The sequence below is a fragment of the Hyperolius riggenbachi genome, chromosome 1, assembly GCF_040937935.1.
Source record: "Hyperolius riggenbachi isolate aHypRig1 chromosome 1, aHypRig1.pri, whole genome shotgun sequence".
Classification (NCBI taxonomy): Eukaryota; Metazoa; Chordata; class Amphibia; order Anura; family Hyperoliidae; genus Hyperolius; species Hyperolius riggenbachi.
In genome coordinates, this window is record NC_090646.1 from 646,088,641 (window position 1) to 646,665,356 (window position 576,716).

Below are 576,716 nucleotides of genomic sequence, written 5' to 3' on the forward strand. Positions count from 1 at the left end.
ACACACAGTAGGTGTCCTAATCACTGTCTCATATCATCCTTACTTAGTGGCGAGACAAGGATTAGGGTGTAAGTGCCTGAGGTCAGTGATATGAAGCAGGGATTACCAGGGGTCTCAAACTTAATTTACCTGGGGGCCGCAGGAGGCAAAGTCAGGATGAGGCTGGGCCGCATAAGGAATTTCACAATCGTGGTGCATCGCCGCCTCTGCCCGCCCCTCTCACTCTTCCTTCACAGAGAGGGGTGGGGAGAGGTGGCGATCCGTGAGGCGATTGACGTCAGGAGGGGCAGAGCTGAAGCTGAAAGCTCTGCCCCTTTCAGGAAATGCCGCCGGATTTCCCCCCGGGCGATTTGGGGGCTCTGCAGCCCTCGTTTAGAGGCGGGGATGTGGCGGATTACTTGGAAGCACTGAAGCAAACTATAAGGAAGCTTTTGGTGGCGAGGGCCACAAAATATTGTATCGAGGGCCGCGAGTTTGAGACCCCTGGATTAGACTGTAATGCTGGGTACACACTATGAGATTTTATGGTCAATTTACTGTCAGTTCGATTATTTCCAAAATGTCCGATCTCCGAGCATTTTCCAATCGATTCCCTATTGATGTGAACGGAAATCGATTGGAAAGCAAATCGGACATGTTGGAAATAATCGATCTGACGGTAAATCGACCATAAAATCTCGTAGTGTGTACCCAGCATAAGCTCCTTACAGTGATCTGAGGAGGGGGGCTGCCTCTCCCACATAAGGTGCCTGTAGGCACGTGCCTACAGTGCCTTATGGAAAATCCGGCCCTGGTTGCAACTGTATGACACCTCCCACAGACTCAGATCAACAGGATCTAATATACCTTGACCACAGCCAGAGTCCAACTTAAAAACCTTTGAAGTCAGAGACTTCAATCATGCTGCCACTACCCTTTGGAACGCCTTGCCACATCCAATCAAGACCGCTCCAACCCTGGAGGCGTTTAAATCAAAACTGAAAAGCCACCTTTTTAGTCTAACATTTATGATCACATAACTTTTCCTCCTGTACACATCACTATGTACTGATCTGAGACGCTTTGGGTCCTACAGGAGAAAAGCACCTCTCTCTCCTCCTATATGGGGGCGACCAGATGTCATGTCCCCTTTCTTAACATGGTTTCCTCCGTCCTCCGGGCATTCCAAAAATATGTTACAATGTCCTCCTTTCACAGAATCACAAACACAGTTGACTAATTACACCTGATGTATGTCATATTCCACATCCACTCACAAAACCTTAGCAGTCACACCCACAAGCGGAGATGACAACATTTTGAATTGTATTTGTACAATTTCATATGTTGCTAATCAAATGAGATTAAAAAGATAAAGTTTTTAATTGCATTTTTTTAGCACTGAAGCCAATGGATAAACATGAAAAACTCTTTTAAAACTGTATTGTTTTTTTTCAGGGGTGTAACTACAGTATGCCTCCCCAAGATCTGTCAGCTACTTCTCCCAATATTTATTGGGAGCAATGGGGCGTTACCTGCACCTGGCGGCAGGACAGGTCCTCTTCAGAGCAGCTGATCCCAACCCCCTCCCCCGCCCCTAAAGCCAATCACCATGCGGCTCTCGATGCATGTCACATGACATGCAGAGACTGGAACCTCAAGGTGATTGGCTGCATGACGCGGAGGGAAGAGGACCTGTGATGTGTCGGTCCAGTCCTTTACTTTGTTGGATTGTACTACCCGATCTATACTTTATCAGGTTGTACTACTTACTAGATAGATGAAGAGAATACCTAGGTGGCCCTAGCTATCCTCTACTCCCCTTCTCCACTCCTGAACTATCCTAGCACTCCTAACACTAACCTGCCTTTAAACCTGCCCCTATGGGATAAATACCGACAAGCTGGTGGAGGGATATGAGAAGGACTGAGCATGTGCAGATGGGGTTTTAGCATGCCTCAGTAAGAAACATACTTGGGTATTATACTTGCATTACATACAGGAGTGACTCTGGGCCCTTTTTTCACTAATTATGAATTTGTACTGCAATTTACTGCAATGGCTCTGCATTTTAAAGGTGGTTGTGCCATACTGCTATTACGGTGCGATGTGGCACGCTGCGGGGAAAATATGAATTGCATGCTGCAGATTTCTGCAGCACGCATACAATTCCACCCGCCAGTGAGTGACAGCCGCACCGGACTTCCGCAACCTGTGGCTGTCCGCGGTACGGAAGACTGGATGCAGAAAGCATAGTGGAAACCAGCCCTAACTGCCGTGGCACACTGAAGAGTCAATGGCCTCTTTGTAGGACATTGATGCTGAAAGCTGAGATCGTCACTGGCGGTTCCCAGAGATAAAGGAGCTTCTGTTTCCTCAAAGTCACACACCTCAGGCAATCATCTCAGATTCATAGCAAGTCTGCATGCAATTCATTCACCTTGCTGCAGACTGCGGGCAGCCTCTCCTTCAGCTCAGCGCTAAACAAGCAAAAAAACCAACATCAAGACACACAATTTCAGACAAAGATATGTTACATTTTGAATTACTGATTTCATCTGTATAATTAAATTGAGAGAGCAGAGGGTAGTACTTTCAGCAATGTATTAAGCCTGGAGAGACCACTGTTTTTTACAGGACTGTTGTGTGCATTGAGTCAGGTCTCAGACACGCCCCTACAGGCTGATAGTGCTGTGCAAACTGTGATGATGTCACTACATTACCCATCCCTCCGACCTGCTGGAAAGTTGGTCATCAGTTGCTCTACACCGTTACTTTTACTCTGCTTATTATTTGGTGAGCTTTATTACAGTTTAAAGAGGAACTCCAGTGAAAATAAAGTTAAAAAAAGTGATTCATTTTTACAATAATTATGTATAAATGATTTAGTCAGTGTCTGCCCATTGTCAAATATTTTAAATCCCTGATTTACATTCTGACATTTATTACATGGTGACATTTTTACTGTTGGCAGCTGATGTAGCTGCTGCATGCTTTTTTGGCAGTTGGAAATAGCTTTAAACAGCTATTTCCCACAATGCAGCAGGGTTCACAGACAGGAAACTGCCAGGAGTACGTACTTTTCTTGTTTCTTGTGGGAGGGATTTCACCACAATATCAGCCATACAGCGCCCACTGATGGTCTGTTTGTGAAAAGGAATAGATTTGTCATGTAAAAGGGATATCAGCTACTGATTGGGGTAAAGTTCAATTCTTGGTCGGAGTTTCTCTTTAAAGATAGAGTAACTGAGGCATCTCTAGAGATCCCAAGTCAGAATAACATTAGCAATCTTGAACACTGGACTGAAGGTTTCTTTGCTCTACAGTGGAAAAATGCTAGGCCTTTCCTCTGTCACATGGAAATTCGTGGCTGACTGTTGCTGTAAGGTTACTAAATTATCATTTGTGTGATTATGGTCTCATGCCAGGGCCCAAAGTGAGAAACTCGCTTTTTTTTTTAATACTAAACTTAAAGAGACTCTGTAACAAAATGTTCACCCTTATTTCTTCTATCCTATAAGTTCCTATACCTGTTCTAATGTGATCTGTCTTACTGCAGCCTTTCCTAGTTGCACAGTGGCTGTATTATCTCTGTTATATAATCTAATCTTCTTTCCTCTGACGGCTTTGTCGGGCTCAGGCACTCCTTGTGATAGGATGGAAGCTATACACACCCTCTACATGCCCCCTGCAGGCTCTGTATGACTCACACACTGAGCTCCTCTCAGCCTATCACATGCCATGTCTTTTGTTTGTAAACACTGCCTAAAACTGGCAATTACAATCCAGGATCGCAGCAGGGAGTGGCAGAAACAGCACAGAGGGGCCCAGGAGAACATAATGAATAGAATGGTATGCTTTTTATTGTAAGAATTTTACAGTATGGATTCTTAAAGGAAACCTGAGACGGGGTTAATAGTGTATTTATTGAATTGTAAAAATAAATTTAAAAAAGTGTTTTTATACCTACCTGGTACTTCCTTCAGCCCTATGAGGTGTCTGGGCTCCCTCCCCCTCCGCTCTGTGTTCCCTTGTTATCCTCCCCTGGTAACCTGGCCAGTCGTGGCCAGTTGTGCGCTTCTACGCATGCGCACCCTGGCGTTCTGTGGTAGCGCAACAGGGGTGCATGTGGGGCCGAGCTGCACATGCGCAGAATAGCACAGATTACGGGGGGATAACAAGACAATGGAGGACGGGAAGGGACCCCACGCACCTCATAGGGCTGGAGGAAGCCCCAGGCAAGTATAAGTATACCAATAATTCATGTCCCAGGTTTCCTTTAACTTCTTTCTGACCGATCCACGCCAATTGGCGTAAACGCGGTGGCAGCCCCAAGACCACTCTACGCCAACTGGGGGTGGAGATTGCAGGGGATTGCGCATCCCCGCTTGAATGACGGAGCTCAATTCCGTCATCAGCCTCCCAGTGGCGATCGCCGCTAGGAGACTGTTAGACAGCGAAATCCCAGTCTATTAACACTGTAAAGCGCTGCGATCTACGGCAGCACTGTACTGGGGACAGCCGTGTGACACAGCTGTCCCCCTGAGACCCACAGGAGCGATCCGCTGTCATAGGCTTCCTCATAGGCTGAAGCCTCTGACAGCCGATCGCTGTCATTGGCTGGCGGGAGGAGGGAGGGTGGAAAAAATAAATGAATAAGACATTTATTTAAAAATATATATATAAATAAATAAAAAAAACACTGCACCAGCGATCACAGACCACCAACAGAAAGCTCTGTTGGTGGGCAGAAAAAGGGTCGGGGTGGGGGTGGTGAATAACTTGTGTGCTGAGTTGTACAGCCCTGCAGCGAGCCCTTAAAGCTGCAGTGGTCTAATTAGTAAATAAATAGCCTGATTTTGGCGCTCAGACTTTCAGCCAGGCACCGCACAAATTTGTAAAAAAAGAAAAAAAAAAGCAATAGCTGGTGTCCAAATTACGCATACCGCCCCAAGTTGCTCCAACTCGGAGGAGGAATAGTAATCAGCTCAGGCCCGGAGTTTGTGCAGGAGCAGGGGGATTCATTTTTCGGCTTCACCCTGTGCCGAGATGGCCCGCGCTGCCGCTGAGAAAAATACACCCGTTTGTGGGCTCTGCTGTGCTCCATGGCTCCCCCATGGTTAATATACAGTACTTTCAATTACTGTATTTTAACACTTAAAAATGCACATGAGACAAAAGTGATAGGGAGGCTGTCATATTTACAGTATTTGCCACAGTGTAAGATGCTCCAGAATAAAATGCACCCAGGTTTGTAGGGCAAAAACCATGGGTGTATATATATATATATATATATATATATATATATATATATATATATATATATATATATATATATATATATATATACACACACTAAGCCTGCTGTGTCCATGTTCCAGGAGCGGCTTGTACATGTTCTCCCCCAAATGGTGTCCTCCTGTGTCACCCATGTGTCCTTTGTGTTTCCTCCTGTGTCCCCATGTGTCCTCCTGTGTCCCTTATGTGTCCTCCATGTGCCCCCTGTGTATCCCCTTCTGTCCTAAGTGAGTGTCCCCTTTCATAGTTACATAGTTATTTGGGTTGAAAAAAGACATACGTCCATCGAGTTCAACCAGAGAACAAAGTACAACACCAGCCTGCTCCCTCACATATCCCTGTTGATCCAGAGGAAGGCGAAAAACCCTTACAAGGCATGGTCCAATTAGCCCCAAAAGGGAGAAAAAAATCCTTCCCAACTCCAGATGGCAATCAGATAACATCCCTGGATCAACATCATTGGGCATTATTTAGTAATTTCGCATGATCAGTACAAGCCATCACTAGAGCGAGCTGCTCTACAGGTTGATCGAGACTCTACTGTACTCTTTTTGGGCGCTTTCTAAAACTCTGTGCCCGGCAAGCGGTATACTTACTGTGTTGTGTCCCTTGTCAAATAAGAATTAACAGCCCTATGGGGCCATCACACTTATGGTGGTGTGTTGTGGTGTGACAGGCAGAGCAGGGTAACACACTGTACCCTCCAACCTCCACTGTAATCCCGGAAGTCCACTGAAAGTATGCCCCGCCTTTTAGTTTGGGCTACGGCGTGATCGTTCCAAATCACATCACACCAAGTGTACAAGGGGCCTAAACTGGTCCTCAAGCGTGCAGTTCAGCCGTCCGTCTGAAAGAGGTCTTAGTTTTGAAAGCCCCACACGCACTCCTAGGAGTTCTGTTTTACCATGTGCTTGCAGGGTAGTCTGGACCTCTGCATGTGTCAAGTCCTACCTCATAGAGCCACATTAATCCAAATGCAAAAACCTAATGCATGTTGTATTATTGTGGCTCTGTACAATTAACAAGCTGACACGTCATTGCATTCCAGCCGTTCTGGAGGTGTGGCTAGCTTAAAGGGACAACAAAGGGATGATTTGCACATTCACCAGTGATGCATTGTGGTAGACTTCATACGCTCACTCCAGCCTAAATAATTGCTAAAACCTGCTGTTTTAAGAAGGCAAACTTTTGTTTTCCATAACATTACATTAAGAGGGCTTTTTGGTCCATTGTAGCCCCCTTACACACTACTGCTTCTGGTTCACCATGAGCCTGCTGGCTGGGTACTCGGTAACTTTGGAAAGACAGAAATGCTTATGGAATGTAATACACTACTGACAGCACTAGATGGCACTGCAAGCTACAGAAAGCTCCATCAGAAGACCCATACAAGACCATGTCATTGCAAGGTGTGCAGGTGGCCATGTTTTGCATACTGTATGTGCTAGTGCTACACTACTCTCTCCAGCCATACTTTTCATTGCGTAGCCGTCTCCTTGCATTTGTGTTATAATGTAAGAATTAAAGGGACACTATGGCGCAAAACTGTACAATTTAAAATATGTGCAAACATATACAAATAAGAAGTACAGTTTTTCCAGAGTAAAATGAGCCATAAATTACTTTTCTCCTATGCTGCTGTCACTTACAGTAGGTAGTAGAAATCTGACAGAAGTGACAGGTTTTGTACTAGTCCATCTCTTCATGGGGGGATTCTCAGGGATTTCTTGATTTTCAAAAGCACTTAGTGAATGGCAGTTGCTCTGTCCCACTGACAAAAAAAAACTGTAGCAAGCAGGGAAGCTGGCCAGCATCATTGTTTAATTCCTTTTTAGGGGATATCTTTATAAGGAATAAAAACCTTGCTGAGAATCCCCTATGAAGAGATGGACTAGTCCAAAACCTGTCACTTCTGTCAGATTTCTACTGCCTACTGTAAGTGACAGCAACATAGGAGAAAAGTAATTTATGGCTCATTTTACTCTGGAAAAAAATGTACTTATTTGTATATGTTTTCACAAATTTTAAATTGTAGTGTTTTTCGCTGTAGTGCCCCTTTAAATCCTTTTTAGGGAATATATACAAAATAAAAGCTTTGCTGAGAATCCCCTACGAAGAGATGGACTAGTCCAAAACCTGTCACTTCTGTCAGATTTCTACTACCTACGTTAAGTGACAGCAACATAGGAGAAAAGTAATTTATGGTTCATTTTACTCTGGAAAAAAACATTCTTCTTATTTGTTTATGTTTGCACATATTTTACATTTTTTTGCCATAGTGCCCCTTTAACCTTGAAAAAAGCTCACAAGTACCTACCTTTTCCTGACAGTAGCGTCAGTCATGTAACCAGTGCTGCGACTTTACGTGTGCAATGGACTGGAGGTCTTCCCTGTGCAAACCCCACCCCTTTCGCATCAAACCACACCTCCTTAATTTGCTACAAGTGAAGGGGAGCAGCGTGTCAGTTTGGTCACTCCCTCTCCTGCATCCTGATTGGAAAGGGTCCGGGAGAGGTTCCATCAAGTAGCAGTGTATTTGTTGAGACCTTTAAAAAAAATAAAAAAAAGAATTCTTATATTAAAAACACTAAAGCCCGGTTCACAACATTCTGTTCGCAGATCAGAACGGATCCTAACGGATGCGAAAAGATCCAATGTTAACCTATGGATCTGTTCACATCTGTCCGGTCAAACGGATCCATTCCACACGATCCGCTGAATGGAACACAAGTTTCCTGCAGCACCAATTTTTCTGGACCACTGAGCCCAGCGGAACGGAAAACGGATCCTGAAGCCCTGCAATGCAGGGAATGACAAAACGTAATGCTTCTTCACACTAGTAAAGAAACGTACCGACAACCGTTCTATCCAGCAGAATCCACTTTTTTTGGGGGGGGGGGGGGGGGGTCTAGAGTAACGGAACAGATGCAGCAAAACAGAAATGATCGACCGGTGAATATCAGATCCATTTCCACGGACTCGTTTGTCACTCCAACGCAAGTGTGAACCAGGGCTAAGGGAGACACTAAATCCAGCTGCTGAATTCTGTTGTTTGTGAGTCATGCTGCTCAGTTTTGTTTTTGAGAAGATGCTAACTTAATCAGGAGCTCATGGCTGTCTCATTATGTTATTTTGGGGGCATGCTTGCTAGATTATGCTATTCTGGGCATGTGCTGCCTAATTATGATCTAAATTTCTACAAGTGGTTGTGGAAAACTGTTCATACATGGCCAAAGATGCAGCGAGTGTATATCAGTGTGTGCAATCGTGAACAGCAGCGTAGTGCAGAGAGTGTGTGTAGTAATGTGTACAATATAGTGCAGCAGTATAGTGTAATAATGTAGTGCAGGGATTGTTTGTGTGTAGTGTGCAGCAGTGTACAGTATAGTGCAGAGCAGGGAGGGTGTATAGTGGTGTGTATAGTATAATATAGCACAATGTACTGCAGGGAGTGTGTATAGTACAGCAGTGTGTGTATAGTGTGTAGTGCAGGGAGTGTGTACAGTACAGCATAGTGTAGTGCAGGGAGTATGTACAGTAGTGTACAGCAGTGTGTGTAATAGAACAGCATTGTGTATATATTAGTACAGCAGTGTGTAGCGTAGAGAGTACAGCAGTGTAGTGTAGTGCAGGGAGAGTGTATTGTACAGCAGTGTGTGTGTGTACACAGGAGAACAGTGTAGTGCAGAGCAGGGAGTGTGTACAGTAGTGTACAGCAGTAGTGTGTGTATATAGTACAGCAGTGTGTGAGGCAGGGGGTACAGCAGTGTAGTGCAGAGCAGGGAGTGTGTATAGTAGTGTGTGTATTGTGTACATCAGTGTGTGTGTATAGTGTGTAGGACAGCAGTGTGTGTATAGTAGATTACAGCAGAGTAGGGAGTGTGTATAGTAGTGTATGGCAGTGTGTATATAGAAGTGCAGTGCAGAGCAGAGTAGGGATTGTGTATAGTAGTGTACAGCAGTGTGTATATAGAAGTGCAGTGCAGAGCAGAGTAGGGAGTGTGTATAGTAGTGTATGGCAGTGTGTATATAGAAGTGCAGTGCAGACCAGGGAGTGTGTATAGTAGTGTACTGCAGTGTGTATATAGAAGTGCAGTGCAGAGCAGAGTAGGGAGTGTGTATAGTAGTGTATGGCAGTGTGTATATAGAAGTGCAGTGCAGAGCAGAGTAGGGAGTGTGTATAGTAGTGTATGGCAGTGTGTATATAGAAGTGCAGTGCAGAGCAGAGCAGGGAGTGTGAATAGTAGTGTATAGCAGTGTGTATATAGAAGTGCAGTGCAGAGCAGAGCGTGTGTATAGTAGTGTATGGCAGTGTGTATATAGAAGTGCAGTGCAGAGCAGAGCAGGGAGTGTGAATAGTAGTGTATAGCAGTGTTTATATAGAAGTGCAGAGCAGAGTAGGGAGTGTGTATAGTAGTGTATGGCAGTGTGTATATAGAAGTGCAGTGCAGAGCAGAGCAGAGCAGGGAGTGTGAATAGTAGTGTATAGCAGTGTGTATATAGAAGTGCAGTGCAGAGCAGAGCAGGGAGTGTGAATAGCAGTGTACAGCAGTGTGTATATAGAAGTGCAGTGCAGATCAGAGCAGCCAGGGAGTGTGTATAGTAGTGTACAGCAGTGTTTATATAGAATATATAGAAGTGCAGTGCAGATCAGAGCAGCCAGGGAATGTGTATAGTAGTGTACAGCAGTGTGTATATAGAAGTGCAGTGCAGTGCAGAGCAGAGTAGGGAGTGTGTATAGTAGTGTACAGCAGTGTTTATATAGAAGTGCAGTGCAGATCAGAGCAGCCAGGGAGTGTGTATAGTAGTGTACAGCAGTGTATATATATATATATATATATATATATATATATATATATATATATATATATATATATATATATATATATATATATATATATATATATATATATGTGCAGAGCAGGGAGTGTGAACAGCAGTGTGTATATAGTAGAGCAGTGCAGTGCAGAGCAGGGAGTGTGTATAGTAGTGTACAGGCAGCAGTGTGTATAGAAGTGCAGTGCAGATCAGAGCAGGGGATGTGTATAATGTGTAGTGTACAGCAGTGTGTGTGTGTATATATAAGTGCAGTGCAGAGCAGGGAGTGTGTATAGTAGTGTACAGCAGTGTGTATACAGTACAGCATAGTGCAGATCAGAGCAGTGTGTGTATAGAAATGCAGATCAGAGCAGGGGGTGTGTATAGTGTGTACGTACAGCAGTGTGTGTGTATATATATATAAGTAAAGTGCAGTGCAGATCAGAGCAGTGTGTCTATAGTAGAGCAGTGCAGACCAGAGCAGAGATTGTGTATAGTGTGTAGTGTACAGGCAGCAGTGTGTATATAAGTGCAGTGCAGAGCAGAGCAGGGGGTGTGCGCTAGTGTCGGCGCCCCGCCTCCCCGGCTACCTGTGCTGGGCAGAGCAGGCAGAGCTGTGCGGGGAGCGGCGAGGTGCAGCGAGCGGAGGGGGAGAAGCAGCAGCCGGGATCCCGGGGACTCTCTGCCGCTGGCGGGATATACAGAACAGATCCCCGGGGAGCCGCTGTGGCCGCACCATGTCGGTGTATGATCTCTACGTCCGGGTGAGTCTCACTCCCGCCGCTGTACTGCCAACTGCAACTTTGTGACTGCGTGTTGTTATTGTACAGGTGATCCGTGCTGACATTACTGGCTGTGCGGGGACACTGTGATCTCTATGCTGGGGTTACTATGTGTGTGATGTGATCTCTATACTGGTCACTGCTGGGAAAACTATACAGTGTGATCTCTATACTGGTCACTGCTGGGGACTCTGTACATGTGTGATCTCTATGCTGGGGACTCTGTACATGTGTGATCTCTATACTGGGGACCCTTTACATGTGTGATCTCTATACTGGGGACTCTGTATATGTGTAATCTCTATGCTGGGGACACTACATGTGTGATCCCTATACTGTCACTGCTGGGACACTATGTATGGTCTCTATACTGGTCACTGCTGCTGATATTGTGTATGTGTGTGTGATCTCTAGACTGGTCACTGCTGGGGACACTACATGTGTGACTTCTATACTGGTCACTGCAGGGGACACTGTGCCCAGTCATACTGGTCAATGCGGGGGACACTGTGCCCAGTCATACTGGTCTCTGCAGGGGACACTGTGTCCAGTCATACTGGTCTCTGCAGGGGACACTGTGCCCAGTCATACTGGTCTCTGCAGGGGACACTGTGCCCGGTAATACTGGTCTCTGCAGGGGACACTGTGCACGGTAATACTGGTCTCTGCAGGGGACACTGTGCCCAATCATACTGGTCTCTGCAGGGAACACTGTGCCCAGTCATACTGGTCTCTGCTGGGGACACTGTGCCCAGTCATACTGGTCTCTGCTGGAGACACTGTGCCCAGTCATACTGGTCACTGCAGGGGACACTGTGCCCAGTCATACTGGTCTCTGCAGGGGACACTGTGCCCAGTCATACTGGTCTCTGCAGGGGACACTGTGCCCAGTCATACTGGTCTCTGCGGGGGACACTGTGCCCAGTCATACTGGTCTCTGCTGGGGACACTGTGCCCAGTCATACTGGTCACTGCAGGGGACACTGTGCCCAGTCATACTGGTCACTGCAGGGGACACTGTGCTCAGTCATACTGGTCTCTGCTGGGGACACTGTGCCCTGTCATACTGGTCACGGCAGGGGACACTGTGCCCAATCATACTGGTCACTGCAGGGGACACTGTGCCCAGTCATACTGGTCTCTGCAGGGGACACTGTGCCCAGTCATACTGGTCTCTGCAGGGGACACTGTGCCCAGTCATACTGGTCTCTGCAGGGGACACTGTGCCCAGTCATACTGGTCACTGCAGGGGACACTGTGCCCAGTCATACTGGTCTCTGCTGGGGACACTGTGCCCAATCATACTGGTCTCTGCTGGGGACACTGTGCCCAGTCATCCTGGTCACTGCAGGGGACACTGTGCCCAGTCATACTGGTCTCTGCTGGGGACACTGTGCCCAGTCATACTGGTCACTGCGGGGGACACTGTGCCCAGTCATACTGGTCTCTGCTGGGGACACTGTGCCCAGTCATACTGGTCTCTGCAGGGGACACTGTGCCCAGTCATACTGGTCTCTGCAGGGGACACTGTGCCCAGTCATACTGGTCTCTGCTGGGGACACTGTGCCCAGTCATACTGGTCTCTGCAGGGGACACTGTGCCCAGTCATACTGGTCACTGCGGGGGACACTGTGCCCAGTCATACTGGTCTCTGCTGGGGACACTGTGCTCAGTCATACTGGTCACTGCAGGGAACACTGTGCCCAGTCATACTGGTCACTGCAGGGGACACTGTGCCCGGTCATACTGGTCTCTGCAGGGGACACTGTGCCCAGTCATACTGGTCTCTGCAGGGGACACTGTGCCCAGTCATACTGGTCACTGTTGGGGACACTGTGCCCAGTCATACTGGTCTCTGCTGTGGACACTGTTCCCAGTCATACTGGTCTCTGCAGGGAACACTGTGCCCAGTCATACTGGTCCCTGCGGGGGACACTGTGCCCAGTCATACTGGTCTATGCAGGGGACACTGTGCCCAGTCATACTGGTCTCTGCAGGGGACACTGTGCCCAGTCATACTGGTCACTGTAGGGGACACTGTGCCCAGTCATACTGGTCTCTGCTGTGGACACTGTGCCCAGTCATACTGGTCTCTGCAGAGAACACTGTGCCCAGTCATACTGGTCCCTGCGGGGGACACTGTGCCCAGTCATACTGGTCCCTGCGGGGGACACTGTGCCCAGTCATACTGGTCTCTGCGGGGGACACTGTGCCCAGTCATACTGGTCCCTGCAGGGGACACTGTGCCCAGTCATACTGGTCTCTGCTGGGGACACTGTGCCCAGTCATACTGGTCTCTGCTGGGGACACTGTGCCCAGTCATACTGGTCACTGCGGGGCACACTGCGCCCAGTCATACTGGTCTCTGCAGGGGACACTGTGCCCAGTCATACTGGTCTCTGCTGGGGACACTGTGCCCAGTCATACTGGTCTCTGCAGGGGACACTGTGCCCAGTCATACTGGTCACTGCTGGGGACACTGTGCAGGTGACATAGACACATGACTGTCACCCATGGGTCACATCCAGGCTGTAGCGTTGTATGTGTGACATTTGTCTGCACTGCCCTAGGACTGGAGTTACCTGTACTACCAGTGTCATGTTTAATAGCTCCTAGGAAGTGGCTTGCCTTGATTTGAATATGAATGTCCCTGTGTCACCAGACTGCTGCCAGGCCTGCACTGCTGGCACTTCTGCAGATTGATGGGACACACAAGTCTTGACTGGGCACCTCTGCTTGTATTATTGGCTTGCACAGTAACGCGGTGACAATCTGCGGTCACACACAAGACTGCCACCGACATTCCAGGATGACAACTATCAACAAGCCTTATATACATAAAAAACTTGTATAAATCTTTCTGTTGATTATTGCAGAGTGTGCCAGAGGGCAGCAGGCTGTAGTGCGAGGATATATGCTGGTTATATTGTATAGAGTTTAACCAAACTGACTGACTTTTTTTCCTTTCAATTTAATTTTCTTTAAAGAGAATCTGTAAGGAGAAAACGTGCCCCTGGGGGTTACTTACCTCGGGAGGGAAAAGCCTCAGGATCCTAATGTTGTTTCCTCCGTCCTGTGCAGCCCCAATCCAGCGCTGCCCCCCACCCCAAATCCCTAGACAAGCTCAGTGCAGTAGCGCCTGCAGCTTGCAACAATACTTACCTTTGGGATCCAGCGCAGGATAAAGACGAGCCCGATCGGGTCCGCTGTACTGCGCAGGCTCGAGACGCCTGCATCTGCGCAGTAGAGCAGACTTGATCAGGCTCAGCTATTTGCGGCGGAGCCCAATGGGAAGCTGGTACTGTGCCTGCACTGGATCCCAAAGGTCTGGTCTGTCTGGGGGTGCCAGCGCTGGATCCGTGCTGCACAGGAGGACAAGGGAAGGAGGACAAGGTTTTTTTTTAATTGATTTTGGAACCTCAGAAAACCTTAGATGGGGGGTATAAAAAAAATTATATATACCTGGGGCTTCTTCCAGCCCCCTCCAGTGGATCCCTGCCTGGATCCTCCACAATTCGACCTCGAAAGCCCTTCAATCTGGGGCATACAGCGTATGTGTGGGCCGGCTGTACGCGCACCCACGCCACTCTCCCGTCACCGGGAGCTGATTGTGGAGGATCTAGGCCAATGATGGCTAACCTTGGCACTCCAGCTGTGACAAAACTACAAATCCCATCATGCCTCTGCCTCCCCGAGTTATGCTTAGAGCTGTCAGTGTATTGCAAAGTCTCATGGGACTTGTAGTTCCACCACAGCTGGAGTGCCAAGGTTAGCCATCACTGACTGGGGGCGCAGGAGGACGGCCGGGGAGTGATCAGCCTGGAGGGGGCTGGAGGAAGCCCCAGGGATGTATAATTTTTTTGTATTCCACCATTCCCATTTTGCTGCAAAATTACCTGACTTCCTAGGGTGGATTTATTATTATTATTATTGTTGTTGTTATTGTTATTATTATTAATTGCAGAATGTGTATGATAAGTTGAATGTTCCATAGGCAGTGTTCTCCCCAGGCTCTTTTAGCCGGGTGCTCCACCCAGCTAGATTTGGTGACCACCCGGCTGTCATCGGCTCACTTTCTCACCTCCTCCTCCTATGCTGTAAGCAGAGTTGCCCTGCATTTTCAACTCGCCCCACCCGGCTACTTTTTTATGCCACCCGGCTACTATTTCATGCCACCCGGCTGGAAAAAAATTCTGGGGAGAACACTGCATAGGATTTGTTTGAGCACATTAGATATTTGGAGCATTTCCATAAACGAATGCTGTGTTCACATATTGGATGAAACTTGGCCAAGGCAGCCGTTTCTGCTGATAATCTTTCTAGCAGGTGTACAGCAATCCCCATTGCCTCATCCGGTGATCACCGTGGCGGATTGACTTGACCAAGCGCTATCGTGTCGCTTCGTCATTCCTCCCTTCTCGCCTAGCAACAGGACCCGCGGCTAGGGATGTGTCTGTACAGCCTCCGTCCTGCAGTGTTGCCCGAGGGATTGGATCCCGATCCCCGCTGGGTAACATGCCTCGTACATCTATACAAGGCTTTAGACTGATTGGTTGTCCCCCCTCCTCCGTTAAACAATAGGTGCTCCTTAACGGTACCATTTTTTCATCAGATGCGATCTTTCAACGCACTTTTTACAATTATAAGTAATCGGAAGGTAATTATCGATTCTTCTCAGATACGTTCGTAAAATCCAACTTTCGGATCGATGATAAAAAATTGTACCGTTAATGGGCACATTATGTTGGATGTTGTTTCCAATCGAATACCGTAATCGTACAAAAAGGCAGAAAATAACTTTCAAACAAGATTTTTACTGTATTCGGTCAATTTACTATTAGTTTCACTAAAACGTGTGTGACGTACATTAATCATAAGTTCCTGTGGAATAATCGATCTGTAAGATTGATTGCTTTGATAGAAATCAATGAATGATGATGGATTAACCTGTGTTGTTGACAGTAGCGGTATATAATAATGACACCCTCTCCCTTCTGTATGAACTGCTAGGAATGTTCAAAGACATGTTCAGGAGGAACTGGAGTGTAAATAACCTAATTCATAAAATTGTTTATTTTTTTTATAATATGCATTTATTAATGAATTATTTAGTCAGTGTTTGCCCATTCATCCCGATTTACTGTACATTCTGAAATGTATCACAGGCAGGGAAATATTTTGTCCTGTCAGGTGATCTTTGTGGAATGTTTGCTTTCTGAGAATTCTAAAGCCAGTAGAAAATATACCTCGTCTCCCAAAATGCTCTGGAGGATGGGATCGGATTTTTACTTTCGATCGAGAAAATGATCGTACGTGGGTAAAAAAATATACAGCGTACTGATTGTCAGCGTCCGTTCCCAAACTCAAAATCTCAGTTTCTCAGTCGGAAGCAGATCGGACATGCCGGAAAATATTGATCGAAATACTGTCCATTGTTCCATGTGTATGTCCTTTCTGTTTATTTTTAATCGATACGCAATCGGAAAAGTCACCAGAAATGTGATTGGGATTTGGAAAAACATGCATATGTTTGTATGCTAGCTTTTTTCTATATCAGATCGATGTCAGATCTGAATGTCGATGTGATCATTCGCTCTGATAGGATCTGAAGTGAAAATTGCACGGTGTGTACCAAGGTTTAGACACAAAGCTTGCTCACTACCTTACCTTGTTTTCCTCCCCTATTCTAGTGCCCCGAATATAAACAGGGCAGTAGAGTCAGAGTAGAGGCGTCGGAGGCAGAGCCATTTTGGGTATCTGGAGTCGGAGATGGTGGTTTCATAAACTGAGGAGTCGGAATTGGGTGATTTTTCTACCTACTCTATAGCCTTGCAATGGCTGTGGAGTCAGTCGAGGAGTCGGAGCAATTTTGGGTATCTGTAGTCTGAGTTGGAGTCGGTGGTTTCATAAACTGAGGAGTCGGAGTTAGAGCCCGATGATTTTGACTCCATAACATTGATGGCAGGGTTTTTCTCAAGTGATGTGCGATGAGAAGGAAGCACCATTGATGTTTCCAAGGTTAGGTGCTTACAGTAGTGTCAGGGGAAGATTGTATAGAGCAATGGTGGACTTCGTAGGGTGCACATATCCAATTTTGATTGGCCAATCTTTGATCAATATTATCACCTCCATGTTGCTTACCTACACAGTCTGATCAAAGTATCAAAATCTGTTGGCCCTCATAATACATGGAGGTAGTAAAATTGGTCAGTGATTGGCCAATGAAAATTGAATGTGGCTTAGGTTCCAAGGCTATCCAGCTTGATGGTGGTGTCATGCGACATGGAAGTTGAAGACCTTTGCAGTTAATTGGTGTGTGTGTGGGTGGGGGGGGGGGGATTTAACAGTGGTAGGCTACCCAGGTAGTTGGGGGAATGTAGGGAATAGTGGTATGAAAATTTGATTTCCTGGGTATGAACTTACAGTGGTCTAAAAGTCAGCATTTCTACTCTAAAATATTCCTTACAGCTCTAAAGCTACTATCCCAGAAAAAAAAAACGTTAGTAGAACGTCATTGGAACAGTTAAAAACAGCACCTTGTTCAGCCATGGAAAGGCCATTCAGCTTGAGATCCGCATCCAGACTGGAAATAACAGTATCTTTGTTTATATTCCAATATTGTTACATGTGTGTATCAACAACTAAAAACAATCTGAGAAGCTGTCTGTGCTGCAGGCATACACACAGTTCCCAGCAGCTCACTAGAAGATTTTAATATATAATAAAAAGCAGCTGGAATAAAGTAAATTTATTTCACTTACTCCTGAAAGTCTTTGTGCTGCTCGCTGTCGGGGGTCCTTTCTGTTCCCCTGTTTTACTCTTTTTTTTAGGACTTGGTTCGCATGAGAATGGCAAACATTTTTTTTTGTTCATTTTGCTGGTCCAGAATCAACATAGATGTCAACAAATCCTATGTTAATAGGATCCGTTCACACATGTCAGTTTGCAATGGACCTACTGGATCCTTCTGGGTTACAGAAATGCAAACTCCCAAACTGCAAGTCAAGCGAATGCCTTTGTCATAGACGCTCATGGTGAAAGCGCATCTGCCTCCACACTCAATGGTGGATTTCTGGAAGGCCACAGAGGCCCAGGCCTTGGGCGACAGCTGGCTAAGGAGTGGCTGGACATGGAAGAGGGATTGCTGTATGTGGAAGAAGAGTCTGCAAATAAGGAGCAACACGTGGAAATAGGGAGCTGTTGCCTAAGGGATCTGTACAGAACTGAAGGAGGCTGCTGTAGATGAAGGTCAGCCATGGAAGAGGGGGCTGCACAAGGAAGGGAACCCATAAGAAAGTTGGCCTAGGAGTGGAAACAGTATAAATCCAGCCTTGTCCACACTCCAATCAACCAATATAGCAGAAACTGCACTGTCCTCTCCGGTTGGCCGCTGGAGATCCAGATCAAGTGTGAACCGAGCCTAGCGTTTGACTGGCTATTCACTTTAATACACTGTGCATGAAGCAAACACTTTTCAACTGGGGGTGTCTGAGTTTTTGACCCACACATGCCCAGTAAAAGGAAATTCATGAAAGAAAGAACATATGGGCAAGCGTCATCATTCACTTAGCATGTGTGTGTTCAGAACTTGCGCATGCCCAGTTCAGATCCGCTTGTTCCCAGCCTGGTGAACGTCTGGGGCGCTGTGAGCAAAAAGCTTCATGGAACAGGGGACAGGAGAACAGGAGAAAACACCTACCCTGCTCTCTATTTCATCCTTCACTGCTTAGCCTGCTTGTTATCAGCCCTGATTAAGTCCCCAACTAAGCATCCAGTCTGGCTTTGCTCAGGAATCATTATAGCCAAGTCATTATAGCAGAGCCAGAAGAGGGTAGGCTTGGACTTGAAAAGACATCAGAGAAGACAGACTTGGCTATAAAGATTCCTGAGCAAAGCCAGACTGAATGCTCTGTCGGGGATTTTATCAGGGCTGATGAGAAGCAGGCTGAGCAGTGAAGGATGAAGCAGAGAGCAGGGTAGGTGTTTTCTCTAATGTTCCCACTGATATACAGTATATGGTAAAATACATGAGGGTGCTTCGTCTCTTGTTCACTTTTTAAGCTTGCAAAATGTGTGTCACTTCTGTGTATAGATGTGAGGAGAATACAGGTGTGATATGTGTGAATGAGACTTCCTGGTCTCTTAGAGAGTAATGTCCAATCTCTGCTCACTGCTGTACGGAAATCATCAGGACTTTAGACTGCTGTTAATGTTGCTGGGAGTCTTCAGGTCTGCCAGGTGCCTCAGCTTAGCACAATCCACAAAGTGTCCTCCAAAAAGAACTTCAATACATTCCAGAAAGAAAACTTTATTATTTGTTAAATAGGGCAAATAGGTTAATGATTACATTTTAATAACTATAGATGGGCGCTGCACTCTCTATGTATAATTTAGGGGCCTTTCACACTGGCGCGGTGTGGCATTTTGCCGCAGCCTAACGCTAGGGCAATGAAAGTCTATAGGGTAGTTCACATGGCGTGCAGTGCACTGCGGCGGAAGTACCGTAACGCGAGCGATTGCTTGCGTTGCCATGCGGCGATCTGCGGCGGAAGTCATTTAAGTCTGTGGCGAAGCGTGTTTTTTTAACCCTTTGGGGACTGGCCGCCTAACCCCCCCATAAGGACGAGATGTTTTTGCATGGGGGGTGCGCGCGTTTTGGGGGGTCAGGCAGCCATATCCCTGTTAGGTCTTGCTGGGCCCCTGTGTGGCCAGGTGCCCCCCCTGTAGCTGGCACCCTTTACTCACCTCCCAGGCTCCAGTGATGAGCCGCTGTGAACCCCTCCACGCTGGTCGGCATCCCCGCTCGTACTGACTCTCAGTTCCGGGTCGCAGCTTGATGACGTCATCAAGCCGGGAACCAGCACTGACGTCAGAGCGAGCGGGAATGCCGGCCACAGCGGAAGGGAGTGCCGATCTTAGTGGGAATATCAGGGAGGTGAGTGGATCCTCTTCTCCCCTCCCTACTGCCGCAGCTGTCACAGTGATCACTATGATCCTCCAGCGATCATAGTGATCACGTGACCAGGAGCCATACGCAATGGCTTCTGATTACTGAGGGGAGATGTTAGCTGTCATACTGGCCGCTCCAGTTATGTACAACTAAACATCCCCAATAGTATTTACATTGTTTAGTCACTGCTACTGAAAAACAGAATGCCCAATATTGAAAATAAATCCCCCCTGCAAAATAACGCCCCCCCCTCCGAACTCACTCCAAGTGCTTGCTTCCAGCGCAACTCCACTTAGCATGTGACGCTTGATTTAGTGGAGCGCACACGCAGCACAGAGGTGACGGAGGTGTCACTTTGCTTCTGAGCCTGTACAGTGTTCTCCCCAGAATTTCTTTCCAGCCGGGTGGCATGACATAGTAGCCGGGTGGCATGAAAAAGTAGCCGGGTGGGGCGAGATGAGAACATGCAGGGCCGGTGCTTCTGTTTGCAACTCTGCTTACATCATAGGAGGAGGTGAGCTGATGACAGCCGGGTGCTCATAAAAACTAGCCGGGTGGAGCACCCGGCTAAAAGAGCCTGGGGAGAACACTGCTGTAACTATGCGCCGGCCAGAAGCGACGAGGGAAAGACATACTGCGCACACAGTGCCGCAGTATGTCCGGGGCAAAGGTCAGCAAAGTCACCGGGACACCGGCATGTATACTGCAAGAACGGCGGCAGACGGAGGGGACCAGGAGGAGCGGCCAGTATGTACTTTTCAGCCCCTACCCACTGCATCTACCATTTTTACCAGAGCCTTTCGGTTCTGGTATCCTTTGCAATAACCGCCACGTGTTTTACGCGGCATGATTTATTTTATTTTAGCAGTATGTTTCCACGCATCCTACTTGGCCTGCTGCCAGACCGGGATTACCACCTTAGGCCTCACTGCCATAGGGTTAATATTGCGCTAGCACTTTAAGAAGCGCTAGCACTTGGGCGATTAGTGGGAATCACCCGCTAATCGCCCTGGTGTGAATTGGCCCTGAACAAGCATGCAGCAGATCAGGTGTTTCTGACATTATTGTCAGATCTGACAAGTTTATCTGCATGCTTATTTCTGGTGTGATTCTGACACTACTGCAGCCACATAGACCAGCAGGACTGCCAGGCAACTGATATTGTTTAACTACCTTGCGACCGCCTAACGCCGATCGGCGGTCGCAAGATGGCAGCTCTAGGACTGCTCAACGCCAATTGGCGGGAACTGCTGGGGGCATGTTTTTCTTGGGCTCATGGGTGTGCGCTCCATGCTGTCATCAGTCTACCAGCGGCGATCGTCGCTAGGAGACTGCTAGACAGTATAGCAATGCGATCTATGGCACCCATGTACTGGGGACAGCCGTGTCACTCGGCTGTCCCCTGGGGAGGCTGAGAGAGTGATCAGCTGATGGAGGGAGGGAGGGAGGGGTGTAATAAAAAATAAACAGAAAATAGTCATTTGAATTTATTCAAAAATATAATATAAATAAATTTAAAAATTAATACCCATGGCAGCAGGTATCAGAGCCCACCAACAGAAATCTCTCTCACGCTTATCTCCGTGCTGAGAGCCGCAACAGCGCCCCCGCTGGAGCCGCGAAGGTAAATAAATTTAGCTTGTCAGGCTTGTCGAGGGAGGATTGCCGGGGGAGCCAGTGCTGGAATGCCTGCAGACACAGGGGAGGGGGAAGCCTCATTGGGACCCTGAGGCTTCCCCCTCCCGAGGTGAGTACCCCCAAGGGGAACTTTTTTTTTTTGTTACAGGTTCTCTTTAAGGCTAGGAACCCACTAGGCAGAAACGCTAGAGATGCGGAAAACCAGGGTTGTGGAGTCCATGCAAAAATCATCTGACTCCAACTCCCGACTCCTCAGTTTATAAAACTACCGACTCCTGGTACCCAAAATGGCTCCAACTCCTCGACTCCGACTCCACAGCCCTGCAGAAAACGATAGCGTTTTTTCCCCCGCTAATAAAAGTCTATGGTCCCCATGTAAAAACACACGGTTTTCTGCACTGCCTATTGTGCTCCCAGCCTGAAAGGGCTTACATCAGGCATAGGCAAGCTTGGCCCTCCAGCTGTTAAGGAGCTACAATTCCCACAATGCATTGCAGGAGTCTTGCAGCCACAGTCATGACTCATAAAGGCAAATGCATTGTGGGACTTGTAGTTCCGTAACAGCTGGAGGGCCAAGTTTGCCCATGCCTGGCTTAGATGATCTTGTGCACAGATATTACTGATGTCTAGTAATATGTTTACTGATAGAACCCTCTTCTGTCCTCCAGTGCTGCACACAAAGGAATATCATTGTACAATGTTGCAACATGCTGTGTATTGTTCTTGGACATATGACTATCATTGCAACACAGATTCTTGTAATTGTCTTTAGGGTGTGTCGTCATTGTTGATAAATTGGCCACACTTAGGTGGTGATGTAGTACAGGGAGAGTACACCACCAGTATAAGGTGTAGAGGGACCACCAGATCTTATCTGTAGCCCATGGCCTCAGCCTCTAGCTTGTAGCTTCGCCTATACACGGAGCAGTGCTTTTCAGCGCTGCTAGATTTGGGCGCAGCCGGCGCCTCCATAGACTACAATAGGAATCATTCCTATTGCTACGCTCAGTGAGTAACGTCGGCTCTGTCAGGAGACGGAGCCGAGGTTGCTTAAAAACATAATAATTCGGCCTCCAGCAATTGCTGGAAGCCGAATTATTTCATTCCCCTACTATCCATGTCGGCCTGGAGGGGGAATAGTAATTAAATCGGCCCGGACTTGTGCAGAAGCAGGATCAGCCTTATACCGCTGTATCCTGCGCCCAAGTCTACCGGCGCCGATTTCAAATGTCCAGTGTCTTCAGAATCTTCAGAAAGGCCTGGTGCACACCAAAAGCCGCTAGCAGATCCGCAAACCGCAGCAGAATCGCTCTGGTGTGCAGTAGGCCATACAGCACATTACGTGACCACAGCACCTGTTGGCTCTATATAAGTGAGTTCCTCTCACTTTACTTCCTTTAAAACAAGTAGAATTGTATGTTATAAACTCTTTACATTATTATGATAAGCGTACCAGGAAGCATAGATTTTATGTTTGTAGAGCAGACGGGCAAAAGCAAGAGTAACGGCAGCATGGCGAGTATGAATGAAGCAAGTGTTCAGACTTGTGCATATAGCAGTCATGTGACTGAGGTCTCTCATCTACTCTGGCTGCAGAAAGACAGATCAGACCTGGCAACCTAGTAGTCTGGGCAACACCCACTTGCATAAAGAACTGCAGTGCATCTGTTAGAACTGAGGCCTAGTCCACACTAGGGGCTTGATTCACAAAAGAGTGCAAACTGTTAGCACGGCTGTTTTCACGCGAATTTTCGCATTGCGCGCGATCGCAAATTTTCACGTGAAACGATAAAATTTTCGCGCACAAACGCGAATTTTCCCGCAAAAAAACTATATCGATTTCGCGGGAATATGTGCATTCGTTTCGCACAAAAATTCGCGATCACGCGCAATGCGAAAATTCACGCGAAAACAGCCGTGCTAACAGTTTGCACTCTTCTGTGAATCAAGCCCTAGGTCCGAAAACGTATCCGTGGCTCAGTTTTTCAGCCCTGATTAAAAACAGAGCCACGGATGCTAATGTTAAAAATAGCCGTCTTCACCCAAGAAAAAAAACGTATCCGTCAGCGTTTGCGGGGACCCGTTTTCAAAACCTGAACGGAAGGTCTGTATCTGCTGCATTTTCACGCAACGGATCTGGACCCGGATACACGCAGGGGTAGTGGCAGGCAATGGGAAAACGGATTTCCCGCTACACAGGCAAATTTTGACACCGAAACGGATCCACCATGCTGAAGGGTGATAGCAGCCAGGACAGGAGTAACAGCGGTTCCATTACCTGGGTCCCCCGTCCCCGCTACCTCTCCAGCTAGTTTCACATTTAAAAATCGTTTAAAATCAAGATAATGTAGCAGGCGGCGTGCAGGGAACTTATTTCCTTGCGTCCCACCGCTGCCACATCACTTCCTGTAATGCCGTCCTCTGATGTTCATTGGACGGCATTACAGGAAGTGATGTGGCAAGTTTTGGAGCGCAAGGAAGTATGTTCCCCACTTGCCGCCTGCTACATTATATTGACTTTAAACGATTTTTAAATTATCGAAACTAGCTGGAGGGGGAGCGGGGAAGGGGGGGCCCAGATGAGGGAGGGGGGGACTGACCCCCCCCTCCCCACCGCTGCTCCTGCTGTCCCTTTCCTGCCTGCTCTCCCCTTCAGCATGGCGGCCCCCCACCCCCACGGCAAGGGCTGGGGACGTTTCCACGGACTGGAAACGTTCCTGCAAAAATAGCCATTTCTCTCAAAACGGAGAGAAAAAAAAATTGTTTACAAAAACGGATCCGTTCTGCAGGGGACAAGTGTGGACCTAGCCTGAAGCCTGATACACAAATTCAATTTTGATCTGCCAATTTTACTTCTTCCATGTAATATGAGATCTTACCTGCACAATCTGTTCACAATATTGAAAATCTGTTGGGGAACGCGAAGGTAATTTCGCCCAATGTGAAATGCAAATAATGTATTCCTAGCAGTTGCCTGCGTTTAAAGTGTACCCAAGTTGAACCTTGGGTAATCAAAAAAATACTTACCTAGGAGAGAAGCCACAGAGGCTTTTTGTGTACTCCTCGCCCCTGCCGCCACTCGCCAGGATTCTCTGGAAGATCCGGGCCATGCTTCTTTTCATGCATGAGTACAGTCATGCCTGCACAGTAGCACGGAGCTACTCATGCACGGGCCGTGCTTGTACAGGAGCAGTATGGCCACGCTCGTGCATGGCCTACAATCTGACAAGCTCTTGTTGGGTTTCTTTGGGGCCCTGCGAGAGGCAATGGAGGTCCAGAGAAGGTCCAGAAATTCTGCTCGGTGTGGTTGTAAGTAATCTCCATTGATAGACACAATCAATTACAAACGATTATAAAAACAGTCGTCCGATTGGATTTTTGTCGAACCAAAATTGGGATTTTTTTTGTTGGTTGTGATAGATGGGAAGCAAATATTGGTTCTTTGATGGTGTAGTGAACGAGTTCACTTCCGATCAGAATTTCTGATCGCTCGAACGATTTTTCGCTAGAAATGGGTTCGTTAGTGGCCACCTTTAGTCTAATTCTTACCAGGGTTGTGGATTTGGTACAAAAATCATCCGACTCCGACTCCTCAGTTTATGAAACCACTGACTCCAGGTACCCAAATTTGCTCTGACTCCTTGACTCCGACTCCACAGCCCTGGCGAGTAGAGCGGATCCATTTGGAGTTGGCTATTTCTGCCTGAGCCTGATTGGAAAGCTGATACTGCGGCTGCGCAGGAACGCAGATTGTAAATATTGCTGGTGTTTAGTTTAGGGGCAAAACCTGTACCTCAATACATCCCCAGTGCCAAAGAAAGGTGTGTGTGCGTTCGTGTGTGCATAATTGAAAACCCTGGGGAAACCCCGGCAAAATTATTATTGATTGATTATTTTTTTTAAAGAGGAGCTGTCAACAATACTATCTCAGAAAAAAAACACATATATAAGTAGATAAATACTTGCTCTACTTACATCACAGATGTATTGCACTGTCCACATTTTGATTTTGGTGTTTTTTCTATAGTAAAAAAAGAGAAAATAGTTCTTAGGATTCTCCATCTTAACTGTGTCTATTTTAAAGCCAATCCTGATGTAATTTCCTCCCTTAGGGCCCGTTTAGACTGCAAAACGCGGACGGCCACGCATGCAGAACGCAACGCGTACGAACGCACGCCATCCGCGTTCGTATGCGTTGCGTGGCTGATGCCATCACTGAAAAGTGAATGGGACAGCCGCGCGTTTTTGTAAAATCTGCGTGCAGCATGCGTTCCCGGGCCGCACAGGTCCGGAACGCATGCAGTGTGAACATCAGACAGTGCACTCTATGCACTGTCTGATGTCCCGCGTGTCGGCCCCCCGTACGCGTTTCCAAAACGCGGCTGGAAACGCGTGCAGTCTGAACGGGCCCTAACTCTCCTCTGCCTGATTGTGTATGCATTGCCCGCCCTCCTCCCAGTCTTCAGGCACTCCCACCCAGCTCTGCAATAGAAAGTGCATTATCTCAGCATGAGAAATATTGGCCAATCAGAGAGGAACAGATGTGTGGGAGGAGAAAGCAGGAGGGAAAGAGGCTTCAGCCAATCCGGTTGCATTAGTTATGTCTGAGGGGAAAGTAATGAAGGAAAAAAGAGAACCCAGCATGCCCTGCTACTTCCTTTGTGTGGCAGATTGTTATGATCATGTCTGCAGCGTTTACTGCTGGCTGCAGTGGTATTGTAACCCAAGCAGTTCTGATGTCATTACATGCATTTTCTTGCATAGTTTGGTTTGCACTTAAACTAGTTGCTGATTCCATCTGCAGTCGCTCTGAAGTTAATGACAGTTTAATATGCTTTTGTGTAAACAAACATTGTCTGCTGCAATGGAGGGGCAATCCCTTTCCTGCAGGCTGCATATCATTGTCTGCCTTTTCCTGCTGTCAGCCTGTGATTAATTACCATTCACTTGTGTGGGAATCTGCAGGTCTGCTCCCATTGGATGACCTCAGTATAAAGAACTGCTTCCTGCAATGCTTGATGGGCTACCATAGTCTCAGATCCTGTCTGTTACTCTGCCCGTGCCCCACCTCGTTCCTAGTCCGTGTGGACTGCGCTGACTCCTGCGAAGGGGTCAGCGAGTCCTCCTAGTTCTGCTCTTGTTTCTAGAAGTTGTTACTTTGCTTGTCTTGTGTCATATATTGGTTCATCGCCAATATATACACATACTAGCACGTTTATTATTTTCCTTGTATTCGTGTTACGTTGATACATCAGTGTCGCTGATATATACGTACACGAACTGTTTATATCCTGTGTTCCGTTAGTCAGCGTTCCAGCACGCTGAGCTAGTTATCCTGTTCCTGGTCCTGTTTGTGGATTGCGTTCATCTCTGCGAAGAGATAGCGAATCCTTCTGAGTCCTGTTCCCTGTATTACTCCAGTCTTAGTCAGAGTTCCTGCTTATGTCATATATCGGTTCATTGCCGATATATACATATGTTAATCAGACGTTACAAATAGTTTCATTGATAGCTGTAATTGTAATACGCTAGGAAATCATACTTATTGTATATTTATCTGTGTTACGTTCATCTATCTTGATCCTGCTATTTCCTGACTATCCTGTCCTGTCTTTGTGAGGCACGCCATCGCTGCAAACGCATTGGCTGCCTCATTCCAGTCTGTGTTATTGTGGACGCTTGCTGTCACTAAGTAGTGGCTAGTTAAGCAAGCGTTCATTCTGTCTACCTGTCCTGATCTCCTCAGTCCTGGTTTATGCGCTCAGCGCTACTTTGCGCTGAGACGTTATTACGAAAGTGTTGTTTGTGGCTTTTCGGATCTGCACCGGCTCTGTGCACCACAATCTCCTATTGGAGTCAGTCCTCCCCTCCACTATACTAGGGATAGCCTGTTTCCTTGTGCTAGTGTGTGTACCTCCTCCACGTCAGCTTATGTGTTGCATGCTGACTGTGGAGAATACACCTCCAAGCTTAACACAGATGTACCAAATAAGAGTCAAGGAAACTGGGGAATGATCTTTTATGGAGAAGAATAGTAATAGTGATTTTTAACTTTTTGGATTGCCTGGTTAGCATCCTTATTACTTGTTTACCAGATAAAAATAAATAATTGAATTTTTGATTTTATGCCCGACAGTTATTCTTTAAAAAAAAGAACACTTAATGAATGTTGACAAAACAGATGAACATCTTATATTTGAAGTATTGTTTGACCTGGATTAGGCTGTGATCCCGGCCTTGTGTAAACCCGTGCATCAGTCTGTGTGGAATGTGCGCTGACTGCAGAGCGCTTGTCACAACAATGACTGCAGGGATGGATCAGGTGGGATGGTGCGAGGCAGGTGCGCTCACTGAAAGAGGAAGTATCAGACAAGAGTTTCGACTCTCCTGCCAGGGATTGCTGCTGTTTACTTGGCTCATGTTGGACAATGGCTGAGTTCTTGGCGTGCAAAGGATTCTGGGGAAAAGACACAGCTGGGACCGACGATGACGTTATGGCTGCAGAACAGGTTTATGGCAGGAGGCGTGCCTCCGCCGGTGGCTGGTAACTGATTAGACGTTTTTCACAAAGCAGTGCAGCTTGTGCGATGCTCCCTGGATCTCAGGGCTCGGCGTTGCTAAGTTTAATCATTCATAACCTGGAAGTGGGACTCTGACCGGACTGGACTCCTTCATGTGTTCCATCCTATGGAGTTGTATTTCCTGTTTTACTAGTAGTGATATATAGCAGGTTACCTCCGACTCACTGAGAGACAATCAAAAGTAGAGGCTTTGGGCTCTATTCACAATACACGTGCAGTAAAACACATTTTTAAGGAGAAATTACTGACAGCTGTAGTTTTCGGGTTTTTTTCTACATTAACCAAAAATTTTGAGTGTGAGTAAATGTCGGTAAAAACGTGCGGTAATATGGCAGTAATAGTGAAAAAAAGTCATTAAAGCGGATCCGAGATGAAAAACGAACTATAACAATTAACTTGTCTATATATCTTATCTAAAGATAATTAGATAGTTTACACAGCAAATCTAGCTGCAAACAGCTTCAACAGAATATGATTATTTCTTCCTGTGAAACCATGACAGCGGCCATGTTGTTTGTAAACATTACACACAGACAAGCTGATCTGCATCTCCAGCCCTCAGCCTGTGAAAACCTAATTCCTCCTCCCTCCTCCCCCCTGCCTCTGAAATCTCTGGCTAGTAACACCTCCCCCTCCTCCTGCCCAGACTGAGCTCCCATAAGAGCTTGCTACTGTCTGAAAATGTCAAGGCACTCTGAAAAGCTGTGGGCGAGGCTTGTTTAGTTTATAGGGAATTATCATAAAACGAAAACAAAAAAGTATTTGGCTTGAGGAATGCCCTATAAACAATATGAAAGGAACACAATTATGCAATGAGTAAAAGTTTATCTCATATCCACTTTAAAGGGAACCTAAACCGAACTGTAAATAATGAGTTTCACTTACCTGGGGCTTCTACCAGCCCCCTGCAGCCGCCCTGTGCCCGCGCCATCACTGAACGATCCTCCACTGTGTCTCAGTTTTGATTCTGGGGACAGTTGATGGCCTCTGCGCCTATCAAACTTTCCTTAGTAAATTAATGTGTTATTAGGAATATGTCTAAAAACTGCACACTATTTTTTTTATTTGGTGATGGTTGCCATATTATTCAAGCTTTACCTCATCTGTTCCCAGAACTTGTCACCGACCTGCCTCTAGCTTGTCTGGGTGCTGATTTGCATACTTCCGATGTTCTGTGATGAGGTCACAGGTAATGACTCCTCCGTGCAGATCATGTTTCTACAGGCAGCTGTGCGAGGTGTGAGTGATGCACAACCAACCCTGAGTCAGCCAAACCTTGCGGCAGCTGCTTGCCAGTCACGTCAGGATCAGAATTGTCTTTATTCATCAAGTGCGACCAGGTTGCCCCCGGAATTTGTTTATGGTACACCCGGCATAAGATAAAGGGACAATATACATATGGTCGAACGAGCATTTAGACATGCAGATCAGCAGAGTGAGGTTAACATTACAGAGACTGCGCACAGGGGCTGCTAGGCGGTGGGAGTGGGAGATGTGCCTGTGGGACGGCACGTGTTAAGGAGAAGGACGACGACCTGAGGGAAGAAAGAGTTCCTGTGCCTGTTGGTTCTGGTGGAGATGTTTCTGAAGTGGCGACCCAAGGGAAGGCGGATGAAAAAGTGCCTGCCGGAGTGGGAGGGGTCATTCAGAATCATGTTTGCCCTGGACCTCAGGTGGGTGGTGTGAAGGAGGTCCAGAGGCGGCAGGGGTGGTCCGATGATTTTCTCCGCCATGTTGATGTCTCTCTGAAGTTGGAGCCAGTCCCTTGCGGATGCACCTGCGTGGAGCAGCAGAGGATAGACTCAATTGTGGCAGTATAGAAACAAATCAACAGCTCCCGCTGCGTGCTGAACTTACTCAATTGTCTCAGGAAGAACAGTCTTTGCTGAGCCTTCCTCCTTCCTCCCAACGCAGATCATTCGTGATAGTGGTGCCTAGGAACCGAACGTTTGACACTCTGGGGGCCTCAAGACCCTCGATGATGATGGGGGAGGGTACATGATGGCACAACCACCCCTGAGTCAGCCAAGTCAAGCCTTGCTGCAGCTACTTGCCAGTCACTTGACGGCACAACCACCCCTGAGTCAGGCAAACTTTGCGGCAGCTCCTTGCCAGGCACATTACGGCTTACCTTTGCCCTTCTGACCGGCAGTTCTCTCTGAAAGCCTTATTGGTTTTCCAGGTCTTGGCTTGACTTTCACTTCCCATTAAATGCCAACTCAGCACTCTGCAAGGGAAAAAGTACCAAAAAGTAGGTAAAAAAAGTACTGACAAAATGATTTGTAGTATTTTCTTGCTCTCCCGTAGCTTAAAGGGCATTTTATTGGTAAAGTGTAGAAGTTTCACCTAGGAGAAAACAAAGGGCTTATTTACACAAACGGCTAACGATATTGCAGTTTAATGCTTGACAGCCTCTCATGTTTTTGTACAGGAGGGCGATTGCAGCCGGCTGCAAGCTTCCAGCACTGGCGGCAACCACTGCATGTGCATCTGAACCGGTGGTAGCCGGCCCTGGACGCTACATGCAGCGGGGCGGGGCTATGAGTGGAAGCAGGACATGGAAGCCACCGCTGCCATAGCTAAAAGTATTAGAGGCAGAATATCAGCAGGATAGCCAAGCAACTGGTATTGCTTAAAGGGAACCTTAACTAAGAGGGATAGTGATGTTTCCTTTTAAACAATACAAGTTGCTTGGCAGTCCTGCTGATCTCTTTGGCTGTAGTGGCTGAATCACACACCTGAAACAAGCATGCAGCTAATCCAGTCTGACTTCAGTCAGAGCACCTGATCTGCATGCTTGTTGAGGGGCTGTGGCTAAAAGTATTTAGAGACACAGGATCAGCAGGAGAGTCAGGCAACTGGTATTATTTTAAAAGGAAAAATCCATATCCTTCTCAGTTTAGGTTCCCTTTAAAAGGAAATAAATATGGCAGCCTCCCTATACCTCTTGCTTCAGGTACCCTTTAAAGAAAACTTGCAACAAAAAAAACAAACCTCTGGGGGATACTTACCTTGGGAGGGGAAAGCCTCTGGAGGCTTCCTCGTCCTCCTCCATCCTGGCAATCCAGCGCCGCACCCCCCGAAACAGCGACGAAGTTAAAATTTACCTACCGGGAACCAGCGCAGGCGCAGTAGCGGCTGTTCGTTACATAGTTACATAGTTATTTTGGTTGAAAAAAGACATACGTCCATCGAGTTCAACCAGTACAAAGTACAATTCCAGCCCGTCCCCCACATACCCCTGTTGATCCAGAGGAAGGCAAAAAAAAACCCACAAGGCATGGTCCCAAAAGGGAAAAATTCCTTCCTGACTCCAGATGGCAATCAGATAAAATCCCTGAATCAACATCATTAGGCATTACCTAGTAATTGTAGCCATGGATGTCTTTCAACGCAAGGAAAGCATCTAAGCCCCCTTTAAATGCAGGTATAGAGTTTGCCATAACGACTTCCTGTGGCAATGCATTCCACATCTTAATCACTCTTACTGTAAAGAACCCTTTCCTAAATAAATGGCTAAAACGTTTTTCCTCCATGCGCAGATCATGACCTCTAGTCCTTTGAGAAGGCCTAGGGACAAAAAGCTCATCCACCAAGCTATTATATTGCCCTCTGATGTATTTATACATGTTAATTAGATCTCCTTTAAGGCGTCTTTTCTCTAGACTAAATAAACCCAGTTTATCTAACCTTTCTTGGTAAGTGAGACCTTCCATCCCACGTATCAATTTTGTAGCTCGTCTCTGCACCTGCTCTAAAACTGCAATATCTTTTTTATAATGTGGTGCCCAGAACTGAATTCCATATTCCAGATGTGGCCTTACTAGAGAGTTAAACAGGGGCAATATTATGCTAGCATCTCGAGTTTTTATTTCCCTTTTAATGCATCCCAAAATTTTGTTCGCTTTAGCTGCAGCGGCTTGGCATTGAGTACGATTATTTAACTTGTTGTCGATGAGTACTCCTAAGTCCTTCTCCAAGTTTGATGTCCCCAACTGTATCCCATTTATTTTGTCTGGTGCTAGACCATTGGTACGACCAAAATGCATGACTTTACATTTGTCAACATTGAACTTCATCTGCCATGTATGTGCCCATATAGCCATCCTATCCAGATCCTGTTGCAATATGACACTATCTTCCTGAGAGTTGATGATTCTGCACAATTTTGTATCATCTGAAAAAATAGCAACATTGCTCACTACTGCATCTACTAGGTCATTAATAAATAAATTGAAGAGCACTGGACCCAGAACAGACCCCTGTGGGACCCCACTGCTAACAGTTTCCCATTTTGAGTATGATCCATTGACCACAACTCTTTGTTTTCTGTCCATCGTATCCACTCTACTGCGCAGGCGCGAGTCCTTTGTGCCTGTGCAGTAGAGCGGATTGATGGAGCTTGGCTATTCCGAATGAAGAGTCGCTACTGCGCCTGCGCATGATCGTGGTAGGTAAATATTGCTGCACATGCACAGTAATTTTCAGGTTTGGTTGAGGAGGTTTTGGGGGAGCCAGCGCTGGATCTCCTAGGCTACAGAGGACGGGGAAGCCTCATTGGGACCCTGAGGCTTACCCCTCCCACGGTAAGTATGTCCCAGGGGAGATTTTTTTGTTACAAGTTAGACGTACGTGTGTAAGGGCCTTTAGACTAGGGAACACTGGGTACCTGACAGTCTTATACCTATTTGAATCCCTTATTTTTCTCCCTTTTCCTTTTGTACACACAGCTGAAGGTGACACAGCCGTTCGCACAACGCAGAGTAGGGCTGCCGGTGACTGGTGGGGGGGGGGGGAGAGGGAGGGGGGGCACACAATGCAGCATGCCTAGTTTGTTTTCATCTGTGCTCAGTTTAATTTATGTCCCATCCTATCTATTGAGCCCAGCAGCCTCTGCAGAAAGTGCTGATAGCAGCACAGAGTGTGGGGGCCAGGCTCCTCCGCCACTGATTGGATATGCAATAAAGCAGCAATATTGTTAACAGGCTTGTATTATAGGAGTAGTTATGCTCCAAGTGCTATATTAGCTGCAGAGACGGCCGCCCCCTGCCAGGTTCCTCAAAAGAATACACCAGCCAAGCGTGAGAAATTTACATCTAAGCATCCAAGGAAACCCGCAGCTGAGCAAGGCACGCTCTCAAAGCAATCACGGCGAGTAGCGTAAACGGCTGTGCCGATTTGGGGGTGAGCTAGAAGGCAGACAGCGGCAGGTATAGCTGATCCTGGCGGACGAGGGGGTGTTTACTGGGCACTAGCGATGAGCACAGATTTCGCACAGTTGTAGTTTTGCATCAAATTTTGCAATTACGTTGCAAAATCGTAATGCAAAATTTCATGAATTCATTTCGTCTGTAATTGTAATCAGAAACCATGATTTCACATTTTTGCGTAATTTTTGCGTCGTTTCATGTCCAATACCAGTTCATAGCAAACCCTCCATACATGCTTTTGTCATCCGTATTGCTATATATGTTAAAGTGAATGGGAACCGCATTTAAAAAAAATGAAGCAAATACTTACCTAAGGAGAGGGAAGGCTCTGGGTCGTATAGAGCCTTCCCTCTCCTCTCCCGGTGCTCTCTATCCTGTGCTGGTTCCCCCCCCTCCCCCCCGTTTCAATCCCCCACCGAAAGGGTATTTGGAAGTCTTCGGGAGCCGTGTCCTCCCGAAGACGTGCGGCTCCATACTGCACAGGCGTGAGCGTGTAAGAGAGCGTGCTTGCGCAGGCGCAGTACAGGGCCGCCATTCTTTAGGAGCACTTGGGCTCCCTGAAGACTTCTGAAGCCTCCTTCGGCCGGGTAAAGCAGTATTTGACTAATTTAGTCAAATGCTGCTATCGGGCGAGCCAGCACCAGAACGAGACGACCAGGAAAGGAGCGGGAAGGCTCTATAGGACCCAGAGCCCTCCCTCTCCTTGGGTAAGTATCTGTCTCATTTTTTTAAATGCGGTTCCCATTCACTTTAAGGAGAATAGCGGGTCAAAAAACTGATTTTTCTAAGATCTTGAGAAAATCAATTTTAAAAATGTAAAGCAAATTTTTTTTTACTTTTAAAATTACAGTTTAAAAACCATTTTTCCTTTAAAAAAATAAAAATTCTCAAAAACTACAAGGTCTTTTTGAAAAATAAAAAATTGTACCCACTATTCTCCTTAACATATGGAGCCGTTTTGGTGACAATAGCATGTAATGGGGCTTTCCTATTAACCGCCAAAGTTGGCAAAAATGTACTCAAAAATTACACGAAATTACAAATGGATTACACAAAATCAATTGAATTTACAAATCCTTATCAGATATGGGTGTAATTTCCGGAAACTACTGGGCGCATGCTACAAAAAAATGGCCAGAAAATGGTTGCACAAAGTGTTAGTTGCCAGGGACGCACTACAACTCTCAGCAGGCTGACCCAGGAATTTGAAGCTTTTTAGGCTTTAGGAGGATCTTCAATTCCAAAGACCCCCTGATACTCTCAGACACACCTGACTCTTTTTAACACTCTTAAATCACCGCAGGGTAACGCAACGGTAAGGCAACAGGGTCTTTTACACTTACCGGGTCGCGGTGCGGCGTAATCATTTGCCTCAGCCGAGTTAAATCTTGGTCATGTGGAAGGGAAGAAAATCTGAAGAAAAAAATGCTGGGGGATATTTACCTTGTGAGGGGGAAGCCTTATGAGGCTTCCCTTGTCCTCCTCCATCCTGGCAATCCAGCACAGGCGCAGTAGCGGCTTTCCTATCGGGTTCAGGCGGAAATAGCTGAGCTCAATCGGGACCACTCTACAGCACCTGCGCAGTAGAGTGGACCTGATCGGACTCGGCTACTTCTGCTGGAGGGGAGAGCCGCTACTGTGCTTGCGCTGGAACCGGGGCAAGGTAAATATTGCAGGGGCTGCTGCGCCACAGCCGATAGCCTTGTCGGCTGCAGTTTCGGGGGCAGAGGAGGATGGGGAAAGCCTCATTAGGATCCAGGGGCCTCCCCCTCCCGAGGTGAGTATCCCTTAAGTTTTTTTTTATTCTTACAGATTATCTTTAAAGAGGAGCTGTTAGGTATAGGGTCTCAGAGAAAAAAAACACGTATCAGCAGCTAAATATTGGCTGTACTTACATTACATATGCATTTCTCTGTCCACGTTTGGATTTCACAGAATTTTTATATAGTGTTTGCAGAGAATGATGCTCCTGACAGCTCATGGCAGGTTCCATGTTTGTCTGTCTCCTATGAAGCTAATTGTGATGTCATATCCTCCCTGCTTCCTGATGATTCCACTCACAAAAAAGATCGTAATGGACAACACTACTGTGCAGTGAATATTAATTAGCCATGTGGCTAGGAACAATAGCGGACTCATGCAGTATACTCTAACAGAACATATGCCCTGTGATTTTTCAGTGCTGGCTGCTGTTACAAGCTGCTGTAACATGAGCCTGTAACGTCTCACTGAGAAAGCAGCCTAGGCGTGATAGGGAAATGAAGGGGGATGACCCAAGGTACTGCAGTAGGAAGAAGAGGCAGCCCCAGAATGCTTTGCAGTATCTGTTATTCGGCCTGCGTCCTCCTTAGGAGCTTGGGAATAAAGAGCCTTGCTGTTCAGCACACATCATAGTAAGAGAGATTTTTAACTTCAGTATTGCCTTTTTGGCTTCCTTCTAAACTGTTTAACACAGAAGAATAGAGGTTTAAATTAGCTTTTGCAGCCTGACAGTTACTCTTTAAAGAAGAGCTGTAACCAAGGATTTCACTTCATCCCAATCAGTAACTGATACCCCCTTTCCCATGAGAAATCTTTACCTCTTCTCAAATAGATCATCCGATCAGAAGGGAGGGTCTGTGTGGTGATATTGGGGTGAAACCCCTCCCAGATTGTGATGTCAGGGCCAGGGATAAAGTGTCTCTTTGAGGCCCCATTCACACTAGAGCGTTTTGCCGCGATTTCGGCAAAACGCTCAAACTCTAGCGCTATTTAAAAGCGCTAGCGTAATGAAACCCTATGGGCCCGTTCTTACTTGGGCGAATTGCGCAAATCGCCCAAAAACGGGCAAAAAATCCAAACACAAATGCGTCACCTGCACCATTTTCAGGCGATTTCCCGGCGATTCCGTTTCAGTGCTATAGAAACGCTAAACGCGATCGCGGTAAAATCGCAGCAGTGTTCAGTAATTTTTCCGTGTGAAATCGATTTTTGCCGGCGTTTTGTAAGTGTGAATGGGGCCTAAATATAGCTGAACTCTGGTGATGTGTTTCTGTGGTGATTTTGAAATACAGAAAATATTGACATATTATTGTTAGAAATGATCAATGAGATGATAAATATTTCCAAGTTCATGCAGATTTATGTAAATGTTTATGCAAATATGTGCAGCTTGAAAATGGACCAACCAATTTTATTTAAACCTGGATGGGACCTGATTGGTTTATTTTCAAGCTGCATATATTTGCTAAAGAAATTACATGAATCTGCATGACCTCGGAAATATTTGCAACTCATTGGTCATCTGTAACTATTATTTCAGATGCTGTCAGGGGGATCAGGAAACAGGAAATGTGTGAATATATGGGAAACAGTCTATTGGGTAAGATTTTATTGTAGTACTGCAGAGCTTTTTTTCTGTGCTGCAGAGGTGTAGAGCAGTCCAGTTCCGGTTGTATATTTCCAGTTGGAGCGTCGCGGAACATTTAGGATGTGTGTAAAGTGGGTCAGCCTCCAGTATGATTCATTGAGCAGATTGTTTGCTAATAAGAGACTTCTCCAAGTACTTAGCAGAGCCCCGAGCCAAACTGGTCCCTGACTGTGACATGAGCCATTATTCCCAGCCGGCTGTGGCATTCCCGGGCTGAAAGCTGATTTACATAACGTCCCCTCCCCAGGCATCCTTCCAAAAACACAGTGTTATTGGGGGTTCTTATACGATCCTGTATTTCCAGCAATGCTGACAGTTGCGTACCGCCTGAAGGAACTTTACTGTGCTTTAAACGACCACTATCGCAAAACATTTAAAATACATGAAAACATTCAATTAAAAAGTACATTTCTCCCAGAGTAAAATGTGCTATAAATGACTTTTCATCTATGTTGTCACTTACAGTAGGTAGTAGAAATCTGAAGGAGCTGACAGGTTTAGGACTAGTCCAGTGATCTGCAAACTTGGCTCTACAGCTGTTAAGGAACTACAAGTCCCACAAAGCATTGCGGGAGTTTGACAGCCACAGTCATGATTTATAAAGGCAAATGCATTGTGGGACTTGTAGTTCCTTAAAGGAGTTATCAGACTAACAAACGAAAATGAGGTTTACTCACCTGGGGCTTTCTCCAGCCCCTTGCAGCCGACTGTCCCCGCCGCTGTCCCGGTCTCGCTGCACGGTGCAGAGGCCGACCTGCGCAGTTCGCCGCGGACCATGTAGCGATGGTTGACAGCGGCGGGGGGCTGGAGAAAGCCCAAGGTGAGTAAACCTCGTTTTCGTTAGTTAGCCTAATGACTCTGGAGAGCCAAGTTTGCAGATCACTGGACTACCCCATCTCGTCATGAGGGATTCTCAGGGTTTTTTATTTTCAAAAGCACTTAGGGCTTGTTCACACTATAAGTGCTTTCATTTTTTTTTTAGCGTTGGCGATTTTTAAAATTGCTTCAAAAGCACTTGAGCAACGTTGCTCTAGGCGAGTGTTCTCACATAACCGATGAGCTTTCTTTCTGAACGCAAACGCGGGTCCTGCACCATTTCCTGAACGTTTGCGCTTCAATACGAGGTATAGGGACATTGCAAAGAGCTTGAAAAAGCGATTTGGTGAGCACTTTAAAAAAAATTACATTGCATTTATTCAGTTCCAGGTCGAAGAGTTCACTTCCTGATTGTTGTCAGGAAGTAAGAAAAAGATCGGCAAACAAAAGCGCTTATAAAAGTGCTTAACAAAGCACAAATCGCTCTGAAAGCGCAGTGAAAAGCGCTTACAAAAGTGCTAAGCGCTTGGATTGCGCTGGCAATTTATCATGGGAGTTGCTCAGTCCAACTGCCAGAATAGTGCGCAAACGGGGAGGGTCGGGTGGGGAAGACAGCATCTTTGTATAGATCCTGTCCAGGGAGTGCTTTTGATAAAATATAAATTAAATAGTGAGGATCCCCCTTAAGGTGGCCACACACTATACAATAAAATGATCCGATTTTACAGCAATTCGATAAAAACGATCGTATCTCCCGAAAAAATCGAAAGCTTTTTTTTCATTCGACTGAAAAATCCGATCGTATTTCCCGTTTTTTTTCGATTTATATCGATACGGAATGCCAGATATTTCTCTTCAATTTTTTTTTAAAGATTGTATGGTGTGTGTTAGATTGTCAATTTATTACTATACACACACCCTAGCAATTTTCTCAGAGTTTCCAATCAGTTTTATCATAATTGGGGAAAAATTGAACATAGGTGTGTGGCACATTGGTCATATTTTTGAAATGTTACAATCAGTCAGAAAAATGTATTGCAATTCTTAAATTGAACAGATATTTAAAAAATTGTATGGTGTGTGGCCACCTTTAAAGAGATGGGCTAGTACAAAACCTGAATGGCACTTTCTATCAGATTTCTACTACTGGAAGTGACAGCAACATACGAGAAAAGTAATGTATAGTGTATTTTGCTCAGGAAGAAACGCACTTCTTATTTGTATGTGTTTACATGTATTTTAAATGTTACATTTTCTGTGATAGTGGTCCTTCAAGAGTAGTGCTGCGCTTTTTGCCTTGTTTCCCTCACTCCTGTGTGATGATGGAAATAAGAGAGTAAAATAATAAAAGTACATCCTTTTTTCTTGGTGGAGGGACAGCATCCATTAGAATTTGGCTCTTCAGATGTGGCCTCTGCAAGTTGTTCTTGTTCAGAACGTTCATATTCTATCAGCGTACCACAAGGTTCATTTTTGGGACCATTAGTCATAGTTGTTTATAAAACATAAAAAAGAGATGTCATAGTAATTCAAGTCTCAAAACCTTTTATTTTTTTTTTCCAGTGCCGGCTACTCACATCATGGGCTCTAGTGACAGGGTCTGGACATAAAAACAGTGCTTTTCAGAATTGTCAGCGCTGCCCGTAAATAACAACGAGACATTTGTAGACCACGTAGGACCCAAAGTGCATAAGCTTGTCTCAGATCAGTACATAGTGATTTGTTACAGGGGAAAAAGATAACTGATCATAAATGCCAGTCTAAACAGGTGGCTTTTTAATTTTGATTTCAAAGCCGCCAGTGTTGGAGCTGTCTTGATTGGGTGGGGCAAGGTGTTCCAAAGGGTAGGGGCAGCATGACATAATGTTCTGGCTCCAAAGTTGTGGTCAAGTTATTAGAATTAGTTATAAATGAGATCCTTTTGATTTGAGGTTGTGAGAGGTGCAGATGCAGAGTGTCAGTGTGTCACTAGAGATGTGAAGTATGCCTCGGGTACACTTTAACTTCTTACACACGTTCGAGGACTGGCGCTTGGCAGGGATCAGGACTCAGTATGCGGACTGGTGCTTGGCAGGGATCAGGACTCAGTACGCGGACTGGTGCCTGGCAGGGATGTTTGAACCTGAGGCTGCTCTCTGAGGTCATTTGGACTTTGCTAAACATCCAACATGCCGCAATGTTCTCCCCAGAATTTTTTTCCAGCCCGGGTGGCATGAAATAGTAGCCGGGTGGCATGAAAAAGTATCCGGGTGGGGCAAGATGAGAGAATTCAGGGCCAGTGCTTCAGTGAGCAACTATACTTACAGCATAAGAGGAGGTGTGCTGATGACAGCCGGGTGCTCATCAAAACTAGCCGGGTGGAGCACCCGGCTAAGAGAGCCCAGGGAGAACACTGATGCCAGATCTATAAGCGACGCTTAATCTGATGCTTATACCTGATACCCTTGATCCTGTTCTGTTTTCCCCCTGAATGTGTGCAGGGATAAGGCGCGAGGGAAGAGTATTTCTCCACGCCGCAATGCTGGAATTCAGGATTGAAATGTCAGTGAGCAGTCACAGCAGGCAGCGGAATCACACAGCCTCGGGTCCTGCAATCTGTGTCTGAGGAATGAGATCTGATGTTCAGCTGCAATTACATCATTAACCCTGAATATCCTCACAGGTCGGGGGCGGCCGGTCTTGTCTTCAGAAATTGGATAGCTTGCTTCACCGCTGTATCAATTATGTCCCAGGCTGAAATATATATTTTGACATTTTTTATTGGGTACAAGAATGAAATATTACCTCATGACACAAATGCAGCAGGCGGAGCCTCAGGTAAAATGAAATATCTCATGACACAAATGCAGCAGGCGGAGCCTCAGGCAAAATTAATTATTACCTCATGACACAAATGCAGCAGGCGGAGCCTCAGGGAAAATGAAATATTATCTCATGACACAAATGCAGCAGGCGGAGCCTCAGGTAAAATGAAATATCTCATGACACAAATGCAGCAGGCGGAGCCTCAGGCAAAATTAATTATTACCTCATGACACAAATGCAGCAGGCGGAGCCTCAGGGAAAATGAAGTATTACCTCATGACGCAAATGCAGCAGGCGGAGCCTCAGGTAAAATGAAATATTATTTCATGACACAAATGCAGCAGGCGGAGCCTCAGGTAAAATGAAATATCTCATGACACAAATGCAGCAGGCGGAGCCTCAGGCAAAATTAATTATTACCTCATGACACAAATGCAGCAGGCGGAGCCTCAGGTAAAATGAAGTATTACCTCATGACACAAATGCAGCAGGTCGGAGCCTCAGGTAAAATGAAATATCTCATGACACAAATGCAGCAGGCGGAGCCTCAGGCAAAATTAAATATTACCTCATGACTCACACAAATGCAGCAGGTGGAGCCTCAGACAGTCTAGACTGGAAACAGGTTGATGATGTTAATGTTTTAAGGCCCTTTTCCACTGGGAAACCCGATTACATGCTTCTGTTTTTACTACCGTGGTTTCGCAAGGTGTACAGCGCGATTGTAGTTTGCGCTTGCGATTTCTTCTGGGAGAAAAAAACCTCTCTGGGAAAATAGTTTGAATTGCCGTATCATGGGGCAAATTGCATAGTGACACGATCGCTATATGATTTTCCTGCGCTCCTATACAAAGCACCAAAAATGCGACAGGCCAGTGACTGCAATTCGTAAAGAATCCACAGGGCAGTTTCTAGGCTAAATTGCACACAGGGCGAGGGTGCCTCCGGTATAGGTAACCAGTACAGTTGTCCCCAGCATAGGTTAGATAGGTAGGTGCCTCTAGTATAGGTAGCCAAACATCGGTGCAGCGGTGGGGGAGAGAGCAGGCACAACAGAGTTACATCAAAATTAAGTAGTTTAGGGCTAGGAGTGGAGAGCACAACAATACCCTTCAGATATTTTGTATATTAGCGGAGTTCCAACTCACCTTTTGCGATCCCCGCTCTCAGCCTCTATCTTCTTCCTGTCCCAGGCATCCATCGCGTTGGTAAGCGCCCCCTGCTGTGATGACATGCGGTTACGTCATCACAGGGGCTGCTGTTATTAACACGACGGACACCTGGTACAGGAAGAAAGAGGCTGTGTGCGGGGATCGTAGAAGGTGAGTTGTTAAGCTTTGTCCGCTCTCCCCGTCGCTGCGCTTCCCTCCCTCCTTCTGCTGCTCCGGACGATCACACGTTTCGCACGCCCATAGACAATCGAATCGCACTAGTGAAAGAACAGCACCGCAAATTTACATGTTAATTGCATGGCTGTAGCGATCAGCCAAACAGGCGCAATACAAATATCAGATCAAACTGCGCCTAGTGGAAAGTATCCCTTTCCTGAAATTCTGGTAGTTTTGCTGTTCTTCCTATGTATTTGATGCAGTGGTGCCATAGTGGTTGCTTTGTTATGCTGTCATGCCTCTTTAACCTGCTAGCTGGCAAAGGGGGGTGTCCTGGACCTAACATCTTCTGGGTTATAAAGAAATCCAAGAACCTGTGCACCATAGCCCCCTCCCCTCCACAGTGCAACATTCCCCCCCCCCTCTCTTCCAATAACAAGTGTAGCTCCTCCTACCACCATAATAAAAGGGGGCTATATGCCCTCCCCCCCCCCCCCCCCCCCCCTTAACAAGAGTTGCTCGGTTGAACCAAACGGGTTGCTTCTTTCTGCACAACAGCAAAGTTTACGTTTTCCGCTAATTTTTTTGCTATGCAGTGCAATGCTTCTGCTGCATCGTAGTGCAAAAACTGTCACTCATATGACCCTGCGTCAAAAAGGGTCATATGAATAGGCACGCCCCCCCGATCAGCGATGTACTTCCTGCTGAACAGGAAGTTTGTCACTTGGATTCCCATCAAGCCGCGCATGCTTCGTCATTTACACTACCTGCGTCGCCCATAGACTTGCATTACAGCATGCTCTGTGCGTCAAGCGCCCTGTATGCAGTAACTCGCTGCAGCCCTTGCGTCGCATCGGCAGCTTAAGGGTAGGCTCCATCGACTTGCATTGCTTTTGCGGCCCCTTGCGGTAAAAATGGGCAACGCAACGCAGGTTTCCAGTGCAAGTAAAAGGGGCCTGCAAGATAAAACCATATAGATGATGCCATTCCTCGCAGATAAACCTGTTTATTGGCGCAGCCGGATTCCAGGCTGAACCCTTGATGTCTGGCGATACCGTGTATATAAAACACATATATATTATTGATCAATGTGAGTTAGATGAAAGCGCTCTGTCGCTGCTGTGCGTATCGGACCGCAGGCCGCAGCTCTATCTGCTGAAACATCAAAGTTCAGTGCGAGGAAATCAGATAGAGAAGGAAATAAACATTTTACAAGGGTGATCAGTAGTTTGGGTTCTGACTTTGAAATTTTGGTTTTATAAGGTAACGCTGAGAGAGGAACAGTGTGTTCTAATCTAACGCAGAGGATGCAGTGTACCCCCCCCATGTCCTGATGTACTGACTGACTGCAAAATATACCCTGGCCCTTATCTCTGGCTGCTTGCTGTATTTTTTTTCCCTGGCTGCAATTTTGTAGTACTGAAAGCAATGCAATTTCAATTAAATAATTTCTGTTAAAGAGAAACCGTAACCAAGAACTGAACTTCATCCCAATCAGTAGCTGATACCCCCTTTCCCAAGAGAAATCTATTTCTTGTCACAAACGGATCATCAGGGGGCTCTGTATGGCTGATATTGTGGTGAAACCATGGTTCTGACATCACTCTGTGGGAGCCTTGTTGCATTGTGGGAAATAACAGCTGTTTCCAACTGCCAAAAAAGCAAGCAGCATCTCCTTCCACTGACATCACCTGCCAGCAGTAAAAATGTCACCATGTGATAAATGTGAGGAGAGAGAGGAAAGATTTTACAATGGGCAAACACTGACTAAATCATTTATACATAATTATTGTAAAAATTAAGCACTTTTTTATTACATTATTTTCACTGGAGATCCCCTTTTAAAGAAAATGAAAATCGATACTTACCTAAGGAAAGGGAAGGCTCTGGGTCCTATAGAGCCTTTCTGCTCCTCTCACGGTCCTCTCGTTCCAGCGCCGTCACCTCCTTTCCAATCTTTCGCCGCGGGAGGCTTCAGGAGCCCAAGTGCCCCTGAAGATGGGCGGCTCTGTACTGCGCATGTGTGAGCACGTGAGAGAGTGCGATAGTTCTGAGCTGCCTGTCTTCCTAAGGGCTGAGGTACATTTGGGCTGAATTACCCTGTCCAAATTTGCATGTGGGGATACGCTGTGAATTCAAGTGGAAATGGAATTGCGACCCTATTCCTAGGGCAACAGTTCTGGACGCACCCTTTTGACTATAGCTGAGGAACATGTACTGTTGCTATGGTGATAGAAGAAATGGCAAATTGAATCAAATCGAATCCCAATCGGACATGTCTGATTAAATCGAATTGAATCAAATCGGACAAAAAATTGTATGGCGTAGATGGGGCTTAAAGGGCAACTGAAGAGAGAGGTATATGGAGGCTGTCATGTTTATTTTCTTTTAACCAATACCAGTTGCCTGGTAGCCCTGCTGATCCTCTGCCTCTAATACTATTAGCCATAGCCCCTGAACAAGCATGCAGCAGATCAGGTGTTTCAGTGGTTCAGACTTTAAAGTCAGATCTGACAAGACTAACTGCATGCTTGTTTCTGGTTTTATTCAGATACTACTGCAGAGAAATAGACCAGCAGGGCTGCCAGGCAACTAGTATTGCTTAACCTCCTTGCTGGTTATCCCGAACTCAGTTCGGGGTAACCTGCGCAGGAGGATTTCTCAGGCCCCGCTGGGCCGATTTGCATAAATTTTTTTTTCCTACACGCAGCTAGCACTTTGCTAGCTGCGTGTAGTATGCGATCGCTGCCGCTCGCCGCCGATTCGCCGCTACCCGCCGCGCCGAGCCCCCCGCCCCAGACCCCTGCGCAGCCTGGCCAATCAGTGCCAGGCAGCGCTAAGGGGCGGATCGGGATTCCCTCTGACGTCACAACGTCCATGACGTCGGTGACGTCATCCCGCCCGGTCGCTATGGCGACCGGGGAAGCCCTGCAGGAAATCCCGTTCTCAACGGAATTTCCTGCATACTCTGATCGCCGAAGGCGATCGGAGTGGGTGGGGGGATGCCGCCGCTCAGCGGCTATCATGTAGTGAGCCCTGGGCTCGCTACATGATTTAAAAAAAAAAAAAAATTTAAAAAAAGTGCGGCGCTGCCTCCTTGCCGGATTTTTTAGAACGGCAAGGAGGTTAAAAGGAAATAAACATGACAGCCTTCATATACCTCTCTCTTCAGTTCCCCTTTAAAGGGAACCTGAAGTGAGTAACATTTTTTAAAATAAACACGTGAGGTAACTTCAAATGAACATTACATAGTTACCTTGCCATCAGTTCCTCTCAGAAGCTGACTATTTTCTTCTGACAATGATCCCTTCCAGTTCTGACAACATTTTGTCAGAACTGAAATACAGTGGTTTGCAAAAGTATTCGGCCCCCTTGAAGTTTTCCACATTTTGTCATATTACTGCCACAAACATGAATCAATTTTATTGGAATTCCATGTGAAAGACCAATACAAAGTGGTGTACACGTGAGAAGTGGAATGAAAATCATACATGATTCCAAACATTTATTACAAATAAATAACTGCAAAGTGGGGTGTGCGTAATTATTCAGCCCCCTGAGACAATACTTTGTAGAACCACCTTTTGCTGCAATTACAGCGGCCAGTCTTTTAGGGCTCGTTTCCACTATCGCGAATCTGCATGCGTCCAACGCATGCAGATCCGCACATGTAATACAAGTGGATGGGCCTGTTTCCACTGTAGCGTTGTTGAGGTGCGTTTTTTTCAGCGTGAAAAAAACGCACAAAAGAGCCAACGATTTCGCCTGCGTCGGGAATCCGTGCGAATCGCCGCTAATGTATTTAATAGTAAAAACGCATGCGTTTGTTACATGCGTTTTTACCCGCGATTTCGCGTGCGATTTCGCACCTTTTTCAATTTTATTTAGCCCTGGCAGTGTCATGGTTAATTTCGCATGGCACCCTGCCATGCGAAATCGCAGGCGAAATCGCGGGTAAAAACGCATGTGGAAACGCATCCGCATGCGTTTTTACAAGCGTCGGAATGCGGCCGAAATCGCGTCGCAACAGTGGAAACAAGCCCTAAGGGTATGTCTCTACCAGCTTTGCACATCTAGAGACTGAAAACCTTGCCCATTCTTCTTTGCAAAACCGCTCCAGCCCAGTCAGATTAGATGGACAGCGTTTGTGAACAGCAGTTTTCAGATCTTGCCACAGATTCTCGATTGGATTTAGATCTGGACTTGACTGGGCCATTCTAACACATGGAAATGTTTTGTTTTAAACCATTCCATTGTTGCCCTGGCTTTGTTTAGGGTCGTTGTCCTGCAGGAAGGTGAACCTCCGCCCCAGTCTCAAGTCTTTTGCAGACTCCAAGAGGATTTCTTCCAAGATTGCCCTGTATTTGGCTCCATCCATCCATCTTCCCATCAACTCTGACCAGCTTCCCTTTCCCTGCTGAAGAGAAGCACCCCCAGAGCATGATGCTGCCACCACCATATTTGACAGTGGGGATGGTGTGTTCTGAGTGATGTGCAGTGTTAGTTTTCCACCACACATAGCGTTTTGCATTTTGGCCAAAAAGTTTCATTTTGATCTCATCTATCCAGAGCACCTTCTTCCACATGTTTGCTGTGTCCCCCACATGGCATGTGGCAAACTGCAAACAGGACTTCTTATGCTTTTCTGTTAACAATGGCTTTCTTCTTGCCACTCTTCCATAAAGGCCAACTTTGTGCAGTGCACAGCTAATAGTAGTCCTATGGACAGAGTCTCCCACCTGAGCTGTAGATCTCTGCAGCTCGTCCAGAGTCACCATGGGCCTCTTGACTGCATTTCTGATCAGCGCTCTCCTTGTTCGGCCTGTGAGTTTAGGTGGTGGACGGCCTTGTCTTGATAGGTTTACAGTTGTGCCATACTCCTTCCATTTCTGAATGATCACTTGAACAGTGCTCCGTGGGATGTTCAAGGCTTTGGAAATCTTTTTGTAGCCTAAGCCTGCTTTAAATTTCTCAATAACTTTTTCCCTGACCTGTCTGGTGTGTTCTTTGGACTTCATGGTGTTGTTGCTCCCAATATTCTCTTAGAAAACATCTGAGGCTGTTACAGAGCAGCTGTATTTGTACTGACATTAGATTACAGATTACACACAAGTGCACTCTATTTAGTCATTAGCACCCATCAGGCAATATCTATGGGCAACTGACTGTACTCAGACCAAAGGGGGCTGAATAATTACGCACACCCCACTTTGCAGTTATTGATTTCTAAAAAATGTTTGGAATGATGTATGATTTTCGTTCCATTTCTCACGTGTACACCACTTTGTATTCACACCACAGTCTATCATGTGGAATTCCAATAAAATTGATACATGTTTGTGGCAGTAATGTGACAAAATGTGGAAAACTTTAAGGGGGCCTAATACTTTTGTAAACCACTGTATATCAGTTATATATCAGTTTATGTCAGTTATAGCTGAGAGGACAACTGATGTGCCAGGTAATGTCTATGTTTCCCTATGGCTCAAGTGGGCAATGTTACAGTTTAAAAGTGTGCTGACCAGAAAGCTGTTATGGGGTAATGTCCATTTTCAAAATGGAGGATGGAAAATTCCATCGATCACAGTGGACAAACAGGATGCAGGAGAGGAGATAGATTGAGGAGTAGACTACACAGAAGGTAAGTATGGCTTTTGTATGTTTATTTTGACTTTTAATTTTCAGTTTTCTTTAAGAGAAAGCTCTGCCTGTCTCTGACTGAGCTCTCTGCACACACGGGGTTAACAGATACACTGTGAGGGTTTTCCCCTCTCCCCTCATGGCTCATTCTGCCCTCCGAATTACAGCAGACTTCCTTCAGAAAAGTGTTAAAGGAATTAGATAACAGTAGATAACAGAGAGATAAGGATTCAAATGTATGCACCAGTGCTTAGCAGCACTTCCCAAACATTTCCTATCTCAATTGAAAAAAAACATGGTAATTGATAGTGTCCATTTAAGTGTTTGCAATCCTGTAGTGAGTAAATAAATGGAGAAAAATCACACAACAAATTGCTCCTCGCAGCGTCTTTTGGGCACGTCACAGGTGGCCCAAGGTGATTTCTCTGTGAAGGATTGCCACACACAACGGCCATCACTCTGTCGCTGCGCCGACACCGAGAGCCAGTGTACGGCTGCAGCGATATGGCGCCAGCTCCTGATGTTTAACTCCAGTGTAAATCTCACCTAAAACCCTAAACGAGACACTCCCAAGAGACACTAAAACTTTTGCCACTTGTACAACCGGCTACTTCCTTCCTGTCATTATGTTTATTACTATAATACAAGTGCTTTTTAAAATCCTGTAGGTAGTAAAATCCCAGTGGTGTTTCTCCTCACAACCCTCATTAGCAGCCCAGAGAAAGTTGGCTGCTAATTGCTATTTTGGTACTCGATAAACGGCACACTAATTATCACGGCCGGGCGGTCTGATCGGGTTCCCAGGCATGTGTGGGCATGATGGTTCTTTTTTCGCCTTACTGCATCTATCTATTACCTCGACATCTGTGAAGAGGAACTACAGTGAAAATAATGTCATGACGAAAACTGCTTATATTTTACAACATTTACTTCTGTTTGCCCATTGTAGAATCTTTCCTCACCTTGGTTTGCTTTCTGGTGGTGACATCTTTAGAAAGCCAGGTGATCTGTGCGGAATGTTTGTTTAGGCCCGGTGCACACCAAAACCCGCTAGCAGATCCGCAAAATGCTAGCAGATTTTGAAACGCTTTCTCTTCTTTTTCTGCAGCGTTTCAGCTAGCATTTTGCGGTTTTGTGAAGCGTTTTTGGTGTAGTAGATTTCATGTATTGTTACAGTAAAGCTGTTACTGAACAGCTACTGTAACAAAAAGGCCGGCAAAACCGCTCTGAACTGCCGTTTTTCAGAGCGGTTTGCGTTTTTCTTATACTTAACATTGAGGCAGAAACGCATCCGCAATCCAAAAAATGCCTCACCCCGGGAGTATGCGTTTCTGCAAAACGCCTCCCGCTCTGATGTGAACCACCCCATTGAGATACATTGACCAAGCGTATCCGCAGCCGCAAGCAGCTGCAAAAACGCTGAAAAAGCCACTCGGTGTGCCCCAGCCTTTACTGAGAGTTTTATGCACAGAGGGAGAAGCTGCTACTTCCCGGGTAGCGGCGAATCGCAGAGAGGAAGCTGCCATGGCCCCGATATCACACTTTGGGAGGGGTTTCACCACACTATCAGCCATACACACCCCCCTGATGATCTATTCGAAAAAAAAGTAAAGATTCCTCTTTAGGCTAGGTTCACACTGGATAGTTGTAGTACATTGCGTCAGACAATAAAATCACAATGCTGGAATTGGAATTATATTGTAATAGCTGTTCACTCCATGTCCATTGGCATAGCAGGAGGCATGCCGAGTAGTACAGGACAATGTGTGCGTTTACGGCTGCAGTGAAACGTTTACAGTTGCGTTGCAATTTGTTTTTACAATGTATGCAGCGCAGTGCCCCTGTGTGAACCTAGCCATCAAGCCCCGTTTTAGGTAGAAGTGAGGTGCACAGACAAGGACAGTTCCTGTCACCCATCACAATTACTGCTGCAGTAATAGACACTCCATCCCTCAGCTCAGGGCCAAGTGCTGTGCAGATGTGTTGCTAGTCTACAGCTCTGACTTGAGCTGTTTTGCTGGCAGTATGGCAGTACATTTTTTTTAGGCCCCGTTCACACTGCACGCGTTCCTATCCCCGTTTCGGGAACGCGTGTGGGAGGCCGACACGCACGGCATCAGACAGTGCATAGACTGCACTGTCTGATGTTCACACTGCATGCGTTCCGGACCTGTGCAGTCCGGGAACGCATGCTGCACGCATTTTTTCCCAAAACGCGCAGCTGTCCCATTCACTTTCAGTTGAATGGGATCAGCCACGCAATGCATACAAACGCGAATGGCGTGCGTTTGTACGCGTTGCGTTTCGAACGCACGTCCGTCCGCTTTTGCCGATGTGAACAAAGCCTTAATCTTTTATGGTGGAGGGCTTTTTGTATATATGATTTAACACACTGTTGCACTGTATATATTATGTACCCCTGACAAATACCTATTGGGCAAAACATGTTGTGTGGTGTGTGTGTGTGTGTGTGTGTGTGGGGGGGGGGGGGGGCAGGGCGGGGGAGGTATACCATTCCTAGCACCTGGTACTGTCCATTTGTGAGACCATGATATACAATATCTTCTGTATGTGAGTGTATTTATGTACGGTATGTGTTTGTGTGTACACAGCATGTGTGTGTGTATAGTGTGTGTGTGTGTGTATACAGTGTGTGTATGTGTTAGGCCTGAACGATAAATCGAATTTAAACTGAAATTGCATTCACCAAGATCACAATTTCGGAATCGTTAAAGCAGCGATTTTCTCGATTAAGTTATTTTTGTATGGGCAAGTTTGAAAAAGCGGCTTCAAATTTCCCCCAAGTCCCAGCGTGTGCGGCCCGGAGCATCGGCAGTGTTGGACATACTTTCCACAGGAGTCCAATGCTGTCCGTCCTCTATCGCTGTGTGCCGGCTCTTGTGCACGGCATACTTCCTGGTTCCTGCACTGAGGCCCCTTAAAAATCAAAGGAGGTCTCACATGGGACCATTAAGGGCCTTTCTCTATTTTAAATTTTGGAGGGAAGTTTTCCCTCCATAAAAAAGGGCGCATTTTTCATAATTTAAACATTTTGTTTGGAACAGGATGCTGCTGCTGTGTGTTTTGTTTGCAGGTCAGCCAAAGTTCGGAGGCCTGGATTGGATGACAGAATTGTTTGTTTGGAAATAAACAACCTATTAGGGGACGGCCTATATGTATATAAGTTGGCCTGGTCCATGGTGAAAATTCGCCTTCTTCTGCAAGAGTTCGAAGCTTCCCCCCCCCCCTCCCCCACAAGTCGCTGGCAATTTTATAGGGGGGTATTACCTCTCCTATGTGGAGGTGGTAGTTACCCTGTGGGGGGTTTCCCAAAGGGATTCATTGGGTTTTGTTAATAGCTGATACTGTTTGCCACTCTTGGGCCTTACCGCCGAGATGGCTGTGTTACATAGCTCCCAACTGTCCCTCTTTCGGAGGGACAGTCCCTCTTTGGGAGCCCTCTCCCTCTGTCCCTCTTTCCTACTCATTTGTCCCTCTTTCAGGACTTTGTCCCTCTTTCTATGCAAATATATGTATTTCTCTACAAAAAAATGAGTTTTATTGACTTTAAACTTTATTCCCATTCTTTAAATTGATATATTACTAACTTTAAAACGGTAATATAAGGGAAAATGGACCAGGATAGAGAGGACCAGTGTGGTTTGAATTATAAAACAACATATTTTTCTTATGAAATCTTTATGACGTATGTGACTAGGGGTGTGATGGCGGCGTGATCAGGGGTGTGGCAGGGGCGTGGCTTAAGTGTCCCACTTTCTCATCTCAAAAAGTTGGGAGGTATGGTGTTAATAAATTGTGTTTCTCAGCTGATTGTTTTCTTACTTGAATAAAGGAACAGAACCCAATACTGTAAACCCCAATAAAAGGCAGCGGCCCATTTTACGCACTTTATTCATGAGTCTGTCATGTGTATTTAGTTGTTAAGATAAGAGTGCCCTAATACGGCTCCCATGCATGTCACATGACATACAGGAAGTATTCCGTGCATTAGAGCCTGCAGGAGGCAAAGTGGATAGATGGGCATCACTGGACTTGTGCTGGTAGCGATGTCCAGCACTGCCGCAGCTTGGAGGACAGAGGGGGCACAGAGAGAGACCCAGAGGGGGCTCAGAGAGACACAAAGGGGACACAGACAAGGGGGGACAGAGAGAGACACAGAGGGTGCGCAAAGGGACAGAGAGGCACAGAGGGGGAACAAAGCTTGATTTGAAGGAAATTGTGAATCAAACTGAAATCGCGATTTTGGACAGAAATCGCTCAATTCAATCTCTTCCTAAAATCAGTCAGGCCTAGAGAGTGTGTGTATATAGTGTGGGTATGTGACACAGCTTTCCTCGCATGGAGAATGGATGACATTGGTTAGAGACGGATGCTGTAATAGCTGCAGGTGAGGACACAATCTCATAGCAGTTACATTCTTTCCTCAGTACTTTTTGCTGGCATTGTTTTTAATTCCTGTTTGGTAGGGGCTTTGTGTATATATGATTTAATACTCTGTTGCACTGTATATAGTGTGTACCCCTGACGAATACCTAGTTGGGCGTAAAATGTTGGAATGCGGTGTGTATGGTATGTTGATGAAAAGATAAAAGAGGAGCGCTCTGTGGTGCATTAACATTTTAGTTTTCATTAAAAAAGGATAAAAGTTGCACTTACAAGATGCAAATGCTTTTCAAGCATATCTCCCATACAGGGTAATTGGAAGTCCCTTCTCCTCTCTCCAATTCCCATTGCTGTGGCCAATAGCAGGGGTGTCCTGGTGTAACTCAGACTGTCGGGGCAGGGTGGAGTGGAAAGGGCCTCTTTCACAGTGCCTGCAGCATCATGACGCGTTTCGGCGTGCTTACGTCTTCATCAGATCTTCCAATTACCCTGTATGGGAGATACGCTTGAAGAACATTTGCATCTTGTAAGTGCAACTTTTATCATTTTTTAATGAAAATTAAATGTTAATGCACCATAGAGCGCTCCTCTTTTATCTTGTTTTTCAGCAAACTTGTCCCACGAGTTGTGGAGCTTGCTAATTGGTGCCATTTATTGGAGTATTGTCTCCTGGATCCTTCACTGTGTTGGAGCGCTGTTATATAGTTTTTTGGATATTGTGTGTGTGTGTGTGTGCATGGGTGTGTGTGTGTGTGTAGTGTGTGTGTGTGTAGTGTGTGTGTGTGTGTGTGTGTGTGTGTGTGTGTGTGTGTGTGTGTGTGTGTGTGTGTGTGGGGGTGTGTGTGTGTGCATGGGTGTGTGTGTGTGTGTGTGGGGGTGTGTGTGGGGGTGTGTGTGTGCATGGGTGTGTGTGTGTGTGTGTGTGTGTGTGTGTGTGTGTGTATGTGTGTGTGTGTGTGTATGTGTGTGTGTGTGTGTGTGTGTGTGTGTGTGTGTGCATGTGTGTGTGTGGGTGTGGGGGTGTGTGTGTGCATGGGTGTGTGTGTGTGTAGTGTGTGTGTGTGTGTGTGTGTGTGTGTGTGTGTGTGTGGGTGTGTGTGTGGGTGTGTGTGTGCATGGGTGTGTGTGTGTGTGCATGGGTGTGTGCATGGGTGTCTGTGTGTGTGTATGGGTGTGTGTGTGTGTGTGTATGGGTGCATGTGTGTGTATGGGTGTGTGTGTGTATGGGTGTGTGTGTGTATGGGTGCATGTGTGTGTATGTGTGTGTGTGTGTGTGTGTGTATGGGTGTGTGTGTGTGTATGGGTGTGTGTGTGTGTGTGTATATGGGTGTACGTGTGTGTGTGTGTGTATGGGTGTGTGTGTGTGTATGGGTGTATGTGTGTGTGTGTGTGTGTGTGTGTGTATATGGATGTGTATGGGTGTGTGTGTGTATGGGTGTGTGTGTGTGTGTGTGTGTGTGTGGGTGTACGTGTGTGTGTGTGTATATGGATGTGTGTGTGTGTGTGTGTGTGTATGTGTGTATGGATGTGAGTGTGTGTGTGTGTGGGGGTGGGGGTGGGTGGGTTATGGTGGGTGGGTGGTGGGAAGTATACCATTTCTAGCACCTGGTACTGTCCATTTCTGATACCATTATAGGGGTATATATTTATTTGTGTGTATTTGTGTACCATGTGTGTGCATGGGTGTACGTGTGTGTGTGTGTGTATATGGATGTGTGTGTGTGTGTATATGTGTGTACGTGTAAGCTTTCCTTGCGGGAAGAATCAATGAGATTGATGAGAGACGGATACTGTAATAGCTGCAGGTGAGGACACAATCTCATAGCGGTTACATTCTTTCCTCAGTCGATGGCAGCTATTATCTCTCGCCCCAGCCGCCATTCAGGGCTTTACGGTTTGAGGTTTGGCGCTGTGGGAGACGGCTGCGGCCTCTTTGTAATTAAGCAGCATGAACATTCCACACTCGGCCTGGTAGATGTTATTAGAGTCTGGGAGCCGGGCAGCGGAAAGGCTCGGGCTATTATTTAAGCAACACTTCCCGTGGCTTGGGAATAATGACGCTGGCGTTCCAAGAAATTGTTTCTGATATTGATAAAGGCCTCCTGGGGCTCAGATGGACGCTCAGTAATTGTCACCGGAAACGATTGGGTGACGGCGTTGGGCGCAATCATAGAGCTGCTGCTGTTGTCTCGTGTGAGCTGCTCTGTTCTGTTGTATGGAGGGGGGAATGCCCAGGGGCACCCAGCCAGCAGGGCAACTATAGCAGAACTATAACAGAACAATAGATGGCGTCCGTGTTACATTAGCAAGTGCTTTTCAAATCATTGCCGCTTAGAAAAGTAGTGTGAACCAGCGCTTAAAGGGTATCTAAAGTGAGATTCATCTGGCTAGTTTTACTTACCAGATGCCTGTCGTGCCAGAGGCAGAGCCCTTAAAGCAGGGGTCTCAAACTCAATTTACCTGGGGGCCGCAGTAGGCAAAGTCAGGATGAGGCTGGGCCGCATAAGGAATTTCACAATCGCGGCGCATCGCTGCCTCTGCCCGCCCTTCTCACTCTTCCTTCACAGAGAGGGGCAGGGAGAGGCGGCGATCCGTGAGGCATTTGACGTCAGGAGGGGCAGAGCTGAAAGCTCTGCCCCTTCCAGGAAATGCCGGCGGATTGCCCCCCGGGCGATTTGGGGACTCTGCAGCCCTCGTTTAGCGGCGGGGATGCAGCGGATTACTTGGGAACACTGAAGCGAACTATAAGGAAGCTTTTGCCAGCGTGGGCCACAAAATATTGTATCGAGGGCCGCAAATGGCCCGCGGGCCGCGAGTTTGAGTCCCCTGCCTTAAAGGATACCTTAGCCCAAATGAAAATTAAAAAACGGGGGGAGCAGGCATGTGTAGTAGGCTTTCCTCAGGCCCACCGCTCCTCCGGCGCCCTTCGTTAGTGTGCACCGACCCTCCTAAGCTACTTCTTGGTCGGGAAAGACTGCGAAGGCGCTGTCCAGTGACTTGCGTCCTTTCATTGTACGTCCATGGCCGGGAACTCTCTGCGCATTCGCACTACGTAGTTGTGACCATCCCGACCAGGAAGTAGCTTCAGAGGGTCGGTACACAATAACGGAGGGTGCCGGAGGAAAATGGGGGGAGCGGTGGGCATGAGAAGAGCCCACTACACTTGCTCCCCTCGTTTTTAAATTTTCGTTTTGGCTAAGGTATCCTTTAACCATTATGCTTTGTACACATGATGAGATTTTCAGGCAAATTTCCTGCCAGATCGATTATTTTCAACATGTCCGATCTAATTTTAGATCGATTTTCCAATCGATTTTCTATAGAAGTGAACAGAAATCAGATCGGTCATGTGTATACTAGGCATAACATCAGTGTTCTCCCCCCAAAAAAATTCCAGCCGGGTGGCATGAAATAGTAGCCGGATGGCATGTAAAAGCAGCCGGGTGGGGCGTGATGAGAGAATGGAGGGCCAGTGCTTCTGTGCACAACTCTGCTTACAGCATAGGAAGTGGTGACCCGATGACAGCCGGGTGCTCACCAAAACTAACCGGGTGGAGCACCCGGCTAAAAGAACCTGGGGAGAACACTGAACACTGTCCAGCCACTGACACAAAATATACACATATACAGGTAAGGGAGACAAGAGGATTTGATGGGAGGTAGTCTTGAGTTCAGGAGGACAGCTTGGGGAAAGAAGGTTTCAGTAAGGATGGATCTGTGTTGGCGGCCTAATGAAAGAAGGTTGAGGTAGCAATTGCTGAGGTGGGAGGGGTCATTTGTTAGCCCTGTTTCCAGGTGTGAGTGAGGTCCAGTGATGGCAGTGGTGTTCCGATGAGCCTCTCCGCTGCTCTGATGACCCTTTGTACTTCAGTGGTGGCGGAATAGAAGCGGGTCAGCAGATCCTACGGGATTCCACATTTTTTTAGTTGTCGCAGAAAAAACAGCCTTTGCTGAGCTTTTTTTCTGAGTTTTGATGGTGCTCTCACCCCATCTCAAATCGATGGTAATGGTAGTGCCTAGGAAATCATTATTTTGTACCCTAGTGAGTTCAGTACCTCCTATGGAGACTGGTTTGAGTGTGTGTGTGTACTGGTGGTGGTGGTGGTGGGGAAGGGTGTCCTCTTCTGAAGTCCACAGTTAATTCTACTGTTGCTACTACGTTGAGAATGAGCTTGTTGGCCTTCGACCAATTTCAGATTCTCTCGATCTCCTGGCAGTACGCTTGTTTTGTCCACAAGGCCAAGAATGGTGGTACTAATCTACTAATTCCTGTATGTAATTCCTTATCTCTTTCCCCTCGCCTTGCTTGTAGAGTCATCAGACACAGGCTAGGGGCCGGAATGATTTGTCTGTGATCTGTCCACACAGGAGCAGCTTGCTAGCAAGTAAGGATTAAAGCATGCCAGCAAACTAGCCAATTACATCTGTAGGTAACTTTTCTTCAATAATTCCACCATCATTTGGACAATCTGCTTTGCTAAAAATGTTATCACCTGAGTTAAAAAATATCTGAAGCTCGCCATACAAACATTGATTTTGATCACCCAAATGGGCCCCACCAGCCATCCATCATGCCCCCTTTGTGCCCCCCTAAAATGTGAAGCTGGTGCTGCTACTGTTTGGTGGAAGAATACACTCCCTTGGGGAGCACCTGTATTGGTGGTTGTTACTTGAGAAGAGAATCTGCCAAGCTTGACAAGTTTTGTCCTGTTGGTGTGGAAGTCATTGTTCTATGCTCATAGGTTAGGGTGGACTCCAAGTTGAGTTAGGTTGTCATGCAGGACGCCTCTATAGTATTTGAGGGGTTATAGATGTCTGTTCTTGTATTTGCTTTGATGTCACAGCACAGAGGTTCTCAGAGACGTCCCGCATATAACTTTTAATGCCTGTTTTTATGATTCGGGTAGAGTTCCTCCCCATATGTTCCCATATGGGGGTTATGTGTGCTGGGAGAATTAGTTATAATAACCGCCAGTTACAGTCGTGTTTAGCAAAGTGCTTAAGTATATAAAAGGCAGTGTGAGTGTTGCAGGCTTAGCTGATCGGGCATGCTTGCTGTGGCTCTGCTTTTCATCCAGTTCGATAAAATTATCAAATCGAATGGCCGATCGCGGCTGCAAATCACCAGATATATGGCCACCTTTTGACCAGCACCACCACAAGGAGATTCTCCCAGCATCCTGAGCAGGAATTCAGAGAGTTCACCATCCGTGATAAAGCCATAGATAGAAGCGGCACAGATGTGACCATTGTTTGCTGTATAAATAGTGACTGCGCTATGATAACAGCATTACCGTCACCATGCTAATGACCCAGTTACCCTGACACGTTACGCCCACAGCCCAATACCGCGATCGCGCAGGCAGTTCAGTAAATCCCAGCTAACTTCTAATAACATTGGCTTTAACTGTCTCACAAGAGAAAACACGCATATTGTGATTTCCTCTTTCTTGTTTTCATTTAAAGGACCACGACAGCAAAAACAGTAAGCAGTTAAAATCTGACAGAACCAACAGGTTTTGGACTAGTCCATCTCCTCATGAGGGATTCTCAGGGTTTTCGTTGTGAAGTGAATAGGGACGCTGGCTAGCATCTTACTATTTTGACGGTTAAACTCCCGTTCTGGAAATGCTTTTGAAAACAAAGAAAGCCCTGAGAATCCCCCATGAGGAGATGGACTAGTTGAAAACCTGTCAGTTCTGTCAGATTTGAACTGCTTACTTTTTTTGGCTGGAGTGGTCCTTTAAAGCGTGTCACCGGCCAATGACAGCATTGCTTTCAGGTGACCTGGCTTAAATCCAATGACGTTTTCGTGTATGCAGAAATTATGATATACAGGTTGCGGTGTGTATGTCTCCTCTCCGCCTGCCTGACCCACTTTCTCTTTGTTGTAGTTCTGCGATGTTTGGTGAGTGCATGAAATTGTGTGTGATCTTGAGGGAATTGTGATTCTTCTTTTCAGTACAGGAAGAGTTACGTAATAAACTAGAGTTGTTATCAATGTAAAGAGCTTGTCTAACAGCTTGTGAATTCAGTCCAGTTTCCTGAAAAGTCAATAGAAGCCAAAACAGCTCAAAAACAGATAAGGGTTTTGATAAGGTTCTAGTACTGGAAAGTTCAAAGTGTTATTTCTTAAATTTTTGTTTGTTTTTTAATCAGAAAGGCAGATTTGTTTGGCTGCTGCTCATAAAGAAGCTTTTAAACTGAGCATAAATTCTGTGTCTTATTTACCAGTTGTAAAACACATTCAGTTAATCATATTTCAGGTTCTCTTTAAGGCTAGGTCCACACTAAGCCAGTTATACAACGTGGACAGTCACAGGAGATGTACGATGTCAGTCCATGTACGGGATAGCAAAGGATACCATTGCTATTAAATGTTAAAGATGTAATTTACGCGGCGGGTGCGCTTGTGCTGTGGGCACGCATGTGCGGCGGGGCAGCGGGTGCACGAGTGGCGAAAATGTGCGTGGCAGGCGCATGCGCAGTGAAAGACCTAGCCAGTTTTAAAACGGGCTTAGGACCACTAGTTAAGAAATAATTCGCATATTCAGCAGAGGTGAATTGGGGGTGACCACATTTGCTCACTTAAAGTTGAATTATTGCAAATACCTTCTGTTTTAAGAAGGCAAACTACACTGAGCATTGGCTTTTTAGTAGGAGGGCTTTTTGGTTGATACTTTCTTAGTGATTCTAGGTCACCCTGAGCTGCTTGGGTATTCTGATTTACCAAGCGGTGTCGAAAAAGTCATGCAGAATCTGACTTTGCGTTGGCAACATATACAACGTACAGGCTGAAGACAGATTTGTCTGAACAGGTCTATCTGTTGATGTGTCCGTTGGATACTATTTTGGAAAACGGTCCCTCGTCTTGGCCCCAGTGTGAACCTAGCCTTCACAGAGTGTATATCTAGTCCTGTAAGCTGTGTGTATGTGTGTGTGTGTGTGTGTGTGTGTGTGTGTGTGTGTGTGTGTGTGTGTGTGTGTGTGTGTGGGGGGGGGGGGGGTATTCCAATGATTGGATTTGTTTCCCGGGTCATCCTGCAGATGCTTAATTGTATTGAGAACTGGAGAATATGGAAGCCATACCAGGCCCCCTTTTTCCATTGCGCCATTCTGACGATTGGTCTGTGTCTGTGGCTGTTTCACAGTTTATCTCAATGTACTGTATGTCTGTGTGAAGGGTTAATGACTAGTTTGGAATTTGGCCACACCTCTCCAGCATCTCTCCTCACTCTAATCTATTTAATGCCTCCATAAGAGGGTTGAGGGTTGAGCTTAGATTTTTGTATCTAGTTAAGACGTTTGACGCACACTAAGTATAAGTACGCTAGCACTTTAATATGTATAATCTTCCTAAAGCTCAGGTTCATGTTCATATTGTGTATAAATCACCGACATAGCACAGTCAGGGAGGAGCTTGAAGGCGAGGAGTCAGTGAACTCAGAGCTGATCCCACCTTCTCCTCTGTGTGGCTGCTGAGATTAACACTTTGTTGCCAGCACTACAGCTCTGCTGAGTTTCATTGACAGTTCCTGTCTGCTCAGTGTATATCAACTTCTTTTATCACACTCTCCCCTGTGTGTGCGCGCGTTTCTTAAGTTAACAAAAAAAAGCAGTAAATTTACTATCCTATACATTTTTAAAAATGCTTTGCTGTACTCAGCTGAGCTGCTGAGCGAGTGATGCAGAATGGGGCAGAGATAAGGTAACGCAGTCAGCACTGACACTTCCCACAGGGACATGGCGGATGCGCACTTGCTAAGCACATTCCTCTCCAGCGCTGACTCGTAAAATCAAAGACAATAAAAAAACCTGACACCATGAGGCATAAGGAAGTATCGGAGGCTGGTGCAGACTGTCAGCTCTTTTGGCTGGGAGTGACCCTCTGTCACCTGCAGCAGCTCAGTCTGACGCTCCGCTGATTCAGTCGCACCGCTAGATACAAGCGGACAGCAGGGAATTGTCGGGATGTAAAATACGATTATTCCAGCAGTTTTACATGGTGCTGTCCTGCCTCCAGCACTGCTGCGTCTGGATGCCGTACAGCTTCTGTTCAGCACCTTCTTCCAGGAATGGAGAGTGCCAGCAGGACTCTGGATCTGTTTTCTGAGTAATACGCTGAGCAATGCTTTCAAAGGCTAAACAAATTCTTAAAGAGAACCCGAGGTGTGTTTAAAGAATGTTATCTGCATACAGAGGCTGGGTCTGCCTATACAGCCCAGCCTCTGTTGCTATCCCAAACCCCACTAAGGTCCCCCTGCACTCTGCAATCCCTCATAAATCACAGCCGTGCTGTGAGGCTGTGTTTACATCTGTAGTGTCAGTCTCAGCTGCTCCCCCACCTCCTGCATAGCTCCGGTCCCTGCCCCGTCCCTTCCCTCCAATCAGCAGGGAGGGAAGGGATGCAGGCGGGGACTGGAGTTCTGCAGGAGGTGGGGCGAGCAGCAGACTGACACTATAGAGATAAACACAGCCAGCTCTGACAAGCTGTTTGTCAGCAGCGTGGCTGTGATTTATGAGGGATTGCAGAGTGCAGGGGGACCTTAGGGGGGTTTGGGATAGCAACAGAGGCTGGGCTGTATAGGCAGATCCAGCCTCTGTATGCAGATAATATTCTTCAAACCCACCTCGGGTTCTCTTTAAAGTGAATGGGAATCATAAAAAAAAAATCAGCCAGATACTCACCTAAGGAGAAGGAAGGCTCTGGGTCCTATAGAGCCTTCTCGTCCCTCTTTCAGTCCTCGTTCCATCGATGGCTCCACCGGTAGCAGTCTCCGACCGATTTGGTCAAAAATTGCTCTCTCTCTGCTGCCAAGGAAGCTTCAGAAATCTTCAGGAGCCTGAGTGCTCCTGAAGACGTGCTGCTCCATACGGCGCACTTGCAAGCGCTCTCGCGTGCGCAGTATGGAGCCGCCTTTCTTCGGGAGGACTCAGCTCACGAAGACTTCCAAAGTCCCCCGCAACGGGGGAGCTGCTGCGCAACAAGGGGACCAGGAGAGGAGAATGGGCAGGTTCTATAGGAACCAGAGCCTTCCCTCTCCTTAGGTAAGTATCTGGTTTATTTTTTTTTCTATACGATTCCCATTAGCTTTAAACTAGGTAACCCACTGACTAACTTGGAGATAGACAGTAGACTGAGATAAACAGGACCAAAGGATTTCTACTTGCCTTAAAAAGAACCAGAGACGGGAATAATGGCAGTACTTACACTTACCTGGGGCTTCCTCCAGCCCCATGAGGTCCTTGGGCTCCCTCACTGTCCTTTCTGGTGGCTCCATTTAATTATAATAGTGTTCTGGCCGGCTGTGCTCTTCTGCATCTGTGTGGCCCGGCCGTGCGCACACCTCCCGTTGCACTCCCATATTCGGGAGCGTTCTGCGTCTGTGCAGTAGTATTGTGCCAGAATACCGGGAGCTTTTATAATTGAATGAAGCTGCTAGAAAGGACAGCGAGGGAGCCCACTGGCCTCGGGGCTGGAGGAAGCCCCAGGTAAGTATAAATACTGCCATTATCCCTGTCTCAGGTTCTCTTTACGTCAAGTAAAAATCCGTTGGTCCCGTTTTATCTCGGCTTTATCCCATCTCAGGTTCTCTTTAAGCTAATTACCCACGGCCAATTGTGGCCAGATGGATCAAGGATCTCCGCCGACGAACTTTCTTGCTGAATCTGCAAGCATCATTTACGAGCAGCTCTACCCCCTCTGTTCTGTCCGGTATCCCTGCTAAGTTCCAGGTCCCAGCTTGATGACATCATCAAGTGGGACCTGACACTAGAGGCAGTGCGAGGTTGGATGTCGGGCAGAGCGGAGGGGAGCGACGATCGCCGGGATAACGTCCCGGTCCTCTTCTTCCCCTCCTACGGGCGCAGCTTATGGTGATTACTACTATCGGCCAACGATCATAGTGATCACGTGATCAGGAGCCAATCGCCATGGCTCCTGATCAATAAGGGGAGATGTCAGCTGCCATGTGACAGCTTAATCTCCCCTCTCGGGTGCGCACAATCGCATCGGGAACGCTACAAACAGGTGGCGTAAATCCTACGCCGCTTCAGAGTTAAGCAGCCACAAGTGCGGCATAAGATTTATGCTTGGCTGTCCCAAGAAGGTTAATCTATGAAAGTACAAAAAAAAAAAACAGGTGAGCACACTTGTACAAAGGCAGAGAAAATCCATAGAGAACTATAGCTATATGTAAACATAAAATATACTGTATAGTACAGCTTATTGACATTTTCTAGTTTGTTAGGCAGATCAAATATATTGACTTAATAGAAATACTGTACTTTACTGACCCATGTTTATCAAATGATCATATAGAAGATTGGAGTAATGCAGCAATAGCGTTGCACCCGGCGCATTAAATGCAGTCTGAAACTGGAGTTGGTAAGGCACGTTATCGATAAGCTAAGCTTCAGCACTCAATGCCAAGCAGTAGCTGCAAAAGCACATTACATTTTGGGGGTTTTAAAAAGGGAGGTTAAAAAACACGAGATCCAGATTTAGTATTACTACTCTCTAAAAAGCACTTGTCAGGTCACAGCTTTAGAATGGATTGGATTTTTCGGGACCAAATTCTAAGAGCCATAATTAAATTTTCTCCTCCAATAAAGAGGCACCATGGCTGATGTTGCTTTGGTCACTCATGTTATTGGTGGAGGGAGTCATGGATGGGAGTCACACTTATGTCCCCCTGAGAGTTGGGCGTGTAGGATACCTAGGGGGAAGGAGGTTGTAAACATTTTTTGAGAGGGAACCCTGAAAATTTCATGTGGCCAGGCCAATGAGTGTAATTGTGGGATGGAGCATCAACCAGGAGAAGGGCAGCATCCACCTCTCAACATAGGACATGCTAGGGGTCAGATATCTCCTTTTCCCAAGGAGAAGTGTCAAAGGACACAAGTGGAGGAGACCCAGCACCATCTTGAAGAACAGTCAGTTTTTTTTTCTGAAGACAGGATTTTGAGATGAGAGTCCGCCCCAAATTTTGCCTTGGGAAAAGGAGATATCTGACCCCTAGCATGTCCTATGTTGAGAGGTGGATGCTGCCCTTCTCCTGGTTGATGCTCCTATCACCCTCCCATTCCCCCCCCCCCTTAAGGGGCGGGGAAGAGGAGGCAATAGGAGGGTGATAGGAGGAAACATTGCACCAAGTCTGCCTCTTCCTGTCTTAAAATCTGACATCAGTCAAAAGTCAAACGCTTCAAGGAGTGATTATGGAGACCGCAGGGATGAACAGAGGGACAGACAACGCACAGAAGTATGCAGATCCATCATGAACATTCCTTTTCAATTAGGTAGCTTTGCAGTAAGTCAGGTGTCCTTTAACTCTTTAGCAGCTAATTTATTTAGAGGCTTGCAAGTGCTCCAGGCTAATTTATTTGAGCACATTTTTTTTAATTTGTTATTTGTTACATTTCCCTTCTTCTAATTATTACTGCTGTAATGTATATTTATGGCCACTTGTCACTAGGGGACAGTGTGAGACAATAACACAGGACTTCTGCTTCCGGTTTCTATATTTTCTGCTAGTAGAGAGAGATCAAAGAATTAGAAGAATTTACAGCACAACTAGTTCTGCCGACTGAGGTCACATGCAGTGCGCTTATCTCAGATGATATAACTTTATTGAAGCTGCTAATAGGCTAACGGCTGTAAAGAAAGAGAATGACACTCTTGAAATGTCACCATTTCTATGTACAATCCATTTGTTTAATAAGCTGTTAATGAGAGATGGATATCATGGCTTAAATAATAACCAATTGATCTTCAAGCCTGCGCTGGCTTTCCTCCACTTGTGTCCGTAAATCAGCCACGGCATATAATATCAATTGGAAATCTTTAAAGTGGACCTGAACTCAGAACGTCCTCCCTGCTCTAAAAGATAAGCAACAGCATAGTAAACTTTAAACAAAAACATTTTTGTTAGCGCTGATACAAATCCTGCAATAAATCTGCAGTGTGTCTAATTCCTGCTTTCATGGAAGCAGACATATTGCTAACATCCTGTGTTAACAAAATTAGCTGCTCTGCTGTGGCAGCCAGCTGACACAGCTGGGAGATCAAATTACAGCTGTTATTAGCCACCGATGAGGGGGAATTAGACAGGCTAATCTCTCTAATTACATACAGGGTTCATTTCTCTGTTTTCCTTCTATCCTGTGCAAGAGTTCAGGTCCACTTTAATGCTGGAATTCCGCTGTAACGTAATAAAACTATATGGCTCCATCAGATCAGAACAGAAAACAGGGTAATGCTTAAAATAACATTTTATCATCCGCCGTACGTAAGCGATAAGAACGCCTTTGTTATTTTTACGAGACTGTCTCTAATTAGCGGAGAGTCAGATCCACTGCAGAGCATTGTGGGCAGAATCTATTGCAAGCATAAACCGTAAAGTTGCGTATATTATGAGGGCCGCGGGGAGGTTGTCCTGGGACACGGAGATTTCAGCGGGATTCATTTGTCTTTGTGAATATTGCTTATCCGGGTTTCTCATCAATTATTAATATCCTGACTGTGTAAAATGCTTAAAGACTCCCGGAGGAAAGATAATTCGGAAGTATGAATATCTCTGACAGCTTTCTATGGCGCGCTCGACTGTTTTCATTACTTACCGAGTGGTTAAAAAGGGTAACAACGGTTTGTGTGGGTTGGTCAGTCATGCTAAGTATGAAGAGAGGGAGCCCGGTAGAAGGTTACAGTGTCCTCTCCAGGCTCTTTTAGCCGGGTGCTCCACCCGGATGATTTTGGTAAGCGCCGGGCTGTCATCGGGCTAGCTTTCTCATCCTTCTCCTATGCTATAATTAGAGTTGCACCGGCCCTGCATTCCCCCATCACACCCCACCCAACTACTTTTTCATGCCGCCTGGCTGGAAAATTATTTGGGGAGAACACCGGGTTATCCTGATAAGATACAGAAAGTCACGATAGGAAAGAAGAGCAGTTATATCAGCCCTGCAGACATGCAGCACATTAGGCAGTCTGCGTCGCCGCATCAGTTGGGCGCTGGGGGGCGTGGCTAATAGGAAAATATCAATAATTTTCTATTATAAGTGCTCAACCCCACCCTAAGGGGCGTAACCCCCCAGAAGTGCCTAAATAGAAAACCACTACCTAATACCTAACCCCTCTGTAAGTGCCTAAGCTTAGCCCCACTCATTTAATGCCTGACCTTAACCCTCCGATAACTACCTAAAACTAATCTGGGAACCCGGCGTCGAAACAACTGCTATTTGTAGCTGATCGTATGTGATCAACCATTAAAGAGTACTTAGGCCCCGTTCACACTGCACGCGTTTCCAGCCGCGTTTTGGAAACGCGTGCAGGTGGCCGACACGCACAACATCAGACATTGCATGCAGTGCAATGTCTGATGTTCACACTGCATGCGTTCCGGACCTGTGCGGTCCGGGAACGCATGCTGCACGCATTTTTTGTAAAAACGCGTGGCTGTCCCATTCACTTTTCAGTGATGGGATCAGCCACGCAACGCATACGAACGCGGATGGTGTGCGTTCGTACGCGTTGCGGTCCGCATGCGTTGCGGTCCTACTTAACTTGGGAGGTGAAGCCGCTGGATGCTAACCACATCTTCTTTAGCACCCTCGATCCGGCACTGACCTCTCGGAAAGGGCTTGTCAGCAGATTGGGGAGGTGCACTACACAGATTCCACCGCTGGGTCCCCCGAACAGTGTGTGCCTCACACAAGCACAGTAGCGGCTTTCCGTTGGGCTCCGATGGAAATAGTCGAGCTGGATCGGGTCAGCTCTATCGCGCAGGCACAGGCAACTCACGCCTGGTGAAGGTGCAGCCGGCATAAATGGTGACTTGTTTTGCAATGCGGTTTTATGGTTCGGGGCAATCGACAGCAGCAGCTTTTTTGTTCATGTTGCTTACAGTAGGTAGTACAAATCTGACAGAAGTGACATGTTTTGACTGGTCCATCTCTTCATGAGGGATTCTCAGCATGGCCCTTATTCTTTATAAAGACACTCCCTGAAAAGCATTTATACAAAGATGCTGGCAGGCCTTCCTGTTCACTGCACACATTTTTGGCAGTTGGATGGTACAACTGCCATTGACTACGTGCTTTTGAAAATAAATAAAACCAGAGAACCTCCCATAAGGGGATGGGCTAGTCCAAACCCTGTCGGTTCTGTCAGACTTTTACTACCTACTGTAAGTGACAGCTTCATAGTAGAGAAATAATTTATGGCTCATTTTACTCTGGAAGAAACATACTTCTCATTTGTATGTTTTTATGTATTTAAAATGTTTTGATTTCCGTGATGGTGGTCCTTTTAACGATCCTATTAGTTAACGATTGCGTGGCATTTTGTTTGCAGACTTCTGCTGTTGTTCACATCTCTTTAATGTCTTCTATATTGATTGTTGAATTGGATTCTACACAATTTTGTCTGGCCGTGTGTATGCAGAAGTATGCCTAGATAATGGACAGTGCATAAACCACAGGCATGTAATTCTGACGCCGGTAAATTTGGGCGCAGGGTAAAGCCGAAGAAGTCTCACCCTGCTCTTGCAAAAGTCCTGGCAGTGTTCATTACTTTCCCCCTCCAGGCCACCACTGGGGTAAGACGTAATTTGGCTTCCAGTTACTGCTGGCGGCCAAATTACGCTGTTTTTATTGTAATGTGGACTCCGTCTTTTTCACGGCGCCCCAAATTACTGACTGAGTCTCCCGCTATAGCTGTAATTCACATAATGGCCTATGGCGGCGACCAAATCTCCAGCGCTGAATTGAAGCAGGTTCATTTGAAAACCATTTTCAGAGTGTACTTAACGATTTTGCAAACACAAGTTTGACAGATTTATAAATGGCAATCCCTCTATAGAGACATTCTTTCTTTTTTGTCTGTGTGTGCGTTGTTCCATTCATTACGCAATCGTTATCTCTGGGACCTGCCAGCATAATAATACAACAGATTGCCGGAATGTTGTGACTAATACTTTTTCTCAGTTATCATTTTCTGCCGGTTATATTTAGAAGCTGTCCACCCTTAGTACACGCCCTGGCCTATGACATCAGAAGGCAGATATGTGCCTAATGGTTATATGGTGTATATGGATGGCTGTAGAGGGGCTCTGGGCTGGGACACAGGTTCTGTTGCAGGCGGGGCTCTGGGCTGGGACACAGGTTCTGTTGCAGGCGGGGCTCTGGGCTGGGACACAGGTTCTGTTGCAGGCGGGGCTCTGGGCTGGGACACAGGTTCTGTTGCAGGCAGGGCTCAGGCGACAGACAATGATGACAGGAACACAACTGTGGCATGGTGAATAAGATTCCTAAAGAGGCCCTGTAGTGACGTATAGTAGAATGCAGTCAACTATTTAGGATGCCCACTTTTAGGCCTGGGGCTCACTGACGATCGCTCTTGCAGTCGCGCACGCGCTTTGTGCAGCATTTTGTGGATGCCTTTTTGGCAGAAACTAGACCAACTAGAAGCACTGTAAAATCTACTGCCAGGGATCGTACAACGCTCCTAATTAGCTTGTCTTTTTTAAATTTATTATTTTGTGCAAAATTAAAGAGACTCCGTAACAAAAATTGCATCCTATTTTTTATCATCCTACAAGTTCCAAAAGCTATTCTAATGTGTTCTGGCTTACTGCAGCACGTTCTACTATTACCATCTCTGTAATAAATCAACTTATCTCTCTCTTGTCAGACTTGTCAGCCTGTGTCTGGAAGGCTGCCAAGTTCTTCAGTGTTGTGGTTCTGTGATGCATCTCCCCCTTCCAGGCCCCTCTCTGCACACTGCCTGTGTATTATTTAGGATTAGAGCAGCTTCTCTCTTCTTTCTTACAAGCTGGATAAATCCTCCTCTGAGCTGGCTGGGCTTTCACATACTGAGGAATTACATACAGGCACAGCTGTCTGCACTCTGCAGGAAGAAACAGCCTGACACTTCAGTGGAAGATAGCTGCAGGGGGAAAGAAACACACAAATGATCTCTTGAGATTCAAAAGGAAGGGTGTATACAGCCTGCTTGTGTATGGGTGTATTTTCTATGTGTGGACATACTGTACATCAACCTACTTCCTGTTTTGGTGGCCATTTTGTTTGTTTATAAACAAACTTTTTAAAACTGTTTTTAACCACTTTTAATGCGGCGAGGAGCAGCGAAGTTGTGACAGAGGGTAATAGGAGATGTCCCCTAACGCACTGGTATGTTTACTTTTGTGCGATTTTAACAATACAGATTCTCTTTAAGGTTTAAATTGGATCCAAGATAATCTTTTACTCATTGCATAATTGTGTTCCTTTCATAAAGTTTATAGGGCATTCCTCAAGCCAAATACTTTTTTTGTGGTTTTAATACCCTAATTCCCTATAAACTATACAAGCCTCACCCACAGCTTCTCTCAGACCCATGTAGCAAGGGCTTATGGGAGCTCAGTCTGGGCAGGAGAAGGAGGAGGTTATTACTAAACAGAGATTTCAGAGGGAGGAGGAGAGGGGGAGGGGAGTGACGAATTCACAGGCTGAGGGCAAACATTGCAGGCAAAAACACTGCGTTTTTCTCAACGTCTATTAAGGGCCCATTCACACTAGAAATCGCTAACGCAAAACGCTCAGCGTTTTTCTGGCGTTTTTTTCCTAGCGATTTTTCACTGTATAGAGAGCGTTTTTCCAGCGATTAGCGTTTTGTGATTTCTAGTTCAATTCAAATACTTTTATTGAAACGCTAATCGCTCCAGAATCGCTCAGAAAATGCTGCATGCAACGAGTTTGCGTTTCAGCAAATCGCTAAACGCTTAGATGAGAACACTTCCATATACTTTCATTGTGCACACGTTTTTCAAATCGCTAGCGATTTTCAGCAAAGCTGAAATCGCTCTGAAAACGCACAAGTGTGAATGGGCCCTAAGTGCGCTCCCAGCCTCTAACAGGAGTCCAAAAATACTTTCACATGTTCAGTTTTAATGACCAAAGTTTTTACCCAACTTGTTCTAAGCTCCTCATTGCCGGTGATAAAATAAATAAAAATTAAACATTCCACATGCACATATTTTCCCTGCTGTAAATAAGCAAGCAGCACTTTACACTGTGAGAAGGATGGATGTGAGCGCTCTGTGCTGTGCCCTGAATGAACGCGCCATTATTCTGCTCCATTTAGCTGGATGCCGCTGTCACAGCCCTGGACTCCAGCCAGCCCTGCTCTTCCCAACTCGAGTCCCCTCTGCGGAGGGCGATACCTGCAGCTGGTTCACCCAAATAGCTGTGTAATGAGTTGTTCCGTACGCTCCTTCTCCCAGCATTCCGCACAGTGCGATCTAACCAGCCTAACTACGTCTCATTCATATTTATGTCTGTACATCGGTGGGTGAGCAATGCCAGTGGATTCTCAGTATTGATTCTGCCCCGTTATAATACAAAATGCAGGAACTGCTGACTTCTCTCGCTATTTTTAGTTATACTACCGTATATTAGAAGGCTATTTATTAAAAGTAGCAATCTGCGTGTCAATCACTATCAATCACAGTTTTATTCTTAAAGGACACCCGAGGTGAAAATAAACTAATGAAATAAACAATTGTATTTATCCTCCTTCTCCTAAAAATGACCTTTTAAGATACTCCACATTATTATTTTATATTTAAATCTACTTTTTAAGTTTTTACTGATTTATTGTTTGCTCAATGACACATTCATTGAAGTATGCCAGAGCTAAAATCTATGAACTAGTGATCTTTTTTTATCTCTCTCCTGCTCTCAGAAGCCATTTTCTGCTAGGAATGTGTGTTTTATAGTTGTATAGTTATAGTTCTCATCAATGTAGTCTGACCCAGTCCTGACTCAGACAGGAACTGCCACTCACATACCTGATGTTTAACTCTTTCAGGCAGAGTAAGAAAAAAAGGAACACCGCATAGTTATTAGTGTGCTAGGCACTGTCCATACACATGACTATCTCATCATGTCACATGTCACCTTGGGTATCCTTTAACCCTATGGGGACCGCTGTAGGTAATTTCTACGCCGCTTTTGTAGCTGTCTAAGCATGATGCGGCGTAGGATTTACGCCGGCCTGCCGTTTCTGCTCCCGATGTGATCGTGCGCACCCGAGAGGGGAGATTAAGCTGTCATATGACAGCTGACATCTGCGCTCAGTGATTAGGAGCCATCGTGATTGGCTTCTGATCACGTGATCACTACGATTGCCGGCGGATCGTAGTGATCACCATTAGAGATGTGGTGGTAGGGGGGGGAGAAGAGGATCCACTCACCTTCCTGACGTTCCCCTGGCGATCGGTGCCCCCCTCCGCTCTGGCTGTCATCCCAGCTCGCTCTGCCGTGTCGGGACCCGGCTTGATGACATCATCAAGTCGCGACCCAGAACTTAGCATCAGTACGAGTGGGGATGCCGTCCAGAGCGGAGGGGTCCACAGCGGCTCATCACTGGAGCCTGGGAGGTGAGTAAAGGCTGCCGGCTACAGGGGGGGCACCATACCCAGCTAGCCTTACAGGGATCCGGCTGTCTGACCCCCCCCCCCCAAACGGGCCCCCCCATGCAAATTCACCTGGTCCTTAAGGGGGGTTAGGCATCCATTCCCGAAAGGGTTAAAGAGACCCTGTAGTGACCATATAGTAGAATGCAGTAAATTATTCAGGTTACCCACTTTTACATTAAATATTCTGGTTTCAGCATCAGAAACACTTTTTTATATTTATATATAACTCTACATTAACATGTATCCCCGCCCTCCCAGTGATGCTTAGCCTAGGCTGTTTAGCTATGTGGAATTCCCCTCTCAGGGCATTCTGGAAGGCCAAACAGTATTTGCCAGCATTTGCAAAAACTCCGCATTTTGATCCCCATTTTTTATTTTCAAACTCTAATGGCTGAAAACTGAGAAATAATTACTTTTTTTCATTTTTCTCCTCACTCCCTTTAAAATGCATTCAAAATAAAATAATTCTTAGCAAAAAAGTACCACCCAAAGAAAGCCTAATTGGGGGCGAAAAAAAAAAACAAGGTACAGATCATTTAGGTGTAATAAGTAGTGATAAAGTTATTAGCGAATGAATGGGAGGAGTGTAAAATGTCAAAAATTGCTCTGTTTTTTAAAGGGGAAATAACCTAGGGTAGAGAAGTGGTTAAAGTGACACTAAAGCGAAAAAAACCTCATGATATAATGAATTGGTTGTATAATCGGAATGATTAATAGAACATTAATAGCAAACAAAATAGTGTCATGTTTTTATTTTAATTTATATAGCTTTTTTTTATATAACATTGTATCATTCTCTAATAATTGCTGTTTCCACAATACACTCAGCATTTTAAATGATTTCACAGAGCAGGCTACTGACTCATGGAACTTTTCTCTGCAGAAAAACCATAAACAAAGAAGAAACAATAAGAGACAGTTGAGATAAGTGCTTCAAAAGACAGTGCTGTCCAGGACTTTATAAAGTTGCAGAGCTCAAAGAAGCTAATTTGCATAGATAACAACTGAAGTTTCTTAACTCTTCCAGTACTGGAAACAATATGGGACTCATATCTGTGCTGCTAATGTTCTATTTTTTAGCAGTACTACACATACAAATCATTATATCATAAGTTTATTTTCACTTCAGATTCCCTTTAAAGAGGAACTGTAACGCCAAAACGGCCCCTGGGGGGTACTCACCTCGGGTGGGGGAAGCCTCAGGATCCTAATGAGGCTTCCCACGCCGTCCTGCGTCCCTCGGGGGTCTCGCTGTAGCCCTCCGTGCAGTCCGGGCAGCGGTGACGTCATTATTTACCTTCCTGGCTCCTGCGCAGGCGCTCTGATGCCTCTCGGCGCCGAAGTAGGCGGAAATACCCGATCGCCGTCGGGTCTGCTCTACTGCGCAGGCGCAAGTTTCCGGCGCCTGCGCAGTAGAGCGGACCCGACGGAGATCGGGTATTTCCGTCTATTTCCGTGCCGAAAGTCGCCACAGCGCCCCCGCTGGAGCCAGCAAAGGTAAATATTGAACTGACAGTCGGCACAGTCGCCGGCTGTTCGGAGGGCTGCGGCGAGACCCCCGTGGGACAGAGGACGGCGTGGGAAGCCTCATTAGGATCCGGAGGCTTCCCCCACCCGAGGTGAGTACCCCCCAGGGGAGGTTTTTGTTGTTACAGAGTCTCTTTAAAGAACTTCAGCAGGGTATGGCACTGGTACAACGGGACAGAGCGAGGACTGAGAAGGCTCTTTGCCAATCCGGAACATTCTTTAAGGGCCTGGGCCCACTAACGCAGTTGTTCGCAGCTGTGTCCGATTCTGTCCGCTTTTCAGCATCTGTAACATTGATGTGTTGCTGAAAAGCGGACACAACTGCGCACAACTGCGTTAGTGGGCTCAGGCCCTTAGGCTACGTTTCCACTGTAGTGTGACATTTTCGCCTGCAAAAAATCGTATAAGATTTTTCTGATTAGTGAAAAGTCGCATGTAAATTTGTATGCGTTTTATGCGAATTTTTATACGCGGAAATTCGCATTAGTTAAATATACATAATCTGCCTAGTAACCGCTTAGTCATGACTGCTGACAACTTCCTGTAACCATGGATCTAATGCGAATTTTCACGCAAATAATGCGAAAATTCGCATTGCCTATACAAAGCATTATATGCGATTTGTACGCGATGTCTGAAAATATGATGCAGGACGCGTACGATAATTTGCATGGAGTGGAAACTGCTGCATTGACTTACATTAGTTTTAAAATCTATGTGAACTTTCTGACAGAAAACCCACAAGTAGAAACCAAGCCTAACATAGGGAACTTTTTTTTGGCACACTAGTGAACCAGTTTGGTAGTTAACATGTTTGTGTTGTCTTGCAGTGATTGGCTCTCGGAGAGATGATGAGTCAGATCATTTGCACTGCACATGATCATCATAAACGCCTGTAATCAGATGTGACCTCATAACTTTACACAGAGCTGGGCCAGGCAGCCCAGGCACACTGCAGACTGGCTTGGGTGTCACCATGGTCACCACACCCCCTCTTTTATGTCACAGAGCTCGGAACCTGCTGTCATTCCGGAGGGTGTGATGTCAGACTCCACCCCTGTCATTTGTTTTATACTCCCCATAGCACTTTGCGTCCTTCTATAACTCACACTGCAGGTTGTCCTGTCATAGATTGCTTATTACAGCAAGGCGTGAGCTGGTTGTACAGCGGTATGGCCAGTGAGCTGAGCCCAGCGCCTGCACTGATGAGCAGTAATGACACCCTGCAGCAGGGCTGTGCACTGAGTATTATGCCAGTGCATACAACAAGTGGTAATTTCCGTAGCAGCAACCTTTGTGCTCATGTCCCATTGGCTTCCTGTCGTCATGGAATTATTTTATGATAAGCGGCAGGTAGTTTGCATGAGATGCGTATTATCAGACATTTGAATAATAGTTTGATGAGATCGTTTTTCATCTTTAAAGGACAACTGAAGCAAGTGGGATATGGAGGCTGCCATATTTTTTTCCAGTTGCCTGACTGTCCTGCTGATCCTCTGCCTCTAATCCTGAACAAGCATGCAGCAGATCAGGTGTTTCTGACATTTTTGTCAGAGGTGACAAGATTAGCTACATGCTTGTTTCTGGTATGATTCAGACACTACTGCAGCCAAATAAACCAGCAGGGCTTCTGGTATTGTTTAACAGGAAATACATTTTTTCTCACTTCAGTTGTCCTTTGACCTCCCTGGCGGTATGATTACTTCCAGATTTATTTTTTAAAGGTGGTGCAATTTTTCCACAAGCTTTTAAGCCCCGTCTACACGGGGATATGTTGTGGTGATCAGCGGCCTCTTGCGCGTGCCCGCCGCGTCCCCGCTCGCCGCGTGTGCGCCGCATTCGATTCCCCGCTCGTCCCCGCCGGCGCCGCTTATCTCCCGCACGATTCCCTGCCATTGTCCCCTCGCGGGGATCGAGCAGGGAATCGGCGGTGCGGAGATCCGTCCTGTCGGATCGCATCAGCGGCTCGATTGATAAGGAGCATCGCGGCCGCATCTACTCGTGTAGATGCGGCTTTAGACCCTAACAATCATACTGCTAGATAGATCTGTGGCAGCCCTGCACATTACACACCTTCCATGGTTCCAACTTGGAATCACCACTCCGAGCTACAGAGACGTCCCGAGCCTGACTCGGGGTTAGGCCACATACACACATCAGACCATAGTCTTTGGAAAATGAAAGATCACAGACCAATTTTACCCCCTTCCAAGTAGTATGAGAGCCATACCTACATAGTCTTATTCTATGGAGCTGCACTCCCCATCAGACAGAAATCTTTGCAAGATGCTGCACACATTCAAAAGATCTGTTCCTGCAAAAGATCCGTTCCTGCAAAATTCATTCATAGTCTATGATATCTGCAAATCCTCATACACATCTGCAGATCAGATCCACCAGGATGGATCTTTGGATGTGCAGATGATTGTCTGATCTGCAGATGAATGTCAGTTAAACAAGGTGTGTATGATTATCTGCAGATCTCATAGACTATCATTGCAATTTGCAGGAACAGATCTTTTGCAGATACTGATCTGTTGCATGTGTACAGCATCTGTGTGTGCAGCATCTTGCAAAGATTTTTACCTGATGGGGAGTTCAGCTCCATAGAATAGACTGTGTAGAGTATGGCTCTTATACTACATGAAGGGTGGTAAGATTGGTCTGTGATCTTTCATTTTCCAAAGACTATGGTCTGATGTGTGTATGAGCCTTTACCGTCAAGGATTAAAGCAAATGTGAATCGTCCTAAAAAAAATAGTAAGATAGATTGTAAGCCTCTGGCAGGGTCCTCCCTTCCCTAATGTATTCTACAATTGACTGTGTGCTCCTTTCATATAACCACCTTGTACTTACAGTATATTACTGGGCCCAGGGCCGTTTCTATCCCCGTGCGGGGCGTGCCGCCGCCCGGGGCGCTGTTAGGAGGGGGGCGCTATAATGGAGAGGGGAGCCGGAGCCGCGGGGAGGGCAGCACGACCTCTCTCTCCCTCTCCCGGGCGCCCTCCATGCTCCCCCCTCAGATGCAGAGCGAGCAGCTGGGAAGCGCTGTTTGCAACTCACCTGCCTGGCTCCAAGCGCTGCTCTCTCGCCGCTGGTCTGTCTCTTCTCTCTGCATACATGCTGATACACGCGGCTTCCGGCTAAACAGGAAGCCGCGTGTATCCGCAGTATGCAGAGAGAAGAGACAGACCAGCGGCGAGAGAGCAGCGCTTGGAGCCAGGCAGGTGAGTTGCAAACAGCGCTTCCCGGCTGCTCGCTCTGCATCTGAGGGGGGGGGAGCACGGAGGGCGCCCGGGAGAGGGAGGGAGAGGTCGGGCTGCCCTCCCCGCGGCTCCGGCTCCCCCCTCCACTATAGGGGACAGCTAGCTATCTAACCTATCCTGGGGGCACCTACCTAATCTAACCTACGCTGGGGGCAGCTACCTAATCTAACCTACGCTGGGGGGCACCTACCTAATCTAACCTATACTGGGGGGCAGCTACCTATCTAACCTATACTGGGGGGCACCTACCTAATCTAACCTACACTGGGGGGCACCTACCTAATCTAACATACACTGGGGGGCACCTACCTAATCTAACCTATACTGGGGGGCACCTACCTAATCTAACCTACACTGGGGGGCACCTACCTAATCTAACCTACACTGAGGGGCACCTACCTAATCTAACCTACACTGGGGGGCAGCTACTTATCTAACCTTCACTGGGGGGAAGCTACCTATCTAACCTTCACTGGGGGGCAGCTACCTATCTAACCTACACTGGGGGGCAGCTACCTATCTAACCTACACTGGGGGGCAGCTACCTATCTAACCTACACTGGGGGGCAACTACCTATCTAATCTATACTGGGGGGGCACCTACCTAATCTAACCTACGCTGGGGGGGGCACCTACCTAATCTAACCTACACTGGGAGGCAGCTACCTAATCTAACCTACACTGGGAGGCAGCTACCTAATCTAACCTACACTGGGGGGCAGCTACCTATCTAACCTATACTGGGGGCACTTATTTAACCTGTATTGGGGGCACCTACCTAGCTAGCCTATACAGGTGGCCACTATACTGGCTACCTATATTGCAGGCACCTACCTAACTAACCTGTACTGGGGCACCTACCTATCTAACTTATACCGGGGGCGCCTGCCTATCTAACCTATACTGGGGGCAACTATACTGGCTACCTATACTGGAGGCACCTACCTGGCTAACCTATAGCGGGGGCAACTATACTGGCTCACCTATGCCTGGCTACCTATACTGGGGTACCTATTCTTGGCTACCTATACTGCGGGCACCCATACCTTGCTTGGGGGGGGGCGCAATTTTTACACACTCGCCCTGGGTGCATTTTAGCCTAGAAACTGCACTGACTGGGCCTACCTAATCAGCCCAATCATTATGTGTCTTGTAGCTTGTTTTGCCTTGTATAGCTTTGTCCTATGTTGTATAACCTTGTCACGGCTGTCATCCTTTGTATCATTGTTAATTCATGAATATTAATGAGATACTCATCCATGCTATGCAATTTTCCATCAGATAGATGTCTCGAATAGATTATTTCCGACAGGTCTGATCTGATTTCTGATCGTTTTTCTGATCTATTTTTTACTCCTATATAAAATTGATCAGAAAAAAACGATCGGAAATCAAATCGAACCTGTAAGAAATCGATTTGAGCCGCCTATCTGATGAGAAATTGCATGGTGTGTACCAGTCATTAGGCTCTGGATTCTAAAATAGCCGTTTTGTGTTGTATACCTCTTAAGCTTGGTACACACATCCAATTCTGATTGGCCAATTTTACCAATCCCATCAATCCCATGCAGTAGTGGCTGGATAGTGTGCTGGTTAAGGGCTCTGCCTCTGACTGACACAGGAGACCCGGGTTCAAATATTGGCTGTTTCTGTTCAATACGCCAGCACCTATTTAGTAAGGAGGCCGTGGGCAAGACTCCCTAACACTGCTACTGTTTTTAGAGCGCACCGTAGTGGCAGCAGCACTTGCGCTTTGCGTCCGTCAGGAAAAAAGCGCAATATAAATGTAATTTGTCTTGTTTTTTTCAGGGCTGTGGAGTCGGTACAAAAATCTTCCGACTCCGACTCCTCGGTTTATGAAACTCCGACTCCGGGTACCCAAAATGACTCCGACTCCTCGACTCCGACTCCTTAGTCTAATACTTACCAGGGCTGTGGATTATGTACAAAAATCATCCGACTCCAAATCCCGACCCCGACTCCTCAGTTTATGAAATCAACAACTCCGGGTGCCCAAAATTGCCTCGACTTCGACTCCACAGCCCTGTTTTTTTTTATCTAGCATGACAGCTTGCCTCCACAATCTGTTCATAGTATTCCAAATCTGTGGTCCCTCATACTACATGGAGGGGTAAAATTGTCCATTGGCCAATCAAAATTGGATGTGTGTTTGCACATTTAGTATATGTCAGCATTCAATAGGGCTGCTGCTAAGAATCCCCCTTTTCACCTCGATCATCCATTGCAACCGTGTGCAGAAGAGTTATGGCTGTTAGAAGCCTCGTCAGGCTGAAGAGCAAGCGAAACATGGCGCATGCATTCACGGGAAGCCCAGCTGGGATTATTCCCAGGGAAACGGCCAGCGCTGAGGTGTCGGCTACACTCAGCCGTGTCAGAATTATTTACATCACACCCAGCTGTGGCTCTCCTCACACCGAGACAGACGGGGTGGCTGAGAGAGGGTGACAGCGCGGAATTGATTCGGGGTGTTATACTGCTCTGCCGGTTATTTGCAGTTAATAAGTTATGCTGCGTGCCTCATGCTGCATGTCTGTAGTCACCAGCACGATGCCACTCCGAGGAAGAGAAGATAAAGGGCGTGTTCAGCGACATGAAAGAGATGGTATACTTAGATTTAAAGGGAGCCTGGATTGAGAGGAATACGGAGGATGCCATCTTCATGGAACTGTAGGCAGCACTGCTACCCTAAAGCCGTAGCAGTGCATACAAATGAAAATCTGCACTTACCTATCAGCTTCCTCCAGCCCCCCGTAGCCCCCCGAGGTTCCTTGGCATCCTCTAGGTCTTCGCCGGGGTCCTGCTGGTGAGTCCATTAAGCTGGTGACTTCGGCTGAAGTCGTGAGCAACTGCGCCTGCGCGGCACGTCCACGCACCCGGCTGGATCACGTACCAGTCGCCGTAAGCCTCCTGTGCATGCGTTTTGCTAAAAAAACTGAACCACACATGCGCAGGAGGCTTATGGCGAAGGGCACGTGATCGAATCTGGTGCCCAGATGGGCTCCGCAGGCGCAGTTCCTCATGACTTCAGTCGCAGTCGCCAGCTTCACGGAGCGGCCAGCGGGACCACGGAGGGAACTCAGAGGATGCCAGCGTATGCAACAGGTTTTGCTTACCTAGCTGACTCAGCAGAATTACATTGACAACCTGTATAGAGAGCTGTAGCCAATCAGCTAAGCTCTCACCTCAGAGAGGGAGAATATTCATTTTACCTCATGAGGGAAAATATGAATTTTACCTCACGCAGACATGCCACAGACCCATTTAGGGCCTACTTTAACCACTTCCGCACCGCGATAATTGAAATCTATGCTCTGTTTATGGCTGCTTATTTCTGCCAGGGCGTAAATTTATAAGCTGGTGGTGGGGACAGCATGGCGGCCTAGTGGATAGCACTTTCACCTTGCAGCGCTGGATCGCTGGTGCATATCCCACCCAGGACACTATTTGCACGGAGTTTGTATGTTCTCCCCGTATCTGCATGGGTTTCCTCCAGGCACTCCGGTTTTCTTATCCCAAAAACATACAGAGGCGTTAATTGGCGTCCCTAGATTATGATATGTACACCACACGATACATACATAGACATATGACTATGGAAGGGATTAGATTGTGAGCCCCTCTGAGGGTCAGTTAGTGACAAGATTACATACTCTGTACAACGCTGCGGAAGATGTCGGCGCTATGTAAATACTAAATAATAATAATACAGCTGGTTGGAAGTTGGGTAGGAGATATATACAGTATTATGACTTTATTAGCGATATTTCTGCCACAGCCTGGCTGCGCCTGTACTGTAGTCCGAGGCGGCCGGCGTCAGGACTCTGTAAGTTGCTCAGCGGGATTTGACATTTCGTCAGCTCTGTTCCAGCATTGGCCTCTATTGACCCGGCCGACAGCACAAACTTGACATTTTGGCTGGTTGTGCTAATGATTTCTAGTTACAGGAAACACGCGTGGAATGTTTGTGCTGCTCGCTCACGTGTGTGCTAATCATACAATGGCAGGTATGAAGTATTCCACCTCTCATAGTGCTGAGGACTGGGCCACCTCCCGTGGCTTTAAGAGGGTGTTTCTGCATGCCTCCGTCTCCTCCTCAGTGACCTCACTCTCTGGAGCCCACTGCCCTTTGCTTCTGAGAAGGTTTGTCTATGACATCATTGACAACAAGTTGGGCTGCAACGCTGGATGATGAAGGGTAACCTAATTATACTTCTCTGCAGCTAAAATGTCTTAAAGTGGGGTCTTTATTATTTCAGGAAACCTGAAGGGAGAAGCATAGTTATTTGGGTTGAAAAAAGACATACGTCCATCAAGTTCAACCATAAAATAAGATCCAACACCAGCCTGCACCCTCACCTATCCCGGAAGGCGGAAAACCCTTACAAGGCATGGTCCAATAAGCCCCAAAAGGGGAAAAAATCCTTCCCGACTCCAGATGGCGATCAGATAAAATCCCTGGATCAACATCACTGGGCATTACCTAGTAATTGTAGCCATGGATGTCTTTAATCGCAAGGAAAGCATCTAAGCTGCCCCCCTTGAATGCAGATGTAGAATTTGCTATAACTACTTCCTGTGGTAATACATTCCACATTTTATCACTCTTACTGTAAGGAACTCTATCCTAAATAAATGGCTAAAACTTTTCCTCCATGCCCAGATCATGTCAGACCCTTCACTGACGACAAGTAAAGGCCCATCAGTCTATTAAACACTGACATTGAAATGTCCCCTAGTCCTTTGTGAAGGCCTAGGGACAAAACGTTAATCTGCCAAGCTTTTATATTGCTCTCTGACGTAGTTATACATGTTAATTAGATCTACTCTAAGGTGCCTTTTCTCTAGACTAAATAAACCCAATAATAAGTGAGACCTTCCATCCCAATTTTGTTCCTCGTCTCTGCACCTGCTCTAAAACTGCAATATATTTCCTGTAATGCGATGCCCAGAACATAATTCCATATTCCAGATGAGGCCTTACTAGATGACGGTCATATTTATTCCCTTTTAACCTCCCTGGCGGTACGCAGTTTCAGAGGCTGCGTCCACGGGAGCATTTTTTTAAAATAAAATGTGTTTTTTATGTTTTAGCTAGCACTTCGCTAGCTAACTATGTCCCCCAAGCCCCGCTGCACCTAACTAAACCCCCCGATCGCCGCTGGCAATGTTTACCCCTCCGCATCCCGCGAGAGCCGCATCGTCACCATTCAGCTTCACTTGTCGCTATGGCGACGATCGGACATGATGTCTGACGTCATGACATCATGCACAGTCCCGATCCTCTCCATAGCGAAGCCTGGAGCTGATTGGGAGGCTGCGCCATTGCGGGATCCCTGCGGGGTACGTATTACGGCGGCGATCGGGGGGATCAGTGGAGAGCGGCGGGGGACATAGTTAGCTAGCCAAGTGCTAGCAAAGAGTAACTGTCAGGCTGCAGAAGCTAATTTAAACCTCTATTCTCCTGTGTTAAACAGTTTAGACAGAAGCCAAAAAGGCATTACTAAAGATAAAAATCTCTCTTACATTTGATGTGTGCTTATCAGCAAAGCTAAGCTCCTAAGGAGGACGCAAGCCGCATTCCATACTGCAAAGCATTCTGGGGCCCTCCCCTCGGCTGCTAAGGAGAAGACGGGATCAAGTTTCAGCAGCTTCTAACTCAGTCCAGCCACAGCACAGATAAATCTCCTGGCAGAGTACACTGCAGGAGTCCGCTATTGTTCCTAGCCACATGGCTCATTAATATTCACTGCACACTGTGTTATTCTGTACGAGCTCCTCTGTGATCAGGAAGCAGGCAGGACATGACGACACATTTGGCTTCACAAACATGGAACCTGCCATGGGCTGTCAGGAGCATCATTCTCTGCATATACTATATAAAAATTCTGTGAAATCCAAACGTGGACAGTGAAATGCATATGTAATGTAAGTACAGCCAATCTTTAGCTACTGATATATGTGTTTATTTTCTCTGAGACCTTATACCTAACAGCTCCTCTTTAACCTCTTGACGACCAGCTAACGCCGATTGGCGTAAACTGGTCGTCTGCGGGTTACCATGGAAACGGCCGCTTGATCGAGCGGCCGGCCTTTCCATGTCAGTTCACGGAGGGTGTCTCCGTGAACAGCCGGAGAGCCGCCGATCGCGGCTCGCCAGCAAAATGTAAACAGGCGGGGAAGAAATCCCCGCTGTTTACATCATACGGCGCTGCTGCGCAGCAGCGCCGTAAGGCAGATCGGCGATCCCCGGCCTCTGATTGGCCGGGGATCACCGGCATATGATAGGCTGAAGCCTATCCTTCAATGCGCAGGACGGAAATCCGTCCTGCGCAGCTCACAGGGGAAGGGAGAGGGAGGGAGTGGGCGAGAGGGCGGAAAGCGCTGAGGAGGGGGGCTTTGAAGAGCCCCCGCTAAGCAACTGCAGCCGCGGCGATCAGACCCCCCCAGCAGGACATCCCCCTAGTGGGGAAAAAAGGGGGGTAGTCTGATCGCCCTGCTGCACTCCTGATCGGTGCTGCGGGCTGCAGAGCCCACGCAGCACCGATCAGTGTAAAATCCCCTGGTCGGCAAGTGGTTAAGCATATACAGCACATTTTATTTAAAAAAATCCTCCGGGGGCCATGTGATCCTGTGCGGCGGCTAGCCCGAGAGGATCACATGGGGGGGGGGGGGGGGGGGGGGGACACTGGCCAGGGGTCTGTCGCTCATTGTGATTTCGAACGCCGTTACCGACGTGCACCTGATCGAACCCTTGCGACCTGATCAAACCCTTTCCAGCATGCTCAATTCTTTCAACCAAATTTTGGATGGAAATTGATTGAAACATCGAACGGGCGACCATGTTGCAGCAATGATAGTCTACAGATTCAATAAAATTATTAAAATGGAAGGTTGTTTGGGCTACGATATCGAGTGGTGTATGGGCGCCATAAAAGTATAAAGGCAGTCCTACATCTAGCGATCAGGGCCGTGGAGTCGGAGTTGAGGAGTAGAGATGTTCGGGAACCGTTCTCCGGCGAACCCCTCACCCTGTACTACTTCAGGGTTACTATAACCCGGAGTAGTACGGCTGCACTGGGCCGGCGGTGCGTGTCCTTGATCGCGCGCCTGTTGCCGGGCACTTTCTGTGCATGTGCGTGACGTCATAGCGACCCGGAAGTAGCAGCGGCCCATAGAGATTCGCTGGCGAACGGTTCGCCAACATCTCTATTGAGGAGTCAAAGCAATTTTGGGTACCTGGAGTCGGAGTCAGTGATTTCAATAAACTGAGGAGTCGGATGATTTTTGAACCAAATCCACAGCCTTTGTAAAAATTAGACTAAGGGGTCGGAGTTGAGGAATCGGAGCAGTTTTGGGTACCTGGAGTCGGGGTAGTTTCATAAACTGATTTTTGTACCGACTCCACAGCTCTGCTAGCGATGATTCTAGAGGTCTGTTGACTGCCGCAGGCCAATTCCTGATCGATTTCAGCATGACATTTCTCAGGAATCAGCCTCCTGACGCCACCTCCGTCGCTGCCCCCCTAGTGTAAATGTGCCCCAGTGTGTGCATTTATACTTTACCACTCTGCTGTTGCCCACCGCGGTGCCCATCTGTCTTCAGCTTCCTCCATTTCCACTTACCACGCTGTCGGTGTATAGCACATGTGACGTCACAAACACGCCACATGCTATACACTGGCAGGCGGTAGGCACAAATGGAGGGAGCAGAAGACGGATGGGCACCATAGCGGGCGACGCGGGACAGGCATAGTATAAATGAACGCACGTCGAATCGATACATGCAACTAATTTTCGCCCGAAATTGGTTGCATCGTCGATCAGGGATGTTCTTGGCAGCACCGATTTTCATCGTCGATTGGGCGCCAAGTCGATTGATGTGTGGGCACCTTTAGAGGCAGAGGATCAGCAGGGCAGCCAGGCAATCTGTACTGAGCAGCAATCCTGCAGAAGAGGAGGATCTGAAAGCATCAATCAATCAATCAGGAAAGTGTGAATTCCGCAGTTTTTGCTGTTAGAAACATATTTAGTGAAGCAGGGAAGCCTGGCCACAAGGAAAGTGTGAGCAGGAGGAGAATGGAGCTTGTTTGTCTGTATATTAAGCAGGGTAGAATTTCCTCTGGGATTAGCAGTCATGGTATTGTCATGGTGAGCGAGCAGAAGGCAGTGGATTAGCAGTATCTCCATATGGCCTGCAGTGAGCATGTATGTGTATATATATATATATATATATATATATATATATAATATATATGTATATATATATATATATATTATCCCTAACCTAGTCATAGTCTAACGTCAAAACATATTATTATTATTATGTATTTAAATAGCGCTAACATCTGATGCAGCACATCACAGAGTACATAGTCATGTCACTGACTGTCCTCAGAGGAGCTCACAATTGAATCCCTTCCATAGTCCTGGTATAATGTCCTATCATATCACAATTATGTATTTATATAACACTGACATCTTCTGCAGCATATTACAGAGTACATAGTCATCATGTCACTGACTGTCCTCAGAGGAGCTCTCAGTCTAATCCTACTATAGTCACAGTCTAATGTCCTACCACATTATTATTATGTATTTACTGTATATAGCAGTGACATTTTCTTCAGTAATTTACAGACTACATAGTCATGTCATTGTCTATCCTCAGAGGACCTTACAATCTAATCCTACCATAGTCCTAGTATAATGTCCTACCATATTATTATTATTATCATGTATTTATGTTGCACTGACTTCTTCTGCAGCACTTTACAGAGCACATAGTCATGTCACTGACTGTCCTCATAGTAGCTCACAATCTAATCCTACCATAGTCCTAGTCTTTTCTTTTATATATAGCTAGTTCCCTCAGTGTAGTTTATGTACAGTCCATCCTTTACAATGCTGCACAGGTACAATGTACACGGTTCATTATTGGATTGCTGTGCAGTGCTTTATGGCCTGGGCTGTATATGAGCCTTTGTGGTGTCGCTTTGCTTTATCTGAATCCGATAAGAGCTGATCAAACAGCTACCTGTGACGTGAGCTGTTTAATTCCCAGTGTTTATGACATGAATGCCAGTGTCACAGTCTGGGAAAGTGACCTGGTTACTGAAGCCTTGTACACATGTTAGGCCATGCATGTCAAACTCTAGCCCGCAAGTAATTCCCCCACTTTGCACTATGTTTGGCCCATTCTAGACCACAAGGGAAACTTATACTGGAGGTAAAGTCCTATATCACTAGGGAAGTCCTATGGAGGAGAGAGGAGGGAAGCACTAGACACCAGGGAACTGTATAGGAGAGTAAGGAGGGCCACTAGACACCAGGGAATTGTATAGGGGATGAGGGGGCCAATAGACACCAGGGCACTGTATAGCGGCGGGAGGGGGACCACTAGATACCTGGGAACTGTATGGGGAGGAAAGGGGGCAACTAGACACCAGGGACCTGTATAGGGAGTGAAGGGGGCCAATAGACACCAGGGAACTGTATAGGGGGAGGGAGGGGGCCACTAGACACTAGGAAATTGTATAGAAGATTGAGGGAGCCACTAGACACCAGGGAACTGTATAGGGGAGGGAGGGGGGTATTAGACACCAGGAAACTGTATAGGGGAGGGAGAGTGACCACTAGACACCAGGAAACTGTATAGGGGGAGGGAAGGGGGGCACTAGATACCAGGAAACTGTATAGGGGAAAGAAGGGGGCCACTAGACACTAGGAAACTGTATAGAGGATTGAGGGGGCCACTAGACACCAGGGAACTGTATAGGGGAGGGAGGGAGGTATTAGACACCAGGAAACTGTATAGGGGAGGGAGAGTGACCACTAGACACTAGGAAACTGTATAGAGGATTGAGGGGGCCACTAGACACCAGGGAACTGTATAGGGGAGGGAGGGAGGTATTAGACACCAGGAAACTGTATAGGGGAGGGAGAGTGACCACTAGACACCAGGGAACTGTATAGTGGGAGGGAGGTGGCCACTAGACATTGAGCTTGGTCTCCATATTCAATTTCGGCCTCATTTGTATTTGAGTTTGACACCCCCAGTGGGCTGGTCAGGGCCACCTCTGCGGAGAATCTGGCATGTGTACGGGAGTCCCAACCTCCCCGGGTGGTTCGGCTAGCCTGGCAGATTGTCTCCGCAAACCTGCATACAGTTTACATGCAAGCTGAATGTATTTGCATTCATTAACCATCTCTCCTCCGGATGTCACGGCGGTTGTTCTTTGTGGTTTTCTGCTGTGGAACTTGTGCATAGATTTCTCTGCTTGCAGTGTATAGTTGATTCAGATGGAAGATTGACTGTCAGGCAATGGGTTGATTTAAACCTCTGCAGTCACTGCGGTTCGATTGGCCACGATCTGAGGGCGAATCCATAATGCAGCGGCTGTGCATTGTTGACTTTACCTCTTCCGCTAGACTTCCCGATGGGGGCTGCTGCCCGTGCGTCCGAGACGCGGTGTCAGAGCTCGTCCATCTGCTGAGCACGCCGCGGCCATGGGAAGGATAGGCGGGATTATTGCTTTCTCCAGCCCGCTGCTGGTAGAGGGAGGATCTTCATCTGGATTGATGAACGCTATGGGGGTCATTACCCGCGGAGAAGTGATACAGCGAGCCTGGGCTGGAGTTCTTGTTGGTGGCAAAACTTTTATTAGGGCCAGAGCCCACTTACCGCCCGCTTCTGTCCGCTTTTCAGCATCTCTAACATTGATGTGTAAGGGCTTGTTTCCATTTCAGCAGAACTGCGATTCTCCATTGACTTTCATTATCACGTTTTCACAGATTTGCAATTTGCATGGGAATTTTAAAGAGGAACCCTAACTAAGGATTGACCTTCATCCCAATCATATAAAAATATACAAAAATGTTGCTCTTTTTTATAAATTAAAAAAAACAAAACTAAGAATTGCAGCAACCATCAGAGACCACCCAAAGAAAGGTCTGTTTGTGAGAAGAAAAGGGGGTAAAATTCATTTGGGTGCCAAGTTGTATGACCGAGAAATAAATCGTTAAAGTTGTGCAGTGCCGAATTGTAAAATATGGCCTGGTCACTAAGGTCCTCCAGTGGTTAAATAGAAACTGTAACCAAGAAAGGAACTTCATCCCCATCAGTAGCTGATACCCCCTTTCCAATGAGAAATCATTACCTTTTCTCAAATGGATCATCACGGGGCTCTGTATGGCTGATATTGTGGTGAAACCCCTCCCACAGTGTGATGTCAAGACCATGGTGCTGACATCACACTGTGGGAGCCTTGTTGCATTGTGGGAAATAACCGCTGTTTCCAGCTGTTTCCAACTGCCAAAAAAGCATGCAGCATCTCCTTCCACTGACATCACCTGCCAGCAGTAAAAATGTCACCATGTGATAAATGTCAGAATGTAAATCAGGGAGAGGAAAGATATTTTACAATGGGTAAACACTGACTAAATTATTTATACATAACTATTGTACAGATGAAGCACTATTATTACATTAATTTCACTGGAGTTCCTCTTTAAGTATTAGTACGCTAGTCTTGTGTGCACGTTTGCGGCTTATTATGGGTAATACGACATGTTTGACTGTGACATGGTGCCTGTTGTACAGTTTCTTCTTATCAGCTTCTTCATTTCCTGTTACCGGGACGGGTAATGCTAGGAACACACGATGCGCTTTTTCTGTTCGATCGATTTCAATTCCCAGCCCGATTCTCTTTTTTTTTCCTTATCGATTTCCAATCACTTCTCTGAGAAATCGAGCGGTAAAACGATCGAAAGTAATATCGGACATGATGGAAATTATGGAATGCATCTATCGAATGCAAAAACGTATCGTGTGTACCTAGCATTAGGGCATGGGATGGGGACAGTGACTGGTTGCTATTGTACAGTCAGACACATCATACAAGCCCTGTGTGGCTGTTGTCATATTTATTTATTGTATTTATAAAGCACCACCATATTACGCAGCGCTGGACATTAGTTTAGGTTACAGACAATATTTAGGGGTGACATACAGCAATATGACAATACAGGAATACATGGAAACCAGATCATGCAGCACAGTATGAGTACAAGGTAATGCTTAGTCAGTCACTGGAGGGGAGCATGGAGATTGGGCAAGTTAGGTTCACTCAGATGCATAGCATGGGTTCACAGTAATAGAGGTGCATGATCAGGTAGGATACACAAGAAGGAGGACCCTGCCCAAAGGCTTAAAATCTAGAGGGAGAGGTAAGGACACGAAAGGTAGGGGACCAGAGTTCAGCTGTGGGTTTAGAGCACTTGTGAGGGGTAGTAGGCCAGAGTGAAAAGGTGAGTTTTGAGGGCCTTCTTGAAGATGTTGAAGGAAGGGACTTCCCTAATGGGTGGAGGTAGGGAGTTCCATAGTGTTGGAGCGGCTCTTGAGAAGTCCTGGAGGCGTGCATGGGACTGGGTGATGCGGGGGGCGGTCAGGCGAAGTTCATTGGAGGAGCGGAGTGAGCGGCTAGGTGTGTACCTCTGAGTAAGATCGGAAATGTGGGTTGGACAGGTTTTGTGGACACATTTGTAGGTCAGACACAGTATCTTGAATCTGATTCTGGACTGGATAGAAAGCCAGTGGAGGGATTCACGGAGGGGAGCCGCCCTGGTGGAGCGATGGGAGGAGTGGATAATTCTGGCTGCCGCATTCATGGTGGACTGCAGTGGGGCTGTTCGGGTCATAGGGAGACCAGACAGAAGGGCATTGCACTATTGCAGTAGTCAAGGTGGGAAATTATGAGGGCATGGATGAGGAGTTTGGTGGTGGCAGAGGTCAGGAAAGGGCAAATCTTACAGATGTTCCGAAGGTGGAAGTTGCAGGACTTTGAGATTTTGGATGTGGGGAGTGAAGGAGAGTGCGGAGTCCAGGGTGACACCCAGAGAGCGGGCTTGAGAGGTAGGGCGATTGGTAGTGTGGTTAACAGTGACCTGCACATCTGGGAGGTTCATGGATGGCCGGGGTGGGAAGATCATAAATTCCATTTTGTCTAGATTTAGTTTCAGGAACCAAGCGGACATCCAGGAGGAGATGGCTGATAGGCAGGAGGAGACCTTGTCCATGGTAGTGGTCGATATGTCAGGGGTGTGGAGGTAGATCTGGGTGTCATCTGCATACAGATGATAGTTAAAACCCATGGAGGAGATAACCTTGCCAGTGGAGGAAGTGTATAGGGAGAACTGTAGGGGGCCAAGGACCGAGCCTTGGGGTACTCCCACCGAGAGGTGGTTGGGGGTAGACGAGGACTCATTGAAGGAGGTCGTGAAGGAGCGGTTTGAGAGGTAGGATAAAAGCCAGGTCAGGGCGAGATCGTGAATGCCCATGGACTTGAGGAGTAGGGGATGATCTACTGTGTCAAAAGCTGCTGAAAGGTCAAGGAGGAGGAGAATGGAGTATTTACCTTCAGCTTTAGCAGCAGTCTGTGGATGTTAGGTGTTACACTCTCACCTGTCATTCTCTTGAGCATGGCTGTACACAACATCAGACTCTGCCACAACCTCAGCTCTCCTTACAAAGTGTTACACCGTCTCCCCCCTCCCATCAGCAGTACATCGTCTTCTCCAGAAAGGACAGGTGCTCATAAATCTCCTCTCTTCCTCTTGGCCATGGATGCTATGCTGACATATATATTGTGTGCCAGGGACAGGACAGATAACAGAAGACATGGTGATGTATGGCCTGGTGCTGCAGTGAAGGGTTTATGGCATTTCTTGTAGAATATTACACTCAGCCATCAATCACCCTGCTGAGGTATAGGCAGCCTGCTGGCATCCACTGAACGCTATGCTTATAGCAATGATGTCCTGGGGAGGGGGGGGGGGGGGGGGGGGGGTGTTAGGGTCCCCCACCATGATTCATCATATAACAGCTTAAAGAAACACTTTACCAAAATATAGTAGTAGGGGGGAAATTAGATAAATAAATGACTGATACTCACTGTGTAATTCATGAATATTGTTTGTTTTTGTGAGTCTGCAGGTCAGCATCTATACTACTGGCAAACCTGAAAAAAAAAAAAACAGACAGCACCAACTGCCATTATCTACTGTATAAGAAGTACATTTCTCCCAGAGTAAAATGCACTATGAATTACTTTTCTCCTATGTTGCTGCAACTTACAGTAGGCAGTACAAATCTGACAGATCTTGAACTAGTCCGTCTCCTCATAGGGGATTCTCCAGTATTTCCTTTATTCTTTAGAAAAGCAGTTTATGGAAAGGCTCTTTAAGGGCTGGTGCACACCAGAGCGGTTTTGGAGCGTTTTTTTTAAACGCTTGCAGGGGGTAAACCGCTTGGCTAATGAAAGTGAATGGGCTGGTGCACACCAGAGCAGTTCGCTTTTTCCACAAACGCAAACTCGGGGGCTGCAGAATTTGTTAGATTTCTGAGGCGTTTCTGCCTCAATGTTAAAGTATAGGCAAGTGGAAAACCGCTCTGAAGAATGCCAGATAAGAGCGGTTTTCCAGGCGTTTTTGTTACAGAAGCTGTTCAGTAACAGCTGTACTGTAACAATATATGTAATCTGCTACACAAAAACGCTCCAAAAAACGCTAGGCATGTTTACAAAATAGCTTAGGGCCCATTCACACCTAAAATCGCTAACCACTAGCGATTTGCGGTAGCGTTTTCTGTGGGTGATTTTTCCGTGATTTAATTTGGAAAAATCACTGTACGAATTCACATTTTTGGAGCGATCGCAATTAGCGTTTCTATATATGCTAATATCGATTGCTCCTAAATCGCCGGAAAAATGCTGCATGCAACACGTTTGCGATTAGCAATAATCGCGAAACACCCGTGATTATCGCGAAACGCACAAGTGTGAGCACTGCCATAGACTAATATAGCACTAGCGTTTTTTTAACAACCGCTAGCGGTTTAGAGATTAGCGAGAATCGCGCGATTCCCGTTTAGCTGTGAAAGGGCCCTGAACATGTCTAGAATCGCTCTGAAATCTGCTTCAAATACCTCTAGCGTTTTGCAGATCTGCTGGAGGTTTTTGGTGTGCACTGGGCCTATAAGGATGCAGGCCGGCCTCCCTACTGGCCTTAAAGGGGAACTGAAGTAAGAGGTATACGGAGGCTGCCATATTTATTTCCTTTTAAGCAATACCAGTTGCCTGGCAGCCCTGCTGGTCTATTTCTCTGCAGTAGTATCTGAATAACACCAGAAACAAGCATGCAGCTAGTCTTGTCAGATCTGACTTTAAAGTCTGAAACACCTGATCTGCTGCATGCTTGTTCAGGGGCTAGGGCTAATAGTATTAGAGGCAGAGGATCAGCAGGGCTGCCAGGTAACTGGTATTGCTTAAAAGGAAATAAACATGGCAGCCTCCATATACCTTTCTCTTCAGTTCCCCTTTAATGCTATTTCGCACCGTGCAACTAGTTTTCACTAAGGGCTTGTTCACACTATGAGCGTTTGTGTATTTTATTAAGCGCTAGCGATTTTAGAAATCGCCCTAAAATTGCTTGTGCAATGATTCCCAATGTTCACATATGAGCGGTTCGAATACGATCCGCTCACCAAAGCGCTGCCTGTACCATTTTCAGAGTGCTTTGGCTCAATGGAAGTTGTAGGACAATCGCTAAGCGCTTGAAAAAGCGCTTTGTATAGCGATTTCCAGAGCGCTTTTAAGAATAAATACATTGTATTTATTCTTTTCCGGGTCAAAGAGTTCACTTCCTGACCTACGTCAGGAAGTGAAAATCTCAGTCACTCATCAAAAGCGCTTACACAAAATCGCCCAACGCTCAGAAAACGTTGGGAATCGCTTGAAAACAATAGCGCACAAAAACTCATCGCTTGCGATCGCACTTGTGAATTATAATGTGAGCATAGCCTAAGGGCTCTTTCACATTAGGGCAGATTTTCTGCGTTTCAACGCAAAGGATAAAGTTTGCGTTACCCAAGGTGAAATGAAAGTCCATAGACTTTCATTTTAGCTTTCACATATAACGCAGCCTTTTTGTGCGTTGCGTTCCACTGCACCCAGGCGCAGTTTTTTGGCCAACGCTAGCTTTATGCGTTACAATGTTAGTCAATGTAAAACGCACACTATGCGCGTTTTTAATCCGTTAACGCAGGCAATCAGTCCCAGAATGCAACAGAGGAACAATGTAGAAAGTTGACAACTAAAAGAAAAAAAAAATTACCTGCGTTTTTCTATGTGCTGTAACGCATTGAAAACGGATTAAAAACGCACACTCACTGCAGTGCAACGCATATCAAAACGCAGTAAAAGGCATACAACAAAACGTATGCTTTGAGCGTTCTCCAACGCAAGCTCTGATGTGAAAGAGCCCTAAGTGCTTTTAAAAATAAGAACCCTTTTTACTCTGGGACAGGTTTACATTTTATACAAATGCATAATACATTTTATATTTTTTGCTATAGTATCAAAATCAAGCTAAATTTTTTCACCTTGTAGTCAAGTACAGATGATACATTTGGAAATAAGCTCAGAATCTGTTTATACACTTTATCTCCCCTTCTGGTAAAAAATAAAACCCTTACGCATCCTTCCATGAATTCTATTAGCGATCTTTTGCATTTTCCAGCGTGTTGTGTTTGTTTATTGGGAGATGTACGGCCCTGGCGGCCTCTCTGAGCGGTGATATAGCGCTCCAATTTTCCAGTGTCTGAGCACAATCACGGGTTACGCCGCCTGTTTTACGAGCGGCGGTCCCAGGAGGCCGCCTGGCATTGTCAGAGATCAGGTGTAAAGTGCTGCGGAGGAGCTGCGATTCCTGGAGGATACCTCTGTGTTTGTACGCCCACGCCAAGCGCTAATCGCGGCTGCTTCTGTGCCCGGCGCACTACGGCTCCTGCTAGCCTAAAATACGTCCCGCTTTCATAACCGGAGCACCTTAACGCCTGTGCCCACATGCTCAGCGTGATTTAGACAGCGCCATGTTCATGTTGCCTGGCGTTTGGAATACAAATGAGGACTAGAAGACTCCGCTCATAAAACTACATCTATAGGTTGTCCATGCATACACTTATATTTACAGGCAGTTAAAAGAAATATAAAGTTTTGTTTTGAAAAAAAATCGTTTCAGGCTAGGAACACACTTAGCTGAAACGCTAGCGCTGCAAAAAACTACAAAATTATTCACTGAGCGCCACTATAGTCGTAATTCCTATTATGGCCTATGGTGGCGCCGGCTGTGCCCAAATCTCCTGCACTCTTTTTACAGCACTCCTAGCTAAATGGCCATTTGGAAACATAGTAGAGACGTTGACTATGATAGCCTTCCTCTTTGCACTCTGCTGGCTGTATGGCATGATCTGGTGATGTCACAGCCATAACATTCATGTATAAATAGCAGGATTATGGCCCATACTCACGGGCTGCAAAAGTAGCCTGTCGCCAGCACACGTGAGCGTGTGCGCGACAGGCCAGCGACAGCTCGTCGCCAGGTCCCTCCGCGTACACACATGGAACAGGGACCAGCGGTGCGACGGAAGCTGTCGCCGACGTTCCTCCTCACCCCGCCGGAAGCTCCGTATACTTCATGGAGGTTGCTGTCGCTAGTCCGCGTACGGAGTTGCGGCGGCGACTGTCGCCATGCGATTGAAACTTTCAATCGCCTGGCGACATCAGCGACGGGCGACAGTTCGGGGTGCGCGCATGTGCAACGCCGCATACTCACGGGCGACCTGTCGCCGCAACACGCGCGCGCCGCGTGTTGCGGCGACAATTGTAGCCCGTGATTATGGGCCATTAGACATATTCTCATTATTCCCCTACTTTATTGACAGTTTTCGGTTGAGTTCAGTATTATATTTAGGGTTGCTCAAATCCGAAACCGGGAGATATCCGGATAGTTGCTATCCGGATATCTCCCAGTAAACCGGGGCGCGGGGGGTCAAGCTTACCTATCTGACGTCTTCTTCGTCAGTCCCTCGGCGCCTCCCACGATGCGCTCCATGCGCGTCACAGGATTACAAACACTTCCTCCTTCAACCCGGAAGAAGGAAGTGTTTGTAATCACGTGACCGCCGCTTGGACTGCATCGTGGGAGGCGTCGAGGGACGGACCGAAGAAGACGTCAGACAGGTAAGCTTGACCCCACCCCCCGCACAGGTTTACTTGGAGATATCCGGATAGCAACTATCCGGATGTCTCCCGGTTTCGGATTTGAGCATCCCTAATTATATTATTCTAGTGACAGGGCTGAACACAATGAGAGACTTGGCTGCAATGGATGCACAGGCTACAGAACTTTGCTGCACTTCAGTTCCCTGCCTCTGCTGACTCAGCACAGCTGCTCCATTCAGCTCAATAGAGCGTATCACACTGACTAAGCAGGAATAGGGCACTGAAGTGTTGCCAAGCTCCTCAGCCACGACTCAATTCCAGTGGGAGCGTCGCTGATCACAGCTAATCCTCTAACTGTATTCAAGTGCCCTTAAAGGACACCTGAGGTGAGAGACATGGAGGCTGCCATATTTTTTTCCTTTTAAACAATATCCGTTGCCTGGCAAGCCAGCTAGTCTATTTGGCTGCAGTAGTGTCTGAACTACACCAGAAACAGGCATGCAACTAATCTTGTCAGATCTGACAATAATGTGAGAAACACCTGATATACTGCATGCTTGTTCAGGGTCTATGGCTCAAAGCATTAGAGGCAGAGGATCAAAAGGTTAGCCAGGCAAAGTGCATTGTTTAAATCATGGGTCCCCAAACTTTTTCGGTCAAGGGCCAGGTCAACATACTTCAGACTGCTGGGGGGCCGGAACATACATAAAAAGACGTTGAAAAACTTTACATTGAGTCTAAGTATTGATTCCCCCCAATCATGCCCGGAGGAGACCTCCCAGTAGCAGCCATTCAGTTATGTGGCACCCGGAGAACGTCTTTGTGCAGCAGGCAGTGAAACATACACAGGTGACAACCTGTCGTCTAGTTGGACAGCAGTGTCACCTGATGCAGAATTGGATTGGAAGACAGCGTTTTGCTGCTCGCTGGCTTCTACATGTGGATGGGTGGTGCCAGCACTGCTATTCTACATGCCGGCCGCAGATATTTAAAGGTGCTGTGGACCACATCTATAAGTAATACATTTGGTGTCTGGGGGCCAATGAAAAAGCTTTGGGGGGCCGCATTCAGCCCGCGGGCCGTAGTTTGAGGACCACTGGTTTAAATGGAAACATCAGATGGTGCAGTCTGATATCACACCACTGTGCATTTCCGAAAACCTTTCTTCAAACGTTGCAGTGAGGAGGAGGCCTTTCTGTATATGGCACTGTTGCAAAATGGTGTGTTTACATTTCTGTTTTCTCCCCAGCTTTTCTTTGCCGGTTTTGTTACCCTGAGGATTTTCCTCTCCACCCGGCTGTCACAGCGCAGCCCCTAATCAGTCAGCTGTCATAGGTGGTCTCCTGTCCATTAAATTGGGGGCACACTATAGAGCCAGCGGAAAGTTGGGATAAACTCGGAACAGCAAACTCGTAGCAAAGTAGGGGGATCACAGGAATGATTCGCCACATGATTTGGGGACTAGAACGTCGGCATGCAAAATGTGTTCTATTTGGCACCTTCCCTTGTTGGCCACGCCTACTTCTTTATCATTCAGCTACAACTTCACCCCACCTGAATGAAATGAAATTGTGGGGAAAATGCTGCATTTGAAATTTCAGGCAATGCTTGGGAATGCTTTCAAATGTTATCTTATGTAGCTAAGAGTAATTACTGTATTTTTTGGACTATAACACTCACTTTTTCTCCCCCAAAAGTGTGGGGAAAAAGTCACTGCCTCTTATAGTCCAAATGCAGGGAGTTCCTGACTTGTGAACGCCTACCAATAGGAACCTCCAACCCACCGCAGTGTCAGGGACTCCCTGTACTGTGCCCATGCAGAGGAGGACAAACGGGGACACGGAGACACGAGAGGTACAAAGGGGCATAATCCACAAGATGCCCCTTCACCATGGATGCACCAGGTTTAGTATATATTTTTTGCCCTGTTTTTGTCCTCTGAACCTACTTGCATCTTATGGTCAGGAGTGTCTTATAGTCTGAAAAATAAGGTACTTAAATTTTTGTTTAGGGAGTATTTACCCACTTTAATATAGAGTACCAGTAGTGAAAACACCATAATGAATACAATTTATTTTATTTATACATTTATTTATTTTTGCAGTATTAATTTATAAATCACTTAGTCAGTGTTTGCCCATTGTAAAACCTTTCCTCTCCCTGATTTACATTCTGACATTTATCACAGGCGGTGACATCTTAAGTCCTGTCAGGTGATCTCTGCAGAATGTTTGTTTCTAAGAATTCCAAAGCCAGTGAAAATAATGCCTTGTCTCCCAGAATGCTCTGGGATGAAAATTCTGCACAGCTAAAGAGCCTAGGACAAGCATCACTGGGAGGGCGGGGCTAAATACCAATATACAGCAATATACAAATATAGGAAGTGCTTTTGATGCTAAAGCCAGTATAATTAGTGCAAAAATGGATATCCTGAATAATTTACTGCATATACTGCATACTATACGTCACTACAGGGCCTCTTTGTGTGATGCACATTCTTTGAATGGAGGGAGTTATACTGTTGCATTTCTCTTTATTATGCGGTTGGACTGGTTTTCATGCCTCTTACGTAAATCCTGATGTTATACCGGATATTTTTGGCCACCTCTGTAATGCTTCCGATAGATAATATGTCATCACATAGAAAGCTTTGTATACAGCGATGCATTGTGCCTCTCCTCCTCCTCCTATCACCCCGCCTCCTCCTATCACCCCGCCTCCTCACACAGAGGTCATATGAAGGCGCCGTCACCTGGGAATGATGCTAAACTTTTTTCTTAATGAGCCGACCTGTTACACAACTTGGGCAACAGAGACAGAGTGTGGAATGAACGGCGCAGAATCTGAGGCCAACTCCTGTATAAACTACTCATCAAAGCCATCAGTAGTTTCAGGCTAATAATTCCAAAGGCAAAATGAATCTAAAATAAATTGAGCTCATGCATTATCCTGTTGGTCACTGAAGTCACCTAGTTATTACTCTTGTCATACAGCCACATTTGCTTGCTGAATTTTTTGGGTGTTAGTCTAGTTGAGGGGACCCACCTTATAGCCCAATGGCCTGTCCACTAATTTGTATGAAATAGGGGTCCCAGGGCGAAACTCTAACACTGAAATTGCACTCCAGGACCCCCACCAGCTCGGCTTTGGGTATGGCTAGTATACTAAACCTGATTCAGGGGGTGGCATGGGTCGTGTTTTCTGCTTTGTCACCTTTTTCTTACAAATTAGTGGAAGCGACCATATTGGCTAGAGGAGGAAGTGTCCGCGGGTTCCCTCAAATAAACTAGTTTCAATTATTGTCCTACTTTTATTAGTGTTCTGTTAAAAAAAAAAAAAAAAAAAAAAAGATTTGAGTAGTGGAGAATAAAAAAAATGGTGACCCAATGCTCAGATTGTGGATCTTCTATAATATGACCTTGACTTCAGTAATATGATCTGAGGCTGTGATTATGAAGTACACAATCAGAGGATACCTCTAGGAAGAACTGCACGATTTTTTGGCTTTAGACCCAAACTCTAGAAAAGTATTTCTGCTTATAAGAGTGTCAGGAGAAATTCTCCAGTGTCAGGAGAAAATCCTTCCTCTTTGACTTGTTAGGTCTCTTTATTTACCGTAATTGTGATTTTAGGGGCCTGGCACACCGGAGGATGTTTTGAGGGTTGTTTTCTAAAAAATGCTTCCTTTGAATTGCATTAAAATCGTGGTAAAATTGTGCCGGCGATTTTTTCGAAAAAGAGTAAATGGGGGAAGAGTGAGCGAGAGCAGAAGCAGGTGATCACTGCGGGCTTCCTCAGGTCAGCTGAGAGATACACGCGGCTGCTGCTGCTAATTACATACCACAGGGGGAGGAGGACACAAAGGGTGACAGGAGGAGGACACAAAGGGGGACATGAGGAGGACACAAAGGGTGACAGGAGGAAACAAAGGGTGACAGGAGGACACAAAGGGGGACAGGAGGAGGACACAAAGGGGGACAGGAGGAGGACACAAAGGGGGACAGGAGGAGGACACAAAGGGGGACAGGAGGAGGACACAAAGGGGGACAGGAGGAGGACACAAAGGGGGACAGGAGGACACAAAGGGTTACAGGAGGAAACAAAGGGTGACAGGAGGACACAAATGGGAACAGGAGGAGGACACAAAGGGTGACAGGAGGAGGACGCAAAGGGTGACAGGAGGAGGACGCAAAGGGTGACAGGAGGAGGACACAAAGTGTGACAGGAGAACACAAAGGATGACAGGAGGATACAAAGGGGAACAGGAGGAGGACACAAAGGGTTACAGGAGGAAACAAAGGGTGACAGGAAGACACAAATGGGAACAGGCGGATACAAAGGGGGACAGGAGGAGGATGCAAGGGGGACAGGCAGACTCATAGAGGGACACAAGGACACAAAGGGGGACAGGAGGAGGACACAAAGGGGGACAGGAGGACACAAGGACACAAAGGGGGACACAAAGGGGGACACAAAGGGGGTCAGGAGGACAGAAGGACACAAAGGGGGACAGGAGGGGGACAGGAGAACACAAGGACACAAAGGGGGACAGGACGAGGACATAAAGAAGGTCAGGAGGACACAGGGACACAAAGGGGGGCAGAAGGATACAAGGACACAAAGGGGGACAGGAGGATACAATAGTTGGGGGAAGAACATCTACAAGATGCCCCTGGGCCATGGACACACCAGGTTTAGAATATATTAGTATATTTTTTCCTTGCTTTTTGTCCTTAATCTCATAGTCTGGAGTGTCTTATAGTCCGAAAAAGGTAATCGTTTTACCACAATAATCTATAAGTGTATGGCCAGCGTTAGAAATGCAGTAACTTCTGATTACAATACATAGTTTTTTTATGACGTGCTACTGTAAGTTTATAGTTGCCAAGTTTATTTAAAAGTCGCTTTAAAGTGGACCTGTCACGAATCTTGTGAGTTTCCTGTCTCTTCCCTGCCGGCGTCTGAGGAATTGTGCTTTTGTCGAAGGACAGGTTCACCGCAGTGTCTCCCGGTCCCCCGTGTATGGAATATGAATTTAGACGTACTGTAAGAATGAAATGCCAGGATTGGTTACATCATGTTACTCAGCGATGGGCTCCTAAGAGAGAAACCTAATCTCTGTTTCATTTGCACTTGAAATAAAAGAGTTATTTTTACGCCGGTGCTTCATGTGTAATTTGTAGAACAAGTCACAGTCTGCCTGCTTAATGATAGGAAAGAAAGCAGGCTTGGCTTCTGTGATGCTTTAATTCCACCCTGCGGAAAAAATGGATTAGTGATATAAAGTGGAGGTGGGAATGGCGCTCGCCGTCCAGCTGCGAGGCTGTTTTTGTTTTGTCAATGGCGGCAGCGGAAGTCTAAATGGCGCTAAAGGCCGATTCCAAGCTAAGGTGTAACAGTGCAGCACAAGTGTAAAAAAGAAAAAGCCAGCCAGGTGCAGTAGAATGCTTTATAGCAAACATGTCAAACTCCAGCAAGGGGAAGGCACTAGACACCAGGGAACTGTATAGGGGAAGGGGAAGGCACTAGACACCAGGGAACTGTATAGGGGAGGGGGAAGGCACTAGACACCAGGGAACTGTATAGGGGAGTGGGGGAAGGTACTAGACACCAGGGAACTGTATAGGGGAGGGGGGAGGCATTAGACACCAGGTTAATGTGTAGGGGAAGGAGGATGGCCACTAGACACCAGTGAACTATATATAAGGGAGGGAGGAGGCCACTAGACCACAGGGAACTTTATAGGGGAGGGGAGAGGCATTAGACACCAGGGAACTTTATAGGGGAGGGGAGAGGCATTAGACACCAGGGAACTGTATAGGGGAGGGAGGGGGGCACTAGACACCAGGGAACTTATAGAGGAGAGATGGTTGGGCCATTAGACACCAGGGAACTTTATAAGGGAGGGAGGGGGCCACTAGACATTGAGGTCAGCACGCAACTTGGTCTCAGTGTTCAATTTTGGCCTACTTTGAGTTTGACGTCCCTGCTGTATAGTAATCTCCAAGGGACCGTGCCAAGTGGTTTACTACACTGATCAGAGCTGCACTGAGATTGATGCGCTGTAAAGCATGGCTACTGGTTGCCATAGCAACTGTACACAATAGACCGCTGCAGCCACCTGAGAGGTCAGAGCAGTCACAGCGCCTGATCACAGAGAGATAATGAAGGGAGTTCAGGAATCCCAGGGAAGCTGTTCCGCTGTGTGGCTCAGGCAGGGAGGAATATCAGTCAACAGGTTCATTCAGATGAACTGTAACCAAGGTTTAAGTGTAGCTCAAACTCAGTCAGTAGCTGATACCCCCTTTCTCATGGGAAATCTTTACCTTTTCTCAAATAGATCATCAGGGGGGTCTGTATGGCTGATATTGTGGTGAAACCCCTCCCACAGTGTGATGGCATGACCATGGTCCTGAGAGTTTGCTGTCTGTGATCCTCATTGCATTGTGGGAAATAACAGCTTTTTCCAACTGCCAAGCAATATTTCCCGCTGTGCATAGAACTCTCAGTAGCGAACATTCCGTACAGATTACCTGGCAGAACTAACGATGTCACCACCAGTGCTACATTTCAGAATGTAAATTAGGGAGAGGAAAGATTTTACAATGGGCAAACACTGTCTAAAGGGGCCCATACGCTGGTCGATTTCAGCCATGGATTGATTCTATAGAATCGATTAATCGATCGAAAAATCGATTCTTTCAAATCAGAAAATCAATCGATTTGCGGACGATTTCGATCGATTTGATCTATCTGACAGGATGGAAAATCTAGGTCGATCTGCTGCTGGTAGCAGATCGGTGGCCCATAGAGTTGCATTGGATCTAATGGTCCAATAATGCATTTAGATAATTTTTTCAATACATTTCCGATAGATTTCATTCTGAAATCTAATGGAAATCTGTTCCTGGTGTGTGGCACACATCAGATAGATCCCTGTCAGATTCGACTTGACAGGCATCTGACAGAAATCTATCTGATGGTCCAATCTGCTGCAAATCTATTAGTGTATGGCCACCTTAAAGCTGGCCATACACTGGCCCGATTTGCCGCCGTTTCGACAGCAGATTCGATCACTGGGATCGAATCTGCTGCCAATCGTTGGCGCTACACGCCGAATTTCGATCTATTTCGTCCGATCCCGTCGATCGCTCCGTGCGGAAAATTACCGTCGATCGTCCGCGGGTAGGGTGCGCGTCGCTAGCGGCGTTCGAGGGCCCCGACGACCGACGCAATAGAGCGGCAATACATTACCTGCTCCGCCGGCACGACTACCCCCGGTCACCACTGCTCCGTGTCCGCGCTGGTCTCCGGCATGCTTAAGTTCCTCCTGCCCGGCAGGAAGTTTAAACAGTAGAGGGCGCTCTACTGTTTAAACTTCCTGCCGGGCAGGAAGAAGTAAAGCATGCCGGGGCCGGAGACCAGAGCGGAGACGTAGCAGCCTCTGACCTGGGGACTGGAGTCGCGCCGGCGGAGCAGGTAATGTATGCGGGCATGCGGGCGGGGGGAGCGGCGGCAGCACCACCACCACAACAGATTGTGAACGGTTTCAGGCTGAAATCGGTTCACAATCTTTTTGCAGTAAAGGCAGCCATACGATCCCTCTCTGATCAGATTCGATCAGAGAGGGATCTATCTGTTGGTCGAATCTGATGGCAAATCGACCAGTGTATGGCCACCTTAAGTCTATAAATAAATATTGTAAAAAATATGCAATTTTATTCATTATGTTATTTCCACTACAGGACCTCTTTAGTTTTCCCTTTTTTAAAGCAGACCTGAACTCAGAACTTCCTTTCTGCTGCAAAAGATAAGCAACAGCATAATAACCTTTAAAGTAAAACATTTCTTTGTTACGGCTGATATAAATCCTACGATGATTAAATCTGCACTCTTCTCTCTCCAATCTCCTCTTCTCCTGGGCCTGCTCCTGCTCTGCTTCATCTGCTCCTGGTTCTTCTCTTGCCCCATCTCCTCTGCTTCTTTGTCATCTCCTGCTTTATTACCTTGTTTGTTTCCTGTCTTATGTCCTTTGCCCTTAGGCCTTCTTCTGCCCCCTCTCCTCTGATTATGGTCATCTGTCATACCTCCACTGCTTCAAAATCTCCTCTGCGTCTAAATGTCCTCTTGCTCCATCTCCTCTGTTCCCAAGTCTCCTCTTGCTCCATTTCCTCTGTTGCCAAGTCTCCTCTTGCTCCATTTCCTCTGTTGCCAAGACTCCTCTTGCTCCATATTCTCTGCTTCTGGGTCCTTTCCTGCCTTATCTCCACTCCTCCTATTCCTCCTTTTGACCCATCTCCTCTGCTCCTGGGTCTCCTCTGGCTCCATCTCCTCTGCTCCTGGGTCTCCTCTGGCCCCATCTCCTCTGCTCCTGGGTTTCCTCTGGCCCCGTCTTCTCTGCTCCTGGGTCTCCTCTGGCCACATCTCCTCTGCTCCTGGGTCTCCTCTGGCCCCATTTTCTCTGCTCCTGGGTCTCCTCTGGCCCCATCTTCTCTGCTCCTGGGTCTCCTCTGGCCCCATCTTCTCTGCTCCTGGGTCTCCTCTGGCCCCATCTTCTCTGCTCCTCGGTCTCCTCTGGCCCCATCTTCTCTGCTCCTGGGTCTCCTCTGGCCCCATCTTCTCTGCTCCTGGGTCTCCTCTGGCCCCATCTTCTCTGCTCCTGGGTCTCCTCTGGCCCCATCTTCTCTGCTCCTGGGTCTCCTCTGGCCCCATCTTCTCTGCTCCTGGGTCTCCTCTGGCCCCATCTTCTCTGCTCCTGGGTCTCCTCTGGCCCCATCTTCTCTGCTCCTGGGTCTCCTCTGGCCCCATCTTCTCTGCTCCTGGGTCTTTTCTGGCCCCATCTTCTCTGCTCCTGGGTCTTTTCTGGCCCCATCTTCTCTGCTCCTGGGTCTCCTCTGGCCACATCTTATCTGCTCCTGGGTCTCCTCTGGCCCCATCTTCTCTGCTCCTGGGTCTCCTCTGGCCACATCTCCTCTGGCCCCATCTTCTCTGCTCCTGGGTCTCCTATGGCCACATCTCCTCTGCTTCTGGGTCTCCTCTTGCCTCACCTTCTGTTGGTAGTCATTTATCCACTTAAAAAACTTTAAATACCTCTGATCAGGGCCGCTCTCCACTTCAAGCACGAGGGCGCCTGCACAGTATGCTGAGCCGCTCGTACAGTAGTGGCGCATGCCAGAAGAGGAGCAAGGCCCTAATCAATTGGATGGTCCACAAGTGGCAACAGGTCACCAGAGGACAGCGAGGGAAGCCTCATTAGGATTCAGAGACTTCCCTCTCCTTCCATTGATAGTGGCTGGACATAGGTTGAGGTCTCTGCCTCTGAAACAGGAGACCAGGGTTTGAATCTTGGCTCTTCCTGTTCAGTAAGCCATCATTTATTCTGTAAGGAAACCTTGGGCTAGACCCCCTAACACTGCTACTGCCTACTGAGTGCGCCCTAGTGGCTGTAGCTCTGGCACTTTGAGTCCGCCGGCAGGAAATCACGATATGAATGTTCTGTGTCTTGTCTAGGTTTTTTTTTTGTTTTGTTTTGTTTTAATAATTCTCTTTAAATATGCAGATGATATTTATCTTTTTATTCTGCTCAGAGGTTGATTACGGTGAGCTTGGGCATTGGGCATTGTGACTTGACATGAATATCCTCGGACACGGTTACACCTGGGAAGCGACGGGCAGCCATGATTTTGTAGCCCTCCCTTCACTTGAGGAATTCCGCTGTGTCCTCCTTGTAATTAGACACATAGAGGAGCTGACAGCAGATTTCATTTGCGCCTCTGAGTAGATGCTGACAATCTGTCAGTTTGTGTTTTACACACTTGGGTGATATTTGGCAGGTCACCGACAACGCCTGCCAGCGCAGGCTTATGCCAGGGCACAGGTACCCGGTTAATGCTGCCATATGTTCCTGATGGCACAGTGACAGCTGGCCCTATGAAAATGTTTGTGTTTTTTCTACATTGAAAGCAATAGGCATGCTTAAAAATGCATAGTCTTTTTATAACAATGCCATTTTAATAAGTAACACTGGGGGAGATTTATCAACGCATTACTGACAGTTTTTTCTTCTTAATCTGTTCTAACCAGCAGGGAGAACAGTTCTGCATGATAATAAGAACCTTCTTAAATCCTAGGTAATAGTAGAGCAATTTAGCATGAATTTCTAGAGCTGCACTACATTTAAGAAGTGCTTGATAGCAGTTCTACAAGTGTAGAATTGCAGGCTAGACATGATTTGTGATGTGCTCCTCCCCCTGCTGAATTCCTCCTCAGAGCCTGCTGCTATTAATACAGCAGGTGTGTTGGTTACCTCAGCAACAGCAATTCCCCTCACACACTGCACTGTCTGAGAGACCTTCCTAGCTCCTCCTATTATACAACAGTTTTAGAAGGAATTCTGCACTATCTAATGATTTCTTAAGATGCCTGAGACAATTCTGCATGGATTTCTAAAAACCTACTAATATGTTGTCTCAGACACTCTTGATCAATCTGGCCCATTGCCCCCTGCTATTGGATACAGATGGCCAGTGAGATGCAAATAATTCTGGTTTACCTACAAATTATATGCAACTTTTAATTTAGACAATCAGAAACACCAGGGAGTACATTTGATTGTCCAAAACTTCTTGTTATGTATTTATATAGCACTGACATCTCCTGCAGCACTTTACAGAGTACATAGTCATGTCACTGACTGTCCCCAGAGGAGCTCACAATCTAATCCTACCATAGGCATATTCTAATGTCTTACCATACTATTATTATGTATTCATATAATAGTGACATCTTCTGCAGCATATTACAGAGTACATATTCATGTAACTGACTGTCCTCAGAGGAGCTCACAATCTAATCCTTACCATAGTCATAGTCTGTTGTCCTACCTAGAGGGGATCTAATTAACATGTATAAATACATCAGAGGGCAATATAATAGCTTGGCGGATCAGCTTTTTGTCCCTAGGCCTTCTCAAAGGACTAGAGGACATGATCTGCGCATGGAGGAAAAACGGTTTAGCCATTTATTTTGGAAAGGGTTCTTTACAGTAAGAGTGATTAAGATGTGGAATGCATTGCCACAGGAAGTAGTTATGGCAAACTCTATACCTGCATTTAAAGGGGGCTTAGATGCTTTCCTTGCGTTGAAAGACATCCATGGCTACAATTACTAGGAATGCCCAGTGATGTTGCCCTAGGGATTTTATCTGATTGCCATCTGGAGCCGGGAAGGAATTTTTCCCTTTTGGGGCTAATTGGACCATGCCTTGTAAGGGTTTTTTCTCCTTCCTCTGGATCAACAGGGATATGTGAGGGAGCAGGCTGGTGTTGTACTTTATACTGGTTGAACTCGATGGACGTATGTCTTTTTTCAACCAAAATAACTGTGTAACTACAGTATGTAACCATATTATTATTATTATGTATTTATATAGCACTGACATCTCCTGCAGCACTTTACAGAGCACATAGTCATGTCACTGACTGTCAGAGGAGCTCACAATCTAATCCTTACTATACCAGTATGTTATGGTATGTGGGAATTAAAAATAAACCCTACAACTGAGTAGCTACAATGATGTGGGAGACATTTGCAGCTGGAGTCGGGCTTTAAAAATCGATGTTCAGAGACATCCATCTATAAAACTGCCGCTCTCAGCCATCTATTGGCTGCTGTATAATATGGACCTCTGTACACGGCGTTCCCTAAAACACTAGCCATCCGCATTGCTAAAGGTCTCATCAATTTTTATAATAGCACAAAGTAAAGGAAGGATTTCAAATGTCAAAATGACATTTTGTCTGGAGAATGTGAAAAAAACTCCAGTATTCTGTTACAGCAGGCTGGATTTACGTCTGTAGTGAGATGTAGACAGAAACATCATTAGACATATTTAGGACCACAATTTGTAAAATGTTAAATACATGTAATTACATATATATAACAAGTACATTTCTACCACAGTAAGAGAGCCATAAATGACTTTTCTCCTATGTTGGTACAGACTAACCAGCAAGCTCATGGTGACCCAGAACTCATTGGAGTGTGTAAGGGGCTACAATGGTCCTAAAAGCCCCCTTACTAAAATGCTAAGGAAAACAAGAGTTTGCTTTCTTAAAGGGAACCTGAAGCAAGGAAATTTATTTAAAATAAACACATGACGTAGCTGCAAATTAATATTACATACTTACCTCGCCATCAGTTCCTCTCAGAAGCTCACCATTTTCTACTTCCACTGATCCCTTCCAGTTCTGACAATATTTTGTCAGAATTGAAATATACCAGTCGCTGTCAGTTATATTTCAACAGCTGTCAGTTACAACTGAATGTGCAAGGTAATGTCTATGTCTCCCAATGGCTCAAGTGAGCGATATTACAGTTTAACAGTGTACTGACCAGGAAGCTGTTATGGGGTAATGGCTATTTTCAAAATGGAGGACGGAGAAATCCATTGATCACAGTGGACAAATTGGACGCAGGAGAGGAGAAAGAGATTGAGTAGTAGACTACACAGGAGGTAAGCATGACCTGATATGGTAATTTTTAATTTTTATTTTCAGTTCAGGTACTCTTTAAAACAGAAAGAATTTGCAATAATTCAGGTTGGAGTGAGCTTGAGATGTCTCCCAGAGCCCTACTGCTGAATATATGCAAATTAACCATTGTACCCTTAGAAGCTAAACACACCTCCAGAACCACTGGAATGCAATGATGTGTCAGCTTGTTTATTTGTACAGAGCCATAATAATCCAACATGAATACAGTCTGTTTCGGATTGTTTGATCCTCATCAGTGCATGGCATGGATTAATTTGGCTCTATGCAGTAGGGCTTGTAACACCGAGAGGTACAGACTAACCAGCAAGATCATGGTGACCCAGAATCCTATGTTGCTGACACTTTACAGTAGGGAGTATAAATCTGACATAACCGACAGGTTTGGACTTGTCCATCTCTTCATGGGGGGTTCTCAGCATTGCCTTTATTCTCTATAAACACTCTCCCTGAAAAGGTTTTATACAAAGATGCTGGGCAGCCTCCCTGCTCGATGCACATTTCGTTGACAGTTGGACGGAGCAACTGCCATTCACTAAGTGCTTTTAAAAAATAAAGATAACCCCCCCCTCCTCCATGAAGAGATGGGCTAGCCCAAAACCTGTTGGTTCTGTCAGATTTCTACTACCTACTGTAAGTGACAGCAACATAGGAGAAAAGTTATTTATGGCTCATTTTACTCTGGAATAAATGTACACTTTATTTGTGTGTGTTTACATGTATTTTAAATGTTATGATTTTTGCGATTGTGGTCCTTTAATAGATTCAATTTGATAAGAACATCAAATCTTCAGGGGCCCATACACTGGTCGATTTCAGCCATCGATCGATTGATCGATTCTATAGACTCGATCGGTCAGAAATCGATTCTTTCAAATCTATCGATTGATCGATTTGTTGCCGATTTTCTATCGATTTCGATGGATTTAATCTATCTGACAGGATGGAAGATCTAGATTGATCTGCTGCTTGGCCTATAGAGTTGCATTGGATGTAATGGTCCAATAATGCATTTAGATAGATTTCCAATAGATGGAAATCTGTTCCTAGTGTGTGGCACACATCAGATAGATTCCTGCCAGATTCGACTTGACAGGCATCTGACAGAAATCTATCTGATGGTCAAATCTGCTGCAAATCTATAAGTGTATGGCCACCTTTATTAGTGAATATCTGTTAAACGCTAGTCTGCAAATGACAAAGAAGGGCTCCTGCTCTGTGCAAAATCATGCAGGTAGATGGAAATTTCTGACCAGTCTTTACTGCAGAATAGTGTTATGTTTTCAGAAAATGGGTAATTTAAAGGGCACCTAAAGTGAGAGGCATATGGAGGCTGCCATATTTATTTCCTTTTTAAAACAATGTAAATTGTTTGGCAGCCCTGCTGATCCTCTGCCTCTGATACTTTAAGCCATAGACCCTGAGCAAGCATACAGATCTGTAGTGTGACTGCATGTTTGTTTCAGGTGTGTGCAGGGCCGGTTCAATTAACAATTGGGCCCTAGGGCGAAATTAGCCTGGGGGGCCCCCAACAGACACCCCCGACCAAAAAGCGTCATTAGAGGCTATTTGTTGCAGCCAAATTTCCCTCCTGGGCCCCTGAGCTGGCTACTGACCCTCCCCCAATCACCTCCCAACCTAACAGACTCTGCAGAGTCCCTGGGGAGCAACAGTTAAGATGGGGGAGGGACACCTTGGGGGCCCCTACAGGCTCTGGGGCCCTGGGGCAATTGCCCATTTTTTCCTATGGTTGCCCTGGGTGTGTGAGTCAGATGCTATTGGTGCATGAGAGATCATCAGGATGGCCAGGCAACTAATATTGTTTTAAAATGAAATACATATGGCCGCTTCCATATCCTTCTCGCTTCAGGCGTCTCCTAAAATTGCTTCCGGACCACCATAATTGAAATCTATGACCTGCTTATGGTTGCTTATTTCTGCCAGGGTGTAGATTTCAATCATCCCCGCCGCACGGTACACTCACACTCACTGCTCCCGCCGCTGTCCGCGACGCTGCACCCGCTCGCTCTGCTGTCACGCATCTGTCCGTATCTCGGTCAGGGACCAGTTTTATTGGCACCCGACCTCGTGCTTGCTGTCAGCCAATCACATGACATAAAAGGGAAAGGACGGCTCTGATCTTAAAGGGGCCGGAGCTGTCCGGTGCGGAAGAGGTTAAAGAGCACCTAGGTTGTGATCAAGAATAATTTTATTGTAAAGGTCTATTAAAATTCTACCCACTTGCCTGTGTTCTTCTAAAGCTCCACCCACCCCCCACTGGCAAATCCACCATGGCCATTCTTGTCCAAAGTGTTTTGGGAAATTCTGTGGCTACCCGCCCCTACATTGCCACGCCCCTCCTCCAACTCAGTAGCCACCTATCAGACTGGGACTGCCAAGCGGGGGGCGGACCAAGGGGACACAAATGGGTGTTACCTCAGAATTTTGGCAACACTTGCCGATGAGGAAGCGGAGTTTAAAAAAAGTACTGACTGTAGGGGAAATAACATAGTGAATAAAATTGCTTATTTTTTTTTATAATATTCATTTATAGATTATTTAGTCAGTGTTTGCCATTGGTAAAATCTTTCCTCTCCCTGATATACATTCTGAAGTGTATCACTGGTGGTGACATGTTGACAAGTTCTGCCGGGTGATCTGTGCAGAGTGTTCGTTACTGAGAGCTCTATGTATACAGCTGTTATTTCCCACAATGTATCAGGGTTCACAGAGAGCAAACTGTCAGGACCATGGTCATGACATCATACCGTGGGAGGGGTTTCACCACATTATCAGCCGTACAGCGCCCCCTGATGATCTGTTTGAGAAAAGGTAAGGATTTCTCATGGGAAAAGGAGTATCGGCTACTGATTGGAATAAAGTTCAATCCTTGGTTAAAGCTTTTACATTAAAGTTATTCAAGTCTACAAATTAGGTTGTCTTAAGGTGGCCACACACGATACAATAAAATGATCCAATTTTACGACAATTCGATAAAACCGATCGGATCTCCCGAAGAAATCGAAAGCTTTTTTTTCATTCGATTGAAAAATCTGATCGGATTTCCCATTTTTTTTCGATTTTTATCTATCCGGATTGCCAGATATTTTTCTTCAATTTCTCTAAAGATTGTATGGTGTGTGTTAGATTGTCAATTTATTAATATACACACCCTAGCAATTTTGTCAGAGTTTCCAATCATTTTTATCATAATTGGGGAAAAATTGAGCATAGGTGTGTGGTACATTGGTCATATTTTTGAAATGTTACAATCAGTCAGAAAAATTGATTGCAATTCTTAAATTGAACAGATATTTTAAAAAATGTATGGTGTGTGGCCACCTTTACGCTTACATTCAGTTTGTATAATTTCATGGCTGGCTGCAGGCGGAAGTGGAAAGATATCAGTTATTTTAATATTACTTTATTACAGAAAGACTTGTGGCGCCCTGATCCATTTTTGTAGTCGTTTTTATCACCAGCGCATTTGCCTTTAAGCTGACTTGCCATAATCGGTAGAATAAGGGGTAATTGGGAGACGCGTGTGGCAGCCCTATTTCCTGTCCCGGTGGGACTTCCTGCTGCTCATAATGCCTTCATTTTTGTCAGGCATCGCACATTACATCCACTTGACGGAAGTGTTTAGTCTCGAATCCATTACAGAAGAGCTCTTGAATTGCTGCAATCTGTATTTTAGTACCTGCATTGGGAACTGCATAACTTTCAGAACTTTTCATAAAGAAAAATGTTCCCGCTGTTGAAATGTGAACAGCAGAGACTCCAGCAGCGCAAGTGCCTCTACCGGCATCTCAATATCAGTTGGTTTAGGCTTCTTTCCCACCAGGACGTTGCGCCTGGTGGTGCTGGACGAGGACGCTACCTAGAGCTGCGTTATGCAGCTCTTGGTGCGCCTTTATTGTGCAATGTGATGCGGAGACCACGGGATCCGCATCACGTGGTCCCGCCGGCCAATCGCCGCACAGAGCGGCCGCTCCAGGAAGTATACACTGCATGTCACTGAGTGCAGTGAATATTAATTAGCCATGTGGCTGGCCGCGGAGGAGGGGAGACCTCCTCCTCCAACATCACTGAGCATGTGCAAACAGTCTAACGCGGCTTAGCCGCGTATAACGCACAGCATGCAGCACTTTTTTAAAACGTGCTGCGTTACAATGTAACGCAACGCGTGCGCTGTGAACAGCCCATTGAATTTTCATTGCTGTGCGGTGGGCTGCGTTACAGGCTGCTCTAACGTGCGCCTGTAACGTCCTGCTCTGAAAGCAGCCTTAAAGAAAACCTGAACTGAAAATTAAGTCAAAATAAACATGCACAGGTCATACTTATCTCTCTTGTAGTCTACATCTCAATCTCTTTCTCCTGTCCCGCGACCTGTTTGTCCACTGTGATCAATGGAATTCTCTGTCCTCCATTTTGAAAATGGTCATTACCCCATAACAGCTTCCTGGTCAGCAAACTGTTAAACTGTAACATCGCCCACTTGAGCCATAGGGAAACATGGACATTGACTAGCGCATCAGTTGTCCTCTCAACTATAACTGACAGCAACTGATATATAACTGACAGCAACTGATATATTTCAGTTCTGACAAAATGTTGTCAGAACTGGAAGGGATCATTGTCAGAAGAAAATGGTGAGCTTCTGAGAGGAACTGACGGCAGGGTAACTATGTAATGTTCATTTGAAGTTACCTCATGTGTTTATTTGAAATAATTTTACTCAGTACAGGTTCCCTTTAAAGCAGGGGTATGAATTCGGTACATAAATACTTCACCAACCACTCCGCAGTTTATGCACATTGGTTGGTTGATAGAGACCAGAGGTCAGGAAGTGGTTAAGAAAGTCTCTACTCCAGCAGAGCTCTCAACTGTCCCTTTTTTTTAGAGGGACAGTCCCTCTTTGAAAACCCTTTCCCTCTGTCTTCCTCATTTGTCCCTCTTTCAGGACTAATGTACAGATCTATGTAAATATGTCTTTTTCTGCTGAAATATGTTTGTCTCTAAACTTTATTCCCATCTTCACAATTGATATATGTACAGTATTTCTAATTTTCAAATGTTAATGTGAAGGAAATGAACCAGGATAGAAAGGACCAGTGTGGTTTGAATTATAAAACATTTTTTTTCTGGTCTGTGTGACTAGGGGTGTGGCTTAACCACTTCAGTGCCAGGGGGGGGGGGGGGGGTTGCCTGATCGGTGCTGCGTGGGCTCTCCAGCCCGCAGCACCGATCAGATGGCAGCCAGGGCGATCAGGCTTCCACCCTTTTTTCCCCACTAGGGGGATGTCCTGCTGGGGGGGTCTGATCGCCGCCGGCTGCCTGCGCTTGCGGGGGGGGGGGGGGCTCTCTTCAAAGCCCCCCTCCGCAGCGCTTCCTGGCCTCCTTCCCTCTCCCTCCCTCTGTGAGCGTCGCAGGACGGAATTCCGTCCTGCGCCGGAAAGGACAGGCTTCAGCCTATCAGGTGCCGGCGGTCCCCGGCCAATCAGAGGCCGGGGATCGCCGATCTCCTCTACGGCGCTGCTGCGCAGCAGCGCCGTATACATGTAAACACCGGGGAAGATCTTCCCCGTGTGTTTACATTTACCCTGCGAGCCACGATCGGAGGCTCGCAGGGTGTTCACGGAGACACGCTCTGTGAACTGACATGGAACGGCCGCTCGTGGAAGCCACTTCAGGATTCAGGGGCGTAGTTAAGCGTACGCCGAATCCTGAAGTGGTTAAAGAAGAACTCCAGTGAAAATAATGTAATAAAAAAGTGCTTCATTTTTACAATTATTATGTTTAAATGATTTAGTCAGTGTTTGCCCATTGTAAAATCTTTTAAATCCCTGATTTACATTCTGACATTTATCACATGGTGACATTTTTACTGCTGGCAGGTGATGTAGCTGCTGCTTGCTTTTTGGCAGTTGGTAACAGCTGTAAACAGCTATTTCCCACAATGCAACAAAGTTCACAGACAGGAAACTGCCAGGACGATGGTCCTCAGAGTTTATTGTGGGAGGGGTTTCACCACAATATCAGCCATAGAGAGCCCCCTGATGATCCGTTTGTGAAAGGGAATAGATTTCTCATGGGAAAGGGGGTATCAGCTACTGATTGGGATGAAGTTCAATTCTCGTCCCTCTTTTCTTATCTCAAAAAGTTGGCAGGTATGGGGCTTGATTCACAAAAGAGTGCTAACTATTAGCACGGGCGTTTTCGCGCGAATGGTTGCGTGTGATCACGAATTTTCGCTCGCAATTAATCATTTTCGCGCGCAAACGCGAATTTTCACGCTAAATCGTTATCGTTTTCTCACGCAATCGCAATTTTTGTGCGCGAAACCTAACACGATTTTGCGTGAAAATTCACGTTTACTCGCAAAAACGTTTAATTGCACGCGAACATTTGCGATCGTGTGCAAACGCGAAAACGCCTGTGCTAACAGTTAGCACTTTTTTGTGCATCAAGCCCTTGCTCTGTTAACACAGCCTCATGGTGTGTGGAACAACAACAACTTTATTGAGACACAACATTAACATACAGCTAGAATGCAGTACCTGGATTGCAGTCCTTTTATATTACTGGATAGAGATGGGAAGTTCGGATCTTTTCAATGATCCGGATGATTTGAATCGGATCATTGAAGAGATCCGGATCTTTGATCCGAATCTCGGATCATTTTACTACCGGAAGCATTCGGGGGTGAAATGAGAAATGAACAGCAGGACAGGTCTGTGGACAGGAGAAGGAGAGGGGGGTGGACACACAGAGAAGGGGAGAAGATGGACAGAGGGCAGGGAGTGGACAGAGATGGGAGGAGGGACGAGCAGAGAGCAGAAATGTTTGCACACAATACCCACATGCTGAAGTCATATGCTTTACATATATTTCACCTATATGTTCATCTGTACACTTTGAAAGAAAAGGTCGCACAGTGAAAGAAAGCATTCCCAGAAGTGAAGTGCAGCTGTTTAGTGGCGAGTGCAGGAGGATTATATTGCCTTTCAATCACACTGTCTGCAAAGTTACTGAGCTGTGCTGAGCCAAAAGCTTCCCATGTGTTCACTGTGCACAACTATGGAACAGACAGCCTATAATGAGCAGCAGATTATAGCCAGTATGTGTGCTCTACACATATCTTGCAGTGGCACCCATGTCCCCTCTCTCTCATCTACCTGTCTCCCTGCAAGGCTGGCTCCCCATCCAACAGAGCGATCCATCTCTGCTCTGCTTCCAGGACCCCGCTGCCCGCTGAGAGGGGGCGTGTCGCTCCTGGCCCCGCCCCTTTTGCGATCCGAATCACTCATTTTGATGATTCGGATGATCGACTCATAAAATAGATTCGGATCAAAGATCCGAATCGTTCATGATCCGGACAACACTATTACTGGAGGTGGAGGAGATATATGAATCTCAATCTCCTAACATACTCTAGTGTTAATGCTTGCCAGCACTCAGGAGGACGTTCTATCAAGTGGGGCCTCCCTCACAGTCCACAGTCTGACAATGGTTTTGGCCAATTGTTTTTCCTTCAGAGGGGCCCACTGATGCTGATTTTCTTTCCAAGGGTCACAGGCCAGAAATGATCCGATACAATACACAATCATTAAAAGCTGAGAATGTAATGAGGAAGTGGTTTGCTTCCAAAGAAGTATGAAACTAGGTTAAAAATTATACATTTATTACTCATACAGCAGTTCACCATTATTGCGCATGCTTCCTCGGGTGAATAAAGTTTGTTTCACTGGGGATAAAAAAGGCTACAAGGTCCTCAGAGACCGGTGACTCTTCAAAAATGAAGTTGTGTTTGATCTATTGTGTGTGCTCTGATTGTTCACAACTGATACCCCCGGAAAACCTGCTGTTTATATTGTGTACTCACCTGTTACTGTCACCCGCATAGCCCCTGGCAAGGAGGTTTTCAGACTCTAAGCTTGGGTTGAAAGTACATTTTTACAGTCTGCTGTAGCAGGGGAACCACTGCCTGAGGGGTATCTGGATTTGGAAAGTTAAGTCCTCTTAATATTCAAAAAAATTGTTTTGCGTTTGGCGCAACTATCGGAAACTGCAGTAAATTGTTTAGGTGACTGATCATTTCAATCCGATGTCTGTAAAGTTAGATAATTAAACAGTTTTCCCACCTGTCGTCCTCTCACTCATCTACTTCCTAGAGCAGAGGTATACAGGTATTCCTGACTCTGACACTAACTAGATCATATACTGATGGTCATTGTGGTTCCTGTGTGGCACCTTAGTGCTGCTGTGTGGTTCATTTGTGGCACTTTAAAGCTGCCATGTGATTCCTGTGTGGCACATTAATGCTACTGTGCTGTTCCTTCGAGCTACTGTGTGATTCCTGTGTGGCACCTTAGAGCCGCTGTGTGGTTCCTGTGTGGCACCTTAGAGCCGCTGTGTGGTTCCTGTGTGGCACATTAGAGCTGCTGTGTGATCCTGTGTGGCACCTTTGAGCTGCAGTGTGATTCCTGTGTGGCACATTAGAGCTGCTGTGTGATCCTGTGTGGCACCTTAGAGCTGCTGTGTGATTCCTGTGTGGCACCTTAGAGCCGCTGTGTGGTTCCTGTGTGGCACATTAGAGCTGCTGTGTGATCCCTGTGTGGCACATTAGAGCTGCTGCGTGGTTCCTGTGTGGCACCTTAGAGCTGCTGTGTGATTCCTGTGTGGCACCTTAGAGCTGCTGTGTGATTCCTGTGTGGCACATTAGAGCTGCTGTGTAGTTCCTGTGTGGCACATTAGAGCTGCTGTGTGATCCCTGTGTGGCACCTTAGAGCTTCTGTGTGATTCCTGTGTGGCACCTTAGAGCCGCTGTGTGGTTACTGTGTTGCACCTTAGAGCTGCTGTGTGATTCCTGTGTGGCACCTTAGAGCTGCTGTGTGATTCCTGTGTGGCACCTTAGAGCTGCTGTGTGATTCCTGTGTGGCACCTTAGAGCCGCTGTGTGGTTCCTGTGTGTGACACCTTAGAGCCGCTGTGTGATTCCTGTGTGGCACCTTAGAGCTGCTGTGTGATTCCTGTGTGGCACCTTAGAGCTGCTGTGTGATTCCTGTGTGGCACCTTAGAGCTGCTGCGTGATTCCTGTGTGGCACCTTAGAGCTGCTGCGTGGTTCCTGTGTGGCACCTTAGAGCTGCTGTGTGATTCCTGTGTGGCACATTAGAGCTGCTGTGTGGTTCCTGTGTGGCACATTAGAGCTGCTGTGTGATCCCTGTGTGGCACATTAGAGCTGCTGCGTGGCTCCTATGTGGCACCTTAGAGCTGCTGTGTGATTCCTGTGTGGCACATTAGAGCTGCTGTGTAGTTCCTGTGTGGCACATTAGAGCTGCTGTGTGATCCCTGTATGGCACCTTAGAGCTTCTGTGTGATTCCTGTGTGGCACCTTAGAGCCGCTGTGTGGTTACTGTGTTGCACCTTAGAGCTGCTGTGTGATTCCTGTGTGGCACCTTAGAGCTGCTGTGTGATTCCTGTGTGGCACCTTAGAGCTGCTGTGTGATTCTTGTGTGGCACCTTAGAGCCGCTGTGTGGTTCCTGTGTGTGGCACCTTAGAGCCGCTGTGTGATTCCTGTGTGGCACCTTAGAGCTGCTGTGTGATTCCTGTGTGGCACCTTAGAGCTGCTGTGTGATTCCTGTGTGGCACCTTAGAGCTGCTGTGTGATTCCTGTGTGGCACCTTAGAGCTGCTGTGTGGTTCCTGTGTGGCACCTTAGAGCTGCTGTGTGGTTCCTGTGTGGTACATTAGAGCTGCTGTGTGGTTCCTGTGTGGCACATTAGAGCTGCTTTGTGATCCCTGTGTGGCACATTAGAGCTGCTGTGTGATTCCTGTGTGGCACCTTAGAGCTGCTGTGTGATTCCTGTGTGGTACCTTAGAGCTGCTGTGTGATTCCTGTGTGGTACCTTAGAGCTGCTGTGTGATCCTGTGTGGCACCTTAGAGCTGCAGTGTGATTCCTGTGTGGCACATTAGAGCTGCTGTGTGATCCCTGTGTGGCACCTTAGAGCTGCTGTGTGATCCCTGTGTGACACATTAGAGCTGCTGTGAGATTCCTGTGTGGCACCTTAGAGCTGCTGTGTGATTCCTGTGTGGCACCTTAGAGCTGCTGTGTGATTCCTGTGTGGCACCTTAGAGCTGCTGTGAGATTCCTGTGTGGCACCTTAGAGCTTCTGTGTGATTCCTGTGTGGCACCTTAGAGCTGCTGTGTGATCTTTGTGTGGTACCTTAGAGCTGCAGTGTGATCCCTGTGTGGCACCTTAGAGCTGCTGTGTGATTCCTGTGTAGCTTTTTAGATCTGCTGTGGGATTCCTGTGTGGCACCTTAGATCTGCTGTGTGATTCCTGTGTGGCACCTTAGATCTGCTGTGTGATTCCTGTGTGGCACCTTAGATCTGCTGTGTGATTCCTGTGTGGCACCTTAGATCTGCTGTGTGATTCCTGTGTGGCACCTTAGATCTGCTGTGTGATTCCTGTGTGGCACCTTAGAGCTGCTGTGTGATTCCTGTGTGGCACCTTAGATCTGCTGTGTTATTCCTGTGTGGCACCTTAGAGCTGCTGTGTGGTTCCTGTGTCACACCTTAAGGTAGCCATACACTGGTCGATTTGCCATCAAATTCGACCAAAAGATAGATCCCTCTCTGATCGAATCTGATCAGAAAGGGTTTTGTATGGCCACCTTACTGCAAACAGATTGTGAATCGATTTCAGCCTGAAACCGATCACAATCTGTGGAGCTGCCGCTACTGCCGGCCCCCCAGCATACATTAGCTGTTCCAGCCGGCGCGAGTCCCCTGGTCCACCGCTGTCTTCTTTTCCGCCTGGTCCCGGCATCTTCTCCGCAGCGGCTCCCAGCTGACATCCGCGTATAAGTTTCTGTCACTCCAGTGACAGCGGAAGTTCAAATAGAGCGCCCTCTATTTGTACTTCCGCTGTCACTGCAGTGACACAAGAAGTTATGCCGGATGCCGTGAAGCGGAGAAGATGCCAGCCGGGAGGTGACAGTGGTGACAGCGTGGACTCGTGCCGGCGGAGCAGGTAATGTATACCCGCTGTATTGCGTCGGTCGTCGGGCATTCGAACGCCGCTATCGATACACTCCCGACCCGCTGGCGACCGAAAAAAAATCTTCCGCACGGATGGATCGACGGGAACGATGGATTTCGGACGGAAATCCATCGTTCTGTCAGCGGTGTGCGCGCCGATTTCACGGCCGTTTTGATCACTGTGATTCGGCGGGAAAATCGTTAGGTGTATGGGTCCCTTTAGAGCTGCTGTGTGATCCTGTGTGGCACATTAGAGCTGCTGTGTGATTCCTGTGTGGCACCTTAGAGCTGCTGTGAGAATCCAGTGTGGCACATTTCAGCTGCTGTGGGATCCCTTTGTGGCACCTTAGAGCTGCTGTGTGAATCCTGTGTGGCACCTTAGAGCTGCTGTGTGATCCTGTGTGGCACCTTAGAGCTGCTGTGTGATTCCTGTGTGGCACCTTAGAGCTGCTGCGTGAATCTTGTGTCGCACCTTAGAGCTGCTGTGAGAATCCTGTGTGGCACATTAGAGCTGCTGTGTGAATTCTGTGTGACACCTTAGAGCTGCTGTGTGATTCCTGTGTGACACCTTAGAGCTGCTGTGTGATTCCTGTGTCGCACCTTAGAGCTGCTGTGAGAATCCTGTGTGGCACATTAGAGCTGCTGTGTGATCCTGTGTGGCACCTTAGAGCTGCAGTGTGATTCCTGTGTGGCACATTAGAGCTGCTGTGTGATCCTGTGTGGCACCTTAGAGCTGCAGTGTGATTCCTGTGTGGCACATTAGAGCTGCAGTGTGATTCCTGTGTGGCACCTTAGAGCTGCTGTGTGATTCCTGTGTGGCACCTTAGAGCTGCTGTGTGATTCCTGTGTGGCACCTTAGAGCTGCTGTGTGATTCCTGTGTGGCACCTTAGAGCTGCAGTGTGATTCCTATTCATACTCAGTACACTGACATATTACAGACCTCTGCTATGAGTGTCTTCTGTCTGGATAATGTGGGCTCTGTGTGCTGGAGACTGGCCACACTGTGTTCTGGAGACAGGCTGACTTGCGTGTTTTGTGCTGTTATGGCACACGGGGCACTGTTATCACACATATCTGGTCATCCTGATTTGCAGCAGAATACCCAGGTGTAATTAATTTCCTCCACACCTCAGCAGTCACTGACAGCCTCCGTCCTCCATCGCTGTGACTTCCTTTGTGGGCAGAGGTGTGGATGACACATAAACCATCACATCATTCACCTGAGGCCTGTCACTTCCTGTCATACACACGGCTGGTGACAGAAGGGGACAGGTGTGGCTGCAGGCTTATGTGAAAAGGACAAAGTCATCTCGGAATACACTGATGTGGCTGCTGAATGAAGCCGTATATTTCTGCTGAGGGAGCTTGCTTCCCAGGAACCCATGGAGTGCCGGACATATCTTCTTCTTTGCTAGCTCCTTACATTCTTAAAGAAGAACTGTAGTTAAAATAACAATGAATAAAATTGCTTATTGTTTACAGTATTCAACAACCGACAGGACACCCCTCATAGCCTACCAATGAAATAGCCACAGGACCCCTTTATGGGGTCCAAACTGGCCTTCCCTGGTGTGGTTGGTAACACACACACATTTTCTACCCTGACACCCTCTCCTCATGTTGCAGAGTAGAACAGTGTTAAGGGACTGTGCACACTGAAAATTGCACACGCAGTGGGATGCAGTTGCATTTATTAATCAGATTTTTACTTGCGATTTTTGTGCGCTTGCGATTTTGCTGAGGCTATCTTTTCCTGGTTTCCTGATTGTTTACCTAAAAAACACAATGACAATTGCATGCATTGTGAGCACTCCAGTAAAGAGGAACTCCATTGAAAATAATGTAATAAAAAGTGCTTCATTTTTACAATAATTATGTATAAATGATTTAGTCAGTGTTTGCCCATTGTAAAATCTTTCCTCTCCCTGATTTACATTCTAACATTTATCACATGGTGACATTTTTACTGCTGGCAGGTGATGTAGCTGCTGCTTGGTTTTTTGGGCTGTTGGAAACAGCTGTAAACAGCTATTTCCCACAATGCAACAAGGTTCACAGACCGGAAACTGCCAGGACCAGGGTCCTCACAGTTTCCTGTGGGAGGGATTTCACCACAATATCAGTCATACAGAGCACACTGATGATCTGTTTGTGAAAAGTAAAGATTTCTCATGGGAAAGCGGGTATCAGCTACTGATTGGGATGAAGTTCAATTCTTGGTCACGGTTTCTCTTTAACTTAACTAACGCTCCATTAACGTAAAGTGCGCTCCACTGAACAAGTGACAGTCAGCCTATTGGGCCAATCAAAGTGCAGGAATCTCGTCCTTTGAAGCCACTGGACCCGCGGGGCTCAGGGCGGGTTCAGTGGAGAGCTTGTTATGTTAGCAGCTCACGCTATGCTGCACTACCGCAGCAGAGTGTGCAGGAGACTTTTACCTTGCGCTACTGTCATTAACTACTTTCGGACCGACGCAGTACAAATCTACGTCGGGCAGGTGGCACTGCGGTTCTGACCGGACGTAAACTCTATGTCCCATTCACTGCCCGCTCCCGCCGCTCTGCCCCCGCCGCAATGTGCTAACCTGCCACCTCTATAATGGCAGAGCACTGTGAGCCGGGCAGGAGCCGTTTTCTTTGGCTCCTGGCCCTGTCATTCCTGTAAGCCGTTCCTATTGGCTTACATTGAGTGACAGGGTCAGAAGCCAATGAAAGCGGCTCCTGACCGGCGCACAGCGCTCTGCCGTCATAGAGACGGCAGAAAGAGCAGCCTGCGGCGGGGACAGAGCGACGTGACCGGCGGGAGCGACGGATTATTGCGGCGATTCGTCGGTATGCGCGTTTTAGTGTACCAGCAGCCTCTGGTCCTTAAGGGGGCAGAGGCTGCTGGTCCCGAAATGGTTAAAGCAGCGCAGCTTAATGATGTATTTTAAGCTATAAAACAGCAGAAATAATGACCTTTTGAACTTTCCTGCAGTAAAACGTTATCCCAAACTGTCTCTCACTACCAGAATGTGCGTTTATAATTACACAGATTGTTCACAAACGCGTTTTATAAACACCAGCCCACATTGATAGGATTATTCACAACAAGCCGCTTACTGGGCACCTACAGAGGCAGAACAGTCTGCAGGAGTGTGTGGTGTCCCTTTAAGCGTCAGGCCATGTAATCCCGCACTAATTGCTTGCTGTTTGTTTGCCCAGCCATGACACAGCCGCTAAATAAAGCAGTTAGAGCAGATTACTGGCTGGTAGTGTGTGAGCGGTAATTACAGTGCCAGCTTTCCCTGCAGTTCATGTTACATGCGCCACACCAGGAGGCTGGAGGATGGAACATCAGTGATCACTCTGTGTTTACTCTCTCGGTTCTGCAGAGCTTGACTTATCTATAATCCAGGTGCCTGGTAACATCCTCTGCATTGTGTGTGTTTAATGCTGGGAATACACGGCTCGTTTCTGCCGCAGATAGATGGCTCGATAGATCATTTCCGACATGTCCGATCTCCCGTTCGATCGTTTAGCTGCTCAATTTCTGATAGAAGTGAATGAAAAAAAATAAGAAAACCGAGCGGAAGATAAAAGAATCGAATGCAGAATCGAGCGGCAGAAACAATCGAGCGGTGAATTGAGCGGCAGAAAAGAATAAAGTGTATTCCCAGCATCAGAGTGATATGCCTAAAGGTAGCAAGCCATACATCTAGCGACGATGGGTAGATTCCACCAAGAGACCGATTTCTCTCTGATCGAATCTGATTAGAGGGTGGTTTTTCGACTGGCCATACACCGGAGGCCGATTCTCGATCGATTTCTGCATGAGATGTCTCGGGAATCAGCCTAGTCCACCACATCCACCGGCTTGCCGCTGCCCCCCTAGTGTGTAAATGTACCCCTATGCGTGTATTTTTACATGACCTCCTGTGTCATCCCCCACGTGGTGCCCGTTCATCTTCAGAACCCCCCGCTCTTCCATTAGCAGTATACACACCGCCAGCACATTGGACGTATTGTGACATCACAAGCTCGCCACGTGCTATGCGCCGGCAGTGTGTAATGGTGGGTTCCGAAGATGGATGGGAACTGCAGGGTGGGCAACACAGGACAGGTAATGTATAAATGCACACACAGGGGGGGAGGGTACATTTATACACTGTGGGAAAGTGCCGGTTGTTTCGTCCCATTCGTCGCTTGTCCCAGTATCGCTCTCCATTACCGCCGTGCAGCCAATCGACCACAACAGCCCGACATCTTGCAGCATGTCGGACCGAATTTTGGCCAGAAATTGGTTGCATCGCCGATTGGGCATGCTCCTGGCGGCACCTGTTTTCTTATCAATGAATTGGATGGTCGATCGGCTGCCAGCTTTAGAGATCTATGGCCACCTTTATGCCTGGTACAAACCATGCAATTTCCCGGCAGATAGACGGGTCGAACACAACAAATGAGCCAAATATTACAATTGATGCTACTCAGATACAATAATATATGAATCTTTATTAAACAGGGACATGCCCTATAAAAACAATTAAACACAACCAACAGCTGAGTGCAGCAGCATAATCAAACCATGCTCAATACATAGCATGAATAAATGAACACCCGGGGTATGGGGCAGGCAGTAACAATACAGTTTTGCAAGTTCGCTATATATAACACACGTAATGACAACGGAAATATATAAATAACCTTGCCCTAGTAGGAAGAAAATGCCCTACTCAAATAGTGATAGCGACTAGAGTGCTTGTGATTGCTGAATCGCAAAATCGCAAATCGGTAGTGATCTTTAAATCGCTACGGTTGTTACTTTATCATAGAAATCACGAGAAGTATTTTCCACGACAGTGATTCGATTTGGAAATCGCAATCGCTTTCTGGAGCGATTTTTACAATGATAATGCAATGCAAATGAAAATCGCAATCACATAACAGAATTAATGAAAAATCGCAATCGCTGGCGTTTGTGATTGCGCTTGCTAGTGGAAAAGGGCCCTTAAGGTGGCCACACACCATACAATAAAATGATTCGATTTTACGGCTATTCGATAAAAACGACCAGATCTCCCGAAAAAATCTAAACCTTTTTTTTCATTTGACTGAAAAATCCGATCTGATTTCCCGTTTTCTTCGATTTTTATCGATCCAGAATGCCAGATATTTTTCTTCAATCTTTCTAAAGATTGTATGGTGTGTGTTAGATTGTCACTTTATTAATATACACACCCAAGCAATTTTCTCAGAGTTTCCAATCATTTTTATCATAATTGGGGAAAAATTGAACACAGGTGTGTGGTACATTGGTCAGATTTTTGAAATATTACAATCAGTCAGAAAAATTGATTGCAATTCTTAAATTGAACAGATTTTTTAAAATTGTATGGTGTGTGGCCACCTTTAGAAACAAAAGATAAAGGCTCACCACCAATGCCCCGGAGTCACCGCTGCCTCAGCCGTCCCTCACATGTATCGCAACCAAGACGTTGCATCTTCAGAGGGTAACGATATGATGAGAACGGTCCCCGTATATATATTTATATATACCCTGGCGGGATTGTTGCCTTCTGTGTTGACCGGGATGAGTGCGACCGATATCATCTGCTGAAATAATTGTAAGGGGTCATTGTGTCAACAAACAAACGTTGAGAAATTATCGGGCAACGCAAGATCATGCAGGAAATCGCTCATCCCGCTGGATCTATATATGTTAGCTTTGGTCATTGTCGATCTGCTGCTTGGAAGAGATAGATAACAAGGCAGCCAAATGGGACTAAATTATTATTATTGTTGATTTATATATATTGTTTTGCCAAGAGTACCGAAGCCGGTGAAAATAATAATAATTTCGATAAAAAAAGAGGGTATCCTGAATAATTTACTGCATTCTACTAAATGTCACTACGGCGTCTCTTTAGCCCCTTAGCAGCTTCAATAGTTATCTCGTTTGAGATAAGAGCGCTGCTTTTGATCTCAGTCGGCAGAACTCGTCATGCTGTGCTGTCAATTCTTGGAATGCTTTGATCTCTCTCTGCTAGTAGAAAATATAGACACTGAAAGCAGAAGTCCTCTGTTATTGTCTCACACTGCCCCCTAGTGACAAGTGGCCATAAATACACATTACAGCAGTACTACCATCATTAGAAGCAGGAAAATGTAACAAAGAAGGAATAAAAAAAAATGTGTTAAAATAAATAGACCTGGAGTACTTGCAAGTCTCTAAATAAATTGGCTGCTAGAGGGTTAAGGTAATTCTGCCCTGCAGCATGACAGACAGCTAGAAAAGCTCCTACTGGTTCCCTGCATTATAGAAAACTAAGTTACAATGTGCTGGATTTCGCTAAGCTTTAATGCACTTCAATGGCGTTCCTCGTCATGTAAAACGTCTCGAGTCTCAGATGCTTTATTAGATCTTGTTTCTTGCCTCTTCTTTTATGTTCCCCTTTGGGATGAGTCATTGTGCTGTTGTCTTTTATGCAGTGAGTGGAATAATCCAGGTATTTTGTGTGTGTGTTGTGTTGGCAGCAGTGTGGGCAGGCTGACATCTCTGTGCGTCAGGTATGGAATTAAGGGGGAAGCCTTTCATCTGCTAACTTTTGGAAGCTACAAAACTAGTTACAGTAGAGCTCCGGTGTGTGTACATTTTCTTTATACAGGTGGTTCCCTCGTTCTTAACCTGAATCTGTTCTTAAGTCGGAACATTGTGCCATCTCTGTACCCTGTACCTACTCTGTGCCCCCTGTGCCTCCAGTGTCCCCCTCTGTGTCACCTCTGGCCTTTCTACCTGTTTATACAAGTTTAAAAGACATTTTTTCTTCGAATTATTTCAAATCGATTTTCTCAAAAACTACAAGTCCAAAAAAAAAAAATGTTTTTGACTTGTTCCCATGGAAACACAGAATCCACGCCGTTCGTATCGGCGGGTCGTTCGTAAGTCGGGGACTACCTGTGCAGTAAAACCCCAGTTATCCAGAACTCAGATAACCAGAATTCTCAAGCAGCCAGAAAAAAAATCCTGGCCTTGCTGGATGCATACATCTACTATTTTTAATTACTGTATTTTAAAGTTAATACAGAGGAAAACTGTAGTGAGAGGAATATGGAGGCTGCCATATTTGTTTCCATTTAAACAATTGCCTGGCAGCCCTGCTGATGTATTTGGCTGCAGTAGTGTCTGAATCACACAAGAAACAAGCATGCAGCTAATCTTGTCAGATCTGACAATAATGTCATAAACACCTGATCTGCTGCATGCTTGTTCAGGGGCTATCACTGAAAGTATTACAGGCAGAGGATCAGCAGAATAGTCAGGCAACTGGTATTGTTTAAAAGCAAATAAACATGGCAGCCACCATAGCCCTTTCATTACAATTGTCCTTTAATGGTAAGTATACAGTGTGGGGCATAGTACTATATTTTATCACCCCTTAACAATTCCTCGTCCCTTACAACTAGCACTAACCTCCCCCCTAATAATACCGCCTAGGAGTAAAAGTGCAGAGGTTGCTCAGAACAACCTATCAGAATCCTTCTTTTATTGCACAGGTGATTGGTTGCTGTGGCCAACTGCTCTGCTTCCACTTCAGTTTTCTGTGAAAAATAAATCATCTTTAAAGTACCGTATATACTCGAGTATAAGCCGACCCGAGTATAGGCCGACCCCCTAACTTTTACCTAAATATACTGGGAAAAATGACCGGCTCAAGTATAAGCCGAGGGTAGGAAATGCAGTGGTCCAACGGTGCAGAGGAAAGCATTGTTTAGAGAATATAGATGGATTGGAGGAGGAAGAAAGTACATATACAGTGGAAAATGCCAGACTGGAATGGTGTGTGTAGCTGACATCTGTACCCCTGCCGTTACAAAGTGCATTCAGGTGTCTCCTGACATTGCTGGACTCACCTGCAGCAACCCTCCTGGTCAGTTAATTGATCCGCAGTTACTTATGTTTCCTGCAAGATCTTCAAATGAAATTCCTGCAGAGTATAGCTTCATGCATTCCCTCCCCTCTTTCTGTACAGCAGCACATGGTGTTCCACCATAGCAGAGCAGTTTGAGGCACATTTGTTGGTTCCCAAAGAGGGACAGTTGGGAGCTTTGTATGTGGTGCCTTTCTCCTCCCTCCCGTGCCCCCCTTGCATGTGCTGCATATGCCCCCCCCCCCCAAGTGCCAATGTGAGGATCTGGAGATGGGCGGTAACGGCTTTCCGTGTAGTCCTCAGCGTGTGCAGCATGCCCGAGCAGAACTTGGGAGAGACTTCTGTACAGCCCACCCCCGTACCCGAGTTCCTGTGTGTTCCTCCAGCATATGCGGTGCTGGTGCATCTGTTACTCACCCTCTGGTGCCCGATTGTCTCTCCGGTAACGGCTGTCCGCATAGTCCTCAGCGTGTGCAGAGTGCCCGTGCAGAATTAGGGAGAGACTTCTGTGCCCCACCCCCGTACCGAGTTCCCCCGGCATATGCGGTGCTGGTGCGTCCCGTTGAAGCAGAGAGCAGGGTAGGTGTTTTCTGTAATGTTCCCACTGATATATATGGTAAAGTACATGAGGGTGCTTCGACTCTGGTTCACTTTAATCTTTTGTTTTTTTACAAGGAACCACAGAACTAGGAAAATAACTGTACTCTGTGAAACTCTGTGAATGTGAAAATATTGTCTCAATTATATGTCCCCTTCCATTGATTATTATGTTGTTATAATCCTCTGATGCTATTGCATATCCAGTATATACATGTTTGTTCCTGAATCCTCTTTTATCTCATGTGTCTTGCACTTTATTGTCAGCACATAAATTTACTTTTGAATTTGCTCTCTTTTAGTATACCCGGGTCTGGATCCCTGACCCGGAAGACGTATGGAGATCGGCAGAGATCATCAAGGATTACAAAGAAGGGGATAAAACTTTGCACCTGAAACTTGAAGATGAAAGCGTAAGACATTATTCTTCATTGTTATTTTAGGCTCCTAGCAGTTTGGAACTGAATCTTCCAAACCACTCCCAGTTTTGCTAAGACCTGCCCACGAGGAGCACTGTTAAGCAGCACTCCTTGCCAGTCATAGATGAGAGGTGTGGTTCTCTATAGCAGAGCAGAGATTCTGAGACATCGGAACATACCTTTTCTTTTCTGTTTTGCAAATGAAAATCATGTCTGATTGTCAGCACATAGCTGCTGCCCACCCCCACACTGCCACACGCACTTCTCTGCCTGCAGCTGCTATTGAAATGTTTTGCATCAACCTCTGTATATGCTAAAGGTTCTACTTTTAAAGAGGACCTGAACTAGCTGCTCTGCCTTGGCAAAGGAGATTCCTGAACTGAGAGATCAAATTACAGTGGTAATTAGTCACAGATGAGGGGGAATTAGACAGGCTAAACTATCTTAATACATACAGGGTACATTCTCTATGTTTTTGTTCTATCCTGTGTAATAGTTCGCACCTGTGTGATCTATCCAACAGCTGAGGGTGCGTTTCCACTAGTGCGGTGGGAAATCGCCGCGGATTCTCCGCGGACGAATTCGCATGCAGGAGCGAAATCGCATGCGGTTGTATGCAAATTTTACCGCAAATTTGCATACGATTTCGCATGGATGACGCTGTGTGCGATTTTAACCATGTCAGTGCCTGTGTGCTTTTTCATTGATTCCATGCGAAATCGTATGCAAATTCGCATGAAAAAACACCATGCGAATTCCCTATTAAATACATTGTATGCGAATCGCATGCGTGTGTGCGGTGTCCGAATTCGGATGGCTCTGCTGAGCAGATTTTTCCTGCACAAGAAAACGCTCCGTTTTCCTGACAAGTGGACACAGGCTCATTCACTTTTATTGGTTATGCGAATTTGCATGCGGGGAACGCATGCGAATTCGCGTTAGTGGAAACGCACCCTAAATCCAGGAGTGTGCAGAATGCAAGCTGCAATGCAGTGGCAAGTTCTTTTGACCCATGAAATAGGCATCCCCCCTCCTCCTTTGCTAGAAATTGCCTTGCATAGTTTTGAGCTTGATTAGGGTTAAAGTATGATAGACTTTGCAGAGAAGGTGAAATGACGGAGCTGTCTGTTGCCTGCAGGGGCTGCAGCCAGTATCACAGACTAGTCAGAACCTGAGACATGTGAGAAGTATTTGGCCCAGGGACTTCACATCTCACACATCACAAATTGCATTATAAGAATGTTTATCATTTTTCAGGGCTGTATCGCAGTTTTAACTATGTTATATCATAATTTCTATTGTAATTACTTAATTTGACTTGATCTGTCCATACACTGGTCAATGTGGCCAACAGATAGATTCCTCTCAGACCATTATCTGACCGAATCCATCCACACACTGTACACAGATTTTCAATAGATTTCAGCATGAAATCTGTTGAAAAACTGCATGTACTGCCTGCCAGTTCCTCAGGTCTCTGAATGTCGTTCCTCAGGCCGTGAAGAATGTAGGCAGAGAAGCTTACACTCCTTCCTGTGTCTCTTCTCCCCCGAGGCGCCTGTGTCCCATGACAAATCTTAGAGGCCAAACACTATGGATACCTTACGTGACCACTAGGGGCCTCTAGTGTTTGGCCTCTTGCATTTGTAACATGACACAGACCTTATATCAGGCTTTCTTAAAGCGGATCTGAGATGAAAAACTAACTATAACAAGTAACTTGTCTGTATATCTTATCTAAAGTTTAGATAGTTTACACAGCAAATCTAGCTGCAAACAGCTTCAATAGAAAATGATTATTTCTTCCTGTGATACAATGACAGCAGCCATGTTGTTTGTAAACATTACACAGAGGCAGGCTTATCTGCATCTTGAGCAAAAAAACCTAATCCCCCCTCCTCCTCCCCTCTGCCTCTGAAATCTCTGGCTAGTAATACCTCCCCCTCCTCCTGCCCAGACTGAGCTCCCATGAGCCCTTGCTACTGCCAAGGCTCTCTGAAAACCTGTGGGAGTGGCTTGTTTAGTTTATCGGGAATTACAGTATTAAAACAAAATAAAAAAAGTATGTGGCTTGAGCAATGCCCTATAAACAATAGGAAAGGGACCCAATTATGCAATGAGTAAAAGTTCACCTCGGATCCACTTTAACCAGGGTTCTCTGGAATCCCAGGGTTCCTTGAGTGCTCTGCAGGGCGTCCTTGGCATTTTCCCCCATTGTGGGGGTTGTGGTAAGTATCATAGAGAGCACACTATAATAGGGGGTACTGTAAAAATAAGCACTAAATTGGTGGTCAGAATAATAATGGAGCGCATTAATAAAAAGCACTAGAATAAGGAGACATTATAATGAAGGGCACTGTAACAGGGGGTAGTGGCATAATATGCAGGATAAATGCAGGGGTTCCTTGAGATCCAAAAATGACTCGCAGGGTTCCTCCAGAGTATAAAGGCTGAGAAAGGCTGCCTTATATGATCTAATGCAGGGTACACACGATGCAGTTTCCCACCCAACAGGCGGGAATTGGCCGATTATTTCAGACATGTCCGATTGGCTCCCGATCAATAAAGTGATTGATTATGCGAACTTATAATTGGAAAATCGATCACTTTATCGATCAGGTGCACTTTGGACATGTACACACGATGCAACTTCCCGTACGATCACCGTCGATCGGGCGGGAAATTGCATCGTGTATACCCAGCAGTATAGATCCTATAAGGCTTGTCTTTTCCTTACTGCACCTTCTTATACAAGATTTTGGTAGCCAAATAAAATAAATAGCCATGTGTCCCCAGATAAATAAATAGCCATGTGTCCCCAGATAAATAGCCATGTGTCCCCAGATAAATAGCCATGTGTCCCCAGATAAATAAATAGCCATGTGTCCCCAGATAAATAAATAGCCATGTGTCCTCATATAAATAAATAGCCATGTGTCCTCAGATAAATAAATAGCCATGTGTCCTCAGATAAATAAATAGCCATGTGTCCTCAGATAAATAAATAGCCATGTGTCCTCAGATAAATAAATAGCCATGTGTCCTCAGATAAATAAATAGCCATGTGTCCTCAGATAAATAAATAGCCATGTGTCCCAAGATAAATAAATAGCCATGTGTCCTCAGATAAATAAATAGCCATGTGTCCCATGATAAATAAATAGCCATGTGTCCTCAGATAAATAAATAGCCATGTGTCCTCAGATAAATAAATAGCCATGTGTCCCAAGATAAATAAATAGCCATGTGTCCTCAGATAAATAAATAGCCATGTGTCCCATGATAAATAAATAGCCATGTGTCCTCAGATAAATAAATCGCCATGTGTCCTCAGATAAATAAATAGCCATGTGTCCCCAGATAAATAAATAGCCATGTGTCCTCAGATAAATAAATAGCCATGTGTCCCATGATAAATAAATAGCCATGTGTCCTCAGATAAATAAATAGCCATGTGTCCTCAGATAAATAAATAGCCATGTGTCCTCAGATAAATAAATAGCCATGTGTCCCAAGATAAATAAATAGCCATGTGTCCTCAGATAAATAAATAGCCATGTGTCCCATGATAAATAAATAGCCATGTGTCCTCAGATAAATAAATAGCCATGTGTCCTCAGATAAATAAATAGCCATGTGTCCCAAGATAAATAAATAGCCATGTGTCCTCAGATAAATAAATAGCCATGTGTCCCATGATAAATAAATAGCCATGTGTCCTCAGATAAATAAATAGCCATGTGTCCTCAGATAAATAAATAGCCATGTGTCCCCAGATAAATAAATAGCCATGTGTCCCCAGATAAATAAATAGCCATGTGTCCTCAGATAAATAAATAGCCATGTGTCCCAAGATAAATAAATAGCCATGTGTCCTCAGATAAATAAATAGCCATGTGTCCTCAGATAAATAAATAGCCATGTGTCCCCAGATAAATAAATAGCCATGTGTCCCCAGATAAATAAATAGCCATGTGTCCCCAGATAAATAAATAGCCATGTGTCCCCAGATAAATAAATAGCCATGTGTCCTCAGATAAATAAATAGCCATGTGTCCCCAGATAAATAAATAGCCATGTGTCCCCAGATAAATAAATAGCCATGTGTCCTCAGATAAATAAATAGCCATGTGTCCTCAGATAAATAAATAGCCATGTGTCCCAAGATAAATAAATAGCCATGTGTCCTCAGATAAATAAATAGCCATGTGTCCCCAGATAAATAAATAGCCATGTGTCCCCAGATAAATAAATAGCCATGTGTCCTCAGATAAATAAATAGCCATGTGTCCTCAGATAAATAAATAGCCATGTGTCCCAAGATAAATAAATAGCCATGTGTCCTCAGATAAATAAATAGCCATGTGTCCCCAGATAAATAAATAGCCATGTGTCCCCAGATAAATAAATAGCCATGTGTCCTCAGATAAATAAATAGCCATGTGTCCTCAGATAAATAAATAGCCATGTGTCCTCAGATAAATAAATAGCCATGTGTCCTCATATAAATAAATAGCCATGTGTCCCCAGATAAATAAATAGCCATGTGTCCTCAGATAAATAAATAGCCATGTGTCCCCAGATAAATAAATAGCCATGTGTCCTCATATAAATAAATAGCCATGTGTCCTCATATAAATAAATAGCCATGTGTCCTCATATAAATAAATAGCCATGTGTCCTCAGATAAATAAATAGCCATGTGTCCCCAGATAAATAAATAGCCATGTGTCCCCAGATAAATAAACAGCCATGTGTCCCCAGATAAATAAATAGCCATGTGTCCCCAGATAAATAAATAGCCATGTGTCCCCAGATAAATAAATAGCCATGTGTCCCCAGATAAATAAACAGCCATGTGTCCCCAGATAAACAGCCATGTGTCCCCAGATAAACAGCCATGTGTCCCCAGATAAATAAATAGCCATGTGTCCCCAGATAAATAAATAGCCATCTGTCCCCAGATAAATAAATAGCCATGTGTCCTCAGATAAATAAATAGCCATGTGTCCCCAGATAAATAAATAGCCATGTGTCCTCAGATAAATAAATAGCCATGTGTCCCCAGATAAATAAATAGCCATGTGTCCCAAGATAAATAAATAGCCATGTGTCCCCAGATAAAAATAAAAAGCTATGCGTCTTCAGGTACCTGAATCAAGCTGTGAAATGTCCTCAGGTATCAGAATTCGGTAGGCACAAGTGCCCACAAAATAAAAGTATCCATGTCTGTCCCCCAGACATAGGCATTTCTTGTTTAATTCCCCACCCTCTCCCCACACAGGAAGATGTCTTCAGTATGTATGAAGATTTTGTCTTCTCTGTGACTCTGGCTGTCTTAATTAGAGCGTCAGAACATTTCTCGCCTGTCCTTGCTGTAAATTGACTTTCCATGAGGCGAACACATCAGCGGCAGCGAAGCCAGTCCATGTGGACACTTTACTCTTGATGTATAGTCGTCACATGGCGTCTGAGCTCACTTACTCCTGCAGATAGATCGGAGAAAATGAAGCAGAATGATCCATCCCTAGAGATAGACAGGGGTGTTATTTCACTGCTAGCCTTTGGGGCTCAGTCACACAGGGGATTTGGCTTTAGATTTTTCTGCTAAGCACTTCACTATGGCGTGCGATATTACCGCAAAAACTAAGAGGAATTACTCAAGGGAATTTACAGTACTGTATGCTTAAAGGACCACTATCCCGAAAATTGTAAAAGTTAAAATGCATGTAAACATATACAAATAAGTACATTTCTCCCAGAGTAAAATGAGCCATAAATTACCTTTCTCCTATGTTCCTGTCACTTACAGTAGGTAGTAGAAATCTGACAGAACTGACAGGTTTTGGACCAGCTCATCTCCTCACAGGGGGTTCTCAGGGTTTTCTTTATTTTCAAAAGCACATAGTTAGTGGCAGTTGCTCCCTCCAGTTGTCAAAACAGTGTGCAGCGAGCAGGGATGCTGAATGGCAGTAAAATTGCCACGATCTATATTTTTCCCCCAAAAAACGCGTTTGTGGCAATTTTTTCATGATTTTAATGCAAGTCAATTGGAGCTTTGTTAAAAAAAATGAAAAGCTCTCAGAAAGCGCTCATAGTGTGTCTACAGCCTAAAGGTGGCCACTAACAATCAATTTCTAGCAAAAAATCGTTTGAGCGATCAGATAATTCTGATCGGAAAAAAATCGTTCACTACACCATCAACGAACCAATCTTTGCTTCCTATCTACCACAACCAACAAGAAAATCCAAATTTCTTCCAGCTCCTGGTAGTCGATCGGTGCACTCGTAGCAGCTCCTCTCCCTCCCGGCCTCCAGCGGTGAAGAAGCCGACCTCGCCGGGTCGGCTTCATGTGCGCTCCACGGTAGGGGGTCATGTGATGTAGGGACGTCATCGGGTCTCTACTGTGCAGGCGCAGAACTACACCACGTTACCTGCGCCGTGGAACGCACATGACGCCGACCGGAAGCGAGGTCGGCTTCTTCACCGCTGGACGCCGGGAGGGAGAGGAGCTGCTACGAGTGCACCGATCGACTACCAGGAGCTGGAAGAAGCCCGAGGTAAGTGCGTAAGTGCAGTTTGTTTGTTTTTTTGGGGCAGCGCGAATCTTCCCTTTAAGGATGTTAATCACTGGCTCTGAGTTGTCTCCAAGTGAAGAGGATTCCACGCTGTAAAGATTAACAGTAGACCACATGTACTTCTGTGATGGCGTTTCTCGGGAGGGCGTGTCACGTGTGCAGCAAAGCAATATGTCCACTATGTGTAGCAGCGTATCGACAGTGGAACCGATATGAATACAGGCGTAGGTTGCATCTCCTCAGCACAGCGGGGAGGCCTGTACTTGCTGACTAGTTTCGCCAGCCACGCTGGCTTCCTCAGGGTGTCACTATAAATGCATCATTTATGTTTATTCTGTATTGATTACTAAATTGGACTGGTGCCTCAATAAAAATGATGTTGTGCATTGCAAGGGTGACTACAATAAAGCAAACGTCCCTTCAGAGCATCAGTTTTGGATGGACTGACGGTTAATAATGCTCGATGCATACATTTATTCGTGTTATAGTGCATACTACTGTTTAAGCACCGCATTTTGCTTGTTACAGGTTATAGACTTCCCTGTGAAGCCAGATTCTTTACCTCATCTGCGTAATCCGGATATCCTGGTGGGTGAGAATGACCTCACGGCCCTCAGCTATCTCCATGAGCCGGCCGTGCTTCACAATCTCAAAGTGCGATTCTTAGAGTCCAACCACATCTACACTTATTGTGGTGAGTGAACTTTGTGAGGTGTCTGATGATATGTAATGTGGCCCCTCATCTGGCTCGGAGGGGGCGGGCAGAGAGGGAGTGTCACACTGTGCCTATAAAGTTGGTTGATTCAGTGTCAGAAGCCTAAGGCCTCTTTCCCACCAGGACGTTGCGTTTTAGGGGACGTTATAGGTCGCATAACGTGCCCCTAACGCAACGCCTGGTGGTGTTGGTGGAGAACACTACCTAGAGCTGCGTTATGCAGTTCTTGGTGCGCCTTTTTTGTGCTATAGACTGCGGACACCACGTGATCCGCGTCATATCGTCCCGCCAGCCAATCGCCGCACAGAGCGGCCGCTCCAGGAAGTAAACACTGAACGTCACAGTGCAGTGAATATTAATTATCCATATGGCTGGCCGAGGAGGAGGAGGGGAGACCTCCTCCTCCAACATTACTGAGCATGTGCAAACAGTCTAACGCGGCTTAGCCACGTATAACACACAGCATGCAGCACGTTAACTTGACGTGTAGCGTTACAATGTAACGCAACGTGGGCACTGTGAACAGCACATTGATTTTTCATTACTGTGCGGTGGGCTGTGTTACAGGCTGCTCTAACGTGCGCCTGTAACGTCTCACTGTGAAAGCAGCCTTAAGGTACATCTAGTGATCATGGGCAGATTTGACCAAGAGACAGATCACTCTCTGATCGAATCTGATTAGAGAGAGATCTGTCGGCTGCCCATACACCGCAAGCCGATTTCCAGACAATTTCATGTTGAAATCAATCAGGAATCAGCCTGGTGATGCAGCATCCGCCTCCTTGTTCGCACGACGCTGGCCCCTTAATAACTACCGCCATTGCCATACTTGCTTTAAAGTACGCCTGAAGTGACAGGGATATAGAGGCTGACATATTTATGTCCTTTTAAAGGGAACCTTAAAGTGAACCTCCGGACTAAAAATCTACTCCGCAGCACTGTAAAGGCTTGGTGTTTCTTTAACAGTTTCACAGCATCAGAACTTTGTTTTTCTTACCAAAGCATAATTTTTAGCTCCATTTTTACCTAAGCTCCACCCATCAAAGAAAAAAAGCCCGGGCTTTTTTCCCTGATGTTGTGCAGAGCATGATGGGATTACCTATGTTGTTATTCACGTTGCCTAGCAACTGGGAGAGGTGCTCAGGACACAGGACAGTTGGAACTGTGTCTCATGCTCCCTGTCACCTCCTTTCAACCAAAAAGATGGCTGCCATCATGAAATCAAACATTTGCCTGTTCTTTTAAAACAGGGTGGGGAAGAGATTATATGACCTATCTATTTTAATTAGCGTAACTAATATAACTTAATGACAGTATGTTTGTTTAGGCTGAAGTTCCTCTTTAACTGAGAGGGATATGGAGGTTTCCTTTTAAACAATACCAGTTGTCCTTGTTTGGACTGAGGCCGGAGCCAGGGGCGAACACAGACAGGTTAAGTATAGTGCACTGAGCACCAGGGGGGCACATTTGACATGAGGGGGGACAGTGGTGGGGGTTTTATCACTCGTCTCGATATCGCTCGCCATTACCACAGCGCACCCGGATGACCACGACGGCCGGACATCTTGCAGCATTTCTGATCGACATGCTTGGCCCGAAATTGGTTGCATCACGGATCGGGCATGCGCTTGGCGGCACTGCTTTTCATCTGATTCAATAATAATTATCAAATCGGATGGTCGATCGGCCACCAAGTTGATATATGCATGGCCACTTTTTTTACTTGCCTGGGGCTTCTACCAGCCCCCTGCAGCCGTCTTGTGCCCTCTCCTTCACTCACGGAGCCTCCGGCCCCCCGCCGCCAGCTAGTTTAGTTTTTGCTGAGAGGGAGTCGGCAGGCTTTCTGCGCCTGCACAGGCCTGGCCATGTGTATGCTTCTTCATGTTTCTGTCCTAATGTAGCGTCCTGCACAGGCTCAGGACGCTACTGCGGACGGGAACGCGATGAAAAGTATGCGTGGTCGGGCATGTCAGCGAAAACTAAACTAGCTGGCGTCGGGGGACCGGAGGCACCGTGAGTGACTGCAAGGGCACAGGACGGCTGCAGGGGGCTGGTAGAAGCCCCAGGAAAAGAAAACTGATTTTTTATTCTTGCATTAAAGAGTAACTGTGACCAAGAATTGAACTTTATCCCAATCAGTAGCTGATATTCCCTTTCCCACGACAAATCATTTCCTTTTCACAAACGGATCATCGGGGGCTCTGTATGGCTGATATTGTGGTGTAACCCCTCTCACAAGAAACTGTGAGGACCATGGTCCTGGCAGTTTCCTGTCTGTGAACCTTGTTGCATTGTGGGAAATAGCTGTTTACATCTGTTACCAACTGCCAAAAAGGAAGCAGCAGCTACATCACCTGCCAGCAGTAAAAATGTCACCATGTGATACATGTCAGAATGTAAATTGGGGATTTAAAAGATTTTACAATGGGCAAACACTGACTAAATAATTTATACATAATTATTGTAAAAACATAAAAGCACTTTTTTATAATATTATTTTCACTGGAGTTCCACTTTAAGCGTCCCTTTAACAGCAACTGATCTGCCCATAGCTTACACACTTCTGTTAGGAGATATAACAGGGGATTCCTCCTCATAGATCTTCTACATGTCACGTCCAGATATCCAGGCTACGTTGGCAGGATCATGTATGCTTGCCAGTGATCTGAGGACTGGGGCAACCTTAGTAAATCGAGGCTCATTGGGTTATATGGTTAGGTAAGGAGCAGCTTGCATTCACAATAACAACTAACTTGTATCTTCTTGACTGCTTATTGTGCAGGTATTGTTCTAGTTGCCATAAATCCCTATGAACAGTTGCCAATCTATGGCGAAGATGTCATTTACGCGTACAGCGGGCAGAACATGGGGGACATGGACCCCCATATATTTGCTGTGGCGGAAGAAGCCTACAAGCAGATGGCCAGGTAAGCTGTTCCTCTACAAAGTACTGATTTTAGATTTGCAATATTCAGTGGATTCTGCCAGTGCCAACATCTCTACCCAGAATGCTGTATGTCTGGATCCTTGAGTACAATATCCTCTATAATAAAACCCCTGTGTCCCTGCGTAGCGCAGTCCCTGTGTAGCTGGCTCCGTGCTTTTTGCTACTGCTCATGTGCGCAGCATGGACCCGGACAGCATTTGAGACTGGAGGACGGGGCCAGTGAGCCGGGCAGGCGTGTGCGCAGGTGGACGGGTGCGCACGCGAGCACGGGTGGACGGGTGCGCACGGGTGGACGGGTGCGCACGGGTGGACGGGTGCGCACGCGAGCACGGGTGGACGGGTGCGCACGGGTGGACGGGTGCGCACGGGTGGACGGGTGAGCACAGGTGGACGGGTGCGCATGCGAGCACGGGTGTGCGCACGAGTGCAGCGGGTGAGTGTGCATGCAAAGTTTAAAAAGACAGACCTAGAGCCCATTTTTAAATGGGCTTGGGTCTACTAGTAATAATGATACTACATAGATTATTATTATTATTATTTATTGTATTTATAAAGCGCCAACATATTACGCAGCGCTGGACAATAAATAGGGATACATACATTGCAACAAGGGGTGACAGACAGAGAGGTAGCAAACGGTTATACAACATAGCACAAGGTTATACATACAATCAGGGTATAATATGCGGTTTACAGAAACCCGGCAAAACAAGTACGAGTTAGTCCATGAGAAGAGTGTAATTGCCGAGGTAGTAAAATTAAGAAGGACACACTAAGGGAGGGGGGAGGCCCTGCCAAGGCTTACAATCTAAAGGGTGGGGGGACACAAAAGGTAGGACTGTGGAAAAGGTGATTGACAGAGAGTTAGAGTGTGGTAGATGTGGGGTAGGCCATTTTAAAGAAATGTGTTTTGAGGGCTTGCTTAAGGTGTTGAAGGAAGGAGCGAGTCTGAGGGGGAGTGGAAGGGAGTTCCATAGGGTGGGGGGCAGCTCTTGAGAAATCTTGTAAGCGTGCATGGGAATGAGAAATGCGTGTGGCGGTCAGGTGGAGATCATTGGAGGACCGGAGGGGACGGGCAGGTATATATCTGTTGACGAGCTCAGAAATGTAGGTTGGGCAGGTCTTGTGCACAGATTTGTAGGTAAGGCACAAAACCTTAAAACTGATTCTGGAGCTGATAGGGAGCCAGTGTAGGGCTTCGCAGAGGGGAGAAGTGGAAGCATAGTAGTGGGAAAGATGGATGAGTCTAGCTGCTGCATTCATGACTGATTGAAGAGGTTCAATGCATTTTAAGGGGAGGCCAGATAGTAGGGCATTGCAGTAGTCAAGGCGGGAGATGGGTAAAATTGGACAAAAAAGATTGGATCATTAGTTGCCACCATAAGCTTTCAAATGGGTTTGAGCAGTACAGGCGAGGTCCCGAGTGCTCACACTGTCTGGGACCACCACCTGTCATGATATCGCAGCTAGTTATGATGTTGGGATAATACAGTAGTATATTTTCATTTTTCTATCTGCTGCATATTATGTCAGAGGTGTAGGTATGCCAGGCTGGCAGCTAGCTTCATGGAGTTCCTGTATGTACATGTAAATTAACTCTACCATTGTCTGCATTTGAATGGGTCAAATACGTTGAATAGGCAAATGAACCTAGACATTCAAGTAGGGACTGTCTACCTAGCCTCTAATTAGGAGATGGCTAATTATGCCCATAGCCAGTCATGTCCTTTTACCTTTTTGATCTTCTGGGAAGTACTGTCTCAGATGTGTATTGTGCTTGGGAGCAATTGTCACCTGGACTGGCTGCAGTGTGCTTTGACGCAGCTCACACCAGCACAGGGCCAGGAATTTACATATGACAGCCTACTGGAAATGGGTGAAGGGTTGAAGTCCTTTTGATACAATTTTTACCTGTGGAAATAGGGTTTATGGAAGTCTTCTGAAATCTCTGAAAAGATCAAACACTAACACAGGAACGCTTTGAAGTTGCACGCGTTAAACAGGAACTTGGATTGTTCCTTGGCCTGGGACATTGGGGTGGCCCCGGGGCACGCATTTTGCTATAAAACAGCAGCCTGGGACGGTCACAGATCATCTTCTCCCGAGAGTAGCTCATCGCTAGAGATGATCCCGAGGAAATTGGAAAATTCGTGTCTCTCCACGGTTGGACATTTGCGCTGGTAAAAGTTCAATTAATGTTTATCCCATTTTATTTTTTTTCAAACTTATCTAGCTGTGTATCCTTGTAAACTTTTATTTTGTAACTTTTTTTTACTTTGTTTTTGTAAATCTTTTGTATATATTATTTTCTGCATTGTTCCACTTTTTTTCCCTGGAATATTAAATCGTTCTTTAATAAGCTTGACTTCTGTTGTACTAAACTAACACTCATAGCCTAGTAGAGGAGACTGAAGTGTAACGGTGTATAAGTCCATGCCTGGTTGTATTATTGAGCATCACTACCGTATAAGATTGTAATTGCATTGTGTGTATGGGGCGCTTCCGCACTCGACAGCAGAGTGGCTAACAGTATCGTTCGGAACGACTGTTACTGGTTTTGCTTCACTACAGTGTAAGATTGCAACTGTGTGTGCGTGGCGTTCCCGTATTCGGCCTAAAGCGCAAAGCTGACCCGAATATGAAAATGCGGATTGCGTGCTGAGCACTCGACAGCCGAGTGGACCTGTCTAGCAACAGCTAGTGGTGGCAGTGAGAAGTGTTTGAGGGGTCACAGCCTTGTGGTAGCTCGACTAAGGCTGCTTCCCCTCTCGATCTGGTTAAACCCGCAGTCGGGAACCATATACGCAGGCGTGCCGCGGGCCGGTTCCTGACACCACCCACAAGCTATACCCCAGGGGGGAGCAGACAGCCCCCCAAGTGCCCTCACCACCGGGTAGACCCCCCACAACTACTCGGATGGCAAGTGCTCAATCCCAGTAAGCACCTGATTATTTAAATCGAGCCAGACGTGGGCTCATAACATTAAAAAAAAAATCGAGGCTACCTGATCCGGGGGGATGGGCAGATCAGGTAGTCTCCAAAACTGCCGCTCCTGTGGGCCGCACTGGTCCTCTTTCCCTTTCATGACCTCCGGGTCATGTTGCTGGAAAGACTGCCTCTCTCATTCACAGCGTGCAGGGAGGCGGGGGAGCGGCAGGGGGCGCGGCCAGTGAGAGAGAAGCAGCTCTAGAAACCCTGCAGGAACGCCCCTAGTGGGCATTTTGAGCAGAGAATCCCACTCCCCTGTGTTTACCTCCGAGTTAGCGACAAATATTGTTGCTAATTTTGGGAGGCTATAGCGCAATGGTGGGGGGGGCAGAGAGCGGTGGTGTGGGGACACAGAGGCCTGTCATGAGGCAGAGAACATGCCTCTATGTCCCATCTGCTCCACCACAAACCGCCTCGGGTTCTCTTTAAAGGATACCAGAGCCGAATGAAGTAGGAGAAACGGGGGGAACAGGCATGTACAGTGAGCTGTCCTGATGCATCCTGCTCTCCCCGTTTTCCTCTGTCCCCCTCTTTTGGCAGCTAAATGAAATTACTGCTGCTGACCTCAGATGAATACACATCGCTGACAGCGAGTGTTTTAGAGGAGCCAGACTCCCGAATTCCTATGCAGAATTTTTTGCACAGATCAGATATTGCCTTGATAAAGGGGTCCTACGCGGCTTCCGAAACGTTAGCCATATTTTTACATGGAACTAATAAAGATTGATTTTTGATGTGCCAGCTTTCTCCCTTGTTATGTACAGTGAGCTGTCCTGATGCACCCCGCTCTCCCCGTTTTCCTCTGTCCCCCTTTTTTGGCAGCTAAATGCCCCCCTTCCGGGTCGCCGGAGTTGGGCATTAGTGCGCAGACACTGGCCCGGAAGTCTGACGTTAACGTGCTGCTATCTTCTCTGCGGTGCATTGTGCAGGCCCCATAGCTTTGCATTGTCGTTGCATTACCCTGCTGTAAAACAGGGTAACACAAGGCACAATTGCACGGCAAGTGTAAAAGGGGCCTTAGAGAACACACAAAAGACCTCATTTATACAAAAGCCCTGGTGAGCAGTGACCCTTGCCGATTCGCTACGGTCTAGGGAAACTCCCTCTTGCCTTATTTGTGCTGCTTTTTCATCATGTCGGTCAGTTTACAATGAGCCTCTCATCATTTTCATAATGTGAAGTTTGTGGGGAAGTAATAATTAGGCCACTTTTAAGTGGTTAAACTGTCTTCTGTCATTTTCTACACATTTATTACTATTAACAGCAGTACTTAGTCACGTTTTTTTTTATTACCTTTTAAATTACTTGTTGCTTATCGAAGTGTCAGCGTTTATTTTACATGACATTTTGAAATTGAAGCCCGTGAAGAACCAAAATCAAATTACTGATGCTTATTAATCATGGCTATTAACATTGCCGCCCATGGGTTAGGCAGTGCCGGGCGGCCCTTAGGGTTCGGGACCACCAGAACGCATCGGAGTTGAGCATCGCCAGGGGGGATCGGTTAGTGTTAAGGTGGTCACACACCATACAATAAATATCTGTTCAATTTAAGAATTGCAATCAATTTTTGTGACTGAATGTAACATTTAAAAATCTGACCAATGTACCACACACCTATGTTTAGGCTGCTTTCACAGTGGGACGTTACAGGCGCACGTTAGAGCAGCCTGTAACGCAGCCCACCGTACAGTAATGAAAAATCAATGTGCTGTTCAGAGTGCCCACATTGCGTTACATTGTAACGCTTCACGTTCTGGGAAAGTGCAGCATGCTGTGCGTTATACTGGGCTTTAGCTGCGTTAGACTGCTTGCACATGCTCAGTGACTAGCCACATGGCTAATTAATATTCACTGCACTGTGATGATCATCCGGATCATCACAATGAACGATTCGGTTCACAGTGGATGTCTGTCTGGAAGAAACAGGAACATACAGAATGTACAGTGCAGGGAAAGTCCTGTCCTGCTAGTCATTTCACCCCCAGTCTGCTTCCCTAGTAAAATGATTCAAATGATTCGGTTCAAAGATCCGTATCTTTTCAATGATCCGATTTGAATCATCCGAATCCTTGAAAAGATCCGGACTTCCCATCACTATCCTGGAGCGCCTGTTCTATCAGTATAGATAGAACGAAAACAGCGCACCAAGAGCCGCATAGCGCAGCTCAATCTGACGTCCAACTTCAACACCACCATGCGTTGCGTTAGGGGCACGTTTTGCGACCATAATGTCCCCTAAAACGCAACGTCTTGGTGTGAAAGAGGCCTGAATTTCCCCCCAGTTATGATAAAATTGATTGAAATTTATGACAATCCAGATCGATAAAAATCGGAAAAAAACGGGAAATCCGTTCGGATTTTTCAGTTGAATGAAAAAAAAAACTAAAAAAGCTTTAGATTTTTTCGTGAGATCGATCGTTTTTATCAACTTGCTGTTAAATCGGATAATTTTATTGTATCGTGTGTGGCCACCTTTAGTCATTGAGAAGGAGGGTTAGTCTAAGGATAAGGTAAGGCTAGGTGATAGTAGAATGACGGTAAAATTACAGATGTTCTACTAGTTAATTCCGCTAGTAATCTTTACCAATATTTTACTAGCGGCTATCTCCGGCTCTCTCTTTTTTAAATTGCAAAACTAACACATTTTCAAAGTTATTTTAAATGCAAAATTAAAGTGGTAGGAAACTCAGCATTTCCTCTTCCATATAATTATTTAAAGCATAAAATCTACTACCACAAAAAAAATTGTAGCAAAACCGCATTCAAACAGTTAAACACAGCACTCTGTTCTTCAGTGAAAAGCTCCTCGCTTCAGTGGAGAGCTTCTGGCCGTATCTGAAAAGTTGATAACATTATCTTTTGTTTACATTCCTTTTTCAGATACATTTAGTAAACATTAGCAAACTGCTGAAGCTGAGCTGTACTGAGCTGAGAAGCAGAAAGAGCGAGAAGTGATCACTGATAATATATAAATACAGCAGTGATGCAATAAAATTCAATGACAGCTTTCAGAGACATTACTTGTGCAGAAAAGCAAATATGATGACTGTATGGGTAATAAAATGTAGGAAAACACGTTTTTATTGACTGTTATGTCAGAGTTTGATCCCACTTTAAATTGCATTTCTTTAAAATTCTGCTTAACCTCCTGAGCGGTATGGACGAGCTCAGCTCGTCCATCACCGCCGGAGGCTGCCGCTCAGGCCCTGCTGGGCCGATTTTTATCAAATAAAGTGCAGCACACGCAGCCGGCACTTTGCCAGCCGCGTGTGCTGCCTGATCGCCGCCGCTCTGCGGCGATTCGCCGCGAGCAGCGGCGAAAGAGGGCCCCCCTAGCCGCCTGAGCCCTGCGCAGCCGGAACAAAAAGTTCCGGCCAGCGCTAAGGGCTGGATCGGAGGCGGCTGACGTCAGGACGTCGGCTGACGTCCATGACGTCACTCCGCTCGTCGCCATGGCGACGATCTAAGCAAAACAAGGAAGGCCGCTCATTGCGGCCTTCCTTGTTTATTATGGGCGCCGGAGGCGATCGGAAGAACGCCTCCGGAGCGCCCTCTAGTGGGCTTTCATGCAGCCAACTTTCAGTTGGCTGCATGAAATAGTTTTTTTTTAATTAAAAAAAACCCCTCCCGCAGCCTCCCTGGCGATCTCAATAGAACGCCGAGGAGGTTAAAAAAAGTAAACCTAAACTAGTCCCTTAAAGTAATTCCATACAGTTTATAATTTTGGCAACCCTAGTCTTGCCCATCATTCTTTGTAAAGTGCTGCTTCTCCTACCCAGAATGCTTTGCATTTAGTACTCTTTGAATTTAGACAGCACTGCACTCGTCCAAATGCCCACCCCCTGCCGGCGCTGACTGCTCTACCCAGAATGCCCGGGGCCAGAACCTTGGCAGCCCTCTTGCATGCACTGTCACAGCGCCTCCGCGTCAAACCTTCCTGCCACCAAATACCAAGCTTACAAACAAGCCGAAGTGACAAATAAAGTGACTTGGCTGCGTTCTCCTTAGAGATCTTTTAATTGCTTTTTCGCATTAAAATTCAAAGGCATAAAACCGCGTTGAGATTTATAGCACCGAAAAAGTCCGGGGATGTTCTCTCTCGACGCCTTTGGGGAGAAAAAAAAAACGCGTTAAGTCTTTTCGGAGGAGCGGGATTGCAAACGCATTTGCATGGATCGCAAAGGGAATAAAGCTCTCAGCAGCTGACCAGAGGCTAACCTTTAAAAAAACAGGACAAAAGCAGCAGCAGCAGCAGCAATCTCTCCAGAGAGGGGAATAATATTAATTATTAAAAGGCTCCTTTTGTGTACGAGAGCGACTTATCACAGGCACTTGCTAGCAACATGTATTGTGTCCCATCTGCACTGCCATTATCACCGCCGGCCTCCTGCGCTTATATAACCGCCGCGCTCTTTATCTGACGCCGTGCAGCGTAGCGGGATTTAAAGGTGAGACTCCAGGTTTTTTATCGCAATAAATATCCCTGCAGGCAGGGGCGTAACTAGAAATCACTGGGCCCCCCTGCAAAACTTTGGATGGGGCCCCTCCCCCACCCCTCGCTTTCTGCACATGTGAACTGAAAACCAATGTTATTCAATTGGCTAGTGCCCACTTGAATGTGTTTTCCCCATGCAGATAAAATCAGACAGCAGTGAAGCACTGCAGGCATTTTCTCTATCAATTACATTAGCTTCTGTGATAAAACAGACATGTTTTCACACATACAGACACACATGGTATGCAGAAAACTGACAAACAAGTGTGCTCCCAGCCTCAGCGTATTACACTCACTCTGTCCACCTCTGATGGAGCAGAACCGGCTCTGCAGACTCCTCTGGCATCACTAAAGTACACAGCACTTGGGGATGGATAGAGAAGTTGGGGGATGGGCACTACACAAGAGCCTGCTGCACTCTGAATAGGGATTGTCTACAAAACTTTGTATGATTCCTAATCAGTGGCTCAGCAGATGCAGTCATTAGAACAATTGTGCAGAGAGCAGAACATTTTTCTCTCCTTGCCCTTAGTTGTCACTCTCTCAGGATGGCCCCCCTGTGGCTGCATCCTTTGCAGGGTCTGTTGTTATGCCCCTGCCTGCAGGTCAGCTCTGATCTTTGCAAGGATTTTAGCAAATGTTGCTGCTGCTCCTTACCTGCCTATCCTCTGTGTACACTAAAGAAAATTCATGCTTTATCTGACCATTGTTCAGCGTCACCATAGAGTGTACCCGAGGCGAACTTAGGGTTACGAAAGCACATACTTACCTAACAGGCCTCCTCCAGTCCCCCGTTTCCGCTCCCCCCCCCAAAAAAAAACAAAAACAAAAATAAAAAACAACCCACTCAGCCTGTGTGGCTGCATTCCAATGTTAAGGAGGGCCCCAGTGAGCAAGGAGGATCCAGGAAGCCTCTATAGCACAGGTGTCAAACTCAAGGCCCATGGGCCGGATGTGGCCATTCCTGCCATTTTGCGTGGCCTTCGCGAGCTTCAAATGTGCTTTATTGTAAGCAGTAAACCAACAACAGTACACTGCCTTCCCATCCAGAGGATCAACGTGTTTCTGGTTGAAACCAGGGCTGTGGAGTCGGTACAAAAATCATCCGACACCAACTCTGTTTTTGAAACCTCCGACTCCAGGTACTCAAAATGGCTCAGACTCCTCGACTCCGACTCCTTAGTCTAATACTTATTATTATTATTTTTTATTTATATAGCGCCAACATATTCCGCAGCGCTTTACAAAGCACAATAAGACGACAAGGGGAACATAGATACAATTAAAAAAATGTACAGTAGAGTCTCATGCGGCACAAATATTGTGACAAAAACAGTAAACATTAGGAGGATGACCCTGCCCTTGCGAGCTTACAATCTACTTACTAGAACTAAGGATTTGGTACAAAAATCATCCGATTCCCGACTCCGACTACTCACTTTATGAAACTACTGACTCCAACTCCAGGTACCCAAACTACTCCGACTCCACAGTCCTGGTTGGAACATTGTCAGTCTGAGCCTGGGTGCAGCAACAACCTCTGTGAAATTAGCATGAGGCTCCCTCTTTGGATCCAAATCTTCTCGTGACTGAAAAACACACACACTCACCTTTCCCCGGCATCCTCTCCCCACATAGCAGAGTAACGGAGCAGTGTGATTTTTCCCTGTTCCAGCGCTGTGTCATTTCTCTTTTTTTTCTTCCCGGCAGCGGCACGCTCTATACTTCCTCACCTCCAGTTTCTGTTCACATGACCTGCACTCAGAGTCAGAGGTATGCTGTGTAGAGCATGTGGCTGTCAGGAAGATTAGAGGAGGCACCAAGCAGCACTAGAGGAGGTAAATATTAAACTGCTCCACTGCCCTACTCTGCAGAAGGGGGAGGAGTTGGCAGGCTGGTTCTAACTACAATGGGGCCCTGGGGCAAAAGTAACTGCGGGGCCCCCCTAATATCCCCCAACCAAATCTCCCCCTGGGCCCCTGAGCTGGCTGCCAAGCCTGATCTAATTCTCCCCTCCCATCACACAATATCATCAGGTATACATCAATTGTACCCTAAAAAGCATTTTTGGGGTTCCCATTAATCACCTTCTCCTTTCGCTATACAGAGTAAACACACAGTATCCCCACTGTCCTGGGTCACCATACCTGGAGGAGAGGAGGGGCACCTTTGGGGGCCCCTTACAGGCTCTGGGGCCCCCCTTTGCCTCTATGGTAGCGCCGGCCCTTGGAGTTGGAATCAAGCCCCCCCCCCCCCCCATCTGGTTGCTATAGTTACACCAATTTATTTGAGACTGTTCAAGAAATGTTAAGACTTAAGGGGCCCATACACTCAGCCGATTTTCTGGCCGACCGATCGATCAAAATCGATCGATCGATTGCAAATCGGTTGGCCAATCGAATTTCAATGGATTTCCATCGAACTGGCAGGGTGGAAAATGTAGGTCGATCTGATGAGATTGCTTATCATTTTGCATTGGCCCTAATGGAAATCTGATGGCAAAAAATGCCATCAGATCGAATTTCAATAGACTTCAAGCTGAAATCTATTGGAATTCTATCCTAGTAAAATTTTTTCTAAAAACGCATCAGATAGATCATCAGATGGAGTTCTTATCTATCTGCTGCCAATCTGACGAGTGTATGGGCACCTTTAGACTGCTCTATAGGATCCAGAGACTTGCCTCTTCTTAGGGGTAAGTATTTCCTCCCTCCCCCCCAGCTTTGGCTCATGATTATTTAAAGAGGAACTTTAACCCAGGATTAAACTTTATCCCAATCAGTAGCTGATACCCCCTGCTGCCAAGCAAGCAATATCTCCCTCTGTGCATAGTACTTTCAGTAATCGAACGTTCTGTACAGATCACTTGACAAGACTATATCACCAAAGATAAGGGAAATTAATGGCTGTTACTTTTTGATGACTCCCATACTCTGTAAAGTGCTGGAGAAGATGTCAGTGGTATATAAATACATAATAATATGGTAGGACGACTGTGGTAGGGATTAGATTGTGAGCTCCTCTGAGGACAGTCAGTGACATGATTATGTACTCTGTACAGTGCTGTAGAGGATGTCAGTGCTATGCAGGTATAATACATAATAATAATAATAATAATAATAATAATATGGTAGGACATTAGCCTATGATTGTGGTAGGGTTAACTTGTGAGCTCCTCTGAGGACAGTCAGTGACATGACTATCTACACTGTAAAGTGCTGCAGGTGAAGTCAGTGCTATAAATAAAATAATAATAATAATATGGTAGGACATTAGACTATGACTATGGTAGGATTAGACTCTGAGCTCCTCTGAGGACAGTCAGTGACATGACTCTGTACTCTGTAATGTGCTGTAGAAGATGTCAGTGCTATATAAATACATAATAATAATATAGTATGTTGTGTTGCCAGGAAGGTAGGACAGCCTGACTTGCTGCTCACTGACAGCCGAAGGGTAATTGGAGAACTGCTGCTGTAGACACAGAAGATGTGAATGAGCTCTGCGTCTTGTGTGCTGCAGAATGGCTTCCTCTGTATGTCTGTGTCTCTGGGGGACGTATTATCAGCACACTGACGTATAAACTCATAGAAGATTTATGAAAAGCATTCCTATCAAGGCGGCAGATAAAGTTTCAGCTCAGCGACGTTCGCATCACTTTTGCCTGGTTAATGGATTTCTTCTGCGTTGCCGTAGGGTTAATTATCTTCCAACGGGCCAAATCGAGGTTGTAAACTCTCGCCAAATGCTCTGATTTCCACCGCAAGCGAAAGATTTTATACTGGGGTTTTATGGTATTATTTACTTTTTATTTTCCTTTAAGTTATGCCTCAACAAAGGGCAGGCAGTATAATCGGGCTAAAAGTGCAGCTAAACTATAAAACTAAAGTATTGCCATGAAAACCCGGCCTAATCTATAATGTATAATGCACTGTCGCCACGGAAATACTGAGGACAATTATATAAACACTGATTCAGCATCTTAAAGCAGGAGTAGAAAATCTAGTAATAAAATGACATAATCCCTGCGCTGCTATGGAAACACATACAGATGCAGATGTCAGAAACACCTGATCTGCTGCATGCTTGTTCAGGGTCTATGACTGAAAGTATTAGAGGCAGAGAGGATTAGCAATACTGCCAGGCAACTGGTATTGTTTAAAAGGAAATAAACATGGTACACAGTACATCTCACATCAATTTTCCTTTAAAGCGGAACGGTCACGAAAATCCTAAAATTTAAAATACATACAAATAGGAAGTACATTTTACATAGTTACATAGTTACATAGTTATTTTGGTTGAAAAAAGACATACGTCCATCGAGTTCAACCAGTATAAAGTACAACACCAGCCTGCTCCCTCACATATCCCTGTTGATCCAGAGGAAGGCGAAAAAACCCTTACAAGGCATGGTCCAATTAGCCCCTAAAGGGAAAAATTCCTTCCCGACTCCAGATGGCAATCAGATAAAATCCCTGGATCAACATCATTAGGCATTACCTAGTAATTGTAGCCATGGATGTTTTTCAACGCAAGGAAAGCATCTAAGCCCCCTTTAAATGCAGGTATAGAGTTTGCCATAACGACTTCCTGTGGCAATGCATTCCACATCTTAATCACTCTTACTGTAAAGAACCCTTTCCTAAATAAATGGCTAAAACATTTTTCCTCCATGCGCAGATCATGTCCTCTAGTCCTTTGAGAAGGCCTAGGGACAAAAAGCTCATCCGCCAAGGTATTATATTGCCCTCTGATGTATTTATACATGTTAATTAGATCCCCTCTAAGGCGTCTTTTCTCTAGACTAAATAAACCCAGTTTATCTAACCTTTCTCGATAAGTGAGACCTTCCATCCCACGCATCAATTTTGTTGCTCGTCTCTGCACCTGCTCTAAAACTGCAATATCTTTTTTGTAATGTGGTGCCCAGAACTGAATTCCATATTCCAGATGTGGCCTTACTAGAGAGTTAAACAGGGGCAATATTATGCTAGCATCTCGAGTTTTTATTTCCCTTTTAATGCATCCCAAAATTTTGTTAGCTTTAGCTGCAGCTGCTTGGCATTGAGTACGATTATTTAACTTGTTGTCAATGAGTACTCCTAAGTCCTTCTCCAAGTTTGATGTCCCCAACTGTATCCCATTTATTTTGTATGGTGCTAGACCATTAGTACGTCCAAAATGCATGACCTTACATTTGTCAACATTGAATTTCATCTGCCATGTATGTGCCCATATAGCCATCCTATCCAGATCCTGTTGCAATATGACACTATCTTCCTGAGAGTTAGTGATTCTGCACAATTTTGTATCATCTGCAAAAATAGCAACATTGCTCACTCCCAGAGTAAAATGAGCCATAAATTACTTTTCTCCTATGTTGCTGTCACTTACAGTATGTAGTAGAAGTCTGACATTACCGACAGGTTTTGGACTAGCCCATCTTCTCATAAGGGAGTTCTCAGGGTTTTCTTTATTTTTAAAGGCATTTAGGGAATGGCAGTTGCTCTGTGCATCTGCCAAAATAGTGTGCAGCGAGCAGGGAGGCTGGCCAGCATCATTGTATTAATCATTTTTAGAGAATGTCTTTACAAGGAATAAAGGCCATGCTGAGAATCCCCCATGAAGAGATGGACTAGCCCAAAACCTGTTGGTAATGTCAGATTTCTCCTACTTACTGTAAGTGACAGCAACATAGAAAAGTAATTTATGGCTCATTTTACTCTGGGAGAAATGTACTTCTTAATTGTAAGTGTTTTAACTTTTAAGGTTTTTGAGACAGCTCCCCTTTAACCATTAGCCTCCCTGCGGTGGTATATGGACTTCAGTTCCCACACAGGGGCCTAGATATCGTCTCCTATCTCTGATGCGCCAGCCCATACGTATGCGCGCGCCTGTGACCTCCCCCACAGCTGTGTAGTAGTAAACTGATCAGTGAATGAGAACACAATTCCCATTCACTGATCAAGTGCCTGTGATCGATGATCGCCTGCATCAGTGAGTGAGATGCCCGTGGTCAATGACAAAAGTGAAAGTAAAACCTACACACACTAGGAATAAAGTGTGTGTGTTGGGGGGGGGGGCATCTAGTGGCCAAATAGTAAAATTACAGCCTAATACATTACGGTAAATAAAATGACATAAAGCCCCCATTAAAATCAACCCCTTACCTCCCCCACTCTCCCATAGTTACCATAGTTTTTTAGAAAATACATATGGATACTATGTACTTAGGGACTCAACTTTTTTTTTAATATGTATGTGATGAGGGTATATTACTGTTATTTTGGCAAATAAGGGTTTGTAAATAGTGACGAGCGCAAAACTGAAAAAATGCACCTTTATTTCCAAATAAAATATTGTTGCCATTCATTGTACTAGGGACATAATATAAAAGTTGTAATAACGGCCGTGGCCAGCGTGAATGGGCGGTTTGAACCGCGTAATGGCGGTAAGTGGGACCATTTAAAGCCAGGGATACTTCGGTATCATTGTACACTTTATTGGCCTCTGAGGAAGCTTTTTGTCAAGCGAAACAACTGTCAGGCCTCCCTCACCCGGGCAGCATACCCCGATGTCTGTCCACTGTTGATTAAAGGTACCCTGCATTGCATATTGACAGTGCCTCAATTCTCTTCATACTGCTTAAATGTTGTAATAACCAGGACAAATGGGCAAATAAAATGTGTGGGTTTTATCCACAGTAGCACGTCTTATTTTAAAACTTTAACTTTTTGAGATAACAAAGAGGGACTTCCTTTAAGACACGCCCCTGCCACACCTCTAATCACGCCCCCACCACCCTCCTCCCCACACCTATCACAAAGAATTCAGGTGCAAAAGATGTCTTTTTATCATTCAAACCACATTGGTTCTTTCTGTCATCATTAGTTTTTCTTAATTTTAGCATTTAAAAACATTTAAAATATATTTATATATATATTTAACTGATGGGTATAAAGTTTAATTTAATCACTTAAGGACCAGGGCTGTTTTGAATGATCTGTGCTGCGTGGGCTTTTCAGCCCCCAGCCAGATCAGGTGGCAGGCAGGGCGATCAGACTCCCACCCCCCCCCCCCCCCCCCTTTTTCCCACTGGGTATATCCTCACGAACTCACCAGCACACCACCACTTAAAGCACTCCTTTATTGTGCATCCACAATTTTCCAACAATTGTTTCGGGGGCCACGCAGGGTCCCCCTTTATCAAGGCATGTGGACCCTGCGTGGCCCCCGAAACAATTGTTGGAAAATTGTGGATGCACAATAAAGGAGTGCTTTAAGTGGTGGTGTGCTGGTGAGTTCGTGAGGATATATTGGAAACGTGGTACTGCCTATACCACTTCACCAAGCACCCCAATAATCTGAGATTGGATGGTGTGCCTGCTTCATTGGGAGAGACTTTTTCCCACTGGGGGGATGTCCTGTTGGGGGGTCTGATCGCCGCCGGCTATTTGTGACTAGCGGGGGGCGCCTCAATGCCCCCCTCCGCAGCGATATTCCCCCCTCCCTCCCCTTCTCCATATAGGCGGTACAGGCCAGCGATCCGTCCTGTACCGCCTCAGTTAGGCTTCAGCCTATCAAATGGCGGCGATCCCCGGTCAATCAGAGGCCGGGGATCCCCGATCTCGTCGATCTCTTTGCGGTGCTGCATTTTTCAGAATACATATATTTTACACAGATCTGTACATTGGGCCTAAAAGAGGGACAAATGGGGAAGAAGGGACAGAGGGATTGGGTTCCCAAAGAGGGACTGTCCCTGTGAAAGAGGGACAGTTGGGAGCTATGTCCATAGACAGATCCTCTATAAAGTGTAAATACTCCTCCCCCTGACTGATTGTGCTCATGGCTGTTCCAGAGAAATATGCAGAATCTCCAATGCGACATCTCTGCAGATGGGAGTCATTATTTCGCCTCGCTGCCCTTCAATGACCAGCAGCCAGTGAACAATGCTGATCTGTATCAGTAATGAGGGTCCTCCTTCGGCCTGCAGGAGACCAGCTGCAAACTTGTCATTTAGTGGATGAAGTAGTGAGTTATTTGCAGGGTTATTATGGGACATACAATGGGAAATGTGTGTGTTATTGCTATGGAGCGCCCAGTTCACTTCATGGAGTTCCCCTTTAATGTTCATGCATTGTATGCTGGCTATGGGAGGCTTCTTCGCAATCTAAGCCCAGAAATCACAGGTGAGATCTCCTTTCACACACTTGCTGATTTCAGGCTGTTTTAAAGAGGAACTGTAGTGAAAATAACATAATGAATAACATTGCTTATTTTTTACAATATTCATGTATACAATAATACAATATACAATAACATTTCTATAGCGCTTTTCTCCCATAGGACTCAAAGCGCTTAGGCTCTCTCAGATTCAGTAATTAGTAGGATGAAGTATTCACACAACAAAAGTTATATTTCTGCAAATGCCAAACTGAACAGGTGGGTTTTCAGTCTGGATTTAAACACGTCCAGGGATGGGGCTGTCCTGATCTGTTGAGGTAAGGAATTCCAAAACGTAGGGGCAGCATGACAGAAGGCTCTGGGACCAAAAGTTTCCAAGTGGACTCTGGGTATGACTAGATTATTAGAACCTGTGGATCTGAGAATGCGGGGATTGCTACGCAGCTGTAGCATATCTTTCATGTATCCAGGGCCTAGATTATTCAGGGATTTAAATGTCAGTAGGCCGATCTTGAATAGGACCCTCCATTCTATAGGTAGCCAGTGAAGGGAATGCAGGACTGGCATTATGTGGCAGTGACGGCGTTGGTTGGTTAGCAGTCTGGCAGCAGTATTCTGTATCAGCTGTAGGCGGTACAAGACCTTTTTTGGAAGGCCAGTGTAGAGAGCATTGCAGTAGTCCAGTCGGGATGTGATGAAGGCGTGGACTAAGGTTGGCAGATCTTCTGGGGGTATGAGGTGCTTGATTTTTGCAATGTTCTTCAGGTGAAAATAGGATGATTTCACCACAGCAGAGATTTGAGTTCTGAAGTTTAAATCCCCATCAATTAGAACTCCCAGGCTACGCACATGATCAGAGCTGCGTAGATCCGTGCCTCCTATTCCCAGTGGTGAAGACTGCAAGTTAAGTTGTTTTGATATCATGCTCTGCCCTCCAATCAGAAGGACTTCAGTTTTGTCTGCATTTAGTTTCAGCCAGTTGTCATTCATCCATTGCTGTAGTTCACGTAAGCAGGCGTTTATAGTTAGAGTTGGGTCTGTCACACCAGGCTTGAAGGAAAGATATAGTTGGGTGTCGTCTGCATAGCAGTGGTATGTCAGACCATGTTTTTGGATTAGTTTTCCCAACGGTAGCATGTAAATCGTGAAAAGCAGGGGAGAGAGGATTGAGCCCTGGGGCACCCCATACTTAAGTGTTACAGGGGTGGACAGGAAGGGCCCCATAGACACTTTGTGGGTTCTGCCACTCAAGAAGGATTGGAACCACTGAAGTACTATGCCATCAATGCCGCAGTATTCCTGTAGCCTGTTTATCGAGATGTCCTGGTCAACTGTGTCAAAGGCTGCAGAAAGGTCTAGCAGTATGAGGATCGAGCACTCTCCTCTGTCTCTTGCCATGAGCAGGTGGTTGCATATTTGGATGAGGGCAGTTTCAGTGCTGTGGTGTTTCCTGAAGCCAGACTGGAATGGGTCATAAGTGTTATTTTGTAGGATTCTGGCTTCTAGCTGGAGGTATACAGCTTTTTCAATTAGCTTGCCCAGAAAGGGGGGGTTAGAGACAGGTCTGTAGCTGGTCATTGCATCTGGGTCCAGGGAGGGTTTTTTGAGGAGAGGCCTGATGATTGCTTCCTTCAGTAAAGCAGGAAATATCCCTGATTGTAAGGAACAGTTAACAATTTTGAGGAATACCGGTACGAACAGGTCGGGGCAGTTCAACATGAACTGTGTTGGGCCAGGATCCAGGTCACAGGTAGTTAGGCGGACGTGAAGGAGGATGCTTGATGTGACTTCTTCATCAATTTCTTTGAAGTTTGACCAAGGTGTTACGTTGTCTCTGCTAATGGTCTTCGGCGCTATATTAGGCTCAGATGCTGTAAGTTGGATGGCGGACCTTATAGCGGAGACTTTGTCTGTGAAGAAATGGGCAAATTGGTCACAGAGGTCCTTTGAAGACTCGATATTAAGTTTTTGACATGCTGGGTTGCAGAGTTTTTCCACTGTGCGGAACAGTTGGGCTGGTTTGTTAACTGCATTTGCAATCTCTTGTGATAGAAAGGATGATTTTTTTCCCGTGATTACCTTTTGGTAGCTCTTCAAGTGGAAGATTAAGGCATGTTTGTCTTCTGGGGACTGAGATTTGCGCAACAGCCTCTCAAGTTTTCGGCCTTGTCTTTTCAGCTCTTTTATAGCGTTATCAAACCACTGTGCATGATGGTGTGGAGTAAGATATTTGGTGCGCAGAGGAGCAATGGTCTCAAAGGTGGAGGACACACATTTGTTGTATTTAAACACCAGAGTATCAGGGTCCAAGCTGGAGTCAGTCAATTCATCAAAGCTAAGGTTATCTCGGATATGTTGAGGTGTTAGCCCTTTTAAGCGGCGATATTTTATTTGATTCTTGACCTGGTGTTTGACGGCTGGTATTGAGAGGGAGAAGTGGATAGTGTGATGGTCTGACCAGGCAACAGGATTAATTTCCACATTGGCTATTGACAGCCCAGTATGGAATATAAGGTCCAGAGTGTGACCTTTCCTGTGAGTAGCAGAGCTGATTGATTGGAGGAAGCCCAGTTCATGTAAGGCACGAGGTAGCTCTTTTCCAAATTGTGAAGGAGTCGTCGTCCACCCATGTATTGAAATCTCCAAGAACAATCCATCTGGGGTGTTCCAGTGTTAGGTTGCATAGGAGGTCTACAAGTTCCTCAAGGAAGTCTGAGTATTTTTCTGGTGGGCGGTAGATCAGCAATATGTTAATGTTTTCCTCAGCTGAAAGTTGCACCCCCAAGCATTCAAACGAGTTGGTAGGACCTACAGTAAGTGGTCTGATTTTCAAAGCTGATCTAAAGCAAAGTGCAACCCCTCCTCCCCTGCGTTCTTTCCTGTTGCAGTATATCACGGAATAGTTTGTTGGCACAGCTGCCTCCAGGGTGGGGCCAACAGGTTCAGAAAGCCAGGTTTCAGTCAGGCAGGCCAGATCAGAAGACTCTATTAGATCATGTATGATTGCTGTTTTGTTGTTTATTGATCTGACATTACAGAGGACAGCCTTGATGGGGCTACCCTGGGAGCTAGGGTCTGAGATTGATGACTCCAAGACAGAACAGTCTCCAGATGTGTGGCTGTCATCTCTGCTGGATTGTGCTGGAGCTATTAGGGTTGTTGGCTGAGTCTGGGTGTACTCTGTAGATTTTGTCACAGAGTTATTTTGGTTCTGCAGTGAATAACGTCTTTTCCCACGTCCCCTGGATCCTCTCTTTGTCTTTCTGTAGATTCCAACAGACTTAAGTAGAATTATTGTTGATTTGTCAATTGGATATATATTTCTTGGTTGGTATACAGCTAGAAGTGTCTGTGCTGAATATTGATGTTTACACATTAGGATGGACAAGAGACAGCTCAGGGCTCCTGCTAAGAAAGGCCCTATTTAAAGTCAAGGTGTGAACTTTCACAGCTGTGGCTGGTATCCTGCAGAGATCAAAGGGCCTGTATAGACTGAATTGTCCTTACACAGAGATGTATGGATGGACAGCATGGATTTGAAAACACAGTCCTTTGTTTATGAGTTTGAAGATATAATATATAATATATGTAGAAAAATATAGTCTATTGAGCATAGATGCTGTAGATAATCGATGAAAGTTACTCACAGGATGGGAGAGGGCAGGCACAAAGAGGCAGAAAGTCTTTAAAGGGAACCAGAGACGAAGCACCCTTGTGTATTTCACCATGTATATCAGTAAGAACATTAGAGAAAACACTTACCATGCTCTCTGTTTCACCCTCACTGCTAAAAGTGTCTGTTATCAGCAGTCACAAGAATCCCAGACTGAGCAATTAAATCTGGCTTTGCTGGGAATGATTATTGCTGAGTCATTATAGCAAAGCCACAAGGGGGCAGGCTTGGGCTTCAAATAACACCACAGAAGACAGACTTAGCTATAATCTTTCTGTAGCAAAGCTAGACGGAGCAGCCTGACTTCTCAGTCGGGGATTCTTATCAGAGGTGATAACATTAAGATTACACAGAGAACAATGAAACAAAGGGCAGATTAGGTGTTTACTGTCATGTTCCCACTGATTTATAAGGTAAAATACAAGAGGGTGCTTCATCTCTGGTTCTCTTTAAGGTCTCAGGTCAATTCCAAGGAAGGTGTGTAGTGTCCAGCCGTGTGTGATACCAAGGAAGATCCAATCCAGCTTAAATCTTTGCCATCCCAAGTAATCCAGGTGTTCTGAAAGGTTATAGGTGTTGCTGGAGAAGTGATACATTAGGATCCACTGAAATTTCGGTCCAGTCTTTCCATTAAGAGGTTTAAAGTAGCAGAAATGAGATGTAATGTCTGGAGAAGCCTAAGAGAGCAGCAGCACCAGTCTGGGCGCGCTGTATAGATTATTTAGTCAGTGTTGCCCATTGTAATATCTTTCCTCTCCCTGATTTACATTCTGAAATGTATCACTGGTGGTGACATCTTTAGTTCTGTCAGGTGATCTGTATGGAATGTTTGTTACTGAGAGTTCTATACACGGAGGGAGATACTGCTTGCTTGGCTGTTTGAAAAACCTGGTATTTCCCACAATGCAGCAAGGTTTACAGACAAGAAACTGTCAGGACTAGGGTCATGACATCACACTGTGGGAGGGGTTTCACCACAATATCAGCCATATAGATCCCCCTGATGATCTATTTAAGAAAAGGGAAAGATTTCTCGTGGGAAAGGGGGTCAGTTCCTCTTTAACCTATTTTAGTTCCTGGACGTAGAAACTACGTCCAGGAACCATGCGCGCTCCCGCGGCTGATCGCGCGCGTGCACGCGCACTCCCGGCCCGCGGTTCGTTAGCCAGGCAATCAGTGAATCGGGCTATGGTGCCCGATCACTGATTCCTCTCCCCCGCTGAAAAAGCGACAGCTTCTCTCGGAAGCTTAGCTTTTTCTGGCTTTTCCCTCCCCCATGCGTCTCTCTAAGCATATGTTACGCTTAGAGTGACGTCATGTAAACAAACTCATGGCCGCCATCTTGTGGCCAAAAAGTAAAACTACAACTAAAAGTAAAAAAAATAAAACTAAACACACATTTACATTATGAAACTATTGTTTACATCCCACCCTCCCAAAAATACCAAAATAAAATGTTTAATATAAAAAAAAACAAAAAACATTACAATAAAAAAACAAAAACATGTAAATATTTACCTAAAGGTCTAAACTTTTTAACCTCCTGAGCGGTATAGACGAGCTCAGCTCGTCCATCACCGCCGGAGGCTGCCGCTCAGGCCCTGCTGGGCCGATTTTCTTCAAATAAAAAGCAGCACACGCAGCCGGCACTTTGCCAGCCGCGTGTGCTGCCTGATCGCCGCCGCTCTGCGGCGATCCGCTGCGAGCAGCGGCGAAAGAGGGTCCCCCCAGCCGCCTGAGCCCAGCGTAGCCGGAACAAAAAGTTCCGGCCAGCGCTAAGGGCTGGATCGGAGGCGGCTGACGTCAGGACGTCGGCTGACGTCCATGACGTCACTCCGCTCGTCGCTATGGCGACGATCTAAGCAAAACAAGGAAGGCCGCTCATTGCGGCCTTCCTTGTTTATTCTGGGCGCCGGAGGCGATCGGAAGAACGCCTCCGGAGCGCCCTCTAGTGGGCTTTCAGTTGGCTGCATGAAATAGTTTTTTTTTAATTAAAAAAAAACCCTCCCACAGCCTCCCTGGCGATCTCAATAGAACGCCGGGGAGGTTAAATATCAATGTAAAGATGAAATATTTCCATATTTTTTTAATTTTAAACTTGTAAATAGTGATAGATGCAAAACGGAAAAAATGCACCTTTATTTCGAAATAAAATATTGTCGCTGTACATTGTGATAGGGACATAATTTTAACGGTGTAAAAACCGGGACATATGGGCAAATACAATACGTGAGTTTTAATTATGGAGGCATGTATTATTTTAAAACTATAATGGCTGAAAACTGAGAAATAATGATTTTTTTCCGTTTTTTTCTTATTCTTCCTGTTAAAATGCATTTACAGTAAAGTGGCTCTTAGCAAAATGTACTCCCCAAAGAAAGCCTAATTGGTGGCGGAAAAAAACAAGATATAGATCAGTTCATTGTGAAAAGTAGTGATAACGTTATAGGCTAATCAATGGGAGGTGAACATTGCTCAAGTGAAAACGACGGTAATGGGTTAAATACTGTTATTAATACAATCCCAAAATCATTTTTTATGCTTCCATTGGAGTTTCTATAAACACAATGGAAAAACGCATTCATCTTTCAGTCTGGAATCCCTGATCTGTTTGTCCGCTCTCTGAAGTTTCTCCGGGATAATCATCCGCCCACTGGGAGTTGCAGAGAGTTACATCATTATGGGTGATAGCGTAAAATTCCACTGAACACACAGGCCTTAGCAACTATCGTCTAGCAGAGAAAACTGTGCTGTGAGGTGACTCAGTAGCTGTTGGGCTGCTCATAAGAGGGCACAGGCCAACTGGATAAAACACCAGCTTAGTTTAGCAGGACATTTGAGGGTTATTATGTATGGATTTGGCATCCCTTGGTTCAGCGGTGGCGGTCAGTAAGCAAAGCATTGCTAATGCAGTTACTGATACTGTGTGGTTTTGGGTTTGTACTGTTTTTACTCTATTTTTTTTTAGTTGCACCTCCACCCCAATGGTAACCTTTTACAGATGCCTAACCACCATCTCCTCTCTTTAGTGGTAAACCACCCCTTATGACTAATCCTAACCTATCCTCTTCCTGGCACCTAACGTAATCTCTACCCAATGTTATCACTTTCCAGATGACATGGGACTGTAAATGGCCACCGCTGACAACAAACATTATACAATATACAGTACTTAGATCTATTGGAAGAAGACAGACAACAACTTGTGGTTTAAATAGGCCGTGGTCTTTTATTGGGGTTTCCAATAAAAAAAAGGTTGATAATTTTATTAAAGTTTATTCCAAATCACAATAAATAACCAATAAATAAGTAAAATTTCTAATATCAAAGATCCATTATCCACTCTCCACCAGGTCGGTAGACCGGTCCCAAGCAATTTCAAACTTCCAAGATGTCCGCTCCAACATGGTGGGTGCCATTTCCCACGAACAATCCAATCTGTCCATGACCTCGATGACATTACTTCCAATAAAACTGAAGCCAGCGACGAGGGAGGGAGGGAAAACCATTGCTGAGGTAAACTGCTGAAGATAAAAGGGCTCTCTCAGTATCTCAGCTGACCCTGCTATTGGTCAGATTGAAACAGGTGCCCAAACAGCTGGCCAGTCAGAACATAGATAACCTCAGGTACCTCAGAATTACATATCAGTCTTCCCCAGCAACAGCTGAGCACCTGAAAGAGAAATAAAAAGCCAGCATCAAGTGTGCGACAGGGGGGGGGGGGGGGGCGCAGGCAAACAGGCCCATGAAGGGCCAGTCTCTAAACGATAGCAGGCCTGGACGAACCTTTCCCTTCAGTGGTAAACTCCTCCTGAAAGCTGAGTTTGAAGCTACGTACCCATGGGCAGATGCAACCAGATGGATTGGGGATCTCTGGCAACGAACGATCGCTTCCCCGAACCATCTGTCCGAAACCACAAGCGTTGTTTGCAGCTTCAGAAACGAACAATCAAGTAAACGGTAACCTCCATGGGCGTAACTAGAAATCACTGGGCCCCCCCGCAAAAAATGTGGATGGGGCCCCCTCCACTAAACCCATCACCCCATCATTAGAACAATTGTGCAGAGAATAGAAAGCTTTTTCTCTTCATGCCCAGACTCCTCGAGCATCACTAAAGTACACTTTACTTGGAGAAGGGTAGAAAGGCTGGGGGTAGAAGAACAGGGCTGTACACAAGATCCTGCTGCGCACTGAATAGGGACTGTCTACAAATCTTTGTCTGCCCATGGTAACCTCCATTCCACACCCTCCTGATGGGCTTCTAACTCTAACATAGGTTAACCTTGCCTTATACAAGCTCAACGTGCCGATAAGTCAGTGTTGCTAATTACTTTGTTACGTGTCAAATCCAACCAAGGCGCGAGGTGAATTACTGCTGAGTCCATGCACTTTGATTTCAACATCTACTTGTGCAGAGTGGTAAGCGGCACGGTGGCGTAGTGGTTAGCGCTCTTGCCTTGCAGCGCTGGGTCCCCGGTTCGAATCCCAGCTAGGTCAACATCTGCAAGGAGTTTGTATGTTCTCCCCGTATCTGCGTGGGATTCCTCTGGGTACTCCGGTTTCCTCCCACATCCCCAAAAACATATAGATAGGTTTATTGGCTTCCCCCAAAATTGGCCCTAGACCACGATACATACATACACTACACTACACTAGACATATGACTCTGGCAGGGATTAGATTGTGAGCCCCTCTGAGGGACAGTCAGTGACAAGAAAATATACTCTGTACAGCGCTGTGGAAGATGTCGGCGCTATATAAATACTAAGTGATAATAATTCTATGACCACATCATGCATAGATTATAACAGTCTCTCTCTTGAAAGCATATATCCCTGTTCTCTTTTATTTTTATTGTCCCTCCTTTGTCTGATGTAACCATCACCATCTCCAGTGGCAGAGTCGGGCAAAACGGTGGTGTAGTGGTTAGCATTCCCCCCTCCCCCCTCTATACAGTTCCCTGGTGTCTAGTGCCCCCTTAACTTTCCTATACAGTTCCCTGGTGTCTAGTGGTCCTCCCTCCCCTATACAGTTTTCTGGTGTCTCGTGGTCCTCCCTCCCCTATACAGTTCCCTGGTGTCTAGTGGCATCTCTCCCTCCTCTATACAGGTCCCTGGTGTCTAGTGCCCCCTCCCTCCTCTATACAGTTCCCTGGTGTCTAGTGGCACCCCTCCCTTCCCTATACAGTCCCCTGGTGTCTAGTGGCACCCCTCCCTTCCTTATACAGTTCCCTGGTGTCTAGTGCCCCCTCCCTCCTCTATACAGTTCCCTGGTGGCTAGTGCCCCCTCCCTCCTCTATACAGGTCCCTGGTGTCTAGTTCCCCCTACCTCCTCTATACAGTTCCCTGGTGTCTAGTGGCACTCCTCCCTTCCTTATACATTTCCCTGGTGTCTAGTGGCACCCCTCCCTTCCCTGTACAGATCCCTGGTGTCTAATGGCCAGCCTCCCTCCCCTATACAGTTCCCTGGTGTCTAGTGCCCCCTCCCTCCTCTATACAGTTCCCTGGTGTCTAGTGGCACCCCTCCCTTCCCTATACAGTCCCCTGGTGTCTAGTGGCACCCCTCCCTTCCTTATACAGTTCCCTGGTGTCTAGTGCCCCCTCCCTCCTCTATACAGTTCCCTGGTGGCTAGTGGCACCCCTCCCTTCCCTCTACAGTCCCCTGGTGTCTAGTGGCACTTCTCCCTTCCCTATACAGTTCCCTGGTGTCTAGTGGCCAGCCTCCCTCCTCTATACAGTTCCCTGGTGTCCTTTGGCCCTCTTATTTCACCGTGTGGCTTTATAGTTTCAGCACTTAACCATAGAGGCTTAGCGCTCAGGTGCTTGCGGGCCAAATATAAAGCATGCAGGCCAAATTTAATGGCACTGTAGGCCAGAGATTGACATGTTTGTATTAGGTGTACTTTACAGTCCATCTCCAGACAGAGATCTAAATAGGCTATTTCTCAGCTCAGCACAGTTCGCAGAGTTACCGCTCTGCCCGCATAGCGTGTGGCAGGAGCAGATGGCGGCGTACCCTGGCTTGGCAGAGCGGACGATGTATGTTTTGGTTGCTACACAACTACTTATCTGTGTGGAACAGGCTTCACAGGGGAGAGACTGACCTGAGGTGTCAGGTGATATACGAGTAACACTGACAGAATCTGGGCCTCCCTTTCAGATTTTAATTGCCTGAAATAACAGGAAAATGCTGCTAGTTGTAGCTAGCTTGTGTATTTATAGTTTGTTTTTTTACATAAATGCATATGAAGTCCTTATAATTCTCTTTTTATGTTCCTATACCTATATAACATAAATCCAAGATATTGACGTCTTTTTGAAGTCATACTTAAAGGGACACTGTAGGGGGTCGGGAGAAAATGGGTTGAACTTACCCGGGGCTTCTAATGGTCCCCCGCAGACATCCTGTGCCCGCGCAGCCACTCACCAATGTTCAGGCCCCGCCTCCGGTTCACTTCTGGAATTTCAGACTTTAAAGTCTGAAAACCACTGTGCCTGCACAGCTGCGTCCTCGCTCCCGCTGATGTCACCAGGAGTGTATAGCACAAGCCCAGTATGGTCTGTGCATGCGCCGTGCGCTCCTGGTGACATCAGCGGGAGCGAGGACACGGCAACGCAGGCACAGTGGTTTTTAGACTTTAAAGTCTGAAATTCCAGAAGTGAACCGGAGGCGGGGCCGGAGCATCGGTGAGTGGCTGCGTGGGCACAGGATGTCTGCGGGGGACCATTAGAAGCCCCAGATAAGTTCAACTCATTTTCCCCCAACTCCCCTACAGTATCCCTTTAATTTTGATAGGACTGGCGACGATTTAATTTCACCAGTAAAGGGGGTTGGGGGATTTTGGGTCATCCTGTGGGGGGCAGTATTCATAAAAGTTAAAGTCCATATACAAGAATACTTTCTATTGAGCACAAATCATTCCATAATTAGTAGCGCGGATACTCTGAAGATCACCTCAAGGTTTTATTTATATTATTTTTTGCTTCTATAGCATCAAAATCTTCTCCATGGCATGGATTAATATGGCTCTATGGGGTAGGCCTTAAAAAATCCAGAGTAACAGATCACCCAGCAATGGTGGAGTCCTTTTCTATTGGGGGGGGGGGGGGGGGGGGGGGGCTAGAGACATGGCCCTTGCAGCCGCTAATCTCTCCACCTGAGTTTTAGTGGAGGTCATGGCTACATAAGAGGAGCGCAGTGGTTAGGTATGGCTAACATTGGGGAGCATTAATGCATGAGACATTGACCACTCTGTACAATCAGGACATCCAGCAATACAAATACAGACGTTCGGTAGTTGATGTGTGGTACCAATACTGGTGCATGTTTCGTTTAATAAATAACAGCAAAATAAGAAACACTAAGGGCTGGTGCACACCAAAACCCGCTAGCAGATCCGCAAAATGCTAGCAGATTTTGAAACGCTTTTTCTTCTTTTTCAGTAGCGTTTCAGCTAGCGTTTTGCGGTTTTGTCTAGCGGTTTTGGTGTAGTAGATTTCCTGTATTGTTACAGTAAAGCTGTTACTGAACAGCTACTGTAACAAAAACCGCCTGGCAAACCGCTCTGAAGTGCCGTTTTTCAGAGCGGTTTGCGTTTTTCCTATACTTAACATTGAGGCAGAAACGCATCCGCAATCCAAAAAATGCCTCACCCAGGCATTTTTCGTTTCTGCAAAACGCCTCCCGCTCTGGTGTGCACCACCCCATTGAGATACATTGACCAAGCAGATCCGCAGCCGCAAGCGGATCTGAAAACGCCCAAAAAGCCGCTCGGTGTGCACCAGCCCTAAGAGAGGGTCCCAACACTTGCAAGCTTACAATCTAGAGGTTGGTGGGTGGAAACTTTAGGCGTGGAGACACAGGGGTTAGCGGATGAGGCAGTAAACCTCCAATGCTACCTATAGCGGATTATAGGTTTGTCTGAACAGGTGTGTTTTGAGAGCACATTTGAAGGTTTCTAGGCTCGAAGCATGACAGACTGGCTGTGGGAGAGAGGTCCAAAGGAGAGGTGAGTCTCATGAGAAGTCCTGTATGTAGGAGTGAGAGGAGGTGACCAAGCTGGAGTACAAGAGGGTTTCCTTTTGCTTTAGCAATGATGTGATGGGGGCGTCTACATGGCATTCAGCTATAGTGGAAATGGTCCCTACTTGATTTTCCTGCTCAATTGACCATTTTATTTGATCATATTATCATATCGAGGATTGATTATGTTCCATTCTGCTCAACCAATGGAAATTGGTCAATATCTGGTCAAATTGACCTATTTAATCATTTGGGGGAAATGGAATATCGTCCATCGTGAAGGAATCAGCTCATGTTCACATGATTTTGATTGAAACAGAATGGATTTTTGGTTTCAGAGCATGGAGTCCCAGCATTGCTCAGATCGATTAGTGAAGGAGGATCTCACTTGCAGTGTATGGGCCACTAGTCAATCGACTTTCGATCAACCACACTGTTGTAGATCGCCCAATAAAGATGATTGCTGGCTTGGGCAGGTTTAGAGGCTTTAAAATACTTACTGAGCCTCCAGCGACGTCTTGTAGGCTTCTTGCAGCTCCTAGCGGCTTTCGGCGTCCTTTGTGCAGGCAAGCCGTCATATCACCTGACCTGCTGCGTGCACGGAGGATGGGGAAAGTCGCTAGGAGCTGCAGGAAGCCTACAAGACGTCGCTGGAGGCTCAGTAAGTATTTGGGTTCTTTTAGGCTGGTTGCTCAAGCAACCGGCAACCACATGTATCCGGCATCAGGTGATCCCCGCCGGGGCCGTATACAGTGCACTCTGCTGTATACTGTATTGTGTGGACTAGGCCTGAACGATTTTAGGAAAAAATTTAATTAAGAGATTTCTGTTCCAAATCACGATTTTGATTTGATTCACGATTTCCTTCAAATGAAGCTTTGTTCCCCCGCTGTGCATCTGTCTCCTGTCTCTCTTTGTGAACTCTCTGTGTCTTTGTACCCCCTTTGCGTCTCTTTGTACCCCTCTTTTTCTGTGTCCCCTCTGTGTCTCTTTTTTACCCCCTTTGTCTCTCTCTGTGCCCCCTCTGGGTCTGTCTTGCCACCTTTGTGTCTCCCTCTGTGCCCCCTCTGGGCCTCTCTCTTCCCCCTTTTGTGTCTCTCTGTGTGCCCCTTCTGGGTCTGTTTCTTGCTCTCTTTGTGTCTCTCTTTGTGCCCCTTTTTTCTCTCTCTGTGCCCACTCTGTCCCCCAAGCTGCGGCAGTGCTGAACATACCTTCCAGCATGTGCCCAGCAATGCCCATCTATCCACTTCGCCTCCTGCAGGCTCTAATGCACGGCATACTTCCTGTATGTCATGTGACATACAGGAGCCAGGAAGTATGCCATGCACAAGAGCCGGCAGACGGCGAGAGAGGACGGATAGCGTTGGACTCGTACGGAAGGTATGACCAACACTGCTCACACTGCGGGCCGGACTTGAGGGAAGTTTGAAGCAGTGTCTTCAAACTTCTCCCATGCGGAAATGACGTCATCACGGTAATCACCACTTTGACGAATCCGAAATTGTGATCTTGGTGATCGCGATTTCGGTACAGATATTCCTGAAACCTCTGTTTATATCTTCTAGGGATGAGAAGAACCAGTCCATCATAGTGAGCGGTGAGTCTGGAGCTGGGAAAACTGTGTCTGCCAAATACGCCATGAGATACTTCGCCACAGTCAGCGGGTCAGCCAGCGACGCCAACGTGGAAGACAAAGTCCTGGCATCCAGCCCCATCATGGAGGTAAGGCCATGGCAGGGACTCTAAAGGTTTATACATACAGTACATGCAACTTAATACACGACCAAACACACAAATCACACGACTTGTTGTTTGCACAACCAGTAGGTACACACACACGCTAACCAACTAAACAACCAACCAATTTAAATACTGCGCACGCACACCATACCTGCATTCAAAAAGCAACAATTCGTTCAAACGACTTGTACACACGTGGCCAACCTGCACGATAATGGATCAGTTGATCCGCGGGGGTGAGTCGGACAAGCCACCTGTTGTCAGTTGGTCGTCTAGTCGTTTGCTGCCCATACACATGCCAAACTATTGACTATAACACCAAGTTGAAAGCGATAGTTGGGTGGAAAAGTTGCACGTGTGTATGAGGCTTAAAGGGGCTCAGAGCTCGTGAAAAAAAAAAAGATTTATACATACCTGGGGCTTCCTCCAGCCCCATCAGCTTGGATTGCTCCCACGCCGGCGTCCTCCGATGTCTGCAGCTCCGGTATCGGGTCCTGTCACTTCCGTCAGTTGGAGCCAGTCTGACGTAAGGGAAGTGCGCCCTCTACATATCTCTCCAGCAGCTGCTGGAGAAATACGCAAAGAGTGCACTTCTCCTGTGTAGACTGGAGCCGACTGACGGAAGTGCAGGGACCCGCTTCCACATCAGAGGATGGCAACGTGGGAGCGATCCAAGCTGATGGGGCTGGAGTAAGCCCCAGGTATGTATATTTTTATTTGGGGGGGGGAGCTCTGGTACACTTTAAGATGTAAGGCAGGGGTCTCAAACTCAATTTACCTGGGGGGCTGCAGGAGGCAAAGTCAGGATGAGGCTGGGCTGCATAAGGAATTTCACAATCGCGGCGCATCGCCGCCTCTGCCCGCCCCTCTCACTCTTCCTTCACAGAGAGGGGCGGGGAGAGGCGGCGATCGGTGCGGCGATTGACGTCAGGAGGGGCAGAGCTGAAGCTGAAAGCTCTGCCCCTTCCAGGAAATGCCGGCGGATTGCCCCCCGGGCAATTTGTGGGCTCTGCAGCCCTCGTTTAGCGGCGGGGATGCGGCGGATTACTTGGGAGCACTGAAGCGAACTATAAGGAAGCTTTTGCCTGTGAGGGCCACAAAATATTGTATCGAGGGCCGCAAATGGCCCGTGGGCCGCGAGTTTAAGACCTCTGATGTAAGGCTTCCGGGAAGTCCCTCTTCTGGAGCCAGATCATGTCTTTTGCTCCTTGTGTCTCCTTCCCTCACGTCGGATGTTCAGCCACTACTACATTTGTTTGGTCTGCTTTCCAGTCACATTCATTTTCATAAAATTTGCATCAACTCAGAATTATTTACGTCTCATTGATCTTCCCTGATTTCCATTATGAGCAGCACTTCATAGTTTGCTGGATTGTGCTGCTGTTGACCCATATAAAGCATCCGTCCATTATTCATACACCCTACAATTGTGATTGTACAATCATGTTCAGTCATAAGGTTCTTATTAACAGTACAATTTTTCTTTCCCATTCAATCTTTTGACACAATTTGAATGACCAAAACTAATCGGAAGGCAATTATCGATTGTTCCCATTTAAGAAGGTTTTACTTTCCGATTTGATTATGAAATCTAACTTTTGGATTGATTATTTTTTCCTTTTCGAATTGACCAAAGAATCGTTTTACATCACACACCGCACAGTTTTCTATACAAGTTCATCATAAAAATGGTGTCAAAAGATCGAATCTGAAGGAAAAATTGTACCATTAATGGGCACCCTTAAGGTAATCATTAACGGTACAATCTGTTGGATGATTGACTGTACGACTGATTGGATACTGTTAATAGTGCTGATCGACTATGAGCAATCGTTCTATCGATCAATCTCTCGATCCTTCTGTTGATCCAAACTTTGGAAAGATTATTTTTAGATGCCCATTAACGGTACAATTTTTTCATCATGTGCGATCTTTCAATGCACTTTTTACAATCATATTGTACGGAAAACTGCAGTGTGTGGTGAAAATCAGTGTAAAATGATTTTATGGTCGTTTGGAACAGAAAATGTAACTGTCCCAAAAGTTTTGGATTTTACGATCGCATCTGAAGAGAGAAAATGACCTAATTGACCATTAATGAGAACAATCGATAATTACCTTCCAATTATTTACGATTGTAAAAACGATGTCGAAAGATCACATGTGATGAAAAAATTGTAACGTTTATGGACACCTTAAAAGGGCACTGTGGGGAAAAATTGTAAAATTTAAAATATGTGCAAACATAAACAAATAAGAAGTATTTTTTTTTCCAGAGTAAAATGAGCCATAAATTACTTCTCTCCTATGTTGCTGTCACTTAGGGCCCGTTTCCACTATCGCGAATCCGCATGCGTTGCCCGCATGCAGATTCGCACAGCCAGTACAAGTGGATGGGACTGTTTCCACTTGTGCGTTTTCCTGCACGTTTTTCTGTGCAGAAAAAATCTGCAGGGTAGGGCCCTCAGAATTCGCCTGCGTGTGGAATGCAGGCGAATCGCACGCAATGTATTTAATAGGGAAATCGCATGTGTTTTCCCCATGCGTTTTTTGCCACGAATTTGCATGCGATTTCGCATAGGTACCCATGTTAATTCACACAGGCAGTGACATGGTTAAAATCGCATCACCCTAACCTATGCGAAATCGCGGCAAAAAACGCATGCGGAATCGGGCCCTTACAGTAGGTAGTAGAAATCTGACAGAAGTTACAGGTTTTGGACTGGTCCATCTCTTCATGGGGGCTTCTCAGGGATTTATTTTTTTTCTAAAGCACTTAGTGAATGGCAGTTGCTCTGTCCAATTGCCAAAAAACTGTGTAGCGTGCAGGGAAGCTGGCCAGCATCATTGTTTGAATCCTTTGTAGGGAATATCTTTATAAAGAATAAAAGCCTTGCTGAGTATCCCCTATAAAGAGATGGACTAGTCCAAAACCTGTCGCTTCTGTCAGATTTCTACTACCTACTGTAAGCGACAGCAACATAGGAGAAAAGTAATTTATGGCTCATTTTACTCTGGAAAAAACGTACTTCTTATTTGTCATGTTTGCACATATTTAAAATTTTTCGCCATAGAGCCCCTTTAAGTCTGATTGGTTTGCTTAGCATTTTTCCCTCCATTGGTGGGCCCAAAAGATTGTTTCCAATTGAGCGCAACTCACGATCAATTAAGTTGTTAATGGTCAATTTTTTTTACTAAATAAATGCCCTTTTCCACTGGCAGCGTTGCAATCTGAAAAAGGGATTGCCTGCGTTTTTGCAGCATTCTGAAAATGACAGGTGCACAGTGGCTATCACTGCAATGCCCCTTTTTCCACTGTTGCAATTGTGCGCTCACAGTTTTACCTTAGTGCAATCACACTGCCTGCTGCAGTATTCCTTTGCTTGCCCTTAGGTAGTAGTCTATGGGAGTGCATGAAAAAGAAGCGTGTTACTATGCGATTTTCATGCCATTCCTCCATGCAGTGTGAGGCCCCGCCCCTCATCCCCTAATACATACATAAAACGATCGCACTAAAAATTGCAGCGCAAGGTACAGGAAATCAAGTTTAAAGCAGACCTAAACTCAGAACTTTCTCTCTGCTAAATAAGCTAAATAAATCATGGTGGTTTGCAGTGGAAAATGTTTTACATAAGAGATGTATATATCTGTATAAATGTTCACTTTATGAGGAGTGATAATGGCTCCCTCAGTAATTCCCCTTTGGATCCAGGTGTTCCTTGGATCTCAGCGGTCTCCTGTGTGACACATAATGACAGGCCAAATCAATTGGCTATAATTGTCTATTCAACACCACTATCAATTGTATTGACTCTCCTGTGTGCAGTGATGAAAGGCTGTAATTGTACTTCAGTCATTACAGGAGGAACAGAGGCCTCTGCTGTCTGCGCTCTGCAGAGATGAGATGCTTCTGGGCTGGGGAGGGGGGACTTTAATGATTTAACAAACCTGGGCTAGGTGGTGTTGCTTCTATTCCGGGGAAGTGTTTGCAACTTGGGTCTTATTAGGCCTCAGGGGTTATTGCTGCAAGATTAGTGTGATTACTACTGTTTGCTGGTTGGGTTAAAGTGAATGTAAACCAGAGAGGAAAAAAAAAACATACTTAAAGTGGATCCGAGGTGAACTTTTACTCATTGCATAATTGTGTTCCTTTCCTATTGTTTATAGGGTATTCCTCAAGCCAAATACTTTTTTGTTTTTGTTTTAATACTCTAATTCCCTATAAACTAAATAAACCACTCCCACAGGTTTTCAGAGAACCTTGGCAGTAGCAAGGGCTCATGGGAGCTCAGTCTGGGCAGGGGGAGGAGGAGGTGTTACTAGCCATTGATTTCAGAGGCGGAGGAGGAGGGGGATTAGGTTTTTTTCACAGTCTGAGTGCTCAAGATACAGATAAGCCTGCCTCTGTGTAATGTTTACAAACAACATGGCTGCTGTCATTGTATCACAGGAAGACATAATCATTTTCTATTAAAGCTGTTTTCAGCTAGATTTGCTGTGTAAACTATCTAAACTTTAGATAAGATATATAGACAAGTTACTTGTTATAGTTCGTTTTTCATTTCGAATCCGCTTGATACCCGAGGTGACATGTGACATGGTTAGATAGACATGGGTATGCACAGTGCCTAGCACACAAATAACTATGCTGTGTTCCTTTTTTTCTTTCTCTGCCTGAAAGAGTTAAAATAGTGTGACCCTCACTGATAAGAAATTCCAACTATAAAACTCTTTCCTAGCAGAAAATGGCTTCTGAGAGCAGGAAAGAGATAAAAAGAGTCAATAGTTCATAGATTTTAGCTCTGGCATACTTCAATGAATGTGTCATTGAGCACAAACAATAAAACAGTAAAAACTTAAAAAGTAGATTTAAACATAAGATAAAACTGTGGCATATCTTAAAAAGTCATTTTTAGAAAAAGGAAGATAAATACAATTGTTTATTTAATTAGTTTATTTTCGCCTTGGGTGTCCTTTAAGGAGAGGGAAGGCTCTGGGTCGTAATGTGCCTTCTTGTTTCTCTCGTGGTTCCAGTGCTGTTACCCCCGGTAGTATTGGGGAGCCCGAGTGCACAAGCGCGCGCTCACGCATGATCAGTACAGAGCTGCCCGTCTTTGGGAGCACTCGGGCTCCTGAAGACTTCCGAAACCTCCTGTGGCGGCAGATTGGAACGGCAGTGACAACGCTGGAATGAGGGGACCGTGAGAGTAACTGGAAGGCTCTAGTCTATAGGACCCAGAAACATGAAATAAATTTGGTTTAGCACACCTGAGGTTTAAAATGAGAAAGCAGTAGCAGCTATGGGTGCTCAGTCAGTAAATCAGACCCTCAGTAGGTCTTACCAAGCAATATATAAAAAAATGACCAGCACACCGTGCAATTGAAATGCATAAAGTAATGTATTGTACACCGATTCAAAAATCACAAGTAGTGGGCTGTACACAGCAGTAGTAATACAGTGTGAACCAAGTATTGATGTATGGTTATACACTTTGAGCAGTTACAATAGCAAACAAACAGAAATGAATATTGGATCACTCTAGCAAAATGACAGCAGCAAGGAACAGCATCTGTTGGGGAGTCCTCCGCTTACCTTCTGATAAAGGTATTCGCAGAAACAGCGCTGTCAGGGTGTTTTGGGACATTTTGCATACGGACACTCTGTTTCATACACTGTGATTGGCATATTGTTCTCTGTTTCCCTTATGCTGGGAATACACGGGTCGATTCGGCGGCCGATTCGACGACCGGATCGACCCCAGCCGCGTCTGCGCGGATCGATTACCGCTCGTCCCCGCCAGCGCTTCCTTATCAGCGCTCGATTACCTGCCATTGTCCGCCGGCGGGGATCAAGCAGCTTGATCGGGCCAGCCTCATATTATCAGCTGGCCGGATCAGCTGGTCGATACACGGTACCGTGTATCCCCGACATTAGCCTTAGCTAGAGTGATCCAATGTTTGTTTTTGTTTGTTTGCTATTGTAACTGCTCAAAGTGTATAACTATACATCAATACTTGGTTCACACTGTATTACTACTGCTGTGTATAGCCCACTACTTGTGATTTTTCAATCGGTGTACAATACATTATGCATTTTAATTGCATGGCGTGCTGTTCATTTTTTGTATCTATAGGATCCAGAACCTCCCCTCTCCTTAGCTAAGTATCCATTTTGTTTTCCAAATCTACATTAACTTTGAAGCGGACCTGAACTCAGAACTTTCTCTCCGCTCTAAAAGATAAGCAACAGCATAATAACCTTTAAAGAAAAAAACATTTATTTGTTACAGCTTATAGAGCTCGTGCTATATGTACTTCCTGCTTTCATGAAAGCAGACAAAGGGTTAACATCCTGTGTTTTACACATTAGCTGTGTCTGCCAAGGACTGCCGAAATTCTGTGCTGACACAGTTTAGAGAGCCAATTACACTTGTGATTACTTGAAGATAAGGGGAAATTAGACAGGCTCTTCTCCATAAAAATACACAGGGTGCATTTCTCTGTGCAAGAGTCCAGGTCCACGTTCGATTATAGACCAATCACAGCGCAGTGAAGCTGTTACAGCCGCAATGCGACCTAAGGAAAAAAAAAATAACGTGGCACTTCCAAGATTACCGTGGATGTTGTACAGTAACACACAGCAGCTTCTGCATTACACAGGGCACTTCCATCACATCACATGACATCTCAGGCAGTGTGTCATGTTCCATTGACTGTATTGGCCATTGCGACAAGGTGTGGTAGAAAATGGTAACACAATGCAACGTGGTAAGTGTAAAAGGTCCTTAACCACCCTGGCGTTCTGATTAAATCGCCAGGGTGGCTGCGGGAGGGTTTTTTTTAAATAAAAAAAAAACTATTTCATGCAGCCAACTGAAAGTTGGCTGCATGAAAGCCCACTAGAGGGCGCTCCGGAGGCGATCTTCCGATCGCCTCCGGCGCCCAGAATAAACAAGGAAGGCCGCAATGAGCGGCCTTCCTTGTTTTGCTTATATCGTCGCCATAGCGACGAGCGGAGTGACGTCATCGACGTCAGCCGACGTCCTGACGTCAGCCGCCTCCGATCCAGCCCTTAGCGCTGGCCGGAACTTTTTGTTCCGGCTACGCTGGGCTCAGGCGGCTAGGGGGGCCCTCTTTCGCCGCTGCTCGCGGCGAATCGCCGCAGAGCGGCGGCGATCAGGCAGCACACGCGGCTGGCAAAGTGCCGGCTGCGTGTGCTGCTTTTTATTTCGTTAAAATCGGCCCAGCAGGGCCTGAGCGGCAGCCGCTGGCGGTGTTGGACGAGCTGAGCTCGTCCAGACCGCTCAGCTGGTTAAAGGGGAACTTCGGGTCAAAAATCAAATACTTAAAGGAATCTGTACTGTCCGATTTGTACAATAAAAAACATACCAATCGAGTCACTGTGATCTCCTGGATCCCTCTTTGCCATTTCCGCCACGATCCTGGCTTTTAATCGCCAGTTTTAGGCAGTGTTTACAATAAAAAAACATGGCTCGCTAACCAGGAAGTGATGTTTGTGTATCTATCTATCTATCTATCTATCTATCTATCTATCTATCTATCTATCTATCTATATATATATATATATATATATATATATCACACGGTACAGTATACTATACTACACGTTTTTATTACATAGTGAATTATCTTCACTCCAGTCAGGGTTTCTTAGCATGGGCAGCTCCCTCCCCCCTCAGACAAGCTGCAACAGAGAGCAGAGACCTGTCTGTGAGGGATAAACAAAGCACACACACAGAGCCAGGAGGGGGCGTGCATAACTTCTCCCTATCACAGCAGAGGCAGCGCATTCCTCTCTGGGTCGACAAAGCTTGACAAAGAAAAGAAGATTAGATATAGTACAGAGAAAGTGCAACTAGAAAAGGCTGCAGTAATCCAGAGCACATTAACCTCCCTAGCGGTCTATTAAAACCGCCAGGGGGCAGCTCAGCACTTTAATATATATATATATTTTTTTTATTCACGTAGCTAGCCTAGCGCTAGCTACATGATAGCCGTTGTGCAGCAGGAGCGCAAACAGGAAATCCCGTTCAGAACTGTTTCCTGGAGCTAATAGGCCAGGCTGTGCAAGGGGTCGCGGGGGGGGGGGGAGAGGGGGAGAGGGGGGGCGGGTAGCATCGAATCGGGAAGTACACGCAGCTAGCACAGTGCTAGCTGCGTGTACCAAAAAAAAAAATTATGCGAAACGGCCCAGCAGGGCCTGAGAAATCCTCCTGTGCAGCATAGCCCGACCTGAGGTCGGGCTTACCGCCAAGGAGGTTAAAACATGTATAGGAACTTATAGGATAGAAGAAATGAGGCTGACAATTTTGTTACAGAGTCTATTTAAAGGAATCGTCCGTCAAATAATGCCTCCCCATGACAAACTTACCCGGGGTTTCCTCCAGCCCCTTGCAGCCAATATGTCCCTCACAGCATCTCAGCTTGCAGCCACCGGCCCGCGGTCTCCACCAGTGCAGAGGCTGACCTCTATTGCGCCTTTGTGAGCACCGCTGTGAATCAAGTCCACGTTGTCCACAGTGTACTGCTCAGGCGTAATAGTTATGTGCCTACGCAGTACACTGCGAACAACATGGACTTGATTGACATCGGTGCTTGCGCAGGCGCAGTAGAGGACGACCTCGAGGTCGGCCTCTGCACCGACGGGGACCCCGGGCCGCTGGCTGGGAGTGAAGCTGCGGCGTGGGACATGTCGGCTGCCAGGGGCTGAAGGAAGCCGTAGGGTAAGTATATAAAGGGGCAGCATTATTTAGCTCATGATTCCTTTAACTAAGGAGAGGTACTACTCTGGATCCTTCAGAGGCTTATAGATGTTTTTAAATCGTAAATGTATCTCCTCTTAGCCCTAATGCACTAAATTTCCCTTGTGAGTTACCATTTCTTGTCTTTCTCACATGCCTTAAAGTGAATCAGAGATGAATATAAACTAATGAGATAACCAATTGGATCTGTCTTTCTACTCCTAAAAATGACTCTTTTAGATATTCCAAAGTTTTATTTTATGTATAAAAACATTTACAAAGCAGATTTAATATTTCATAGTCTTTGCTCAATTGCAGTGTCTTGAGAGTCCCAGAGTGAAAATACAGGAACTATTGACCTTTTTATCTTTTCCTTTCACAGTAAAATGCCCAGGTATCTGCTTAGGAAAGTGTTTCATAGCTGTAATTTATCAGTGAGCTGAGTCCTGACTGGAGCAAACCTGTCAGTTCCACAGCTAATTTTAAACTCTTTCAGGCAGGGAAAAAGAAAAGGAGCGCAGCATAAGTGTCTGTATGCTTGCCACTGTATATACACATGTCTATCTCACCATGTCACATGTCATCTCTGGTACACTTTAAGTCTAAATCAGTAACATTTGTTCATTTAGGCCATTGGAAATGCCAAAACGACCCGGAACGATAACAGCAGTCGGTTTGGAAAATACATCCAGATTGGGTTTGACAAGAGATATCGCATTATCGGTGCCAATATGAGGACCTACCTGCTGGAGAAATCACGGGTCGTGTTCCAGGTAGGATGCTAAGATAACATTCTGACTTTATACAGCTTCTCTTTTACACTACAGGCGATTCCAATTTCCGATTTTGAAAGCAGAAATTCTCATCTTTCCACCAGCCCAGCTCCTGGCCTCCTATGGTGTTGGGCATGGCTGTGAGTTCCTCCTCCAGATGATACTGCCCCATGTGTGACATTACATTTGCCGAGTCACATAGTACCAACGCTCTGGGGGATGGTGACAGGGACGGATTTTTACTCTTTACCACCCAAGGCCACTGTCAGCAGCCTCCCCTTTTTAGGATAGGTAACCAGATGTCCCCTCCCCCCCTCCAGGCAGCCAAATGACAGTTCAACACCCCCCCCCCCCACACACACACACACACACACACACACACACCTCCAGAAGAGGTAGCCAGATAACCCTCTACCCCTGCAGTTTAGGTAGCCTGATGACCCCCCTCCCCCCATTCCCTTCAGTAAAGGTCTCCAGATCACCCCTTCCCTGCCTTCCCTTTAGTATAATGGCCCGTACTCACGGGCTGCAGAAGTGGCCTGTCGCCAGCACACGTGAGCGTGTGGGCGACAGGCCGGCGACAGCTCCTCGCCAGGTCCCTCCGCGTACACACGCGGAAGAGGGACCAGCGGCGAGACGGAAGCTGTCGCCGACGTTCCTCCTCCCCCCGCCGGAAGCTCCATTTACCACAATGGAGGTTGCTGTCGCTAGTCCGCGTACTCACGCGGACTAGCGACAGTTGCGGGGGAGGTGCGGCGGCGACTGTCGCCATGCGATTGAAACTTTCAATCGCATGGCGACATGAGCGACGGGCGACAGTTCGGGGTGCGCGCGCGCGCGACGGCCCATACTCACGGGCGACCTGTCGCCGCAACACGCGCGCGCCGCGTGTTGAGGCGACAAAAGTCCCTCGTGAGTATGGGCCATAAGAGGCCAGATGACCCTACCCCCCCCCATACATATAGATAGCCAGATGACTCCCCTCTCTCCAGTATAGTTAGCCAGGTGACCCTCCCCCCAGTAAAGCCTGCTGCCATCCACCCCTGATCTAGGCCATGGCTTAAAGTGAACCTCCGGACTAAAAATTGACTCAGCAGCACTGAAAAGGCCTGGTGTTTCTTTAACAGTTTCACAGCATCAGAACTTTGTTTCTCTTATACAAGCCTCATTTTTAGCTGCACACAAGAAAACTGCCCGGGCAGTTTTACCCTTATGCTGTGCAAAGCATGATGGGATTTCTGATGTTGTTGTTCTCGTTCTGCTGTTTTGGTGCAATTTTTTTTTTTTTACATTTTGAATTTGACATTTGAAGCCTAGTGTGTGCAGCTGGGAGGGGTAATCAGGACACAGGACAGTTGGAACTGTGTCTCCTGCTCCTTTTTACCACCTTTCAACCAAAAAGATGGCTGCCCCCATGACAAAGATGGCAGCCCCCATGAATCACAAACATTTGCCTGTTCTTTTAAAACAGGGTGGGTAAGGGATTATGTTACCAATTAACATAACTAATGTAACTTAATAACAGTATGTTTGTTTAGGCTGAAGTTCCCCTTTAAATCCGGCCCTGGATGGCGGACACCGTAAGAGGCCAGGAGTTGCGCCGGTGGAGAGATGAGACTTAAAAACATGGGGGGGGGGGGGGGGGGGGATAGGTGACACTTTAATGTATGACCATCTTGAATTCCATTGAACAAGGCTGGAAATTCTTCCCAATCCTTGAGTAATACACCAATGGCAGAAAAACCAGGGAGCTAAAATAAAACAAACCTGCCCTTCAAACATACATAACAAATTTTTGCTGCCGACATCGTTCCTTCCTTCTCTTTCGCAACTCGCATTAGTAGAATCTCTCTGAAATTAAAGAGCAGGACACCCATTTAAAGTAATACCGTAAATTAAAGAGAAACCGTAACCAAGAATTGAACTTCATCCCAATCAGTAGCTGATACTCCCTTTCCCATGAGAAATCTTTTCCTTTTCTCAAACGGTTCATCAGGGAAGGGGTCTGTATGGCTAATATTGTGCTGAAACCCCCCCACAGTGTGATGTCAGGACCATGATCCTGGCAGATTCCTGTCTGTGTACCTCATTGCATTGTGGGAAATAGCTGTTTCCAGCTGTTCCCAATTGCCCAAAAAAAGCAAGCAGCAGCTCCTTCCACTGACCTCACCTACCAGAGGTAAAAATGTCACCATGTGATAAATGTCAGAATGTAAATCAGGGAGAGGAAAGATTTTACAATGGGCAAACACTGACTAAATCATTTATACATAATTATTGTAAAAATGAAGCACTTTTTTTATTACATTATTTTCACTGGAGTTGCTCTTTAGGTATCCTCGTCAATCGGTTGCTGCTGGGGCGATGAGTCCTTTGCATTCTGTAAAACATGGAATGGCCTCCTGCAGATATTTCGGTTTATTAGTCTTGTTTGCTGAGTCAGTAATCTATAGTGCAGTGGATAGGCCATGCTAAATTTCCATTTCCGGCGGTTACAGAACAGACAGTGTGAAAGCCATAACGGGTTTTATTGAAGCCTCTAAAGAGTAGTTTGCTGAAAAGTCTAATTCAAGGCTCATTGAACAGTAGATCTTGCTTCAGGGATCCGTACAAATGTGAGTGATAGGAAATAATCAGTGAAATCCAGGTATCTGCCGTAGTGGTCCTCTGTGGGCCGGTCGGCCGTGGGATTTGTTGGGGGGGCCTCTAATGGCGCTCATTCCATTTTCTAAATGTCTTTCAAGCCCGGCAGCTGGCAAAGTCTTCGCTAAATTAAAAGTGAGCAGTTCAGAAGTTGCAGGTAGACTAACTATCCTTATAGTATTCAGCGGGACCTGTTCTCCTAATTTGCTATGCGTGAAGAATGCTCTCATCAGTGAGACTTTTAAAGGAAACTCGAGGTAAGAGTGATATGGAGGCTGCCATATTTATTTCCTAATAAACAATGTACAGGATCTTCTCAAAAAATTAGCATATTGTGATAAAGTTCATTATTTTCTGTAATGTACTGATAAACATTAGACTTTCAAATATTTTAGATCCATTACACACAACTGAAGTAGTGCAAGCCTTTTATTGTTTTAATATTGATGATTTTGGCAAAAAGCTCATGAAAACCCAAATTTCCTATCTCAAAAAATTTGCATATTTCATCCGACCAATAAAAGAAAAGTGTTTTTAAAACAAAAAAAGTCAACCTTCAAATAATTATGTTCAGTTATGCACTCAATACTTGGTCGGGAATCCTTTTGCAGAAATGACTGCTTCAATGTGGCGTGGCATGGAGGCAATCAGCCTGTAGCACTGCTCATGTGTTATGGAGGCCCAGGATGCTTCGATAGCGGCCTTAAGCTCATCTAGAGTGTTGGGTCTTGCTCTCTCAACTTTCTCTTCACAATATCCCACAGATTCTCTATCCTGAAAAGCTTTATGGAGGTGAAGATTTCATTTTTCAGCATGACCTGGCACCTGCTCACAGTGCCAAAACCACTGGTAAATGGTTTACTGACCATGGTATTACTGTGCTCAATTGGCCTGCCAACTCTCCTGACCTGAACCCCATAGAGAATCTGTGAGATATTGTGAAGAGAAAGTTGAGAGACGCAAGACCCAACACTCTGGATGAGCTTAAGGCCGCTATCGAAGCATCCTGGGCCTCCATAACACCTGAGCAGTGCCACAGGCTGATTGCCTCCATGCCACGTTGCATTGAAGCAGTCATTTCTGCAAAAGGATTCCCGACCAAGTATTGAGTGCACAACTGAACATAATTATTTGAAGATTGACTTTTTTGTTTTAAAAACACTTTTCTTTTATTGGTCGGATGAAATATGCAAATTTTTTGAGATAGGAATTTTGGGTATTCATGAGCTGTAAGCCAAAATCCTCAATATTAAAACAATAAAAGGCTTGCACTACTTCAGTTGTGTGTATTTGAATCTAAAATATATGAAAGTCTAATGTTTATCAGTACATTACAGAAAATAATGAACTTTATCACAATATGCTAATTTTTTGAGAAGATCCTGTATATTACCTGGCTGTCCAGCTGATCCTCTGCCTCTAATACTTTTAGCCACAGACCCAGAACAAGCATGCAGATCAGGTGCCCTGACTTGAGCCGGACAGAATTTGACGCATGCTAGTTTCAGGGTTGTGACTCAGAGTCTGCTGAAGTCAGAAGATCAACAGGACTGCCAAGCAACTGGTATTGTTGAGGCCGGTTTTACACCTGACCAAAGCATTGGGGGGTACGATGCAACACTTCCAACGCATCTCAACGCAACGCCAAAAACTACATTCATGTGACCCTTCGGCAGAGTGCGCCAAGTCATATGCATAGTGCCCCAAACTATATTTTATATACAAAAGGGGGAGGGGGTTAAATATATTTTTGGGGCACTAACAATTATTTGGCAATATTTTATTTTTGGATGTTACAACATAGTATGGAGCAGTACACAGCCCTGCCACTAGGGGCGCTGCCTCTGGGTGATTCCTGGCTAGCAGTGTGTCGGCGGTAATGTCACATGACGCTCACTCTCTTGTATGTTTCCTCCCCAGGCAGAAGAGGAGAGGAACTATCACATCTTCTACCAGCTCTGCGCCTCCGCTGGGTTACCCGAGTTCGCCGACTTGTCGCTGAGTAAGTCATTATTCACAGCCCGTCTCATCCACATGGATCCAGCAGCTGCTGAATGCAACAACAAAATCACTAAAATCCATTAGCTGTGTCACTGTGAATAATGGAAGAGACAGATGTGAGCCGAGATGTAATTAAATCAGAATATGCATGATTGACCCAACAATAAATCTGATACAATAAAATTCAGCAGCGATTTGGGGAGAGGGAGGCCGCTATTTGCTGTGAAGGGATTTCGAGACGGAGCCACCCTTTAGCTTAAAGAGAAACCGTGACCAAGAATTGAACTTCCTCCCAATCAGTAGCTGATACCCCCTTTCCCAAGAGAAATCTATTCCTTTTCCCAAAAGGATCATCAGGGGGCTCTGTAGGGCTGATATTGTGATGAAACCCTTCCACAGGAAACTGTGAGGACCATGGTCCTGGCAGTTTACTTTCTGTGAACCTCGTTGCATTGTGGGAAATAAGAGCTGTTTTACTGTGTACAGCTGTTTTAAACTGCCAAAAAAGCAAGCAGCATTTCCTTACAGTGACATCACCTGCCAGCAGTAAAGATGTCGCCATGTGATAAATGTTAGAATGCAAATCAGGGAAAGGAAAGATTTTACAATGGGCAAACACTGACTAAATCATTTATACATAATTATTGTAAAAATTAAGCATTTTTTATTACATTACTAGCTGGACACCCGGCGTTGCCCGGGTATGTATTTGGCTAGTGTTGGCTCTGCCCACTTTTCCTAACCCTAACACACAATTACTTAATGACCAAGTTTGTGAGCTTTGCGGTCTTTGGCATCAATAATTTGCAATGAAAAAAAAATAAATCTGATTGGCTTTGGCTCCACCCCTTTTCTGAATTTGAACCCCAATCACCCAATGGCCAACTGTACCAGGTACAGGTGATTAACAGTGCAAGAATGGCAGCAATTAAATATTCCCCTTAAAAATCAATAGGTGGATTTTGATTGGCTTTTATAGGCTCCACCCACTTTCTGAATATTAATCTCAGTCACCCAGTGACCAACTGTGTAAAAGTTTAAAAACCCTACCGTTAACAGTGTAAGAATGGCTGCAGTTTACATTTCCGCAATGAAATTTGTATTTTTCTCCACCCACTTATTTCCTAACATTGTTCTGGTATGTATTTGGCTGCTGTTGGCTCCGCTTACTATTTCTAACCCTAACACACAATTACTCAACCAAGTTTGTGAGCTTTGCGATCTTTGGCATCAATAATTTGCATTGAGATTAACTATTTAAGGACCGCAGTGATTGAAATCTACGCCCTGTTTTGGTGGGCTTTTGGCTGGCAGGGCGTAGATTTCAATCACTGTCCGCAGTATGCATCCGCCGTCTCCGCCGCTACCTGCCGATCGCGACGCTCAAACCCGACGATTCTCGCCGCATCTCACAGGCTCTGCCTGTCTCTATGGCGGCAGAGTCATGTGAGCCGGTCAGGAGCCGATTTCATTGGCTCCTGGCCCTGTCTTTCAATGTAAGCTGTTCCCATTGGCTTACATTGAAAAACAGGGTCAGGAGCCAATGAAAGCGGCTCCTGACCGGCTCACATGACTCTGCCGTCATAGAGACAGGCAGAGTCTATGTCCTGGGGGTCCCGGCGAGCGGCGATGGCGGCGGTTGCGACGGGTATGTGCTGCGATTCGTCGGGATTCTGTCGGGATTGGACCAGCGGTCTCTGGTCCTTAAGTGCCCAGAGACCGCTGGTCCTTAAGTGGTTAAACAAATCTGATTGGCTGTTTGTGGCTCCACCCCTTTCTCTGAATTTGAACCCCAGTCACCCAATGACCAACTGTACCAGGTTTAAGGCCTGTGCCATTAACAGTGCAAGAATGGTAGCAATTACATATTCCCCTTGAAAATCAATAGGTGAATTTTGATTGGCCTTTGTAGGCTCCACCCACTTCTCTGAATATTAATCCCAGTCACCCAGTGACCAACTGTGTAAAGTTTGAGAACCCTGCCATTAAAAGTGTAAGAATTGCTGCAGTTTACATTTTCTCAGTGAAATTTGCATTTGTCTCCGCCTACTGATGACCCAGCATTGCCCAGTTATTTGCAGGTGTTGGCTGCGCCCACTTTTCCTAACCCTAACACTCAATTAATCAATTACTCCATGACCAAGTTTGTGAGCTTTGCGGTCTTTGGCATCAATAACCAGCATTAAAATGAAACAAATCATATTGGCTGTGTGTGGCTCCACCCCGTTTTATAAATGTAAACCCCAGTCACGCAATGATCAACTGTACCAGGTTTGAGGCTTGTGCCATTCACAGTGCAAGAATGGCAGCAATGAAATATTCCCCTGAAAAATCAATAGGTCATTTTTGATTGCCTTTTGTAGGCTCCACCCACTTTTCTGAATATTAACCCCAGTCACCCAGTAACAAACTGTGCAATGTTTGAGAACCCTACCATTAACAGTGTAAGAGTGGCTGCTGTTTACATTTTCCCAGAAATTTTTTTATTTGTCTCCGCCCACTTATGACCCGGCGTTGCCCGCTTATGTATCTGGCTGGTTTTGGCTGTGCCCACTTTCCTACCCTAACACACAATTAATCAATTACTCAATTACCAAGTTTGTGAGCTTTGCGGTGTTTGGCATCAATAATTTGCATTGGAATGAAACAAATCTAATTGACTATTTGTGGCTCGGGTGGAGCCACAAACTGAAATTGAACCCTAGTCATCCAAAAACCAACTGTACCAGGTTTGAGGCTTGTGCCATTAACAGTGCAAGAATGGCAGCAATGAAAATATTCCCCTTGAAAATCAATAGGTTAATTTTGATTGGCTTTTATAGACTCCACCCACTTTTCTGAATATTAATCCCAGTCACCCAGTAACCAACTGTGCAAAGTTTGAGAACCCTGCCATTAACAGTGTAAGAGTGGCTGCTGTTTACATTTTCCCGGTAAAATTTGTATTTGTCTCCGCCCACTTATGACCCTGCGTTGCCCGCTTATGTATTTGGCTGGTGTTGGCTGTGCCTACCTTTCTAACCCTAACACACAATTAATCAATTACCAAGTTTGTGATCTTTGCGGTGTTTGGCATCAATAATTTGCATTGAAATGAAACAAATCTAATTGGCTGTTTGTGGCTCCACCCCCTTTTCTGAATTTGAACCCCAGTCACCCAATGATCAACTGTACCAGGTTTGAAGCTTGTGCCATTAACAGTGCAAGAATGGCAGCAATGTAAATATTCCCCTTGAAAATCAATAGGTTAATTTTGATTGGCTTTTATAGACTCCACCCACCTTTCTGAATATTAATACCAGTCACCCAAAGACCAACTGTGCAAAGTTTGAGAACCCTACAATTAACAGTGTAAGAATGGCTGCTGTTTACATTTTCCAGTGAAATTTGTATTTGTCTCCGCCTCCTTTTTGGTTATGGGAATAAAAAATATCCTATACTTTATTCCAGGTAATGTACTATGTGTGTGCCAAATTTCATTCAAATCCATTCAGCCATTTTTGCGTGATCGAGTAACAAACATCCGAACTTTCCCATTTATTATATTAGTAGGATTTTCACTGGAGTGCCTTTTTTAAAGTGCCAGTAAGGCCACACGGCAGAAGAAATTCTACCAATAACATTCATGGCCCATATCCTATTAAAGGACAACCAAGGTGACATGTGACATGAGACAGACATGTGTATGTACAGTGCCAAGCACACAAATAACTAGGCTTTGTTCTTTTTTTATTTCTCTGCCTGAAAGAGTTAAACATCAAGTATGCAAGTGACAGTTTCTGTCCGGGTCGGGACCGGGTGCGGCTGGGTCAGACTATAGCATAACCCTCACTGATTAGTAATTACAGCCATAAAATATGTTTCTGTCAGTAAATGGCTTATAAGATCTTGTCAGATCTGTCAATAAGCTGCATGCTTGTTCAGGGTCTATGACTAAAAGTATTAGAGGCAGAGGATCAGCAGGACAGCCAGGCAACTGGTATTGCTTAAAGGTAATGGGAAGCGGGAAAAAAACAGATACTTATTTAAGGCTCTGGGTCCTATAGAGCTCTCCTGCTACTCTCACGGCCCCATCCTTCCAGTGATGTCACCCAGTTTGAATCCCCTGCTGCAGGAGACTTCGGAAGTCGAGTGGCTCTGTACTGCGCATGCGTTAGTGCGTGAGAGAGCGTGCTGGCACATGCAACGTTCTGAGCCGCCCGTCTTCGAGAGCACTCAGGCTCCCAAAGACTTTCATAGCCTCCTGAAGTGGCAGAGAGCAGTGTTCAACCAATCAGTTGACTACCGCTATGGAGGGTGACAGCGCTGGAACGAGGAATGCATGAGAGCAGTGAAAAGGCCCTTTAGGACCCAGAACCTAGCTTTACAATGCAATAAATATAGCAGCCTCCATATCTCTCTCATTACAGTTGTCCTTTAACTTTTCTGTAAGAAGATAGTTTCCAACCTTGCCAGTAAAATATCTCTACAGCTCCCACCATTTAAGAAAATACTCAAAAGAAGTTTATTATATTTTTACCTAATTTTTAGTACTTTTTTCAATTACAAAGGGACATGCCAGGACACGGTATCATGAAATGAAATGGAATTCAATGTAATGAATTTGGTCTTGACTGGTCCTCTTTAAAGAGGAGCTGTCAACCATACTATTCGCAGATCAAAAAAACACACATATAAGTAGATAAATACTTGCTCTACTTACATAACATATGTATTGCACTGTCCATGTTTTGATTTTAGTGATTTTTCTACAGTAAAAAAGAGAAATCCTTCTTAGCATTTCCCATTTTAGCTGTGGCTATTTTGAAGCCAATCCTGATGTCATTTCCCCCTTACTCTCCTCTGCCTTATTGTGTATGCATTGCCCGCCCTTCACTATAGAAAGTACATCATCTCAGCATGAGAAATATTGGCCAATCAGAGAGGAACAGATGTGTGGGAGGGGAAAACAGAAGGGAAAGAGGCTTCAGCCAATCAGGCAGCAGAGGGGATAGTAGAGAAGCAAAAAAGGACAACCCAGCATGCCCTGCAACTTCCTTTGTGCGGCAATGTACCAAATAAGAGTCAGGTAAACTGGGGAATGATCATTTTTCAACAAGAAAAGTAATCGAGATTTTAACTTTTGGATTGCCTGATTAGCATCCTTATTACTTGTTTACCAGATAAAAATAAAGAATTGATTTTTGATTGTATGCCCGACAGTTACGCTTTAAAACCAGATGGATATTTCCTAGCTGTAATACGTCACCCAGGTGTCAGATTTCCTGTGCTCAGCATCCCACCTACTATCCCTGTAATGTGAGCGTAATGCCGTTATTAAGCTGCAGAGAGGAGGCCGCTAATAATGAAGTATGAGGAAAGCCGTGCGGTTCTCGCTCTCAGGCCATTAATCTGAGGCCCCAAGTGACTCTGGGAAGACGTATGAAGTGCTGGAACTGTAATCAAGTGATAATTCCACCTCCACTGTAACTGCAGATCACTCTGGGGGGCCGGCCTGGGCCGCAGGGCATCGCCATGTTTGCTATCGCAGCCTGAGATAATTACATTGCGGGTTACAAGGCTTGGGTCTAGTTTATACAGCCTGGATAAGAACCAGATCTCTGCTGTCCTCTTCCAGAGCAGGCTGGCAGCGGAATCACATTCATGGAAACCAAAATCTTAGCAGAAACACAAGGCAATGTAAAGCTGAATTAAAGAGGCCCTGTAGTGACATACCGGTATAGTGGAATGCGGTAAACTGTGCAGGATACGGTCATTTTCCTGGTTTTAGCATCAGAAACACTTCCTATAGTGATATAATAATGTATATTGCTGTATGTAGTCCCGCCCTCCTAGTGATGTCACAGCCTAGGCTGTTTGTTATGTGGCATTATCTCCCACCCTCTTCCCCCATCAGAGCATTCTTGGAGACCAGATATCTTTTCAACTGACTTAAAGGACAACTGAAGCGAGAGAATTGTAGAGGCTGCCATATTTATTTCCTTTTAAAGGGGAACTGAAGAGAGAGGTATATGGAGACTGTCATGTTTATTTCCTTTTAAGCAATACCAGTTGCCTGTCAGCCCTGCTGATCCTCTGCCTCTAATACTAATAACCATAGCCCCTGAACAAGCATACAGCAGATCAGGTGTTTCAGACTTTAAAGTCAGATCTGACAAGACTAGCTGCATGCTTGTTTCTGCTGTTATTCAGATACTACTGCAGAGAAATAGACCAGCAGGGCTGCCAGGCAACTGGTATTGATTAAAAGGAAATAAACTTGACAGCCTCCATATAGCTCTCTCTTCAGTTCCCCTTTAAGCAATACCAATTGCCTGTCTGTCTCGCTGATCTTCCGCCTCTAACACACCCTGAAAAACCCCTGAACAAGCATGCAGCAGATCAGCTGTTTCTGATATTATTGTCAGATCTGACTAGATTAGCTGCATGCTTGTTTCTGGTGTTATTCAGAAACTACTGCAGCCAAATACACCAGCAGTGCTACCAGGCAACTGGTATTGTTTAAAAGAAAATAAATATGGCAGCCTCCATAACCTTCTCACTTCAGTTGTCCTTCAAGACCTCACAGTAAACAAACATTCCACAGAGATCACCTGGCAGGTCTAAAGATGTCGCCAACAGTGATACATTTCAGAATGCAAATCAGGGAAAGGAAAGATTTTACAATGGGCAAACAATGAGTAAATACCAGTAATATATAAATAAATATTGTAAAAAAAATAAGCAATTTTATTAATTATGCTATTTTGAGTACTTTCCTTTTTAAACTCAAAAGCTAGTCGTACACTATTACATCTTCACTGGATCCGGTAGGTTTTTTGTTTATATAATGCTATTGTCTGAGGTGCTGTAAATGAACAATGTTTCCTCATTTGATTATAGCTTTGAAAATATCAGTAATTTTATCACCATCTGTAGAGCAAGATTATCTACCGGGAAACCTAGGCAGGTGCTTGGGGCCTAGTGGATGTCAAGGGGCCCACCTGACACCTTCTCTGACTTCTCTCCACTTCAGCTTACCAAAAGGGGGCACCAAATTTAAAGAGAAACTCTGACCCAGGATTGAACTTTATCAGTAGCTGATACCCCCTTTTACATGAGAAATCTATTCCTTTTCACAAACAGACCATCAGGGGGCGCTGTATGACTGATATTGTGGTGAAACCCCTCCCACAAGAAACTCGAGTACGTACTGCTGGCAGTTTCCTGTCTGTGAACCTTGTTGCATTGTGGGAAATAGCTGTTTACAGCTGTTTCCAACTGCCAAACAACCATGCAGCAGTTACATCACCTGCCAACAGTAAAATGTCACCATGTAATAAATGTCAGAATGTAAATCAGGGATTTAAAAGATTTTACAATGGGCAAACACTGACTAAATGATTTATACATAAAAATTAAGCACTTTTTAATTACATTATTTTCACTGGAGTTTTAGTTAGTTACTAAACTTTTTGTACCTTTCTCTAGGTCCAGTAAAAATAATTGAACCTTTTTGCATTCCTGGGGGTAAATTCTACATCCAGGAATGAAAACCGCCGACGCGTGCTCATGTTTTGTACAAGCGCGCACACTCAGAGGCAATGCTTGTGCTAGTGTCAAAAGTGAATGATGCTATAGCAAATAACAGCAATCATTCATTAGAAGTTAAAGCACACCTAATCTGGGCCAAAAAAGTAGATTTACTTATCAATTGAGTTGATGTTTTTGTTAACTCAAGCATCTTATTTATTAACTCAACAGAGTTATTTTGTTTAAGACAAGTGCACTGCTTTTGATCTCAGTCGTCAGAACTAGTGCTGTAAATTTTTCTAATGTTTTAATCTCTCTCTTCTAGCAGAAAATATAAAAACTGAGAGCAGAAGTTCTCTATTATTGTCTCACACTGCCCCCTAGGGACAAGTGGCCATAAATACATATTACATCAGTACTTATTAGACGCAAAGAAATGTAACAAAGAAGAAATTAAAAAAAATGTGTTAAAATAAATTGACCTGGAACACGTGCAAGCCTCTAAATAAATTGGCTGTCATATGGTTAAAACCTTATTTATCAGGCACCTCTACCCTCCTAACAACGGAGAAAGATCCTGCCAATACCCTTGACTGTAACTGCTTTTGGCAACAACAAAAAATATTACCCACAATCCCCACATTCATTCCTATTTTGAGTTGTCTGAATAATTAACCATTTTGTTTACTGCCTTTTAATTTATGCTGCCTGACTTGTCGTCCTGACCTCTGCCTCTAATATTGTCTGGGTCACTGATCCAGAACAGAACACGTATGCAGACTAGGTTCTCGTTTCACAGTGAGTGGGAGGTGTTCAAAAGAACAGTGTTTCTGTTTCTCCGCTAAACTTTTCATACAACAATACAACAGTTGAAGGACCTAATTCAAGACATGGCAATTTTGAGTAACTAGATAAAAGGCCCGCTAGGCCTTCAACGCGAACCCTAAATCCCGTCTTGTCCCCAAACACCCCCCCCCCCCCCGGGCCCGTGCACACAATCGCCAGTGCGTTTCCGCATGCACACACTCATAGACAGGCCTCGCATGTGCGCCAGACACAACACAGGAGGACGCAGCAACACGAACATTATTATATAGGATAACTGGAAGTTGGGCCAAACTGAAACCCGTTCACTCTGTTGTCCATGACAAGACACACTTTACAGTGGATCCGAGATGAACTTTTACTCATTGCATAATTGTGTTCCTTTCCTATTGTTTATAGGGCATTCCTCAAGCCAAATACTTTTTTTGTTTTTGTTTTAATACTCTAATTCCCTATAAACTAAACAAGCCTCGCCCGCAGTTTTTCGGAGAGCCTTGGCAATTTCAGCAAGGGCTCATGGGAGCTCAGTCTGGGCAGGAGGAGGGGGAGGTATTACTAGCCAGAGATTTCAGAGGCAGAGGGGAGGAGGGGGAATTAGGTTTTTTTCACAGGCTGAGTGCTGAAGATGCAGATAAGGTTGCCTGTGTGTAATGTTTACAAACAACATGGCTGCTGTCATTGTATCACAGGAAGAAATAATCATATTCTATTGAAGCTGTTTGCAGCTAGATTTGCTGTGTAAACTATCTAAACTTTAGATAAGATGTGTAGACAAGTTACTTTTTATAGTTAGTTTTTCATCTCGGATTCGCTTTAAAGGACGTCTGAAGCGAGAGGTAAATGGAGGCTGCCATATTTATTTCCTTTTAAATAATACTAGTTGCCTAGTATACTAGCATTATACTTAATGTTTACGGTTGTTGTGTGTATGGTTTGTGTGCTTGTGTTTCCACAGTATTATGTATCACTATATGTTCATATGTGTAAGTTTGGTTTAACCACCTGGTATGTATTGAGAAACTGCTAAGAAAGTCCTCTACAGGTACCTGACTGGTGTGAAGCAAATCTAAACATGTGTCTTCCAAGTGTTTAGCATTAAATTGTCTCTTTTCTTTTTTGTTTTTTTGTCTTTCACAGCCCACGCTGATGATTTCTTTTACACGTCGCAGGGAGGGGATGCGGCTATCGATGGAGTGGATGATGCAGATGACTTTGACAAAACGAGACAAGCTTTTACACTTCTGGGTAAGAAATACTGATGTTGGCAAGTTTTTATGGGCAGGCCATTCTGTTGTCTTGCCTGCTTCCTCCGGCACCATGCCTGGTTGTATATTTGTATACGGTACTTATGTTTCCTGAGTGTATATATTTATTTACCAGTAGTTCGATAGATATTTTCCCTGAGGCTGTTTTCGGACTACAAACCAGCGTTAGCGATCCGGTGCATCATGCTCCACGCACTGCATCGCACCATCAAAAACAGGCCTTCTGGGAACACTGTGCTTTTGCACGGTGTTCCCTGTCTGGCCACGGGACAAGCAGGAAGTGACATATGCATGACACGCGCTTGCCATCACTTCCTGCTTCGGGTATGCTGAAGTGCACAGAAGCGTATTGTTAAAATACGCTTCCGCAAAGGCGTGTCAGTGATTTATTTTTTTTTACAAATCCACGCGTCGCCATAGACTAATATGACTTCCGGTCCGACGTATATCGCTGAAACTTGACGCAAAAGCGCGGGGTAATGTAGTTCTTGACCTGCATCAGGGATGCAACGAAAATGTTACTTGCGTCGCCCCATAACACTACAGTATGAAAGTCTCCATAGACTTTCATTGCACCGCGGTGGGGTGCGGTAAAAATACCATACCGCCTCGGTGTGAAAGGGTCCGCAGGGTTTGTGTGCCCAGTCTTGTTATTATATTGGCATTTGTATTATGATTTCCCAGCATGCATGTTGTATGCAGAGTCATTGTGCACAGTGTATACTCTGTATTGTGGTCTCAAGTCACCAGCATGCCTGATGAATAACAGGGACCTCTGTTTTGGGTGTTCTGGGGGGTTTGCACTGCCACAAAATACTCATTGAGCTTCCAGCGATGTCCTTCATCACCTTGAACAACCGGCTAAAATAACACCAATCTCCCCCCAGGTGCAGAATACTCACCGATCCTCCAGTGGTGTCCTGCACCACCTCGCGGGCTCCTAGTGGCTTCCAGCGTGCGTGCATGCAAGTCGGCGTGTCATATGACCCTATGCAGGTCAGCTGACACTCCGGCTTCCATGCACGGGGGAAACTGGAAAGCCGCTAGGAGCCCGCAAGGTGATGCAGGACATCACTGAGGATTGGTGAGTATTCTACCTGCATCTGGGGGGAGGTTTGTGTTATTTTAGCCGGTTGTTCAAACAACCGCCAAACACATGTATCTGGCATCAGGCGATCCCGGGATCCGCTGGACACTGGGGACTCTTCTTTATTCACGTTTGCATTAGTGATTTGCAATAAACATTTTGTCATATAAGAAAAAAGGGTAGAGATATTGGCACTGCAGCAGCCGTCTTCCATCCAGGGAGGGGGAGGGGGGCAGCACAGTCCCAAGCTGTGGTGTGTGCACTGTGAATCTTCAGCGAAGAGAAGGAGGAGAGTCATACCATAGATGACTGTGGATGGTGCGGTGAGTGCAGGGGGTGAAGAGCCTTACAGCCGTTTCTCGCGTTTGCGCTTTTACGAAGGCAGCCTCCGTAGAATCGCAAACGCGCGAAACGGCTGTAAGGCTCTTCACCCCCTGCACTCACCGCTCCATCCACAGTCATTTATGGTATGTGTTTTCTATTTTTTTGTAGGGACATTTTTGTACTGTATTTCGCAATGGTTCCTGAGTAAAGTGTATGACAGCAGTGCTGGTGCTCTCCTCCTTCTCTTCGCATTACAATAAACCTTTTTGCACAATGTTTCTGGTCTCAGTACTTGCTGCAGACTGCAACCATCCCCTTGTTCTCTGTTTGGTTTTGTAGCAGTTTCGCTTTTTTCATTTGAAAAGACTGGAGCAAATGGCTTGTTGTCTCGGTGAGAGCAGCTTCTGGCTTATCATGACTACGAGTGCTCATTCTTTCCATGGAAAGGCTTTTAGTATAGAATGCCTGCGGCACATCATACAGTGTGACTTGGTATAACCCAGGGAATTTATATTATAGTGAGCTGAGGGTTAGATTGTCATGAAACATTCAGCTTTATTCTTAGCCACAGATGTGCTCTGAGCAGGAGGACCAGTGTGCTCACACTGCAGTGCAGATCAATATAAAATTATTAATTATTGAATTTTAAAAAGCAACAATATATTACGCAGCGCTGGGCAGGGGCGTTCGGTGCATTGGGCACCAGGGGGCGTGGTGCATTGGGTGACTGACAGCTGGGTGGTGTCAAAAAGGCCTCCCACAAGAAGAAGGGGGGATAGACCCCTCCCCTCTCTCGCCTGGGTCCCCCTCCTTCCAGCACTCTCCCCCTCCAGATATGCGGTGGGCTGAGAATTACTCACCTGACTCTTGCATTCCAGGCACTGGAACGCTGCATCACCGTCATGTGCCACATCTCCACCTTCAATGCCGCTCACTGTGCTTCCGCTAACCAGGAAGCCACCAGGAGACCTGTGTTACATGACGGCGACGCAAAGAGTCAGGTGAGTAATTCCCCGTCCGCCGCCACTGCTTGCTGCATATTTGGAGGGGGAGAGTGCTGGATAGAGGGGACCCATGCGAGGGGAGGAGGAGTCTAGCCCCCCTCCCCGCCACTTTCCCCACTGCCCCTCTTTCCACTCTTCCCATACTGGGGCCAACTATGCTACTTATACTGAGGACAACTATACTGGCTACACTGGGGCAACTATACTAGCTACATTGGGGGCAACTATACTAGCTATACTGGGGCAACTATACTGTCTGTACTGGGGGCAACTATACTGTCTGTACTGGGGGCAACTATACTAGCTATACTGGGGGCAACTATGCTATCTATACTGTAGGCAACTATACTAGCTATACTGGGGCAACTATACTAGCTACCTATGTTATAATTTAAGTAGGCCTCAGTTATTTGGACTGAGTTAGTCAAAAAGGCTTGAGGAGCAGACCTGCTCTTTAAGGGGATTTTCTCTTAGAGAGAACATCTTCAGTTCTGTCAGAACTAGAACATACCAAGAAGCTGTTCTATGGACAAGGCCACAGGTCTCCCTGACCTGTGCATGTACACCACTAGAACAGTAAACATCAACCATATTGAAAAAAAAAAAAAAAAGTTTGACCTCTCAGGTCATGGTGTAAGACATGTGTTGAGGTGGGAACTAAGGAAGTGACGGTGCCTAAAGGAATGTTGCACCGTTTCCATTTGCTCACCCAAACATCTTGAAGCTTCCTTGCAAAAGATCCTTCTCCAGAAAAATCGATATACCTCCCCTTGTCCAATCTCAGTTGGACAGGATCTTTAAGCATCTCCCTGACATAATATGTCCCCAACTGTCCTGATTGGACCTCTTCCCCCCTTATGTCCTGAGGCACACTATGTACCTGAGGTCGGGAAGACTGTACTCTCTGCCATCTTTCAATTAAGAGTACCTCTTCACTTACCCAACTAGCATGAGGATAAGCGGCTGCATATGGACTGTGTAATATTGTCCCCTGTTGTGACCCGTGTAATGTGAATGGGGTTCCCTGTGTTGGCTTTCCCTCCCCCGGGATCGCTCTCCCCACCCTCTTTGTCACCTGGAAATGTGGCTCGATCTCGATTTTTACTTCTTGTTTCGAGAACCACCACCCCTCGGCTTTCCAGCCTTTATGTGTGTATAGTTGTTTCAGAGGCACTCTCTGTTGGTAGTTCCAGAGTGTGATGTTGTCCCCCGCGTCTCTTCGGCAGGAGAATTGACGCCTCCTGCTTGTTCCTCTCCAATCTGGAACCATCTCACTCTGCATAACCAAGACAAGGTACCACTGAATCACACACTCCACCTTTTGCAAGTACCCATTGTACTGCAATGTACCTTTTTAACAAAACTTTGGATTGGTGCATCGATTCTGGGAGTGTGACATTCAATAGCAGATTTACACTGCCATTCAATTCATACTGCCTCCACCTCTGACCCTTCAGAACTGTCACCCACCTTGTGCCATGAAATTTGTTTTCACCTGGCACAAGTGCTCTTTTCCTCCGTCCCTGCATGGTCCATCTGTGCCAAGCGGAGGGAGGTGTGAAAGGATTAGTACCTTTGTCACCAAACATTAACATGCTTGGGCCTTGCATTCTCATTAACCCCTTATTATACATGAGAATGTCCTCTCTTCGTTCTCCTAGGACGAAATGGCAACCTAGGATCACCATCAGCACGGTACTCTTCATTATAAAAGCACCACCTTGGGAAAGAAAAACTTTAGCAATTTGCACTATGCTTTGCTCAGTCAGTTTTTTTAGTCGTTTTCCGATCTCAGGAATCTCGTGTTTTAGTCTCTTTCCAATTTCAGGAATCTCGCTGTTCTCCAACCTCAGATTGGCATCTGGAACCTTTCGCTTATCCGACTGACATCTCCATCTTTGCTGCCAGCACTGCAGCTGTCTCGAGTCCATATTGCCAAACTCCTGAAATCGAAATACAAACAAATCAATTCTTATTAATGATTTGGGATTCGCCCTGCGGCTTGTACTCTGTACACTTTAAATTGATCAATATATACCGTAATTGATCTCGTTGCTTTATGGTTCTCATGAACTCTGTTTACTCTTTTTGGTAGATTGGAGTTAAACCTCTCTCCCCTACCTAAGTACTATCCGAAGTACTTACCTGTGTAAAATATGCTCCCGCGGACTTCACCTTTGGAAGCTCTCACCTCATTGCAAGCTCCCTCCACATCCCCCCCCTATCTGTCCATGCGCGGCCGTCGCATGCACAGATTACAGATGCCACACTTGTTGCTGCTTTGCAGGTGAGCCTGCAATGCTCTTACTCATTTTCGCATTTACTTATCTAGAACCTCATTGCGATACCAGCTCTGCTAGAAGTTCTGTGTGTTGTACCCTCTGACCAATGTTTGCCGTGCTACTACCCCCATACTACAAAAAAAAATGGCTGCCTCCCTGTAGGAAGGAGCACTTTGCACTTAAACTACACAGGGTGCAGGGCTAAGCATTCCAGCATCAAATGCCTGTATGCAGATCCCTGAATGCCCACTTGGTAGGTAGTCGCATGGCAAACCTGTACTGATACACTGTCACTCTGTAAATGGCAATTCTTTCATCTTTATAATTGCCCCATGAACTGCTGTCAGTTCTTGTTCTTTGTGCTACACTTGATAGGAGCTGGAAAAAAAACATATTTGACCAATCAGTGGACGGAAAAAACACGCAAAAAAAACAGCCTCAGCCCAGCATAGACCTCTTAGTCAAACTCTGGACCTGTCCACGACAAAAAACGGAAAAAAACGTTACCGCTCTGCAGCAGCGGCGACGGATACCTGGATTGGTCAACTCCCTTTTTTTCCAACTCCGGCACCCCCCTGATGCACTGTCCCCCCTTTTCTCTATTGGGAACTCATGCTGCACCACCCGGTAATGTGCCTCACTTAAAGGAATAATCCCATAAGCAACTCAGTACAGACCCTTTCCTGATCTGCACTGCTCCGTGTCTCCCTGCAGCTAGCTGGGAAACAATTCCTATCCGTGACCATGCTAGTCTTACAGTAATAGCTTGGTGCACGTATTCCGGCTTCCTATCCCTGGACCCAGGCTATGGGGAAATATTCGGGATCCGAGATACTAAGTAGAATGTCTCTGTATTTCTACCCCCCTTCCTTTCAGCTGCTCTGCCCGGAGCCGCGAGCACAGCCTGACGTGACGTGGATCCTCCCCAGCCCCTCCTCCCCCCTGCCATGACGTGTGGGAGCCATGACTCTTGGGGGCGGGCCCTCTCCACTGCCGCCATTTTGAGTCCTGGACTGCCAGCTGTTAAGCTTGGAGGTGTAATCTCCACAGTCAGCATGCAACACATAAGCTGACGTGAAGGAGGTACACACACGAGCACAAGGAATCAGGATATCCCCAATTTAGTGGAGGAGAGGACTGACTCCAATAGGAGATTGTGGTGCACAGAGCCGGTGCAGATCCGAACAGCCACAAACAACACTTTCGTAATAACGTCTCAGCGCAAAGTAGCGCTGAGCGCATAAACCAGGACTGAGGAGATCAGGACAGGTAGACAGAATGAACGCTTGCTTAACTAGCCACTACTTAGTGACAGCAAGCGTCCACAATAAAACAGACTGGAATAAGGTAGCCAATGCGTTTGCAGCAATGGCGTGCCTCACAAAGACAGGACAGGATAGTCAGGAAATAGCAGGATCAAGATAGATGAACGTAACACAGATAAATATACAATAAGTATGATATCCTAGCGTATTACAATTACAGCTATCAATGAAACTATTTGTAACGTCTGACTAACATATGTATATATCGGCAATGAACCGATATATGACATAAGCAGGAACTCTGACTAAGACTGGAGTAATACAGGGAACAGGACTCAGAAGGATTCGCTATCTCTTCGCAGAGATGAACGCAATCCACAAACAGGACCAGGAACAGGATAACTAGCTCAGCGTGCTGGAACGCTGACTAACGGAACATAGGATATAAACAGTTCGTGTACGTATATATATCAGCGACACTGATGTATCAACGTAACACGAATACAAGGAAAATAATAAACGTGCAAGTATGCGTATATATTGGCGATGAACCAATATATGACACAAGACAAGCAAAGTAACAACTTCTAGAAACAAGAGCAGAACTAGGAGGACTCGCTGACCCCTTCGCAGGAGTCAGCGCAGTCCACACGGACTAGGAACGAGGTGGGGCACGGGCAGAGTAACAGACAGAATCTGAGACTATGGTAGCCCATCAAGCATTGCAGGAAGCAGTTCTTTATACTGAGGTCATCCAATGGGAGCAGACCTGCAGATTCCCACACAAGTGCAGACATGATCATAACATTACCCCCCCCCCCCCCCCCTTAAAAGCGGATACCAGACGCTTTTCAAAACTGAAATTCCCAACAAAACAATCTGACTGATAATTCATGATGACCGGGACAGCCCGGCAAGACCAAATTCCAGAATCAGTCCCCACAAGACTGGACCCATCAGAACCAGAACCTACAGAACCATGCCCGTCAGCACTACAAGCCTCAGTGTGATACCCATCAGAACCACGACTTCCAGAAAAAAGCCCCCAGAAACTCTCTGAGCGATACCCACCGCCTTCCCGGGACTGTCCAAAAACGCCAAAGCCTTTGCAATGCCCACCAGAACTGTCCCTACCAACACAAAACCCACCGTTGAACCAGTCCAAGGTACCAGGACAAGTTTCCTCAGAGATCTCCCAGAACACTTGGAAGCTCCAAAGAGATCCCCACAGGTCAGAACGCCCCTTAGGCTCACATGGAGAACCATCAAGAACCCCTATGGAACCCAGGGCAACTCTAGAGTCAGGGTCACAAGGACAAACATCAAGATCAGGGTTTTTAGGGACCAGAACCATCTCCGGGCATGCAGGCCAACCGGCAACATCAGAACATGTCTCCACTAGGGAAGCGTGTGAGCACGCCAACACAGACACACCTGGGCACTCTGGCATACGAAGCACATCTGGGCACACGGGCACAAGAGAGACTTCTGGGCATGTCAAGGAACTGCGAACCTCAAAGTCAGTCAAGGTAGGACCGAAACCAGGACTGGGCAAAAAAAAATCATCATGACTAGACTTCACAGTTACTGGATTCTCACTAAAAAATGCAGGATCAGACTTAGATGTCTCTGATTCCAGCAAGGTTTCTAACAAATCATGTTCAGGGGCATTTACAAGACAGGACAAATCTTCTGATGTATGCACCGAACTAGACAGGGTTCCCATAACTTCTTCTGGACTAGACAGAGACTCATCAAATACACTGGATTGGAGCTCATGAAGGGCTGCAAAACAAGTCAGTAGTGCAGCAATCCCCACTGAACTAGGCAAAACTGAGTAACTCACTGGACAGAAAGGGGACTCTGGAACTTCTGCCACACCGGCCAGAGAACCAGAATTTTCCAGGATACAGGGCTGGGTTTCAGAAACACTCATTAACCCGGACTGAAATTCTGAGATTTCTATTATTTTTTCCAGCGAGTCAGAATTATCTATGTTACAGGGCAAGACTTTTGAAACATTCAGAGGACAGGGCTGGAGTTCCTCGGCTGTTACAACACTGGAGAGGGACTCAACAACATTGGTTAAATCAGACTGTGTACAGGGCAAGGTATCTAACACACTTGCTGACGAGGACAATATTTCAATGGCTTCTGCTTCGCTGGGCAGAAATTCATCAAGTTTTATTAGAGCAGACTGTAATTCCAAAACAGCTGCTAGACAAGTGAATATTACTGCAACACCAACTGAGGTAAGCAGTGCCTCAGACTCCTCTGCTAGAGGGTTTGAAGTATCCAAAGTACTGGGTGAAGCATAAGACTCTGTGACCACAGCTTCACTGGACAGGATCACTGAACAGTCCATATTGCAGGGCAAAACCATGGAAGCACCTGCTGGACAGCATAATGATTCTGGGACCTGAGTTTCATTGGAGAGATCTACTGCACAATTCATGGTACAGGGCAAGTTCACTGGAACATTTTCTGAACACGGTAATAATTCTGCGATTTCGGATTCACATAGCAGACGCTCTGAGTTATTCATGAAACTAGAGTGAGGTGTAGAAACAGGAAGATCAAAACACAATGTTTGCGCATCTGAATCACCATTCAATTGTGAAATTGGAAAATTCAGATGCTGGGGTTCTGAGGTTTCTGGACAGGATTGCTGGGACTCGGAAACTGATGTAGTGCATCTATTGGCATCTGCTGGATCAGACAGGAGTTGAACTTTATTAACACAGGTAATTTCTGCAGAAGTGTTTGCAGAGACAGGCAAGATTTTTCTGGTGTCTGTTGCACTGAACAAAGACTCATGAGTACTGGCTAGGCTGGACTCAGAAGTCAGCAGGACCTCTGGATTCTCTGCTGAGAAATTTGCGCAGGGCAAGGTTAAGAATGTATCAGTGGCTTCTGTTTTACTGGGAAGTAACACTGAGTTATCCATGGTACAGGGTGGAGTTACAGGAACATTCACAAAACATGGCAGGGACTCAGTAACTGGAGAAGTGGGACAGTCTCCAATTGACAGTGTGTCTTCCCTGGTATCAACTGATTGAATCGCATAAAAATCGTCCAAAATCATTTTCCACACATCGATCAATGGAGCCACAAAGTCATACCCACACACACCAGTTTTTATTAGGTTATAGGCAGACTTAATGCATGCATTCAATACTAATTCACTTTTTGCACTGTAAAATTGACAAAATGAACTTGAATCATTCTTCCATTCATTGACCAGAGCCTCCATCTCTCCTTTCTCAAATGGAGGATTCCAAGCATACTTAACAGGCAGATCACAGTTTGCAAATGTGGTTATGGCAGAAACATACATTGGATTATTTAGCAGGCGATTGGCAGATTTCTTATTCTTAAGGATCTCCAATACCTGTAGCAAGTGTTGGACTGTAGTGTATGCAAATTTTTCTTGCTGCACGAATAGATTGATTTGTTCAATACTCTGTAATATATCCTCATAATCATACTCAGATAATTCTTTTAAACAAAAATCTTTATTTTCCCTAGCCAGTGATGCAAGTTCATTAGTAGTTTCATAAGTCCATTTAACTCCCCTGAAAGACAATTGCATTTCATTATCTGTTAATGGCAGAATCTCATTGCAGGTCTGATGCGCAGTCGCTAAAGATAACGATTCTGCAGATTGGACACGTTTCTTAGAACGTTTGCGTTTTGCCTTTGACCTTGCTGTTTTTGGTGATTTATTCAAAGCTGCAGGAAAATTATCAGTAACACTTTCTGCTTGCTGATCATTTTTGCAAGCAATTGAAGGAGCAGCTGATTGGCCTGCTGCCAGGAGTTCATTAAGAGGAAAAGGCAATGGATCTATGCGCAACCAATTGTGAATTACAAAAGCTATAAATTGCAAAGGACTTTGTCTAAACTGAGTGTGATCTAAGACATCGATTGCCCAATCAAAAAGTTTGCCCTTAAAAAGAGCACAAACGATCCAATCAGACCAGGTAGAAATTGCAGAAGCCCGAAAGTCGGGATTGGCCAGAACTTTAACCAATTCTGATATAAATTTGTCTGTAACTTCAGGACCAAGCTTTTCAAATTTTTTAAAGGAACAGGACCCCTGACAAACAGTGTCATAATTTCTGGAAATCCCCCCCACAATAGGGATTGGTAATGGGGCTACCATAATGTTAAGCTTGGAGGTGTAATCTCCACAGTCAGCATGCAACACATAAGCTGACGTGAAGGAGGTACACACACCAGCACAAGGAATCAGGATATCCCCAGTTTAGTGGAGGAGAGGACTGACTCCAATAGGAGATTGTGGTGCACAGAGCCGGTGCAGATCCGAACAGCCACAAACAACACTTTCGTAATAATGTCTCAGCGCAAAGTAGCGCTGAGCGCATAAACCAGGACTGAGGAGATCAGGACAGGTAGACAGAATGAACGCTTGCTTAACTAGCCACTACTTAGTGACAGCAAGCGTCCACAATAAAACAGACTGGAAAGAGGTAGCCAATGCGTTTGCAGCAATGGCGTGCCTCACAAAGACAGGACAGGATAGTCAGGAAATAGCAGGATCAAGATAGATGAACGTAACACAGATAAATATACAATAAGTATGATATCCTAGCGTATTACAATTACAGCTATCAATGAAACTATTTGTAACGTCTGACTAACATATGTATATATCGGCAATGAACCGATATATGACATAAGCAGGAACTCTGACTAAGACTGGAGTAATACAGGGAACAGGACTCAGAAGGATTCGCTATCTCTTCGCAGAGATGAACGCAATCCACAAACAGGACCAGGAACAGGATAACTAGCTCAGCGTGCTGGAACGCTGACTAACGGAACATAGGATATAAACAGTTCGTGTACGTATATATCAGCGACACTGATGTATCAACGTAACACGAATACAAGGAAAATAATAAACGTGCAAGTATGCGTATATATTGGCGATGAACCAATATATGACACAAGACAAGCAAAGTAACAACTTCTAGAAACAAGAGCAGAACTAGGAGGACTCGCTGACCCCTTCGCAGGAGTCAGCGCAGTCCACACGGACTAGGAACGAGGTGGGGCACGGGCAGAGTAACAGACAGAATCTGAGACTATGGTAGCCCATCAAGCATTGCAGGAAGCAGTTCTTTATACTGAGGTCATCCAATGGGAGCAGACCTGCAGATTCCCACACAAGTGAATGGTAATTAATCACAGGCTGACAGCAGGAAAAGGCAGACAATGATATGCAGCCTGCAGGAAAGGGATTGCCCCTCCATTGCAGCAGACAATGTTTGTTTACACAAAAGCATATTAAACTGTCATTAACTTCAGAGCGACTGCAGATGGAATCAGCAACTAGTTTAAGTGCAAACCAAACTATGCAAGAAAATGTATGTAATGACATCAGAACTGCTTGGGTTACAATACCACTGCAGCCAACAGTAAACGCTGCAGACATGATCATAACACCAGCTAAGATGGCTGCTCCCATAGCAACCTCTCAATCCTATAAACATTAGGAGAAAAAACAAACTCAAACAGAACAAACATTTTATGCATAGTTACACACAGCATCGATACATATTGCAGAGAGTCAGCATTCCGCTACCTACACTCTCTGGGATGCCCGCCAAAACTTGAGACAAACCCCGTCACAGCTGTGTGTAACTATGCATAAAATGTTTGTTCTGTTTGAGTTTAAGGCCCTTTAAGGGGATTATTTCTTAGAGAGAAAATCTTCAGTTCTGTCAGAACTAGAACATACCAAGAAGCTGTTCTATGGACAAGGCCACAGGTCTCCCTGACCTGTGCATGTACACCACTAGAACAGTAAACATCAGCCATATTTACTAAACACCAAATTCCATGTATGTATGTCAAAAGCCTCATTAAATATTAATCGAGTAGGTGTGTATGATGACACCACGAGGGGGTCCACCAATCGTCTGATCTAGGGGATGGCGAAGATGAGATCACAGTTAACTTTTTCCTAGTCGGTATTAATAGCCGGACGAGCTGAAAAAGGGTCTCTCTCTCTCTGATTCCTGCTATGCTTCAATACTGACTGGAACCTCTAAGTATTTTTCATTCTATATGTAATCTGATATAATGTATGCTGTACATAGGTAGTCTAGTGTAACGTAGGTTAGAAAGAGGGTACCTGATTGACTTCAGCAGGAAGTCTAATCAAGAAGCTTGTAACGCAACATGAAGATTGGCGTGGCTAGGATGTGATGAACTGTATCTATCTGTATTTCTGTTTCCTGAATAAATAACGTGAATATTGAGGAAGCCTGAGAAAGTCTATCTCCTGCTTGCTGTGTTGAGAGTCAAGTTATCTCACAGTCCGTGAGACGCAACTATAAGAAGTTGCTGGTGCCAGAAAAAGGTGATTAGAACAGTTTATAACAACCTATACAGGGGGCAACAATACTAGCTATACTGGGGGCAACTATGCTACCTATACTGTAGGCAACTATACTATCTGTACTGGGGGCAACTATACTAGCTATACTGGGGGGCAACTACTACCTATACTGTAGGCAACTATACTATCTATACTGGGGCAACTATACTAGCTACCTATACAGGGGGCAACTATACTAGCTATACTGGGGCAACTATACTAGCTACCTATACAGGGGGCAACTATACTAGCTATACTGGGGGCAGCTATACTAGCTATACTGGGTGCAGCTATACTGGGGGCAACTATACTAGCTACCTATACAGGGGGCAACTATACTAGCTATACTCGGCCAACTATGCTACATATACAGGGGGCAACTATATTACCTATGCTATTACCTATACTGGGGGCACCTATACCTGGCATTACCCGCACTCGCTCCTTTTCTTTTTTCTGGCCGGGGGGTGTGGGGGTTTGTGTCTTTTAATCCTCAGCACCGGATGTCAAATGCCCTAGGTACGCAACTGACGCTGGGCAATAAATACATGAAAGTCTGTGTTATCCAGAACTCAGGCAACCACAAGGCTCAACTAACCGGCATGTCTGAGGGATATCGGGGACTACGTTTGGGGGGTTTTGCAATGATTAAAGTACTTACCGAGCCTGAAGCGATGTCTTCTAACCCTCCTGTAGCTCCCGGCGGCTCTTTGGCGTCTGTGCATGGTTCCTGGCATGTCAGGTGACGCAGGTCAGGTGACATGCCGGGAGCCATGTACAGAGGACAACGGAAAGGCGCCGGGAGCTACACGAAGATTAGAAAACATCGCTGGAGGCTTGGTATTTATTGATGCCGGGGGGGGGGGGGGATCTGCTTCAAGCACCCGATACCATGGACTAGGTCAGGGGTCAGGAACCCTTTTGGCTGAGAGAGCCATAAACGCCACAGACTTTAAAATGTATTTCCATGAGAGCCATACAATATGTTTCAAACAGGGACAGTGCACATGCGCAGCAGAGGGCTCACGTCCTTGTTGCCATGGTGAGTGATGTGTATATAGATGATCCGGCAGCGGAAGTGTCAGACATGTCTTCAGCTTCTCTTGGGTTTCAGCAACATCAGCAATTTCCCCGAGAGCCAGACAGGAGAAATACAGACTAACAGCTTGTACAGTTAGCCAGCTGACTTGGGGGTTGATTCACTTTATAGGATGAGATCACCACACTTTGGCCCAATAGGCTGCCTGTCAAGTGACAGGCAGTCTATTGGACCGATCAAAGTGCGGGGATCTCGTCCTACAAAGTCACTGGACCTGACAGGGTCCAGAGTGGGACAATTGGAGCAGCTGTTCGTTTTGGGAAGAGCACGAGTAAGTTAGTAGTAGTGCACACTACCGCAGTAGCGTGCCTACTTTGGAAATGTTACTTGTAGCTTAGCGTATCAACCCCTACTGATTTGTCTGTGAGCCAGATGTAGCCACCAAAAGAGCCACATCTGGCTCCCGAGCTATAGGTTCCCTACCCCTGGACTAGGTGTTCATACAACGTAACAAAAGATGACAGACATAATGTAACAAGGTTATACAGCATAAGATAGAGTTATACAAGGCAGACAGGGTACAAGATACATGATTATGTGATTTTGGGCTGGTTCGGTAGGCCCAGTAATACAAGTAGGAGGCAGTCATAGGAAAGGAGCATACGATCCTGTAGAATACGCTAGGGAAAGGAGGACCCTGCCAAAGTCTTACAATCTAAGGAGAGGGGGGAAGGATACACTAGATTGGGCTGTATATTACGTATTCTGCAGAGGGAGATTTACTGCATAGTAGGGGTGGGTCGCCCATCTTGAAGAGGTGAGTTTTGAGGGCTTGCTTGAATGTGTTGAAGCCAGGTCCGAGTCCGATGGCTGCTTTCCCCTCCAACATGGTGGCCCCCTCCCCATCCACAGGCTGGGACACAGAAACAGATCCATTTCTGTGTCCAAAGCTGCCTGTGTAGAGGGGGATCCGTTTTCTTATTGATTTTCACTACCCCTTCCAGGGGCCGTAAAAATGTTTCAAATCCAGACCTTCCGTTCAGGTTTTTAAGACGGATCCACCGGGACGCAGACAGATCCGTTTTTTTTTTTTTTTTAAGTCAAGACGGCTGCAATTTTTAACATTGGTAACCGTGGCTCCGGTTTTGATCCGGACCTAAAAAGTGTGAATACTGCATAACTGAAGGGGGACAATGCGTTTCAAGGGGATGCCAGACAGGAGGGAGTTGCAGTAATCAAGTTGGGAGATGATGAGGGCATGGATGAGCAGCTTGGTCGTGTGCGGGGTCAGTAAGAAAATTGGAAATATTTGATGTGAAAAATTGCAGACTCTGGTGACGTTTTGGATGTAGGGGATGAAGGAAATGGCCAAGTCCAGCGTGACACCCAGACAACAGGTCCTAAGACCATGAAGGGCACCAAGAGGAAGCAAGGGACGAGGTGTGAACATTGAGGGGCCCATCAAACTTTCGCTGGAGGGCCCCATGGATTTTAATTACATCACTGGTGGTCATCATGATATGCCCTGCCTTTGTAGGGCGGGGAAGTTATGTGGTTTTATTGACCACACTTTGCTGAGGAAGTCAGGCCACAGTATGTTATGGGGGGCTGGTATAAATGAAATACAAGGCATACTGTGTTGGAAGGGGTGGGGGAGGTTACAGTTTTTGGACAGACCCTGGCCAGCTTAATTTTGTGAGGTTGAACGAGGAAGGGGGGGTATGATGATTTTCCATACACCCGTATCATATCATATCCCCCCCCCGACAAATGTTTGGACTGTTAAGTGGTCCTTGGGCCGTTGGTGTCCGCTAGAGTACAAATTGACAATGTCCAGCTGAAATGTTGTTTTCCTTTTAGATAAATAAAGTGGGACAGCTTGTTTTTTTCTTACCACTTTTGGAGTACCTAGTCAAGTGCCGTCTTATATGGTATAGTTCTATAAATATACATTAGGTGATGTACAATATATATGCTGTACAACATATTGTACATTATATTGTATTATAGTTCTAAAGGTGCGTACACACATGCGACTATAGTCGTTTGTAACGATCGTTCCCCGATCTTTACCAACGACGATCGTTACAAAAAACGAACCACCGACTATTAAGGCAAACGACGAACGAGCCAAATCGCTACAAAAGAAAGTTCTGTCTCGGCGGATTTTAACCAACGACGATCGTTTGCAAAAGTAGTACATCGTTGGAAACGATCGTTCGTACTAGGCTTGACATGCGCATTTCACTATTTCTCCATGGAACTTCTCATTTTTATGCGCAGGCGCAATAGTTGCTTTACGTGATGTAACGTTCGTTCTAACGATCAGATCGTTACACACATTTTAAAACTACCTTTACTTAGGTCGTTCTTTCATCAATTAAAAGTTCGTTCGTCGTTCTTAACGAACGATCGTTGTCGCATGTGTGTACGTAGCATAAGTCGCCTCCTCCGTTACAGCAGACGGCCGCTGGTAACTGTTGTGTTCTCTGTGTCGTTGATTTTGCAGGTGTAAAAGAGTCTCATCAGATGAGTATATATAAAATCATGGCTTCTATACTGCATCTGGGCAATGTGCAGGTCCTTTCTGAGCGGGATGGAGAGTCCAGTAGTTTGCAGGTAAGGAACAAATTGACCTCATGCAGGCTGCTAATTTTTTTTTATTCATTTGTTAAAGTATTACTATTTAAAGTGTCTCTTAAGTTGCATCCTCTATAATAATCCCGCTGTGTCCCTGCGTCCTCCTTTGTACCTGTGCCCATGGCTTGGCTTACCGCGCATGTATGGCTCACGGGCGGACATTGGGACTGCAAGAGGATGGGGCCAGGGGGGCGTGCATGTGAGTACGCGCTGTGGGGGCATGTACGGGTACGTGTTGTGGCCGTGCATGCACATGCGCGCTGACTTGCGGGCGATGTGGCGGCGAAGGGGGCGGGAAAGAAGGGGGGTTGTGAGGGGAGAGGCCTAGCGCCCGTTATTGTAATGGGCCTTAGATCTAGTCCTATATAATAAACTCCTGTCCCTGCGCTCTCCTGTGACCCTGTGTCTGTGCGTTTGGTCCTTAAATAGTCCTAGTCCATCTCTTCAATGGAGATTTTCAGTATTGCCTCTATGCTTTACAAAAGCACTCCCTGGAAGTTGGACCGAGCTCAACGGCTCAGTAAGCGATTTAATAAATAAGTGAGAATCCCCCTGGAGGAGGTAGACTAGTCCAAGATCTGTCAGATTTTTACTACCTACTGTAAGTAGGAAAAAAGGAATTCATAGTGAGTTTTACTCTGTACAATATATATATATATATATATATATATATATATATATATATATATATATATATATATATATATATATATATATGTTTCAAAGTTTATAATTTTTCACAATAGTGGTCCTTTTTAACATTTCCTACTGTTTTATATTATGTTAAAAAACTTAAAATAGATTTATTATTTTGTCTCTGCTCAGTGTCACAGGCTTTCCATGTATACATGCATTTTAAAAATTAAAATTATTTGTGACAATTGTCCATTAAAGCGGTCATGAACTCTAGCACATCACACATTGAAAAGTATTTATTTCACATATGGTTGCTGAATAAATTCACTGGACTGTGTTCTGTGCTTTTCTAGCTAGATCAGAGTGTCCAGCAGTAGCAACTATGAATCAGTGCTGTGAGCTGTGCTACTGCAGCTCTCTGCTCTGTGTAAATACAAGTGAATCCAAGTAACATTTCAGGGGTTTTGTTAACATTTCCATAAATTGTAATGAAGATTTATTTTATTTCCCCTAAAGGTTATCATGCTATGGCTAATCCTTTAGAGCAGAGAGGAAGTTCTGAGTTTAGTTCCACTTTAATGTTCATTTTAAGACAGTGGAATTTGATGCAGGGGTTGGGGTGAAATGGTTGGAAGCAAGACATTATAGTACAGAACACTGAGATTATTCCTGTGATACAATGACAGCAGCCATGTTGTTTGTAAACATTACACAGAAGCAGGCTTATTTTATCTGCATCTTGAGCAAAAAAACCTAATCCCCCCTCCTCCTCCCTCCTCCCCTCTGCCTCTGAAATCTCTGGCTAGTAATGCCTCCCCCTCCTCCTGCCCAGACTGAGCTCCCATGAGCCCTTGCTACTGTCTGAAGTGCCTTGGCTCTCTGAAAACCCGTGGGCGTGGTTTGTTTAGTTTATAGGGAATTAGGGTATTAAGACAAAAACAAAAAAGTAATTTGGCTTGAGGAATGCCCTATAAACTATAGGAAAGGAACACAATTATGCAATGAGTAAAAGTTCATCTCGGATCCACTTTAAAGGACCATTGTCACCAAAAAATGTAAATACATGTAAATAAGAAGTGTGTTTCTTCCAGAGTAAAATGAGTCATAAATGACTTGCCTTGAGTCACAAATTACTCTCCTTTGTTGCTGTCACTTACAGTAGGTAGTAGAAATCTGACAGAACTGACAGGGTTTGGGCTAGTCCATCTCTTCATGGGGAGTTCTCAGCACTGACTTTATTTTTTATAAAGACAGTTCCTGAAAAGTAAAATGCTGACCAGCCTTCCTGCTCACTGCACACATTTTTTGGCAGCTGGTTGAAGCAACTGCCATTCACTAAGTGCTTTTGTAAATAAAGAGAACCCAGAGATCCCCCCATGAGGAGATAGGCTAGTCCAAAACCTTCCGGTTCTGTCAGATTTCTACTACCTACTGTAAGTGACAGCAACATAGGAGAAAAGTCATTTATGGCTCATTTTACTCTGGAAGAAAAGTATTTCTTATTTGTATGTGTCTACATGTTTTTAAAATGTTATGATTTTCCTGATAGTGGCGCTTTAACCATTTCCGGACCACGCTAGTTGAAATCTACGTCCTGTTTGTGGCTGCTTATGTCTGACACGACGTAGCTTTCAGCATAGCCACTATGCGCCCCCGCAGCTACCACCGATCGTGCTGCTCTGCTCCTGCCGCAGCCCACCTGCCCTGCTGTCTCCATGACAGCAGAGCTCTGTGAGCCGGTCAGGAGACAATTTCATTGGCTCCTGACGCCATCATCACTGAGAGCCGACCTCACTGGCTTACATGATCACAGAGCTCTGCCGTCATAGAGATGGCAGAGTGGGTGGGCTGAGGCCACGGGTGATTGGCGGTAGCGGCGATTCTATGCGGTGTGACGTCAGCCCATCCCAGTTTTTGGTACCTGCAGTCTCTGGTCCCTAAGGGGCCAGAGACCGCTGGTACTGAAGTGGTTAAAGGACAACTGAAGTTATAAGAACATGGAGGCTGCCATATTTACTTCCTTTTAAACAATACCAGTTGCCTGGCAGCCATGCTGATCCATTTAGCTGCAACAAGCATGCACCTAGTCTTGTCAGATCTGACAATAATGTCAGAAACACCTGATCTGCTGCATGCTTGTTCAGAATCAGAATCAGAATCAGAATTTATTTTCGCCAAGTACAACGGTGATTGTACCCGGAATTGGTTTTGGCGCATACAGGGTCGTCGAGGAAAAAGAAAAAAAAAAACAGGAATAGCATACGGTTACACATAGACATGGGACAAGCATACATAGGACAACATTACAGCTTGTGTGTACAGATAAGCAGAGAACAGCATCGCATACAGTTAAGCATGGTACATACATATAAACAATAAAGCAACGATAAAACGCAAAAACAGAGCATTACAGCATACACATACAGTTAAACGTAATACAACCATAGCAAAAACATACACTAATAGCAGGAACAGAAAAGAGTGGGACTGGAGGAGCAGCCTGAGAGCTGATATGAGCGCTGCCATTTTCGGCACTGGACGCTACACAGCGACACGCTCCCAACAAGACAGGTGCTACCAATTGTCCACGAAAGTAGAGAGAAGGATGTGAAAGCTGAGGGGTATCATGATGGAGGCGGACAGCAGAGTTCACTCGGGCCAGGTTGCCCGAGGAGTAGCGCTCCTGATTTCAAGTCCGCACGGCTGGTAATGAGGATGCAGACACAGTGACACAGTGGGGGCCCCGTGGGGCCAGGGGGCACCTTTGCTGGGCCGCAGTGGTGTTGGACGTGGGGCCAGGGGGCACATTTGCTGGACGTGGGGAGCAGTGGTGGCGGACGTGGGGCCCCCAGTGGTGGTGGACATGGGGCCGGGGGCCACCCCGGCTGGGCAGCAGTGGTGGTGGACGTGGGGGCCAGGGGCAGCAGTGGTGGGCAGGCCAGGAGGTTTACCTCGATGGTGGCACTGATGCCCAGATGCAGCAGCCGGCTCCACTGGGAGGGGGGCAGCATCACCTCCTCTGGAGCAGCATCAGGCCCTCCATTGACGCGGTGGTGGTATGGATCCAGGCAGCCCAGAGCGCTCCGAGGTTGATAGGGCATGCAGAGTGGATCCAGGCCACTGCTGCATGAGAAGGCTGTCGGCAGCGATGAAGATCCGGAGCTGGCTGGAGCTGGCTGCAAAAACGGGCAGCAATGGGGAGAGATCCGGAGATGGCTGCAGCTGGCTGCAGCTCGGGCGGAGAGAAATCCGGGTCCTCCATGGCAAATCCCCGCAGGCCGCATCGAGCAGCATGCCTCAGTCTTCCCTGCGGCGGTGAGAGAGCGGAGGCCAGATCCGGACACAGCACAGCCAGAGCACGTGGGTGCGATCAGCTGAGCGCCTGATCAGCTGGCCGCCCGCCGCCAGGCCTGCGCGTCTCCACGTGTTCCTCCGTCAAGGCCCCCCAGGCTGTGTGCCAGTGTTGGAGCTGCCGGCGTACGCAGCGGTGATGGAGCTGCCGGCGAGTGGCCGGCGATTAGCAGCCGTGACCTCGCCACTTCACCATTCCCCTCAGAGGGAAAGAAAGAGCAGGAGAGGACCTCAAGGGGCGAAAAGGAGAGAAAGGACCGGAGCCCTGTGGCCGCGGCGTCCTGTTACGGCGCCATCTTGGAGCGTTCAGGGTCTATGGCTAATAGTATTAGAGGCAGAGGATCAGCAGGAGGGCGTGGCAACTGGCATTGCTTAGATTGAAATAAATATGGCAGCCTCCATATCCCTCTTGCTTCAGTTGTCCTTTAATTCACGGACACATGGCCTGGACAGTAAAAGTAGACTAGCGGTAAGAAGTGCTTCCACTAGTTATGCAGAGCAACGGGGAAATGCTGTTTGCCATGGATTCTAACAGTAAACAACTTTCTTGAAAATGAATGGACTCTGTGGGGTTGTAAATCACAAGTTGTTGGTGGCGGATAATCGAAGAGCAATTCATTAAGGGCAATACAATAGTATAATAAATCTCCCTTCCCTTCTGTTAATACAACACGAGTGACACGCTAATGAATGAATGCTCTGAATAATAGTGCTGGATCTGATATCACGCACCTCGCCCCGGCCATTGATAACAGTGACAGGAGGGCTCAGGGCTGTACAGGACAAATAATCATTAGTCACAGGTCTGTTCATACAGCAGACATTTCCATGAACAATAATACAAATATACTACATCATTATACTCTATGGAAACACATGCGAGGGCAAGGAGAGACAGAGACATGAACTCTGTACAGGACTCTAGCTTTGCCATGACATGCCTTATCAGAGTTAACATGCCCTATCAGAGCCAATGTGCCTTATCAGAGTTAACATGCCTTATCAGAGTTAACATGCCTTATCAGAGTCAACATGCCTTATCAGAGTTTACATGCCTTATTAGAGTTAGTCTGCCTTATGAGAGTAGCATAGCAAGCGCTACGAACGTATGCCTGCTAATTGGCAATGGAGAGGGCTCCACTCGTCCTGCCCTGAGCCCCTGCGGGTCCATTCACTTTAAAGGACATTATCTTCGCACTTTGATTGGCCCAATAGGCTGCCTTTCAAGTTTCCTGTCAAGTGACAGGCAGCCTATTGGGCCAATCAAAGTGCGGGGATAATGTCCTTTAAAGTGATTGGACCCGTAGGGGCTCAGGACAGGACGAGCAGAGCTCTCGTCATTGCCAATTAGCAGGCATAAGTTCGCTATGCTACTCTGATAAGGCATATTAACTCTCATAAGGCATGCTATTTGTCTTAGTAAATCAAGCCCAAAGTATTTATATACAGTATGTATTCAGATTGTAAGCTTGCAAGGGCAGGGCTGTCACATACATGCAAAATGGCGCCGGGAAATTTGAGGCACAGGGTGAAGGCGAAAAACGGCTCACCATCCTCCTGCAAAAATTCCTGCGGCACTAACTATTCCGCCTCTAGGCCGCCGTGCACTCTGGGAGAGACATAATTCGGCGGTAAGCTATTGGTGGCAGCTAAATTACTCTGTTTTTAAAGTAATTTGGGCTCTGTCTTTTACGGCGCTCAAATTACTGTCGGAGCATCGCTATAATCGTAATTCACATTACAGCCTGTGGAGGCGCATGGTGCGCCCAAATTTACCTGCGCCATGATGCGCTATTTCAGGGCTGTCTTCCTTTTTTGGTCTTGGATGTTGCTGTATAATATGTTAACGGGAATATAAAGGGGGATTAAAAAAAATGCCTGGTACACACCATGCAATTTCCCGTCTGATTTCGCGTTGAATCGATCATTTCTGACAGGTCCGATCTGATTCACAATCTTTTCCTGATTGATTTTCTGATCACTTCTGTACAAAATCAATCGATCAAGAATTAGATCGGACCTGCCGAAAGCTATTGATTCGACCGGAACTCTGATGGAAAATTGCATGGTGTGTACCAGGAATTAATCTTGTCACTGTAATTACTGCATTTTTTTGTCTATATTTTTCTGTACGCATGTTTGCCTCTTATTCTGTACAGCATTGCGGAATACGCCCCCCCCCCCCCCCCCCCACACATACACACACACACACACACACACACACACACACACACACACACACACACACACACACACACACACACAGACACACACACACTGTACACAGACAAAATAGCCTAGTACCTGACACCTAACAGCTCCACCTCATCCCTAACCTTAAAGAGAAACTCAGACCAAAAATTGAACTTTATCCCAATCAGTAGCTGATACCCCCTTTTACATGAGAAATCTATTCCTTTTCACAAACAGACCATCAGGGGGCGCTGTATGGCTCATATTGTGGTGAAACCCCTCCCACAAGAAAGAAGAAAAGTACGTACTCTTGGCAGTTTCCTGTCTGTGAACCCTGCTGCATTGTAGGAAATAGCTGTTTATAGCTGTTTCCAACTGCCAAAAACCATGCAGCAGCTACATCACCTGCCAACAGTAAACATGTTCACAGGGGTTCCTCTTTAACCACTCTGCATCCAGACCTTGTTTCCCACTTATGGACCAGAGCAGTCTTTATGTTTTAGCTATGTCCCACTTTAATCAGCATTAACTTTATCCCTAAGTATGACACCTAAATGAAATATGTATTGTTTTTTGTTTTTTTTTCAAGACAAACTAGGCTTTGATTGTATGGCATTTTTACTCTTGAACAATTTTGTTTTCTATGCATTTTAATTTGAAAAAGAGGAAAAAAAATAGAAAAAAAACACATTATTTCTCAGTTTTACCAATAGAAAGGGCTACTGTGGATAAAAAAACACACATTTTGTTTGTTTTTTTCTACTGTTAATCAAAAAAGATTTTGTTCCTGTCACAATTCAGGTTAAAGATATTTGATTTTGAAATAATGCCTCAGTGTGTATTTTTCACTATGGTTTGAGAAAATAAAAGTATTTTTAATGGTAAAATCAATCTTATTGGTTCAGGGAACATGTATTCCCTTTCACCAATTAGTGCTGCATCAGATAGTGCCAGAGGTGTGCACAGGAGCAATCCCAATCGTGCACAGCTGGGCTTCTGCTACAAGACGTAGATATACTGTAGTGGTGGATAAAGTGGTTAAACACCCCCGCCTAGGGGGCACCCAAATTGCTTGCTTTGTATCGAAAGACGGTCACATCTGTACTGCATAAGCACAGTATGGATCCACTCATGTTTGAAAATGCTCAGGAATGCAAGTTCTTCCATAAGTTGCCCCAGGAGGGCTGAGCAGGTATTTCGACCACGCTGGCTCTCCAGCTTTGCTTTCAAGTGTAATTCCCTCCTGATCCCTTCAGTTCAGTTATATACAGTGGTGTGAAAAACTATTTGCCCCCTTCCTGATTTCTTATTCTTTTGCATGTTTGTCACACTTAAAGGGATACTGTAGGGGGGTCGGGGGAAAATGAGTTGAACTTACCCGGGGCTTCTAACGGTTCCCCGCAGACATCCTGTGCCCGCGCAGCCACTCACCGATGCTCCGGCCCCGCCTCCGGTTCAATTCTGGAATTTTAGACTTTAAAGTCTGAAAACCACTGCGCCTGCATTGCCGTGTCCTCGGTGCCTCTAATGTCATCAAGAGCGCACAGCGCAGGCTTAGTATGGTCTGTGTCTGCGCAGTACGCTCCTGGTGACATCAGCGGGAGCGAGGACACGGCAGAGCAGGCGCAGTGGTTTTCTGACTTTAAAGTCAGAAATTCCAGAAGTGAACTGGAGGTGGAGCCGGAGCATCGGTGAGTGGCTGCGCCAACACAGGATGTCTGCGGGGGACCATTAGAAGCCCCGGGTAACTTCAGCTCATTTTCTCCCGACCCCCCCTACAGTATCCCTTTAAATGTTTCTGCTCATCAAAAAACGTTAACCATTAGTTAAAGATAACATAATTGAACACAAAATGCAGTTTTAAATGATGGTTTTTATTATTTAGTGAGAAAAAAAACTCAAAACCTACATGGCCCTGTGTGAAAAAGAAATTGCCCCCTGAACCTAATAACTGGTTGGGCCACCCTTAGCAGCAATAACTGCAATCAAGCGAGTGCGATAACTTGCAACAAGTCTATTACAACGCTCTGGAGGAATTTTGGCCCACTCATCTTTGCAGAATTGTTGTAATTCAGCTTTATTTGAGGGTTTTCTAGCATGAACTGCCTTTTTAAGGTCATGCCACAACATCTCAATAGGATTCAGGTCAGGACTTTGACTAGGCCACTCAAGTCTTCATTTTGTTTTTCTTCAGCCATTCAGAGGTGGATTTGCTGGTGTGTTTTGGGTCATTGTGCTGCTGCAGCACCCAAGATCGCTTCAGCTTGAGTTGACGAACAGATGGCCGGACATTCTCCTTCAGGATTTTTTGGTAGACAGTAGAATTCATGGTTCCATCTATCACAGCAAGCCTTCCAGGTCCTGAAGCAGCAAAACAACCCCAGACCATCACACTACCACCACCATATTTTACTGTTGGTATGATGTTCTTTTGCTGAAATGCTGTGTTACTTCTACAACTGATTTAACAGGACACGCACCTTCCAAAAAGTTCAACTTTTGTCTCGGCGGCCCACAAGGTATTTTCCCACAAGTCTTGGCAATCATTGAGATGTTTTTTTAGCAAAATTGAGACGAGCCTTAATGTTCTTTTTGCTTAAAACTGGTTTGCGCCTTGGATATCTGCCATGCAGGCTGTTTTTGCCCAGTCTCTTTCTTATGGTGGAGTTGTGAACACTGACCTTAATTGAGGCAAGTGAGGCCTGCAGTTCTTTAGATGTTGTCCTGGGGTCTTTTGTGGCCTCTCGGATGAGTTTTCTCTGCGCTCTTGGGGTAATTTTGGTCGGCCAGCCACTCCTGGGAAGGTTCATCACTGTTCCATGTGTTTGCCATTTGTGGATAATGGCTCTCACTGTGGTTCGCTGGAGTCCCAAAGCTTTAGAAATGGCTTTATAAACTTTACCAGACTGATAGATCTCAATTACAGTACTTTTGTTCTCATTTGTTCCTGAATTTCTTTGGATCTTGGCATAATGTGTCTAGCTTTTGAGGTGCTTTTGGTCTACTTCTCTGTGTCAGATATCTCCTATTTAAGTGATTTCTTGATTGAAACAGGTGTGGCAGTAATCAGGCCTGGGGGTTACTACAGAAATTGAACTCAGGTGTGATAAACCACAGTTAAGTTATTTTTTAACAAGGGGGGGCAATCACTTTTTCACACAGGGCCATGTAGGTTTTGAGTTTTTTTTTCCTCACTAAATAATAAAAACCATCATTTAAAACTGCATTTTGTGTTCAATTATGTTATCTTTGACTAATAGTGAACGGTTTTTGATGAGCAGAAACATTTAAGTGTGACAAACATGCAAAAGAATAAGAAATCAGGAAGGGGGCAAATAGTTTTTCACACCACTGTACATTTCAGATATGAGTGGAAGATAATTATGCTAGCATCACGTCGGATGAAGTGTTAAAGCCCCTCCAACCACTGAATCAGCCCAGGCATTAAAAAGGGATTTCATTAGACACTTAAAGGGATACTTATGTAAAAAAAAAAAATGACTTTTACTCTCCCGGGGCATCCCTCAGCCCCCTGAAGCTGGATGGTGCCCTCGCAGCCTCGCTCCGATCCTCCTGTCCCCGCCGGCGGCTACTTCCGAGTTCGGCGACAGCCGCCGACAGGCTGGGAACGTGAGTGATTCTCCGCGTTCCCAGCCGCTATATCACCCTCTATGCTGCTATAGCGTATATGTTATATGCTATAGCAATAGCAGCATAGAGGGTGATATAGCGACTGGGAACGTAAGTGATTCTCCGCGTTCCGCATAGAGGGTGATATAGCGGCTGGGAACGCGGTGAATCACTCGCGTTCCCAGCCTGTCGGCGGCTGTCGCCGAACCCGGAAGTAGCCGCCGGCGGGGACAGGAGGATCGGAGCGAGGCTGCGAGGGCACCATCCAGCTTCAGGGGGCTGAGGGATGCCCCAGGTGAGTAAAAATTTGTATTTTTTTTTACTTAAGTATCCCTTTAACATCATTCAACTCTTCCTGTGAAGTGGTTGATGGGATTTTAAAGCTGTATAAAGAGGAGTCGATGGGGCCTCTCAGTGTTATTGCCTTGAAGTCACATAGAGGCGAAGAAGTATCAAATTAAAATGACACTCTGCATGAGGAGCGTTTATAATTCCTTGAAGTGACTGCCTGCTGCTGAAGTGTAACAGTACTTTAATGACAGAGTTTTCGCTAAATTGCAATACCTAATTCAATAGCGTAATGTACTTGCATTATTGATTCAGACTCCTTCTACAGTGAAAAGAGAACAGCACCCTGCTGGGCATGCTTATTAGCCTCTGATGGAAGCAGGCACAGGCTCACAGAGCGGGGTACTGGAAGAAATGGACAAGAACTGTACAAACTAAAGGAAAACCCGGGGCTACAATCATCAGTTTTGCAAATTATATTTTTCCAACTGTCATTAACCATATCCTGCCCCATGACGTGAATATAAAGGCCCAGGCCAGGCAGATCGCTCAAGAGCAGTCTTATCAGTTGGACTGTACACACGCCTGATTTGACGTCCGGACGACTGACCGACGGGATGTCCAAACGACCCGTCGTGTATGGGCTTTTAGTCTCTGCACTCTCCTCCCTACAAAATCTTAGATAACACTGTTTATTTAACTCTGGCCTGATAACATTACTACAGAGTTGAAAAGTAATGACTGCAAACCCCTCTCCTCCTCCCAGGGAATTCAATAGCAGAGGTAATTAGTAAACAAGTGTAAAATACACATTCCAGGAGCAGACAGTAGCAGATTGCATACATTACTTAATTGTTACATTTAATACATTATCAATGCAAATGAACTGTTTAAATAAACAGGAGGGATAGACATTAAAATGTGTGTGTTTAATGTACAATAGAACTTTTTACAAGCTACAATGTATGATAGTGGATAAATTGTGTATTTTTTTCACTTTTTTCCTTATTTTCCTCTTAAAATGCATAGAAAATAAGGTAATTGCTAAAAACAAATATTAGCCACAAAAAAAGCCTAATTTGTCCTGAAAAAAACATATATAGATCATTTAAATGTGATAATTATTGATATAGTTATTGCCAAAGTAATCAGAGCTGAGCTGAACTGTGAAAAGGACCAGGGTAGGGAAGTGGTTAAAGGACACCTAAAGTGAGTGGGGAGGGGCGTATATGAGTAATATAGCGCCTATGCAAAACACTGAAATTGTGCCCCATGTGCACCGTATCCAATCATGTCCCGTATCCATACTGAAGGTGTCCCTCTAGTATGGATATCCAGAGAGGTCCACCCCAGTATAAGTAGCCCCCCAGTATAGGTTGCTAGATTTAGCTCCCACAAGTATAAGTAAGAGCGGCATTCCTCAATATGGTGGTGGAGCATGAGAGAGGAAGTGGCAGCCATGGCTCCCATGGTGCTGTTGCGCTCATGGCACGCCTCTGTGAGTGCGATATGGAGGCTGCCATATTTATTTCCAGTTACATAATCCTAATTGCCTGGCTATCATGGTGATCCTCAGCCTCTAAGCCAGGGGTCACACTTGCAAGGATTTGCTTTCATTGATGAAAAGCAAAAAAGTATATAATGCTTCCCTGTGAATTGCAGGGAAGTGGAGATGATGTGCATTTCCCACTGCGGGGAAAATAAACACTGGCTCTATTGGCTTTTTTTATCGCACATTGTATATGATTCCCTATTGCCGACAGCGAGGTCAGGTCAGATGTTTGACTTAAAGGACACCTGAACTGAGAGAAGGATATGGAAGCTGCCATCTTTATGGAGGTGAAAATGAGAGGTTGGGCTGCTGTGATGACGCACCTCCCGCTCCAGAAACTGACAGGAAGCCCCAGCGTTACATTTTAACTGAAACTTTGAGGTTTTGCTTGAGCATAATTGGGATCAGGGGCGTAACTAGAGGAGAGCAGCCCCTGCGACTGCAATGGGGCCCAGAGCTGTAAGGGGGCCCCAACTACTACTCTGCAAAACTACCTGGGGGATGAGATCGTTATAATTTTCCAATCTGTGGAAACTGATAAAATATGAAAGCTCAAATGGTGAAATTTGGCATATCTATAGAGTGGATGAAATCCCTTAAAGCAGAGCTCCCCAACCCTGTCCTCAAGGCCCACCAGCTGTGCATGTTTTGCAGGAAGCCACATACATACGCAGGTGGGGTAATTAGTGTCTCAGAAGAGCTGACTAACTACCTCTGTGGATTTCCACAAAACGTGCAGTGTTGGTGGGCCCTGAGGACAGGGTTGGGAAACACTTGCCTTAAATCACACCTGAAATGAAAGGAATATGGAGGCTGCCATGTTTACTTCCTTTTGCCTGGCCATCTTGCCTGATCCTCTGCCTCTAATACTATTAGCCATAGCCCCTGAACAAGCATACAGCAGATCAGGTGTTTCTGACATTATTGTCAGATATGACAAGATTAGCTGCATCCTTGTTTCTGGTGTGACCCGGACACTACTGCAGCCAAATACACCAGCGGGGCTGCCAGGAAACGGGTATTGTTTAACAGGAGATAAACATGACAGCCTCCATATTCTTCTCACTACAGTTGTCCTTCAGGGCCCGTTTCCACTATCCACAGTGCGTCCTATGAGAAACGGGGGGCACTTCCTGTTGTGCGAGTACGCAGACGAATCCCGGAAGCCGTGCCATGCATGGCTATGGGATTCGCTACCGCTCACGGATGTTGCATTATCCCCTATGGCAGAGTTTCCCCGCTTGATTTGCCTGTGCAGATTTGGCCCGATTGCCGCACTAGTGGAAACGGACCCTTAAACTTAAAAAAAGTGTTGTTTAGCATGATGTTTGGTTTTGGGCATTTTAAGGGTTATTATTTACATTGCAGTTTTTAAAGTGGACCCAAATTAAAAATCCAGGATTTCAGAAATAAAATCTATTTTCTAAATTATAATAATAAATAGCAGCCTTTTTTTTAGCTGCATGATGACAAATATAAAATATTTTACATTTATTGGAGGAATCCATCCCTTCCTTTCATATTGCCGGGACAGAATCTGGCAGAATGGTGGAGGCTGCTACTGATGATGTCACAGGGGAGGTGATCTCAGCTTGTGTAAGATCTCACTTAGACCACGCCCCTGTGAGGGAGGGTAGCTGATGACAAACACAACCATGATCTAAAACCTCTTGCTAAGCTCAGAAGTAATTGCTGCCATCTGTAATACCCTAGTTATGAAAAAAGAAAGGGTGAAAAGCATGCACTGAAATGCTCATAGGCTTGAAGGAGTGTTTATTTATCTTTGTATGTGTCAGAGTGGTGCAACTAAATATTTTGGTTTGGCTCCGCTTTAAGTGCTGATGATGCAGTAGGAACTGGTCAGTTATGCATTTCAGAAGTGTCACCTCCATCATGTTCCTTTTCTCTCTCCTAGAAAGGGGATGAACACCTGAACCACTTCTGCGCCTTGCTTGGGGTGGAGCATGACCAGATGGAGCATTGGCTGTGCCATCGGAAGCTGGTCACCACCTCGGAGACCTACGTGAAGAACATGTCTGTCCAGCAAGCCTTGAATGCCAGGAACGCCCTAGCCAAGCACATCTACGCTCAGCTGTTCAACTGGATAGTTCAACACGTCAACAAAGCTCTGCACACAACGGTCAAGCAGCACTCGTTCATCGGGGTGCTCGACATCTATGGGTGAGACACAAGTGGCAGATGTATGTATGAGAGACTACACTGGGGTGTCCAGCATGGCATCTGAAGGACACCAGCAAGTGTAATACATTGTAGTAGATGTACTGAATGTGATTGTTTACATGCACTGTTCACGTTTGCACTTTATTTAACACACTCATGACGAAGCCCATTTTATGGGCGAAACGTGTAGGGTCACTTTATTTGTGTAAACAGTTTAGATTGTGAGTCTGCAACCACACGAACGGGCCCTAATAGGGTAAACGTTAATTTGAATACAGTTGCTACCTCAATCTTTGTTTGTCCATAGCACATATCAGTCAGACTGTCATCAACGTATGATATAATGAATTGTATGTGTATTACAGATAATGAATAGAACATTAGTAACAAAGAAAAGAGTTGCATATTTTTATTTTCTGTCATGTAGCTTTTTTATAACATTTCATTGTTCTGTCATATTTGCTGTTTATAAACCGCACTCTGTATTTTAAACTATAAAACATATCAGAGCTAATGACCCTTTGAACTTTCCTGCAGTAAAACCTTATCTCAAGCTGTCTATCACCGTTTCTTGGTTCTATAAGTGCTTCAGAAAACAGTACTGTATTCGACCCAAATTGGGTTGAATAGCTCAGAGAAGCTTTTTTTGCATAGAAGTTTTTAACTCTTCCTGTACTGGGAAACAATATGAGACTATTTTATTTGCTATTAACAGTGTCGGACTGGGAGCTGGAAAAGCTGGGGAAATCCACTTGCTGGCCAAGCAGCAGTAATCAGGCGTTGTTGCTCTTAGTGAAGACTTGCTGCAGGTTTCAATAGGAGTGGTAACACAGGGTTACTTCTTCTTGGCCAGCAGGTGGATTTCCTTATCTTTTCCACCTCCCAGTCTGACACTGGCTATTAATGTTGTATTTTTTAGCTGTACTACACATACAATTGATTATATTATAAGTTTATTTTCACTTCATGTTTGCTTTAAGGTGCAAAAAACAAACCCCAATAATATTCCTTTCATCCACAACTGGGAGTTTGGTTTTCATATAACTGTATTTTATATGTAGAGTGTCCCAAAGCATTGCACAAGCTCTTAAAGTGAACCTCCAGACTAAAAATCTACTCAGCAGCACTGAAAAGGCTTGGTGTTTCTTTTACAGTTTCACAGCATCAAACCTTTGTTTTTCTCATAGAAGTCTCATTTTTAGCTGCATTTTTAGCTAAGCTCCACCCCATCAAAGAAAACTGCCCTGGCTTTTTCCCCCTGATGCTGTGCAAAGCATGATGGAATTTCCTATGTTGTTGTTCATGTTGCCTAGCAACTGGGAGGGGTGATCAGGACACAGGACAGTTGGAACTGTGTCTCATGCTCCCTGTCACCTCCTTTCAACCAAAAAGATGGCTGCCCTTATGAAATCACAAACCTTTGCCTGTTCTTTTAAAACAGGATGGGTAAGAGATTATATTACCTATCTATTTTAATTAACATAACTAATGTAACTTAATGACGGTATGTTTGTTTAGGCTGAAGTTCTTCTTTAAGTAACTGTTCTCTATGGCTGATTGGCTGGGCTTGTGATAGTAATTAATTGTTTAATATAAATCTTCCCTCTCTTTCTTTCACTGTTCTGTGGCTCAGACCGGCGCTCTGCGTCTCTCTAATTGTCCTGAGAGATTAGCCGGTCTCAGAACAGATGAATCTGCGATTTCTTCCCGCAGTGATACACGCACAGTTAGCGGATTTGTTGCTGGATGCAGCTTTTAGCTTATTACCTGAGCCTGGCTAAATGAGGGCCATGGCTGGGCATGCAATAACGGCAGAGGAGCCTGCTATAAATCACTGTCGGGGATGAATACAAGAGGGGATCTCTGCTGTGTGATGACTGCACACTATAGGCCAATAAGAGGCTGGTATTTGGGAAGTCTTGTGTGGAGTACATAGTGTTACGTCTCTCAGTTTCCTGATGCCACAATGAGGGCAAGGAGATAGATCAATAAAATGCAGTAACACTAGCACCAACTTCCACTTAAAGTGTATGTGAGATGGGGCATGAGGAAAAAATTATACATACCTGGGGCTTCCTCCTGCCCCCTCCAGGCACATCGCTCCCTCATTGTCCTCCTCCACAATTGGCCCAGATAAGTCGTCCAATCGGGGCCAATCGGCACAGTCTGGCCTCACGTGCTCCCCCTTCATGCTCTCTTAGCCGGGAGCATTCTGCCCCTGCTCAGTAGTACTGCGCAGACGCAAAACTCTCCAGGTGACTGAATGCTTGCATGGCCGGGCCACGCATGCGCAGTTGGCTTCAGACCGAAGGACATTTCAGGGCCAATTGCAGCAGAACCAGGAGGCAGAGAAGATCAGCGAGGGAGTGATACACCTGAAAGTGGCTGCAAGAAGCCCCAGGTATGTATAATCCCCCCCCCCCCCCCCTTTTATCTCAAGTACTTAAACTTGATACTCGATACAAATTTTAAAAGAGGACCTGAGGCGCCCCTTCAAGAGACTCTGTAACCTCAAAAAGATCCCCTGGGGGATACTCACCTCGGGTGGGGGAAGCCTCCGGATCCTAATGAGGCTTCCCACGCCGTCCTCTTTCCCACGGGGGTCTCGCTGCAGCCCTCCGAACAGCCGGCGACTGTGCCGACTGTAAAATCAATATTTACCTTTGCTGGCTCCAGCGGGGGCGCTGTGGCTGCTTTCCGCTCCGAACTACACGGAACTATCTCAGTCGGGTCCGCTCTACTGCGCAGGCGCCGGAGACTTGCGCCTGCGCAGGAGAGCAGACCCGACGGCGATCGGGTATTTCCGTGTAGTTCGGAGCCGACAGCCGTCAGAGCGCCTGCGCAGGAGCCGGGTAGATAAATATTGACGTCATCTTTCACTGAGGGCTGCAGCGAGACCCCTGAGGGACGGAGGACGGCGTGGGAAGCCTCATTAGGATCCGGAGGCTTCCCCCACCCGAGGTGAGTACCCCCCAGGGGATCTTTTGATGTTACAGATCCTCTTTAAAAAAGGGTTCTACCGACACTAACAGCAGGCAGTAAAAATTTGACAGATCTGGTTTTGGACTAGCCCATCTCCTCAGAGGGGATTATAAAGTAATTTATAGTGCTTTTTGGTCTTGGAGAAATGTAATTCGTATACGTACGTGTACGCATGTATTTTGCATGTTACGGTTTCTCGAACTAGTGGTCCTTTAAAACGTAGCCAAGCCGAAGCTCAGGTACGAAATTACATACTTGCCTCCAAGGAGAGGGAAGCTTCTGGATTCAGGTGAGTCTTCCCTCTCCTTCGGTAAGTAAGGACTGCAGTGGCGTGGTCCATGTTGTAGGTGGGGAGAGGAGGGAGGTAGTGTAAAGCCTAGATGATACATGATATGCCGTCATTCTCTGGGAGGCGGGGCTGCTGTAAGAGGCATGTTGCTTTTTTAGTAGAACAACATAAAAACATGATATGGATTTTCCACCTCCCTGACTTTCTATGGTGGTGTCAGTTGATACCTGTGCACAAAACAGGAAAACATTTTCTGTGGCTTGCAGATGGAGGAAGTAGAAGAATACTGCATGTAATTAACCCTTAACTGTAAAAAGATTAGGTACAATGAAAGGGTTTTTTTTATTAATGAGCCACATTTTAGCATGCATTTTTAATGTACTATTGAGCTGCCCTGGGAATTAAAAATCACACTCGGTTCCCTTTAAAGAGAGCCCAAGGTGGCCTCAAAAAATGACAAAAAAAGTCCTCCCCGCTGCTCCTGTGGGCCGCAGTGCCCCACTTTCACTTTTGTGACCTCTGGGTCGTGGTGCTGCACTGAGAGACTGTGTGTCTCTCATAGCGTGCAGGAAGGCTGGTTTGCGGCAGGAGGCGTGGCCAGGGAGAGGGAGATGCCCAATGGCAGCTCAGAAAACCCTGCAGGAACGCCCCTGGCAGGTGTTTTGAACAGGGAATTTGTCTCCCCTGTGTTTGCCTCAGAGTTAGAGACAAATCTTGTTGCTAAACTCAGGGGGCTATAGCGCGGAGGTGGGGGGCAGAGAGCGGCAGTTGGGGGACACATTAGGCAGAGAACATGGCTCTGTGTCCTATCTGCCCCCGAAGATCCACCTCGGGTTCTATTTAAGGAGAGATAAACTGTGAGTTAATAAGTAAGTGGAGATATTTTAAGAGAAAAGCTTTGTGAGTCAAGAGAGCATAGAGAGCAAAAACAGCCTGTCTGAGCCTCTGCATGACATGTTGTTGGTTTTATTGGATGATATTGATTTATTTTCTACAAGATGTGAAAGAAGAATGATCGCAGAAGGGGCGTGAGATGATGTGGTCGTTATTGAGTAGGCGTCAATAAAAACAAAGCAAAATTCAATTACACTCCACGGCTGCATATCGTTTATAATTATAGAGTACTGTAATGCGTTTAATGACAAGAGTGGAGTTCACTCATCATCCGTAGAGTCGGAAGAGAGACAGTGCGGCCTGGCGTGTTACGGCACAACGCTCGTACACATCTATTTTATATGTCTGGCCTCATTCACCGACTGTCCTGACACTCCCCGCTACTAGGCGGAATCCTTCTTTACCAAATAAAGTCTGTTTATTTATTGCTGTGCACAGCTCAGAGCATTGTCATGGATACTTCGTAAACAAGAGACTTTACCATAATTATGGGAAATCATTGGGGAAATTTCTGGCAAATTCGTAATTCATTTCACATGTAACCTTAATCATGTTGCGTAATTATGGTATGCAAAACTTTTTTTAAATGTTTTTTCCTTAAAATTACATTAGACATTTTATACATTTTAAGAAAATGGACAGTGTGGGGTCCCCCCTCCCAAACATATTTAACCCCTTGTCACCCATGCTGGCTGATGTAGCCAGAATTCAGAGCCTGGAAGCGTGGGGACCTGCACCCAGAGCAATACCAGCCTGGACAAGGGGCTCTACCTCACCTTTGGTGCCCTGCATAAGATAAATATAATGAAATTGGAACTAGATATACCTGTATATACACGCATATAAGCCGAGGTACCCACTTTCCCCTCAGAAACCAGGAAAAAATGATTGACTTGTGTATAAGCCTCCTCCCCAATATAGCACTTTCCACAGTAGCCAGATGTTCCCCCAGTACAAGTCAGCCCCTCTCCCCATAACCAGATGTGCCCCAGGATCATACAGTTGTGTCTCAAGAAGCCACCAGATGGCGTCAAAGATATGAGATTCAGCTATTGCCACACAGGAAGACTCCCCGATCATTGCACTGATGACACGCTGCTTGCACACTCTGCTCCACAAGCCAGGGGACACAGGTAGTCTTGAGCAGCACACTCTGAAAACCATGTTGCAGGGGATGGGGGGGAGGCACAGGCACAGCAGGGAGCCAGCTGGTAAGAGCAGGATTACTAGTGCACAATCCTTACGCTCCTCTGCCAGTAACAAAACCTGCTCCACCATCCGTTCTGCTCCACTGACTCACATATAAGTAGAGGGAGTAACTTTTCAGCACATTTTTTATGCAGAAAAATTAGGCTTATACGTGAGTATATACACTATGTTAGAGTGTGCTGCAACATAATGTAATGTACCAAATTTAAAAAAAAATATTTGGATTTTTAATAATTGATTTTCTCAAAAACGAAAGGGCTTTTTGAAAAAATGTTTTGGCTTGTTCCCACTATTCCCCCTATAACCATTCTGGGTTGTGTGAACGTTTTTTGCAATTTACATGAAAAATCATTTACAACAGTCGCATTTGTAATTTTGTGTAATATGTGAAATTTACAACTAAATTATGCAAAATGAATTCAGTTTTGATATAGTAATTGTAATTGCAAAATTGTATGCGATTTTTAGTACAGTGTGATCATCACTGCTCCCGGGATATAACCCCGCCTTGTGCTACTGGCAGTACAATCTTCTGCCAGCCATTCCCCTTTAGGCAGTAATGAGGAGTATGATTGCCGGATGGTGACTATCTGTGTGGGATATGATGCTGCATCTCCTCTTCCGGCTGACCCCCCATACTTCTCTGCCTTTGCAGGTTCGAAACATTTGAAGTAAACAGCTTTGAACAATTCTGCATCAACTACGCCAACGAGAAGCTCCAGCAGCAGTTTAACTCGGTAAGTGGACAGCAACTGCTGTTATCCCGATACACAGGAAGCGGGCAGACATCCGCCTTAAAAGGGACCTTCGTAAATTATCACTGGATTAGGCATTCACTGAGAATTCCATTTGTTCTCTCTTTTTTTTTTTTTTTTTTTTAGTTATGTTTTTGGCTTTAACAAATTAAGTTTTAAGCACTCTTTCACCAGTTGGGTAGATTGCCTAAAACAATACAGCAAGGTGTAAACCAAAGCTGAGTACACACGTGATGGTTCTCGGCAAAGGTGGCCAGTGGGGGCTTCCTCGGACAAGACTTTAGTGTGTGTACAGTGGCCTCCAACCCCCTTCATGCCCCGATGGTTTATTTGCCATGGTGGATCAACTTGGCCAAGGGCATTGTTTTTTTTTCCCCGCACGTTTCATTGATCCTCCTGGGTCTGTTCTGGTGAGTGGAACGCAACTTTGACTCCTGACGGATCAGCCACACTAAGCGGATTCCATTTGGGTCCCTGCAAACTAGAAACACCAGTATACCGATCCCAGAGCACATCGGACTCATCAGGCTACAGTTGATTTGCAAAAGACAAATGGGAATTGTCCTTCCACAGGGAGGATTCTCGTTGGTTCACTGAGTAGTGGGCCAATGAAAATCCTTAATGGTGCTCAGAGAGGATTCCCATTGGTCTTTTGTAAACCAATAGGAGCCTGATGCTTCTGCTGGTGCTCTGGGATTGGTATACTGGCATTTCTAGCGTGCAGGCACCTGAATGGACAGCGGCAGTGGAGGAACGCGACAAGTCTTGGGCGGGTGGCACCGCAAAATCGGAACAGAAAACTAGATAAAAAAAACTGACGCCTGGTGTAACAAATTGATACTGTTTAAGCAGAAAATGAATCATTTTTCACAGCATCGGTTTTCCATCCCGTACAGTGTGAACCCGGCCTTTGTTAGTACAAATCTATACCAATTGTTTGCATGGTTTTTGAAGTTATTGAAGTTACAGGCTGGAAATAAAATGACTGTTTTTTTCCAGCATGTATTTAAACTGGAACAAGAGGAATACATGAAGGAGCAGATCCCCTGGACCCTGATTGATTTCTATGACAATCAACCCTGCATTGACCTCATTGAGGCAAAACTTGGCATTCTGGACCTCCTGGATGAGGAGTGTAAGGTAAGTGTCGACGCTGGTAGAGTTGTGTCCTGTGGTACTTGGGTCAGGTTCCTTACCTCATGGAGGACTGAGGTCCTGCATGTGACCATGAGTCAGTGTTAACCACTTGACCACTGAGGGGTTTTACCCCTTGAGCACCAGAGCAATTTTCAACTTTCAGCGCTCCTTCCATTCATTCGTCTATAACTTTATTATTACTTATCGCAATGAAATGAACTATATCTTGTTTTTTTCGCCACCAATTAGGCTTTCTTTAGGTGGGACATTATGCCAAGAATTATTTTATTCTAAATGTGTTTTAATGGGTAAATAGGAAAAAAATATTATTTTTTAGTTCATTATAGTTTTTAAATAATGCATGCTACTGTAATTAAGGCTACTGTAATTAAAACCCATGAAATGTATTTGACCATTTGTCCCGGTTATTACACCATTTAAATTAAGTCCTTATAATGTTTGGCGCCAATATTTGATTTGGAAATAAAGGTGCATTTCTTCCAGTTTTGCATCCATCCCTAATTACAAGCTCATAGTTTATAAAGTAACAGTGTTATACCCTCTTGACATAAATATTTAAACAGTTCAGTCCCTAAGGTAACTATTTTTTTTTTTTGTTTTTTTTTTTTATTACAAAAAAAAAAATTGGGGGAGTGTGGGAGGTAATGAGTTAATTTATAATGTAAAACTATGTAAATGTATATGAAAAATGATTTTGGGTGTAGTTTTATTATTTGGCCACAACATGGCCACAGTAACATTTTGTGATTGCGTCCTGCAAGCGTCCGGAAGGACGCATACAGGAAGTTCAGGGAGGCTGGGAAACTTTTTTTTTTTTCACAATGATCGCGCTGCTTCCCATAGAAGCAGCCAATCATTGCTGGGGGGCTTAGATCAACGAACGGAATGGTTATTCCCGTTCATTGATCTCTGGGCAAGCGGGCGGCGGCGTGCACGAGCACACGTAGCGGTGGGAGGTGCGTATATCTCCGTCCCTGGTGGTTAAAGGTTGTGCAAAGGGACGGAGTTATACGCACCTGCGGTGGTAAAGTGGTTAATTGACCCTGGGGCGTAATTACAGAGGAGCGGCATCTGAAAATGCAGAGGGTCCCAGAGCTGTAAGGGGGCCCCAACTATTACCTTACCCTGTCTGATAAAGGGCTCCATCCTCCACATCAGGTGTTTTTTGTGGCTACACTTGTAATGGATGTGAGGATCCTGATGGCCACACTAGTTTTATGGTCCTTTCAAGATGGGACCCCTGGCTGTGAGGCATGTGAAGGGTCATGAACATTAAGGGGGCCCCCTTCAAAATGTTGCTGGGGGACCCCATGGTTTGTAGTTACATCCGTTTCTCACCTGCTAATATGAGACTGGCCTATTTTCTGCTGTCCTTCTCTTGTGCTGAATGTTTACTTGTACACGCCAAAATTGCAAAATAAAACATAGTAAAAAATATAGGGGGGGGGAAGGGGGGGGATTACCTTTTTCCCTGTTAAAGTGGATCCGAGGTGAACTTTTACTCATTGCATAATTGTGTTCCTTTCCTAATGTTTATAGGGCATTCCTCAAGCCAGATACTTTTTTGTTTTAATACTCTATTTCCCTATAAACTAAACAAGCCCTGCCCACAGTTTTTCAGAGAGCCTTGGCAGTAGCAAGGGCTCATGGGAGCTCAGTCTGGGCAGGAGGAGGAGGAGGAGGTGTTACTAGCCATTGATTTCAGAGGCAGAGGGAGGAGGAGGGGGGATTAGGGTTTTTTGCTCAAGATACAGCTAAGCCTGCCTGTGTGTAATGTTTACAAACATGGCTGCTGTCATTGTATCACAGGAAGAAATAATCATTTTCTATTAAAGCTGTTTGCAGCTAGATTTGTTGTGTAAACTATCTAAACTTTAGATAAGATATATAGACAAGTTACTTGTGATAGTTAGTTTTTCATCTCGGATCCGCTTTAAGTTAATACGCTGCGGTGCTGCATTTTTTCCTCCTCCCCCAGTGTGCCTCCCCCAGCCTGGCAGTCTATGCAGAGCAGGCGCAGGGAGCGTTCATGCTTACCTGTTCAAGAAGTTGGATCGGCTTTCCTCTCCCTCCACCAAGCGACCGTTGTAATGCCGACATCCTGTTCTGGGTCCAGATCACATGATATGAGATGTGTCAGGACCCAGAGGATGGTGTCAGTGTTGCAGCGCTGATCGGTGGTGGAAGGGTGTCTTCCACTACCCCTCTTTAACCACTGAGTGGAGCTGCAATGCTGACATCGTCTGGGTCCCTAGCGCATGTCATATCATGTGATCGGCACCCAGAACAGGATGTCGGCATTACAGCTCCGCTCAGTGGACGTAGAGGAGAGACAGTAAGCTGGCGTTTGATTCGCTAGATGAAAGAACTGGTGGCTTTGATGGGATTCATCCAATCATCTGGCAGATCTAGCTTTAGCCAGTTTTCTGCACACTAATTAGCCGCTGCTTCCAGTTTATGCTATTGGTATATTTTCTGTTCAGGTTCCTAAAGGGACAGACCAGAACTGGGCCCAGAAGCTGTACGACAGACATAAAAGCAGTCAGCACTTCACCAAACCGCGCATGTCAAACGTCTCCTTCATTGTAGTGCACTTCGCTGATAAGGTAAGTGAGAAGCTGTGGGAACATTACTCAGAGCTGGGAGTTGCCTCTTGTAGGCATTAGGGCAGGATTTACCATAAGGCACTGTAGGCACATGCCTACCGGCATCTGTTGATGGAAAGGCCTTCCTCCTCCCCTATGCAGAGTTCTGATGAGAATGTAAATGAGAGCTTACTCAGCCTGATCTCAGCATTCCACTGACCAGATCTCCCTTCAGTCAGGGGCACTTCTAGTTACTTAATATTGAGGTTCATCTAGCTACCTAATACTAGGAGGCACCTCTAGCTACTTAATACTGAAGATAGCTCTAGCTAGCTAATGCTAAGGGGCACCTGTAGCTACCTATGATGGGAAAGGGAAGTAAGGGAGAAGTGACAGCTGGGCCAGCCAGTGTAGGTACATGATGGGTGAAGTCTAGGGAGCCAGGACATCTGTGCCTATAAGCTCCTGTGATGTAAATCCAGGCCTGGTAGGCACTAAAGCTGTGTACAGACTCCCAGTGTAAGTTTGCACGAATGATCGTCAAATAAGCTTTAGGGCGATAGTTTTAGGGATAAACGCTGTACAGATATGCTGCTTGGTTGAAGTTCAGCTGCTTCTGGGGGGAATAGACTTTACTTTCTAATGCTGATGGCAGTATGTGTAAAACTTGAAAGGTAGAATAACATTTTGGTACAAAGTTCTGGTTTAACAACGATTTTCATTTAGGTCAGATAGAAATGTCTGGAGTAACTGGAAGGTGCGCGCCGGCGCCTCCCTTGTGCATTTGTATTATTGCAGTGTGTGCTATATCTGCTTTTCCTCCTGGCGCAGATCTGCAGCCAGTCTCCGCAGAGAAGGTCACAAATATATTTTATTTGGCATTAACAGGCTTGCAAGTAAATCACATATTATGTTATGAGCTGTGGGGAAAATGACCTTTACAAATCAGAAAAAGAGATTTGTTTTTAAAGATGAAAGAGAGTCTAGTAAATGTGCATTTCTGAGCAGTTCCTGCAGATCTTTAAAGCGGAACAAGAGTCAAAATTTCCCCAACATTATCAGTTCTATAAACAAACCTTAATTTAAAAAAATTGATGGAAAGGGCTAATAGATTTTTCATCTTGAATTTTGGTCCCTGGAGCCTTATCAGTGTATCACTGAAGGCCTGTACACACGCTCCACCAAACTGCCTAATTGTCATCTGACTTTAGTCGGTTTCAGACTGTTGGATGATAATCAGGCATGAGTACGTGTGCAAACGACCTGATAAGCGACTGCTAACCGGCATTTTGCTCCATCCAACTGTCGGATCTATTCACGCGACTGTTGGCTTGATATCGTGCAGTTGATGCGTGTCGTTTGAACGACTTGTAAACGACTTGTACTAGTTTTCAATGTGTGGTCCGTCGTTCCGCTCGCCTGCGCAGTATGTAAATGAGTTGGTCGTTTATCCGTCTGGACATGTGGACATACAGGTCATGCGGTACGTCAGGTCCTGTGGTTCGTCGGGTCGTGTGCACGTTGTGCACAAGTTGAACGTGTGTACGGAGCTGGAGTCTTCAGCTCTCTGGGCTGTCAAAAGATTGTAGTCTTAACCTTGATGAGGCTTACCTATTCAAAGTAGGGAGCTTCTGTCTGTGAGCTAAACTGATAAAAAGCTGTGCATTCTGGGTAACAGCAGTGTGTTGCTTATAAATTAGACAACCGGATAAGACATTATTATAAAGGATGGCTGCATTCTGGCGCTAAAGCTGTTACCAGAAAGGGAAATTGTGACTGTCATAAAGATGACATTGCTTTGGGACAAAGGCAGGTGGAATAACTGTACAGTCATTAAGGACTTGGGAGATGACTTTTTAATATGTGTTATATGGTACAGGTGGAGTATCAGTGTGACGGCTTCCTGGAGAAGAATCGGGACACGGTGTACGAAGAGCAGATCAATATTCTGAAAGCCAGCAAGGTAAGACCAGGATGCCCGATGATCCAGGGATATCGTTGTTTGTTTAGGAATTCACTGTCTCATGTGTTCTTTATACCTTTCTCCTGTGAAATATCCAAAGAACTGTTTACCTTTAGCCTTGCTTACCATACATCTCCTCTCAGTAGGGAGAGTTAAAGGGATACTGTAGAGGGGTCAGGGGAAAATGAGTTGAACTTACCCGGGGCTTCTAACGGTCCCCCGCAGACATCCTGTGCCAGTGCAGCCACTCACCGATGCTCCGGCCCCGCCTCCAGTTCACTTTTGGAATTTCAGACTTTAAAGTCTGAAAACCACTGCGCCTGCGTTGCCGTGTCCTCGATCCCGCTGATGTCATCAAGAGCGCACAGCGCAGGCCCAGTATGGTCTGTGTCTGCGCAGTACACTCCTGGTGACATCGGCGGGAGCGAGGACACGGGCGTGCAGGCGCAGTGGTTTTCTGACTTTAAAGTCAGAAATTCCAGAAGTGAACTGGAGGCGGGGCCGGAGCATCGGTGAGTGGCTGCGCCAACACAGGATGTCTGCGGGGGACCATTAGAAGCCCCGGGTAAGTTCAGCTCATTTTCCCCCGACCCCCCTACAGTATCCCTTTAAAGAGAATCTGTACTCTAAAATTCTTACAATAAAAAGCATACCATTCTATTCATTATGTTCTCCTGGGCCCCTCTGTGCTGTTTCTGCCACTCCTTGCTGCAATCCTGGCTTGTAATTGCCAGTTTTAGGCAGTGTTTACAAACAAAAGACATGGCTGCTAACCAGCATGTGATAGTCTGAGAGAAGCTCAGTCTGTGACTCATACAGAGCCTGCAGGGGGTGTGGAGAGGGTGTGTATAGCTTCTATCCTATCACAAGCAGAGCAGCACATTCCTGCCTGAGTGCCTGAGCCAGACAAAGCCATCAGAGGAAAGATGATTACATTATATAACAGATAATACAGCCACTGTGCAACTAGAAAAGGCTGCAGTAATCCAGGCCACATTAGAACAGGTATATGAACTTATAGGATTGAAGAAATAAGGCTGAAAATGTTGTTACAGAGTCTCTTTAATACAAATGTATGCAGTTAATGAAATTGCTATTAGCAGTTGTATTCTAATGACTAAGGACTATTATCATCTCATTTACTATCCCTAGTCATCAGAAAGACATCCAGCCACTTCCAGGATTTAGAATGTGCTGTATAAAACTATTCCCTAAGTTATGTCACTTAAAAAGGACAGCTATCAACATGTTTTTTTATACTGGGATGGGAATAGCTTGTGTAGCTGTTCCTAAGCGCTGCTGTATATCTCCCCCTGTTTATCTCTTCCTTTAGGAGCAGGCCATAGATCAGTGAATCATGAGGGGAGGGGGCATCCCTCTCATTACATCTGTTAACCCTGTGTGTACGTTTTATATTTTGCAGATGACAGGTCTCACTGCCTTAAACTGCAGCTGTATATTAAATAATACATTTTATCTTTCGATACCGTGAAACAGGTGTCTCACATGCTTCCCTGAGTAACACCTCCTCTCCCCCCCCCCCTTTCGTCCCTCTGTATGCCGCGTCACGAGTGGAGAGTAAATGAGAGGTTACTCACCCAACTCTTGGCATTCCACCCATCTCCCTTCAGCCGTGTATCCAGAGTGCCGCCTTCATGGCTACAGCGGCGTCTCTCATCATGTGATATGCCAGAATGCCACATGACAATAGTACATGCTGTAGCCATAGAGAGGATGTTGTCTGCACAGCTAAAGGGAGATCTTTTCATAGAATGCAGAGACAGGGTGAGTAGGTTCTCATTTATATTCAACTTGCAGCTCTGCATAGGGAGGGTGCAGCACATGTGCTACCTTTACTGGGGGGAACTGCTTAATACTGGGGGCACATTTGCTGTTTTCCAAATGCAGTCCGATGCTTCATTTAAAGAACACTGGGACTAAGTTGAACATTGGGACTAAGTCTTGGGTCAACCTCAATGTCTAGTGGGGACCTCCCTCTCCTATACAGTTCTCTGGTGTTTAGTGGCCACCTCCCTCTCCTATACAGTTTTCTGGTGTTTAGTGGACCTCCCTCTCCTATACAGTTCTCTGGTGTTTAGTAGCCACCTCCCTCTCCTATACAGTTCTCTGGTGTTTAGTGGACCTCTCTCTTCTATACAGTTCTCTGGTGTTTAGTGGACCTCTCTCTTCTATACAGTTCCATGGTGTGTAGTGGTCTTCCATCCGCTATACAGTTCCCTGGTGTTTAGTGATCCCACTCCCACCCCAAAACCGTTCCCTGGTGTTTTGGGGTCCCCCTTGCACCCCTACACAATTCCCTGGTGTCTAATGTCCCACCATCCCTCCCCAATACATCTAGGGCTTAACCTCCAATATAGCTTCCCTGGTGGTCTAGAGTGGGCCAAACATAACGCAAAGTGGGGAAAACACTTGCGGGTCAAAAATGTAGCCCACAGGCTAGAGTGTGACATGTATAATTTAAAAGGAACATGAGAGAAATAAGGAGGCTGACATTTTTATTTCCTTTGAAACAATACCAGTTCTCTGGCTGTCCTCATCTTTCTGACATCAGCAGTGTCTGAATATTGCACTTGAAACAAGCATGCAGCAAATCCAGTTAGACTTCGATCTGCATGCACAGTAGTAGCAGGGACCCGCTCGGCAAAAAAAGCTGAGCTTGATCGATTTTGTGCTCCTCACTGCACATGCGCGAGCCACCTGAACAGCAGCATGGAGGCGAACATAGACGTGGCAATCTCTAATTTGTCACTGTTTCATAGATAGACCAAGCCATCCAGGCTGAATGTGGCATTCCCTTTTGTTCCTGCAGTATCCTCTGGTAGCCGACCTCTTCCAAGATGAAAAGGATGCCGTTCCCCCAACTCCGACCGGGAAATCGAAAATCAGTGTCCGGCCAGCCAAACCCGCCCTAAAAAACGCCAACAAAGAGCACAAGAAAACTGTGGGGCATCAGGTAGGTGTTTTTCATCCACATTTCAAACCCAGATAAAATCAGAGGCTGAAACGACTCCCCAGACTTCAACCCCGGCTGCACTTAGGGCCCGTTCGATTCCCGCTCACAGCAAACCGCTAGCGGTTCTGCAAGAACCGCTATACAATGTAGCGAGTGGCAGTGTTCTCACTGCCGCGGTTGCAGTTAGCGATAACCGCAAATCACGCTGCATGCAGCGGTTTGCCGGCGACGAGCGTTCCGCGATTAGCGATCGTGATTAGTGTGCATAGCACGCTAACCGCGATCGCTCCAAAACCGCCGCAGTGTCCAGTGATTTTTCTGCGCTAATCGCGGGAAAATCACTCCCGCAAAACGCTGGCGGTAATTGCCGGCGTTCTGCGATTTTAAGTGTGAATGGGCCCTCATGTTTAACTTCCAGATTTACTTGTACCTGAGGTGACATGTGACATGATGAGGTAGACGTGTATGCAATGCACAGTGCCAAGCATACAAATAACTAGGATGTGTTCCTTCTCTTCTTTTTTTGCCGGAAAAAGTTAAACACTCAGGTATTCAAGTGACAGTTTCTCTAGTGTCTGAACCCAGTCAGTAACCCTGACTGATTACAGCCATAAAACCCTTGCCTGGCAGAGAACAGCTTCTGAGTGCAGGGGATAGATTAAAAAAAAGATAGTTAGATCATAGATTTTACCTCCGAGGCACTTCAAAGACTGTATCATTGAGCAGATACAATAAACATGAAATCTACTTTTTAAGTTTTTAAAGTGTACCTGAGCTGAAGCTCGGGTACAAAATCAAATACTTATCTAAAGAGAGGGAAGCCTCAGGATCCTTTTGAGGTTTCCCTCCCTGCTCTGGTTTCGCCCCTAGCTGAGCGCGGCCCCCCAGAAGATTAGCTACAAGGCATTGTCATGTCGGGCCGTACAGCTCCTCTTCTTGCAGCGTGGCCACGAGAGCTCACCCATGCATGCGCAGTAAGCCAGAGCTGCGGGCTCCGTGCGACTGCAGATACGCATACGGGAAGGAGCGTGACCCTGATCTGGAGGGGAGCCGCGCTCGGCAACGGTAGACCACTGAATAGAGAGGGAAGCCTCAATAGGATCCTGAGGCTTCCCTCCCTTGAGGTGAGTATGTGATTTTGATCCCGAGCTTCAGCTTAGGATAACTTTTAAACGTAAAATGAAACTGTGGGATATCTAAAGTAATTTTTAGGAGTAGGAGGATAGATGCAATTGTTTGTTCTCACCTGGTGTTTCCTTTAAAGAGACTCTGAAGTGAGATAATATCCTTGCTTTTACCTTTTATTCATGTTAAGCACTATAGCTAGTGCTAAAACGCTGCATCCCCGCAGCAAAACAAGGGGTTTATACCCCCCTAAACACAGGGCAAAATCCACAACTTTCTTGGTTGTGGATTTTGCTGCCTGGGAAGGCAGAGCTTTGGGCTGCAGCTCTGCCTCTATTCTCGTCAATCCACCGCGGATCTCCGCCTCTCCCCGCCCCTCTCATGGAAAGAAGATTGTGAGGGGCGGGGAGAAGCGGGGATTGATGTGCGAAGAGGCAGAGCTACAGCCCTAAGCTCTGCCTCTATGAGGAAGCGCTCCCCGATTTTAGCCTAGGGGGTTCGGGGTATAAGCCCCTCGTTCTGCCGCAGGGATGCGGCGTTTTAGCACTAGCTATAGTGTTTAACATAAATAAAAGGTAAAAGCAAGCATTTTATCTCGCTTCAGTCTCTCTCTTTAACAAAAATGAAAAATTGTATTTTATTTTCAGTTCCGGAATTCTCTGCATCTGCTGATGGAAACGCTGAACGCCACCACCCCTCACTATGTGCGCTGCATTAAACCCAACGACGAGAAGATAGCCTTCAGGTATGCGGCTCTTCTGTTTGATGTTTATAAACAGTCATCTGTATGTGATTAAGGAAAGCTAAAATGCCCATTGAATAATCTAATGCCAGGTGTGGATGTTCAGTGATGTGCTGATAGTTCTGACTGGATTCCTATGTTAGGAACCGCCCATCACTAACAGCTGAGTTACTGATGCAGATCAGTTGTTTAGAAAAAAATGCTGTTAGGAGCTATTTTTTTGATGCAAGCTCTATGGAGAAATTGATGCAGCTCCTATCACACAACTGATGATAGGGATAATGGAACATCATAATTGTCCCCATAGTGCGCTTTTAAAGAGGAACTGACATCTTTGGATCTATACGGAATGTTCGTGACTGAGAGTTCTATGCACAAAGGGAGATGCTGCTTACTTGGCAATTGGAAAAAGCCCTTTTTTCCCACAATGCAAAGAGGTTCACAGACAGCAAACTCTCAGGACCATGGTCATGACATCACACTGTGGGAGGGGTTTCACCACAATATCAGCTACACAGATACCACTGATGATTTATTCTAGAAAAGGAATAGATTTCTCATGGGAAAGGGGGTTTCAACTACTGATTGTGATGAAGTTTAACCCTCGGTTAAAGTTCCTCTTTAACTATCCTGATCTTTGTTGGTAAAGTGACATTTCTCTCCTGTAGTATCTTGTCCAAATTTGCCATAGCTTTCCTCCCATGTGTCTTGTAGGCTGATTGCACGCCTAATATTAGTTGTGGTGCAAGCACTAGAGGCATAGCTGGCTTTTAAGCACCCGGGGAGAAAGACAGTTTTTGCGCCACCCTCTGGACAAATTGGGCATGGCTACGCATCAGGATGTGGGTGTGGTCACGGGTGGAGTCAAATGTACAAATGCTGGTTACATAGCCAGATGTGCCCCCCCCCCCCCCCCCCCATTCTGCTGCTGTTAACACTTCTGCACTCCTCTGCAGAGGGAGGGAGAGAAGCAGGGGCACTTCGGGCAGCCAGTGAGCTGCCTCTCACTCATCTGGGGGGTGCGGTGGCCTTGCTCTGCGCCCCCTTACAGTGCTGCACCCAGGGACATGGTTCCCCTTGCCCACCCATAGCTACGCCTCTGGCAAGCACCGCATCACACCACAGAAATCAGCCTCCATATGACCCTGCACCACGGTACAGCGACAGGGTCATATACATAGCCCCGCCCCTTGGCTAGTGACCTACTTCCTGCTGAACAGGAAATACCCATTGACTTGCATCACTGCATAATCCGTGTTACACGCTGCAGCCTTTGCGCTGTCATTGCAGTGATTTGGATACTTCCGTGGCCGTTGCATGGCGTGAAGTGTGCATGTCTCCGTACACTTGCATTGCCCATGCAGCGGGGAAGAGTACTGCGGTGCGAAACAGTGTGCGACAGGCCTTAATCTCATGGCTGCAGTCACCATTTTCAGAGATCTTTGTTCCCAGGATAGTCCTATTCCACTGATGAAGAATAAGATAATGTTCAAGAATAACTATAAGTGCTCTCCCGGCAGGCGTACTGTACGTCTGGCAGATGCGCTGGTAAGACGATCACAGAGTAAACTCTCCAGCTGATGCTTTATCTAACGCCTCCTCCTAACAGGATATCTATCATGGAGGGAATTTTCTCCTGCGCTGTATCACATAAAGATGACCCATAACTCTTCCCAGCCGCGGAGCTTCCCCTCTCCAGCAGGGCGCTATCAATCGGTCATCTTTATAGAGCGCGCCGGGTAATTCACTGCCTTTTACAGAACACTTTCTGGAAGGCTATCTCAGCTCATGCTGCTTTTATAACAATAAAGCTGGGTTGGAATTGAATATAAAGCGTATTTTCTGCCAATTTTCCCAGAATTCTGCCTTTGTCACGGGTAGGTGAAGGTGAAGCGGTCTCATAGATCAGATATACACTTCCGCACAGCTGGCTCTGAACCACACGTGGCTGCCACCAACAGCAAGGCCTATCTGTCCATTCAGCCGTGGCCAACTCACATTTATATCAGTTTAAAGTGCCTTAGGTCCAGTTTTTCAGTAGATTTTATCATTCTACTGGCATCCTTCAGTACATGAGACATGCAAGAGACCTTATAAAGGCATTGGCACTAGTCAAATAGATGACGGACCACTGCAGCGAAAAAAGTAAGCAGTTTAAAACTGACAGGTTTTAGACCAGTCCATCTTCTCATGTGGGATTCTCAGGATTTACTTTTTTACCATTCAAGAAAAAGAGAAAGCCATCCTGGGCAAAGTATAAATCACCAAAAATAAATACTGAATCGGATCTCCAATGGGCGCGGGCGTGTTTGTTGCACCTTCTGTATGGATTATTGTGAAGCACTGGCACTTATGACATTAGCACTCTTAGCACTTTAAGGGGTCCTTATTGGTCACGTGGAGCACCTGTAGTGACCAGGAAAGGTATAGATCTAATTTGTATCAATTTATTTATTTATTCACTATTCAAAGTGGGGGGTTTTAATAACCATTATAATTAGCAGACTCTGGTTTTTTTTTTTACTTTTTTAACTGTTTTTAATGTACGGTACCTAGATTGTTGAAATAAAGATATGGATTTTTTCATTAGAGATCCGATTCAGTATTTATTTTTGGTAATTTATACTTTGCCCAGGATGGCTTTCTCTTTTTCTTGAAAGGTGAAGTATCTGCAAAAGATCCATTCCTGCAAAATGCATTTATAGTCTATGTGTAACGATTGTGGAATTATCTCCGTGGTCAGTGCACAACCTGCGCGCCGACACCACGGAAATCCTCCACAAACGTTTGGATGAGAGAACCCAGCTAAGGTGCGGATGCACCCGTAGAGAGGAATTCCAACTGGCAAATGGAGCTGCGGAGTGCAGAGGAACAGATCCTCTGCACAGCCACAGATGCCAGATAAGGATTGTACGTAATGGGGCAATACAGTGCAGGATAGCTTCTCTCGAGGGAGAGAGCACAGAGACAGAATGTATGTACGTCTACTAATCTAGTCGCTGCCCGGCGACGGTCGACATACAACAGCGAAAACCAAAGTGTGAACGCAATCGCAAGAGTGGCGATTACCAACAGTGACACAAGACAGAGTAAAGGTTAAACACAGGAGCTGAGTGAAAGGCACAGCATAACATACAATGAGAATGACAACGAAAATAACAAACGCAATACCTAAACGCGGTCACCGCGCATAAGGCACAACACCGACAAGCGCGGTCTCCGCACGATAAGCGCAAAGATTTGTATCTGATGGGGAGTTCAGCTCCATAGAACAGACTGTGTAGGTATGGCTCTCATACTACATGGAAGGGGGTAAAATTGGTCTGTGATCTTTCATTTTCCAAAACTCTGATACTCCAGATCAAGTGTGTTTGTGGCTACACATGTTAAGGGTGTGAAGATCCTGATGGCCACATTTGTTTCTTACCACTTGTAAGATGGGCCTCCATGCTGTGAGAGTCACCAAGAGGAAGTAAGGGAAGGGGTGTGAACATTATGGGGGCCCCCATGCTTTGTAGTTACGTCCTTGCATGTACAGGTAATTTACATTTTCAAACTTTTCATGATAGTACAACAGACATTCTTGATATTTATAGAAACGTTAAAGAGGACCTGAATTCAGAACTTCCTCTCTGCTCTGAAAGATACGCAACAACATAATAACATTTAATGAAAAACATTTCTTTGTTACAGCTGATACAAATCCTGCAATAAATCTGCAGTGTGTCTACTTCCTGCTTTCATGTAAGCAGACATAGGGCCTGATTCACAAAGCGGTGCTAACAGTTAGCACACTGGTGAAAAGCCCTTTATCATGCCTAAACTCAGTTTAGGCATGATAAGTTTAGGCATGTTAAGTTTAGGTGTGATAAGTTTAGGCATAAGTTTAAGCACCAACTGGGTTAGCACCGCAGTGCACAGCTGATCAAAAGTTTTGCGCTAGCAAAGTCTGGTGCACTTCGCATAGAGTTTAATGGCGCTGCTTTGCGTGCGGGACTTTGTGAGCGATCTAAACGTAACTAAACGTAGCATGCCTAAACTTATTATGCCTAAACGTGGTGCAATGGTTATCACGCCTAAAGTCTCTAACTGGGTTAGCACCGCTTTGTGAATCGAGCCCATAGGGTTAACATCCTGTGTTTACAAATTAGCTGCTCTGCCAAGGCAGCCAGCTGACACAGCTGAGAGATCAAATTACAGTAGGGATTAGTGACAGATGAGGGGTAATTAAACAGGCTAAACTCTCTAAATACATACAGGGTGTATTTTTCTATATATTTTCCTTCTGTCCTGTGCAAGAGTTCAGGTCCACTTTAACTACTTAAAGAGAAACTCCGACCAAGACTTGAACTTTATCCCAATGAGTAGCTGATACCCCCTTTTACATGAGAAATCTTTTCCTTTTCACAAACAGACCATCAGGGGGTGCTGTATGACTGATATTGTGGTGAAACCCCTCCCACAAGAAACTCTGGGGACCGTGGTACTTCTGGCAGTTTCCTGTCTGTGAACCTTGTTGCATTGTGGGAAGTAGCTGTTTACAGCTGTTTCCAACTGCCAAAAAACCATGCAGCAGCTACATCACCTGCCAACAGTAAAAATGTCACCATGTAATAAATGTCAGAATGTAAATCAGGGATTTAAAAGATTTTGCAATGGGCTAACACTGACTAAATGATTAAACCCCCTAGTGACCAGGCCATTTTTTGCTAATTAGGCCACTGCAGCTTTAAGACCTAACTGCAGGGCCGTACAACCTAGCGCACAAGTGATTGCCCCTCCTTTTCTGCCCACCGACAGAGCCTTCTGTTGGTGGGCTCTGATCCCTGCAGGGATGTTTATTTTTTTTTTTTCTTTATTTTTTTTTTTTTTATAAATTGTATTTATTTTTTTACCCCTCCCTCCCCCCGCCAGCCAATCAGTGTGACAGGCTGTCATAGGTATCAGCCTATGACAGCAGATCGCTTTAATGCCTTCCAGTCAGCCAGCCAATCGGCGTAGAGCGGTCAGCAAGGGTTTAAATGGAATTTTACTCCGAAAACCAACATTTCAGTAACTATTCTTAGGTACATAAAATAACATTTTAAAGCATTTCCAAGTATTCCCTTCATGCAAAAACATTTATTTTCACTGTAAAGAACAGTTCAGGCTTGCTTATCGCTGGCTAATTGGCTAATGTAATCATCTCTCTGTCTGTGTCTTGATTCTGCTCCCTCCTCCCTCCCTCTGCTGAATAGACACATCGTCGTGGCAGCAGCTAAGTCACTTCAGCAGAAGAGGAGGGGCAGAATGAAGAAACATGCCTCAGAGAGCTTCAGCCAGCAATGATTACATTTGCCGATTAGCCAGAGATGAGCAAGCCTGTGCTGCTCTCTGTAGTGAAACTAAATGTTCTTACAAACAAGGAATGCTTGGTAATGCTTTCAAATGTTCTTTTATGTACCTTAGAGTAGTTATTGAATTTTCGGTTTTGGGAGTGCAATCTCACTTTAACTGCAAATTAAACTTAACCAGATCTGGCCTTCAGAAGTGAGAGGCACAGGGGTTTGGGTAATGAGTTGCAGCAGAGGACAGGCATGTCATTGTCTGTGGCTTCTGTCCTTGTCACCAGTGGAGTCAGGTATCTGGGTTACAGTGTCTGGCTAGCCCAGCCTGAGAACCTGAACCTCCCAAAATTCACACACAGGACTCCTCTCCGGACATGAAGGTGTAATCCCCCTCCTCCGAAAGGGTAAGAGAACGTTTGTGTCTGGCCGTCGGTAATTTGTCTCTTGTCTGATCTGCCGCCCCATTAGATGCTTGTCTTTTTAATTTAATAGCTAAGGCTGGTAGTTATAATTCGTATGGGATTGTGGGGTAGATATACTGTGCGTTATCATTGTGTTTTCATTATCCACACATCAATAATAATGCTAAGCATGGGCTGCAAGCTGGCGTAGTGGTTAGCGCTCTCACCTTGCAACGCTGGGTCCCCAGTGCAAATCCCAGCCAGGCCACTATCTGCAGGGAGATTGTATGTTCTCCCATTGTCTGCGTGGGTTTCCTCCAGGCTCTCCAGTTTTCTCACACATCCCAAAAACATTCAGATAAGTTAATTGGCTTCCCCCTAAATTGGCCCTAGACTATGATACATGCACTACACGATGCATACTGTACAAAGACATGTGACTATGGTAGGAATTAGATTGTTATCCGCTCTGAGTGAAAGTTAAGTGACAAGACAATAAATATTCTGTACAGCACTACAGAAGATGTTGGCGCTATATGAATATTAAAAAATAATAAAAATAATACGTTTCATCGGATGTGGTATTGAACGAGAAAAGCATTTGTAATTTAGAGCTCCTTTTTTCACTCCATCATACAAAAAAAGGAACCCCGAGGTCTGAGACCTACGGAAGCTGCCATATTTATTTCCTTTTAAACAATACCAGTTGCCCGGCAGTCCTGCTGATCTATCTTGTCAGTAGGGTCTACATCACCCACCTGAAACCAGCATGCAGCTAATCTTGTCAGATTTGTCATAGAAATCTGACCTGCATGCTTCTTCAGGGTCTATGGCTTAAAGTATCAGAGGCAGAGGATCAGCAGGACAGCCAGGCAATGTGCATTAAACAAACATGTCAGCATTCATATCCCTCTCACCTCGGGTTCTCTTTAAACATTTTAGCATTCCCAAACCAGGTTATTTTTAAAAACTTCTCCAACTGACTGAAGGTGGCCACATACGATACACTAAAAAAAAAATCTGATTCTATGGCAATTTTATAAAAATTATCGGTTGTACAGAAATTAATTTATTCCAGCAAGAAATCTGATCCAATTTCCTTTTTTTTCAATAAAAGTTGATCAGGGGTGGTGGACATTTCCGTACAATACCTTAGAAGATTAAATAGTATAGGACAGAATATAATTTTTTTGATTTATCTAAGACCTAAGCAATTTTTTTCAGAGTTTTCATTTTTTTTTTATGTGGCATTTGCTCTCACTGCCCTGACATGATGCATTATGGGTATTGATTCTCTCTCTTGTAGAAGTAAAGTTTGTAAGTAATTGTCTCTATTAAAGAGGCACTGCAGTGGCATATAGTAGAATCTAGTAAATTATTCAGGATATCCACTGTCCTGTAATTTTCTTGGTTTTAGCATCAGAAACACTGAAACACTTGCTATAGTTATATATTGCTGTTGGTATGTAGCCCCGCCCTCCCAGTGATGCTTAAGGCCCCGTTTACACTTAATCAGTTGCTGTGCATTAGTGTGCGTAAGTACACGTTTGTGCGCCTTGGTATGCGTTTTTTCCATAGCAGTGCATTGGGAAGAAGATTTCAGTTAAAATGCGTTAAGTGTGAAAGGTGCCATAGGAAAACATGGGCATTACTTTGAAAATCAGTTTCCTTTCAGTTTTAACTGAGAGCAACTGATTAAGTGTAAAAGGAGCTTAAAGAGGAACTCCAGTGAAAATAATATAGTAAAAAAAAGTGCTTATTTTTTATACCATAATTTATGTATAAATGATTTAGTCAGTGTTTGCTCATTGTAAAATCTTTCCTCTCCCCGATTCACATTCTGACATGTATTACATGGTGACATTGTTACTGTGGGCAGGTTATGTAGCTGCTCCTAGCTGTTTTGGCTGTTAGAGACAGCTGTAAACAGCTAATTCCTGTCTGTGAACATTGTTACATTGTTGCAGTTTGCCCAGAGTACCGCGGTACTCAGAGCTTCTTGTGGGAGGGGTTTCAGCACAAAATCAGTCATACAGCGCCCCCTGATGGTCTGTTTGTGAAAATCATTATATTTCTCATGTAAAAGGGGGTGTCAGCTACTGATTGGGATAAAGTTAAATTCTAGGTTGGAGTTTCTCTTTAAGGTTCATGCACACCTACCAATTGTCTGTCCAACTATTTACCAAACTTGTCTGTTAAGCCCCATCCACACGCTCAACAGCGGTCTTTTATGCAACACAATTGTCAAATTGTCAACTGTTGGATTGACTTCTTATCAGTCTTATCAGCTGTTTGAACAATAGCAAAATACTTTTTTTTGTTGTTTCAACTTGTTTCACAGCAAAGGTTGTATGGGGCTTAACAGACAAATTTGGCAGATAGACATATACCATAGTTGGTAGGTGTGTATGAACCTTTAGCCTAGGCTGTTTAGCTGTGCAGAATTCTCCTCTCCCGAGCATTCTGGGAAACCAGATATATTTTCTACTGGCATTCCACATAGATCACCTGGCAGAGCTAAAGATGTCGCCACCTGTGATAAATGTCAGAATGTAAATCAGGGAGAGGAGAGATTTTACAATGGGCAAACACTGACTAAATAATTATAGATGCATATTGTAAAAAAAAAAAAAAGGTATTATTTTATTTTCCCTACAGTTCCTCTTTAAGTAAGGCCAATTGCATTTGGCATAGCTGATAGCAGGAAGGCTTCCCAGACCAATGTGTGATGTATGTCGCAGAGTGAGCTCCAGATTCTGCTGCTCTTTTTGCTTCCAGAAAGCATTTCATTATAGCGCCCTTATGCTGCTCCACAAACAGTCATTTCCCTGAGAATGAGTCCTATAGAGCCATCTGTGTGTAGCGAGTGTTTATTACTGTGAAAGATGACATGAGATCTGTCCATTGCAGCTGCTCCCAGCCATTCACCGAGTCTCCTGCCACCGGCAATGCCAGGCTGTGTGTGCCACAGTATCCTGTACCACCGGCTATGCCAGGCTGTGTGTGCCACAGTATCGTGTACCCCTGGCAATGCCAGGCTGTGTGTGCCGCAGTGTCCTGCCACCGGCAATGCCAGGCTGTGTGTGCCACAGTATCGTGTACCCCTGGCAATGCCAGGCTGTGTGTGCCGCAGTGTCCTGCCACCGGCAATGCCAGGCTGTGTGTGCCACAGTATCGTGTACCCCTGGCAATGCCAGGCTGTGTGTGCTGCAGTGTCCTGCCACCGGCAATGCCAGGCAGTATGCCACAGTGTCCTGCCACCGGCAATGCCAGGCTGTGTGTGCCGTAGTTTCACCATACTAGGGGCAGCACTGCATTATCCTGGCCATTCACCCAGCCGCTCCTGCCACTGACAATGCCAGGAGCAAAGCGCAATATAAATGTTATTTGTCTTGTCTTCTACTATATGTTGTGACAGTGCCTCTTTAAATGCTCAGAAAAAGGCTGCTGTTTATGTTTAGCGCAGGGCTGTACATCTCTGTGTTGTACTGTCCTGTATTCCAGCAGTTACAGCAGCACTGTTAACACTGAAGGAATTTTTGCAGCTCACATTTAAAGTGGACCTGAACTTTTGCACAGAAGGGAAACCTAGTGAAATGCACCCTGTATGTGTTTAGAGAGTGTAGTCTGTCTAATTCCTCTTTATTTGTGTCTAATCACAACTGTAATTTGATCTCTCCCCTGTGTCACATAAGTGCCATGGCAGAGATGGCAGATGAGCTCATTTGAAAGCACTGGCTGTAAACAATCTGTCTGCTTCCAGGAATCAGGAAGTAGAAACAGTGCAGATTTATTTTAGGATTTGTATCAGCTGTAGCAAAGAAATGTTTTTTGTTTAAAGGCTATTATGCTGTTGCTTTTAGAGCAGAGAGGAAGTTCTGACTTTAGGTTTAAGCAGGGCTGTCACTTGGTGTAAAAAAAAAAAAAAAAAATAATGCACTAGGAAACAGTTTGAACCTTGAGTTGAACTTTAGAATCCTCATAAATCTGTTGCAGGGACATTATCCAGTCCTGCCAGGAGGAGAATGAATCTGTGTAATAAAACGGACGCAGGGCTGAGCGCTGGGATTGCCAGACATCCATTATTGGCATGCAATTAGGTTTGCTGTGCAAGCATTACATCTAATCCAATATTTGTCTTTGCAGCTTCGATCCAAAGCGGGCCGTGCAGCAGCTGAGGGCGTGCGGCGTGCTGGAGACCATCAGGATCAGCGCCGCCGGGTACCCCTCCAGGTACGGCCTGTGTGTTGTTCCGCCTCTGTGCCTCCCAGGTGACCAATCATCACTGCCCATCAGTTTTAGGGCCCGTTTCCACTAGTGCAGTGCGAATCACCGGGATTCCACCGCTGACGAAATCGCATGCGGATGCGATTCCGCGGGCGATTTTTGCCGCAATTTCGCATGCGATTTCGCATAGGCAGGGTATATGCGAATTTAACCATGTCACTGCCTGGTTCAATTTGCATTAGTTTTCATGCGAATTTGCACGCAAAATCGCGGCAAAAAATGGACGTGCGTTTTCCCTATTAAATGCATTATGTGCGAATCGCCTGCATTCCTCACGCAGGCGAATTCTGCAGGCTCTACCGTGCAGAAAAATCCTGCACAGAAAAACGCTCAGAAATCCTGACAAGTGGAAACAGTCCCATCCACTTTCATTGCCTATGCGAATTTGCATGCAGGCCACGCATGCGAATTCGCCCTAGTGGAAACGGGCCCTAACATACTGGAGGCTGGCCTGTGTGTTGTTCCGCCTCCATGCCTCCCTGGTGACCAATCATCATTGCCCATCAGTAACATACCAGAGGCTGGCCTGTGTTTTCTCCCGCCTCCATGCCTCCTGGGTGACCAATCATCACTGCCCATCAGTAACATACCGGAGGCCGGCCTGTGTTTTGTCCCACCTCCATGCCTCCCGGGTGACCAATCATCACTGCCCCCCAGTAACATACCGGAGGCCAGCCTGTGTTTTGTCCCACCTCCATGCCTCCTGGGTGACCAATCATCACTGCCCATCAGTAACATACCGGAGGCCGGCCTGTGTTTTGTCCCGCCTCCTGGGTGACCAATCATCACTGCCCATCAGTAACATACCGGAGGCCGGCCTGTGTTTTGTCCCGCCTCCTGGGTGACCAATCATCACTGCCCATCAGTAACATATCGGAGGCCGGCCTGTGTTTTGTCCCGCCTCCATGCCTCCCTGGTGACCAATCATCACTGCCCATCAGTAACATATCGGAGTCCGGCCTGTGTTTTGTCCCACCTCCATGCCTCCCAATCATCACTGCCCATAAGTAACATACCGGAGGCGGAACCTTTACTAGATGGTGTCTTGGAGAGAAGTCCCATTATGTGTTTGTGTTGTTTTTGTAGCAAACCTATTACCTGATGGCAGATTTTAAAGGACATATGAATTGAGGGGTATATGGAGGCTGACATATTTATTTCCTTTTAAACAATACCGGTTGCCTGACGGTCCTTTTATTCATCAGTAGTGTCTGAATCACACGCCTGAAACAAGCATGCAGCTAATCCAGTCAGACATCAGTCAGAAACATCTGATCTGCATGCTTGTTCAGGGTTTATTATTATTATTTAGTATTTATATAGCGTTAGCTTTTCTGTGTGGTGCGCACGCCGTATCGCCCTGCCAAAAACAGACCTTCAGGGAGCACCGCGTTAGTACACAGTGTTCCCTGTCTGTCTGTCTGTCCTGTCCATCCAAACAGGAAGTGATGCGCGCTTGTGGTCACTTCCTGTTTTGGGTATGCAGAAGTGCAAGCAAATTATAAAAATATGCATGCGCGCCGCGACATTGCAACGCCAAAAGTGATTCAATAACCCTGCGACGCCATAGACTAACATGACTTCCGGGTCACCACAGGAGACCCGCAGTAACGTAGGTATGCGCTAGAGTTAAATCGGCACTTCCGGCGCTGTGTGAAAGGGGTCTAAAAGTATTAGAGGCAGAGGGTCAGCAGGACAGCCAGGCAATGCACATTGTTCAAAAGGAAATAAATATGGCAGCCACCATATTCAACCCACTTCAGGTGTCCTTTAAGAAAATGATTAAATTGCTGGAAATATTGATCAGTCTATGGCTGGATTATCCCGGAGCCAGTGTCCTCTTCTGGTGTGTCACAGTTATTTATTTCACTGCATTACGTCATGTGTTGTGGCTTTACCAATAAATTGTAACAATATTCATTCTCTTTGTTGTATAGTCTACATTTTAACCCAATTTATTTTTTTGTCCTCAGATGGACCTACCATGACTTCTACAACCGATATCGTGTCCTTATGAACAAGAAAGATCTCTCCATAAGCGACAAAAAGCTCATCTGCAAAAATGTTCTAGAAAAATTAATAAAGGTGAATAGCGGCATTTGGATTTTCTATTACATTTATTTCGCATTTGCACAGCTGTATTGTCTTCTTTTGTGCATTCCTATTACACTGTTCTTATCTCAGATCTGCACATGACAAGATTTCTCACCATCCTCACCCCTCTTCTTGAATCCCCTTCCAAAACTCACTGGTCACTCTCAACATTTGAAATTTTTAAGCGCTCCATCAAAACTCACTTTTTCCAACAAGCGTACACTGTAACTTAGGCCATTCCCCTTCAACCCCTGGCTAAGTTATGCTTGCGAAATATATCTTATAAAACACACTGCTTCGAAGTATGCTTATGGTATACTACCCCATCTCTTTCCTCCCTGTTCCTCTAGATTGTAAACTTGCAAGGACAGGGCTCTGTCACCCTTTTGTGTCTTGGAATTTTTGCTATACATTTTGTTCATCATGTTGCATTTGTCAATCTATTTTCTATGTCTACCAATTCTGTATTTTGTACCAGTGTCTATATTTTGTGTGTACCATTGCCTGTATTATTATGTACCCCATGTTTCTAACTGTACAGGGCCATGGAATATGTTGACGCTATATAGATCAATAACAATAATAATAATAATTCACTGTGGGCCAGATTTATCAAGAGTGTCTGAGACAAAATGTTGGTAGGTTTTTAGAAATCCATGCAGAACTGTCTCAGACAGCCTAAGAAATCATTAGATAGTGCAGATTCCTTCTAAAACTGTTGTAAAATAGAAGGAGCTAGGAAGGTCTCTCAGACAGTGCAGTGTGTGAGGGGAATTGCTGTTGCTGAGGTAACCAACACACCTGCTGTATTGATAGCAGCAGGCTCTGAGGAGGAATTCAGCAGGGAGGAGGAGCACATCACAAATCATGTCTAGCCTGCACTTTGCAATCATGTCTAGCCTGCAGTTCTACACCTGTAGAAATGCTACCAAGCACTTCTTAATTTGCGCCAGTTTAGGGATGGATTTGCACTTTTCTTAACTGTAGTGCAGCTCTAGAAATGCATGCTAACTTACCACTATTACCTAGGATTTAAGAAGGTTATTATTATCATGCAGAACTGTTCTCCCTACTGGTTGGAATGGATTAAGAAGAAAAAAACTGTCGGTAATGCGTTGATAAATCTCCCCCTCAATGTATGGATAACATTAGGAGTCACGCTAGACCAGAGAGGTAAACTGGATTCAAATAATAACTTTCATTGACAGAAGGGCCAAATTCCACTACATGCTTGCTTTTTACCTGTGCAAATTTCACACGTGAATTTTCGTATGTGGCCAGCATATATGACAACTTCTGCATAAAGCATATTCAAATGTTCACAGTTCTCATGCGGAAGCATAAAGAATCAATTGTGTGTTACTGGAACACAAACTAGTGTGGCAGGCAAAAAATGCAGGGAAGCTCAAACAAAAAATTGCATGTCATGATAATGAGCCCAATGATTTTTACTGGGATGCAAAGTTTTGTTTCAGATAAACACTGACAAATCAGTATTTTAAATGACACTGCAGCAAAGTGCGCAACAGTCTTATGCAAAGGCCCGCCCCCATTCACTGACTTACTTCTTGCTGGACAGGAAGTACTTCACCGGGATTCCCATCGCTCTGCGCATGCGTGTCGCCACATGATTCATCGGTCACACTTACTGTGTCGCCATAGACTTGCGTTTTGGGCATGGCGTGTGCGGTAACACCCGGCGTCTTTGTGGTGAGTATTCAGCAATTTACCTACTTCTGGAGTACCGCGTCGCATCAGGTAAGTATGAAAGTCTCCATAGACTTTCATTGTCTTAGCAGCCTCTTGCAGTAAAATAGCTTACCGCAATGCCATATATGAAAGGGCCCGCCCTTAATCTCTCCGGTTACTTATGGGTTTTTTCCCCAGAATTCCTCCTTAGCCCCAGCTTGCCTTAGGAAGTGTGGTTATCCCTGTATTACCTCCTCTCACCTTTCTGTTTTCGATTCCCAGGATCCGGACAAGTTCCAGTTTGGTCGGACGAAGATCTTCTTCCGGGCCGGCCAGGTGGCGTACCTGGAGAAGCTGCGAGCGGACAAGTTCCGCGCGGCCACCATTATGATCCAGAAGACGGTGCGAGGCTGGCTACAGAGGGTGAAATACAGGAGGATGAAGGCCGCGGCTGTCACCATACAGCGCTACACGCGGGGACACCTCGCTCGCAGGTACGGCGCTCTACAGTTATTCTATGTTGATCAGTGCAGATACAACTCCTCAATCAAAACTATGAACTTCAATCTCCACCACCACACCGATAGTGAACGTACTCACCATCTCCTCTGATCATATAAAATGATCGTATGCGCTCAATCAAACCAATCTTTATCCCTCCGATCAGTAATGGATTCCTTCTTCCTCCTCTTCAAGTTCTCATTTGTATAGTAAAACATATAAAATGCGCCACATAGCGTAATTCCGTTTGCATAAAATGTATTTTTCGCATAAAACAAATAAAACACACTTACGTGTTAACCATGTATGTCCTTGAGAAAGTCACGTGGACGAAACCGGTCGGGGAGGAGCTACAGGACAGGCGAGGAAACAGAGGAGCTTTCGGACGTTGGCGGGGCTGTGTGGAGTGAACGGCCGTCTGCGGTCCGCTGCCTTCCAAACCTGCGCTTACCTGTATGCCTGTAACAGACATGTTAACCATGTATGTCTGTTACAGGCATACAGGTAAGCGCAGGTTTTGAAGGCAGCACCAACGTCCGCAAGCTCCTCCGTTTCCTCGCCTGTCCTATAGCTCCTCCCCGACCGATTTCGTCCACGTGACTTTCTCAAGGACATACATGGTTAACATGTGAGCGTGTTTTATTTGTTTTATGCGAACAATACATTTTATGCAAACGGAATTACGCTATGTGGAGCATTTTATATGTTTTACTATACAAATGGTCAAACTATGCATTATCAACATAGACTATACTATATATTGGTGAAGATTGAAGATCGAGCATCAATTCAGATCGGCAGCATTTTGAGTGTATTGTGGAGAGTGTGGAATTGCACACAGAACTTTCTTATTGCTCTACAGTTATTCGGCAATGACATGAAGGGTGTATTATACAGCAGAGGACCCAAGGGAAGAAACCGAGCACTGTCCGTTACTTAAAGAGGAACTCCAGCCTAAACAAACATACTGTCATTAAGTTACATTAGTTATGTTCAGTGGCGTACCTAGGGCATTTGACACCCGGTGCTGGGTATTATAAGACACCCCCCCCCCCCCCCCACAAAAAAAAAAGGTACAGGGGCAAAAAACGGGTGGCACTATAACATGCGGCAAAAAAATGGGCGTGGCCATGACCGGATGAGGGCGGAGCTAACTGTAATTTGCCGTGAACCTGGGTGAAAATACACGTAATGTGTGCAGATTTGCCCAGAGAATACGTTCAATCATGTCTGCAGATTTGCCCAGAGAATACGTTCAATCATGTCTGCAGATTTGCCCAGAGAATACGTTCAATCATGTCGGCAGATTTGCCCAGAAAATACATGCAATCATGTCGGCAGATTTGCCCAGAAAATACATGCAATCATGTCGGCAGATTTGCCCAGAAAATACATGCAATCATGTCGGCAGATTTGCCCAGAGAATACGTTCAATCATGTCGGCAGATTTGCCCAGAGAATACGTTCAATCATGTCGGCAGATTTGCCCAGAGAATACGTTCAATCATGTCGGCAGATTTGCCCAGAGAATACGTTCAATCATGTCGGCAGATTTGCCCAGAGAATACGTTCAATCATGTCGGCAGATTTGCCCAGAGAATACGTTCAATCATGTCGGCAGATTTGCCCAGAGAATACGTTCAATCATGTCGGCAGATTTGCCCAGAAAATCCGTGCAATCATGTCGGCAGATTTGCCCAGAAAATACATGCAATCATGTCGGCAGATTTGCCCAGAGAATACGTTCAATCATGTCGGCAGATTTGCCCAGAAAATACATGCAATCGTGTGGCAGACCTGTCCAGAAAACACTTCAATCGTGTAGCAGACCTGGCCAGAACATAAACGCTACCCCTGGCTGCTAATATAAATTAAAAAGAAAAAGAAAAAACATTTACTCACCTGCAGCAGAGCTCCTGTTCCGGCCTCCGTCCAGTGCGCAGCTCCCACGATCCTCTGCAGCCAGCAACTCCCAAAGTCTCCAGAGCAGGGCTTCGGACATTTTACTATAGCCCTGCTCTGCCGCTGCGGTGAACTGATACGGCGTCTATTAGATGCCGAAAGTCAGTTCACGCTGGGGGGTGCTTGGAGAATTTTAAGGGGTGCTTCAGCACCCAAAGCACACACTTCAGCACCCGAAGCACACCCCCCCCCCCCCCCCGTGCCGCCACTGCCCCCAGTATAGGTAGCTAGCAGTTGCCCCCAGTATAGGTAGCTAGTTGCCCCCAGTGAAGGTAGTATAGTTGCCCCAATATAGCTAGTATAGTTGCCCCCAGGATAGGCAGCATAGCTGCTGCCCCCAATGTAGGTAGTGTTGCTGCCCCCAGTGTAGTTTGTATAGTGGCCCCCGTAGAGCTGCCCTCCAGTATAGCTAGTATAGTGGCCCCCATAGTTGCCCCAATATAGCTAGTATAGTGGCCCACAGTTTAGATAGTATAGTTGCCTCCATTGTAGCTGGTATGGTGCCCCCCCCCCCAGTATAGGTAATATAGTGGCCCCCATAGATGCCCCCAGTGTAGCTAGTATAGTGCCCCCCCCGTTTAGCTGCCTCCAGTATAGTGGCCCCCAGCTAGTATAGTGGCCCCCAGTTTAGGTAGTAAAGTGCTCCTCCCCCCCGTCTAGCTAGAGGGAGGGGTGACAGCAGGGATAGCGGCGGGGAGGGGGAAATATCCCCCCTCCCTCACCTGGGTCCCCCTCCTTCTGCCTCTCTTCTCCCCCCAAAAATGCGGGCAGCGGGCCGGTGGCAGTGGGCAGCGAGCAGGCGAGCGCGGAGTATACTCACGTTACTTCCGCGTATCAGCCTGGAACGCTGCGTCGCCGTCACGTGCCTCTACTGCGCCTCCAATGATTGGAGGCGCAGAAGAGGCACGTGACGGTGACGCAGCGTTCCAGGCTGATACGCGGAAGTAACGTGAGTATACTCCGCGCTCGCCTGCTCGCTGCCCACTGCCACCCGCCCGCTGCCTGCATTTTTGGGGGGAGAAGAGAGGCAGAAGGAGGGGGACCCAGGTGAGGGAGGGGGGATATTTCCCCCTCCCCGCCGCTATCCCTGCTGTCACCCCTCCTCCTAGCGCTGCTCTTCCCCTCCTTAGTCAGGTGTAGGGGGGTCGTGGCGACACCCCCCTGGCTGACTGGTACCCGGTGCGCCCCGCCCCCCTGCGCCCTTAGGTAGGAACGCCACTGGTTATGTTAATTAAAATAGATAAGTAATATAATCTCTTACCCACACTGTTTTAAAAGAACAGGCAAATGTTTGATTTCATGATGGCAGCCATCTTTTTGGTTGAAAGGAGGTGACAGGGGGCACGAGACACAGTTCCAACTGTCCTGTGTCCTGAGCGCCTCTACCAGTTGCTAGGCAACGTGAATAACAACATAGGAAATCCCATCATGCTCTGCACTGCATCAGGGAAAAAAACCCTGGCTTTTTTTCTTTGATGGGTGGAGCTTAGATAAAAATGCAGCTAATAATTATTCTTTGGTAAGGAAAGCAAAGTTCTGATGCTGTGAAATTGTTAAAGAAACACCGAGCCTCTTCAGTGCTGCGGAGTAGATTTTTAGTCCGGAGGTTCACTTTAATGCCTGATAACTGTAGAGAACAACAAGAAGAGACTTAACATGTTATTGACTTTGAGGGCATTTAAGGGCACGATGGTGGCATAGTGGTTAGCACTCTCGCCTTCCAGTGCTGTGTCCCTGGTTCGTATCCTAGCCAGGGCACTATCTGCATGGAGTTTGTATGTTCTCCCCGTGTCTGAGTGGGTTTCCTTCCACCTCCCAAAGACATACAGACAAGTGAATTGGCTTCCCCCTATATCTGCCCTAGACTATGATACATACACTACACGATACACACATAGACATGTGACAATGGTAGGGATTAGATGGGGAGCCCCTCTGAGGGACAGTTAAGTGACAAGACTATATTGTCTGTACAGTGCTACGGAAGATGTCGGTGCTATAAAAATAGTAAATAATAATTGAATAATTCAGTGTACTCAATAAAGTGCTTTAGAGAAAGGCTATGAGTACGAGGTGAGAGGGATATGGAGGCTGACATATGTATTTCCTTTTAAACAATGCAGATTGCTTGGCTGCCCTGCTGATCATCTGCTACTATTATTTTTAGCAATAGACCCTGAACAAGCATGCAGCAGATCAGGTTTTCCAGACAAAAATCTGACAAGTTTAGCTGCATGCTTGTTTCATGTGTGTGGTTCAGACACTACTGACCACAAAGAAAGATAAGGTATTGTTTAACCACTTACTGACAAGCTGATGCATTAAAACATCCTATTAGAGCCTGTTAACGGCTCCAGGACGTTTAATGCGTTTAATGCATTGCTCGTGCACGTGTGCGCGTCGCCACTGTAAATAGTTGCCTTAGGGACTTCGTTTTTATTTTATGAGGGTATATTACTATTACTTTCCTACATAGGGGCTTGTAATTATGGATCGGGAAGAAAAAAAGACAGAAAAATTACACCTACTGTATATTTCCCAATAATATAATATTGCCATACATTGTCATAGGGACATCATTTAAACGGTCTAATAATTGGGACAAATGGGCAAATACAATTTGTGGGTTTTATCCACAGGAGAATATTTTATTTAAAATTATAATGGCCAAAAGCTGAGAAATATTTTTTTTTCATTTTTTTTCCCGTTAAAATGCATTTACAATAAAAAAATTCTTAGCAAAATGTGCTACCCACAGAAAGCCTAATTGGTGGCAAAAAAACAAGGTATAGATCATTTTGTTGCAATAAATAGTAAAAAGTTATTGGCGAATAAAAGGGCGGAGCACTGACAGGTGAAAATTGCTCTTGTCCGTTAGGGTAAAGTCCGCTATGGGGTGAAGTGGTTAAAAGGAAATAAATATGGCAGCCTCCATATGTTTCTCTCCTCGGGTTCCTTTAAGTAGCATTAAATGACACAAACCCTTTAGTAGACTGATGTGTGTTTTGTATTACCGTATGTTTCGGTGAAAGTAGAGATTCACTTGACTTGTTTCTCTTTCCCTCAGGTTGGCTGATCATCTCCGCAAAACAAAAGCCTCCATTACCCTCCAGAAACAGTTCCGCATGATCCGCATCTACCGGCTGTACCGCAGCATCCGCAAGGCCACCATCACCATCCAGTCCTACGTGCGCGGCATGTTTGACAGGAGAGCTTATCGTGAGGTACGGCACAGCGGCCATTTTGTGTGAGGAGATATCTGCTGAGGCATCAGGCGGGGACTCGGTGTTCCTCTCGATATCAGTGTCTGCTGAGTATTAGAATTTAATTACAAAATGCCAGCTGCCTATCAATCTGTGAAGAACAAGGAGTCTTTTCTGATATATCTTTTATAGTCTTAGAGGAGCAAGCGTTAGTCGTACCGCCCCACATTCCCCCTCTCCATCTTCACCAACACGTTATTGTTTCACCTCAATGTATACATCCGCAATATTATAATACCTTGAAGTAGAACTCAAGCCCTTAAAGGGGAATGAAAAGAAGTGAATGGGAGGGTGATAGGTGTCTGTATACCTGTGGGTTATACTAACCTCTGTTTCCTGTCTGTTAACATTTCTTCTCTCCTTTTATCCCAAATGCATAACCCGATCCTAACCATTGGGACAGGAAATGACAAAAAAAATGTTTAATGTGGACTAAAGAACCCATAAAATCCAAAAGTGGACTTAAAGTATAATTACAATCAAAATGTATCTTCCAAACACAAAAAAAGTTACCTGACATGGTTAACATTTTTACTTTCACTATCTCCTGGAGCTTTATCATGTGTCTGCAACTACAGGAAGTTACACTGCACTCAGCTCTCCCAGCTATGTAGGCGATTTTCCTTTGTTATAGGGACAGCAGAAGAGAACATGTTTTGCTGGGCAAACAAATCAGAGATCTTATCTGAGTGGCTGATATATAGCCCCATCTACACCATACAATTTTTTTGTCCGATTCGATTCATTGATTCGATTCGATTCAACCCGACATGTCCGATCGGGATTCGAATCAATGCAGTTTGCCATTGCAAAACAATCGTGAATTGAATTGAATCGAATCCCGATCGGACATGGATTGGATCGAATCGAATCAATGAATCAAATCGAATCGGACAAAAAAATTGTATGGTGTAGATGGGGCTTAATGCTAGGTATACACCATACAATTTTCTGGCAGATTTACCTGCCAGATCGACTATTTTCAACATGTCCGATCTGAATTTCTATCGATTTTCATAGAAGTGAATAGAAAATCGATCGTAAAATTGATCAAAATTCAGATCAGACATGTTGGAAATGGTCAATCAAAATTGTATGGTGTGTACCTAGTATTACAGCTATTCTGAAGCTTACTTTACACTACACCAGACTGGCAGTATATCCAGATAGTATGGATACACTGCCACTCTGGCGTACATGACAGTGTTGGCTTCTCTTGCATTCAGCCCTGTGACATAGAAGGGAGGGGGGCTATTTCTACAAAGGTGGCAATATTTTGTAACGAAGGCAGGTAGACTAACCATATGGTTAATAAGCTATTGTACAAGGCTGTTTGGTCTATCCATAACTAGAAGAAAGGCTTTTGAGTTAGGCACGCCCCATGATGCATTGCTGCCATTGAGGCATTTGGAAAGCTAAACTAGGTTGCTATGTATTAACGATTCCTCCTTCTTTTCCGGCAGCTCCTACTTCAGCACAAGGCCACGGTCATTCAGAAGAACATGCGGGGGTGGATGGCCCGCAAGCAGTTTGCCAAATTCCGCAGTGCCGCCATCGTCATCCAGTGCTATTTCCGCCGCATGAGGGCACGACGGGAGCTTAAACAGCTGAAGATCGAGGCCAGGACGGCCGCACACTTCAAGAAACTGAGCGTGGGCATGGAGAACAAAGTGGTGCAGCTACAGCGGAAGCTTGATGAGCAGGTATGTCTATTGTGCATCAGCTGGACTCCGAGACTCACTTTGGGTTCCCTTTAAGGCCATATTGAATAGGAGTGGGGGAGAAAGCCTGAGTAAGCTTTTAAGGGCTGGTTCACACGGGCGTCTGCCCGGCTTTCAGAGGTGTTGCGTTAGGAGGTGTTGTGGCAGCGTCGTGTTCGAGCTTTCAGTGGCGTTCAGTTGCAGTCAGCGTTTTTCTCCCCCACCGGGGGACATAGCCACAGCGGTTAACCATCCCAGGACGCTACATGTAGCGTCCAGGGTCACCTGGAACGTCAGGGAAAATCAGGATCTGAATGGGAGCGTTTAAAGCCGAGTCCCGAACACCGGCGGTAAACGCGGGGCAGACGCCCGTGTGAACCAGCCCTAAGAGAGGATGGTGAGAGAGCCCACGCACCTCATGGGGCTGGAGAAAGCCCCAAGTAAGTATAAATACACCCATACTTAAGATCTCAGGTTTCCTTAAAAATAATTCAGGATGGCCTGGAATTTTTGAAAAATGTCTCACCACAGTGCTGCACATGCCTGTAAGGTCGCTCTGTACTGCGCCTGCGCGAGCGGCGCTGTCAATCACCGCCACGTGGGCCGGAGCGGACTCGCAGTACTGAGCGACCTGGAGATCGCTCTGACGTCATCACCGGGGATCAGGACGGACCTGCGGCGAACGGCTGCGGGCAGAGCTGCGGTGAGGGACGTCCTGGGAGCTTGGAGCTGGAGGAAGCCCCCGGTAAGTACCACTCAGTGCTACTAACCAAGTCCGTGCACAGTGCGGATGTAAACTTCAGGAGGGTCCCAGGCAGCGGCGCTGGTCTCAAAGAGGACACAGGTAGTCTCTGGGGGATCCAGAAGCTTCCCTCTACATAGGAAAGTATCTCATTTTTGGCACTAGGCTTGCCTTGGATTTGCTTTAGTGTCACATGACGGCTGGCACATCCCACACGATACTTTATTGTAAATGTATAAAAGTGCAAAGCCAATGTTTCGGGACCAGGCAAGGCCCCTTTATCAAGACAATATGCCTCTCGCTTGATGCACTTCATTTTATCTGAGTGCCCCGAGCTTTCTTTACTCCAATCTGCCAACAAAGCAGTTATTGCAGTGTGTAGCGGACAGATCGATACCTGGAGCATCCTGAGGCAATCCTTGATAAAGGGATCCTGCGTGGTCCCGAAACATTGGCTTTGAACTCTTATACATATAATAAAGTATCGCATGGGATGTGCCAGCCGTCACTTTCATATGTTCTACAGGGGCATCATCCCCTTTCTTCAGCTACAGCACTCCAAATAAATATAAACGGTCTAATCCCATAGTGTAGTATTTGCAATAATTCAGGTTGGAGTGAGCTCTGAGATCTCGGACCTCACTCTAACCTGAATTATTGCAAATACTTTCTTTTTTAAGAAAGCAAACTTTTGTTTTTCATAGCATTTTAGTAAGGATGCTTTTTGGTCCTTTGTAGCCCATTACACACTCCAATGAGTTCTGGTTCACCATTAACTTGCTGGTTAGTCTGTACCTCTCGGTGTTTCAAGTCATACTTAATCCATGCACTGAAGAAGACCAACCAGAAACAGTCTATATGCATGTTGTATTATTGTGGCTCTCTATATTTAAAAAGACTCTGAAGCGAGAATAAGTCTCGCTTCAGAGCTTATATTCAGCAGGGGCAAGTGTGCCCCTGCTAAAACGCCGCTATCCCGTGGCTAAACGGGGGTCCCTTACCTCCCAAATCCCCTCGTAGAGTCCCGGGGATCTCTTCCTGGTGAGGCAGGGCTAATGGCCGCAGCCCTGCCTCTCAGCGTGTCTATCAGCGCGTATCTCCGCCTCTCTCCCGCCCCTCTCAGTCTTCCTTCGCTGAGAGGGGCGGGGAGAGGCGACGATGCGCCGCTGATAGACGGCGCTGAGAGGCAGGGCTGCAGCCGTTAGCCCTGCTTCAACATCAGCAAAATCTACGACCAAGTTGGTCGCAGATTTTGCAGGGGGGATTTGAGAGGTAAGGGACCCCCGTTTAGCCGTGGGATAGCGGCGTTTTAGCAGGGGCACACATGCCCCTGCTGAATATAAGCTCTGAAGCGAGATTTATTCTCGCTTCAGTGTCTCTTTAACAAGTTGACACATCATTGCATTCCAGCGGTTCTGGAGGTGTGGTTAGCTTCCAGGGACAACAAAGGGTGATTTGCATACTTCAGCAGTGATGCACTGGGAGACCTCTTGGAGCTCACTCCAACCTGAATTATCGCAAATACTTTACAAATCTGTTTTAAGAAAGCAAACTTTTGTTTTCCATATCATTGTAGTAAGAGGGCTTTTTAGTCCATTGTAGCCCCTTACACACTCCTAGGAGTTCTGGTTCACCATGAGCTTGCTGGGCAATCTGTATCCCACAGTGTGTGTGAGACAAACTACCTTATACCAAGGTTGCTTTAGTATTAGTCACATTTAAAACATTCAGTCCAGGCTTCTTGGATCACTCGGGTTTGTCTTAATAAGCCGGCTTCTTTGACTGTTTGTTAATTTTACCCTAAGAAGAGACTATCAGACTCCCTCCCCGTCCTGTACATCCATAGCGGGAGAGGCGCTCAGACCTGAATTCATCTTCTCTCTGGATTATCTGTTATGCATAAAGTCTCTCCGAGGAGTCGCCGCATTGTGATCTGTGATGATTTCTCCCGGGATGGCGCTTCTCGCTGTCAGAAGATAAAGAGAACCCGTCTCTCTCGACAAGCACATTCTGCGCCCGAAACGCAGGAAGCCATCCCCATACAGCCTGCTGTGTCCCTTTCTATTCCTGCCTGGGGAGAGATCTGCCATTCTGTGTGTACATTGCAGCCGGCTCTGTGCCGCCAGCAGCAGCAGCAGGGAGAGTTAAGAGAGAACTCCGGGCAAAGCGCCGCCTCGCCAATAAAAGGAAAAAGCTATTTAACGTTTACTTTTTCCAGCTGCTCCACTTGGAAGACAGAATGTGATTGTGTCTCTGGGCAGAGATGTCTGCAGCCCGCTGATATCCTTTAGGCCCAATTCACACTTAGAAACGCAAAACACCGGAGATTTTTTTCTGGCATTTTGCAGGAGTGACTTTTCAGCATTTTCACGCAGAAAACTCACTGAACAGTGCGGCGATTTTGCCGCGTTCGCGTTTAGCGCTTCTATAGCACTGAAACGCGATCGCCGGGAAATCGCCTGAAAATGGTGCAGGTGACGCGTTTGCGTTTCGCGGTTTTGCCCGTTTTTGGGGGCGATTTGTGTCGATTAGCGCAAATCGCCCAAGTAAGAACGGGCCCATAGGGTTTTATTACATTAGCGCTTTTAAAAAGCGCTAGCGTTTGAGCGTTTTGACGAAATCGCGGCAAAACGCTCTAGTGTGAATGGGGCCTTATAGGGATTGTATGGGGCTTTGAATATATTTATTTTGTTTAACTGCTAAAAATATTTAGTTTTAAAAATGTAAGTGCCTGTTCACACAGGAAGTGAATGTAAGTGAATGTAAGTGCCTGTTCACACAGGAAGTGAATGTAAGTGCCTGTTCACACAGGAAGTGAATGTAAGTGCCTGTTCACACAGGAAGTGAATGTAAGTGCCTGTTCACACAGGAAGTGAATGCAAGTGCCTGTTCACACAGGAAGTGAATGTAAGTGCCTGTTCACACAGGAATTGAATGTAAGTGCCTGTTCACACAGGAATTGAATGTAAGTGCCTGTTCACACAGGAAGTGGTGCTTGTTGTGATCCGTAATCATGGATGCAGAGTAACTGGAATTAAGTTCAAGCACAGCAGGCATGTCCAAAGCCTGGCCCAGGGGCCCAAGGCAGCCCACCAAGCCTTCTCTAGTGGCCCCCTGAACCTCTCTATAGTTGTTAAAGTGGACCTGACCACAGAACTTCCGCTCTGCTCTAAAGGATGAGCAACATAATAGCCTTTAAAGAAAGACATTTCTTTGTTACAGCTGATACAAATCCTGCAATAAATCTGCATTGTCTCTACTTCCTGCTTTAATGGAAGCAGGCAAATTGTTAACATCTTGTGTTTGTAAATTAGCTGCTCTGCCATGGCAGTCAGGTGACACTGCTGAGACATCTAATTACAACTTGTTATTAGTCACAGATGAGGGGAATTAGACCAGCTAAGCTCTCTAAATAGATACAGGGTGCATTTCTATATGTTTTCCTTCTGTCCTGTGTAAGAGTTCAGGTCCACTTTAAGAATGGTGATATGGCCCTTGGCCTAAAAAGTTTGGACACTCCTGATTTACAGGATTCAGCAGCTCTTTACATTAAGCCGTACTTTCTTCCGTTTCCAGCACGCATCCACAGGAACCAACAACACACAGCAGTACAGATCATCTTATAAGAAATGCAAGTAGGGCACAGTGCCATCTACGGACCAAATGTATGATTTGAGTGGTGCTGAGTAGGGAAGATCAGGGAGAGTCTACGATGAAAGCAAGTTGTATACAGCTTGGAGTTAGGCCGATCAAAGTTGTCAGGAAGTGCTTTTTTCCAAGCTGCATACAATTTACATGCCAGCAAGAATTGTTAGCTTTTCGGTGAGCGTCTCTAGAGCTGACCAAGGAACTGGATCTGGTTATTTGGGTGCCAGTTTCTAAAGGTGTCCCATAGACCACAATGTACTCTCTGACTGGAGCTGCCTGGACCACCCACTGCTTCCCAATCACTCAGATCCCATCATGCTTTGCAATGGAAATGCAGCATTTGACACCACTGTAATAAATTCTGCAGCCGTCTTTTAATGGTGTCAGTATCAGTGGCTTAGCAATAGCGGCTGCTATGGGGTCCTGGGACAGAGGGGGCCAGGTGACTCTTGATGTATTCACTATTAACTGTCTTGTGTTGCTTCACCCTCTCAGTGCCCATGGACTATATGCAGTGCAGATTCCAGGAGAATGTAAATTGGCAGTTAACTCATATCCATAGGATAGATGCAGATGACATAGCTAAAGAGTGCCTACATCTGAGGGCCCCATGAAGGTTTTGCTATGGGAGCCAATAATCTCTAGCTACACCATTGGTCAGAATTCTGGTTGTTTGTACCAGGAGACACTTGAGCCGTTGAGAACACCTTGATTTAATTATTATTTAGACACTTATAAGCCAATAAACTCACTTAACAATGTGGACAACAACAGTTAAACATTTAACATTCTAAGCTTTGCTTCTTCCTGGACTTGGGCTTTAATTATAGTATTTGTATCTTTGTAGCTGCAGCTGCTGGTTTGACTTATGGTGGCCATACATGGTACAATAAAAACGTTCGATTATCCCGTTTATTCGATCTAAATGATCGAATCGAACGAAAGTTGAAAATATTTTTTTTTTCGATCAAGAAATTTGAATGATTATCCCGTTTTTTCCGAGAAAAATCAGATCGGACATGCTGAAAAAATCTTTATATTCGATCTAACGGAATAATTGAACTAAAATATTTAATCGAAAAAAAATGAAAAATTGTACCATGTATGGCCACCTTTAGGATGTTTATAAGTAGAAAAGCCTTCATCAGTGACGGCTGTAGTGAACACATCTCATCCTGCAAATCGAAAAGCAGCACAAAAAATGAGTTAAGATACTCACCTATGGAGAGGAAAGGGATTGCCGCTAGTAGAATATTGCTAAAATTTATGATATTCTGCTGCTGCATTCCAATAGTAAATATCTGTAATGCTTACTGATATTTTACTATAGCTAAACCTGACCCTATTCTCACACAGAACCCTCCCTCTACTGATTCCTAACCCTAATATCCCCCTGGTGGTGCCTAACCCTAAGACCTCCCTGGTGGTGCCTAACCCTAAGACCTCCCTGGTGGTGCCTAACCCTAAGACCTCCCTAACCCTAAGACCCCCCTGGTGGTGCCTAACCCTAACCCCCCCCCCGGTGGTGCCTAACCCTAAGACCCCCCTGGTGGTGCCTAGCCCTAAGACCTCCCTGGTGGTGCCTAACCCTAACCACCCCCGAGTGGTGTATATTGTACTGTAACTATACCTATCCCTACTCTCACACAGAACCCTCCCTGTACCTATCCCTAACCCCTTGACCCCCCTGGTGGTGCCAACCCTCTCCCCCGGTGGTGCCTAACCGTAACACCCCCTTGGTGGTGCCTAACCCTAACTCCCCCCGCCCCCGGTGGTGCCTAACCCTAAGACCCCCCTGGGGGTGCCTACCCCTAAGACCTCCCTGGTGGTGCCTAACCCTAAGACCCTCCTGGTGCTGCCCAACCCTAAGACAAACCCCCCCCCGTGGTGTCTAGCCCTAAGACCCCCTCCCCCTGGTGGTGCCTTACCCCCCCTGGTGGTGCCTAACCCTAAGACACCCCCCTGGTGGTGCCTAACCCTAAGACCCCCCAAGTGGTGTCTAACCCTAAGACCCCACCCTGGTGGTGCCTAGTCCTAACACCCTCCCTTGTGGTGCCTAACCCTAAGACCCCCCTGGTGGTGCCTAACCCTAAGACCCTTCTGGTGGTGCCCAACCCTAAGACCCCCCCCCCCCCATGATGTCTAACCTTCAGACCCTCCCTGGTGGTGCCTAACCCTAACACCCCCCTCGTGGTGCCTAACCCTAAGACCTCCTTGGTGGTGCCCAACCCTAAGACCCACCTAGTGGAGCCTAACACTAAGACCCCCCTCCCCTGGGGGCGTCTGTAACGATCGGTGAAGCACAGAGAGGATCTGGTTACCAGTGATCTGCAGAATCACTGGGAATACAGATGTATACCAGATTATACGTGATCTGCAGTATCACTGATAATCCGATATACTAGCTAACCTCTGTTCACCTGAGTAGAGTGTAGTGTTGGGTGTAACAGTAACACTTAGAGGACTAGGCCTCAGTGCGGCAAGGAGTACTGCACAGATTCCTTCCGCAGACCTGAGCTCTCCAAGACGGGAGGAGTCAGACTGACAGTAGGAAGGACAGACTGGAAGTAACCTTCAGGAGGAAGGATTACTAACAGAGCGAGGAACCGCCTCTAACAGTAAGGTCGGTTCTCGAGGTCGGACAAGCCAAGTCGTACACACACGGACAGATAAAGTACAAGATCAGGAGGCAAAGGCGGAGTCAAAGTACAGGCAGGGTTCAGCAACGGGGTATCAGATATATCGGGGTACAAAATCAGGAGGCAGAAGCAGAGTCAAGGAACGAGCCGGGGTTCGGCAACAGAGTATCAGAAATATCGAGGTACAGGATCAGAGTTCAGAAGGGTAGTCAAGGCAGGCAAAAGTCATAACAGATAATCACAATCAAACTAGTACTTTAGCTATCAAAAGAATCTAGCTAAGTGTAGGATTACAGCTCCAGCTGGTCCCGGCACACTTGAGGATCTGACTACGGATCTGGGTGCTTCCACGTATGTGATCGCACGCCAGACAAAGAGCAAGTGAACAACCAGCAGTATATACACTCTAGGACCTTTCCAGGACCTCCCTAATTGCTGGTCCAATGGGAGCAGTGGAATTTGTCAGCTGACCCAGCTGGTCAGCCGACTCCCTTCTAACTGCTATTTAAACTCTGCCTCTGTGCTCGCGCGCGTGTAAGTCTGAATCTTGGTGGACTATCAGTCCCAGCCACACCAGTACTGTCTTGCAATGTATCCAGTGAACTGAGTGCGGGAGCCGCCTCCAATGCGGATTCCGCCGTTCCCAATGCGGATTCCGCCGCTCTGCCTAAGCGACATGCGGCGTTTTTTTCCGCGTTGTGACGCCATGCTGGACGCGGAAACAGCCGCCTTGCCTTGAGAGACAGCGGCTTTTCCGCGTTTCATCACAGTACCCCCCCCCCCCCCCCCGAGGAGTGGACTCCGGACAACTCCTACCAGGCTTCTCGGGGTGTAAGGCATGAAACCCCGGTACCCACTGTCTCTCCTCAATGCCATATCCCTTCCAGTGTACCAGATACTGTACCGAGTTCTGGACAATGCGAGAGTCCAAAATTTTCTCTACTTCAAACTCAGGATGACTATCCACCAGGACAGGAGGAGGAGGAGTAGGGCCCACATGGACTGCAGGTTTGAGCAGGGATACGTGAAATGATCTCACCCCACGCATGCTGGCGGGGAGATCAACGGTATAAGTGACGTTGTTGATCTTTTTGGTCACAGAAAACGGACCCACAAACCTGGGGCCCAGTTTGGCAGAAGGCTGCTTCAGGGTCAAGTGACGTGTGGACACCCAGACTAAATCCCCTGGCTGAAACTTCCATTCCATGGAACGTCTCTTGTCCGCTTGACCCTTTTGACTTTGGAACGCTTTCTGCAAATTATCTCTAACAATTCCCCAATTGTCCCTGAGTGACCTCTGCCAATCCTCCAGCGCTGGGAACGGAGAAGAGGCAACTGGCAAAGGGGAGAACTTGGGCGACCTCCCTGTCACAATCTGGAACGGGGAAAAACCGGAAGAAGAACTCTTTAAATTATTCTGCGCAAATTCTGCAAAAGCCAGAAACTTCACCCAGTCATTCTGTGCCTCCGCAACGTAACATCTTAAAAACTGTTCTAAAGACTGATTAATTCGTTCAGTCTGCCCATTCGTCTGTGGGTGGTAGCCTGACGAGAAAGACAGCTTCATGCCCATTTGGTGGCAAAATGCCCTCCAGAATTTAGAGATAAATTGGACTCCCCGATCGGACACAATGTTCTCCGGAATGCCGTGCAGCCGGAAAATGTGGACGATGAATAGGTCAGCCAATTCTTGGGCCGAGGGGAGTCCTTTCAAAGGCACGAAATGGGCCATTTCGCTGAAGCGGTCGACTACCACCCAAATGACCGACATGCCTTCAGACCTGGGGAGCTCACCCACAAAATCCATGGACAAGTGGGTCCATGGTTCACTCGGGGCGGGTAAAGGCTGTAAGGTACCGACAGGTGCCTGCCGGGAGGGTTTACTTTTGGCACATACCGCACATTCCCTGACATATTCCTTGCAGTCTGTTGCCATAGAAGGCCACCAAGCACACCTGGCAATCAGATCCTGCGTTCTGGCAGCACCAGGGTGACCAGCACTCTTATGGGCGTGAAACATTTGTAAGACCTGTAGACGAAAAAACAGTGGGATAAACAAGACCCCCTCCGGTTTTCCCTCAGGGACATCCTGCTGAAAGGGACCCAAAACCTTTGTCCAATCCTCCCAGGTCTCTGTGGCTGCTAACACCAGCCTCTGCGGGATGATGGACTCAGGAGCGGGGGGCTGTGCTGTCTCTAATTCGAAACATCTGGACAGGGCATCTGCCTTGATGTTTCTGCTGCCTGGAGTGTATGTGATAATAAATCTGAACCTCGTAAAAAATAACGACCAACGGGCCTGTCGGGGACTTAGTCTCTTAGCCCCCTCGATGTATTCCAGATTCTTGTGATCAGTATACACCGTGATCGTGTGTTCTGCCACTTCTAACCAGTGGCGCCATTCTTCAAATGCCAATTTAATGGCCAGAAGTTCCCGGTTGCCTATGTCGTAGTTTTTCTCTGCCGGTGAAAACCTCCGAGAGAAATAGGCACACGGGTGCAACCTCCCCTGCAGCCCAGAGCGTTGAGACAGCACAGCCCCTACTCCAACTTCCGAGGCATCAACCTCCACAATGAATGGGTAAGAGGTGTCTATGTGTCTCAATATGGGTGCAGAGCAAAACAATTTTTTCAAGTGAGAAAAAGCTGCCACAGCCTCAGGAGACCAGTGGTTGGTATCTGCCCCCTTTTTTGTGAGACTGGTAAGAGGGGCAATCATCGTGGAGTATCCCTTTATGAACCTCCTATAGTAATTCGCAAAACCTAAAAATCTTTGCAGGGGCTTCAACCCCACTGGCTGTGGCCATTCCAGGACAGCTGTGACCTTGGCAGGATCCATTGACAGGCCTGAGGTGGAGATCACATACCCTAAAAATGTGACAGTGGTCACCTCGAAAATACATTTCTCCACCTTGGCATACAGCATATTTTGCCTCAATTTGTCCAACACGAATTTAACGTGGACCCTGTGCTCGGGGAGGTTGTTGGAATAGATTAGTATATCGTCCAGGTATACTAGTACAAATCTACCCAACACCTCCCTGAATACCTCGTTGATTAATTCTTGAAAGACGGCTGGCGCATTGCACAACCCGAAGGGCATCACTAAGTACTCGTAGTGCCCGTCGGGAGTGTTGAAGGCCGTCTTCCATTCATCACCCTTTCTAATGCGGACCAGGTTGTATGCACCCCTCAGATCTAATTTTGAAAAGATCTTAGCGTTCGTGACTTGCGTAAATAAATCGTCTATCAATGGTAACGGATAACGATTCTTCACCGTGATTTTATTCAGGCCACGGTAGTCGATGCATGGTCGCAGCCCTCCGTCTTTTTTCTTAACAAAAAAGAAACCGGCCCATGCAGGCGACCGGGAGGTGCGAAATTGTCACAAATGTACTCCTGCATCGCTATTTTCTCTGGTCCAGACAAATTATACAGGTGACCCCTAGGGGGGCATACAACCGGCACGGAGATCGATGGGGCAATCGAAAGGGCGATGAGGAGGTAACTTGTCAGCAGCCTTGGGACAGAATACATCCGAGAACTCGGAGTATTGCTCGGGAACCCCCTCCACATGCAACTTGGTCTGACCTAAAGTCACCTTCCCTAGACACTGTTGGGAACAGAAGTCTGACCAACTAGTTAATTGTCCTGTAGCCCAATTAATCTGTGGCGAATGGAGCTGCAGCCAGGGCATTCCTAAAACAATTGTGGAGGTGGTCATGTGTAATACAAAGAAACTTAGACTTTCGTTATGCAGAACCCCAATAGTGACTTCCACCTCTGGTGTCTGAGACAGCGGACGGTACCTTTGCAGCGGGGAGTCGTCCACAGCAGTAACCTGGATAGGTGGTTTTACTGAGGTGAGCGGAATGCCCAACTTTTCTGCGAACTCTGAACTCATAAAGTTAGCCGCGGAGCCTGAATCAACAAAGGCTTCTGTGGCTTCAGATTTGTCCCCCCATGTAATCATACAGGGAAGGAGCAAACGTTTTTCGTTTAAGGGTATGAGCCGGGCACCTAGAGTGCTACCCCCTACCACTCCTAAACGGTAGCATCTTCCTGGCTTGTTAGGGCAGTTCTGTACTATATGCCCCCCTTCAGCACCATACAGACACAGCTGTTCGGTCATTCTCCGTCTTCGCTCTACCTGGGTCAATTTTGACCGAGCAATCTGTATCGGCTCGGATGGAGGCAAGACGGGAGAAGGTGAAATAGTAGGAGGTGGAGTCACTGGGACCGTAGTGTAAGATACCCCTCTGACACGGGAACTACCCCTGGTCTGTTTTTGGTAGCGCAGCCTGCGGTCGATTCGGATGGCCGCTGAGATGGCCTCATCGACTGTTCTGGGCTCGGGCTGGCTTAACATCAAATCGGAGACCTCATCGGACAGCCCTGACAAGAAACAATCTAATAGGGCATAAGTGTCCCACCTGGCCGTAACTGACCACCTCCTAAACTCGGCCGCGTAATCTTCGACCGGACCTTCGCCTTGACGCAAAAGCTTGAGCTTCTGCTCAGAAGTCGAAGCAAGGTCCGAATCGTCGTAAATTACTGCCATAGCTTTAAAGAATTCCTCTACAGAGGTAAGAGCTTTGTCTCCGGCGGGCAGGCTATATGCCCAAGACTGGGAGTCGCCGGACAACAAAGTCTTTATAAACGTGACCCTCTGGGTCTCAGTACCCGAAGATTGGGGTCTCAACTCAAAATAGGACAATACTCTACTCCTAAAATTCCGGAAGTCAGATCTGTGGCCGGAAAAGCTTTCAGGTACAGGCATACGTATGTCAGAGCTAGGAGAGGATCGCACATGATCCACTGATGTCTGGAGGGTTTGTACAGACCCTGATAGGGCATCAATAAGAGTCATGTGGGTGCCCAGTACTTGATTGATGTTGTCCACCGAAGTGGCAAGTACACCCAGACAATCAGTGTTTGCGTCCATTTTGTATTTGGTCTGGCGTTCTGTAACGATCGGTGAAGCACAGAGAGGATCTGATTACCAGTGATCTGCAGAATCACTGGGAATACAGATGTATACCAGATTATACGTGATCTGCAGTATCACTGATAATCCGATATACTAGCTAACCTCTGTTCACCTGAGTAGAGTGTAGTGTTGGGTGTAACAGTAACACTTAGAGGACTAGGCCTCAGTGCGGCAAGGAGTACTGCACAGATTCCTTCCGCAGACCTGAGCTCTCCAAGACGGGAGGAGTCAGACTGACAGTAGGAAGGACAGACTGGAAGTAACCTTCAGGAGGAAGGATTACTAACAGAGCGAGGAACCGCCTCTAACAGTAAGGTCGGTTCTCGAGGTCGGACAAGCCAAGTCGTACACACACAGACAGATAAAGTACAAGATCAGGAGGCAAAGGCGGAGTCAAAGTACAGGCAGGGTTCAGCAACGGGGTATCAGATATATTGGAGTACAAAATCAGGAGGCAGAAGCAGAGTCAAGGAACGAGCCGGGTTCGGCAACAGAGTATCAGAAATATCGAGGTACAGGATCAGAGTTCAGAAGGGTAGTCAAGGCAGGCAAAAGTCATAACAGATAATCACAATCAAACTAGTACTTTAGCTATCAGAAGAATCTAGCTAAGTGTAGGATTACAGCTCCAGCTGGTCCCGGCACACTTGCAGATCTGACTACGGATCTGGGTGCTTCCACGTATGTGATCGCACGCCAGACAAAGAGCAAGTGAACAACCAGCAGTATATATACTCTAGGACCTTTCCAGGACCTCCCTAATTGCTGGTCCAGTGGGAGCAGTGGAATTTGTCAGCTGACCCAGCTGGTCAGCCGACTCCCTTCTAACTGCTATTTAAACTCTGCCTCTGTGCTCGCGCGCGTGTAAGTCTGAATCTTGGTGGACTATCAGTCCCAGCCACACCAGTACTGTCTTGCAATGTATCCAGTGAACTGAGTGCGGGAGCCGCCTCCAATGCGGATTCCGCCGTTCCCAATGCGGATTCCGCCGCTCTGCTTAAGCGGCATGCAGCGTTTTTTCAGCGTTGTGATGCCATGCTGGACGCGGAAACAGCCGCCTCGCCTTGAGAGACAGCGGCTTTTCCGCGTTTCATCACAGCGTCTAACCCTAACTTCTCCTGGTGGTGCCTAACCCTTGACCCCGTCGCAGAGCCGCAACTTGTGACATAGAAAGTAAATTTGGGCACCCGGAGGTAAGGCCACAATGAGCAGCAAAGGAGCTAAATTTCAACTCCCGGAGGCGCCCAAAAGAATGGCAGGTGCCGAGGCATGCAGGTATGGAAATTACAACATTGCATAGCGGGCGGTCTGCCTCCAGACGCCAAACTTTCCCTTCTTTGCCACAAATTAAGGCCTTTATAATAGGCACCTATGTCGGCACCCTTTTCCCATAAGGGCTCCTGCACCCTTTATTCCTGATTGGCTTCCAAGATAGACACCTATACTGTGCATGCACATCTTCAGAAGTAATCGGGGAAATTAATGCTTCAGAAGGCTGGTCCAAGAACGTCACCAGTGCTGAAACGCAGTGATAGAAAGAGGATTGGGAAGGCTCTAGGGAATCCCATCCTGCCCTCTCCATAGGCGAGTATCTGCGTGTTCTTTAAAAAACACGTTCCCTGCATAGCAGTCTATATACTGTTTATTTGGAACTGCTAAACATTTAGATATGCAGTTTTTATTGAAGGTAACCTCAGATTATGTACTTTATCTCCTTATCCTTAGTTTATATTGGTTACTTTAAGTTGACGCCGGTCACCTTAAAGCATAAGACTAAGGCTAGGTTCACAGCGGGACATTGCGTTGTAATGCGACGTTAAATTCGCAACGCAACTAAAAAGTGGTAGCGCACAAGGTACACAAGGTAGGTACAGTGAAGCCGCCGGAGCGAGACTGGGCCTGTGTACACGGCCAGGCCGCACATGCGCAGTACGCCCCAACCCGGCCAAGCTAACAGGGCTTCTACGGAGCAAGCGAGGAGGCGGAGGAAGACGGCGTGGGAGCGATCGGCACGGGGGGGCTGGAGGAACCTCCAGGTTTGTATAAAACTTTTATTTTAGTTTGTCTCAGGTTTCCTTTAACTCAACACGTTACAAGGAAACTCTAACGTCGCCTTGTGAACGTCCCATACACTTCTCATTGCAGTGCAGTAAGCTGCATTATAAGACTTTGTAACGCAGCACCGCAACGTCCCACTGTGAACCTAGCCTAAAGCGTAGAGACATGGGTATTAGGAGACAGATGGGGACAGAGAGAAAAGGTGTTTAATGCCAGGCACTGAATATAAGTGAGCTGTACCCCCCCACCCTTCATGTCAGATACACCCTGACAGCTTTCTGCATGAACTGCAGACAATAATCCCTTTCTTACTAGCCTCTGTGTGTGAGGGCTCGTTTCCACTATTGCGGTGCAGAATCGCCTGGATTCCACCGCTGTTGAAATTCCATGAATTAGCATGCGGATGCGAATTTTTGCGCGTTTTTTGCCGCGAATTCGCATAGGTGAGGGTATATGCGAAATTAACCATGTCACTGCCTGTTTGAATTACATTGGTACCTATGCGAATTCGCATGCGAATTCGCATGAAAATTCGCATACCATAGCCGCATGCGAATTTCCTATTAAATACATTAGCGGCGATTCGCATGCATTCCACTCGCAGGCGAATTCGTTGGCTCTTTTGTGCGTTTTTTTACCGCTGAAAAAAACGCACCTCAACAACGCTACAGTGGAAACAGGCCCATCCACTTGCATTACATGTGCGAATCTGCATGCGTTAGACGCATGCAGATTCGTGATAGTGGAAACGAGCCCTAAGCCTGCCAGCACAGTACAGTCCTATAGACGGATTCAGGAAACCCGGAAGAGTGGAGAATCCCCTTTCATGTCTGGACGCCTTTTAGTCTTCCTTTTTCTTGAATAGAGTAAAGTCAACCTGTCAGGAAACAAATAAGGAAACGCCATTGCTGACTTCTCTCTGAATAATGCTACTTCTCTGGCTGTATTGATGATCATCTATTGGTCTAAAGCTGAGTACTCCCCACCCGACGGGTCCAGCGACTTCTCCTTGAGGACGAGCATTTGGCCACTCCTCTTCCTGCTCACCGGTGTACCTGTATCAAAAGGAACAGAATGCAACAGAACAAAAAAGTCATACCACACATTACAGACACGTTACATCGCACACAGTGAGGTACAGTGAAGCATACAGACAATTGAAAGTATGCTTCCCTGTACCTGTTGGCGTGTGCGTTTAGAGGTAACTCACTGCAGCAGTGCATTACCATAATGCAACATTTTACACCACAATGGCCTCTATTAAAGAGACTCTGTAACATTCAAAAGATCCCCTGGGGGGTACTCACCTCGGGTGGGGGAAGCCTCCGGATCCTAATGAGGCTTCCCACGCCGTCCTCTGTCCCACGGGGGTCTCTCCGCAGCCCTCCGAACAGCCGGCGACTGTGCCGACTGTCATTTCAATATTTACCTTTGCTGGCTCCAGCGGGGGCGCTGTGGCGGCTTTCCATTCCGAACTACACGGAAATACCCGATCTCATTCGGGTCCGCTCTACTGCGCAGGAAACTTGCGCCTGCGCAGTAGAGCGGACCCGACGGCGATCGGGTATTTCCGTGTAGTTCGGAGCCGACAGCCGTCAGAGCGCCTGCACAGGAGCCAGGAAGGTAAATATTGACGTCACCGCTGCCCGGACTCCACGGAGGGCTGCAGCGAGACCCCTGACGGATGGAGGACGGCGTGGGAAGCCTCATTAGGATCCGGAGGCTTCCCCCACCCGAGGTGAGTACCCCCCAGGGGATCTTTTTATGTTACAGTTCCTCTTTAATAAAGCATTCCCGCATGCGGTAATGCTCAAAACAGCTGACTTTTCCGACCATTTAGCAAAGTGTCCATTCATAAAAGCTGTTTCCGCATGAAAAGCTGACATTCCCGAGCAGTGCGGGAAATTACCGCCTTGTGCGGAGATTATCACAACACATGTCACTGAAGGTTAATTCATAAAGATTAGAGCAGGCGGAATGTGAGTGGAGAAACCAGGCTGTTTAGATAAGGCGATAAGCATGCGGATAACAGGCAAGCTAATGGAGACAGACCTCCCAGGCAGCTGCAGTGAGGTCAGAACAAAAACTGCATCCCAGAATACCAAGTTGGTGTTTTTTAACCCCTTGGGTACCTGTTTTCAGATATATTTCAATATGGAAAGCTCTTCTAAGCTGCAGCAATTAAATAGATTGTTTAGAAAAACTAATAAACAGATTCAACGCAAGGAGAGGCAATAAAAAAAAAATGCACATGTAAAGGGATGCTGGGGCTGCCTCCTTTAGTGCTTTTTCACATTATGGCAGACTTTCTGCGTTAACGCAAACGGAAGCCGTTTGCGTTAACCAAGGTAAGATGAAAGTCCATAGACTTTCATTTTACCTTTCACACTCGACGCTGCGTTTCGATGCGTTGCGGTTCCGACGCACCCGGGCGCAGTTTTTCCTCCAACGCACCCGCGAGCCGGCGTTTTCCGTCGGGTTTAATTACCAGCTACCGCCGCTGAGTGCGTCGCACCGCAGATATCCGAGAACGGCTCCTGTTCGCGTTGTCTGATGTGAAAGAGCCCTTATACTAGGCTGTCTCTGCAGGAGAAAATGTATCAACTCAGCCAACAAATGTAACAACTCATCAGCACCACCAGTTTAGTGGGGAATTCCCTGGCCTGACCTATTATCGCAAGTGTAAACATTTTTATGAATTAGCACACAAAAGTCTAAAATACTGACGCAATATTTTCCATCCAAGATTTTTTTCCCCGTAAATGTTTTATGTATAGAGCCCAATGTTGCACTGTGACCGTTGCATAAACTTATCATTGCAGTGCATCGTTCTGCGTTGCCTCCCTAACGCCGCTCCATAATGTTGCACTGTGAGCGTTGCATAAACTTATCATTGTAGTACGTTGTTCCACGTTGCAATTCCTCCCTAATGCAGCTCCACAACGTCCCGCTGTAAATAAGCCCTCACAACTCCCTGCACGGTTCTGCAAGCATTCTGAGGCATTATGAAATATTTATGTACGAACAAGACTAAAATGTCTGGGATATTTATAATACCTGCTGTGAGTAAGCAGGCTGTAAAGTTATGGCCACAGCCTGTGCACATGTAGTTATTATGTAAATGCCGGGCATTTCATGCTGCTGCACTCATAAGCATTTTAAGTGGTATGGGGAAACAAAAACATTTTTGCTCAAAAATATTAAACACAGCAAAAAACAAAACAGTAAAAGAGTGATATTACATAGCTTCATTGACATATTTATACTTCACCTTGCTGGTAAGGACAAATGATCAGATTGTCTTGTAATTAAGTAATTGCTGTGCACACAAAGTAGGGACATTTTCCTGCTTCTCTACAAGAGAAATGTCCCATTACACCAGGCGGTACACCACAATGTTCCTGTTAAGTCTTTTACCTCCTCCGTGTACTATGACAACATGCTTGTCAAAATATTCTAAAGGTGGGTACACACGTCAGATAAAAGTCTTTGGAAAATGAAAGATCACAGACCAATTTTACCCCCTTTCATGTAGTATGAGAGCCATACTCTACACAGTCTATTCTGTTGAGCTGAACTCCCCATCAGATAAAAATCTTTGCAAGATGCTGAACACAAAGATGCTGTACACATGCAACAGATCAGTATCTTCAAAAGATCTGTTCCTGCAAAAGATCCGTTCCTGCAAAATGCATTCATAGTCTATGATATCTGCAGATCTCATACACACCTTGTTTAACGGACAATTATCTGTAGATCAGATCCACCAGGTTGGATCTTCAGATCGGCAGATAATTGTCTGATCTGCAGATGAATGTCCATTAAACAAGGTGTGTATGAGGATCTGCAGATGTCATAGACTATGAAGGCATTTTGCAGGAATGGATCTTTTGCAGGAACAGATCTTTTGTGTCTGTACAGCATCTGTGTGTGCAGCATCTTGCAAAGATTTTTTTCTGATGGGGAATTCAGCTCCATAGAATAGACTGTGAAGGTATGGCTCTCATACTACATGGAAGGGGGTAAAATTGGTCTGTGATCTTTCATTTTCCAAAGACTTTTACCTGACGTGTGTACGCACCTTTAGAGTGTTGACTCTTAAGTCTAATCTAGACAGAGCGATCCGGCGGCTCGATTAGCTGCCGGATCGCCTCTTCCGCATCCCCGATTGTCCACGCGTGCGTCGGATTCGATACCCACTCGTCCCCACCGGCGCCGCTTATCTTCCGCTCGATTCCCTGCTATTGTCCACTCGCAGGGAATCGAGCGGCGGCGAGATAGGACCTGTTGGATCTTATCAATCGAGCCGCATCAGCGGCTCGATTGATAAGTTACATCGGTACGTGTAGGTGGCCACTAATGATCCAATCTTTTTCATCCAATCTTACCATTTCTAAGTAACGGCCTGAAGTATCCATTCAGTATATTCACTCAATGTACCCTTATACTACATAGATTTGGTAAGATTGGATGAAAAACGTTGGATCATTAGTGGCCACCATTACACTACAAATGTGTGGTGAAGTATGGTGCAATCAAGAATGTGCAATTTTCGGCAATCTAAGTAGTGGCCATACATAACTCAACCCAATTGTATGCTCTTGGTCCAATCTTATGGTACCCATACACGGTACAATAAAAATGTTTGGTTTTTCGTGCAAAATGATCGAATCGAATGAAAGTTGAAAATAATCTTTTGTTTTGTTTTGTTTTATCAAGAAAAGCGAACGATTATCCCGTTTTTCCTATAAAAGTCCAATCGGACATGTTGGAAAAATCTTTATATTCCATCTAACGGGATAATCGAACGAAATTATCTAATCAAAAAATAAATGAAAAATTGTTCCATGTATGGGCACATTTACCAACATCTTAAGGTCCACGTTAACGGTGAGATTTTTAGCGAACGATCATATTTTCAAGAGGATCATTCAGACCAAAAAAAAAATTGTATTTAATCGATCCACAGCATTTACCAATCTAGCTTACAATTATATTTGGAATCGTATCATTGAAAATCCATCACTCTGATCAACCAACCTTTTGATGATCTACAGCATAGGTTCTCAACGTGTGGTACGTGTACCCCAGGGGGTACGTCTGATGGTTCCAGGGGGTACTCAGCCTTGATATAGTTAGCTAAGAAAAACAAATTTAGAGTTTTAGAAAATGATAAATCTTATTTAAACAATGCCAGATTAGTAGTTTAGCTAATTTAAAAGCAATAGTAAATGCTTGGGAATTGGTTAGAACCAATTATCATGTACTATGATTAAATCTATATTTTATCAAGGGGTACGTGTGATAATGTTTACTATAATAGGGGGTACTTGGTGAGTACAGGGTTTTAAAAGGGGTACACACTGATAAAATGTTGAGAAACACTGATCTACAGTATAATGCAACCATTCAGCATCAACTGGGCCCACCATCTTGTTTTTATACAAGAAATGATCATAATACGATTGTTCGGTAAAAGTTCTACTGTTAAGGGGCACCTTTAGTGAGATGAGAAGCAACAGATTGATTGTAATTGGAATACATGGTTCAGGTAGGCCTTTTTACTACATGGATTTAGCAAGATAAGCAGAGCTGGGTCCCTGGTTAAAAATCCCTGCCAGGGCACTACATGCACGGAGTTTGTATGTTCTACCCATGTCTACGTGGGTTTCCTCTAGGTACTCTGGTGTCCTCCTACGTCCTAAACATTTACAGATAAGATCATTGTCTCCCCCCTAAAATATGTACAGTGCTGCGGAAGATGTTGGCATTATATAAATACTAAAAATATAATAAATAATATTGGGTAAATATTGTACAATGAGATTGAATAGTGTGCGGTCAGTACAAGAGTGGAAGCAGGATGATGCTGATTGACTAAACGCATTGTATGCATTAGAAGGCACACTGATGTGGCACAGAAATATGTGGCAGGTGCCCTAGATAGGCCAATATAGGTCAGACACTACAGAGAATTATAATTATTATGCATTTATATAGATGTGACATTTTCTGCTTTACAGAATTTAATTCAGATCATTAAAAGCTCTTCATAGGAACTTAGAATCCAATATCCCTATACTACACAAAGCCAGACATTCCTTCTATAGTTCTAGATCAACGGTGGGGCAGCTGAAATTCATTCTTGTTCACATGCTTGCCCTAAAACAAAGGAAGTCCTAATAGGCTGCCACCAAGCTGGGGGCGGGCTATAGCAGCAGAGGTGGGAGTGGCCACAAACCTGCTGACTGCTTCGGAAACACTTTGGGCAACACTGCCACGGTCGTTTCGCTGACTGCGTGGATCAACAATTGCCTTGTTATATGGTGAGCAAAATAAGTTCAGTTTTTATTACATATAACTAGAATTACATCACTGTTATTTTTGAGTACACTGGGGTGCTCTTTAAAACAAAGCTAAAACGAAGAAAAAAAAAAACTTATGCTATAATGAATTGTATGTGTATAATGAATAAAGCATTAGTAGCTAAAAAAAATCTTATATTTTTTATTTTCACGGATATAGCTTTTTTTTTTTTTTTAATAACATTGCATCATTCTGTCACAGTTGCAGTTTTAAAACCACACTCTCACCCAAGCCATATTTATTTTCTTGTTGCCTGGCTTTCCTGCTGATCTATTTGGCTGCAGTAGTGGGTGGATTACACCAGAAACAAGCATGCAGCTAATCTTGTCAGATCTGACAATAATGTCAGAAACACCTGATCTGCTGCATGCTTGTTCAGGGGCTATGGCTAATAGTATTAGAGGCAGAGGATCAGCAGGATGCCAGGCAACTGGTATTGCTTAAAAGGAAATAAGTATGGTAACCTCCATATTTCTCTCATCTCGGGTTCATGTTAAGCTATAAAACAGAGCAGAAATAATGACCCTTTTGAACTTTCCTGCGTAAAACCTTATCTCATGATATCACTCACTGGGCTTGATTCACTGAACTGTGATAATTCAAACATCACACCTTATCAAAGATCACAAAATTAACATGCCTTATCAGAGTAGCATAGCGAGCACTACGAACTTATGCCTGCTAATTGGCAATGGCACTCGTCCTGCCCTGAGCCCCTGCAGGTTCGTAGCGCTTGCTATGCTTCTCTGATAAGGCGTGTTAACTTTGGTAAGGTGTGATATCTTTGATAAGGTGTGATATTTGAGTTATCACGGTTTAGTGAATCAAGCCCACTGTTTTCTGTTTTCAGAAAACAGGACTGTGTGGGTGAAATAGCTCAGAGAAGCTCTTTTGCATAGATAACAAAAAACTGATGGAACGATTTTCAGACTTTCACGCAGAGGATTAAAGAAAACACTGCATTCTACTAGGAGAGAAATCCACAGTGACAATCGCTGCACACTATGTCACAGCATGCCACAGACTGAGAGGAGCATAAATGAACTGTAAACTTCCCCCCAAAAATGTCCATGAACCGCTAACTCACTGCACCCCCACCTCACCCCATGTCCCTCATTCCCCCTGCTTTGGCAATGCCTGTATTGAAGCTTGGTCATGCCAATAAAGCTATCTTTGATTTGATTTGATAACTTCTAACTTTTTTTTTTTTTTTTTTTTTACTTTTCCTGTACTGGAAAACAACTGGAGACTTTTTTCTTTGCTACTAATATTCTATTTCTTATCTGTACTACACATACAATTCATTATCATAAGTTTATTTTCACTGCAGGTTTGCTTCAACCTATCACTATGTTTTAGGGATGTGGGAGGAAACCAAAGTTCCTAAAAGTAACCTAGGAAACGCAGTGAGGGCGTCCAACCTCCATCTAGTGCTGCAACATGAGTGTGCTAACCACTGGGCCACCGTACTGCCTTGAGAAACAGGTCTCTGTGAAAAGAGGCTACTTTAAAAATAGCTTGCAGTATATGTTTCTGAATACATTGTTTTGAAAGAGGCTGATCCCTCCTAAGCTGTGAGAGGAGGTAGAGGATATTGTATATCGTGTGCACGGCGTGAAACGTATAGGTGTTGTGCTTGTGCTGAGAGGTGTGGGACAGGAATTATAGGTTACAGCAGCTGCTATAAAACCTCTGAGCTTTGATGTGTGATGATCCCTTTCTGTCTTCCACAGAACAAAGAGCAGAAGGATCTGAGGGAGCAACTGGTGACGGTGAACACCTCATACGCGACTGAGGTAGAGAAGCTGCAGAAAGAGTTAGAGAAGCAACGTCAGACCCAGCAGGACGAGAATCAGCTGAGCAGCCTTCAGGAAGAGATCGAGGCTCTGAGGGCAGAGCTGGCCAAGAGCAAGGATGAGAGGAAGATCGTGGAAGACACCTTTCTGAGCGAGAAGCAGCAGCTACAGCAGGTGAGCCTTCTAATTCCTCTATAGTGCCCGTGGTCAAACTGTGAAGCATGGTGGAGGGATCCCTGGAGAGCTATGCTCAGTCAGGGAGTCAGATGTTGATGCCTATTTATTATTTTTATGCTATATTACTGTGTAAGATTATAACCTGGGATAACAAATCAGATTTGCTGATACCATGTTGGGAACCATCCAGGAACTTAGCTCCTTTATAGCGATTGGCAACAGAACTCATTGGGAAGCCTGTAACATCATTACATGAGACCTTTTCCTGCCTGAGGAATATATAAATATATATATTTTTTTAAAAGGAGGATGTATGAAGGAAGCATGGTTTAGTGCTATTAGGAGCTAAATAAGCACATTGTTATTATTGTAGATTATTGTTATTGTGTTTGGCATGTAGCCTAAGGCCCCTTTCACCCTGGTGCGTTGAGTTTTTAACTGCATGGTAAAGCTACACCAGGAGTCAGGAACTTTTTTGGCTGAGAGAGCCATAAAACGCCACATATTTTAAAATGTAATTCCGTGAGAGCCATACAATAAGTTTCAAACTGGGACAGTGCGCATGTGCAGCAGAGGGCTCACGTCCCTGTTGCCATGGTGATGTGTATACAGTTGATCCTCAGGGCAGTGGAAGTATCAGACACGTCTTCAGCTTCTTTTGGGTTTCAGCAACATCAGTAATGTCCCTGAGAGCCAGACAGGAGGAATACCGACTAACAGCTTGTACAATTAGCTAGCTGACTTGGGGGTTGATTCACTTTGCAGGACGGGATCCCTGCACTTTGGCCCAATAGGCAGACAGCCTATACTGGGCCAATCAAAGTTTGGGGATCTCGTCCTACAAAGTCACTGGACCTGACAGGGTCCAGAGTGGGACAACTGGAGCAGCTGTTAGTTTTGGGTGGAGAGTGAGTTAGTTAGTAGCAGCAGTAGCATGACTACTTTGAAAATTTGATTTGTTCTGCCCCACTAAGCTGCGCTGCTTGTGCAATGTAGCTTAGTGAATCAACCCCTACTAATTTGTCTGTGAGCCAGATGGAGCCATCAAAAGAGCCACATCTGGCTCCCAAGCTATAGGTTCCCTACCCCTGAGCTACACCGATGAAAGTCTATAGGACATTTAATATCTGTGCAATGCGACGAAAGTGACGTTTTCATCCGGTGGGTGCGTCGTGCATTTGCATTCCGTTTGACAGTGTTAATGCATTCTATTGATAACAGGGTGCATTTACTAGCAGTAGGAGAACAGAGGCGCCAGCAGGATAAAAGCGGATAAAAACTTTAAAATTTGCTGGGAGGAAGCGGTGGACTTACCTCCATAAAGCAGACACGAAAGACTGTCTGAATAGTAGCAATCACATTTATTAACTAGTACCCCAAAACAGTGCAACGCGTTTCGCAGGCCCAGCCCGCTTCATCAGGCAATAAACATGGGGACAAGACAGAATTTCAGCAATAGCAGGTGTAGCGCCTCACTGAGTCTTTCGTGTCTGCTTTATGGAGGTAAGTCCACCGCTTCCTCCCAGCAAATTTTAAAGTTTTTATCCTGCTGGCGCCTCTGTTCTCCTACTGCTATACCGTGTCCACCCCTGGTGGAGGGGTGATCTACCCCCTTTCGCATCTACAGAGAGTGACTTCTTATCCCTGAGTGAGGACAGGTCTAATCTCCTCACCTGCCTATACAGTGGTTGCCTTTGTGGTAACCCACGTTTGTGAGTATAATTTTCTCACGATAACCTTTACTTCATTTATGCTTAACATACTACACTATAGTGGGCTCTCGGTTTCTCTACACTTCAGGGTGCATTTACTGTCCGTTTTTGCTTTTAACTGCTTTCCGTTAAATGCAGCGTTTACCTCTGGAGTGTGAACGGGCCCATATGCAATTACATTTTTCAACTGCATTTTCTCCTAGGCCAGTGATCTGCAAACTTGGCTCTCCAGCTGTTAAAGAGGAACTCCAGTGAAAATAATGTAATAAAGAAAAGTGCTTCATTTTTACAATAATTATGTATAAATGATTTAGTCAGTGTTTGCCCATTGTAAAATCTTTTAAATCCCTGATTTATATTCTGACATTTATTACATGGTGACATTTTACTGCTGGCAGGTGATGTAGCTGCTGCACGCTTTTTTGGCCGTTGGAAACAGCTGTAAACAGCTATTTCCCACAATGCAACAAGGTTCACAGACAGGAAACTGCCAGGAGTACCAGTGTACTCAGTTTCTTGTGGGAGGGGTTTCACCACAATATCAGCCATACAGCTCCCCCTGATGGTCTGTTTGTGAAAAGGAATAGATTTCTCATGTAAAAGGGGGTATCAGCTACTGATTGGGATAAAGATCGATTCTTGGTCGGAGTTTCTCTTTAAGGAACTACAAGTCTCACAATTGTAGGAGTCTGAGAGTCATAAAGGCAAATGCATTGTGGGACTTGTAGTTCCTTAACAACTGGAGAGCCAAGTTTCCAGATCACTGTCGTAGCCTAGGTGATATTTTCACTTGTAAATAACTTGTAAATAAAATGCCTTTTAAAACACCAGCAGGCAAAAAAATACTCCAAATAATTTTGATAGTTCTTCTTTGCCTACTTTTCTGGTGATTTTTCATTTGCAAAGTGCTGAAAAATTCTTTTAAATCCAAAATGAACAATTCTCTCCTAGGAGGAAACTCAGGAGAAAAAATGAATTGTATTTTAGCCATGATCACCAGGACAGCCAGGAAATGGCTTCATTTAAAAGGAAGAAAATGTCTTTTATATCCCTTTCACTACAGGTGCAATCACAGTAAAGCAATCAATTCAGTGAAACATTTGTGTCTATGCAAACCTGACCAGCACTCTTCAGAACGATCATTTAAGTGGGATGTTTTTTTGATCAAATGCAATCGGCTTATTGAGCAAATAGATCATTTTTAATGCAAACACTTGCTTTTGAATCTTTTATTTTATCTTGTCATTATTTTGAAATTGATCACATAAAATGATTGTATTAAAGTGAACCTAAACTGAAGAAAAAAAAATACTTTAACTTACCTGGGGCTTCTATCAGCCCCCTGCAGCTACCTTGTGCCTGTGCCGTCACAAAGCAAATCCTCCAGTCCCCCTCAGTGACCCTCTGTCATTTGGCCCAGGTCCGAACACCTCCTGATGCTCTACGCATGCGCAGTACAAAATAATCTCTTTTGCGCATGCGCAGAACATGTACGAGTACGTACGTGGCCACAGCATGCATGCGTTGTGACCGGTCGACTTGCCAGTGGGCCAGCCTGGAAAGGGTCGCTGTGGAGGACTGGAGGATCACTTAGTGACAGCGCGGGCACAGGTCGGCTGCAGGGGGCTGGTAGAAACCCCAGGTAAGTTGTTGTTTTTTTTTTTTTTTCAACTTAATTTACGTTCCCATTTAATTTACGTTCCCATTTAATTTACGTTCCCATAAATGGTTTACGACCATTTGCGTGTGCCCACAGGGACGTAACTATAAGGGAACAGCTCCTGCGATCGCAGGGGGGCCCAGAGCTGTGAGGGCACCCCAAACTACTAACCTTCCCCCCCAAGTTACAGGGGTCCATACCTCCAAACTTTTTGAGGTCAGAAAGAGGGACACTCAAGCCATGCCCCTGCCACACCCCTGACCACGCCCCATCACACCCCTAGCCACGCATACTATAAAGATCTCATAAGAAAAATGTTGTTTTATAATCAAACCACCCTGGTCCTTTCTATCCTGGTTCATTTTCCTTCATATTAACATTTTAAAATTAGTAGTATATCAATTGCAAGGATGGGAATAAAGTTTAGAGTCAAACACATTATTTAGTAGAGAAATATATATATTTATATACAAAGAGGGACAAAGTCCTGAAAGAGGGACACATGAGGAAGAAAGAGGGACAGAGGGACAGGGCTCCCAAAGAGGGACTGTCCCTCCAGATCAGGTGTTTTTGTGGAAGATGGGCCCCCAGGCTGTGAGGGTCACCAGTACGAGGAAAGGGAAGAGATGTGAGTACTGGGGGACCCATCAATGTTTTGCTAAGGGGGAGGGGGGAAATGATTTGTTTTTACTCCCCTGCCCACCGTCCATTAGAAAAAAAATTGACAGACAAACTTTATTTGCTGATGCTGATTTTTCCTATGCCTTGTGTCCAGCGTATTTCTGAACTGGAAGATGAGAACGGTCTGTTAAAGGAAGAGAAAGAAGAGCTCAATCAAAAAATCCTCCTCCGTTCTGAAGGTGAGTAGGAGATTATTCTGACATTTTTCTTTCTTTCTTTTTTTTGTTTCACCAGTTGTCGAAAGCTAACTGTAATGATCTTGTAACGATTGTGGAACTTTCTCCGTGATCAGCGCACAACGCGTGCGCTGACACGGCGGAAATCCTCCACAAGCGTGTAATTGCAGGCACCCAGCAAAAGGTGCTACGCACCTGTAGAGGGAAATTCCTGTCGGCAGATGGCGCTGGGGAGTGCAGAGGAACTCCACAAATGCTAGACAGGAATTGTACGAAGCGCAGAACGCAATCGCAAGAGAGGCGATTGCAAATGAAAATGAGCAAAGGGACAGGTTGTATGTGTGTGCGCCAATCCAGTCGCCACCCCGCGACCGCGCACACACAACAGCAGATATGAAATAGGAACGCGATCGCGAGAGGTGCGATCGCCAGACATGACACAAGGCAGATCAGAATAGAATACGAGGGTAGCAAAGGCACAGCAAATCAAAACAATGAGGAGATACGGAAAATAACAAACGCTAGCTAACCGCGAACACCGCACTCATTCGCAACAGTGCACGCGGTTATGCGCGGTCTCCACGTGATAAGCACAATAGAGACAAGCACGCCTAACTAACCATTAACAGACAAACATGAAACAGAGGACGCGAGCGCTTGCTTAACGGTTACCTCACCGAGCCTCCAGCAAGCGTAGCAGACAAGACAGACACACGAAAACAGGGACAAGCGAGAGATAGGATCCACAGCACTAGCGAAAAGTGGCTAACGCGATCCAGGTACAGAGTAGCAGAACAGAAGGATCCCCAGCGCTAGCGAAAAGTGGCCAGCGCGATCCCAGAAGACAGAACAGAAGGATCCCCAGCGCTAGCGAAAAGTAGCTAGCGCGATCCCAGGAGACAGAACAGAAGGATCCCCAGCGCTAGCGAAAAGTAGCTAGCGCGATCCCAGGAAACAGAACAGAAGGATCCCCAGCGCTAGCGAAAAGTAGCTAGCGCAATCCCAGGAGACAGAACAGAAGAGATAGCTGGTAGCAACCGCTGCACCAGCTATACTCCAAGAACAGAGATCAGAACCATTTCCTGTCGACCACCGTAGGGACAGGACAATGGCAACAGGCAAGACAAGACAGAACAGGCAATACAGATAATACAATCCTAACTGCACTAGGGAAATCTGCCTAGCGCAGATTCAGGAATTACTCTAAGCTGATGTTCAAACAGAGAGCAAGGCTGACACCCCACCAGGAGTGTTACATAGGACGTAATCCATATGACCAGCGAAGCATTGTGGGAAAGACATAGTACTTATAGTACACGCCTCCAATGAATGTGGCCAGGCAATTTGCATGACAACGTATGCAAATTCCTCTGCAAGCCCAAGCTGCAAAACTGACAGAAGCTCTTCTTTCCAGAGTCCTGCAGCATGCAAACCTACACAATGGTCAAAGGGCTGCCTGCCTGCACAGGCAGCTGAGCAAATCATCACAGATCTGCTCAGCTGCCTGTGCAGGCAGGCAGCTTTTTGACCATTGTTTAGGTTTGCATGCTGCAGGACTCTGGAAAGAAGAGCTTCTGTCAGTTTTGCAGCTTGTGCTTGCTGAGGAATTTGCATACGTTGTCATGCAAATTGCCTGGCCACATTCATTGGAGGCGTGTACTATAAGTACTATGTGTTTCCCACAATGCTTGGCTGGTCATAAGGATTTAGTCCTGTGTAACTCTCCTGGAGGGGTGTCAGCCTTGCTCTCTGTTTGAAGATCAGCTTAGAGTAATTCCTGGAAAACTGCACTAGGCAGGTTTCCTTAGTGCAGTTGGGATTGCTTATCTGTTTGTTTGTTCTGTTGCTATTGTCCTGTCCCAGCGGTGGTCGACAGGAAATGGTTCTGATCTCTGTTCTTGGAGTATAGCTGGTGCAGCGGTTGCTACCAGCTATCTCTTCTGATCTGTCTCACTTGGATCGCACTAGCATCTTGCGCTAGCGCTGTGGATCCTTTAATTCTGTCTCCTTGGATCGCGCTAGCCACTTTCCGCTAGTGCTGTGGATCCTTCTGTTCTGCTACTCTGTACCTGGATCGCACTAGCCACTTTCGCTAGTGCTGTGCATCCTATCTCTCGCTTGTCCCTGTTTTCGTGTGTCTGTCTTGTCTGCTACGAACGCTTGCTGGAGGTTCGGTGAGGTAACCGTTAAGCAATCGCTCACGTCCTCTGTTACATGTTTGTCTTGTCTTGGTTAGTTAGGCGTGCTTGTCTCTATTGTGCTTATCACGTGGAGACCGCGCACGAACGCGTGCACTGTTGCGAATGAGTGCGGTGTTCGCGTTCAGTTAGCGTTTGTTATTTTCCTTGTTATTCTCATTGTATTATTTGCTGTGCCTTTGCTAACCTCGTATTGTGTTCTGATTTGCCTTGTGTCACGTCTGGCGATCGCATTTCTCGCGATCGCGTTCCTATTTCATATCTGCTGTTGTGTGTGTGCACTGTCGCTGCTCGTTCTCATTCGCAATCGCCTCTCTTGCAGTTGCGTTCTGCGCTTCGTACAATTCCTGTCTGGCATTTGTGGAGGTACAGAGGATTGGTTCCTCTGCACTCCCCAGCGCCATCTGCCGACGGGAATTTCCCTCTACGGGTGCGAAGCACCTTTTGCTGGGTGCCTGCAATTATACGCTTGTGGAGGATTTCCGCCGTATCAGCGCACGCGTTGTGCGCTGATCACGGAGAAAGTTCCACAATCGTTACAGTATGACCAGCCCAACCCAAAACCCCAGTGTAGACGGAATTTCTGATTTGTACGATTTTGTCGAGTTTGGGTCCTGTGTCTTTAAGAGCTTTAAAAGGCTAAACTCAGAGACCAAAGCGGAATTTCTTTCTGAATGTGTGAGGTTTTGTCTGAATCCCACCTTTCAGATTACTGATCCGTCTACATCGGCTCTTCAGTTTGCCTATGTGCTCTTAAAAGACGATTTGTTCACCTGGGCATATGATGTGCTAAAAAATAATTCTTGGAATGGTAATCTGTATCAGTTGCTTGCAGTGATATTCTCTCACTGGTTTAAACTGCCTGGCTTACCACCTGCTCTGATTGAATGTGTAGCTGCTGATAAGTCAGCTGATCTTTCCCTTCCATGCGAAACTTTTCAGTATGACAATCAGTTCAATGTGTCTGTTGCCACTTCAGGTTTTAAACAGCAGACATGCAAAGTGGCTAAAAAGAGAAAAACTAAAAAACGCAAGCATCGGAATAAAACACTCCCTATTGATGTTTATAAGGATGTTGTTCCGTCTCCGTCTTTTTTGCCCCAATCCAAAGCTTATGTGGATCCTGCTATAGGTAGGATCGCACACTATATTAAAGCAGTTAAAAAATCTGTTCTTGTTCCTGATCTCCACCCATATGGAGATTTTCTGGATACTGGCCTGTTTGAATCCCCATTTGCTTCCTGGGATGTTGGGGCCTTGCTGGAGGAATTCGATTTTGATTGGAAAGCCTTTTGCGATTTTTACATCGCAAAAAGCGAAGTTGTCTTGAATACTTGTCTCGATTCTATGTACCTTCTGATTAATTCCGATGAATGTGACAAGGATGATGTGGATCTGGTGATCTATGTATGTCAAACCATTTTGGATGAGTTGCACACACACCAACCAATTGATTCCAATAAAGAGACATCGTTGTCGGATGATTGTTCCTGCCTTTCTGGGGTAAAGCATGTGAGTCTTGACTTTGTGCAATCTGAAATGAATGAGTGTGCTGCTGTGGTTGATTCCTGTGCGAATCCTGAAGGATTCTCTCCTGACAGTGTGCAGTTTGAATCTGTGCGATCTGATGCCTGTTTCTCGGATGTTCCTGCAGATTGTGATCGGCATGAGTCTGCCGGTTTCCTCAAGGATGTGTGGGATCCTTTGTCATTTAGAAACAGATCTTTGAGATCTTCCGTCTGTGACCCTGCTATGGGGAAAATTTCTCGACTATGCAGCGTCAAAAGTAAAATTAATATGCCTAATAAAGTTTATCCTGTTGATGTCGCTATTTCTTCTACAGATGAGTCTCTGTCTCACCCTGTTCACACCTGTAAGGGCCCGTTGCCTGGTGACAGTTGCTCCAGTGTTTCGGTCCTAGATGCCTTGCAGTCTGCTCCGCAGATCGCTGAGGTTTGCGCTATGGAAGCGTCAGTTTCACAACCTAAAGTGAATTTTGATTCGCAGGTTTTGCAATCTGGTTCCTCGGATTCGACATTGTTAGCCGAATCTAAGAGTGAGACAGCGCTTCGGTTTTGCGAATCTGATGCTTACTTCTTCTTTACCTTATTCAGAGACGCTTTCTCTGAACCTGCCCTGTACCATGAATGAAAACATGTTTTCCTTTCACACTGACGTTTGTGAGCCCCTTTCTTGTTCTGAGGGAAGTGCTGATTCTGCACCCTGTACTCTGGATGAGTCAATGTGGCCTTGCTTAGAATCCCCTGCAGTGTCCCTAGAGGCTCGTCTAGGTATTGCCACTATACTCACCTGTTTTTCTGCAGTTTTGGAGTTACAAGCTAGTTTGACTGCCACACAGAATTCTGGGTACAGTGAGAATGAAGTTAGGGAGTCAGTGTGTGTTCCAGTAAATATTCCTGTACATCCCGCTGATTATGATGAAGTTCAGTCTCAGGTTATGGTGGAACCATTCCTGGGACATCTGCCCTGCCTGCAGGAGGTATTTAATGTTCAGCCCTGTAGCATGGATAGTTCAGAATCCTTCTTAGAAAACCTGGAAAATTATGTTCCTGAGGTCTTGTTTGATGTCTCCGAGTTCCTCCCAAAGGGTACAGAACTTGTAGGAGATGTCTCCTGCCCCCCAAGTCCTTCTGAAGTGTTGCCCTCTTCCATAGGCATTGCTGCCTTGCTGGCTACCTTTTCAGCTCTGGTGGAGCTTCAGTCATGGGTAGTCAATGATGAATTTCTGTCAGATACCATTACAGTCATTGAGATCTCTAAAGAAAAGTAGTTTATCCTGCGCTAGCTTCAGCTAGGTATGGCCCTTTAAATGTGTGTTATGCCCACGGTGCTTCTCCCTCCACTGGGTGGTGCCAGAAGTCTAGCATATGGGAGATAAGAAAACAAGGGTGCGCTCCTATGGTGCATTAACTTTTTATTACAAAATTCCACGCTAAAAACAATTGCACGGTCGACCGGAAGAAGGCGTGGCTAAGCACCGAAACGCGTTGTGACGATCAGACGGCTTGCCGAGAGGTGTAGGAGCCGGCGGTTTGTCCCCAGTCCCCCTGCTCTCCATCGCAGACGGATCCTTGACGCCCTGGCCAGGCTCAAGACGTGGGTGATACTCGCTGGCGGCCCCCTACATGTGCATAACTTGCACACACACTGTAAGTGCAATTGTTTTTAGCGTGGAATTTTGTAATAAAAAGTTAATGCACCATAGGAGCGCACCCTTGTTTTCTTGTCCCCCATATTGAGATCTCTAAGCCTGAGACCGAGTCTTCTTTTGAAATACCAGTACCTGTGACCTCTACTCGTGATTTTCTGCCCGGTCCTGGTTTTGGTCTGGTCGTGCCGGACTCTGAGGTTGGCAGTTCCCTGACGTGTCCTGAGGTGTCTCTCTTGTGCTGGTGTACCCCAGTGTGCTCTGTGACCCAGAAAGCCCAAGTGTGTCTCGGTTACCAGCGTACTCAGATGCTTCCTCGGTGGAGACATGTTCTGATTTAGCCTGCCTGCTTGCATGCCCAGAAGTGGTCCCTAAAAGTCCTGATCTTGATGGGTGTCCTGCTAATTCTGAATCTGGAGCTGTCATAGGTTCCATGGGGGTGCTTGGTAGCTCTCCGTGTGAGCCTGGTGAGCGTTCTGGCTTCTTGGAATCTCTGCGGAGCTTCAAGGTGTTCTGGGAGATTCCGAGAGAAGTTTTGCTTGGTACCCTGAATACGATCAACAGCGGCTTTTGCTTTGAAAGAGACACTTCGAACAGGTTTTGTGGCAGATTTGGTATTTTCGGACGCTCCTTGGAAGGTGGTGGGTATTGTCTGGAGGGTGTCGATGGCCTCTTCTCTGGTATCCACAGTCCTGATGGGTGTTACGCTGAGACTTGTAGTGCTGATGGGCATGTTTCGGTGGCTTCTGTTTCCGATGAGGTCGGTTTCGGGTGGACTGACTCTGGAATTGGACCTTGTCGGGCTGTCCCGACCTTCATGAGTCTTCGGTTGGAGTCTTTTGCTAATAGCAGTTTTGAGGGTCGTCTGGAATTCGACCCTGGAGGGGAGGGGGTACTGTAATGATCTGCTCAGCTGCCTGTGCAGGCAGGCAGCTTTTTGACTATTGTTTAGGTTTGCATGCTGCAGGACTCTGGAAAGAAGAGCTTCTGTCAGTTTTGCAGCTTGTGCTTGCTGAGGAATTTGCATACGTTGTCATGCAAATTGCCTGGCCACATTCATTGGAGGTGTGTACTATAAGTACTATGTGTTTCCCACAATGCTTGGCTGGTCATAAGGATTTAGTCCTGTGTAACACTCCTGGAGGGGTGTCAGCCTTGCTCTCTGTTTGAAGATCAGCTTAGAGTAATTCCTGGAAAACTGCACTAGGCAGGTTTCCTTAGTGCAGTTGGGATTGCTTATCTGTTTGTTTGTTCTGTTGCTATTGTCCTGTCCCAGCGGTGGTCGACAGGAAATGGTTCTGATCTCTGTTCTTGGAGTATAGCTGGTGCAGCGGTTGCTACCAGCTATCTTTTCTGATCTGTCTCACTTGGATCGCACTAGCATCTTGCGCTAGCGCTGTGGATCCTTCTTTTCTGTCTCCTTGGATCGCGCTAGCCACTTTCCGCTAGTGCTGTGGATCCTTCTGTTCTGCTACTCTGTACCTGGATCGCGCTAGCCACTTTCGCTAGCGCTGTGGATCCTTCTGTTCTGTCTCCTTGGATCGCGCTAGCCACTTTCCGCTAGTGCTGTGGATCCTTCTGTTTTACTACTCTGTACCTGGATCGCGCTAGCCACTTTCGCTAGTGCTGTGGATCCTATCTCTCACTTGTCCCTGTTTTTGTGTGTCTGTCTTGTCTGCTACGAACGCTTGCTGGAGGCTCGGTGAGGTAACCGTTAAGCAAGCGCTCACGTCCTCTGTTACATGTTTGTCTTGTCTTGGTTAGTTAGGCGTGCTTGTCTCTATTGTGCTTATCACGTGGAGACCGCGCACGAACGCGTGCACTGTTGCGAATGAGTGCGGTGTTCGTGTTCAGTTAGCGTTTGTTATTTTCCTTGTTATTCTCATTGTATTATTTGCTGTGCCTTTGCTAACCTCGTATTCTGTTCTGATCTGCCTTGTGTCACGTCTGGCGATCGCACCTCTCGCGATCGCGTTCCTATTTCATATCTGCTGTTGTGTGTGTGCACTGTCGCGAGGTGGCGACTAGATTGGCGCACACACATACAACCTGTCCCTTTGCTCGTTCTCATTCGCAATCGCCTCTCTTGCGGTTGCGTTCTGCGCTTTGTACAATTCCTGTCTGGCATTTGTGGAGGTACAGAGGATTGGTTCCTCTGCACTCCCCAGCGCCATCTGCCGACGGGAATTTCCCTCTAGGGGTGCATAGCACCTTTTGCTGGGTGCCTGCAATTATACGCTTGTGGAGGATTTCCGCCGTATCAGCACACGCGTTGTGCGCTGATTACGGAGAAAGTTCCACAATCGTTACACTGACCTAGCCTAATTTACTGCTATTGTACACTGATCCTCCTGATTAAAGTTCCTCTTGACCATTAATTTGTTTAAAAGGGTCCTAAGTAACATAGAACAGCTTTTCACCAGTGCGGTCATGTGACCATGTCATGTGACCACAGCTGCTCCTTGTTGTTCCCCTCTCTCGTGATGTCAGAGCAGTGATGCCCTCTTTGAAGGGGAGGTGTAACCATGAAGCCAATCACCTCCCCTTCCAATCAGGAAAGGGGAGGGGTGCATGACTGGCAGGGGAGCGGACGTGCTTCTGACTGACTGTCAAGTGAAATTGTAGGTTTAGCAGTATTGTAATGCTAGGTACACACGATACAACTTTCTGGCAGATTTACCTGCCAGATCAATTTTTTTCCAAAATGTCCGATTTGAATCTCAATATATTTTCCGATTGATTTCCATAAAAAGTGAATGGAAATCGATCAGAAAATCAATCAAATTTTCAGATTCAGATCTACCAGAAAATTCTATCGTGTGTACCTAGCATTGGACCCAACTGTGGATGAAACAATCCCCACATGGGCAGCATGGTGGCGTAGTGGTTAGCTCTCTCGCCTTGCAGCGCTGGGTCCCTGGTTCGAATCCCAGCCAGGGCACTATCTGCAAAGAGTTTGTATGTTCTCTCCGTGTCTGCGTGGGTTTCCTCCGGGCACTCCGGTTTCCTCCCACATTCCAAAAACATACGGGTAAGTTAATTGGCTCCCCCTAAAATTGGCCCTAGACCACAGTACTCACACTACATAATATAGACATATGGCAATGGTAGGGATTAGATTGTGAGCTCCTTTGAGGGACAGTTAGTGACAAGATAGATATATAGATAGATATATAGATATATATATAGATATATATATATATATATATATATATATACACTGTACAGCGCTGCGTAATATGTCGGCGCTATATAAATACTAAATAATAATAATAATGCTGATTGGGAGGCGGTGGTGACTAACAGCTTATCCAAGCCTCCCCACACTGCCACCTGCCTGGCTTATAGGGAACTACAAGGAGAACCTATGATTGTACCTGCAGCCTAACAACAAATTATAGCAGGTGTACCAGGAGGCCAGTGTAGGTCAGACACAAGGCCTGAGCACAGGTGTCAAACTCCATGCCAGTGTGTAGGAGAGACAGAGAAATGGAGAAAGGTGTTCTACTTGATGAATTACATCTTTCCAGATTCAGTTCCATGAATTAATTTGAGTTTTGCCAAAAATGTGTGATGACATCGCTCCCCGAGGACTGGAGTCCAACACCCCTGGCAGCTAATTGTGATTTTGATCACTAAGACAAGACACAGAACATTTATATTGCACTTTTGTCCTGGCTGACTAAAAGCACCAGAGCTGCAGCCACTAGGATGCTCTCTATAGGCTGTAGCAGTATTAGGGAGTCTTGCCCAAGGTCTCCTACTGAATAGGTGCAGGCTTACTGAACCCAGGTCTCCTGTGTCAGAGGCAGAGCCCTTAAAGGATACCCGAGGTGACATGTGACATTATGAGATAGACATGGGTATGTGCAGTGCCTAGCACACAAATAACTATGCTGTGTTCCTTTTTTTCTTTCTCTGCCTGAAATAGTTAAATATCAGGTATGTAAGTGGCTGACTCAGTCCTGACTCAGACAGGAAGTGACTACAGTGTGACCCTCACTGATAAGAAATTGCAACTATAAATCACTTTCCTAGCAGAAAATGGCATCTGAGAGCAGGAAAGAGATAAAAAGGGGAATTTCTTATCAGTGGGGTTCACACTGTAGTCACTTCCTGTCTGAGTCAGGACTGAGTCAGCCACTTACATACCTGATATTTAACTCTTTCAGTCAGAAAAAGAAAAAAAGGAACACAGCCTAGTTATTTGTGTGCTAGGCACTGTACATACACATGTCTATCCCATCATGTCACATGTCACTTCGAGTATCCTTTAACCAATATGCTATCCAGCCAATAAGTTGATACAAAGTTCATTAATCATGCTTGGGTCTGGGGACGGGGACAGGGGGGGGGGGGGGGGATTAATATATCACTTAAAGGTCAATCCAAATGATTAAATCTGAAAATGAATGATATGTTTGGCCGCCTTTAAATAACAGCTCCACAGCAGCTTCTGTGTTTCTCTTGGTTGTTCGGTTACTTATCCACGTGACACGTGAATTAATAATCCTTAACTTGATTAAACCAGGTTACCTTTGGCTTGTGAATGTGTCATTTCACCCTGTGCTTTATTAATGTGATTCGCAGCAGAGGCAGTCGGTAGGAAGCAGAACTTCTTCCAGGGGGTGTTTTCTTGGGGGAATTCACAAAGCCAGGTGTCTGTGCCGTCCTGAGACGTGTTGCCGTTATAGCGGTTATATTTGTGGTAGTTTATGAACATCACTCCATATGGGGATCTTATACTCTGCAACTTCGTCAGAAATACTTTACATAAACAAATATATCTCTCAGACCTGAGCTGAGGACATGCCTTGAACTGTATAAAAGAACTGTCTATTACTGGGGTCTGTCATAGGGTGCTGTCTATTACTGGGGTCTGTCATAGGGTGCTGTCTATTACTGGAGGTCTGTCATAGCATGCTGTCTATTACTGGGGTCTGTCATAGCGTGCTGTCTATTACTGGGGTCTGTCATAGGGTGCTGTCTATTACTGGGGTCTGTCATAGGGTGCTGTCTATTACTGGGGTCTGTCATAGGGTGTTGTCTATTACCGGGGTCTGTCATAGGGTGCTGTCTATTACTGGGATCTGTCATAGGGTGCTGTCTATTACCGGGGTCTGTCATAGGGTGCTGTCTATTGCTGGGGGTCTGTCATAGGGTGCTGTCTATTACTGGGGACCTGTCATAGGGTGCTGTCTGTTACTGGGGGCCTGTCATAGCGTGCGTCTATTACTAGGAGTCTGTCATAGGGTGCTGTCTATTACCGGGGTCTGTCATAGGGTGCTGTCTATTACTGGGGTCTGTCATAGGGTGCTGTCTATTACTGGGGTCAGTCATAGGGTGCTGTCTATTACTGGGGTCTGTCATAGGGTGCTGTCTATTACCGGGGTCTGTCATAGGGTGCTGTCTATTACCGGGGTCTGTCATAGGGTGCTGTCTATTACTGGGGGCTGTCATAGTGTGCTGTGTGTTACTGGGGGTCTGTCATAGGGTGCTTTCTATTACTGGGGTCTGTCATAGGGTGATGTCTATTACCGGGGTCTGTCATAGTGTGCTGTCTATTACTGGGGGCTGTCATAGTGTGCTGTTTGTTACTGGGGGTCTGTCATAGGGTGCTGTCTATTCCTGGGGTCTGTCATAGGGTGCTGTCTATTACTGGGGTCTGTCATAGGGTGCTGTCTATTCCTGGGGTCTGTCATAGGGTGCTGTCTATTACTGGGGATATGTCATAGGGTGCTGTCTATTACTGGGGGTCTGTCATAGGGTGCTGTCTTTTACTGGGGTCTGTTATAGGGTGCTGTCTTTTACTGGGGGTCTGTCATAGGGTGCTGTCTATTATTGGGGTCTGTCATAGGGTGCTGTCTATTACTGGAGGTCTGTCATAGGGTGCTGTCTATTACTAGGGGTCTGCCATAGGGTGCTGTCTATTACTGGGGTCTGTCATAGGGTGCTGTCTATTACTGGGGGTCTGTCATAGGGTGCTGTCTATTACTGTGGGGTCTGTCATAGGGTGCAGTCTATTACTGGAGGTCTGTCATAGGGTGCTGTCTATTACTGGGGGTCTGTCATAGGGTGCTATCTATTACTGTGGGGTCTGTCATAGGGTGCTGTCTATTACTGGAGGTCTGTCATAGGGTGCTGTCTATTACTGGGGGTCTGTCATAGGGTGCTGTCTATTACTGGGGTCTGTCATAGCATGCTGTCTATTACTGGGGTCTGTCATAGCGTGCTGTCTATTACTGGGGTCTGTCATAGGGTGCTGTCTATTACTGTGGGGTCTGTCATAGGGTGCAGTCTATTACTGGAGGTCTGTCATAGGGTGCTGTCTATTACTGGGGGTCTGTCATAGGGTGCTGTCTATTACTGTGGGGTCTGTCATAGGGTGCAGTCTATTACTGGAGGTCTGACATAGGGTGCTGTCTATTACTGGAGGTCTGTCATAGGGTGCTGTCTATTACTGGAGGTCTGTCATAGGGTGCTGTCTATTACTGGGGTCTGTCATAGCGTGCTGTCTATTACTGGGGTCTGTCATAGGGTGCTGTCTATTACTGTGGGGTCTGTCATAGGGTGCAGTCTATTACTGGAGGTCTGTCATAGGGTGCTGTCTATTACTGGGGGTCTGTCATAGGGTGCTGTCTATTACTGGAGGTCTGACATAGGGTGCTGTCTATTACTGGAGGTCTGTCATAGGGTGCTGTCTATTACTGGAGGTCTGTCATAGGGTGCTGTCTATTACTGTGGGGCTGTCATAGGGTGCTGTCTATTACTGTGGGGCTGTCATAGGGTGCTGTCTATTACTGGAGGTCTGTCATAGGGTGCTGTCTATTACTGTGGGGCTGTCATAGGGTGCTGTCTATTACTGTGGGGCTGTCATTAGACGCAGTCTGCTACTGGGGTCTGTCATTGAGGTCTGTTTTTTAACTGGGACATGCTGCCTAATTATGTTATTTGGGAGAAATGCTTAAAGCAAATCTGAAGTGAAAAAAACAAACTTATGATGTAATGAATTGTATGTGTAATACAGATAAGTAATAGAACATTAGTAGCAAAGAAAAAAATATTTTTCATATTTTTTATTTGCTGTCGCATAGCTTTTTTTTTTTTTTTATAACCTTACATCATTCTGTCACAGTTGCAGCTTTAAAAGCATACACTTGTCTTTAAAACTATAAAACGAAAGCAAAAATATCGACCCTTTGAACTTTCCTGCAGAAAAACCTTATCTCAATCAGCAAAGAAACAGCTTAAAGGGAACCTTAACTGAGAGTGATATGGATGTTTTCTGTTAAACAATACCAGTTGCCTGGCAGTCCAGCTGATCTCTGTGGCTGCAATAGTGGCTGAATCACACCCTGAAACAAGCATGCAGCTAATCCAGTCTGACTTCAGTCAGAGCACCTGATCTGCATGCTTGTTCAGGGGCTGTGGCTAAAAGTATTAGAAACACAGGATCAGCAGGCAATTCAGGCAACTGGTATTATTTTAAAAGGAAAAATCCATACTCTTCTCAGTTTAGGTTCCCTTTAAGTGCTTCAGAAAATAGCACTGTATTCAACCACGTGTTAAAGAGCTAACAACTGAAGTCTTTTAACTCTTCCTGTACTGGAAACTTTACTGGAGACTCTTCTTTGCTGCTAATGTATGTTCTGTTTCTTAGCTGTACTACAACATACAATTCATTACCTCAGAAGCTTATTTTCATTTCATGGTTGCTTTCATTTTATTTATTTTGGAGGCTATTTTGGTGGTGAATAAGGAGCACTGTTGGTGACATAAAATGTCAGTAATATATAAATGCATCATAATAATAATTGTATAACTGTCAGAATGGGGATTTCTGAAGGAAGCAGAGATCTGATGGTAAAACTGTCACTGTCTCCAGCATTCTGCACCTGCTCACTAGATTTGTAAATTCCCCTCAGTGTATGTTAGGAGGCCTTGCCAGTGAACACTTGACTGATTTTAATATGGCTGTGACTCTTTCCTCAGATGAGTTTACACAGAGCGCAGTCAAGGAGAACCAGCAGATACAGAAGGATCTGGAGGAGGAACGGACCCGCTACCAGAACCTGGTGAAGGAGTACACCCGCCTGGAGCAGAGATATGACAACCTGCAAGAGGAGGTCACTCTTATCAAGGTGAGCTTGGCTGAGCTAGTAAGTACCTGTGCTTATACCAGCCTAGGAATCTCCCCCAAGAATTGTAATAGAAGAAGCTTAGTGTTAGGCCTTGTTCACATTGCATTCGGCTCGCGTGTCCGTCCGCGTTGGGCTGTTTTTGAGGCGTCTTTTTTTCCGGTTCCCGGCGCTTGGGCAGGTGATTCGTTTTTGTGCTTAGCGGTTTTCTAAGCGTTTTTTCCGAGCGGTTTTGTAATTCACTCCCTGACACAAGTCAGGAAGGGAACTCTTTGAAAAGAATAAATACAATGTATTTATTCTTAAAAACGCGAACGCAATCGCCTTAATGCGCATTTTTGTTCGCATTCGCCGATTTTCCTATACCTTCCATTGACGCTTTCCTAGCTGCACCACGAACGGCCCGCGCCGATATGAAACTTCTCATAGACATACATTGACCACGTGGTCGGGGGTGTTTTTAGAAACCGCAGGCAGCCGAAAAAATCCAAAAAACGCCTGCAATGTGAACAAGCCCATAGTGATGAAACATCTCCTTGCTTTTCTTAAAGCAAACCAGAGGTGGCTATAAAAAAACAAAAGTTATTTACCTAAGAAGAGGGGAGCCTCTGGATCCTCAGGAGGCTGGCCACGTCCTCCTTGACCTCCACTGGTCAAACCCTCCTTTAGTTTGCAGCCTTCGCGCACAAGCGCGGCCATACTGCGCCTGCGAGAGTATGGATGCGTCTGTGCAGTAGCACAAAAGCACTTGTGGAACAAGCGGCTGTGGCTTACTGCGTAGGCATGCCTGTACTCCACAGCCGCACATTACAGCTGCGCTCATCCACAGCAGGGAGCGTGGCCACAAGATCGTATCCCACAAGCTCTTATCATGTCAGATACAGTATGTTCAGAGGGTCGATGCGTGGCAACGGTGGTCTCAAGGAGGAAGCCTCTGGACAGTATTTTTCAGACCATAAGACGTGCCAAAGGTGTCGAGGAAAAGTCACTGCGTCTTATGGTCTGAATATAGGGAGTCCCTGAGTTACAAACCTCCGCTGACTTGCATGTGGAGAGTATTAGCAGTGAACGTGGCAGCGCATGTCTCCCCTTTGTGTAATCCTGTGTCTTTGTTTGTCCCCCTGAGTCCTCCTCCCCTCCTGTGCTCCCTCCGTGCAGAGTAATTAGCAGCGGAAGCAAATGAGGGGGACAAACAAAGACCCAGGACTACACAAAGGGGCCCCTGCAGAGGACAGAAGGGGGACAAATGAGAACACAGGACTACACAAAGGAACACGGAGGAGGACACAAGGGGGGACAAAGGAGGTCACAGAACTAAGCAAAGGGGCCCGGGGGGGGGGGGGGCACAGGATTACTCAAAGAGGCCCGGATCAGGACACAGTTGGACACAGCACTACACAAAGGAGCATGGAGAAGGACAGAGGGGGACACGGGTACACAGGAGGTACATTATAATTAGGGAGAAGATCCATAAGATGGCCATTCACCAGGATTAGTATATTTTTTTCTCCTGGTATTTGTCCTCTAAACCTAGGTGCGTCTTATGGTCAGGAGCTCTTATGGTCCAAAAAAATACAGGATCTGGCTGTATTTCACCAGCTCGGGTTAATTTTAACTCCAGCCTGGCTTGTTGTCCAGTTGTACTAAATCAGCGCTATGATACGGGGTTGCCTTATGCAGTACAAGCACTTACTTTTTGCTGTTGTCATTCTCTTTTTAGCAAACCCCAGGACACCGCAGAAATCACTCCAACCAAAGCAGCTTAGAGTCCGACTCCAACTATCCCTCCATCTCCACCTCTGAAATCGGGGACACGGAAGATACCATTATGGAGGTAGAGGTAAGGCTGGCAGTACTACCATGGCACATACATTGTGGATCATTAACTACTGGTGAATGTGGGAAATACACTGTGAGGATACACACACCTCTGTAACAAGTGCTGCAGCACATCCACGTGTTTACACATAACACGCTGGATAGAGAAGAGGAAGACAGCTTGGCTGAAGAGTGCATGGACGGTGCAGCTTCCGCCCGCCGGGACAAGTGAGTGATTAATGCTGATAAATGTGAGGGTGTCCCGTGGAGCAGTGGGGTAATGACCATGGGGGTTGGGTGGGTCCCCACTTAAGGGTCCTTTCACACTGGGGCGGTGCGTCAAATTTCCGCACTGCTACCGCAGTTTAATGTGGCCAGACAGGGAACACCACGCACCGCGAGTACCTAACGGATATGTTTTTCTCACCCAAGGCTTCTTCTGGTCCCTAGAAGTGTGTAAGATCCGCTGTCAGCCAGGTCTCCTGGTCTCCCCTCTGGAAGATCACAACCTGCGGCCAGGTCGGGATCTTCTGCGCATGCGCGGTTGCGGCGAGCGGCTCCCTGGATCACACTCCCGGGCCGAGAGCGCTCTGAACTTTCACAGTTCAGTGAGAATTGAACTGCAAGAGTGCTCCCGGCTCTGAGAGAGTGATGAAGAGAGGCGCATGGCGTGTCCGCGCGTGAGTAGAAGAACCTGACTCTGTGGCAGATACGGAGGGGATATTGGAGGCCTGGCTCACGGTGGGACTGTGGCGTGGGACCTAAAATACTTCTAGAAACTGGAAGAAGCCTCGGGGAGTAAACTATTTTTTTTATTCTCGGATGTGTCCTTTAAGTTTGTCCCGGGGCCCCATAAACTGGTGATGCTTCCTGTCAATGTACAAGCGCATCCGTACTGGGCATGCACAAGTGATGTCCACACATGCCCGGTAGAGCGAAGCGCTCTTGCATGGGGAAAAAAGCTGTGCGCAAGTGGCTTCATTCTACTGGACATGAGGAGGACCTCACTCGTGTATGCTTAGTCCAGATGCACTCGCACAACTTTTTTGGCGAATATGTTTGGAGGGACCCAGCAGTGGTACGGTGGGCTGCATGCGGATCTTCGACCATGAGAAACTTCCCACTACTGGGGTAAGTATCTAAATTCATGTTATATTTTTGCTTTAAAGGTAACAAAAATAACAGATTTTCTTATCTGGGGCTTCCTTCAGTCCCTGGAAGGCCTATGTGTCCCTCGCCACAGCTCTGCTCTCAGCGGGCCTCCCGTGGTCCCCTCTGGGGAAGCCGCTGATCCAGCCAGGTCGGCGGCCTATGTGCATGCGCATGGCTGAGCCACACGCAGTGACCTGCCCATCATCGGGAGCATTCTGCGCAGGCGCAGAAGTACTGCGTCTGCACAGAACATGACCACGAGCGGCGTGGCCGCACGCATATGTGGAAGCCATCTGATTGGCAGGTGCCGGAGGGGACCCCAGGAGACCCGCTGAGACCGGAGCTGCGGCAAGGGACACATAGGCTTCCAGGGGCTGGAGGAATTCACAGGTAAGTAAATCTGTTTTTTTCTTTGTTTGTTTTTTATTCCCTGATGTTTCCTTTGAGTTATTCCTGTTGGTGCACTGGAATACTACAAACTCAAATTCAGTAACTTTTCTACATTCCTCTGTCTGGTCACCTTTACCACCTGACACCTGAATGCACACTACAGACAATAGAAATAGAAGCCATTGCCCCAAAGCACTCACATTCTACAGTGTAACTTACTCCACGCTGTGGCCTAATTTCTTAGCAACAGTCTGTTGTGTGCCTGTTACACTCTAGGAAGTGACAAAGCCGCTGTTATTTTGCTAAAGGACACAGAGATTAGCCTTCTTCACCCCCCTGAGCTCCGATGACTTAATAAAACCTCTGCAGTCACAGACCAGAGGCAATGCCGTTACATTCTTGGGCTGTCTGAACTTTCTAAAGTTGTCACTGGCCACATGGGGGAGTTTCTTATCACAGCATCCAGGATTTCTCACATCCGCTGGCCAGTCATTGCCCACAGGTAAGGCTACGGTAAGAGAACAGATCCAACACACAGAGGAGAGAGAGATAAGAGTCAACATGCAGCCCTCTGCTACCTACTGTGCAGCCCACACACTTACCAAGGCTTTTACGAGTGAAGGGAGGAGAGTGAGGAGCGTGAGGAGTGCTGCCCACTCATGCCTGCTCCTTCCTTTTTTTATGAGTGATTACAGATATTCTTTAAGGCATTACAAATTATTATTTTTTTTCATTTTAATTTGATTCGACCAATCCGATACAATTTTTCGGTTGATCAGTAGCTTTTGCTTTTACTGCATTTGATTTTGCTACAGACACTCAATGATTTTTGTTTATTAATTCTCATGTTTATTTATGTGAAGCCACGTCTAGGTGTAATAACAGGTGTGTGTGTGTGTGTGTGTGTGTGTGTGTGTGTGTGTGTGTGTGTGTGTGTGTGTGTGTGTGTGTGTGTGTGTGTGTGTGTGTGTGTGTGTGTGTGTGTGTGTGTGTGTGTGTGTGTGTGTGTGTGTGTGTGTGTGTGTGTGTGTGTGTGTGTGTGTGTGTGTGTGTGTGTGTGTGTGTGTACAACCTGCTGGTAAGCCTGCGTCTTGCCTTGTTTGTGATTGGCCACCAGTCTCATTTTTATTCATGTGAAGCCATGCCTATGTGTAATAATGTGAAGCCACGCCTATGTGTAATAATGTGAAGCCACGCCTATGTGTAATAATGTGAAGCCACGCCTATGTGTAATAACGTGTGTGTGTGTGTGTACAGCCTGTTGGTAAGCCTGTGTCCTGCCTTGCTTGTGATTGGCCGTCAGTCTCATGTTTATTCATGTGAAGCCACGCCTATGTGTAATTGTGTGTGTGTGTGTGTGTGTACAGCCTGTTGGTAAGCCTGTGTCTTGCTTTGCTTGTCTTGCAGGAGGCGGGCCTGGAGAAGGCGGCGATGGACATGACTCTCTTCCTGAAGCTGCAGAAGAGGGTGCGGGAGCTGGAACTGGAGCGCAAGAAACTGCAGAGCCAGCTAGATAAGAAGGAGCAGCAGGAGAATAAGAAGTCCCAGGTAACACAGCTCCTCAGTATATGCTGGGCCTGGATCCGTTGTCAGGCAGCTGGCACTTTGGAAACAAATTTGTAGAGCTCCCTTAGCCAATCTACATTTTCACTTAGCCAATTTTTCATAATTTGTCCCAGCTGCTCGCCTGTTCATGCACAAGCATGACCATGTGCCGCTCGTGCACAAGCAGCACCGGCATAATGCACAGGCATGCCCGTGCTCGCGCAGGTGCAGGAGGGAGGGTAGTGGAGAAGCACTGACGGATGGCGTGAGAAGCCTCATTTAACTTTTGACCCAGATGTCACCTCAGATTCTCTTTAATATAGAGGAAAACGAATGATGATAGAAAGGACAAGAGTGGTTTGAATGATAAAACTACGTCTTTTACCCATTAACTTTTTGTGGAATGTGTGACTAGAGGTGTGGCCGGGCATGATTAGAGGTGTGACAGGGGCGTGTCTTAAGGGTGTTCCTGTTTCTTATGTCAAAAAGTTGGAAGGTATGCTTTGACTGTCACAACTTGCAGCAGCAAGTGGCTCTATGGTACCCGATTTTATTAGAAGGAACCAGTAGTGTGATAGATGTGCTTGTTCCCTTTACAGGACTAAATAAGCAAAGCCAACCATGAACATTATAGGGATCTCTTTATTCTTGAAGTCCCTCGATGCCATCACACTCCCTCTCTGGATGACCTGAATTCTTTCACATTCCTCACATTTGTGAACTGACCAATGGTTCATGCAATGCTAATACTTCTGCCTTGCAGGCGCCAATTGTGTGCAGCTTAGATTTCGGCTAATCAGAATAATCAGTAAGTGCATTTGATTGGCACAGATCTGAGAAGCATACAATTTGCGTTAAATCATCCTGCAAGTCAGAATTATTAAGATCTTTGACCGCAAGGGTTTGTTATGGGTGGGGAATGGGTGTGCTGCGTCTCTATGACACAACTGGTCATATCAATGTCCTTTATGTACTCAGGTCATTGAAACGCCAAACAACGCAGACCGTGACACAGACATCGCCTACAACAACCTAAAGGTAATGAAGGAACTTCAGTTTTGATGAAAGCCGACTTCCAGTGTATATTATACATTCAATGGGTCCTCTTCTGATAGCAAGTTAAAATTACCAGCTGCGTCTTCACCCCCCAAAACTTCTCTTGTAGCCCCCGGGGCCGCCGGCTTCTGGCGCGTTGCCCCACCCTCCTGCCAGGGGCGTTGCTAGGATCCTAAGAGATCTGGGGCACTTTTGGGCACTCCAGAAGGAAAATAGGTGTGGCCAAGAAACCGAATGTGGGTGTGGTCATGGGTGGAGTCATATTTACATGAACTTAACAGCGGTCTAAGTAGCTCTGTCCAGAAAAATGTTGAACACAGCTCCCTGCATGCCCCCATAAAGACATCACAGTGCCCAGCATGGTACCACAACACTCAGCATACCCACATAGAGGCACCACAGCACCCAGCATACCCTCAATTGATGCACCACAGCTCCCAACATAACCGTCATTGAGGCACCACAGCTGACTCAGAATAGATCCGGGGCACGTGCCACTGATCTTTGGGGCTAGCGACGCCCCTGCCTCCTGCTAAGAAAGTAGTTGTAGAGAAAACCTCATCCCTGAGATGATTCTTGGCTGCATGCAGCTGCACCTGTATTTACGGTTCTGACTCGCCCATTAATGTGTATTTATCATAAGATGAGCCATACAGCTGCGCTTTAACTGCTTCTTTCCATAGGCTGAACGGTTCAAATGCCTTTTAAGCCACCAGCAAGTAAGACAATACTCAGAATAATGTTGGCAGTACTTTTTCACTGACCTTCTAGTAATCAGTTGCACAGGGCTGAAAATGTATTTTAAAAAGAAGATGAAAAAATATCTCCTAGGAGAAAACGTGGGAGGAAAAGTGAATTGAATTGGGGCCGATATGTAATAACAAAGGGTACAGAGCTTCAGTAAGGCCACATGCAACCGCTCGGTGATATATAAATAGATGTATAAACTATAGTAATAATAGATATATAAATTATTGTAATAAATACCCGGTGAGCCTTGTGTGCAGGTGGGGGGGGGGGGTAAATAGGGCTTGATTCACAAAATCGATCAGCCGTGCGCGTAAATTATTACGTTTGCGTGTAAATGAAGGTTGGCGCACGATCCCGTGCAAACACGCACATGATCACGCGCAAACCTTTGTTTACACGCAAACGTAATCCTTTATGTGCGCAAACCTTCGAGCGAGGCAGATCGTGTGATAACTGCTGTGGTAGCAGTTATCACGCTTTTGTGAATCAAGCCCATAGAATGATCACCCTCACCAGACACAGGAATGAAGTCATTGCATTGTAACACTGTGGAATGGTGCTGGGGTGGTGCTACATAATGCATCCTTCAAAACTTACCTATTGTATGATCTCAGAAGTCCCAGGAATATTCACCATCTGCTGCACAGGAATATTCACCATCTGCTGCACAGGAAAATTCACCATCTGCTGCACAGGAATATTCACCATCTGCTGCACGGGAATATTCACCATCTGCTGCACGGGAATATTCACCATCTGCTGCACGGGAATATTCACCATTTGCTGCACAGGAATATTCACCATCTGCTGCACAGGAATATTCACCATCTGCTGCACAGGAATATTCACCATCTGCTGCACAGGAATATTCACCATCTGCTGCACAGGAATATTCACCATCTGCTGCACAGGAATATTCACCATCTGCTGCACAGGAATATTCACCATTTGCTGCACAGGAATATTCACCATCTGCTGCACAGGAATATTCACCATCTGCTGCACAGGAATATTCACCATCTGCTGCACGGGAATATTCACCATCTGCTGCACAGGAATATTCACCATCTGCTGCACAGGAATATTCACCATCTGCTGCACGGGAATATTCACCATCTGCTGCACGGGAATATTCACCATCTGCTGCACGGGAATATTCACCATCTGCTGCACGGGAATATTCACCATCTGCTCCACGGGAATATTCACCATCTGCTGCACAGGAATATTCACCATCTGCTGCACAGGAATATTCACCATCTGCTGCACAGGAATATTCACCATCTGCTGCACAGGAATATTCACCATCTGCTGCACGGGAATATTCACCATCTGCTGCATGGGAATATTCACCATCTGCTGCACGGGAATATTCACCATCTGCTGCACAGGAATATTCACCATCTGCTGCACAGGAATATTCACCATCTGCTGCACAGGAATATTTACCATCTGCTGCACGGGAATATTCACCATCTGCTGCACAGGAATATTCACCATCTGCTGCACGGGAATATTCGCCATCTGCTGCACGGGAATATTCACCATCTGCTGCACGGGAATATTCACCATCTGCTGCACGGGAATATTCACCATCTGCTGCACGGGAATATTCACCATCTGCTGCACAGGAATATTCACCATCTGCTGCACAGGAATATTCACCATCTGCTGCACAGGAATATTCACCATCTGCTGCACAGGAATATTTACCATCTGCTGCACAGGAATATTCACCATCTGCTGCACAGGAATATTCACCATCTGCTGCACAGGAATATTTACTATCTGCTGCACAGGAATATTTACCATCTGCTGCACGGGAATATTCACCATCTGCTGCACAGGAATATTCACCATCTGCTGCACAGGAATATTCACCATCTGCTGCACAGAAATATTTACTATCTGCTGCACGGGAATATTCGCCATCTGCTGCACGGGAATATTCACCATCTGCTGCACGGGAATATTCACCATCTGCTGCACGGGAATATTCACCATCTGCTGCACAGGAATATTCACCATCTGCTGCACAGGAATATTCACCATCTGCTGCACAGGAATATTTACTATCTGCTGCACGGGAATATTCGCCATCTGCTGCACGGGAATATTCACCATCTGCTGCACGGGAATATTCACCATCTGCTGCACGGGAATATTCACCATCTGCTGCACGGGAATATTCACCATCTGCTGCACGGGAATATTCACCATCTGCTGCACGGGAATATTCACCATCTGCTGCACAGGAATATTCACCATCTGCTGCACAGGAATATTCACCATCTGCTGCACAGGAATATTCACCATCTGCTGCACAGTGGAGGACGTATCTGTGTAATCTTCTGTATCTACTATTGAACTACAGCACACCCACATTACATGTGTACCTGGGGGATTAGCCATAAAATATCAGCCCCCTCCAGCCTGATCGCCCCCATGGCACCCTCTTCTCTGTTCGCCCGCAAATGGCCCTGAAAATCCTACAGTCGGGGGCAGTCGGCGCAGGCGCTGTCCGGTACAGAATGCTCAAGGCGACGTGAACGCGGCAGGAGGGTGCCGTGGGGGGCCAATTGCTGAGAAAAGGGTGCCGTGGGGGGCGATCAGGCCAGAGGGGGCTGGAGGAAGCCCCAGGTATGTATATTTTATGGCGGAGGCCCCATTTCAGGTTCCCTTTAAGTTGTAAGTGAACTGTATCAGTGTTCTCCCCAGAAACTTTTTCCAGCCGGGTGGCATGCAAAAGTAGCCGGGTGAGGTCCAACAGGTAAATGCAGGGCCGGTGCAAATGTACTTACGGCACAGGAAAAGGATGAGGAGGTGAGCTGATGTTAGCCGGGTGCTCACCAAAATTAGCCGGGTGTAGCACCCAGCTAAGAGAGCCTGGGGAGAACACTGTGTATATTTAGCTGTTAACGGAAACCTAAAGTTAAATAAAAATAAGTCACCTAAACTTACCTGTGGCTTCTACCGACCCCTGCAGCTGCCCTTTGCCTGCGCCGGTACAAACTGATCCTCTGGTCCACCGCAGCGATGAAGTTTTGTTTTCGCCAACTCAGCCAGCCGATGGCCACTACTCCTGCACTGCTCTGGCTCAATCACATTCCCATCGATGGGAGTGACCTGCGCGTGCGAAGTATGAGATTTTCCCGCGCTGTGCATGCGCCAGATGCTCCCGGCAATGGGAGCTTGTTTGAGAATGTGCCTGGACAGGGCCATGCAGGAGTAGTGGCCATCGACTGGCTGAGTTGCTGAAAACAACAACGGAGGATCAGTTTGTCCCGGCGCAGGCACAGGGCGGCTGCAGGGGTCGGTAGAAGCCACAGGTAAGTTAAACTGACTTTTTCTATATTGACTTTAGGTTCACTTTAAAATGCAGTGGAGAGTGTGTGGAGGCAGGAATATGGAATAAGGTCCCAGGCAAGATAGCAATCTTTACTCACCGCTGATGATCACCTGGCTTTTTTGGCAAGATGTGGTCGGGGCTAACCTCCACCAGGCCCCTAGACTCTCTCCAGGCCCTAGGCAACTGCCTAGAATTGCCCCGTGGATGATTCAGCTCTGTGTAGAGGATTGTTGCTGCATTAGGTTAGTGCTGCTGTAATTGGACCTTATATATAGTCAGTGATAATGGCTGTTGCTGCAGCAGCAGACACCTCTCTCTGCAGTGTGGGGAGGTCGGGATAACTCTAAACATTTGATTAGAAGGAATTGCAGCTGTGGCAAGTTCTGCACCTCACAGAGACTAATGAGCGGAGGTAATAGAGCCGCCGGGGACTGTTGTGTCTCCCCCGGTGCAGATCAGAACGCCGCACACCGCTCTGTGAGTAATGCACTGTCAGTGTGTGGACTCCACAACCATTAGCTGGAGAACTCTCATGTCTTATCTGCCATCAATCAGCATTTACAGTGTACGGCTGCTGCTGCTGGGGGCTTTCTAATGTTCCTGTCTGCAGCCCGGCTATAAATGAGTATTTCTGAGAATAAACATGGTGTTTTTTACACATTAATAGAGTGGCTTCACTAGAAGACAAGTCTAGAAACTTCAGGCAATTCTACCAGGGAAATGCAAACGAATACATCTCAAGCTCTCTAGATATATATATAGCCACAAAATCAAATCCATTTACCCACTGCTCTGTGTTTAATATGCAGCTTGCAACCTGACCCTGCATTGCAAGCACTCAAATCTAATCAGAAATGTTTCTGCTGTAATAAATCTCATCTCAGTCAGCCTGGCTCTATTTTTGCCTTGCAAACTAGGAGGAAGCTCGCTCATCACTCCTCCCACATTCCTGCTACTCACAGATTGGCTGAGGCCAGTTTAGCGTAAAGCTGCTGAAATCTATGATCTATGAGTGCTCACATGTTTACAAAGCAAGCTAGATATGACAGTGCAGATTCTAAGAGAACAAAAAAAACAGTAAGGGGGAAATGACATCAGGATTGGCTTCAATCAGAGGGAATTAAGAAGGCAAATGCCACAGAATTCTCTTTATTTACTATATAAAATTTGCTGAAATTAAAATGTGGATAGCACAATACATCTATTATGTAATGAGAACAAGTAGTTATCTACTGATATATGTGTTTTTGTTTCCTGGCATAGTATGATGACTGCTGCCTTAAAGTAAATGCCTCATCCCTGTGGCATAGGAGTCAGCAAAGTGTCTGCTCTGGAGCCCAGGGCTTGAATGGGGGGGGCACCATCTATGGTCACTGGCGGTAGTTGTAGGGCAGAAGTTTACTATCAGAATTATTCAAACATAGGGGCATTTTACTGAACTCCCACTGAAGCGTCTACGTTCCTCTATACTTCACTGAGTCACTTTTTGTGGCCACGCCTAATCACCACCTTGATTCATTTTTACAGAGGCAAGAGCTGGAATCTGAGAATAAAAAGCTTAAGAATGACGTGAATGAGCTCAGAAAGGCCGTTGCAGATGCAGCAAATGAGGACAACTCCAATGAAGAGTCCAATGGGTACAACCTCCTGCTGAACCAGCTAAAGACCGCCCACGAGGAGCTGGACGTCCGCAAAGAAGAGATTCTGATCCTCAGGACGCAGATTGTGAATGCCGCTCAGCAGAAAGACTCAGAGAAGGTAAGAAACTAACTAAATAAAATTTACTGTACATTATTATTATTATTTATTTATAAAGCGCCAACATATTCCATGGCGCTGTACAATGTAAGAAAACAAACAAGGGATACATAATGATACAGACAATGATGTACATCAAATATGAACACTGATACAAAATACAGCACTGCTGATTACAATTTGACTTAACATGATGACTAAAATGTATAAATGTCTAACAGTGTGCAAGCAATTAAATACCGGTAATAACAGTCCATGACACAAAAGGGTGAGAGCCCTGCCCTTGCGAGCTTACAACCATACCGTACCCCTTTTCCCCCTACAATCCATAGGCTTTTATTCTACATAAATTGACTCTGTCCTTTGGGCTGGAGATATTATACTAAATGTTTTGAGACTGGTGTTAGTTTTTATATGTTCCATTGTCATTATATCAATACAGGAGACCTGAAAGGTTTTATCAAGCTCTCAGAGTCTTAAGGTGGCCACACACCATACAATTTTTTAAATATCTGTTCAATTTAAGAATTGCAATCAATTTTTCTGACTGATTGCAACATTTCAAAAATATGACCAATGTACCACACACGTATGTTAAATTTTCCCCCCAATTATCATAAAAATGATTGGAAACTCTGAAAAAATTGCTAGGGTGTGTATATTAATAAATTGACAATCCAACACACACCATACAATCTTTAGAAAGATTGAAGAAAAATATCTGGCAGTCCGGATCGATTAAAATCGAAGAAAACGTGAAATCCGATCGGATTTTTCAGTCGAATGAAAAAAAAGCTTTCGATTTTTTCGGGAGATCCGATCGTTTTTATCGAATTGCCGTAAAATCGGATCATTATATTGTATCGTGTGTGGCCACCTTTATGCTGACCTTGAGAAGTTACTATTGCGAAATATTGTAAAATGTACAATACATATATATCAAATGTACATTTCTCATGGAGTGAAATGCAGTAGAAATTACTATTTTTCCTGTGTTGCTGTCACTTACAGTAGGTAGTAAAAAGCTGACAGATTTTGGTCTAGTAGTCCATCTGCTCATGGGAGATTCTCAGTATTATCTTTATCCTTTACAAAATCACTCCATAAAAAGGATCTATACAAAGATAGCAGCTGAAATTGCTCTAGTGGCCTTGATGCTCCAGGCCGTCAGATTCTGCTAAAAGCACAGTGAAAAGATAGTATTTTATATGCACCAAAAACAAAGTAGGCAATCCGCAATAATATTTGCTATCTTCCTTGCTATATGGAGCTACAATGAAAGTAATTCAATTATTTTTCTCAACAAATGTGGAGTGTCCCTTTATAGTATATAGGATACCAGAGGAGCATTAATTTCTGTTGTGTTGGTAGAATAATTTGGTTAAAGAGGCCCTGTAATAACATATGCAGTACATTATTCAGGATACCCACTTTCACTGCAATTTTCCTGGTTTCAGCATCAAAAACTCTAATATATATATTGCTGTATATTAGTATGTAGCCCTGCCTTCCCAGTGAGGCTTAGCCTAGGCTATTAGCTATGCGGAATCTACCCCCTCCCCTCAGCATTCTGGGGGACCAGATATATTTTGTACTGGCTTCAGAATGCTCAGTAACCAAACTTTCCGCAGAAACACCTGACGGGACTAAAGATATCCCCACCTGTGATAGATTTCAGAATGTAAATCAGGTTTTACAAAAACACTGACTAAATCATTTGTAAATGAATATTGTAAGGGAAAAAAAAGCAATTTTATTAATTACATTACAGTATTTATAGTTTTCTCTTTCCTCTTTTAAGGGACACTGTAGGGGGTGTCAGGGGAAAATTAGTTGAAGTTACCTGGGGCTTCTAATGGTCCCCCGCAGGCATCCTGCGCCCGCGCAGCCACTCACCGATGCTCCGCCCCCGCCTCTGGTTCACTTCTGGAATTTCAGACTTTAATGTCTGAAAACCACTGCGCCTGCTTTGCCGTGTCCTCGCTCCCGCTGATGGCACCAGGAGTGTATTGCGCAGGCCCAGTATGGTCTGTGCCTGCGCTGTGCGCTCCTGGTGACATCAAGGGAAGCGAGGACACAGCAACGCAGGCGCAGTGGTTTTCAGACTTTAAAGTCTGAAATTCCAGAAGTGAACCGGAGGCGGGGCCGGAGCATTGAGGAGTGGCTGCCCAGGCACAGGATGCCTGCGGGGGACCATTAGAAGCCCCGGGTAACTTCAACTCATTTTCCCCCGACCTCCCTACAGTATTCCTTTAAAGTGAACCAGAGACGAAGCACCCTCATGTATTTTAACATATATATCAGTGGGAACATTAGAGAAAACACCTACCCTGCTGTCTGTTTCATTTTTAACTGCTCAGCCTGCTTCTAATCAGCCCTGATAAAATCCCAGACTGAGCATTCAGTCTGGCTTTGCTCAGGAATCATTATAGCTGAGTCTGGCTCTGAATTATCAGTCAGGGATTTTATCAGGGCTGTTAATAAGCAAGCTGAACAGTAAAAAATGAAACAGAGACCAGGGTAGGTGTTTTCTCTAATGTTCCCACTAATATATATAGTAAAATACATGAGGGTGCTTTGTCTCTGGTTCACTTTAAAGAGAAGGTCCAAGCAAATTTTAGGGGAAAAAATCTACTTACTCGGGGCTTCCTCCAGCCCCTGGCAGCCGTCCTGTGCCCTCGCAGCCAGCCGGTGGCCCGGGGGTCCCCTCAGGTTCAGATTCCTCATTAGGTCGGCATCTACTGCACTTGCGCGGGAGCCGCTCATGGTCGCGCTGACGTGGTCTGGAGTGTTATGCGCAGGCACAGCAGTTCTGCACCTGCACAGAACACTGCAGACCACGTCAGCATGAGCGGCTCTTGCGCAGGCGCAGTAGATGCCCGTCTGCACCGGAGGGGACCCCGGGCCACCAGCTGGATGCAGAGCCACGGGCTGGAGATAGGATAGCCCTGGGTAAGTAGATTTTTATTTTATTTTTTTTTGCTTGCATCTGTCCTTTAAAAACATATTGATGTTATTGTCCCTTTTTCTGACAGATTTCTGAAGCGAACTGGACCAACAGCAATAAAGAAATGGAGCCGGATGATGCCATTGAGGCCTACCACGGCGTCTGTGAGACCAACAGGTAAACCCGTGTGAAATAGACTGTGGTGCAGAGTAGTGATGAGCGAAAATGTTCTTTTCGCCGAATTTTCACCGAAAAAAGCACTAATTTCTTTTCCACAGGCGAATTTTCGATTGAATATTTTCACATTAATTTTCGCCTAGTGCCCGTTATTTTCGCGTTAAATACATAGTTTATCGCGTACGTATTTCCGCGTAGTCGTAGTACCACTATGCGAAGCTTCGCCCGATATGCGTAGTTGATGTATGTATTGCGAAGTCAACTACGCGTGCGGTAACTGCGTCTATACGGATCATTGCGCATGCGCAGAAACATTATTGCCCTTCTATACGTATACAATTCCGCATTGGAATGTGGAATGTGCGCATGTATTAGTTCATCCATGCTCATATTTAGCGGATTATTGTGGAAATTTTTCCGCATAAGGGCATAAGCGTCCGCATACAGCGAAGTTTCTTTAATTTTCGCTGCTGGTCGAAAACGCAAATATTTCTGAAGATTTTCGTGAAAATTCGCCGGATTCCAAAACGGGATTTTCGATGCGAAAATGACTTAGGCGAAAATTCGCAAGCAACACTAGTGCAGAGGGTCCAGTATCGGTACTGCTGACCTATAGAGGGATGATCATCTTACCGGTATCTGCACACTAAGCAGAAATGTCCCCTGAAGCAATCCCACATGATTGTATTTAGTCAGTTTTAGGGCGTAGAGCCAGTGCACAGTGGCTCCACTCAGGTCTATGACTCCCGTTGAGGGAAATGACCAGAGAGAGTCTCGGCAGTCTGATCTGATTCTGAAATGATCTGTAATAAAGTTATTAAAGGAAATCTGAGCTAAAACAAAGATTTATACTTACCTGGGCTTCCTCCAGCCCCCTGTAGGCGGTGGGTTCCCTCGCCATCCTCCTGGGCCACTCCGATCTCCCACAGTCAGCTCCGGTAAACTCTTTAGTAAGCCTCAGTTTCACTTTACTACACGTGCGCAGTCCCGGGCGTGCGCCCCCTAATCGCGCTCCCATGAGCATTCCCCAAGGCTGTAACTTCTCAGGCTGGATTATCTTTGTTTTGTCTCAGGTACACTTTAAGGGACAACTTTTTTTTCTGCAAAGTTATTTTATAAATAAGGTGAGAGATAATTCACAAGATAAGTTTTCTTAAAGGACACCTGAAGGGAAAGGGATATGGACGCTGCCTTGTTTATTTTCTTTGAAACAATACCAGTTGCCTGGCAGTCCTGCTGATCTCTTTGGCTGCAGTAGTGTCTGAATCACACCAGAAACAAGCATGCAGCCATATTTCAAGACATGGGAAAAAGAGCTGAATGCTACATTTACCACTACCCAGAAAACCAAAATGTGCATTTATGCCCATAAAACGACATCAGCCTCACGCATTCAGGAAACCAATTATAAAATATTGACCAGATGGTACTACACACCAGCGAGGCTAGCAAAAATCTATCCAGACAGGAACCCCTTTTGCTGGAGATGTGAGGCAGACACGGGTTCCCTACTCCATGTTTTGTGGAATTGCCCACTTTTAGCAGAACTGTGGAATACAGTGGAAACAGGGATTGGGGAAATGACAAACAGACCCATGACATTTGACCCCCAGACATACTTACTCAATCTGAATAGCTGGAGCATATGAGGGCCTATAAGGGATCAGTGGTGCGGCACATACTGAATGCTACAAAAACAGTCATAGTAAGAAAATGGGGTACCACAGAACCCCCCACACTTAAAGAATTAATCAAAAAATTAAACACAATTTATGACCTAGAGCGGACGGTCTACTCTCTTCAGGACCGGGAGGAGAAGCTCTCTAAAACATGGAATATATGGCTAGTATGTCGTCACTCTGACGAATTTATACGACAATATATCTAATAGTTATTGGGGAGCACTTTTGAGATACCCTTGGTGTTAGATGATATACAATAATTGGGACTGATGAACATCTCTAGTTGAGAATACGCTGGGAACCATGGACCTAGTTACCTTGTTAATCTGTTATTCTATCTACTTTTATATGGAAGCAAAGCTAATGCTGGGAATACACGGTTCGTTTTTGCCTTCGTTTAAACCTTCGTTTCGATTGTGCCTTTTGTCCTTTTCGATCCCGAAATAATCGGTCATACGGTTAATATCACCACCCACGGTTTCGTTTTTTTTTCGATTCTGATGGTTTCGTTTTTCCAATGATCGAAGGCTGCAAAGAAACGAAACGAAAATCCCTTTTTACAGGGACGGACTAGCATAAACGAATATATAATCGATCTGAACAGCCATCAAGCCTACCAATGGCTCGATTAGATGGATAAAGAGAGATAATATCAAACATGTTCGATCACTAGTCGTTCGTTTTTGGGGTCTATTAATCGAAACTATAATGAGATTATGACTATTTTCACATACGTTTTCAACACTCGATTCGTTTACCGAACGAATCGAAGGTTTAAACGAAGGCAAAAACGAACCGTGTATTCCCAGCATTAGAGCTATTTCGGATAAAAACAATGAGCGGATGGTTTACCCGTGGACTGGGAGCAATCATACGAAGGTAGATAACTAGCTAATGCCTTTATACCTAACATCTAATAACTATATGTTAGAGACCAGGCGGACTATGCTTGTTCCCAGACCATGATGTTCTAAAATTATAAGGGAATTGCAATGGATGTAACACTGTGGTTGTACTATAGATATAAGCTCTTCTGTTGTAAACTAATGTCATTGCATTCCTTTTGTATGCCTTTACTGATGCTCCAATAAAAGTATTTGAAAAAAAAAAAGAAACAAGCATGCAGCTAATCCAGTCAGACTTTAGTCAGAAACACAGGGGCGTAGCAATAGGGGGTGCAGAGGTAGCGACCGCATCGGGGCCCTTGGGCCAGAGGGGCCCCAAAGAGCCATCCCTCCACTACAGTATTAGCTCTCTATTGGTCCTGTGCTCATAATAATAACTTCTATAGATACTATGAATAGTGGTAATCATTAACAAACTGCTCCCCATTCCCCTCTTGCACTTCTGACACTCTAGTTGCCATTGGCAGGTTTTGGTGTGCCGTATCAATTGTTATGTAAAGAGTGCTTGGGGGGCCCCAATGTAAAACTTGCATCGGGGCCCACAGCTCCTTAGCTACGCCACTGCAGAAACACCTGATCTGCTGCATGCTTGTTCAGGGTCTATGGTTTAAAGTATTAAAGGCAGAGGATCGGCAGGACGGCCAGGCAACTGGAGTTATGTAAATGGAAATAAATATGGCAGCTTCCATATAAACCTCTTACTTCCAGTTCCCGTTAAAGCAAACCTGAAGTGAAAATAAACGTATGAGATAATGAATTGTATTTGTATTACAGCTAAGACATAGAACATTAGCAGCAAAGGAATTAGTTGCTTCAGAAAACAGGACTGTATTTGGCCCAGTGGGTATATAGTTTGGAAAAGCTCTTCTCCATAGATAACAACGGAAGTTTTTAACCTCCCTGACGATATGATTATTTCTGGATTTTAGGGTGTAAAAGCAATGCAATGTTTTCCCACACTTTTTGACCCTAAAACTAGGAAAAATGTCACCGCAGAGAGATCTGCAGCAGCCTGGCACTTACTCACCTCCCTGGGATTCAGTGCTGCAATTTTCCATCCGTCCTCCAGGTGGTGCTGTACTTCTATAGTGAGATCACAGTCTGTCGTCATGGCGATCTCACCCGAGGGATCCAATGGCTCTAAGGACCGGAAGAAGAGTGGCTGCCAGCCCCTGGATCTCAGGGGAGGTGAGACGCCTGCTGCACTGTCTCTGTATACTTCCCAATGGCTACTCTGAGGCTCGGCATTACCGATCCCGGCTTCTTTTTTTCCACCCCGAGCCTGACTCAGGCTTACCGCCAAGGAGGTTAACAGGCAAGAAACAGTGAGAGACAGGTTGAAATAAGGTTTTACTACAGGAGTGTTCAAAGGGTCATTATTTGTTGTTTTATAGCTTAAACAGAACCAGAGATGAAGCACCCTCTTGTATTTTACCTTATGAATCAGTGGGAACATGACAGTAAACACTTAATCTGCTCTTTGTTTCATTGTTCTCTGTTTAATCTGACTGTTATCACCTCTGATAAGAATCCCCGACTGAGCATTCAGTCTAGCTTTGCTACGGAAAGATTATAGCTGAGTCTGTCTTCTCTGGTGTCTTTTCAAGCCCAAGTCTGCCCCCTTGTGGCTCTGCTATAATGACTCAGCTATAATTATTCCCTGCAAAGCCAGACTAAATGCTCAGTCCGGGATTCTTATCACAGCTGATAACAGACACTTTTAGCAGTGAGGATGAAACAGAGAGCATATTAAGTGTTTTCTTTAATGTTCTTACTGATATATATGGTAAAATACACAAGGGTGCTTTGTCTCTGGTTCCCTTTAAAAGACAGAATGTGGTTTTAAAACTGCAACTGTGACAGTATGATGCAATGTTCTAAAAAAAAAAAAAAAAAAAAGCTATATAACTACGAATGTTCTATTCATTATCCGTACTACGCATACAATTCATTACATATGTTTTTATTCGCTTCAGGTTTAGTTTAGGTAACCCCAGAATGTGTAAGTATGGCATTGGGTCATGAATATGGCTGCAGCCTACTCATATGGAGTGTGGCTGGTATTGTATTGGGAGGGGCGGAGCCTTATGTCCAAGGTGTGGGGTCACTCTGTAGTGACTGCTCTGGGGGAAGGAGTATTGCGAGTTATTGCCTGGTTAGAGTGTTTGGGAACTAATAGTCTTTCTTTTGTCTTCTGTTTGATGTCGTTCTCTCCAATCTTTCTTCTGTTTCCTTCTGTTTCTGCCCTTTCTCTCTAGAAAGACTGAGGACTGGGGGTATCTGAATGAAGATGGGGAGCTGGGCCTTGCTTATCAAGGTTTAAAACAAGTGGCCAGGTTGTTCTTTCTTTTTCTTTCTCCCTCTACCCTTTTGACTGCCTCTTCATCTGTTACATCATTCAGCCTATTCATATTACTTCTGGTCTAATAACTGACTGTCCGTGGTCATGTGTCATGAGACTTTTCATAATATTGGGCATGGAACCCAATAGTGGGTGTCACATCTACACCTGGTCTACAGAAGTGTTGAAGTTATGCTACTGTGGTTTAGCAGCCTGTGGTAGAACTGCAGCAGCCCGAGTCTACAGCAGCAGAGGATTATGGGAAACAGTCATGTTGGTTTCAAAGGCAAACACACATCATAGCGTAACCCAATGTCGTCAGATGTCACACAGTCCTCACACACCAATAAGTGACCCCAGTGTGATTTGTCACAAATCTGCATATCTATGTCCCTCTGATTTATGGAAGCTTAGTTGGCTTCACCATTCTACACCAGCTGAGTAATTCATAGATTTAGATTTCTTCACCAGTTGACCCTTGATTGTTTTACATATGCCTGTCCACATACTGATGATTTCTGGAGATTCCTCCTCCTGCACCATTCTACATCCGTTTAGTTACCAGTTGGCTTCGTTCCCCTTCATTTGTTGACTTTTCTCACATCTGCGCTTCTATGTCCTCTTGATTTCTGGAAGTTTAGCTGCTGGCTCCACCATTTGAGCTGAGTTAAGCCCCATACACACGCTCAACAGCGGTATTTTTATGCAGCACAATTGTTGAATAACTTGGATTGACTTCTTATCAGTCTTATCAGCTTTTTGAACAATAGCAAAATACTTTTTTTTAGCTGTTTCAGCTTGTTTCACAACAAAAGTTGTTCAACAATTGTGCTGCATAAAAGACCACTGTTGAGCGTGTGTATGTGGCTTTCCTTGTAGATTTAGTTCCTCTCCGCCAGTCAACTGCTGCTGTGTTAGATTTAGTTGCTCTTCTCCAGTTTACTTTTGGTTCTTTTACATCTGCTGCCTGTCCATGTCCTGCTGGTTTGTAAAGATTTATCCTCCGGATCCACTTTTGCAGAAGGACGGTTACCTGTATGTTTAGTTCCTCTTCACCAGTTGACATTTAGGTCTTTTACATCTCCATGTCCTGCTGATTTATGTAGGCCCATCTGATGGCTCCAAAAGTCTATACCAGCTGGGTTACCTGTTGGCTTAGTTCCTCTTTATTAGCTGGTCGTAAGTTCCCTAACATCTGCGTGCCCTTGTCCTGCTGATTTCTGAAGCTACATCCTCCGGCTCTACTGTTCTTCACCAGCAGAGTTACCTGTCTCTTCATTATTTGACATTTAGGGGATTTACACCATCTGCATATTCATGTCCTGCTGATTCCTGGAGGTTCAGGTGTCGGCTCTGCCATTCTGCATCAGCTGAGTTACTTGTAGGTGCTTAAGGTGCTCATACATTACTTGAATTTCCTGCTCGATCCACCTTTCGATTAGATCATATTATTGGATTGGGGGAGAGTTGATTATGTTCTGCGGTGGAAATAGGCCGATATTTGGTCAAATCGACCAGTTTACTCGATCGGGCATAATGGAAATTATTGGTCGATCCTGACGGAATCGGCTACTATTAACATAATTTCAGTCGACACATAATTGTTTTTTGTATTTAGAGTATGGAGGCATAATGTCATTCAGCTCGAATAGTGAAGGACAATTACACAGGATCGCACTTGCAGTGTGCAGGCCACATGTCAATCGACTTTTGATCAACCACACTGTTTGCGATTGCTAAATAAAGTCGATCACTTAATCGGTGGATAATCGAGAAATGTATGAGCAGCTTTAGTTTCTCTTTGAGAGTTGACATCTCTGACGTCTTTATCTCATGGTCCATTCTGCAGGCTCTTGGAGGCTCAGCTGCAGGCTCAGAGCAGGCAGCATGAAGATGAGATGGAGGCATTGACTTCTCAGATTGAGGCACTGAAGGAGGAGCTTGACAAGCAGCAGCAGGTCTACCTGCAGGCCATGCAGCTGTCTCCGGAGGCGCAGGTGGAGTTCGGGCTTCAACAAGAAATCACCCGACTCACCAATGAGAACCTGGTAAGTGCTGTGATAGCCACCATGTGCACTCATTCTCTTGAGTCATAAATCCTTTTCTTAGAAAAGAGAACCATAGGGTATTACCCACTGCTGAAGTCTAAACCTTGTATTCGATCAAATTGTATCCCCACTCCCCATACAAAGTGCTAATCTTATACAGAAGCCTACTTGGGATTATTTATCGGGGTTAAAGGGGCCCTAGGCGAAAAAAATTTAAATGTAAAATATGTTCAAACATATACAAATAAGAAGTAATTTTTTTCCAGAGTAAAATGAGCCATAAATTACTTTTCTCCTATGTTGCTGTCACTTACAGTAGGTAGTAGAAATCTGACAGAAGTGACAGGTTTTGGACTAGTCCATCTGTTCATAGGGGATTCTCAGGGATGTATTTATTTTCAAAAGCATTTAGTGAATGGCAGTTGCTCTGTCCAAATGCCAAAAAATTGTGTAGTGAGCAGGGAGGCTGGCCAGCATCATTATTTAAATCCTTTTTAGGGAATATCTTTATACAGAATAAAAGCCTTGCTGAGAATCCCCTATGAAGAGATGGACTAGTCCAAAACCTGTCACTTCTATCAGATTTCTACTGCCTACTGTAAGTGACAGCAACATAGGAGAAAAGTAATTTATGGCTCATTTTACTCTGGAAAAAAAAAACGTACTTCTTATTTGTTTATGTCTGCACATATTTTAAATTTTACAATTTTTCGCCATAGTGCCCCTTTAAGATCATATAGTTTGTTCCATATGAGGAGGATTTTTTTAAATTTATTAGTCAGGTCATCTAATTCAGATTAAAAAGTTATATTTTGATTCCAACATTTAAAACAATGCAATATAGGTGGGAGTGTTAGGCATATACAGCAGAGGGTACAAGTAAGAATGGGTGTCGGGTAATGCTCTAAAAATATCGGTAATCTAAATTACAAGTATTTTACTACTAGCGGCACCACCCGGCACCCAATGCATGCTCAGTAGGTACTCCTTGAAATTTTATTCCACTTCACAAGTCTTCACAATAACTTCCACAAACATAGACATAGTGGAACCCAATGTTCAATATGATCTCTGTGTCTGATTTTGTTCTGAGGGATTACTGAGAAGACTTGTAAAGTGGAAGAAGATGAAGCTTTGAAAGCATCTCAGGCTTGATGTGGACTGAGAAACGGGAACTTGCTGAGAGTTGGGAGGTGCAGCATTCTACCTGAATTAACTTTATCTTTTGGTGGATTTGTGTACTGCTCATGGTACATGCAGTACGAAACCTGGGTGAACTAGCGTTCATGTCAAACTAATGCACAGAGGGTCTTCTGGAGTATATTAATGTGATTAGTTTATGTGACATGTTTTACATGTGGAGAAGACTACTTAGGGGACTTAGTCTACTTTAGAGGACCCAGTAAACTAAAACCTCATAGGGAAATTTAGCTACAGTGATTGGGTGGACAGCACCCTTTAACTTCTAGGTTTCCTATAGGTTGTGGTAAACTACTCCCACACTATTCAGTCAATCACAGTGCTTTGTGCTGTAGAGGGTGCTGTGGTTGGACAACTGCCCCTTATGAGGTTTCCTGCTGGGTCCCCCAAAGTAGACTAGCGCCAAGAAGACCTTGGAAGCACTCTTTAATTTATTGAAAGATGACAGATAACTTAATCCTGGGTAGAGTTGCTGTTCGAATTCAGGTTGTTGAAAATCAGAAACTCAAATTACCTGCCACCACATTTCAGTACCCCGACATGTGGACAGGGTCGGGGACAGCTCGATTATTTGCACTTCACAATGTACTTCACGTGAGTAACATGAAGTGTGGTCCCGGGCTAATTTGGGTTTCCAAATTTCAATAACCTGAATTTGAAAAGCAACACTAGTCCTAGGACTTGGTTGTCCTTGTTGCTCTCATTTCGGATTCTCTTCAAATTACTACTGCATTTTGGATAGATGAAAAACAGTCCTGTGGATTTACGTCAATTGTGGTTTTGGTTGTGGTATGTCCATTTTAATGTAAAAAATTCAGTCTGATGGACCTTTCTAAACAGGACCTGAAAGAATTGTTGGAGAAGTCAGAGAAGAACGAGAAGAAGCTGAAGAAGCAGCTGAAGGTTTATCTGAAGAAGGTGCAGGAGGTGGAAGGTAGGATGCTCCAGTGCAGAGTGGACTGATGCCCAAACATCTGAGGGCCGAGATTTACTAAAGTTCTTTGATTTGCAGAAGATCAGAAATCATGCGTGATCTTTACATTCCAGCCTGAATTTATTACAAATGGCCTGCTCTTCGGAAGCAAGCATCCTAAGTGAATTTGCTCTGCTACCTGACGTGCTTCAACTGAGGCTTTTTATACATTACATAGTACCTAGTTATTTGGGTTGAAAAAAGACATATGTCCATCGAATCCAACCGGGAAATAAAATGTAGTATTTATTTATATAGCGCCAACATCTTCTTCAGTGCTTTACAGAGCATATAGTGGTGTCACTAACTGTCTCTCAGAGGGGCTCACAATCTAATCCCGCCTATAGTCTAGCACAGTGGCTCTTAATTTAAAGCGCAATATAACCCAGAATTTCTTCTTTGCTCTAAAAGATTATTTACAGCATATAATATACTAACACAATGTTTGTTTGTTTTTAAGTAAAACAGCATTCAAGGGGTTACACCACAGGGCTGACTCTTTGTTCTGCAGGGAGAACCCGCATCCGAACTGCTGTTAAGCTTATCTTGTGTACAAATTCTTTACTTGATACATTTATGTAAACCTTCTCTGGCTGTGCAGGACTTCAGCTGATGAGTCCTGGGGTGAAACACAGGTCAGAAATCACTGGTGGCTGCATTCACAACAGAATGACAACAGTTATGCACCAGCAGCTTTAAAATTAAATTAACTGAACTTTGGGAAGTTATAATGTCTAAATGAATAATAATACTTGTGCACAAAAGCAAATATGATAATTGTACGGGTTATAAAAAGTAGGAAAACACATTTTTGTTGAAAATTTTGTCAGAGTTTTAAACCGCTTTAACTATATGTGAGGTACAGAACGCAAGTTTCATATGTGCATTCACAAAACCCTTCCTAGTTGCAAAAATAAAATGTTTTTGGCTAGTTAACGGCCATTTTTGTTGCAGAGGTTTAGCGTGCATGTGTGTGTGTGGGGGGGGGGGGGATTTAGAGGGGGGATAAGGTGGATTGTCCACTGGGGGCGGGGGTCTAGGCACCCACCAGGGGGGAGTTATTAGATGGCCGGAGTGTTATAAGTTGCCTGCCGGGGGGTTATTAGTTGCCCACTTGGGGAGAGTTATTAGTTGTCCGGGGAGGGGGGTTTAGTAGTTACCCACCAGGGGAGGGTTCTTTGTGAGAGTAGGGAGAGGTTAGGTCATAGTGGAATGTCTGAAAATGTTACTGATATTTCACTTTATCAGTTAAAGAGACACTGAAGCGAGAATAAATCTTGCTTCAGTGCTTATATTCAGCAGGGGCACGTGTGCCCTGCTATCCCACGGCTAAACGGGGGTCCCTTACCTCCCAAATCCCCGCCGTGCAGCGGGGGATCACTTCCGCATTGAGGCATGGCTAATGGCCGCAGCCCTGCCTCACGCGCGTCTGTCAGCGCGTATCTCCGCCTCTCCTCCGCCCCTCTCAGTCTTCCTTCGCTGAGAGGGGCGGGGGTGAGGCGGCGTTGCGCCGCTGATAGACGGCGCTGAGAGGCAGGGCTGCAGCCGTTAGCCCTGCCTCAACAGCAGCAAAATCTACGACCAAGTTGGTCGTTGATTTTGCAGGGGGGGATTTGGGGGGTAAGGGTCCCCCGTTTAGCCGCGGGATATCGGCGTTTTAGCAGGGGCACACATGCCCCTGCTGAGTATAAGCACTGAAGCGAGATTTATTCTCGCTTCAGTGTCTCTTTAAGTAGTAGAATATTGTTAAATTTACCAATAAATATTTTCTACTACCACTGTTTTCTGCACCCTTAACTGATTTTTTTTTTTTTTTAGCTGCCGAACCCCTGAGACTGACTCACCTGACCTCTGGGGTTCAATCGAACACAGGTTAAGAACCACTGGTGTAGGGGCCAATTTTTATGGAAAATCCAATTAACGTATCTGTATATTTTTGGGGTTTGGAAACCCACACAGACCGAGGAACATACAAACACTGTGCAGATAGTGTTTTAATGATTCCCGCACAGCTTAAAGAGACTCTGTAACATTAAAAAGATCCCCTGGGGGGTACTCACCTCGGGTGGGGGAAGCCTCCGGATCCTAATGAGGCTTCCCACGCCGTCCTCTGTCCCACGGGGGTCTCTCCGCAGCCCTCCGAACAGCCGGCGACTGTGCCGACTGTTAGTTTAATATTTACCTTTGCTGGCTCCAGCGGGGGGCGCTGTGGAGGCTTTCCGTTCCGAACTACACGGAAATACCCGATCTCAGTCGGGTCCGCTCTACTGCGCAGGCGCCGGAAACTTGCGCCTGCGCAGTAGAGCAGACCCGACGGCGATCGGGTATTTCCGTGTAGTTCGGAGCCGACAGCCGTCAGAGCGCCTGCGCTGGAGCCAGGAAGGTAAATAATGACGTCACCGCTGCCCGGACTCCACGGAGGGCTGCAGCGAGACCCCTGACGGATGGAGGACGGCGTGGGAAGCCTCATTAGGATCCGGAGGCTTCCCCCACCCGAGGTGAGTACCCCCCAGGGGATCTTTTTATGTTACAGATCCTCTTTAATTTTATTAGTAATATTTTTATTTTGCTGCAGAATCAGCAGCACATAACCACAGCTATGCAACTACCGATTCACTGACCTTACAAGAACCCTCACTGTGATCTGATATGACTCAGGCAGACAGTGTATAAATAAATCCAGTGTAGTTTTGCAGGATCAGGTGAGATTTTTATTGATGTCCTTCTTATTTCAGGCCTGTAATGTTGTTGCCTCTTTCTACGCAGGTACTGCCGAGATCATCCAGCCAGAGAGGAAGCATCCGGAGCTCACCCGGCAAGTGACTGTCCAACGCATCGAGAAGGACTTCCAGGGCATGCTGGAGTATTACAAGGAGGATGAGCCCCTTCTCATCAGGAACCTGATATTAGGTCAGATTACAGTAAAGGCTGTTCCTCTGTGCACTGTGTACTGATAGCAGACCAGCTGATCTCAGCATGAAAGCTGTGCTCCTACTGCTGTGCTGTCCCACTGCTTCTAAAGTGTTCTCTCATTTCCCTCGTCATTTAACTTGTCACTCTGCACCCCTTTGCAGATCTTTTTCAGCACTTGGGTATAAGTGTTACTTAAAGGGAAGGTTCAGGCAGCGCTTAAAAAAAAAAGATATCCAAATCCACTTACCTGGGGCTTCCTCCAGCCCATGGCAGCCAGGCTGTGCCCTCGGCGCCGCTCCGCAGGCTCCCGGTGGCTGGCCAGGCCGGCTGCCAGGTCGGGCTTCTTCTGCGTTCCACAATGCGTCATTAGTAGTTCTGCGCCTGCGCAGTACAGCCCGGAGGACGTCGGATGACGTCAACTCGCACCAATGACACGCATTGTGAAGCGCAGAAGAAGCCCGACCTGGCAGCTGGCCTGGCCAGGTCGGGCTCGCCACCGGAGACCACCGGGAGCCTGCGGAGCGGCGCCGAGGGCACAGCCTGGCTGCCACGGGCTGGAGGAAGCCCCAGGTAAGTGGATTTGGATATTTATTTTTTTAAGCGCTGCCTGAACCTTCCTTTTAAAAAGTGGACCCGAGATGAACTTTTACTCATTGCATAATTATGTTCCTTACCCATTGTTTATAGGGCATTCCTCAAGCCAAATACTTTTTGTTTTTTGTCTTAATACTCTAATTCCCTATAAACTAAAGAAGCCACGCCCACAGGTTTTCAGAGAGCCAAGGCACTTTAAGACAGTAGCAAGGGCTCATGGGAGCTCAGTCTGGGCAGGAGGAGGTGTTACTATCCAGAGATTTCAGAGGCAGAGGGGAGGATGGAGGAGGAGGGGGGATTAGGTTTTTTTGCTCAAGATGCAGATAAGCCTGCCTCTCTGTAATGTTTACAAACAACATGGCTGCTGTCATTGTATCACAGGAATAATCAATCATATTCTATTAAAGCTGTTTGCAGCTAGATTTGCTGTGTAAACTAAACTAATCTAAACTTTAGATACGATATGTAGACAAGTTACTTGTTATAGTTAGTTTTTCATCTCAGATCCACTTTTAGGCTTACCATGAGACAGTATCAAGCTGTAAGGCTGTCACTGTTACTGTTCACAATAGCACAGTCCAGATTTATCAAATCCATAGATATGGAGGGACAGATCCAGTTCTAATAGTGGGATAAAATCTAAAGATCAAAAGGACTGATATAACAAGTGGTTTTGCTCATTGTTCCCCACAGAAAAACACTTAAACAGCATTTTCCCCCAAGCAAAATATCAAAATGACATAATAGGGCAGTGTAAACTTCCCAAAAACACGTAAATAAACTCTGTAACACCCCCCAAAAATAACAAAAACATTAAGCTAAATACTTACCACCGAGGCTCAGCGGGGAAGAAAGATGCCATGAATCCCTGATCCATCTTCCGTAATTAGCATAGGATCCAATGGAGATCGGAAACGAGCGTCCACGATCGGATCCATCACGATGGTCATTCAAAGAGAATGATTATCGCTTGTAATTGGCTGTCGGTGAACATTGTTTAACGTAAACAATGTTACGCGATATCGCACAAATGTTGGTTTGCTATTAACGATCCGATGTGAAAACCTTCTGGTGGGTATGGGCCTTAAGACAATCAACAATGCCGATTGTGTACAGGGTATGGGCTTTAAGGCAGTATTTCCCCAATAACACATCAGCATCCTCCCCCCCCCCCCCCCCCAATAAAATAAAACACATTGGGCAACATCCCCACCTTTCAAAGCAAAATAAATACATTGGGCATTATCCCTCGCCCCCAAACAGCCACTCCTATTCTTAACAATCCCATATCTCCACCTATCCCTGCCACTTCCTGTCATCTCCTCCAGCTCTCTGTTGATGTCATTTCCTGGTCTCTGTACCAAGGTCACGTAGTACTTGGGTGGGAGTTGGACTGGGGCAGGAAGTTGGTAGTCTAGTCAACAGAGGGATGCTCCTATAACTATGCGGACTTGTACAACTATGAATACTCAATATTTTTGGTGTGGTTATGGTACTCAGTGTGCAGCCTTACTTTTACAACGTTACCCACTACAGAATCACTTTCAGTACTCTAGCACAGTGCTATCACAGTCATTTTAAATATAGGTAGACTTTGGCCTTGGCTACTATGACATGGTGTTACAATGACTTTATTCCCTACAGACCTGAAGCTTGACCTGATCTCAGCGACGGTGCCCTGCCTGCCTGCCTACATCCTATTCATGTGCATCAGGCATGCCGACTACATCAATGATGACCAGAAAGTGCACTCACTCCTCACCTCCACCATCAACGGCATCAAGAAACAGCTAAAGGTAAAAGCAAAATGGCTGACTGTATACAAGGGGTTTCCCAGACTATGCTGAATGGTGAACCATGACTACATGCAGGGCCTGGGAACCACAGGAGTCATTAGAAGTGGCCACATGTACCGCTGCCAACATGCAGCCAAGGTATTGTCTTCTGCTATTCAGATGGGGCCTGGATTTTGCTGCCTTAAATATATAATCCAGGTGGCTTCATAGTGCTCTGCTGAAATACCACACAAATCCATAGGTGCATTTTCTCTATAATCCCCTTGGTATCTACAACTGCAGCTGATACTTCTCCAAACCAATTTCCCCTACAATGCAGTTCGGCAGAGGAATCTTAAGACTGGCAGTGATTTGGTCATACTGAGAGTGGCATCCATATCTTGGAAATACGTGGTATAGCGCAAGCATTACTAATGGGTTGTCAGATTGAAACAGAATAGAGAAAATGACAACGCTGAACTGTAAGTTTAAGCCTTGTACTCATTCTAGATCAAAAATAGATTGAAAAGACAACACACATTGGGGCCACCATACTTCCAGATCAGATGCACTGGGCGCAGGGATTGGCTGGCCTCTAATAGACGTCTTTGCCAATTAGCAGTAATCAGGCGCCTAGGCAGTGAGTTGGGCACCTGATTACTGCCGATCGGCTACTCCAGTGGCGTAGCTAATGAGCTGTGGGCCCCGATGCAAGTTTTACATTGGGGGCCCCCCCAAGCACTCTATACATAACAATTGATACGGCGCACCAAAACCTGCCAATGGCAACTACAGTGTCTGAGGTGCAAGAAGGGGATGGGAAACAGATCGCTAATGATTACCACTATTCAAAGTATCTATAGAAGTGATTATTATGAGCACAGGATCAATAGAGAGCTAATACTGTAGTTGAGGGAGGGCCCTTCAGGGCCCCTCTGGCCCAAGGGCCCCGATGCGGTCGCTACCTCTGCAACCCCTATTGCTACGCCCCTGGGCTACTCTGATCAGAACTATCAGAGTTACTGGTAATCTGTTGTGTGCGGCTGCAAATGGTGGTAGCTTAGACGCCAGAGTTAGTGTTAGGCACTAGAAGGGGGTGGTTAGTGTTAGGCATTGGGTTGGGGAGGGTTACTGTTAGTAGACACTTGGAGGGAAGGTTAGCTTTAGGCATGGAGAGGGGGGGGGGGGTTGTGATATTCACTAGGATGTAAGGTTAGTGTTAGGCACTATGAGGGGAGGTTAGGTTTAAGCATTAGGTGGGGGTTTGTGTTAGGCATTAGGAGGAGAGGTCAGTGTCGTGCACTAGGTTGGGGGGTTAGCTTTAGGCAGGGGTTGGGACTTGTGTTAGGCATTAGTAGGGGAGGTTAATGTTAGGTACTCGGAGGTGGAGGTTAGCTTTAGGTGTGTGTGTTTTGGGCTTGTGTTAGGCATTAGGAGGGGAGGTTAGTGTTATACACTAGAAAGGGGAGGTTAGCTTTAGGCTTGGTGGGGGGGGGGGGGGGGGGACTTGTGTTAGGCATTAGGATGGAAAGTTAGTGTTTGTCACTAGCAGGGGGAGGTTAGCTTCAGTGGGAGGTGGGGTTAGTATTAGGCACTAGAAGGGTAGGTCAATGTGAGAATGGGTGCTAGGTCAGTATATAGTAAAATATCAGTAATTCAAATTACCACCCGAGGCCTAAATCACGCGGTGGTGTCGCAACACGTACTCCCATTCTTATGCTAGATTCTCAGCAGAGACTGCCTCGCCTAAGAACCGTCTCTAGCATGTGTCGGAGGCTTAAGCCTTGGTGCATTGGAGGATTCTGGGTATTCCTGTGCAGTGTTCCTGATAGCTAAACTGTGGCTTCATTCTTGACAGAAACACAATGACGATTTCCAGATCACATCCTTCTGGCTCGCCAACTCCAGCCGTCTCCTCCATTGTCTGAAGCAATACAGCGGAGATGAGGTAAGTGTGCCCTCCCTGACACCCCTACCCAGGGCTCTACCATTCTCAGATGCTCACACCTGCAGCCCCTACCCAGGACTCTACCATTCTCAGATGCTCACACCTGCAGCCCCTACCCAGGACACTACCATTCTCAGATGCTCACACCTGCAGCCCCTACCCAGGACACTACCATTCTCAGATGCTCACACCTGCAGCCCCTACCCAGGACTTTACCATTCTCAGATGCTCACACCTGCAGCCCCTACTCAGGACACTACCATTCTCAGATGCTCACACCTGCAGCCCCTACTCAGGACTCTACCATTCTCAGATGCTCACACCTGCAGCCCCTACTCAGGACACTACCATTCTCAGATGCTCACACCTGCAGCCCCTACTCAGGGCTCTACCATTCTCAGATGCTCACACCTGCAGCCCCTACTCAGGACTTTACCATTCTCAGATGCTCACACCTGCAGCCCCTACTCAGGACACTGCCATTCTCAGATGCTCACACCTGCAGCCCCTACTCAGGACTCTACCATTCTCAGATGCTCACACCTGCGGCCCCTACCCAGGACTCTACCATTCTCAGATGCTCACACCTGCAGCCCCTACTCAGAACGCTACCATTCTCAGATGCTCACACCTGCAGCCCCTACTCAGGACACTGCCATTCTCAGATGCTCACACCTGCAGCCCCTACTTAGGGCTCTACCATTCTCAGATGCTCACACCTGCAGCCCCTACTCAGGACTCTACCATTCTCAGATGCTCACACCTGCAGCCCCTACTCAGGACTCTACCATTCTTAGATGCTCACACCTGCAGCCCCTACTCAGGACACTGCCATTCTCAGATGCTCACACCTGCAGCCCCTACTCAGGACACTGCCATTCTCAGATGCTCACACCTGCAGCCCCTACTCAGGACACTGCCATTCTCAGATGCTCACACCTGCAGCCCCTACTCAGGACACTGTCATTCTCAGATGCTCACACCTGCAGCCCCTACTCAGGACTCTACCATTCTCAGATGCTCACACCTGCAGCCCCTACTCAGGACTCTACCATTCTCAGATGCTCACACCTGCAGCACCTACTCAGGACACTGCCATTCTCAGATGCTCACACCTGCAGCCCCTACTCAGGACACTGCCATTCTCAGATGCTCACACCTGCAGCCCCTACTCAGGACACTGCCATTCTCAGATGCTCACACCTGCAGCCCCTACTCAGGACACTGCCATTCTCAGATGCTCACACCTGCAGCCCCTACTCAGGACTCTACCATTCTCAGATGCTCACACCTGCAGCCCCTACTCAGGACTCTACCATTCTCAGATGCTCACACCTGCAGCCCCTACTCAGGACTCTACCATTCTCAGATGCTCACAACCTGCAGCCACTACTCAGGACACTGCCATTCTCAGATGCTCACACCTGCAGCCCCTACTCAGGACTCTACCATTCTCAGATGCTCACACCTGCGGCCCCTACCCAGGACTCTACCATTCTCAGATGCTCACACCTGCGGCCCCTACTCAGGACTCTACCATTCTCAGATGCTCACACCTGCGGCCCCTACTCAGGACTCTACCATTCTCAGATGCTCACAACTGCAGCCCCTACTCAGGACACTACCATTCTCAGATGCTCACACCTGCGGCCCCTACTCAGGACTCTACCATTCTCAGATGCTCACAACTGCAGCCCCTACTCAGGGCACTACCATTCTCAGATGCTCACAACTGCAGCCCCTACTCAGGACACTACCATTCTCAGATGCTCACACCTGTGGCCCCTACCCAGGACTCTACCATTCTCAGATGCTCACACCTGCAGCCCCTACTCAGGACACTACCATTCTCAGATGCTTACACCTGCTGCCCCTACTCAGGACACTACCATTCTCAGATGCTCACACCTGCAGCCCCTACTCAGGACACTACCATTCTCAGATGCTCACACCTGCAGCCCCTACTCAGGACACTACCATTCTCAGATGCTTACACCTGCAGCCCCTACTCAGGACACTACCATTCTCAGATGCTCACACCTGCGGCCCCTACTCAGGACACTACCATTCTCAGATGCTCACACCTGCAGCCCCTACTCAGAACACTACCATTCTCAGATGCTCACACCTGCGGCCCCTACTCAGGACACTACCATTCTCAGATGCTCACACCTGCGGCCCCTACCCAGGACACTACCATTCTCAGATGCTTACACCTGCAGCCCCTACTCAGGACACTACCATTCTCAGATGCTCACACCTGCAGCCCCTACCCAGGTCACTACCATTCTCAGATGCTCACACCTGCAGCCCCTACTCAGGACACTGCCATTCTCAGATGCTCACACCTGCGGCCTCTACTCAGAACACTACCATTCTCAGATGCTCACACCTGCAGCCCCTACTCAGAACACTACCATTCTCAGATGCTCACACCTGCGGCCCCTACTCAGGACACTACCATTCTCAGATGCTCACACCTGCAGCCCCTACTCAGGACACTGCCATTCTCAGATGCTCACACCTGCAGCCCCTACTCAGAACACTACCATTCTCAGATGCTCACACCTGCGGCCCCTACTCAGGACACTACCATTCTCAGATGCTTACACCTGCAGCCCCTATTAAGGACACTACCATTCTCAGATGCTCACACCTGCGGCCCCTACCCAGGACTCTACCATTCTTAGATGCTCACACCTGCAGCCCCTACTCAGGACACTGCCATTCTCAGATGCTCACACCTGCAGCCCCTACTCAGGACACTGCCATTCTCAGATGCTCACACCTGCAGCCCCTACTCAGGACACTGTCATTCTCAGATGCTCACACCTGCAGCCCCTACTCAGGACTCTACCATTCTCAGATGCTCACACCTGCAGCCCCTACTCAGGACTCTACCATTCTCAGATGCTCACACCTGCAGCCCCTACTCAGGACACTACCATTCTCAGATGCTCACACCTGCAGCCCCTACTCAGGACACTACCATTCTCAGATGCTCACACCTGCAGCCCCTACTCAGGACACTGCCATTCTCAGATGCTCACACCTGCAGCCCCTACTCAGGACTCTACCATTCTCAGATGCTCACACCTGCGGCCCCTACCCAGGACTCTACCATTCTCAGATGCTCACACCTGCGGCCCCTACTCAGGACTCTACCATTCTCAGATGCTCACAACTGCAGCCCCTACTCAGGACACTACCATTCTCAGATGCTCACACCTGCGGCCCCTACTCAGGGCACTACCATTCTCAGATGCTCACAACTGCAGCCCCTACTCAGGACACTACCATTCTCAGATGCTCACACCTGCGGCCCCTACCCAGGACTCTACCATTCTCAGATGCTCACACCTGCAGCCCCTACTCAGGACACTACCATTCTCAGATGCTTACACCTGCAGCCCCTACTCAGGACACTACCATTCTCAGATGCTCACACCTGCAGCCCCTACTCAGGACACTACCATTCTCAGATGCTCACACCTGCAGCCCCTACTCAGGACACTACCATTCTCAGATGCTTACACCTGCAGCCCCTACTCAGGACACTACCATTCTCAGATTCTCACACCTGCGGCCCCTACTCAGGACACTACCATTCTCAGATGCTCACACCTGCAGCCCCTACTCAGAACACTACCATTCTCAGATGCTCACACCTGCGGCCCCTACTCAGGACACTACCATTCTCAGATGCTCACACCTGCGGCCCCTACCCAGGACACTACCATTCTCAGATGCTCACACCTGCAGCCCCTACTCAGGACACTGCCATTCTCAGATGCTCACACCTGCGGCCTCTACTCAGAACACTACCATTCTCAGATGCTCACACCTGCAGCCCCTACTCAGGACACTACCATTCTCAGATGCTTACACCTGCAGCCCCTATTAAGGACACTACCATTCTCAGATGCTCACACCTGCGGCCCCTACCCAGGACTCTACCATTCTCAGATGCTCACACCTGCGGCCCCTACTCAGGGCACTACCATTCTCAGATGCTCACAACTGCAGCCCCTACTCAGGACACAACCATTCTCAGATGCTCACACCTGCGGCCGCCACCCAGGGCTCTACCATTCTCAGATGCTCACACCTGCAGCCCCTACTCAGAACACTACCATTCTCAGATGCTCACACCTGCGGCCCCTACCCAGGACTCTACCATTCTCAGATGCTCACACCTGCGGCCGCCACCCAGGGCTCTACCATTCTCAGATGCTCACACCTGCAGCCCCTACTCAGAACACTACCATTCTCAGATGCGCACACCTGCGGCCCCTACCCAGGACACTACCATTCTCAGATGCTTACACCTGCAGCCCCTACTCAGAACACTACCATTCTCAGATGCTCACACCTGCGGCCCCTACTCAGGACACTACCATTCTCAGATGCTTACACCTGCAGCCCCTACTCAGGACACTACCATTCTCAGATGCTCACACCTGCAGCCCCTACTCAGAACACTACCATTCTTAGATGCTCACACCTGCGGCCCCTACTCAGGACACTACCATTCTCAGATGCTCACACCTGCAGCCCCTACTCAGAACACTACCATTCTCAGATGCTCACACCTGCGGCCCCTACTCAGGACACTACCATTCTCAGATGCTCACACCTGCGGCCCCTACCCAGGACAATACCATTCTCAGATGCTCACACCTGCGGCCCCTACTCAGGACTCTACCATTCTCAGATGCTCACACCTGCGGCCCCTACTAAGGACACTACCATTCTCAGATGCTCACACCTGCAGCCCCTACTAAGGACACTACCATTCTCAGATGTTTACACCTGCAGCCCCTACCCAGGTCACTACCATTCTCAGATGCTCACACCTGCGGCCTCTACTCAGAACACTACCATTCTCAGATGCTCACACCTGCGGCCTCTACTCAGAACACTACCATTCTCAGATGCTCACACCTGCAGCCCCTACTCAGGACACTACCATTCTCAGATGCTCACACCTGCAGCCCCTACCCAGGACTCTACCATTCTCAGATGCTCACACCTGCAGCCCCTACTCAGGACACTACCATTCTCAGATGCTCACACCTGCAGCCCCTACCCAGGTCACTACCATTCTCAGATGCTTACACCTGCAGCCCCTACTCAGGACACTGCCATTCTCAGATGCTCACACCTGCAGCCCCTACTCAGGACACTACCATTCTCAGATGCTCACACCTGCGGCCCCTACCCAGGACACTACCATTCTCAGATGCTTACACCTGCAGCCCCTACTCAGGACACTACCATTCTCAGATGCTCACACCTGCGGCCCCTACCCAGGACACTACCATTCTCAGATGCTCACACCTGCAGCCCCTACTCAGGACTCTACCATTCTCAGATGCTCACACCTGCGGCCCCTACTCAGAACACTACCATTCTCAGATGCTCACACCTGCGGCCCCTACTCAGGACACTACCATTCTCAGATGCTCACACCTGCGGCCCCTACCCAGGACAATACCATTCTCAGATGCTCACACCTGCGGCCCCTACTCAGGACTCTACCATTCTCAGATGCTCACACCTGCGGCCCCTACTAAGGACACTACCATTCTCAGATGCTCACACCTGCAGCCCCTACTAAGGACACTACCATTCTCAGATGTTTACACCTGCAGCCCCTACCCAGGTCACTACCATTCTCAGATGCTCACACCTGCGGCCTCTACTCAGAACACTACCATTCTCAGATGCTCACACCTGCAGCCCCTACTCAGGACACTACCATTCTCAGATGCTCACACCTGCAGCCCCTACCCAGGACTCTACCATTCTCAGATGCTCACACCTGCAGCCCCTACTCAGGACACTACCATTCTCAGATGCTCACACCTGCAGCCCCTACCCAGGTCACTACCATTCTCAGATGCTTACACCTGCAGCCCCTACTCAGGACACTGCCATTCTCAGATGCTCACACCTGCAGCCCCTACTCAGGACACTACCATTCTCAGATGCTCACACCTGCGGCCCCTACCCAGGACACTACCATTCTCAGATGCTTACACCTGCAGCCCCTACTCAGGACACTACCATTCTCAGATGCTCACACCTGCGGCCCCTACCCAGGACACTACCATTCTCAGATGCTCACACCTGCAGCCCCTACTCAGGACTCTACCATTCTCAGATGCTCACACCTGCGGCCCCTACTCAGAACACTACCATTCTCAGATGCTCACACCTGCGGCCCCTACTCAGGACACTACCATTCTCAGATGCTCACACCTGCGGCCCCTACCCAGGACAATACCATTCTCAGATGCTCACACCTGCGGCCCCTACTCAGGACTCTACCATTCTCAGATGCTCACACCTGCGGCCCCTACTAAGGACACTACCATTCTCAGATGCTCACACCTGCAGCCCCTACTAAGGACACTACCATTCTCAGATGTTTACACCTGCAGCCCCTACCCAGGTCACTACCATTCTCAGATGCTCACACCTGCGGCCTCTACTCAGAACACTACCATTCTCAGATGCTCACACCTGCGGCCTCTACTCAGAACACTACCATTCTCAGATGCTCACACCTGCAGCCCCTACTCAGGACACTACCATTCTCAGATGCTCACACCTGCGGCCCCTACTCAGGACACTACCATTCTCAGATGCTCACACCTGCAGCCCCTACCCAGGACTCTACCATTCTCAGATGCTCACACCTGCAGCCCCTACTCAGGACACTACCATTCTCAGATGCTCACACCTGCAGCCCCTACCCAGGTCACTACCATTCTCAGATGCTCACACCTGCAGCCCCTTCTCAGGACACTACCATTCTCAGATGCTCACACCTGCAGCCCCTACCCAGGTCACTACCATTCTCAGATGCTTACACCTGCAGCCCCTACTCAGGACACTACCATTCTCAGATGCTCACACCTGCAGCCCCTACTCAGGACACTGCCATTCTCAGATGCTCACACCTGCATCCCCTACTCAGGACTCTACCATTCTCAGATGCTCACACCTGCGGCCCCTACCCAGGACTCTACCATTCTCAGATGCTCACACCTGCAGCCCCTACTCAGGTCACTACCATTCTCAGATGCTCACACCTGCAGCCCCTACTCAGGACACTGCCATTCTCAGATGCTCACACCTGCAGCCCCTACTCAGGACACTACCATTCTCAGATGCTCACACCTGCGGCCCCTACCCAGGACACTACCATTCTCAGATGCTTACACCTGCAGCCCCTACTCAGGACACTACCATTCTCAGATGCTCACACCTGCGGCCCCTACCCAGGACACTACCATTCTCAGATGCTCACACCTGCAGCCCCTACTCAGGACTCTACCATTCTCAGATGCTCACACCTGCGGCCCCTACTCAGAACACTACCATTCTCAGATGCTCACACCTGCGGCCCCTACTCAGGACACTACCATTCTCAGATGCTCACACCTGCGGCCCCTACCCAGGACAATACCATTCTCAGATGCTCACACCTGCGGCCCCTACTCAGGACTCTACCATTCTCAGATGCTCACACCTGCAGCCCCTACTAAGGACACTACCATTCTCAGATGTTTACACCTGCAGCCCCTACCCAGGTCACTACCATTCTCAGATGCTCACACCTGCGGCCTCTACTCAGAACACTACCATTCTCAGATGCTCACACCTGCGGCCTCTACTCAGAACACTACCATTCTCAGATGCTCACACCTGCGGCCTCTACTCAGGACACTACCATTCTCAGATGCTCACACCTGCGGCCCCTACTCAGGACACTACCATTCTCAGATGCTCACACCTGCGGCCCCTACTCAGGACACTACCATTCTCAGATGCTCACACCTGCAGCCCCTACTCAGGACACTACCATTCTCAGATGCTCACACCTGCAGCCCCTACCCAGGTCACTACCATTCTCAGATGCTCACACCTGCAGCCCCTACTCAGGACACTACCATTCTCAGATGCTCACACCTGCAGCCCCTACCCAGGTCACTACCATTCTCAGATGCTTACACCTGCAGCCCCTACTCAGGACACTACCATTCTCAGATGCTCACACCTGCAGCCCCTACTCAGGACACTGCCATTCTCAGATGCTCACACCTGCATCCCCTACTCAGGACTCTACCATTCTCAGATGCTCACACCTGCGGCCCCTACCCAGGACTCTACCATTCTCAGATGCTCACACCTGCAGCCCCTACTCAGGACACTACCATTCTCAGATGCTCACACCTGCGGCCCCTACCCAGGACTCTACCATTCTCAGATGCTCACACCTGCAGCCCCTACTCAGGACTCTACCATTCTCAGATGCTCACACCTGCAGCCCCTACTCAGGACACTACCATTCTCAGATGCTCACACCTGCAGCCCCTACTCAGGACACTGCCATTCTCAGATGCTCACAACTGCAGCCCCTACTCAGGACACTACCATTCTCAGATGCTCACACCTGCAGCCCCTACTCAGGACTCTACCATTCTCAGATGCTCACACCTGCAGCCCCTACTCAGGACACTACCATTCTCAGATGCTCACACCTGCGGCCCCTACTCAGGACTCTACCATTCTCAGATGCTCACAACTGCAGCCCCTACTCAGGACACTACCATTCTCAGATGCTTACACCTGCAGCCCCTACTCAGGACACTACCATTCTCAGATGCTCACAACTGCAGCCCCTACTCAGGACACTACCATTCTCAGATGCTCACACCTGCAGCCCCTACTCAGGACACTACCATTCTCAGATGCTTACACCTGCAGCCCCTACTCAGGACACTGCCATTCTCAGATGCTCACAACTGCAGCCCCTACTCAGGACACTACCATTCTCAGATGCTCACACCTGCAGCCCCTACTCAGGACTCTACCATTCTCAGATGCTCACACCTGCAGCCCCTACTCAGGACTCTACCATTCTCAGATGCTCACACCTGCAGCCCCTACTCAGGACACTACCATTCTCAGATGCTCACACCTGCAGCCCCTACTCAGGACACTGCCATTCTCAGATGCTCACACCTGCAGCCCCTACTCAGGACACTGCCATTCTCAGATGCTCACACCTGCAGCCCCTACTCAGGACTCTACCATTCTCAGATGCTCACACCTGCGGCCCCTACCCAGGGCTCTACCATTCTCAGATGCTCACACCTGCAGCCCCTACTCAGGACACTACCATTCTCAGATGCTCACACCTGCGGCCCCTACCCAGGACTCTACCATTCTCAGATGCTCACACCTGCGGCCCCTACCCAGGTCACTACCATTCTCAGATGCTTACACCTGCAGGGAGGACATGTTTATTAAAGGCAGGATAGACTGGACTTGAAGTGAGATAAAACTCCGTATTAACTTAAAAAAAAAAAAAAAAAAATCACCCAATAAGAAATTACTTGTTTAGCTTACCTTATCCTGGTGTTTTGTTCACTTTCAGATTTGGGGGAAATGTGATATGGAATAAAGAAAATAATAGTTCGCTGGTTTCCATCTTTACTGTTTCCCTGTGATGCCAAAAGTGACATCACTTTTATTTTTCTTTCCCCAGCTCACTGGTAATTTTTCCTCCCCACTGGCACAGCTTCCTGTCCCTCCCAGTGCTTGGCACGGCTATAGCAATTCAGCTACGGCCTTACAACAGCCATCGAGTTCGGAAACCTAGGAGGCATCCAGTGGATACTGTCCCTAACTAAAGAAAAAAAAAACTAAAAAAGTCCTACAATCTCACTGGCACTGCACAGTTTCTGCAGCTAGGCAACCAGACAAGGTTAAAAGAATCAAAACAATGGGGGACATAGAGAGACCTAGTTTAGAAACAAAAAGGGGGGTTACATACATTTTTGGGGTACAGACAATTTTTGGCAATTCAATTATTTTTAGATGTTGCAACCCCCGGGTTAAAGCCGAATCCCCTTTCTGAGGAGACCGCCACACACCAGTGACAGCTTCCTGTTCTCCTCTCTCCCCTGTGCCCCTTACAGCTTATAGAACTCCTGCAATAAATCTGCAGTTTGTCTACTTCCTGCTTTCATAGAAGCAGACAAAGGGTGAACATCCTGTGTTTACATATTAGTTGTGTCTGCAATGGACTGCAGAATTTCTTTGCTAAAACAGCTGTGAGATCAAATTACACTTGTAATTACTTGAAGATGAGGGGGGATTAGACAGGCTCTTCTCTCTAAAAACACACTGGGTGAATTTCTGTCTGTTTTCCTTCTATGCTGTGCAAGAGTTCAGGCCCACTTCAAGGGCTCCAACAGCAGTATGATACTGTACCCTGGACTCCTAGTAAGTAAAAATAAATGTGTCTATTTTATTTCCAGGGTTTCATGACCAGTAACACTGCCAAGCAGAACGAGCATTGCCTCCGTAACTTCGACCTCACGGAATATCGGCAGGTCCTCAGCGACCTCTCCATCCAGATCTACCAGCAGCTGATAAAGATTGCAGAGAGTCTGCTGCAGCCAATGATAGGTGAGAGATCTGTGCTAGGGTGTGTGTGTGTGTGTGTGTGTGTGTGTGTGTGTGTGTGTGTGTGTGTGTGTGTGTGTGTGTGTGTGTGTGTGTGTGTGTGCGTGCGTGCGTGCGTGCGTGCGTGCGTGCGTGCGTGCGTGCGTGCGTGTGTGTGTACGCAAAGCGCCAGACCTGCAGCTACTAATACATGCTCTATAGGCAGTAGCAGTGTTAGGGAGTCTTGCCCAAAGTCTCCTTACTGGTTTCCTCCTAAGTACATTTCCTAAGACCATGAGTAATGTGCACACAGAGTTTAATTTGAGCGAGGTAAGAAAAAAATAAAATATTTTTTTATTGTGCTTTTCTCCTGTTGGACACAAAGCGGCAGTGCTGCAGCCACTAGGACGCACTCTATAGGCAGTAGCAGTTTTAGGGAGTCTTGCCCAAGGTCTACTTACTGGTGCTGGCTTACTGAACACTAAGAGCTGAGATTTGAACCCTGGTCTTCCTGTGTCAGAGGCAGAGCCCTTAACCAGTACACTATCCAGCCACTAGTAGAAGATAAAACAATAACAAAAAACAATAATATTTCTATAGCGCTTTTCTCCCATAGGACTCAAAGCGCTCAGGCTCTCTCAGATTCAGTGATTGGTAGTAGGATGAAGTATTTACACAACAAAAACGACAGTATATTTCTGCAAATGCCAAACTGAATAGGTGGGTTTTCAGTCTGGATTTAAACACAGATGGAGCTTTCCTTATCTGATCTGTTAAGGTAAGGAGTTCCATAATGTAGGAGCAGCATAACAAAAAGGCTCTGAGACCAAAAGTGGACTCTGGGTATGACTAAATTATTAAAACCTGTGGATCAGTCATTTAATTTTCTCTTTGCAGTGTCGGCCATGTTGGAAACAGAGAGCATCCAGGGCTTGTCTGGGGTGAAGCCCACTGGTTATAGGAAGAGGTCGTCCAGCATGGTGGACGGAGGAGACAACTCTTACAGCCTGGAGGCCATCATTCGCCAACTGAACGCCTTTAACACCATCATGCGTGACCACGGCCTGGACCCCGAGATCATCCAGCAGGTCCTCAAGCAGCTATTCTACATGATCAACGCCGTATCGCTGAACAACCTCCTGCTGCGGAAGGACATGTGCTCCTGGAGCACCGGCATGCAGCTGAGGTGAGTATAATAACACAATACTAAAGTACCCTCGTATAGGTCTGTGTCGTCTTCCTCAAGCACAAAATTATTGACTTAAAGGACAACTGTAACAAGAGGCATGTGGAGGGTGCCATATTTATTTCCTTTTAAACAATGCCAGTTGCCTGGCAGTCCTGCTGAGCTTCTGCTTCTAATACTTTTAGCCATAGACCCTGAACAAGCATGCAGCAGATCAGGTGTTTCTGACATTATTGTCAGATCTGACAAGATTAGCTGAATGCTTGTTGCTGGTGTGTGATTCAGACACTACCGCAGCCAAATAAATCAGCAGGGCTACCTGGCAACTGGTATTGTTTAAAAGGAAATAATTCCAGCAGCATCCATTTTCTTCTCCCTTCAGTTGTCCTTTAATTCAGTCAATAATTAGGAGTCGTTTTTTCTGTTCAGTGGTTTAGCAAGCGAGCACAGGCAGGGTCTAAACTGGATCAAAATGCACAGTCTTCAACCATGCGGGGATTTGCATGTAATAATCACACAACAGCTCACCTAGGAAACATAGGTCTCACCAGTTAATGCAGATACTGTATAGATAGTGTGCTCCTCTGTCCACATTTCTGTGCAGCCTGGATGATACGGTAGTGTTGCAGCCATGCACAAGCAAGTCACAGATGACAGGCAATTCCCTTAGTAATCAGGCAGCAGCTTACACAGGAAGCATAGTTCTCACATGGCTGATTTTAGCAATGTACAGCTAGTCCCCGGTTAATGAACGAGATAGGGACTGTAGGTCCGTTCTTAACCTGAATCTGTTCTTAAGTCGGAACACTGTGCCATCTCTGTTCCCTGTACCTCCTCTGTGTCCCCCTGTGCCTCCAGTGTCCCCCTCTGTGTCACCTCTGCCCTCTGTACCGGCTTATACAAGTTTAAAAGCTATTTTTTCCTAGATTTTTTTTAATCGATTTTCTCAAAAACTACAAGTCCAATTTGAAAAATGTGTTCGTAAGTCGGGCGTTCGTAAGTTGGGGACTTCCTTGTAATATACATTTATGGCGCTACAGGCCAGTACATTTGTAGTCTGTACAATGCAAGAGAGTGTCATAGTCATTCAGCTGTGGGATGTCTGGCCGTGACTTCAGAGCAGTCACGGCAGATGTGCCTACACTTGACTACTGTAAGTTATCCAGTCAGAACTGTCTTAAAGAGAATCTGTACTCTCAAATTCTTACAATAAAAAGCATACCATTCTATTCATTATGTTCTCCTGGGCCCCCGTTTCTGCCACTCGCCACCGAGAACCTGGCTTTTGCCAGTTGTAGGCAGTGTTTACAAGCAAAAATCATGGCCGCTAACCAGAAAGTGATGTGTGTGTGTGTGTGTATATATGTATATATATATATATATATATATATCATGTTACGGTATACTACAAGTTTTGATTACACAGAGAATTGTCTGCACTCCAGTCTGGGATTCTCACAGTTCTCAGCATGAGACAGGCAGCTCCCTCCCCCTTCAGAGAGCTCTGTCTGTGACTAATAAACAAAGCACACAGAGCCTGGAGGGGGCGTGCATAACTTCTCCCTATCACAGCAGAGGCAGCACATTCCTCCCTGACTCGACAAAGCTTGACAAAGAAAAGAAGATTAGATATATTACAGAGACAGTGCAACTAGAAAAGGCTGCAGTAATCCAGACCACATTCGAACAGGCATAGGCACTTATAGGATACAAGAAATAAGGCTGAACATTTTGTTACAGAGTCTCTTTAAAACGGTATTGTCAGCCAGAAAATCAAATTACATTTACACACTCTGACCCTGCAATGCAAGCATTCCAGTATAATCATAAATGTTTCTGCTGTAATAAATCTTATCTCAGTCAGCCTGACTCTATTCTGGTGCATTGCTGGGGAGAGGGAAGCTTGTGATCTCCCCTCCCATATTCCTGCTCCACACTGATTGGCTGAGGGCAGTTCAGTGTGACAGGAGGCTGAGAAGGGAGAAGCTGCTGATTATGATCTATGCTGTGTTCTCATGTGTTGACAAAGCAGGCTAAATATGACAGTGCAGTTTCTAGGAGAAAAAAATAGAGTAAGGTAGGAAATTACATCAGGATTGGCTTCAGTCAGAGGCAGCAAAGACGGAAAATGCCTGAAACTGGTTTTTCTTTTTTTCTATATAAGATTCACTGAAATCAAAATGTGGACAGTACAATAAATATGGAATGTAGAACAAGTATTTATCAAGGTTTTTTTTTCCTGGGATAGTATGGCTGTCCACATAGTGTGCAGTCTATTATCTCACCAGTAGAGGTCGCCAGTCCTCCAGCACTGTATTGTGTTATTGTACCCCTGCAGTGCATAGCCTGTAGTGATGCTGTTTTGTGCTCCCTATAGGTATAATATCAGCCAGCTGGAGGAGTGGCTACGAGGGAAGAACCTGCACATCAGCGGAGCAGCGCAGACCATGGAGCCGCTTATCCAGGCAGCACAACTCCTGCAGCTAAAGAAGAAAACCCAGGGGGATGCTGAGGCCATCTGCTCTCTCTGTACAGCGCTCACTACACAACAGGTGAGCGGGGATCGTCACTTTCTCATGTAGGCTGTGTACAGTGGTCTTCCCCCAGGTCTACAGCAATTCTTACTCATATAGACAGACAAGTGACAGCGCTGAAGGATGCATCTGAATTGTAAGCCAACAGAGGCAATGCAGAGCCTCTCTGGAACTAAATCATGCCTTGAATGCAAAACTGGATGCAAATTGTGTGCTAATTCTAATCTAAGACTTTTTGAAAGTGAATTTGAAACCGTGAATGCAGCTGGCCACTAGTATACTTACATTCGATTTGCACAGCAGGAGATATGGCAGCGCTTCCAAACAAAACTTATACCTGAATGATTTGTTTGCATTGATGTGCAGAGCTCCAATATTACACACCTAGCACTCACTACAGGCAAAGGAGGATGTTAGCTTCAGTGATAATATGTGCACAGATTATTACCTAATAGACTTCCCCACGGCGGTGACGTACCCCCTCGGGGAAGACCTAACGCTGTAATGTAGTCCAGTAGTTATTAGAGATCTGCACATCAACGCAGATAAATCATTCAGGTATAAGTTCACCCCACACTGAAGTTACGCCCCCCCTTTTTACCTGTAATGAGTGCTAGGTGTGTAATTTAGTCCAGTAGTTATTGGACTAAATTAGATGCATCCATGAGCGCTGTCATTGTCTGTCTATTTGTTTATAAGCCTTCAAGATCCGCACCATCAGAAATCCAATTTTATTAATGTATCAAAGTCATAAAAACATAATAAAATAGCATGGGTACATGGCAGATGACGCACAGGTGTTTCGGACCGTTACAGTCCTTTCTCAAATCATCATAGACCCACACGCAGTGTGCGTCATCTGCCATGTACCCATGCTATTTTATCATGTTTTTATGACTTTGATACATTAATAAAATTGGATTTCTGATGGTGCGGATCTTGAAGGCTTATGGATTGATACTCGGTGCTCCAGAGTGGATCCTAGCACATCACACTGTTACCATTGGTGCAGCAACAATTTTGTTCAGTGTCTATTTGTTCATGAAATGTATATACCATTTTTATGATTAGCAGCACGAGGAATATTGTGTTTTTATCGCTAGATTAGCGTTAGGTCTTCCCCGAGGGGGTACGTCATCGCCGTGGGGAAGTCTATGAGGTAATAATCTATGCACATATTTTCACTGAAGCTAACACCCCCCTTTGACTGTAGTGAGTGCTAGGTGTGTAATTTAGTTCAGTAGTTATTGGAGCTCTGCACATCAATGCAGATAAATCATTCAGGTATAAGTTCAACCCTCACTGAAGCTATGCCCCCCCCCACCTTTTTGCTTTTTTGCCCGTAATGAGTGCTAGGTGTGTAATTTAGTCAGTTTTGTTTGAAAGCGCTGCCATATCTCCCGCTGTGCAAATTCTTACTCATACACTCACATAGGTTAGGATACATCTGATTTTCAGGGGGGGGTTCCTGAAAGCGGCGTGTGGGCGTGGCCAAAACATGATGTGGGTGGAGCCAAATACTAGCAGTTTCTAGGCCAAATTGCACTCCGGGCGAGGGCGTAAAATGCGCCCCCACGTGGAGACGTATAGGTGGTATAGGTGCCCGCAGTATAGGTAGCCAGCTACAGGTCCCCCCCCCAATATAGGTAGCCCATAGGTTAGATAGGTATATATCCCCAGTATAGATTAGATAGGTATATGCCCCAGTGTAGATTAGATAGGTATATGTCCCCCAGTATAGGTTAGATAGGTATATGCCCCAGTATAGATTAGATAGGTATATGCTCCAGTATAGGTTAGATAGATATATGCCCCAGTATAGATTAGATAGGTCTATGCCCCAGTATAGGTTAGATAGATGTATGCCCCAGTATAAATTAGATAGGTCTATGCCCCAGTATAGGTTAGATAGGTAGGCGGGGGAGCGGGGAGAGGAGTTTCCACTTACCTGCCTTCATCCTGCACGCAGCTTCTATCTTCAGCCTCTCCCGGCGCGCGTCGCATTGGTAAGAGCTCCCCGTGATGACATGCGCTTGCGTCATCACAGGGGGAGCTGTTACCATAGCGACAGATGGCGGCTGGGACAGGAAGTATATAGAAGTAGCGCAGGATCCAGGCACCGTAAGTGGAAAGTCTTCTCTCCCCGCAGCTCTACCTGTGCCCGTACGCCCTCCGCCCGCTGCCTGCAGCAAGCGAGGCCCCCGCAGCGCTGCACACACATTCTTTTGGTGCAGGGGGGGGGGTGTTCCAGACACCCGGAATACCCCTCTCCGTGAGTGTGGTGGGCGTGGTTATCTGGCACCTCCCACAGACGGTGTCCTCATAGATGCCTAGCTTCCCTGTGCTTAAAAAAAGTGCCAACATAATAAGGAGTGAGCAAAGCATAAACTCTGCTTCATATCCTAGTGACAAGATACATATATAAACTGTACAGCGCTGCGTAATATGTCGGCGCTATATAAATACTAAATAATAATAATAATATCAGTAACTGTGAGCACATAATGGTTGTATTACTTCTCCTTTGTAGTCCCCCTGCAGGTCAATGCACATCTTCTCAGGAGTATAAAACTCCAAATAAAACACAGCAAATACAAACTGAACTGAAACATAAGAAGGTTTGTCATTCCAAATCATAGTTACACTTCACTGCAGATTGCCAGTTTGCTAGGCCAAATTATCAGATTGTCTTGTAATTAATTAAAGGGACTCCGAGCTCTAATTAAAATAAAAATCTGAATTTACTTGGGACTTTCTCCAGCCCACCGTAGGTCGGGAGGTCCCTCAACGTCCATCTGGCTCTTCTCCCAGGGCCTGGTCAGAAATGGCTCCGAGCGACACTGGGCCCGAGTGTCGGGCTCCTCTTCCTGAAAAGTGACGTCAGTCCTCACCACGCCGGCCGCCTCGCGTCATCACGGCGGCCAGCGTGACAGTACTGCGCATGCAGTAGCATAGAGATAGTAGCAGAAAGAAATATATAAAATATATAAAAATACATGAAAAGTAGAAATGTACTCATAAGCATACACATATAGTTACATAGTTACATAGTTATTTTGGTTGAAAAAAGACATACGTCCATCGAGTTCAACCAGTATAAAGTACAACACCAGCCTGCTCCCTCACATATCCCTGTTGATCCAGAGGAAGGCGAAAAAACCCTTACAAGGCATGGTCCAATTAACCCCTAAAGGGAAAAATTCCTTCCCGATTCCAGATGGCAATCGGATAAAATCCCTGGATCAACATCATTAGGCATTACCTAGTAATTGTAGCCATGGATGTCTTTCAACGCAAGGAAAGCATCTAAGCCCCCTTTAAATGCAGGTATAGAGTTTGCCATAACGACTTCCTGTGGCAATGCATTCCACATCTTAATCACTCTTACTGTAAAGAACCCTTTCCTAAATAAATGGCTAAAACGTTTTTCCTCCATGCGCAGATCATGTCCTCTAGTCCTTTGAGAAGGCCTAGGGACAAAAAGCTCATCCGCCAAGCTATTATATTGCCCTCTGATGTATTTATACATGTTAATTAGATCCCCTCTAAGGAGTCTTTTCTCTAGACTAAATAACCCCAGTTTATCTAACCTTTATTGGTAAGCGAGACCTTCCATCCCACGTATCAATTTTGTTGCTCGTCTCTGCACCTGCTCTAAAACTGCAATATCTTTTTTGTAATGTGGTGCCCAGAACTGAATTCCATATTCCAGATGTGGCCTTACTAGAGAGTTAAACAGGTGCAATATTATGCTGGCATCTCAAGTTTTTATTTCCCTTTTAATGCATCCCAAAATTTTGTTAGCTTTTGCTGCAGCTGCTTGGCATTGAGTACAATTATTTAAGTTCTTGTTAAATGTCTGAGTGTATATAGAGTATAAACCAGAGGTGCCCACACTTTTTCGGCTTGTGAGCTACTTTAAAGAGACTCCGTAACAAAAATTGCATCCTGTTTTTTATCATCCTACAAGTTCCTACAAGTTTTCCCCCCTCAGGGGGGAAAGAAACACACAAATAATCTCTTGAGATTCAAAAGGAATGCTGTATACAGCCTGCTTGTGTATGAATGTATTTTCTACGTGTGGACATACTGTACATCAATCTACTTCCTGTTTTGGTGGCCATTTTGTTTGTTTATAAACAAACTTTTTAAAACTGTTTTTAACCACTTTTAATTCGGCGGGGAGCGGCGAAATTGTGACAGAGGGTAATAGGAGATGTCCCCTAACGCACTGGTATGTTTACTTTTGTGCGATTTTAACAATACAGATTCTCTTTAAACAATTAGCAAGTCAAAATGATCTACCTGTGTACAGTTTTAGGAGCAAAATTGCATATACAGAATGGAAAATGTAGTGGGGTCGGGATCTACCATGAAGTCCTTTGTGATCTACCGGTAGATCACGATCTACCTAATGGGCACCCCTGGTATAAACTACTTACTAATATATATATTATTTTTTGTTTCCTTTATTTATGCATCCCACTATTCCCATAGGGTCACATACAAAAGATCACATGATTAGTATATAAATGTGTTAAAAAACTCATTTGGAGTGCACAGCGTTGGAGTGCAGAGTTTAGAGTATTATGACAGATTGGGGATATCTGCCTCATTGCTGCATCACATAATAAACTATTTATAAAAACAAATGTCTATTTCTGTCTTTTTACCAGATTGTGAAGATCTTGAACTTGTACACGCCGGTGAATGAGTTTGAAGAGAGAGTCACAGTGTCCTTTATCAGGAGCATCCAGGTGAGGCCTGATTTCCTGGAATCTAATAACAGACTGCTGATTTATTACTGGTTCTTGGAAGCTTCGTACCGACCTCTGCTGAGAGTCTAGTGTGTGTGTACAGCAGCCTAACCCCCCCCCCCCCTTTATAGCAGTAGAACGCATCGCTAGCCAAGGAGCTAATGACACATCTGTACAGCAGCCTAAAACCCTACCTAATGTGTTGGAGATAAATAATCTCAACCAAACGCTGCCTGACTCTACTGTTTTTCTTCCTTACCCCTCCTGCTCCCTCGTATGCCATTCGTCGCCTCCTTCATAGCAGCAGAACGCATTGCTAGCCTGGGAGCTAGCGACACATCTGTACGGCATTGGCCCTGAACTGTCACTTGAGAGATCAATTCCCACTTCCTGCTGGGTGACAGTAGTTGCTTTTGTGTACCTAACCCAAGGGTACGTACAAACATCCATGGGTGTAACAATCACCCCTGCCATTGCAGGGGGGCCTGGAGGCTCTGGGGCCCCTCTTCCTCCTACTCCCCAACCACAAGTGGTGCCAATTTAGCAAAAAAAACTCCTCCTTTGCTCACAAAAAAACTGTCCTCGCCACCTCCTCCTCCCTCCATGCAGAGTAGCACGAGTGTGTGTAATTTTTTTCCTGCTTTCACACAAGGCTTAACAGCAGAACACTCTCTGTTGTTCGTGGACCAAGGGGGCCTCATGCTATCATTCTTGCAGGGAGGCCTAGTAAGTCTAGTTACGCCTTTGCACAAATCTAATTTTGATTGGCCAATGAATGATCAATTTTATCACCTCCATGTAGTACGAGTGCTTACCTACACAATCTGTTCATAGTATTCAAAATCTGTTGGCCATCATGGTACATGGAGGTGGTAAAACTGGTTAGTCATTGGTCAATTAAAATTGAATGTGTGCACGCATCCTTAGTGGCCCTTGAAACCTGTCTGAGACATAATACAAGAGTCTACTATTAATGTTACAAATCATTGCTGAAACTTCTAAATGGTGATGCAGTTGCACACTTGCAATAAATACATTTTGGAGTAGGCCTGTCTGATGCATGCATCTGAGAACATGATGTCACTTCCTCCAAGGTCAGATTGATAACAGAGGGCTTCTGCTTTTAGTTTCAAGCAGAGAGACATCAAAGCATTCCAAGGATTTACAGCACAGCGAGTTCTGCCAGCTTAGGTCAAAAACAGTTCACTTACCTCAAACAAAATAATTTCTTTGAAGCTGCTAATGAGTTAAATGATGATTTTTTTTTCTATTTCAGGCACAGTTACAGGATCGGAAGGACCCTCCTCAGCTCCTACTAGACTCCAAATACATGTTCCCCGTCTTATTCCCATTCAACCCATCACTTATCACCATGGACACCATCCAGATCCCGGCCGCCCTTCACCTCGACTTCCTCAACAAAGTCTGATTGGACTGTGTATATTTTTTTATAGAAAGAGATTCATCCTGAAAAAAAAAGAGAGAGAGAAAAAGAACACTATTCTATGTGGACCAATCCCTGCATCGTACGGAGAAGAGTTCAAATCTCATCTGCACTGACCTCGATTTTTAATTTATCCCTCTGAGGAAAAAAAAAAACACTGAGAATCAAGACTATTTTTTAAAGGAAAAAAAATCTATATATACCTGATAATGGCGGAAAGATGGACATTGTTTACATCGGAGCCGTGATTCCTCAATGCACAAACTGACGGGGGGAAAAAGGAGAGAAAATATTATATTAAACTATTGTGTCGGTGTTATATTTTTTCTTTTTCAGAAATTTTTATTGTGCAATAAAGTATCATTGCAGAAAATGTGTGGGTTTTTTTTATATCCTTGTGTGAGAAAACCTCTCTTTCTGTAATTACAAATCAAGGCTTAAAGGGGAACTGAAGAGAGAGGTATATGGAGGCTGCCATATGTATTTCCTTTTAATCAATACCAGTTGCCTGGCAGCCCTGCTGGTCTATTTCTCTGCAGTAGTATCTGAATAACACCAGAACCAAGCATGCAGCTAGTCTTGTCAGATCTGACAATAATGTCAGAAACACCTGATCTGCTGCATGCTTGTTCAGGGGCTATGGCTAATAGTATTAGAGGCAGAGGATCAGCAGGGCTGCCAGGCAACTGGTATTGCTTAAAAGGAAATAAATATGGCAGCCTCCATATACCTCTCTCTTCAGTTCCCCTTTAACTGCAAAAGACAACATGTACCTGAGGTGACAAGATAATATAGACATGTGTATGTACAGTGCCAAGCTTATTAATAACTAGCCTGTGTTCCTTTTATCTTTTTCTGCCTGAAAGAGTTAGGGCGCGTTTCCACTTGAGCGGAAACCACCACGAATCCGCAGAGTTTCCCCGCAGGCGAATGGTGCGGGAAAACTCTGCCATAGGGTGCAATGATAACGCCGGATGAATCACTACCGCTAGCGATACGGCCGGCTTTTTCATTCGAATCGGCGTGGGAGGCTTCGGATCCCATAGCTGTGCATGGCACGGCTGATGGGATTCTTCTGCTTTCCCCGCAGACCCAGAAGACCCGGCGCGTGTCTCGCAGACGCACGCCGCTCAAGTGGAATCGCGCCCTTAAAGTGGATCCGAGGTGAACTTTTACTCATTGCATAATTGTGTTCCTTTCCTAATGTTTATAGGGCATTCCTCAAGCCAAATACTTTTTTGTTTTAATACTCTAATTCCCTATAAACTAAATAAACCTCGCACACAGGTTTTCAGAGAGCCTTGGCAGTAGCAAGGGCTCATGGGAGCTCAGTCTGGGCAGGAGGAGGAGGAGGTGTTACCAGCCATTCATTTCAGACGCAGAGGGGAGGAGAGAGGAGGGGGATTAGGTTTTTTCACAGGCTTAGTGATCAAGATACAGACAAGCCTGCCTCTGTGTAATGTTTACAAACAACATGGCTGCTGTTATTGTATCACAGGAAGAAATTAAAATTTTCTATCAAAGCTGTTTGCAACTACCGGTATATTTGCTGTGTAAACTATTTAATCCTTAGATAAGATATATAGACAAGTTACTTGTTATAGTTAGTTTTTCATCTCGGATCCGCTTTAAACATCAGGTAGGCAAGTGACTGTTTCTCTCCAGCCAGGACTTAAAAGTAACCACAGGTGTGAGACCTATGGAAACTGCCATATTTATTTCCTTTTAAACAATACCAGTTGCCTGCTGATATTTCTGGTCAGTGGGGTCTAAATCACACACCTGAAATAAGCATGCAGCTAATAGTCAGATTTGTCATAGACATCTGATCTGCATGCTTGTTCAGGGTCTGTCGCTTAAAGTATTATAGGCAGAGGATCAGCAGGACAGCCAGGCAATGGGCATTAATTAAAAGTAAATAATCATGTCATATCCCTCTCGCCTCGGGTTCCCTTTAAGCTGTGTACCCATGGCGTTTACAAGATTATTTGTTTCTGATGACGCCAACAATGCTCGCAGATTCGGACAGATGGATCAGGGAACGATCGTTTGTCGTTGGAGATCCCCAATCCATCTGGCTGAATCTGCGGAAATGAACGATCGTGTAAATGATTATTTACACGATCGCGGCAAAATAAGGCGAAAATCAATGTTGATCGGAATGATCCTCCAGGATTTAATCCAACATGGCGCTTGTTCAAAAATGAACATTGTTTCACGCATTTTCGTTAAACGATATTGCGTAATATCACACAAAATTGTCATGAAAAATCGCATTGTGGGTATGGACCTTTAGATGGAGTATAGTATAACCCTTACTGATAAGGAATCACAGCCATAACAGTCTATCCTGGAAGAGAACAGCTTCTGAGTGCAGGAGAGAAGATAGATTAAAAAAGGGCCAATAGTTCATAGATTGTGGCTCTGGAACACTAAAGACTGTCATTCAACTGAGACAATAAAACATTAAATTTACTTTTTAGGGGTTTTTTTTAACATAAAATAAAGTTGTTCTTTAGGAAAAGGAGGATAGATACCATTATTTATTTGATCAGTTTATTTTCACCTCAGGTTAACTTGAGAAGTGTAGCTCTGTAGTTTAAAGTCCATATTGCATCTTTACAAGTGTTTTTACTACAACACCTTTTTGCTAGTTACTATGAGAAGATAGTAACCTGTATATTGTGTTGACAGGTTTAGTTTACGTTACAGGATTTGGACACTGGGTTCATTTAAAGGACAAGAGAAGTGAGAGGGATATGGAGGCTGCCATGTTTATTTCCTAGTAAAACTTAATTTGGGTGCAGGGCTACATTTTCCTGCCATGCACTGGGGAAGTGTGCCTTCCCCAGCCTGGCAGACTCAGCAAGGGAGCTTTTATAGCTACCTGTCCGGACGGCTGGATCGGCTTCTTCCTCCACCGCTGCAGTGACATACTCCGGGAATGTCTTCTTCTCTTTCACCACCGGGTGGTGCTGTAATGCTGACACGGTCTTCTGGATCCCGATCATGTCATATCATGTGATCGGGGGACCCAGAAGACCTGCCAGAAGTTCAGAGCCACTGGTGGAGGAACAGAAGAAGCCATTCGGCGCAGGTAAGTATAGCTTCTCACTGCCATGCACTCATTTGGCTGCACTAGGCAGCTTTAAGGTGGCTGAACAATTGTTTACGAACAATTCTTTGTATGAACGATCATACATGATCGTTTGGGACCACTAATGGACAAAAATCTCCTAACCAATCAGATCAAATCTATTAGTAGCCCCAAACAATCATTTCATTTATATTCGTGATCCATTGCTCAGCAAATTGTATCATTAATGGTAGGGATGATCACCGGTATGCAAATGTTTCCGAGTTGATGCAAATTTATGCAAATACTTATGTAAATATATGCCGCTTGAAAATGGACCATTTAATTTAAACCTGAGTTGAAGGGCCCGTTTCCACTATTGCGGTTTCTGCCGCGATTCCGCAAAGTTTCCCCGCACATGAATCGCACGGGGAAACTCTGCCATAGGGGATAGCGGCGCCGTGGCCGAATCGCTTGCGGGAGCGATTCGGCAGGAACCCCCCGCAGAATTCGCGGCGGAGGCTGCGAATCCCATAGCCGTGCATGGCACGGCTATGGGATTCGCCTGCGATCCCGCCCACCCGCTCAGTGCCGGCGTGCGTCTGCGAGACGTATGCCGCACTAGTGGAAACGAGCCCTTAATTCATTGGTCAATTTCCAAACTGCATACATTTGCATAAAAATTTGCATATATTCGGAAAAATTTGCATCTCATTGATCATCTCTAATTAATGCCCACCTTTAATCTTATCGGATTGGTTGGGAGAGTTTTGTCCATTAGTGGCCCCAAACTATAATTTCCACTTGTTCATACAAAGAATCGTTCGTAAACGATCGTTTAGCAAATCGTATCATTAGTGTCTAGACACCCTCTAATTGCAAGTTGGTCCACCCTTAGCTCTGATCACGGCCGATAGTCTTCTTGGCATGAAATCAATAAGATGCTGATACCGGAATGTTGGCCCATGCTGACATAATGGCAGCTTTAAGTTGGGTCAGATTGGATGGCGGTATTTCCAAGCTTTGAAATGATCTTTGTCCCATAAATGCTCAAAAGGATTAAGGTCAGGGGGCTGAGCTGGCCATGGAAGCAGGTTGAACTCTGATTGATGTTCCTCAAACCAATTTGAGACTGATCGAGCCTGGTGGCAAGGGCCCACAGCAGGCGTCTTTTTTCACGTTTTTTGTAATATCAAAGGCACTCTTGATGGTCTCCTGCTGCTAAAGCCCATCCTTTGCAAAGTCCGTCTTGTACATTGGGATATGCTTTGTAATGCACCTGCATTGAATTTTGCTGTAATTTTTTGCGTTGTTGCCTTTCTGTTGCTGAGAACTATGTGTGCTACTTGCCTTTCACCTCTCTCGTCACCACACTTTTTCGACCAGAATAATCCTTATTGCTTGAATTTTTTTTCTCTCAACTACCACTCCCTAAACACCCGAGATACTGTTGGGCAAGAAAATACTAAGAGTAATGTTTCAGAGATGCTAGCACCAGCTCTTCTTGCACCGACTGTCATCCCTCGTTCAAAGTCATTTAAAGGGACTCAGAGATGAAAGATGAAAAAGATTTTTTACATGCCTTGGGCTTCTTCCAGCCCCATCCGCCTGGATCGTTCCCACGGCGCTGCCCGCAGCTACGAGAACTGGGTCCCGTCACTGACGTTATCGGAGCCAGCCTACACAGTAGAAGTGCGCCCTCTACGTATCTCTCCAGCGACGCAAACAGCGCTCTTCTCTTACGCTTAGACTGGCTCCGACTGACGACAGTGTGGGGACCTGGTTCTTGTAGCTGTGGGCAGCGGAGGAGGGTGGCGTGGGAGCGATCCAGGCGGATGGGGCTGGAGGAAGCCCCAGGTATGTATAAAATCTTTTTCATTTTCAGCTCTGGTACACTTTAAATCTTCTGTCTTACCCATTTGGACATTAACTTAAGGGGTGTCTCTAATGTTTGGGCCACTCACTATAGATACAGAACTCCCAACTTTTTGAGACAAATGGAGACACTTTAAAGTAAACCTGAGATGGCGTTACTAAAAGATTTGATACTTACCCGGGGCTTCCTCCAGTCTCATGAGCACCGATGTGTCCCTCGCCGTTCTCCAGGGTGGCTCCGTTTGGCTGCAATCAGCCCCAGTAGCTGTCTCAGCCACAACAGCCCTGCTCTTCTGTGCGTGTGCGGTGGGGCCACGCATGCGCAAAAGGCCAACTGGCGCAACTAAGTTAGTTACTGGAACCGATAACCGGAGAACAGAGGCACTTAGAGGGACAGCGAGGGGTAAATCTCAGGTTTACTTTAAAGAGAACCTGTAACAAAAAAAGTTCCCCTGAGGGGTACTCGCCTCGGGAGGGGGAAGCCTCAGGGTCCCAATGAGGCTCCCCCCTCCCCTGTAGCTGTAGGCAATCCAGCGCTGGCTCCCCAGAAGTGTCCCGGAATCCTCCACCGACAAGCCTGACAAGGCTTGATATATTTACCTTCCCTGGCTCCAGCGGGGGCGCTGTTGCGACTCTCTGCATGGAGATAGGTGAAAATAGCCGATCTCCGTCGGGTCCGCTCTACTGCGCAGGCGCAGGAGACTTGCTCCTGCGCAGTAGAGCGGCCTGATAGCGATCGGCTATTTCTGCCTATCTCCGAGCGGAGAGCCGGTACTGCGCTTGCGCTGGAACCAGGAAGGTAAATATTTACATCCCTGCTGTTCAGGGAGCTTTATCGCCGCCGCCGTGGGACAGAGGAAGACGAGGGAAGCCTCAATAGGATCCGGAGGCTTCCCCCACCCGAGGTGAGTACCTTCCAGGGGACGTTTTTTTTCGTTACAGAATTTCTTTACAGAAAACCTGTATTGAAAAAAAGTTCCCCTGGGGGGTACTCACCTCAGCAGGGGGAAGCCTCTGGACCCTATTGAGGCTTCCCCGTCCTCCTGTGTCCCACGGTGGTCTCGCTGCAGCCCCAGGAATGCACAGGCGACAAATCCGACAGCCTGTGCAATATTTACCTTTTCGGGCTCCAGTGGGGGCGCTGTTGCGGCTCTTCTGACGGAGATAGGCGAAAATAGCCGATCTCCGTCAGGTACGCTCTACTGCGCAGGCGCAGGAGACTTGCGCCTGCGCAGTAGAGCGGCCCGACGCAGATTGGCTATTTTCGCCTATCTCCGTGGGAAGAGCGAATACTGCGCTGGAGCCAAAAGGTAAATATTTACATCGCCGCCGCTCCAGGAGGATTTTCTCCGCCGCCGTGAGACCGAGGAGGACGGGGGAATCCTCAATAGGATCCGGAGGCTTCCCCCACCCGAGGTGAGTACCCCACAGGGGAGTTTTTTTCATTACAGATTTTCTTTAAGACATGACCCTGCCACAGCTCTCGTCATGCATATCACATCTAATTCAGGAGCAAAACATGTAATCATTCAAACCACACTAGTCCTCTCTACTTTTTCAATCATTGTAATATTTGAAAAAAAGAAATACTGTATATTCTGGCGTATAAGACTACTTTTTAACCCTTGAAAATCTTCTGAAAAGTCAGGGTCATCTTATACACCGGGTGTCATTGATGTTGGATGATACGCCCTATCCTGTTACCGCCTCTCAGATCTCGCTGCTGATGTCTGTAGTGAAGCGGCGCAGGCGCACATGTGCGAGATCTGAGAGGAAGAGAAGCAGGTAAATAGGATACAAGGGCGCGGCCAGACGGGTGAAACAGGCGTGTTTTATGGGCACAGCACAATCTATTCCTCCATACCGCTCTGATTAACAGGAAGACAGGGAGAGCTGACCAATCCACTTAGGGAGAGCTGACCAATCCAACCAGTCAGTCGCCTATATACTGTTATACACTGGGTACCACATACAGTACAGCACCAGTATATGATGTTTTTTAATTTTTATTTGGTGTGCATTGGAAGAGGGATAGTCTTATACGGCAAGTATCCTAAACTCTATATTTTAACTGGAAAAGTTGGGGAGTCGTTTTATCCACCGGAATATACGGTATATCGATTTAAATGATGGGTACAGACAGTTAAGAGTCAGCATATTTTCTATAGAAAAATACATATAGTCACACAGGTCTGTACATCAGTCCTGAAAGTGAGACAAACGAAGAAGGTGTAATTTGCCTTCTTTAAACAGAAGGAAATCTGCAATAATTCAGCTATAAGTGAACATTTGTGGTTACCCACAATGCACTGCTACTGAATATGCAAATGATCCCTTATAACGAAGAAGGACAGAGGGATTTGAGGACTGTCCCTCTAATTAAAGGATGCTATGTAGATATAAGTAGTAGAAGTACAGCAATGACAGAGAGAAATTACAGGTCTCCATAAAAAAAAAATCTGTTGAAATGCACAATGTTGTTTCATTGACAAACACACTCCTTCCTTGCGGCTTGCGCACTTGTTGGGATGGAGGGATGTAGTATATTATGGTAGAAAATAGTGCCATGGTGACAAATAAAACTCCATGTCGGCATACTCTGGGTTAGGTTCCGCCCCCTTAACCCCTACAGGACCCAATAAAATTATAAAAGGGGCTGAACAACCCCTACCTGCATTCTAGTATATAGTACTCAGACCTATGGACCCTTGATGGGTGGGTCGCATGCCGACATGGAGTTGTATCAGGAAAGGAAAATTACCGGAGGTAAGTACAAATTTTCCTAGTTTCCTGATACCTCCATGTCGGCATACTCTGGGATCTAACTAGTAGAATAAAAAGACAAGACGGGTGGGATATAATGCAATAATTACTTATTTATCAACAGCAGATAACACTTTTCTCCCAAAGTTTACAGTAGACAGTGCACCCGGATCAACCCGGTAGTGATTAATGAAGGTATTCGGGGAAGTCCAATTTGCCGCTTTGCAAATGGTGGTCAATGAAACTCCCGAATACGCTGCCCAAGAAGAGGCAATACTCCTCGTAGAATGTGCCGAATGTGCCGAAGTAGAAGGAGACTCCGTCCCCCTGGCTCTATATGCTGCTTTTATAAGCCTGACGATCCATGTGGCAATTGTCCTTGACGTCACCTCTCTTCCTTTCCGTGGACCTGAGGGACAGATGAACAAATGCTCTGTAGTCCTAAAAGATTCTGTGTCCAACAGATACTTCCTCACAGTCCTGGCCACATCTAAAGGATGATCTTGTTCTGGAAACGTTGGCAAATTCCACTCCTGATTTAGATGCTTTTCCGACACCACTTTAGGCAGGAAGTGTAATAGTGGCCTTAGTACTATCCTATCTGGAAAGAACATCAGATAAGGATCCTTGTAACCCAGAGCCTGAATCTCTGAGACCCGCCTTCCTGAAGAAATTGCAATGAGAAAAGTTGCTTTCAGTGTTAGATTCCAAATCGTGCATTGCTCCAAAGGCTCGAATGGTGTGCCTGACAGATATGATAGGACTAATGGTAAGTCCCAACTTGGCATCGTTTTTCGGATCGGAGGCCTAATCTTCAATAGGGCCTGGAAATACTGTTGTACCGCCCTTTCGGAGGCTAGTCTGTAACCAGTTAGTGCCGAGATTGCTGACACGTGACCCCTTAATGTGCTAACACTTAACCCTAGTTCTACCCCGGACTGGATAAAGTCCAACACTTCCGGAATAGACGGATTCAGATAGTCTATGTTGCTCTGCATTGCAAAGTCTATAAACTTTCTCCAAATCCTGTGATAGGTTTTGTTTGTAGATTTCTTCCTTGCCTTTAGTAAGGTTTCAAATCACTGGCTCTGAGAATCCAGATCTTCTTAAGATCCCCCTCTCAACCTCCATGCAGTCAGCTCCAATCTCTGCGGGTTCTTGTGAAGGCACATATTCTGGGAAATAATGTCCGGAATCTTCGGTAACCTCACCGGTGGGCACAAGGACATATGTAACAACAGAGGGAACCAGGGCCTCTTGGGCCAGTATGGGGCAATCACAATTGCTTCTATCTTCTCTGATAGCAGTCTCTTTAGAAACCTCAGAAGAAGCGGAACTGGAGGATAAGCATACACTAGAGACGCTTTCCACGGAAGAGCTAACGCATCTATTCCCATTGCCTTCGGACAAGTTGTCCTGGAGAAGAAATTGGGTAGTTGATTGTTCATTGACGACGCGAATAGGTCGATCTGTGGCAACCCCCACTGGTGCACTAGGCCCATAAACACTGATCTCTTTAGTTGCCACTCGTTGTTCCTCATCGTTCGCCTGGACAACAAGTCTGCTTGGATGTTCTGCACCCCTGGAATATATATAGCTCTCATTGCCATCCAATTCTTCTCTGCGCATTCCATCAGAGGGGCCATTTCCTTCATCAGGGTGGCACTTCTGGTTCCCCCTTGCTTCTGAATGTAGGCTACCGCTGCCTTGTTGTCCAATTGGAAGCATACCGCCTTGTTCTGTAGAAGGTGGGCAAATCTTCGAGAAGCCTCCACTGCTGCTCTCAATTCTAGTACATTTGACACTACCCCCAGCTGGGGAGGAACCCATATATCCTGAACCCATTGATCTTGACAATGTGCTCCCCAACCCAACTGGCTGGCATCTGACGTAAGGATGGTCCAGGTATATGGAATTAATGAGTGTCCCAGCAGTAGATTGGAATCCTCCATCCACCACTGCATCGACTTCTTTGCCCCTTCCGACAACCAGATTTTCTGATGCATCGATACTTGATCCCATTGTTCCAGGAATTCCCACTGCAATCTTCTCATATGCCATCGACTCCATCTTATCATTGGTATGCAGCAGGACATCACTCCTAGTAATTGTAGACACCCTCTTGCACTGCTCCATAGCCTCTGAATTGCCTGTGAGCACATATTCTTGATTTTGTCGATCTTCTCCACAGGGAGTGAAACTGTGTTCTCCCTGGTATTGAAGAGCGCCCCTAGGTACACTAGATGTCTTGCTGGGCACAACTGGCTTTTCTGCACATTTATCACCCAACCTAATTGAGTCAGAAAGTCCATAGTTTGATCCCGATGACAAATCAACTTTTCCTCTGTCTCTGCCAGGATCAGGATGTCGTCCAGGTAGTGATGTATTCTTATCCCCTGGACTCTCAGCATCGCAATCACTGCTATTAAGACCTTTGAGAATGTCCTTGGTGACGTGGATAGTCCGAAAGGAAGAGAAGTGAATTGGAAATGCAGATCCAGTAGTGCAAACCTCAAGAATTTTTGAAAGTCGTGATGAATTGGTATGTGTAGATAGGCGTCTTGCAAATCTATTGACACCATCCAATCGTCTGGGGCTATTGAAAGTATGATCGACTGAAGCGATTCCATCTTGAATCTTGCCAGGGCGACTGATTTGTTTAGATATTTCAAGTCTATCACCGGTCTGAAGGTGCCGGTCTTTTTCTGCACCAGGAAGATTGGCGAGTAAATCCCTTGAAATCTTTCCTGTTGAGGCACTGGAATTATTGCCTTTTGTTGAACCAAGGATTCCACATCGTCTCTTAATGTTGATCTTTTCTGCACCCCCCTTGGCAGGCGGGTAGGCACAAATCTGTCCTGCGGCTTTGACTTGAATTTCCATTTGTGTCCTTTTGAAATTGTAGATATCACCCAGGAATCTTGAATCTTTTCCACCCAGACTTCTCTGAAGGTTCTGAGTCTGGGACCAATCGGGAATGACTGGGTGGCCGCACCTTCAAAAGGACTGCTTAGAAGTTCCTGGATTCTGTGCCGTTTCCTTGAGATTCCTAGCCAGCGATGCTTGCGAGCTTCTCCAATTCTTTCTAAACTGTCTTGCCGGTTTGTAACTCTTGCTGTCCTTAAATCTATTGTAGGATTGTCTCTTGCCAGCTGCCACCGGTTTTGACTGCGGCCTATCTTGCGGTATCAACCCGGATTTTCCGCCTGTGACCCTTGAAATAGCTTTATCCATTTCATTTCCAAAAAGGGTTTGACCATCAAAAGAAATCTTAATCCAGTTTTGCTTCGAACTCTGGTCAGCCTTCCATGGTTTCAACCATAATGCCCTCTTCGCAGTCACTGCATTCAGCATAATGCGTGATGATGACCTCAGCAAGTCTAATGATGCTTCTGCGATAAAATCTGCCGTAATCTTCAAATCCTCAAGAGCAGTTAGAATTTCTGTCTTTTCCATATCCATTAGGATAGCCTCTTCTATATTTGATACCCATACCTTCATGGCCTTCGCCACTGATGTTAGTGCAATGGATGGTTTGCAAGCTGTACCTGCTGACAGGTAAATCTTCTTTAGATCATTATCAATACGCCTATCCAAGACGTCAATAAACATCACCGAATTTTCCATAGGTAACGTCACATTCTTGATCAGTCTTGATAGTGACGCGTCCACTGTCGGTGGATTCAGTAGAAATGGCACTTCCTCCTCCTTCAGTGGGTACAACTTTTGAAATCTGTTCTGTATGGAGGGCTTGTTTTCCACCTTTTTCCACTCCTCTAGAATCACGTTCCTTATCTCCTTCATTAATGGAAAGGTTGAGGATTTTTTTACCAAATGGGTATAGTACTCCTTGTTTTGCTCCGGTTCTTCCTCCTGCTCTGTCCACTCCAGCGCTTCTTTCACTGCCGCTATAAATGGAGCTGTTAAACTGAAGCTGAATAATCCTGGTAAATCTTCTTCTCCAGTGTTCTCTGTTGAATTGTCATTGTCTTCTCCCAATACTTGAGCTGACGAAGACGTGTGAGCGGAAACTTCCTCTCTTACCACTCTCCTGATAACGTCCACTATTTCTTCCGACTTATCCTCATTACTCTTTGATAATTGTCCAAAACATGACCCACAGACTGTCTTATCCTGCAGAGCTGGATTTGGGCAGGCCCAACATTGCCCCTTATTTGGGATGCGCCTGGACGGTGGTGACCTTGACCTTTCTCTGAAGTGATAATCATCATAGCTATGATGGTGACGGTATCTGTAATATGAATCACTTCTTCGTCTTGGTGACCTTGACCTGGATCTTGAACGTCTTGAATCCTTATGACTTTTCTTGGATTTATGTTTTTTCGGCTTTGAAGGTGAACGTGCTCTTACAGGCACTACACTCGATCTTCCTTCTTCTTTAGAGCTGGAAGACACAAACAACAATTTATGTTGTTTAGAGTTGTCCCCATAAAAATATTTTCCTTTTTTTTTTTTTTTTTTTACTGTCCCTTTAAAATTCAGAAATGAACCTTACCCAGAGGGACTATCATGCTCTGAATCGTCGGCACCTGCAGGATCCACTGCGAGAACAATCAAAAAGATCCAATTAGTGACACAATAATAAAAAATCCTCTTTTTTTTTTTTTTTTTTTATATGAGCAAATACACTTACTTCCAACAAACTTGTAATTTATGAGCCACCAGTACTCCAATCAGTACGCCACGTTAAGCCAGCAGCAGCACCAGCTTAATCAACCTCCCAGGATGACAGCCAGCCTGCTACTGCTTCATTTGCTCTTTAAATAGAGCGCTGCAGGAACGTGCCCAGCGTAACCCCGCTGTACTGGCACACTTCCCTGCCTTAATATGGCCACCGCCGCTCTGTGCCTCCACCCCCATGCCGTGCGCATGCGCGGAGGCGACTTCCGGACGCCCCAGACGGTTCCGCCTGCCCAAGTGTCCATGACAAGCATGGCTTCCTTCCGAATACGGAAGACACCTCCACATGCGCGGAGGCGACTTCCGGACGCCGCAGACGGCTCCACCCGCCCCAGCGTCCCAGACAAGCTTGGTTTCTATCAGAAACCACCCCTCCGTAAGTCACCAGCAACAGCGATATTACAACACAACACCCAACGGGTGCACAGCGGATCCTGTCCTTTAGACGGCAGGCACCGCAGAGCATGACATGCTCACACCCAGGATGCACATTTAGTAGCTGAGGTGTGTGAGCCAGGCAGGAAAAGAAGTTTACAAAGAAAACCCTGCCCAAGGTAAGGTGCTCAATGAGCTTTAACGTTTTCTTCTTTCCTCAGTAATCCAGCAACCAGAAAAACCAAAAACATACCTGAAAATGCTTCTACCTACAGCCAACAACTAATGGGTCCTATAGAGGCTGAGGACGAAAAAAAGAATGCAGGTAGGGGTTGTTCAGCCCCTTTTATAATTTTATTGGGTCCTGTAGGGGTTAAGGGGGCGGAACCTAACCCAGAGTATGCCGACATGGAGGTATCAGGAAAGTAATACAGAGCAGTGGGCGGGGTTTCGGGGTCTCCTCCCCGCGCGATACGCCCACCTCACATCGCAGCCAAGCGCCGCACAGTGGAAATTGGGGGAAAGGTGAAAGCTAGGCGGGAATACGGGGGGGAGCAACAACCGAGCGCTAAGCCAATGTGAAGCCTCGCTGTATGGAGAGGGGTGGGGTTCCGCCGGGCAGGAGGCGGGGATTCCACACGTTCAGGAAGAGCGGCGTTTGGGCGGAAGGTGGAGAGAGGGAGGAACTGCATACAATTTGGGCGGGGGGATTTGAGCAGAAAGCGGGTAGGTAGTAGTGCTGGGGGAGGAGCTGCGCTCTGCGTTGCCTAGCCTATTGTAGTGGTGGGCGTGGTTGTGGGAGGGGAGGAGCTGCGCGTTGCGTAGTGTAGTGAGGGGCGTGGTTGTGAGGAGGGGAGGAGATGTCCGCTGGCACTGATGATAATGAGACTGTGAAGAACAGGCCGAGCTAGGAGTGACCTTATACAGTGACAGCTGCACTTCCCTTCCACATGGCGCTGCTCAGAGGTAACGCGTAATATCAGTATGTACTGTCTGCTGCAGGGAAGGGATGCTTAGCTGCAGTGGCGGAGCTATGGGCCCTGGTGCGATTTTTACATTGGGGCTAGTGGCGTAGCAATAGAGGGTGCAGAGGTAGCGTCAGCGTCAGGGCCCTTGGGCTAGGGGGGGTCCACTCTCATTCACAGCAAAGTATTAACTCTTTATTTAGTCTTGTAATAAATCACTTCTATACTTCTATCACTTCTATAAAACTTACACTGGGGCACACAGCTTTTTAGCTACGCCACTGATTGGGGCCCCCAAAGCGTGCTATACATGACAATTGATATGGTACATCAAAACCAATTCCCTGGTGGGGATTGTAAGGTCATTTTCTTGAAATAGGCGCCTGTTGCCCTATTGTAGGGTTCCTGTGCTGCCCCTTCCCTGGAGGAGGCCGCTGTTACCCTATTATTTGGTTCCTGTGCTGCCCCTTCCCTGGAGGAGGCCACTGTTACCCTATTGTTTGGTTCCTGTGCTGCCCATTCCCTGGAGGAGACCGCTGTTACCCTATTGTAGGGTTCCTGTGCTGCCCCTTCCCTGGAGGAGGCTGCTGTTACCCTATTGTTGGGTTCCTGTGCTGCCCCCTTCCCTGGAGGAGGCTGCTGTTTCCCTATTGTAGGGTTCCTGTGCTGCCCCTTCCCTGGAGGAGGCTGCTGTTACCCTATTGTAGGGATCCTGTGCTGCCCCTTCCCTGGAGGAGGCTGCTGTTACCCTATTGTAGGGTTCCTGTGCTGCCCCTTCCCTGGAGGAGGCTGCTGTTACCCTATTGTTGGGTTCCTGTGCTGCCCCTTCCCTGGAGAAGGCCGCTGTTAACCTATTGTAGGGTTCCTGTGCTGCCCCTTCCCTGGAGGAGGCTGCTGTTACCCTATTGTTGGGTTCCTGTGCTGCCCCCTTACCTGGAGGAGGCTGCTGTTTCCCTATTGTAGGGTTCCTGTGCTGCCCCTTCCCTGGAGGAGGCTGCTGTTACCCTATTGTAGGGGTCCTGTGCTGCCCCTTCCCTGGAGGAGGCTGCTGTTACCCTATTGTAGGGTTTCTGTGCTGCCCCTTCCCTGGAGGAGGCTGCTGTTACCCTATTGTAGGGTTTCTGTGCTGCCCCTTCCCTGGAGGAGGCTGCTGTTACCCTATTGTAGGGTTTCTGTGCTGCCCCTTCCCTGGGGGAGGCCGCTGTTACCCTATTGTAGGGTTCTTGTGCTGCCCCTTCCCTGGAGGCGGCTGCTGTTACCCCTATTACAGGGTTTCTGTGCTGCCCCTTCCCTGGGGGAGGCCGCTGTTACCCTATTGTAGGGTTCTTGTGCTGCCTCTTCCCTGGAGGAGGCCACTGTTACCCTATTGTAGGTTTCCTGTGCTTCCCTGGAGGAGGCTGCTGTTACCCCTATTATAGGGTTCCTGTGCAGCCCCTTCCCTCTAGGAGGCCACTGTTACCCTATTGTAGGGTCCCTTTGCTGCTCTCTTCCCTGGAGGAGGCTGCTTTTACCCTACTGTAGGGTTCCTGTGCTGGTCCTTCCCTTGAGGAGGCTATTGTAGGGTTTCTGTGCTGCCCCAACCATGGTTCCTGTGCTGCCCTTCCCTGGAGGAGGCCGCTGTTACCCTATTGTAGGGTTCCTGTGCTGCCCCTTCCCTGGAGGAGGCCGCTGTTGCCATACTGTAGGGTTCCTGTAGCGCCCCCTCCCTGGTGAAGGCCGCTGTTGCCATACTGTAGAGTCCCTGTGCTGCCCCTTCCCTGGAGGCGGCCGCTGTTACCCTATTGCAGGGTTCCTGTGCTGCCCCTTCCCTGGAGGAGGCTTCTGTTATCCTATTGCAGGGTTCCTGTGCTGCCCCTTCCCTGGAGGAGGCCGCTGTTGCCATACTGTAGGGCTCCTGTGCTGCCCCCTCCCTGGTGAAGGCCGCTGTTGCCATACTGTAGAGTCCCTGTGCTGCCCCTTCCCTGGAGGCGGCCGCTGTTACCCTATTGTTGGGTTCCTGTGCTGCCCCTTCCCTGGAGGAGGCCGCTGTTACCCTATTGCAGGGTTCCTGTGCTGCCCCTTCCCTGGAGGAGGCCGCTGTTGCCATACTGTAGGGCTCCTGTGCTGCCCCCTCCCTAGTGAAGGCCGCTGTTACCCTATTGTAGGGTCCCTGTGCTGCCCCTTCCCTGGAGGAGGCCGCTGTTGCCCTATTGTAGGGTTCCTGTGCTGCCCCTTCCCTGGAGGAGGCTGCTGTTACCCTATTGTTGGGTTCCTGTGTTGCCCCTTCCCTGGAGGAGGCTGCTGTTCCCCTATTGTAGGGTTCCTGTGCTGCCCCTTCCTTGGAGGAGGCCGCTGTTACCCTATTGTAGGGTTCCTGTGCTGCCCCTTCCCTGGAGGAGGCTGCTGTTACCCTATTGTTGGGTTCCTGTGCTGCCCCTTCCCTGGAGAATGCCGCTGTTACCCTATTGTTGGGTTCCTGTGTTGCCCCTTCTCTGGAGGAGGCTGCTGTTACCCTATTGTAGGGTTCCTGTGCTGCCCCTTCCCTGGAGGAGGCTGCTGTTACCCTATTGTTGGGTTCCTGTGTTGCCCCTTCCCTGGAGGAGGCCGCTGTTACCCTATTGTTGGGTTCCTGTGCTGCCCCTTCCTTGGAGGAGGCCGCTGTTACCCTATTGTAGGGTTATTGTGCTGCCCCTTCCCTGGAGGAGGCTGCGGTTACCCTATTGTAGGGTTCCTGTATTGCCGCTTCCCTGGAGGAGGCTGCTGTTACCATATTGTAGGGTTCCTGTGCTGCCCCTTCCCTGGAGAAGGCCGCTGTTACCCTATTGTATGGTTCCTGTGCTGCCCCCTTCCCTGGAGGAGGCCGCTGTTACCCTATTGTTGGGTTCCTGTGCTGCCCCTTCCTTGGAGGAGGCCGCTGTTACCCTATTGTAGGGTTATTGTGCTGCCCCTTCCCTGGAGGAGGCTGCGGTTACCCTATTGCGGGGTTACTGTTTTGCACTTCCCTGAAGGAGGCCGCTGTTACCATATTGTAGGGTTCCTGTATTGCCCTTCCCTGGAAGAGGCCGCTGTTACCATATTGTAGGGGTCCTGTGTAGAGATGCTGGTGAACAGCTCGCCAACATATCTCTATAGGCAGGCTGGCCGCGTACTACTTACGGGACACAATGGGCCGGAGTAGTACACATGCCCGTGTCTGCTTGCATCCTTTAGTACGCATACCCTGGCTCCGAATCCAGGTACCAAGAAATTGATTCAACTCAGCTATACTATAGCTAAGTTCTTATTGCCGCAGCACTGTCGCTCTCCATTACCAGAGTTTGGCTATGCAGTAGCTGAAATCCAGCTAGAGTTGCTGCTGCTAGTGGAAATTTGAATTACCTGTTTCAAGGTGAGTCCTATTCACTATGTCTCCTTGCTGCCTCTGTATTGGTCAGTGACCTTGGGTAAGTTTGATCCCAAGTTCTTAATATCCTCTAGATCTGTATCCCATTGTGGAAGTGTAGGAAGCTTTAGTTTAGGGTCCCTAAAATGGGTACATATTGTTCAGGCGCCGTGAGCGGAATGGCGGATCTTCCTGCTGCCGCTAAACTCCCTGGCAGCGTTAGAGACACAGAGATAAGTCATGTTTCCGTTTTTTTTACTTACCCGGGGCTTCTTCCAGCCCCATAAGCATGGATGTCTCCCTCGCCATCCTCCCTAGCGCCACCGTTAAGCCGAAATCTTCTCGAATATGCGGCTCAGTGACGTGAGCGGGGGGGGGGGGGGGGGGGGGGGGCCTTCTGTGCATGCGTGGACCTTCAGTGCCGTGGCTGACATCACTTAGACTGAGCCTGACAAAGGGGGGGGGGGGGGTTGATTTTGTGGCTGAACGGAGGATTTTGTGAGGACGGTGAGGGACACATCTATGCTTAACCTCCCCGGCGTTCTATTGAGATCGCCAGGGAGGCTGCGGGAGGGTTTTTTTTTTTTTATAAAAAAAAAAAATCTATTTCATGCAGCCAACTGAAAGTTGGCTGCATGAAAGCCCACTAGAGGGCGCTCCGGAGGCGTTCTTCTGATCGCCTCCGGCAAGCATAAGTAACAAGGAAGGCTGCAATGAGCAGCCTTCCTTGTTTGGCTTTCCTCGTCGCAATGGCGACGAGCGGAGTGACGTCATGGACGTCAGCCGACGTCCTGATGTCAGCCGCCTCCGATCCAGCCCTTAGCGCTGGCCGGAACTGATTGGTCCGGCTGCGCAGGGCTCGGGCGGCTGGGGGGACCCTCTTTCGCCGCTGCTCGCGGCGGATCGCCGCAGAGCGGCGGCGATCAGGCAGCACACGCGGCTGGCAAAGTGCCAGCTGCGTGTGCTGCTTTTTATTTGAGGAAAATCGGCCCAGCAGGGCCTGAGCAGCAGCCTCCGGCGGTGATGGACGAGCTGAGCTCGTCCATACCGCTCAGGAGGTTAAGGGGTTGGAGGAAGCCCCGGGTAAGTGCAAAAAAAAAAAAAAAATTGGCAACATGACTCATCTCTGAGTCTCTTTAAAGGACTTACGAGACGAAAGTAAGAAAAAAATGTAATCACCTGCCTCACCTTTTAAGGCACGGAGGTCGCCGTCTGCGCCCTCCGTGCCGATCCGCCGGGTCCCCCCGCTCATTAGCCCCCCGGGCCAGCTGCCGACCCCACGGCCCGGGTCGGGCTCTCTTGCCTCTCGTAAAATGGCCGCTTGCTGTGGCCGCGGCTGCGCAGTCCGCATAGCCGCGAGTGCGGCTGCGCAGCTCTAGGCCACTAGTGGATCGGGGGGTTGGCCCTAGAGCTGTGCAGCCGCACTCGCGGCTATGTGGACTGCGCAGCCGCGGCCACAGCAAGCGGCCATTTTACGAGAGGCAAGAGAGCCCGACCCGGGCTGTGGGGTCGGCAGCCGGCCCGGGGGGCTAATGAGCGGGGGGACCCGGCGGATCGGCACGGAGGGCGCGGACGGCGACCTCCGTGCCTTAAAAGGTGAGGCAGGTGATTACATTTTTTTCTTACTTTCGTCTCGTAAGTCCTTTAAATACTATTCCCCCGTCGAGTTGCAGCAACTGGGAGGGAGATGTAATTTGGGGTCTGGCGATCACCGAATCCCTGAATTACCATTATGCGGGTAGCGCAGCATTACATTGCTGCTAGGACGGCGGCCAGCACTGAAATGAACTGCTTCGCCCCAGAATGACTTTGGTCTTGATGTTGGCCCTGGCGCTATGGGCTCTAGGGTTGCAATTAGCTATTCCAATCTTTTTATGGCTGAGTTTGAGGCCCATTTTACACTAACAGGGTAAACCTACAATGCATTACCCTATTTTGCCACATGGGGTTGCAAAAGCAATGAAAGTCTATGGAGAATTTCACACTTCGTAGTTTGTAAAATGAGATCCAACCAGGGCTTTGGAGTCTGGGGTTGGCGCAGTTTTGGGTACCTGGAATTGGAGTTGGTGGTTTTATAAACTGAGGCGTCTGAGTTGGATGATTTTTGTACCGACTCCACAGCCCTGGAACCAACGCCCCCATACCTTTTTGAATTTATCATCACCTATGCTTCTTGTATTCACGTTTCAACCAAACTAGGTCCCTGTGGACATGGGGTATCCAATCTCTTTTCAGAGGGGGAATCACATACATTTTCATACATATATTATGCAACACAGTACTGTGAATCCAGTCTTACAGCTCTGAAAGCATCAGAACCCCATTATAGACACACGTCCATGTTTAGTTTTGGACATTTTGGGTACATCAGGTAACAACTGAAGTGAGAGGGATATGGAGGTGGCCATATTTATTTCCTTCTTAATGTTGATCCTCTGCCTCTAATACTTTTAGCCATAGCAGATCAGGTGTTTCTGACATTATTGTCAGATCTGACAAGATTAGCTGCATGCTTGTTTCAGGTGTGATTCAGACAATGCTGCAGCCAAATAGATCAGCAGGGCTGCCAGGCAACTGGTATTTCTTTATAGGAAATAAATATGGCAGCCTCCATATTCTTATTTCAGTTGTCCTTTAAAGTGAAGCCCCAATGCTCCAAAGTAGCGATGTCCAACTGGCGGCCCACTGGCTCTCCCTGAGGTCCCGAAAGGCAGAGCGGCAGCGGAGCGATCTTAGCCCACGCTGGGCTGGCTGTAGAGCCGAGATGATGCGGAGTGATACACACTCCAACCGCATCACCCGGAGCTCATTACAGGGCGGCTCAGCGTGAGGCGGGAGATTTACAGCTGTAGATGCAGTGCACGTCACTGGAGATCGCCACTGGAGCAGTCATCTGCCAGGTGAGTTCATTATATTTGTGTTTACAGGTTCCTGGCCACAGAAATGTATATTGGAGGGGGAATGCCAATCTGATTGCATTTTGTGGGAATCTCCTGCCAATCTGATTGCATTTTGTGGGAAGTGCTCTAGCAAGAACACTATTTATTGAAGTCGGCCCTCCACCATATGGTCTGGTAAAAAAAAAAAAAAAAAAAAATATGGCCCTCCATGTTGGACAGCACTGCTCCAACTAATTAAACAAAAATGAATGTTCAAGTCAATTTCAAAGGTTTCAATGTAACAGGCAAGCTCAGGTGCACCTTATAGCCATTAGGGACTGATGTGCAGACTACTCATAAATGTCTCTTGTAAAGTCATGTCTAATACTGACGTGGCATTAGTCCATCTTACATCCATTAACCACAAGTCAATAATACGATGTAATGAGCAGCAGTCATATGTTGGAGACACGCAGTGACAGAATGCGCAAATGGAAATCAACCCCTCAGTTTCTGGCTGTTTCTCATGCTTGGGCAGTGATGATAAACCTTCCGTGGCTATGAGCAGCAGACAGCTCCTGTATGTGGTAGTCAAGTCATTGCAGGGTGACCTTTGGAACCGGAATACTTGTGTGTTCTGACCCTTGAACATTAATTCCATGTTCTGCTGGTTTATATACAGTTCAGGTGTAGCCCAGAGCATTGACAGCCTTCAGTTTTCTCCAAAAGAAACCACATTTTTCATGAAATATTAACTACTTCCTTACCAGCAGTCTCTGCCCTCTTAGGGACCAGAGACTACTGGTACTGTAAAACGGCGCTTACCGACGAATCGTCACAATAATCCACTGCTCCAGCCGTGCACGCCGCTCTGTCCCTGCTGCAGGTCCCTCTCTCTGCCGTCCCTATGACAACAGAGCTGTGCAAGAAGGCCAGGAGCCGCTTTCATTTGCCTCCTGAATCTGTCAATCAATGTAAGCCAATGGAATTGGCTTACAGTGATGACAGGGTCAGGAGCCAATGAAATCGCCTCCTGACCGTCTCACACAACTCTGTTGTCCGTGCGGTGACTATGTTTGAAATCTATATCCTGTCAGATCTGCACAGCCACAAGCAGAACGAAGATTTCAACTGCGTTGGTCCAGATTCGGTTAAAATCTCACAAACCTCATCCATTATTTATTATGATATATTTATATAGCGCTGGCGTCTTCCGCAGCGCTATACAGAGTATATTGTCTTGTCCCTTAACCATCCCTCAGAGGGGCTCACAATCTAATCCCTACCAAAGTCATAGTGTAATGTTATTATCGTAGTCTGGCTCCAATTTAGGGGGAAACCAATTAACTTACCGCATATACCCAAGTATAAGCCGACCTTCCAACTTTTACTTTTAAAAACGGACAAAAATGATTGACTCAAGTATAAGCCTAGGGTAGGAAATGCAGTGTGTGCCCTCTGCCAGAGTGGAATCGGCATGTGTTGGGGATGACTGTCCCCCTTTTAGCAATAAAGAAACTGTAATAGTTTTAAGTATTGCAATTATTATACTAAAATCTTTAGAGGAGTGGAAGAACATGTTGCTGAACCAGGAACAATATACTGTAGCAGTTGGCTGATGGTGTAATGGTTAAGGGCTCTGCCTCTGACACAGGAGACCAGGGTTCGAATCTCGGCTCTGCCTGTTCAGTAAGCCAGCACTAATTCAGTAGGAGACCTTAGGCAAGTCTCCCTAACACTGCTACTGCCTATAGAGCGCGCCCTAGTGGCTGCTGCTCTGCTCTGGCGCTTTGAGTCCGCAAGGAGAAAAGCGCAATATAAATGTTATTTGTCTTGTCTTGTCTAAGTAATGCAGCTGAGTTGTAATGGCTGCCACCACCGTGCAAAGAGCACTGTTGGCCCCACCCTGACCTGATCACAGGCGCAGATTTACATGGGGGGGAGGAGGGACACAAAGCCATCACAGCTCAGCTATGTAAGGGCTGGTGCACACCAGAAGAGCTTGTCTGAGCGCTTTGTGATTTTAAAAGCTCCTGCTGATGTTATTTTATGTGTGTGTTCACACTGAAACAATGTGATTTTGTAAAAATCCTCCATAGCATTGCATTAGCAAGGGCTTTTAAAATCTCTAGCGTTTAAATAGCTCTTGTGTTGTGCACCAGCCCCTACTCATATTGCAATGGCTGGTGCTCTGGGTGGGAGGGAGGAACGGGATCAGCAACTGACTTGGGTATAAGCTGAGACTCCCACTTTTGGGCCACTTTTTTTTGGTCTCAGAATCTCGGCTTATACTCAAGTATACAGTTACTTCTCAAAAAATTAGCATATTGTGATAAAGTTCATTATTTTCTGTAATGTACTGATAAACATTAGACTTTCATATATTTTAGATTCATTACACACAACTGAAGTAGTTCAAGTCTTTTATTGTTTTAATATTGATGATTTTGGCATACAGCTCATAAAACCCAAAATTCCTATCTCAAAAAATTAGCATATCATGAAAAGGTTCTCTAAACGAGCTGTTAACCTAATCATCTGAATCAACTAATTAACTCTAAACACCTGCAAAAGATTCCTGAGGCTTTTAAAAACTCCCAGCCTGGTTCATTACTCAAAACCACAATTATGGGTAAGACTGCCGACATGACTGCTGTCCAGAAGGCCATTATTGACACCCTCAAGGAAGAGGGTAAGACACAGAAAGAAATTTCTGAACGAATAGACTGTTTCCAGAGTGCTGTATCAAGGCACCTCAGTGGGAAGGAAAAAGTGTGGCAGAAAACGCTGCACAACGAGAAGAGATGACCGGACCCTGAGGAAGATTGTGGAGAAGGACAGATTCCAGGCCTTGGGTGACCTGCGGAAGCAGTGGACTGAGTCTGGAGTAGAAACATCCAGAGCCACCGTGTACAGGCGTGTGCAGGAAATGGGCTACAGGAGCTGCATTCCCCAGGTCAAGCCACTTTTGAACCAGAAACAGCGGCAGAAGCACCTGACCTGGGCTACAGAGAAGCAGCACTGGACTGTTGCTCAGTGGTCCCAAAGTACTTTTTTCGTATGAAAGCAACTTTTGCATGTCATTTGGAAATCAAGGTGCCAGAGTCTGGAGGAAAGACTGGGGAGAGGGAAATGCCAACATGCCTGAAGTCCAGTATCAAGTACCCACAGTCAGTGATGGTCTGGGGTGCCATGTCAGCTGCTGGTGTTGGTCCACTGTGTTTTATCAAGGGCAGGGTCAATGCAGCTAGCTGTCAGGAGATTTTGGAGCACTTCATGCTTCCATCTGCTGAAAAGCTTTATGGAGATGTAGATTTTAGTTTTCAGCATGACCTGGCACCTGCTCACAGTGCCAAAACCACTGGTAAATGGTTTACTGACCATGGTATTACTGTGCTCAATTGGCCTGCCAACTCTCCTGACCTGAACCCTATAGAGAATCTGTGGGATATTGTGAAGAGAAAGTTGAGAGACGCAAGACCCAGCACTCTGGATGAGCTTAAGGCCGCTATTGAAGCATCCCGGGCCTCCATAACACCTGAGCAGTGCCACAGGCTGATTGCCTCCATGCCACGCCGCATTAAAGCAGTCATTTCTAAGTATTGAGTGCATAACTGAGCATAATTATTTGAAGGTTGACTTTTTTGTTTTGTTTTAAAAACACTTTTTTCTTTTATTGGTCGGATGAAATATGCTAATTTTTTGAGAGAGGAATTTTGGGTTTTCATGAGCTGTATGCCAAAATCATCAATATTAAAACAATAAAAGGCGTGAACTACTTCAGTTGTGTGTAATGAATCTAAAATATTTGAAAGTCTAATGTTTATCAGTACATTACAGAAAATAATGAACTTTATCACAATATGCTAATTTTTTGAGAATGACTCGTATTTGTATGTTTTTGGGATGTGGGAGGAAATCTACGTAGACACGAGGAGAACATACTAACTCCGTGCAGATAGTGCCCTGGCTGGAATTTGATCCTAGGATTAATGCTAACAAGCAGGGCTGTGGAGTCGGTACAAAAACCATCCAACACCGACTCTTCAGTTTATGAAACCACCGACTCCACGTACCCAAAATGGTTCCGACTCCTTAGTCTAATACTTACCAGGACTGTGGATTTGGTACAAAAATCATTTGACTCCCCAGTTTATGAAACCACTGACTCCGGTAGCAAAAATTTTCTCTGACTCCTCGACTCCGACTCCACAGCCCTGCGTAACAAGTTTATGAATCCTATCTAATGAAACCTCTGTGTCGCTGCGTACTGCTCCTGCTGTCCCTGTGTCCGTAGTTTTGTGTACCGTGCATGCGCGGCACACGAGTGGACTTAAGAGCTGGAGGAGGATGGGGCCAAGGGTGTGGCCATGTGTGCACTGGTATGCGCATGCGTGGTGACGGACGGGAGGAGGGTTGTGAAGGTGGCCTAGAGCCCGTTATTATAATGGGAGCCCGTTATTATAACTAGTGTGTTATAATTGGCTAACTTGCATTACAGTATTATGATGTTGTTGTTTTTTTTGTAGGTGTTTTTATTGTTGCAGCAAAGAGGACCCCTTTTGGCACGTTTGGGGGTGTGCTGAAGGATCACACTGCAACCGACTTGGGGGAAATTGCAGCCAAAGCAGCCCTTGCAGCTGGGAATGTGGCTCCAGATGCCATTGATAGTGTCATATTCGGGAATGTTGCTCAGGTACGTGGTCTTCCACATTAAACTGTAACTCCGCTTTTGTGAGACTGTGTGCGTCTTATGTACGAACCTATTGTACTCTTATTAAAGAGGACCTGTGGTGAAAATAACGTAAATAATTACTTATTTTTTTTTTACAATATTTGTTTATGGACTATTTAGTCAGTCTTTGCCCATTGTAAAATCTTTTCTAATGCTGAAACCAGGAAAATTACCATGAGGACCCTTTTCCACTAGCGGCGATTGCGATGCTGAATTGCAAAATCGCAAATCTTTAGTTATTTTCAAATCGGTACGGTTTGCATTTAACATAAGAATCGCGGTAGGTAATGTCCACTACCTCGCTTTTTTTTTTACTCAAGCGCGATTGCTCCACGATTTTTGCCGCCATTTTGCTTTGCTGTGCATTGCATAGCAAAATCGCAAACGCAATCGCCGGGAAATTTGCTGAACTTTGCTGAATCGCTAGAGTTTAGCGCGAACGCTAGCGATTGCTAGTGGAAAAGGGCCCAAGTAACTGAATTCTTTTCTGCATTAGGCTACTAAGTCGCTACAGTGCCTCTTTAATTACTTGTCCAGTTATGTTTTTGTGAGGTGTGCCATTTTAGTCACTGCACACAAGTGAAGGAACAAGATCTCAAACAGGCAGTCCTCTGAATGCAGCTACTGGCAGAATAGGAAGTAAATGCAACCAACACTGGACCTTTATATTAAAGGAAGTCTGAAGTGTTAGGTGGGGGGGGTTACTTACCTTTGGCTTCCGCCAGCCTCCTGGAAACATTTTTTGTTTTTTTTTCCCCCACTCAATTAAGGTTTTCTTTTAAAAAGAAAAAAAACTTATCTAAGGTAGGGGAAGGCTCTGGGTCCTATAAAGCTTTCTCGGTCCTCTCCCATGGGTCAGAGACTGATGTCTTCCGCTTCGGGTTGGCTTTGGAAGTCTTCGGGAGTACTCTGGCTCCCAAAGATGGGCCACTCCGTACTGTGCACGCGGGCAAACGCCCTCTCTTGCATGTGCGCAATACAGAGCCACCCATCTTTGGGTGCACTCGGGCTCCTGAAGCGTTCCGAAGTCTCCCGCAGGAGGAGATTTGCAGATGAGGAGAGGAGCAGGAAGGTTCTATAGGACCCAGAGCCTTCCCTCTCCTTGGGTGAGCATCTGTTTTTGTTTTTTAAATATCGCTTCAGATTAACTTTTAACACATTGGTGTATGTAGGCCACTGAAGTTAGTTGGCTCTGCACCCTTCCGTCGGTAACCCTCCCCACCTGGAGGATTTTAATTAAAGGAGTGGCTTTAATTTCCACATATCCAGTTCTTTGCAATTCTTGTTTTACTTGTTATTGCAAAATCTTTACTTTGAGAATAGTCTGCCTCAATATCTCATGCTGAGGCTTCTGTCCTGCCCACCTCACAGGTTCTCTTCCTTGCAGCTTCTCTCTGCACAGAACTCCCCTTCATTCAAGCGCATTCCCAAGTCCTGCCGATTCCTTTAAAGCAGGGGTCTCAAACTCCATTTACCTGGGGGCCGCAGGAGGCAAAGTCAGGATGAGGCTGGGCCGCATAAGGGAATCAATCAATCAGCAGCTCAGGTGCTCTGACTGAAGTCAGACTGTATTAGCTGCATGCTTGTTTCAGGTGTGTGATTCAGCCACAACTGCAGCCAAAGAGATCAGCAGGACTGCCAGGCAACTGGTATTGTTTGAAAGGAAACATCCATATCCCTCTCAGTTTAGGTTCCCTTTAAGGGATATGGAGGCCAACATGTATTTTAAGCAGTGCCAGTTGCCTAGCTGTCTTGTATATCCTTTGCCTCTAGTACTATTAGCCATAGACCCTGAACAAGCATGCAGCAGATCAGAAGTTTCTTACAAAATTAGCTGTATGCTTTTCTGGTGTGATTCAGGCACAGGTGACCAGAAAGATCAGCAGGACTGCCTGGAAACTAGTATTGTTGAAAAGGAAATAAATATGGCTGCCTCTATATCCATTTCACATTAAAACGGGCCTGAACTCAGAACTTCCTCTCTGGGCCCCCCTGCAGATGCATCCCTTGCAAGGTCTATTGTTACGCCCCTGGCTATATAGCCTGAAATTACACTTTCATTTTATGCTTCTATCATATTGACATTTAAAAATTATATTTATCTGACAGAGTTCAACACTCGGATTTTATCTGCATCAGCGCTATCTAGCAGCAGCCAGTTATTACTATGTCTGACGTTGGTGTTATAGGGAAAAATGCCAATGCTGGACATACGTAGTCTGACATAGGATTGGAAGGGAGTAAATTAGAAGCCTTATGGGGCAGGATTGGAAGGGGGTAAATTAGAAGCCTTATGGGGCAGGATTGGAAGGGGGTAAATTATAAGCCTGATGGGGCAGGATTGGAAGGGGGTAAATTAGAAGCTTGATTGGAAGGGAGTAAATTAGAAGCCTTATGGAACAGGATTGGAAGGGGGTAAATTAGAAGCCTGATGGGGCAGGATTGGAAGGGGGTAAATTAGAAGCCTGATGGGGCAGGATTGGAAGGGAGTAAATTAGAAGCCTTATGGGGAAAGATTGGAAGGGGGTAAATTAGAAGCCTTATGGGGCAGGATTGGAAGGGGGTAAATTAGAAGCCTTATGGGGCAGGATTGGAAGGGAGTAAATTAGAAGCTTGATTGGAAGGGAGTAAATTAGAAGCCTTATGGAACAGGATTGGAAGGGGGTAAATTAGAAGCTTGATTGGAAGGGAGTAAATTTAGAAGCCTTATGGAACAGGATTAGAAGGGGGTCAGTTAGAAGCCCTATGGGGCAGGATTGAAAGGGTATAAATTAGAAGCCTGATTGGGCAGGTTTGGAAGGGGGTAAAATAGAAGCCTGATGGGGCAGGATTGGAAGGGGGTAAACTAGAAGCCTGATGGGGCAGGATTGGAAGGGCATAAATTAGAAGCCTGGTGGGGCAGGATTCAAACGGGGTAAATTAGAAGCCTGATGGGGCAGGATTGGAGGGGGTACATTAGAAGCCTGATGGGGCAGGATTGGAAGGGGGTAAATTAGAAGCCTGATGGGACAGGTCCTCTTTCAGCCAAGCCATGTCTTTGCCTCACACATGTAGTCCATAAGCAATAGATTGTAGAGTGCTGTGATATAATACATCAGACACATTGTATATAAGGGATAGCGATAACTGATAACGTCCTACCTCTTGTTGCAGACTTCCACTGATGCCATCTACCTCACCAGACACATCGGCCTGCGTGTCGGCATCCCAGTGCCTGTGCCGGCTCTCACCGTCAACCGGCTGTGTGGCTCCGGCTTCCAGTCCGTGGTCAACGGGTGCCAGGTAACTACACATTGTGGTGCTCATTGCTGGATAGCGTGACTGAATAGTGTAATGGTTAAGGGCTCTGCCTCTGGCACAGGAGACCTGGGTTCATATCTCGGCTCTTCCTATTCAGTAAGTCAGCACCTATTCAGTAGGAGACCTTAGGCAAGTCTCCCTAACACTGCTACTGCCTATAGAGCGCGCCCTAGTGGCTGCAGCTCTGGTGCTTTGAGTCCGCCAGGAGAAAAGCATGATATAAATGTTGTTTGTCTTGTCATTGCTGACCGAACCTGCAGCATCAGTACAGAGCCTGTTATACCCGCGGTAGTCTTTGGCATTAATTGATTGGTCTGGCTTTGTTGTACACCAAAAATGGAGTGCTTTTGAATTTTATATTTTTTTTAGGGGCCTGTATCTTTGGAAATGCTGATCATTTTGACACTTAAGTCCAGTGCACACCAAAAACCGCTAGCAGATCCGCAAAACGCTAGAGGTTTTTGAAGCAGATTTCAGAGCGATTCTAGGCATGTGTATAGAGGTTTTCTAAACATGCCGAGCGTTTTTGGAGCGTTTTTGTGTAGCAGATTACAAATATTGTTACAGTAAATCTGTTACTGAACAGCTTCTGTAACAAAAACGCCTGGAAAACCGCTGTGATCTAGCGTTTTTCAGAGCGGTTTTCCACTTTCCTATACTTTTAACATTGAGGCAGAAACGCCTCAGAAATCTAAAAAATGCTGCAGCCCCCAAGTTTGCGTTTGGGGAAAAAACGTGCCGCTCTGGTGTGCACCATCCCATTCACTTTCATTAGCCAAGCGGTTTTCCCCCCTGCAAGCGTTTCAAAAAACGCTCCAGAACCGCTTTGGTGTGCACCAGCCCTCAGAGGCTGATTTATCTCAGTCACTGCACTCAAGCAGCTCGGATTGATACTAGCGAGCGCCCAATACGCGCGATCCTGTCAGCATAACGTGCTCCCTTTACTTACAGGCGATCTCTGTATGTGCCACACAATGTGGTTACAGCGAGACTGCAATATTTCATTAGCACAGCCGCTCCTAGGTTACCAGTAATTAACATAGGAGCGGCCGTGTTAGTGAAGTATCGCGGTCGCACTACATCCACATTGCGCGGCATGTACAAGGATTGCATGTAATTGAAGAGCGCACGCTATGCTGACAGGACCGAGTGCATAGTGCACTCGCTAGTATTCAATTGCGCTGCTTGAGCACGGCAGCTGTGATAAATCAGACCACTTTGTTGTTTTTTTTTTTGTTTTTTTTTCAGAAACTGCAGTTTTGTTTTTATAGTATGTTCTGCTTCATTAGCCAAAGGTTGGGAGTTAGTAGTGATCATGATTTTGCATCCAGTTGACTTTAAAATGTTTTCCCTTCTCCTTAGGAAATTGCCCTCCGGGAGTCGGAGATTGTGATGTGTGGAGGGGCGGAGAGCATGAGCCAATCTCCATATGCTGTACGGAATATCCGCTTCGGAACCAAGTTGGGAGTGGATCTCAAGGTATAACCACTGCTCTGTCTGCAGCACAAACACAGAAGGGCTGTGATCTCTAGCGACCCCTAAAGGACACCAGAGGGGACACTAAACCTGGACTAGGTTCACTAAAACTTATTTTCTGTGTATATGAAATTAAGTACAGTACACCTCTGCTTACAGTGTGTGCCTATATAGCCCTTAACCACTTCACCCCAAAGGTGTTTTTTCCCTAACGGACAAGAGCGATTTTCACCTTTCAGTGCTCATCCCTTTATTTGTCGATAGCTTAATCACTACTAATCACAATGAAATGATATATACCTTGTTTTTTTCACCACAAATTGGGCTTTTTGGGGTTGATATTTGTTTTCAGTAATTACCGTACTTTATTTTCTATGCATTTTAAAGGGAAAAACAAGGAAAAAATACACTATTTCTCCAATTTCATCCCCTATAGTTTTAATATAAACACTGCTACTGTGCATAAAACCCACACATTTTATCTGCCTATTTGTTCTGGTTATCACAACATTTTAATTATGTCCCTAGTACAAAGTATGGTGACAATATAGTATTTGGAAACAAAGGTGTATATTTTTTTTTCTTCACTATTTTCACATGCACGTGCACAGGAATGCGCGGGAGCGTGCATGTGCTCGGGGGGGGGGGGGATTTGGCAGGTGGAAAACAGCAGAAAATGCTTCAAAGAGGGCAATATTTTTAGTGCTGGGAGGTGATCTCTGCGAACGCTCGTTTACTGATAGTTCTGTAACCAGTAGATAAGGTCTTGGGTCTCCCAGAATACTCGGGGGGGGGTATACATTGCCAACATGCAGCAATGTATAGCTCTAGGAAGTGTTTCTGATGCTGAAACCATGAAATGAATGTAAAAGTGGCTATCCTGAATAATTTCCTGCATTTGGCTATAGTTTACTATGGTGCCTCCTGAAATTGGTCCACTTCCAAGCTATATAAATGTGAATGCGTGCTTTAAGTCATAGACCCTGCCTGTTAATCTGACCATACATTAGCCTCGGCATTTGAGTGCAGCCAGGCCTCCTTATTGTCTAAGCAAGCAGGGGGTGGGGCCATGAAGGACCTACCCCCAGACAATCAAAAACAACTGTAGGTGTGTGGAGCTATGGCTTAGTACAGCACAGTTGTAACAGTTCCTATTTCTATATATTGCTGTATATTAGTATGTAGCCCCACCCTCAAGCCATGTTTCAGCCTAGGCATTATTGGAGTCCCAGAGCATTATGGGAGACAAGGTATTCTTTCTACTGACTTCGGATTGCACAGTGAAGAAACATTTCACAGAGATGCACCTGACAGGGATAAATGCGTAGGGTGGCTGGATAGTGTACTGGTTAAGGGCTCTGCCTTTGACATGGGAGACCAGGGTTCGAATCCTGGCTAGGTCAAGTACCTATTCAGTAAGGAGTTCAAGGCAAGACTCCCTAACACTGCAAGGTGGCCTCTTGAGCGCGTCCCAGTGGCTGCAGCTCTTGAGCGCGTTGAGTCCAACAGGAGAAAAGCGCTATACAAATGTTCGGATTATTATTATTATTATTATTATTATTATATTATTATAAATGTTACCACCTGTGATGAATTTCAGAATGCAAGTCAGGGTGAGGAAAGATTGACAAACACTGGCTAAATAATTAAAAAAGTATTATAAAAGAATTAGCAGTTTTAATCCATTAAGTTAATTTCACTACAGTTCCTGTTTGACCCTTTGGGGACTGGCTACCTGTACCCCCCCCCCCCCCCCCCAAGGACCAGGACATTATACATGCGGTGGCGCACACTGGGTGGCGGAGGGGGTTTACAGGCAGCCGGATCCCTAGTATAGCTGCCAGAACACACTGCAGCCTCTGATGAAAGGACAGTTAGTCCTTAACATTGGGCACAGTGCTCTCCCTCTACTTGGCTGTAGACAGGGTGATATATTGTTTCTCCTTACCGATTATTTGACCAGAGGCGCCAATATAAAGTAAAAACATCTAAAACCAGTTTAAAAGGGGGAAGTTGGTGGACTTATCTCCCTCAAAGACAGACTAGGATTCGTTATTTTATCATAAAGATAACATTTCATTATAGCTCCAATATGCAACGCGTTTCACAGTCACATTCCCGCTTCATCAGGCAATCAAATGGAGAAATGGAACTAGTAGTTGTCTGTACAGCAACCAAGCGCCTCTGTGGTACAGACAACTACTAGTTCCTTTTTCTCCATTTGATTGCCTGATGAAGCGGGAATGTGACTGTGAAACGCGTTGCATATTGGAGCTATAATTGTTATTTTCATGATAAAATAACGAATTCTAGTCTCTTTCCTTGATTGAAGTAAGTCCACCAACTTCCCCCTTTTAAACTGGTTTTAGATGTTTTTACTCTATATTGGCGCCTCTGTTCAAATAATCGGTGTCTAGTCCACCCCAGGTGGAGGGGTCGTATCCCCATATTTTCCTATCTACAGAGAGCGACTTCTTATACCTGAGTTGGGGTCAGGTTATAATTCTCCCCACCTGCAATTGAAGTTGTTACCTAAGCGGTAACCCATACTTGTGAGTATATCCATTATTGGTTTACTTTGCTAATTTGCACACTAACTACTACACTATATTGGGCTCTCGGTCTCCCCTTTTTTGTCTTACAAGTATTGTTACTCCTTGTTTGCATTTACTTTATTTATAGTTCTGTTCACATCTGCTGTGTATTATTGTTGTGTTGGCACTCTGCTATGTGTATTGATGTATATAGACCATGTGCTGTATAAAGGCAGATACTGTGCAGAATTATTAGGCAAGTTGTATTTTTGAGGAATAATTTTATTATTGAACAACCATGTTCTCAATGAACCCAAAAAACTCATTAATATCAAAGCTGAATATTTTTCAAAGTAGTTTTTAGTTTGTTTTTAGTTTTAGCTATTTTAGGGGGATATCTGTGTGTGCAGGTGACTATTACTGTGCATAATTATTAGGCAACTTAACATAAAACAAATATATACCCATTTCAATTATTTATTTTTACCAGTGAAACCAATATAACATCTCAACATTCACAAATATACATTTCTGACATTCAAAAACAAATCCGTGACCAATATAGCCACCTCAAAAGCCTGCCATCCATGGATTCTGTCAGTGTTTTGATCTATTCACCATCAACATTGCGTGCAGCAGCAACCACAGCCTCCCAGACACTGTTCAGAGAGGTGTACTGTTTTCCCTCCTTGTAAATCTCACATTTTTATGATGGACCACAGGTTCTCAATGGGGTTCAGATCAGGTGAACAAGGAGGCCATGTCATTAGTTTTGCTTCTTTTATACCCTTTCTTGCCAGCCACGCAGTGGAGTACTTGGATGCGTGTGATGGAGCATTGTCCTGCATGAAAATCATGTTTTTCTTGAAGGATGCAGACTTCTTCCTGTACCACTGCTTGAAGAAGGTGTCTTCCAGAAACTGGCAGTAGGACTGGGAGTTGAACTTGACTCCATCCTCAAACCGAAAAGGCCCCACAAGCTCATCTTTGATGATACCAGCCCAAACCAGTACTCCACCTCCACCTTGCTGGCGTCTGAGTCGGACTGGAGCTCTCTGCCCTTTACCAATCCAGCCACGGGCCCATCCATCTGGCCCATCAACTCACTCATTTCATCAGTCCAAAGTCTTGAGATATTTCTTGGCCCAGTCTTGACGTTTCAGTTTGTGTGTCTTGTTCAGTGGTGGTCGTCTTTCAGCCTTTCTTACCTTGGCCATGTCTCTGAGTATTGCACACCTTGTGCTTTTGGGCACTCCAGTGATGTTGCAGCTCTTAAATATGGTTAAACTGGTGGCAAGTGGCATCTTGGCAGCTGCACGCTTGACTTTTCTCAGTTCATGGGCAGTTATTTTGCGCCTTGGTTTTTCCACACGCTTCTTGCGACCCTTTTGACTATTTTGAATGAAACGCTTGATTGTTCGATCACGCTTCAGAAGCTTTGCAATTTTAAGAGTGCTGCATCCCTCTGCAAGATATCTCATTATTTTTGACTTTTCTGAGCCTGTCAAGTCCTTCTTTTGACCCATTTTGCCAAAGGAAAGGAAGTTGCCTAATAATTATGCACACCTGATATAGAGTGTTGATGTCATTAGACCACACCCCTTCTCATTACAGAGATGCACATCACCTAATATGCTTAATTGGTAGTATGCTTTCGAGCCTATACAGCTTGGAGTAAGACAACACGCATAAAGAGGATGAGGTCAAAATACTCATTTGCCTAATAATTCTGCACTCCCTGTATTTTAGCGCAGCATAGTCACTTGATGTACTGCTCTACCAGGAAGGACGGCCAGGAAAAAGTAATGCAGCCTTAGACTCGGTGAACCTGCTGCCAAGTACGACGCCACTGTGCATATTGTATAGACAATACCAGTAAATAGAAATGAAGGGCATATTTGTTTGCAATAAAATGAAAAAAAAAAAGTAAAAAGTGACTGGTGGGCCAAGTTGCACAGGACTTGGACAGAGGAAGAAAGTTCTGTGCATTGATGAGTCAGTTAGCAGTGTCTGACACTAGGAAAAGAACAGTAGAAAAAATGTCACATTCATGTACACCAGAAGGGTAAAGATAAAATAAGGTTAAAATGAAATAAAACGTAGAAAAACGAGCCAGCTTACCTCAATGAATACTGTCAGATAAGACAATGAGATTTTAGTATGCACAGGCAATGCGTTTCAATGGTCTGACCCTGCATCCCCAGGCCAATACTAGTGTTACAATACTAATAGCCAACAGTATTGAAGATTCAATACTATTGGTACTGCGGCACTTGTATTGGCCTGAGGAAGCGCGCTCAGACCTGTGAAATGCATTGCCTGTGCATATTAAATATTATTGTCTTATGTGACTTGTCATTGAGGTATGCTGCCTCGTTTTTTCTACGTTTTTATTTGATTTTTAACCTACCGTATTTTCCACCCTATAAGACACTCCGGAATATAAGACGCACCCAGGTTTAGAGGGCAAAAACCAGGGGGGGGAAAATAAACTAAACCTGGTGCATCCATATTCCAGGAGAGTCTTTTACATGTCCTCCCCTGAATGGTGTCCTCCATGTTTCCTCCTATGTCACCTCCTGTATCCCCATGTCTCCCCAAGTGTCCTCCTGCCTCCTCCTATCTCCTCTCCCCCATGCCTCCTCCTCTCTCCCTCGGGGTTCATCTCCCCCATGCCTCCCATCTACCCAATGTGTCACCGCTGTGGCCATCTCCCACCCTCCCACTTTCCTCTCCTGCCTCCTTGAGTCTTCGGTGTCCTCCATGCAAACAGCGGCTTCCTCTAGTGCCGGCTGCTGATGTGTCATTAGCAGCAGGCACTAGAGGAAGCCGCACAGGGAAGTCAGATGTCTTCAATCTCCGCGGACATGTTGGTGAGGTAAGCTGTTGCCACTGCTCGCACGGAGGCCCCAGAGACTTGAGGAGGGAGGAGAGGCAAGCGGGGAGGGAGACAGCCACAGCAGGGACAAAGGCAGGGAATCCCTGATGTTGGTGGTTCGTATCGGCAGGCATTCGGAAGTCAGGTATTCCCTGCCTTTGCTGTATAAGACGCAGGGACTTTTTCTCCCTGTTTTTTGGGGGGAGAAAAAGTGTGTCTTATACGGTAATTTTATCTTTTCCTGGGTGCCTCTTTACCCTTATTGTTGCATTACACCTCCCATCCCATTGATTTAGGCGGGTTTCCTCTGGGGTCACGTGCCGGGCGCCATTGTGACATCCAGTGGTTTTTGACCTAAGAGAGCAACCATATACAGTCCCGTTGGGACACCCCGAGTTGAGTCTAGTTCATTGTCTCCACCTGCCTCAAGTGGTTGGTTGCCCCTATTGCAATCCACCTTAGTGAGTAGCTTCTTTATTATTCTATACACTATCCATTCGCTACTAACGTGCTGTGCCATTTGGGCTCCCATTGTCTGTGTATTTTTTTCCTCGGGGTGTTGACTGTTCTACGTCCCATCAATGTGTTGCAGCCAGGGTTACGTGTGAAGGTGAACATGCCCCCTCAAAGCCACCTATATCCCATTGGGTTGCTGAGGGAGAAGTTGGGTTCCAAAGTACGCTCGGACACTGCTGTTTATGATCTGTGTGGTGTAGTTGAGCATTTCAATGAAAGTACACAAAATAAGCACCTGGAAACAACACGAGTGCACCATTAACCCAGGCAGTGTGTAGAGGTGAATTTAAAGGTATTGTGCATTTCTCAGAGAAGGTGGAATTCCACTTTGAATGATGGGAGGTTTCCACACCTGACCGTGTATGCTGAAATCTGAATTCCTTAGTTTATATGACTGTTCCTATTGCCCGTAGATGGAAGACACTCTGTGGTCCGGCCTGACAGACTCCCACATTAAAACGCCGATGGCGATCACGGCCGAGAACCTGGCCGAAAAATACGGGATCAGCAGAGAGGAATGCGACAGCTACAGCTTCCAGACACAGCAGAGGTGGAAGGCTGGTGAGTTGTCCTTATTGCATGATGACTTCACAATTTAGAGCAGGGGTCAGGGACCTTTTTGGCTGAGCGAGCCATAAACACAAAATTTTTTGAAATTTTATTCCGTGAGAGCCATACAGTATGTTTCAAACTGGGACAGTGCGCAGGCGCAGTAGACGGCTCTCGTTCCTGTTGCCATGGTGATGTGTTGATCCGCCAGGCAGTGGAAGTGTCAGACACGTCTTCAGCTTCTCTTGGGTTTCAGCAACATCAGCAATTTCCCCGAGAGCCAGACAGGAGAAATACCGACTAACAGCTTATACAATTAGCTAGCGGATTTGGGGGTTGTATATATGTATATGTATGTTATGTTATGTTAATCTTAACCCAGGGATTGAACTCCATCCCCATCCAAATCAGCAGCTGATATCCCCTTTCCTACGAGAAATCTTTACTTTTTTTCTCGAATAGATCAGGATATCTGTGTGGCTGATATTGTGTTGAAACTCCTCCCACAGTGTGATGTCATGACCATGGACCTGCCAGTTAGCTATCTGTGAACCTTGTTTCGTTGTGGGAAATAACAGCTGTTTCCAACTGCCAATCAAGCATTGTATCCCTCTTAATAATTTAGAACTCTCAGTAACGAACATTCCATACAGATCACCTGGCAGAACTAAAGAAGTCACCACCAGTGATGCATTTCAGAAAGTAAATCGGGAAGAGGAAAGATTTTACAATGGGCAAACACTGATTAACCTCCTTAGCGGTAACCCCGTGTGTGACACGGGGTAAGCCGCTGGAGGGTGCCGCTCAGGCCCTGCTGGGCCGATTTACTTAATTTTTTTTTTTTTTTGCTGGACGCAGCTAGCACTTTGCTAGCTGCGCCAGCACCCCGATCGCCGCCGCCGCGCGCCCGATCGCCGCTATCCGGTGCGGCGCGCCCCCCCCCCCCCCAGACCCCGAGCGCTGCCTGGCCAATCAGTGCCAGGCAGCGCCGAGGGATGGATCGATCTGGTCTCCCAATGACGTCCCGACGTCGGTGACGTCATCCCGCCCCGTCGCCATGGCGACGGGGGAAGCCCTCCAGGAAATCCCGTTCTTTGAACGGGATTTCCTGATCTGTGATCGCCGAAGGCGATCGAAGCGGGCGGGGGGATGCCGCTGAGCAGCGGCTATCATGTAGCGAGCCCTCGGCTCGCTACATGATAAAAAATAAAAAAAAAAAATTTAAAAAAAACTGCTGCGCTTCCCCCTGGCGGTATTTTTCATACCGCCAAGGGGGTTAAGTAATCTATAAATTAATATTGTAAAACTTAAAAGGGCACTTAAGCCAAACAAAAAAAAAATTTAGTTTTACTCACCTGGGGCTTCCAATAGCCCCTTGCAGCTGTCCGGTGCCCACGCTGTCTCGCTCCAATCTTCCTGTCCCCGCCGGCAGCCACTTCCGGTTTCGGCGACAGGAGCCGACAGGCTGGGAACGCGAGTGATGCTTCGCGTTCCCAGCCACAATAGCACCCTCTATGCTGCTGTAGCATAGAGTATAGATCATATAGCAGCATAGAGGGTGCTATTGTGGCTGGGAACACGAAGAATCACTCGCGTACCCAGCCTGTCGCCGAAACCGGAAGTGGCTGCCGGCGGGGACAGGAGGATCGGAGGGAGACAGCGAGGGCACCGGACAGCTGCAGGGGGCTATTGCAAGCCCTAGGTGAGTAAAACAATTTTTTTTTTTTTTTTTTGACTTAAGTGTCCCTTTAAGTAATTGTATTTATGTTTTTACTACAACTTCTCTTTAACTTCCTAAAGACTGCACAAAGTAGTCAGTGCAGCTGCAATTAAATAAAAATGTCAGATCACTTTCCTTTCTCCTCTTTATTCTCTTTACTTAGGTACTGTGTACAAGCAGTTCTCAGGGGGGTGGTCTTTTTTTCTTATTGATACTTTGGCCTTATGTCGGTACGAGAAACTGTATACCTCCCCCAAGATATATGCTAGCTTAGCCATACTTTGGATATTTTGATATCTGTTCTGGTCAAGTTCATTTTGTACAATTTTAAGTTTCTAACTGCATGTTTTACTTATTTTTGTGGTTCCATATTGTATACCGATTCTTTTATCTCTAAAAATAAAAAAATTCAATACAAAAAATTAATAAATCATTTGATATGTACTGTAACTATTGTAATTTATGAACACACATGCAATCGCCTACAATCCCTCACTCACTCGCTCACTGCAGTGAGAACTGTTTGCTAGAGAATAAATATGTACAGGGCCTTAGGCCTGAGCGACCGGCTTGGGGAGGGGGCGATTTAAAGGCTACTGAAATAAGAGGTATATGAAGGCTGCCATATTTATCTCCTTTTAAACTATACCAGTTACCCGGCAGCTCTGCTGATCTATTTGGTTGTAGTAGTATCTGAATAACACCAGAAACAAGCATGCAGCTAATCTTGTCAGATTTTGTCAGAGACACCTCATCTGCTGCATGCTTGTTCAGGGTCTATGGCTAAAAGTATTAGAGGCTAAAGCCTCTATTTATAAAGCATTCCCGCATGCGGTAATGCTCAAAACAGCTGACTTTACCGACCATTTAGCAAAGTGTCCATCAATAAATGCTGTTTCCGCATGAAAAGCAGACATTCCTGAGCAGTGCAGGAAATTACAGGCTGGTGCGGTGATTATCACAACATATGTCACTACATGTCAATTCATAAAGATTAGAGCAGGCGAGAATACCGACTGTTTAGAAAAGGAGATAAGCCAGTGATAACAGGCAAGCTAATGGAGACAGACCTCCCAGGCAGCAGCAGTGAGAGCAGAGCAAACAAGGCATCCCAGAATACCCAGGCTGCTTTATTTAACCCCTTGGGTACCTGTTTTCAGATAAATGTCACATCATAAAGTTAGCATGTGTAATGCTGGTTCAGACGGACGCTTGTGCAGCGTTCGGGGCTTGGCGTTAAACTCTCCCATTCAAGTGAATGGGAGCGTTTGTACCAAGCTTTCACGCGTGTTTACACGAACGCGGCGTTCGGGTCCCGATTTTCACTGGCATTCAAGGAGCCCCTGGAAGCTACATGTTGCTTCCAGGGGCGGTTAACCGCGACGGGTAATGTTCCCCTAGGGGAAGAAAAAACGCGACCGCATCCGAACGCAATGCAAACGCTGCTGAAAGCCCGAACGCATTGCCGCCGCGACGCCAACGAACGAGACGCCTCCAAACGTCCGTCTGAAGCAGCCCTAACATTTCTTGAAGTTCTTCTAAGCTGCGGCAATTAAATAGATTGTTTAGAAAGACTAATAGACAGATTTAGAGAAGATTCAGGGCAAGGAGAGGCAGTTTAAAAAAAAAATGCACATCTAAAGGGAAATTGGGGCTGCCTCCTTTATAGTAACTCTGTCTCTGCACAGAGAAAATGTATCAACTCAGCCAGCACTGCCACCCCGAGCTTTTATCGCAAGTGTAAACTTTTTTTATGAATTAGCACACAAAAGTCTAAAATACCGATGCGGTGTTTTCCCTCCAAGATTTATTTTTCCGCAAATGTTTTATGAATAGAGCCCTAAGGATCAGAAGGACATCGAGGCAACTGGTATTGTTTAAAGAGAAATAAACATGGCACCCTACATGTGTCTCTCACTTCAGGTTACCTCTAATGCTGGGGGCACAAAAAACTATACTGGGAGGGGGGGGGACAAATGTGCTTCCTATACTTGGAAACCTCTGCTGCCTATACCGGGGGGGGTGGAGGCGTAATAATACTGGGGGCACATCTGACTACGTATATTGGGATGAGGGGGGAGGAGTTAACTACCTAATACTGGGGCCTATCTGGCTACCTACACTGGGGGGAGCCTGCATACTTATGTAACCCAGCAAAAATCTGGACCAAGAGAGGACTGTGACTTGCTTTATTACAGGTCTGCTTTACTTTTCTGACTTTATTCTTTTGGCTTTAATTGTTCTGTAACTTTTTTCCTCAGCCCAGGACGCTGGATACTTCACAGCAGAAATGGCCCCCATTGATATAAAATCCAAGAAGGGTCCCACAAAGATGGAGCAGGACGAGCACCCCCGGCCACAGACCACCCAGGAGCAGATGGCCAAGCTGCCCCCCGTGTTCAAGAAGAATGGAGTGGTCACCGCTGGTAACGCCTCGGTGAGGAGCGGGGTCACGCTGCTCTGTGTCTGATTGGTTGGCTGCAGGTGTGGGAGGAGTTATCCAAAACATAACTTTGTTGTGATCGAAGAGGCCTAATTTACTACCTCCAGAGATTTCCAAGTAGCTCTAGTGGGGATATCGAGTAAACCTGGCCTGGATTCATTACAAATATGTCTGCTGTTATGTGATTAGAATTCACCATCCCGCACCCGGGACATATTCTGTTATAGTGAGGGTTGCTGAAAGCTGTTTGAATTGGTGGTTCTGTAATTGTAGAAAGTGGAGTTGTCTTATTTAAATAAATGCAGGACAACCTGTTAAAAAGTGAAAAAAAAAATAGATCTCACAATGGGTGCCTGCGTGAGACTGGACAGAACTGCACATTTCCAAAGCTGTCAGTAACCCCATAACTACTATAAGTTTTTATGTGGCCCAGGTGTGGCATGCAGTCTCGCATTGTATCCAGACCAGGTTTTCCAGATCACTTATAGGCTATCATGTTTTCATCACACAGGAGTAGGATCATCAATAAGATGCAATTAATTCCAAGTTGATGCAGGTTTTCATGCTGCATTTATGCAAATTGATGCAGCTTGAAAATTGTGCTGCTGTGGCAAGTGATAGGTCTATTTTCAAATGGAAAATGTAGCATCTTTTTGACAGCCTGTACCCATGACAACCACATATACATGATACCCTTGACCATCACAAATAACCGCTAGTGTTCGATGCCTGCTGTATGCGTACATATGTAATTGGCGCAGGAGACTTGGGCACCGGATACAGCCGGTATATGGCTGATTCTGCTGCTGCACAAGTCCCGGCCGTGTTAAATACTATTCCCCCTCCAGACTGCCATGGATGGTGGGGAATGAAATAATTCTGAATCGAGTTTTAAAAGTAACTTCAGCTCTGTCTACTGACAGCGCCGAAGTTGCTCCCTGTGCGCCGAAGTCTCCTGCGCTGGATTCACTGTGTTCCTGCTGTACGGCCTACTGTGAAGTCTGAGAATACCACGTACCTGAGTCCAGTGAAACCACAGAGTTGAGGACAGCTTCTCTTGCAATTCACCGCCTTTAATGCCTGGAGTTGAAACAGGAGATATCGGGTGGCAAAGGACAGGAGGGCTTGGATGCTGGGTCCGGAATCAATCCAGTAGCAGATGGAGAGATCCAGATGTTGTGCACCAGTTGATAGGCTGGACAACAGTTCCTGCAGTAAAAGTAACCAGCATCAGTGGCAGATGCTGCTGGAGCAATGGAGATGTCAGGAGAGGCGTGCCTGGATTCAGACAAGCTGGAATCTGCAACTTAGCAGGCAGTCGTACGGAGCAGAAGTCTGCTACAAATCGGGTTCGAAGACAAGCCAGGGTCGGTAACAGCGGGTAGTTGAACAAAGCAAAGTTCAGCAACGGATCGGGTTCTCATACTAGGCCAGTAACAGGAAATCAGGACAGACAGCGAGTCACGGGAGTACACAAGCTGCAATACTACAGCAACCTTCTGTTGTCACTCCTCCGCTTAAATAGGCCTCTTGGCGCATAACACGCAAACACGTACGTTTCCCCTCTCTAGAATAGGCCTGATACCTGTAGATTCTGGTTGCTTAAGAGTTAAACCAGGGGTCTCAGTGTAACACGACTACCTTCCACCCCCCCACCCCTCTCCAAGAGCCCTCTTTTCCAATAATGCACAGCAGGGAGCAGCGGAAAACAATTACCAGAGCTCAGGTCCTCTTTACTACTCACTGCCGCTTTGCTATATCCTCAGTACGGCTCCCCATTTGTGTCACGTGCCCCGATGCATGTCAGATGACACACTTGAGGGTGCAGCAGAGCAGCCGACACCTGTAAGAAGTGAAGAGGATTGCACCCGGAGCTGTGGTGTTTTCTGCTGTGCACTGCTCTGCATTAGCGTGAGAGAGGCACGTCCCCATAGCCCCTGTAAGTGCCGGTTGGTTGAGAGTCCCAGTTGCCTGGGTTTCAGTTAACCATGACTCTACTGTATTAAGAATCTGTTTTCAGGTTAAGATTATGCTTAAGGCCAAGCACCATTACATATGGACCACTTCATGTGCCAGTAGGGTGTGACCAAACAGGCAGCTGAATAAAGTGGACCCACTTGGTAGTTCCTGGATTTGATTGGTCCATTTCCAAGCTCCATAAATGTTTAGTAAAACTTTTTTTTTTTTTTTGTTTCCCCATTTACACGATCCTCCCCATAAGGCCTTAGGGATTTTTTTTTGTAAACCTTGAAATTGCATTTGGTTAAAAAGATAAGTGACTCTGAGCTTGCAGTATTGTTGTCCTGTAACCTCTCTCCTCCGCTGCAGGGGATCTGCGACGGAGCCGGAGTCCTCATCATCGCCAGCGAGGAGGCCGTCACAAAGCACAAGCTCACCCCATTGGCCAGGATTGTAGCCTATCACGCTGCTGGGTGTGATCCCAACATCATGGGCATCGGTAAGCAAACTCCTCTCATTCCCTTCCTACCACTCAGAGCTTTCTTGTGTACGGTGAACCCGTCGCATATCCTCCTGCATGGCTTAAATATATTCAGGCGTATAGGACGACCCCCCCCCCCCCCTCCTCCCACCTTTTCCATTTAAAATACAGAGTTTGGGATATACTCGCAGTATAAGACTACCCCTCTTCCAACACACACCAAAAAAAAAATATATATATATATAATACTGGTGCTGTACTGTATGTGGTACCCAGTATATAACAGTATATAGGTGATTGACTGGTTGGATTGGTCATCTCTCCCTAAGTGGATTGGTCAGCTCTCCCTGTTTATCAGAGCGGTATAGAAGAATAGATCGCGCTGTACCCATAAACCACACCTCTTTCACCCTTCTGGCCCGCCCTTGTATCCTATTTACCTCCTTCTCCACCTCTCAGATCTCGCACATGTGCGCCTGCGCCGCTTCACTACAGTCCTCAGCAGCGAGATCTGAGAGGTGGTAAGAGAATAGGGCGGGCCAGACGGGTGGAAGAGGTGTTTTTTTTTTTTTGTTTTTTTTTTTTGTTTTTTTTTTTGTTTTTGTTTTTTTGTTTTTTTTTTTAGGCACAACGCAATCTCTTTCTTCCATACCGTGGGTGTCCCAGACCTGGCAGCGTGCACGATGAGCTCTTCCCCTCCACTACCCCCCCCCCCCCCCCCCTCCCAGCATATGCAGCGACCGCTGAATCTCCATCACCAGGTAATTAATCAGCATATCCCGTATGCGCATAGCATATCAGCATCGTGTATCACTCTGCATCAAAGACACCCGGCGTATAAGACGATTCCTGACTTTTCAGAAGATTTTCAGGAGTTAAAAAGTAGTCTTATACACCAGAATATAAATGGTCATGCACAAGCACATAAAGTATACTGTGGTACTGGATCATAATTCAGCCAATAATTGGGAGTGGTTTTTTGTTTCTTTTCAATGCTTCAGCAAACAAGCACAGTCAGTGTCTAAGCTAGATCAGAATGCAACTGTGCTCAATATACAGTGATTTGCATGCAGAAAGCATAGGTCTCCCCAGTTAGTGCAGGCACAGTACTGATAGTGTGCTCCCCTGTCCACATTTCTGTGCAGCCTGGATGATACTGTAGCATTGCAGCCATGCACAAGCGATGTCACAGATGACAAGCAATTCCCTCAGTAATCAGGCAGCAGCTTACACAGGAAGCATGGGTCTCACTGGCTGGTGCTTTTGAGTTAATCCACGCAGGCCCAGAGTAGTGTGCAGATATCGAGGAGGTTACAAATCCCTGGCCGACAGACCACGGCTCATGGGTCTGACTGACATGGCGTATGCGCCCGCCCCCTTTCCACTATATCCGGATACAGAATACCGCAGGGGCCGAAAAAAAGGTTTACTATAACAGTTCTATCATGTCACAGTTTACTATACCAGACATTACTCTCATATACTTACAGTATAATGGAGATTGGCTAGGACATGGACACTTAGTATACTTTACCGGAATGTTTACTATAATGAGATTATACTGTACTGCCAAGATGATTACACAGCAGATGCATGACCACCTGGCTTCTGGGATTAATTAAGACTTATGTCTTATGATTAAAACAGACTGAACCCAGACTTTAAGGGAACACGCCATTATTAGACTTGAAGTTAGGCGTTTATGCTAATAAATACATATCCAATAAAAATAAGGAGTGTGTTTGGAGCTTCTCTTGCTGATTGTTTTATTAGAATTAGAATCAGAAATATTTTAATCGCCTGGCACGACTGGGTCATGCTCGGAATTGGGTTTGGCACATACAATTGCTCAGAAAGGGGTTCAAAGGTATAGATAACAGAAGGCATAAATAATAATAGGCATAAACAGGAGTGCAAATTGATAAACAGGCTGGACTGCAGATTGATAATTAGTTATAGCATGAGTGCAAGTTAGAATGAATAGCACAGAGTGCAGTTGCAAGCATAAAAGTTACTTCCAGTACTGGGCTGAAGATGAGTGTGATTATACGCAGGAGGACAAGTTAATAACTGAGGAAGGGCAAGGTGCCAATCAGTTCACAGCGGTGGAGGGGGTGGGATGATCTGGAGGGAGTTCAGGAGGTTGACAGCAGAGGGGAAAAAGGAGTTCCTGTGCCTCGAAGTTTTGGTGGCAATGGCCCGAAACCTCCGGCCCAGAGGGAGGCGGCTGAAAAAGCGGTGACCAGGGTGAGAGGGGTCGCCGGCAATCCTCATTGCTCTGGAGCGTAGTCTGGAATTGTGGAGGAGGTCAAGCGAAGGGAGAGGTCTGCCAATGATTCTGGCGATTTAATGACCCTCTGAAGTTTGTATTTGTCTCTGGTGGAGGAACCAGCGTACCAGACTAGGATGGAGGCGCAGAGGACGGACTCGATGGTGGCGGTGTAAAAGCTCGTCAGCAGTTCTTGGGCCATGCCAAACTTTTTCAGTTGGCGGAGGAAGAAAAGCCTCTGCTGGGCTTTCTTTTGGGTCGAGGCTGTGTTTGCCTTCCAGCTCAGATCTTTGGAGATGGTGGTGCCCAGAAGGCGGACGTTGGCCACACTTTCAACCTCGGTGCCGTCAATGAAGATTGGGGGGGTGGGGGCAGACTTCCTGAAGTCTACTATCAGCTCCACAGTTTTGGATGTGTTGAGGACAAGCCTGTTCTCCCTGTACCACTGGCAGATTCTGTCAACCTCCTGACGATAGGCCTGCTTAGTAGAGATGGTGGATAATTCTGTCTCGCACGCAGATTATTTTTATTTTTTTTGTAAACGGTTTGTAAATTAGAACTGTGCTAATCAAATGCACTTCTTGCAAAATTTGATTGCGCCCCATGTAATCTGCATAAAATGTGCATTAAAGAGAACCTGAAGTAAAAAAGACAGCTGGTCGGGAACGCGGTGCTAGTGGCATTTGATTTTGATCTTACCAGCAGAGATCCTCTCACCTATCCGCCGGCATTTCCTCCTGCGTCCTTTCTCCACCGCTGGGACTTCTTCCTGTCTCTTCACTCCCAGAGAGCGGTGTATCACCTGACTAAATTACTAGAGGCCAAACACTAGAACCACTGTAACCATACCATGTGACCACTAGAGGCCTCTAGTAATTTAGTCACATGATGCACAGCTTCCTGGGGGTGAAGAGACAGGAATGTGGAGAGAAGACACTGGAGGAAGCGCCGGAGGACAGGTGAGCGTAGCTCCACTGCTGCGTCAGCCCAAAATTGAAACACACTTCCAACCCATCGCTGATTGAACAAAATATTCCATTTGGTGCGTTTAGGCTGAAAACCGATTGGGAATAGTTTGCAGCATCGATCTCTAGCAGATTCAATCAACCAGATTTGGATCAAAAATATTGATTAGTGTATCATTGGCCCACACATTTGGTCAATCACAGAGCGTGTTTACGTTGGTGAAAGATGCACCGTTCTGTCCGTTTAGCATTGACTCAAATATTGTTGTGGTGCCGCATCACTACTGAAACCTTTCTGGGAAACCCGTTTTAAATCATTATTGTACCTAGGAATACATTTTGGCTTTATGCACGGAATAAGCAAGTGGAGTGCCGCCCCAATGACTGTAGAATAATGATGCTGATGCTTTTTACTGAACGTCTATCCTCATTCTTCATGTGTTTCCCAGGCCCGGTCCCCGCCATTACTGAAGCTCTGAAGAAAGCTGGTCTAGGCCTGAAGGACATGGATCTTGTAGAGGTAAATGTTATGCAGTTTACTCCTAGAGACTTCTAAAGGCACAAGAACCAGCTAGCAGCGTTGCGGGGTCCTCTGTGTATGGCTCCCGCTAGGAGCTACAGGATGGATAGAAGATGCTGCCTGGAGGCTCAGTATGGGACTTTGCAGTTTTGCAATTCCCTCTTCTATTGTATTAGCTTCCTCCTGCAGTATAAAGGAAGCAAGCTTTCGTAATGGCTCTAAACAACCCTCAGTATTTGTGTCACTGTATCAATAAAGTTTTTTGGTGGCTGTGTTTCCAAATACATTGAGATAATTGGGTGAGAAGGTTAATTTGAAATGCAGTAATTCTCTTGAATGAATTGTGTCACCAGGTGAATGAGGCCTTTGCTGCGCAGTACTTGTCAGTGGAGAAGGTGTTGGGTTTGGATCGAGAGAAGACCAATGTGAATGGAGGGGCCATAGCGCTGGGCCATCCCCTGGCTGCGTCCGGATCGCGAATCACCTCCCATCTTGCGCATGAGCTCAGGTACGTCATACAGGATAACCTGTGTGTTCAGTGACAGTGTCTGTCAGTGCAAACTCCTGTCAGTGTTCCATGGAATTCGCTTGTGTACTACATGGACATCCTGTTTTCACTTAAAGTGCCTTACAAAAGTATCTACCACCTTTGGCTTTGTACCTACAGGTGAAACTCGAAAAATTAGACTATAATGTAAACATTTATTTCAGTCAGTCAACTTAAAGAGACTCTGTAACAAAAAAAATCCCCTGGGGGGCACTCACCTCGGAAGGGGGAAGCCTCAGGGTCCCAATGAGGCTTCCCCCATCCCTGTAGCTGCAGGCAGTCCAGCGCTGGCTCCCCTGAAGTGTCCCGCAATCCTCCCCTGATGCGCGCTGATTTATTTACCTTCCCTGGCTCCAGTGGGGGCGCTGTTGCGGCTCTCTGCTCAGAGATAAGCGGAAATAGCCAATCTCCATCGGGTCTGCTCTACTATGCATGCGCATGAGACTTGCGCCTGCGCAGTAGAGTGGACGGACAGCGATCCGCTATTTCCGCCTATCTCCGAGCAGAGAGCCGATACTGCGCTGGAGCCGGGAAGGTAAATACTTACATCCCCTGCTCGGAGGGGCACAGAGAGACCACCGTGGGACACAGGAGGAGGGGGAAAGCCTGGATCGCATCTGGAGGCTTCCCCCACCCGAGGTGAGTACCCTCCAGGGGAACTTTTTTTTTGTTTTGGATGAATTAGCTGATTAGAGTCTGACACTTGAGCCTAGAACATTGAACATTTCCACAATATTCTAATAATCTGATAGTTTGATTTTGGGGTTCTCATAAGCTGCAAGCCATAACCATCAAAATGATAACAAAGGCTTGAGATCTCTCTCTTTGCATTCTTTTGTATCTTGTGTATTTGTATCTTCTCACCTAACCCTCGTCTTCTCCTCCTTCCCCCTTTCAGGCGGCGTGGTGGTAAATACGCTGTTGGATCTGCCTGTATTGGAGGAGGTCAGGGTATCGCTGTCATTCTGGAGAATGTGGCCTAACCACCATCAATGTGAAATAATGACGCAAATTTGTAGAAAAGGCCTCACCAATTCTTCTACCCGCACCTTAACCGCTAACTCGAGATGGGATCTTTACTTCTACCAGATGGTCTGATCACCCTTCAGCCTGACAAAGAATGAAACCAAGACAGTGTTCTTCCCAGGCTCTTTTAGCTGGGTGTTCCACCCGGCTATTTTGGTGGGCACTCAGCTGTCATCAGCTTGCTTCCTCATCCTCCTCCTATGCTGTAAGCAGAGATGTGCCTGCCCTGCATTCCTCCCCTCGCACCCCACCCAGATACTTTTTCATGCCACCCAGCTGGAAAAAGTCTGGGGAGAACACTGCAAGATCTATGCTTACAGAAGAAGCTGTACTCCACTCTTCATTTGGAACTAAAACTTCTGTTTTTGCTCAACTATCTGCAGATCTTTTCCCTCCAGACAAAGAGTTTGAACAAAACAGTCAAAAAGTTGTTTTCCATGGGAGGTGACCCTTCTATCGTCCAAGATCTTTGCCTTGAATAGTTTCAGGAACCTGTTTATCGGGTTATTGAGTTCCATTGTACCCTTCAGCTCTCCCAGATGGCTAAAGCACTCTACAGCCTCCAGTTTCTGCTCTAAATATGAGGTGTTCAAGGTTAAGTGTGACCTTTACCCAAAGCTGCTCTACACAAGACCCTGCAGGGCACATTGGACTCATCAGCCACTCATTTGAGCTACAGTGTTTAGATTATGCTTGGAGTTTATTTAATGCAAGATAGTATGTTGGCTTAGTTATCACTAGAGTCAGTTTCAATTTTGCATGCAGTTTGTATTGGCTTGGGACCATAGGTTGATTTTATACTTGCCTAGCTTTACGTCTCCAATCATCTGTTCCTGATCCTGTTTGCCCACCTCTGCTGTGATGGTTAGCCAATCCCATGGTTCAGAGCAGTCAGATGTGGGGTACCAAGAGGTATGTGATAATTCTAAAGCCTGTGCACCTGCAGCAGGGGGGCGCAGGAATTCAGGTCAGTATCCCTCACATCTTTTGGCACTGGCTGCGTGCTCCTTTTCTGTGTTTCTTCTTTGGTTTATGTGTGACCTCAGAGCTGCATCTAAAGGAGATTGGAGATGTGGCAAGGGTAGGGATGAGTGCATAGGCAAGATCAATGCCCTCCTCCCAAAGACTTTCTAAATACATTAAAGTCACTGTCAACCGGAACTTAGGCAACCGGCAGTTTCAACCAACCGGCATGCCTGTGGGGTGGGGGAGAATGAGGGCATTACTTTCTAAGTAATGACTTGCAATTCCTCTAGGCGGCTGTCTTCTCTTTACTCCTGCAACTGCTTTGCTGCATCCTTGTACGGCTCCCGACATGTCACCTGACCCGCATTGGGTCACGTGACATATCAGAGTTGTGACCCAATGCATTTAGGCCAGTTGATTGACTTCTCAAGCAGCTGGCAAGAATACAGATCTGGCATCAAGCATCCCCCACCTGTGCCAGACACTGGGGTCTTAATTGTACTTTCTTCTAGAAAACTCTGATGCTTGTACTCATCGCTCTGCTATGCTTCATTTCAAGTCCTATGGCCATGTCTGCTGTCTTGAAGAGCACATGGCAGTATGATTACTTCTGGATTTTAGGGTCTTAAGGGGAGCAATTTTTTCTCACCCGCTTTTAGACTTCAAAAGCAGGGGGGGAATAAAATCATATGGCTAGATAGATCTGCAGTAGCCTCCGCGGGATCCAGCACTGCAGTTCTCCCTCCATCCACTAGGTGGCGTTCTACCCCCATTGTGAAATCTCCATATGTCATCATGACGACAGATGATTATCTCACCAGTGGGATCGAAAGCCTCCGAGAACGGAAAGAAGTATGGCTGCCAGCGTCTGGATCCCAGGGAAGGTGAGTTACAGATGCCCTGTTCACGCAAGCACTGCATATACCCTTCCAGTGGCTACCCCAAGTCAAGTTTGGGGTTACCGCTCTGAGCTGAGGATTTCCAGTCCGAGCCTGACTCGGGGTTTACCGCTAAGGAGGTTGATGGCCGGAAGTCAGGGCAGAACAGAGCTCGTAACGTCCAAAAGAAGATGCCAAGATGGCCACTGTCAACCAACATATAGTAATGGGTGAAGTCCTCTCTTTGTATGTTTGTTAAAGCGGCGGGTGTATTGGTTGTGTCAATGCTAATAATCCTGGCTTGAATGCAGACTGATTGCTTGGAATACAGCCAATCAAAATTTATCAGGAATGAATCTGGCTCAGTTCCAGTCTAGACACAGTTTGCATGCAAGCTCCAATTACCATCTAGTTCATGATCTCTAGTCCGGATGCATGAAATCTGGCACAGTTAGTTGGCTTTGATGACTTGAGCTCAGCACCCCTTCTGCATATACGATATGTAATCATACCTTTTTTAAAATTAGCAACTGCATTCTCATTTACCAACAGCAGATGGCAGCATTTGTCAAGTTGAAATGTCCTTTGTGGTTTGAGACCTCTAATTTACACTCAAACTGTCTGTTGATGTCATATTTGATTGCTGAGCGATAATTCATTTTTATGTACTGCATTATTTCAGTCTGAATAAGGACAAGGCTTATTTTTAGGTGTCTGATGGAGCAGAGCTACAAGAACCTCTCAAATCCAGCCAAACAGAAACCACAAATGATTCATCTCTAAACTACCTTTGTGTCTGTATTGTAAAGAACGTGAGAATTTTACTTGCAGATGATACAAGAAAGGGCTATCTCACTATACTGGTGCCTTTATAAATAAATACAAACTAATGCTGATTTACAAACCTTGTCCTGTTGTCATTGTTGAGGTTTTACTATAATCCTAACATTTGTATAGCGATTTTCTCCTGTTGGACTCAAAGCGCTCGCTATTCATCCACTACAACTAAGGGCCCTTTCTCATGGGCAGTTGAACTGTGTGCTCAGCAAGCATTACCAGGCAGCAGCAGCAGCAAGCAGTTGTGAGAATTCAACAGGCTTTTCGCTGCCTATCAACTGCTTGTGGAAAACATGTAAAGCACTAGACCAGGCTTCTAACTTTTTTGCTTAGATTTAAATTCAAACAACTTGCCTTTAAAGTGAACCAGAGACGAAGCACCCTCATGTATTTTACCATATATATCAGTGGGAACATTAGAGAAAACGCCTACCCTGCTCTGTTTCATTCTTCACTGCTCACCCTGCTTGTTATCAGCCCTGATAAAATCCCTGACTGAGCATTGTCTGGCTTTGCTATAAATTATTCAGCTGTAGTGATTCCTGAGCAGAGCCAGAAGGGGGCAGGCTTGTGCTTGAAAAGACATCAGAGAAGACAGACTCTGCTATAATGATTCCTGAGCAAAGCCAGACTGAATGCTCATGGGATTTTATCAGGGCTGATAACAAGCAGGCTGAGCAGTGAAGAATGAAACAGAGCAGGGTAGGCGTTTTCTCTAATGTTCCCACTGATATATATGGTAAAATACATGAGGGTTCACTTTAAGCCACTAGCCATAGTAAAAGTGAGGCCTTAAAGTGTAAGATACTAGACAAGACAAATAACATTTATATTGCGCTTTTCTCCTGGTGAACCCAAAGTGCCAGAGCTGCAGCCACTAGGGTGCGCTCTATAGGCAGTAGAAGTGTTGGAGAGTCTTGTACAAAGTATACTGAATATGTGTAGATTAATGACCAGGAAGAGCTGAAATTGGAACCCAGGACGCTGCGCAGGGTAGGAGTGCAAAAACAAGGAACACCAAGAGCCCCAATAGTGTAATATGTACTGGTAAATGGTTACTACGAGTAAATATTACTACTCACCAACCAGGGTTACCATTAGGCAACCACTGTAAAAGCAGGTGGGGAGATTTTCCGGACCCCACTCAGGAATAAGTCTCTCTCTCTGTAGATGAGAAAGAGGGGGTTCAACCCTCCACCCAGGGTGGACTCAATATTATGCAGGAGAACAGAGGCGCCAAAAGGATAAAAGGAAGCTAAATGAGCTTAAACAAACAAATTCTTGGTAAATAGAGGAGGTAGTGGTGGACTTACCTCCTCCAAGTAGACACACGACTGTAGTAAAGACAGTCAATGTATTTTATTTATGAACTCCAAATATGCAACGCATTTCGCAGGTTTGATCCCGCTTCATCAGGCAATAACAACGGAGCAATAACCTATGTGGTCAGTAGAAGAATATATTGACTGTCTTTACTACAGGGTAGAAGTGCAGGCTGTCTATCTGGACGTCACACGCACCATCCAGTTAGCACTGTGGACAGTCGCAGCGAGGCGGACAGAAACGGCACCTTGTCCAAACAGAGGGATGGTGCAGGACAAGGCATGTGCGGCACAGAAGGACATGCATACAGCGAATGGCTTGATTGGCTGTTGTACGCTCAGCCTACTTTAAATCACCAAGTGACTGACTGCCAAGTTTGGGGACTCTGGTTAATGGGTGAAATGTGATAGGCTTCTTTTTTTTTTTTTTTTTTCTGACACCACCTTTTTGAATCTCCAAAATGGGACCAAATTATTTGGGTTCAGCCCATGACTACGTGACCCAAGTTTAGCTTCAGAGCGGATTGCGGTAGTTTTAAATTTTCCAGTGAAAGTCTATGGGAAAAAGTGGGGTTTTTGGTGGGCTGTCCCAGCATTACGGAGGGTGGGATCACTTAACAAAGCACAAGTGACCTACGCGGCAATATGCCGAAAAAGTGTGTGTGAGGCCAATCGCAGGAGGGCGGAAGGACGTCCAGACATACACCAGATCAGCTTGGAAATTAATATTCTAGATCCTTTTCATGTACCTGAAAGCCTATAGGTTCCCATTAACTAGTCTCAAACTGAATGTTTATATGCATCCCGTTGAGTCTCGCTAGCTCGATCAGGATTTACCAGTACGTCCTGTCAGTCCTCAGCGATTGCGTGCGTGCCCTTCTCTTGTTTACGGCAGGACTTAGACTTTGGAGCTTGGTGAACGGGAATATGTGTTCTCTGAACCAATCAAAGTCCTTCTATATCAGGCTTTCTCAACCAGGGTTCCCTGGAACCCCAGGGTTCCTTGAGGACTCTGCAGGGGTTCCTTGGCATTTTCCCCCATCGTGTTGGAAGTATAATAGAGCACACAATAATAGGTGGTACTGAAACAAGAAGCACTAAATTGGGGGCTCAGGCAACAGTATGAGTGGCAGTGTAATAGGGGGAGTGAAATAGCCACACATACTTTTAAAGACCGTGCCTCCTGCAAAATAAATGTAGGGGTTCCTCAAGATCAAAAAATTGTTTGCAGGGGTTCCTTGAGATCCAAAAGTTATTTACAGGGTTCCTCCAGGGTAGAAAGGTTGAGAAGGGCTGTTCTATATGAATGAACATGACTCCAATCAGGAGCCATGTTCATTCATAATGATGAAAGTTTAAAAAAAAAATCGAACACTTCCTGGTAACTCAGTAGAGTGTTTGTAGCTTCATCTTGTGGCCAAAAAGTAATATGAAAATACATAAAATGACTGTTGGTATTAACCCCTTTTTAAAGTGGGAGAGAGCACTGCCATTGTCCGCTTACAACCTAAAGGTATAGAGAGAAAACATGAGGTGGGGTTAATATATAATATGCATAACTCAAAGCCACGGTTTTAGGTTATATTTAGTAAGGAGCTCCTCTTCAGCCAGAGGTTGAAGAGGAATGGTCTAAATTAGAGTGTATGCATGTCTGCAAAAATGAGTTTTAACCTCCTGGGCGATAATCCCGAGCTGAGCTCGGGGTATATCGCGCAGGAGGATTTCTCAGGCCCTGATGGGCCGATTTTGCATAATTTTTCTTTTTGTTTCTGATCGCCGCTACCCGCCGTGCCGCGCAGCCCCCCCCCCCCAGACCCCTTGTGCAGCCTGGCCAATCAGTGCCAGGCAGCGCTGAGGGGTGGATCGTGACTCCCTGTGACGTCATCCCGCCCCGTCGCCATGGCGACCGGGGAAGCCCAGCAGGAAATCCTGTTCTGAACGGGATTTCCTGCTTACTCTGATCGCCGAAGGCGATCGGAGTGGGTGGGGGGATGCCGCTGCGCAGCATGATTTAAAAAAGAAAAAATTTTTAAAAAAGTGCTGCGCCCCCTCCTGGGCGATGCAATTGTATCGCCCAGAGGGTTAACCTCCTCAGCGGTATGGACGAATATATCCGTCCATCACCGCCGGAGGTCGCCGCTCAGGCCCTGCTGGGCCAATTTTTACAAAATAAAAAGCAGCACACGCAGCCGGCACTTTGCCAGCTGCGTGTGGTGCCTGATCGCCGCCGCGAGCAGCGGCGAAAGAGGGTCCCCCCAGCCGCCCGAGCCCTGTGCAGCCGGAACAAAAGTTCCGGCCAGCGCTAAGGGCTGGATCGGAGGCGGCTGACGTCAGGACGTCGGCTGACGTCCATGACGTCACTCCGCTCGTCGCTATGGCGACGATGTAAGCAAAACAAGGAAGGCTGCTCATTGCGGCCTTCCTTGTTTATTCTGGGCGCCGGAGGCGATCGGAAGAACGCCTCCGGAGCGCCCTCTAGTGGGCTTTCATGCAGCCAACTTTGTTGGCTGCATGAAACAGTTTTTTTTTTTTTATTTAAAAAAAGCCCTCCCGCAGCCTCCCTGGCGATCTTAATAGAACGCCAGGGAGGTTAAGGAAGCATGTAAGGATTTCAAAGGTTGTAGATTAACAGATGTGTTTTGGAAGAGTAGGCGTGAGGCTTGTGAGAAATCTTGTGTAAATGAATGCGATTCTAGAATCCTCTTATCAGGTTTTTAAGATACAGGAGTCCACCTCAGTAGGGCAAAAAAACTCGGTGCTGATGGTGTCCTTGCCAAGATTTTAATCTAAGACCTTAGAGGTGCATAGCAAATGCTATCTACTGTATTACACTACAGCTCCAACCAAAATTTTCCCCACCTTTTGTATTGTAAGCTGTAATGGACAATATATGGCCCTTTCCTGTGTCACGTCTTGTCACTACTTTTTTAAGCAAGCTTGTAATTTACATCGTTTTATATGTATTGCCTAGTTCTGTCGTAGTATGCCTGCACTCATAATGAAAAAAACACTGTTTCAATTGCTTGGCCTATTATTCTAAACTACCACAAGATGGCGACATATCCTTCATATCACTGAAAACGGGCAGCAACAAATTAAAGCAATCTTTTGGAATTAGGTTCTCTGTGAAATAGGTCAAAACAGAAAAGGGACAAGCGTCCTAATTAGCAGGGTTGTGATCACATAATCTTATTTACCCTAATGGCCCAATTTAGTGAGGGGAAAGACATGTCCAAAGGGCACATCGGTACTTTGTGTCTTGGAGGAGGAAGCAGCACTGGATCAGTAAGCTGTATATAAGGTGGCAGTGTGTGTCTTGTCAGATAGTGGAGGAGGAAGCAGCGCTGGATCAGTAAGCTGTATATAAGGTGACAGTATGTGTCTTGTTAGATAGTGGAGGAGGAAGCAGCGCTGGATCAGTAAGCTGTATATAAGGGGACAGTGTGTGTGTCTTGTCAGATAGTGGAGGAGGAAGCAGCGTTGGATCAATAAGCTGTATATAAGGTGACAGTGTGTCTTGTGAGATAGTGGAGGAGGAAGCAGTGTTGGATCAGTAAGCTGTATGAGGTGACAGTGTGTGTCTTGTCAGATAGTGGAGGTGTAAGCTGTATATAAGGTGGCAGTGTGTGTCTTGTCAGGAAGTGGAGGAGGAAGCAGTGCTGGATCAGTAAGCTTTATATAAGGAGACAGTGTGTATAGTCAGATAGTGGAGGAGAAAGCCGCGCTGGATCAGTAAGCTGCATATAAGGTGACAGTGTGTGTCTTGTCAGATAGTGGAGGAGGAAGCAGCGCTGGATCAGTAAGCTGTATATAAGAAGACAGTGTGTGTCTTGTCAGATAGTGGAGGAAGCAGCTCTGGGTCAGTGAGCTGTATATAAGGTGACAGTGTGTGTCTTGTCCGATAGCGGAGGAGGAAGCAGGGCTGGATCAGTAAGCTGTATACAGTATAAGGTGAAAGTGTGTGTCTTGTCAGATAGTGGAGGAGGAAGCAGCGCTGGATCAGTAAGCTGTATATAAGGTGACAGTGTGTGTCTTGTCCGATAGAGGAGGAGGAAGCAGCGCTGGATCAGTAAGCTGCATATAAGGTGACAGTGTGTGTCTTGTCAGATAGTGGATGAGGAAGCAGCGCTGGATCAGTAAGCTGTATATAAGGTGACAGTGTGTGTCTTGTCCGATAGCGGAGGAGGAAGCAGGGCTGGATCAGTAAGCTGTATACAGTATAAGGTGACAGTGTGTGTCTTGTCAGATAGTGGAGGAGGAAGCAGCGCTGGATCAGTAAGCTGTATATAAGGTGACAGTGTGTGTCTTGTCCGATAGCGGAGGAGGAAGCAGGGCTGGATCAGTAAGCTGTATACAGTATAAGGTGACAGTGTGTGTCTTGTCAGATAGTGGAGGAGGAAGCAGCGCTGGATCAGTAAGCTGCATATAAGGTGACAGTGTGTGTCTTGTCAGATAGTGGACGAGGAAGCAGCGCTGGATCAGTAAGCTGTATATAAGGTGAAGGGGTGTGTCTTGTCAGATAGTGGAGGAGGAAGCAGCGCTGGGTCAGTAAGCTGTAAATAAGGTGACAGTGTGTGTCTTGTCAGATAGTGGAGGAGGAAGCAGCGCTGGGTCAGTAAGCTGTATATAAGGTGACAGTGTGTGTCTTGTCAAATAGTGGAGGAGGAAGCAGCAGTGGATCAGTAAGCTGTACATAAGATGACAGTGTGTGTCTTGTCAGATAGTGGAGGAGGAAGCAGCGCTGGGTCAGTAAGCTGTATATAAGGTGACAGTGTTGGATCAGTAAGCTGTATGAGGTGACAGTGTGTGTCTTGTCAGATAGTGGAGGAGGAAGCAGTAGTGGATCAGTAAGCTGTATATAAGATGACAGTGTGTGTCTTGTCAGATAGTGGAGGAGGAAGCAGCGCTGGATCAGTAAGGGCTGGTTCAGACGGACGTCTGCGTAGCGTCACGTCTGGGGGCGTTGCGGCGGCTGTGCGGTCAGGCTTTCAGGCTTTCAGTAGCCTTCGGTCGCGTCGTGATGCGGTCGCGTTTTTTTTTCCCTGTAGGGGAACATTAGCCGTCGCGGTTGGCCGCTCCCTGGAAGCTACATGTTGCTTCCAGGGGCAGCCCGAACGCTCGCGAAAATCGGGACCCGAACGCCGCGTTCGGGCAAAAGCTCGGTGTAAACGCTCCCATTCACTTGAATGGGAGCGTTTACCGCGACGGTCCGAACGCTTGCGGTAAACGCTCCGCAAGCGTCCGTCTGAACCGTATAAGGTGACAGTGTGTGTCTTGTCCGATAGCGGAGGAGGAAGCAGGGCTGGATCAGTAAGCTGTATACAATATAAGGTGACAGTGTGTGTCTTGTCAGATAGTGGAGGAGGAAGCAGCGCTGGATCAGTAAGCTGTATATAAGGTGACAGTGTGTGTCTTGTGAGATAGTGGAGGAGGAAGCAGTGTTGGATCAGTAAGCTGTATGAGGTGACAGTGTGTGTCTTGTCAGATAGTGGAGGTGGAAGCAGTGCTGGATCAGTAAGCTGTATATAAGGTGACAGTGGGTGTCTTGTCAGATAGTGGAGGAGGAAGCAGTGCTGGATCAGTAAGCTGTATATAAGGTGACAGTGTGTGTCTTGTCAGATAGTGGAGGAGGAAGCAGAGCTGGATCAGTAAGCTGTATATAAGGTGACCGTGTGTGTCTTGTCAGATAGTGGAGGAGGAAGCAGCACTGGATCAGTAAGCTGTATATAAGGTGACAGTGTGTGTCTTGTCAGATAGAGGAGGAGGAAGCAGCGCTGGATCAGTAAGCTGTATATAAGGTGACAGTGTGTGTCTTGTCAGATAGTGGAGGAGGAAGCAGCGCTGGATCAGTAAGTAGGGGCGCCGCGAGGCATAAAGCGAACCAAGCGGTCGCTTGGGGCCTCAAGATCGTAGGGGCCTCGGCGGCTCAGTGACGTCGGCGTGACGTCACTGTTTTCCCGCAGACCCGCGGGGCTGGCAGAGCAGAGTAGGGCAGGGCTACGGGAAGATGGCCGCTGCCGAAGCCCTGCTCTGGAGATTGTCTCCAGTACAGGACTTCGGGTGGCCATCTTCCCGTAGCCCTGATTAAATCAGCGCGGGAGATTGGAGGAGGGAGGGAGCTCCGTGGGAACTGCGCGCCTGAGGAGCCGGCCAGGAGAGGAGACGGGGAGAGAAGACTTCTGCCAGTGCCAGGTGAGTAAATTCTTTTCTTTTTGCAGCTCTGAAAATGTGCCCTAATTGCGTTTGATTTCTGCTGAACTGTGCCCTAATAGTGTTTGATTTCTGCTGAGAATGTGCCCTAATAGTGTTTGATTTCTGCTGAGAATGTGCCCTAATTGTGTTTGATTTCTGCTGAGAATGTGCCCTAATAGTGTTTGATTTCTGCTGAACTGTGCCCTAATAGTGTTTGATTTCTGCTGAACTGTGCCCTAATAGTGTTTGATTTCTGCTGAACTGTGCCCTAATAGTGTTTGATTTCTGCTGAACTGTGCCCTAATTGTGTTTGATTTCTGCTGAACTGTTCCCTAATTGTGTTTGATTTCTGCTGAAAATGTGCCCTAATTGCGTTTGATATCTGCTGAAAATGTGGCCCTAATTGCGTTTGATTTCTGCTGAACTGTGCCCTAATTGCGTTTGATTTCTGCTGAACTGTGCCCTAATTGCATTTGATTTCTGCTGAAAATGTGCCCTAATTGTGTTTGATTTCTGCTGAAAATGTGCCCTAATTGCGTTTGATATCTGCTGAAAATGTGGCCCTAATTGCGTTTGATTTCTGCTGAACTGTGCCCTAATTGCGTTTGATTTCTGCTGAACTGTGCCCTAATTGTGTTTGATTTCTGCTGAACTGTTCCCTAATTGTGTTTGATTTCTGCTGAAAATGTGCCCTAATTGCGTTTGATATCTGCTGAAAATGTGGCCCTAATTGCGTTTGATTTCTGCTGAACTGTGCCCTAATTGCGTTTGATTTCTGCTGAACTGTGCCCTAATTGCATTTGATTTCTGCTGAAAATGTGCCCTAATTGCGTTTGATTTCTGCTGAAATGTGCCCTAATTGCGTTTGATTTCTGCTGAAAATGTGCCATAATTGCGTTTGATTTCTGCTGAAAATGTGCCCAAATTGCGTTTGATTTCTGCTGAAATGTGGCCTAATTGCGTTTGATATCTGCTGAAAATATGGCCCTAATTGCGTTTGATTTCTGCTGAACTGTGCCCTAATTGCGTTTGATTTCTGCTGAACTGTGCCCTAATTGTGTTTGATTTCTGCTGAACTGTTCCCTAATTGCGTTTGATTTCTGCTGAAAATGTGCCCAAATTGCGTTTGATTTCTGCTGAAATGTGGCCTAATTGCGTTTGATATCTGCTGAAAATATGGCCCTAATTGCGTTTGATTTCTGCTGAACTGTGCCCTAATTGCGTTTGATTTCTGCTGAACTGTGCCCTAATTGTGTTTGATTTCTGCTGAACTGTTCCCTAATTGTGTTTGATTTCTGCTGAAAATGTGCCCTAATTGCGTTTGATATCTGCTGAAAATGTGGCCCTAATTGCGTTTGATTTCTGCTGAACTGTGCCCTAATTGCGTTTGATTTCTGCTGAACTGTGCCCTAATTGCATTTGATTTCTGCTGAAAATGTGCCCTAATTGTGTTTGATTTCTGCTGAAAATGTGCCCTAATTGCGTTTGATATCTGCTGAAAATGTGGCCCTAATTGCGTTTGATTTCTGCTGAACTGTGCCCTAATTGCGTTTGATTTCTGCTGAACTGTGCCCTAATTGTGTTTGATTTCTGCTGAACTGTTCCCTAATTGTGTTTGATTTCTGCTGAAAATGTGCCCTAATTGCGTTTGATATCTGCTGAAAATGTGGCCCTAATTGCGTTTGATTTCTGCTGAACTGTGCCCTAATTGCGTTTGATTTCTGCTGAACTGTGCCCTAATTGCATTTGATTTCTGCTGAAAATGTGCCCTAATTGCGTTTGATTTCTGCTGAAATGTGGCCCTAATTGCGTTTGATTTCTGCTGAAAATGTGCCATAATTGCGTTTGATTTCTGCTGAAAATGTGCCCAAATTGCGTTTGATTTCTGCTGAAATGTGGCCCAAATTGCGTTTGATTTCTGCTGAAAATGTGCCCAAATTGCGTTTGATTTCTGCTGAAAATGTGCCCTAATTTCGTTTGATTTCTGCTGAAAATGTGCCCAAATTGCGTTTGATTTCTGCTGAAATGTGGCCCAAATTGCGTTTGCTTTCTGCTGAAAATGTGCCCAAATTGCGTTTGATTTCTGCTGAACTGTGCCCTAATTGCGTTTGATTTCTGCTGAACTGTGCCCTAATTGCGTTTGATTTCTGCTGAACTGTGCCCTAATTGTGTTTGATTTCTGCTGAACTGTTCCCTAATTGTGTTTGATTTCTGCTGAAAATGTGCCCTAATTGCGTTTGATATCTGCTGAAAATGTGGCCCTAATTGCGTTTGATTTCTGCTGAACTGTGCCCTAATTGCGTTTGATTTCTGCTGAACTGTGCCCTAATTGCATTTGATTTCTGCTGAAAATGTGCCCTAATTGTGTTTGATTTCTGCTGAAAATGTGCCCTAATTGCGTTTGATTTCTGCTGAAAATGTGCCCTAATTGCGTTTGATATCTGCTGAAAATGTGGCCCTAATTGCGTTTGATTTCTGCTGAACTGTGCCCTAATTGCGTTTGATTTCTGCTGAACTGTGCCCTAATTGTGTTTGATTTCTGCTGAACTGTTCCCTAATTGTGTTTGATTTCTGCTGAAAATGTGCCCTAATTGCGTTTGATATCTGCTGAAAATGTGGCCCTAATTGCGTTTGATTTCTGCTGAACTGTGCCCTAATTGCGTTTGATTTCTGCTGAACTGTGCCCTAATTGCATTTGATTTCTGCTGAAAATGTGCCCTAATTGTGTTTGATTTCTGCTGAAAATGTGCCCTAATTGCGTTTGATTTCTGCTGAAAATGTGCCCTAATTGCGTTTGATATCTGCTGAAAATGTGGCCCTAATTGCGTTTGATTTCTGCTGAACTGTGCCCTAATTGCGTTTGATTTCTGCTGAACTGTGCCCTAATTGTGTTTGATTTCTGCTGAACTGTTCCCTAATTGCGTTTGATTTCTGCTGAAAATGTGCCATAATTGCGTTTGATTTCTGCTGAAAATGTGCCCAAATTGCGTTTGATTTCTGCTGAAATGTGGCCCAAATTGCGTTTGATTTCTGCTGAAAATGTGCCCAAATTGCGTTTGATTTCTGCTGAAAATGTGCCCTAATTTCGTTTGATTTCTGCTGAAAATGTGCCCAAATTGCGTTTGATTTCTGCTGAAATGTGGCCCTAATTGCGTTTGATTTCTGCTGAAAATGTGCCATAATTGCGTTTGATTTCTGCTGAAAATGTGCCCAAATTGCGTTTGATTTCTGCTGAAATGTGGCCCAAATTGCGTTTCATTTCTGCTGAAATGTGGCCCAAATTCTGTTTGTTTTCTGTTGAAATGTTGCACAAATTGCGTTTGTTTTCTGCTGAAATGTTGCACAAATTGCGTTTTTATTTTCTGGTGTCTGGGGTAACTGTTGCTGCATTTATTATTTAATGGTCATAGTTGGCTATATTTGCTGTGCTACGGCTAAGCTCCGCCCATACAATGTCATGGCCAAATCCATCTTTCGGCGCGGCGCACTGCGCGCGCCTCAATCACCCCCACATCCATTTTCCCCGCAAACAGCCCCGCCCCAATCCGCCCTCCAGCTCCACCCACATGTCATGGCCACGCCCACTTATGCGGGATAGCCCCGCCCATTTTTCGCCGAATAGGGCCACTTCCTACAGTCCGCTTGGGGCCACAAAAACCTTAGCTGCACCCCTGTCAGTAAGCTGTATATAAGGTGACAGGGTGTGTCTTGTCAGATAGTGGAGGAGGAAGCAGCGCTGGATCAGTAAGCTGTATATAAGGTGACAGTGTGTGTCTTGTCAGATAGTGGAGGAGGAAGCAGTGCTGAATCAGTAAGCTGTATATAAGGTGACAGGGTGTGTCTTGTCAGATAGTGGAGGAGGAAGCAGCGCTGGATCAGTAAGCTGTATATAAGGTGACAGTGTGTGTCTTGTCAGATAGTGGAGGAGGAAGCAGTGCTGAATCAGTAAGCTGTATATAAGGTGACAGGGTGTGTCTTGTCAGATAGTGGAGGAGGAAGCAGTGCTGAATCAGTAAGCTGTATATAAGGTGACAGGGTGTGTCTTGTCAGATAGTGGAGGAGGAAGCAGTGCTGAATCAGTAAGCTGTATATAAGGTGACAGTGGGTGTCTTGTCAGATAGTGGAGGAGGAAGCAGCGCTGGATCAGTAAGCTGTATATAAAGAGACAGTGTGTGTCTTGTCAGATAGTGGAGGAGGAAGCAGCGCTGGATCAGTAAGCTGTATATAAAGAGACAGTGTGTGTCTTGTCAGATAGTGGAGGAGGAAGCAGTGCTGAATCAGTAAGCTGTATATAAGGTGACAGGGTGTGTCTTGATCTTCTGTCTCTAATACATTTTGCCATAGCCCCTGAACAAGCATGCAGCAGATCAGGTGTTTCTGACATTGTCAGATCGAACAAGATTAGCTGCATGCTTGTTTCTGGTGCTATACAGACACTACTGCAGCCAAATAGACCAGCAGGGCTGCCAGGAAACTGGTATTTTTTTAAAAAGGAAATAAATATGGCAGCCTCCATATTCTTCTCACTACAATTGTCCTTTAAGAGTCAGGGGCGTATCCTGAATGCAACCCTTTTTCTTATCTCAAATAGCTGGGAGGCGTGGTCAGTCTAACCGGATTATTTTTTTCTCTCGATCTACTCATCGACTGATAGACAAGACAGATGGTTCACAGAAAGTTTAGCTGACTGCTGCACTGGATGAAGTAATTCCAGGAATACGGAATTCGTAGGAGTTGTTGAATTTACTTTTACTATTGTGCAGCTTGTATCACAGAAGATGGCAAGAGACAGACGCACACGTGGCATGCAGAACTCTGGCCACGTATATATGTATGTGTAATACTGTCCAATAAAGCACATTTCTCCAACACTTCCCATTTTCCAACACATGCTGACATTCTGCAATCAGGGCCGGTTCAAGTAACAATTGGGCCCTAGGGCAAAATTAGCCTACGGGCCCCCCAACAGAAATCCCCGACCAAAAAGCGTCATTAGAGGCCCTTTGTTGCAGCCAAATTTCCCTCCTGGGCCCCTGAGCTGGCTGCTGACCCTCCCCCCAATCACCTCTGCAGTGTCCCTGGGGAGCAACAGTTAAGATGGGGGAGGGACACCTTGGGGGCCCCTACAGGCTCCGGGGCAATTGCCCATTTTTTCCTATGGTAGCTCCGGCCCTGTCTGCAATATAGCAGTTGGATCGGGTACCTTCACAATTAGTTTTTTGACCATGTATGGATATAAACTTGAATTGGAAAAGCACTACTTCACCCTGCTAGATTTTTCATAGCTAGTAAGGCTGTATAGGAGACTAGGCCACTAGTTAAACAACTTTTAAATCTGATGCCTGCCGGTCCAGGGAAATGTAAGTCACATGACCCAGAATTCTGTCCAAAAACTACATAACTCTCAGGCAGGTAACATACTTTCCAGGGCCGCGTTCAGGGCATCACGGGGGGACTGCTGTATGGGGCCCGGCAAGCAGTGCCACTCATGTGATGAGAGGTGTCGGGAGGCCCATTTAGGAATTACCTATAGTCAGCAGTGATTAAAGTAAAACTGAAATGAATGGGAGAAAAGGATTTTTACCTACCCGGGGCTCCTTCCAGCCCCCTGTAGTCCATCAGCTCCCTCAATACCCTTCTGTTGCACTCCATTGTGCTCTTGTGAAGACCACACAATCCAGCTGGGTTGCAGGGCACTGTGCTTGCACCACCTGAGGCCTCCTCTATCGTGCTACCGTAGCTGCGAGCATTCTGTGCAAGCACACTTACAGTCTGGACTGTGTGAATGAATGAACTGAGCATATGCAGAACATAATAGGAGTGCATGAAAAGTGGACACACAGAGGTCAGTGTGTTTAGACCTTCAAAGATTGTGATTTGCCATGTGAGGGGGGCCCAGTAGGTTTGCCCATTAGGTGGCCCAAAAATTTCTGATGACGGTCCTGCTGTTTTTGTACGCGTTTGCTACACAGAAAAACTGAGTATTCCTTTTAATCAATGGGCTAGTTCATACTTAGGCCTTGTTCAGATCATAAATCGCCAGCGCTCGCGAATGTGTTTTTGTGCAAAAAAAAATTTCTGCCTTCCGGCGCTTACCTGTGCATTAACGATTTTTTAATAAAATGCCTTTCTAAGCTCTTTTGCAGAGCTATTAGTTTTTTTCACTTCTTGATGTTAGCCAGGAAGTGAACTCTTTGACCCAGAAGAGAATAAATACAATGTATTTACTCGTAAAAGCGCTGGGGAAATCACGTATAGCGATTTCCTTATTCCGTCCATTCAGCCAAAACGTTTAGAAAATGGTAAAGACAGCGCTTTGGTCAGCGGAAGGCAATCAAAATGAGCAGATGTGAACACTCTCATAGGGAACCCTTGCACAAGCACTTTAAAAAAAAAAAAAGTGTGCAGAAAAAAAAAACCTGACATTCTGCATCATGATTCTGCACATTCTGTAAGTTTGCTGTATCAATTACATCAGCTGCTGTGAAAAAATGTGTACCTTTTTTTTTTATTCATTTTTTTTGCATAGAAACACACTTGGTGTGCAGAAAACTGAAAGACAAGTGTGATCCCTGCCTCAGCTGAGAATTTCTTCATTTGCATAGAGCCATTACTTGACTCCACTCCTCTACTCCGTCTTGAGTAGAAGGAGGGGATGGGCGGTGTCAGCTCTGTACTCACAGGATATGGTTGGCTGCTGCCTCCTCCTGGGTCCTCCCTGACTTTCTCCTGTGGGTGTGATGATTGGACGGGTGAAGTTGTCAGTGATGTATAAATACACTAGGCCTAATCTGTACTCACAGGATATGGTTGGCTGCTGCCTCCTCCTGGGTCCTCCCTGACTTTCTCCTGTGGGTGTGATGATTGGACGGGTGAAGTTGTCAGTGATGTATAAATACACTAGGCCTAATCTGTACTCACAGGATATGGTTGGCTGCTGCCTCCTCCTGGGTCCTCCCTGACTTTCTCCTGTGGGTGTGATGATTGGACGGGTGAAGTTGTCAGTGATGTATAAATACACTAGGCCTAATCTGTACTCACAGGATATGGTTGGCTGCTGCCTCCTCCCGGGTCCTCCCTGACTTTCTCCTGTGGGTGTGATGATTGGACGGGGTGAAGATGTCAGTGACATATAAATACACTAGGCCTAATGCCCGTTTAAAAATGGGCTCTAGTCATCGCCGCCACATGTTAACCGCGCACGCACCCGCCCACCTGGCCGGCCCCCTGGAACGTCCTGTCCCAGGCTGTCCGTGCTGCGCACATGCGCAATAGAGAACCGTACGGTCACAGAACACTGATGACGCAGGGACACCTGCGGTTTTATTATATAGGATAATAGCGTTATAATATGGTGGGACATTAGAATATGACTAGGGTAGGAATTAGATTGTTAGCTCCTCTGAGGACAGGCAGTGCCCTGGTTATGTACTCCATAAAGTGCTGCAGACAGTAGTGTAGCAATAAGGGTATGCAGAGGTTGCGACCGTACTGGGGCCCCTGAGCCAGAGGGGCCCGAGGGCTCCTCCCTCAACCACTGTATTAGCTCTTTATTAGTCATATGCTGGTAATAATCACTTGTGTAGATGCTTTGAATAGTAGTAATGTTCTTCATCCCCCTACTTGCACCTCTGACACTGTGGTTTGGTTGTCCTTGGCAGGTTTTGGTGCGCCATTTCAATTGTTATGTATAGAGTGCTGGGGGGCGCAATGTAAAACTTACACTAGGGCCCAAAGCTCCTTGGCTACACCACTGGCTGCAGAAGATATCAGTGCTATATAACATAAATACATAATAATAATATGGCAGGACATTACTAGACTATGACTATGGTAGGATTAGAGTGTGAGCTCCTCTGAGGACAGTCAGTGACATGACTATGTACTCTGTACAGTGCTGTAAAAGAAGTCAGCAGCATATAAACCCACAACAATAATATAGTAGCGCCTCCTCTTTGCATTTATGTAATGTCTGTATTCTAGAGTACTGTTGCCATTATTTCAAAGAAGCGCTCTTTGAGCTCACAGCTTGTTTGGGAAACTTCTTGGAAAATAATATGTCAGAAAGACCCGCAGCAACAAAAGTAAAGTGTCCTTCCAGTGCTGTGATTGTGTCCTATGCCAGGCTGCTCTAGTTCTGTATTTTAGTGCTATTGACAGGGCCGGCTCAGAGTGCTCTGCACAGATGTCAGAACACCCAGCTGTCTATTTACTCTTCCAATGACTCCCATCCAACATCCCACAATGCTGGCATCCGATTGGCTGCAGCAGAGTCAGCCCACTGATGGAAACCCCGGCACTTCTCTCAGCTGAGCCTCAATAGCTATTCAAGTGCTTGAATAGAGCTATTTGTTGGCAGGCAGCGGGAGCAGCAGTATCTGGCACTATCTGTTTACATGCCTTTATTATTGCCAGGAATCCGCTTTCTCACTGTATCATGTGACCAAAGTCCTTGGAAGAGGTGGCGAGAGGACAGCGGCTGCCACTTGCCTGACCTCAGGACACTGGAGAGTTAGTAGAATGTAGTAAATTATTTAGGATACCCACTTTTAAGGTAATTTTTCTGGCTCCAGCAGATTCAGTAACACCCAGTGAAGCTTAGCCTAGGCTGTTTACTATGTGCAACTCCTCCCCCAGAGATCTTTTTACTACCTTTAGAACTCTCACTAAACATTCTGCAGATATGACCTAACAGGGCAACTGTGATAAGTTTCAGAATGTAAATCAGGGAGAGGAACGGTTTAACAATGGTACAATTCTGCTATATGTCTCTAAATACATACAGAGTGCATTTCTCTCGGTTTTCTTTCTGTTCTGTGCAAGAGTTCAGGTCCACTTTAAAACAGAAGGTTATTGTGAAAATTCAGCTTTAAAGGACAACCGAGGTGACATGTGAAACGATGAGATAGACCTGTGTATGTATAGTGCCAAGCACACACATAACTAGGCTGTGTTCCTTTTTTTCCTTTTCTGCCTGAAAGAGTTAAACTTCAGGTATGCAAGTGACAGTTTCTGTCCGGGTCGGGACTGGGTAGTACTGTAGCATAACCCTCACTGATTAGTAATTACATAAATAAAAGTAATAGCTGCGCTTCTGTTTGTCTTTCTTCCAGTATAAAGCAATCAGCAGGTAAAACACACCCCGTCAGGTAGGGACTCACCGGATGGTGCGGCCTTCAAGGCCCGATATCACGTTTCTGGGGTATTGGCGTCGCGGCTCCGTAGCCCCTGAAGAGTTGCCATAGCAACGTAACATTGAGCGGAGTTGCGGTGTGACATCAGCGCGAAGGTCGGGTTGGACACGACCGGTGGGACTCGTGCAGGAGTTATTTTATCCTTTCCAGTGAGCAGTAACAGCACTGATAGCGGGAGTGACATCCGTGGACACCGGGCAGGCTGTCAGGTGATCCTTGGGTGCTCTATCCACCCCAGCTAAGTTTATTATTTTGCTTTAAGTGATCCCTAATTGTTCATATTGAGTTGTTACTATCCCATGTTGGGAACACTTATTACTGGAACTTTTTACGGTTTTGCTGACCATTTTTGCATATATATGCATATTTTTTAAACGAATAAAGCCATAAGTAGACTTTTACGCGATGAGGAGTCTCCATTTTTATTATAAACAGCTGGTGATGAACTTGAGTCCCTGAAGGGCGGGACGAGAGGTGCCAGAGAGGCTGTGGGGTGGCCAATACCCCAGACGCGATATCGGGCCCTGAAGGCCGCACCATCCGGTGAGCAGAGCTGGGACGAGGTCCTCCAGCACCCAAGGCTAAGACACCAAAGTGCACCCCTCTATCCTTCCCTCCCCAGCCGCCACACAGTGATTGCTATTAGAGGTTCCCCGGGGCCCCCAACACCTTACTCTCTAGTTATCTGGCTTGCAGTTGCTTCCATGTATCCCCTTTTCTTACTTCTCAGTGCTTCAAACACAATAGGGGAATGATAGCTGAGTGAGGTGTGCGCCCCCTCCTACACTGCGCCCTGAGGCTGGAGCCTCTCTCGCCTCTGCCTCTGCCGGTGAGTCCCCACCTGACGGGGGGGGGGGGGGGGTGTTTTACCTGCTGATTGTTTTATACTGGAAGAAACACAAGCACAAACAGAAGCGCAGCTATTACTTTTATTTATGCTTAAATCGGAACTGTAAATAGTTTTTAAACACAGTGTTTCACTTACCTGTTGCTTCTGCAAGCCCCCAGCAGCCGCCCTGTCCCGCGCTGGTCCTGCCCGAGCCTCCGTTCTCCCGCCGCCGTTCCGTTCTGTTCCTAGACTTCTAAGTCGATGCCAGCTCTGGCTCTGGCTAAGCGTATCTTTTCATCGCGTTCCCCTCTGCAATAGCAGGAGACGCGAAGAAAGGATACGCGTGGCCAGAGCCGTGCAGGCGCAGTGGCCCGGCGGTGAAACCGAAAGCAGCTAGCGGCGGGAGAACTGATGCTCGGTCAGGACTAGCGAGGGACAGGACGTCTGCTGGGGGCTTGCAGAAGCCCCAGGTAAGTGAAACACTGTGTTTAAAAACTATTTACAGTTCCGCTTTAAGAGTGGTACACACACTGAATAGCAGCACTCCACACCTGTTACATGATCTGGGACTTTGTAGTGTGTATGTGGTGCTTGCACATGGACTTTTGCACGAAATTATAACTGACTCACAGTATAATTTCGCTGAGGATTGAGGAGTCCCCTATACGCATGCAGTGTTCCAAGTGTTATTTGATTATATATTTTCTATATTGAATACAGCAGCATACTATTGGTTATGTGGTGCTTGTACATGGACTTTTGCACGAAATTATAATTGACTTACAGTATAATTTTCCTAAGGATAGAGGAGTTCCCTATATGAGCGCAGTGTTCCAAGTGTGATTTCATTCTATGATTAGTAATTACAGCCATAAAACGTATTAGTGCAGGTAAATAGCTTCTGAGAGCAGGAAAGCGATAAAAAAGGCCAATACTAGATTTAAATATTAAATAAAACGGTGGGATATCTTAAAAAGTCATTTTTAGGAAAAGGAGGACAGATACAATTGTTTTTATCATCAGTTTATTTTCACCTCAGATGGCCTTTAAGTGAGCAACTGTGGTTTCCCATGATGCATCAGTCCAAACTATGCAATTTATCTCTTTATGCCCCTGATGCCAGGCTCACATCCAGAACCGCTGGTGTATAGTAAGCCTATAGCTTATACATTTTACAGAGCCGCATCAACCCAACATGCAGACAGCCTGTTTGGACTCTCTGATCATCATCAGTGCATGGCAGGAATTGAAATGGCTCTATGGTATAAGGCTTTGACCAATACTATAGCATACTAAAGCAGCTTGGGGTGACCGAAAACTAAAAAAGTATAGTGGACTAAAAAAGATTGAAAAGATCTCCTACTAACTTTACTGTTTTACTCCTTTACTGTTCACCATATACATGCTGCCACTTGGAGAAATCATACAAAAACATGGCTTGACATATCATTGCTATGCTGATGACACCCAGCTATATTTGTCATTCAAACCTGATGTCACAGACCGTACTCCACAAATAAACGCATGCTTAGCTGAGCTTCAGGAGTGGATGAATAATAATTGGCTAAAACTTAATGCTGACAAAACTGAGGTTCTTGTTATCGAGGGCCAGGGCTCAACAGCAAAGCAGCTCCAGTCTCAACCAACACCGCTAAGGATAGGGAGCTCAGACCTGAACAACTCAGACTGTGTGCGCAGCCTGGGAGTACTGATTGATGGGAAATTAAGCTTCAGGAATCAAATCTCAGCTGTTGTGAAACATTCCTTCTTTCACCTAAGGAATATTGCAAGGATTAAACACCTAATTCCTTCAGAGGATCTTCCAACCCTAGTTCATGCCTTCGTCACATCAAGGTTAGACTACTGCAACGTCCTCTACACAGGCCTGCATAAGAAAGACTTACGCCGCCTGCAATTAGTACAGAATGCCGCCGCAAGGCTGTTAACGAGCCAACCCCGCCATTGCCACATAACACCAACCCTGAGCTCACTCCACTGGCTACCGATAAAATGGAGAATTCTGTTTAAGATTGGCTTACTGACATTCAAATCCTTGCACAATCTGGGCCCTGGATACCTGAAGGACTTGTTGCAACTACATCACACCCCCCACAATCTTAGATCAAAAGGACATAACACCTTGGTCACCCCCAGAGTCCACCTCAAAACCTTTGGAGACAGAGCCTTTTGTCATGCTGCCCCTACACTTTGGAACTCCCTGCCACACCCAATCAGGACAGCCCCATCCCTGGAAGCATTTAAGTCTAAACTGAAAACCTACCTTTTCAGTCTGGCATTCAGGAACATCTGACTATCTCCTCTGTAACACAACCCAGCCTGAAACCCTGTATTAATCTGAGACACAGCTATGCGCTTTGAGTCCTATGGGAGAAAAGCGCTTTACAAATGTTATTGTATTATTGTATTGTATACTAAAAATCAATGCTTGGTGTCATTTGCCTTCTTAAAACAGAAGGAATTTGCGATAATTCATCTTTAAAGGAATACTTAAGGCAAAAAAAAAAAATGACATTTACTCACCTGGGGCATCCCTCAGCCCCCCGAAGCTGGATGGTGCCCTCGCAGCCCCGCTCCGATCGTCCTGTCCCCGCCGGCGGCTACTTCCGGTTCGGCGACAGCCGCCGACAGGCTGGGAACGCGGCTGATTTTCCGCGTTCCCAGCCGCTGCTATCACCCTCTATGCTGCTATAGCGTCTATATATACGCTATAGCAGCATAGAGGGTGATAGCAGCGGCTGGGAACGCGGAAAATCAGCCGCGTTCCCAGCCTGTCGGCGGCTGTCGCCGAACCGGAAGTAGCCGCCGGCGGGGACAGGACGATCGGAGCGGGGCTGCGAGGGCACCATCCAGCTTCGGGGGGCTGAGGGATGCCCCAGGTGAGTAAATGTCATTTTTTTTTTTTGCCTTAAGTATTCCTTTAAGTAAGCAACTGGAGTTTACCAATGCATGCCATGCACTGATGAGGACCAGAAAGTCAGAAATAGGCTGTATGCATGTTGGGTTAATGTGGCACTGTAAATTTTATAAGCCGTAGGCTCACTATACACCCGAGGTTCTGGATGTGAGCCTGGGCTTCATGGGGCGTGAAGAGATAATTTTCATATTCAGGGATGAGGAGTGGTATATCCTAGGAAACCATAGTTGCTGTTTAAAGGATACCCGAACTGACATGTGACATGATGAGATAGACATGTGTATGTACAGTGCCTAGCACACAAATAACTATGCTGTGTTCCTTTTTTTCTTTCTCTGTCTGAAAGAGTTAAATATCAGGTATGTAAGTGGCTGACTCAGTCCTGACTTTAGACAGGAAGTGACTACAGTGTGACCCTCACTGATAAGAAATTCCCCTTTTTTACCTCTTTCTTGCTTTCAGAAGCCATTTTCTGCTAGCAAAGTGTTTTATAGTTGGAATTTCTTTTCAGTGAGGGTCACACTGTAGTCACTTCCTGTCTGAGTCAGGACTGAGTCAGCCACTTACATACCTGACATTTAACTCTTTCAGACAGAGAAAGAAAAAAAGGAACACAGCCTAGTTATTTGTGTGCTAGGCACTGTATATCCACATGTCTATCTCATCATGTCACATGTCAGTTTGGGTATCCTTTAAAGGTAGCCTTAACCGAGTAAATGTATTTAAAATAAATACGTGATGTAGCTGCAAATGAATATTACATACTTACCTCGCCGTCAGTCCCTTTCAGAAGCTCACCATTTTATTCTAACAATGATTCCTTCCATTTCTGACTAGAGTTTGTCAGAACTGAAATGTATCAGTTGCTGTCAGTTATGACCGATGAGCAAGGTAATATCCATGTTTCCCTATGGCTCAGGTAAGTGATATTACGGTTTAACAGTGTACTGACCATGAAGCTGTTATGGGGTAATGGCCATTTTCAAAATGGAGGACGGAGAATTCCATAGATCACAGTGGATAAAAAGGATGCAGGAGAGGAGAAAGCGATTGATGAGTAGATTACACGGGAGGTAAGTATGACGTGTGTATGTTTATTTTGACTTTTAGTTTTTAGTTCAGGTTTTCTTTAAACTCTTATGGGATACACAGTCTTCTCAATTCAGAAAATGCTTTTTTTAGCAACTAGGACTGAAAGATAACCTGAATTATCTGATATGTCACAGGTTATTTTTATTTAGTTTCCCTGTAATGGAATAAGGTAGATAAAAAGTGACGATGTCTTTCCAGAATGTGGACAGACCAGTCAGCTCGGTGATTGGGGTCTCCCCATGTGAGATGATGGAAATAGTAGACGTGTGGGGGAACATGGAACACCCCCCTGTACATGAGGTCATCGGCCCGCATGATACAACAGAGAGATAGCTGGGTCTTCCTGCGGAAAAAATGTGTCCAGTAAATCTGATTAAGTGGCTGGAAATTAGAGGATTACTCTCTGGACTTGGCACCAGCTGTGAGGATGAATTCTTCTAATGAGAGATAAAGACCCCAGTTATTTTGCATGCTTGGCTTCATTTGGCAGATATCTCAGCAGCAAATAAGACTGGGGAAAGAAGTTACGAAATGTACGAAGCTGAAGAAATAAAGTTATTGTGTGACCTCATCTTCTGAGGCAACTGAAATCACGAGCTTGGCACACGGAGGCGGCTACGGCTCATGTCAGTGCAGAGGGGAGATCTGGAGCAAGTAGCCTAATAGCGGCTCATCTTCTCCCTTGGGATTGGATAACTTTTACAAGACAAGACAAGACAAATAACATTTATATTGCGCTTTTCTCCTTGCGGACTCAAAGTGCCAAAGCAGAGCAGCAGCCACTAGGGCGCGCTCTATTGGCAGTAGCAGTGTAAGGGAGACTTGCCAAAGGTCTCCTACTGAATTAGTGCTGGCTTACTGAACAGGCAGAGCCGAGATTCGAACTGAGGTCTCCTGTGTCAGAGGCAGAGCCCTTAACCATTACACCATCAGCCAACTGACAGGATAGAGCAAGGGTCTCACAACCGACAGGAGTACCCAGATAGCTCATGGTGACCCACAACCACCAGGATAGAACAAGGGTCTCACAACCACCATATAGAATAAAGGTCTCACAACCACCGGGACAGAACAAGGGTCTCACAACCACCAGGACAGAACAAGCGTCTCACAACCACCAGGTTAGGACAAAGGTCTTACAACCACCAGAATAGAATAAGGGTCTCACAACCACCATAAAGAACAAAGGTCTCACAACCACCAGGATAGAGCAAGGGTCTCACAACCGACAGGACAGAACAAGCGTCTCACAACCGCCAGGATAGAACAAGCGTCTCACAACCACCAGGATAGAACAAGCGTCTCACAACCACCAGGATAGAACAAGGATCTCACAACCACCAGGATAGAACAAGCGCCTCACAACCACCAGGATAGGACAAGGATCTCACAACCACCAGGATAGGACAAAGATCTTACAACCACCAGCATAGAACAATGATCTCACAACCACCAGGATAGAACAAGAATCTCACAACCGCCAGGATAGAACAAGAGTCTCACAACCACCAGCATAGGACAAGGGTCTCACAACCACCAGGATAGAACAAGGGTCTCACAATCACCAGGATAGGACAAGGGTCTCACAACCACCAGGATAGGACAAGGATCTCACAACCACCAGGATAGGACAAAGATCTTACAACCACCAGCATAGAACAATGATCTCACAACCACCAGGATAGAACAAGAATCTCACAACCACCAGGATAGAACAAGGGTCTCACAATCACCAGGATAGGACAAGGGTCTCACAACCACCAGGATAGAACAAGGGTCTCGCAACCACCAGGACAGAACAAGCGTCTCACAACCACCAGCATAGGACAATGATCTCACAACCACCAGGATAGAACAAGGATCTCACAACCACCAGGATAGAACAAGGATCTCACAACCACCAGGATAGAACAAGGATCTCACAACCACCAGGATAGAACAAGGGTTTCACAACCACCATATAGAACAAAGGTCTCACAACCACCAGGATAGAACAAGGGTCTCACAACCACCAGGATAGAACAAGGATCTCACAACCACCAGGATAGAACAAAGATCTCACAACCACCAGGATAGAACAAGCGTCTCACAACCACCAGGATAGAACAAGGGTCTCACAACCGACAGGATAGAACAAGGGTCTAACAACCGCCAGGATAGAACAAAGGTCTCACAACCGCCAGGATAGAACAAAGGTCTCACAACCACCAGGATAGAACAAGCGTCTCACAACCGCCAGGATAAAACAAGCGCCTCACAACCACCAGGACAGAACAGGGATCTCACAACCGCCAGGATAGAACAAGGGTCTCACAACCGCCAGGATAGAACAAGGGTCTCACAACTGCCAGGATAGAACAAGGGTTTCACAACTGCCAGGATAGAACAAGCGTCTCACAACCACCAGCATAGAACAATGATCTCACAACCGCCAGGATAGAACAAGAGTCTCACAACCACCAGCATAGGACAAGGGTCTCACAACCACCAGGATAGAACAAGGGTCTCACAACCACCAGGATAGGACAAGGGTCTCGCAACCACCAGGACAGAACAAGCGTCTCACAATCACCAGCATAGGACAATGATCTCACAACCACCAGCATAGGACAATGATCTCACAACCACCAGGATAGAACAAGGATCTCACAACCACCAGGATAGAACAAGGATCTCACAACCACCAGGATAGAACAAGGGTCTCACAACCACCAGGATAGAACAAGGGTCTCACAACCACCAGGATAGAACAAGGATCTCACAACCACCAGGCTAGAACAAAGATCTCACAACCACCAGGCTAGAACAAGGATTTCACAACCACCAGGCTAGAACAAGGATCTCACAACCACCAGGCTAGAACAAGGATCTCACAACCACCAGGATAGAACAAGCGTCTCACAACCACCAGCATACGACAAGGATCTTACAACCACCAGCATAGGACAAGGATCTCACAACCACCAGCATTGGACAAGGATCTCACAACCACCAGGATAGGACAAGGATCTCACAACCACCAGGATAGAACAAGCGTCTCACAACCACCAGCATACGACAAGGATCTCACAGCCACCAGCATAGGACAAGGATCTCACAACCACCAGCATAGGACAAGGATCTCACAACCACCAGGATAGGACAAGGATCTCACAACCACCAGGATAGAACAAGCGTCTCACAACCACCAGAAGAGCTCGCAATCTAATCAATACCATAGTCATATGTCCCTGTCATAGTCTAATGCTCCATCTACACGGAGCGATCCGGTGGCTCGATTAGCTGCCGGATTGACTCTTCCGCATCCCCGTGCGTACCCGCTGCGTCCCCGCTTGTCCGCGCATGCGTTGGATTCGATACTCGCTCATCCCTGCCGGCGCCGCTTATCTTCCGCTTTATTCCCCGCTATTGTCCGCTCGCGGGGAACGAGCGGGGAATCGGCCGCAGCGAGATCGACCTGTCGGATCTTATCAATCGAGCCGCATCAGCGGCTCGATTGATAAGAAACATCGGCACGTGTAGACCCAGCTTTAGACCAATATTGTAATGTATTTATTGCAGGGGGGTCCAATGAACTTATGTGTATGTTTTTGAGATTAAAGCTTAAGTTTTGGATACCTACTCCTACCTTCTCCACCAGTCCATTCAAGCACTGAGACACCTTATCTCACCACACTGGGTTTGCACTGTGGCATTGACCCGATCGAGTCGGATGAAATGCTGGAATGGTGTAGGAGGATGAGATGCAAGAAGCCATCAGAACACCCAGAGGCTTTCCTCTCCCCAGGTGAGTACCTTTTGGGGCACTTTTTTCCCCTACAGGTACTCTTTTAAAGTGAACCTAAACCCAGTAAAAAAAATGAGTTTCACTTACCTGGGGCTTTTACCAGCCCCCTGCTGCCATTCTGTGCCCTCAACGTCACTCCTGGATCCTCTGGAACCCCGCCGCCAGCTAGTTTTGTTTTTGCCGACTCAGAGTCTACGGGCCGCCACGTGTATCATTGTACGTGTTATCTCGGTTACAGGACGCTATAGCGGGTGTCAACCTGTACAAAGATGGGGTTTAACTCACCTTGATCGCAGCCACCTCTGGTTCCACACCCTTCTTCTACTCCCGATACTTCCTCCTTCCGGGACTGGCAGTAAAGTAGAAAGTATCAGAAGGATGTAGAGGGTCATGGAGTGTTGCAGCTAGAGGCAGCCACGAAGGTGAGTTAACCCCTACTGTTGCAGCCCACATACACCAATGCTCAGTTTTTCCTCCAAGCAAGACTGGATTTCGCTATTGCCCAATGCCCACTCATCCTTATTTGAGATGTGGGCAGAACCCAGTGTGCCCAGAGAAAACTCATGCCAACAAGCGGAGAGCATACACACTTGCTATCGATGGTATCTTGGCCAAATGTTGCACCAAGGACCCCAGCGTTGCAAGGAGCAAAAGTTATCCCACTGCACCACTGTACTTCTACCCATGTGGCATGGGATTGGTGAGATCAGAAGGCCGGTATACATCATGAGAGTACACTGATCATGGTGGCCCCATTGCTGGATGACAGTAGTTTCTTCTGTCTGTCTCTGAGTGTTTATGCGGTTTACCCTCCTCCTCTGGCTGCCTTGCTGCTGGTTCATGTAGTCAGATAATATCTCATCAAAGCCTGTCTTCTCATCATCGCTGAGTTTTAGGAAATCCTTCCTTGCAGCCCTGCCATGAAACAGCTGGGTGGATGGGAAGTCGGTTTATCCATCGGTGTCTTCCGTAACGTCTTGCAGCTGTGCCTCTGCCCAATAATGATGTCTTCTGCTTTCATGTTGGGATTATTATGGTGTTGGCCTCTGCTTTATGATATTCATCTGCTGCGTGTGGTTAGAAGATGAGCTGAGCGTCTTCAAATGGAATGTACGAGAACCATCTGTGGATCCATCAGCACATGGCGGTGAGTCATGTGACTTCATTTTACATAACATGTTATTGAAGGGAATTCTACTACTTGGGGAGGGTAACAAGATGCTCACTCTACCGTGCATTGCTCCCTGAACTGCTGGCTAACACAGAAGTCCCAGATTGTGAGCAGCAGTATTCCCACTTGCCCAGCAATCAGGAATGCTGCATATAAACTGATCACAGGTAGGTCAGAAGGTCCTATAGCGACTGGTGTAACAATAACTCCCGCCACTACAGGTGGGCCCTGTGGCCTGCTCCTCCTCCCTCCCACCTTGCAGAGTAGCGCAGGGAGCTGTGTAATATTTACCTGTTTTGGTGCTGAATCAGCATGCTGCCTAATTTTTACGTGGGATATTTGCATGCCTAATTACGTACTGTAATTTCTGGACTAGACTCACTTTTTCTCCCCCAGAAGTGTTTGGGGAAAAGTTACTGATTGTTATAGTCCAAATGCAGGGAGTTCCTGACTTGTGAACGTCCTGCCAATACGTTCCTCCAACCTGGCGCAATGTCAGAGAGTCCCTGTACTAGTCCCATGCACAGGAGGACACAGGGACAAATGAAGGACACAAGGGGCACACAAAGGGGGATAGGTGAGGACAGAGGCAGACACATGGAGGACACAAGGGGGGCAGAGGAGGACAGAGGGAGATACAAGAGGTACAAGGGGGCATGAGGTGCAAAAGGGGCATAATCCACAAGATGCCCCTTTAGCATGGATACACCAGGTTTAGTGTATATTTTTTCCCCTGGTTTTGTCCTCTAAACCTATGGTCAGGAGCGTCTTATAGTCCAAAAAATACAGTATATCTCGTTACAGTTTCTATTTCAAGTTTTAATAATTCAAAAACACTTTCTTGCACTCTTATTATGGTTCTGAATTTTGCAAGTCACATTGCTCGAGTACCCAAAATCAATACATTTTTGACGCATTTCCTAATCTATACGTTAAGCTTGGTACAGGTACACGCGTCCATTTTTTGATTGGACAATGACTGGCCAATTTACCACTTCTATGTAGTAGGAAAGCTTATCTACACAATCTGTCCATAGTTGTAACGATTGGTGTCAGCAAGAACAGATATTTCTGATTATTGGTGATCTGCAGTATCACCAATAATACAGATGCTATACCTGATTATGTGGTGATCTGCAGAATCACCAATAATGCGAGTATAGCTAGACACAGGACAACCAGATGTAACGATAGGTGTTTGGTGCAACAGTAATAAAGATAGGAATCCCCACTCCCCCAGAGAAGCTGGTAGTGGGAGATATCTCTATTGAACACAGGAATCAGCACTCCAGCACGCTGGAGACGCAGACAAACTAGCAAACAATTCACCCGAGGAGCGGGTGGTGCATAGTAAGACAAAGGGTACTGATCACCCGTGGAGCGGGTGATTCAGACAGCACTGCAGCAAGTGATCACCTGAGGGGCAGGTGATTTAGTTTGAGCTGTAGCTCCTAATCACCTGAGGAGCAGGCGATGAGGACAGTACTGTGGACAGAGGACAGGATAGTCACCTGAGAAGCAGGTGATTAAGACTGTACTGCAGCTACTGGTCACCTGAGGAGCAGGTGATTAAGACTGTACTGCAGCTACTGATCACCTGAGGAGCAGGTGATTAAGACTGTACTGCAGCTACTGATCACCTGAGGAGCAGGTGATCAAACTGTACTGAGAATCCCTCACCAGGGACTAGGCTCACTGGTGAGGGCAGGAGAGTCAGACAAGCAGGTTCGGCAACAGACGGACAAGTGCGGTACAAAGACAGAAGGCTAAATCAGAGTAGTATACAGGCTGAGTCGGCAACAGGATCAGATAGGCAGAAGTACAGAATCAGTAAGCAGAAGAGTAGTCAGGGCTAGCAGAAGGTCATAACAAATAATACAATACAATTAGTACTTTAAGCTATCAACAAAGTCTGACTAAGTGTGAATCCCCAGCTCCTGCTGGTTCTAGCACACTTTGGGATCTGACTAAGGTCTGAGTGCTAACACTTAGCATTTGCAACAGCAGACGCGGAGCAACTGACAGGCAGGTCCTATATATACTGAGAGCGCTCCACAGCGCCCCCCAGTCACTCAGCCAATCAGGAGCACTTCTGGAGTCAGCTGACCGGCCGATCAGCTGACTCCCCTTCTATTCGCATAAATGTCCTGTCGCCTGGCGCGCGCGCGGGTAGCCCTCAGTCTATGTGCAACTGAAGGACCAGGCAAAACTCCAACATGTAACTGCGCGGCGGAGGCCGCCGGCTGAGGCGCGGAGACAGCCGCCATGCCGCTCACCGCTGCGGCGGTATCTCCGCTATCTATTACAATAGTATTAAAAATCTGCTGGCCCTCATAGTACATGGGAGTGGCAAAATTGGCAAGTGATGGGCTAATGAAAATTGGATGTGTGTATGCATCCTTAGTTCTAAAAGTACAGTAGTATTTTCCTACTCTTGAAAGTTCTGCTCTCTGTAGAACCTAGAAAGCCCTTTTATCAATGACTTATTTGCCATCTGTCTCCGCTGAGTTTGACAAACCTGTAGCAGAGCAGTTACAATGTTAGGAAACCTTAATTTATTTACTAAGATCTTTAGGATCTTTGCTCAACCCATATCCATTAACTAAAGTGCACTCTGCTGTTTTCAGAATGAAATTGTTTCTGTGTTATGGTGCTAAGTATTAGCATTTCATCAGTCACCATAAACAAGTGGATGGGCAGTAATTGAGTTTGCTTTAAAGTGATCTGGAATATGGGGTGTAGAATTCTTGGAATGACGCACCACAAGGTAAATTAGTTCAGCATGTGCTGAGTACTGATGTGCTGAGTACTGGACTTATGCAGTTTGTTTACCAATACCACCCTGGCCAGATGCTGCTTATCCTTATAGAAATGTTTACAGGCTAACAGTCTGTACCCACAACATTATTTTTTCGCAACTAATGATCGTTTTACTGATTTTGTGGCTGTAGGTACATTTTTGCGATTACGCGATTGTGTTTATTGACACGTAACGATCATGACCGTCATGTCAGATCACTGAACGAGCATTCATTCAGATCCCCATAGACTGTCATTAGCGTGGTTGTGAAAACGACGCTAGAAGATTAGGCCATCTAGCCATGATCTGGCCATGGGTACTCAGCTCCGGTGTGAACCGTCGGGTATAGAGTGCAAATACACAAAAATATGCACTGCGATTTACATGCTAACTGCTGTGCTGTTGCGATATAGGCAGAACGTACGTGATTTTGTAGCGGGTTGTAGCTAGTTTATAGCAACAATCTGCAAAAAAAAGCGGATCACGTTCGTTTTGCCTACCTCAACAGCACAGCGATTAACAGTGCTGATTTTTGTACAATTGCACTCCTATAACCGACGGTTCACACCGCAATCGCGGTACTGGCGACTGAAGGAAGTGCATTCACCAAAAAGCATACGTCAAAGATTCTGAACATATGTTTGAAATTTTGTCTACCTATTCCTGGCAGGTTAATTACTGGTGGGCGTAGTATCATTATGTACCTTCATCCCTCTTGAAGAGGGGGTTGCAGGCTATATCCCACTTCCTTACTAAGGATAACTCTTTTCATTCAACGCAAGTCCAATGACTTCTTGATGCTATGGAGTTTGCCCTTTTGCTCCATCAAACTACTTTTCTGTTGTGCGGGACGGCGATGAAGGTGAGGTTCGCCCTGAGTTACGCTAATCTATTTATGGCATTCTGGACTGGAAGAACCATCAAACACAGAGCCAAAATCCATTCGGGGTGAAACCTTGCCCTCTGCACGTTATATACATAACGTCATCATCATTGGGGAGGGGACGGAGGACAAAGTTTTGCTGACCTTGAGTTGTTCCACGATACAAAGGACAGAATTATCACCTGCACTCATTTTAAACCAACTAGTAGAATCATCTTCACCAGTGGAGTTGGCACCATCCTCGGTGGAAGTCCGATATGCTTTGGAGCCAGTTTTGTAGGTTCCATAGGAACTGCATCAAGGATACAGATTATTATGTGAAGCAGAGTGACCTTCTAATCACTAAATTCGTAGAGAAATGATATGATAAAGATGCAGTTTCTGGAGCTAGAAACGAGTATCTCCATGGCACCAGAAGTGATAGGGAAGAAGGAGGTACTGGGGAGGAGACAGTGGAACTGTCAGACTGCTCTCCTTTTGTACAACCTATTACACCACCAGTGATCAGCAGATCCACAATATCATTTATAAGAACTGGAGAATATTGTTGGAAAAATCCCCTCATTTAGACCAATCTTCCTCTTAAACCAAGTGTCCCCTTTCGTAAGGCCAGATGTGTAAAAAACATGAATGCCCCCAGTAATGTTGGAACCAGTCATGGTGATAAGGCCTGGAGAAATTTTTAGATGTGGACAGATCAGATGTGGGAGTTGCACATTCATAACCCACAGATTGTCTAGTTTCTGGGAATTATAACAGGCAGAGTGTCCAAATTAAGTATTCAATTTACTGTATGTCGATTCATGTGGTCTACCTTTTGGTATGCAGCTGTAGGAAATATTATGTCAGCAGGACTTTGAGGAGCATAAGCGGAAAATTTTGCCCCCCATGTCGCACCTCACTATCCCTAAACATTTTGCCAAATTGCTAACTTCAGCATTCGATTCTGCGGGTAAAATAAAGCTACTGTCACCTGTCCACGGCGTGGTTTCAGTCTCTTCTCTCCCAGCTGGCTGCTCTGTTCTACCTTCATCACTGAGACTCGTACGCCTTGGTGACGTCCCAAATACTAGTGGTCATGTAATGTACCCATAGTGACCGGGCAGTGCAGTTTCTAGGCTAAAATGCACCCAGGGCGAGGGTGTAAAAATTGCGCCCCCCTCCCCCGAGCAAGGTATGGGTGCCCGCAGTATAGGTTAGCCAGGTCTAGTTGCACTTAGTATAGGTCCCCCCAGTATAGGTAGCCAAGAATAGGTACCCGAGTATAGGTAGCCAGGCATAGGTGAGCCAGTATAGTTGCCCCCGTTATAGGTTAGCTAGGTAGGTGCCTCCAGTATAGGTAGCCAGTATAGTTGTCCCCAGTATAGGTTAGATAGGCAGGCGCCCCCGGTATAAGTTAGATAGGTAGGTGCCCCAGTACAGGTTAGCTAGGTGGGTGCTAGAGATGTAGCGAACGGTTCGCCGGTGAACGGTTCCAGGCGAACTTTGGTGGTTCGCGTTCGCCTGGACCAGGCGAACTTTTGCGGAAGTTGGATTCGCCCCATAATGCGCTATGAGGGTCAACTTTGACCCTCTGCATCACAGTCAGCAGGCACATTGTAGCCATTCAGGCTACACTAAGCCCTGGAGCCCCACCCTCCCTTATATAAGTCAGGTTTGCTGGCCATTACACTCACTCATGTGCCTGCTAGAGACAGACTAGGGACAGCTGCTGTAGACTTGTTCTCCTAGGGAAAGATTAGTTAGGCTCTTGGTCTTGGCTTGCTCCTGGCTGATGTTGTTACTGTTCCAGCCAGGCCCTGCCTAACAATCTATACTAGGACACCTACCTATGCCTACCTAACTACTGGGGCACCTACTTACCTATACGGGGACACCTACCTACCTACCTATACTAGGGGACCTACCTATGCCTACCTACCTATACTGGGTCTCCTACCTATGCCTAGCTAACTACTGGGTCTCCTACCTATGTCTAGCTAACTACTGAGGCACCTACCTATGCCTACCTACCTATACTGGGACTCCTACCTATGCCTACCTACCTATACTGGGACTCCTACCTATGCCTAGCTAACTACTGGGACACCTACCTATGCCTACCTACCTATACTGGGACTCCTACCTATGCCTACCTACCTATACTGGGACTCCTACCTATGCCTACCTACCTATACTGGGACTCACACCTATGCCTAGCTAACTACTGGAACACCTACATATGCCTACCTACCTATACTGGGTCTCCTACCTATGCCTAGCTAACTACTGGGTCTCCAACCTATGTCTAGCTAACTACTGAGGCACCTACCTATGCCTACCTACCTATACTGGGACTCCTACCTATGCCTAGCTAACTACTAGGACACCTACCTATGCCTTCCTACCTATACTGGGTCTCCTACCTATGCCTAGCTAACTACTGGGTCTCCTACCTATGTCTAGCTAACTACTGAGGCACCTACCTATGCCTACCTACCTATACTGGGACTCCTACCTATGCCTACCTACCTATACTGGGACTCCTACCTATGCCTACCTACCTATACTGGGTCTCCTACCTATGTCTAGCTAACTACTGAGGCACCTACCTATGCCTAACTACCTATACTGGGACTTCTACCTATGCCTACCTACCTATACTGGGACTCCTACCTATACTGGGACTCCTACCTATACTGGGACTCCTACCTATGCCTAGCTAACTACTGGGACACCTACTTATGCCTACTAGAGATGTGGCGAACGGTTCCCGAATTGTTCGCCGGCGAACATCTCTAAATTCATGGGCCTCTTACTACTTCTGGGTCGCAATGACCCGGAGTAGTACGCCTGCGCTGCCCGGCGGAGCGCGTCCTAGATCGCGCTCCCGTTGCCGGGCACTCTCTGCGCATGTGCGTGACGTCATGAGTGACGTCACGCTCATGCGCAGAGAGCGCCTGGCAACAGGAGCGCGATCTAGGACGCGCTCCGCCGGGCAGCGCAGGCGTACTACTCCGGGTCATTGCGACCCGGAAGTAGTAAGAGGCCCAGAGAGGTTCGCCAGGCGAACTGTTCGGCCCAACACTAATGCCTACCTACATACAAGAAGATAATAAGGTCATTGCTTCATTGTGGACAGACCAAATTCGATCAGCTGGACAGTCACTGTTGTTCTATCATTGAGCTACCACAGCCCGGCGACCATATGGGCTTGAAAACCGCCACGGCCTACACTCTCGCCACGGTGCGCACCAGTCCAGCACGGCCGTCACTACACAAACAGCTGTTTGCGGTGCGTTACACAGTGAGTTTGGTGCGTCAGTGTGAAGGAGAACTCTAATTACACTCCCTGATTGATGTATACACATGCAAGATGTTTGAAAGCAGTGTAGGTTAGATTAGGTAGGTGCCCCCCAGTATAGGTTAGATAGGTAGCTGTCCCCTATAATGGAGGGGGGAGCCGGAACCACGGGGAGGGAGGTCCCTCCCTCTCCCGGGCCGCCCTCCGTGCTCCCCCCTCAGATGCAGAGCGAGCAGCCAGGAAGCGCTGTTTACCACTCACCTCCCTGGCTCCAAGCGCTGCTCTCTCGCCGCCGGTCTTCTCCTATCTGCCTACACGCTGATACACACGCTGCTTCCGGCTAAACAGGAAGTTGCGTGTGTATAACCGTGTATACAGAGAGGAGACAGGCGGTGAGAGAGCAGCGCTTGGAGCCAGGGAGGTGAGTTGTTAACAGCGCTTCCTGGCTGCTCGCTCTGCATCTGAGGGGGGAGCACGGAGGGCTTCCCAGGAGAGGGAGGGAGAGGTCGGGCTGCCCTCCCCGTGGCTCCGGCTCCCCCCTCCATTACAGCGCCCCCCTCCCAACAGCGCCCCGGGCAGCGGCACGCCCCGCACGGCCCTAGAAACGGGCCTGTGACCGGGACTGCAGGGGGGGGGGGGGGCAGGTAACTTTAAAGCGGATCTGAGATGAAAAACTAACCATAACAAGTAACTTGTCTAAGGTTTAGATAGTTTACACAGCAAATCGAGCTGCAAACAGCTTCAACAGTTTAGGATTATTTATTCCTGTGATACAATGAGGGCAGCCATGTTCTGTTTGTGACATTACACACAGGCAAGCTGATAGCATCTCCAGCCCTCAGCCTTTCGGCTACACCGCGCAGCACAACACTAGGAGGGTGGGGGCTGGAGGGCTGCTCACAGATTTTCAATAGATTTAATTCTTAAATCAATTGAAAATCTGTGAAGAGTGTGTGGAGGGATTTGAGCAGATAGATCCCTCTCTGATCAGATCTCTTTGCCATAGTGACCAGTGAATGGCCAACTTTATAGATGGCCACCAGATTTGATCAGAGTGATTGAATAGGCCAGACATCGACGGGAAAAATCGCAACGTTTATGGCCACTTTAACCCCAATCTTGTCTTGCCCTAGTACAATGTATGACAAATGGCGATAATATTTTATTTGGAAATAACTGTGTATTTATTCCATTTAGTGTTTTTTATACTATATCAATAATTACAATCCCTTATTTGCAAAAATAACAGTAATATACCCTCATGACATACACACCTTATATACTCACGTATAGGGAGAGGGGCTGACTTGTACAGGGTGCACATCTGGCTATAGTGGAGGGGCTATACTGGGGATGGGGCCTATATGCGAGTCAATGACTTTTTCCTGGATTCTAAGAAAAAAGTGGGTAACTCGGTAGTTACTACATACGCGGGTCGGCTTATATGCGAGTATATGTGGTATAAGCAATCCCTAAGATAACTTTTTTTTTTTCATTATGTCCCTTTTTTAATGTTTTTTTATTTTACTATCTATGGGATAGGGGTGAAAGGGGTTAATAACTAATATATTGTATTTTTTTATATTATAGTTCATGAGTGTATTTTTACTTTTTGACTACTAGACAGTAAAAAAGTAAACAGTACACAGGAAGTGTTGTGAGTGTGTTACTTCTAGTTTGTGAATTAATTAAATCTACACGCAAGCTGGAATTATTTGTATCTTGGTATTCATACTGCCCAGTGTCTACACACATATCCAATTTTGATTGGTCATCTATTGGCCAATTTTACCACTTTCATGTAGTGTGCGGGCCAACAGATTTTGAACACTATGAACAGATTGTGTAGTTAAGCTCAGGGAGGTGGTAAAATTGTGTGTCTGCACCCTAAAGCAGGGTACACACCATTCAATTCTCACTTCAGATCCTATTTCCGATTGATAAAATGAACGAAATGGGCAAAAAAAAAAAACAGTCTTCTGATTGCCAGTGACCGATCCCAGCTCTAAATCACTCTCTTTGTCCATCAGATCCAGACCAGACATGCTAAAAAGAGCGATCAAAGTATTGGCCATCGTTCCATGTGTATGTCCTTTCAGTTCATTTTCATTTGATATCCATTTGGAAATCTGATTGGAATTTGAAAGAATCGCATATGTGTGTATGCTAGCCTTCTTCTATATCCAATCGATGTCTGACCTGAATATTGATCTGATCACTCACTTGAATTGGATCTGACGCGAAAATTGCATGGTGTGTGCCTGCTTTCTGAAGCCCCAAAAAATACCTATTTTTACTGGCCCTTTATCTTAAGCAATAAGATCATAGCTGAAACAGCGCATTCTCGCAGCAGAACAATGTATTTATACCCCTGAAATCTACTCTTCCAGGCAGAGGCAGAGCTTTGTGCTGTAGCTCTGCCTCTGCTCCAGTCAATCTCCGGCAATCTCCTCCTCTCCCCGCACCTCGCAGTCTTCTTTCACTGAGAGGGGTGGGGAGAGGCGAAGATCGGCTTAGATTGACGCGAGTAGGGGCAGAGCTAAAGCAGAAAGCTCTGCCTCCCCCGGGCAGCAAAATCACCGACCTGGAAAGTCTTGGAATTTTGCCCCAGGATTTTGGGGGTATAAATTTCTCGTTCTGCCGTGGGGATGCGGCATATCAGCTATTGTATTTTTTATGGCTTCAGGCTCTCTTTAATGGGGACTAGCAGGCAGACAGGACAGGACAAGATTTTAAACTGTAGAAACCTCTTTTTGAAACAAAAAGTTGAACATGCTGGTTTTCACATCAGAAACACTTCATGTAGCTATAATTTGCTGTATATTAAATGTAACCCCACCCTCTCAGTGATGTTTAGCCTAGGCTGATTAACTATGCGAAATTCTCTTCCCAGAGCATTCTAGGAAACCAGTTATATTTTCTACTGGCTTCGGAACTCTCAACAAACATTCTGCAGAGCTGCACCTGACATGACTGAAGATGCCACCGCCTGTGATAAATTTCAGATTATAAATCAGGGAGGTGAAATATTTTACAATGGGCACACACTGACTAAATCATTTATAAATTAATATTGCAGAAAAAAAATTATATTTTATTAATTACATTATTTGCACTACAGGTTCTCTTTAAAAGTTTTCCTAGAGTGCTGTCGGGTTGTTTTTTTCCAGCACGTGCTGTTTCCCCAGTGCTCTCTATCGCCCCCATTAGTGCAGTTCCCCCTCTGAGGCCCAGCACAGAGCTGATAAATAGCCTGGGGATTTGAAGTTTTCCTCCTACAAGTCAGCACATGGAGCTCAGATGGAAACAATGGGTGCTCTATTTGCAGAGGGGGTCCTGGATTAGGTCGCCGGACAAACATTTTGATCCTCTCGTATTAAACTAATTAATCTCCCTTTAAACTTCCGAGAATTGTTGTTGCCCCCCATGTCGGGACCTCCTGGGGACTTGGAGCCGCTTCAATGAGCTTCTTAGGCTTGGTGAGACAGGAGCAGTGTTTCGATGTGCCTGTGTAACCTGTACGCATTATATCTGGATGGTGGCCATTACTTCTCGCTGCGTGAGCTGCTGGAATGACCAAAGAAACCGCCATTCAGAGCTGTCATAGCTCGCGTGACCCCAGCTCAGCGGTCTCCATGTAGTACAAATATGCTACAAATCCACAGAGCGGTAACAAATGACCTGCAGTCCATCTCGTCGCCGTGGTATTGTTTGCTGGGCGTAACAAGTCTGTCGCCATGGCGAAAGGGAGAGAGAGGGAGAAAGCATTTAGTAAATGAACAAGACCTTGGTGCCCAATGAAAAGCATTAATCAAGCTCAAATCTAGGCAAAATGAACTGAACTGACTTTAACACTCAGGACTCTTGGCACATGGGTCTGATTATTAGGTCTTTGTCGCGGGAAAACTGGGCGATGGGGACAGAGGATGGGGCTGCTGGTGACGGATGGATAAAGTTTTCTAGTACACCCTGTGGTTAAGGCCACTGCTTCTAATCAGGTTCACCTCTACCATAAGGGCAACCTGGGCAATTGTCCCAGGGCCGCTGAGTGCTGTCGGACCCCATGGTCTCCCCACGGACTTGTGCTCCCTGGGGCTCCTGTAAAGTGTCCCCCAACCTGTGCTCTCCCGGGGTACCGGAATGGCTTTTGGCAGCAGCACCATGGCAACTCACATGACAAGTTATTTTGCACTGTGGGAACACACTAAAATAAGAGCGGGGGGAATGGGGGTTGGGGAGGGCAAGCGCCTTTGGGCCCTAGGGGCTGAACTTGCTGCCAGGAGTGAGTGGCAGGTGTGGGGGTGTCAGGGGGGTCCTAGGTTACTTTTGCCTCAGGATCCCATTATTGCTGGAATCGCCCTGCTTCCACACGATGGTCGACGCCGGACCTAGCAGCCATGGACCCATCTCAGCCACAAAGCCAGTCATCAGGGACACTAACCTGCCAGGTGTACACTGCAATCCCAAGGGGTCTCACACTCACTGATTTCTCACCTTCTGTCTCTTTTAGCTTTCCTTCTCTCCCTTTCCTCTCCTCTCTCTCCTCCCAGAATAGACTGTGGGGCATCTTATTCAAAGTATCGCTGCAGAAGCGTTTTGAGTGCCTAGACGGCAGCGGATTTCCCCCGGTCCTTTCTCGTGGGTCCATCTTTCTACAGCCTCTCTACCTATGCCTTCACTCTATAATCTATGCCTATATAAGCTTGAATCTACTGTAGGTATCTATTGTATGTATCGGCAGACGCTGTTTCACATGTACCTACTGCTACGTGTACTTTTTTTGTTACTATACCATCTCCGACCCTGTTTTTGCCAAAATCAATTCTGCATGCAACTCACGTTGTAAGTAAATACATTCTTATTCTGATTCTACTAGTAGTGTGGCCAGTTCTGTGTGGTGGAGTTCCACAACTGTGTATCAGATTTCCAGGCCCCATAATTGTGTGTGACGATGTTGAGGGCCTAGATCACTTGTATTTAGAGACAACTGGCCTCTTGCACACTACATGCGATTCCGATTTGCAATTTTGACTCTTTTACATGCGATTTCGATCTGCGATTTGTAATCGGTACTGCATGCTATGTTTTTTTTGGTGTTTTTCTTCTTATTTTGATAGCATCCAGGGAAAATCGGGAATCGCAGATTTGCAGTGTGCAAGGGGCCTTGGTCATTTTGTTTCTGCCACTTTTTGACCAATACATTTTGTTGTTAATGCACTGATGATATATGTATCTCTTCTGATCTGCATTAGGCAAAGTTGACAGGCACTCCAGTGAAGGTAGACATGTGCTAGGCTGATATGATGCTGTAGTCCAGCAGCACCCCAAACAGGAAGAGCAGAGATCATCAGCACCACGTAGAGGACTATTTTCGCCTTTTGGACGTGACTTTTACTTCCAAAAGGCAGTGCTCTGTGCGTTTGTGCAATCGTGCGCATGCCGGCGCGCTCCCGTGCCGCCCCCCGGAGATCAATGAATGAGAACATTGTTCCCATTCATCGGTCTAAGTCCCTGGTAGAAAAACCTATGGCTTCTTTTCAGAGGCCGTGGTCTTTCTGGAAAAAAAAATCACGTCCTCCTTGTAGTTCCTGTGAGCGAGCGTGCTCGCTCACAGGATAGAAAAACAAAAACTCACTGTGGCCATCTTGTGGCCAAATAGTAAAACTACATGCACATACATTTTTAATACAAAAAGACACAATAAATGACATTTTAAATTAACTGTTTACCTCCCACACCCAAAAAATACCCAAATAAAATTTTTAACTAAAAAAAAATAAATATAAAAAATTACAATAAAAAAACAAAAAAAAAACATAAATAGTTACCTAAGGGTCTGAACTTTTTTAATATGCATGTGAAGAGTGTATACAACTAATATTTTTTAAATTATAAGCTTGTAAATAGTGGTGGACGCAAAACTGAAAAAATGCACCTTTATTTCCAAATAAAATATTGGCGCCATACATTGTTATAGGGACATAATTTCAATGGTTTAATAACCGGGATAAATGGGCAAATAAAATACGTGGGTTTTAATTATGGTAGCATGTAATTTTTTAAAGCTATAATGGCTGAAATCTGAGAAATAATGATTTTTTCCATTTTTTTCTTAATATTCCTATTAAAATGCATTTACAGAAAAAATAATTCCTAGCAAAATGTACCACCCAAAGAAAGCCTAATTAGTGGAGGAAAAAACTAGATATAAATCAATTCATTGTGAGAAGTAGTTATAAAGTTATTGGCGAATGAATGGGAGGTGAAAGTTGCTCGGATGCATAAGGTGAACAACACTGTAGGCTGAAGTGGTTAAATACACCTACGTGGTGCTGATCTCTGCTCTTCCTTCTCTTCTGATCTTCAACATTAAGCTTCCCGTAATATAAATGTAATTTAGCAATTAATGATGAGCACAAATTTCGGACAGACCTAATCTTGCAGCGAAATTTGCAATTGCAATGCAAAATCGTAATGCAAAATTTCAGGGAAAAATCGTAATGAATTTCATCTGTAATTGTAATCATTCATAATTTTGCATAACTTTGGTGTAATTTTATGCCGACTTTAGCAGTTATTAGCATGCTATTGCCACTAAAAATTGTGGGTAGAGGTCAACATTTTTTTTTTTTGCATTTTTAAAATCCATTTTCTCAAAAACTACAAGGTCTTTTTGAAAACAGAGTGGCAATAGCAGTATGGGGGGTTTGCTATTCACCGCCAAAGTCGGCATGGAATTATGCGAAAATTCCGCAAAGTTTAGGAATGATTGCACAAAATCAATAGAATTTACAATTACAACTATGTATGGGCGTAATTGCGAACATTTACATGAAATTTAGCATAATCGTATTTAGCTGATTACAATCTTCACTACCAGCAACTACTTTTTGTAGTTGGGACTTATTTTTGTCAGTTACACTCTATGGGCTTGATTTACTAAACCGTGATAACTCAAATATCACACCTTATCAAAGATATCACACCTTATCAAAGTTATCACACCTTATCAAAGTTATCACACCTTATCAAAGATATCACACCTTGTTAAAGTTATCACACCTTATCAAAGATATCACACCTTGTCAAAGATATCACACCTTATCAAAGTTATCACACCTTATCAAAGATATCACACCTTATCAAAGTTATCACACCTTATCAAAGATATCACACCTTATTAAAGTTAACATGCCTTATCAGAGTAGCATAGCAAGCACTATGAACCCGCAGGGGCTCAGGGCAGGACGAGTGTCATTGCCAATTAGCAGGCATAAGTTTGTAGCGCTCGCTATGCTACTCTGATAAGGCGTGTTAACTTTGATAAGGTGTGATATTTGAGTTATCACGGTTTAGTGAATCAAGCCCAGGGTGTGCTCATACTATACTGGTTGTCTTTTGATTTATCCATAGAGACAGGGGACTTGAGTATTTGAGCACCTGCTTATATTCCCTTTATATAGTGCTACTAAAATGTGTATCTTAGAGGTGTGTGGAACAGGAATGTTTTTCTACTGTGTTATATTTGGAAAAATTAGAACCTTTTTTTCTTCCATTCCCTCTTGTTTCAGTAAATGAACGAGTGGTCTGTGGCATGCTAAGGTAAAAATGGATGCAGCTATCATGGAATAAATAAAAAAATAAAAAAAAAGTTCTGTGCGCAGTAACTACATGGGTCAGGCTAAGTAACGCCAGGAATGTTTAGCGATCTTCAGGTATTCGCCGTAAAGTCAGACGATAGTAAAAGACACACCTTGCTGTAGAATCTCACGCTGCTCTCTGAGGTGTGTCTGCTGATTCAGCTTTTCAGCCATTATCTGTGAGAACTGACGCCTGCAGCGCCCTTATTCTGTTTTGACTGGAGCCCCTATTTAAAGTAAACATCTTATGTCAAAAGCCGCGACAGACCTATCAATACCACCAGAGAGCTGACACCTTGTGGTGTCATCACAAATCTGTGATATTCCTCAACTAGCATGACCTCTTCCTCCCTGCAAAGTCTCATATATAAGCAGTCCTTTCATTTTACTTTGGGCCCATTCACACGATTTGGTGTTTTTTGCAGATGTGGGAATTGCTGTTGATCGCTAGAGCTTTGAAAAGGGCTAGGGCAGGGGTCTTAAACTTGCGGCCCGCGGGCCATTTGCGGCCCTCGATACAATATTTTGTGGCCCGCGCCGGCAACAGCTTCCTTATAGTTCGCTTCAGTGCTCCCAAGTAATCCGCCGCATCCCCGCCGCTAAACGAGGGCTGCAGAGCCCCCAAATCGCCCGGGGGGACAATCCGCCGGCATTTCCTGGAAGGGGCAGAGCTTTCAGCTTCAGCTCTGCCCCTCCTGACGTCAATCGCCGCACGGATCGCCGCCTCTCCCCGCCCCTCTCTGTGAAGGAAGAGTGAGAGGGGCGGGCAGAGGCGGCGATGCACCGTGATTGACGTCAGGAGGGGCAGAGCTGAAGCTGAAAGCTCTGCCCCTTCCAGGAAGTGCCGGGCGGATTGCCCCTTGGGCGATTTGGGGGCTCTGCAGCCCTCGTTTTGCGGCGGGGACACGGCGGATTACTTGTAATGGGAGCACTGAAGCGAACTATGAGGTAAAATAGGCAAAATAGTTTGCTTCAGTGTGAATTTGATTTTGAAATAAAAATCAATGCAAGGGACGGTGGGGGGAGAGGGGGGGGGCGCGGCATGCTGTTGATTGTGAAATCCCTTATGCGGCCCAGCCTCATCCTAACTTTGCCTCCTGTGGCCCACAGGTAAATTGAGTTTGAGACCCCTGTGCTAGGGTAATTAAAAGTATATGGTAGTGATCCCACTACAGCAATCTGTGGAAAATGTAAACTTGGTGCATGCAACCTTTTTTCCCGGACTTTAGAGCGATCGTAATTGAAATGTTAAAAAAATGTAATATTGTGAAATTGTCCAGTAAAAAAAATACGCAAAAAACACAAAGAAAACCCGCGTCGCAAACGCTAGCGATTTTGCTAGCATTTTGCGATCCCCAGTGTGAATGGGCCTTAATCACCACACACGAGCATTATAGCTCTTGTGTTGTCAATGCGGGGGGGGGGGGGGGGGTTGGGGCGCCTTGTGAGGGATGAGGGAGGGGCCCTGTTGGGGGTATAAAATAAACCCCCACCTTGCAAAACCTTAGTGCCCAATGCCAGTGGACGCCAAGTAGGCTCTTTGCGCGATTCCCTGACCTGCGGGTGTTGGGCAATATTTGAGATGTTCCTTCAGATTGTAAGCTTGCAAGGGCAGGGCTCTCTCCCCTTTTGTGTCTTGGAAATCATTATACATTTTATTTATTATGTTGAATTTATCACTGTCATTACCAATTCTGTATTTTGTATATGTATTTTTTTTATTTTGCCACTAATTATGTATATTCTTGTATATTGGTGTACACTATTGTCTGTATTAATACGTACCCCATGTCCGTTTCTTACTTTGTACAGCGCCACGGAATATGTTGGCGCTTTATAAATCAATAATAATAATGTTCCCTTAACGAGAGGGTGACCCAGTTTGCCACCCACCGAGGCAAATAAGTAGAAGGAGTCAAAAAAACATCCAGACTTTTTTCTAAGATACATTTTTCTTTTTTGCACTTTTTTTCACATCTATTTGCAAATTTTTTGTCATTTGTGATTTTGTAACACGATCGCAGACTTTGCCTGGGAGAGGAATGGCGGCAGGTTAAACCTGCTTCTCCTAAATCTGAGTTACGTGAATACTGGTGCCAGGTTATTTAAACTGAGTGAGGAGATCTCTGGGTGGCGATAAATAGTCATTTCGCATAATCATAATTTTGCTGTAAGGATCTGCGCATGCAGAACCTTATCAAGCAAAACAAGAAATAGAGATCACTTGTAAGGAAATACTGAGGTCTGCACAGGTTGGATTTGAAGGTGAATAAGTGTGTTTATTTACAGAAGTGCAAATTAACATATATACACATACAAACAATATGCATGCAATCGTACAATATGACCACCGTGCCCCGATATCACCCTGACTAACTAATATTTACAATGAATCGGGTCACACAAAGGGCCTGAATGACAAAGCGGTGCTAACTGTTAGCACGCTGGTGAAATGCCCCTTATCACGCCTAAACTCAGTTTAGGCATGATAAGTTTAGGCATGATAAGTTTAGGCGTGATAAGTTTAGGCATGATAAGTTTAGGCGTGATAAGTTTAGGCGTGATAAGTTTAGGCGTGATAAGTTTAGGCATGATAAATTTAGGCATGATAAGTTTAGGCATGATAACTATAGCACCAACTGGGTTAGCACCGCAGTGCACAGCTGATCAAAAGTTTTGCGCTAGCCAAGTCTGGTGCGCGAAACGTCGCATAGAGTTTAATGGCGCTGCTTTGCGCGCGGGACTTTGCGATCTAAACTTATCTAAACTTATCACATCTAAACTTATCACGCACGAGTTTAGGCATGATAAAATGGTTATCACGCCTAAAGTCTTTAAAGCGAACCTTAAGTCACCTAAAAAAATGAGATGAACTCACCTGGGGCTTCCCTCAGCCCCCAGCAGACGATCGGTGCCCTCGCAGCTCCGCTCCGATGTCCCAGGACCCGCCGGCGACGACTTCCGGTTTCGCCGTCACCGGCCGACAGGCATGGGAACGCGAGTGATTGTTCGCGTTCCCAGCCTGTATATCGCCCCCTATGCTTCTATTGCGGCCAGGAGGCTGAGGGAAGCCCCAGGTGAGTTCATCTCATTTTTTTTAGGTGACTTAAGGTTCGCTTTAACTGGGTTATCACCGCTTTGTGAATCGAGCCCATTATCTATATATATAAAATCGGATGTGTTTGTGTATGTATGTGCCGCGATCACGCGAAAACAGCTTGACCGATTTGAACAAAACTTGGTATACAGATCCCTTACTACCTGGGATGATATGTTCTGGGGGTCCCCCTGCACAGCTGGGCGGAGCTACAAACACCCAATCAAATTTCACCTATTCATGTCAATGGAAAAAATAGAAAAGGCTGCTATTCTCACAGTAATCAAGCCAGAGTCCCCACACTTGGCACAGTTGGTCACTTGGTGACCGAGATTACAAATCCAGGAAAAGTGGGTGGAGCAAAAAAACAGCCAATCAAATTTCAGCCATTCATTTTTAATGGGAAAATGTAAACGGCAGCCATTCTTACACTGTTAATCGCAGGGTTTTCAAACTTGGCACACTTGGTCACTGGGTAAATAGAATTAAGATTCAGGAAAGTGGGTGGAGTTTACAACAGCCAATCAAAATTTACCTATTTATTTTCAAGGGGAATATTTAAACTGCTGCCATTCTTTCACTGTTTATGGCAGAGGCTTCAAACTTGCTAAAGTCTGCCATTGGGTGACTGGGGACCAAATTCACTAAAGAGGTGGGGCCACAAACAGCCAATCAGATTTCTTTGCTAGATAAACTGCTTCCATTCACACATTTTTGATGCCAGGAACCTGAAAGTTCACAAACTTGGTCATTGAGTGACTGTGTGTCAAGGTTACAAAAAGTGGGTGGAGCCAAAACCAGATTGCACTGGTCAAATATAAACTGCAGCCATTCTTACACTGTTAATGGCAGGGTTCTCAAACTTTGCACAGTTGGTCACTGTGTGACTGGGATTAATATTCAGGAAAATGGGTGGAGCCTACAACAGCTAATTAAAATTCACCTGTTGATTTTCAAAGGGAATATTTAAATTGCTGCCATTCTTGCACTGTTAATGGCACAAGCCTCAAACCTGGTACAGTTAGTCATTGGGTCACTGGGTTTCAAATTCATAAAAGGGGGTGGAGCCACACACATCCAATCAGATTTGGTTTTACTGATGCCGAGGACCCAAAAGTCCTCGGCATCACAAACTTGGTCATTGAGTGACTGTTTGTCCAGGTTACAAAAAGTGGGCAGAGCCAAAAACAAATTTCACTGGTCAAATATAAACTGCAGCCATTCTTACACTGTTAATGGCACGGTCACTGGGTGACTGGGATTAATATTCAGGAAAATGGGTGGAGCCTACAACAGCCAATCAAAATTCACCTGTTGATTTTCAAGGGGAATATTTAAATTGCTGCCATTCTTACACTGTTAATAGCAGATGCCTCAAACCTGCTACAGTTGACAAATTGACACATTGAGTGACTGGGGTTCAAATGCTGGAGAGAGACGGAGTCAAAAACCACCAATCTAATGTATTTAATTTCTATGGGAATATACAAATTATTGATGCCAAAGCTCACAAACTTGGTCATTGAGTGTTTGTGTTTTAGGGTTACAAATAGTGGGCGGAGCCGACACCAGCCAAATACATACCCGGGAAACGCCGGGTCATCAGCTAGTATACAATAATACAATATATACAGACACGTATCAGCAGAATCAGCACACAGGAGAATAGTCGTACAGGCCAGGATCAATGATCAGAATATCAGAAGGATACAGACAGTGGGCAAGAGAGTAGTCAGATAAGGCAAGAGGTCAATACCAGGAGATCAATACAAATACAAGGAGCTAGGAGCAAAGACAGGTGAACAGAGCACAAGGCCTACAGCACAAAATGATCTAGCAATGTTCTTCTGCTAGAGGCAGCCTTAAAGCAGTAGGATCAGCCATACTATGCCAGGGAAAAAAACACATATATAAGTAGATAAATACTTGATCTACTTACATAACACATGTATTGTACTGTCCACGTTTTGATTTCAGTGAATGTTATAAGGTAAATGACGAGAATTCTGTTCGTGGTGGGGGCCATGTCTATTTCCCACAGTTAAGGCTAACTCGTGATGTCATTTCTGCCCTTTACTTTTTTTCTTGTCTCCTCCAATCGCTGGGTCGCCTCAGCCTTGCTTGTAAACACAAGTGAGTAGGGGATTAGGTTTCAGATAAGCAGCTGGCAGGGAAATAAAGGAAAGAGGAGGAATACATTATAGATAAAAAGAACCCCCAGCATGCAATTCTTTGGCACCGACTACTAAAGGGCCAGTGCTCCTTAAGTATGTGATAACTCCAAATCATAACAGCAGAAAAAGTTTTGAAAGTTTTGAATGCAGGATTAGCATCTTTATCACTTAAAGGAATACTTAAGTCACGTAAAAAAAATGACTTTTACTCACCTGGGGCTCAAGTGGTCACTGCGGCTGGTCTCGCCGGTGACCACTTCCGGTTTGGCCGTCACCGGCCGACAGGCTGTGAACGCGGCTGATTATCTGCATCCCCGGACGCAATAGCATTGTAGAGGGCGCTATTGCGTCCGGGGACGCGGATAATCAGCCGCGTTCACAGCCTGTCGGCCGGTGACGGCCAAACCGGAAGTGGCCGCCGGCGAGACCAGCCGCATCGGAGGGACACGGCGAGGGCACCGTTCAGCTGCAGGGGGCTGAGGGGAGCCCCAGGTGAGTAAAAGTCATTTTTTTTACGTGACTTAAGTATTCCTTTAATACATTCAGACCAGTTGCTGTTGAAATTTGATTTTTATGATGACGATACCGCACAATGGTCAGGTGACTGTTTACAGAGTTCCAGAGATGAGGTGAGACCTCTACTGGTGGACAGCGGAACTTCATGTAAAGTCCGGAATTCAAACAGCAAGCAGCATGACTAAGCATCCTAATTTGCAATTATGATGCAAATTAAAAATGCGAAATTTCAGGAACAATAGTAATAAATTTCATATGTTCAATTTTCAGAAAGCTCTGTTGGTGGGCAGTAAAGGGGGGCAGACTTATTTGACTGCCAAGTTGTATCGCCATGCAGCACACTGTTAAAGCTGCAGTGTGCTGAATTGTAAAAAATAGACTGGTCATTGTGTAATATTAGCACCCACTTGCGAGGGGATCTTGTGTTTGATGCTTGACCTTGTGTTAATTTGCTTAAATCTATACATAAACACCCCTGAAACAGAAAATAGCCACTAGGGGTGGTGTAAGCCTGTGGTCCTCAACTGGTTAAAGAGGGATTGTCAGCCACAAAATCAAATTCCATTTACCCACTGCTCCATGTTTATTGTCCAGCCTGCAGCCTCACCCTGCATTGCAAGCATCCCAATCTAATCAGATTTTTTTTTTGCTGCAGTTAATCTTCTCTCAGACTGGCTCTATTTGTTACATTATCGATTAGAAGGAAGCTTGTTGTCTCCCCTCCCACATTCCTGCTCCTCATTGATTGGCTGAGGGCAGTTCAGTGTAACACAAGGCTGAAATCTAAACTTGCAGTGCTCACATGTTTACAAAGCAAGCTAGCTATGACAGAGCAGATTCTAGGAGAACAAAAAGTAAGGGAAGAAATGACACCAGTACTGGCTTCAGTCAGACGGAATCCAAGATGGCAAATGCCTGAAACAGAATTCTGTTTATTTACTATATAAAATTCACCGAAATCAAAATGTGGACAGTACAATACATCTGTTATGTAAGTAGAGCAAGTAGTTTTATATATATATACAGGATCTTCTCAAAAAATTAGCATATTGCGATAAAGTTCATTATTTTCTGTAATGTACTGATAAACATTAGACTTTCATATATCTTAGATTCAAATACACACAACTGAAGTAGTTCAAGTCTTTTATTGTTTTAATATTGATGATTTTGGCATACAGCTCATGAAAACCCAAATTTCCTATCTCAAAAAATTAGCATATTTCATCCGACCAATCAAAGAAAAGTGTTTTTAAAACAAAAAAAGTCAACCTTCAAATAATTATGTTCAGTTATGCACTCAATACTTGGTCGGGAATTCTTTTGCAGAAATGACTGCTTCAATGCGGCGTGGCATGGAGGCAATCAGCCTGTGGCACTGCTCAGGTGTTATGGAGGCCCAGGATGCTTCGATAGCGGCCTTAAGCTCATCCAGAGTGTTGGGTCTTGCGTCTCTCAACTTTATCTTCACAATATCCTACAGATTCTCTATGGGGTTCAGGTCAGGAGAGTTGGCAGGCCAATTGAGCACAGCAATACCATGGTCAGTAAACCATTTACCAGTGGTTTTGGCACTGTGAGCAGGTGCCAGGTCGTGCTGAAAAAATGAAATCTTCATCTCCATAAAGCTTTTCAGCAGATGCAAGCATGAACCCACTTTTGAACCAGAAACAGCAGCAGAAGCGCCTGACCTGGGCTACAGAGAAGCAGCACTGGACTGTTGCTCAGTGGTCCAAAGTACTTTTTTTCGGATGAAAGCAACTTTTGCATGTCATTCGGAAATCAAGGTGCCAGAGTCTGGAGGAAGACTGGGGAGAGGGAAATGCCAAAATGCCTGAAGTCCAGTGTGAAGCACCCACAGTCAGTGATGATCTGGGGTGCCATGTCAGCTGCTGGCAGGGTCGGACTGGGACCAAGGGCCCACCAAGGAAGTTTCAGCCTGGGGCCCACCCCCCTCTCCTCCTCCTCCCCCCCCCCCATTTTGGGCTCACATACACATGTACTCTAGAAATTTTGCATGACTTTATGTTAGGGAATAGATTGTGAGCAATTCTGAGGACAGTCTCCAATAGGGATATGTCTAAATGCGAAACTAAATGGGTGTCACCACGCACTGGAACATCGGCGTGGTCATGATGAGTCAAAGGCAGACTTAAAAAAAAAAATACAAAACACAAAATAAGTAGCGGCGTTATTCAGAGATTAGGTCCGACCAGAGACATTGTAGATAAAATATTCAAGTAGTTACATGCCTCATGATAATTCATCAAGTAGTCAAATGGCAGCAGATACCCCCACAAAATGCAATCAGGTTGACGGCAGATACCCCCACACAATGCAATCAGGTTGGTGGCAGATACCCCCACAAAATGCAATCAGGTTGACGGCAGATACCCCCACACAATGCAATCAGGTTGACGGCAGATACCCCCACAAAATGCAATCAGGTTGACGGCAGATACCCCCACAAAATGCAATCAGGTTGACGGCAGATACCCCCACAAAATGCAATCAGTTTGGCTGCAGATACCCCCACACAATGCAACCAGGTTGGCTGCAGATACCCCCACACAATGCAATCAGGTTGGTGGCAGAGATACCCCCACACAATGCAATCAGGTTGGTGGCAGAGATACCCCCACACAATGAAAGTCCCCCCCAGCTTGGAAGGGGGTGCAGAGGGCACAGATCAGCGGGGAAGCCTCCCCCCTCCCTCACCTAGGGCCCCTCCCTTCCGCGCACCCCCTCCTCGAGAAGTGCAGCCAGCAGCGAGCGGAGAATAGCCACTTTGTGCCCAATTCCCCCCCTTCCAAGCTGTGCCCCCCTCCAGTGGCGTAGCTAGGGTGTTTGACACCCGGTGCGGATAATTTACCAACACCCCCCCCCCCCAAAAAAAAGCAAAGCGCGCAGCGACAAAAAAAATGGGTGTGGACATGACATCACATGGGTGGGGGGGTAATTGTAATGTAACTGTAACAGTAAGGCAGTGGGCTAATATAGGTAGCCAGAATAGTTTCCCTCAACATAGGTTAGATAGGTAGGTGCCCCCAGTATAGGTTAGTTAGGTAGGTGCCTTCAATATAGGTAGCCAGTATAGTTGCCACCAGTAAAGGCTAGCAAGGTAGATGCCCCCAATACAGGTTACATAGGTAGCTGCCCCCAGTATAGGTTACATTGGTAGGTGCCTCCAGTGTAGGTTAGATAGGTAGCTGCCCCCAGTATAGGTTAGATAGCTAGCAGGGTGAGAGGGCGGGCAGATAGCTAGCCGGGTGGGCAGATAGATAGGCAAAAAGGGGGAGGGGGAAGAAGTGGTGCGGTCATGGAAGAATTGGGTGTGGTCATGGACCAGAATGTGGGTGTAGTCATGGGTGGAGACAAATTTACATGAATGGTGGGACATTAGATTAGGACAGTGGTGGCGAACCTTTTAAAGGCAGAGTGCCCAAACTGCAACCCAAAAGTCACTTATCTATTGCAAAGTGGCAACAGCAATTTAAACTAAATAAAAACGTTTTAACTCATACATGAACATTATGGAAAATCCAAGTTGAAAATAAACTGTGAAGATAAACAATTTCATCCATCCTACTCCTGAAAAATGTATTCTTTTTTTTTATTTATTTTTTTTAGAACCTCCCAGTTTTATTTTCTGTTTTAAAAAGCTAAAAAGTAGCTATTGTCTCATATGATGATGATTCAGCTTTTTCCATAGTCTCGCAGTTAGCAATCATGTGACCCTCAACAAGACAAATTCAGCAATCATGAGGTCCCCCATCAAGACAAAATCAGCAATCATGAGGCCCCTAACAAGACAAATTCAGCAATCATGAGGCCCCCAACATGACAAATTCAGCAATCATGAGGCCCCCAACAAGACAAATTCAGCAATCATGAGGCCCCCAACAAGACATTCAGTAACCATGAGGCCCCCAACAAGACAAATTCAGTAACCATGAGGCCCCCAACAAGACAAATTCAGCAGTCATGAGGCACATAAATAAACAGCATTTCACATAAATAGGCAGAATGCCCACTTAATATGGTAGACACCTCTCACCTGGCTTCTGAATTCTCCTCTACTGGCTGCTGTGCCAGGCAATACTGTTTTTGGCTGGATTGGGGATGATGTGTGGGCTGAAAGGCCTGGCGGTGATGCTGTGGCCGGCCTGGCGGTGATGCTGGGCTGTACTTGGCTGGTTGAAGTAAATGTTGGCCTGACTGTTGGTGGTGATGCTGTGGCCTTTTTGACAGTGATTCTGGGCTGGTTGGCTGGTGGTGATGCTGGGCTGGCCTGGGTAGTTGAGGTAGTGACAGGTGCACCCTAGTTTAGGTAGCACCAGGAGCCTCCCAGCTTAGGTAGTGACAGGACCCCCAAGTTTAGGTAGCGACAGGAGCCCCCCAGTTTAGTTAATGACAGATACCCCCCAGTTTAGGTAGTGACAGGAGCCCCAGTGTTTGTAGTGACAGGTGCCCCCCAGTTAAGGTAGTAACAGGTGCCCCCCAGGGTATGTAGTGACAGGAGCCCCCAGTTTAGGTAGTGACAGGGCCCCCCAGTTCAGGTAGTGACAGGTGCCCCCAGTTCAGGTATTGACAGGCGCCCCCCCAGTTCAGTTAGTGACAGGTACCCCCAGTTTAGGTATGACAGGAGCCCCCCAGTGTATGCAGTGACAGGGACCCCCCCCCCCCAGTGTATGTAGTGACAGGAGCCCCTAGTTTAGGTAGTGACAGGGCCCATGAGTATAGATAGACAGGTCTATAGGTGTCCTCAGTTTAAATAGCCAGATCTATAGGTGTCCTCAGTGGCAGCGGAGAGAGAAGAGAAGCGGTGGGGAAGGGAGGACGTTTCCCCCTCCCCCTTCCCTCACCTTGGGGCTCCCCCTCTCTCGCTCCCCCCTTTAGAATTAAGTGATGTGGCAGGCAGCGCCGCTGTGCCTGCCACTTCTTTTCTCTCTCCGCTGCCACCCCAGGGCGGGCGGGCCAGCCACGTCCGGGTAGCTAGGGGGGGCAGCAGCTAGCCAGGGGAGTGCGCATGCCCCATTTTGCCCTATGTAGGGACGCCCATGGCATGGTAGGCAGATAGGTAGCCGGGTAGGCAGTTATGTAGCCGGGTGAGAGGGTAGGCAGATAGGTAGCTGGGTGGGCAGTTAGGTAGCCGGGTGGGAGGGTAGGCAGTTAGGTAGCCAGGTGGGCAGATAGGTAGCTGCGTGGGCAGTTAGGTAGCCAGGTGGGAGGGTAGGCAGATAGGTAGCTGGGTGGGTAGATAGGTAGCCGGGTGGGAGGGTAGGCAGATAGGTAGCTGGGTGGGTAGATAGGTAGCCGGGTGGGCAGTTAGGTAGCCAGGTGGGAGGGTAGGCAGTTAGGTAGCTGGGTGGGCAGATAGGTAGCTGGGTGGGTAGATAGGTATCCAGGTGGGCAGATAGGTAGCCGGGTGGGCAGATAGGTAGCCGGGTGGGAGGGTAGGCAGTTAGGTAGCCGGGTGGGCAATTAGGTAGCCGGGTGGGAGGGTAGGCAGATAGGTAGCTGGGTGGGTAGATAGGTAGCCGGGTGGGAGGGTAGGCAGTTAGGTAGCCGGGTGGGCAGTTAGGTAGCCGGGTGGGAGGGTAGGCAGAAGGGTAGCCGGGTGGGAGGGTAGGCAGTTAGGTAGCCGGGTGGGCAGTTAGGTAGCCGGGTGGGAGGGTAGGCAGATAGGTAGCTGGGTGGGTAGATAGGTAGCCGGGTGGGCAGCCAGTTAGGTAGCCGGGTGGGTAGATAGGTAGCCGGATGGGCAGTTAGGCAGCCGGGTGGGAGGGTAGGCAGATAGGTAGATGGGTGGGTAGATAGGTAGCCGGGTGGGAGGGTAGGCAGTTAGGTAGCCGGGTGGGCAGTTAGGTAGCCGGGTGGGAGGGTAGGCAGAAGGGTAGCTGGGTGGGAGGGTAGGCAGTTAGGTAGCCGGGTGGGCAGTTAGGTAGCCGGGTGGGTAGATAGGTAGCCGGATGGGCAGTTAGGCAGCCGGGTGGGAGGGTAGGCAGATCGGTAGCCGGGTGGGTAGATAGGTAGCCGGGTGGGAATGTAGGCAGTTAGATAGCCGGGTGGGCAGTTAGGTAGCCGGGTGGGTAGCCAGTGGGGGCCCCGACTCCTATGCTCCCCCTCACCTGGGTGTCCCCCCTCCTATTACAAGCCGCGGGGAGGGCAGCCGCAGCCCTACTGTTTTTTTTTTTTTCCTTAAAAAAAACTCTTTTCCCCAGGGGGGGGGGGGGGGGGCCCTCCTATCCTCCCCCTCCCTCACCTCGGACTCTCGGAGGGCCCCCCTCCTATTACGAGCGGCGGGAGAGCGGCGGGTACAGCAAACTTCCGGCGAGGTAAAGCAGAAGATAGAGGTCCAGCTGCCTCCCAGTCGCTGTCTCCTTTGTAATTGCCGCGCACTAAACCAGGAAGCAGTGCGAGCGGCATAGAGGAGACAGCGTAGCCCGGGAGGCAGCTGGACCTCTATCTTCTGCTTTACCTCGCCGGAACTTTGCTGTAACCGCCGCTCTACCGCCGCTCGTAATAGGAGGGGGGCCCTCCGAGGTGAGGGAGGGGGAGGATAGGAGGGCCCCCCCCCGGGGGAAAAGAGGTTTTTAAGAAATAAAAAAAAAAAAAAAAAAAAAACGTCACGGCGCTAGTGCCCCCTCCCTCTTAGCTCTGGGGCCCCCAGGGGGAGGGGCAGTCGGGGCCCACCAATGGGACCATCGGTGGTTCGGCGGCTCTGTCCGAGCCTGGCTGCTGGTGTTGGTCCACTGTGTTTTATCAAGGGCAGGGTCAATGCAGCTAGCTATCAGGAGATTTTGGAGCACTTCATGCTTCCATCTGCTGAAAAGCTTTATGGAAATGGAGAATTCATTTTTCAGCACGACCTGGCACCTGCTCACAGTGCCAAAACCACTGGTTAATGGTTTACTGACCATGGTATTACTGTGCTCAATTGGCCTGCCAACTCTCCTGACCTGAACCCCATAGAGAATCTGTGGGCTATTGTGAAGAGAAAGTTGAGAGACGCAAGACCCAACACTCTGGATGAGCTTAAGGCCGCTATCGAAGCATCCCGGGCCTCCATAACACCTGAGTAGTGCCACAGGCTGATTGCCTCCATGCCACGCCACATTGAAGCAGTCATTTCTGCAAAAGGATTCCCGACCAAGTATTGAGTGCATAACTGAACATAATTATTTGAAGGTTGACTTTTTTTTTGTTTTAAAAACACTTTTCTTTTTTTGGTCGGATGAAATATGCTAATTTTTTGAGATAGGAATTTTGGGTTTTCATGAGCTGTATGCCAAAATCATCAATATTAAAACAATAAAAGTCTTGAACTACTTCAGTTGTGTGTAATGAATCTAAAATATATGAAAGTCTAATGTTTATCAGCACATTACAGAAAATAATGAACTTTATCACAATATGCTAATTTTTTGAGAAGATCCTGTATATATATATATATATATATATATATATGTATATGTATATATGTATATGTATATGTGTGTGTGTGTGTGTGTTTTTTTTTTTCCTAGCATAGTATGGCTGACCCTGCTGCTTTAACCTCCCTAGCAGACGCCGGAGGTCACCGCTCAGGCCCCGCTGGGCCGATTTGAATAATTTTTTTTTAAGACACGCAGCAAGCACTTTGCTTGCTGCGTGTCCTACCCGATCGCCGCCACTCGCCGCCGATGAGGGGTGGATCGGGACTCCCTGTGACGTCATGACGTCGATGATGTCACTCTGTTCGTCATCATGGCGACGGGGGAAGCCCTGAAGGAAATAACGTTCGGAACGGGATTTCCGGACGGGTCTTTGCGCCGCGGCGATCGGAGGGGTGGGAGGGACGCAGCAGGAGGGGGGAAACATGTAGCTAGCGCTAGGCTAGCTACATGATAAAAAAAAAATTATGCACAAAAAAACGTTCCCGCAGTGTTGCGGGAATCAGAACGTCAGGAAGGTTAAAGTACATGGGGCATGGATGAGTCGTGACCATAAGTGGTAGTAGACATATGAAGCAAGCATATTGTAGCTTTCTAGTGTCTCCTATATTGGGTATAACGTGTGTGGCCACTTCTTGTCTTGTATGCTGAGTTTCTGTAATAATGATAATAATTTTTTAAACAGATTCCACCTTGCAAGAACATCACATATACCATGATAGATTGGTTCTCAGCTCTGTTAATGTTGATATAAAAAGATTTGGCCCATTAAATGCATACCAAGCACTCCCTTTCAGTGCTTGTGTTTTGAAGGGCCTGCCAACTGGAATATCAGAGAAGACATATGGAAGATATTAAATAATAATGATATAATACCACATATTATACTCTACTGTGTGAATATGACCTGCCCAGAGGACGGTAAGGGAGTCTAGAAGAGAAAGCGAGGTTAGGAAAACTGGGAGGTGCCTTTCTGAATATTGAAATAGAAAATATCTTTATTATGATCCAAAGCATGCACTGACCTGCCTTCCATTCTCTCTGTGCTTCAGCTCTTGAGAAGTTCTTCTTCACCCCGCTGTCCTTGTTTTCTTTACATGTCCTGTGTTATGGTGGGCACCAGCCATTGCCGGGACAAGGTCCTCCAGCACCCAAGGCTGAGACACCAAAGTGCGCCCCTCCATCCCTCCCACCCCAGCCGTCACACACTGATTGCTATTAGACTAAGAGGTGCCCCAGGGACCCCAACACATTAATCTCTAGTTATTTGGGTTGCAGTCACTGCCATGTATCCCATTTTCTTCTATCTCTATGCTTCAAACACAGTAGGGGATGATAGCTGAGTGAGTTGTGCGCCCCCCCTCCTACACTGCACCCTGAGGCTGGAGCCTCTCTCACCTCTGTCTCGGCCTGGCTCTGGCACCAGCTTAAGCCTGGTACACACATGTGATTTTGATTGGCCAATTTTACCACTGCAATCTAAACCCTGGTACACACTTTTAATTATGATTGGCAAATCAGTAACCGATTTTACCACTGTGATGTAGTATAATTAATGAATTCATAAATGAATATTGTACAAAAAAAAAAAAGAGATTTTATGCATTATGTTATTTTTACTACAGTTTCTCTTTAAGTGTAGCTCATTCAAATTGTGGTTACAGTATTTACGGTCATGTATGTTTAAGTTATGCTCATTACTTGGCCCCACCTACAGCATGTTGTAACCAGGCCATACTCCGAGTCCCCCCCCCCCCCCACACACACACATACACACACTAATGTTGGGAATACACGGGTTGATCCAGCGGGCGATTACCCGCCGGATCGACCCCAGCCGCGTCCCCGCTCGTCCGCGCGGATCGATTACCGCTCGTCCCGGTCGCCGCATCCTTATCACCGCTCGATTCCCTGCCATTGTCCGCCGGCGGGGATCGAGCAGGCGCGGGTCGAGCGGCTTGATCGGGCCAGCTGAATATGATCAGCTGGCCGGATCAGCTGGTCGATACACGGTACAGAAACGTATCGTGTATCCTCAGCATGAAACTAAATTCCTGTGCCAAGATAAGCTGCCAATCAAGAGATGCCAGTATGGGGGGTGGGGTGTTTATTCTGTGATTTCGTAGGGACCTAGGTGAGAATTAGGGAGAGACCAGGAGCCCAATGGTGCAGTATCGTCAGGTATAGGGAGGGTAAAAGTATATAGATATATACTGAAAGCCAAAGGTGGGTTGCAGTTTCTGCAACCACCATATAGGCCTGCAGGGAGTTAACTATCCCTGCTTGGTACTCCAGGTCCTGCTGGATACTGGATGGTCGCTCTCCTGTAGTACGATAGACTTTCCAGAACAACTGCAAAGCTATTACCTCCAAAAGACCTCTTACTGGTAGTGTGTAGGATGGAGGCGCCCCAATGTGTGTTCTATTTTAGTATTTTAAAATACAAATGAAAACAGAAAAAGAGAGGTAATCACTTACCTCTCCATAAGATATAGACACAAGTTCAACTGGAAAAAATGTTTATTCAGAAAGCAACGCGTTTCACAGGTCATGGCCGCTTCCTAAGGTCCATACAAAATGCCTTGATAGCCTGTAGAGGCGCCTATCCCTTATGCTATCAAGGCATTTTGTATTGACCTGAGGAAGCGGACCATGACCCGTGAAATGCGTTGTCAGATTGCTTTTGGAATAAACATTTTCACAGTTGAACTGGTGTCTATATCTTTGATAAGGTAAGCGATTACCTCTCTCTTTTATTTTTAATCATTATTGGCTGGATAGTGTAATGGTTAAGGGCTCTGCCTCTGACACAGGAGACCAGGGTTCGAATCTCGGCTCTGCCTGCTCAGTAAGCCTGCACCTATTCAGCAGGAGAACTTAGGCAAGTCTCCCTAACGCTGCCACTGCCTATAGAGCGCGTCCTTGTGGCTGCAGCTCTGGCGCTTTGGGTCCGCCAGGAGAAAAGCGCAATATAAGTGTTTGTCTTTGTCTTTTTGTCTTTCTTTTTAAAACACTAAAATCGTCCTCCATCCTGCCCATTACAAGATGCCAGGATATTTCTGCTTCTCCATCTGTGACTGCCTACTCATAACTTTCAGCAAATAACATCCTGTAACAGCTTATTAAGTTAAAGGACCTCTGTCGCGAAAATCTTAAAATGTAAAATATATGTTAACATATACAATTAAGAAGTACATTTCTTCCAGAGTAAAATGAGCCATAAACTACTTTTCTCCTATGTTGCTGTCACAGTAGGTAGTAGAAATCTGACAGAACCGACAGGTTTTGGACTAGCCCATCTCCTCATGGGGGGTTCACAGGAATTTTTTTTTTATTTTCAAAATGCACTTAGTGAATAGCAGTTGCTCTGTCCAACTGCCAAAAAAGTGTGCGGTGAGCAGGGAGGCTGGCCAGCATCTTTGTATAAATCTCTTTCAGGGAATGTCTTTATAAAGAATAACAGCCATGCTGAGAATCCCCTATGGAGAGATGGACTGGCCCAAAACCTGTCAGTAATGTCAGATTTCTACTACCTACTGTAAGTGACAGCAACATAGGAGAAAATAATTTATGGCTCATTTTACTCAGGAAGAAACATACTTCTTATTTGTATGTGTTTTAAATTTTAAGATTTTTGTGACAGTTCCTCTTTAAGGAGTGTTCCCTGCTGCAATGCTACCCTGTTTAATGTATAGCAGAGATTGCACTGGCTTTATCTGCTTTGATGCATGGTATGCAGTAAGAACATTTTTTTTAGGTTGTATATAAATAAAATGGATGGCAATCTAACAGAATGAGTCAGGAGGGGTGGGGCTTCCTTTGTAATACGCCCTGATAAGAGTTATAACTGCAGCACGCCCCTTTACCGATAACACACTGATGAGCAGTATTCATCACAGTAAATTCATCACAGAAAATTATTATTTATTCATTAGATATTAATTATGCAATCAATTATTACCTTTCTGTATACATCAACTCACGACTTTATTCTGGCCAATTGCCCTCTCAATTATTTGTCTATCATTACAAATAATAATATTTTAATATCCATAGCAATCCTATAGGGATACCGGATGCACTTGCATATAAGCCGATCTGTGTATAAGCCGAGGTACCCACTTTCCCCTCAGAAACCAGAAAAAAGTGATGGACTTACATACAAGCCCCCTCCACAGTAGCCAGATGTGCCCCCAGTACAAGTCATCCCCTCTCCCCATAGCCAGATGTGCTCTAAGGATGATACAGCTGTGTCTCAAGACACCACTAGATGGCGTCATAGATATGAGATACAGCGATTGCCACACAGGAAGAATCCCCGATCATTGCACTTATGACACTTTGCTGGCACACTCCGCTCCGGGGGACACAGGTAGTCTTGAGCAGCGCACTCTACACACCATTTTGCAGGGGATGGGGGAAAAGGGGGTGGGAGGCTCATGGACACAGCAGGGAGCCAGCTGGTAAGAGCAGGATCACTAGTGCACAATCATTACACTCCTACTGCCAGTAACAAAACCCGCTCCACCATCATCCGTTCTGCTCCACTGACTCGCATATAAGCAGAGGGGGTAACTTTTCAGCACATTTTTTGTGCTGAAAAATTAGGCTTATGCGCGAGTATATAAGGTAACTTTAAAGAGGAACTGTAACCAAGGATTTAAAATCCCAATCAGTAGCTGATACCCCCTTTCCCAGGAGAAATCTTTATCTCTTCTGAAATAGCAGTATGGCTGATATTGTGGTGAAACCCCTCCCACAGTGTGATGTCAGGACCTTAGTCCTGACAGTTTCCTGTCTGTGAGCCTTGTTGCATTGTAGGGAAAAACAGCTGTTTCCAACTGCCAAGCAACCAATATCTCCCTCTGTGCATATGTATGTCTATGAACAAACAACTTTTAGCATATCAATGGGATAGGGCGTGTGTTGGGGGTGTGGTTATAGTTAATGGCAGTTATAGCAGTCTGGGTTTTTTTTTTTTTTTTTTAAAGGTTCATTGTGGATCAAACAACCTGAGCAAACTGCATGGCGAATATCAATCATTTCTTGATCTCTCTTTATTTTTTCACTTCTCACATTGCAATGGATTGATTTCTTTTTACTCCTTTTCGCTGAAGTTCCTTTTTAAAGGACAAATGAAGTGACAAGTATATGGAGGCTGCCATATTTCTTCCCTTTTAAACAATACCAGTTGCCTTGCAGCCCTGCTGGTCTGTTTGGCTGCAGAAGTGTCTGAATCACACCAGAAACAAGCATGCAGCTAATGTTGTCAGATCTGACAATAATGTCAGAAACACCTGATCTGCTGCATGCTTTCAGGGTCTATGGCTGAAAGTATTAGAGCAAGAGGATCAGCAGGACAGCCAGGGAACTGGTATTGCTTAAAAGGAAATAAATATGTCAGCCTCCATATACCTCTCTCTTCATTTGGTAATGTAATCATTAAGCATGATTGGTTTGAAAACAAAATTATTTTCTCAGAATCCACACTAACCTAGTAGGGACCATAACCACAGTAACAACATAAAGATCTAATATCACCAAACATCAGTACACTATTCCTAATAAGCTGTTTAGTGAGTGTGGATTGGTAATTCAATGTTATCAAAAATTGTTCTATTTTTCCATTGTAATTTGCTGCAAAATTTTCCAAAACTAATCATAAGCTCAAACTCAAAGTTCGAAATACAAAGGGTTCATCACAATCCCCCACTTCCTAATGAGCTGGGCAGAGCAGGATGACTTGTGTCACATTTTCTACATTTGGACCAGAGCAGGATCATCTACAAGGCAACCTAGGCAGGTGCCTGGGGCCTAATGGGTATCAGGGGGCCCAACTACCACTTTCTTTGACCTCTCTCTCATCTCACATTACCAAAAGGACCAGTGGCAGTGTTAGAGATCATGGGGCCCTCAGATGTAGGCACTCTTAAGCAATGCTACCTGCCCCTACCCAATGGATATGAGTTAAATGGGCAATTTACATTCTCATGCAATCAACACTGCTCATACAGAAGTTCATGGACACTGAGACGTGGAGAAACACAAGAAAGTTAATGGTGAATACATAAACTACCTCCTGGCCCCCCTATGCTCCAGGGCCCCATAGCAGCTGCTATGGCTTTCATACATTATAGCTTTTTACAGTTCTGTTATACATTAAACCCACACATTTTGTCTATCTCTCCTGTTTATTTAAACTGTTAATTTGATTTCATAATGTACTAGTAAAAAATCGTACACCCTACTTACTTGTCACATCTGTCTTCTCCTGGAATGTTTATTTTACACTTGGTGGCTGGATGGTGTACTGGTTAAGGGCTCTGCCTCTGACATGGGAGACCTGGGTTCGAATCTCGGCTCTGCCTGTTCAGTAAGCCAGTAATTCAGTAAGGAGTTCATTGGGCAAGACTCTCTAACACTGCTACTGCCTACTGAGTGCGCTCTAGTGGCTGCCTCGCAAGCGCTTTGAGTCCGACAGGAGAAAGGCGCTATACAAATACTGCCATTATTATTATTATTATTATACTAATTAGCCCTGCCGTTAGGGGGGGAGGGGTTTGCTGTCATTCCTTTTAAACTCGATAGCATTTTTATCAGCTCAGAGATCAATAAAGAGTGTTATCTAGGATTTTGTAAGCTGGAGGGTGCAGGGACTTATTTCTGGGGCATGAAGTGGTTAAACTGCTTTTTTTTTTTTTTTTTTTTTTTTTTTTCATTTTTGCTTAATGCCTGGAACACACGATGAGATTTTCTGGCAGATTTACTGTCAGATCGATTATTTCCAACATGTCCAATCTGATTTCCAATCGATTTTCTGATAAATTTTCCATTCAATTCTATGAAAGGTCGATCAGAAAATCGATCAAAAATCAGATTGGACATGTTGGAAATAATCGATCTGCCAGAAAATCTCATAGTGTGTACTAGGCATAAGGTTCCCTTTAAGACTGGTATACCCCATCAATTTTGATTGGCCAATGCTGGCCAATAGGGATGATCAAAGAGATGCAAATACTTCTGAGTTTATGCAAATTTTTATGCAAATATATGCAGTTTAAAAATGGACCAATCCATTGAAACCCAGGTTTAAGATTATTGGTCCATTTTGAAGGTGCATATATTTGCATAAAAATGTGCATAGATTTGGATCAGCTCGGAAGTATTTGAATATCATTGATCATCCCTACCGGCCACCTACACTTCCATGTAGTATTAGGGTTTACCTACAGAATATGTCCATATTCAAAATATGTTGGCCGTCATACTAGTGTAACCCGCTAACGATTATCCAATTAAAATTGGATGTGTATATGCACCCTTAAAGGGATCCTGAAACGAGAGGTATATGGAAGTTGCCAAAAAAGTAGGCAGTTAAAATATGACAGAACCGACAGGTTTTGGGCCAGTACATCTCCTCATGGGGGATTCTCAGGGTTTTCTTTGTTTTCAACAGCTTTGTCAGAACAGCAGTTGCAAAGTCTAACTGACAAAATAATGTGGAAGTGAGTAGAAAGGCTGGCTGGTTTCTAACTATGTTGACAATTAACCTATTTTGGTTCCTGGACGTAGTTTCTACGTCCAGGAACCATGCGCGCTCCCGCGGCCGATCGCGCGCGTGCACGCGCACTCCCGGCCGCGGATTCGGTAGCCAGGGAATCAATGTATCGGGCTATGGTGCCCGATCATTGATTCCTCTCCCCCGCTGAAAAAGCGACAGCTTCTCTCGGAAGCTGCGCCTTTTCTGGCCGTTCCCTTCCCGATGCGTCACTGTAAGCGTATGTTACGCTTAGAGTGACGTCATGTAAACAAACTCATGGCCGCCATCTTGTGGCCAAAAAGTAATACTACACCTGTAAAAAAATAAAAATAAAATTAACACACATTTACATTATAAATCTATTGTTTACCTCCCACCCTCCCAAAACTACCCAAATAAAATGTTTACTATAAAAAAAAAAACCCATTACAATAAAAAAAACAAAAACATGTAAATATTTACCTAAGGGTCTAAACTTTTTAAATATCAATGTAAAGATGAAATATTTCTATATTTTTTTTTATTTTAAACTTGTAAATAGTGATAGATGCAAAACGGAAAAAATGCACCTTTATTTCCAAATAAAATATTGTCGCTCTACATTGTGATAGGGACATAATTTTAACGGTGTTATAACCGGGACATATGGGCAAATACAATACGTGAGTTTTAATTATGGAGGCATGTATTATTTTAAAACTATAATGGCTGAAAACTGAGAAATAATGATTTTTTTCCGTTTTTTATTATTCTTCCTGTTAAAATGCATTTACAGTAAAGTGGCTCTTGGCAAAATGTACCCCCCAAAGAAAGCCTAATTGGTGGCGGAAAAAACAAGATATAGATCAGTGCATTGTGATAAGTAGTGATAAAGTTATAGGCTAATAAATGGGAGGTGAACATTTCTCACGTGAAAACGACGGAACCTGAATGGGTTAAACTGCGGTTCAGGAAATGCTGTGCAAAAAAAGGAAAGCCCTGAGAATCCCCCATGAGGAGATGGACTGGCCCAAAACCTGTCGGTTCTGTCAGATTTTAACTGCCTACTTTTTTGGGGATAGTGGTCCTTTAAAAAACAATTTTGGGTACAGTGCTCAGCACCAGATGCTGGCTTTGATGGGCTCAATTTCTTTCCCTTCCTGGGTAACTGGAAATATACATGTTATGTTTTTCAGTACTAAACAGTGGTAAAACCAGACCCTTCTTGAACTTACAAAGCTGGCCAGCAGGTGGTGCACCAAGCATATATCAAATTATTATCTGTGGCATGAAATACGTTTTTGAGTAAAAAAAAAAATTTCAATATTTCAATATACAATATTTTAGAGGAAACCTAAGATGAATGATAAGAAAAAAAATTAGACATATCTGCGGCTTCCTCCAGCCCCCTTCAGGCTAATCGGTCCCTCGCTGCTCTCCTCCACTGCCTAGATCCTCCAGAAGATGCCCCATTACCTTCGCCAGTTGGGGAATACTGCACATACGCAGTCCAGCTGCACGCGTGGGCCCTGTCGTGCTCTGCCGCCGGGAGCGTTCTGCAGCCGTGCAGTTACTGCACAAGTGCCGAATGCTACCGGCCGCCGGAGCACAATGGGGGAGCGCATGTGGCCGTACTGCACCTGCGCCAACTGGCAAAGATAACGGGCATCTACCAGAGGATCTAGGCGGCGGAGCAGAGCGGCGAGTAGGGATGGTCGGAAATGTCTATTTCCGATTCCAGAGAAATTACGATTTCTGCCAATGCCGATTACCGATTTCACGGATTTCCGTTTGGTTTCCGATTTCTGAGTTCAGATTTCCTATTTCTGAGTAGTAGGGGTTTTTTTTGGTCATTTTTTGCATTCTCTGATATAAAAATATGAGAATATTTTCTTTGCTACTAATGTTCTAGTAATTATCTGTACAACACAACCAATTCATTATATCTTATTTTTTTTCTCGCTTCAGTGTCACTTTAACGTTTATCTCAGGTTTACTTAACTAAATAATATATCAAAAAAAGAACAAAAAAAATCAAAAGCAAAAAAAAAAAAAAGCTGATGATTGATGATTGGTTGACGTCTGCAGTATTCCCCTTACCCAGTAGATGGCGTTGTATGCCTTCAAAAAGGGGAAACCGAGCGGCAGTTGAAAAGTCCAAACGCACTCAGCATTATATGACTTTTACTGCTGGAATGCAGACAGTAATATCACTGAATGGACTGCTTTGTCTGGAGGACATTCCCTTGTATATTAAATACTTTGAGGTTTTTTCTCTCTTTTTTTCGCACAACGCCTACAGGTGTGTGACACAGATCACACCACTGACCATATATTTAAATTTTGGACATACAGTTCTGTGGGAGGAGGCTTTGACTGATGCCACTGATGTATCATACTTTTAATTAATGCATGTTCATGTTAAACATCTACCAGGTCTGTTGAACTTCTCCAAAGCTGCAGTTCAATGAAAAACTTACAACAGGCGCCGTCTGTGGTTAATATAGAGAATGATTAAAGAGGCCCTGTAGTGACCTATAGTTAAATGCAGTCTGTAGCCCCGCCCCCCTATTGGTATGTAGCCCCGCCCCACAGGAAGTTCGTCACTAGGATTCCCGCTGTTCCGTGCATGTGCAGGGGTCCTCAATAATCAATTTTTGATCATTTTGGTTTTCAAAGGAGTGATCCAAGCGTATCAAAAAAAAAAAAAAAGATCCATTTACCTGGGGCTTCCTCCAGCCCGTGGCAGCCGTCCTGTGCCCTCGCCGCAGCGGTGGAGAGCAGAAGAAGCCGACCCGGAACCCGACCTGGCGAGGTCAGCTGCGCCAGCGGAGAAGACCGGGAGCCACCGGAGCTGCGGCAAGGGGACAGGACGGGTGCCATGGGCTGGAGGAAGCCCCAGGTAAGTGGGTCTTTTTTTTTTTATAAGCTTGGATGTATCCTTTAATATGAATACCTTTTTTAATATGAATTTTTCAAATGGAACATATCTGTACATTGATCAATATCTCATGCCATCATCATTTGCTGTTTAGCATTACAATCACCACTGATCACCGCATTGCTACTTACAGAGGGATGTAGCATCTCTGTACATCTATCAGTATCTCTTGCCATCATCATTTGCTGTTTAGCATTACAATCACCACTGATCACCACATTGCTGCTTACAGAGGGATGTAACATCTCTGTACATCTATCAGTATCTCCTGCCATCATCATTCTCTGTTTAGCATTACAATCACCACTGATCACCGCATTGCTACTTACGGAGGGATGTAACATCTCTGTATGTCTATCAGTATCTCCTGCCATCATCATTTGCTGTTTAGCATTACAATCACCACCGATCACCACATTGCTACTTACAGAGGGATGTAGCATCTCTGTACATCTATCAGTATCTCCTGCCATCATCATTCTCTGTTCAGCATTACAATCACCACTGATCACCACATTGCTACTTACAGAGGGATGTAGCATCTTTGTACATCTATTAGTATCTCCTGCCATCATCATTCCCTGTTTAGCATTACAATCACCACTGATCACCGCATTGCTACTTACAGAGGGATGTAACATATCTGTATGTCTATCAGTATCTCTTGCCATCATCATTCTCTGTTTAGCATTACAATCACAACTGATCACCACATTGCTACTTACAGAGGGATGTAGCATCTCTGTACATCTATCAGTATCTCCTGCCATCATCATTTGCTGTTTAGCATTACAATCACCACTAATCACCACATTGCTACTTACAGAGGGATGTAGCATTTCTGTACATCTATCAGTATCTCCTGCCATCATCATTCTCTGTTCAGCATTACAATCACCACTGATCACCACATTACTACCTACAGAGGAATGTAACATCTCTGTACATCTATCAGTATTCCATGCCATCATCATTCTCTGTTTAGCATTACAAAACATTTAACACAATTTTTTTTTTGTAAAATGCATTTTCACATTACATACCATACTTTCTCCATTTTTTATATACATGCACACACACACTCTTTCATAATTGTATTCTCTTTTTTTCCTTGAAAAGTGTAAAGTTGGTGTAAATATTCCAGCACTTTCAATCTCATGAAATAAAAAAACTGGAAATTCGATCAGATTTCTTGGTCAAATAGAAAAAAAATTGGTTTTTCTGTACAACTGATAGGGGAAGCCTCAGGATCCTCTACCAGGCCGTTGAGCCACAAGGACCCCCGAAGCGGCCTGGACAGTAGCACAGACTTGATTGGCCCTTGGCGGTAAAAGCTGAGCATAATCGGGTCTATTGCTTCCCAAAGAGGGACTGTCCCTCCAAAAAAGGGACAGTTGGGAGCTGTAAACAAAGGCCGACAAGTGGTTTTGCGGAGGGGACAGCTATTTCTGGATTTGAGGCAAGGCCACAAAGGCCATGGTCTAGGGCGCCAAGGAAGCAAAGGGCAGGCTGTGGGCTGGAACCCTCATGCATAAACTGCCAAACATGTAAACCGCAGCGGTCAGGGACCCAGTCGTGGCCGGCCTGACAATAACCCCCCCTTCCCCGTATCCTGGCAAGCAATGCCTCCCTGCATGCATGGGGCAACAGAACAAGAAGTGAGCTGTGGGAGGATGGATAGCACAGATGGGTGGGGGGCACAGGACAGTGGGCAGCACAGAATGTGAGAGCAGTGGAGCACAGCACAGGGTGGGGGAGCAGAGCACAGGTTGGGGAGAGCTCAGCAGAGGAAGCACAGGACAGGGGAGCACAGGGTGGGAGAGCAGTGGAGCACAGCACAGGGTGGGAGAGCAGAGCACATGTTGGGGAGAGCACAGGATGGGGGAGAACAGCACAGGACGGGGGCAGCACATGATGGGAGAGCAGTGGAGCACAGCACAGGATGGGGAACAGAGCACAGGTTGGGGAGAGCTCAGCAGAGGAAGGGGGTCGAACAGCACAGGACAGGGGAGCACAGGATGGGAGAACAGTGTAGCACAGCACAGGATGGGGGAGAACAGCACAGGACAGGGGAGCACAGGATGGGAGAACAGTGTAGCACAGCACAGGGTGGGGGAGAACAGCACAGGACAGGGGGCAGCACAGGATGGGAGAACAGTGTAGCACAGCACAGGGTGGGGGAGCAGAGCACAGGTTGGGGAGAGCACAGCACAGGAAGGGGGGAAAACCGCACAGGACAGGGGAGCACAGAATGGGGCGGGGAGGGGGTGACAGTGGGCACTGGGCAGCAAAGTGTGCAAATCCTGTTCTGGGGGCAGCAGAGGAACGGGGAGAAGGAGCGGGACAGGGGAAGCCTCCGGATCACCCAGAAGCTTCCCTCTGACAAAGTAAGTATAAATTGGGCACTTTTTTTTTCTTATAGACTTCCTTTAATTACGGTTTGTTTTAAAATTGAAAAGTGGGTAATATTCCCTCCTCAGGTCTCTTTGCAGTGTACAGTCACAGCTATGGCTATGAAACTTGCACTGTGTGAGAAGTCCATACGTTGCTCCTGTGTTCTCAGGTTACCAGTCAGTCGTGAAGCAGCCAAGGAATGTATGAGAACGATGAAAAAGGGTTACTAGCAGTCACTGACCTACAATAAACCCACAACATGCACCCCAAACCCACCAATAACAACATGACAACTACACCAGGGCATATGAGGTGTTCCGCTTCCACCAATCAGAGAGCTGCTCCGCCAGTCCTACTACTTAGTCATCCTAAAGTGAAGTCAGTTGCGGAACAACAGCAATCTGAGATGAGTAGTAAATTCTCCAGGAAGGAAACAGTTGGCAAAGGCTTGATAGATCTGACAGGTAGATCTGGTTCCAACTCTCCTTTGTAGTATAAATTTGTTTCATTCATCAAGTGAAGAGCGCAACGCAAGCCTAATCTCCTATTTTATTTTAAAAACAAGGAACACCAAGAGCCCCAATAGTGTAATATGTACTGGTAAATGGTTACTAGATAGAGCAGGCTTTCTCAACCAGGGTTCCCTGGAACCCCAGGGTTCCTTGAGGAATCTGCAGGGGTTCCTTGGCATTTTACCCCATCGTGGGGGAAGTATAATAGAGCACATTATAATAGGTGGTACTGTAACAAGAAGCATTAAATTGGGGGGTCAGGAGACCGTATAATGAGTGGCAGTGTAATACGAGATAGTGAAATTAGCAGCCTAACCTATTTAAAGACCATGCCTCCTGAAAAATAAATGTAGGGGTTCCTCGAGACCAAAAAATTGTTTGCAGGGGTTCCTTGAGATCCAAAAGTTATTTACAGGGTTCCTCCAAGGTAAAAAGGTTGAGAAAGGCTGAGATAGAGTAAATATTAATACTCACAAACCAGGGTTACCATTAGGCAACTACTGTAAAAGCAGGTGAGGAGATGTTCCTGACCCCACTCAGGAATAAAAAGTCGCTCTCTGTAGGTGAGAAAAAGGGGGTTCAACCCTCCACCCAGGGTGGACTCAATATTATGCAGGAGAACAGAGGCGCCAAAAGGATAAAAGGAAGCTAAATGAGCTTAAAGGGAAGGTGGGTAAAAAATAAAAATCAATTTCCACTTACCTGGGGCTTCCTCCAGCCCGTGGCAGGCAGGAGGTGCCCTCGCCGCCGCTCCGCAGGCTCCCGGTGGTCTCCGGTGGCCGACCCGACCTGGCCAGGCCGGCTGCCAGGTCGGGCTCTTCTGCGCTCCAAGGCCCGGAACTTCTGCGTCCCACGCCGCGCTCTGACGTCATCAGACGTCCTCCGGGCTCTACTGCGCAGGCGCAGTAGTTCTGCGCCTGCGCAGCACAGCCCGGCGGACGTCCGATGACGTCAGCGCGCCGGCGTGGGACGCAGAAGTTCCGGGCCTTGGAGCGCAGAAGAGCCCGACCTGGCAGCCGGCCTGGCCAGGTCGGGTCGGCCACCGGAGACCACCGGGAGCCTGCGGAGCGGCGGCGAGGGCACCTCCTGCCTGCCACGGGCTGGAGAAAGCCCCAGGTAAGTGGAAATTGATTTTTATTTTTTACCCACCCTCCCTGAACCTCCCCTTTAAGAAAACCAAATTCTTGGTAAATAGAGGAGGTAGTGGTGGGCTTACCTCCTCCAAGTAGACACACAACGACTGTAGTAAAGACAGTCAATATATTTTATTTATGAACTCCAAATATGCAACGCGTTTCGCAGGTTTGATCCCGCTTCATCAGGCAATAACAACGGAGCAATAGCATATGTGGTCAGTAGAGGTGCCTGGCTCTTCTACTGACCACATATACTATTGCTCCGTTGTTATTGCCTGATGAAGCGAGATCAAACCTGCGAAACACGTTGCATATTTGGAGTTCATAAATAAAATATATTGACTGTCTTTACTACAGTTGTTGTGTGTCTACTTGGAGGAGGTAAGTCCACCACTACCGCCTCTATCTACCAAGAATTTGGTTTTCTTAAGCTCATTTAGCTTCCTTTTATCCTTTTGGCACCTCTTTTCTGTTCTCCTGCATAATATTTTAGTTTATACATGTGATAAATAGAGATGTTGGTGAACCGTTCGCCAACAAATCTCTATGGGTCTGCACTACTTCCGGGTCGCTATGACCTGTAGTAGTACGGCTGCGCTGGGCTGGCGGTGCGCATCTTTGATCGCGTGCCTGTTGCCGGGCACTCCCTGCGCCTGAGCGTGACATCACTCATGACAGAAAGTGCCCGGCAACAGGCGCGCAATCAAAGATGCGCACCGCCGGCCCAGCACAGCCGTACTACTACAGGTCATAGCGACCCGGAAGTAGTACAGGGTGAGGGGTTCGCCAACATCTCTAGTGATAAAGTACAAGTTTGTCTTTTTCAACAGGAGGAACACAAATCTCCCAACTTTTTGAGATAAGAAAGAAGGAAACTTTGAGACACGCCCCTGCCACACCCCTAACCACGCCCACCACACCCATCACCATGCATATCACAAAATATTCAGAACCAAAAGATGTAGCTTTATTATTCAAACCACACTGATCCTTTCTATTATGATTAGTTTTTCTTTATTTTAACGTTTGAAAATACCAAATTGTAATCATTTAAAATGATGGGAATAACGTTTAGAGTCAGTTAACATATATTTCTGTATAAAAATACATATATTTACAAAGATCTGTACACCAGTCCTGAAAGAGGGACAAATGAGGAGGAAAGAGGGACAGAAGGATTTGCTTCCCAAAAAGGGACTGTGCCTCTAAAAGAGGGACAGTTGGGAGCTATGGGAATGGGGAGGAAGTTATAATTTATGTGTGTGCCAAGAGCAATACCCATAATGCATATCTCCCAACTGTCTCTCTTTGGGAGCCCTGTCCCTCTGTCCCTCTTTCCTCCTCATTTGTCCCTCTTTCAGGACTTTGTCCCTCTTTCTATGTAAATATATATATTTCTCTAATAAAAAATGTGTTTGATTGACTCTAAACTTTGTTCCCATCCTTTAAATTGACATATTACTAATTTTAAAATGTTAATTTGAAGGAAAATGAACCAGGACAGAAAGGACCAGTGTGGTTTGAATTATAAAACAACATATTTTCTTATGAAATCTTTATGGTATGCATGACTAGGAGTGTGTCGGGGGCGTGATCAAAAGTGTGGCAGGAGTGTGGCTTAATTGTCCTTCTTTCTCATCCCAAAACGTTGGGCGGTGTGCATAAGGCACTGGGATAGAGTTGTGAGCACAGATGTGCATGTAATTTTCTTATGATTTCATAATCCAGTCATACACGTAGAATAGTTCGTTTGTAAGGGTTACCACACAGCCCCAAGTATCAGGGGTGGCCAGGCCATAGGCCCGTGCAGGCCGTGCCGCTGCACAGGGGCCCCAAGTTCTTTAGGGCCCATGCAGCTGCACCACAAACAGGGCCTGATTATCCTCTTGGTTCATGCATCTGTCACTCCTCTCCATGTAGTTGTATTTCTGACCATGTCACTTTTCACCATGGGGCCGGCTGTCATTGTGGGAATATTTACAGCAGAGTCCCTGTTATTTGGAATCCAGGCAATCGGAATTCTCAACTAAACGGCATGCCTGGTCGATAACAGGGACCTGTTTTTTTTTTTTTGGGGGGGGGGGGGGGGGGCATTTAAAATACTTACTGAGCCCAGTGTAACAGCCTTCCTGCATCACCTGGTGGGCTCCTAGCGGCTTCCAGCATCCATGCACGCAAGTCTGTGTATCATGTGACCCAATGCTGGTCAGGCGACACGCCAGCTTCTGTGCACAGACAGGGGAGGCCGACAGAGCTCCCTTTGCCATACCTGGGTTTTAAGAATCGACAGCTGGGTTTTGTTGAGGAAGTGCTCCCCTCAGCCAAATTTTGGTGACTGTGCCTCCTCCATGGAAACCTGGAACTAAATGGAATATATGATAGTGCCATCTTGTGGGTGCTTTGCACACTGCATCCAACCATTTATATTTCCTAATTTTACAGAACCATTGGATAGACTGAAAGTGTTTCTGTGAGGTCTGGAGGTACAGAACATATTTGTAAGGGGCTCCAAGGAGGAGTGGTTTCCCAGGCTTTTGGTGAGATTTATTTTACATCCCAAATGGATCAGACAAATCCCTGATTAGCTGAAGCACAGTGGGCGGCATTGAAGGAGGAGACCTGTGGTGATGGTGCCGCTGCACTCCAGCTCTTGGAATGCAGAAATCAGGTGAGTAATTCTCCGCCCACCGGGCCTGCATGCCGCCTGCGTAGAGGGGGAGAGAGCAGAAGGAGGAGACCCAGATGAGGGAGGGGGGGTTCGGTCCTCTCTTTCTTGCTTCCCCCTGGGGCAACTATACTGGCTACACTGGGGGCAACTATACTGGCTACACTGGGGGCAACTATACTGGCTACACTGGGGGGCAACTATACTACCTACACTGGGGGCAACTATACTAGCTACACTGGGGGCAACTATACTAGCTATACTGGGGGAAACTATACTAGCTGCATACACTAGGGGCAACTATACTAGCTATACTGGGGGCAACTATACTATCTATACTGGGGGCAACTATACTAGCTATACTGGGGGCAACTGTACTATCTATACTGGGGGAAACTATACTAGCTATACTGGGGGCAACTATACTATCTATACTGGGGGAAACTATACTACCTACACTGGGGGCATCTATACTAGCTATACTGGGGCAACTGTACTAGCTATACTGGGGCAACTATACTATCTATGCTGGGGGTATCTATACTATCTATACTGGGGCAACTATATTACGGGCAGCTATACTACCTATACTGGGGGCAACTAAAATAGCTACCTATACTTGGGCAATTACACTACCTATTCTGGTGGCAACTATACTAGCTACCTATACTGGGGGCAACTTTATTACATATACTACGGCAACTATGCTACCTATACTGGGGCAACTATGTTACCTATACTGGGGGCACCTTTACCTGGCATTACCTGCCATGGCGCGCTTAGTATGAAGCACTCGCTCCTTTCCTTTTTTTGGGGGGTGTCTCATACTACCCAGCACAGGGTGTCAAATGCCCTAGGTACGCCACTGTCGCCATGTGATAAATGTCACAATGTAAATCAGGGAGAAAAAAGATTTTACAATGGGCAAACTAAATCATTGTAAAAATTAAGCACTTTTTTTTCATGACATTATTTTCACTAGTGTTCCTCTTTAAGAGTCCACCCAGACACCCAATTTTGATTGGCCAATTTTCAGGTATTAAGCCTGTCTCAGCCAGGTACACTTAAAGACGGCTTGAAAGTACTGTATAATATAATAAAGATATTATATGTCACCATTGCCAATGCACTGTATATATGGCTGCATGTCGACAATGCACTGAATATATTGCTGTGTGACAGAGGTGACCACTATATAAATACAGGAAGGAAATAAAATCATTACACAATAACCTCTGGCAATGATAAGCAGGTGAGCGTCACACCTATAATTACACTGTCAGGTGATTGCGGTTTTCTCTGTACAGGTTTACTATATAGGGCACACCACTGCTGTAAACGCACTGCGATTGGCTGATGAACTAGTTTCACCTGTTACTTATTTCTTCTAACTCCCTCCCCCTTCCTGTGCTAGATTGTGTAATGAGCAGAGCAATGAGTGTCATGTGCTGTATACTGTGTATATATAGTAAATACTAGTTGGTTGCCCGGCATTGCCCGGGTATGTAATTGGCTAGTGTTAGCTCTGTCCACTTTTTCTAATCCTAACACACAATTACCTAGTTTGTGAGCTTTGCGGTCTTTGGCATCAATAATTGGCTGTGGCTCCACTACTTTGAAAATCAATAGGTGAATTTTGATTAGCTTTTGTAGGCTCCACCTACTTTTCTGAATATTAATCCCAGTCACCCACTGTGCAAAGTTTAAGAACCCTGCCATTGACAGACAGTGTAAGAATGGCTGCAGTTTACATTCTGGCAGTGAAATTTTTATTTTTCTCCACCCACTGATGTCCTGATGTTTCCCGGGTATGTATTTGGCTGCTGTTGGCTGTGGCCACTTTTTCTAACCCTAACACACAATTTTAAATAGTCAATGACCAAGTTTGTGAGATTTGTGGTCTTTGGCATGAATAATTTTCATTGAAATGAACCACATCTGATTCGTTGTTTGTAGCCCCACCCCTTTTCTAAACATTTAACCCCAGTCACCCAATGATCAACTGTACCAGGTTTGAGGCTTGTGCCATTAACAGTGCAAAAATGGCAGCAATTAAATATTTGCCTTGAAAATCAATAGGTGAATTGTGATTGGTTTTTGTAGGCTCCACCCACTTTTCTGAATATTAATCCCAGTCACCCAGTGACCAACTGTGCAAAGTTTTGGAACCCCACAATTAATAGTGTAAGAATGGCTGCAGTTTACATTTTCCCAGTGAAATTTGTGTTTGTCTCCGCCCACTGAAGACTCAGCATTGCCCAGGTATGTATTTGGCTGGTGCTAGCTCCGCCCACTTTTTCTAACCCAAACACAAAATTACTTAATGGCCAAGTTTGTGAGCTTTGAGGTCTTTGGCATCAATAATTTGCATTGAAATAAAATAAATCTGATTGGCTGTGGCTCCACCCCTTTTCTGAATTTGAACCCCAATCACCCAATGGCCAACTGTACCAGGTACAGGTGATTAACAGTGCAAGAATGGCATCAATTAAATATTCCCCTTAAAGATTAATATGTGGATTTTGATTGGCTTTTGTAGGCTCCACCCACTTTTTTGAATATTAATCTCAGTCACCCAGTGACCAACTGTGCAAAGTTTGAGAACCCTACCATTAATAGTGTAAGAATTGCTGCAGTTTACATTTTCTCAGTTAAATTTGTATTTGTCTCCGCCTACTGATGACCCAGCATTGCCCGATTATGTATTTGGCTGGTGTTGGCTGCACCCACTTTTCCTAACCCTAACACACAATTACTCAATTACTCAATGACCAAGTTTGTGAGCTTTGCGGTCTTTGGCATCAATAACCTGCATTAAAATGAAACAAATCAGATTGGCTGTTTGGGGCTCCACCCCCTTATATAAATTTAAACCCCAGTCACGCAATGATCAACTGTACCAGGTTTGAGGCTTGTGCCATTAACAGTGCAAGAATGGCAGCAATGAAATATTCCCCTGAAAAATCAATAGGTAATTTTTGATTGTTTTTTGTAGGCTCCACCCACTTTTCTGAATATTAACCCCAGTCACCCAGTAACCAACTGTGCAAAGTTTGAGAACCCTACCATTAACAGTGTAAGAATGGCTGCTGTTTACATTTTCCCAGTAAAATTTGTATTTGTCTCCGCCCACTTATGACCCGGCGTTGCCCGCTTATGTATTTGGCTGGTGTTGGCTGTGCCCACTTTCCTAACCCTAACACACAATTAATCAATTACCAAGTTTGTGAGCTTTGCAGTGTTTGGCAACAATAATTTGCATTGGAATGAAACAAATCTGATTGGCTATTTGTGGCTCCACCCCCTTTCTGAAATTGAACCCCAGTCACCCAATGATCAACTATACCAGGTTTGAGGCTTGTGCCATTAACAGTGCAAGAATGGCAGAAATGTAAATATTCCCCTTGAAAATCATTAGGTGAATTTTGATTGGCTTTTATAGGCTCCAACCACTTTTCTGAATAATAACCCTAGTCACCCAACGACCAACTGTGCAAAGTTTGAGAACCCTACCATTAACAGTGTAAGAAAAACAAAAGTTTGCTTTCTTAAAACAAAAAGAATTTGCGATAATTCAGGTTGGAGTGAGCTTGAGATGTCTCCCAGTGCATCACTGCTGAAAATATGCTTATTAACCATTGTTACCATTAGAAGCTAAACACACCTCCAAAACCACTGGAATGCAATGATGTGTCAGCTTGTTAAATTGTACAGAGCCATAATAATCCAACACGCATACAGACTGTTTTGGATTGTTTGATCCTTATCAGTGCACGGCATAGATTAATTTGGCTCTATGCAGTAGGGCTTGTAACACCGAGAGGGACATGCTATCCAGGGCAGTTTCTAGGCTAAATTTCACCCAGTTCGAGAGTCAAAAAAAGCCCCCCCTTCCCCAAAATCAAAGCTGCTAAGTGAAATCATGTCAAAAGGCTTCTTGAAACCAACTCACCATTTTTATTTTTTTTTTTATTTTTTTTCACTACCCCTCTTCCATGGGCTTGCTCCTGGCGGGCTTTGGCTGCCTGCGAGTCTGCTAGTCTCTGGACTGACTCAGGCTGAGAGGCTCTGCGAGTGCGACGCAGTCACACACTGCGTATTTATGGCTGCATGCGGCCACCCTACTTTTGCTCGCAAGCGTGAGGTGGGCTGCCTGTATCTTTCCCGTTGCGCCGCGCAGCCTGCCAGTGTTGCCAACCTTTCACGTTATTTTTTACTGACAAATACCTAAAAAATTACTGACAAAAGATTTTTACTGACAAAATTTCTCCACTAAATGCACATAAGAGACAGCGTTTCACCAGTAAACGCACATAAGAGACCGCTTTTCACCAGTAAATGCACATAAGAGAAAGCTTTTCACCAGTAAATGCACATAAGAGACCGCTTTTCACCAGTAAATGCACATAAGAGACCGCTTTTCACCAGTAAATGCACATAAGAGACCGCTTTTCACCAGTAAATGCACATAAGAGAAAGCTTTTCACCAGTAAATGCACATAACAAGAGACCGCTTTTCACCAGTAAATGCACTTAACAAGAGACCGCTTTTCACCAGTAAATGCACTTAACAAGAGACCGCTTTTCACCAGTAAATGCACTTAACAAGAGACCGCTTTTCACCAGTAAATGCACTTAACAAGAGACCGCTTTTCACCAGTAAATGCACTTAACAAGAGACCGCTTTTCACCAGTAAATGCACATAATGACAAACAGCCAGTGTCCCCAGTATATGTAGCCAGGGATATATGTGCCCAGTATATGTAGCCAGAGGTATATGTGCCCAGTATATGGAGCCAGGGGGTATATGTGCCCAGTATATGGAGCCAGAGGGTATATGTGCCCAGTATATGGAGCCAGGGGGTATATGTGCCCAGTATATGGAGCCAGGGGGTATATGTGCCCAGTATATGGAGCCAGAGGTATATGTGCCCAGTACATGGCGCCAGGGGTATATGTGCCCAGTATATGGAGCCAGGGGGTATATGTGCCCAGTATATGGCGCCAGGGGGTATATGTGCCCAGTATATGGAGCCAGGGGGTATATGTGCCCAGTATATGGAGCCAGAGGTATATGTGCCCAGTATATGGCGCCAGGGGGTATATGTGCCCAGTATATGGAGCCAGGGGGTATATGTGCCCAGTATATGGAGCCAGGGGGTATATGTGCCCAGTATATGGAGCCAGGGTTATATGTGCCCAGTATATGGAGCCAGGGGTATATGTGCCCAGTATATGGAGGCAGAGGGTATATGTGCCCAGTATATGGAGCCAGGGGGTATATGTGCCCAGTATATGGAGCCAGGGGGTATATGTGCCCAGTATATGGAGCCAGGGGGTATATGTGCCCAGTATATGGAGCCAGAGGTATATGTGCCCAGTACATGGCGCCAGGGGTATATGTGCCCAGTATATGGAGCCAGGGGGTATATGTGCCCAGTATATGGCGCCAGGGGGTATATGTGCCCAGTATATGGAGCCAGGGGGTATATGTGCCCAGTATATGGAGCCAGAGGTATATGTGCCCAGTATATGGCGCCAGGGGGTATATGTGCCCAGTATATGGAGCCAGGGGGTATATGTGCCCAGTATATGGAGCCAGGGGGTATATGTGCCCAGTATATGGAGCCAGGGTTATATGTGCCCAGTATATGGAGCCAGGGGTATATGTGCCCAGTATATGGAGGCAGAGGGTATATGTGCCCAGTATATGGAGCCAGGGGGTATATGTGCCCAGTATATGGAGCCAGGGGGTATATGTGCCCAGTATATGGAGCCAGAGATATATGTGCCCAGTATATGGAGCCAGGGGGTATATGTGCCCAGTATATGGAGCCAGGGAATATATGTGCCCAGTATATGGAGCCAGGGGGTATATGTGCCCAGTATATGGAGCCAGAGGTATATGTGCCCAGTATATGGCACCAGGGGGTATATGTGCCCAGTATATGGAGCCAGGGGGTATATGTGCCCAGAAAGTATATGGAGCCAGGGGGTATATGTGCCCAGTATATGGAGCCAGGGGTTATATGTGCCCAGTATATGGAGCCAGGGGTATATGTCCCCAGTATATGTAGTCAGGGGTATATGTCCCCAGTATATGTAGGCAGGGGTATATGTGCCCAGTATATGGAGCCAGGGGGTATATGTGCCCAGTATATGGAGCCAGGGGGTATATGTGCCCAGTATATGGAGCCAGGGGGTATATGTGCCCTGTATATGGAGCCAGAGGTATATGTGCCCAGTATATGGCACCAGGGGGTATATGTGCCCAGTATATGGAGCCAGGGGGTATATGTGCCCAGACAGTATATGGAGCCAGGGAGTATATGTGCCCAGTATATGGAGCCAGGGGGTATATGTGCCCAGTATATGGAGCCAGGGGTATAGGGACCCGAGTGAGTGAGTGAAAGGGGACCCCCCCTCTAGCTGCCACCGCCGCCACCTCCTCACCTTGCAGCAGCGTCAGACCTCGATCAGCGGGCGACCCGACCAGTAAGAGGGCGCCTGACGCACATGCTCTATATGCGGAAGTGATGTCACTTCCGCATATCAGTGCGGCGTGCTAGGTCCTAGCGCCCGCACTACTGGTCGCCGCCTGATCGAGGTCTGACGCGGCGGCGCCGGCGGCCAGAGGGAGGGAGAGAGCGGCAGCCACAGGGGGAGAGCGCCCAGAAGGATCTAGGAAGCCGGTGATCGAGCTGGTGCACAGCTCCTCCTGCCTCTCGCTGCACTGTGTCCGCGCGTCACCGGCTCCTAGCAGTGACGTGACGTCACATGACATCCTTCTGCCTGGCGCCCCCCAATCAGGCACTCTCATCGGCGCCCCGTTCAGCAGAACCGGCTGAACGGGGCAAGAAACAGCCCTGATGCTATCCAGCAAGCTCATGGTGACCCAGAACTCATTGGAGTGTGTAAGGGACTAAAATGGTCCTAAAAGCCCCCTTACTAAGATGTTAAGAAAAACAAACATTTGCTTTCTTAAAACAGAAAGAATTTGCGATAATTCAGGTTGGAGTGAGCTTGAGATGTCTCCCAGAGCATCACTGCTGAATATATGCAAATTAACCATTGTACCCTTAGAAGCTAAACACACCTCCAGTGTAACAGTGTATGGCTGCAGTTTACATTTTCCAGTGAAATTTGTATTTGTCTCTTTTTGGTTATGGGAATAAAATGTATCCTATACTTTATTCCAGGTAATGTACTATGTGTGTGCCAAATTTCATTCAAATCCGTTCAGCCGTTTTTGTGTGATCGAGTAACAAACATCCAAACATCCAAACATCCGAACTTTCCCATTTATTATATTAGTAGGATTACCACTATACACAAGTCAGTGTAACCTTGTCATACGTCCCAACTGTCCTTTTTTTGAAAGAACAGTCTCTGGGTTTTTTTACCAAATGTCTCTGTCCCCATTTGCCCCTCAGTTTCCTTACTACATGTATATATCTGTTTAAAGGTGTCCACACACCATACAAATCTTTTCAGTTCAAGAATTGCAATCAGTTTTTCTGACTGATTGTAACATTTCAAAAATCTGACCAATGTACCACACACATATGTTCAATCCTTCCCCAATTATGGAAAAAAAATAACCGAAAAATTGCTTAGCTCTGTACATCAAGCAATTGACAATCTACCCTACACCATTCAATTTTCCAATAAATTGATCAGAGAAATCCAACAGTCCCAATCTTCTTAGTTGAAATCTACGCCCTGTTTGGGAGTTGTTATCCCTGCCAGGGCGTAGATTTCAACTTCCCCTCCGCCCGATACCGGCGATCGCGCTGCTCTCTCGCCACTGCAGCTCACTCGCCCTGTTGTCGGTATGACAGCAGAGCTCCATGAGCCGATTTCATTGGCTCCTGACCCCGTGATCCCTGTGAGCCAATCGGCTCGCAGTGATCCCAGGGCCTGGCGTCGGGAGAGTGGCTCGATTGGCGGTAGCGGCAAATCCTTGCGCGTGATGTCGTTTGGACCCGTTTTTCATACCAGCTGTCTCTGGTCCTTAAAGCAAACCTGAACTGAAAATTAAAAGTCAAAATAAACCTGCACATGTCATACTTACCTGCCGTGCAGTCTACTCATCAATCTCTTTCTCCTCTCCCGCGTCCTGTTTGTCCACTGTGATCAATGGAATTCTCCGTCCTCCATTTTGAAAGTTGCCACTGCCCCATAATAGCTTCCAGGTCAGCACACTGTTAAACTGTAATATCGCCCACTTGAGTCATAGGGAAACATGGGCATTACCTTGCTCATCAGTTGTCTTTTCAGTTATAACTGACAGCAACTGATATATATAACTGACAGCAAATGATGTATTTCAGTTCTTAAAAAATCTTGTCAGAACTGGAAGGAATTATTGTTAGGAGAAAATGGTGAGTTTCTGAGAGGAACAGACAGTGAGGTAAGTATGTCATATTCATTTGCAGGTTCTTCATGTGTTTATTTGAAATAATTTTACTCAGTGCAGGTTCTCTTTAAGGGGCCAGAGACCGCTGGTACCAAAGTGGATAATTGAAATATAGTATTTTGTGCGCTAAGTAACTGCTGGTGACGGCAGGTTTACAGCAGGCTTATCAGTTCTATACATAGCACAATATTTACATGTGTAATCAGTGTATCTGCACTATAGATCTTTCCTCTCGTCAGGTGTTTATGTACGTCAGAGGTGTGCAAGCTTCCTGCCGCTACGCTTATTGTTATTTTAAGATGCAGTATTGGTTACGGCAAATGTTTGCAGGATAGGCGGGCAACAAATGACACATCAGTGAGCTTTACATAACAAAAGGCTCTTAGAGGCGCCTACACTCTTATTAAGCTACAAAGGCATTTTTTTGTATTGACCCGAGGAATGCGTTGACCCATGAAATGCGTTGTCAATTTTTTTAATACATTTTTTCCCAATTGAACTGGTGTCTGTGTCTTCTGGAGAGGTAAGCATTTATCTCTCATTTACAAGTTATGTTTCAAAGTTTTAACACCCATATATTCTGGGTGCCTCCGCCCCACCCTTCTTACATAACAAAAGACCAGCTCTGGTACATCCATTCCTGACACATCCCTGCTACTCACACCCAGGTTCTCACCAAAGAAACAGGAAGAGAGAGGAATTTATTATTATTATTTATATAGTGCCAACGTCTTCCATAACGCTGTACTTAGTGTAAGACAGACAATAGTGGGGAGTATAGACAGAGCTGGATTTCTGGGAAGGCCATAGAGGACCGGGCCTTGAGCGGTGGCTGGCTGAGGGCGGCTAAACATGGAAGATGGATTGCTGAAAATGGAATACAGAGGTTGCAAATAAAGAGCAACAGATAGAAATACAGGACTGCAGCTAAAGGGATTGGTATATAATTAACCTGCCCTAGACTGCTGTATTGTATATTTACGCCCCTGTGGACTTCACTTCAGCACCAGAGGCATAGATATCCGTAATCACTGATAAATAAATGCTGGTATTGGATGCCAGTATTAAATAGCACTAAGAACTTTTGTAGGCAGTGCACCTTTCATATACAGTCCAACAAGCTTCAGTAAAAAGCAACAATAGTGCAGCACAGTTCCCAACAGTATAGTTCCTTCTGTGTCCTTCTCAGATTATATCAATCACTCTTCCATACATTGACCACCATCAACACCCTGGATGAAATACGACTCACCTTTTTCTAAGACCACCAATTAGGTCTTAAGGGGGCCACTAACGATCTAATTTCTAGCGAAAAATTGTTCGAGCAATCAGATAATTCTGATCGGAAGAAAAATCATTAACTACACCATCAACGAACCAATCTTTCACACCTTTCACAACCTATCTATCACAACCAACTAGAAAATCCAAATTTTGGTTTGATGAAAATCCAGTTGGATGACTATTTTTTTAATCGCTTGTAATCGATTGTGCTCATCAACTGAGATTATTTACAAACAATCCGATCCGAATTTCTGATTGCTCGAACGATTTTTATGCTAGAAATTGGACCGTTAGTGGCCACCTTAAGTTGCGCATTTGGGTTATTTCCAGGTCACCCCCAACCCTGTGGATGGATGTCTGTGTGCACTCAGGTTTCTTTAAGGTGGCCACTAACGATCCAATTTCTTGCAAAAAAAATCGATCGAGCTATCAGATAATTCTGATCAGAAGAAAATTCGTTCACTACACCATCAATGAACCAATCTTTGCTTTTTATCTATCACAACCAACTAAAAAATCCAAATTTTGGTTTGACCGAAATCCAATTGGACAACTGTTTTTAATCGATTGTGCCCATCAATGGAGATTATTTACAACCAATCCGATCAGAAATTCTGATGGCTCGAACGATTTTTCGCTAGAAGTTGGACCGCTAGTGGCCACCTTTATTCAGACCACTTCCCATTATCTGCTCTCAGCACTCTCACACATAGATATTCCCATTATCAGCATAGTTACCTCCAAATAAAAAGCTCCCATAGCATAATACAGTATGTTTAAAATAGCTTATAAAATGTATTAAACTCACAATCTCCTCCGATAAAATGAAGCATAGAGTTTTTGGCGCGGCCTCTCCCCTGAATCGGTGGCCACTGGAGGTCTCTCTCGATTTCCCTCAGCTTTCCTGAACTGTGCGCCAGGTGTTACGCGCTAAGCCTTCTGCCCTGCATCCGCCATCCTCACGAGTACACAAATACATCAGCAGGGCTGCCAGGCAACTGGTATTGCTTAAAAGGTAATAAATATGGCAACCTCCATATTCCTCTCACTTCAAGTGTCCTTTAAATTAGAGGAAACATCCAAGCACTGTAAAAATAAAAAAAAATACAGTTACCTGGGGCTTCCAGCAGCCCCTGCCAGCCCTCCTGTGCCCTTGCTGTAGCTCCGTTGCCCTGGAGTCCTCTCCGGTGCATGATGTCCACTGCGCCTGTGCGAGCCGCTCTCAGTGATATCATCACTGATAGCACTGATATCATCCCGACTGTACTGTGCAGGTGCAGTAGTTCTGCCCCTGCGCTGTACTGTCCGGATGACATCAGCGCGACCAGTGAGCTGCACTGCATGCTGGAGCGCAGAAGAAGCCGACCAGGAAGCCCACCTGGGGAGGTTGGCATTTCCACCGGAGGGGACCGGGAGCCACCGGAGCTGCGGCGAGGGCACAGGATGGCTGCCAGGGCTGCAGGAAGCCCCAGGTAAGTGGATTTTTTCTTTTTAAATTGCTCGGACCTTCCCTTTAGACCTTCTCTGCTCTGCAGCTATGAACAGGCGAGCCCAACTTGACCTGTGATTTTTCCGAAAGAACAACCACACAACTATATGGATGCCTAAGCTTTGTAAAATTGTTGGCAATTTTACAATAAAAAGTGGAATAGGGCATTTTTCATTTGAGTTTGTTTTTACATGAGTTTGTTTTTACATTTGACCTTATAAAGGGTTGTGGGTTACTTTGAGGCACTGACAGCGGACTGAGCTTGGAACTATGAGACCCTTAGTATTCCCTGGATGCACACAGGGCCGGGCCGAGGCATAGGCTGGAGAGGCTCCAGCCTCAGGGCGCAGTGTAAGAGGGGGCGCAGAATTCATTCAGCTGTCATTCCTAATTGTGTTTAAAGCAGAAAGAAATAAGAAAAGGAGATACATGGCAGTGACTGCAAGCCAGATAACTAGAGATTAAGGTGTTGGGGGCCCTGGGGTGCCTCTTAGTGTAATAGCAATCAGTGTGTGATGGCTGGGGTGGAGGGATGGAGGGGCGCACTTTAGTGTCTCAGCCTTGGGTGCTGGAGGACCTTGTCCCGGCTCTGGATGCACATACCGCTGACTAACACTCTGTGCTCTGTTTACATTACTCTCAGTGTTGACCAGACATGTATAAGAAAAGGATGTGGTACTTTTTCCTATATTCACACTTCAGCGACACACTTTCCTCTGAATCCGTGAAAATGAAACTATTGCTCAGACCGGTATATGAGTGGACAGGATAACTGCTTCCTTCCTCTCTACTCTTTCCAAAACATAAGAGGCAATAACAAGAGCTGCTAGTAAAAGTGAGGTCCTTTAATGACGGGACTTTCTGAATGGTGGGGAATGGAACAAAAGCTGCAGATGACACAAAAGTGATCCTTTCCTCAATTCAGATAAATATTTCTGAGAAGAGAACAGGAATTCAAATATTATCTCTATATAGAGGGAAAAATATATCTATATATAGAGGGAAAACATATCTTCATAGAGAGGGGAATCTCCAGAATCCAGAAGATAAAACTCCAAAGGATGTGCTGCTGATGTGTTTTATTGGGGTACCACAATCATCAGAACACCATGTTAGATGGTTATCACTGTTAAAGAAAGTCTGTAAGTTGCCCCTCCCCCCCAAGGGATACTTACCTTGGGAGGGGGAAACCACTGGATCCTAATGAGGCTTTCCCTGTCCTCCTAAACCTCGGGGATCCAGCGCTGGCAGCCCACGAACACTGCGATCCAGCGAAGGCGCAGTATCGGCTTTCCAATTGGGCTCAAGCGTAAATAGCTAAGCCTGATTGGGTCCGCTCTACTGAGCAGGTGTGAGTCACGCCAGAGCAGTAGAGCCGACCCAATCGGGTTCGGCTATTTCCGACATCCTTTTTTGGCTGTGGTTTCGGGGAGCCTGCTCTGGATCCCTCAGGTTTAGGAAGATGGAGGAAGCCTCATTAAGATCCTGATGCTTCCCCCTCCTGAAGTAAGTATCCCCCGGGGGAAAAGGGGGGGTTCTTACAGTTTCTCTTTGAAGTAAACCTAGAATCAGAAAAAAAGTATATACTACAGTGTTCTCCCTAGACTCTTTTAGCCGGGTGCTCCACCCGGCTAGTTTTGGTGACCTCCCGGCTGTCATCCGGTCACCTCCTCCTATGCTGTAAGCAGAGTTGCTCACAGCAGCACTGGCCCTGCATTCTCATCTGGCCCCACCCGGCTACCTTTTCATGCCACCCGGCCGGAAAAAATGTCTGGGGAGAACACTGTACTAACCAGTGTAGAGAGAAGACTCTGATTGCTCCGGAGGGTTGCCTGATGCTCCACAACCCCTCTGCTTCCAGCTCGGACACTCTACATTTTTGTGGCTGCACTCCCTCTCCATGTACGAGCACAAGTATAACAGTGTAAATCTGCTGTCCCATCCAAAAGGCTCAGGACTAGAGTTGGGCCGAACCTCCGATTTTAGGTTCGCGAACCGGGTTCGCGAACTTCCGCGGAAGGTTCGGTTCGCGTTAAAGTTCGCGAACCGCAATAGACTTCAATGGGGATGCGAACTTTGAAAAAAAAAAATTTATGCTGGCCACAAAAGTGATGGAAAAGATGTTTCAAGGGGTCTAACACCTGGAGGGGGGCATGGCGGAGTGGGATACACGCCAAAAGTCCCCGGGAAAAATCTGGATTTGACGCAAAGCAGCGTTTTAAGGGCAGAAATCATATTGAATGCTAAATGACAGGCCTAAAGTGCTTTAAAACATCTTGCATGTGTATACATCAATCAGGTAGTGTAATTAAGGTACTGCTTCACACGGACACACCAAACTGTTCACTGAACAGAACAGGTATGCAGTGGCAGGTTCACTGAACAGAACAGGTATGCAGTGGCGGGTTCACTGAACAGAACAGGTATACAGTGGCGGGTTCACTGAACAGAACAGGTATGCAGTGGCGGGTTCACTGAACAGAACAGGTATACAGTGGCGGGTTCACTGAACAGAACAGGTATGCAGTGGCGGGTTCACTGAACAGGTATACAGTGGCGGGTTCACTGAACAGAACAGGTATGCAGTGGTGGGTTCACAGAACAGGTATGCAGTGGTGGGTTCACAGACAGGTATGCAGTGGTGGGTTCACAGAACAGGTATGCAGTGGTGGGTTCACAGTACAGGTATGCAGTGGTGGGTTCACAGAACAGGTATGCAGTGGTGGGTTCACAGAACAGGTATGCAGTGGTGGGTTCACAGAACAGGTATGCAGTGGTGGGTTCACAGTACAGGTATGCAGTGGTGGGTTCACAGAACAGGTATGCAGTGGTGGGTTCACAGAACAGGTATGCAGTGGTGGGTTCACAGAACAGGTATGCAGTGGTGGGTTCACAGTACAGGTATGCAGTGGTGGGTTCACAGAACAGGTATGCAGTGGTGGGTTCACAGAACAGGTATGCAGCCAGGAACAAGCTAAGCCTAACTAATCTTTCCCTATGAGAGAGAGTGTGCAGCAGCTCGCCCTACTCTCACTAATGCAGGCAGGCAGTGGCACACGAGTGACCGTAATGGTCGCCGCTGCCTGCCTTTTAGTAGGGGGGAGTGGCTCCAGGGGCTAGTGTAGCCTAATTGGCTACACTGTGCCTGCTGACTGTGATGTAGAGGGTCAAAGTTGACCCTCCATGCATTATGGGGCGAACCGAACTTCCGCAAAGGTTCGCCTGCGGGACGCGAACGCGAACCACGGAAGTTCGCATGGAACCGTTCGCATGCGAATCGTTCGACCCAACTCTACTCAGGACACAGCCATTCATGTCTAAACGCAGGTAACACAAGTGAGTACACATCTAAGTGAAGAATGTCTAAATTCTGCCCAGTTATTTTGTGTGCCCACCATTATTTTCCAGCCCTGCCTTAACTCTCTTGGGCGTGGAGATCACTAGATCTTCAGAGGTTGCCACTGGAATCCTCTTCCACTCCTTCATGAAGAAGCTGGTGGATGTTAGAGACCTTCTGTCCCACAGATGCTCTTCAGCTCTGGAGACATGCTTGGCCACTTTAACCCAAGGTAGTGGTTATCTTGGAGGTGTATTTGGGGTCATTATCATGTGTGAATACTGCCCTGCGGACCAGTTTCCAAAGTGAGGGGATCATGCTCTGCTTTAGTATGTCACAGTACATGTGGTTTTCCCAACCCCAATGAGCTGTAGCGCCCCAGTGCTAACAGCACTCATGCAGCCCCAAACCATGACACTCCCACCACCATGCTTGACTGTAGGCAAGACATACTTGTCTTTGTACTCCTCACCTGGTTGCTTCCACACACGCTAGACACCGTCTGAACCAAATAAGATTATCTTGGTCTCATCAGACCACAGGCCATGGTTCCAGTAATCCATGTCCTTAGTCTGTTTGACTTCAGCAAATGGTTGGCAGGCTTTCTTGTGCATTATCTCTAGAAGAGGCTACCTTCTGAAATGACAGCCATGCAGACCAATTTGATGCTGCGTGCAGCATATGGTCTGAGCACTGGCAGGCTGACCCCCACCCCTTCAACCTCTGCAGCAATGCTGCCAGCACTCATACGTCTATTTTCAAAAGACAACCTCTGCATATAACGCTGAGCCAGTGCACTCAACTTCCTCGGTTGACCACAGCAAGGCCTGTTATGAGTGGAACCTGTCTTTTTAAATCGTTGTATGGTCTTGGACACAGTGCTGCAGCTCAGTTTCAGGATGTTGGCAATCATAGCCTTGGCCGTCTTTATGTAGAGCAATAAATATTTTTTTAGACCCTCAGAGTTCTCTACTATGAGCTCGTAACACTAATGAGTGACATGACCCCAGGGACGGAAAATGTAAAGGGAGTTGGGCAGAATTTTGACTTTCTTCACTTAGGGGTGTACACATTTCAAATGTTAGAATGAAGGAGAACTAATGATGATAGAGAGGACCAGTGTGGTCAGGGCCAGGCCGAGGCAGAGGCGAAAGACTCTCCAGCCATGGGGCACAGTGTAGGAGGGGGCGCATAACTCACTCAGCTATCATTCCCCTATTGTGTTTGAAGCAGAGAGATATAAGAAAAGGGGATACATTGCAGTGACTGCAAGCCAGATAACTAGAGATTAAGGGGTTGGGGGGGTTGGAAGCCCTGGGGCGCCTCTTAGTATAATAGCAATCAGCGTGTGACGGCAGGGGTAGGAGGGGGGGGGGGGCGCACTTTGGTGTCTCAGTCTTGGGTGCTGGAGGACATTGTCCCACCTCTGAGAGTGGTCTGAATTATAAAAACTGTGTCTTGCTTCTGAATTCTTTCTGGTATTAGTGGCTAGGGGTGGGGTGGAGGTGTGGTTATGGGTGTGGCCAGGTGTATCTTAAAGTGTCCCTATTTCTTACAGTGGTGTGAAAAACTATTTGCCCCCTTCCTGATTTCTTATTCTTTTGCATGTTTGTAACACTTAAATGTTTCTGCTCATCAAAAACCGTTAACTATTAGTCAAAGATAACCTAATTAAACACAAAATGCAGTTTTAAATGATGGTTTTTATTATTTAGTGAGAAAAAAAACCTCCAAATCTACATGGCCCTGTGTGAAAAAGTGATTGCCCTCCCTTGTTAAAAAATAACTTAAAGGTGGTTTATTACACCTGAGTTCAGTTTCTGTAGTCACCCCCAGGCCTGATTACTGCCACACCTGTTTCAATCAAGAAATCACTTACATAGGAGCTATCTGACACAGAGAAGTAGACCAAAAGCACCTCAAAAGCTAGACATCATGCCAAGATCCAAAGAAATTCAGGAACAAATGAGAACAAAAGTACTGTAATTGAAATCTATCAGTCTGGTAAAGGTTATAAAGCCATTTCTAAAGCTTTGGGACTCTAGCAAACCACAGTCAGAGCCATTATCCACAAATGGCAAAAACATGGAACAGTGATGAACCTTCCCAGGAGTGGCCGGCCGACCAAAATTACCCCAAGAGCGCAGAGAAAACTCATCCGAGAGGCCACAAAAGACCCCAGGACAACATCTAAAGAACTGCAGGCCTCACTTGCCTCAATTAAGGTCAGTGTTCACGACTCCACCATAGGAAAGAGACTGGGCAAAAACGGCCTGCATGGAAGATATCCAAGGCGCAAACCACTTTTAAGCAAAAAGAACATTAAGGCTCATCTCAATTTTGCTAAAAAAAACATCTCAATGATTGGCAAGACTTTTGGGAAAATACCTTGTGGACCGACGAGACAAAAGTTGAACTTTTTGGAAGGTGCGTGTCCCGTTACATCTGGCGTAGAAGTAACACAGCATTTCATCAGAAGAACATCATACCAACAGTAAAATATGGTGGTGGTAGTGTGATGGTCTGAGGTTGTTTTGCTGCTTCAGGACCTGGAAGGCATGCTGTGATAGATGGAACCATGAATTCTACTGTCTGCCAAAAAATCCTGAAGGAGAATGTCCGGCCATCTGTTCGTCAACTCAAGCTGAAGCGATCTTGGGTGCTGCAGCAGGACAATGACCCAAAACACACCAGCAAATTCACCTCTGAATGGCTGAAGAAAAACAAAATGAAGACTTTGGAGAGGCCTAGTCAAAGTCCTGACCTGAATCCTATTGAGATGTTGTGGCATGACCTTAAAAAGGCGGTTCATGCTAGAAAACCCTCAAATAAAGCTGAATTACAACAATTCTGCAAAGATGAGTGGGTCAAAATTCCTCCAGAGCGCTGTAAAAGACTCGTTGCAAGTTATCGCAAATGCTTGATTGCAGTTATTGCTGCCAAGGGTGGCCCAACCAGTTATTAGGTTCATGGTGCAATTTCTTTTTCACACAGGGCCATGTAGGTTTTGAGGTTTTTTTCTCACTAAATAATAAAAACCATCATTTAAAACTGCATTTTGTGTTCAATTATGTTATCTTTGACTAATAGTTAACGGTTTTTGATGAGCAGAAACATTTAAGTGTGACAAACATGCAAAAGAATAAGAAATCAGGAAGGGGGCAAATATTTTTTCACACCACTGTATCTCAAAAAGTTGGAAGGTATGATCATATCTTCAGTGTTGTCCCATGAAAAGATATAATAACATATTTACAAAAATGTGAGAGGTGTACTGACTTTTGTGAGATACTGTAAATGCCTAATGCTTATGTAATAGAGCAAACAGAGAGAGTGGAAACATAAGGAGGTTTGTTACTGGGTGGAAACACAGACTGGTTTATCGTATGCCCGGTGTGATTCTCATAAATATCTTTCTTTTCATGCAGAGATGAGAGTTGGGTACAGTAATGGGTTCCAACTCCGCTGAACCACAGGCCAGTCATTGTGAAACAACCCATTTCTTCATGCAGCACAGTCCCCACCAGCCGCAGCTGCACTGTGATAAAGCAAATGTTTCATAACACAAATGTGGTTAGAGAAAGTGAAATGTATAACGATAATAATACCACCGGTACTTGTCTTAGTCATCAGTTTACTGATTTGTTTTTTCACAGACTGTAAGTAGAACGTCTCGCAAAATTTCTATTTGAGATGGTTGGAGTGCGAGAACAATAAAGTCTAAGTCCAATACAAAAAAAAAAATGTTTCATGAGGCCCCATTCAAAACGCTAGCAAAATTGCTAACGTTTTGCAATGGGGATTTTTGGCATCTTATTTACTGGACAATTTCACGATTTTTGAGCGATCATTATTCACTTTTTTAACCTCGATCACTCTAAAATCGCGAAAAAGTGCTGCATGCGCTACGCTTTCTGGTTACCGCAGAACGTAAATTGGCAAAGATCGCTGCAGTGAGATCACTGCCATAGTGTAACGTTTGCAGAATAATCTCAGTGGTCAGCACACAAGACGTGCGCTGACACAGCGGAAATCCTCCACAAGCGTATGAAGGGGGGAACCCAGCTTTGGTGCAAGCACCAGTAGAGGGCAATTCCCACTGGCAGATGGCGCTGTGGGGTGCAGACGAGTACAATCGCTGCACGGCCACAGATGCCAGATGGGGATTGCACAGATCAAGACAATGCGGGGCTGGACAGCCCTTAAAGAGAAAGAGCACAGGTACAGGATGAATGTGTGTTCACCAATCTAGTCGCGACCCTGCGACGGTGAACACACATCAGCAGAAACAAAAGTAGGAACGCGATCGCGGGAAGGGCGATCGCCAGAAGTGACACAAGACAGATCAGAACAGAACACGAGAGGAGCAAAGGCACAGCAAACAACAATGAGAAGTAACGAAAATAACAAACGCTAACTAAACGCGAACACCGCACTCATTCGCAACAGTGAACGCGTTTACAGCGCGGTCTCCGCATGTTAAGCACAACAGAGACAAGCACGCCTAACTAACCACCGACAGACAAACACGATAAGCTAGGAAGGATCCACAGCCGCTACCGCTAGGGGCTAGTGCGATCCAGGCAAGACAGATCAGAAGGATCCACAGCACTACCGCTAGAGGCTAGTGCGATCCAGGAAAACAGTACAGAAGGATCCACAGCACTAGCGCAAGGCTAGTGCGATCCAGGCAAGACAGATCAGAAGGATCCATAGCACTACCGCTAGAGGCTAGTGCGATCCAGGAAAACAGAACAGAAGGATCCACAGCGCTAGCGCAAGACTAGTGCGATCCAAGCAAGACAGATCAGAAGAATCCACAGCACTACCGCTAGCGGCTAGTGCGATCCAGGAAAACAGAACAGAAGGATCCACAGCGCTAGCGCAAGACTAGTGCGATCCAAGCAAGACAGATCAGAAGGATCCACAGCACTACCGCTAGCGGCTAGTGCGATCCAGGAAAACAGAACAGAAGGATCCACAGCGCTAGCGCAAGACTAGTGCGATCCAAGCAAGACAGATCAGAAGGGGCTACCGGTAGCAACCGCTGCCCCAGTTAGCACCCAGACAAACAGAACGATTTCCTGTCGACCACCGCTGGGACAGGACAATCGCAACAGACAGACAAAACAGATATGCAATCTAACTGCACTAGGAACTGCCTAGTACAGTTCCGAGAATTACTCTAAGATAACTTTAACAAGAAATGGCATGGCTGACACTCTAGGAGTGTTTACAACAAACCCCGAAGAAATGACCAGCAAAGGACTCTGGGAAACATAGCTTTTTATAGTGCCAGTCATCACAGGAGGCAGGTAGGGGATTTGCATAACGAATGTATGCAAATTCCTCAACAGCAGAACAGACCAGAAACTTGCAAAGGAAAGACAGGTCTCTCTTCCAGAGACCTGTAACCTTCAGACTAGAGGAATGGTCAAACAGCTGTCTGCCTGTGCAGCCAGCTGAGCGGATCCTTACACATATACTTTTAATTACGGTAACGCTTTCTAAAGCACTAGCGATTGCTGTCTCCGCTGGAGATATTTTACTTCAATCTTATACATGGCCCTTATATGAATTCCAGTTGTCACAGAAATAGGAAATTTGACTGTTCTACTTTACTTTGTTGCGATTCCTTGTCCCTAATGGAAAGTTTTGCCCACTTCCTGCCTAGAGAGGAAGTCAAGGGAATCCTTCTCGTTGGAGACGTAACGTAAGCAATGACAAAACCCTTAAAGAGGTTTTAACTTCTTCCCATTTTGAATGATTATAGATGTATGCTGAGATTGCCGAGATTCTTTGAGTTGTGTTTTACAGCATACCTAAACTGTGTGAGTGGGGGAGGATTTACATACTTACCTCAGTAGTTGGAAGACTTTGGGTGGTCCAGAAGCTTCCTGGATCCTTGTAGAACTAGGGCAGGTTTTCTCTTCATCTTCTGGCTATGCTCCTGGTCATGGACAAGCGCATTTGGACTGGGCATGCATGAGTATGAGCACTTCATTCTACTGGGCATGTGTAGACCTGACTCATTCATCCAGATGTCCTCATCCACACTCATGGCCAGAATAAATAAACCTATTCAACTTGCTTGAGTCAAGTCAGTATAGAGCAGGGGTAGGGAACCTACGGCTCGGGAGCCCAATGTGGCTCTATTGATGTCTACATCTGGCTCACAGACAAATCAGTGGTGGTTGATTCACTAAGCTACACTGCTCAAGCAGTGCAACTTACTGTGGCAGCACAAATAAAATGTTCAAAGTAGGCCCACTACTGCTGTAGCATGCACTACTAACTTACTCGCGCTACCCCAAAATGAATGGCTGCTCCAATTTTCCCACTCTGGACCCTGTCAGGTCCAGTGACTTTGTAGGATGAGATCCCCGCACTTTGATTGGCCCAATAGGCTGTCACTTGGCAGGCAGCCTATTGGGCCAAAGTGCGGGGATCTCGACCTACAAAGTGAATCAACCCCCAAGTCAGCTAGCTAATTGTACAAGCAGTTCAGTATTTCTCCTGTCTGCCTGGGGAAATTGCTGATGTTGCTGAAACCCAAGAGAAGCTGAAGACGTGTCTGACACTTCTGCTGCCCGGCGGATAAACTGTATACACATCACCATGGCAGCAGGGACGTGAGCCCTCTGCTGCGCATGCGCAAAGTCCCAGTTTAAAACATATTGTATGGCTGTCACAGAATTACATTTTTAAAATATGTGGCGTTTATGGCTCGCTCAGCCAAAAAGGTTCCTGACCCCTGGTATAGAGAGACCCTTAGCTGTAATTGTGGTCTGTAAAGGATCTGGCAAGCTTCTGGATCATCCAGAGTTGTGACTCTGCTATTACCGCAACCGGGGGATGGGGAATCTCGTAGGAGCACAGCACTTGCTGGGGAAGGGGGGTTTGTGCTTTGCTGTCACAGTTCTACATCCAGAAGCTGGCACCTCTCAAGCCTTGGCCTGGCCCTGCCAGTAATAGCGCCTAGTTGTGAGCACCAGTGACTAGAAGCTACGCGCTAATGGCCCATACACACGGGGCACCATTGTAGCTGTTGCTAGCACACAGGAGACGTGTGCGCAACAGCTCGGCGACAGCTCCGCCTGAGCGACAGCTGTCTACATGTCTCTGCCCAACAGGCAGAGACAAGGCGGAAGCTGTCGCTGAAAGTTTCATCCCCCCGCCGGAAGCTACCTTCTGGCTGTGGGTTGCTTTCGCTAGTCCGCACATACACACGCAGTACGCGTGGCAGACTAGCGACGGTTGCTGCTGGCCAAGTCAATTGCCTGGCGACAGCTCTCACTAGCGGCAGTTTGTGGCGCGCGCCTCAGACACATGGAGGACCTGTCGCCGCAACATGCACGTGCCACGTGTTTGTGGCGACAGTTGTAGCCCGTGTGTATGGGCCATTAGTGTCTAGCTACTGCAGCACATATGGCATGATGCTTATCATACGAGTTACTGCAAAGCTGAATTTATACTTTTTTTGCTTCTAGGCCAAGTATGTTGTGTCTCCCCTTTCTTGTGCAGCAGTGCCCTTCCTATTCCATGTGCAGCCCCCTCTTCCATGTGTAACATCCATGTACAGCACCCCTCTTCCATGTGTAACATCAATGTACAGCTGTGCTTCTCCCATTCCATGTGCAGCCTCCTCTTCCATGTACTCTAGCCCCTCCCTTTCATGAACAGCCACCTTGAGCATCGGTTTCCCTTTTTCATCTGTTGCTCCCCATTTTCAGCCTCCTCTTTCATATGCTGCAGCCGCCCAAGGCCTGGGCCTTTGTCCAAAAATATGCCATGGGTGATAGGAGGGTTAAATTCAAACACTGACTTTAGGCTCCAGCCAGGCTCTAGTATTTTTTTTATTAGAAACATTCTTATCTCTTCTTCCTGTTGACCAGAACTGATATTGTTGGGAACAGATGAAAAATCCCTTCTACTCTTGAGGATGTTATTTCCGGTGATTGAGGATATCCCATAATACAAATGCTTTATTCATCATCGGAACCAAAGAGTATAAACACTCCGACCAGTCTGTCCACAGCTACTTAAGTGTTATTAAAAATATCTATGGAAAAATGTTTTCCATTGCAGTAGATGTTATAATTACTATTTTAACCCTTTTGGGACTGGCTGCCTAACACACACACCCCTTAAAGAGGAACTCCAGTGAACATTTTACTGCTGGCAGGTGATGTAGCTGCTGCATGGTTTTTGGCAGTTGGAAAACGCTGTAACAGCTATTTCCCACAAAAGTATAAACTTTTCTTGTGGGAGGGGTTACTTGTGGGAGGGGTTTCACCACAATATCAGTCATACAGAGCCCCCTGATGGTCTGTTTGTAAAAAGGAATAGATTTCTCATGTAAAAGGGGGTATCAGCTACTGATTGGGATAAAGTTCAATTTTTGGTCAGAGTTTCTCTTTAAGGACCAAGCATTTTACATGAGGGGGGGGGGGGGGGAGGGGTCAAGCAGCCGGATCCCTGCTAGTGCTTGCTGGGCTGTGTGTGAGTGTCCCCTGCCTCCAGATGTCCCCCCCTCAGTTGTCCTTTAGGTAAAGTAGATATAATATTTTATTGTCTCTGCTCAATGACACAATCTTTCAGGTATCCCAAAGCTAAAATGTATGAACTATTGACCTTTTTATGTATCCTCTGCACTCACAAGCTGCCCTCTTCCAGGAATGAGTGTTATGGCTGTAATTCCTTTTTTCTGCACACACTTGGTGCTCCTCCACTGATAGGTCGCCAACAGATCTGAATCGTCTTGACCGAGCGCAGGTTGAGAGCATCATTTTCCTTCTTACCCTCCCACTCTGCTGCGCACTGCTCATTGTCTCTCCTTCTCCTTCATAGCAACAGAATGCATTGCTAGCCTGCTGGTCAGATATTTACAAGCATCGGGCCTCCTAAGTAACCCAATTCAGAGATGAGAATCCTACACAGAAGCTACAGGTATAAGGGTCCCGTTACCAGGTACATTTCTCAATTCTTTTATGAATTTTTGAAGGACTTCTACACCTCCTGCATAAAGATTATGTAAAACTCGAGTCTGGAGCTCTGTCTTAAAGTATGACTGTAGGGGGTGGGGGGGAAAAAGAGTTGAACTTACCCAGAGCTTCTAATGGTCCCCCGCAGACATCCTGTGCCCGCGCAGCCACTCACCGATGCTCCGGCCCCGCCTCCGGTTCACTTCTGGAATTTCTGACTTTAAAGTTGGAAAACCACTGCGCCTGCGCAGCCACACCCTCGATCCTGCTCATGTCAAAAACAGTGTATTGCACAGGCCCAGTATGGCCTATGCCTGCGCAGTACGCTCCTGGTGACGTCAGCGGGAGCGAGGACACGGCAACGCAGGCGCAGTGGTTTAAGTCTGAAATTCCAGAAGTGAACCGGAGGCAGGGCCGGAGCATCGGTGAGTGGCTGCGCGGGCACAGGATGTCTGCGGGGGACCATTAGAAGCTCTGGGTAAGATCAACTCTTTTTTCCCCTATCCCCCTACAGTAGTCCTTTAACCCCCTTGCCGGTCCAATTCCTGCGGCAAGGGGGCAGCGCAGCACTTTTTTTTTAATTTTTATTTTTTTTAAATCATGTAGCAAGCCCAGGGCTCACTACATGATAGCCGCTGAGCAGCAGCATCCCCCCACCCACTCCGATCGCCTCCGGCGATCAGAGTAAGCAGGAAATCCCGTTCAGAACGGGATTTCCTGCTGGGCTTCCCTGGTCGCCATGGCGATGGGGCGGGATGACGTCACCGATGTCATGGACGTCGAGACTTCAGTGGGAATCCCGATCCACCCCTCAGCGCTGCCTGGCACTAATTGGCCAGGCTGCGCAAGGGGTCTAGAGGGGGTGGGGGGGCAGCGCGGCGGGTAGCGGCAAATCGGCGGCGACCGGCGGCGATCGTAATATGCACGCAGCTAGCAAAGTGCTAGCTGCGTGCAATAAAAAAAATTATGCAAATCGGCCCAGCGGGGCCTGAGAAATCCTCCTGCGCAGGTTACCCCGAGCAGAGCTCGGGATAACCGGCAAGGAGGTTAATAGGATGAAACTTCTTACAAACTGAAACAATAAAAAAAAAATCACCCAATAAGAAATTACTTATTTAGCTTAAACATCCTGTTGTTTTTAGTGTTCACTGTCAGATTTAGGATTAATGTGATATGAAAAAAAGAAAAGAATATTCCTGCTGGGCGGGGGGAGGGGGGGGGATTTACTTACCTTCTGTTCATAGTGGTCTTATCTTATGCACAATAGGAAGCTTTCTGTTATTTGCCTGCTGAGAAAACAAACAAACAAGTTCGCGCAATCCTGTTGGCACTGCACAGTTCCTGCAGGTAGGCAAAGGCAAGGACATATGGTATAGCGACCTATTTTAGAAAATAATGAGCTTTACATCTATTTTTGGGACACTAATTGTTTTTTGGCAATTTCTTATTTTTGGATGTTACAACCCCCTTTAAAGAGTAACATCTGTCAACACTCTGATCGCTCCCTTTCTTTCTTAGCTCAGGCCAGGCTGGTCATACAGTTGTGAAGACTTTCTCCCAAACAACTTGGGACGGATTTTCGGTAATAAGTCATTTCTTGTCTGCAGAACAGAATATGATTGTGTGTCACAATCAGAATGAGGAAGCAGTCAGCATTCTCTGTTTTTATTCAATTTTTACAGAAATGTAATATTCACGGAGAGGTCATGAGAACCAGAAGGACTGACCAAACATAAATGCCGGCCTCACGTTCCGGGAACAATGGCGGGGTGACATGTGTGTGTACAAGTATGAAGGAGAGACACCGTGTCCGATTCCCAGGCCTGGGAGATGGGGGAGAGAATGGCCCTGATGCTGTCCATTCATTCGCACACAGCCAGTGGATTGTTTGACTTCTTATAAACACTATTAAATGCTAATACGGAGGAATGCAGGATGGCAGTCTCACTTATACAGTTGCAGTCTAGGTAACTGAAGTTGAAGTTGTCTCCTGCATACGGTAAGTGTCTGCAGCTAAACTATAATAATCCTAGTGCAAAAGTTACTTAACTCACTAGGGGGAAGCCTCTAAACAGAGCCAGGACAAGGTCCTCCAGCACCCAAGGCTGAGGCACCAAAGTGCGCCCCTCCATCCCTCCCACCCGAGCTGTCACACACTGATTGCTATTAGACTAAGAGGCAACCCAGGGCCCCCAACACCTTAATCTCTAGTTATCTATCTCCATGGGTTTTAACTATCATCTGTATGCAGATGACACCCAAATCTATCTCCACACCCCTGACATATCCACCACTACTATGGACAAGGTCTCCTCCTGCCTATCTGCCATCTCCTCCTGGATGTCCGCTAGGTTCCTAAAACTAAATCTAGACAAAACGGAATTTATGATCTTCCCACCCCGGTCATCCCTGGACCTCCCAGATGTGCAGGTCACTGTTAACCACACTACTATTCACCCTACCTCTCAAGCCCGCTGTCTGGGTGTCACCCTGGACTCCGCACTCTCCTTCACTCCCCACATCCAAAACCTCACAAAGTCCTGCAACTTCCACCTTCGTAACATCTGTAAGATTCGCCCTTTCCTGACCCCTGCCACCACCAAACTCCTCATCCATGCCCTCATAATTTCCCGCCTCGACTACTGCAATGCCCTTCTGTCTGGACTCCCTAAGACCCGAATAGCCCCACTGCAGTCCATCATGAATGCGGCTGCCAGAATTATCCACTCCTCCCATCGCTCCACCAGGGCGGCTCCCCTCCGTGAATCCCTCCACTGGCTTCCTATCCAGTCCAGAATCAGATTCAAGATACTGTGTCTGACCTACAAATCCATCCACAAAACCTGTCCAACCTACATTTCTGATCTTACTCAGAGATACACACCAAGCCGCTCACTCCGCTCCTCCAATGAACTTCGCCTGACCGTCCCCCGCATCACCTAGTCCCATGCACGCCTCCAAGACTTCTCAAGAGCCGCTCCGACACTATGGAACTCCCTACCTCCACCCATTAGGGCAGCCCCCTCCTTCAACACCTTCAAGAAGGCCCTCAAAACTCACCTTTTCACTCTTGCCTACCACCCCTCACAATTGCTCTAAACCCACAGCCGAACTCTGGTCCCCTACATCTCGTGTCCCTACCTCTCCCTCTAGATTGTAAGCCTTTGGGCAGGGTCCTCACTCCTTTTGTGTCCTACCTGATCATGCACCTCTATTACTGTGCACCCATGCTATGCATCTGAGTGAACCTAACTTGCCTAATCTCCATGCTCCCATCCAGTGACTAAGCATTACCTTGTACTAATACTGTGCTGTGTGATCTGGTTTTCTTGTATTCCTGTATTGTCATATTGCTGTTTGTCACCCCTAAATATTGTCTGTAACCTAAATTAATGTCCAGCGCTGCGTAATATGTTGGCGCTTTATAAATACAACAAATAAATAATAAATCTGGCTTGCAGCCACTGCCATGTATCCCCTTTTTCTTATTTCTCTCTGCTTCAAACACAATAAGGGAATGATAGCTGAGTGAGTTGTGCGCCCCTCCTACACTGTGCCCTGAGGCTGGAGCCTCTCTTGCCTCTGCCTTGGCACAGCTCTGCTCTGCCTCTGAATAACCCAGAGGCTTCCCCGATCCTCCTGCAGCCCACCTATCCTCACTGGGAACCTCTTCTTCTTCACCGCCACGCTCCTGTCTGTGTATGCAGCTGCACTGCTCAGGCGCTCAGACAGCCCTCGCCTGCCAGTAGCATGGAGCATGGAGGAAAAAGCTGTGCGTGGCGGCTCCATGCTACTAAGCAGGCACAAGTCTTATTGTGCTCCTACATGGATGGGTACGCAACCACATGAACCTATTGGACAAGCTCTTGTAAAATAGGTTGGGAGGGTTTCCTGCGGATTATTCCCCGTACTGAGGTAAAGTTCACGCCCCCACAACTTCTGTCACACCCCCATCACTCCTCCAGTCACACCTACACCGACCCTCCAAACACATTCTCACCACTCCTCCAGTCACACCCCCATCGGCACCGCTCCTTCAGTCTAACCTCTGCCACTCCTCCTGCCATACCCACACAACTTTTCCAGTCCCACCCCTATCACTCCTCCCATCACATTCTCACCTCTTCTCCAGTCCCACTTACATCACTCTTCCAGTCTAATATATGCTACTCCTCCTATCACACCCCCACCACTTCTCGAGTCACAGCCACACCAATCTTCCAAGCACATTCTAACCTCTCCTCCAATCACACCTCTACCACTCCTCCAGTTTAACATCTGCCACTCCTCCTGTCATCATACCTCCAGCCACTCTTCCTGTCACACCCACACCATTCCTCCAGTCCCACCCCCATCACTCCTCCAATCACATTCTCACCACTTCTCCAGTCACACCCTCACCACTTCTCCAGTCACATCCTCATCGCTTCTCCAGTCACACCCACAACACAACACTCCTTCCAGTCTAACCCCCACCACTTCTCCAATCACATTTTCACTACTTATCCTGTCACAACCCCCACCACTCCTCCATTGTAACCCACACTGATCCTCCAAACACATTCTCACCACTCCTCCAGTCACACCCCCACCACTCCTCCAATCTAACCTCTGCCACTCCTCCTGTCACACTTCCAACCACTCCTTTAGTCAGTCACACCCACACACCACTGCTCTAATCACATTTCCAACCACTCCTTTAGTCAGTCACACCCACACCACTGCTAAAATCACACTTCCACCACTCCTCCAGTTTTATTATGCCACACCTCCAGTCTAGCCTCTGCCACTCCTCCTGCCACACCTCCAACCTCTGATGCAGCCACACACACAACACTCCTCCAATCACAATCTCTCCTCTTCACCAGTCACACCCCCCACCACGCAAGTCTAATCTCTGCCATTCTTCCTGTCAGTGTACCTGGATAAGCCATTTGTTCCATCCCAATTTGCTACGCCAGTGAATAAATGCATAAAAGGAACCCTGTGGAGAGACCGATATGAAGGCTGCAGCCAGTCAGGTTCTGAATAAAAGGAAATAAATATGGAAGCCTCCACTTCCCTGTCTTTATAGGGTAATTTTATTAAATCAGGCATATAACAGGGATAACAACAGGTTCTGGCTTCATCCTAGTTTAAATTTCCCCTTTCCATTCAAAATGGAATAAAAAAAAAAAAAAAAAAAGGCTTTCCGCCTTCCTAAAATAAAGGCAAAACTTTGCTGCAATGCTGACAATGAAATCCCAGCATAGGCAGTGTGTATCCCACAGAAGAGGAGCCAGACTGAGATAGCTTTGTGTTTGATCTGCGGTTTTTTTTTTTTTTTTGTGTGTGATCTGTCTGTTGCTATTTGCTCTTTGGAAGCACAGTGTGCTCAGTGTGTCTGTGGGCTTCTGTAGTCTGAAGACAGTGCAGTATGTTCAGCTTGGCAAAGATGTATCAAGATGTACAGCAATTCATAGCAACCAATCAGATCTCTTCTTCTATGAAATAACTAATATGCTTGTCAAGTGTCAGTGTTTCCTTCAGCTGTTGCATTGGCATGTTCATAGCTTCACATATGCTGTCTATCCATCTTAGCCCCCATGTCATCCTCTTCTTCTTTTGCCCTCAATTTTTCAAAGCACTAAGGATTTCTCCAAAGAATACGGTTTTCTCATTATGTGACCAGAGTATTTGAGTTTTAATAGTAGTATTAACTCTTCTAGTGAACACTATGGCCTTAGTTCTTTTACGTGTCCCTGAGATCTTAAAAAATATATATAAAATTTAAATATATATAAACAGCGTGTGTATATACATATATACACACACACACATACCTGGGGCTTCCTCTAGCCCCCTTTAGGCTCATCGGTCCCTCACCATCCTCCCAGGCCTCCTGGATCCTCCGCTAGGTGGCCCGGTAGTTTGTCCAGTCAGTATAGGCGCAGTACGGCTCCACTGTCCAGTCGAGAGGAGCGTTTTTGTGCCTGCACAGTAGTAAGCGCAGAAGATAGGGTGTGCAACTCCCCCTGGCTGGACAAATTACTAGCCTGCGATCCAGGCGACATGGGAGGACAGCAAGGAACCGTTAAGCCTGAAAGGGGCTAGAGGAAGCACCTGGTAGGTATAATTTTTTTTTTTTATGATCTCAGGTTTCCTTCAAAGGAAACATCAGGCAAACGTTAGAAAAAGAGCTTTACTTACCCGGAGCTTCCTCCAGCCCCTGGCAGCCGACTTGTCTCTCACAGAAGCTCTGGGGTCCTGGGATCCCCTCCGTTGCAGATGCCGACCTCGCTATACTGGGGGCAGCTATACTAGCTATACTAGGGGCAGCTATACTAGCTATACTGGGGGCAGCTATACTAGCTACACTGGGGGCAGCTATACTGGGGGCAACTAAACTAGCTATACTGGGGGCAACTAAACTAGCTATACTGGGGGCAGCTATACTAGCTATACTGGGGGCAGCTATACTAGCTATACTGGGGCAAATATACTAGCTACACTGGGGGCAAATATACTAGCTACACTGGGGGCAACTAAACTATCTATACTGGGGGCAACTAAACTAGCTATACTGGGGGCAACTAAACTAGCTATACTGGGGGCAACTAAACTAGCTATACTGGGGGCAACTATACTAGCTCCACTGGGGGCAGCTATACTGGGGGAAACTGTACTAGCTAATACTTTAAAATACAGTTTGCTGCAAAGCACGCCGCAGGTTGTGGCCACGCCCATTTTTTAGGGGGGGGGTCTTTTAATACCCAGCACCGGGTGCCAAATGCCCTAGGTACGCCACTGCCTTTCCCCCCCAAGTAAAAAGTGTCTCTTAATCTCATGGCAACAGTCACCACCTGCAGAAATCTCCGATACCAGGAAGATGAAATGCGTTACAACTTCTTCGGTCTTCTTTCCCCCACGTCGAGCTGCGCTTAAGCTCATCATGCATGCGTGACAAATAACATTTATATTCCACTTTTCTCCTGGCGGACTCAAAGCACTTGAGCTGCAGCCACTAGGGTGCTATGATTAAGGACCTGCGTGTCCGAAACATGTCAGCTACCAGGCTGTTCAGCTTTTATATTTTTCAATAAAATTGGGACTACATTCTACATAGGATTTTGTGCGGAACTTCCTTCCTTCCTTGCTGCTCTCAGTAGGCAGTAGTAGTGTTAGGGAGTCTTGCCCAAGGTCTCCTTACTGAATAGTAAGAGCCGATATTTGAACCCAGGTTTCTTGTGTTAATCCCCATTTACACAATACAATTGTTGTGCGATTCGATCTGATCAAATTAAATCCGACATGTCCGATTGGGATTCGATTTGATCGTTGATGTGATCGATTTGCCATTGTTTTGCAATGACATTCGACCACACTATCGAATCAAATCCCGATCGGACATGTCAGATTTAATCGATCAACCGAATTTGATCCGATCGAATCGCACAAAAAATTGTATAGTGTAAATGGGGCTTAAGAGGCAGAGCCCATAACCAGTACCGTATACTATCCAGCAGACGGTTAAGAAACGCATCCGGCCCCTTCACATGGAAAGCTGTTCTCCACATGCCCCTGCAGCTGTCCAAACAGCCCTTTACACAGACACAGCGCAAGCAGGAAGACTCATGCGGGATGCCCAGGACCGGGCGTCATTTTTACTGTGATCTGGATAATCGAAACTAAAGTGGTCAGACCAATCCAGTCATGGCAGAGTGGCGAAAATGCAAAATAGTGAATGGATGCAAAACAGGCTTAATGGGGATAAGGCTATAATACAGATACTGTCAGCGCTGCGTAATATGTTGGTGCTTTATAAATACAATAAATAACAAGAATAATAATAATACAGTATATTGGGGGGGGGGACGTCTTTCCCTGCGCAAACTTTATAAGCAATCACCACATCTGATTACACAGGAGATAGGTAAGCTGGCTAAGATAAAGACTTCATACACATTTAAAATTGTGATCAGACTCACTGTAAATGTCACCAGAAAGTGACGCAGTGTGCCCACAGAAGGCCCTGAGGGACGTAATGTCTGGAGAAGGCGTTAGAGTAATGATAATTCCTGGATTTTGGAGGCCCCGGTGGCCTTGGTGTATAACTGAGAGGAGATACTGGAATGTGAAGGTAAGACATCAAGGTAACTCCGGATAAGAGGAATGTGCAGAGCTGGCAGTAGGAGACACACATCTGCCCTAGAGAGATAATCAAGGTAGAGCGATCCAGCAAGCTGCATGTGACCCGTACTGTGATGAGATGCAGCCAGTGTGTCATTCCTGCTAGAGCTTAGTGTCCATGTGGTTGGCAATATACCCACTAGCGTAGCTTAGGAGTTCTGGGCCCCAGTGTGAGTTTTACATTTGGCCCCCTCAAGCGCTCGATACATAACAATTGGTATGTATAGCACCAAAACCTGTCAAGGACCACAGCGCCAAAGAGGTGTAGGCTGATGAGAGGAACAGTCTATTAATGGTCACAACTAATCAAATCACATATAGAGGTGATCATTACCAGTTTAGCATCAATAAAGAGCTAATAAAGTGGTGGAAGTAGGGCCCCTACTGGCATAGCTCCCAACTGTCCCTTTTTCGGAGGGACAGTCCCTTTTTGGGAGCCCTGTCCGTCTTTCACCCTCATTTGTCCCTCTTTCAGGACTTTGTCCCTCTTTCTATGTAAATATATATATTTCTATACTAAAAATGTGTTTGATTGACTCTATTGACTTTATTCCCAACCTATAAATTGATATATTACTAATTTTAAAATGTTACTATGAAGGAAAATGAACCAGAATAGAAAGGATCAGTGTGGTTTGAATTATAAAACAACATATGTTGCTTATGAAATCTTTATGGTATGTGTGACTAGAGGCGTGGTGAGGGCATGGCCAGGGGCGTGGTTTACGTGTCCCTTTTTCTCATCTCAAAAAGTTGGGAAGTATGCCTACTGGCACTTGAGAAAGGCCCACTGCCCAAAACGTTGTGTGATTTAAGGCTATGGTAAGTTAATAAAATGTGCTATTATTGCTAAAGTCCAGGTGGAGTCCCAGTCATGTCTTCTTTTGGCCTTCTGCAGCTTTACACCTTTGGTGGATCCGGGTGTGGACTGGTTGACTCAATGGGGAATCAGCTGTGAGAGCAGTGGGGCCACTCTCCCTTTTGGTCTGAAGGTGTAATACTCAGTAAAAGCAGGGAATTTCATCAGTACGGCATCTTCTGGGACGGTGTGGATGCCATCTGCTTGCCTCCTTGCCTTGCACAATCCTGGGCATCTGTGCACTCTTGTGTGTGTGGTGGGACTAGAGCAGGGTTAGAATTGTCCAACGCTGTTTACTCATTTCCACAGCGTCATCCCAGGTCTTCCAGAGAGGGCCTGGAGTTGTAGCAGAGCGGAATGCGGAGGGCCCGGCCATGATGGGGTAGCTGTCTCCCTGACGGGGGGTGGGGTTAGCTGGTGGGTGGGCTGGGGAGGTTCCCACAGCAGTAGATTAGGATAGAAGGGGGGTGGTTCCGTGTGGGTAGGCGGGGAGGTGCTGCCTGGGTTAGGGGAGGAAGAAGGGGGGCGGGCACTTCCGGCTAGAGAGCGTAGGTGGAAGAAGCTCTCGCTGGATGCCCGCTCGTTCCCTGCGCAATGGAAGACGTCGAGAGGTTGGTGGCCAGGATCAGGGAGGAGGCGGAATCGAGGGGCCCATCCTGGGTCCACGTCCAGCTGGCTGCCATGAACCCTGCAGCGGAGGCTGCGGCGACCAGCGAGCCTGCCGCGGCTGCGGCGCCCAGCCGCACAGGAGACGGGGAGACGCCTGTCTAGGCCGCCGGAGCGGCTGAGCCCGGAGCCACAGGGACGAGTGCTGCGTCTCTCGGGGAGCCCCCCACAGGCCCCTCCGCCTCCCCCCCAAAGCGTTCCTCAAAGACGGGGGGGTCAGGCGGGAGGAATCCCACACCACAGCGGGAAGATTCGGCGGGGGAGGGCACGTCTGGAGCCGCTCGCCCTTCCAAGAGACCAGCAGGAGGTAATGCGGCCTTTAGTCCCCGCGCTGCGCGGCAGACTAAGAGGGCTCAACAAAAGGACTCCCATGCTGCGGGTGCTGCTCGGTCCACAGCAGCGGCGACCCATCGGGCGCATGGTGGGAGCAAGGGTCCAGTCGGCAAGGCCAAGCCTGGAGGGTCTGCGAAGAAGAGTGGCAGCAGCACCAGTGGCAAGCAGGGACAGCGTGACCAGCGCAGCGGGGACCATGCGGCCAGGACCAGCCCGGCTTCTGAGGCCGAATCCGTGGAGGACGTTGATGACAATGCTGCGGGTGGAGCCGGAGTGACGGCTGGCAGGGACGCGCGTCCGGCGCAGCCAGGTGAGGCCAATGTAGCTGCCATAAATGCCTTAGCCACCTTGTTGTTGGGAATTTGTGGGGGTAGTCAGGGAGGGGGGAACTTATCAGCAACCTTGGGGTCGCAGTTTCCCTCACAGGCTCAGCTTCCGTCCGGGGGGGGGTGGTGCCGGGGTTGTCAGTGTCTCCAGTGGGGGCGTGGGTACCCCCGTCCCCTAGTCTGGGGTCTGTGGTTTCAAACACGGTGTCAGTTGGCCCCTCTCCCCTCCCAGGTAATTTGCTTACGCCAGTCATAGGACCATTAGCTCAAGGGGTGGTTCAGGTGGCCCCGCCGGTGGGTTTAGGCTTAGGGGGGGCCCAGTCGGAGGTGGCGGTGCAAACTGAGGTATCCACAGGTGAGTCTTCCACAGCCAGTGGGGGTCAGGTGCGTTTGGCGGACGCGTCACATGCGGAGCTTTACGTTTGCTTCAATGGCCTTCTAGAGTCGCATTTGAAGCAAGAGGTGAAGGAGCGGATCTGGAGGGGCGAGTATATTGAAATATTCTCGCTTCTACAGCTGGAAAAATTTAATTTAGACAAGGGTAAGCCGGACGAGAAGAAACGGGAAGAGGAGAGGCGATACAGGTTGATTCCCCGTACTTTTCAGAATTGGCTCCAGGCGTTCTCGATTCTGGCAAGCGTAACTGGGGAAAAGCAGCCGGAGCACTGCTCGGCTCTGTTCGGCTACATGGACTCCATTGGAGAGGCCTATCGGTCATACGGCGGGAATGCTTGGCTGCGTTATGACGAGCAGTTCCGGCAAACCAAGGCAGTGCGTTCGGAAGTACGGTGGGACCACAAGGATATAACCTTGTGGATGCGGCTGATGATCCCATCTAGATCTCCCCAGTCCTTTCCTGCCGCAGCCGCCGGGTCGCCCCCGGCGGGTCAGTCGGTTGCCCGAGGAAAAGGCGTATGTTGGCAATTTAATGAGGGTTCCTGTCGGTTTGGCCACTCCTGTCGTTTTAAACATGAGTGCTCCAGTTGCGGAGGCTCCCATGCGGCCACAAGGTGTTATAAGCAGCGGAGGGCCAAGCCAGGGGATTCTGTGCACAAGAGGGATGACTCCAGTGAAGGGAACAGAGATGGCCAGGTTTCTAAGTAGGTACCCCGAGCGGGAGGTGGCGGAATTCTTACGGGTAGGTTTTGAGGAGGGTTTTAGGATTCCCAGTAGTTGTTTGTTGCGTTCGGAACCTCCTTTTCGGAACCTAAAATCTGCATATGAGTACCCGGGTGTTATAGATAAGAAAATTGAGAAAGAGGTTGCGGCCGGCCGGCTGGCGGGTCCTTTTAGGTCTTGTCCGTTGGTGGATTTGATTGTATCGCCTCTTGGTGTTGTCCCTAAAAAGGAGCCGGGAGCTTTTCGTTTAATCCACCATCTTTCTTTTCCCCGAGGTGCTTCGGTTAACGATGGTCTGTCGAGTGATGATACGTCGGTTGTGTATACATCATTCGATGAGGCTTTGGGTTGGGTTAGGCGTTTAGGACAGGGTGCGCGGTTGGCAAAAACCGATATCGAATCGGCTTTTAGGCTGTTACCAGTCCATCCTGCTAGTTTTCGTTTATTGGGTTGCTTTTGGAGAGGTGAGTACTTCGTGGATAGATGCCTCCCCATGGGGTGCTCCATTTCGTGCGCTTATTTCGAGAGGTTTAGTACCTTTCTGGAATGGGTGGTGAAGGACGTGTCAGGTATCCGGTCGGTGATACATTACCTGGACGATTTCCTGTTCATGGGCCCGGCGGATTCCCCTGATTGCGCCTACGCGTTGGCTTGTATGAGGCGGGTCTGTGAGCAATTCGGGGTCCCACTCGCGGAGGAAAAGACGGAGGGGCCAGTTACATCGTTGAAGTTTCTGGGCATTACCATTGACAACGTGTCCATGGAATGCAGCTTGCCGGAAGACAAGGTCAAGGATCTTAGGGAGTCCATTGGTACGGCAGTAAGGAGCAGGAAATTGACGCTCAGGGAGGTGCAGTCTCTACTGGGTGAGTTGAATTTTGCCTGCAGAATCATGCCCATGGGGCGGATTTTCTGCAGGTGATTGGCAATGGCAACAGCTGGGGTTTCGGCTCCACACCACCGCATTTGGCTGACTGCGGAGCTCAGGGCTGATTTACAGGTCTGGTTGTTTTTTTCTAGCAGATTTTAACTGTCGGTCACTGTGGATGCAGGATACGGTAAGTAATTTGGAGCTCGATTTATTTACCGATGCATCTGGCTCTCATGGTTTTGGAGCATTCCTAGCAGGGCGCTGGTGCGCCGCGCCGTGGGACAGGTCCTGGGTGGAGGCGGGATTTACTTCCAATTTAGTGTTGTTAGAATTATTTCCCATAGTGGTGGCGGTTCAGGTTTGGGGGCCTCAGTTGGCGAATCGGCGGGTCAGGATCAATTGTGATAACATGGGAGTGGTGTCGGCAATTAACACTTGTTCGGCGTCCTCGCCCCCTGTAATCTGTCTGATGCGTCAGTTGGTCCTAGATTGTTTGCGTTCCAATATCTATTTGTTTGCTGTACACTTGCCGGGGATTGATAACATTGTGGCTGATGCACTTTCTCGGTTCCAGTGGAGCAGATTCCGGGCGGCGGTTCCCACGGCGGAAGAGTGTGGGGTTCCTTGCCCATCCACGGCGTGGAAGATTCCCTTCGGGCCGTTTCCAGTATGATTTCAAGATCCTTATCGGAGTCTTCATCGGCAGCGTACACGGTAGTATGGAACACGTGGGACGCTTTGATGGCACAGGTGGGAGGTTGTGGTTCGGACGAGGAGAGGCTGTGTTTATTGCTGTATTTCGTGGGGCGGAATTTTGTGGAAGGGGTGTCAGCGTCTGCAGTTTCCAAGAAACTGTCGGCAATGGCATTTTGGCTTAAAATGAGGGGGTTGGTAGACGTTACTAAGGATTTTAGAGTTAAGCAGGCCATAAAGGGGTACCGGGTTGGGGTAGTCCGCAGGGAGTCCAGGCGCCCGGTTACGTTCGAATTGTTGGGCAGGTTGGTGGATGAGTTACCTGGATTGTGTTCCTCTAGCTATGAGTGTGATCTATTCAGAACAGCGTTTGTGTTAGCCTTTTTTGGGGCTTTCCGGATAGGGGAATTGGTGAGCCGCAACAAGTCAGGAGCGGGAGGCATCCTCGCAAAACATGTAACGGTCCTGGCCGATTCGGTGGCCATATTTTTGGAACGTTCCAAGACTGATCAAGCGGGTAAGGGCCGGATAATTACTTTGTTCAGTACTGGCGGACATTTGTGCCCGCATTTTAATGTTAAGAGTTTTCTGGAGGCCAGGCCTCCTGAGTCCTTGGTGTTTTTAGCACATCAGGATGGTACCCTCTTGTCCCGTTTCCAATTTATTGCCATTTTTCGAAAATGTTTGACTGCTTTGGGCCTTCCGCCCTGCGAGTTCGCCTCCCACTCCTTCCGAATTGGGGCGGCTACGGAAGCGCCACGTTGGGGTTTGAGCGAGGGGGTCATTAGGCAAATTGGCAGGTGGGAGTCCATGCGGTACAAGACTTATGTGAGGCCTCATTTAGATAAAGGGGGGGTTAGTGGCATCAGGGCACTGGCTGTCAGTCTCGTTTTCTTTTATTGCAGATCCGCGACGAACGGTCTGGATTGTGGGGCACTCCTACGTCAGCAGGGGTGCAAGGAGAGCTGATGTCAGGCCTGAAGGTTGGCAACTTGGGTTCCCCAGGGACCAGGTGCGTATCAGGTGGTTGGGTTTCCCTGGTATGGTTTGGCCTGGTTTGTTATCAGAACTACATAGGCTGTCTCGGCTAGATGGGCCCCCTGATATTCTGGTTTTGCACGTGGGGGGCAATGATTTGGCAGCACGGTCCACCAGGGTGGTTATAAAAGAAATTAAATACGATTTCTTCAGAATTATTGCCCTTTTCCCGGGGACCATAGTGGTCTGGTCTGATGTAATAGCCAGGAGTTATTGGAGATTGGCTAATTCAGTCTCTAGAGTTAATAAAGCCAGGATTAAGATGAATAAGGAGGTGGCGTGGTTTTTTGTTAGGAACGGGGGCCTGGCCATCGATTTGGAGGAGGACATCGTTTTGTTTTTACGGGAGGACGGGGTCCACCTCAATGACATTGGGATGGACATGTGGGCTCTGGGTATTGAGTTGTGGGCCTCAAGAGCATAAGGGGTCATGCTCCTTCGTGTTGGAGGGGTAAAAAGGGGGTTCGGAGGCCGGTTTTACTATAAAGGGGATTTGTCGCTGGACAAATACGTTTTTTTAGGTGAACGAAGAGAGAAGACGAATTTGGGGCATGCAGCTGTCCCCGAGCCGGATGCGCGGCTGGGGGCCGGTTCAAGGCTGCATGTCACATGGTGTTTTGGATAACTGCATTCGGTGCCTCCTGGACCCCCTGTACCCCAGCTCTTTGTATATGTTGTATTATAATGTTTTGGTATTATAATGTTTTGGATCTTTGTTAATTTGGCTGAATAAAGGAGGGCTGTTCTGGCCTTAAATTAAATCCAATGCCGAGTAGTCCGTGTGCAGTTATTCCTTAGCATAAGATGATGTATGGGGTTTGGTTGGGGGGAAGGACTTAAGAGGAGGTAGGCTTTACCATTATCATGTCCATCCAGTCAGCTAAGGCCATTAGACCATCCAGCCAGTCCTGTGAGGTAGCAAAGTAGTCTGCCATCCGCTAGGGGTGGTGGCCCATCATCCCTTGTGGGGTGTTCTCTGGTGAAGCCACTCAGACTCCATGCCCCGGCCAGGAGAGCCCACATCTACCTCTGGTGCCAAGAGCAACATGGACGTGACACCAGCTCTGTCAAACGTTGGTGGACTGCAGAGTTCCTGCTCTACCAGTGTAGCATGAACTGGAAAACGTGAGACACTAGCAATCTGCTGAGCATGGGTATCACAGAAGAAATGGCAATGCGCCCAGTTTGTTTTGTCATGTATGTGCAAGTAAGTGTGAATTGTGGCCAGGGCAGTTTCTAGGCTAAATTTCACCCAGTTCGAGAGTAAAAAAAAAAACGCCCCCCCCCCCCCCCCCGCTTCCCCAAAATCAAAGCTGCTGTAAGGCTTGGTGGTGTATTCTCCACAGTCAGCATGCAACGCATGAGCTGGCGTGGAGGAGGTACACACACCAGCACAAGGAAACAGACTATCCCTAGTATAGTGGAGGGGAGGACTGACTCCAATAGGAGATTGTGGCGCACAGAGCCGGTGCAGATCTGACAGCCACAAACAATGCTTTCGTTATAACGTCTCAGCGCAAAGTAGCGCTGAGCGCATAAACCAGAACTGAGGAGATCAGGACAGGTAGACAGAATGAACGCTTGCTAGCTAGCGGCTACTTAGCGACAGCAAGCGTCCAAAAACCAGACAGACTGGAATGAGGCAGCCAATGCGATGCGGCGATGGCGTGCCTCACAAAGACAGGACAGGATAGTCAGAAAATAGCAGGATTAAGATAGATGAACGTAACACAGATAAATATACAATAAGTATGTTTTCCTACTAGCGTATTACAATTACAGCTATCAATGAAACTATTTGTAACGTCTGACTAACATATGTATATATCGGCAATGAACCGATATATGACATAAGCAGGAACGCTGACTAGGAATGGAGTAACACAGGGAACAGGACTCAGAAGGATTCGCTATCTCTTCGCAGAGATGAACGCAATCCACAAACGGTAACAGAACAGGATTCAGAAGGATTCGTTATCTGTTCGCAGAGATGAACGCAATCCACAAACAGTAACAGAACAGGATTCAGAAGGATTCGTTATCTCTTCGCAGAGATGAACGCAATCCACAAACAGAACCAGGAGCAGGGTAACTACCTCAGCACGGGTGGTCACGGTACGCGCAACCTACCAAAACGTGTTGGAAAGCTGACTAACTGCACACAGGATATAAACAGTTCGTGTACGTATACATCAGCGACACTGATGTATCAACGTAACACAAATACAAGGAAAATAATAAACGTGCTGGTATGCATATATATTGGCAATGAACCAATATATGATGCAAAGACCAGCAAAGTATCTTTATAACAAGAAACACGATCGGGGGCTAAAGCGACAGCAAGGCAGGCTTAAGCTGAAGCTATGAAAACCCAAGGAAACCCTGCAGGAAGCAGATCTTTATACTGAGGTCATCCAATGGGAGCAGACATGCAGATTCCCACACAGGTGAATGATAATCAGTCACAAGCTGACAGCAGGGAAAGACAGACAAAGCTATGCAGCTTGCATGGAAATAGATCAGAACTGCCTGAGCTGCAGTACTACTACTTCCAGCAATAGCTGCTGCAGCAGCGATCATTACAGCTGCTAAGTGAAATCATGTCAAAAGGCTTCTTGAAACCAACTCACCATTTTTATTTATTTTTTTATTTTTTTTCACTACCCCTCTTCCATGGGCTTGCTCCTGGCTGGCTTTGGCTGCCTGCGAGTCTGCTAGTCTCTGGACTGACTCAGGCTGAGAGGCTCTGCGAGTGCGACGCAGTCACACACTGCGTATTTATGGCTGCATGCGGCCACCCTACTCTTGCTCGCTGTCGTCGGCTCCTCCCCCAGCCCAGCCCAAGCGTGAGGTGGGCTGCCTGTATCTTTCCCGTTGCGCCGCGCAGCCTGCCAGTGTTGCCAACCTTTCACGTTATTTTTTACTGACAAATACCTAAAAAATTAATGACAAAAGATTTTTACTGACAAAATTTCTCCACTAAATGCACATAAGAGACAGCGTTTCACCAGTAAATGCACATAAGAGACAGTTTTTTTCACCAGTAAATGCACATAAGAGACCGCTTTGCACCAGTAAATGCACATAAGAGACCGCTTTTCACCAGTAAATGCACATAAGAGACAGCTTTTCACCAGTAAATGCACATAACAAGAGACCGCTTTTCACCAGTAAATGCACTTAACAAGAGACCGCTTTTCACCAGTAAATGCACTTAACAAGAGACCGCTTTTCACCAGTAAATGCACTTAACAAGAGACCGCTTTTCTCCAGTAAATGCACTTAACAAGAGACAGCTTTTCACCAGTAAATGCACTTAACAAGAGACCGCTTTTCACCAGTAAATGCACTTAACAAGAGACCGCTTTTCACCAGTAGATGCACATAATGACAAACAGCCAGTGTCCCCAGTATATGTAGCCAGGGATATATGTGCCCAGTATATGTAGTCAGAGGTATATGTGCCCAGTATATGGAGCCAGGGGGTATATGTGCCCAGTATATGGAGCCAGAGGGTATATGTGCCCAGTATATGGAGCCAGGGGGTATATGTGCCCAGTATATGGAGCCAGGGGGTATATGTGCCCAGTATATGGAGCCAGAGGTATATGTGCCCAGTATATGGCGCCAGGGGGTATATGTGCCCAGTATATGTAGCCAGAGGTATATGTGCCCAGTATATGGAGCCAGGGGGTATATGTGCCCAGTATATGGAGCCAGAGGGTATATGTGCCCAGTATATGGAGCCAGGGGGTATATGTGCCCAGTATATGGAGCCAGGGGGTATATGTGCCCAGTATATGGAGCCAGGGGGTATATGTGCCCAGTATATGGAGCCAGAGGTATATGTGCCCAGTATATGGCGCCAGGGGGTATATGTGCCCAGTATATGGAGTCAGGGGGTATATGTGCCCAGTATATGGAGCCAGGGGGTATATGTGCCCAGTATATGGAGCCAGGGGTATATATGCCCAGTATATGGAGCCAGGGGTATATGTGCCCAGTATATGGAGCCAGGGGTATATGTGCCCAGTATATGGAGCCAGGGGGTATATGTGCCCAGTATATGGAGCCAGAGGTATATGTGACCAGTATATGGAGCCAGGGGGTATATGTGCCCAGTATATGTAGGCAGGGGTATATGTGCCCAGTATATGGAGCCAGGGGGTATATGTGCCCAGTATATGGAGCCAGGGAGTATATGTGCCCAGTATATGGAGCCAGGGGGTATATGTGGCCAGTATATGGAGCCAGAGATATATGTGCCCAGTATATGGCGCTAGGGGGTATATGTGCCCAGTATATGGAGCCAGGGGGTATATGTGCCCAGAAAGTATATGGAGCCAGGGGGTATATGTGCCCAGTATATGCAGCCAGGGGGTATATGTGCCCAGTATATGGAGCCAGGGGTATATGTCCCCAGTATATGTAGTCAGGGGTATATGTCCCCAGTATATGTAGGCATGGGTATATGTGCCCAGTATATGGAGCCAGGGGGTATATGTGCCCAGTATATGGAGCCAGGGAGTATATGTGCCCAGTATATGGAGCCAGGGGGTATATGTGCCCAGTATATGGAGCCAGAGGTATATGTGCCCAGTATATGGCGCCAGGGGGTATATGTGCCCAGACAGTATATGGAGCCAGGGAGTATATGTGCCCAGTATATGGAGCCAGGGGGTATATGTGCCCAGTATATGGAGCCAGGGGTATAGGGACCCGAGTGAGTGAGCGAAAGGGGACCCCCCCTCTAGCCGCCACCGCCGCCACCTCCTCACCTTGCAGCAGCGTCAGACCTTGATCAGCGGGCGACCCGACCAGTAAGAGGGCGCCGGATGCACACGCTCTATATGCGGAAGTGATGTCACTTCCGCATATCAGTGCGGCGTGCTAGGTCCTAGCACCCGCACTACTGGTAGCCGCCTGATCGAGGTCTGACGCGGCGGCGCCGGCGGCCAGAGGGAGGGAGAGAGCGGCGGCCACAGGGGGAGAGCGCCCAGAAGGATCTAGAAAGCCGGTGATCGCGCTGGTGCACAGCTCCTCCTGCCTCTCGCGGCACTGTGTCCGCGCGTCACCGGCTCCTAGCAGTGACGTGACGTCACATGACATTCTTCTGCCTGGCGCCCCCCAATCAGGCACTCTCATCGGCGCCCCGTTCAGCAGAACCGGCTGAACGGGGCAAGAAACGGCCCTGATTGTGGCTTTCGTTACACCTAGAGGCAGTACTTTTTTGAATATCTACTAGGAGCGACCCAGAGGGAATCAGATGGATCCAGCTGCTTCTCACAGAATAACAAGACAAGACACAGAGCATTTATAGTCTCCTGGACTCAATGCGCTTCAGGGCTGCAACCACCTAGGGGGCGCGCTCCACGGGCGACCAGGATCATTAAGGAGCCTTGCCCAAAGACTCCATGCTGTTTTACATACTGGCTTTTGATGTGGGAATTAAAGGGAACCTAAAAGGGAACCTAAACTGAGAAGGATATGGATTTTCCCTTTTAAAATAATACCAGTTGCCTGACTCTGGTGCTGATCCTGTGTCTCTAATACTTTTAGCCACAGCCCCTCAACAAACATGCAGATCAGGTGCTCTGACTGAAGTCAGACTGGATTAGCTGCATGCTTGTTTCAGGTGTGTGATTCAGTCGCCACTGCAGCCAAAGAGAACAGCAGGACTGCCAGGAAACTGGTATAGTTTAACCTCTTAAAGAGAACCCGAGGTGGGGTTCTAACAATGATATCTGCACACAGAGGCTGGGTCTGCCTATACTGCCCAGCCTCTGTTACTATCTCAATCCCCCCTAAGTTCCCCCTGTGCTCTGCTATGCTTCCATAAATCACAGCTTTTGATACGCATAGCTCCGGTCCCCGCCTGTGTCCCTTCCCTCCCCGCTGATTGGAGGGATGGGACGCGGGCGGGGACCGGAGCTATGCAGGAGGCGGGAGGAGCGGCAAGACTGACACTGAATAGGTAAACACAGCTCGCTGCGACACGCTGTATGTCGACAGCGCGGCTGTGATTTCAGGGGCATAGCAGAGCGCAGATGGGGCTTAGGGGGGACTGAGATAGCAACAGAGGCTGGGCAGTATAAGCAGAACCAGCCTCTGTGTGCAGATATCATTGTCAGAACCCCACCTTGGGTTCTCTTTAACCACTTTGTCCTCCTTGACGTATAAAAACGTCAAGGAGGACAGGCGCGCTCCCGCGCTCTCCCGCGGCCGATCGCGCGCGTGCACGCGCACTCCCGGCCGCGGAGTCGGTAGCCACGGAATCAATGTATCGGGCTGGGGAGCCCGATCATTGATTCCTCTCCCCCGCTGAAAAAGCGACAGCTTCTCTCGGAAGCTTCGCTCTTTCTGAAGCTGTGTCCCTCTAAGCGTACATTGTACGCTTAGAGTGACGTCATGTAAAAAAAATCGAGATTGCCATCTTGTGGCCAAAATGTAAAACTACATGTAAATGCCCAAAAACATTACAATACACCAATATTTCCCCAAATAAAACACTTTTAAAACCCACCCTCCCAAAAATGCCCACATAAAATGTTTAATAAAAAAAAACAAAAAAAACATTACTATAAAAAAAACAAAAACACATAAATATTTACCTAAGGGTCTAAACTTTTTGAATATCTATGTAAAGATGAAATATTTCTCTCTATTTTTTTATAAGCTTGTAAATAGTGATGTATGCAAAACGGAAAAAATGCTCTTTTATTTCCAAATAAAATATTGTCGCGATACATTGTGATAGGGACATAATTTAAATGGTGAAATAACCGTGACAAATGGGCAATTACAATACGTGGGTTTTAATTATGGAGGCATGTATTATTTTATCTTATTCTTCCTGTTAAAATGCATTTGCAGTAAAGTGGCTCTTAGCAAAATGTACCCCCCAAAGAAAGCCTAATTGGTGGCGGAAAAAACAAGATATAGATCAGTTCATTGTGATAAGTAGTGATAAAGTTATAGGCTAATGAATGGGAGGTGAACATTGCTCGGATGCATAAGCTGAAAACGACTGAGATGTTAAGTGGTTAAGGACCACAGGCTTAAAGGATACCCGAGCTGACATGTGACATGATGAGATAGACATGTGTATGTACAGTGCCTAGCACACAAATAACTATACTGTGTTCCTTTTTTTCTTTCTCTGCCTGAAAGAGTTAAATATCAGGTATGTAAGTGGCTGACTCAGTCCTGACTCAGACAGGAAGTGACTATAGTGTGACCCTCACTGATAAGTAAGTCCCCTTTTTTACTTCTTTCTTGCTCTCAGAAGCCATTTTCTGCTAGGAAAATGTTTTATAGTTGGAATTTCTTATCAGTGAGGGTCACAGTGTAGTAACTTCCTGTCTGAGTCAGGACTGAGTCAGCCACTTACATACCTGATATTTAATTCTTTCAGGCAGAGAAAGAAAAAAAGGAACACAGCATAGTTATTTGTGTGCTAGCAGTGGCGGCTCCAGGAATTTTTTTTAGGGGGTGCTATGCAGGTGCTGGACCAATTTCTGGGGGAGCTAACGACCTTCGCGCGCCGCAGCAAAAAAATGGGCGTGGTCATGACCGGATGAGGGCGGGGCTAACTGTAATTTAAAGTGAACCCAGGGTGAGAGTGATATGGTGGTTGCCATATTTATTTCCCTTTAAACAATTCTAGTTGCCTGGCAGCCCTGCTGATCTATTTGGCTGTAGTAGTGAACTGAATTACACCAGAAACAAGCATGCAGCTAATCTTGTCAGTTCTGACAATATTGTCAGAAACCCCTGACCTGCTGCATGCTTGTTCAGGGTCTATGGTTGAAAGAATTAGAGGCAGAGGACCAACACGGCAGCCAGGCAGCTGGTATTACTTAAAAGGAGATAAATATGGCAGCCTCAATATTATTCTCACCTCGGGTTCCCTTTAAAAGTGCAACGCAAAGACAGAGGGCCCAAGTTTTGGTGACCCTTTCCCCAGAAAATTCACATAATTGTGCAGGTTTTCTCAAGAAAATACACGTAATGTGAGCAGATTTTAACAAAAAACACATCCAATGACCCCAATATGCACAATCGGTAGCAGATATGGCCCCAATATGCACAATCAGTAGCAGATATGGCCCCAATATGCACAATCGGTAGCAGATATGGCCCCAATATGCACAATCGGTAGCAGATATGACCCCAATATGCACAATCGGTAGCAGAAATGACCCCAATATGCACAATCGGTAGCAGATATGACCCCAATATGCACAATCGGTAGCAGAAATGACCCCAATATGCACAATCGGTAGCAGAAATGACCCCAATATGCACAATCGGTAGCAGATATGACCCCAATATGCACAATCGGTAGCAGATATGACCCCAATATGCACAATCGGTAGCAGATATGACCCCAATATGCACAATCGGTAGCAGATATGACCCCAATATGCACAATCGGTAGCAGATATGACCCCAATATGCACAATCGGTAGCAGATATGACCCCAATATGCACAATCCGTAGCAGAAATGACCCCAATATGCACAATCCGTAGCAGATATGACCCCAATATGCACAATCCGTAGCAGATATGACCCCAATATGCACAATCCGTAGCAGATATGACCCCAATATGCACAATCCGTAGCAGATATGACCCCAATATGCACAATCCGTAGCAGATATGACCCCAATAAGCACCACCTGAAAAAGAAAAGAAAAACCCATTTACTCACCTACAGCCGAAGACCTTCTTTCCCGACCTCCTGTCCCGACCTCCTTGTGGCGCACAGCACCCGCGCCCACGATCCTCTTCCCGACGAGACTTCCTGCCTGCATGCAGAGAGCAGGGCTACGGGAAAATGGCCGCCCGAAGTCTGCAGAGCAGGGCTCCGGGCCGCCATCTTACCGTAGCCCTGCCTGCTGCTCCGTGCTGCCGCTGTGTGAACTGACTTGGCGTCTTTTAGACGCCTGAAGTCAGTTCACTCCAGGGGGTGCTTTGGGTGTGCTTGGACAATTCTAGGGGGTGCTCGAGCACCCCCTTGCACCCCCCTGGCGCCGCCCCTGTGTGCTAGGCACTGTACATACACATGTCTATCTCATCGTGTCACATGTCAGTTCGGGTATCCTTTAAGCCTGTGGTCCTTAACCACTTAACATCTCAGTCGTTTTCAGCTTATGCATCCGAGCAATGTTCACCTCCCATTCATTAGCCTATAACTTTATCACTACTTATCACAATGAACTGATCTATATCTTGTTTTTTCCGCCACCAATTAGGCTTTCTTTGGGGGGTACATTTTGCTAAGAGCCACTTTACTGCAAATGCATTTTAACAGCCCTAGTGGCCAGGCCATTTTTTACAAAATAGGCCACTGCAGCTTTAAGGCCTCGCTGCAGGGGCGCACAACTCAGCACACAAGTGATTCCCCCCCACTTTTTTTTTTTTTTAATATTTGTTTTATTTTTGAATAGATATTAGCATTTTTTGTGTATTTTTACATCCCTCCCTCCCCCCGCCAGCCAATCAGTGTGATCAGCTGTCATAGGCTTTAGCCTATGACAGTACATCGCTTTGGTGTCTCCCAGGGGGGCAGCCGTGTCCCCAGTTCAGAGCTGTCGTAGCTCGCAGTGCTGTAGTGTAAATAGACCTTTTTCCTAGTGGCGATAGCTGCTGGGAGACTGATGGCGGAGCAGAGCTCATCCAAGTGGAGATGTGCGCGCATTGGTGCGCACAATCTCCTGCAAATCCCCGCCCCGGGACTTTACGCCGATCGGCGTTAGGCGATCCTGGGGCTGGTGCCGTGTCCACACCCATCGGTGTGATGTGGTCGTCTAGTGTTTAAAAGGAAACATCCATATCCCTCTCAGTTAAGGTTCCCTTTAAGCCTTTGTTCAGGAATCAAATCCCAACTCAAGCCAAGAAGTGAAACAGCAAGCAGTCTTTGGGTCTTGGCATTGTTAGGTTTGGTGCCAACCCTAACGTACAAAAAAAAAATACTCAAGTCCTGCACCTATAACAATGAGAACGAAGAAATATTCACAGTGGTAATGAGGATAGTGAAACATTTGTAAATATTACCAATATTTTACTACAACTAAATCTAACCCTTATTTCCCACAGAACCCTTCCTCTACCGATGCCTGACCCTAAGACCTCCCTGGTGGTGCCTGACCCTAAGACCCCTTCTTGTGGTGCCTAACCATAAGAACTCCTCTGGTGATGCCTAACCCTAACCCCCCCCCCGGTGGTGCCTAACCGTAAGCCCCCACCCCCTCCTCTCCTGGTGGTGCCTAACCATAAGAACTCCCCCTGGTGGTGCCTAACCCTAAGATCCCTTCGGTGGTGCCTTATGTTAAGGCCCCACTTCCCTGATGCTTAACCCTAAAACCCCCCTTTCTGATGCCTAACCTTAAAACCCCCACCCTCTGCCGTAAATAACATAAAAAAACTCTGATATATGAGACAAAAATTTTAAAAATGATAATTTACGAAATAATAATTCGCAAATTTCAAAATGATGAAAACATTTAAAAGGATAATTTACAAAGGTATAATTCTCATAACGAATTTCAAAATAACAATTTTCAAAACCCAACACCCCATCCAGCAGCCCCCTCCCCCCCCCCCCCCCGCCCCACACACACACACATTTCTCATTTTGGTGCCCAATAGCCAATATTTTGCATTAGCGCCAAATAGACCATTAGCCCCAGGTGCCCAAATTTCCTGCTTCCAACCTAGATGTCTATTTTGTTAATTGGTACGGAGTGTCCTCATATGCCTCTTCCTGGATGTTGCTTGCAGCACCATGGTCAGCATGCTATAATTCTTTTTTTTTTTGAGGGGGGGAGGGGGGGGTGTATTATTGTTATTTAGTATTATAGCGCTGACATCTTCCGCAGCGCTGTACAGAGTATACTGTCCCTCAGTGGGGCTCACATTCAAATCCCTCAACACGCAACCATTTTTACCAGCTCAACCGTCACCTATAAATTCCTTCTGTCCGCCTGCACCCTCGCCCACCACTAACTGGCTTCCCCCCCACTCCACAAGACCACTCTCCCACTCTAACATCTTTCACCACACTAACTGAACAGTGTCCTTCCTCACTAATCTCCAAAGCACATCTCACTACCTGTGCCCTGGACCCTATTCCCTCTCATCTAATCCCCCAGCTTTCCTCCTCCTTTAATCCCGCTCTAACAACTCTATTCAACCTTTCTATCTCCACTGGCACTTTTCCTTCCTTATTCAAACAAGCTATAATCACACCACTAATCAAAAAACCCTCTCTTGATCCAACTTCTCTATCCAACTACCGTCCTGTCTCTCTCCTCCCCTTTGCTTCTAAACTGCTGGAACGTCACATCCACTCAGAATTGTCTGCCTTTCTCTCTACCAACTTCTTACTTGACCCCTTTCAATCTGGATTCCGCACACACCATTCCACTGAAACTGTCCTCACGAAAGTTGCTAATGACCTACTGGTAGCTAAATCCAAAGGCCAGTTCTCCATTATAATACTCCTTGACCTTTCCTCTGCCTTTGACACGGTTAATCATGCTCTGCTTCTGCAGACAATGACATCTTTAGGAATCAAGGAACAAGCACATTCCTGGATCTCCTCTTATCTCTCTGGACGCTCTTACACTGTCTCCTTCTCTAACACCAATTCCTCTCCACACCCACTGTCTGTTGGTGTACTTCAAGGCTCTGTTCTTGGGCCACTTCTTTTCTTAATCTACACCCGTGGCCTGGGACAACTAATTAACTCTTTTGGCTTCCAGTATCACCTCTATGCGGATGACACCCAAATCTATCTCTCAGCTCCTGACCTGTCCTCACTACTATCCAGAGTCCCCGACTGTCTACGTGCCGTTTCTGCATTCATGTCCTCCCGCTTCCTCAAACTCAACATGACTAAAACGGAAATTGTGATTTTTCCACCATCGTTATCTACACCCCCACCAATTGTAACCATAACGGTAGACAACACCCCAATGACCTCAACCACTAAGACCCGCTGCTAGGGGGGGTCGGGGTAGGACAAGTGCCCCGGGGCGCCGGGTCCCCAAGGGCGCCCAGCTGAGCTTCGGGTTTTTTGTTTTTTTGCGGGGCTGAGGGGAGCAGCGCAGAGAAGAGAGAGAGCTGTGCGGACGGTGGGGAAGGGGGGCCATCTCCCCCCTCCTTCCCTCACCTTAGGTGCTCTCTCTCTCCCTCGCTGTCCCCTCCAATGTCTGTCCGGTGGCTGGCAGCGGCGGGCGGAACTCACCTCCGTCTCGCTCCAGCGCCGGCCGGAAGTTCGGGTGCGCAGCCGCTGCTCTGGTCTGAACCAGACCGGAGTAGCGGCAGATCCATCCAGCGCTGCGACGAGACGGAGGTAAGTTCCGCCCGCCGCTGCCAGCCACCGGACAGACATTGGAGGGGACAGCGAGGGAGAGAGAGCAGCTCTTCCTCTTCTCTGCGCTGCTCCCCTCCTGCTGGGGAGGGGGACACCTGGCTACCTACTCTGGGCACCTATACCTCTGGCTACCTACTCTAGGCACATATACCCCTGGCTACTGGCTACCTACTCTGGGTACATATACCCCTGGCGACCTACTCTGGGCACATATACCCCTGGCTACTGGCTACCTACTCTGGGCACATATACCCCTGGCGACCTACTCTGGGCACATATACCCCTGCCTACATATATTGGGCACATATCCCCTTAACTACATATACTGGGCATATACCCCTGGCTACCTACTCTGGCCACATATAACCCTGGCTACCTACTCTGGGCACATATACCCCTGCCTACATATAATGGGCACATATACCCCTAACTACATATACTGGGCATATACCCCTGGCTACCTACTCTGGGCACATATACCCCTGCCTACATATACTGGGCATATATACCCCCTGGCTACGTGGACTGAGCATATATACCCCATGGCTACTTATACTGGGCATATATACCCCTGGCTACATATACTGGGCATATATACCCCTGGCTACATATACTGGGCATATATACCCCCTGGCTACGTGGACTGGGCATATATACCCCCTGGCTACATATACTGGGCATATATACCCCTGGCTACATATACTGGGCATATATACCCCCTGGCTACGTGGACTGGGCATATATACCCCCTGGCTACTTATACTGGGCATATATACCCCTGGCTACATATACTGGGCATATATACCCCTGACTACATATACTGGGCATATATACTCCCTGGCTACGTGGACTGGGCATATATACCCCCTGGCTACATATACTGGGCATATATACCCCTGGCTACATATACTGGGCATATATACCCCTGGCTACATATACTGGGCATATATACCCCTGGCTACATATACTTGGCATATATACCCCCTGGCTACATATACTTGGCATATATACCCCTGGCTACATATACTGGGCATATATACCCCTGCCTATATATACTGGGCATATATACCCCCTGCCTACATATATTGGGCATATATACCCCTGGCTACATATACTGGGCATATATACCCCCTGGCTACGTGGACTGGGCATATATACCCCCTGGCTACATATACTGGGCATATATACCCCTGGCTACATATACTGGGCACATATACGCCTGACTATATATACTGGGCACATATTATTCTCCTGGCTACATATACTGGGCATATATACCACTGGCTACATATACTGGGCACATATACCTCTGGCTACATATACTGGGCACACATACCCCTGCCTACATATACTGGGGACATATACCCCTGGCTAACTGTTCTGTGGACATCTCTACCCCTGGCTACCTGTTCTGGGGACACCTATACCGCTGGCCACCTATTCTGGGGACATCTATACTGCTGGCCACCTATTCTGGGGACAACTATAGACCTGGGGCTACCTATTTTTGGGGAACCACGTCAGATTGAGTGTATTTTGGAGAACTGCTGCCAGGTGAGAGGTGTCTACCATATTAAGGGGGCATTCTACCTATTTATGTGAAATGTTGTCTATTTATGTGACTCATGACTGCTGAATTTGTCTTTTTGGGGGCCTCATGGTTACTGAATTTGTCTTGTTGGGGGCCTCATGATTTGTTGGGGGCCTCAAGATCGCTGAATTTGTCTTGTTGGGGGCCTCATGATTGCTGAATTTGTCTTGTTGGGGGCCTCGTGATTGCTAAATTTGTCTTGTTGGGGGCCTCATGATTGCTGAGTTGGTTATGTTGGGGGCCTCATGATTGCGGAATTTGTCTTGATGGGGGGGGGGGCTCATGATTGCTGAATTTGTCTTGGAACATACTGAGGGAGGGTGGGTGAGCGTGAGCCTGCTAACCTCCATATACATTTGGCTCCACCCATAACCACTCCCACATTTATTATGTGACCACGCCCCTTTTCGACGCGGCGCGCTGCGCGCGCCGCAACCTTGACTTTGGGGGGGCGCATTAATAGTCTTTGTCCCCGGGCGCTGAAAATCCTAGCTACGCCTCTGCCTTTAAACCTCACATTGCCTCATTAACCACCACCTGCTATTTCCAGCTCAAAAATATATTATAAATCCGTCCCTTCCTCACACATGAAGCCATCAAAATGCTTGTTCATGCCTTAATCATCTCCCGCCTAGACTACTGCAACACCCTGCTCTGTGGCCTACCAAAAAACAGGCTAGCACTTCTCCAATCCCTTCTAAATTCAGCGGCCCGCCTCATTCACCTTTCCACACGCTCTTCCGATGCAGCCCCACTGTGCCATTCTCTCCACTGGTTACCCATTACCAGGGGCGGACTGGCCCGGGAGGACGGGGGCGGATTCCCCCCGGGCCGCCGCCTCCTCAGGCTTCCAGGGCCGGCTGCGCAGCACTATTTATTTGTGCCGTCATAAATAACTTTTGCAGTGCTGTGGCCGATCAATCTAAAGCCCCGCCCCCAGCAGTAGCTCTTCACTCATATCGGGCTGCAGTCCAGGGCATTGGGTGAGAGAACTCCTGCTCCTCCCCGAGCCTGCCCCGAGATTGGTCATTGGCTGGCTGCACTGGCTTCCAAACTCCACCCCCCAGCCCGAAGATGCACTGTGCTGGGGGAATTGCAGGGACCCCAGGAGGAACCACCGCCAAAATCACGGCAAAGCTCCGCCCCCAAATTGCCACGAAGCCCCGCCCCCAAGTTGCCGCGAAGCTCCGCCCCCAAACGGGAGCAATTATTTCCTGCAAATGCAGAACTCTGGAATGGTGAGTGAGATATATTAACCTCCTCTCCCCTACAAACTGTATTGGGGGTGTCCCTGGCTCCTGTCTCCTTCTCTATCACTAAAACTGTCAGGAGGCTCACTGGCTTACTGTGGGTGGGGGGCTCTTTGGTACTTATGCTCTAGGATTTCCCTGTCTTCCTATATCTGGTTCTATGGCTGCCTATACTGGGAGAGGGCACCTATCGCTAATCTCACCACCACACCTAATGCTAACCTCACCACCGCACCTAGCGCTAACCTCACCGCCACACCTAACGCTAACCTCACCGCCGTACCTAACGCTAAACTCACCGCCGCACCTAGCGCTAACCTCACCGCCGCACCTAGCGCTAACCTCACCCCCGCACCTAGCGCTAACCTCACCGCCGCACCTAACGCTAACCTCACCGCCGCACCTAACGCTAACCTCACCGCTGCACCTAGCGCTAACCTCACCGCCGCACCTAACGCTAACCTCACCGCCGCACCTAGCGCTAACCTCACCGCCGCACCTAGCGCTAACCTCACCGCCGCACCTAGCGCTAACCTCACCGCAGCACCTAGCGCTAACCTCACCGCCGCACCTAACGCTAACCTCACCGCCGCACCTAGCGCTAACCTCACCGCCGGACCTAGCGCTAACCTCACCGCCGCACCTAGCGCTAACCTTACCGCCGCACCTAGCGCTAACCTTACTGCCGCACCTAACGCTAACCTCACCGCCGCAACGCTAACCTAACCGCCGCAACGCTAACCTCACCACCGCACCTAACGCTAACCTCACCGTCGCACTTTACGCTAACCTCACCGCCACCGCACCTAACGCTAACCTCACCGCCACACTTTACACTAACTTCACCACCGCACCTAACACTGACCTCACCACCACCGCACCTAACTCTAATCTCACTGCCGCACCTAATGCTAACCTCACCTCTACAGCACCTAACGGTAATTTCACCACCACACGTAATGCTTACATCACCACCAAAGCACCTAACGTATTGAGCCAGTGCAACTAACGGAAATCTCACCGCTGCACCTAACGCTAATCTTACCACCACTGCACCTAACACTAATCTCATCGCTAATCTAACCGCCACACCTAACCTCCCCGCACCTAACGATAATCTCGCTGCCGCACCTAATGCTAATCTCACTGCCGCCTCACCTAGCGATAACCTCACTGCCGCTACACACCTCGCTGCCGCCGCACCTAACACTAACCTCACTGCTGCCACACCTTCCACTAACCTCACCGCTTCTGCACCTAGCACTAATTCACTTCCGCCTTACCCAGCACTAATCTCACTGCCGCCACATCTCAATGGCGCCGCACCTAACACCAACCTCACTGCTGCAGGACCTAACACTAACCTCACTGCTGCAGCACCTAACACTAACCTCACTGCGGACGCACCTAGCACTTCTATCACTGCCACCTCACATAGCGCTAACCTCCCCACCGACACACGTAGCACTAACCTCACGGCCCCCTCACCTAGCACTAACCTCCCCACCGACACACGTAGCACTAACCTCACGGCCACCTCACCTAGCACTATCCTCACTGCTGCCACACCTTACACTAACCTCACCGCTTCTGCACCTAGCACTAATTCACTGCCGCCTTACCCAGCACTAATCTCACTGCCGCCACATCTCAATGGCGCCGCACCTAACACCAACCTCACTGCTGCAGCACCTAACACTAACCTCACTGCTGCAGCACCTAACACTAACCTCACTGCTGCAGCACCTAACACTAACCTCACTGTTGCAGCACCTAACACTAACCTCACTGCCACCTCACATAGCGCTAACCTCCCCACCGACACACGTAGCACTAACCTCACGGCCACCTCACCTAGCACTAACATCACTGCCGCCACACTTCGGTGGCACCGTACCTAAAACCAACCTCACTGCCACTGCACCCAATGCTAACCTCACTGCCAAAACACCTCGTTGGTGCAGCACCTAACAAAAACCTCACTGCCGCCGCACATAACTCTAACTTCACTGCCACCTCACTGCCGCCTCACCTAGCACTAACCTCTGTCACCAAAACTCACCACTGCCACACTTAACACCAACCTTACCGCCGCTAAACCTACCACTAACCTCTCAGCTGCTACACCTAATACCAGCCTCACTGACGCTGCACCTAGTCTCACTGCTGCTACACCTAACAGTAACCCTCCTACTACCACTACTCGCTGCCATTATTTCTTGTTTTAGATGATCTGAGCTTTGTGACATGGTGCATTATCCTGCTGGTAGCCTTCAGAAGCCACCAGGTACACTTTGGTCATGAAGGGATGGGCATGGTCAGCAACAACATTCAGGTAGGCTGTGGCATTTAAACATTGGCCAGGTGGTACTAAGGAGCCTAGAGTAGGGTAAGAATATATCCTCCACACCATCACACCACTACCAGCAGCCAGGACGAATCCATGCTTCCTGAACCACTCATTGGCAGCTACCACCCCCTTGCCACAGCACCCACAGGTGTATTGTATTCCCATCCTTCCTCCTTCAAAATAGTTTTCAAACATCCTTTTTGCAGGAACTAGTTAATGTAACATTAAAATGTACACTATATAGAGTGACCAGATTTTTGTGGGTCCAACCTGGGACGGGGAGGGGGGCGTGGGGGGGGGGGGGGCGGTGCGCGCAGCGCGCCGCGGCGAAGAGTGGGGAGGACTGAGGAGCGCGCAGCGCCGAAAACCGGGGGGCGGGGGGCTGCGGCGCGCGCAGCGCGCCGCGGCGAAGAATGGGCGTGGCCATGACATTGTATGGGCGGAGCTAACGTAATGATGTAACAGTGAGGCATAAGAAAGCAGTGTTTACGCCATGATGTGGACAAACGAGACTTTGCATCATGGGTGTGCAGAAACTGTGTGATGCTAATAGTATACCGTAACCACAAAGCAGCAAACATAGCCATCTATGACCATTAAATAATAAATGCAGTAACAGTTACCCCGGACACCAGAAAATAAACGCAATAGGCAACATGTCAGCACAAAATAACCGCAATGCGGGCAACATGTCAGTATAAAATAAATACAATGTGGGCAAACATGTCAGTACAAAATAAACGCAATGCGGGCAAACATGTCAGTACAAAATAAACGCAATGCGGGCAACATGTCAGTACAAAATAAACGCAATGCGGGCAACATGTCAGTACAAAATAAACGCAATGCGGGCAACATGTCAGTACAAAATAAACGCAATGCGGGCAACATGTCAGTACAAAATAAACGCAATGCGGGCAACATGTCAGTACAAAATAAACGCAATGCGGGCAAACATTTCACCAGAAAAGAAACGCAATGCGGGCAAACATTTCACCAGGCAAGAAACGCAATGCGGGCAAACATTTCACCAGGCAAGAAACGCAATGCGGGCAAACATTTCACCAGGCAAGAAACGCAATGCGGGCAAACATTTCACCAGGCAAGAAACGCAATGCGGGCAAAAATTTCACCAGGCAAGAAACGCACTGCGGGCAAACATTTCACCAGGCAAGAAACGCACTGCGGGCAAACATTTCACCAGGCAAGAAACGCACTGCGGGCAAACATTTCACCAGGCAAGAAACGCACTGCGGGCAAACATTTCACCAGGCAAGAAACGCAATGCGGGGAAACATTTCACCAGAAAGGAAACGCAATGCGGGCAAACATTTCACCAGGCAAGAAACGCACTGCGGGCAAACATTTCACCAGGCAAGAAACGCACTGCGGGCAAACATTTCACCAGGCAAGAAACGCAATGCAGGCAAACATTTCACCAGAAAGGAAACGCAATGCGGGCAAACATTTCACCAGAAAGAAAACGCAATGCGGGCAAACATTTCACCAGAAAGGAAACGCAATGCGGGCAAACATTTCACCAGGCAAGAAACGCACTGCAGGCAAACATTTCACCAGGCAAGAAACGCACTGCGGGAAACATTTCACCAGGCAAGAAACGCACTGCGGGCAAACATTTCACCAGGCAAGAAACGCACTGCGGGCAAACATTTCACCAGGCAAGAAACGCACTGCGGGCAAACATTTCACCTGGAAAAGAAAGCATTTACTCACCTGGCAGAAGTGTCCGGCCTCTGGCGCGCTGCTCCCGGGACCACCTTCCTCCTGAAATCTCCCGCGCTGACAGCCTGGCAGAGCAGGGCTACGGCAAGATGGCGCCCGAAGCCCTGTACTGAAGACACAAATAGTCGCCAGTACAGGGCTCCGGCAGCCATCTTGCCGTAGCCCTGCTCGCCTGCCGGTGTCGGAACAGACACCAGAAGAAGGAGGCTGGAGCGGGGCTGCGGGCAATGAACTGGCACGGCGTCTATAGACGCCGCTGCCAGTTCATGCGGAGAGAGTGGCCAGAGTCCCGAGGCCGGGACGTCCCGCTGCTGAAAGCGGGACGTTTCCCGGGACCTCATGCTGCCTGGGACAGCGGACCCCGAATCCGGGACGCGTCCCGGGCAATCCGGGACGTCTGGTCACTCTAACACTATATACATTTGCACACAAAATTGATATTTATTTGGACTGGGGTATGCATTTGGGCTGGGGATAGCGTAAAAGGGCCTCTAGGTTGTGTTTTCCCCCCAGGCCAAAAGGTCCCAGTCCTCCCCTGCCCATTACCCAGAGGATCCAGTTCAAACTCCTGACTCTAACATACAAAGCTCTCCACGAGTTGTCTCCTCCATACATCTCCTCACTAATCTCAAGATATTGTCCCTCCCGCAACCTTCGCTCCTCCCAAGAAATTCTCCTGGCCTCTAAGCTGATCACCTCCTCTCATGCTCGCATCCAGGACTTTACACGAGCATCACCCCTTATCTGGAACTCTCTTCCACAGCCTGTACGTCATGCTCCAAACCTGGACATCTTCAAACACACTCTTCAAACACACCTTTTCAGACAAGCTTATAACATTCTATAGCCCTTATTTACTTATCTGTCACAATGTAATCAGAGGCAAAGAATCACTGCCTCATCCATCCTCCACCCCCTTACCTAGTGTGTCCCCCACAACCCATTAGATTGTAAGCTCGCAAGGGCAGGGTCCTCCTCCTAATGTTTACTGTTCTTGTAACAATATTTGTGTTGCTTGGAACTTTGCTGTACATTTGTTAGTTGTATCTATGTTCCCCTTGTCGTCTTATTGTGCTTTGTAAAGTGCTGCGGAATATGTTGGCGCTATATAAATAAATAATAATAATAATAATCCCTACCATAATCTTATGTCTATGTATGTATCGTGTAGTGTATGTATCATTGTCTAGAGCAGGCATGGGCAAACTTGGCCTTCCAGCTGTTAAGGAACTACAAGTCCCACAATGCATTTGCCTTTATGAGTCATGACTGTGGCTGGCAGACTCCTGCAATGCATTGTGGGACTTGTAGTTCCTTAACAGCTGTAAGGGCCAAGTTCGCCCATGCCTCGTCTCGGGCCAATTTAGGGGGAAGCCTGTTTGTTTTTGGGATGTTGGAGGGAACCAGAGTGCCCAGAGGAAACCCATGCAGATACAGGGAGAACATACAAACTTCGTGCACATAGTTTCCTGGCTGGGAACCAGGGACCCAGCGCTGCAAGGCAAGAGTGCTAACCGCTACACCACCGTGCTGCCCTGGGGTATGGCTCACAACATCTCCCGTGACCTGTGCAGATAGCTGTGTTCCTGGAGTTTAGATTCAGTGGAATCCAATGTGTGTATTAGCGTGAAGGCTTATTAGGAAGTGAAAAGGGAACAACCTCTCTGACAATATACGGTGGTTCTAACCAGCTTACTGGAACTTGAGGGCACTTCCTCTTTCCAGAAATAAGTGGGAGACAGAAAGGGGCAACATGTATACACCACGAGCAAATCGCTTATCTGGTGACTGTTGCGGTTTTTAATTTCAAAAGTGACAGTTGCATAAAACTTAAAAAATAAGGTCTATTGTGCACCTGGAAGTCCCCACACAGCAGGGGGAGCATAATTATTAGCGAACAGGAAAAATAAAAATTCAGAAAACGTAAAAAGTAATTCAAAATGAAATACAGACTGTAGGAGTTCTGTTCACCATGAGCAGTGGCGTAGCTAAGGAGCTGTGGGCCCCGATGCAAGTTTTACAATGCCCCCCCCCCCCCCCCAAGCACTCTATACATAACAATTGCTACACCAAAACCTGCCAGTGGCAACTACAGTGTCAGAGGTGCAAGAAGGGGATGGGGAACAGTTTGTTAATGATTACCACTATTCAAAGTATCTATAGAAGTGATTATTACCAGCACAGGACCAATAGAGAGCTAATACTGTAGTTGAGGGAGGGCCCTTCGGGGCCCCGATGCGGTCGCTACCTCTGCACCCCGTATTGCTATGCCCCTGACCATGAGCTCGCTGAATAATCTGTAAATCTGCATGCTTCAAGTCCTACCCCATAGAGCCACATTAATCCATGTCATGCACTGATGAGCGTCATCCAATGCACGCCTGTATGCATGTTGGATTAGTATGGCTAGGCTATGTACTATTAAACTGACACATGAAGGCTCATAACCTACGCACAATATTCAAAATATTACTAAAACTAAAGTGAAAAATTCCAGGCAGATCTTACATTCATGAGTTTTGGCATAAAATGGAAAATGAAAATTGGATTTTGGAATGTTAGGACCATGTGGGAGACTAAGGCAAGTGGTAAGGCTGGGTGCACACATAGCAGAAATGCTAGTGTTGCGTAAAACGTTGCGTTTGTGGAAAAAAGTATATAAAAAAACGCATATGTGTTTTCTATGTGTTTTACAATATGCGTTTCGCAAAACGCAGGTTGCATATTATGCAGGATGCCTGCCAAAGAATACACATAATGAAATTCAATGGGAATGCAATGGTATGCATTTTTCATGCGTTTTCCATGCATTTTTATATGCGTTTTTGCTTAAAAAATTGTTTAGTGATGCATTTTCACTTCCGGTTGTCTTTCTAGTGATTTCCATAAAACACAATTGAAAAACGCATACAAAACACATATACGTTTTGTATTAGTGAAAACCGCAAACTCATGAAATTGCACGCAAAATTCTTGAAAAATGCATCGCAAATGCACCAAAAACGCAGTAAAAATGCACAAAAAATGTACACAACATTAACCTCCCCGGCGTTCTATTGAGATCGCCACGGCGGCTGCGGGAGGGTTTTTTTTTTACAAAAAAAAAAAATCTATTTCATGCAGCCAACTGAAAGTTGGCTGCATGAAAGCCCACTAGAGGGCACTCCTGTTGCATATTTCTGATCGCCTCCGGCGATCAGAAGTAACAAGAAGGGCCGCGATGAGCGGCCCTCCTTGTTTTGCTTTTCTCGTCGCCATGGCGACGAGCGGAGTGACGTCATGGACGTCAGCCGACGTCCTGACGTCAGCCGCCTCCGATCCAGCCCTTAGCGCTGGCCGGAACTGATTGGTCCGGCTGCGCAGGGCTCGGGCGGCTGGGGGTACCCTCTTTCGCCGCTGCTCGCGGCGGATCGCCGCAGAGCGGTGGCGATCAGGCAGCACACGCGGCTGGCAAAGTGCCGGCTGCGTGTGCTGCTTTTTATTTGATAAAAATCGGCCCAGCAGGGCCTGAGCGGCACCCTCTGGCGGTGTTGGACGAGCTGAGCTCGTCCATACAGCTCAGGAGGTTAAGGGCCTGTTTCCATTAGAAGCAGTGCGATGCGGCTACATAGCTGCATCGCACTGCGGGTGTCCTGAACCTAATGCACGTCAATGAAAAAGTTTCCACTGCATGCATTGTGTAAGGAGCGCTCCGAGAATCTGCAGCATGCTGCAGATTATCGCACTTCCGCATCCGCCCGCCGCCCCCTCCATACACCTCCGAATCGGGAGATGCGGAAGTGATGCGAACGGGAGTGGAAGTGATTCACAGCTGCATAACATCACTTTCGCGAATGGAAAAGCACTCTAACATAAAACTTGACATAAAACGCAGCCTTTCACGCTATGTCATATGTGAACCCAGCCTCAAAGAGATGGAAGAATACAAACTAGATATATATGTCTTAAAAAAATGTACACGCTTCAGGTTCCCTTTAATTTACCCTTATACTACATAGAAATGGTAAGATTGGATTAAAAAAATTGTACCCTGTACGGGCACCATTAGTGATTTTGTGAGCGTTTAGGGAGCGATTCAAACCACTAGCGATTTCCCTAAACGCTCAGCTAATGTTAATGGATGGGCCAAATTCCACTGGAGCCATTGCGATTACCAAAACCGCAAAAGCAGGACATGCAGCATTGTTAGCGGTTAGCGTTTCTGCAATGTAAAGTATATAAACGCTGGCGTCATCGCTCATCAAAACCTACACAGAGCGATTTTGCTAGCATTTTGAAATTACTGGACACTGTAAAAATTTTTTAATTAATTAAAAGGACCAATCAGAATGAAAAACGCTAATCATTACACCATTGCTGATAACGCTAACACTTTTTAAAACCACCAGAAAATGCTCATGAAATCGCTTACAAAGGCTCATACAAAACGCTAGCAATTAGCGATTTGTAGTGGGTTCCAGGCATTCAACAGGTACTTTAACCAAGGTTCAAACGTCATCCCAATCAGTAGCCAATACCCCCTTTCCCAGGAGAAATCATTACCTTTTATCGAATAGATCAGGGGGGTCTGTATGGCTGATATTGCAGTGAAACCCCTCCCACAGTGTGAGGTCATGACCATGGTCCTGACAGTTTTCTGTCTGTAAACATTGTTGCATTGTGGGAAATAACGTCTGTTTCCAACTGCCAAGCAAGCCATAGCTCTCTCCGTGCATAGAACTTTCAGTAACGAACATTCCGTACAGATCACCTGGAAGAACTAAAGATGTCACCACAAGTGATGAATTTCAGAATATAAATCAGGAAGAGGAATGATTTTACAAATTACAATGGGCAAACACAGACTAAATGATTTATGTTATTTTTCACTACAGTTTCTCTTTAAATCCCAGGTGAGAAAAGTGCTATGCTCCAACTAATTCATCAGAATGTTACCAACAATTACATGAAATTATGAGTAAGGCTAATAAAAGAGATGTTATATTAATAATATATGAATGCTAAAATTGGAACTGACAATTATTATTATTATTATTTAGTATTTATATAGCGCCGACATATTACGCAGCGCTGTACAGAGTATATATTGTCTTGTCACTAACTGTCCCTCAAAGGAGCTCACAATCTAATCCCTACCATTGCCATATGTCTATATTATGTAGTGTAAGTACTGTAGTCTAGGGTGCAGAGGTAGCGACTGCACCGGGGCCCTTGGACCAGAGGGGCCCCGAAGGGCCCTCCCTCAACTACAGTATTAGCACTCTATTGGTCCTGTGCTCATAATAGTCACTTCTATAGATACTTTGAATAGTGGTAATCCTTAAAGGGGAACTTCAGCCTAAACAAACATACTGTCATTAAGTTACATTAGTTATGTTAATTAGAATAGATAGGTAATATAATTTTTTACCCACCCTGTTTTAAAAGAACAGGCAAATGTTTGTGATTCATGGGGGCTGCCATCTTTGTCATGGGGGCAGCCATCTTTTTGGTTGAAAGGAGGTGACAAGGAGCAGGAGACACAGTTCCAACTGACCTGTGTCCTGATAACCCCTCCCAGCTGCACACACTAGGCTTCAAATGTCAAATTCAAAGTGTAAAAAAACTAAAAATTTGCACCAAAACAGCAGAACGAGAGCAACAACACCAGCAATCCCATCATGCTTTGCACAGCATCAGGAGAAAAAAGCCCGGGCAGTTTTCTTCTGTGCAGCTAAAAATGAGGCTTGTATAAGAGAAACAAAGTTCTGATGCTGTGAAACTGTTAAAGAAATACCAGGCCTTTTCAGTGCTGCTGAGTCGATTTTTAGTCCGGAGGTTCACTTTAACAAGCTGCTCCCCATCCCCTTCTTGCACCTCTGATACTGTAGTTGCCATAGGATTTGGTGCGCCGTACCAATTGTTATGTATAGAGTGCTTGGGGGGGCCCCATTATAAAACTTGCATCGGGGCCCACAGCTCCTTAGCTATGCCACTGACTAGAAGATGTTATGGGAAGACATGCACAGGGAGAAAGAAACGAAAATGGAGAAATGCTTATCGATTTTCGTGCCAGACATGATATGGTTATTGGAACATGTTAGTTCATTCATAAAAGATGTCATAAGGTTACACAGGTAACCCCAGACGATCACACAGAAAACCAAATCACTTCGCAATGAGCAAGAAATTCAGAAGCTCCTTGAGAAATGAAAGAAATAGAAAAGGCACAGATATTGGTAGCAACCATCACCTTGTGATAGCTGAGATACAAATCAAAATATTGGCAGCACTTGTGGCCATTGGGGGGGCTACTACACATGCGCAGCCTGTTGCTGGGAGCGTTTTGTGCATGCGCAGTAGCAAATTTCATGTACTGCCCATGGGCAGAATGTGGCCAGCAATGGGAGCCAGCTTTGGGGGAGGGGGAGTCGCTGCTGCTTGCTGAAGCCTCAGGAAAGTAAAACTGCTTTTTTTTAATAAACTGAAGATTTTCTTTAGATAGATTTGAGAAATCATTTCCTGGGCACTTGCTCAATTGCTAACAGACTAAGCAGGTGTTGAAACAGCTCGAAATTATGTCAAAAATTGTGAAACTAGCAAATAAGTGTTGGTGGTCTAGAGAACCCTCAAAGAAAGATCGCTGTGAGCTAATCACAGTGATCAGGAAGTGCAAAATTAAAAAAAAAAGAATGCTCTGGTCCTTAAGGCTACTTTCACACCAAGACGTTGCGTTTTAGGGGACGTTATGGTCGCATAACGTGCCCCTAACGCAACGCATGGTGGTGTTGAAGTTGGACGGCAGATTGAGCGCGTTATGCAGCTCTCAAAGCAGCCGCTCCAAGTTAGTGATAGGAAGTCCGGATCTTTTTAAGGATTAGGATCATTTGAATCGGATCATTGAAAAGATCCGGATCTTTGAACCGAATCATTTGAATCATTTTACTAGGGAAGCAGACTGGGTGAAATGACTAGCAGGACAGGACTTTCCCTGCACTGTACATTCTGTATGTTCCTGTTTCTTCCAGATAGACATCCACTGTGAACCGAATCTTTCATTGTGATGATCCGGATGATTCGACTCACAAAAATGATCCGGAGCAAATGAACGATTCGTTCACGATCCGGACAACACTACAGTCCCACCAGAGTCTCCACAGTGCAGTGAATATTAATTAGCCATGTGGCTGGCTGCAGAGGAGGAGGGGAGACCTCCTCCTCCAACATTACTAAGCATGTGCAAACAGTCTAACGTGGCTTAGCCCAGTATAGCGTACAGCATGTAGCACTTTGTTTAAACGTGCTGCGTTACTATGTAACGCAACGTGGGCACTGTGAACAGCACATTGATTTTACAGTGCTGTGAGTTAGGCTGCGTTACTGGCTGCTGTAACGTGGGACTTTAACGTCCCACTGTTTAACTAGCCTTAAAGAGAACCCGAGGTGGGTTTGAAGAATATTATCTGCATACAGAGGCTGGATCTGCCTATACAGCCCAGCCTCTGTCGCTATCCCAAAACCACCTAAGGTCCCCCTGCACTCTGCAATCCCTCATAAATCACAGCCACGCTGCTGACAAACAGCTTGTCAGAGCTGGCTGTGTTTATCTCTATAGTGTCAGTCTGCTGCTCTCCCCGCCTCCTGCAGAACTCCAGTCCCCGCCTGCATCCCTTCCCTCCCTGCTGATTGGAGGGAAGGGACAGGGGCAGGGACCGGAGCTATGCAGGAGGCGGGGGAGCAGCTGAGACTGACACTACAGATGTAAACACAGCCTCACAGCATGGCTGTGATTTATGAGGGATTGCAGAGTGCAGGGGGACCTTAGTGCGGTTTGGGATAGCAACAGAGGCTGGGCTGTATAGGCAGATCCAGCCTCTGTATGCAGATAACATTCTTTAAACACACCTCGGGTTCTCTTTAAAGAGAACCCGAGGTGTGTTTAAAGAATGTTATCTGCATACAGAGGCTGGATCTGCCTATACAGCCCAGCCTCTGTTGCTATCCCAAACCCCACTAAGGTCCCCCTGCACTCTGCAATCCCTCATAAATCACAGCCGTGCTGTGAGGCTGTGTTTACATCTGTAGTGTCAGTCTCAGCTGCTCCCCCGCCTCCTGCATAGCTCCGGTCCCTGCCCCCGTCCCTTCCCTCCAATCAGCAGGGAGGGAAGGGATGCAGGCGGGGACTGGAGTTCTGCAGGAGGCAGGGAGAGCAGCAGACTGACACTATAGAGATAAACACAGCCAGCTCTGACAAGCTGTTTGTCAGAAGCGTGGCTGTGATTTATGAGGGATTGCAGAGTGCAGGGGGACCTTAGGGGGGTTTTGGATAGCAACAGAGGCTGGGCTGTATAGGCAGATCCAGCCTCTGTATGCAGATGATAATCTTCAAACCCACCTCGGGTTCTCTTTAAGGGAAGGTTCAGGGAGTGGGTAAAAAAATAAAAATCCATATCCACTTACCTGGGGCTTCCTCCAGCCCGTGGCAGGCAGGAGGTGCCCTCACCGCCGCTCCTCGGACGTCCTCCGGGCTGTACTGCGCAGTAGTTCTGCGCCTGCGCATTACAGCCCGGAGGTCGTCCAATGACATCAGCGCGCCCGCGTGAGGCACAGATTGGAGCGCAGGAGAGCCCGACCTGGCAGCCGGCCTGGCCAGGCCAGGTCGAGTCGGCCACCGGGAGCCTAAACCTTCCCTTTAAAGGAGTTATCAGGCAAATATTAAGAAAAACAAGCGCTACTTACCCGGGGCTTCCTCCAGCCCCAAGCTCCCAGCATGCCCCTCGCTGCAGCTCTGCACGCAGCCGCCCCGGTCCCCGGCGTCAGGCCAACCTCCAGGTCGGCCTGTACTGCCCCTGCGCGAGCGGCGCTGTCAATCACTGGCATGTGGACCGGAGCGGTCCACGTGTCGGTGATTGACAGCGCCACTCGCGCAGGTGCAGTACACGTCATCGCCGGGGACCGGGATGGAGCTGCAGCGAACGGCTGTGTGCAGAGCTGTGGCGAGGGACATGCCGGGAGTTTGGGGCTGGAGGAAGCCCCGGGTAAGTAGCATTTGTTTTATTAATATTTGCCTGATAACTCCGTTAAGGGGCGAGAGCATGTTAGTCCCAAATAGGTTAAGCAGAAATGGCAGGACTATACCAATGGCAACAAAACAAAAGAGATGAGGATAAACAATACTGCTACAACTGAATATTAGAAACCATGAAATAGAACTGGTGGAGACATTTACTAGTGTTGGTTTGCAAAGTCGACATAATGAGTTTGAACATCCGAATACTCCCGTCCGCCACTGTTCAGCACCCAAATGAGTGGATGGGGTCAGGAGGAGTTCACTGCTTTGCGTGTCACATTGTGCTTCACATGACTTCAATACTTGCTCCTTCCAAACTGGTAGGGTGGGGGACAGTTAGGTTACATCCCTGCACGGAGGGGGGGATGGCAAAACTGAGGAGCCATGCAGTTTATAGGGACAGAAGTCCCAGGCATGGCCACGTCATGAATTTTTACTTCGTTCAGCATGCTTGGTTTTACTCAGAAAAGAGACCTATACTAACCAGTCCTGCTTTTTCTAAAGATGTATTCACCACAACAAGGGAATTCCCTATAAAATTTCCCTTTTACGGTAAAAATTATACTACCACGAATTAGTAAACAGAATGATCTGGAGACCTCAAAGAGGAAGAGAAAGACACAGTGGCGTAGCTTAGGAGCTAGGGGCCCCGGTGCGAGTTATCCATGCCCCCCCCCCCCCCCCCAGCACTATATACATAACAATTGATACGGAGCACTAAAACCTGCCAAGGACAACCACAGTGCCAGAGGTGCAAGAAGGGCATTTGGGAGTAGCTTGTTAATGATTATTATCATTCAAAGCATCTATAGAAGTTATTATTGCAAGCACAGGACCAATAAAGAGCTAATACTGCAGTTGAGGGAGGGCCCTACGGGGCCCCTCTAGCCCAAGGGCCCCGATGCGGCGGCTACCTCTGCAACTCCTATTGCTACGCTACTGGAAACACAACAGGGCACTGTAGAGGTAGTGGAAGAGAAAGCACAGGGGGTCCGGGAGCCCAATCTGGTGTAGTACGTTAATTGGTACCGGGATAGTTATAGACAGTAGATTTTATACTCACAAGGGTGGGTTGCTGGGTGAGGCAACCACTCGTGCGCGCCTGTGGGGAAGTACCGTCCCCACTCGGCCTTTGTTCTTGGTCGCTACTCCGAAAAATCGATCTACCGGAAGGTTCCCGATGTGGATCTTCCCCTAGGGACTAGGGTTTTTTTAGATTTATGGACAGGGTAGGAGGCGCCCGGTGAACGTAGTGGTATATCTTACTCTATATGGTAGATACAGCATTTAACAAAAATGATGTGGTCCTACCTTCTAGAGGTCCCCTCTCGGGAAATATACAAACGGAATTTTACGGCGTATACGGCGCCCGGACTTCTAGCAGTATCTCTGCAATAAGGCATTGTCACTGACCTGAGGAAGCGGTTTTTACCGTGAAACGCGTTGTCTTGATGCAAAATAAATAGAATCCTAAAAATCAACAAAATTCCGTTTGTATATTTCCCGAGAGGGGACCTCTAGAAGGTAGGACCACATCATTTTTGTTAAATGCTGTATCTACCATATAGAGTAAGATATACCACTACGTTCACCGGGCGCCTCCTACCCTGTCCATAAAACAACAGGGCACTGAGCACTGAGTACTTGGGTTCATCTGAAACTACAATTTATTGGAAAGATTGCAAAATTGGGCTGCTTATAGAGGGGGGCGGCACCCGCCTGGCCGTGTGTGGGAAGGGCCGCCAAGCTGGAGGGGGTAGCGAGCAGGAAGGGGGTATTAGGCACAGTAGCGGGGTGCGGGGTCGGACCTCCCCTCCCTCACCTGAGTCCCCCGATCTGCGCTCCCCCTCCGGCTATTAATGCGGCAGGTATATTGTCAGGCAGCGGGCGGGGATGACTCACCTCTTCCGCGCTCCCGCATGCATTCCACTCTCGTCACTTCCTGCAATGCCGCCACTGTACTGTAAGTGGACAGCATTGCCTGACCTTGCTCCCTACTCCCTCCAGGCTACCTATTGGGTGGGGGGGGGCAGCGTTTTTTCACAAATTTGCCTCAGACGGCAAAAAGTCTAGAACCGGTCCTGCAGGTAATTAAAATGAGTTTAAAGCTAAAAAGAAGTGTAAATGTTGTCACTTACCTCCTGAAGCAGGACAACCAATAATTTGTAGCGATTTATTTCGGCACAAAAAATAACTTGGTTCCTGCCCCATTACGTAAAAATAAGTTACGGCACTCTCCTCCCTACAAAATCCTAGATAACACTGTTTATTTATCTCTGAGCTAATAAAAATGCTATAGAGTTGAAAAGGAATGACTGCTAACCCCTCTCCTCCCCCCAGGGAATTCAATGGCAGGGCTAATGAGTAAAAAAGTGTAAAATAAACATTCCAGACTAAAGGTGAGTACACACGCACTACTAAAGAGAACGACGGGTCCGACTGATAAGGCAACCACGGATCGTTCAGAAACAGCCTTATCAGTCTGCAGACAGACTGTACACACGCACTACTGTCGGGAGAACGTCCACCCAGCGGGAGGGTCTGACGGACCCGTCGTTCTCTTTTGTAGTGCGTGTGTACGCACTTTAAGACAGGTGTAACAATTGAGTAATGTATACAATCTGTTACAAATGAATTCGGATGAGATGCACTCTCTGGCCATACACCTGTAGCTATAACAAGGTGGTAAAGCGTGCAGGAAACCTTCCCAGGATACCACAGGGACTTCAAAAGAATTCAACAAGTAGAAATCCGCACCGCTTCAATAGATAAATCTTGTTTTATTAATATCAAAAACACATAAATTAAAAACAACCGTGGGGCAAGACAGTCCACTGTTTCAGGCTCCTGCCCATTTTCATGTTGCCCGGAACCGGACAACATGAACATGAAGATGGGCAGGAGCCCGAAACAGTGGACTGTCTTGCCCCACGGTTGTTTTTAATTTATGTGTTTTTGATATTAATAAAACAAGATTTATCTATTGAAGCGGTGCGGATCTCTACTTGCTGAATACAATCTGTTACTAGTACATTATGAAAACAAATTAACTGTTTAAATAGGAGAGATAGACAAATACAATGAGTGGGTTTAATGTGCAATAAAACTGTTTACAATTAAAGCTATAGATAGTGTATGAAAGAAAGTGGATAAATTGTGTATTTTTTAACTTTTTTCCTTATTTTCTTTTTAAAATGCATAGAAAATGTCTTAACTCTTCCTGTACTGGAAACAACATGAGACTCATATCTGTGCTACTAATGTTCTGTTTCTTAGCTGTACTACACAAACCAATCATTATCTCACAAGTTTTTTTTCCCATTCAGACTCCCTTTAAGACCTACTACTGTACGGCCCACCACCACACACACAAAAAAGCAAATTTGTTGCACAATTTTGAAGGAATGTCGAATTTTGCATAATGCAAAGTTGCAGTGAGAACACTTACATTGTGTCAGGGCGTAACTATAGGGGAGCAGCCACTGCAAGCTCTGGTAAAGGGCCGGGGTCCATGCTTCATATCAGGTGGTTTTGTGGCTACACTTGTTATGGGCGTGAATATTTTGATGGCCACATTTGATTTATGACCTGTACTGTAGATAGATAGATAGATTAGATAGATACAGAGCCGGATTAAGGCTGAATGGGGCACTAAGCGGACTTAAAGATTGCCCCCCCCATGCAGACAACCAAGGAGCCAGCATTTTACATTCTATCAGCCGTTCCCTGGCTGGAGCCCCTCCCATGCTGCAATTCTTCAGCCCTCTGCTGACTCTGTAGCAGCACGGTCATCCAGCCCAGACAAACGAGAAAGCAAGCAGCGTAGATTGCTATGGTGATGGGGCCACATGTGAGCCCTGCTCTCTCTCCAGCCCAGCCTGTGCAGTCAGACGTAGACTGATGATTAGTGTTGGGCGAACAGTGTTCGCCACTGTTCGGGTTCTGCAGAACATCACCCTGTTCGGGTGATGTTCGAGTTCGGCCGAACACCTGATGGTGTTCGGCCAAACCGTTCAGCCACATGGCCAAACTAAGAGCGCATGGCCGAACGTTCCCCGAACGTTCGGCTAGCGCTGTGATTGGCCGAACGGGTCACGTGGTTCGGACCCGAACGCGCTCTGATTGGCCGAACTGTCACGTGGTTCGGGTAAATAAATACCCGAACCACGTCATATTTCCGCCATTTGTCTGTGGGTTTAGCTTTGGGTAGGCAGGCAGGGTAGTTCGCGCTCCAGCCACGCTAGCCAGGGTCCCCCCAGTCATTGTGTCGCTGCTGGGAATAGTAGTACACCGCTCGCTCAGCATTCTTTTTACTGCCACTCTGTGTACCTCGCTCAGCCACACTATATAGCATTCTGTTTACTGTTCTGTGTCTGCTGGGAATAGTAGTACACCGCTCGCTCAGCCACACTATATAGCATTCTGTTTACTGCCACTCTGTGTACCTCGCTCAGCCACACTATATAGCATTCTGTTTACTGTTCTGTGTCTGCTGGGAATAGTAGTACCCCGCTCGCTCAGCCACACTATATAGCATTCTGTTTACTGCCACTCTGTGTACCTCGCTCAGCCACACTATATAGCATTCTGTTTACTGTTCTGTGTCTGCTGGGAATAGTAGTACACCACTCGCTCAGCCACACTATATAGCATTCTGTTTACTGTTCTGTGTCTGCTGGGAATAGTAGTACACCGCTCGCTCAGCCACACTATATAGCATTCTGTTTACTGCCACTCTGTGTCTGCTGGGAATAGTAGTACACCGCTCACCCGCCACTGTATAGCATTGTGCTCTGTGTCGCTGCTGGGAATAGTGGTACACCGCTCACCCGCCACTGTATAGCATTGTGCTCTGTGTCGCTGCTGGGAATAGTGGTACACCGCTCACCCGCCACTGTATAGCATTGTGCTCTGTGTCACTGCTGGGAATAGTGGTACACCGCTCAGCCACACTATATAGCATTCTGTTTACTGTTCTGTGTCTGCTGGGAATAGTAGTACACCGCTCGCTCAGCCACACTATATAGCATTCTGTTTACTGCCACTCTGTGTACCTCGCTCAGCCACACTATATAGCATTCTGTTTACTGCCACTCTGTGTCTTCTGGGAATAGTAGTACACCGCTCACCCGCCACTGTATAGCATTGTGCTCTGTGTCGCTGCTGGGAATAGTGGTACACCGCTCACCCGCCACTGTATAGCATTGTGCTCTGTGTCGCTGCTGGGAATAGTGGTACACCACTCACCCGCCACTGTATAGCATTGTGCTCTGTGTCGCTGCTGGGAATAGTGGTACACCACTCACCCGCCATTGTATAGCATTGTGCTCTGTGTCGCTGCTGGGAATAGTGGTACACCGCTCACCTGCCACTGTATAGCATTGTGCTGTGTGTCGCTGCTGGGAATAGTGGTACACCGCTCAGCCACACTATATAGCATTCTGTTTACTGTTCTGTGTCTGCTGGGAATAGTAGTACACCGCTCGCTCAGCCACACTATATAGCATTCTGTTTACTGCCACTCTGTGTACCTCGCTCAGCCACACTATATAGCATTCTGTTTACTGCCACTCTGTGTCTTCTGGGAATAGTAGTACACCGCTCACCCGCCACTGTATAGCATTGTGCTCTGTGTCGCTGCTGGGAATAGTGGTACACCGCTCACCCGCCACTGTATAGCATTGTGCTCTGTGTCGCTGCTGGGAATAGTGGTACACCACTCACCCGCCACTGTATAGCATTGTGCTCTGTGTCGCTGCTGGGAATAGTGGTACACCACTCACCCGCCACTGTATAGCATTGTGCTCTGTGTCGCTGCTGGGAATAGTGGTACACCACTCACCCGCCATTGTATAGCATTGTGCTCTGTGTCGCTGCTGGGAATAGTGGTACACCGCTCACCTGCCACTGTATAGCATTGTGCTGTGTGTCGCTGCTGGGAATAGTGGTACACCGCTCAGCCACACTATATAGAATTCTGTTTACTGTTCTGTGTCTGCTGGGAATAGTAGTACACGGCTCGCTCAGCCACACTATATAGCATTCTGTTTACTGCCACTCTGTGTACCTCGCTCAGCCACACTATATAGCATTCTGTTTACTGCCACTCTGTGTCTTCTGGGAATAGTAGTACACCGCTCACCCGCCACTGTATAGCATTGTGCTCTGTGTCGCTGCTGGGAATAGTGGTACACCGCTCACCCGCCACTGTATAGCATTGTGCTCTGTGTCGCTGCTGGGAATAGTGGTACTGTATAGCATTTCTGTACTGCCACTGTACTGCTGCCAGTCAGCGTGTACTGTAAGGATAAGTGAAATGAGGAAGAAATCCGGTGAAAGAGGGAGGGGCAAGGGAAAAGGTGTTTCCCCTGACGGTTCACGTACAGGCCACAGGGGAGCACCCAAGAAAACCCACTCAATACCGCCCATGTTGTCCAGGACAACAACCCTCACAAATCCAAAAGAACAGGACCAGATAATTACTTGGATGACCTCTCAAGCGTCCAGCAGTGGGTTAAGCAGCACCAGCACATCACGCACGAGGTCCGAGTCCTCAGCCAGTTACAAGGAGCCAGTGGGCACAAAGCTGACACAACCGGCAGCGACACCACGCACACAACTGCCAGATAACCAGTCCGATGAATTACCTCAGGACACAATGGGGTATTCGCAGGAGCTATTCCCAGCCCAACAAACTTTCACCTTTCAAAGGTCAATGGAGGAACAGCCAGAAATGTTGTGCCCGGATTCACAACCATTAACTGTGGGAAATGCACCGCGCACTGAAATACAAGGCGAGTCCGAGGAGGACTCGGAAACCCAAATCCCAGAGCAAGTTGGGAAGGAGGGGTTGCAATTGAAGGAGGTCGGCCGACAAGATCTGGAAGATGACGTTGGAGTGAGCTGCGCAGAGGTTGTTCTGGGGAGCTCTACTCCACGGCGGCGGCCCCCCACAATGACATATGACGAGTTTGAGGAGATGGAAGAGGAGGGTATGGACAATGTGGACAGAGACCCAGATTTTGTTTGTGAACGAGAACATCGTCGTCGTAGCAGCAGCACAGATGAGTCTGTTGAAGAACCCACTGCTGCACGAGTTCGCCTTGTGCCACAAGGTAGGCGGCGCGCAATTTCAGGCACCACAAGCGTGGAAGTTCAAGTGAGAGGCAAAAGAGGAGCAAACAGAAATCGCCAGCAAGGCAGGTGCTCCAAAGTCTGGGCTTTCTTTGAAGACTGCACTGAGGATGTTACCATGGCGATTTGCAAGGTGTGCAAGACCCGCCTGAGCAGGGGGAAAAGTATTAACAACCTCTCCACCACCAGCATGAGCCGCCACATGCTATCCAAACATCCCACTCTGTGGGCAAACTCGGCAGGACAGGGTACCAGCAACACTGTCTCCCTTGGGTTCACCAGACTCACCACCAGACCCGCCTCAGCAGCAGCGGTAGCCCAGCCATTGCATGGTTCACAACATTCACAAACATCAGACGATGCTGACACTGTCACTTTCCGGAGTAGTGCTCTTGAGGTCTCCCAGTGTTCATCAAACACAACAACCAACAGCCCTTCCGTGTGCAGCGCTACGGTTCAGTTGTCTGTGTCGGAGATGTTTGAGCGCAAGAGGAAATTGCCAGCAAATGACCCCCGGGCCGTGGCAGTAACAGCCAGCATAGCCAAGCTTCTGGCCTGCGAAATGCTGCCATATCGAGTGGTGGAGACAAACAGCTTCAAGGGCATGATGTCAGTGGCCATCCCACGTTACGTGGTTCCCAGCCGCTACCACTTTGCACGCTCTGCAGTGCCTGAGTTGCATGAGCACGTGGTCAGCAAAATAACCCGAAGCTTGAAGAATGCCGTTGCCTGCAAGGTTCACCTCACCACTGACACCTGGACGAGTGCGTTCCCCTTACCGCGCACTGGGTGAACCTTGTGGAGCCTGGCAGCGATTCCTCACCTGCTACGGCGCGGGTGTTGCCCACGCCACAAACAGCTGCACCGCCGTCCCTTCCACTGGATAACAACAGCAGCACCTACCTCTCTGACTCCTTCTCCTCCAACGCATCTCAAAGCTGTACCTCATCCGGAAACGCTAACCCAGCAGCAGTAGGATCGTGGAAGCAGTGCAGCACAGCTGTTGGCATGCGTCAGCAAGCATTGCTGAAGCTGATCTGCCTTGGGGATAAGCAGCACACAGGGGAGGAAATTTGGAAGGGAATAAAGGAACAGACGGAGTTGTGGCTGGCACCGCTGGACCTGAAACCGGGCATGGTTGTGTGTGATAATGGGAGTAATCTCATTCGCGCTTTAAGGTTGGCTAAGCTGACACACATCCCTTGCCTGGCGCACGTGATGAACCTAGTAGTTCAGCGGTTCCTGAGGACATACCCAGGCGTGGCCGATCTTCTGTTGAAGGTGCGTCGAGTGGCCAAACATTGTAGAAATTCCAGTACTGCTTCGGGGGCACTCGCCAAGATGCAGGAGCGCTTCAATCTCCCCCACCATCGCTTGCTGTGTGATGTCCCTACGCGCTGGAATTCTACGCTGCACATGCTAGCCCGCTTTTGTGAGCAGAAGAGTGCAGTGGTCCAGTACATGACGGTGCAGTACCGAGGCGCATCCGGACAGCTGCCAAGCTTCTGTGGATCCGATTGGGCCAACATGTTGGACCTCTGCCAAGTCGTCCAAAATTTTGAGCAATCCACGTTGCTTGTGAGCAGTGACAACTCTTTAGTCAGCATTACCATACCACTGCTGTGTTTACTGAAGAGGTCAATGTTGAAAATCAAGGAAACAGCTGTCATGATGCAACTGGGGGAATCTGAAGGAGAAAACGATCAGCGTGATGGTACCAACATCAGGCCATCCGCCTCAGGGAACGCTGGCCCCAGCAGCTATGACGAAGAAGAGGAGGAGGAACAGCTAGAGTTGGAGCAGGAATTTCATGCCACCACTGACGAGGGCCAGAGCGGTGCACGTTGGACTTCCACAATTCAGCGCGAATGGTTAGCAGAAGCAGACCAGGAGGAAGGTGACGACTATGATGCATCACAACAACTATCACAACGCTCACAAGAGGATGATGAGGATTCTGGTAGGACTCTGGCACACATGGCTCAATTCATGCTAGACTGCATTGAACGTGACCCACGCATTGTGCGCATTTTGGACAACACCAATTACTGGGTTTATACCCTTCTGGATCCACGGTACAAACACAATGTTCCAAAACTGCTTGAAGAAAGAGTCAGACAGGTCAAAATGGAAGAATACCAGCAGGCCCTTGTGGAGACTTTAGAGAGGAGATTGACATCCTCCCCCTCCTCTAGCCAGTTGTACGCCGACAGACTGACTTCCGCAAACCAAGGACGACCAGGAGGGCAGCAAACAACGCAAGCCGCAACTAGTGCCCAAAAGGGAATGGTATCGGCAGTGTCCTTGGAGTGGGAAAATTTTCTGACACCCATGCAGCAGCAGCCCACTGAACAGCAAGCGTGCAGATCCAACTCCAACACCGATCGCCTGGAGAAGATGGTCAAGGACTACATGTCAGATGACGTAGCTGTGTCGAACAATCCATCTGCACCCTTCAACTATTGGGTATCGAAGCTAGACACCTGGCACGAACTGGCAATGTACGCAATAGAGGTGCTGGCTTGCCCGGCAGCCAGCGTTATGTCGGAACGCTGTTTCAGTGCTGCCGGAGGCATCGTCACAGATCGGCGTATCCGCCTCTCCACAGAAAATGCAGACCGTCTGACTCAAATTAAAATGAATCAATCCTGGATTGGAAATGACTATGCAACACTCCAGGACCCCAACCAAGTAACATGACCAATGAACATCTGGGATGGTGTAGCGTTTCCGGTCCCTGTTTATTGAACCTCTCATCTGTATTACATTTATGACTACATGGCGGCAAAAAGCATTGCTGCTATATCCGCACGCTTCTTGTCCTCATGCAAGGCCTGGGTTGTTGTGTCTCACAAAGCGTGGCCTTCTCCTCCTGCGCCTCCTCCTGTTCCATCACGTCTGCTGCTGCTGGGTTAGCGTTGCCGCGTGGTCCCTGTTTATTGAACCACTTATCTTTATTACATTTATGACTGCATGGCGGTACAAAGCATGCTATCCGCACGCTTCTTGTCCTCATGCAAGGCCTGGGTTGTTGTGTCTCACAAAGCGTGGCCTTCTCCTCCTGCGCCTCCTCCTGTTCCATCACGTCTGCTGCTGCTGGGTTAGCGTTGCCGCGTGGTCCCTGTTTATTGAACCACTTATCTTTATTACATTTATGACTGCATGGCGGTACAAAGCATGCTATCCGCACGCTTCTTGTCCTCATGCAAGGCCTGGGTTGTTGTGTCTCACAAAGCGTGGCCTTCTCCTCCTGCGCCTCCTCCTGTTCCATCACGTCTGCTGCTGCTGGGTTAGCGTTGCCGCGTGGTCCCTGTTTATTGAACCACTTATCTTTATTACATTTATGACTGCATGGCGGTACAAAGCATGCTATCCGCACGCTTCTTGTCCTCATGCAAGGCCTGGGTTGTTGTGTCTCACAAAGCGTGGCCTTCTCCTTCTGCGCCTCCTCCTGTTCCATCACGTCTGCTGCTGCTGGGTTAGCGTTGCCGCGTGGTCCCTGTTTATTGAACCACTTATCTTTATTACATTTATGACTGCATGGCGGTACAAAGCATGCTATCCGCACGCTTCTTGTCCTCATGCAAGGCCTGGGTTGTTGTGTCTCACAAAGCGTGGCCTTCTCCTCCTGCGCCTCCTCCTGTACCATCACGTCTGCTGCTGCTGGGTTAGCGTTGCCGCGTGGTCCCTGTTTATTGAACCACTTATCTTTATTACATTTATGACTGCATGGCGGTACAAAGCATGCTATCCGCACGCTTCTTGTCCTCATGCAAGGCCTGGGTTGTTGTGTCTCACAAAGCGTGGCCTTCTCCTCCTGCGCCTCCTCCTGTTCCATCACGTCTGCTGCTGCTGGGTTAGCGTTGCCGCGTGGTCCCTGTTTATTGAACCACTTATCTTTATTACATTTATGACTGCATGGCGGTACAAAGCATGCTATCCGCACGCTTCTTGTCCTCATGCAAGGCCTGGGTTGTTGTGTCTCACAAAGCGTGGCCTTCTCCTCCTGCGCCTCCTCCTGTTCCATCACGTCTGCTGCTGCTGGGTTAGCGTTGCCGCGTGGTCCCTGTTTATTGAACCACTTATCTTTATTACATTTATGACTGTATGGCGGTACAAAGCATGCTATCCGCACGCTTCTTGTCCTCATGCAAGGCCTGGGTTGTTGTGTCTCACAAAGCGTGGCCTTCTCCTCCTGCGCCTCCTCCTGTTCCATCACGTCTGCTGCTGCTGGGTTAGCGTTGCCGCGTGGTCCCTGTTTATTGAACCACTTATCTTTATTACATTTATGACTGCATGGCGGTACAAAGCATGCTATCCGCACGCTTCTTGTCCTCATGCAAGGCCTGGGTTGTTGTGTCTCACAAAGCGTGGCCTTCTCCTCCTGCGCCTCCTCCTGTTCCATCACGTCTGCTGCTGCTGGGTTAGCGTTGCCGCGTGGTCCCTGTTTATTGAACCACTTATCTTTATTACATTTATGACTGCATGGCGGTACAAAGCATGCTATCCGCACGCTTCTTGTCCTCATGCAAGGCCTGGGTTGTTGTGTCTCACAAAGCGTGGCCTTCTCCTCCTGCGCCTCCTCCTGTTCCATCACGTCTGCTGCTGCTGGGTTAGCGTTGCCGCGTGGTCCCTGTTTATTGAACCACTTATCTTTATTACATTTATGACTGCATGGCGGTACAAAGCATGCTATCCGCACGCTTCTTGTCCTCATGCAAGGCCTGGGTTGTTGTGTCTCAAAGCGTGGCCTTCTCCTCCTGCGCCGCCCTCCTCCTGTTCCATCACGTGTGCTGCTGCTGGGTTAGCGTTACCGGTCCCTTTTCCTGGAACCTCTTCTCTGTATTACATTTATGACTGCATGGCGAAAAAAAGCATGTTACCTGTGCAAAGAAACATGACATTTTCCACATTTAAAAGACAGTTTTTCCTTTGAAACTTTACAATCAATTTTCTCAAAAACTATAAGCTCTTTTTCAAAAAAATTTTTTTCCTCTTGTACCCACTCCCAAGGTGCACATACCCTGCTAATTTGGGGTATGTAGCATGTAAGGAAGCTTTACAAAGCATGAAAGTTCGGGTCCCCATTGACTTCCATTATGTTCGGAGTTCGGCACGAACACCCGAACATCGCGGCGATGTTCGGCGAACGTTCGCGAACCCGAACATCTAGGTGTTCGCCCAACACTACTGATGATGTCAGCAGCGTGATGCTGCTGACATCATCAGTCTACGTCTGACTGCACAGGCTGAGCTGGAATGAGCAGAGCTGGCACGCGGCCACATCACCATAGCAACGGACGCTGCTTGCTTGCTCGTTCGTCTGGGCTGGATGACCGTGCTGCTACAGAGTCAGCAGAGTGCTGAGAGGAGTTGCAGCACAGGAGGGGCTCCAGCCAGGGAACGGCTGATAGAATGTAAGATGCTGGCTCCTCGGTTGGCTGATGGGGCCCTTAGACTCTTACTGGGGCCCCAAGCCAATGCTTCATTTGCCTGGTTGGTAATCCGACCCTGGAGCAGCATTAAGTTTACCATTTTATGCAGACCTTTTTACAAGGTTAGGGGCTTGACTACAAATCATGGGGCCCCCCAGAAAACTTTGATAGGGGCCCCCCAGTTTACACCCCCATTGCCTTGCCTACCCCCAGTGCCCCTCACAGCCTGGGGGACCCATCTTGTATCTCATGAAACAAGTCTCATCTAATGAAACAAGTGTGGATATCGTAATCTTCACACCCATAACAAGTGTAGCCACAAAAAACCCTGGTCTGAAGGCTGGACTCCTTTATTGGAGGGAGGGAAGTAGTAGTTGGGGACCCCTTACAGCTCTGGGCCCCCTTGCCATTGCTGGGCTGAGTTACACCCCTGTACAAGGTTTTTCACGTTTTGTTGTAAATGATACCCGAGGTGACATGTGACATGATGAGATAGACATGTGTATGTACATTGCCTAGTGCACTTATAACTAGGCTGTGTTCCTTTTTATCTTTCTCTGTCTCAAAGAGTTAACCACTTGAGGACCACAGTGGTAAACCCCCCTAAAGACCAGGCCAATTTTTACTAAAATGGCCACTGCAGCTTTAAGGCCAAGCTGCAGGGCCGCACAACACAGCACACAAGTGATTCCCCCCTTTTCCCCCCACCAACAGAGCTCTCTGTTGGTAGGGTCTGATTGCCCCCTAGTTGTTTATTTTTTTTAAATAAATATTTATTTCTTTTTGTATTATTTTTTACTATTATTATTATTTTTTTTTAACAAACCCCTCCCTCCCCCCAGCCGGCCAATCCCGGCGATCGGCTGTCATAGGCTACTGCCTATGAGAGCCGATCGCTCTCTAGTGCCCCAGGGGGACAGCCGTGTCACACAGCTGTCCCCAGTACAGCACTGCTGCTGATCGTAGTGGTGTACTAACTGAAAAAAACGGCAGTTTCGCTGTCGCCGCTCGGAGACTGAAGGCGGGGCGAAGCTTCGCCCCTCAAGCAGGAGATGCGCGCGCAGCCTGCGCGCAATCTCCTGCACTAGCCGGCCCCAGGACCTGATGCCAATTGGTGTTAGGCGGTCCTGGGGTCATTGGCGGGGGGCGGTCATCAGGTAGTTAAACATCAAGTATGTGGCAGTTTCTGTCTGGGTAGGACTGGGTCAGACTACAGTGTAACCCTCACTGATAAGGAATACTATAGCCATAAAACACTTTCCCAGCAAAAAATGGCTTCTGAGAGCAGGAAAGAGATAGAACTGGTCAATAGTTCATAGATTTTAGCTCTGGCATACTTCAATGAATGTGTCATTGAGCAGAAACAATGAAATAGTAAAAGCTAAAAAAGTGGATTTAAATATAATTTAAACCTGTGGGATAGCTAAAAAAAAGTCATTTTGAGGAGAAGGAGGATAGATACCAGTTACCCAAAGGATCCAGTTTAAACTTCTCACGCTTGCATACAAATCTCTACACATCCATACATTTCCTCTGTAATTGCCAGATGCCTCCCCGCCCAGAACCTCCGTTCCTCACAGGAGACCCTTTTGTCCTCCAGCCTAGTCACCTCCTTTCACTCTCGCATCCCGGACTTCTCACAGGCTGTCCCTTTCCTTTGGAACTCTCTCCCTCAGCCGGTTCATCATGCCCTGAGTCTGGAAACCTTCAAACGTACTCTGAAATTACACCTGTTCAGACAAGCCTATAATTTGATATAGGCAGCACCTACTAACTCCTGTGTTTCCTTCCCTATTGTTTCCTTCCCACTACCCTCTAGATTGTAAGCTTGCAAGGGCAGGGACCTCCGCCTAGTGTTTCTCATACTGCTGTAATTTTAACATATGCACATGTACCAAATACACATCAACTACCGTGTTTCCCCGAAAATAAGACACTGTCTTATATTAATTTTTCCTTAAAAATATGTGCTAGGGCTTATTTTCAGGGAGGTCTTATATTTTGTGGTGCTAGCCAGATCCCCCTTCAGTATTTAGCTAGATCTCCCTTAGTATATAGCCAGAAACCCCTGGTGTATACCCACCCCCCCTATCACCCCCCCCCCCCCCCCCCCCAGTATATAGCCAAAATCCCCCTATTATGTAGCCAGCGTATATAGGCATATTCCCCCCTCTCCCTGCCCCTGCCACAGACACTAACACCTCTCCATGCGAATGCACGGAATTCAACTGACATCCAGTACAATCGGGACGGTTGCGCTGCTGCTGCTGTCAATTTACCTCCTTTGTTGCTGACCCCCTCCTCCATAAAGTCGGATCCCCCTCCGTTTTTGCTGTGCATAATTCATCAGATCAGCGGGTAAAGGCAGATAAACTTGTACAGTATCATCGCAGCCGTGTACAGGAAGTGCTCTCTGTTTACTTCCTGTATACATCAGCGCTGTAACTATACAACTTTAGATGCCTTTCCCCGCTGATCTGAGATCTGCATTAAGGTGGCCACACACCATACAATTTTTTAAATATCTGTTCAATTTAAGAATTGCAATCAATTTTTCTGACTGATTGTAACATTTCAAAAATATGACCAATGTACCACACACCTATGTTCAATTTTTCCCCCCAATTATGATAAAAATGATTGGAAACTCTAACAAAATTGCTAGGGTGTGTATATTAATAAATTGACAATCCAACACACACCATACAATCTTTAGAAAGATTGCAGAAAAATATCTGGCAGTCCGGATCGATTAAAATTGAAGAAAACGGGAAATCCGATCGGATTTTTCAGTCGAATGAAAAAAAAGCTTTCGATTTTTTCGGGATATACGATCGTTTTTATCGAATTACTGTAAAATCGGATCATTTTATTGTATCGTGTGTGGCCACCTTAATGCACAGCGCACGCCGGAGGGAGATCCGATTTGCTGGAGGAGGGGGGCCAACAGCAGGGAGGTAAATCGGCAGCACAGCGGCGGTGCAGGCAGGGGGGGGGGGGATGTTGGCTCGGCGGCATGGAGGATCGCGGGGGGTGTCTTATTTTCGGGGAATGTCTTATATTTCAAGCATGCTTGAAATATAAGGGATGTCTTATTTTCGGGGGATGTCTTAATTTAGGGGAAAGATGTATGTATGTATTTGTATGTCTACAATTCAATGTCATGACTGTACAGTGTCTTGTATTTCCTATGTATATTTGTTCCCCATTATTTGTTTTGTACTATGTACAGCACTACGGAAGATGTTGGCGCTATATAAATAAAAAATAATAATAATAGATACAATTGTTTATCTCATCAGTGTTTTTTAACCTTAGGATGTCCTTTAAATGACTGTTTTCTTTGAAAATATAAATTCTGAGATACAGCGTAATAATCCTGGAGCCTCTTCCTCCTCTGCCAATTCCAAAACGAGCGAATTTGGGGAATTTTACCGTTATATTGTCTGAGTGAGTGGTCATTCCTACAGGTCTCTGCTGAGCAGCATATTACAATTGCACAATTTGCTGGCATGACGAGCCTGGGAGGATCTGCATTTTATAAATTCAGCAGTAAATGTGCTGAGACACATCATATTTGGGCCTTAAGTCAATTAAGTTCATATTAAAGTTTCATAACAGCTTGTTAGCTGCAAGCGGACAACGAGAGGGATGGCTCTCTTCCTACTGGGTGAGTGCTCTGTGCTCAGGTCACGCTGATCCACTTCTCTAACCTTCTCCTCTTCTTACCATACAATATTTACAAACATTTTTGACACATTGCAAGCAATTGCCTACTGAATTGATATACTGTATTATGATATAAGGATGGCAATGCTTAGGAAAACTCATGTAGAAGCATGTGATCAGTTTGATCAGCTGATAGATTTGTGATGGTCTGAGTTAAAACCAGGAAGGCTTCATAGCAAATCAGAGCCTTACAAATCTATCAGCTGATCAAACTGATCACATGCTTCTCCGTGAGTTCTCCTAAGCATTGCCATCCCTATTAGGATGCTGATGATTTTGGTGAAATGTTCTATTTTACACCCCCAAACTAAAATCTTAGTATGTTTGCATTGGGGAAGAAAACATAATGTGTGTTAGGCCGGGACCCACTGGGAGTGATTTTGCAGCACTCGCCGTTTGCCGGCATTCTGCGAAGCGCTACACCAGTGGAACCCTATGGGAGAGTGGTCCTACTCACAGCCCTACATGCAGATCGCAAATCCTTATTTGCAGTATTTTGGGAGTTATCCTGGAGCAATTACATCTATGGCTGATGAGCCAAATCGCTATCGTTCCGTGGTGAAAACGTGGCAGATTTTGAAAATCGCAGGCCCTGTAAGATTTCCTGTAAAGTGCTTGTAGTGGGTCCCTAGCCTTAAAGGATAACAGAGGTGAACGAGTATGCACGACGGTACAATGGTGTCATTGTGCGCATGCACAGAGCGATCCTGTCTGCAGACATCTGCGCACTACAGACCAACCCCGGGCAACCAGGACTGAGCTGCGGTGGCGATTTAGGGTAGCAAAGGAGGGGGGCGGAGGAGAACAGGGGAGCGGTGTGCATGAGGACTGCATCACCCCCATTTTTAATAACTCGTTCAGCTTTGGTATCCTTAAAAACACAAATGTAAAGTTGTATACTTACCTCATTAGTGGGAAGCCTCAGAATAATGTAGAGGCTTTCCAGATCCTTCTCCAGCCCACTGTCCTCTAAATATATTCACTAAGGTTCGCACATGCCCAATGATCTATATTTTACTTTTTTGTTTGCTTTGGGTTGACTTTAACATGTTGTATTAGCTTAGGCTGGTTATAAATGTCATACAGAAAGTCTTTTTTTTTTCTCTCGTTTCAGGGTTCATAGCTGGATTGGCAATTTCCGGTATGTGTTCTGTAATATACCTACACTGCAGATCCTAAGAATTCCACCTGTAGATCTCAGCCTCCTCTCTTGGCCCATTAATTGCCCTCATTTAGGACCTGTGTATACTGTAGCTCTCAAAAATCAGCTTCCAAAAAGTGCACTGGTTAAAGGGAACCTGAGCCGAGGCTCGGGTTCAAATAAGTACTTACCCTGAAGAGAGGAAAGCCTCAGGATCCTACTGAAGCTTCCTTCTCTTGTTGGCAGCCTCCATATCAGGGCTGCACAGCTTCCCTTCCTCATTAATGGCTGCGCTGTAGCCTCGCGAGCCCGCCCACTCATGCGCAGTAGCAAGGCTCCGGCTTATTGTGCATGCGTGGGTGGGCTCAGTCGGCTATTGCGCGGCCATGAATACGGAAGAGGAGCTGTGCGGCCCCGATCTGATTCCGGGGGGCCACGCTCAACAACGGGGGACATTAGAATAGAGAGGGAAGCCTCAATAGGATCCTGAGGCTTCCCTCTCTTTAGGTAAGAAGCTCGGGGGACACTTTAAGGGCTCTGCATCTGACACAGGAGTCCAGGGTCTGAATCTCAACTCTTCCTGTTCAGTAAGATGCACCTATTCAGTAAAGAGACCTTGGGCAAGACTCCCTAACACTGCTACTGCCTATAGAGCGCACCCTAGGGGCTGCAGCTCTGGCACACCAGGAGAAGAGCGCAATATAAATGTTCTGTCTTGTCTACTTTAAACTCCCCTGCCTGATTGTGAGTTTAGAGGAACATGATACTCTGCACTGTCAGGTTGAGAGGTCTCTTCATCAGCTGCCTGAGCTTGTTACTTGCGTCATCGATCTATGGCTGATTCGATTATAATGATCAAATCTGTCATATCAATGCAGCATCATGGCATGCGTGGATCAATCCGTTATGCTGAAAAGATCCTGTGCAAAAGGGGGCGGTCAGGTGTGCCGCAACAGCGGCATTCAACTTCCAGGCGACCGGCGGACCCGATGGACCCTTGGTCGGTCTTCCCCCGTGACACTCACCTGTCCACTGGCACGCTCCTCCTGACCATTGCACGGACCCATGGTTTAAAGAGAATCTGTACTGTAAAATTCTTACAATAAAAAGCATACCATTCTATTCATTATGTTCTCCTGGGCCCCTCTGTGCTGTTTCTGCCTCTCCCTGCTGCAATCCTGGCTTGTAATTGCCAGTTTTATGCAGTGTTTACAAACAAAAGACATAGCAAGTGATACGCTGAGAAGAGCTGAGTGTGTGAGTCATACAGAGTGTGCAGGGGGCCTAGAGAGGGTGTGTATAGCTTCTATCCAATCACAAGCAGCACAGCACATTCCAGCCTGACTGCCTCAGCCCGACAGAGCCGACAGAGGAGAGAAGATTAGATCATATAACAGAGATAATACAGCCACTGTGCAAATAGGAAAGGCTGCAGTAAGACAGAGCACATTAGAACAGCTATAGGAACATATAGGATAGTAGAAATAAGGCTCAAAATTTTGTTACAGAGTCTCTTTAAGAACACTGGGAAGCAGGAAATTTGCGCACCCACCAGCACCTAATGGACGATTTGAGTGCCCCATAGGCGCTAATGCAAATATAAGCTATTAGGCACCCAAAGCAGAAATTTCGGCGCACAATAAATATCGTTATCAAAATGATGACGTATTGAAATTTTTTATTGTTTTGAAAAGTAGAACGTTATAGTTTTTTTGACATTTTTAATGTGTTATATAATTACAAATTATTTATTTTTGAAAATATATATTTTTTGAAATGTATTGTAGTTAAGTTGTAGTAAAATATCGTTAATATATACCAATATTTTATTACAATAACATACACTATTTACATCGGTAGAGATTAACGATTTTTATTAATGGAAACGGTCGCCCATTTTTCCTCATGCCCCTTTTTCATGTAAGCAAACATTGCTCTGATGAATTTTGTAGTTAGCGGAAATCTATCTACTTCCGGTCAATCTTTCCTGCTGCTTTGTCCATTTCAGGTGAGTCGCTGAAGATCAGGCTGGTGGATGGACCTCACTCCTGCAGCGGGAAGCTGGAGGTTCACCATCATGAAGAATGGAGGTCTGTGTGTGGTCACAAGTGGCACGTCCTGAATACCAAGGTGGTGTGTAAAGAGCTGAATTGTGGATCTCCAGTCCGTGGCAAGCCGTGCAGACCCATGAAGGAAGAAAGTGGAAAAATCTGGCAGAAAGAGCCACGCTGCACGGGGAAAGAAGAAGCCCTCTCGGAATGCCTAACGAAGCCTATTAAGGAACGCCAATGTCCATACAAAGAAGATGCATGGGTGACCTGCAGAGGTGCAGAACGCTTTTTGACTATTTAGTTAGGCATAGGGACGTAGCAATAGACGCTGCAAGGGATGCAGCCACAGAGGGGCCCAGAAGCTACAGGCGACCCGGTGGGGGGAAAAGTTTATTTTCCCTGTCCTGAGATACTGGCAACTAAGGGCACACAGAGAAAAAGCTTTCTATTCTCTGCACAATTGTTCTAATGACTGCATCTGCTTAGCCACTGATAAGGAATCATACAAAGTTTTGCACACACATTTGTAGACAGTCCCTAGTCAGCGCACAGCAGGCTCTTGTGTCCAGTGCCCAGCCCCTAACCTCTCTACCCCTTCCCAACCAAGTGCTGGGTGTTGTAGTGATGGTGGAAGTGTCTGCAGAGCCAGTTCTACACCATCAGAGGACAGGATGAGTGTAATAAGTTGAAGCTGGGAGCACGCTCATCTGTCAGTTTTCTGTGAAGGGGGGGCGACGACTGGAGGAAGGGGCCCCGTCCTAAGTTTCGCAGGGGGCCCAGTGATTTCTAGTTACTCCCCTGGTTACGCCTCTTTTATACATAGACCCAAAGAAAGCTTATGTAGCAGTAATGGTGGCTACAAATCTGCCACTGGTCCTTATTAGAAATGGTCGTATGAGATGCTAATTATTCTGGCTTGCAGGCAGGGGTGTAACTACAAGGGAGCAGTCCCTGTGACCTCAGGGGGGGGCGGAGCTGTAAGGGGGCCCCAATTACTACTTCACTCGCTCCATCCTCCAGATCAGGAGTTTTTGTGGCCACACTTGTTATGGGTGTGAAGATCCTGATGTCCATGCTTGTTTTATGACCCTTGTATGATGGGCCCCCAGGCTGTGAGGGTCACCAGGGTTGGCAAGGGAAAGACTGTAAACATTGGGGGGGGGGGGGGGGCATCAAAGTTTTGCTGCGGGTCCCCTTTATTTGTAGTTACTCCTCTGCTTGCAGGCAAATTTAAAGCGGAATATAACCCTGCATCTCAACTTTGCTCTAAAACATTATTTACAGCATATTATATGCAACCAGCATTTTTTTTACTAGACCAGCATTGGAAGGGTTACACACAGAGCTTTAAAGTTCCGTGGATAGAAATGCAGACGCTTCCGAAGTTTAGATAGATACATTTAAGTAAACACAATGTAACAAGTGTGGAATGTGACACACACTCTCTGACTGTGCAGAAGCTGGAGGACAGCCAGAGAGTGTGTAACATTCACCACTTGTTACATTGTGTTTACTTAAATGTATCTATCTAAACTTCGGATTCATCTGCATTTCTATCCACGGAACTTTAAAGCTCTGTGTGTAACCCTTCCAATGCTGGTCTAGTAAAAAAAAATGCTGGTTGCATATAATATGCTGTAAATAATGTTTTAGAGCAAAGTTTAAATGCAGGGTTATATTCCGCTTTAATGTAAACACTATGTAGTTTAGAATTGGGCCAATCCAAATAATTAGGAAGTGCATTTAATTTGTCCAGTTTTACTGTAAGTTGCCTACAATTTCAATGAAGGTTTCCTGTAAGCCAGAATGATTAGCATCTCACGGATCATCTCCAGGCCTGTCAATGCTAGGGCTAACGTACATGAGCTGCTGGTTCTCACAACTTCAGCTTGACACCAGTTCATCGATGACCGAGCACCATCATTTTATACTCGATCTTATTCCGATTTGGGCAGAAATGGTTGGACTGCTGCCCCCTAGGGATGCAGGGACTAGGGGAAAATGTGTGCATGTAGATGGGGAATTGGCTAAGGGACAGAAGGCTAAGAATGCTGGAAAACCAATCATACTCAAAATGGGGAACTGTTAGCAGTGGTGTCCCTCAAGGATCAGTAATGAGTCAAGTTCTCTTATATTTAGTTATTAATGCCCTAATGGATAGAATACTCAGTAATGTTTCCATCTTTGCAGATGATTTACAAATATGTAGACACACAACAGGGCAGTGTCATACTACAATAGGCTCTTGCAGGGCCAGCTTAAGGGGCTCCGGAGCCCTGGGGAAAATTGAATAGGGGGCCCCCAACCCAACCCCCCCCCCCCCCCTTCTTTCCAGCGATTACCTCTGCTACCCAGGGCCCTTGCTAACAAACTGCAGCAGCAATTACCTCTTCCGGCGGACGGCACAGTCCAGGCACTCTTGCCATGTTGTCCTCCACCTCCCCTATGATCCGGCGTGCGTTATTTGTAAACATGCGCCGGGTCATAAAGGAGGTGGAGGACAACATGGCAAGAGTGCCCGGACTGTGCCGTCCGCTGGAAGAGGTGAGTAATTGCTGCTGCAGCTTGTTAGCAAGGGCCCCGGGGAGCAGAGCGAGCGGGGAAGCAGGCAGCATTTAGCAGGTCCGGCGGCGCTGGGCCTCTGCAGAGGTCGGGGGCCCTAGGGCAAATGCCCCCTTTGTCTTTATGGGAGCGCCAGCCCTGGGGTCTTGACAGCATTACCATGTGGGCAGGCTTATGGCAGATGAAATTTAATGTTGATAAAAGGTCATGAATACTGGTTGTTAATAATTTACACAACTGCATTCAATGCCAAGCAGCAGCTAAAACTCATAAGTTCTGAGACGTTTCTGGAGTATGGAATTCAGTTTTGGGAACTACACTACAGCAAGAACATTGAAGTTTTAGAACAGGAACAAAGACAGGCAACTAAAATAATCAAGGAGATTAACGCTCTCAACATGAAAAGTTAGTTAAACTGTGCTTATTTCACCTGGAAAAAAAAAGATGACTAAGAGGTGACCTGATTATCATGTAGACAAACTGTACATCCAAGGGCAATACAAAGGCTTGGCAAATTACTATTTTATCCCCAGTTTTCTATAAAGGAGAAGAGGTCATCATGAACTGTGTGTGGAGGAAAGGAGATTGTGCAACCTGTTTAGAAGGCAGTTCTTCACAGTAAGTGTGGATAAGATGTGGAATATCTTACCACAGGAAGTAGTTATGACAAATTATATATTTGTATTTAAATGGGATTCGGATGCTTTGCTTACTGTGAATGTGAAGGGCATCCACAGCTAGATTTGTTATGTTTGAGAAAATACCTTAAACCCTTGTAGTGGGGCCCAAATGGTAGAACTTGATAGATGCAATGTCTTTTCAACCGACATAACTATGTAGCCATTCATTAGCTTTGTACCCAGGGCCGGGCCGAGGCATAGGCTGGAGAGGCTCCAGCCTCAGGGCGCAGTGTAAGAGGGGGCGCAGAATTCATTCAGCTGTCATTCCTAATTGTGTATGAAGCAGAAAGAAATAAGAAAAGGAGATACATGGCAGTGACTGCAAGCCAGATAACTAGATATTAAGGTGTTGGGGAGGTTGTGGGCCCTGTGGTGCCTCTTAGTCTAATAGCAATCAGTGTGTGACGGCTGGGGTGGGAGGGATGGAGGGGCGCACTTTGGTGTCTCAGCCTTGGGTGCTGGAGGACCTTGTCCCGGCTCTGTTTGTACCACTCAATTGGCCTCAATTCTGGTAGCTATGTGAGGTAAATATTTTTTTTGTAGATCAAATACCTCATGAGGTATTTTCCTCTTTTTTAAGCAATACTGAAAGATTTTTCTCCATTTCCAAACATGAGGTAAAACATGAGGTAAATGCATAAAGTGAGGTAAAACATGAGGTATTTCAACGATAAGCATGCTGTAAATAAATAATAGTAGTCTTTAATTGTATTTATATAGTATATTTATAGGCATCCCTTATAAAAAAAAATCCAGTATTTGGAGTTTTATTTCTATAATTCTTTTCTATTACACAGCCTGAATAGGAACTCCACTAAAACAGCAAAATGAACTCCACTAAAAACTGCAAAATGCATATAAATTGACTTTACCTCCAGGTACAGGCAGGTCTTAAAGTGACTCTGTAACAAAAATTACAACGTTTTTTCTACCATCCTACAAGTTCCTAAACGTATTCTAATGTGTTCTGGCTCACTGCAGCACTTTGTACTATCACGGTCTCTGTAATAAATCAATGTATCTTTCCCCTGTCAGACTTGTCGGCCTGTGTCTGGAAGGCTGCCAACTCTTCAGTGCTGGTCTGTTCCTCTATGCACACTCTAGTGTGTGTTTTATTTACATAAGCCAGCAGCTTCTCTGCTATCTTATCAGTGATAGAAGAGAGCTGGATAAAAATCCTCCTCTGTTAGGCTGTGAAAGTAGCTGGCTGACACATACTGAGGAATTACAAACACAGGCACAGGCAGAGCTGTCTGCAGGAAGCCTGTAATGTTCAGTGCACGAGAGAAGCAGGGGACAGAAGGTAAACACATATATGATCTTTTGAGATTCAAAAGGAAAGCTGTATACAGCCTGCTTGTGTATGGATGTATTTTCTATGTGTGGACATATTGTACATCAATCTACTTCCTGTTTTGGTGGCCATTTTGTTTGTTTATAAACAAACTTTTTAAAACTGTTTTTGACTACTTTTAATGCGGCGGGGAGCGGCGAAATTGTGACAGAGGGTAATAGGAGATGTCCCCTAACACACTGGTATGTTTACTTTTGTGCGATTTTAACAATACAGATTCTCTTTAAACTGACCAGTAAATGATGTGCTAACTTGCACCCTAATTTCCATGAGAATAGCTATTTTCGATAAAACTAATGCAAATTACCTCATGAATTACCTCATAATTTACCTCATGAGGTAAAATATGACTAAAATCTACCAGAATTGCTAAATGTCATTACCTCATGAGGTAAATTACCTCACATGAGGTAATTCATTTGATAACCCTACCAGAATTGAGGCCAATGTAGTATAAAACAAAGTGGGTGTCAATCTCTCCCAGTCACTCTTTTAATTTGTTAAACTGTTATAGTGATATGTTGAGATCAGCAGAATATCACTGGCAGAAGTTATCAAAATTATTTAAATATGCTGGAAATAATAACCTATGTATTTATACCTTAGCACTAACTATTTTTCAAACAGGACGTCTAATGTGTGTGTAGGGGGTTTTGCAGATGTTTACCGAACTTCCTGTGCCCCAACGTTTCCCTCCATTCTCCGGTAATCATCCAAGTTCTTTACTTCCTGGTCGGCGTAGTATGTCTGGGTTGGAGGGCACCAACCACGCTGACCACCGACCATGCTGAAAAATAGCACTAAGGTGTCTTTCAACCTCTTAGCAGCAAGCCGCTGCATTAAAATGTCATGCTGGAGCCTCTTAATGGCACCAGGACATTTTAATGTGTCGCTCACCGATGTCGCCGGGCACTCGCCACTCGCACCCATCGGGACTCGGAGATCTGTGATTGGTGAAGGGGAATAAATGTTCCCGAACTAATCCCAGTGCATGGAATGGATGGACATGACCCCATTCAGGAGCCATGTCCATTCATAGTAAACGAAGAAGTATAAGCTTAGTAAAATTAAATTTTTATTAATGACAGAATTCTGCTTGTCTCAGTGACTAGACGTAGTGTACACTTTAATTCAGAAGTGTCTATCTTGGCTTAGAACCGTTTCAGGTTAGATTGGTTGATGGGCCGGACAGATGCACTGGAAGGCTGGAGGTCTACCATGATGGCCAGTGGGGCAATGTGTGTGATGACCTCTGGGATGCCAAGGACGCCAACGTCACCTGTGCTCAGATTAAGTGTGGCAGCTCCCAGCCGGATAAAAGTAGCCGGAAACGGATTGGCCAATCCAATGGAAAAATTTGGCTGGATGATGTTGAGTGTAACGGGAATGAAGCATCTTTGGAGAAATGCCGACACCGTGTGTGGGGTTACCATGACTGCAGCCATGAGGAGGATGTCACTGTCTACTGCACAGGTATCTGTCCTTCTATCTATCTATCTATCTATCTATCTATCTATCTACTGTATCTTAGTACTGTCCAACTCCAGTCCTCGAGGGCTGAGGTCCTCACACATTTTTGGTACAGCTCAAATGAATTGATGGGACTGAATCAGAAAAAAGGTGTGGTCCATCAAGCAGAGCACATGTCTCCATTTCTCAGTCCATCCCGAACATGGATATTGCCCTCGACCTCGAGGACTGGAATTGGACAGTACTGATATTAATGCCTATGATCTATCTAAAGCTGGCCTTACATCTAGCGACTTGGCGGCTGATTGACCATCCGATTCGATAATTATTGTAGAATCAGATCAAAATCTGTGTTGCCACAAGCATGCCCGATCTACAGTTTGAGTGTTAAGCGCGGGCTGAAAATCTTGGGCCGACGTGGTCAATTGGGTTTGCAGCGATAAGGGCGTGCGATAATCGCAAATGACAAACGTGATGGAAACCCTAGCCAAATGTTTTATGTGCCCCCCCCCTCCCATTGCCTATGCACTTATACTTTACCTCTCACGCCATCCCCCGAGGGTCTGCCCTGTATTTCCGCATTCAGGTCCCACATGACTACCAGCATATAGTGCGTGGGGCACACGTGGGATGCCACACATGCGCCACATGTTCTATAACTTTCAGGCCAACTTTCTTAAGCCTTTTTTTCCTTGTACAGCACCCCCTCCCATTCCATGTGTAACAACCATGCCCAGCAGCCTCCCTCCCATTCCATGTGCAGCCCCTCCTCTATGTGTAACATCCATGTACGGTACCCCCTCCCATTCCATGTGTAACAACCATGCCCAACATCCATGTACGGTACCCCCTCCCATTCCATGCACAGCATCCTCGGCTCTTCCATGTATAACATCCATGTGCAGCCCCCTCTTCCATGTGTAACATCCATGTACAGCAGCCCCTCCCATTCCATGTGCAGCCCCCTCTTCCATGTGTAACATCCATGTACAGGAGTCCCCTCCCATTCCATGTGCAGCCCCCTCTTCCATGTGTATCATCCATGTACAGCAGCCCCTCCCATTCCATGCACAGCATCCTCGGCTCTTCCATGTATAACATCCATGTGCAGCCCCCTCTTCCATGTGTAACATCCATGTACAGGAGTCCCCTCTCATTCCATGTGCAGCCCCCTCTTCCATGTGTAACATCCATGTACAGGAGTCCCCTCCCATTCCATGTGCAGCCCCCTCTTCCATGTGTATCATCCATGTACAACAACCCCCTCCCATTCCATGTGCAGCCCCCTCTTCCATGTGTAACATCCATGTACAGGAGTCCCCTCCCATTCCATGTGCAGCCCCCTCTTCCATGTGTATCATCCATGTACAGCAGCCCCTCCCATTCCATGCACAGCATCCTCGGCTCTTCCATGTATAACATCCATGTGCAGCCCCCTCTTCCCTGTGTAACATCCATGTACAGGAGTCCCCTCCCATTCCATGTGCAGCCCCCTCTTCCATGTGTAACATCCATGTACAGGAGTCCCCTCCCATTCCATGTGCAGCCCCCTCTTATATGTGTATCATCCATGTACAGGAGTCCCCTCCCATTCCATGTGCAGCCCCCTCTTCCATGTGTAACATCCATGTACAGCAGCCCCCTCCCATTCCATGTGCAGCCCCCTCTTCCATGTGTATCATCCATGTACAACAACCCCCTCCCATTCCATGTGCAGCCCGCTCTTCAATGTGTGACATGCATGTACAGCAGCACCCTCACATTCAATGTACAGCCCCCTCTTCCATGAATAACATTCATGTACAGCAGCGCCCCTCCCATTCCACATGCAGCCCTCTCTTCCATGTCTAACATCCATGTACAGCAGCCCCTCCCATTCCATGTGCAGCCCCTCTTCCATGTGTGACATGCATGTGCAGCCCCCTCCCATTCCATGTGCAGCTGCCTCGTCCATGTGTAACATCCATGTATAGCAGCCCCTGCCCATTCCATGTGCAGCCCCCTTCCATGTCTAACATCCATGTACAGCAGCCCCTCTTTTTTATGTATAAACCCTTCTCCAGTATGGAGCAACCAGGGCCGGCCCTAGACTTTTTGCCGCCTGAGGCAAACTTAGAAAAAATCGCCGCCCCCTCCTCAAGCCATGGGTGGGGGGCCGCCGAGCTGGAGGGGGTAGCGGGCAGGAAGGGGGTATTGGGCAAAGCGGCAGGGAGGGGGTTCGGACCCCCCCCCTCCCTCGCCTGGGTCCCCCGACCTGCGCTCCTCCTCAAGCTTTAAAAAGTTAAGTAGCAGCCACTACTAGTAAGAGGCAACGGGCGAGGATCACTTACCTCTTCCGCGTTCCAGCGTGCATTCCACTGTCGTCACTTCCTGCAACGCCGCCCACTGTATTGTAAGTGGACGGCATTGCAGGAAGTGACGACAGTGGAACGCGGAAGAGGTGAGTGATCCCCGCCCGTTGCCTCTTACTAGTAGCGACTGCTACTTAACTTTTTAAAGCTGGAGGGGGAGCGCAGAACGGGGGACCCAGGCGAGGGGGGGCTCTGATCCCCCTCCCCGCTGCTTTGCTCTATACCCCCTTCCTGCCCTCTACCCCCTCCAGCTCGGCGCCCCCCCTCCCACACCAACGGACAGGCAGGTGCCGTCCCCCCAGAAGTGCCGCCTGAGGCATTTGATTCACCCCGCCTCATGGGTGGACCGCCCCTGGAGGCAACAAGCTACCTCTCCATCTCACCCCTCTATATCTTCTGGTGGATCTTCAGTGAGGTTATAATAGATCATTTGTATAATAGAACCTGTATTGCCCCTGGGTCAAAACATCATTTAACTACTGTTTTTTTTTTACATAGGTACAGGATCTTTTCAAAAAATTAGCATATTGTGATAAAGTTCGTTATTTTCTGTAATGTACTGATAAACATTAGACTTTCATATATTTTAGATTCATTACACACAACTGAAGTAGTTCAAAGCCTTTTATTGTTTTAATATTGATGATTTTGGCATACAGCTCATGAAAACCTAAAATTCCTATCTCAAAAAATTAGCATATCACGAAAAGGTTCTCTAAACGAGCTATTAACCTAATCATCTGAATCAACGAATTAACTCTAAACACCTACAAAAGATTCCCGAGGCTTTTAAAACTCCCAGCCTGGTTCATTACTCAAAACCGCAATCATGGGTAAGACTGCCGACCTGACTGCCGTCCAGAGGCCATCATTGACACCCTCAAGCAAGAGGGTAAGACACAGAAAGAAATTTCTGAACGAATAAGCTGTTCCCAGAGTGCTGTATCAAGGCACCTCAGTGGGAAGTCTGTGGGAAGGAAAAAGTGTGGCAGAAAATGCTGCACAACGAGAAGAGGTGAACGGATCCTGAGGAAGATTGTGGAGAAGGACAGATTCCAGACCTTGGGGGACCTGTGGAAGCAGTGGACTGAGTGTGGAGTAGAAACACCCAGAGCCACCGTGTACAGGTGTGTGCAGGAAATGGGCTACAGGTGCCACATTTCCCAGGTCAAGCCACTTTTGAACCAGAAACAGCGGCAGAAGCGCCCAACCTGGGCTACAGAGAAGCAGCACTGGACTGATGCTCAGTGGTCCAAAATACTGTTTTCAGATGAAAGCAACATTTGCACGTCATTCGGAAATCAAGGTGCCAGAGTCTGGAGGAAGACTGGGGAGAGGGAAATGCCAAAATGCCTGAAGTCCAGTGTCAAGTACAGGTCAGGCGCTTCTGCAGCTGTTTCTGGTTCAAAAGTGGCTTTATCTGGGGAATGCTGCACCTGTAGCCCATTTCCTGTACATGCCTGTACACTGTGTCTCTGGATGTTTCTACTCCAGACTCAGTCCACTGCTTCCACAGGTCCCCCAAGGTCTGGAATCGGTCCATCTCCACAATCTTCCTCAGAGTCCGGTCACCTCTTCTCTCCTCTCCTCTAGTGCAGCGTTTTCTGCCACACCTTTTCCTTCCCACAGACTTCCCACTGAGGTGCCTTGATACAGCACTCTGGGAACAGCCTATTCGTTCAGAAATTTCTTTCTGTGTCTTACCCTCTTGCTTGAGGGTGTCAATGATGGCCTTCTGGACAGCAGTCAGGTCGGCAGTCTTACCCATGATTGCGGTTTTGAGTAATGAACCAGGCTGGGAGTTTTTAAAAGCCTCAGGTATTTTTTGCAGGTGTTTAGAGTTAATTCATTGATTCAGATGATTAGGTTAATAGCTCGTTTAGAGAACCTTTTCATGATATGCTAATTTTTTGAGATAGGAATTTTGGGTTTTCATGAGCTGTATGCCCAAATCATCAATATTAAAACAATAAAAGGCTTTGAACTACTTCAGTTGTGTGTAATGAATCTAAATATGAAAGTCTAATGTTTATCAGTACATTACAGAAAATAACGAACTTTATCACAATATGCTAATTTTTTGAAAAGATCCTGTAGTTATGAGTGTTTTTGCTATGCAGAGAATAAGGGCTGATTATTATCAAATATTTTTATTGTTACAGGTAAAGCCTGATGAAAACCTGCTCAACATGTTATACCTTCTTCCATGTAATTGTCAGGCTCAGGCTGTGTACTGATGGTTTTGTCTTATAGCAGCAAATATAAGAGTTCCCTCAGCTCAATTATGTCTTCATGAAAGTAACGACCACTGTTTCTTCCTGCTGTCTCTCCTACCACTGCCTTCTCATAGTAACGCACAGCAAAGCCCAAATCCCGGAAGATTTTCATGCAGTTTGAGATAATGCTGAAAAGGGTAGGACCACATTTGAGTTTTATTGCTGCCTGTGTCCCCATCTGGCAGAGTCTCCCTCCTACCCTGGCAGGAAGCGATTACAACATTCCGCAGAGCTGTGCCTGACAGGACTAAAGATGTCCCCGCCTGTGATCATTTAAGGAACACTGACTGAATAATCTATAAATCAATATTGCAAAACAAATAAAAAAATAAGCAATTTTATGAATTACGTTATTTTTACTACAACTCCTCTTAAAATCTCTGTAATGTCTCAGAAAGAAATGTTATTTTGTACCAACATGCACTCAAGAGCCAATTTTTTTCACTAGTTTTTGTTCAGAAAAAAATCATTTGTCAAATGTCACTTTATTTTTTAATTTTTTTTGGTCCTTTCAAAGTTATCAGCTGCAAACATTTTATATTCTCTAGACTCTCTTGCTGTTTAGTTACCAGTATGTACATTATTGGCTCCTTTGAGCAGAAGGTATCTATGGTTCATATCCAGTGGCAGCTCTAGCTTAATTTTTTTTTTTTGGGGGGGGGGGGCACAAAGGGGACACAATGATGGCTGGTGGGGCCCATTTTGGTGATCAAATTCAATGTTTGTATGGCGAGCTTTAGATATTTTTTGCCTAACTCAGGAGATAAAATTCAGGCTAACTAGTTCAGCAATGACAGGAACCAAATGTAAACATCACAAACATAACTCACAGGCTTTTGCGCAGAGCAGATTGTCCAAATGATGGTGCTATTATTGAAGAAACATTGCCTACAGATGTACTTGGCTAGTTTGCTGACATGCTCTAATCCTTACTTAATAGCAAGCTGCTCCTGTGCGGACAGATCGAAGACAAATCATTCCAGCCTCCAGCCTGTGTCGCACAACTCTACAAGTAAGGGGAGGGGGAAGAGACAGGAGGGAGAGAAACACTGTGCGTGTAATTACTTATTAGCTAAGCATTGCTGGAAACTAGAGCTTGTATTTTACAGACACGAAGTTACAAGCTCTAGTTTATTGGCTAATTTAAAAGAAAAATTGTAAGCTTTCAGCTAGTAAGCCTTCTTCAGACTCTATTCCCGTTGAATGACAATGTTAGAACATACAATCAGAAGGAGGTAGAGAGATTTGTTTTTTGCACATACAAGTGTCACCCAGATAAATGAATTACAAGGGATCTTGCAAGGACTGTGAGGTATTTATGGCAAACAGATAAGACCCTTGGTTTATTTAATGCCTACATAGACTTATGCTGACATGGAGAGATTTTTACAGACCATATCCTGTTCAGTGTACACTGCTGGAGCCTGGAAACAGGTAACTGTAAGTTACTGAGCAGGGTGGCACTCAGAGGAGCACACTGATTCTAAGGTGGGCCAGTGCCCCAGCGTGCCCAGTATAGCGCCGCCACTGTTCATCTCTGCCACATGTCCAAAAGGCCCTTTTAAATCAAGCATGCATCCATCCATTTTTTGTCATTTAATGTTTAATTAAAATATATATATTTTTTGCCTTTTCAATTTGCAGCGAGAAAATAATGTAAAAATCACAGTATGCTTAAAAGCAATTCATTTGCTGTCATGGCAACAGTACTCTCTTTGGAGTACAGACTGTTCAGAAATGTCTGTTTTGTAAATCCCTGTCTTTGTAAAGGGCAAAGAAAGATTTTTGTAATTTTTTTTTTTTTTTTTAAGGCGGAAGGGGAAAAAGTATTTAAAAAATGAAGAATTGTTATAACTTTAGGAAGACTTTTATTTAACCTGTTATGGAATAGTCCTGAAATATGCTGCATGTGTCGCTATGTGTCAATTACCTGCGATCAGCACAGGAGCGTTCTTGGGGAAGGAAGGATGATGCAAGTTGATGCAAGTATCTCCCATACGCGTATAAGGCGATGATCCAGAAATAGGGTTATGCGTGCATCATGCGCTATACATAGTAACACAAGCAGTGGATGGAGCGAGATTTCAGCTGGGGCAGCGATCTCAGAGAAGCAGCACTTATAGACAGTCACACAGCAATGCTCTGCTCAAACTAAGTTTAGACAAATCAGTTGCCAGAAGTGGACATTGCAACTGTTTGGTTATATAATCGTTCACAAACAGAAGCAATCCAAACAAACAAAAACATGTATATTGTAGATAACTGTGCAGCCTTTGCTATCAGGGGCATAAAGAGATGATTTGCATATTTAGGAGTGATGCATCCTGGGAAACCTCAGCTGCTCCTTAAAAGCTGACAATTCGGAAATTCTGTTTTAACTACCATAGTTGACCACTGAAGAGTTTTCCCCCTTGAGGACCAGAGCTATTTTCACCTTTCATTGCTCCCTTCCATTCATTCGCCAATAACTTTATCACTACTTATCAAACAAAATTATCTATATCTTGTTTCACCAATTAGGCTTTCTTTGGGTGGTACATTATGCTAAGAATTATTTTTTTTTAATGCATTTTAATGGAAAAAATAAGTTAAATTGAAAAAAGTTACTTTTTCTCAGATTTTAGCCATTATAGTTTTAAAATAATACAATACTTGAAACCTACATATTTTATTTGCCCATTTGTCCCAATTATTACACCATTTAAATGATATGGCAACAATATTTTATCTTGAAATGAAGGTGTGTTTTTTCAGTTTTGTGTCCGGGAAGGGAGGTAAGGGCTTCATTACTGCCATATTATGTGTCTTTTTCTTTATTGGGAAATTTGTAGATGTTATTTTGCTTTCTGGCCACTAGATGTCCCCCACCCTTAATTAAGATTACTTACTTTTGACGGCAAACATGCGTTACAGGAAGTGATGCTTGTAGGCTAACATTTGATGGCATCACATTGATACAGATATTTATTGATTTCAGGCACTTAGATCAGTGAATGGGAACTGTGCTCCCATTCATTGATCCGTACACTAACCCCTCTTGCCGCTGTGTGAAAGCGGTGTGCAATTGCGGCAGCAGGGGTGTGTGGGAAGAGCCAGAGACAACCTCTCTTGCTACCTCTGTACAACATAACACTCTGCATAAGTGCATGTGCACGCTGCCTACAAAGTTCATCTGCCATCGCTTTCTCCGGCCACGATACAGGATGCTGCGACGGCAGCCAATTGCTGGAGCACCTCATTTTTTGTCTCTAGATACATCTCTGGCACTGAATTTGTCCCGAGGAAGTGGGCGTTAGACCCATGAAATACGTTGCCTTTGCATGAAACTTTATATGTGTATGAATGTGTCCAGTGGCGTAGCTACAAACCTTGGGGCCCCGATGTGGAAATTGGACCCAGGCCCCCCCCCCCCACCCTACATTAAATAGCCGGGAGTAGGTGCCTCCAGTATAGGTAGCCAGGTATAGGTACCTCAGTATAGATAGTCAGGATTAGATTCCTCCTCAGTATAGACAGTTAGGAATAGGTACCTCAGCATAGATAGTCAGGAATAGGTGTCTCAGTATAGATAGTTAGGAATAGGTACCTCAGTATAGATAGTCAGGAATAGGTGTCTCAGTATAGATAGCCAGGATTAGATGCCTCAGTATAGATAGTTAGGAATAGATTCCTCAGTATAGATAGTCAGGAATAGGTGTCTCAGTATAGATAGTTAGGAATAGGTACCTCAGTATAGATAGTCAGGAATAGGTGTCTCAGTATAGATAGTCAGGAATAGGTGTCTCAGTATAGATAGTCAGCATTAGATGCCTTAGTATGTATAGTCTGGGATAAGGTACCTCCGTATAGATAACCAGGATTAGATGCCTCAGTATAGATAGTCAGGAATAGGTGCCTCAGTATAGATAGTCAGGAATAGGTGTCTCAGTATAGATAGTTAGGAATAGGTACCTCAGTATAGATAGTCAGGAATAGGTGTCTCAGTATAGATAGCCAGGATTAGATGCCTCAGTATAGATAGTCAGCATTAGATGCCTTAGTATGTATAGTCAGGAATAGGTACCTCAGTATAGATAGCCAGGATTAGATGCCTCAGTATAGATAATAAGGAATAGGTACCTCAGTAGATAGTCAGGATTAGATGCCTCAGTATAGATAGCCAGGGATAGGTACCTCAGTATGGACAGTCAGGATTAGATGCCTCAGTATAGATAGCCAGGATTAAATGCCTCAGTATAGATAGTCAGGAATAGGTACCTCAGTATAGATAGTCAGGATTAGATGCCTCTGTATAGGTAGCCAGGATTAAATGCCTCAGTATAGATAGGCAGGAATAGGTACCTCAGTAAAGATAGTCAGGAATAGGTACCTCAGTATAGGTAGCCAGGCAGAGGGGGGACGCAGCAGCAGGACCAGCAGCAGCTCAGCAGTCATCAGATACTCACTTGTCAGTCACAATCCACGTGCTGCAGCTACAATCTTCTTCCTGTTCTTGTGTTCCATCTCACAGTAAGAGCACCCCCTAGAGGGCGCTCTTACTATGAGATGGAACACAAGAACAGGAAGAAGTTTGTAGCTGCTGCACATGGATTGTGGCAAAGTGAGTATCTGAGTCCATCAGCAGGTGGGGAGGACGTGCGGGCCCTTTAGGGGCCCAAGCCTAGTCGCACAGGCGACTGCTGCGACCGTGCCCCTTATGCCCCTGAACGTGTCGTTATTGAGGTAAGCCACCTCTATATCTATTATTTTAGCTGTTTTTAACAGTTTAGTTTTATGGTTCTTCGGCCACATCTTCCTGCCCTTTGTGCTCTTCACCCTCCTTTGGAAGGGTGTACTCCGGTACCCAATGCCTCCGCCGCTGATAGGTCCTTTGTTGTTTTGCCAAGAGTGTGACTGGATCCAGTTCCAGCAGGTCACCCTATCCACTCAGGTGACCTGCTGGAACTGGATCCAGTCACACTCCACATCCAGTTGATACATTTCCACCGGCCTTCAGTGGTTGGTTGCCCTTTGTGCAGCCTTCCTTTGTGAGTACCACAACCTTTTTGTACATTTGCCATTGAACTTGTGACGTTCTGCACCATTTCTGTGTTCTTTTTTAGGGTGTTGATCACCCCCTACCACAGTATCCAGATCAGATGCTGTGACTCTGGTGTGACCCCGCTGGCTGCATGCTTGTTACGGGTGTGACTCCGAAACAGCTAAAGCCTCAAGCTCAGCATGACAGCCAGGCAACCGGCATTGTTTATAAGCATGGGCGGCGCCAGGGGGGGTGCTCAAGCACCCCCTAGAATTGTCCAAGTACCCCCAAAGCACCCCCTGGCTTGAACTGACTTCAGGCGTCTAAGAGACGCCAAGTCAGTTCACAGCGGCAGCCCGAAGCAGCAGAGCACGGCTACGGTAAGATAGCCGCCCGAAGCCCTGCTCTGCAGACTTGGAGTCTGCAGTGCAGGGCTTCGGGCGGCCATTTTCCCGTAGCCCTGCTTGCCGGGTAATGCAGGCTGCAGGCAGGAAGTCACGTGAAGGAAGAGGATCGTGGGAGCTGCGCGCCACAAGGAGGTCGGGAGAGGAGGAGGTCGGAACAGGAGGTCTTCTGACTGTAGGTGAGTAAATGGGTTTTTCTTTTCTTTTTCAGGTGGTGCTGCTGATTGTGGTCAGAACTGCTTAGAATTGTGCATATTTGGGTCAGATCTACTGAGGATTGTGCATATTGGGGTCAGATCTGCTGAGGATTGTGCATATTGTGGTCAGATCTGCTGAGCATTGTGCATATTGGGGTCAGAACTGCTGAGCATTGTGCATATTGTGGTCAGATCTGCTGAGCATTGTGCATATTGGGGTCAGAACTGCTGAGCATTGTGCATATTGTGGTCAGATCTGCTGAGGATTGTGCATATTGGGGTCATATCTGCTGAGGATTGTGCATATTGGGGTCATATCTGCTAGTGATTGTGCATATTGGGGTCATATCTGCTGAGGATTGTGCATATTGGGGTCATATCTGCTAGCGATTGTGCATATTGTGGTCATATCTGATAACGATTGTGCATATTGGGGTCATATCTGCTAACGATTGTGCATATTGGGGGTCATATCTGCTAACGATTGAGCATATTGGGGTCATATCTGCTAACGATTGTGCATATTGGGGTCCTTTCTAATAACGATTGTGCATATTGGGGTCCTATCTGCTAACGATTGTGCATATTGGGGTCACATCTGCTAACGATTGTGCATATTGAGGTCATATCTGCTAACGATTGTGCATATTGAGGTCATATCTGCTAACGATTGTGCATATTGAGGTCATATCTGCTAACGATTGTGCATATTGGGGTCATATCTGCTAACGATTGTGCATATTGGGGTCCTATCTGATAACGATTGTGCATATTGGGGTTATTGAACGTGTTTTTTGTTCAAATCTGCTCACATTACGTGTATTTTCTTGAGAAAACCTGCACAATTATGTGAATTTTCTGGGGAAAGGGTCACCAAAACTTGGGCCCTCTGTCTTTGCATTGCACTTTTAAAGGGAACCCGAGGTGAGAATAATATTGAGGCTGCCATATTTATCTCCTTTTAAGCAATACCAGCTGCCTGGCTGCCGTGTTGGTCCTCTGCCTCTAATTCTTTCAACCATAGACTCTGAACAAGCATGCAGCAGGTCAGGGGATTCTGACAATATTGTCAGAACTGACAAGATTAGCTACATGCTTGTTTCTGGTGTAATTCAGTTCACTACTTCAGCCAAATAGATCCGCAGGGCTGCCAGGCAACTAGAATTGTTTAAAAGGAAATAAATATGGCAGCCTCCCTATCACTCTCACCCCGGGTTCTCTTTAAATTACAGTTAGCCCTGCCCTCATCCAGTCATGACCACGCCCATTTTTTGCTGCGGTTGTAGCCACACCCGTTTTGCCGCGGCGCGCATCAGCTACCCCAGAAATTGGTCCAGCACCTGCATAGCACCCAATAAAAAAAAATCCTGGAGCCGCCACTGTTTATAAGGGGATGAAGATGGCAGCCTCCTTAATCCTCTTACTTCAGGTTCCCTTTAAAGAAACACTGAAGTGAGTCTAAATGTCATTTTTTACCATACAGTTATGTGAAACAGTATAACCCCTGCTAAAACGCAGCTATCCCGCAGCAAAACGAGGGGTTAATACCCCCCAAATCCCCGCTGCAAAATCCACGACTTTCTTGGTCGTGGATTTTGCTGCTCATGGAGGCAGAGCTATGAGCCGCAGCTCTGCCTCCATGTGCGTCAATCGTCGCACGGATCTCCGCCTCTCCCCTGCCCCTCTCTGTGAAGGCAGATTGAGAGGGGCGGGAAGAGGCGGCGATCAGCGGGGATTGACGTGCTGAGAGGCAAAGCTACAGGGCCTAGCTCTGCCTCTTCAGGAAGCGCTCCCCGGGCACCATGGAGGGGATTTGGGGGGTAAAAAACCCTCGTTTTGCCGCGGGATAGCGGCGGTTTAGCCGGGGTTATACTGCTTCACATATCTACAAGTTAAAAAAGGGACTTTAGACTCACTTCAGAGTCTCTTTAAGTGGCTGCATCTTCTTGCAGGAGGTGAAATGAAATGGCGATTTAGTGGCGTTAGCAAAGCCGGCAAGAATTTTCCATCCAGATCCTATCAGGACTTCGTGGAAGCGGAACAAATCACACGGAGCAAGGACTTCGTGGTAATGAGAGGACGTGATGTCCTGTGTGGCGTGAAGGCTTCAAAGGCATCTGAACTACGTATTCATAAACGTCAGCTAACACGAGCAGCAATACTACAGATCATGTGATGTCAACACCGCCGCCAAGTCAGAAAACACAACAGAGGTGAATGGAAAGTCACTCCTTGTGACTGAGAACTATTAATATTATCTACTCTATCTGCTCACATGGAGTTGTTACACACTGACAACAACACACACAACACAGCTGATAGATGGTGCTTAGTGTACGGATTGACATTTATAAGGTGGCCTCTTGTGGCCTGCAGGCCTCACACTGCAACACAACATAGCTGCATGGAAAGTCCTACAGGAATTGAAATCAAACCTGAACTGAAAATTAAAAGTCAAAATAAACACACACAGGTCATACTTACCTCCTGTGTAGTCTACTCATCAATCTCTTTCTCCTCTCCTGCATCCTTTTGCACACTGCGATCAACGGAATTCTCCGTCCTCCATTTTGAAAATGGCGATGACCCCATAACAGCTTCCAGGTCAGCACACTGATAAATTGTAATATCGTCCATTTGAGCCATTGGGAATCATGGACATTACCTTGCTCCTCAGTTGTCCTTTCAGTCATAACTGACAGCAACTGATAAATATAACTGATAGCAACTGATATATAACTGACAGCAACTGATATGTTTCATTTGGAAGGAATTGTTGTAAGAAGAAAATGAAAGATAAGATTGTAAACAGTTTAGTATTAAAAGTCCAATTCTAGCTTTCTTTTTCCTTGCCCAGCTACCTACACCATACAGGCCAAATCTGGCCCGCAATGCCTTCAATTTTGGCCTGCAAGTGTTTCCCAACTTGGCATTATATTTGGCCCGCAAGCACCTAAGTGCTAAACCTGTATGGCTAAATGCTGAAACTATGAAGCCCCATGGTGAAGGAAGAAGGGCCACCAGACACCAGGGAACTGTGTAGGGGAGGGAGGGGGCCACTAGATACCACCAGGGAACTGCATTGGAGAGGGAGACACCAGGGAACTGTATAGGGGAGGGAAGGGGCCACTAGATACCACCAGGGAACTGCATTGGAGAGGGAGACACCAGGGAACTGTATAGGGGAGGGAGGGGGGGCACTAGACACAACAAGGAAACTGTATTAAGGTGGGAGGAGGGGTCACTAGACACCATGGAACTGTATAAGGAGGTGTTCAATAGGCACCAGGGAACCCTATGGGGGGAGGGGGGGATCATAGGGGTATAAGGGGTATGTATGGATATAAGGTCCCAAAACTTGGCCCCAGTTTTCAATTTCGTCTCACTGTGTACTTGTGTTTGACACCCGAGCCTGACTTACACTAAAGATGTAACCTCTATCCAGGGCCAGTTCAAATGGCCCTGAGGCAAACTACAGCATTGGTACCCACCCCCACCCCCCCCCCCCCCCCCCCCCGGGCCATTACTGTTCTGCCCCCTGGCGCCCTGCTGAAAGTAAATTAGCAGCCACAATTGCCTTTTAGTGCCGGCGGGTGAGAGCGTGCGGGCAGCGGCTGCACTCATAGACACGCTGTCTCCCTCCTTCTCTATGACCCGGCGCGTCATGTCTCCCTCCTTTTCTATGACCCGGCACGGCACGCCGGTTCATAGAGTGGGACGGAGACAGCGTGTCTCTGAGTGCAGCCACTGCCCACCCGCTCACCCGCCGGTGTACCCCAGCACTAAAAGGTAATTGTGGCTGCTAATATCCATGCAGCAGGGCATCGGGGAGTGGGGGGGAGCAAAGACAATATAGCAGGGTTGGCACTGCTGGGGCCCCAGCAGAGGTGGGGGCCCCGGGGCAAATGCCCCTTTTGCCTCTATAGTAGCGCAGGCCCTGCCTCTATCAGTATCAGTATCTCCTCTAAGCTGATAACACCAAAATCTATCTTTCAGCGCCTGACCTCTTTACACTGTTATCTCGTGTCCCTGACTGTCTGTCTGCTGTGTCTGCATTCATGTCATCCCGTTTCCTCATAACTTAACATGATTGAAACCAAGATTGTGATATTTTCATGTTCTCTCTCTGCTCCCCCACCTATTATTACCATTAATGTAGAAAACACCACAATTACCTCAACTCCTAAAGCTCGCTGTCTGGGGTAACTGGACCCTAAGCTCTCATTTAAGCCGCATATTAATATATTAAACAACCTCCTGCTACTCCTGCTACTTCCATCTCAAAAATATTTCCAGAATTTGTCCCTGAAAGCTGGTGCATGCCAAGAGCTTTTCTGAGCGTTTGTGCAAGCGCTAGTGGTTTAAAAAGTGCTTGGCTAATGTACTTGAATGGGATGGTGCACACCAGAGCGATTCATTTTTTCCAAAAAATGCAAACGCGGGTCCTGCAGCATTTTTGCTGATTTCTGAGGCGATTCAGCCTCAATGTTAAGTATAGGAAGGTGGAAAATCGTACTGAAAAGCGCTACATCAGAGCAATTTTCCAAGTGTTT

At 46.4% G+C, this 576,716-nt stretch overlaps 3 protein-coding genes across 5 annotated transcripts; all 3 read left to right on the plus strand.

The window, feature by feature from the left end:
* The first annotated feature begins 10,671 nt into the window (after window positions 1-10,671).
* Window positions 10,672-348,663, plus strand: MYO5B (myosin VB). Of its 2 annotated transcripts, XM_068251374.1 has the most exons (40): window positions 10,672-10,859; window positions 125,406-125,516; window positions 132,630-132,795; window positions 135,599-135,743; window positions 164,698-164,854; window positions 174,264-174,407; window positions 178,971-179,052; window positions 188,526-188,633; window positions 204,573-204,682; window positions 218,269-218,534; window positions 224,564-224,645; window positions 225,663-225,803; window positions 228,305-228,427; window positions 230,286-230,369; window positions 233,200-233,343; window positions 235,116-235,213; window positions 245,085-245,171; window positions 247,199-247,310; window positions 249,291-249,502; window positions 254,539-254,695; window positions 256,198-256,437; window positions 278,611-278,847; window positions 282,998-283,082; window positions 296,439-296,587; window positions 298,305-298,424; window positions 301,352-301,492; window positions 302,468-302,527; window positions 308,172-308,402; window positions 311,438-311,526; window positions 316,372-316,449; window positions 318,304-318,502; window positions 320,543-320,636; window positions 323,442-323,585; window positions 325,827-325,978; window positions 327,816-327,905; window positions 338,243-338,393; window positions 339,267-339,555; window positions 341,933-342,107; window positions 346,766-346,846; window positions 348,123-348,663. In XM_068251374.1, the coding sequence occupies exons 1-40, from the start codon at window positions 10,833-10,835 to the stop codon at window positions 348,273-348,275; spliced, it is 5,514 nt and encodes a 1,837-aa protein (XP_068107475.1). In that variant the 5' UTR covers window positions 10,672-10,832; the 3' UTR covers window positions 348,276-348,663. The 2 variants fall into 2 exon arrangements, with proteins under 2 accessions (XP_068107475.1, XP_068107476.1); XM_068251375.1 differs by lacking the exon at window positions 316,372-316,449.
* Window positions 348,664-361,920: 13,257 nt separating this feature from the next.
* ACAA2 (acetyl-CoA acyltransferase 2) lies at window positions 361,921-398,951 on the plus strand. Its single transcript, XM_068251376.1, has 10 exons — window positions 361,921-362,046; window positions 372,815-372,981; window positions 376,174-376,302; window positions 377,683-377,799; window positions 384,138-384,285; window positions 388,255-388,430; window positions 390,765-390,894; window positions 394,560-394,630; window positions 394,984-395,138; window positions 396,076-398,951. The coding sequence occupies exons 1-10, from the start codon at window positions 362,031-362,033 to the stop codon at window positions 396,158-396,160; spliced, it is 1,194 nt and encodes a 397-aa protein (XP_068107477.1). The 5' UTR covers window positions 361,921-362,030; the 3' UTR covers window positions 396,161-398,951.
* Window positions 398,952-552,528: 153,577 nt separating this feature from the next.
* LOC137560673 (CD5 antigen-like) lies at window positions 552,529-566,883 on the plus strand. Of its 2 annotated transcripts, XM_068271881.1 has the most exons (5): window positions 552,529-552,598; window positions 553,772-553,798; window positions 555,807-556,124; window positions 561,601-561,918; window positions 566,429-566,883. In XM_068271881.1, exons 1-5 carry the CDS (start codon window positions 552,580-552,582, stop codon window positions 566,437-566,439), a joined length of 693 nt encoding a protein of 230 aa, XP_068127982.1. In that variant the 5' UTR covers window positions 552,529-552,579; the 3' UTR covers window positions 566,440-566,883. The 2 variants fall into 2 exon arrangements, with proteins under 2 accessions (XP_068127982.1, XP_068127983.1); XM_068271882.1 differs by lacking the exon at window positions 553,772-553,798 and having other exon boundaries at window positions 552,550-552,598.
* The last annotated feature ends 9,833 nt before the right edge of the window (window positions 566,884-576,716 follow it).

Excerpts from the sequence above, each read along its gene's own strand:
- MYO5B (XM_068251374.1), top strand. The coding sequence starts at position 10,833 with ATGTCGGTGTATGATCTCTACGTCCGG. Across the intron at positions 164,855-174,263 it reads CATCCAGCCCCATCATGGAG|GCCATTGGAAATGCCAAAAC; the intron begins GTAAGGCCATGG and ends TTGTTCATTTAG. Across the intron at positions 346,847-348,122 it reads CCTTTATCAGGAGCATCCAG|GCACAGTTACAGGATCGGAA; the intron begins GTGAGGCCTGAT and ends TTTCTATTTCAG.
- LOC137560673 (XM_068271881.1), top strand. Across the intron at positions 553,799-555,806 it reads AGCTGGATTGGCAATTTCCG|GTGAGTCGCTGAAGATCAGG; the intron begins GTATGTGTTCTG and ends TGTCCATTTCAG. Across the intron at positions 556,125-561,600 it reads TGCATGGGTGACCTGCAGAG|AACCGTTTCAGGTTAGATTG; the intron begins GTGCAGAACGCT and ends ATCTTGGCTTAG.
- ACAA2 (XM_068251376.1), top strand. Across the intron at positions 390,895-394,559 it reads TCCCAACATCATGGGCATCG|GCCCGGTCCCCGCCATTACT; the intron begins GTAAGCAAACTC and ends TGTGTTTCCCAG. Across the intron at positions 395,139-396,075 it reads CATCTTGCGCATGAGCTCAG|GCGGCGTGGTGGTAAATACG; the intron begins GTACGTCATACA and ends TCCCCCTTTCAG.